The sequence below is a fragment of the Lynx rufus genome, unplaced genomic scaffold (assembly GCF_022079265.1).
Source record: "Lynx rufus isolate CCGP_SWC_20201006 ecotype Redwood Valley unplaced genomic scaffold, mLynRuf1.p SCAF_10, whole genome shotgun sequence".
Lineage (NCBI taxonomy): Eukaryota > Metazoa > Chordata > Mammalia > Carnivora > Felidae > Lynx > Lynx rufus.
Genome location: NW_025814824.1, coordinates 7,160,331 through 7,737,046, shown reverse-complemented (window position 1 = coordinate 7,737,046; position 576,716 = coordinate 7,160,331). Strand labels below are relative to the sequence as shown.

Below are 576,716 nucleotides of genomic sequence, written 5' to 3'. Positions count from 1 at the left end.
GATGAAAATTCCTACCATTTCCCGCTCCGTGGCACTTATATCTTTAGTTACATTGCATTGTTTAAATTGCATATTTTTAGGGACCCCATTGTTAATGACTCATATAACTGATTGAGACCTCAGTGACCTCTGCGGAATAAGCTTGTTCTTTCGGGAAAGATGTGTAGAAAAAATGTGGATATACATCTCAGGGGAAAAAAAAAATCATGTGTGACCGAAATACCACATAAACAGATGTAAATTTATGTAGAGTTTTCTGATTTAAAAAGTATTACATACTCATGCAGAATTTAGAAATTACAAAAAACATATAAAATGAAAAAAAGCATATAAAGTAGAATAAAAGCCATCTTTTAAATTATCATTTGATGCAGCCATTAGCATTTGGGCATCTTCCTTTGCGGTGTTTTACCTCTCACACTCATACACACAATGGATCATACTAAGTAGGGCTTCATAACGAACTTTTTCAGATTGTGAGTCCTTCCAAATACCATGAAGTAGACATTAAAATGTTTTTTAATGATGGCATACACACGAATTTATCATTAAGTATTTTATCCGACCCCTCTCCTTTTTTTTCTTTTTTTTTCTTTATTTATTTTATTTTTCATCATGATCCCCATCACCTATTTAACCCAATCCCCACCCCCACCCCCACCTACCCTCTGGTAACCATCAGTTTCTTCTCTGTAGTTAGGAGTCTGTTTCTTGGTTTGACCCTTTCTCTCTCTCTCTCTCTTTTTTGTTCCTTTGCTTGTTTGTTTTCTTTCTTAAATTCTACGTAGGAGTGAGGTCATATGGTTTTTGTCTTTCTTTGACTGACATTTTGCTTAGCACTGTACTCTCTAGATCCATTCATGTTGTTGCGAACGGCAAGATTTCGTTCTTTTTATGGCTCAGTAATATTCCACGGTGTGTCTATACCTCATGTTCTTTAGTCATCTATGGACGGACATGGGTTGCTTCCATATCTTGGCTGTGGTAAATAATGCTGCAATAAACATCGGGGTGCATGTATCCCTTTGAATTAGTGGGTTTTTTTTTTTGTATTTTGGGACTAAATACCCAGGAGTGCAATTAACTAGATTGTAGGCTGGTTCTATTTTTTTATTTTTTGAGGAACCTCCATACTGTTTTCCACAGTGGCTACACCATTTAGCAGTCCATTTTTTTTCAACCAGACCACTCTTAAACATATAATACTTGTAACTCCAAATTTTTCACCACTGTAAATAATGGTATCATAAACATATTTATACAAAGTTTTTTTTTTTTGGTTATATTGCTATTTCCATAGGAAATAAAACAAAATTACTGAATTACAAGACATTAATATTTGAAAGGCTAAGATCGAATGGTAGGTTATTAACTTACTCTGGGGGAGTACCCAACGAAGACACTTTGCTTCTGGTATCGGAATAACCCGGGAAGTCAAATGAATAGAAGTTCTTTCAAGGAACGTAGAATCAGAGCCAGTGTTGGCAGTCTTGAGGGATATTTCATCCAGGTCATGGGGAGTTCTGATACCTCCGACTTCTTCAGTTGAATTGATATCTTTATGCCAAAACATTTTGTCATCACAAACCTTATTTATGCTGCAATTTAGACAGCTCTTGGCTTGCAGTATTTACCACAGTATAAGGCACTTTAAAACTCCACCTGTGCCCAGATCCCTCCCCACCGTCAACAAAGGGCTTCATTTGTCCCAGCTGAAACGTCAGCTACCTGGCCCTTGGTGGGGCTGGGGCTTTTCCAGTGAGAACGTGCTGATGTAAACAACAAAGAGACCAATATGCACTGGAGAATTAAAGTTCACAAGGGAGGAACTGAGCACCTACAGTCGCGGGGGACAGAGGTGACAAACACTGAAGAAGCAAAAGAGGTACTGATGGCTTAGATGTAGTTATGATAGATGCTGCTACTGGTAAAAGACTGTAATTTCCATTTTTTTCTCATTTTACATAAATAACTGACTTATTATATACTTCTGACTTTTCTATCTTTCTTCTGACAGTTCGAATATGTTTTCATTTCTCTTGGGAACTGGGAGAATTATCTGTGTATTTCTTGAGCTCTCGTTCACCCCAACCTTCCCTCAAAGGTAGGCTTGGAGTCAGATGTGAAGTCAAATTAAAATATACCTGGAGAGGGGTGCCTGGGTGGCTCAGTTGGTTAAGTGTCCGAATTAGGTTCTGGTCATGATTTCATGGTTCGTGGGTTCGAACCCTACATCAGGCTCCCTGCCTGAACAGATCCTCTGTTTCCCCCCTTCTCTGCCCCTCCCCAACTCTCTTTCTCTCTTGAAAATAAATCAAAACACTTAAAAAATGTATCTGGAGATTGAGTAAGAAACTAACAAGGAAGAGGGCTTGTTACTAGGGCTACTTACAGTTGGAAAATCCAAGTTACTTTATAGTTCAACATGGATATGTCTGCATGTCTAAAAGGAACACAAGAAATTTAGGCACTCTGATGTGCAGCTCTTTGAAGGCTAAATTATATCAATTAGCTCCTCAATGACTGCCTTTTGGGAGTTTACAGGCCACGGGAGTATCCCTCAACCAGACAGATCTTTTTTTTTTTTTTTAATGTTTATTTATTTATTTTGAAAAAGAGAAAGAGAGAGAGAGAGATGAGATCCCAAGCAGGTTCTATGCTGTCAGCACAGAGCCCAATGCAGGGCTTGACCCCTCAACCAGGAGATCATGGCCTGAGCCAAAATCAAGAGGCGGATGCTCAGCCGACTGAGCCACCCAGGCACCCCTAGACAGATCTTTAAAAATGCAGGTAACAGAACCAATATTCAACAGGTACAGAGACAAACAGTTACTTGATGAAATGAGGAATGTTCGGAATTCTGAATTCGACTCAGTTGAAAACTGTGTTTCATGCATTTCGTCAGCACATATTGACTATCTCCTACGTGGTGGTGCTAAACGAGATACCATGGATTTAGGGATGGACAAGACACACAAGATCTTTGTCCTGTTTTCTGAACTCATAGTACGATGGAGGGGATGGGACATAAGCATACACAAAGGCACTACAATTCTGTGTAGTGGTAAGTGCCAGAAAGAAAAATGAAGCAGTGTGAGGGGATAGAGGTGATGGGGTGCTACCTTAGTTGGGGTGTCAGACTCGATGAAGTGAGGGAGTAGAGCCACGAAGAAGCACAGAGGAAGAGCTTCCCGGGTGGAGGGAACTACAGGTGGAGAATGGTGATGTGACTCCAAGAGCCTTTTGAGGGAAGAACAGGTAAAGGATGGAAAGAAATTAAGAGTTCTGTTTGTGCCGTTTTAAATTTGGGCTGCCTATTAGACACACAGCTAGAACTACCACAGAGCCAGTAAAGGTGAGTTTAGAGTTCAGGGAAGACTATCCAAGACAGAGGTAGAGATGTGGGAACCACCAAAATATAGATAGCGTTCCAAGCCGTGGGACTGGACAAAATGACTTACGGAGAGAATATGGGGCAAGAAGGAACAAGAGGAGAGAAGATAGGTGATGTGAGAGCCTGGCATTGTGCCAACGTTTAGAGGTCAATGAGAAGCACTTCTGGGTTGTTGAGAAATATGGTACCAAGAAGTGACCGGGAAAGTTTGCAAGATGGAGGTCATTGGTAGGATGATTTATAGCCCATGTAATTTATAGTCCAAACCGTGGGGTTTTTTGTGAGCTATTAATAATTCTGCCAACACAACACATGCAAACTGGGACTATCCTGGGCAAACAAGAACATATGGTCATCATGGCCACTGTGACCTCCATGAGACTGGTTTCAGTGGAGTAGTAGTGACAGCAGTCTGGTTGGTGTGGGCTCTGGAGAGACCAAGGGTGAAGAAATGAAAACAGGAACCCCAGGCAACCCTTTTGAGAAATTTCACAATAAAGAAGCCAGTGGAAAAATGGGACATGGCTAGAGGGATACGAAATCAAGGAAAGGGGTGGCTGGGTTTTTTTTTTTTAATGTTTATTTATTTTTGAGAAAGAGAGACAGAGAGCATGAGCAGGGGAGGGGAAGAGAGAGAGGGAGACACAGAATCCGAAGCAGGCTCCAGGCTCTGAGCTGTCAGCACAGAGCCCAACATGGGGCTGGAACTCACGAACCACGAGATCATGACCTGAGCCGAAGTCGGATGCTCAACTGACGGAGCCACCCAGGCACCCCAGGTTTTTTTGTTTTGCTTGGTTTTGTTTTATGGGAGATCTCATAGCATCTGTGTATGCTAATGTGAGGGATCTAGGAGAGAGGAAAAGTTTGGCGATGCAAGGGAAAGGGGGAGTAGCGGAAGCAGCTTCTGGAAACAGGAGGACAAGGATGGATTCTGTGTGCAATTGGAGTGGCTGACGTCACACGCGCATGAATTCGGTTCACCCATCGCAGTGAGAGGAGGCAGACGACGTGGAGACGGGTGTACCCAGTTGCTAGATCTGGTGGTGGGAACAGGAGTGTGCTTCGTAGACAAAGCAAGAGAGATTCTACTCTTTCCCTCCCACCAGAAGTCACGGTTTACCATTTGGGGGCAATTTTCTTCATAGGTGTTAAGGAGAGATATGCGAGCTATTTCTTCTCTCAGGAAAATGTTCCAGTATGGAGCCTTTAACAGTTTACCAGCAAATGTGGAAATTCTCTCAGGTCCAATTTAGGTCTGGCAGAGAAGATGAATATTACTAGTCAGTCAGCAACTGCCTATAACAGATGTTTTTGTTGAATTGTGAACATTAGCAGTTCTATCTGGCCTTTTCAGAATTTGAATTAAGTAACAGGAGAAATAGCCAAGGGTACATTGAGACCTGGGTGGGAAAAAACTCCTGTGGCCAGAAATGTGAAATACAACATCTCATGAAAACTTGAGCACCCAAGAAACGTGTGACCCTGATTATTTGATCTGAAAGAGGGAGAGGGGAAGAAAGCTTATATTTAGCAGAATTCAGGGGTTTATGGATGTGGATAATCTCTTTCAAACAACCATTGGTAGGAATTTTAGGGAAATGTAAGCTTTCTGTGGGGCAGCATCCAATAGACCAAACAAATGAGTATTCCCAGTGATATCCTGTCTGGGTATAACTTGGTTCAATGGACTAAGCAGAGAAAAACCAGAATTGAATGGGTCAGATTCCAAATCGTGTTCTTTCCAGAGTTGAACCCCCTTGAATCTACCATACGGGAGGGTAACGGTAAAGACCACATTCTCTCTCTTGTACGAATTAAACTTCCATTTTCCTCACTGGCCAGATAAAGTTACTGAAAGACAATTTACTCATCTGGAAAATGGCGGGTGAGTAGTCATTTCCAGACGTGCCTCTGGTCTCTGCAGACATTGGTCCACAGCAATAGAATTATAATGGAAGTCACCCTTCGGCCTTCTCCAGGCAACAATTGCACCTGCTAAGGTAACTGCCAGTACGACCCAGCCTGCTCACCGGTGAGACCCTGTGGCTCACACTGGTACCCTACCACCTGTGCCCTCTACCGCCATTGTGAGAAATCGACCATGCTTGGACCAAACCAATGCTCGGTAAATTCACTCACTCCATGGTGAAACATGGAGTCCCTACGAACAGGATTTTACAGAGGGCACAAATGTCGCAGTTTAAGGAGAGTTGAAAGAACGACCCATAGTGGAACGGTACTTGCAAGATAGTTGCTAGAACTGATGCTCTTAGTTGATCCCACAGACCTTTCTATTATTCAGTGACTAACTTTGACCTAGGTGTACTAGCAAGCCGTGCATCCAGAAGAACTTCCCCTTTCACACTGGGGTAAAAGCAAAGTACATTTCATAAGCGTTTGTAGACATAATCAGGTCATTATCTTATACTGATAACCCCAACTACGGAGAAACATTGACTACTATGTGACATATACCATCAACAGCCTTTTTTAATTGAAATATGATTTTTTAGGGGCGCCTGCACGGCTCAGTCTGTTGAGTGTCCAACTCCTGATTTCGGCTCAGGTCATGATCTCAACAGTTCATGAGTCTGAGCCCCGTGTCCGACTCTGCACTGACAGCAGAGAGCCTCCTTGGGATTCTCTCTTTCTCTCTCCCTCGCTCTCTCTGCCCTTCCCCTGCTCGTGTTCTAACTCAAAATAAATAAATAAACTCTAAAAATAAGAAATATGTTCTTTAAAAATTCCTTTTTTTTAAAAAAAAACGAACACCATGTTAACTGAAAAGATAGATTAAGTAGAGAATGTAGTGTTTCACGACAAGCTCTCATTTAAGGTTCAGTTCAGGCTCAGATGCTTAGAAACCACTGCAATTACAACCACAACTTCTAGACCTGGATTCACCCTTCAGAATTCACCTGTGAGGGGCGCCTGGGTGGCGCAGTCAGTTAGGCGTCCGACTTCAGCCAGGTCACGATCTCGCGGTCCGTGAGTTCGAGCCCCGCGTCGGGCTCTGGGCTGACGGCTCAGAGCCTGGAGCCTGCTTCCGATTCTGTGTCTCCCTCTCTCTCTGACCCTCCCCAATTCATGCTCTGTCTCTCTCTGTCTCAAAAATAAACATTAAAAAAAATTAAAAAAAAAAAAAAAAGAATTCACCTGTGAGGTGCAGGGATAATGGTCAGCATGAAGTGAACTATAACTGAGCACGTAGATGAAGTTGTTTTCGTTGCTCATATATATGTATGCGTGTGTATATATATAAGAACTGGGTTGAGTTGCCTTCAACTGGTTGACCTAATGCCACAATTTCGAGCTATTTAATGAAACACTCGTTCATTTCACTACTGTAATCATCCTTGCATATTGGGGAACAGATAAAATACTGTTTATATTTCAAACATTGTTATAGAGCTTTAAGTAAACATTTGCTAATTTTATATGCCATAATCTGTTCTTGTTTTGGAGTGATTTTTTTTTTTTTTTTTTTTTTTTTTTTTTTTTTTTTTTTTTCGGGGAGGGTAATGTATGTCTCAAACATTTTTATAGGCCCTCGGAAAACTCGCAGACCTGGGCTCGGCACCTTCGTGCTTGATGGCTATAATGGGCCTGGATGCTGACAAGAACCTTGGGCTTGAGCGATGTCTGAAACTTTAGTTCTGCCAAGTTTCAGAGAAGCTGCACCGGGATATGCATTCCTCACATGGCCTCCACATTCTAGTTGTCAGATGCAAGGGAAGTACTTCTTTATAACTTTTCCATCCAGGCTCCACTTTCCTTTTCTTTTCCCCCCACCTCTTAAAGGTCTGTTGCATCATAACAGTTACAAGACACTTTATTTGCTCTCCCCGCCCGAAGTTCTTCCCTCCAACCACAGAGGGCCAACAAGGTAGACTTGCTCAGATGACACTCAGCCCAATCATCAAGTACACTTCAATTACACAAACTAATTGATCAATTAAATTGAATGGCTTGGATGGTTTGTAGTAAGGTGCTGTGCATTTTTGCTATTGAAACGTAAATGTTCGGCTTTCTCTAAAATATCTTGTAACTTTCCAACGAAGCTTTTCTACTGACTTTCCTTTGAATACGCTTAGCACATTTTTGCTGTTGTTTGTTCATTAACTCAGTCATTCAGCAAACATTATTTTAAAAAAATTTTCTAATGTTTATTTTTGAGAGAGAGACAGAGCGTGAGCGGGGAAGGGACGGAGAGAGAGGGAGACGCAGAATCCGAAGCAGGCTCCAGGCTCCAAGCTGTCAGCACAGAGCCTGACGCGGGGCTTGAAACTCATGAACCATGAGATCATGACCTGAGCTGAAGTCGGACGCTTAACCAGGCGGGGCACCCAGGTGCCCCAACAAATATTATTAAGTACCTACAGGGTCCCAGACGTTGTAGTAGACACTGAGATTCCAACGATGGATAAGAGCAATCCTTGCTCTATTCCAGTAGAAGACAAAAAGTGAAATGCATACAATGGAGATGTTACAGGTTGATAGAGGTATGCACTGGCTGCAGCGAAAACCACAAAGGAAGAGTGGTCAATTCTGCCTGAGGATAGGCAGTAAGAGCAGGTGGTTCAGAGAAAGTGGGTTTCTGGAAAATCTATAACCATTTTACCTGGTATCCATTTGGACAAGGGCGTTCTACACGGAAACAGTAATAGGCGCAAAGGCACTGAGGCAGGAAATAGATTTTGAAAAAATTGTTGAAATGGCAAGTTTGTGTAGTTTCTGTTGTGAGTGTAGTTAAACTATTTAAACTTAAAATAATATGAGTTTTAATATACCTACTATTCAACTTGTCAGTAATTTTACTTTTTTAGTTATTATTTTTTAATGTTTATTTTGGGGGGAGGAGGGGGAGAGAGAGAGGTAGACACAGAATCGGAAGCAGGCCCCAGGCTCTGAGCTGTCAGAGCCCAGCGCGGGGCTCGAACCCATGAACTATGAGATCATGACTTGAGCTGAAGTCAGAAGCTTAAGCGACTGAGCCACCCAGGTGCCCACCCCTCCGCACCCCTCCCCTCCTGGCCCAGATCTGTATTTTGAAGCTCATTCCCTCACAGTGCTGAGTGGGAATTGCTAAAGACCACTGGAGGCCTAAAGACCCAGCCTTGGTGGCTGAGACTGGCAACACGGGGGCAAATTCAAAGTCTGTTATAATAGCGTAGGTGGAAAATGATGCAAGCTTGAACCGAGGCAACAGAGGGGAGAGAGTGGAGGCAGAAGGGAAAGAGGCGTCAGGAATGAAGAACAGGGGGAACTGGATAAAAAAAAAACAGGTATAGGGGAACATTCTCTATTATCAAAGCCCCGCAGAGTCCCCCTCCTCCAGAAATCCTTTTAAAGCCATTGCACACCATGGCAAATTCTTGCACCTCCGTATTTTTATCTCTACAAGTAGATTCTCATCTCGTGGCAGCCAAAGACCGCACTGCGTAGTTGTTTGTTTCTCCTCCAGTGTTATGGGCACAGTAAATGCTCAATAAATACCTGTTGGAGAATGAGAATCACGAGTGCTTTTTCACATGGCTCAAAAGCAGTGCCCATAAGAATTAAGCCAACAAAGGAAGAGTTTAAATCTTCTTCCTTAGATGTATTTTTAAGGTTAGGATGCTCATTTATCTGTCCGAGATGGCATAAATGATTTCATAGGGCCCTTTCCAACTACGTGATTAACAGCCCTTTTCTGAGAAGAGCTTTATATATGTTACTGCTAATAGCAAGAGAACTTCTCCTGGGGCCTTTTTTCCTTTTTATGTGATTACGCTGATATTTTAGAGAAAATGAAATTACTGCATCCCAGCTGGGAAGTCCTTTTGAATTTATAAAGTGCAGATATTGCCAGAGGACTGGAAAGTTGAGGCAGATCTCTTATCCAATCATCAATAGATAGTTTTGTTTTTTATGATCCTTCTTACAAAAGTTCCACCGTGGTTACCAGTGTCCAAATTTAACATTAGTGTTACCCTTGACGACTGAATCCAAGAGCTTCTCTGGAAATTATTCCAGCTAGTGTAAAAAGATGATTATAGTTGTAGAAACATTTGGGGTGCCTGGGCGGCTCAGTCGGTTGGGTGTCCGACTTAGGCTCGGGTCGTGATCTCGCGGTCTGTGAGTTTGAGCCCCGCATCGGGCTTTGTGCTGACAGCTCGGAGCCTGCTTCTGATTCTGTGTCTCCCTCTCTCTCTGCCCCTCCCCCACTCACGCTCTCTCTCTCAAAAAGAAATAAACATTAAAAAGTGTGAAGGCAGAAAAAAAAATTAAAAGATAAAAATGTTAAGGCAGCATTCTAAAAAAACTCTGCTCATTCAGAATCTCAGACAGGGATCTTTAACAATATTTGAAAGCATTTTTGGGGCGTCTGGCGGCTCAGTCGGTTGGGCGTCTGACTTAGCCTCGGGTCATGATCTCATGGTCTGTGAGTTTGAGCCCCACGTCAGGCTCTGTGCTGACCGCTGGGAGCCTGGCGCCTGCTGCGGATGCTGTGTCTTCCTCTCTCTCTGACCCTCCCCCATTCATGCTCTGTCTCTCTCTGTCTCAAAAATAAATAAACATTAAAAAAAATTAAAAAAAAAAAGAAAGAAAAATTTGAACTTAATGTGTCTGAGGGTGGCTTTGTCAGATTTCCGTTTGTGGTGAGATCTTGATCCATTCTGCCAGAAATTATTATTTGTTACTATCTGTTACTATTACTACTATTATTTTGAACAAGGGGCTTTTAGTAAAGCTCCTCCAAGGGGACTAGATCAGTCCTTTGTCCTCTGCTTCTCACTCCTGGATGATGGATAAAATGTTGAATGCGGCGGGCCACGAGGCAGAGCTGAAGCAGTCCTATTAGCCCCTTATTATCTACATCTAAGCTTCTCATTTCACGGGGAAAACGAAATCGTTACTATGTTTACGCTACTGTTTTTCAATTTTTTTTAATGATTCAGAGCTGAGTATAATCTCTAATTGCAATGTGAAGGCTATGATCACAAGATACTTTAGGTTTAATTTGTATGAGTAACATTCTCTTCATCATTCTTAAGTCTAGAACGTCAACACAACAATAAATCAAGCCCTCCTGTATAGTATTTGCTGATGTCCATGGTGTAAATATTCCCACTGTGGCTGATTTTGAGATGACGAGGTGACGTTACTGAGGGCAGAGTTGGGAATGTGTGCAATCTCATACCATTTTAAAACATCGCCACCCTATAGATAAGAGAGATGTATACCTCAAGACCACAGATAATGGTAAAATGTAGAAAAACAATTGGGAAGTGAGGAATTTTGCGTACATAATACCTTCGTTTTCAGTATAATTAATTTAATTGCAAGTCTATATAATTTCACTCTTAACAATGACTGTATCTAATCCCGAAATCACAAGATTCCTGAAACTTAACAACCGGCTTCTGTGAACTGGTACAAGTCTTACTTCCACACCACTGGAAGTTTCCACACCATCTGAATGATGGGTAACAAGAGGGACAGACTGTAGTAGACAGTCACCTGCCAGATAGCTATCCTTCTATTTTCCCTTCCTAACAAAATCTGATTTTATTAAATGAAGCATATGTCAAGAAATGGCATTTCTGAGTCTTCCGTGTAGATGGGGTGGCTTTATCCTTCTAGTTAATAAGTTGCGAGTGGATGACATTGAATGAGATCATAAAATCTCTTTACAAGTGGGCAGGAGGAAGCTGACCTGTGCCTTTTGTCCCTTGCCCTTGCCATTGATACTGGACAGGTTAGGCTAGATAATGCTCCAGTAACACTTTAGTCGCCAAATAGCAGAGGCTAACACGACAAAAGTTAATTTTTCACTTCACGGCCGCTGCAGGTTTCTGGGGGCAGCTCTGATCCACGTATCACTCAGAGACCCGGATGCAGTGACTCCGCCTTCTTGGAGCTGTACGACCTGGAACACGCAGGCTCCTCAGGCGACATGACTACTTTCCTATGATCCAGCCCGGAAATGAAACACTTCAATTCTGCATCCAGCCAATTGGTCAGAATTATTCATATGTTTCTGTCTAACTGCAGGAGAGGGTAGGAGGGTACCTTCCTTAATTGAGAAAAATAAAACATCAAGGTGTGCCTGGGTGCCTCAGTCGGTTGGGCATCAGACCTTGGCTCAGGTCATGCTCTCATGGTTCGTGAGTTTGAGCCCCACGTCAGGCTCTGAGAGTCTGGAGCCTGCTTTGGATTCTGTGTCTCCCTCTCTCTCGGCCCCTCTTCTGCTCTCCCTCGCTCTCTCAAAAATAAACATTAAAAAAAATTTTTTAAGAAAAATAAAACATCTGATTTGTTTAAGGCCATCAATTTTGGATTTCTCTTATAACCAAATATAATTCCCAAGCAATACAATCGGTACCAAGTTTTGTAAGTGTACTATAGGTACAGTCAGTGGCATTCAGACCGTGTTATATTTTGATCCCACTAGAAGCATATACAAGAGTCAGCTAGTGAAGACAAGTGGAAGCTATGGACCCAACGCCAGCCTCATTTTGCCAGGGAGAAAGACCCACATCTTAACAAGAGACCCCAGTCCTCGTATACTCCCCAAGCAGAGTGAGTCATGAAGAATGCAGTTTTTCCCTAAGAAATAATTTTGAACATTCATGTGGTTTTCTCTTTTGCCTTTCTGAGTATAAGACCTTCACCCTAATCTACCCCCAGGTATCCATCTGTCTGAGAAGAGATTAGAAATTAAAGCAGAAAGTATGCAAAGGGAAGGAGGAGGTAATATTCAGCTCCTGACATCAGAAATCGGATGGTGCAACAACACAATGCCCTGTGAGTCAGGTTGTTTTCCTGACAAAGAATTTTCCCCAATTCCCACATGCCCCATTTAGCATATCAAGACCAAACCCAGCCTTAGGTTTGATCTGCCGTCAGAAAGAAAAATGATATGACACAAAATTCATTGAGAAACCCACCCACCTGGTCCCTGAAAACAGTAGGAAGACAGGGAAGGAAAGGAGACAGGGAGAGGGGGTGTTGTGACCAGACCTGAATGCCTGGTTTTGTCCTCGCTAGGCTTAGGCTGAAAGGCGAGGGAAGTGCACTGTATCAGCCATGACAGGTCTGAAGGTGAACCTGAGGCACAAGCACAGAAACATGACAAACAGGGCCAGAGAGAGGAGCACCCGCGGTTAGCGTTTCCAAGCTGTGCTTAGTCTATACATGGGACAGATACGGAGTTGAAGCCAGAGGGCATTCCAAGAGGTCCCCTGTGGCTGGGTGAGGTGCCTGAGTTCACCCGCCAAGTCAAAGGACAAGCCAGATGACACAGCTCGGGGCTCAGCGGGCTCTGGAGCTGCAGGATCCGAGTGAGGAGGTACCGAAACACCACAGAGCGTCACCTGAGTCAAAAGAATGGATCCTAATAGCATTTGAGATAGTCATGCAAGGGTCACGTGTGTGGGCAAAGGACGTCCTCCCAGAGCCCCAGTGGCTCCCAGCCAGTTCACACCAAGAAACAGCATGTGTCTCTTCCCTAGCCGACCCCGCACCCCAGAGAGGCACACCGGCCACCTTGCCCCTAAACACGTGGGTGTAACTTTAGAAGAAGGAACAGGAAGAAAGGTAGGCTTTTTGAGGACATTTTTTTTTTCCCCTAGAGAGACTAAATTTTACTGCAAGGTTGTGAGAAGGGAGATGACTCATTTTCAGAAATCCCAAATAAAACTGTGCTGGCTAGTTAACAATAGGTTTAAACCCTATTGGAAATATGTACGAACCCCCTACCCACAACGGAGTCCCAAACCCTTAGACACTTCACTTCCTGGTGCTTCTTCCCCTCTCCATTTCCGGGGCCTATTTTTTGCCAATGAGCATGCGCCAAAGAACTGCAGTCCCCGCGACACCTCAAGGAATGTACACATGTTCTGGTCAGACTGTCTTTTGGCCTTTGGTGGGCAGAGACCACTTCCGGGTAAGGCTGTAACCTCTGTAGTCCTCAGCCAATGAGGAACGAGGGGAGGGGCTTCACGCTAGGAGATAAATTGCCTGCTATAACTGCCCGCCCCCCCCCCCCCCCCACCGTGTGCCTGTCCATCCACACCTGGTCTTGCCAAACGTTGATTAAAGCCTGACTTCTTGGCGCGTGAGTCTGGTGTCTCTCCTTTGATGGGATCAATGGGCTTATTTCTTACAAAAGCACCGTTTAAATTATTGGATTGGCCAAAACTGAATCTAGATCAGATTAATTCATAGGCCTACTAACAAGGTAGTTTATACTGATCTTCAGGAGGCACAGGTAACCATAGACAAAATAGAGGAACTAGCCTATCTTCGGCAGTGCAACGAGTTAAACTTTGCGACCTCACCATGGAATATTTTCGCCGCCAGCTACTCTCAAGGTATGCTGGTGACGCTGTTTGGGGTATAAAATAAGCAGATTTTCAGGATCTCTTTTGCACTGCTGGTGGGAATGCAAACTGGTGCCACTCTGGGAAACAGCATGGAGGTTCCTCAAAAATTACAAATAGAACTACCCTAGACCCAGCAATTGCACTACTAGGTATTTATCCAAGGGATACAGGTATGCTGTTTCAAAGATGCATGTGCACCCCAATGTTGATAGCAGCACTATCAACAATAGCCAAAGTATGGAAAGAGCCCAATGTCCACTGATGGATGAATGGATAAAGAAGATGTGATATATATATACAATAGAGTAGTATGCGGCAATCAAAAAGAATGAAATCTTGCCATTTGCAACTACATGGATGGAACTGGAGGGTATTACGCTAAGTGAAATTAGTCAGAGAAAGACAAATATCATATGACTTCACTCATATGAGGACTTTAAGACACAGAACAGATGAACATAAGGGAAGGGAAGCAAAAATAATATAAAAACAGGGAGGGGGACAAAACACAAGAGACTCTTAAACATGGAGAACAGAGAGTTACTGGAGGGGTTTGTGGGAGGGGGGATAGGCTAAACGGGTAAGGAGCATTAAGGAATCTACTCCTGAAATCATTGTTGCACTAAATGCTAACTAACTTGGATGTAAATTTTAAAAATTAATTCAATAAAAAAAAATAAGCTGATTTGCCCCCCGTATAGGGCTGGTTGCTCACAGTCAAAGATGTTCAGTTGTGTTTCACACACAAGTAGTTTCTAGATTCAGTACCCTTTCTCCATCCGTTTACTCTAATCATCTGGTGAACTATCTGGGATACACCACTAAACGCCCACAATTTTGCTCCTAAGTAATGAATAGGGTAGGGACCCCCCAATGCCTAACACATATACGTATTGAGTGTGTGTGTGTGCACGTGCGTGTGTTTTGTTGAGGAGTGCGTGGTATAAAGATATTGTTCTTTATTCTCCCACCTCATTGTATTAGGGTTCAGATAGATCTGCATATGAGGGCCTTTTTTTTTTTTTAAATAACAGATTTTAATCTAAAATATTGGTGAAGAACATGTGAACTCTAGTTCAAGTTTCCATTCGCTGGGTGTGGGGTCATGGATACACTACTTATTTCTTCTGAGCCTCAGCTTCCCAATCTGCAAAATGGGGACACATACCTAGCTGTGGAGTTATGGGTAAAATAAATGAGTTCATATATTTGGGAAGTGCCTGGAAAGATCTTGCCATAGAGTAAGCCCTATGTCAAGTGTTTGTTCAAGTAAACTTTATGGAGGCTTTATTATGTGAGCTCTCTTCTCCTATTCAGGTCTATGGAACTATTAGCCTTCTCCAGAAGGAACCATTTATGTCCAGAGGCTGTCTGGGTCCATTTGGGAGTCTCCTAAGATGTTAACGGACAGGAACTAAGGACTTTCTTTAGGGGAAGCAGAAGATACCTTGGGGCTGACCACTCCCCATCTGCATTGATGTATCCTGCTGTTATTAAACAAAAAGGAAGTCAGGGCACCTGGGAGGTTCAGTCGGTTAAGCCTCCCACTCTTGATCTCCACTCAGCTCATGATCTCATGGTTTGTGGGTTCGAGCCCCGCACGGGGCTCTGCGCTGACAGTGTGGAGTCTGCTTGGGATTCTCTCTCCCTCTCTCAGCCCCTACCCTACTCATACTCGCTCATTCTCTCTGTCAAAATAAATAGATAAACTTTAGAAAATTAAAAAACAAAACAAAAACAAAAAGGAAGCTATCATCAACAACAAAACCGCAATCCTAGTTGCCATTCTGTGAAGGGCTAGATTATCACAAGGAAGACCAAGCCAGTTGACTCATAAACTCTTAAGTGATGCCAGGGGCGCCTTGGGTGGCTCAGTCAGTTAAATGTCGGACTTCGGCTCAGATCATGATCTCACGGTTCGTGAGTTCGAGCCCCACATTGGGCTGAATGCTGATAGCTCGGAGCCCGGAGCCTGCTTCAGTTTCTATGTCTCCTTCTTTCTCGGCCCCTCCCCTTCTCATGCTCTGTCTCTCTCTCTCTCTCTCTCTCTCTCTCTCAAAAATAAGTAAACATTAAAATAATACTCCTAAGTGATTCTGTTGATATCACGGTGCAGGAGAAGGCTGCCCACATCCACAGTGTGGAATCTGGCAATGTTGTGTCCTACCATGTCTAGACGGAGAAGAAGACAGAGTCCATGGCCCATGAAAGCAAGAGACAGAGACAGAGAGAAATTGAGAGAAAGAAGGATTAAGAGAGAGAGAGAGAGAGAGAGAGAGAGAGAGAGAGAGAGGAAATCTTACATTTGCTGATTACCTGTGCATGTGGAGCACAGATGATTGCCTTAATCTTTCTCTATTTGACCCATCAAGTCCCCTTTGATTCCACACAGTCGGCCTCGGGTTGGCATCTAATGTCCTCATTTCTTGTCTCCTCCCTTTACCTTGGGTCTTCAAAATGAACTTTAAATGGACTCTGTTTTACCTCAGCCTTCTCCTCCACAATGAAGAACCCATGTAACTGTGGTTTTGATGAGTTCATGTTTTTTCTCTAAAAATTATATTAAGATAACTATACAGATATTGAAAGTTTTTTTTAAAGTTTGTCCATATGCCTCCTAAAATGATCTCCTGCTAAAGTATGGGGCTTCTGCTCTAAGAGAAGCTTGAATTTACAGAGGTTAATGCAGCTACCTGGTACCCTAAAGAGAGGAGCAAGAAGCATCTGAAAAGGATGAAGGGGCCGGGGGACTAGGTGTCACCGCCTGGTGACAGTCACCGCCTTGGAGTGGGAGATCGGGCAGGTCACTTCTCCCTTTTCTCCTTGAAGAAAGCAGATGGGCAAATGGTGGGGTGAGAGCTCACTCAGGGCTAAGAGTCTGTGGCAGGTATTGGGTAGCAAGGACAGATAAATAGCAACAACAAAAATACAGCTGGGCTAAGTCGCGTCTAATGATTGAACTAAAAAATCTCAGCGGCAAAAACATGAGGGCCTCGGGAAGCATTGAGTCTTCATAAACCTTGACCTTCAGGGTCCCTTGCTGGAGTTGCAGGAATTGTGGGAGAGCAAGAGGGTCCAGAGGGTCGAGAGACCCAGAAAGAGTGAGATCAAGAGTGGTTGCCCTTGGGGTCCACACTGGGCAAGAAGCCTTGGGGACCCACAGGGGGTTGATGGACTCCGGGGAAACCACTTAGCCTGTGGGTCAGGTGGGGGTGCAGAAGGCACTCAGTGAGAACAAGAAGACGAGATCAATTAAGTAACGCACACACCCTCCTTCTTTCTCTGTAAGACCATTTCTAAAAAACCTGCAGACCTTCCATCTGATCCTAAATCCCCTCTTTAAAAAACAAAAGGACATCCCTATTTTGACATAGGCTCCAAAATGCATAAGAAGGTCCTTGTAAAAATCTATCGGCTATTGTAAACATTTACAGTCTCTCTTGAATGGATTTTAAAAAATATTTTCAGTTACAGATTTAATGGCAGAATGTTTCAGAGGCCTGAATTATCTATTTAATATTAAAATGGTTCTTGTTGGGAGCCATCTGTTGCATGATCAGCCATGGAAATTCTTCACAGGGCTTTAAATCAGCCCTCCTAAATGTTTGTCATGCTTCAGATATCCCCCAGCACTTGTGTTTCCGTTTAGAGGAGCGAGGTGAAGGGCTTTGAACTCAGAGGCAAGACACGATGCCTTCCTGATTATTCAGTGCTGTAACTGAAAACTCTGTGTTCATCACATGGTTTGCTAAGTTGTCTTTTTTCCTAAACTACTTTCAACATTTTCCTTTACTGTGACAAAATGATGCTTTTGAAAAGAGGACATTGCGAGAGTATTTGAATCTCCTGTCAGATCACTCTTGGCTCATTGCACTAATCAACTCATTTTTTTCTTCTGCACCATTGTTTTATCTTTGAAAAACATAATAATATACTTCTGCTCACTTTTCCCCCCAAGTGCTATTATAACTTGAGCTAACCCTATTTTACCAAGTAGGTTTCATTGCAAGGGCTCACCCGGAATCCCTGGGCTGGGAGCTGCCTGGAAAAGAGCGTTGGGAAAGATTCTGAGGCTGCATGCGCTGAGGCTCAGTTGGAAAGAGCACCGCGATCGATTACTTATGTCTGCCCTGCATTAGGAGAAGTGAGCGCGGGCCGCCAGAGCCATTTATTTCCGATCTCTGCCTATTTTTTTCCTCTGTCCCCCTGATGCTGTGCTCATTCACAAGCTAAGCCTATAGAGTAAAATTAACTCCTCCATCTGGGAACCAAACTTGAACGTGACACCAGAATGATAATACTTACAATGACAATAGCAGAAGCTACATCTGCTGAGCACTTGTTCTGTCCTAGGTGTCCCCATAGGTACTTTGCCATCATTAAATAATTCATTCTTCACAAGCATTCCACGTTACAGACGTTACTCCCCAATTTCAGAGAGAAGGGGACTAGAGCTCCAAGGGGTTAATAACTTGACTGAGCTCGTCCTTTTGCTCAAAGTATCCTCATAAATTCCTTCACGGAGCTATTTCCCAGAAGAAGGTTTTGGCAATCGTTTTCTAGTTTTATCAAGATGTAGTTGACATAGAGTGCTGTGTTGGTTTAAGGTGTCCAGTCTCATGAGGATACATCTGTAGTGAAATGATCACCACAATTCATTTAGTGAACATCCCAACACATCATGACAGGGTTTTCTTCCATGTACACGATTTTTTGAATTGAACAGCTTATTTGTTTATTTAGAGAGCATGAGCGGGGAGGGGTAGAGAGAGAGGGAGGGGGAGAATCCCAAGCAGGCTCCACCCTGTCAGCGCGGAGCCCAACACGGGGCTCCAACCCACGAACCGTGAGATCGTGACCTGAGCTGAAATGATGAGTCGGACACTTAATCAACTGAGCGCCACCCAAGTGCCCCTGAGATGAACAGTTTAAAGAGCTGTCTTGTGCAGAAAAGATGGGGGAAGTAAACGTTTGGACTTTTATGCTTGCTGTTGTCTTTCCGAATTGGAAACTGTGAATCAGCCCCTTACATCTCACCTCATCAAGTCATTCAAGAATTCAGGAAACAAGCCTTTCCCGAATGTTTTTTATAGGCCAAGTACTGGGAATTCAGATATATACCAGGTTCTCCTCCCAGCTAACCCGACAGGTGCAGTGTGTTCTCAGTGGCCGGCCACACATGCCCTCCTGGGGTCACTCTTCACATCACCCCTGAGCACCGCACCCTTCTGATTTCCCTTCTCTCTCATCAGCCACCTCCTGCTCCTGTTGCTATCAGTTTGTCCTCTATCCAATCTTAGCCCGGCCATTTTCTCATCTCTGTTTATATGCTCTAGTGCAGGGCTGTCCAACGGAAATATAATGCGAACCCTGTTCGTGATTTTAGATTTCCTAGCAGACGTATTAAAAATAAATTGAGGGGCACCTGGGTGGCTCAATCAGTTAAGCATCTGACTCTTGAATCTGGCTCAGGTCACGATCTCACGGTTCATGAGCTCGAGCCCCACATTGGACTCCATGCTGACAGGGTACATCCTGCTTGTGATCCTCTCTCTCTCTCTCTTTCTGTCTGTCTCAAAAATAAACTTTAAAAAAATGGAAAAGAAAAATGTGAAATCAATGCCAACAACTTTATCTGACCCAATATAACCAAAACATTATTCAACATGTTATCAATATCAAAATTATCAGTGAAATATTTTACAGTTTTTGTATAAATCCTCAAACTCCTTTGAGGAGTATTTTATACTTTGTACTTCCTCACTTAGATGCTAAATTTTTATTGGAAATACTTGGTGTGTATTTAGATTTCACAAAATTTACAGCAGAAAAAGTAGATTCATATACCCAAGTCAATGCCAACCTTTTTTAGAAGATGCCAATAGTTGAACTGAGCATCAGCTTTTGTATTTAAATTACTGAAAACTAAATGTTGAGCTCCTCATTTGAGAAAACCAAGCGCTTAATAACCACATGTGGCTGGTGGCTACCATATTGGATAGTGGCACTCCTGTTGTGGAATGGAACTCGTGTTTCATGGCTTCAAATGCCTCATTGGCCAATGGCTCTGACATTTTTATCTCTAGCTGGACACGTCCTCTGAGTTCTGAATTGTATACCTGAATACCAACTTGGATGACTCAAATTTGATATCTCTAAAATGGAACTCCTGATTTCCCACCACGAACCTGATCCTCCCTAGCTGCCTTAAGTCGGCTTTCCAGAGGAACAGACTCGGAAGCGAAGATTTGCATAGGGGACTCCAGAGCTGAGAGGGGTCTACAGAGATGTAGCTCCTTGCGATAAGAGGGCTGGGCATGTGTAGCCCTGCATTAACTAGTCATTGGCTATGGATTGTGCCTGAAGAGGGGTGTTATTCTGGGTGAAGGCAAGGTCCAGAGAGCAATAAAGTTGTGAGGCCTCAGTGCTCACGTTCCCTGCCGCTGGGGGAATGAAGGCTACAGTTCTGTAGGGGGTTCTGAGAGGCACACCCAGCATCCCCCACACCTGGGGAAGACAGGTGTGATTCCTGCACAGCATCCTAGGAATCAACTGTTACTTCCCATTCCCATATATTTGTAGAGTGAAGGAATGCGTGAAACAACATCCAGTCTTCCCCACCTTGGCTCTTTTACTCTTCCCACACCCTGGAATACTCCAGCACACCCCCGTCCACCCTCTGTCCTCTGTCCAGCTTCCACCCGCCCACCCTCCTTTGCAAGTTCCAGCTCTCAGCTTCATTGCCAGATCCTGGGCTGCCTTTACCTGGCTCCCTGATCCGAAATACATCATGGCGGTTTCCAAAATACATCACTGCGGTGTGCAATTCTTTTATTGTTTTCTCACCTTATTCTTTCTCTTCCACTAGAACTGTAAGCTTCATGAACATGGGTTTGTTTGCTAATGTAAGCCCTGCACCAGGAACCACACTTAGACCTTATTAGAGACTCGCGTTATGAGTTTACAGAACGACTGAAAAGACAAACAGTTGAGTTGAACAGGCAGAACGGAAAGACAACGGTCATAAATGAACACGGCCTGGTGAAGGTAGGCCAGGGTGCTGTGATCTAGGGCTGGGACATGTAACTAAAGATATCCATTACCTCTCTAGGTATATCGTCTTAATATTCACTGAATATTAAGCAAATAGTGGGGATCAGGTGGACAGAGAAGGGAAGGTGAGAGGCAGAGAGGTGGGCATTCTTGGCAAAGGAAACTACCGCCTCATTTCTTCCTGTCTTTCCCAGACCAGCCCCTTTCTCATTGTTCTGGATCTGTACAACCACCTCCAGGCCTTCCATACCCACACGGTCACCCTCCCCACTGCACTCAAATCTCAGCTCAGTGTCTCCCTGCCTGTGACTCGCGTCACAGAGCAGAGAGAAATGCCAGCCTCCGCTCAGCCAAGTCAGACACTCTCTGAAGTTGTAATAAGCCATGAGGCATCACCCCATATGATCCATTTTCGATAATTCCAGCAAACCAGCTGTCGATTCAATTCTGCTTAAAGAATCCCTTTTAAATGATGTGGCCAATTGTCTGCATTTCGAATTTAATTCAATTGTTCTATCTCAATTGAGTGCTCAATTCAGAGCAGTTAAGTGGATCCAATCCAAGCTTTTCAATCGTTGGTCAAAGTAAATAATCAATGCCATCTAGCTAATGGTCCTTCCATGAAAGGTAGTTGTGATCTTAGTGGTGATATTACGGTGAGATGGCCTTACGAGCATATCCCTCTACATAAGAGTGAATTAATGATAATTTTATTATCGTTGTGAAGAGTGAATAATAATTTTTAAAGGTGGTTTGTCCCGTTTCCTAGGGTAACTCCTCATGCCAGGACTGCTAGAAGCCCAGGGCTGGCTTCAAAAGACTCCAATGCAGGTGTGAGGCAATCATGTAGTGATTTATAGACTTGAAAATGGCCTCCATTTACATCTTGTCAGGAACAATAAGACTTTACTTCCTCTAGGAAAAAAAATAAACATATATATCAAAAGGAAATTGCTTTTATGGGCCAGACACAGGATTGGATGCGTTGTGCGCTATTGTTTATGTGCACATCAAATAACAGAAAAGAAAAAAAAAAAGCCTAAATTAATACTCTAGGTTCTGTTCTTGTGACTGTTTCCAAGGCTGTTCTTGCTATTTTGCCTAAGCAAAGCTTTTGTTTGCCTTTTTAAGGCTTACTTTGTTTTCAGATGTTAGCACATGAAAGGGTTTGGCAAATGTGTCTCTCTGAGGCAAAAGTTTAGAAGTGAGAAATTCAGACACTTGTAAAATGCAAAGATACGTGCTTTTACTAAAGTCCACTTCCGGATGGAATGTCCGTTCACCACCTCTTAGTTGCTTGGACAAAAGATGTGTGAACGGATCCAATTCACAACCTGAGTCCTATCCTCCCAGGACGGACATCGTCTAATGTTTGAGCTTCAGTTAAAGACTCCAGTTCTCTCTCCCTTCTCCTCTTTTTTTTGTGTATGTGTGAAAAGGAGGAAATTAAAGATGTTTGCATCTCTGCTTTCCTCTCTGTCTCTGCTTTTCCCAGGATAAAGCTCTGTATACGTATTTCTGTCTATCACTTTAGTGGTGAGTTCAATGTCTACCAACACAATGACTTTGACTTGAGGGCCCCAGCTTACTGAAAGTCTGGCACCTTTTCTTACTTTCCTCTTAAGGAAATGTTAAGCAAATCAGAGATGTTTAACACAGTCTTTTACCTTCTGTTGCTGAGTTGTGTATTTGGATCCTTAGCAAGGGCAGGGCCTTGTTTTCGTGTCTAACTACAGTACTTTTTCCCTCCCTCCTCTGCCCGCAGGTACATTTCCCACTTATCAACAAGCATGTCGAGTTCTTTCGTCCACTCCACTCACATTCTGCTTCAACATCCTATACAATCAAAGCATGATGAAACAAGATTTCCCATCTTTCCTACTGTTAGAGAAGTGGATAAAGTACCCCAAAGATGGCTGATGGGGCTAAAACAAACTCTGGTCTCTAGCTTAGACTTCTTTCTTTAACGTTCTTCTTCCTTTGTTTGCTGCATGCACGAACTCCCCCCCCCAAAAAAAAAATATGGAGACTGATAACTATAAATTACCCTTCCCTCTCGCATTCGGGCTCAGCTCTTTGGAGAAATGGTCTCCTCTGAGCCCTCCAGTGTTAAATAAATCTCTGATCCACCAAGATCTCCGAGTGTCCATTGGTTTTTCCACCAGCGTTCCAGCCTGGTTCCGTAACACTACCACTTGGATTGGGTCATCATTTTTTAAAGATACCAGTGCCATCTTCAAGTGTTTCTACATGCAAGTCAAATTGTGTCTCGAAGTTCTCCTCCACCACCTGGCCCCAAGTCCCTCCGTCTGCCTTCGTTTCCCCTTTCCATTTCCGGAACCAGAGTGTTTCCCTGGACTGGGAGGGAGGACATCATTCCCTCCAAATCACCTTGACCTCTCTTGGTATGCATTCTTGCTTACTTGCCAACTGGAATGCTATGAAAAGGATTTTACGTGAATGGGGCCTCTCATTATTTCCAAATTCTTCAAAGAACTACTTATGGTTAAATAAGTTTTGAATTAGTTTAGTGGCAGCCATCACTCAAAGATAGCCTTAGAAGCCTTTAATCTATTTTTATCCCTAATTCTTTTCCATTAAAGCCGTTGTATAATATGTTAGCAGACTCAGTACATTTTCTTGACTTAGGAACTAATTATAAATGTTAGAAATCAATTTTGGGTTATGCTGCTTGGGGCTGGTAGTATGTTGCCATTGGATTTTCCACAGAACACGAAAGAAGAATACAGGTGACTTCCCTGTCTTGGGGAGGGAGGTGGAGCACCGTGTTCCTGTCTTCAGGAGTTGAAGGGGGAGTCTGTACATTTCTTGTGTCCACTGCATCGTGTATTCCAAAAGTCAAAAATAGCCCCTCCTCTCTGTAGTTCCACAAAGGAAGTCCCCTGTGTAATGAGCTCACATCTGTGAACTTGAAAATTAAGGAACAAACTATTGGCTCATTCTCTACTTTTTGTTTCCTCCCTGTTTCTCACAATTGAAATTAAAATGATTTCATAGCTTACAACACAGTTCATCCTCCATCTAATCTACTTGATAACTCTCCTAGCTAATGCTGATAAAACGTCTTTCTTAACTCATCTTTGGTAACTCTTCCCATGGGGGATTGGAGCCAAGAGAGAATAAAAAAATTTTAAAAATAAAAAAATTAAAAAAAACACCTTTGGATGCTATCTTTTTGCATTTTGGGAAAAGGTTTAGTGATCCCAGCTCTACTCCAAAAAAATTATGTGGGAAGCATTTCCCTGTTGGCTGTTTTCAGCTAATCCTTTAAAGCTTTGTACAGACATTTATCTATAGATTTCTTTCTTTATCTCTTATTTATCTCTCTTTTCAAAGACATTATTTAGATAGTAAGGTACCCTTTTGATCTCAAGATAAGTCATCTTCTGAGAATAAAATTAGAGAAAATCAATAATGTTGTGGAAGAATATTTTAAGACACAGAATGCTGCTTATGCTATATTCAGTGGGAAATGTTATAAAGCAACATGTATTGTACAATCTCATTTTTATATCTATCTATCTATCTATCTATCTATCTATCATCTATCCTTCATACACAAACGTACGGAAAGCCATGTAAGGCAATATATAAAACATAAGGGGCAATATAATTATTATGGCTAATCTTTATATCTTTTTTTCCCAAATTTTTTTTCTGGAGAGGATGCGTTGCTTGTATTAAGAGTATTTTTTTAAATAGCATTTTTACTATCCTTTATCATATGCTGTGGATTGTTACCAGCAGAAACTACATTAGAAAGCTTCCGTTACTAATGACTTTGAATCATAAAAGCTGTCCTTTATTGTATCCAACCTTTTTAAAAACTTTTTTAACTGGTGGTTTACCAAAATCAACAAGGAAAACAGGCTGACAGAAGGACAAGAGAGAGTCATTTCACTGTTCAGAAAGCACTAAACAATGAGAGAACACAGAGCTCTCTGCCAGCTGTCTGCTTTTGCAAGAGTGGCAGAGAGATGGCTGTTCTGTTCCCGACATGAAGAGAAGGTACATCAGGGTTGGAGAGGATAAGAAGACTCCTCTCATTATTCTGGAGTCCCAGCCCCAGAAATGTGATAAAAAGCTAACATTTGTTGAGCTTACTATGTGTATGCAGTGTTCTAAGAACTTTTTACTGTGTTAACTCGTTTACTCATCCCCCAAATCCTATATGGTGGGAACTATTATTATTCTGGTTTTATAGATAAAGAAACTAGGGCATAATGACTCATTAATTTGCCCAACATCTCAGCCAGCAAGGGGCAAATATGAGGTTTGAATCAGGCAGGGTGGCTCCAGAGCTCACGCTGTGAAGGTCTGCACCTCACTGCCCCTCATTTGTTCCTACTGCATGGGGTCCGGGCTCTCCGGTAATAAGAAACACTCCTCCCGTAGTGACGGCCGGTCCCACCATGAGACTCTCCATCTGACCTAGAGTTTTACCGAGATAAAAGGGTGCCCAGACAACACGATAAGTAGAGAGATGACTTTGGTTGGATTCTTCCAATAGGACCCTGTTTGCAAGATTTGGGTGCATGTAGTTTATTTGGAGGTGGTTTTGGGAGGGGGAAGTGAGGGAGCAGGGAAAGTGAGGCCAGGAAGGAGGACAAGTCAAGAAAGGGAGCATTAGGTTTGTCATTGGCAATTGATCCTCCCTGGATCCCCTGACGGCATCACAAAGAACCTACATCAGAATTGTCCTGCTCAGGACTGGGGAGGCGTGGGTATTTATCTACCAGAAGCATTCCTTGTTGGTCAAGGAAGCAACAAATCCCCAACACTTCTGGGCTGCCCCACAGGCGGGCTGAGAGGGACTCCCTGAGCTGGAGAAAGCCTTTGGGCAGCAGTGAGGTCAGTGGACTTGAGTTGGAAGCTGTCGGCTTCCACAGTAGCTGTGCCCTGGAGCTACAGGAGAACTGAGTCAGGACGTGGGTTATGGTAGGACCTCAAACGGTGCCTCAACAGTGTGTCATTAAACTAGTGTTGGCTATAGATTTCTTCAAAACGTTAGAGTTCAGGCTGATGAGGACTCAGGTGACCTCAGGGTGGTCCCCAGGCTAGCCCAACAGCATCACTTGGGAGCTTGTTAGAAATGCACATTCTTGGGTTCCTCCCCACCAGAAGTCCTGAATCAGAAACTCAGGGACTGTTACCCAGCAATCTGTGTTTTCAGAAGCCCTCCAAGTGATTCTGAAGAAAACACACACACACACACACACACACACACACACACACACACACAACCCCAGCAAACCAAAGTTTTAAGGTAGAAGGGGCTCCCAGTCATAAATCGGTTTATATTCCTAGGGAAGATGGTGACTTAGAACTCTTCCAAAATGCCAAATATCTACGACACAGGCCTGCAAGCCCTAAGTTTCTCACAGTAATGATTTAGATACTCCCCACCCCCCTCTAGTTTCATGTGTTAGTTAGGGCACATATTAGACTGCTATAACAAAAGAAACCAGAGACAGTGGCTTAAACAAGATAGAAAGATATTTCTTACGTAACAGTCTAGCCCGTATAGGCTGGTGGGGCAGTTCCTCTCTAACGAAATCGTTCAGGGGGCCGAGTTCTTTCCATTTTGGCCCCCGGCCACCTCCTTGGGGGGTGTGTTGCATCTGGGTAGTCAAAGCTAGGTTGCCGTCCTATTCAAATTCTGGCCAGAGGATGGGACAGACAGAAACAAAGTCCAGCGACAGAGGCGTGTCTTAATTTGCAAGTGACATGGGAGTTGAACACAACATATCCTCAAATATTCTGCTGTTCCAAACTTAGTCGTATGATTACGTGTAACTACAGCACGTGCTGAGAAATGCAGTCTGCAGCCAGCGGCTTTGCTCCTGGGAGAAAGGGATCCGGAAGACAACCTGCAGATAGTCACAGCACGTGCCACTTACTGTTCGTGTTCTTTGTTTTGTTTTCTATTGTATTTACTTATAGCCTGCCTTGTTCCAGGAAGGTACTAAGACACCTTCAGTATGGGAGTTAGATCTCATTCAGATGAGAAAAAAAAAAAAAAAAAAAAAAAGATCTCATTCAGATGACTTATTAAGACTCAGCTAATATTGTCAAGTGAGGAAGCACCACTAAGATCTTTTTTTATTATTATTTATTTATTTTGAGAGAGAGACGGAGAGGAGACAGCAGAAGAGAGGCAGAGAGAGAGGGAGGGGGAGAATCCCAAGCAGGCTCCACACCGTCAGCACGGAGCCCAGTGTGGGGCTCAAACTCACGAACTGTGAAATCATGACCTGAGCCTAAACCAAGAGCCGGATGCTTAACCGAATGAGCCACCCAGGCACCCTCCACCGGGATCTTTTAAGGAAATCTATGCTCAGGTATACTGGACCAGATATCTGTCATCTGGTAAAAAGGAAATTACTGAGAAGGGGACTCAGATCAGAACAGTTCCGAAGAAAATAAAGGTGCATGACAACGTTAAAGTTTCTAGATACAAGACAGAAAAATCACAAAGAGAGGATGAATTCAAGAGAGGATATTAGCCGCAGAAAGTGAGCCTGTTCTCACTGCAATTTGCCCAGACTTGGCAGGGTCGAGGGATGGAGCTTTCTCTCTCTCATCTGCGGGCTCGCAATGCATCCCACCAGGGCACCTGTCCAGCGGGTTAGTTCCAGGGTTTGGCTCACATGGGGCTATCAGTGAGAAAGGGTCTAATCCATGGTAAGATCGGGAGGCACCAGAGGGCTAGGTCAAGGCTGGCGTGCTGTAGGACTCCAAGCATCCTTGGATCAAAGCGTATTGAACTGCAAGTCTAAAAGGGAAAAGTTCAGTTGTTTTTGTTTTTGTGTTTTTTAAGAGCAAAAAACCAACTAAAGGAATTGGAAGAAGGGCACCTGGGTGGCTCGGTTGGTTAAGCGCCCGGCTTCGGCTCAGGTCGTGATCTCACAGTTCATGAGTTCGAGCCATTCGAGCCCCGCATCGGGCTCTGTGCTGACAGCTCGGAGCCTGGAGCCTGCTTTGGATTCTGTGTCTCCCTCTCTCTCTGCCCCTGCCCCGTTCACCCTCTGTCTCTCTCACTCTCAAAAGTAAATAAACATTAAAAAAAAAAAAAAAGAATTGGAGGCCGCTGGCACGTTCTGTGGGTGTCACGGCATATGGGAAAGAACCGGGGTTGGTGGGGGACAAGAAGGGACAAGAAAGCACAGGAATAATGCTTTTCTGAACAGCATAACTCTCAGAGCTAAAGGCAAATCTCTATTATTTCTAAAGTAATATGTCACCTCAACACCGTCTATGAATGGATTTAAAAATAACAATTTTAAATAAATCATAATTAGAAAGCTAATTAACGGAGGCAGTGCACAATAAAAGACACAGGCCTTGAATTGTGCCCCCGGAGCCCGCTGACTTGTGCTTCTGTGGTTTTTTGTTCCAGAAGGAGGGCCTATAGATTATATCTAAATATATCTCAGGAAACCTAACAAGTAAGCACGAGCACAATTAAGCCACTCGACATAAGGCGAAAAGCCTCACCAATGTCACCAAGCTGCAATGTCCTTTTAAATTTAAAGCGTCCATAAAGCCTAAAAGGAAATACCAATCAGCAACCCTTTATCCTTTTAATGAAGGCCAGCGGGCTCTCATATTTTTATCTCCTTTGCTTTGCACTACACAGAAATAGCCTGAGTATGTTGTTTTCTCTCTGCACACCACAGAATTAGCAGACAACTGTACATCCAAAACTATCACTCTCTCTTCCTTCATCATTTCCTTTAACAGACAAGAAATCTTCAGCACCGTTTAATTACGCTTCACCTGCAGATAAACCACTTTGAGTCCCAGATATGCATAAGAAATAGGCTTTAGATATTGCAAAGGTCCCAGCACACCCTGGGGTTCTATTACCTCGCACAGCTTTGCCTCTGGCAAGACAGCGAGAGCTCCGGCCTTGGACCTCTCCTCCTCTTCCCTGTTCCTTGTCTATCCTTCCACCCTCTGCCCTGGCTCATGATATTCTCTCAGCAGGAAGGAATGATCTAGAGCTTACGCGCTGGTGCCACACTGCCTGAGGTCACCATTACAATTCTGCCCCTAATAAATTGGTGTCCATGCAAATCACAGGGGGACCTTGTAATGCAGGTTTGGATGCGGTGGGTCTGGGGTAGGGCCTGAGATTCTTCTAACGCTGCCAGGCCATGGGTCATACTTTGAATAATAAGAGGTGTGGTATCATCCAAATCTGGATTCTAATCCTCTCAGGAGCTCTGGGACCCGGGTGAGCTTCTCAGCTTCTGTCAGTCTGCTTAAGCTCGACGGTACCTGGGCGCATCACCAGGGGGGTTAAATGAATTAACGGGTGTAAAGTGGTCCAGCCAAGTGCCTGGTGCTTCGCGATACGCTCCCAATAACCGTTAGCTAGGAAGTTGTTAGGAGCAGGTTAGTAGACATTAATCCCAAGGGTACTTGCATTTTAGAAGAGGTGACTCCCATCAGCCGAGCCTAAGTGCTTTAATTCCAACTTGTGATATCAAATAAAGAAATTACATGGTACCCCTGACCACTGGTGTTGCTGCAGCCAAACTCCAGGCCAAGGGCAAAAATACACAGGGCAAACTCTAGAACAGCACAGAATCTCTAACTCTCGGATCTCCTTTTGGCCGTGTTAATGGAATTCGTCTACTTCAAAACGTCACCAGTGATTTCTGCCTCTGGCCAAAATGGAGTCACAGGGACTGTTATTTCCCACCTGACATAGACAGACAGACAGACAGACAAAACATCCAAAGCAAAGGTATTCAGGACACTAGAGCCAGGCAATGAGAGAAGACACTAACTCTTGAGAGAAAGGTAACAAATGAAGTGACAGCTATGATTGTCCCCACTTACTGATTGCCTTGGGAGAATTTCCAGGCCACGGCGCAGGGAGCGAGAACTCGGGTGGAGCCCAAGAGACTCCCTCTTTCAGCTGTGGAGACAGAGAGAGCTAAGAATCCAGGGAGACCTTGGTGGCTGGAGATTCTGGAACAGAGTCCCAGGGAGGAAGCAGCTGCACAGAAAGATCTCTGGACATCAGTGGAAATACGGGTCAGTGTGTGTGAGCTGAGACCAGACGGAGGAATAGCAGGAAAGAAGGGATCAGAAAGGGGAACTTTGGGGGACGACGGATCAGTTCATTGTCTTGACTGTGGCTTATACGTACGGCAAAGCTTTTCAATATGCACACGTCTGTGGTTTGTTGGATGTCCGTTATACCTCGGCGAAACTGTCACACCAACAGCTTCCCCCTCGCCCCCAATTTCTGCTCGTTAGCCTTATTGTTTGGGGTGTTACAGAGATCATTCCCATGGCTTTGAACTTGATCCAAACCACCTGAGCCTTTCACCTGATTACCGCAGCAGCTCCTCAGTGAGTCTCTCGGCTTCCACCTTCGTCCCCCGCGGTCTATGCGCGACGCAGAGGCCAGAGCCCTCCTTCAAAGATAAAAGCTAGATCGAGTCAGTCTTCTACTCACAGCCTTGCCTTGGCTCCTATCCCAATTGGAGTAAACTCCAAATTCTTCAGTGTATTCAGGGACCTTCATAACCCGTTCGTTGTTACCTCTGATCTCCTGTCCTGCCACTTTGCTTGTCCTCACTCTCTTCGGCTCCCCCGGCCTCTGCTCCATTCCTGGGACTTACCAGGTACACTGCTGTCACGGGACCTTCGCACCTGCTTTTCCTTTTGCCAGAAAAGCTCTTCCCACGGTCAGCAGCACAACTGACTCGTCCACCTTCTCGAAGTCATTGCTCAAATGGTGCCGTCTCAGTGAGGTCCCTCCTGACCTTCCTGTTTTAAGTTACGACCCATGCCTCATTCAGTTTATTTGTTGTTTATTGTCTGTCCATAAGGGCAGGGATTTGGGGGGTGTTTCATCCTCAAATACATCCCAAGCTGCTAGAAAAGAGCCTTGGCGTGTGGTGGATGCTTAATCGCTATCTGTTGCACGAATGACTGATGATGCATTCCTTGACCTCAGACATGCATTAATACTTGAATGACCTTGGCCTGCCTACAGGTACATAGGCCGAGGTGGCTTTCCATTAGGAGGACAGAACCTCAGTTCTGATTTTAGGCAGAGGTTAGGGTAAACAGAGGTCACCTCTGGTTGCATCTCTAGCAAGCTGGGCAGTCAAGCTCTTCGTCTTTAACCATCCTCCTTGAATTGTGTTTACAGTTTTATTTTTTATTATTATGGCTACACGGCTTGTTCCGAGAGGGGTCCATCTGTCTCATACCTCCTCCCCACTCCATCTGTCTTCCCCTAGCGTGCTCTCTCTCCCACTTTCTCTCTCTCTCTCTGACCTTATGATTTGAATAAGTGCAAAAAATCTTTGGCACTATCCAGAGTGAATGAAAAGCTCAAGGCTCTCTCTGTTGTTACGACATAGGGAAGCCAAGGAAATCAATTAGAGGAACTGGGTGGTGGGGGAGTGTGGCACGAGAAGTTTGCTTGTTTGTTTATTTATTTGTGTGTGTGTTTGTTTAAACTTCACTTCGTTCTAAAAAAAGAATTTAAGCTCAGCCAAGGATAGGGTTGTTTTAGTTTCTTCTTTTTATAGTGTAAGGAAGGGAGCTAATATTTTTAAACATCTACACATTGTGACAGGTGCTGTGCACGCACACACACACACACACACGCACACACACACACTAAAATATATGTCTCATCTATAACACAAACTAAGTTCCAAATTTTTTACGTTATAAAAAATCTCAAATATTCAGAAAATTAGAAATATGAACACCCAGAAACCCACTATCCATAGTCACAATTTTTAACAATTTGGCCATATTTGTTTTATCTTTCCAGATAACTTTTGGCTGAGGCATTAAAAAATTATAGACATCATAACACATCACCCATAAATATTTTAGCATCCAATACTAAATTCCCCACATAACCCGAGACCGTTATCACACCTAAAAATATGGTTCCCTAACATCTAATCCAAAATTTATCTCTAATTGACCATGGATTATTATTCCTTTTGATGTTCAAATTATCCCAAATTTGGCCGAGGGGAGCCCCTTAAATCTGATGCCTTTTGACATGACCTGGTAAGTCTTTAAATACTTTGTAGCTTTGAGGCTCTCCCTAATTAATCACTGCCACATGCCAGAAATCACGTGCTTCTCAAAGGAGCTCTGATTCCTTTGAGTACGAAATAGTTTTTAGAAACCAAAATCTGAGCACTGGGGATGTTTATTATTACTGTGATGTCATTGCTTCTAATCTAGGTCCTTTCAGTGGTCCGATCAAGAACATGTATTTTTAAAAGTACATGGATTTGGGGCACCTGGGTGGCTCAGTCAGTTAAGCATCTGACTCTTGGTTTTTGGCTCAGGTTATGATTTCGTGGTTTGTGGGTTCAAGTCCCACCTGGGGCTCCATGCTGACAGCGAAGAGCCTGCTTGGGATTCTGTCTCCCTCCCTCTCTCTCTGCCCCTCCGTACTTTATCTCTCTCTCTCAAAAATAAGTATATAAAACATTAAAAAAATAAAATAACATGGATTAATAATGATATTTTTTATTCTCATTTGACAGTCTAGCATTTTTGCTTATATTGCATGATTTTATACCTGTTATCTCTTATTTAGAACATCTTGACTCTTTTTAAAAATTTTTCTTTAATGTTTATTTACTTATTTTTGAGAGAGAGAGAGAGGCGGAAAGAGAGGGAGACAGAGACTCCCAAGCAGGATCCGTGCTGTCAGTGCAGAGCTCAACGCGGAGCTCAATTTCCTGAACCATGAAATCACGACCTGAGCTGAAATCAAGAGTGCTGCTGAAGTGACTGAGCCATCCAGGTGCCCCACAACATCTGGACTCTTAATAAATTATTTCCTTTAGCCTATCACATTTACAAAACAGCTCCAAGTTGCAATCCCAATGTTACTATAAATGACAAAATGATTGAATAAAGTGCAAGATAATTCAGCGGTATTTTTCTTGTCCTTAGATATGAGTATACTAATGCACTAGGAATTGCATAACGTGCCCAGACTTTAATCAGTTACTGGTAGAGCCAGGGCTCTAGACAGATTTATTGGACTATCGTTCCTTCCTCTCCGTCCACATCACCAAACTACAGGCAGAGCTGGAAGAAAAAATCAGCTGAAGGAAATAGATTGACAATAAAGAGAAGAAGAAGAAGAAGAAGAAGAAGAAGAAGAAGAAGAAGAAGAAGAAGAAGAAGAAAAGCCAGAAAGGTACTTGAAATAGAAATGGGCCTGGGGGGCTGATGAAAAGTCTGGCTGGGGGTGGGTACAGTGAAACCAGCCCACTGATTCCTCGCCCACCCCACCCCCCTGGGCTTTCCCCTTTCCCTGCAACTGTGGTCCCAGGCCAGCAGCCTCAGCAGCACCTGGGAACTTGTTAGAAATGGCCCATTCTAGGCTTATTTGTTCAGAAACTCCAGGGTGGGACCCAGAGATCTCTGTTTTCACAAGCCCTCAGGAGCTTCTGACTCATGCTGAAGTCTGACAGCCCGTGTGCTCTGTGCCTTAAGATTTCTGTTCTGGAAAGTCAAATTCCCAGGAGCTTCCCAGGAAGAAAAGGGTTTTTATGTTTTTGCTCCTCCCCCTATCCCACATGCATATAAACTTATCCATAGAATTTTTCTGTGACTCTATTAAAAATGAATATACATGTTATTCTTCCATACATCTCTTTCCATTTCTTACTGTCTTTCACTCAATGTTATGCCCAATATACATGAGAGGAGGTATTTTGTGATAATAAAAGGACTGGAAACGGAGGATGGGGAATGCAGAATAGACGAATAAACTAAAAGGGCAACATACGTGCCCCTCGACTGAGGGATGTGACCATTCCGAAGCCCGTAGTCCCACTCCAGCTCATAAAACCCCAGGGGCGCAGAGGTTTTCGATCAGAGTTCTGGGCGCTGCAAAGAGCTGTATAATTGTGACGTCTGACCAGGTGGTTTCCTCGCAAAACAGACCGTCACGGAGCGAAAGCCGAGGCCCGCAGTCCAAGGTGAAGCTAAAGCTCGCTCGTCATGAAGAAGCACTTTTCCTAATTTGAAGTATGTCAACGACGAGCTCGGTAGGACGCTAAGGAGCGCGGTGGTGGAATCTCAGCATCCTTGTTTTGCCCTAGTTTTTTTATGTGTGTGATTAGAAGGTTGCTAGGGGTTATGTCGTCTCAGTTTACACATATTTATGTTGTCGTTGCCTGCGTTCTGCTTTTCCTGTTCTCAACGGCCATTGGCGCTCAAAAATAGCATGCATGGTGAGGAAGGAAGAGGCACTGAAGGACTCCAATTTATTAGGCAGTAAGTGAAAGCCGCCCCCGCCCCCAAATCTGCAGTTACAAATGTTCTGTCCTCATGATGCGTCCTTCTCTACACCTTGTCGTTTGCATGGTGACAACCGTCACCTCTGTGCTGATGATCCACAAATTCACATCTCCTGTCCACACCTCCCTATTAGACTTCAAACCCACCTAGCTAACAGGTCGGTGGACATTTCTGAGTCCCAGGGATCCAGCAAACTCAGCATAGGCAACACACACGTCACCTGCCTTCCAGCCCCCGATCGTCTGGTTTCATTATTTCGGTAACATTACTCTTCCTCTGGACCACAAGGCTAGTAGCTTCTTATTCTTTCCTCTTGGCCCACCAACCAGTGGTGAAATTATATCCATCTTACCTCTAAACTGTCATTTGAATATGATCCTTTTCATGCCTGTAGCTTGTTTCTAAACTTAGGGCTTTATTGTCTTTTATCTAAACAATTGCTGTAGCTTTTGTCATTTTTGCCTTGACTTCGACCGCTTTCTACCTTATGTCTGCTTCCAGAAAATGTCCCACTATAATAACTAACATTTGCTGAGTGTTGAATGTTTACCAGTCACTGTTCCAAGGACATTCTGTACGTCGTCTCATTCGATCCTCACGTGACGCATGCACTGATACCACTTCGCCACCGCTCCGAAACCTTCGACAGCTCCCCATTACTTCCCCCATAAAATCCAAGTCTTTCATGAGTTGTTCCCCAATACAGATCGCCAGACAGATTTCCTCCCATCCTTTCCTGCATTCACTATGTTCCAACCCGACTGGATCGCCTATCATTTCCCTAACACATCATGTGTTCATGGCTCTGTTTTCACCCATGTTACCACTCAGCCTTTTCCATCTCTACCACTGCTCGCCTTTTAAACTCTAGCTTGAGGGGCGCCTGGGTGGCTCATTTGGTTAAGCACGGGACTTTGGCTCAGGTCATGATCTCACAGTTCTTGAGTTCGAGCCCCGTGTCGGGCTCTGTACTGACAGCTTGGAACCTGGAGCCTGCTTCGGATTCCGTGTCTCCCTCTCTCTCCCTTTCTGCCCCTCCCCCCGTTCACACTCTGTCTCTCTCTTTCTCAAAAGATAGATAAACGTTAAAAAAAAAACCACAAAAAACTCTAGCTTAAGAAGTATCTCCTCCACCAGACTTGTTCTAGTTCTTAGAATAACTATCTCATCATTGCTCTTTCTTTTTTTATTTATTCACTAAATATTTATTGCCTTCATCATTCTTTCAATAAAAGTTTTACTGCTAGGTATACATGGTGCCATGTACTTCATATCTCTGGTACATTCCTTAGAAATCTGTCTTAGAGGGGAGGTAAGGTTAACATGTCTGTTTCCTCCCCATGATGATAATGTCCTTGAGGATAAAGGCCGTGTCTTCCTGTTTGTAGCCCAATCTACAACCCCTTTGACACAGTGCTTAGGATTCATGCAAGCGGGTGTTCATTCATTTAAAAAAAAAATGGCTTAAAAACCTACTGTGTTCCAGGAACTGGCATTGAGCAACGAATAACACAGTGATTGCCCTTTGGAGTTTATGGCCTGGATGGCTATAAACATCTGTTAACAAATCATTAGAATGCAACATTGGCATATGCCGGAAACATGGCGATTAATCATGCCTCCTCAGGGCAAAGGCAGGTGACAAAGGGCATTTGAGTCGGGTCTTTAAGGATGAATAGGAGTTCAGTAAAGGAGAAAGACAATCCAGAAAAGTCAAACCATCGGTCAAGGAGTACATGTATGAAACAGCATGAAGCAAAGATCAGTAATTCCAAATTATCAGAGCTCAAGTGACCGGTGGAAGGAGATCCAGCAGACCAGTAGATGTCAGGAAGGTTACGGAAGGTCTTACATACCATACCAAGCAGCCATTACCGTGAGGAAGTTTAAGGTAACACTGAATAGATATTTGTGGGGTACCTGATGAATTTTTCTCCCATTTGTGTGGTTCTAGAACCTTATACCACATCATGAATCATATATCCTTTCATCTACTTGCCTTTGTGATTGAACCCAAATTTTGCAACCTCTTTTCTAGCTCCAGTGCTTTCACACGACCCCACATCCACGGGCAAACACTGACATGAAACTAAGCAGTCATTCTAGGAGGGGGAGGGACATGTGACAGGCATGAAGTAGGAAAGGGAGCCTCCAAACCCAGGAGATTCGGAGTCCGTCCTCGAAGGAAGAGCAACGGAACTCATATCATCTTTCTAGAAAGCGAGCTTCAGAAGTGAGCTCTGGCTTGTTTGGGTGTTTGTTTTAACGTGAGAAGAGTTTGTTTTCAAAATTCGTTGGGCTGTCAGTTACATGATTACTTTTCAATTAGCAGTACAAGATGCAAGAAATCTAAGCTTCTGCTAATCTGCTTAGGTCAGCATTATGTTTTCACATCAATACCTTTACCCCCAAACCTGCCCTTTTAAGAAGAAAATCTAGGATCAGTCATTTGATGCCCGCCCACCCCCCTTGGCCCGCCACACACCCATACATAACGTCAAGCGCCGCAAAGACTTTTCTAGACAAAGACTCGAAGGTCCTTCCGTATCTAGGTGCCAGGCTATAGCCAGTGCTATGAGCATGCCACTGAATCCCGGTCCCGCTCGGTCCAGGGGATTCTTGGTCACTCCCATGGAGATGCTCTTGCTTGGACACTATAGTGAGCTCCACGGCGAGGTCTAGCTCACATTCCTGGGCTGGGGCTCCCCACATCACTGCCCTGTAACCGGGCCCAGAACGACCGCAGGTTGTAGCCACAACATATGACAGGATCAACCTTCCTTAGCCCCCATGTCGAGCTCATTGGGCTAAATCATCTGCCCCAGGTTGCACAGCAAGAGGGAACAGATCTCGGATGCAAAGACAAATCTCCAGGTTCCCAATGCTTTGCCCATTAAGTTCTGCTGCCTCCGGTGAGAAAATGGGATTTAGAACTGGGACATGAGCTGAATACCTATAAGGGGTTTTATGAGGTACCTGAGCCTCCGGGAGTATCAACACTTGATCACTAAGAACATCGGATCATGTCTAACAGGTCTTTGTTGTAAAAAATTTTAATGTTTACTTATTTTTGAGAGAGAGAGAGAGAGAGAGAGAGAGAGAGAATCTGAAGCATCCAGGCTCTGAGCTGTCAGTACAAAGCCCAATGCGGGCCTTGAACCCATGAACCCGCAAGATCATGACCTGAGCCAAAGTCGGATGCTCAACCCACTGAGCCACCCAGGTGCCCCAAGGGGAGCCTTTTTAATGCAACATTTGTTCGATCGATACAAACTTCAGGGGCACCTGGGTGTCTTGGTTGGTTGAGTGTCTGACTCTTAGTTTGGGCTTAGGTCATGAGATCAAGCCTGGTGTTGGGCTCTGTGCTGATAGTGAGGAGCCTGCTAGGGATTCTCTCTCTCTCTCCCTCTCTCGCTGCCCCTCTGCCACTCTCTCTCTCTCTCTCAAAATAAGTAAACTTTTTTTTTTAACAAAAGTGTCTTAAAAGTTTTGTAACATACAAACATGAGGGATGAGCAAGCTGTAAGTATGAAGTAAGGATTTTAGAGTACATCACATTGGGACAAAAAGCTTCACAAAACACGTTAAACAATCGACACGTCTAAGATATACATGCATATCCATTTTTCGTCCCTCATCCATAGAGCATAACATATACCACAATCGTAACAAGAACCATATTGTGACAAACCTCCCAAATTATAATGTTTCGTATGTATAATTGAGCTCTTCATCAAAACACGGGTTTTGAGATGAAGACACTTTTGGGGCGCCTGGGTGGCCCAGTCGGTTGAGCGTCCAACTTCGGCTCAGGTCATGATCTCGTGGTCCGTGAGTTCAAGCCCCGCATCGGGTTCTATGCTGACAGCTCGGAGCCAGGAGCCTGTTTCGGATTCTGTGTCTCCCTCTCTCTCTGACCCTCCCCCATTCATGCTCTGTCTCTCTCTGTCTCAAAAACAAATAAACATTAAAAAAAATTAAAAAAAAAAAGAGATGAAGACACTTTCTCTAATGTGAAAAAGATACTTTAAGAATGCTAAAATAAATGTATGTCCCAATTGGGCTGCTTCTCAAATTCTTAATAATGTTCCATTATATCCCCTCCCCAACGCTCACTTTGGATTCCACTGTTTACCCGCTGTTCCCAAGGGTGATGTGGTCCCTCTCTGCAGGGACCGGTGCATTCAGCATGCCCCAAGGAAGGCAAAGTGACACGAAGCATGGATGGACGGGCCGGGGGGCAACAGATCCCGGTGCTGAGCATCAGAAATGTCACCCACTTCTAGGTTTCAACTTGCTCCTTTGCAAACAGAGCGGGGACGGCGGGGGGACCGCATTGCGCAACTTCTGAGGTCGTCTCCATCTCTGAAATTTTGGACGCCTAGCAAGTTGGGGAAATTCTCTGGGTACCCAGCCTCCTCCAGGAGATAAGGACTACCCCAGAGGGTGCTACTGAAGACCTCAAGGTTTTGTCACATGCCTGCTCGTCTCTGCAGAGGCCCCTATCGTCCCGGCGAAGAGATGAGCTTGACTACCCACAAGGCTTGGGGCGGACATTTGGAATATGTAATAGTTCGCATTTACAATTTTGTATTTCGTTAGTTTGAGGCGGTTCAAAAGGGAGAGGGAAGAGGAAATAAATTTAACAATTCCACACCCTGTGTACAGCAATCTTAGAGACGAAAATAGTATCTCCGGCCCAGGCAACAAAGACTTAAGAGCCAATGGATATGGTCCACAAAAGATAAGCTGACTTTCATTAAGTGTAAACTGTTTAATAGTTCACCTGATGGTAACTATCAGGTATGTTCCCTTCGGGGTTACAAATAGCGGCTCGCCATCACCACTTTTAGAACGGGATGCCTGGGTGCACACTAAAAATGCCTCCTCTCCCCGTCCTCCTTATCTCTTACGGTAACAAATTTCTTTCCTCTCCTGCAAGCCGAGCAAAGGCAGTCTGCTTTCTGGCTCACACATACCACACGCTGGCCACCCACAGCTGCTAACAAATATGCAGACTTTTTTTTTTTCGCTGCAGAGGAGAGCATTTTAGCTGGTATTCAGGAGTGATAGGCCGGCAATCGCTGGTCTCTCCACGCTGATCTTCAATTTGGGTTACATAAGAAGGTTGCTTTGTTCTTCGGAGCTCTCCCATCCAAGAGCACTAATGAGATACCTAATCTGGAAGAAAGTTACAGACCTTACTTTATGAATTCCTTCGTGTCCCCTAAATAATGACGTGTGCATCCAAGGGGTCAGAGCACAGACCTTAAAAAGGATGGAATTCCATTTCTTAAACCTATCGGTAGAGAGCAATAGGGATCGCCAGTCTCAGGTTCAGTCGGAGGGATGCAGACGCGGAAAGTCCCTAATGCACGTCTGTAATGTAAATGAAATGGGCACTGGGTGCGGGGGTGGGGGTGGAAATTCTTCTGCCCCCGCTTGAGAGAGAGGAGCCATCCAGGGGGTTCACCAGCAAGGGATGTCTGTGGTTCCAGCTGCATTTCAATGCAGTGCTTAGTTTATTCACCAGGGGTCATCAAAGGTCTGGATTTTCTTTGTCTACTTGTTGATTCTTATGTGCACTGTGCACTCGGAACCCCTGACTTCGTTAGAATTGTGCATCAGGAAACGTGGCTCGAGGTTCCTTCTTCCCAGCACGGCAGCCCGCCCCCCTCCCCGCACCACCCAGCACTGAATTGTTCCTCTTTACAGACCTCGACCAAAATACTATAGCAGGAAAGTCAGGCAGACGCGTGAGGCTAATGGCTTTTTCCAACGGAACCCACTTCTTAAAAAGGAGAGAGAAGAAACATGGTCTCTCATTCCTTCTTTTCTTTTTTCTCTTTTATATCATTGCTTCCAGTTTTCAGAGTTGGGAAAGGTAAGGCTCACCAAACTACCGTCTTCTAGATCCATGAACTGAATTCTGGGTGTGGAAAGTATTGAGTCATGACTCCCAACTGGTTAGATTTTTGCTTGGTAAGTAGGTTCCTAGAGGGCCAGAACAGGTCAACAGAAGAACACGTTAACGTTATGCTATGAGAGTTTTTCAGCCCCAGTGAATGGGTAAATAATGGAAGTCTTCAGAGAAGATTCTGGCGCTGGTATGAGGGACCAGGATCCCACAGCTCTCGGTGTCCCTGGTAATGTCTGGATTGAACGCCTCCTTGTGAGCAGCTCAAACTACTTATCTCAGTGTTTCTGCGACAACACCCTTAAATGTCTTTAGCACGAAGCCAGTTTGATTGTTTCTTACTGTGCCCTCTTGAATAAACCAAATTCCATCTTTTTTAAAAGCTCAAAAGGGAGGCATGCTTCGCCCACAGTGAAGAGTGGATTCAGCTTATAGAATTCTTCCCTGAGGCTTCATAGCTCCTACTTAAGACTCAATGGTGACTCCGAAGACCCTTCCTCCTGCCCCCAAATAGGCAGAAAACCAGCCTGGATATTCAAGTGGGAGTATCCTTTATGATCCATTTTAAATGCAATATTAGAGTCAACAGTCACGACTGTAGGATGTGAGGGCTGGAAGTGACCTCAAAGCCTAATCCAATCTTCTCCTATCTCACAAGTTTGCAAACCCAGCCTCAGAGCAGGTGAAGACCACTTCAGGCCATTTGGTGACAAAAACTAGAAAACCCTTAAGAAGCAGGACTTGTTCCCTGGCCCTGTGCTGTTTTATGTGGAATCATAGAACCCAACATCAACTTCTGCAAAACGACTACTTTTCCTAAGCATCCCCAAACCAAATAGCAGGGACACTTCTTTCAAAGTGACATTTATACCGTCAGTGGGGAACTGAGTGCCTGAAGGGTAAGATAGTGATCAAGGGATTTAATCCCAAGGACCAAGGGGAGGCAGATATCTGTGAAAAAGATAAGAGAGCCCGGAGCTGCTCATGGCTTCCTATATTTAGACAATGGAAAAATACCGTAAGCACAAAGGCTTTACTAGCCTGTGTGTGTGTGTGTGTGTGTGTGTGTGTGTGTGTGTTTCAGGAGGAGTAAGAAAGTCTTGGCATAGTCCAATATTTCTTCTTTGTTTCTCCATTCTTCCCTCTGATGGTGGTTGATTTTCTTGTCCTCAGATACACCAGTCATGTCCCACTCGCTCCACCCCCAGAAAATTATCAGTCAGTCAACAAGTATTTTAGTGAGCCCAACAGGTCACAGACACTATGGGGAATGTGATCTATTTTGAAAACCCACATGTCTATCTCATTTCAGGAGTCTACTCTCTCTCTACCCAAGTCATTGTTTATTTGCTACTCTGTTTTTGTTTTGGAGGGTGTTTCCATGCCTCTTATTGGATAGAGATTAAAGGTTTTTAAGGGGCTTTGAGGCAAGATGATGAAAACGCGGTGAGCTTCTGTTTTGTGAGGAGAAGGCTGCAGAGGGCACTCATTGTAATCATTGACTATAAAAAGTATAATTATAGCAGATGATGACCCTCTGTTTCCTGTAAGGCTCAGCATGATGAAATGGGTTTTTGCAAAGAAAGCTGACAATTCAGGATGCGTCGATGAGCAAACAGGAAGGAGCGGCGTGGTGGGGCGGGGGGGGGGCGGGGGTTGTTAGGAGCTACCTCAAAAGAAAAGTAATGGAAAGAACCAGGGCTGGTTAGCCTGAAACTGACAAGCCGTTAAGGCAACATATTCACTTTCTTAATAACCAAAAGGGCTACTGAGAGGCATTCCGGCTCCGTAGAACCATAACCCAGTAGGTGGAAGTTTTGAATAGGCGGGTTCAAAATTAACACCGGGAGTCCCCCCCCATCAATTGCACTGGCTGTTAGGCCTTCCGTACTCTTTTACCAGAGCGTTTTTGCAGAGGCTGGATGACCATGTTGTAAAGGGGACTCCAGAAATAAATAGAAGTTACATTAGATACTTACAAAGGCTCCTCCTACGCTAACGTTGTAGACGCAACATCACATCAGATGTGAATAATCTACAAAAGCAACCTACTGAGTATGTTTCTACTCAGAGGTAACTCGGATTGGATATGGCTAAATATGACTGTCTTGCTTTTTGTAATTTGACCTCATATTGAACCTGGGACTTTTTTCCTCCCTGCCCCCCACCAACACATTGCTAATCCAACCCTGTATCGTCACAGTCTAAAGCAAGCAGTAAAAATGTACTTCAAGGTTAGAATTCTGATGCACATAGCAGAAAAACCCTAGAGAAAATAGTTTTAATGGGATAATTATTTGTCTCGTAAACAAATTCAAAAATAGACATTTTGGGACTGATATGGGAGCTCCGTGGTCATGCCAAGGACCCAGATGTCGAGCCTTCTTTCCCACCATCATCAGTATGTGGCTTCACCTCATTGCCCAAAATGGCTGCTGGAGCTCCTGCCCTCATCCCAGACAGGTGGAAGGAGGAAAGAGACAGAAGAGCATACCTCCTGCCTTTTAAGCAGCTTTACTGGAACTCTCACAGAACATTTTCACTCTGTCTCATCCACCAGATACAGATTCAAAGAAGGCAGGAAAATGTATTTATCTGGACAGCACGGGCCCAGTTAAAACTCAGGCTTCTGTTACCATGGTAGAAGAAAAGAACAGCTATCGGGAAGCAGCTATCAGCTCCTCCTGAAGAGAGTGTAGGTATTGTACAAAACAACATAATATTATCTAATGTCTTGATTTCTGTTTTCCTCAATATTTTAAAGTGAATTCACTTAAAGCAGAGACCCAAGTTTTCATGGTAAATGGTGAGAGAAAAGTTTCAAGTGCAACTTTACCTTGAAAAAGGATACTAAAATTCTGAAAATATATTTATCTTTATATTTAACAAGATCTAGATTATAATATCAATTGCTCGTCAATTTTTTTTCCAGCAGCGAAGTGCTGATTATTTCATCTGATGTCATTTTAATGAGAAAGTAGTTTGACCTAACAATAGAGCATTCTTTGTTTCCATTTGTCTTTTTTTTTAAAAAAAAATGTTTTTTAAACATTTAGTTATTTTTGAGAGACAAAGAGAGACAGAGCGTCAGTATGGGAGAGGCAGAGAGAGAGGAAATCCAAAGCAGGCTCCAGGCTCCGAGCTGTCAGCGCAGAGCCTGACGTGGGGCTTGAACCCACAAATTGAGAGATCGTGACCTGAGCCAAAGTCAGACGCTTAACAGACTGAGCCACCTAGGCGTTCCCTACATTTGTCTTTTCTACATGATCACGGAGAGAATCTCTGTGTGAAAATATATGTTACCTTTACTAAGAGTTTCTCTTAGGTCTTTGATATTCAAATCATTCTCTCTCTCTCTCTTTTTAATTTTGTTTATTTATTGATTTTGAGAAAGAGAGAGACAATGCAAGTGGGGGAGGGGCAGAGAGAGAGAGAGAGCGAGAGAGAGAGAGAATCCCAAGCAGGTTCTGTGCTGCCAGCGCAGAGCCCGATGAGGGGCCTGAATGCTCAAAACTGAGAGATCACGACCTGAGTCGAGACCAAGAGTCTGACGCATAACCGACTGAGCCCGGGTGCCCGACAAGCCATTCCCTTGAAGAGCCTAGCCTAGCCTCAGAGTTCCAGATGTTCACTTCGAAATTGTCACTAGCTGACTTCTAGCCAGACTCTTAATTGTCAGGGACTTTGAGTGTGATAGGATTGCTTTTTCTTTTTTTTTTTTTTTATTTTTAAGAAAAAAAAATTTTTTTAAATGTTTATTTATTTTTGAGACAGAGAGAGACAGAGCATGAGCAGGGGAGGGGCAGAGAGAGAGGGAGACACAGAATCCGAAGCAGCTCCAGGCTCTGAGTTGTCAGCACAGAGCCCGACGCGGGGCTCGAACTCATAGACCGCGAGATCATCACCTGAGCCGAAGTCGGATGCTCAACTGACTGAGCCACCCAGGCACCCCAGGATTGCTTTTTCAACATCACTTCAGTTAACTTTGTGAAATCTTATCCCAGTTGCAAGGTCTGCGATTTCTAGATCTTTTTACTACTGACTTCTATGACCAGATAGTCACAATTCACAATCTGGTAGAAAGTCTTCTACAAATATTTGGATGGATGGAGAGAAACAAACATTCCTCTTTAGTGGGGAGGGACAGTCGAGTGAGCGTCAATATGGTAAGTAGTTCATTGGTGAATATTTTTACATTAGGAAGACTCTTTTTCCACAATCTGATGAATATAGGATTTTAAATAACAGAGTTTTGGATAATGAGGAATTTCTCTTTCTTTCTTTCTTTCTTTCTTTCTTTCTTTCTTTGTTCTTTTCTTTCTTTCTCTTTCTTTCTTTCACTCAGTGTGTTATAGTTCAGTTAGGAAGTCATATGTGTGTGTATATCTATATTCATATTTGTATCTATATCTACATCTCTATTGATATCGATATCTATAGAGAGAATCTACCGTGTATCAGGTGCTATGCTAGAAGCATTCGCATTCTGCATGCTATCTCACGTAATGCTCACAAGCCCATTGAATAAAGTCTTAATTGCCATTTACAAATCAGAAAACTTAGACAATCTGAGTAATTTCTAAGTGCAGAGAGCACCGAGGAGCTCTAATTTAAGCCCAGGACTGTCTGCCCCCCCAGCCTGTGTTTTTTAGTCTAGAAATATGTTATGCTTCAAGATTTTGATCAACTTGCTTTTCAAGACTGCCATTGTTGATGGAAAGGGTGGGCCGGATAGGATGTTTCTTTCTGGTCGGCTTAACATAAATCAGGCTTGGAACTTCTTGGCAGGCAGGAGGCCTTTATACCTTATGCGTTTCTCAGCCACCTATGCCTGTAGAGTAGGATGTTTTCAGCTGCAAATAATTGAAACTCTTGCCGAGATTGACTTTCAGGCCAGTGACGATCAACATATGATCTCTGGACCCACAGGATCAGTATAACCTGGGACCTCGTTAGAAATGCAAATTCTCACTTCTACCCCCGGGGTACACGGAATCCAAAAGCCGGGGGGGGGGGGGGACCCAGCAATCTGTGTTTTAACAAGACTGCCAGGTGATTCTGCTGAATGTTCAAGGGTAAGAATTACTGTTTCAGACCACTGAGAAATGCATTTTCTCACTGAACAGGAAGTACGCAGAAAAGAGTATCTCCGGGTGCAGCAGGATTGGGGCCGGGTTCTGATTCTCTGTGATGCTATTCCTTCTGTCCTTCTCAGGCTGACTCACTTGAGGGCCACAACATCCAAAGGCAGTAAGTAAGCCACCTCTTCCTTTGTCTTTTTCAAAGAGCGGAGATAGACAGCATTTCTAGAAGTCCTCCTAACAGGCCTGCCCTCCGGTTTCAAAGGCCAGAATTCTGTCACCTAAGTCTTCAACCCATCACCGGCAAGTTGAATGGGACCAACGCGATTGGGTGAGCCCGATCAAGACCCACTCCCTGCACTATGGTCATACCGAGGAGGGACGCATTCTGGAATAAAAAATGAGGTTCTTACTGAAGGGAGGAGGAGAGCAGAACGAGGAGGCAGAATGCGCGGGAAGAGATATTGCACAGGCTTCCAAGAGAGTCAGCTGCGGTCATGAACACAGTTAACTCACTGCAGCAAGTTCATAGCTACCTAAGGACTTCGACCTGGATTCTGTAAATTTATGTCAATAGTCTGATCATTCTAATTTGTTAGCCTTTTATTTTTATTTATTTTTTTCTTAAAAAATTTTTTTAATGTTTATTTTTGAGAGAGGGAGAGGGAGGGGGAGAGAGAGAGAGAGAGAGAGAGCATGTGAGCAGGGGAGGGGCAGAGAGAGAGGGAGACACAGAATCCAAAGCAGGCTCCAGACCCTGAGCTGGCAGCACAGAGCCCCATGTGGGGCTGCAACCCATGGATCATGACCTGAGCCGAAGTTGGACAGTCAGCTGACTGAGCCACCCAGTCTGACTGAGCCAGCCCCTAATTTGTCAGCCTTTTAAAATTGCAGGTCAGAAACAGCAACCTAGAGATCACATTTTTAAGTTTTGGGGACATTTAGAATCAGCTAGGCATAATCATACACTAAACTAAAGAGTCCTTTAGTAACAGCATTTAGAGATCTGTTTCACCTACTTTAGCTGAATGTTTTATATTTTTATACCAGAGCTCTGTCTGAGATAATTATAATGGAGAGGATACCAAATTATGATTAAAATATGTATTTTCCTTCTACCGTCTCTGAACTTCTTCAAATGACAGGTGTTTCTTGCGAAAGGAAATTCTACTCATTGCTATCGTGTCTATAGCAAGGATAATTTTTAAATAATGACTCTTTAAAAGAGAGAATCTGAAATGACGGGCAGACCGCTTTGATCACCGCGCTTTGCTGAACAACCCAAGAAGTTGTTTGGAGGCAGGTAGGCATACAACAAACATTTCGTCTTCGCTTGATCCCCAGATGAAGCTATCAGTCGGGGAGATGAGTAATTACCGCACCCTCCACTCCATCCCACGTGAATGCCACAAAGCTCTGCAGTTGTTTAGCTGTAATATGGAACCGATCCCAGCAGATGCAGTGAACGAGTTCCTCCCCGTGACAGTCTAGAAAAATCCGCACAGCCTGCATTTCATTGCTGCTCTGTACCTCAGCCCTCCCCGGCCCTCCTATTCCTTGAGTTTCTCAATTAAGCGCTTTGCTCATTTATATTCTACATCTGATCAAATACCAAAAAATGTGGATTAGTCACATTCCTACATAAATTTAAACATTATGTAACGAGCATCCCAGCCGCTTGGGAAGGGGACCCTCCTGTTGCAAAGGGCCCCGGGCTGGCTCTCTGTGGCGCCTAACCCCCACCTGGGCCACCAACCTGTCATGCCTGCTACTTCAGGGTGATGCAGGGTACGATTCTGGGCTTTAGATCTCTGCAGGGAAGCAGGGCGAGGTGGGGGGGGGGGGTTGTCTCTAAATCCCCTGCCAGTCCTACTGTCTGACTGGAGAGAGATCGGAGGAATGTGTGCTTGGTGTGGTGTGAGAAAACCTTGGGTTCAAATCTCAGCTCGGCTACTTATTAACTGTGTAACCTCGGGCAAATTATTTAAAACCTCCGAGAGGGTTTTCTCATGGGTCGACCGGAGATAATATCACCCCGCCCCTGGTTTTGGGGTTTTATGATGTTATGAGCCGTTGAGAACAACAGGTTAGAAGGGGCTGGCATTGTTGATGCCTTTTTTGCTCATCACCGTCATAATCTGAAGGAAGAGGAAGGATTCCGCCTTGTCTTTTCCCTAGTCTTCACTACTAAAGTTCTCGCGCCCCACCCCCCAAAACCCACCACAACACAGGTGGAGCCAATATCTCCACTTTCTTGCCCCCCAACTCATTCATTAACCCCTTACTGTCCAAACACTGACACCTTGGGGGCACCCGGGTGGCTCAGATGGTTGAGCACCCTGCTTTTGACTTGGGAGCAGGTCGTGATCTCAGGGTTGTGAGACTGAGCCCTGCTTCGGGCTCCATACTGAGCGTGAAGCCTGCTTGAGATTCTCTCCCTCTCTCTCCCTCTCTGCCCCTGCCTCCCTCCCTTTCTCTCTCCAAAAAACCAACACAAAACATTGACACCTCGGGCTAATACAAGGTTACATGTCAACTGCATCTCAATAAAACTGGAAAAAGGCCAAGTCTGGTTATGTCAGAGCATACCTTGAAATGCTATGCCTCCAAGAAAGACCCAGAAAGGGCTGGGTCTCGCCCACCCTACAAACAAACCAAAAGAAAGACATTGACAGCTGGGTGCAGTTTTCTTCTCTGCACTCTACCTGAATGTGCTTCAGCATCGCCCGTAGGGCTTATTACAACACGGCTTATTACAATTCTGTGGTCGCAGGTGGTGCCGGTCTGTGGGCCACGCTCTGAGAATCACTGAGCTGGTCCACACCAGGCTGGTCATCAGACTTTCTTTAAGAAGTTTACGAAAGAGGGGCGCCTGGGTGGCTCAGTCGGTTGAGCGTCCGACTTCGGCTCAGGTCACGATCTCGCGGTCCGTGGGTTCGAGCCCCGCGTCGGGCTCTGGGCAGATGGCTCGGAGCCTAGAGCCTGCTTCCGATTCTGTGTCTCCCTCTCTCTCTGCCCCTCTCCCGTTCATGCTCTGTCTCTCTCTGTCCCAAAAATAAATAAACGTTGAAAAAATTAAAAAAAAAAAAGTTTATGAAAGAATCCAAGTCTCAAGACACACCGTTGGAGGTTCTCACTCAGTAGGGCTGGGCAGGTCTTAGGAATCCGTCTTTTCTCAGGCACCTCAGGTGATGCTCACTTTTTTTTCTTTTTTTTTTTTTTCAACTTTGGAGAAGCTGCTGTGTGAGTTGCAGCTCTGCGAACACATTTCCCCAAGATGCCCAGTGGTTTTGTTGATGCGGGACGTTCCTGAAAAGATCTTTAACTCTTCTGGGCCCCTCCTCGAGTTTTCCTGTCCAGTCACCATCATTCACCCCGACTTCTTCTTGATTTCTAGATGGATGCCATTTCTCCTTGTTTTAGTCTCTGCTACGACCAGAAGATGGAAGTCCCAATGCCTTGTAATAATTTGTTTCTGCCTCTCAAGACATTTATGTTTCTACATCTCATATATGTATTGTTCATTTTTCCTCTCCCCAACTCCTCTCCCCAACAGGACTAAGAATTCTTGGTCTTTCAGGGCAGTGACTGTGTCCTACTTAAAGCACGCCCTTGTGTAAAGCCTTCCAAGTATTAGGTGATCAAAACAAAGACGGCGAAGCAAGTTGATCTCCTACGGAAGGCGGTCACTCCTTCCTCCACTGCTGTTATCATAAACCCATGTTTCCCCCAAATGTTTCGGTAGAAATAGCTAACATTTATGAAGCTAACTTTATGGGCTCTTCCAAACACTTCGTCTGCATCAAACCATGTAATTCATTGGACTACCTCAGGGCATCTTGCAACCAGTATTGTTTTTTCCCCCGTAAACCGCCCTTGTAAAGTCAGAGCAGCCATAACCCTCTTAGCAGGTGAGCAAAACCGAAGGGGCTAGATGAAGATAACTGAGGAAAAACCAGAAGTCGTAGTGGGACATGGAAGCTACGTCCCTACGCTGTGTGTCAGCACATCTTACCTTCTGCCATGCTGACCCAACACCCCTTAATACAGCCTGGAAAAACTACCTCACTTTATTTTGATATAAACATGAGCACGGGGGCAAGGTCTTAAACCAAGAACAAGAAGAGCGGGTCAACACCATTAATGGTGATGTATGTGAGTCACTGAACGTCTATGGGCATAGTTCCTTATGGGCAAAAATGAAAATAATAATATACCTTATTGTGATGATCTAATGAGACGGTATCATTGGAAAGAGCCACTTGGGAACTTACTGCACAAAACTAGAAGAATTCAACAGCTGCAGCATCGCGAGGGGTGGGTTGGGAAATCTGGAGGAACTTTGTTTTATTACGGGTTTGGACACCTATGGTTTGAGGAGCGTGCAGTTGACGGGGATCAGAGACGCTACACGTCCCACAATGTGCTGCAGACAGTCTTATACAGTGAAGAACTATCCTGCCTGCGTTGGATTTTCTAGTCACAGACTTTTCAAGTCAAGAAGCCAGACGTTTGTGTAAGTGAAAAACTTGTTTACGATAATCGGAATGTAGATCCCTACTTGGGTTAACGTATAAACACCAACTAGTTTTGCACGGTCGAAATGCACATTGAATTTTCCAGATGAAAATTACCATGTAAATTGAGGAAATACAGACTTCAGTCTTGTTCAGAATGTTTCCAAGGATTGCTGGCCATTTTGAAATTCATATCACTGATGCTGCTTGTGGTTTTGAGTCACAAGTACCACACATGTGTTTTAGTTTGTGCCTGTAACTATAGTATCCACAGCGATTTATATACATGTATACATGCACATACACACATATGCATCAATATATATATAAACATATACACATACACACATATATGTATTTACATAACCTTTATTTGAAAATGTGAAAAAAGTGGGGCGTCTGGGTGGCTCAGTCGGTTAAGCATCTGACTCTGGCTTAGGTCATGATCTCACTGATCATGAGTTCGAACCCTGCGTCGGGCTCTGTGCTGACAGCTCAGAGCCTGGAGCCTGCTTCCGATTCTGTGTCTCCCTCTGTCTCTGCCTCTCCCCTGCTTGCACTCCGTCTCTCTCTGTCTCTCAAAAATAAATAAACGTTAAAAAAAATTTTTTTTTTAATGTGAGAAAAGTTTGGGACACTTGGGTGGCTCAGTCAGTTAAGCGTCTGACTTCAGCTCAGGTCATGATCTCACAGCTCTTGAGTTCAAGCTTTGTGTCAGGCTCTGTGCTGAAATTAAGAGCCTGGAACCTGCTTCAGATTCTGTGTCTCCCTCTCTCTCTGTGCTCCCCCGCCCCCCATTCGTACCCTGTCTCTCTGTCTCTCAATAATAAATAAACAGTAAAAAAAATTTTTTAAGTGGAAAAAGTTCAACTAGGACAGTATTAATTGAATATTATTTTAATTTCAAAGTTAGGATTTGAAAATTTTTTTAACATTTATTTATTTTTGAGAGACAGAGAAAGAGAGGCAGAGAGAATACAAGCCAGGGAGGGGCAGAGAGAGAGGGAGACAGACTCCGACACAGGCTCCAAGCTCTGAGCTGTCAGCACAGAGCCCAACACGGGGCTCAAACTGATGAACTGTGACATCATAACCTGAGCTGAAGTCAGACGTTTTTACAGACTGAGCCCCCTGGGCACCCCTAAAAACCTTGGAATTTGAAGTATGTGTGGGTGATTCCCTTAAGTCTTATCATACCTAAGTATTTACATGTCAAAACACATATTGGGGCACCTGGGTGGCTCAATTCATTAAACCTCTGACTTTGGCTCAGGTCATGATCTCACGGTTTGTGAGTTCAAGCCCCACAACAGGCTTTCTGCTGTCAGTGTGGAGCCTGCTTCAGATCCTCTGTCCTCCTCTCTCTCTGCCCCTTTTTCACACTCTCTCTCAAAAATAAACATTAAAAAAACCCCCACATATTATTTCATTATAAATTACTTCTCTCATCATGCCCTTTACACGAAGTTCGAGCATTATACTGATGTCTTTGAAATAGTGCTTGTAGGTAAGCTCTTTTACCCACGGACTTAATTTCAGAATAGTGAAAAGGCAACGCAAAGTACGTGCTTTATAAAGACAGAGCCAGGACCGAGTGAGTTGAGGGCCACTACACCAAGAATTGTGGATGATTGCTATTTGTCCTCGGTTTTGCGCAAGAGACGGACTGAAGTAGGATGAGCTGGGGATAGATGGTTCTCTGCTCTCTGTGATGTCAAGGTCGTTCTATTAGACGTCTCCCTGCTTGCTTCGTGGGTCCTCTACTGTGTGTCCATTAGCTATGGCTTGCTAGAGTCATCTCTGGGCAGATCACAGACAGTTTCCTGAAAGAGAAGTCAGCTGTGGGGGTGGGGGGTGATCCCACGAAGAACGGCCGCTGGCACAGCTGGACCCTGAATTTGGTACCCGCGTGTGCATTTGTGCGTGGGGGCTTAACGAGAATGCCAGAGTGTCTTTGTCGGCGGCCCGGCTAAGGGCCAATTACGGCATTTATTCTAACGCACTTATATCCTGGGCTGTGTTTTAAATATGATTCTATTTCGAACTCCTTACTGAGAAAACTTCTCCCCTCACATGTGTCAGTATGGGTGTCAAAATGTGTCCAGACGTTTGAGGAGAGCAAAGAAGACTTTGCCTGACAAAGGTCAAGAAGCAGACTCATTTCCCAGCTCCAGCCCGTGGGCTAAGGCACTTCTACAAACAACACCTTGTTCACGCTTGACCACTCTGCGGACCGTGGACTATCACCTCCATTTACGCTCGAGGAAATAGAAATAAGGAAGAAAGGGCTCATTTAGGGCTCATCGATGAGGACAAGATTTGGGAATCAAGCCCACATCATCTGATTTCGAAGCTGACATGGGTCTTTCCAAGGTATTTCCTTACTCTCTGTCCCTGGCCTTCCCCAATCCATGTGTTTATCCAACTCATCTCTGAGCCCTGTACTTTATGGCAGAAGGCGGTAGCTGGCTCTCTGTAAAGATGGCTGCCATCAATTCATGCTTCCCCTTCCGCCAAGAACGGAAGTACGTCTCCCCTCCCCTTCAGTCTAGGCCACCCTTGTGGTTTGTTTTGGCCGAGAGCATACAGGGGAGGTGCCACTGTGTCAGTTCAGTCCCTAGGCTTCCAGGCACCTGGTAGCTTCCATTTTCCCTCCTTTGGAGCCCTGAGCTACTCTGAAAAGAGGTTCAACTACCCTTCTGGAAAGTGAGACTTGGCCGTCCTCCAGATATCCCAGCCACTCCAGCTATGGTACCAGACTTGGGACGAAGCTTCCGGGCTCTCCCCATCGAAGAGCACACACAGCAGACATGAGCCGTCCCTGCTGAGCCCTGCTAAAGTTCCAGACTGACAGAATAATGAGCAATGAAAAGGTTTTGCTTTCAACCACCATTTTGGGGACAGTCCATTCTATAGAAAAAGGCATCAGAGACAGAAACACCACAGAACGCTCGCAGAGCAGGAGAGACTGCAGGGAGACTCCGAGAAGGGCTCACCGAAGTAGAATTTGGGTTGAACCTCGCAGGGAGGAGCGGACCCTCAGGGGAACCTTTCTATACACCCAGGACCCCCCCCCCCCCGGAGCACCTGTCCCATCTTGGAAACAAAACACAACGAATGACAAGTTAGGGAAAGGTACATGAAAAGGGCTGAAATGACCAGAGCTTTTGCCTCTGAGATGAAGAATGCCTCCCTTCTGCATCAATCTGAACGAGCCCCGTGAGGGGTAAGACCTTATTCCCTACGTATGTTGAGGGAAACGCTTGCCACCCTTCATGCCCCGGTTCCACGTTCATTTTTAAGCCTTCCTCTGTGTTGAGATATGTCCTGTATTTCTCTTCAAAGATTCCCCCTCGACCTTACTAAGTTATTTTATTTGCAGCCATAAAAACACGCTAAGAAGATTCCCCCCCCCTCGTTAGTTTCTTAATTTTTACGACTTCCAAAGGAAGCACTTTCCAGTGCCTTTTTTTCAAGTAGGTACTCTCGAAACGGGTGTGGAATTATACGGTACCGAGCATGCAATTAATTTGTCATAAAGAAAAAAAATCTTTGCAAAGGAAGCTATAAAATCCAATGACTTTTGCTACGTTTCTTCTCCCAGTTTCTAATGAGTCAACATGTGTTGAGAAGAAATTAGTCAGCGAAGAACGTATCCTATTATACAGCTTCACTTTTGCGAGGGTGAGTCAGAGATTCCCCCGTGGTGGTGTTCTGGGCACCTGGCTGGGCTGAGTAGGGTTAGGGGTGAAAGAGAAACTCTCAACCGACGTAAAAGGAAATGCTAGCAGAGAATCTTCCAAACAGAGTCCGACTGAGAAAAAGCAATTCGTAGCCAGACTTCGGTTCTATTACTCTGGAAAAATGCATCACGTTGTTTTCCGCTGTCCCGTAAATCCCCTCGGCTTCTAACTGGTCTGGACAAAGCCACTGCCCCACCACACGAGACAAACAGACGCGAGATAAGCATTCGACGTGATGACCTCATCGCAGGTCCCACTAGATAAAGAGTCGTTTTACCAGCGTATTCCACAAGTGTTTGGAATGCCACTACCATGTGCAAAGCACTCAGTCGGGGCGAGGGAGCCCCAGATGAGCCAAGCTCAGACAGCCTTGCGAGGCCCTGAGGCTTCTGCAGAAGGGACCAGCACACCGGCAACGCAAGAAGGGAACGAGGGAGTGCAGGAGGGGGCACGGATTGGTGGAACCCTGTTTGGGAACGGCATTTGCCAGCCTGTATTGCTCCCAAACCGAAGCGAGCGATTTTCCACTGGAGGTGCTTTTTCTTTTTTTCCCTGAAGTACAGTTGACCCAGGATGTCATGTCAGTGTCAGGTGTACAACACAGTGATTCGACGAGTCCTTACATCGTGCTGTGCTCATCGCCATCTGTCACCACGCAATGCGACTGCCATCCCAGCGGCTACGTTCCCTGTGCTGGGCCTTTCATTCCGGGACTTCCCCACTCCGCAACTGGAAGCCCGTGCCTCCCACTGCCCTTGTTGGGGATGCTTTTTAAATCCCACCCCGGGGAATGTGACTTGAGGACCGGAGAAAGGAACCCAGGCTACCTCCCTTCTTGTATTTGGATGGCCACACCTCTCCCGTAATTTCTGGAGCCCAAAGTGGGACGCTGTGACCTAACACGTTCTGACAAGACAAAATCTTTGAAGTGTGTGTCGAGGACGGAATGTTTATGTCCCCCCTCCCCAAATCCATATGTGGAAACCTTAATCCCAGTGGGATGGTATTTGGAGGTGGGGCCTTTGGGAGGTAATGGAGTCAGGGGGGTGGAGCCCACAGAAATTGGGACTGCGCGCCCTTATAAGAAAAGACCAGAGAGCTGGCTCTCTCTTCCTGCCATGTGAAGGTACAGTAAGTCAGCCAGCTGTCTGCAGCTCAGAAGAGGGTTCTCACCAGAACCGGCTCATACTGGTGCCCAGATCTAGAACTTTCAGCCTCCAGGACTGCGAGAAGTAAGTTTCTGTTGTTTATAGGCCACCCAGTCTATGGTCCTTTTCTTGTTTACTTATTTCTTTATTGTTTTTAGCAGCCTGAACTGAGTATAAGACCAAGGGTTATCGTGGCCACAGCACAATGAGGCAGAAACAAGTGTTCACCTCAAAGCCAAGTTCAGGAGCCTTGCCACTCTGTGTGTTCCTGCCCACAGTTGGAAAATGCTTTTTATAAATCCTAGCTCTCCAATAATTAATGCTATTAGGGCAAGGATGACAGCGTGTTTGGATGGTGCTTTCTTCTCCAAATCTTGAAAACAAAATTTTTTTTAATGTTTTTAATTTATTTTTGAGAGATGGAGATAGAGCACGAGTGGGTGAGAGGCAGAGAGAGGGAGACACAGAATCCGAAGCAGGCTCCAGGCTCTGAGCTGTCAGCACGGAGCCCGACGCGTGCGGGGCTTGAGCGCACGAACCGTGAGATCATGACCTGAGCTGAAGTCGGAGGGATGCTTAAGCGACTGAGCCACTCAGGTGCCCCTCCCCCCCAAATCTTAATTATTCTTATTTTTTTAATTGTACTAGTAACGGGAAGGAGAAACATATGGGAGAGCTCGAAGTGGTAAGCAATTATTTTTAAGTCGGATACACTCAAGCCTCACTTCGGCAAGGACCCAACCAGTAAGTATCACTGTGGGAATGCTAACATGGAAACTGGTTTCAGCTTTGTTTATTTTGTATTTAATAAACATTTATGGGGAAGCTGTGCGCAGGGTACTGTGCCTCCCACAGACCAGCTCATCCACCTGTCTGGTCAACCTTTCCTCACAGAGAGATCGCCAGGACTGCGAGCTCCACGGGTCCCCAACGAAACGCATCTGGCCCCAAACCTGTTCCTCCGTCTGCGTTTCTCATCCCCGTAAAGGACATCACCATCCTCCCAGATGTTCAGCCCCTCCCCCCTTTCCAAATCATCCCAGCTACCTCCCCTGTCTCCCTCCTCACCCCCCGCAAGACACATCAGCTGTCCAACCCGACCACACTTCCTAGCCATCCCTTTCTTTCCATTTGATTATTCTGCAACTTCTGGTCTGACCGACCGCCCCCTAGATGATCTTCCCTGTTGTAAATGGGTAATTTGTGCCACCCATCGTCTGTCCTCTTTTCTTTTCTTTCCCCAGTAGCAGCTTAGCCGTGGGGGGAGAGGAATTCCAAGGATTTGAAGAGCATGGGTCATCTAGAACCATGGGCCTAGCAACACCACAGGAGAGCCTCATCTGACGTGGGACCGGCCCCCAGAAGGGATACTGAGTCCCAGTCCTCCGGTGAGGCTGAAATAGACTCGTGTACTGCGTTTTCCTCTTCCCCTTCCCAGCTGATCCCTACTGGACAGCCTATTGTGACTCTATCATAAATTTCCAACCACTCCTCTGGCCAAAGCCTAGAGTGACTCCCTGTCAGCTGAAGAATACAGTCTACACATTTTAGCGTTACGTAAAGGCCCTTTACAATCCGACCGTGATCTGATTTTCTGCCACTTTTTAATTTCCTTAAAAAATATTCTCAGTATCTTCCACCAACTTAAGTCCTTCAAACAGCCTCTTGACTCTCACACTTCTGTCATTTTCTCCTGGGGCTTGTACCTCTTTCTGGAATGTCCTATCTCCCACATTTCTATTTGCCGAACTCCTACTCAGGCTGTGAAGCCCATCTCAACTGCTTCTACCCAACACCGAGCCTGCTTAGCTCCAACTTGTCCTTCTCAGGTCTAACTAATAGTTTCCTCCTCTGTATCAGTCATCATAGCAGCTCCCATGTTGTGTCTGGTGTTCCTGGTGCAGGTACCCACATTTTCCCTTAAATCGAGGGGAGAAACCATGTCTTCTGGTTTTAAGATGTATTTTATGTATTTATTTTGAGAGCGCGAGTGAGCATGAGCGCCTAAGTGGGAGGAGAGGGGTAGGGGGAGAGAGAGAAAGAGAGAGAGAATCTCAAACAGGCTCTATGTCCAGCGCAGAGCCTGATGAGGGGCTCGATCTCACAATCCTGGGATCGTGAACTGAGCCAAAGTCAAGAGTTAGAGGCTTAACCAACGGAGCCCCTAAAATAACTTCGCTTTTAGTAAATCTTTCTAAAGCCTCCAGTGTATACTTTGAAAAGCAAAAACAAATCCTTTTCATAAGTTTATAAGACATCTAATTAAACTGCATGATTACAGTAAAGGTGCAAATGCCACAGTTTTGAAAATACACAAACTATAAGCAAAAAAACTTAAGTAGGGGGAGAAAAAAATACACAGAGCTTGTTAGAGAGCCTCCTAGCCGCAGCTCAGTGAGCCTTGGACAGTCAATACAGTTTCAGATGAACCCGAGGGTATTAATTAATTGGGGACGTTAGTTAAGAGACTTGCTAATGCGTTTACAAGGTACCCCAGAGTTCTAACACAGAGTAATCTGGAGAGTTTTATTTCACACAGTACCTTGTCTAAAGTGATTGCTAAAACTTTGTTTCTTTGTGGAGAAATGGCCTTTGTGAAAGAATCGATGATAAAAGCCAGGTAATATCTTTACGGATTACTTTAATCCTAATAGATCGTAAGGGAGAGCATTTAAGTTTCTCTCAGTGTCATTTCATCGCATTTTATAGACAAAAATAATGCCATTATGATAGCTGACAATCTAGCCATATGTTCCCAGTTCCCAGCACCAAAGTTTTAGTTGGTATATCAAATCTGCAAGCACACTTTCGTCTGTCTGGACAATAGTGAGCGACCAAGAAATAAGTGAGGGTTTTCATCTGTCTTTGTTGCCATAATAATACTTTAAGGTAACAGGTGCATACATTTCTAGATGACTGGACTGTATTTTTAGTAGTTTTAAGCATATATACATTCAATAATAACAAATGATTACATTTATTGAATTCAAAAATGGTCAGTGTCTGTTCTAAGTATATTACAAGCAGTAACTCATCTGGGGACACGATATACAGCATAAGGAATAGGGTTAGTAATCCGTAGCAAGTTCGTATGGTGACAGATGGGACCTACATTTGTCACGGTGATCACCTCACAATGTATACAAACGATGAATTACTGTGTTGTTCACCTGCACGTCAGGATGGTCAGAGATCGGAGCCCTTTCCTTGTTGTCCGTGTAAACTACAAAATCTCAGGGCAGAAGGTCTTAGCTCCTTCGCAAGTGAGTAATATGTTCTTTTTCTTTAGCTTGAACGATGTAAGATACCTGTTCTGAATACACCCTAGGGCCTCTCTTCTTTCCCTACGTAATCTCCAAAGGGTTGTAATTTCATAAGACGAGAGACGCGAGGTCTGTGGAAAACCTGGCTGAGCCCCCAACCCAAGCGGCAGCAGGTGGGGGTCCGCCGGAAGTGGAGCCTCACTGCAAGTGTGGCTGCCATCTGTCACCGTACAGGGTCACTGACTTTATTCCCTATGCTGTGCCTTTCATCCCGGTGGGTTATTCATTCCCTAACCGGAAGCCTGGATCTCCCTCTCCCCTGCCCCTTCCTCCTTCCCTCTCGCAACCCCAGTTTGTGCTCTGTGTTTATGGGTCTAAGCATTCCAATCTTTTGCAACTCCCGATCCCAGAGATTCTTTGCTTTTATCATAATATCGGTGACAAACACACAGTACTCATTATGTGCCATGTACTGCTCTGAATGCTTTGTGTCTATTAAGTCACTTAATCGTCACAATGATGTGAGATGAGGTTGAGCGTTCTTACCACCCAAACGGTAGGTGTGAAGAATGAACCGCAGAAAGGTTAAGTCACTTTCACACGGTCACACAGCTAAGCTGGGAGCTGAGACTTGAACCCAGATGAAATCCAAAGTCCGCACTCCTACCGCTCGACTACCCGGCCCCTCGGGAGACTTTGAGGAAAATATCCCGGCTCTCTTTTATTGAAGCCCTAACGGTGAAAATCATTTGATAAGTTCCTTTTTAAAAACCTGATGCGCCCAAGCGCTGGTGAGGACAACCGTGATGGGAACATCATTCGCTACTGGAGGTAGTAGGGTTGGAACCACCATTCTGGAAGATTCTTTGGCATCACGCAGTACGGATGAAGACGAATACACTTTAGGATCCTTCTGTTTCACCGTCGGCCACTGATACCATACACATATCCGTGCTCACGGGCATCGGGATAAAATACGCAAGACTGTTCAGGGCTGCACGGTTTGTGATAACCCAAACGTCGCCGACAGCCTTCGGCAGTTCCACAAATGAACTGCGCAACGAACTGCGACATTGCAACAAAAATACATGACCCCCCGTCTCACCCAACCACACGGGTGAAATGCTGAGCGAAAGGAGCCAGTTACAAATAAATCCATACTGTGGGATTTCATTTAGGTCAAATTCAAAACCCGGCAAAACTAACCTGTACTGTTCATCTTTGGGTGATAAACTAAAAGATGAGCAAGAGAGTAATTGCTTTCGACGTCAGGCAAATGGTTACCCTGAGGAAGGAGAGAACTGCAGTCGGGAAGGAGTATACCAGGAACTCCTGAGTAGCTGGCAAAGGGCTACGTCTTGACTTGGATGGTGGTTGTATGTGTTCATTTAAAAAACGCTTGGCTAGGCGCGCCTGGGTGGCTCAGTCGATGGAGCATTTGACTCAGCTCAGGTCATGATCTCACAGTTTGTGGGTTCGAGCCCCACAGTGGCCTCCGCGCTGACAGCGGGGAGCCTGCTTGGGATTCTCTCTCTCTCCCTCTCTCTCTCTGCCCCTCCCCCACTCATGCTTGCTTTCTCTCTCAAAAATAAATAAACTTAAACAATAAAATGAATAAAAACACTCGGTTCAACTTTGAATATAGCACTGCCCTGCACACCAATTAAATTTCATAATAAATAATTAAAAAAAAAAAAAAGGTAAATGAAAGAAACCCAGGGAGAAGGAGAGAGAAAGAGAATGGGACAACAGGAATTAGGGATGAACAGGATTAGCCAGATCTCTCTCGTCTCCTTGTCTCTGGGTCACAGTCAAGATACAAAGTCCCAGAACAGAGCGTCCTATTGGGTCTCCTCTGCCACGTGCCTGGTGAGGTGCCAGGGCAGGGACAGGGAAGATGTGGGTTACAGTGTGGGCCCCGCCCCTACACTAGAGTATTAAAGGAAAAGGGATTGGAACGCCAGAAGGTCCCCAAACCAATAATATCCTGTAGAAGTTCCAGAACTTCTTTTTTCACCTGTTAAATAGGGGCTGGGGGAGGGGGTGTAATGGTTTGTGTCCCCATTATCTCATCTTAGCGAGACAGAAGCCCTAAAATCACTCTGAAAATCTGAAAGCTCTGCATAGAACATGCATGACTCTATTTCTAACAACAACCCAGAAGGGCCCGACCAACGACGTGCTGCGTGGTATTTTATGGTAAACCCTTGACAGCGCTAACCCCATTTCTAGAAACAAGGGTGGGTTGTGGCCAAGTTGGAGGAACACGCTGACTGGAAAACAACTGTGAAACCAAGCAAGAAAATTAAAACACACACACACACACCCATCGCATCCTTTCTGTTCCCCTTAAGCAGAGAACAATGAAGCCACAGGCCGGTGACTTTTGGCAGTCCTACCACAGACCCAACCACAGGACACGTTGCCCTATAATGCACACGATCATGGCGGTGGTTGTTTTTGAAAGTTGAGACCTGCTTGTAACGGTCATTTCAAGATGCGCGTGGGGCTTCTGCTGGCTTTATTCCCCCTTTCAACGAGAAACTCAAGGAACAACAAAATTCCACAAATTCTGTGGTGTAAGTTATTGACCAGCTTGTAGGGTAAACCTTTGTTATGCTATAGTTATCTGGCATAAATGCACTTCCCGGAAGCCAGGCAGAAAGAAACAGATTTCCCACGGCCACAGCCTCAGGACAGGCACAGGTCACCATCCTCCCGGTGGTAGGAGACCGGAATCCTCTCTTCCCCCTCCTTCTATGGAAAGGAAAATAGGAGTATCGATTCAGTGGCCCTCAAAAGAGATCGAGACTTGTTTGTGATTTTTTTTTTAAGTCTTTTAAACTGTTTCACTTTTTATTCGTCTCCTCTTTACTCACATAGTTCTCCTGGCTTGGGTAGATTCAGCAAGATCTGGCAACATGAAAGAATTAACACCATGGCAAGGTCATTACCCTGTTTCAAAGGAATGTGATGTGGGAGAATGGAAAAGGGTGGCCGTGTATGAGGCTTAGGCTTTTCAGATTGTATCACAGCACAGATACAACAATTTTCCAATAAACGACATCCTTCACTGAACAGATAGGTACGGTTTAGGCAGACTAGTGTAATAGTCCTTAAATGATGACAAGTGTTATTAGGGGAAGAATATAGATGCATTTCAGTGCTGTGGGTTGGTTGCATTTTAAATGTTTTTTGATTTGTTTGCTTGTGTTATAAAAAAAAATGTGTGCACACTGACTGATTAGAAAAATGTAGAAAAAGAAAAAAGCACGTATGAGACTAAGAAATCACTCATTACCCGACTACTCAGATAACTGCATAATTCTGTGATACACTTACCTTCCACAGTATTTACTCTTTCCTATTTCAAATTTTGTTCATTTGCTTTGTTAAGTATCTCACCGGATGTTTCAAAATATGCCTAAATAAAAACTGAAGCAGTCCCAAATGTGAATATATTAACTCATCCCATTATCAACTTCGCAAAGAGTTTCAGAAATGACGTCTCCGATCTAGTTCACGTTAGTAACAAGTCAATCAAACTACCATGTTCCCCCTCCTCAATTTCTCGCTCTGCTCTGCATCAGCCAGTGGGTTCTCATTTGCAGTCCAGTAAGATCAGGGCTCCCCCAGACTCTGTCCTGGCCAGTCTTCCACTGGAATGGTCTCAACTGTCAGTCGCTCCCAGCTATCAAAGCCCCTGGATTCGTGCATTCATAAAATTCAGGCTAATCCTCAACCCCTCCAGCAATTCCCCTAAACAAAATGAAGTCCCATGCCCACATGGTTGTGGTCACTTTGGGTCCAGCAGGCACTGATGCCATCTGGGGGGGGAAGGGAGGTACAGTTGTTGTAAACGTTCCATCTCCCCCCAACTGTACTGTCTGCCTTTTAATCTCATTTTTATTGTTTGGGGAAGGATAGCTTGTTCTGTTGTGGTTGTTGTAGGTATGTATAATTGAGTCTACAGATATTTCACTCTGTGATTTTTATTCCACTGCTTAAGGTTTTTTGTATTTAATTTTCAGGCAAGTTGGAAAATGCTTATGGCTGGGTGTTGTTAAACATACCCCAGCCCACAGTATATAAAATCTATAAAGAACTCACCAAACTCCACACCCGAAAAACAAATAATCCAGTGAAGAAACGGGCAGAAGACATGAATAGACACTTTTCTAAAGAAGACATCCAGATGGCCAATGGACACATGAAAAGATGCTCAACATCACTCCTCATCAGGGAAATACAAATCAAAACCACACTGAGATATCACCTCACGCGAATCAGAGTGGCTAAAATGAACAAATCGGGAGACTATAGATGTCGGCGAGGATGTGGAGAAACGGGAACCCTCTTGCACTGCTGGTGGGAATGCAAACTGGTGCAGCCGCTCTGGAAAACACTATGAAGGTTCCCCAAAAAATTAAAAATAGAACTACCTTACAACCCAGCAATAGCACTGCTAGGAATCTACCCAAGGGATACAGGAGGGCTGATGCATAGGGGCACTTGTACCCCAATCTTCATAGCAGCGCTTTCAACAATAGCCAAATTACGGAAAGAGCCTAAATGTCCATCAACTGACAAATGGATAAAGAAGATGTGGTTTCTATATACAATGGAATACTACTTGGTAATGAGAAAGAATGAAATCTGGCCATTTGTAGCAACATGGATGGAACTGGAGGGTATTATGCTAAGTGAAATAAGTCAGTCAGAGAGAGACAGATACCATACGTTTTCACTCATATGTGGATCTTGAGAAACATAACAGAAAACCATGGGGGAGGGGAAGGAAAAAAGTTAGAGAGGGAGGGAGGCAAACCATAAGAGAGTCTTAAGGACTGAGAACAAATTAAGGGTAGATGGGGGGGTGGGTGGAGGAGAGGGGAAAGTGGGTGATAGGCAGGGAGAAGGGCACTTGTTGGGATGAGCACTGGGTGTTGTATGGAAACCAATGTGACAGTAAAGTATATTTAAAAAAATAAATAAATGAAATAAAATAAAATATGCTACAAAAAAAAAAATACCCCAGCCCAGATGTTTCCACTATTCAGTTTGGTGCCCTCATCACTCTCACCGTAGGGATCCAGTTCTCTCTCACCCTCACCCCCCACCCCCAGGCACAATTTCTCGTGACACCATAAGGACACATACGCAGGAGCGTGACAAAGACCAAGCCTAGGCTTATGGACACACGCGGGCATAACCTCTGATGTTCAGGCAACTAGTGAGCCCAGTGGGGACCAACTTCCCTCTTGCACTCACTACGGGATTCACGGCCATGGGCACCTATTCTGGCAATCAAAGATTTTCACCCTTTGGGTCCAAACAGTTGCCAAAGGAACACTAGACACTAGGTTCTTCTTGGCTTTTGAGCACTGTCCCTCTAGCTGCCCCTTCTCCAGGTTGGCTAGCCTCCTATCTTTTGTATTTGTTCAAATTTTTTTTGGCTACCTTCCCACAATCAGCTCCTGGAATTATGGGAACGTGTCTGGTGACTTTCTCGCTTCCTCCTTCTGTCCCCAACCCTGCATTCCCCAATTCCGACCTCACATTCAGAGCAGAGAAGCAGACGCTTGCACCATCAATAAATCTCCAGAGAGAATCAGGAGCAAGTGGAAAGCTATTGTTCCTCTCCTCTCCTCATCCTCATGCCCCTCCAGGGAATATCTGAAGGCCAGTTTACAAGGAACGCCATCCCCTCCCGTAACTTAAAATGGGTTAGGCGCTCCTGACGTCGTAAACGAGAGCAAAAGAAAAGCAATGTAGGTTTGTTTCCTTATTACAATCAATTCTATAAAAATAAAAGAAAACTCACCTGCCCGGTGGAGGTGCATTTATACAGGGATTGTTTCTAAAGTCAGCATCGAAAATCCTTTAGATCACTCAAAGTAACATTTACTAACATTAAACACAAGACCGTTTGACATCTATTTTGTAGACTAAAGGAAGGAAGGAAGGAAGGGATAATCTGTCTGCAGACGTATAGTCATTCAAAGTATGCTGCCTTTAAAATAATAATGAAATCCCTCACAATAAACGGGGGAAGGGGCGGGGAAGTCCAAAGTGTTTCTGCTCTCCTTCAGGGTTCACTGCACTCGTTTTGATACTAAACCATATAACCTTGATCCATGTTAATAGATGTGTTTGTTACTCTGAAAATTGAACGAGAGAGTTGAGTGGTTACTAGGAGTTAAATTATCAGATAAACAAGTAAATTATCTATCTAATCTACATATGTATGTATGTATGTATCTATCTATCTATCATCTATCTCTCTATCATCTATCTATCTATCTATCTATCTCTATAGAGAGAATAGACAGATATACAAACTCCACTGTAATTCTACTAACAGAATATAACTACTCTTCATATACTGTTAATTATAGTTAGTATAATATACCGTTAATCTAATATTTTCTTTCCAGACTTTTACACACACATACGTACACACACACAGAGTATACATTACAATGAATCTCTTGAAGCTATGTATTTTCACATTCCCTAATTGTTTCTCAGATTCGTTACCTTTGGAACGATGAAGGTTTTTTTTTTTTCCTATTAAAGTTTATTCATTTATTTTGAGAGAGAGAGAGCGAGCGAGCGTGCATGTGTATAAGTGGGGGAGGGGCAGAATGAGAGATGGAGAGAGAGAGAATCCTAAGCAGGCCCCACACTGTCAGCACAGATCTCAGTATGGGGCTCGAACTCACAAACTGCAAGATCATTACCTGAGCCAAAGTTGGACACTTAACAGGCTGAGTCACCCAGGCACCCCCGAACTTAAAAGTTTTAAATGTATGCCATTTCTTTTTATGTAACGTTTTTAAAAATGTCTTTGCACATGAAAAGAAAGGTAATATTAACCTGTACTTTTTCCCATGAGTTTATTATGCCCTGTGTTTTTCCATTTATAATCCGGCTTCCTTTTGGTATACGGTGTGTGGTAGGGAAAAAAAAAGCCTTTTCCCCCCAAAATGTTAGCTGATTTTATCATCGTTATTTATTTAATCATCTATTCTTTCTCCACTATTTGAAATGCTCCCTATATTACAAAGTAAACTCTTATTCTATTCTTAGAGTTTTATGACATTCTAGATTTCTTTCTGTCCATTCCTACACTGGATCATATTGTTTTAATAGAGTTTTATAATACATTTTATTATCTAGAAAATCTATTTGTCTTTCCTATACAAATATTTCCCCCTAGGCTGTAAACTTTTTAAAAACAAGGACTATGTCATTTAAATACCATATTTATTGAAACTGTACATGGGCCCAACACAGTGTTAGGCAATAAAAATACCTTTTACATGTAGGTTATTTGGTTTTCAAAGTTTTATTTCTTTATTTTTCATATGAGTTCTTTCATATCCCAATTCCTTTACCAGTGTGATAAAAGTTAGATCAAATGGTCAAAAGCTCCTTCATGCCTCAAATACAGGCGCATGGTAGGTACTCAGAGAATTCTCATCGGTTTCTACACCGCCTTTGGTCCTCCTCAAGGAGGCTGAGCCGAAAAGCAATGAGAACTGGCATTTACAGCCAGTGACTTAACATTTTGATGGAGTCAAGTGTAAAAGAAATTCCATCCTGAGCCTAAACACAATTAGAGACCTCCTGAGATTCTGCTAGATCTGTTGTTCTCAACTGCAATTGCCCTGAACAAACAGCAGGGGGACCCTGATGTCTGCGAAGCATCACAAAGACACCACGGGAGTGTATTAGTCTCCTATCGCTGCTGTAACAAATTACCACCAGTCTTGTGGCTTAAAGCAACGCACAGTTATTCACTATAGTTCTGGACACCAGAAGTCTGAAATCAGTTTCACTGGGCTAAAGTCAAGGGCCACACACTCCTCTGGAGGCTCTAGGGGAGAGTCCATGCCTTTACCTTCCTTCCTTTCTCTAGCGCTGTATTTGCATCTCTTAGCAGTCGGCCTCTTCCCCCATCTCCAAAGCCAGCACAGCAGTATCTTGCCGCCATCATTATATTGGTTGCTTCTGCAGGAGTTAAATCTCCCTCTGCCTCCCACCTCTAAGGACACTTGTGATTACATTTAAGGCCTATTCCAGATAATCCAGGATAATCTCCTTTTAAAATCCTATATTTGCTCACATCTGCACAGTCCCTTTTGTCATAGGAGGTAACATTCACAGGTCCCAGAGATTAGGACCGGGATGTCTCATGGGGCCATTATTCAGCCTACCACAATGAGTGATCCCAAGCTCTCTGTGTCACTGATTTTGATTAATGGGCCCGGAGAATGTATCATTCTCCAAAGGAGGCATCCCTATCCAGAAAGATGCTTCTTCCTTCACTCACAGAATAGGATGCGAACAGGCACGGAGGTTATAGAAAACTGGCATAGTCCCTGCCTTGAAGGGGGATCTACGGTTTTGTTATTGTTGTTGTAGTTGTTAAATTGTTAGACTATACAATTAATTGTAGACTATGTATCCTGGGCAGCGGAATCGATGGATGTTATCTATGTTGTAGGAAAGGGAAAAACTTTTCCTCTACCCTCTTAGGTCAGTTGCTGGGGTGTGTCAATTAAACTGACAAGAGATTCATAGAAAAAGGTCATATTCTATGTTATGCTAGGGAACCTCACAGAAAAGAAATGACAACCTGAAAGAACAGTTCAGCTTCTTGGGAGCTTATATACCATTTTAACAAAGGGTGCTAAATTTCGGATAAGTGACAAGACAAAGGAAAATGGATTTGGGTTTCTATGGGTGGTAAATTTGGGGAAGGTAAATATACAGAGAAAAATAAGGGAAGATAAGGGTTTTTTTTAAATAAGGTTTGTTTGTGCCGACCCATCGCAGGGTGGACTTTCTGTCCCCAGCGATGAGGGTTGTTTTTATCCCAGTACAGGAGAGGGGACACCGCACACCTTCACCAGGAAAGTTGTTTCCTACTCTTTGACAGGTAGGAGGAGGGCAGAGAATTCTTCCTGTGTTTGCTTCTTAACTGCCTTCAGCTGAAAATAATCCTTATGCAAAAGTGATATATCTTGGGGTGGTATATTCTAATCAGCTTCAATGCAGTTGTCTCCAAGTCTTCTAGCCTTAAGGATTTGTTCTTTCCTATTATTTTTATCTGAGTCCTGTTCTCTTACAATTTCCATTCTAGTTGCCAGAGAATGATAATACACATACACATTCCCACTCACACTCATACACACATAGACACACACACACACACACTACCCAATCCTGCCCCCACACCCTTAACCAAATAAATATACATATAAAATAATAGGCAGTTGGAAGAGCTTTTTAAAAAACGTACAGTAAGGGAGATGAGAGCGACAGGGCAGACTTGATGGTAACATTCTGTGTAGGGTAGTCAGAGAAGAGCTCTCTGATCAGATTACATTTTAGCAGGAGCCAACAGGAAATACAAAGGAACAAGTCAGATGGCAACTTAGGGAAAGGGAACTAGGCGTGCAAAGGCCCTGGTACTTCGCTATGCTGCTGTGTTTAAGGAGTAGTAGTAAAGAGACCAGTGCAATTTCACCCCCCACCCCTGTATTATCCTAAAGCCACCCCCTCCTCTAGGCTCTTTACCTCTGTCTTCTTGGTCCAGCCAACTCAGCCCTTTATACATCATCGCTATTGTTCTGAGTTACTTCCTACAGATTGTCTATTGTGTGTCAAGCAATGTGCTAATCTCAGTAAACAAATTTAATTCTCTTCAACTGAAACAGGAGAGGGTTAAGATAAATTGCCCAAAGCCATACAGTCAGTAAGTGGCTCAGCTGGTCTTGAATCCAGGCAGTTGGATTCCTATAGCCTGACCTCCTACATCATTGTCTACCATTTCTGCAGTTGTCAAAACCTTTGTCTTTCCCTAGAATGGCCGGCTCTATGCAAGGGACTATGCTTAAGACTCGGCTTTTGTTGGTCCTCTAAATCATTCCTGTGGGATTTTCTCCCCACTCCCCTCTTCACGGACTTTAGCCCCATCTACTATGTTCAGGAGGCTCTCTGTCTTGTCCGTCTTGTGGTTCCACAGTCAATATTTTTATCTCCCTCAAAGGAACCCTAAGTTCCCTGACCCCAGAGCCATGTTCCATACCTCAGCTGTAGTATCCAGAGGTTGGCAGACAAAATGCTCAGAAAAAATAATTTTGGGGGGACTAATGACTATTTCTCATCAATTTGAAGACACATGCTTTCGGTACACTGAAACATCTCTGAAATCAGTCATTCGATTCATGGGTGTCGGAGTTAATTGGCGGGTTTCTTTTTCTCTCCCAGAAGCCTTCTAGATCTGATAAAATACAGTAATTAAAAATCTTGACCTTGACCCTTCATTTGGTGGCTTGGTACTGTGAGAAATTTACTCAGCATGGTGGAGTGAAGAGACGACCTTATTCTTTTCTGACCACAACAGTGCTGGAACAGAAGGCTCTTTGCTACTATCCAACATACACTCGTGAGAATTCCACTTATTAGACTATTTATGTGACTCCTGAAGTAAAGAAAAACATGTACATGTAGAAAATGATGGTGTAAGACCCAGGACTTTAAATACCCGAGGCCCGTGTCACGGACAATAAAAAGAGGGGCCCACCGCCCAGCAGAGAAAGTGTTTGATGTCCGCAGATAACGTCTCCTATAATTTATTTTCTCTGCTGGAAAAAAAAAAAAAAAAGAAGTTCGTGCAGGAAACATTTTGAAGCCAAGTAAATACAACAGAGATGCCCCACCATTTCCTGCAAGTCTGATTAAAAATAGGAACTCTGCGGTCCTGGAAGTAACTCATCTGTCAGCTGCAAGGCCATACCTTGGGAAGGGAAAATCTCTGGCAGCTGCCGAGAGCAGCGGAAAGCTGCGGGAGGCAGGTGTTCGCTCATACGTGCCCTTTGAGGGGGGAAGGCTACACTGCAGAGGCTCCTATGGGCAAATATATAAGTGGCTTCTCGATAAGAAAAGGTGGGGGTCGAAAAAGTATTTGATTCCTCATCTTATTACTTCCATGTCCACCCCAGCCCTCCAATTTTTCCCCATCCGCGTTCTCCAAAATGAATTCTAATTCCTTGCACCTAAGAGACGGACTGAAATGCGCCCCCCGCCACGACCGAAAAAGGGCTGCAAATAACCATCAGACTTTTCACTCTCTCCCCCTTTACCTTACCAAAAATATTGCAAACCAATGCAGACGTTAGCTCCGTTACAAATATTTATGGCTGTCTTTCTTTCTCTCTTTTCTTTTCTTTTATTTCTTTTCTTTCTTTTTTTTTTTTTTTTTTTACACGCCTGAATTACAGGAACACGGATTGGATCTTCAAAGCAATATATGGGGTTTAAGCTGAGCGATTCCCATGCAAGTCTGTGGGAGGCACACAGCGAGAATCCTGTAATATCTCAGAGGATTTATTCCTTTTTAAGTTCTTTTATAAGAAGCCTTTGCTAAGGGATTTGCAAGAACTCAAGATTATTTAGTGATAATGGATGAGAAATGTTGCTGGAAGTGTAAAAGGCAGTCACATTACCGCCGAAAGAATTCCTTATAAATAATGTCATTATGGCGCAAAGAATACCAAATGAATTTAATCATTACCTTCTAATTGAAGGACTCTGCCAAGTTTGCTTCTTGCACGACGTTGGCTATTTTCTGTTCAGTGGGACCCTGTCAAATGTAAATAAAGAGTAGGTGAAGGGGCATGATTAATCACAAAGCCGGTGAGACAAAGTCTGTGCCAGGGGCTTGGTGGTGGGAATTGGATATTGCACGCCCTGTGTCCCTCATGCCCCCACTTGCCCCACTCGCTCCCCAGAGGGGCCCCCTAATCCATGGATCTGGGCCAGTGGAAGTCAAACGGTGGCATATTCAGGGACGCCAGGGCGAGATTCTCTTAAACAAAGCAAGGGCCAAATAATGCTTCCAGATGGAAACAGAATACGGTCTTTGAGGAAGTGTTTTCACCGGGGGGAAAAAAAAGTCACTTATATGCCACATTTTTAAGGTAAGCATGTTATAGTCAAACAAATACTTCTAGAATTTTTCAACAGGGCATGTATATATGCAACTTTCGATATGAATTCTCATAAAGTCTTCAATTACGCAGGAAGTTTATGGCCCAGATCAACTGAACTATGTGATTTTTTTTTAACTGCTGTATTTTATTTATTGATTTGTTGGCTGGTTTCTAAGTACTGTCTATACCCAACGTGAGGCTTGAACTCACAACCCCAAGATCAAGAGTTGCAGGCTCCATCGACTGAGCCAGCCAGGTGGCCCAGTGAATCATGTAATTAATTAAACTTCGCATTTAAAATTTTGCGAACATTCCCTGAAAAGTCTTTATACATGCTTTATTCCTCTTTCATGGCTTGATATTCAGCACAGAAGTACCACAGTTAATTCTTTTCGTAACTGGAGATTTCCTAGTTACTTAGTGTTATCTTTTTGACCGTCAGTTCCATTTCCACAGAAGTAGAGACTTAGAAGGCAAATCAATTTAAAGAAATGACCTGGAAATTGTTTTAACATCCTGAACATGAGTTCTTAAAGTATCACTGCCTAAGGAAGGAAGGGAGGGAAGGAGAGAGAGAGAGAGAGAGAGAGAATGAGAAAGAAAGAAAGAAAGAAAGAAAGAAGAAAGAAGAAAGAAAAGGAAGGAAGGAAGGAAGGAAGAGAGAGAAAGAAAGAAAGAAAGAAAGAAAGAAAGAAAGAAAGAAAGAAAGAAAGAAAGAAAGAAAGAAGAGGAAAAAGAGAGAGAGAGAGAAAAGAAGTTCCAGTTAATTAAAGATACTGGTCAAATAGAAATTGAATGCTTATAATTCCTCATTCTTCCACTCACCCAATTCCTGTCCACACAAAACTACAGTTGAAAAATTCACCTCAAGATATTCAAATAGATTGCATTCCCTTAACCATAGAAGGGCTAACGAAAAACCAAATCACTTGAATTTACCCGTTTGGAAAGAGAGCACCCCTAGGTGGTTGTTATTGTGTGAAATGGCTAAATGCCTTCACAGCTGAAGCCAATGCTGAATGAAGATTGTCGGCGCGTCCGCATTTTGCAAGGCCTAGAATGTTGTCCGTGGAATGGAGACAAGATGGCTGTTTCACTGGCAGTTTGGGGGGGAGCACCGTGTGCCACAGTCATCTGTTTTGGTACCCCGCCACAAGAAAAAGGGACCCTCTCTTCTGAGAACACTCACAACTTGATATATCCTGAGATGAATACAATCTTTTAAGGGGCTTCATGTGGAGTGAGACAACAGCCCTCACTATGTGCTCTGGCATAAAGCATCACTCACAGTGTGAAGGAGTCACTCAGGCCCGTATACCAACGGGCTTCTCAGAGAAATGGCAACACCAAACATGACAATAAAGATTTAAAGGACCAATGTTTCCAAAGTAACAATCTTCAAGCCAGTCAACGTGTAGGAAAAAATTATATGTAACACCACATTCTAGAAATTTCCATCTAAAACCACTGCTCTGGGTTCTCTGCCACTCCTCCACAGTCTGGCTTTGCCGAAGAAGGCTTAGTCCATAGATAGGAGAAATAAGAAAAAATAACAAACAAAACACAAAACGAAAATGAGAGAAATAAGCAGCCTTCTCATTCCTATTTTCCCTTTTTACTCAGAGCCCAGGAGAGTTGAAGCCCAGGAAAGTTAAATATAGAAGAAATTCAAGGATTTCTCAGGCTCTCTCACCCATACTACCTATTTCATTTGCTTTCACGCTTCTATTTGACTCTGGCTTCACTAAAGATAGAAAAGCCCCATATAATCCCCATTCCTTTCCTCTTCCGTGGTGGCAGTAGTGGAAAGCCACCTTTGGGATCCCCAAAGAACGTGGAATTCAAATGGAGTCGTTTTCAGGGAGAAAAGAGGGGAAAAGAGATAAGAAGGCAAGCTGATCCTGTGAAATCATTCAGATTTGCGTAGAACTTTCTGTTTTCAGAATGCATGGGAGTACAGCACCAAGGAAGCTGAAGAGCCAATGGGTGGACTGGGTCTTGGGTCAGCTTATAATCGCCTTTCTTTTCCAGGTCCAGCCCACAGTGCCTGCTCTGTGCCAGTAGAACTTGCCCCTTTCCAGAGTTTTTCTTTGCTTTTTGTCATCATGTTTCTAGTGTGTCTGGAGGTGCCTTTTTTTTTTTTCTTTCCAGTTTTAGTTCCAGTGTACGGAGGTTTTCAATGCAACCTTTTTTACTGAGATAAAATGGACATAACATGAAATTTACCATTTTAAAGTCGTACCATTCTATGGTTTTTCAGTATATTCACAATGCTGTGCAACCATTATTATGTAATTCCGTGACATGTCCATGACCCCCAAAAGAACCCCTGAGACCGTTCGCAATCCCAACTGCCCCCCATTCCTCCATGCCCTGACCGCCACTAGTCTACTTTCTGTCTCTCTAGATTTGCCTATTCACACAATATGGCACCCTGCTTGTGTCTGACGTCGTCGTTGTCGTCTTCTTCTTCTTCTTCTTCTTCCTCCTCCTCCTCCTCCTCTTCTTCTTTTAATGTTTATTTATTTTCTGAGAGAGACAGAGTACGAGCAGGGGAGGGACAGAGAGAGAGAGGGAGACACAGAATCCGAAGCAGGTTTCACGCTCCATGTTGGCTTCACAAAGCTCAATCGATGCAGGGCTCAAACTCGCCAACAGTGAGATCATGGTTGGATGCCCAACTGAGCCACCTAGACTCCCCTCGGCTTCCTTCATTTAGCATGTTTTCAAGTTTCATCCATGCTGTAGCATGTAACAGGCACCTCATTTTTTTAAAAAAGAATGTGGCTGAATATTTCATTGTATGGATACACCACATGTTTTTGGTCTACATTTTTGTTTATGCAGTTGATGGACATTTGGGTTGTGCCCACTTTTGGGCTAGTATGAGTAAAGCTGCTATGAACATTCATGTTCAAGTATTTGTGTGAACGTTTGTTTTCAATTTTCTTAGGCATATACCTAGGAGCGGAACTGCTAGGTCATATAGTAATTCTACGTTTAACTTTTCTGAGGAAATGCCAAACTGTTTTCCACGGCAGTTTTCCCACTGGTAGTGTGTGAGAATTCCAATTACTTCCCATTCTCCCCAACATTTGCTATTTTCTTTTTGATTGCTGCCGTCCTAGTGGGAAGTGATATCTCATTGTGGGTTTGATTTGCATTTACCTAATGACTAATGGTGTTCGTATGGTTTTAATTTTGTTTTTTGAACTATCTTTAGGCTTACAGAAGAGTTTCAAACATAGTACAGCGAGATTCCGTATGTATTTGGGCCCAACTCTGAGCTTTCTATTCTGTCCCACTGGTCTATAGTGTTTGTCTATCCCGTGTCATACCGCACTATTGTCATTAGAGGAGCCTTACATTACAAGTTAATGTCTCATAGTTCTAGTCCTCCCTCGTAGGCGTTCTTCTTCAGCGGTCCCCAGTGATTCTCACGTGTCTGTTTTTCTATATGAACTTCAGTATCAACTTAAAAAGAGCTTCTTGGTATGTTTTGTTGGAGTTGCACTGAATTTATAAACTTAGGGGAAACTGATATCTTTCGAATGGTATCATCCTAGCCAAGAACAGGAAATAGATTTCTAGTTGTTCAAATCTGCTTTTGTGTCTTTCGAGACTGTTTCAAAGTTGTCATTGTATAGGTTTTGCCCATTTCTGGTTAAATGTACTGCTGAGCATTTTATCTTTCTTTTTTTCTTTAAAGCAGTTTGCCTGCCTTCATTCATTCATTCATTCATTCATTTTTAAAGTAAGCTCTATGCCCAATGTGGGGCATGAATTCACGACCCCAGACCAAGAGTCACATGCTCTATTGTCTGAACCAGCCAGGTGCCCCTAAGCATTTAATCTTTATACCCTGCTACTTCAATGAATTCTTTTATTGTTTGAGTTGGCTTTATCATTGATTCTCTGCATTTTTCAAAGAAAACTATCCCGTTGTCTTCAAATAGACGTAATTTTACTTCTTTTCCCATCCTTAGGCCTCTGATTGGTGTCTCTTGTCTAATTGCATTAGCTAACACATTTAGTGTGATGTTTGATTCTTGCCTCTTTTCCAATCTTAGTCAAAATACCTCCAATATTCCCTCTTTAAAAAGAATATTAGCTTTAGGACTAAGGTATATATATTTTATCATATTGAGAAGGCAGCCCTCATTTCCTATTTCCATGAGTTTTTTCATCATGAATGGGTGATGCATTTAGCCACAGGCCTTCTCAGCATCAACGGAAATAGTGCATCCCTTGAATATATCCGCCTTGGTCATATGACATCATTTTATTTAACGTAGTATTGGATTATGTTTTTAATAATGTGTTTGTTTATTCCTTTAATTTTTCTCATTCCCCTATAAAGATTGAATTCAATAAATTTTCTTCCATCTCCTCTAGATTGGGATTTTTTTTTTGTTTAGAATTTCTGCATTAATATTTATGAGTGATACTGGTCTCTAGTTTTCTTTCTTTGTATCGTCTTTATCTAGTTTATGTATAACGATGTACTTGCTTCAAAAAAGGCATCAGGAATTGCTTCTATGTTTTCAGTGTTCCTGAAAATTTATAGAACATTGGGACAATCTCATCTTGAAGATTTGGTAGAAATCACTTACGAATCCAGCTAAGCATGGCAACATTTTTTGGTGTGGGTTAGTTTCTTATAAACACTGTTTCTTCCATAGAAATGAGTATGTTTGAACTTTCAAATTCCAATGGCATCGAATTTGAATATTCTGGATTTTCTTAGAAATTATCCACTTCATCTAGGTTTCCAAATTGAATTGCATAGAGATCTGCAGTTTCTTATCATTGTTTTTAATTTTTTCTGCTTCCCCCATCATTTTAATTTGTATGTTTGTGCTTTTTCTTTCTTTGTTGTTGTTGTTGTTGTTGTTAATGTTTATTTATTTTTTGAGAGCAAGCAGGTGGGCACACAAGCTGGGGAGGGGCAGAAGAGAGAGGGAGACCCAGAATCTGAAGCAGGCTCCAGGCTCCGAGCTGTCAGCACAGAGCCTGACACGCGGCTCCAACTCACAGATCGTGAGATCATGACCTGAGCCGAAGTCGGACGCTCAACAGACTGAGCCACCCAGGCATTCCTTACTCTTTCTTTTCTTGATCCACTTAGCTAGTGGTCTATTTTGTTAACTTTTTTAAATTGCAATTTTGATTTGTTAATCAGATCTGTTTTTCCCTTTCTCAGGCATTTGACCTCAGCCCTAGGGATGTGGCTGTTGCTTATATCTGCTATTCCTCTATTCTTTCCAGGTCTCCTTACTTCTTACTAGCCAATTCCCCATTACCTCCATCTCTTTTTATAGATAACAATAATTTTTTATTAGCTAACTTTACTTATTAGTAAAGGGTGCTCTATACTTTATTATTTTAGACAGACAAAATGCAAGTCAGGGAGAGGGGCACAGGGAGACAGAGAATCCTAAGCAGCCTCCCTGCTCAGCATGGAGCCCAACATGGGGCCTGATCCCACGACCCTGGGGTCATGACCTGAATCGAAATCAAGTGTCGGACGCTCAACCAACTGAGCCACCCAGGTGCTCCCCCCGCTTTATTTTTTCTTTTTTTCACTATTTTTAACTTTACCTCCAATATGTGGCTTGAACTCACACCCCCAAGTTCAAGAGTCACATGCTCTCCCAGCTGAGCCAGCCTGGCACCCCTAGATAATAATCCTTTCTATTAAGATTTTCCCATTCAAATGACACCCTGATACATGTGCCACCTCTTGGATTTGTTCCCTTTCCCACCCACTCAGCTACCAGCCTCCTGCAGCCTTCTCAAGTCTACATAAACGCAATACTCTTGCAGTATCTCATTGATCTGCGAGTCTCTAGTTATGGCTCCCTCTAATCTAGCATTTATGATGACATCAGATTACTCTAGAGTGTTATTAATCTAATCGTGCCACTTCCCCATTTTAAAGTCCTCAGGGGTACACCACCCTAAACATGAACCGTGAGCTCCCAGGCAGGGAACCCAAGGCCCTCTATGCTCTAGCCCCTTCTCAACTCTTGCGAGCCAACCCTTTGGTCTTGTCCCCTTTCCTTTAACATTGTAGGTAGAATAGGCATTTTGAAGTTCCCTGAACAATTGGGTTACTTCTCTCTCCTTTTCCAACCATTGTGAAATTGCTCCTTCTGCACAGAATTCTGTCTCTGACTTCCGTTTGGTGAACGCACCCATTGTTCCTCAAGAATCAGTTCAAGGATTCATTGATTTCGTCTATTTTCGCCTGCCAGAGTGACACATTTCCTCAAAGACAGGAACCATGTCTCACTTGTCTCAAATTGCCAAGTTCTTCCCCAAAGTAGGCAATGAATACATGTATATTGAATGTTGAATGAATGGATGAATTTTTATAAATGTGGTCTTGGTACAACACTGTGAGGTTGAGGTACTTTCTAAGAAACAGCTAAGGACACAAGAGGGCATTGTTATTCTAAGACATTTTCTATCCTCCCTGAGGTGACTGGATGAGGGTGTCGAGTTTCAAGTTTTGAGGCCAGTTCCTGGCTCCTCTATATTAGAAGTTGGGTGTTCTTCCGTAAGCCACCCTGGGAATTTTACTGTCATGTCACAATTACCTGCATGACGTGGGGTCCCGACGAGAAACAAAAGGTGCACTCAGCTTGGATTTTGAAGACAATTAATTACTAGAGTCTTTACACAGGTACGAGGAGGATTAAGGAAACCAACAGGGAGTGTTGGGGCACGTAGCAATTTCCAACAGTGAGAAGCCATTACCGCCGAGTCCTAATGGGGGAAGCGGAAAGAACTGTTCCCGGAGTCTGACGAAAACTGGAGCTATAAAGAGAAGCTTCTGGACCAGAGGTGGAGACTTAGAGATGCAGTGACGGTCAGAACAAAGCACACTTCCGAAATGCAGCAGGGGAAGAAGTACCCTGACTCTCTCCTCTGTCCTCCAAGCTCATGGTGGTGCTTTCCCTTGGTTGGACCCAACTGGGAGCTAGAATCAAGGGCACCTGGGTGATGCAGTCTGGAGGGTCAGTCTCATCCCCTCCAAGCACAGCACAGGGCAGGGTGGAAAAGGGGGGGGGGGTGCAAGGGAGGAAAAACCAGCAAACCTTACCTCATCTATTTTGTGTGTGGGGGGGTAAAATACATATGAAAATGATACGTAATTCAGAAACTGTATGCAACAAAGATTATTTCCCAAATTCAACATTGTCGGAAATACCGAAGAATTGACAGTTTATTTTCCTCTAGGAGGAATGCTTAGGACAACTCTGATTATTTGGGTCCTGTCTGCGGTTGGGTAGCTCTCCTCCTCAGAGCCTTGTGTGGATGCGGCCAAATTAAGACATTTGGGCACGTGAGCACGGTGTCACATGGGCGCGGGCTACGGTTCATTTTTACGAGGAGGACTGTGCACCTCCTTCGCCACTGCCTCCCAAATAATTTGTAGCCGTGTGCGTCCTCCTGTAGGTCTGTGTTAGAGGCGGGACACTCAGGCATTAGAAACAATTTTTATGCAGTGCTTTTAAAAGCATAAAAGCCATGCCTAGTAATTATCCAAAAATCCTTCAAACCACCCAACTCAATACTTCCTATGATAAATGCAAAGAAGAGTGAATGCCTCACAGAGGCTGTCAGAGTGCAATCCCGGGTATGATTTGAGCGATACGCCAAGGAACTCCCCCCAGAAGGATCTATCCCATTCGCTCTCCTCACATTCTAATGTGAGAACCCCCATGATTCTCGCACGAGCAACCCCCCACTTTGGGTTATTTACAATCGCTTCCAAGGTCCCATTTTAAAATACATACAAGGTACTTAGGACTGGTGGCAAATTTGCACGCGGCCCCATGAATTCATTTGTCAGATTAGCCAGATCATACGTTCACTCATTTAACACGGACTTGCTGAGAATTTACTCTGTGCGGGGCACTATACCAGGTGTGGTTACACAAACCAAGAACAGCGCAGTGGTGTAGGTTATTTTGGGGTGGGAGATGGGTGGAGAGAGATTACACAATGTCCGGAGCTAGGGGTCTTACCAGAGAGGACGCATGTGTGCTTCACCAGCCTAAACGAAAGGAGCTAAGAGAGAGACAAGAGAAAGCTGTGGCATTGGGGCATAGATGAATAATGTGGGCTCGCTTTGACAAAGAGACACGTGGGTCTGTGGATAGTGGGTACGTTGGAATGACAGTCATGTGAACCCTTATTATATGCCCCACCGAGTGTTAAAAATTTAGTGATTTCTTTACTTCTGTTCTTACGTGGTGGTCATTGTGATGCCCACCCTTTCGATGAGAAACTTGAGATTCAGAAAGAAGGTGGGTCCCCTATGTCCAAGCAGCTGGTACGTAAAAGAGTCAGGAATCAAATCTGATTCTATGTCCAGAGTCTGAGCTTTCTCCACTGTGTAACATCATCCTCCTGTAGGGCTGAATTAGTAAAACATCTTCTCCTTCACCTAAAACTTGACAATTCTAAAAAAATACAAAACAAAACAAAACAAAACAAAACAAAACCTGCTTAGGCTTTAGTGGTCTCTTGAAAAGAGCAAATACTAAAGGGGAATCTCTCATCCTTACAAGATGTTACATCCTAACATCCTTACTATCTTCATGGCTTTGCCCACCCCCCCCCCCCCCCGCCGGCTCAGTTTTGTTTTCTGAGGAAAAGCTATGAAGACACACAGATTACTCAACAAATGTTTGGTGAGTGAATAGCACCATAATTAAACAGTTAGAAGTCACACAACACTTTACAACACATAAAACACAAGTAGATGTCTCAATTCCTCCTCCCTAAGACTCATTTCCCATTAAATCCCAATTTTCCACTTGATGAACTGCAGACCCTCCCAGTATCAACAAGGATTAGGCTGTGTTTCCTTGTCAGACTCTGACGCTTCTGAGAAGCAAATTGTAACCAATTGGGGCTGGACCAAACAAGAGCCCAATAAATGAGTAACTTCGCTCAACGACCTGCTGGCTTTCTTAGCTTGTCACTTTCCACAGAGAAACAAAACAAGGCAGAGAAGATGACCTAAGAGCTTCGGGAAGTTTTGGCCTCTTTTTTGGAATTTGTCAATGGAGCTGGTTTCCATGAATGAGCTGTCTTTCTCTTAACTATACATCAACAGGCTCAGGACCGTGCACTTCCAAGGTGGGCTGACAGATAAACGTTTGTTCCTTCAGCTGGCTTGATGAAAACCACCAGGACCCTGCCCATCTAGACCACAACAGGAGACGAACAAAAGCCTAGGTCGGTTGCTTCTGAGGTGTAGTGGCTCCCAACACCCACTGTTTGTTTCCACACGTGGCTGATGTGATTCAGTGTCAAGTGTCCACTCAGTGTGAAAGTAAAGGGAGAAGAGGAGAACACAACCTTCCATCTCCCCAAATCAGCAAAGCCCGAAGAAGCCTCCGAATCACGACCTTGCCTAGGTTTTTGGTTGAAACACCATTTCAGCTTCCACCCTGTGGAAAGCAGAAAATAAATCCAGGGCGGTCATCATGTCTCCCCCTGTGTATTTCTACCTACGATGCATCATGGTGAGCATATTCTGCGTCTTGCTTGAAGGAGGTGGGAAAAAGAAGAAGCCAGTGCATTCCTACTTTCCTTACTTGTCTTCTGTCTACACCTACGTGGTTTCCTGTGATAGCTGAGCCTCCTCCTTATCTGTGGTTCCCACTAGACAGGCCCGCGATGGTCGCAGCTTCTATCAGGTGACCCCTGTCACCACCTCCCCTTTTGTCCTTCCAGCCCTAGAGGTGGCCGCGGATTCCGACATTACTAACCTCTGGGGTGCCTGACCATCTCACTTGGTGCTTCCCCTCCTCCGTCACCTACATAACCAATTCCCTGAATGAATTCACTCTGTTGTCAACCCGTGAGGCTGTTCCCTGTTTTTCTGGTTAGACCTTGACTGATACATGTGCATTCTTCCCTCTATCGTGATGGTGGTACCTGGAAGGCAAGACGTCAAACACAATCTCAAGTCCAGTATATCCAAAGCCCATCCTTTTCCTGTTCCACCTTCCTGCTGGCTAGACTGGGGGTTCATATCAAGGGTGTGAGAAGCTGGAATTGCACTTAGAGGGCTCTCAGAGAATATCTGTTGAGCAAACAAGTCTCCCTGGCATGTTGTGGCATCATGAGTTTCTTGCGTCCTTGTGGTCAGCTTTTGGCCAGGATGGAGGTGATGCCGTTCTATAATGAGGAAATATGGCCCCATTCCCCTCTGTGACTTAGGGTAATGGAAAGAATTTGATAATAGCATCAAATGCTCTATAAATAAAACTTACTTTTGGGCACATTAGGACACTTTCCTGCAACAAGAGATAGAAACGAAATCAAATCGGGGCCCCTGGGTGGCTCTGTCGGTCAAGTGCCAGATTTCGGCTCAGGTCGTGATCTTATGGTTCGTGGGCTCGAGCCCCACATCCGGCTCTGTGCTGACAGCTTGGAACCTGGAGCCTGCTTCGGATTCTGTGTCTGCCTCTCTCTCTATCCCTCCCCTGCTCATGCTCTGTCTCTGTCTCTCAAAAATAAATAAATATTAAAAAAAATTTTTTTAAAGGAACTAAATCAAATTAATTTAAGCAAAAAGAGGAAAACTTATTGGCTCACAGGACTGAGAAGCACAGAGGTCACACAAGCTTCGGATACGGCTGGGTCCAAGGGTTCAAATGATGCCTTCAGGAATCTGCTCTCTCTCTCTTTCTTCACTCTCTAACGTGCTTGTCTCTATCTCGGGTCCCTTCTCAGACAAACGCTTCCCCATGATCGTAACAGGGCCTCCAACAGCCCCACGTCCCATGGGATTTTAATGCCCTCAGTCTCAGGATAGACATTTTCTCTCTCTCCGTGTCACTGCCGTGACTCCAGAGAGGACTCTGGTTGGTTCTGCTTGGATCTTTACCCACCGCTGGAACTGTCACTCCATCCTTCGTGACCAGAGGCTCTGGGAGGATGCCACCCTTCGGCCACCCGGAGCAGGGGGTGAGGGCAGAGCCCCTGGCAAATGACCACAGGCAATGTGGCGCTGGGAGGCTGTCAGGCACCGAGGGCAAAGTACCTGAATCAGAAGACTGGAAATGGAGTTCTAACCCCAACAGCGATTTGCTCTGAGAGCCCAGGCAGGCTGATTCGCCTCTCACCCTGTCTCCTTGTCGGTAAAAGGTGCAGCTTGGGTTTGCCACAGTGATTGGCAAGCACTTTCAACCCCCAAACGCTCTATTTAAGTCACCTGCCATGCAAAACATGTAGAACCTTAGTGAAGCTGGCTGGAGAGGTGATGGGGGGCTGGGGCCCCACCTGCTCTCCTCCTCCTTCCAACCCGATGGGCCGCCTAGGGCTCTTTGGAACACCGTTTGAGAAACCTTGAGGTAGCTGATCTCCAAGGCCTCTCCCAGCCTGAACTTTGGAGAATTCTGTGTAGATTGTCCAACCCTCTTTAATCTAATTTTTCTCACTTTCCCTCTATTTATTTTTTGGCTAAAATCATGGACATTGGCTACGTATGAGAGGCCACTTAGGAAAAATAATCATTTATTTAAATGCCCAGCCAATTTACTTTGGCCCGTTTGGAGCTTGTTTTTCCTGACGGAGAGGGAATAAATTTCTAAAACCCACTTTTAAGTTCGGGCTAGAAAAGGTGAGTGTACGAGCGAGGAAAAGCGGGCAGCGGAAGTTGCCAAAGCCGAGCGGAGCCGGAAGCAGTAAATCCAAACCACCTCCATCCCGTCAAACGTGTGCCCCACTGGGCATCCAAGGCCAAGTGCACTCTCTGGAACGGATGGCAGAGGAGGATGTGGTGGGTTTTGGCCTCGCCACTTGTGAAAACTTGCTTTCGGGGAGACACCTTCGGCTCCAATATGAGTGTCTTTTATTGCAAGAGGGGATCAGGCAAGAGGAAGGAGAGAGGCCGGGGACGTGGCCTTCCTACAGCCAGGAGCAAGGTGGGGGGAGGGGGCCTTTGCTCCTCTCCTCCCTGTGACTGTTTATTCAGGAAATACCTACAGGGAGTCTGGACGGCAGACGCCGTTTTGGGGTTTGGAAGTAAGTGAGAGGTGGTCTGAGAGCCGGTGGGACCTTAGGAGGAAGCGGGGAGGCGGGCAAGGCGATGCGTGGACACGGCGTGCGAAGGGAAGGCCGGTGCCGGGCTGTCGTGTGCAGGCTGGCTGTGGCTGCGGTCCGACCGGACAGGTCCGCGTCTGGGCCATACCGACTGTGAAATACTTTGAACAGCGTCCCTGCCCCGTGATGTGTGAGAAGTGAGGGCAGATACACGTGCACCGCACATCCCAGCGGCAACACGACTGGTGGGGTGAAGACAGCTTTGCTGGGAAGGCGGCGTGTGGTCTGTAGGAAGAGGGAAGGGAAGGGGAGCCTTCTAGGGGACAGGGGGCGTGTGACCACGTTCCGCGGCCACGTACGCGCGGTGAGATTAGCACACGGTTGCTGGGAATGAGCACAGCGCTGGGCGGTGAGTACTGATGGGGTCACACAGGGTCGGGACGGGTCTGCTGACACTGCTTGAAAACCTGGCCTCGAGGGGCGCCTGGGTGGCTCAGTCGGTTAAGCGTTCGACTCTCGGTATCGACTCAGGTCATGATCTCACGGTCTGGGGGCGCGAGCCCCACGTCAGGCTCCGTGCCAACGGTGCGGAGCCTGCTGGGGATTCTCTCTCCTTCCCTCTCTCTGCCCCACGGCCGCTTGCTCTCTCTCGGCCTCAAAATGAATACATAAACACTTGAAAAATAAACAATCAACACCTGGCCTTGATCCTGGTGCAGTGACTTGGGCGGGGGGTGGAGACCAATCACTCACGCCCAACTGGCCAACAACCTGCTACGTTCTGTTTCATAGAAACCGACATTTGCTGAGCATTTACTCTGCTCCAAGCCCTCTCGAAATGCTTCTCCTGAACCCTCAGTGTGTGCCTGGCTCCACCGGCCCCCCAGCGAAAGACACATGCAGGGGTGGTCGCTGTTCCCCCGGGGAGGCAGTGTGAGGAGGCGGGAGCAGAGTGACTCAGTAGCTCTTAGAGAGGAAAGGAACATTCAGGAAAGAGCCCACTGCGTGCCAGTCTCTGTGGGACACACTTTCCACTGAGTTCTCACAAAACAGTGGCTCAGTTGATGGCCGCTACACTCTCACAGGTGCGCAAGGCCAAAAACTTTGGAGACACCCCCTGTCTCTCACGCCCCACGTCCAGTCCATCTGGAAGTCGTGTTGGTGCACTACTTTCAAAACACATCCAGAGTTCAACCCCTTCTCTCCCGTCACTGCTGCTGGCCTGGCCCAGCCCATTATCTCTCCCAGATTCTGCCCCCTGCAGGCTGGCCTCCGGGCTTCAGCCTGGGTGACTCATTTAGAACCCAGATCGTGTCGCCTGATGGCTCTGCTTAAAGTCCTGCAATGACTGCCCACACCACTGCCATAAAGCCAACACCCTACCCTTTGTCTCCAACGACCAAGCTCATCCCACCCTTCTGTTACCCCCCAACCTCCTATCTTCTTCTCCCTCCCCCTCCCCCACTCCACGCAGTGCTCAAACTCGCCAGGCATGCTCCAGCCTCAGGACCTTTGCTCTAGCTGTGCCCTCTGCCTGGAACACTCTTCCTGAAGGTATTCCGCTCATCTAACTCTCCTATCTTCAGGTCTGTGCTCTTGGAAGTTGTGCTGACTCCCCCATCGAGTGCTGCAAGCTGATACTCCATCACTCAGTGAGTCTACCCGCCTTGACCTGGTCTCTGCCCTTTCGCACAGCACTTCCCGCTTCCTACCCTAGTATTTCCTTTTTCATTCTGTGTGTTGTTTATCCTTTCTTGCGAGAAATAAGCCCCACGGGGGCAGAGATCCTTGTTCGTGTCACTGACAGATTCCAAGTCGTCCAGTGAGTGCCACTTAGTAGGTGCTCAAGAAACACATGCTGGACGTAAGGGATAGGGATGTAGCCGATTATTCACATCAGTGGTGGAGCCCGCGTGTGGACTTCGGTCTGCTCGATGGCAAGTCCTGGGCTCTTGCTGCCACACACGAGTAGGAACAGCAAGCCAGTGGGGCACACCCGGGTGGGCAGTCTTCTACACAGATTTTACAGCAGTCATGCCGACATGGGGCAGCACGGCCGATGCGGCGGCATAGAATAAAGCGAGCTTTTCTAGCTCAATTTTGTTGTCACTGTAGTCTTTAAAAGATCAACAAATGAATAAAACTCATGGCTGAGAAGACATCCTGAGTATGTTCGCGTGCGCGTGCATGTGTGCGTTCGTGTGTGTGTGTGTAGGCATTGGCCACTATCCTACAGCCTTACCTCATTCAGCAGGCATTTAACAAAGGCAGCATTATTGAATACCAACTAATTATCTGGCAGCAGCAGGAGAGACTGAGAGATGGATGGGGACAGAGCGCACCTGACAGGATGAAACGTTAGTCACTCACAGATGTCTTTCAGGAGGAGGACTGGCCAGCAACCGCCGCTGCGGGAGCGCCCGTGGAAACCCTTTATATCCCGTAAGGTTTCAGACCTGAGAGGCGAGGCTGAGTGGGCAACACGGAGCCTCTAAAGTAGGCAGCGCTTCTGGATTGCCCCCCGGTTGCTGCCCTGGACCGGGTCCCACCACCGCCACCTGCTGGTGGGGTTTAGAGCTGGGAACTCGTTAGCTGTGTCTCTATGCTCCAAATTAGCATTGTGCCTTCAGCAGTTAATCCTGAAGACTGTTCCCAAGTCTGGAGAGAATGTCGCTACCACCGCAATCCTCTCTAGAAAGAAGAAAGCTGGACGGGAGAGACTGAGGGCAGTCCTCACCCCGACCAAGGGAGTTACATCCTTCACCCAACCAGATGCTCCCTCTTAAATGTTCAGGCTCAGATATATGCCCCAAGAGGGATGTTTGGCTCAAATACATGGGCTCTACTGAATGCTTCGTTCAGAAACGAGCCACAGCTACTCCAGGTGCAGGGACTCATTAAGTGAGTAAGGCGACCAAACACTCTTAGCAATCGAGAGAGATAAGCGGTGTCCTCTTGGTTCCTTCCAAATCACAGGCAGCAGGAGAGGGTAGGATGAGGTTGGACAAGCTGCTGTTGCAACAGAGACTACATTTATTTTGCACAGAAATCAAATGATTACCTCCCCAACCCCCCAAATTACTAAAGCTGAACGCCGGAGAGGATACCAACACGGGATCTCCCGAGAAATTCATTTCCTTGTAAAATAGCTGCTTCACAAAGTGGTTTCTGCCACAGAAGAAACGTCCAAGTCTCTCTGCCTTTTATTCCCCCTTCCCCAGATCACCTGTATTGATTGGTGTGCAAAGATGTTTAGGGGTCCGTGATGTCTGAACCCTGTCGTGGTCTCCGCACTTGACAGATGTCCTATGTGGGTGGCCTACTGCTCCGCCCGGAATTTGCAGTTTGTGTGTCATAAACCATTTCTCAGAAGATACCATCCAGGTCTTATGATTGCTTTGTCAAATGTGCTCATTGTAAAAGCCGATCCTGGGCGCTCTACAGTCTCCGGTGACTTGGGACCTCCTCTAGGCCACCAGTTCTCAGGCTTCAGCATGGCCAGGCTGGTTACAATACCGTGCTCTCCGAGCCCCACCCCGAGAATTTCTGACCCCAGAGATCTGGGTGGCGCTGGAAAACGTGCATTTCTGACAAGTTCCCAGGTGGTGCTGATGCTGCCGGTTCTGGGGTCACACACTTTGAGAACCTCCGTTCTGTGCTTTCTACTTTGCTCCTTGAAGAAAAACAAACAAACAAACAAGCAGCAGTTGTCTTGGAATTGAACCCATGTGGAAATGGCAAAGTTGGCACAGCTGTGAGGCCAAAGGCAGCTGGAGAACCGGCTGGGAACTGAGGGCTGGGTACGGAAGTGAGGGGAGGTGTAGTTCACGTTCCTCATGGGTCCTTGGAAGATCTTCTCCGTGAGGAAGAACCCAACGGTGAAATGATCAGTATCAGTTGGATTCTTTTAGTCGCAAACAGCACAAAAGGGGGGGGGGGAACAGTGGGCATTTATTGGCTCCTATAAACCAAAAGCCTAAAGATTGCTGATTTCAGGTATGGCTTGATCCAGGAGCTCAAATGAGTTTTTCTCTGTAGCCCCGTCCTCTGCTTCCTCCCTATTTGCTCCATTCCATTCTCAAATGGCCTCTTAGATTCTGGTGACAAAATGAATGAGAGCCAGTCTCTCCCGTTGGTCAAACTCTTTAGGAAGTGTGCTGTCACAGCTGTTTGGAAAATAGCCTGTGAGGTCACCCCCCTCCCTATGTTCCAGAATACAGAAGAAGAAGTGCAAGGCATTGACCAATCCACGATATATTAACCATAATGGCCATTACCACTTGAACACTGAGAAAAGCTTATGACAGTTTAAAAACAGCACAGTCCTATGTTTATTATCAAAGCTTCCTGTTACGCAAACCCACTCCTGGAGAAAATAACAGATTTCACCTTGGGAACTATAATACAACTGTTCTCTCCTTTGCCTCCATCACGCATGAAGTGGTGGGCTGGGTGGTGGACACATGTCACCTTAATGGGAGAATTTGCCGGAAGGAGTGGCATAGGCAAGACAAAATTGTAGCCATCATTTTCCCCCAGATCTCCAGTAAATTAAAAAAAAAAAAATCTTTCCTTCTGCTGAAAAACACCTGGCTAGCTGCAGAGTCAAATAGGAGACTCTGAGGGGACATAATGCTATTCTAAGTGCTATTTTTGGTCCCGTGGAGTTTTCATTTAGCTCTTCATGTAATAGGCACATGTACAAAAGCAATTAAACTAGAACAAAGCGGAAAATAACAGCAGGCAACTTGCTGCCTTCAGTTACAGTGCTCCCAATCTGGAACACTGTCAGTCACCGGTGGGGACTGCAGAATGAAATTAGTTGAGGGGGAAAAAAAATTTTTTTTTTGGCTGAGTCAGCATCCAAATATAGGAATCTTTCTGAAGGATTGCAGGTTTCTCAGAGGGCTAGGCTGGAGGCAAGGAGTAGATTGATTGTCCAGGAACAAAGACTTTCTGCAAAAGGTACTCGTTTTCTGAGTTGGGGGTCTGGAGAAACCATTTCTGGGCCCTGGAATCTTGCCTCCCTCTTTGTGACCCTGCACTTTGTCTTTATGTCATACTGCTGTGCCATTACAGTCATGACCTTCCGAGGATGATAGGGGCCAAAGGTGGGGGGTGGTTCAAGTTGTGTTTTAGTTGAGTTATATGACAACTGATGGGGCCCCAACCTCACTTAAGTATCAAAGAGTGTGTTAGAAAGACACTGGAGGCTAATAGGACCAGAGGGAGAGAACCTGCTGGACCTCAGAGACTGGCTACAGTCAACGCCCACCCATGGACTCTCTCTCCCCCCATCTCCCTGCCTCCACTCTGTCCCTGCTTGCTGAAGACAGATTCCCACAGATGATGGATGACGGTCACCAATGGCTTCTGATTCATGTCCTCTAATATCTACGACCCAAAAGGACAAACTCCACAGAAGAACGAGTCCACGGAGGAGGTGAGAGGGGGATCACTTGTGAGTAGAGCACCAGCAGAGGACCAGGTCCCAGAAAGCAGAGCGGGAAGGAGCTCCAAAGAGGAAGCAATGGTCCAAAGGATTGAATGTCAAAGAGCAATCAAGTAGAATGTGATGGAAGACTTCCCGATGACATTTGTGACGCATGGAAGTCAACGTCACCTTTTTCTGGGCATATGACCTGTGGAGGTGTAGACATGGACATCATAGTCCTTCTCCTGAATTTTGGTGCCCTAGTGTTGTCACGGAACTCATTAATGTGGGTGACCGCCAAGACCTTTGTGGCTCCATGTGACGGTGGTTCACATGGTTAACACGTATGAATAAACATAAAAACAAAATTTGATACAGGACCCGTGAACAACAATGAGGTAAATCTTAGAGAAGAACCATGATGGGTCTAGCTTGGGTCAAGGTCACGTGCCTCCCTCCCCCACCGTGTCACTGGGAAAAGATGCTAAAGTAAAAAGGTGGGCCAGGCTGAGTCACATCATGGCTACTCCTGTGGACAAGGGGCTGAGCGCTATGACCCGCAGCCCCCCTGGAATGACATAACTGGAGCTCGGGAGAAGCTGTTTCCCAAGGAAGCGAAGGAAGAAAGGTGTGCATACAATCAACAAACACGGTTACTGGAGCGCAGTGAAGCGTAAACATATACCCAGTCATCCAGTAACGATTATTGGCTATTCATATCAACATTTATGTTGCACGCACTATTCATCATATCTGTGATGGGTCTTGGGTTTATAAGAAGTGGGAAAAGGCTGGACAGGTCACTGGGCAGACCTGTGGAGATAAATCGGGTTCTGTGGGATGAGCGCTAGGGTGGAAGAATTTACAAAGTGCTGTAGGAGAAGAGAGAAAGGTATGGATTCTCCCGGGGAAGATGGACGGATCTGGGTGAGCTTTGCGGGGAATCAAAATTTAGAAGAGGGCCTTGAAGGAGGCATACATAGGAGGTTTCTAAGGGGGCAAGATGGCTTCCCAAAGAAGTCTCCCCAACTTACCTGACCCCTAAGCCCAATTTTATTGGAAAGCATTTCAGATTTGCATTACATAGGCTAAGTCTTGGGAAATACGGAAATAGTCCTAACGTCAAAAAGAGAAACTAAAGCTTACAGAAATCGATTTGACCAAAGTAACACAGCCCGACAGGGCAAGGCCAAGGTCAGAACCCAGGCTTCTGACTACCTGCAAAGTGTTTCTTCCATTCCTCCACATAAAATCCTGAGTATCAGGGGTCAGGAAGAAGGCTGAGCCCACCCTGGTGTTCAGTAGGATGATCTGGAGTGCCAGACCCAACCACAGTTATTGTGTGCCCCGGGGCATTACCGACTCACTAGCCTCGAACAATTCCAAGTAGCAAGTGCTCACGGTGATTTGCAAAGTCACGAACAACTTGTTGGACCAAATCTGTTTCAGAAAAACACAACGGGCCCCCACAGACCCGTGAGCGCCCTACATGCTACATCCAATAACGAATGGATGTTGAATTGCCTTTACATTAAATTGGTGAGGGCCGCGTTTTAACCCAGGCTGTTTCCTTGGTAGAGCAGTGACTCACAGTGAAGGCGGGCCCGCGGTTGCCATCAGAAAACACAATGCTGGACCGAGAGGCCCTCTTCTACTTACATGACCTGGTAGGACCCACAGGCAGAGCTCGAGAGAGAGGAGAACCTGGAAGTCACTGAGCTGAGTCGGCCGCTGGGGTGCTGGTGGTTTCCCACGGAAGGCTGAGCTGCAGACCCTTCGGATTTCTGGAGCAGAGGCACAGGGCCCTGGGCGAAGCCCGAGCAGGGCTGGGCTGGGCTGCTGGGCCAGGTGGGCGAGTGGTGCGGCCCGGAGGCAGTGACTCGAAGGGAGAGTAGCAGCAGCATCAGCCGGGCCCAGAGAACAGGCGCGGGAGTCACCGCCCCTTCCCTGTGGCCTGCTTGTTAGGGGCCGCCGGGGCTCCACGAACTTAATTCCCCACCAGCCACGGACCGAGGGCAGCAGGTGGGCCCTGTCTGGAGTGTGGCCTCACCTGTGGGAACGTGATCCGAGCAGGAGCGTTGGGAGCTTCCTCCTAGTCACCTTTCAAAATGGAGAGGCCGTTACAGGGGCAACAGAGGAATACAGACAAAGCATCACGGGCTCGTGGGTGGCTGGGGACGGGGAACACATGCGTCGCCACAGTCCCAGCGTAATATCCTGTGATTCCCGAGGAAAGATCAGTACCGACGCCTGTGACGAGTGGGGGGAAAACAACATCCAAAGCACAGTAAACCAGCCGTGTAAGACGCGAAATGAACCGTCACCTTCCACGGTGGGGTAAAAATTCCAAATTGTCATCACGGTGGAAAATCAAAACAGGGTCAATGAGTGCCACCTGACAGACCAAGCCCGCCCACGCCCAAGGTTTCCGCAGACCTCTCCTGCTCACCACTTCTAACAACATACACGGTTTTTTTTCTTTTCTTTTCTTTTCTTTTTTAATATTTTTTGTTGATTTATTTATTTATGAGACAGTATGAGCAGGAGAGGGGCAGAGAGAGAGGGAGAGAGAGAATCCTAAGCACTCTCCGTGTTGCCAGCACAGACCCCCTCACGAAACCACGAGATCAGGATCCGAGCTGAAACCAAAAGTCGGAGGCTTAACTGACTGAGCCACCCAGATGCCCCAAAATACACGTTTTTCATGTTGCAATTGTGTCATCAGTGTGCAACAGGTCAGAGAATTCAGAGTCATTCTTGGGAGGGACTGGGCCATCTAGTAATATTTGCTTGGTTATTTTTTGTGGTTTTATAGGAAGACTCTCCATGACATGAATCCCGGCTCTGCGATTAACTGGTTGGGTGGCCTTCATGACTTGACTTATTTAACCTCTGTGAGACGTAACTCGAGAATCTTAGAAAATGATAATTCCGTGAGATAGACCTCTGAAGTACAGAGTATAGCCCTGGAACATCTCAGGTGCTCAAAATGGTGGCTGTTAATGTCATTTTTATTATTAAAACACAATCCTTGCTTTTGAACAGCTCGCAGTCTAATGGGAAAAGCAAGACCTAGGTGTGACTCATGCAGGGTGTAATAGAACAGGTAAGTGTAGGTTGTGGTTATTTCTAGGCTTAAGACCACTTTTGTATGATCTGGTCCCTCTGGAGGTTTCTGTCCCGCTTGACAGTGATTTGCAAAAATTCCAGGAAAAAAATCACAGACTCTCATCAGGCTAGGAGAGCGTTCTGGATTTTGCAGCACATCGAGATCTTTGCCTAATATGGAAAGGCAGAAGAGACCTTAGTGATGCTAGCACTAGGCAGCTTGGCTCTCAACTTTGCCTGCATCGGGAGACCTTAAATTCCAGTGCCCGTTCAACCAAGACGCCAAGACAATTCAAAAGAGAGAGAAGAGTGTCATCGATAAATGGTGCTGGAACATTTAGATTTCCGTTAGCAAAACCCCACACCATACACATAAATGAATTCGAAGTCGATGCCGGACCCAAATGTAAGAGCTAACACTGTAACACTTCTAGAAGAAAACATAAGAGAAAAGCTTCATGACTTGAGTTGGCCAAAAAGGTTTTTATTTATTTATTTATTTATTTATTTATTTATTTATTTTTAATTTTTTTTAACGTTTATTTATTTTTGAGACAGAGACAGAGCATGAACGGGAGAGGGGCAGAGAGAGAGGGAGACACAGAATCGGAAGCAGGCTCCAGGCTCTGAGCCATCAGCCCAGAGGCCGACGCGGGGCTCGAACTCACGGACCGTGAGATCATGACCTGAGCTGAAGTCGGACGCGCAACCGACTGAGCCACCCAGGCGGCCCCCAAAAAGGTTTTTAGATATGTATGACAAAAAAGTATAATCCGTAAAATGGAAATTTGATATTTTATGCTTCATCAAAATTAAAATATGAATGGAAAGACTGGGATAGGATATTTGCAAATTATATATCTGATAAAAGGCTTATTGCTAGAATATGTAAAGAACGCTTGGGGCGCCTGGGTGGCTCAGTCGGTTAAGCGTCGGCTCAGGTCATGATCTCGCGGTCCATGAGTTCGAGCCCTGCGTCGGGCTCTGGGCTGATGGCTCAGAGCCTGGAGCCTGCTTCAGATTCTGTGTCTCCCTCTCTCTTTGCTCCTCCTCGACTCGAGCTCTGTCTCTCTGTCTCTCAAAAATAAACATTAAAAAAAAAAAAAACTACACTTGTAGAAGAAATCAATCTGATTAAAAAATAGGCAAAACATTTTAATAGATATTTCGTCAAAGAAGACATATAAAGGGCTAATAAGCACTTGAAAAGATATTCAATATTATTAGTCATCAGGGAAACATAAATCAACAATTGAAAACACTGACAGTGCTGACTGATGGCAAAGATGTAGAGAAAATGGAACTCTCAATCGTTGTTGGGAATGTAAAATGGTACACAATGGAATGTAGTTTGGCAGTTTTTTAAAAAATTAAACATAAACTTGAGGCGCCTGGGTGGCTCAGTCAGTTAAGCGTCCGACTCTTGGTTTCGGCTCTGGTCACGATCTCAGGGTTTTGTGGGTTGGACCCCTGCGTCAGGCTCCATGCTGATAGCGCGGAACCTGCTTGGGATTCTGTCTTCCTCTCTCTCTGCCCTTCCCCCACTCGTGCTGTCTCTCTCTCTCAAAATAAATACACTTAAAAAAATTAAACATAAACCTATCATATGATCCAGAAATTCTGCTCTGTATATTTGTAGAAAGATACCTAAGAGACATGTATATTTCCACATGAAGGCACGTATGCCAATGTTCATGGCAGTATTGTTCATAATCGCCCCAAACTGGAAACAACCCAAATGTCTGTCAACTGCTGAACAGATAAACCGTTGTATATCCAGACAGTGGAATACTGCTCATCAATAAAAAAAGAACATAATGTAACATCAATGAGCCTCAGCACTATTATGAGATGTAAGAGAAGCCAGATGCAGAATATTATATATGGTCTGATTCTATTTATATGGGTACCCACAAAAGATAAATTCGTAGAGACAGAAAGGAGATTAGTTGGCTATCAGTCCAGAGGTAGGAGCAAGGATTAACTGCACATTGGTAGGAGAGAACTTTTGGGGATGATGGGAATGTTCTAAAATTGGATTGTGGTGGTTAACTGCACAATGCTATAAGTGTATTTTTTAAGTAATTGAATTTATAAACAATTAGAATGGGTAAATTTCATGCTATGTAAATTAGACCTCTATAAAGCTGGCTAAAAAAACCCCAGTGTTTAGGGGCACCTGGGTGGCTCAGTGGTTGAGCTTCCAGCTCTTGATTTCAGCTCAAGTCATGATCTCGTGGTTTATGAGTTCAAGCCCCACATCAGGTCCTGGCTGACAGCGTAGAGCCTGCTTGGGATTCTCTCTCTCTCTCTCTCTCTCTCTCTCTCTCTCTCTGCCTCTCCCCTGCTCACACCTTCTCTCTCAAAGTAAATAAACTTAAAAAAAAAATCCCATTGTTCAAACTTCTCTCCAGAACCATTATCAGAATCTTTGGGGCTGGGACTCAGGCACCAGTATTTTTAAAGCTCCCTGGGATATTTCAGTGGGAAGCTAATGGGAACGTCTGAGGTAGAGGAAATAGTATGGATTTGAATTGCTTTTTCATAACTCACCAGCTGTGTGACTTCGTGCATATTATTTAATCTCTGCAAACATTATTTTTCTTGTTTGCAAAATGGAGAAATAATACCTACCTCGTGAAGTTTCTCTGAGGCCCAGATGAGACGATGAGTGTAAAAGACTGCAGAATAATGTCAAGTGGGAGAAGTGTTACATTTTGTATGTTCTCTGGGAATGGCAGTCTAGAGTAGAGATGACAGACATGTGATGTGAGCCAGGACCCCCGAAGGCAGCCACAGGTGCATCAAGAGACTGAGTACCGTACATCCTTACGTCAAGACACCCTGCGAGGCTAAGCTCCAGGGTATAGATGGCTACTTTGACCTATGCCGATCTGTGATAATTTAGTAGTCTCCCAAAGAGCACATCAGTGAGACCAGGCTTCCAACACCCACAGGCCAATCTATCTGAAAGTTGGCTTTGGATTAAAACTATCCAGATGTCATCAATCATTCAGGAGAGCTTTGCAACTGGAAAGAGGGTCAGATAGTTGAGTTCCTGACACATCAACATCCTTAGCGGAGCAGCCTTTCATAGCTGCTCCAAAGACATTCAAGTTGTATCAGTTAGGGTGTGTTCAGCTACAAGTAACAGAACACCTGATTTTTAAGGCCTTAAGTCATGCCTGTTTTTTCATGTAGCAGATGGTCTGGAAGTAAGCGATCCGAGTTCGTTTGGGAGATCCAGTGGTGTCTGTGAAGGACCAAGGCTCTTTCTGTTCCGGAGCTTGGTCATTCATCCCCATCGTGTTAGCAACTTCTCTCCTGGGGGTCAGAAAATGGCTGCGAGACCTTGCAGCCACTCGTTCTCACATGACAGCATCCCAAGGAGGAAGCTGGGGGGTGGGGAGGGCAGAGACCCAAAGGCATTCTCTTCACACACCTCTCTTATTAGGAAGGAATGAACACCCTTTCCCAGAAGTCCCAAGATACCTACCCTGTCTCTTACCTTAGCTGAAAGCGGGTCAAGTGTCCACCCCGTTAAGGAGGAAGAAGGAGAGATGGTGGTTGGAGAAGCAACAGGGAACATCCGCTATATCCCTTATCTTCATATGCTGTTTTACAGCTATGCATATGTAGGAGACAATGTTCCTAATTACAGGCAACAGAAAATGTTCCTGGCTAATTTAACCAGAAAATGACTTTATTCATAGGAATTTGAGTAATTCAGAGTTGTCGGGACATCTGAAGAATGAAGCTTGAGGTTAAGCTGCCAGAAACAATGTCCAAATACATCAGAACTATTCTGATGAAGAAGCCTCTGCGGCTGTCAGTCACCACACGCAGAATCTACAGCTCGCGCTATTGCTGTCTCTCCGACGAGAACTTGGTCTTGGGCTCACTGATACCGCCACGGCCATCAGAGACCGAGCCCGCGTGTGCTCTCTCATCTTGGCTGTCGTGTCGCTAGCTCCCAAGTCAAAGTATACTGTGAGGGCATCTGATTGGTGGAGCCCAGGTCATTTTGCCCGGCTGCAGAGGAGTCTGGGAAGGTGAGCGTCTGGCATTTTGGGTACTTCTAATGGAAGGAAGTCTTTGTGCTCAACCAAGACTCAGAAAGTAGAGCCTCAGACACGGGGCAGCTGGAGTGAATTACACATGCCTACCTCAAGGTTAATAATCTCCTCTAATTCACAGCCTTCTGTAGCCATCCTCATGTTATAGAAACAGCAACTGAGGCTCAGAGGCAACTTGCCTCATCCAAAAGTCTAAGCTCTACAGAGACACATAAGTAAGCAACGATTAATGTCCAAGGATATTCACTGTGCATTGTTACAGCACATTAATTGAAAACAAACCAGATGCCCATCATCAGGTGCTTGTTACTAGGTATTTGTTGATAAATTGTGGTATATTTACAAAATAGAATATTATGCAGCCCATTTTATTTTATTTTATTTATTGTTTAGATGTTTATTTATTTTTAAGAGAGAAAGAGAGAGAGCACAAGCAGGGGTGGGGCATAGAGAGAGGGTGAGAGAGAATCCCAAGAAGGCTCTGTGCTGTCAGTGCAGAGGTCAACATGGGGCTCTATCTCACGAACTGTAAGATCATGACCTGAGCCAAAATCAAGAGTCAGATGCTTAACCAACTGAGCCATCCAGATGTCCCAGTAGTCTTTTTGAAACATGGAGATTTATATGGGCTGATACAAGAAGCTGTTCAGGGTGTTCCAAAACCATATGTAGAGGAGAAGTCCACTACTGTTTCAAGAAACTCAAGTTACACATCTATACAGCTCCACATATTCCAAACTGTCAAGGGTGGTTGTCTCATGGGGTGTGACTAACGGCAACCTTTGCTTTTTCTGTTACATATTTTTTTGCAGTTTGGGGATTTTTTACTCTAAGTGTGTATCATTTGGTAAACAAACTATTTGATAAATGCATTAATCGAGCCAACCGAGTAGTCACTCTAGTCACTACCTCGTCCACGTAGGTAAGTATTTCCCCTGTTTAGAGGATGAGAGGTGGAGGCTTGTCCACCTTTAAGGGCATGTGGGGCTCTAAGGCTGAGATACCAAGGTGAAGATTAATGAGTCACTCAAAAAGTATGGTCAGTGGGAGCAGAAAAAGGGCAAGGAGGTCAGTTTCCCACGAGAGGCTGGGCAGGAGGGGTCCATCAATGGCAAGAGTTGAGGGAGGTCATGGATAATGACAGGGTTCCAGGCAACTGTAGAGTTTGGGACAAATACTTGGTCCCCGATCAGTGTAGGATCCCGTAGGCCAAGGCACAGTCAGGCGGAGGGACCAAGACCAGTGCAGTGTGTCCCATGAGGCTGGACGCTAGTCAGAGACCGGGGTAAGAGAAGTCTAGGAGGCAGAGACCAGGGCCAGGCTCAGGTCAACACCAGGCTTTATTCTGAGGCATGGACGGGCAGCTGCAGGGTGCATTGTGCGATGCCTGTTTTCTTCTTAAGGGTAAATATCACTAATAATTTAGTATTGGTGAAACCGTTCTTAGCTACAGGAATCCTACATTCCAATACCAGAAAGGGTACGACTAAATGCACAAACACTGAAAGAGAGGCAATGGACATGAGTGTGACGACGACTTAGTGATTTCTCAGCCAGTGTAGACAAAGAGAGGCCCTTGGATGACTCCGGGGGAGACCCTCTAGTTGAATGCTTTGGCTTCTGTCAAGTCCCCTCGAGAGAAATGACTTCAGTATTGATGAGGACATCCCAACCCGGGCTTCCCCCCTGATTTGCGTTTGTCCTGGACGTCAGCTGTGGGAATCGTGGCGGGGAATCCATCACGCTCTGGCCCTGAACTCCTTGGAGGATGCTCTGCTGTAGGAGAGCAAAGGAAGACCAAGTACAATGAGCCGAGAGCAATGCAGTTGGTGCTGTAAATCGTGCCGATGTGTCCAAGTGAGCAATATTGCTTGTTCACAGCAAGAATGCCTGGCTCCCACTGACCACAGAAGGACAGCTGAGGAAGGAGACCCTCCCGGGCCGAAGGGGCCACGATGTTGTCCTCTTCCCTTGTGTGGGTGGCTTGATGTCGTAGCTCGCTCTCCACACTCCCCAGCACATGCGACGTGTCAGTGCAGGTATCACAAACCACTGGTGACGAGGCGTGCGTGCGGAGGCGGGAGTCTAGCAGGATGGCTTGAGTCAATGAGGCAGTGTCGCCCCTGGAATGATCCTTCAACGTCCATGCGGCTTTCTGGCTGAGGCTCCTGGGTCAGTCCCCACGCTGAATACATGACTTTGGGGGCAGTTTGCAGAGCAGCTTGGCACGTACCACATGGGTGGGTCGTTTTTTCCTTCCCCATTTTGTTTTCTTTTGCTTTCCGACATCAAGGCACTCTAAACCACTAGACACAGATTCTATCCAATAACTTCATATGAACCCTTTCCGGATGTGCTGTTGGTAGTTTGTCCAACGTACAAAAGTTGCAGAGCAAAGAGAGAAATGTCATCAGTCCCTCAAGGCGCTACAGCAAAACACTCCAAGGGGCAAGCTGGAAGCCGCACTGCCTGGGATTGAATCCTGACTCTACCCCTTGGGCGGGCTTCTTAGCTTCTTTGTGCCTCAGTTTTCTCATCTGTAAGATGGTGTTAAATGTAGTGCCGCCCCCATAGGGATGCTGTGAAGATTCCATTAACTTTCTTTCTTTTCTTTCTTTCTTTCTTGCTTGCTTTCTTTTTACAAAAGAGTATGTAGAATAGTGCCTATCATACACTAAGCGCTGGATACATGGTAAGCCCAGTTAGTATTCAAAAATCTTGTTGGCAAGTTCTATGGGACCTCACAGGATGGGAGTAAATGGATGGGTGGCCTTGAGCAACATGGTGGGACGCTCAGCGTTATCGATGGAGAAAAATGGTCGGCGAGCCGCAATCCCGGTTAAGTGGGCCTAGGAGATTATCTCCCACGGACTACACTCGCAAAAGGGTTTACTGCCCCTCTACCAATGTGTCTGTTTACAGCAAGATTTAGAATGGGACGTGGGGGCACCCAGACATTCGTGTCAGCAGATCACTGTGTCCTTCCCGAATGTGAAAATCGACACGGGCGATGGAGCATTCGCCTGGAGGGAGAAGGGGTAACCTCAGGTGGTGCAGATGTCTTGCAGCCGTCGCACACAGAACGTCCCATTGGGATAATCTGCTTTCCCGGGATTGTGGAGGATACGAAGGGGGCGGGGCGGGGTCAACAGATGTCGCCTTGCTGACGCAGCACTTGGGGAACCGCATTAGAGTCAGGCCCTGGGCGTCTCCGAAACTCTTTGGACATCGTGGCTCCAGATGAGTTTCCTCCAAACTGAACCGGTGCGGAGTAGAGTCTGGCCACTGAGTGAGGAGGTGAAGCTGTCTGGTGTGGAAGAGGATGGAGAAATGTGTACTTACCCGAAGTCTCCTGAAGGCCTTTATGAAGAGTATTTCATAAGCCCCTTGGGTTCCCGCGTGCAGGGGGCGGATATGCTCCGGAGGCACCCGATGGTCACTGAACGGCATTGTAAGGAGGGCGGTTCTACTCACCACAGGCCTTGGAGCTTACAGATTCCGAAGTGAGCACAGGGAAGGGGGCTCAGGAGGAGAAGGGGGAGCACTTATCAGACAGACGGCCTGGGAAACATGGGTGGATGCAGACAGTGGTAGGGGTCCACCACGGTGCGGGATGGGGGCGAGTGGGGATGGAAAGCGAGAACCCCCTGTTTTGCTCCTGCCACCTTCAGTGACGCCCGACCTGCATCAGGTAGTGAAGTGCGTGTGTGGCTGTGGAAGTGACGTAGGGCTGGAGGTCCACCAGGAACACCCAAGCCTCTAAGATGATGCTCCGGGGCGGGGAGGGGGGAAGCCATGGGGTTGAAAATGCTGCTCCTTGAAGCTTGAGCAGAACTCTCTGTCTTTTGGATTGGCTCTTTCATTCTGCTCTTCCTCTGCTCTCTCCGTCCTTCCCCTTCCCCCATCTCTCTCCCCCTGTCCCCCATCTCCTCCCTAAGTCTCCCTCCCTCCCCCAGCAGCATCTGTCTTACCCGACTCTCCCTGCACCTGTGGTACCCATGGCCCTGCCCCTCTGGAAGTCTGCCTGTTTTCTGAGCCCTGTTCTCCAACCTCCTCAGCAATTTGGTGAGCTAGGCAAATGGCTTCCCACGGATTCCTTTTTTTAATCAATTAATTTATGGTGAAGCTAATTAGAATGGATTTCTGTTGTTTGCAGCCAAGAATTTGGAATGATAAATTCTCATTTTCAAATATCCCTCCCTGGTAATTTACACAAACATAACAGCAACAAGGAATACGTGAGAAAATCACAGCAGAGAGAAAATTATGGTAAGTGTAGGACAAAGCCGGAGGGACCTTAATACACAAAATTCATGTTATATATTTCCATGCCTTTTGTTAAAGGTGGGTAGCAAATTTGGATCTTAGTTTCCTAGTAGTCAAAGCAAAGATAGGAACACAATGTGTTATACAATTCTGTGCTCATAACAAAAAAAGCCAAAACCCAGTAGCTCCAGGAGGTCGTAACTGATACTAACTCTTGAGAACAGTTTCTTCCATGGCTCCTCCTAAAGAGATCGCGTTAGGAAAAAAGGGAACAAAATCCTGCCTGATATCCACGCAGTAAATAGAATACGGTTTCCTAAAACCACAGATGAGGAAAACAGAAGCCCTTTTAGCAAAGCACAACTCAGAGAAATCACTTCCATGGATCCTAGCACAATCCAGTTATTGGGATGAGCTCTGGCATAATTTAGGGATAGATTTTGGAAGAGTAAACTTTCCAGCAGCTCTCGTGTCACAAGGTGTGTTTCTCAACTGATCTTTTGAAGGTACTGAGCTGCATTAAATTTCAGATTATACTACCTGACAAGTACCCAGACTGAGCTATTCAGTGGTTAATCATAAATTCCTGCTATCAACGGTGGACTGCACTGGGCTTACAATTAACTTTTTTGGGGGAGGGTGAGATGTTAAGAATCTTGGGGCGCCTGGGTGGCTCAGTCAGTTGAGCGTCCGACTTCGACTCAGGTCATGATCTCACGGTCTGTGGGTTCGAGCCCCGCGTTGGGCTCTGTGCTGACAGCTCAGAGCCTGGAGACTGCTTCCAATCCTGTGTCTCCCTCTCTCTCTGCCTCTCCCCAACTTTCACTTTGTCTCCCTCTGTCTCTCAAAAATAAATACATGTAAAAAAAAAAAAAAAGAATCCAATGTGACATGTCTGGAGGGAAAAACCAACCCAGCCGTTATCGGAGATGACCAAAGAAGTACCTGTGAGCACAGTTAAATCTTTTTCTTAAAAAAATAAATTAGGGGGGTACCTGGGTGGCTCAGTTGGTTAAGCTTCCAACTCTTGATTTTGGCCCAGGCCATGATCTCATGGTGAGTTTGAGCGCACTCTCTCTCTCTCTCGGATTAAATAAATGAACTTTAACCAATAAATCAAGTAGGTACACACCCAGTTTCATAGCAGCATTACTCACAACAGCCGAAAGGCTGATGCGACCCATGTGTCCACCCATAGATGAATGGATAAACACCATGTGGTCTGTCCATACAATGGCATGTTATTCAGCCTGAAAAAGGAAGGAAATTCTGACACGTGCTACAACAAGGATGAACCCTGAAGACACTACATGGAGAAATTAGCGAGGCACGAAAAGACACATATTGTATGCTTTCACCTCTGTGAGGTTCCTAGACTAGTCAAATTCGTAGAAGCAGGAAGGAGGACGGTGGTTGGCGGGAGCTGGGGAGATGAAGGATGGGGAGTGAGTGTTGGGTGGGGACAGAGTTTCGGTTCGGGAAGATGGAAAGAGTTCTGGGGGTCCATGGCAGTGATGGTGCGGAACAATTTGAACACGCTCAATTGCTCAAAGCCTCACACTTTACTATGACTTAAGGGGTAAATTTTATGCTGTAAATATTTTACTACAATGAAGAAAAAAAAAAGAATGGGGAAAACAACCCAATTCAGAATACTCCAAAAAAACACAAAAAACGGATGAACGGCCTCAAAGTGTGACATATAGAGCCTCTTCACAAAAATTTTAACTTGAAAATCATTAAAAGTAGGCATTGACAAATGCCTACCTTGGCCATAAAAAAAAAAAAAATCCCACCCCCCCCCCCCCCAAATCTCCCAGGTTTGGAATATCTAATTTGGAACAATAAGGTGCCCTGGTGAGTCTTCCAAGATAAACGGATTCCAAAACACACGTTTCGGTAAATGAATTTCTTAGCTTGCTGCCTCTGGTTGTTCCCTATAGCCATCTGAGGCCGTGATCTTATTAATTCCTACAACAAGCCCGTATAAGTCAGGTCCATTGTGCAGATGAGAAAATCAAGACTCAGAGAGATCAAGTGGCTTCCTGAAGGTCACAAAGATAGCAAGTCAGGGATCTTGGATTTGATCCAATCGCCTCCCGTACATCTGTCCACGCAGACTTACAGGAAGCCCACGGACTTTTATTACATCTAACGGATCCTCCCCCAGGGCAAGTATCACCCCGGTTTCCCTGTGCCCGACTTTAGGGGCTGTTTGGGGCCAGTACGAGACAACTGGAAAGGCCTCACTCTAACCGAAGGCGCCCTGCTCCTTCTCTGTCAACACCCTCAGAACTGATGGAGGGGATTAGGACCGACAGCAAAGGCGTGAATTTCCTTTGCAAGTTCATTTCACTTTAATTCCTCATTAGTAAACATTATGGAAAATCTGTGTGTCACACTGGCCTAGAAACGGGGGCTGGGCCTGGGGTTAAAACAATTCATGGAGAAAATACTTGGAGAATCTCTGCTTTTCCACTCTCCGACCTGCAGCTCTTGAGCACAGAGCCTGTGGTGAACTCGGTTCAGAAAAGCCCTAAGCAGGCCGCCTTGCACGATTCCCCGGGGAAGTTATTACCCAATGAAGCCCGTTCCACATTCTACCCTGCTCCCCTCCAGCCCTTGCTAATTGCTCCTAATTATATACCTCCCGGATCCCTCTCCCCCTGGGGTGTGTGTCCGGAAAACACATGGTGTTTTGTCTTCTCGGGGGCTAATTAGGATTTGCTGAGGGAAGAGGCAGAGCTTGGAGCCCTCTGATCTTCCAGAAAGGCCTGCGCTCCTTTGTCTTCCTCACTGAAGTTCCTTGACTCTGTTTGTCTTTCTCTGTTTGGACACATGAGCTTCATTAGAAGCCAGGTGCAGCCGTCCTGCGGTTGGAAGAAAGGGGTCTCTTCCCTCTTCGTTCAGGTACCTCGTGTGTGGGCGGCCTGAAAGAGCGTGTGCAGAGCTCGCTGAAAGCCCTATTTAGGCCAAGGTCCCCCTTCTACATTGCTTCCGAGCAAGCTGCATTCTAGGAACATTCAGTGGCATTTCTCCAAGTGGAAAGGAAGGGGTCTCCCTATATTCTCCCTACGTGGCTTGCGAGGATTTTTTTCCCACCGAGTCGTCCGCCACCTTGGTGCACGCGGTATGTGTTCACTAACGACAAGTATGTATTTCAGCAACTCTCTGAGTGATCTCCTCGGTGGTCAGTAGAGGCCTAAGTAAATGAGGCGCCCGTCCGTGTCTTCCGGTCGTATCTTGCTTTGTCGGCCCCAGCTTCGTCTTGCTATTTCTGCAACGATACTGCCCATCTCGGTGACGTTGAGTTGCGGGGCCGGATGGAATTTGGGGGTCCCGCCCTGCGTGTGTTCTGATGACCCTCAAAGAAACAACACAGTATCTTGGACAGGCCGAAAAGTCAGGGGCCTAAGGTGCAGGCCAGGATGCCACGATCCAGATCCTCGGCGGACTTACGTCCCTTCTCCGCACCTCAGCTGTTCCACCTCCGAAACGAAGATGTTTTACTAGATGACATCCTGTCAGCGGTCTTCATTTGGTTCCTCAACCACTTGTTCACTTTGAGTTGCAGCGATTTGCTGAGTGTTGTGAGCAAAGAGAGGAAAGCTCACGTTGGTCTTTGGTGAGGCTTATTCTACTCCCAACACATGGTTGCCTGGAATCACCTACTTCAACGCAGCCAACTTAAAAAAAAAAAAACTGACCACGAGCGAAAAGTCCCTTCTGCTGCACCTGGAATTGCGACTTTCCTTCTCCACCCTCCGCCTCCAAGGCTCTCCTGGCCCTGGATCACTGCCCTTTCTCTTGGGGGACTTGGTCTCCGCTTTTTCTCCTCTGGGAGTTCATCGTATTCCTTCTTCAATGTCAATTTCACTCAAGAGCCACTCACTCACTCGCCTTGCTCTGAAGGATCTTTAACATTCAGAGTAGTCTATGAAGGTGAAACTCACAGTAAACTCTTACAAGCATTTGATATTAATCACAGGGCTCCAGAAATAGACTCCCTTTTTAGAGAAGAAATGTACCTGCTATAATTGCGCCACTTGCCTTGGCTTGGAGGTTGCCATTTTGGACAGCAATGTGAGTTTCCTTTCTTCTTGCTTCCTGCCTATGTGAACGAGGAAATGCCAGAGACCTTCCCACCCCCTCAGCCAACCCAGTACTCCCTGTTCAGGTGCTTCTGCCAACTAATTAACACCTCCTTCACAAGCTGTAAATTGGACAGCAGGTGCACATGAATGCAGAACCCAGTGGGGAGTCTCATGCTTTCTCTCAACATATATTGCATGAAAGGCAGGAAGTGAAGTCAAGTGGGCTGATGGGAAATTCATGTTGCCAAAATGGCCGCCCCCAGAATCTTAAAGACGTGTATGGGCTTTTGACACAAAATAAATTTTGCCTATCTTTGGTGGCTTTTCAAACGTACTCCAATGGGTTCTTGAAGTCCTGCAAAAATTATTGGACACCTTTGGGCAGCCCTCGGGTGGTACCAGGAGTGTAGGCACTTTGCACACCTACCCTGGGCCCAGTGAACATTATCCTTCCAACCTTCCAAGGACCAGGGTCCTGATCATTAAATCCCTGCCTCTGGTCTCAATCTGCTCCAATCTTTCCTTTATTTTTCTGCCAGTGTTCTGTGAGTCACGTAGGATCATATCACCAGTTTAAAATAGTTTTTTGCTTCTCCAGATCGCACAGGATATATCCTCAACTATTTGGTGGGGGCCCAAAACCCCCAGGATGTGTCTCCTGCTTACTTCTCCCTCTCTCCTCATGCACATTCACACCATACGCACCAACCAGACCAAACTTTCCATAGCTCCTGCACGGGCAGTCTTTCCCCACAGCTCGGCATTCTTGATCTGTCCCAGTCCTGTTCTCACTCCAGAAGCCACAAATTCCTACTTTCTCCAAAGAGCTCAGAAATAATTTTTCATTGGCCTACAATTCAATCCGCTTCAATCCAGTTCTATTCAATTCAACAAAGCCTACTGACCAACTAACTTTTCTGTGTCAAACACTCTGCTATGCTCAGGACATACAAAGATAAGTAAGTCGTTAGCTCTCCCTCCCAGGAGCTTACAACATAGTGGAGTAGAGGAGACATCAGTAAATACCTGTAATAAACTCTGATGGATCCTTCTAGACGGTACGCCTCAAGATCTGTGGCAACACAGAATAATTTGTTCTTCAGACATGGTAGCCAGGCTCCGGGAGGGCACATATGTTGGGGGGAAACCTCGGAGCAGGGGCTGACGTTGGAATGGACCTACCATACCTTTCTTCTCTCTTTGCTTCGGCTTCATGCTTCCTGGTGCATATAAGACAGCTCTTTGTGTAACATGGGAGGAAAACAACACAGAGATGGGTAAACCAAATCCCACACGATGGGCCCACAGTGCTGGGAATATTAAGTGTAACGGATACTGGAAGATGTGAAGAAACAGGCTTTGCAATATGTCAGAAGTTGGCTAACTTTCCTTTAAGTAGAGCAGGTCCTCCTTTCAGAGGGGGAAATCTTTTTGTACACACACACAATAATAGGGCTACAGCAAGCTGCTAAACATAGTCTGGTATGTGTGCAAACAAAACTGTAGAGGTTTGCAATTTACTGCTGAAAGTTTCAATCAAAATTTCAGAAAGTTCTGGACTTCTAGGTAATATGTGAAATAATGGAATAGGCAGGTGGCAAAAATGTAAGAGGGGAACATTCAAGACTTCACTTTCTCCTCCCCGAGAGGCAATGATGACTTTAACCAGGATGTGCCAGGGAACAACCGGTGTGTGGCCAGTGTCTTTGTGTGTGTGTGTGTGGCCCGTGTCTTTACATGTGTGCGTGTTGGTCTGTATGGTGATGCCCACTTCTTGATTTAGGTGTCGGTCTTTGTAATCGGTTTTCAAAGTGTGGCCCCTGATCAGGAGCAAGAACATGACCCGGGAGCTGGTTAGAAATGCAGAAGCTCAGGCCCTTCCCCAGACAGACCCACTGAGTCAGACTGTGTTTTCTCAGGATCCTCAAATAACTCAGATACACATTAAAGTCTGACAAGCACTGTGTTACCTCGTTCAGACTTCACAGCATCTCCACGGGGTTCTCAACGCTCAGCTTCAGGCTTCAAGCACACAGGAGATGCCTGATCACATCCCCTTGTCGTGCGTGTATCACACGTGTAAGCGTAATAGTGAGGGGGGCACCCGGATTGCATTTACTGCTTTCTTCCCCGAGCACATACGTATGCCACACCCATTTGAGAAGTAAAACCATAGAAAAAATGGTTTCTCCGTGAAAACTTCTTCCCTGACTCCCCGCACACACACACGCACGCACACATGCATGCACGCACGCACACACTTGTTACCAACTTCGAAACGGCAATTATAAAGCCAGTAGGCAGGCAAGGAAGGGGAACATTTGTCAAAGGAGCACGTGATGTGTCTCAGAGGAATAAAGAAAAGCTTCCATTACTGTACATAGAGTGTATCAAGAAGGGAAGTCTAACCTAGACTTCCCACTTGTCCATTGTTTGTTGTGGTTTTTCTTTTCTTTCTTTCTTTTTTAAATGTTTATTTTTGAGAGCGACAGAGACAGGATGTGAGTGGGGGAGGGGCAGAGAGAGAGAGAGGGAGACACAGAATCCGAAGCAGGCTCCAGGCTCCGAGCTGTCAGCACAGAGCCGGACGTGGGGCTCGAACTCACAAGCTGTGAGATCATGACCTGAGCCACCCAGGCGCCCCTGGTTTTTCTTTTAAATGTTACCCTCTCAATAGAATGGACCTGCCAGCTCACCTCTAAGCCCACTAAACAGGAAAGAAACAGAGGGCGCCGATGACCCTACTCCTTCTTCCTCTGTCCACTGATGCTTGCTCTCCAGACCATACTTAGAAAAGATAATGCATATAGAAGGAAGACAGCCCCATCGACCGCTCGCAAGTTCCATGCCCTCTTTCTCAAAATCTCACTCCCCACCCTTTCTTCTTAAACCAGTTTTATTTATTCCTGAAGGGGCGAGCTGAATGCCGGGGAACGACCGGAAGAAGCAGCTTGGTCTGACAGTAGTCAGTGATGTCAGGGTTTTGATAAGCGTCGTGTTGGTTAAGGTCCAATATCCGTTAGTTATTCATATATGGTAATCCTGGAACTGGGGTCCTCTTGACGTTCCAGTGATGGTTCTGGTTTTCAGAGAGGCCCCACTGGTTAGGCTTCCGTGCACCTTTTAGAGCATATGCCAGGGTCACAGAGACCCCTTCTCCCCCCTGCCTTACTCATCTGGAGAACCCGGTGCAGGAATATAGCAAGCACTGGGAGTCATTGGTCTGACCAGGAGCAGGTACCTGGGCCAAGATGGGAAATGCAGAAGCTCTTCTTTGTGGATTACAAGTCCAGATTGATAGGATATATATCCATATGTCTAGATCTACATGTACATATCCATCTATATTTATCTGCTTATCTATATGTAGAGAGAGACTGACTGGCTGGTGTACTCTCTTTTCTTTCTTTATGCTGCTAAAGCATAAGCCTTGGAATGTGGGATGGGCATCATATGCTAGCTATGTGGCTCAGAGAAGCAGAGGAGGCTGCACAGATAGAAGAATAGAACAGTCCGGCCAAAACGAGTAGATGAAAGATGGGAGACAGACCGAGACAGAGAGAGAAAGACACAGAGACACAGAGAATGCCCGAGCTGGGAGCGGTACCTGCTTACATTTGTACGCTGTGTTCTTTCTTTTTTAAAAAATGTTTATTTATTTATTGTTGAGAGAGAGAGAGAGAGAGAGAGAGCAAGAGAGACAGAATCCGAAGCAGGCTCCAGGCTCTGAGCTGTCAGCGCAGAGCCCAGTGCGGAGTTCGAACCCACGAACTGTGAGATCATGACCTGAGCTGAAGTCGGACGCTTAATCGACTCAGCCCCCCAGGCGCCCCTGTACCCTGTGTTTTTTCAATAACTTTCCCTTCCCTACTTCAGCAGCCTCAGGCTGGCTTTGCTACTTTACAGACAACAGACTTGCTGCTTCCCCTCCGTCCGTGTAGAACTGTTCTTTCCCTTCTGGAGCTTGGCTTTAACCACCCCCCACCCGACTCTGCTCTCTCTGCACCAGTCCTGAGGTCGCAGCCCAGAGAGAGCGAGGCGGAGAGAGGAAGTCTTGGTGTTGTGTGTTCTGTGCAGCTACAGCCTCCTCGTGGCTGCATGGTCCCTGGGGTCCCCACGCATCAGGATGGCATGTCCTACCCGCTTCAGAGCTCTCCTGGAACCTGTGTCAGGCAGTGCAGGAGGCAGTCTTGTCATAGGTCGCTTTCTGGATCCATCGTCTTGGTGAACCATTAATAGTACTAACTGCCAAGAAGACTGACTGTAGATGCAAAGTCCTTCGTGGCCAGGGGGTCAGGGGGAGGTTAGGGGCAACAGTTTCACAGCAAACTTCTCAACAAACATAGGTGGGCTGAGGAGGGAGGTGACCCGAGAGGGATATCAATTGTGGATCCTGGAGAAAACTTGGAGAAAGGCAGCCAAGGGACAGCACCAAAGCCTAGCAGAACTGCTGGGTCATCCGCTTCGACCCCTTGAATTTTACAGGTGGAGAAGGGAAAGCAACATTTATAAGGGCCAGCCGTGTGACAAGCGCGTGAGTCGTCCACGAACGCTGTCATCTGGGTACGATCCTCATTGGATAGATGAAGAAACTGAGGTTCAGAGTGGTCTGGTCATTTGCATAAGTGGTGAAGAAGGAGGGGATTCCGAGGCCCTCTCAGTCCCAAGCTCAAGCTGTAGTCAGAAGTGGCTTGGCCACATCACCTGACCAGAGCCTGGTCTTCGACTGCCGGGGCAGCGCCTTCCGTATCTCACCACGCTGCCTCCACCGCGGTGCGGTCTGAATGGCCGAAGCGGCGCTGAGCTCAGTCAGAGCCGGAGCCGTGCCAGATAATCTACATGCTTGTCCCACTGCCTGTGAGATAAGCATGGCTATTCCTGCTGGAGAAGAAGAAACGGGCCCAGGGCAGCGTTGTTTAGGAATTTATCTCTGATGCCGCGAAGTATATAAGTGGCAGAGAACAACCAGGTGTAACTGACACCGAAGTCCGTGACCTTCCTTGATGCCCTCCCAGGATGTGAGAAAAAGTAATAGATCATCCACTTCCTCATCCTCTGCTCCCCAGAGGGGAGTGGTCTAGCCTTAAGAGAAATCCCAGTGACTGTATGTGTGTGTGTGTGTGTGTGTGTGCATGTGTGAGCAAGCTGGCAGGGGAAGGACTGAGTCAGGAGTCTATTTTCAAAAGTGTATGTGAGTGTATATACCTAGTGCCCTCTTCATGGCAAACTGGGAAACATACTGATGGGGGACCTGTGTTCCCCCCCCCAGTACCCCATGTGGCAGGCACAGAAGTATCCTGCCCCAATGCACTGCCACAGGGTCTGTGCTGGGCTGACAGCATTAACTTCATTGGAGTCTCTGGAGGGACCTCAGCCAACAAATGACCAAGACAGCAACAGCCAAGACACGGTCCTCTCAGGGTGGCATTGTCCAGTGAACTTCTTGCACTCCCAACTCTGTTTCAGCATCTGCTTCCTGGAGGAGGCAACCGTCACTCCTCACAGCATCATACTTCATAGGCAACCAGACTGAAACACCAGCCTGCTAGAATATCATGCCATGAAGGCAGGGATGAGCATGCGTGTCTGCGTTATCCCCAGCACCCAGAATAGTCACTGGCACATAGAGTGGGGTGTGGAGCTCAGGAAACAAGTGTTAAATGAAGGAACAAAATCCAAAGCTCTGTATTTGCTCACACTGGGATTGGTTGGGTCTGTACTAGTGCTGCTTTACCCATCTTCTATTAAACTGGCTACCTCCTCCTTCAGCGACACCAACATCCAGGCCCCTTCCTTTCTCTCTCTGGCTCAGTTACTGAGATTTTATGCCAGCACAGGGCTCCAGATTCAGAGCCACCTTCTGCAGTTGCTCCAAACCATCTGCCCTCTTCTCTTCAGTTCTCCACTTCCTCTGCTCTCTCAGCCAGACAGGTGCCACGTCCACCTGTCGGGTGCTCTATGCTCACTTGTCCCAGAGCCACGCTCCCAAAGTGTGTCCCTGAAGAGCACTTACCCAGCAAGGTTCCAAAGTCCTAGGTGTCAGGCACCCTCTATTTATTTACTTATCTATTTATTTTTTTATATCTTTTATATATGTAACATAAGGATGCCTGGGTGGCTCAGTCGGGTGAACCCAACGCTTGATTTCAGCTCAGGTCATGATCTCACGGTTCATGGGTATGAGCCCCGCATTGGGCTCTGCACTGACAGTGCAGAGCCTGCTTGGGATTCTCTCTCTCTCCCTCTCTCTGTACCTGCCCTGCTCGTGCATGCATGCTCTCTCTCTCTCTCCCTCAAAATAAATAAAATTACAAGAAAATAAACATGTAACATAAAATTTACCATTTTAACCATGTTTAAGAGTACAGTTCAGTGACATTAAGTACATGTGCTCTCATACCATACACAGAAATAAATTCAAAATGGATTAAAGACCTAAATGTGAGATCTGAAATAATAAAACTCTTAGAAGAAAAACATGGGCAGTAATCTCTTTGATATCAGCCATAGAAACTTTTTCTAGATATCTCTCTTCAGGCAAAGGAAACAAAAGCAAAAACGAACTACTGGGACTCCACCAAAATAAAAAGCTTTTGCGCAATGAAGAAAACCATCAACAAAACAAAAGACAACCTACTAAATGGGAGAAGATATTCACAAATGATGTATCTGTTAAGAGGGTAATATCCAAAATATAAAAAAAACGTATACAGCTCAACACTGAAAGAGTAAATAATCTGATTAAAAGATGTTCAGAGGACCTAAATAGACATCTTTTTTCCAAAGCAGACATGCAGATGGCCAACAGACACATGCATCACTCATGATCAGGGAAATACAAATAAAAAAAAAAATGCAATGAGACACCACCTCACGCCTGTCAGAATGACTAGAATCAAAAAGACAAGAAATAACAAGTGTTGGTGAGGATGTGGAGAGGAAGGAACCCTTGTGCACTGTTGGTGGGAATGTAAATTGGTGCAGCCGCTGTGGAAAACAGTGTGGAGGTTCCTCAAAAAATTAAAAATACGATCCGGTAATTCCACCACTGGCTACTTACCTCCCACAAAGAAAAATACTAACTCAAAAAGATATATTTACTGAAGTGTTACTGACAATAGCCAAGATGTGGAAGCAAGCCAAGTGCCCATCAAGAGATGAATGGATAAAGAAGAGGTGCTATGTATAGACAATGGAATGTTACTCAGGCACAAAAAAGATCTTGCCATTTGTGACAACATGGATGGATCTACAGGGTATTGTGCTAAGTGAAATACATCATGTAGAAAAAGACAAATACCACTTGATTTCACTTCTCTGTGGAATCTAAAAAAAACAACAACAAATGAACAAACAAAAAACAGAAATAGACTCAAAAAGACAGAGAACAGGTTGATGGTCGCTAGAGAGAGGGGGCGGGGGAATGGGCAAAAAAGGTGAAGGGGAGAGGGCGATCCTGGCTTCCAGTTACGGAATGAGTAAGTCGTGGGGATGAAAGGCACAGTATAGGGAATATAGTCGGTAGCATTGTGATAGCGTTGTATGATGACAGACGTCCTCCACACTTGTGCTGAGCAGAGTACAGACACGTTGAATCACTGTGTTGCACACCTGAAGCTCATGTAATGTTGTGTCAACCGTACTCCGATTCACAATGTTCTGCAACCATCATCACTACAGAACGTTTTTATCGTGTCAAACAGAAACTCCGTACCCATTGAACGATAAGTCCCCATTCTCCCTTTCCCCGGCCTTTGGTAACCTCTATTCTTTCTGTCTCGATGAACTGGCCTGTTCTGGGTACCTCACACACATACGGTATTCGTCCTTGTGTGTCTGGCTTGTTTCATCGACCACGATGTTTTCAAGGTCCATCCACGTGGGGGTACGTCAGAACTTCCTTCCTAAGGCTGAATAATATTCCGTTGTGTGTATAGGCCACATTTTGTTCATCCATCCGCTAGTTGATGGGTATTTGTGTTGCTCCTACATTTTGGCTACTGTGAGTAAGGCTCACAGTAGGAACTGTGGTGGGTCAATATCTGTTTTTAGTCTGTTTTCAATTCTTTTGAGTATAATAGTGGAATTTCTGTATCACGTGGTAGGTGTATTTTTAAGTTTTTGAGGGCCGACCCAACTGTTTTCCATGGGGCTAAAAGGTACTCCGTGGTCCATAGACTTCATCCTCCAGCTCTTTCTTGAAGAGCCACAATGTACTTCTCACTAGCAGAGTAAAGGCTCTGACAGGTCCTGAAGTAAAGAAATCTGAGTAACCTACACCCACCGTTCTCCTAACCAATTTGACCTTTCTTTGCGGAACATACCGTCGTCTGCTGGTTTGGGAAAGAGTTCTCTGAGCTCCGCAGGCGGACATAGTGAGAGCTGGGGCTCAGGGCCAGTGCAGAATCCATCAGAGCCCAGAGGCAGGGTCCCCTCCAACTCTCTAGCTGGCCTACTGGGCCACCCTGGCAAGTTCGCTTCCTTCTCCTGGGGCTCTGCACGTGCTCCATTGTCTGCCTGGTCCACCTTTCCTCTGCTTCTCTGCTTCTGGGAGACGAGGCTGGCCTTTAGGACTAGCTCAGGTACCCACTCTTCTGCTTAGCTCTTACGAAACTGTGTTGCCCTCTTAAAGGGCTGCCGCCTCCACCATACCGAGGGTCACATTTTGTTTGCAAAAACCACCACGTGGAGAGCTTATTAAAAACGCAGACGTCTCCATCTCACCCCCAAAATTCCAACTCAGTAGCTCCGGGGTGTGCATTTTTAACAAGCACCCCAGGCAATGTTCTTGGGCAGATGATTCTTGGAATGCCCCTGTTGTTAGCTCCGTGAGGCTAGGAGCCACTTCCGCTTCTGTTTCTTGTACGCGGCGAGTGTTTGAGCGAGCGAAGGAAGGAGCGTGTGCACACGTGCATGGATCAAACAGCCTCTGTCTCCTCTTCCGTAAAAGAAGAAGTTGGAAGAGATGTTCTCTAAGCTGCCTCTTCGTTCAACTTCTCTTTATAAAGTTCAGGTTATTTTGGCCCCGGAGACACTTTATCAGAACCATACACAGCACACAAGCCCAAGCACATGGAACCACCCGGGAGACCCGGTGTAGAGGACTCAGTCTGCGCGAATGTTTAGCAAATGACCCAGGACTCACAGTAATCGTATTTTTGAAACTGTCGACTTTAGCCTAAGCTAGGGATCCAAAGAACGGCAGGTGCTTCTGCCCCTGTGAATTCAGCCTCATTCTCCCCAAGAGCAAGTAGCTGAGAGGCAGCATTGGCAGAGCTGAGAACCCCTTAAGTGTGAGGGCTAGGGGGAGGCACATGGGGAACCAGGGCCCGTGGCGGGTGCTGGGCGCCGAGTGGCCTCCTTGCTGCTTAGAGGGGGCACAGACCGTTAGCCCTGGCGGGGCCCCCGAGCCAAAAGAATGCTCCCACCATTTTTCGGTGGAGCCTTTGGACGTAAAACCCTGACTCTCCTCTCCCCGTGGACCCTGGAGGTTTTGAGAGGCAGCTCTAGCTTCTCGTAAGAACTACAGCCTGAGAAAAATGAAGTCTCCCGTTGCTTCTAACCTCTCAGCGTTTCAGAGGAAAAGGTTAGGCTAGGACTGCCAACATCCAGCAAATATTTGGTTAGCTTGGAGAGAATGGGTGCTCGTTTTCCAATTCCCACAGACTTCTGTGTGCCCAGTTCCTTTTATTAAAAACTTCAAATCCAGAGATAAAGTCGAATGGCGCTCCAAGCTCCAAGCATTCATCTGTATCCCGGGGAGCAGGACCCAGAATCTAAACAAAGAAATCTTAATCAATAGAACTCATGAATTTCCTCCAGGAACAGGACCCCACGTAGCGGAAGGATCAGCAGAGGGTCCTAATTGTGGTTTTCTTTGCGTTGATGTTTATGGGAAATGCTGGAGGACACTCCTTCGGTCGACTAGGGTCAGCGAGCTATGGTCCACGGGACATCCTGCCTGCTGCCTTTTCTGTATGTTTTTTGTACAGCCTGTGAATTAAGAATGTTTTTTTAATTTTTTTTTTCATTTTTAAATAGTTGAAATAAATCGAAAGAAGAAAAACATTTCATGACATCTGAAAGTTGTGTGAAATTCAAATTTGTGTCCATAGATACAGTTTTATTAGAACACTGCCACACCCATTCCTTGGCGTGTCGCCTGTGGCTGCTTTCGAGTGACGGGATTGAGGAGTGGACACCGAGCCCATTATCTAAAATACGTACTATCTGGCCATTTCCAGAAAAAGTGTGCGTACCCCTGGGGTCGGGGAAGCAAGACCTGGCTATCAGTAGTATTTGTGCTAAAGGCTATGAAACACATACGCACAGGTGAAGAATTATAAAGCAGGCACCTGTTTACCCTAACAAGAGGGTCAGGAAATAAAACACTGCTGGTCAGCACCCCAGGAGCCCTCTGTGTGTCCTTTCTTCCCGATCAAAGTTCATCAGTATCTGGACCTTTGTGAGAATATCTTCCGCGTGGTTCTTGTATATTTCCACCACCTCAGGCTTGTAAATGAATCATGCGCGTTTTCAAACTCGTTATAATAGAACACTATCCCTCTTTTTTGTGGTTGTCTTGCTTCTCTCCATTTAGCGAAGCTCATCTATTCATTTGACTGTTGATGGACAGTTGGGGCATTTCCAGCTCGGGGCTATTGTGAATAGCACTGCTGTGAACATCGTGTATCCGAACCATCGCTGACTTATGCAAGAGTCTCTCCCTCGAGAGGAGTGGGATTGTTGGATCGCGGGTTATGTGTACCTTCAGCTCTACCCGTTAATGCCAAACTGTTCCCCAAAGAGACCGGACCAAATCGCGCTCCCACCAGCCGCCTCCTTACTTAAGGAGCACGGAAACTCTCTGAGTCTTGTCAGCCGGCACTATTTGCATCTTCAAACCCTGAACCACAGTCCCCTGGGGAGCCAGACAGGGTGCGTGAGAGCCATTATCCCTTCTGCCCTGCACCTCGTGTCTTACAAATGTAGCAAGAAAACGGTCAAATTTTCCAAGAGTGACCCCGGAGGGAACATGAACTCTTTTAGGTCTTGGCTATACAGGTCAGCCAGGGTGAGAATGCCCTGACCACCCTCCCCTCTCCCTCTCCCTCCCTAACCGCTCCAACTCCCGTGATGGGCGCTAAGGAAGGAGGCTCATCACAGCCCAGGGGTCAGGTGCTCTCCCAAAGCCTGTGGAGTGGACGGGCGGGGCGGGAGCAGGGAACGGTAACTGCCCCTTCCTCCTCTGGGAGATGGGAGGACTTCAAGGTCGGGGCATCAGCTCCCGGGAAGCAGATGCTTTTGTCTTTTTCTGCAGGGTTTTAGGAAGACTGGGCAGCCAAGGCCTAATCCCCAGCGGCCAGCGCGCCGTAACCCCCTCACCTGAGGGACCAAGCACTTAGCGGCATTTCCGAGGCCCGATGTAGCTTCACACTGAACGGGCACCAGTAAGCCCCAAGCCCCAGCGCATTTATCCAGTTCGGGAAGTGGATTAATAGAATAACCAATAAAACATGTATAAAAGCTTTAATTAAATCTGATGAAATAAAACTTCATGTTTTATTTATGGACACTCCCAACATGTAAAGGACTCGGGGACACATCATTTTTACTGCCATTTCGTCCTCATATCTATAATTAAATCCAGGCTGCAGCTCTGGGCCAGAGCAAGGCGGCATTTTAAAGCCGGCCTTGCACCGGCCCTCCCCCACCCCCATCTGCTTTTAATTATAATTACCATCCCCATAAAGGAAGGAGGCTTGCGGCAAAACAAAACAATAAAACAAACAAACAAACAAAATGGCTGTTGCCATTGTGTTTTGAAAGGGCATGCCGAAGGCAGATTGCAGGCAGGTGGGCGTCCTATTTCCAGTTTTATTCTGTACCAAGTGCACAATCCCTTCATTTTACTTTTGACATAAAAAAAAAAAAAGGACTTCATGAAACAAGACAAAATAACTTATGATTATACGAAACATAACTGTGACAAATCACAAAACTATACATATTAATAGAAAAAAAGTGTACCTAATTCTTTAAAAGATTTATGACAATAAGCACCAGATGTGTGCCCCTAAAGTAAAGTCGGCCCCATATCCAGTTTGATATACGCAGTTCATTTCTCTACGTGAGTGTATATAACTATGTACAAGAGTCTGTGTGATTTATGGAAAACAGATTTCCACTCCCCCCCCCCCAAAGTGCTTTATGTCAGCAACATTACACAGGATGTTCTGCTGTCTGTACAAAATAAATCTTTTCTTCTTCTTCTTCTTCTTTTTTTTTTTTTTTGCTTTATCCATTGCAAAAAAAAAAAAAAAAAGGTAACCGCAGAAATTCCACACCACCAACAAAAAGTGCCATTAAAAATGCTGCTATAAAATGACATGGTCAAAACAGACAAATAAAATAGCAAGTAATTGAATTGGACATTTACAGTCACTATTCCCAATACTTCAAGACAACTGGAAAGTCCAGGTTCTGGGACAGACAGGGGAGTTGAACGTTTACCTCTGCTCGAGTACACTAATGTGCTCGACAGCTGGTAAGTGAAACACGACAGAACCACACCACCCCTGTTCTATCAGGGGGTCCCCTGAAGGCCTTCCGTCCACTTCGAGTCACCTGTGCAATTTGGGGGAGACATGGTTAAAGGGAGACACCCCACAGGACCAGCAAATACTTAAATAATATTTAACGGCCGATCAGAGGCTAAATTACAACTGACATTTTGAAATGGTCCCTTTAGGGAATTAAGACAATGCAGCAAATGAAATGTCTCTAAGCAGACTGATTTTTTTTTTTAATGTAATAGGATAATTGGCTTTGCGCTGTGTGTATTTCACCAGTTTTTTTCAAAACAGGGGAATGACAATCTCTGCTCAGATGTTGATGAAAATGGTTACAATATCGAGACTAAAAAGGCCAGGAAATGGAAGGGAGTGAGTTTCTCGAAGTTTCTATTTTCACTGCTACAGACATGATGATGAATGCAGATATAAATCTGGCACGACACTGGAAGCAAGCAAGGGGCAGATTTTAAGGTCAGGGGAGACTCTGGACTCTAAGGACAGCCTGTGCCGTCCATAAGGAACCCGAATGTGTCGTGCCCTGAGGCCCCGACTCCAACCCGCAGCCCCTGGGATACGCTTGACGGGTATGTGAGGGGGCAGCTGACTTCGCGGGTCGCACTTGACTCTGCTTCCCGTGCGCTCCCTCTGCTAACACCAAGGTCCCTTGGTGGGGGGGTTGGGGGGGGGACTGGCTTCTGTCCCTGCTGAGGGAGGAGGCCCTGAGGTGCTGCTGTCCCCTCCCCCCACAAGCAGCGACAGGGCCACCATGAGGCCGGGCTAACACCAGAGGCAGGCACAGGGGCATGTCCCTCAGGCAAAGAAGACGATGACACCCAGGGGTTTGTGAGGTTCAGCCTCTGGCTTCGCCTTCCTTCCCTCCCTCCCCGTAAATCATGTAAAAGCCGCGAGGCACGGAGGCATCACTGCATTAACCCTGCTTTTTGTCAGCTTCTCCCTCCCTCATCTCACACATGAAGAACGTTCTGAGTTCCTCACGCAGGCCTCAGCGTTCGAGAATGGCCGCGCTGTCTCCCTAAAGACACCGGATCTCTACCTTCCTTTGCAGAGTGTGACAAAGGACACGCAAGGGATGGCAGGTAGCACGCACGTGTCCTCGTTTAGGCCAAGTGACCTAACCCACAAAGTCTGCAGGGGGGAGGCCCGAGGGCTCATCCGGAAGGGAAGCCTTTCGGAAAGCAGCGCAGATCTTTGTCAAGTGGGTAACTCGGCCCTCTCGCGGGCCTGGCCTTTCTCAGATCGGAGCTCAGCGGTCGGCGGACCTCGCCCACCGTAAAAGCGGACCCCACACGCGGCTCTTTAGTCCCCTCTCTCCGTGACGTGTTGGGATCCGGTCTGCGTCAAGCAGCACGTGAGCGACTGCCCAGCCCGACTGGAAGGACCTGTCTGTCTGGATACAAACTGTCCCGGGACACCCAGCTGGTTAACCCTTCTCGAAGACCGTAACGATCCCAGTTGGACAAACCACATTGTTTCAATTGTGTTCAGAACCCATTCTTAAGGACAGAAAAAAGAAACGTTGAAACGCGATAGTTCTGGAATGCCAGAGTTTACCAGGGGGTCTCTGGGGTGTGGCTAATTTTTACGGCCTTACGCGCACGACTTAAGATCTTTTTGAATAGCTTTGTAAACGCGTCACAGAAAGTGGCTTCCTATTCAGGTTTGCTATCAAATGACCAAGAGCTCTGTGGAAATTCCAGGCTAGAGTTACATGAAAAAAGCGAACATCTGCTGCCCCAGCCTTCCCTCTACCTGCTCCCTGGGAAGACCTTGCCAAGGGTGCTCAGGCAGTGGCGGTGGGCGAGCGGGAACAGAGAAGAAGGTGACAAGAGCGAGGAGGGAGAGGAGAGTACGGGGGAGGGACAGACGGATGAGTGGACATCCTAACGGAGGCGAGCAGAGGCTGTGCAAAGTAACTGGACATCAGGCACCTCTCGTGTGGTTTTTTGAGAGAGCCCAGGATCTCAACTCGGCGTGTCCCTGTTCCACATCTTCTAGCACGACCTGGGCGGCATTCCCCGCGCGGAGGCGAAGGGTCAACGAGTCAAGTGATCTTTTCCACTGAACAAGGTCTTCGAGGTGGAGTCGCCTCACGCAGTCAGCCCACCAGGGTTTCTGCTACGGCACTGGGAAGGGGTCGGGCCCACCCACTTCCCGCCGGTGCCTTTCGCTCAATGCAAAACTGCGACTCTGGGGGGGCTCCCAGGCGCTGCGAGGTGGGACCAGGAGGGGCCACGGGCTGTGGCTAAAATGGATGTAGCTGGCGTGATTAAGATAACTATTTCCATCCAAAGAACAGACCTCTAAATATTTTTCTTCCTTTAAAAGTAGATGTAAATAACAAGTCTTTAGCATAAAAGAACTAAGATAAGTTGCTGGAATATAAAACAGGTTGTAGTGCCTTTTAAGGGACTGTGCTTGATAGAACCTCATTTTGCTTCTGGAGAAATACTGAAAAGCGACTGGTTAGCACGGGGACGGGAAGAGCAGAGAGGCACCAGCTCGCCGGGGTGCCAGGCCGGTGCAGTGCCAGGATGGGGGGGGGGGCTCCTCCACGGGCTGAGCCCAAGCGGTGCTTTGGATGCAGATTTCCCTCATCGGGTCCTGCCGGAGCCCATGGGGAGGATGCGTACGGGGCGAGGCAGTTCTCTGTGCTTCTGGCAACTTGGGTTTTCCTTCCCTACTTGGAGTTCTGTGCGAGGGTGGTCCCCGAACTACACTTCGACGTGTGCGTCATTTCACTGGTGTCCTTTGAGAGCGGACAGCTGGAAGGAACAGGTGTCCGGCAGAGTGACTCTAAATTCCCTTTGAAGAGACAGTCCTGTGGGCCACCAGCAAATCCAGACAGAGCAGCAACCACACGCAGCCCTGGGACGGCCGGCCCTGACCAGTCCCGCCTTCCAGAGACACGCCTGGGACTTTGCAGGTTCCACGGAAGCGGCTGGCATCCTCTTCGCGCAGTCAGTGAGGGTGTGAGAGTACAGGGTGGCGAGCGACGAAAAGGTTCCGGATGCCAGTGGTAGTGGAGGCCAGGGGAGCTTTTAGCCTTCGGTATAGACAGAGGAGAGCTGGCTAGGACAGCGGTCCACAGCGCTGATCTGCAAGAACGTGGCGTCTTCAGGCCCGCCACGCACAGAGTCCCCGAAGAGGCCGGGGGACCCCGACGGCAAATCATACACTGGAAGAGAAGGAGAAAGAAGTCAACGGCCCCGCCTGTCTCTACCCACCGTGTGTGCCCTACGGCCAGTGCTGAGCGGGGGCCCAGGGTTAGGACCTTCAACGGCTCTCTGTCCCCGGGGCCCTCAGTGGGGAAGGAGGCTGACGGACTTGCAGGCCTACGGTCAAGGTAAGTCTTGGCAGAAAATACGGGCTGAGTGCAAATAAAAGTCAAGTGTTCAAGGGAACGGTGAGGGTGGCCTGAGAAAGGAGATGACTGCAGTTGAGCCATAAAGAAAGATGGGATTCTCACAGATGGAGAGGTAAAGAAAGAACATTCTAGAAGGAGGAAACAGAGCACAAAGACGGAGAGCGAGGGGCTGTGGGGCCACGTGCACGGGCAGCGCACGTGGGGAGACAGGTGTGAGGTGAGGCCTGGAGCGTCTGACCAGGCCTATCTCGTGGCTTTGACTGCCTCGCCAAGGAGAAGACTTTATTCTTTAGGCAACTGGAGGCTAAGGTATTCAAGGAGGACAGGGGCTTATTCTGTCTTTCATTTTTGGAAGGCAATGCTCACGGCGGTGCAGAGGGAAGAATGGTAAAGGTAGAGTTGATGCAGGGAACACGCTGGAAGGCTACAGCTGTTGTCACAGCCCGGGAGGGACGCTGTGGCCCCTGAACCAGGGTGGTGAAGGTGGGGCTGGAGAGGAGCGTGAAGGTGCGAGATACGACAGGGGCGGATTCCACGGGATTTGCTGCGGTCACGTGCGGGGTCAAGTCTAGTCCCGGTCTCACCTGCTAGTCTGCCGGGGTTTCTAAGTGACAGTCATCAACATACCTGCAATGCCCGAGTGAGCCGAGAAGGCCCTGTGGAACACGTCAAAGCCAGCCTGCCCCATGGGCGTGGGGGCCAGGCAGTCCTCGAAGGAAGGCACCACACTGCACGAGCTGCTGGGCAGCACGGCTCTCTGGGGGTCCGGGTACTGTGGGGGGCAGAAGGTCTGGAGCTGCCCATAAAATCCTGAAATACAAACATGGCAGTGATCTACTGCAGAAGGCCGTTCCAAACACCACCCCGGCACAGCCAGACCCTTGCTCAGCCTGGCTTCATGCAACAAAATGCCTTCAACTCTTAAGCCCACCGGTAAAATCTCGTAAGCGAGCCTCCGAAATGCACTATTTCCGCAGAAGCTCTTCTACCTTCAGGGGCCAACAAAGCTTGTTGGCTTCTGACATTTTTACCTCCTGCTCCAGGACTGGAAGCTGAACGAAGGGCTCCTTACCTTCCCCAGATGCTCTACAGAGTCCTGGAGACCGCGAACCTGACCTTCAGAGAATGTGCCTACCCAGACCCTCCCACCACATTTGGGTACATCATCATCACCTCCTTTACATTCTGTTCTGCTTTTCACATTTGGTAAAGCCTGAAGCATGCTCTTAACAAGGCCCTTGTTTTCTTACAAAGAAAAAAAGCAAAATCGATCTGTCCATCCATCTGTCCTTCTAACGGATACGTTCAAACTCCTTAATAACTTTTTCACTATGTTGAATAGGTATGGGGTACCCATAAGATGGAATGTGCTAGAATATATTACTGTTGTTGATCTTTGCGGTAAATGGGAAAACTGGAAGCGAAGACACAATGTAATGAAGAAATAGGACGAAAGGTTTCTTAATATTTCAACGTAATCATCGACATTCTGCTGATCTTGTTTCACTGATGTCTTTCAATTTTTCTTTGCTCGCGTAATGGAGTTTTCCTTGGGGCGTCTGGTCCTTTCCCATGATCCTCTACACCTTCCAAGATATCTTACCTTTTCTGCCTTCCTTCTTGCCTCGTGATACACTTAAGTCAATGGATTGTTTTCCCGGAGCATAAGAAGCTTTTAAAAATCTAATAATGAAATCTTCATTTGATGCTTTATTGAAGGGAAGGTTGTAGTTCTTTGTGTCTGTTCCCTCACTTGCAAACTGTGTCGGTTTCACTGGCTATGGTGAAGATTAAGGGATAGGAAGACCATATATAGCATTTTAAGGTGCTTTAGAAACATCGGCTATTCTTAACATCACTACTGTGTTTCGGGTAGGAAAAAAACACGAGAGACTCGTAGAGAAAGTGACCCAGGGCTCATATGAAATGATGGAGAACTCGGGACTAATTCATTGGGCTTTGGGTCCCCAGTCCTATGTGCCTTTCTCCACTAGAACTCCCCCTTCTCACTGATCAATAGGTAGGGGAGGTGTTACTGGGTTCTTTCCAGCTCTCTTTAAGCACAACCAGGACACACGGCCACATCGAGTCTACTACACTCTTAACCCTTCTCACTTCTGTTTCGTACTCTCAAGGTGCCTGTGTAAATGCTCCCATCACCTTCAGCCAGGAAGCCTGTTCTGTGGTTGCTGGGGACGTCACCAAAGAAAAGTGTGCCTAACTGCTCAAAAAGACACAGGCTGGCCCTCCAGGAGCTTATGATCCAAGACGGAGGGACCAATGCAGATTTAGGCATGGAGCACACTCACAGTAGAAAATGAAATAATAACCCTTTACAAGCAGACAGTAGTATACTTTGTATAGGATCCAGAGAAAAATGCACACGAGGTTTTGGGGGAAGGTTAAATGCATACATTACAGTAGAGACTGGGAAAATATCCGGGGAAATATCATGTTCAGGCAAGAGAAGAAAGAATGGGAAACCACTGGCCTTTCTCTGTTTGACCCCCAAAGGCTTCCGTCTGATCTTGACAGACACATGGGCAAAGGACCCAACCAGACCACTCAAAGATTCCTATAATTGATCGACCAATATGGACAAACTCAATCCTCTAGCCAACAAAGAAATAAAATCAAGACAATATTCTACCTATCACATCAGCGAAGATTTCTAGAAATCATTCTCGGTGCTGGTGTGAGAATGACAATCACTTCTGTCCAGCGCTGTGGACACCGGGAAAGTACAAGCCTCTTGGAAAACCACTGGACAACCTGGGTGTAGATCCCTAGAAGTATTCACATACATACACCTGGACTTGAGGATTTTACTTCTGAGTACGTATTCTAAAACTCTTTTCCAAAGCACAGAAGGGGGCGCCTGGGTGGCTCAGTCCTTAAGTGTCTGTCACTTGACTGTGTTCAGGTCACGATCTCACAGTTTGTGGGTTTGAGCCCCACATCCACTGTATGCTGACGGTGTGGAGCCTGCTTAGGATTTTCTCTCTCTCTCCCTGCCCCCCCCCCCTCCACTCCCATTTGCTCTCACACTCTCTCTCTCTCTCTCTCAAATAAATAAACTTTAAAAAAAAAAAGAAACAAAGAACAGAGGAAATTCTGCACAGAGACAGTCACTGCAGTGCTAGTTGTCAGAACAGAAGACCTAAGAGCCAAACGGGCCGCCATAAGGGGATGATTAAGCAAAGAGTGATATGCTTATACAATGGAAACATTAAGTAGGCATTAAAACAATATTTACAGGGGGTTTTTAATAACATGGAAAGACCATCATATAAGGTTCAGAAGAAAACAAAAGATATGAAGCGGAATATGGAGACTAGGTGCAGTCACGTGGGAGCCTATGCAGAGCACAGACATCAAAGCAACATTTCTATAGTTGTCGTTGGGCTGGTTTTTTCGGGCTTTGTATTTTTCTTTTCTTTTTTTTTTTAAGTATAATTTATTGTGCAGTTAGCTAACATGTGGTATATACAGTGTGGGCTTTATATTTTCCTGAACTTTAATAGCGGTGAAGGGCAAGTATGCTGGAACCAGACTTCCTGGGTTCAAGTCCCTGTGTAACCACTTACCAACTGTGTAGTCTTAGTGAATTACTTAGCCTCCCGCTGTCTGTTTTCTGATCTGTAAAGTGGGGTTAAAAGTAGTACCTACACCTCACTGAGTTATGATGAACATTAGAGAAGTTAATATTTACATATTATAGAATATAATTCGATAATTACGTAATTGATATTTGTATATTTTAGTTTACATAGTATGTGATGCGTTTGTTAAATAAGTAAAATTAAAAAGTGAAATTTTATAACAACCGAGTTCTCAAAAAAAACCACAACCTAATTATTAAAAGAAAGAAAATTTTTGGAAAGGCAACAAGTAAGTCCTTCAACAATAACCAAACGGAAAGGGCAGCAGGCATGTGGCACACACCCACTTCCCTGGTAAAATCCTCTGGAACATTCTTGGCCCTGTGGGGACCTGAGCTGCGCACATCTTGCCCATGTTGGTTCCCACGTCTTGCACTGACACACGTCCTGATTTCCTCGCTCACCCCCGGCACAAGCTCAAATCAGCAACATGTCTGAGTGATCTGAAGGAAACTCGAACGAGCAGCTTCATGGTTTGGGAGGTTCCTTGGACTGATCTTGACTTTGGGTATCTCGTGGCCAGTCATCTACATTAGGATGAAAACAGGGCTGTGGACCACACTGTTGGTTTATTAGAGTGTAATGTCTCCTCACTGAGAAGAATAGACGCTATCTGCTATTTATATCACTAGGCTGGCTCTGCCCACATTTGTCACCCATAAATTCCCTGACAGCGTTCCTCAGTGTACTGTTACCCTTCCAAGAGGAGAAGACATTTCTCACTAAGCTCCCTCAACTCCCCAGATAGGGACATTAATCCTTCAGGTATGTCAGGAACAGTGATGCAGACCTTCACTGACCTTTCGTGAAAACCAGTTCTCTCTCTTCCCTATCTTCTCTCATGCTTCTAAGAGAGCAGAAATGTTACCTGGCTTCAGCCTACCTCTGAGTATCGTGATGTGCGAGTGTAAAAGGTACGTCGTGTGGTGAAACACACCCAGTGAGGTTAACTCGTAAACCCAACAACCTGGGCTCCATCCCCCCGGCTCCCCCGTCGGCCTGGATCGGAGTGAGAAGGCGGAGTGGACTGTAATTCCTGCCTGTGGCTGTCTTGGCTGACACAAGAACAGCGGGAACCAGAAAATGGCCCCACAAGCATGTCTGATCACTCTCACAGCCAACCCGGGGGAAGAAAATCCTCTTTATTAAATCCGTCCCTCCAAGAAGCCAGTCACTAGAGACGCCAAATCCACTGGTGTGGATGGCTGTGGTCAGTCAAATCAAAGAGCTTTAACATATCCTCTTTCCAGGGCTGTTTTCACAAAATGAACGAAATTTTAAAAAATTCCATTAGGGTCTTGCCACACACACGAACCCTAAGGAAGCCTAACTCGTTTTCTGATGAATGGCTCCTGTATTCCAGCTGTTGGACTTCGTGTAGTGAATTTGGAGGGAATGCTACCTCTCAGACCAAAAGCAAAATGAGGCAAGATGTTAACACATTTCGTGGGCCTAAGACAAGAGTGATGGCAAGGTCAGCCAATCTGTCAGTCAGTCAATCAGTCAATGACTATCATCGGGCGCTGGCCACGGTGCTATCGGAGAGACCAAAGAAACAGAAGATAATACCTCGCCCTTGAGGATTGATAATGCCCTCAGAGCGAGAGCGCACACACAGTTATAACAGCGTAGGAACAGACACGTACATTCGGGTTGGCAATAAATGTCAGCTGTCACCTTTAGTTATAAAATCGCCTCTCCCCCGTTTTATAAGTTACTTTGCTTCAGTCTCCTGGTTTGTGAATTCGAGCCCCGCGTCAGACTCTCTGCTGTGAGTGTAGAGCCCATTTCAGATCCTCTGTCCCCCACTCTCTCTGCCTCTCCCCCACTCACTCTCTCTCTTTCAAAAATAAACATTAAAAAAATAAAAACATACTTTTTTTCCTAATTATAATTTGTATCTCTAAATTCTCCTGAAATCAATATTACTCTGTTAACTAGAATTTAAATAAAAACTTGAAACAAAAATTATTTGAAATTAATTTTACCAACTAGAAAATGTAGAACAGTATAAACAAAGAAAGGAAAAACTTTATTTCCACATTCAGATATGGCCAGATATATATATATACACAAAGCTGGCACGTTATATATATTGCCTTGTTTTCTTTTCTCTCCTAATATTCTCTATGGGCTACACGCATCACTAAATTTCTTTTCGTTTTTAATGTTTCTTTCTTTCTTTATTTAGAGAGCACGAGCGGGGGAGGAGCAGAGAAAAAGAAAGACAGAATTCCAAACAGGCTCCACACTGTCAGTGCTGAGCCCAACACGGGGCCCGAACCCACAAACTGTGAGATCCTGACCTGAGCTGAAATCAAGAGTCGGACGCTCAACAGACTGAGCCACCCAGGCGCCCCTCACTAAACTTCATTCTTAAAAAAACTACCTCTTTGGTTTGTCACGTGGGGGTCACTGAGGCCTCTGTGATGACAGGTTTGATCAGGAGTTCACAGTCACTGTTGCTGCTAAGGAACAAATCAGCCCCATGAAGCTGGGTGTCGGTTTCCTTCCCAAAGTGGAAGGGGTGGGGCGGGTGGGGGGAGCCAGAGGCGAGAGGAATTGCATGACTACATACGATCACAGAAAGGTGTTCTCTAGGGCCGTCTTTCTTCGATGACGGAAACGATCTCTTTCTACCTGTATCTCGCTGTCCAGCTAACCGAGAGGTTGAGATGGGCTAGTGCTACAGAAGAACCGGCCCTTTACTTTTATTTAATTTTAATTAGTTGAAATTTAAACAGCCATCTGCCCTTCCCAGGGTTAGCACATTTTGTTTCAGAAAGGTTTCCAGTGATGGGGCGCCTGGGTGGCTCCGTCGGTTAAGTGTCGACTCTTGACTTCAGAGCGGGTCATGATCTCACGGGTTTGTGATCGAGCCCCACATCGGGCTCTGCGCTGACAGTATGGAGCCTGCTTGGGATGCTCTCTCTCTCTCTGTCTGTGCCCCTCCTCTGCTCGTGTTCTTGCTCTCTCTACCTCTCTCAAAATAAATAGACTTTAAAATAAAAGAAAAGGAAAAAAAAAAGAAAAAAGCAATGTTTCTGGTTAAATTCCTGGAGGAAAAACACATGGCCCACCACCCAGGGTTTAAATAAAAGCCAGACAAGGCTTCTTAGACTCATGGCCTTCAAGATAGGAAATATATTAGACTCTTTACTGCATTTATCTTTTCCTTGAAGATTTACCACTCCAATCTTTGTGGAGGAAACCAATATATAAATAAGTAAGTGAACGACGGTCAGCCAACTTGCAGCCCTCAAGAGGGCGGATGAGCGCTGTTCGAAGCTAAACCTCCAGGGCATTTCAGCTCTCCTGAAGGTGCGAGCCACATTCCCCTTCGGAAGTAGAAGGAAGAGGAAACGTGTCGCCCACTTTCTTTCGTGCAGACTGTGGACACAGCTGGCCGTGCCCACTGGGAGCGGCAACAGGCACTGGCCGGTCCCCAACATCCCATCTGCATGATGGTGGAGTGAGTAAAGCTTGACGCAGAGGCTCTACCCAACCGTTCAGCCCCATGGAAGGGGAGGGAAACCATCAGCCTACACCTCGTCAAGCCTCTGTGTCGGGAGCTGTGTACCCAGTGGGTTCGTTTATGTGGCAGATGGCTTCGCAAAGCCCAATTCTTGTTTTCCTCGAAGGTGAGGGTGGGAAGCACCACCAAACTCTGGGCACCAGGGAAAATGCTGGGTGGACGGTGTTCAGAATCAAGACCGACCCCGCCCTGTGGCAAGCTGTGCCCTGACCATGATGACAGCTTAGAGGGGCAGGCAGCCCATAGGGGCAGTCCCACACGGGCAACAGCAAGGTCCCTGAGAACTACTTCTCCAACCAGGTGTGGCCTGAGCAAGCTCAGAAGCATCCTTTGTGAGGCCCCTTGGAAATAATGCCGACGGCCATCCCCTCCGTGTGACCTGAGGACATCGTTTCAGGGGTCAGGCCAAGCACTGCTGTGGCCAGCCACGGCCAGGCTTCTGGGGCCGGCTGTGTCTTGACCTTCCAGAAGGAACACGGATTACTGTGTGTGTCTGCCCCTGTCGCGGTATTTCTGTAAAGGGGTTCACGGCATCTAGTTGATAAGGTAAGAGCAAAAAATCGAGAGGACTGGAAGAGAGGACCCATGTCACACAGTTATCGGCACTCCGCAAAAGCCACTTTTTCCTTTTCTTCCGCCAACACAAGCATTTCCAGTTTTCTGCCTTTATTTCACTCAACAACTATTCACTAAGCACCTGAGCGCTGGATACACGATGCTGGCTAAAACACCCTGCGTGCCGTCTTGGAGATTATGTTTTAGGGAGAAAGCAAGAGAAACATATAAGTGAGAAACCACGTAATATAGTTTCAGACTATGTATGACGACAACAAAAAGGGCATTTTCTTCAAGGGATGTATCCTCTTTTCTCCAGTATGCGTGCAGGGTGAGAAGCAGAAAGGGCAGCAGAGGAGGCAGAAGTCTGGATGTTCTCACAACTTCCAAAAGGGTTTTGAACAGCGGTGCCCTCCGTCTGGCCCTGGCTCGTGATGGCAGGTCCCACGAGGAGCCCATCCCGCGGCTCTGCTGGGGACCAGCCCCGGGGACTCTTTCTCCTCCAGTGGCTCTGATTCGTGCCTGGGAGGAGGGTAGGGGGGTATCGGAGGCACAGGCAGGACTGGTGGCATCTCAGCCCTTTGGTGGCACAGTTTGTTTGGTAGCCAAGTGGAAGGAAAGCTATGTATTTATGAGCTTTATGGCTCTAATTATTTTTCCACAGAGACTATAATTTTGTGGGTTACTTTAGGAAATGTGGAGGGTTTTTTTTTTCTTCTGTCTCGGTTCTAGAATTGCTGCATGATCAGGGGCATGGATGAAACCTAGGCCATGAAAGAGACAGCCCAAACCAGCAAGGACAGGGACAGAGAAGACATGTGACTCTACTCCCTTCGGCTCCCCTAACTGATTTCTCTTTCTCCAACTCTCTTAGGGCTCTTCGTGCATTTCCTTCTACTCTCTCAGGACCCTGGAGCTGCCCCCTTTGAATACCTTCTATGACCCATAACACAAGCCAACCAGAAGAAGAGGGGGAAGCCTCTGCTAACGCTCCTGGAAGGCGACAAGCACGTGATCTTTGGCATCTCGGTTCGTTAGCCTGACTTTATTTTATTGATTTTGCTTATTTTTTTGACATTTTTATTTACTTATTTTGAGAGAGGGAGAGGGAGCACAAGCAGGGGAGGGGTAGAGAGGGAGGGAGAGGGAGAGACAATCCCAAGAAGGCTCCACACTGTCAGCACGGAGCCCAACGCGGGGCTCAAACCCACGAACTGTAGGATCGTGACCTGAGCTGAAATCAAGTCGGACACTCAACCGACTAAGCCCCACAGGCGCCCTATTAGTCTGATTTTATACGCTGCAACCTTACTGAAAGAAGGGCCCAGGGAATCACACGCTTATGACTCACAGGGCACCTTGGGAGAATACTGGTAGGATTCCTCGTCACGTAGACAGCTGATAACTCCTGTCTGGTAAGCAAACAGGGGATTCGAACAAATGTTCCCACTGCAGAGACAAACGGACGGACGCAGAGGAGTTGTTGCGTTCCCTGCGTTTACAACCAGGACTTTGCTTATACGATGCCACGCAAAGGAGAGAAAAGTGGCAAATTCATGCAACCATTTTAATATTTCCCAACATCCAGGTGTTTGGAATTATTCAGGGATCCAGCCTTTATCTTAAAAGCAAATGGACAGCAGAAGTAACACGGCCACCGTATTAGTTCCTACTAAGTTCAGAGCTTTCTCATTTACAGTTCCCTTGCTTTGGCATTTTTTGCAGAACACTCTGGTTAGTGATATACCAACCAGTCAGGGAATTCTATCAGAAGGAAGGAGACGGACTGATATTTATTTGCTCCAAGTCAACCACCGCCCTATGGGCTTCGTATAGAAAATCTTCATCCTTTCAATAACTTTGGCGTTAACGGCATGGTCCCCAGGTTGAGCCAAAGAACCAGAGAAGTTAAAGTAACTTGCCCAAATCCTCGGAGCTACCAAGGTACAACACGAAGACTCAAACCCTGGTCTGTTTGTTGACACGGTTCATCCAGACTACCAGGACTTGAGCTCATGGGCGAAATGAGTTTAAACAGAATCTTGCCACGTTTGTGGACGTACCTTATTGCCAGATCAGAGGCAACTTATTCACACTGGACCAACATTTCATAACATACACTTTCAATTGGGAGAAAAGCATTGGATAAATTGATAAAAATCAATAAACATCACCTAACCACCAAAAAAAACCTCTGAAAACCCTCAAAAGTAAAAACAGAAACAGTTTAGAAATTTCTTCTGGCCAATTTTCTGATTTAGTCACTATTTTATTTCTATCCATTGCACGGACAACTTGGATCTGGGTTTGAATCCTGGATGGCCCATTAACCAGCTGTGTTCATTTATCCAGTTTGGATACCTTATTTTCCTGCTTGGGCCTCATTTTCTTTTAAAATAATACCTACTTTATGGGGTTGTGGAAAGCATTATATATGAGAGTGCGTATAAAAGCATCTATCGCCTTCCCTGGGGTACAGAAGGCCCTTCGTAAACAGGAGCAATTATTATTACTACCATGAAATAAGATCAGAAGTATTTCTAGGTTCTGTAGAATGCACAAACAATTCTTCAGCAGTTTTTCTCTCCTAACCCTTAAGTATAAAATGACACTGCTCTTCAAAGCAGAATCTCCACAATCTGGTTGTCACTTTTGGGCTCCTGGTCGTGGCCATCAACGCCACTCAGGTCTTCATGTAGCTAGAACTCTGCTAAGTCTCCTCCCTGGACACGGTGGAGAAAATGACTCTTCATTTTAATACAGAGTCTATAAATGGGGAAGCTTTAGGAGCGGCTCACAGACTGTGTGAGGAAGACAGATTTTTCTTCGGGCTGAGAACTGAACCAGCTTGCAAAGCACTTGAGCTATTTACGACTGACATTTAAGCAGCTACTGTACCAGGAAAGAGGAAAATAATGGAAATAATAACCCTTAAAATTCCCATTGGACACATTCCTGTTGTAGGAACCCTGGGGCCGTGGCTCAAATATTGACCACCGGAGCAAATGCCTGGTCCCCTTGCCCTGGGTCAGGTGGGGTGCAGAGCTGAGAGCTTCTACTTAGAAAAGTCCAACTGGATCCAAGAAGGGGCGCCATTGTCATCTGCACCCTCTGCGGCTGGCTGACATGCCACAGTGAGACACGCTCGGAACATTCTGAGCGCTTTCCTGTGCTCGCACGCCGCACAGCAACCCAAGGTGTTTGACGTTATTGCCCACGGAGTCGGGTTCGGGGCCAGGGTGGGGAAAGAGGGAGAGGGTCTGCCGGAGATGTCCACAAAGGGCCAAACAAGGGGCTGGGAGTGGGCAGAGCCTGTTGCTGACCGGGGCACCAGGGAAATGGGACACGGCAGGGTGGGAGGGAGGGAACGCTCCGGTTCAGAGACGCCATCCATTTTCATTTAAAATATCCTCAACCCACCCAAAACCCTAACGCGTGGTGGCCTCTGGCTTCCAAATTCTCAAAGTGATAAGCTGCCAAAGTAAACTAATTGCAATGTGTCTCTGTAATTGCCATGTGTGGGTAGCTACAGCGATAGTAAAATGGTTCAGTGAATTCTGACGGTGATAATGAAACATTTGGAGATGACATAAAATGAAGGCTCTCAAAACCAGAAGACCCAGAGAGTCCAAAATGGATTTGAAAGCCTGGCTTTGTGGCCTGGAGGAAACCATAACCCCTCTGAGCCTATGAGTCCCTGTTTCCAAAAGGGGGGTAACAGTCCTCATGTGGCAGCATCATCATCCCCACAGAAGGAAGGGGAAGAAGCAGCGGGAACAAATGGATGGGGTGCAGGGCCCAGGTGCCCATGAGTTGCCGCTCACGCCCAACACCTGCCTGTGACTCGAAAAGCCTGGATCCGTGTGAGGCCCCGGAACGGAGGGTTCAGGATCTGGACACTGTCTGGAGGTCATGTGACGTGAACACCTTGGCCACTGCTTAGGGTTGAGGAGAATGAGCTGGGAATTTCTGTATGAGTGGGGGCCACCCTGTTGCTGGTGTATGTCCCCCGACTGAGGGGCTGTAAGGATCACACGAAACGGTAAGCGTGACAGTATTTGGCAAACAGTAAAACCCACTGAGAATCCTAGCCCCTCTTGTCCCAACAGCCTGGTGCCACTTACCCTCCTACATTCTCTGAGTACAAAGGTGTATCTGTCCTGGTCGAGGAGAGCTCTGCCCCATAACGCTCACAAGCACCTGACTCGGGGGTACTCAGGCCGAAAGCAGAACAAGGAAAGAATGGCAAAGAATGAAGATTTAATCCCCTGTGCCTTTGTCCTTCCAAGCTAGCTCTGTTGTAAGAAAGGTCTGGCAGAGAAGAGGATTCCAGACACAGGTAAAGTGCTGCAGCCCCCGCTGGGGTCCGTGCGAGCCACCCTGGCTCTTGGCAGGTTTTGGATTGTGCTACATTTACAGGACTTCCCCGGGAAGTAGAGGAAGAAGAAAGCTGGCAAGTATTGACTTTCTCCGCCACTGGCCAATTGCTTCCTCTGGATGACCTCTGACTGGGGAAGCACGGCAAGGGAGCACTGATCCTACGGTTGGGGTCTAGGCCAGTGACTCTTAAAGTGGGTACCATGGCATCAGCTCTAGCTCAGCTCCGGGCAGACCTAGTGAATCAGCACGCCTGGGTGAACCACCTGGAAATCTTCATGTCTAACAAGGTATTTCTTACACTAAAGACTAAGAGGCACTAAGAGCACCTTTAGATGATTTTCAACCTTCTGAAAGTTTTCCAAATGAAATACACCAATAGGAAAACACAGAACAGCTCGGATTTCGTTTGCAATGGAGGAAGAGAGGACTTCTGACGGGCATCTCCTTTCCTGGGCTGGTCCCCTGCCCTTTCTGCTGGACTCTGAGAACCCTTGGGGATAAAGTCACGATGCCTGCCCTTAAGTGACTTTGGATTATACGCTCAGCAGATATGGATCAAAATGGCCTCCCTCTCCACCCCCGGGCCCTTTTTGCATATTTAAGTTCTTGGTCAAGGTGAAATCATGGGACCTCATCTGAGTGACTCAGAAGTCTTGGTCTTACTGTGGGCTTCATACTTATCTTGTGACAGAAACTTCTGTTGTCCGGCTGTAACCAGATTTCCACAATATATCCAGTCCACTGACTAGGTGACTTCTTGCTTGTTTGAACCCACGTCCGTGATTACACAGTTTCCGAGCACTCTCATCTAAGAGTGGGCCCCATCTTGTGCCAATGGTTTGAGTATTTCTCCTGCTGAGCCTCTGCCTCACAGTGAAGTTCCTGTTCTATACTACTAGGCCTCCCCCAAATCTATTCTCTTGAATGTTGAGATGACATCTGGGCTTGAAGTCAATCAGTAAAGAAATATATATAAGTGGGTTTGAGATAGCAGAGGGGACACTACCTTTATGAAACCTTAAGAACGTCACTGGATTCCAGGATCTGTGTCCCCCCTTCCACCTGACTGCCAGGAAACTTGCCTTTTTATCTTGTTAGACCTTGTGGTCACTGACTACTAATCCGGACCACCACATTTATGACCTGCTGTCTCCACTCCACTCCTTTGGCTAGAAGGAGTTCCTCCCACCACCACCTGGGGGTCCATGCTCTGATGGGTATGTATAACCCACAGGGTCCTTCCTTTCCTGCTCAATCGCATTCCACTGCACACTGAAGTCCTGAATTTTGAGTATTAAGCATCTAAAAATGTGCCAAGAGCTACAGGGAATAAATAGATGGCATGATTGCTTGCCTACACATAGACCATAAGGAATATTCTCTGAGTTCAAAGGTTTTGCTTGCCAAACATCACCCCTTGTATATAAGCTCAGGACAGGCAGGAGTTGTGTCTGTTCCCTCTACCTAGATAGCTTTAGCACCCCAAAGAGGATCCAGCACATAACAGGAGCAGAGTATCTGAGTCAATGACACCCACACTGGAGCCTCCTGTGCAAATACCAATGGTGAGAGGGAGCATAACGAAGCTCAAAGATTCTGATCGTCTACACAATAGCCCATCAGTGTGACTTCCTGTTCTAACATGGATTTCCTTTTTTTTTTAATGGAGGAAGAAACAAAGATGATGAAGGTTTGATTGGCCTGGTGCAGGTGCCCTGAGAGCTGTGCTTCTCCAGGCCACCTTTTTGTGCTAGCTACCTGAGAGGCCACTGAACATGAGGAAGTGAAAGACTGGGCAGAAGAATTAGGTAACTTGACCCATCCATAGAATGCCCTGCTCTCTTTTAGGAAACCATCCCAAGGTCAAGGAACCTGATCCACTACTCTGAGTTCCATCTCTAAACAGGGGCAGAAGTGTATTTCCTACTCTCCTCACAAAGTTACAGTGAGAATTCAGGGATTCCTCCAACAAATATCTTACTGAGCACTTCCATTATAGTTACTGATACAACTTACTGATATAACTGATATAACATACAGTTACTGATAACACTTTTGTACCTAAGAGTAATTTATAAATTGCAATATAAATGCAGGCACTGTCCTTCACCTCACCGGTATGAATAAAAACACCACAGCAGCCCAGATCCACAGATGCCAAAGACCTTGGGTAAATGCTTGGCTCATTCAGATCTCCTGAATCATTTGGCCATCATGACAAGAAAATTTAACAACTCAAAAGAAGATGTGCTTTGGGATGTGTGATAAGAGACTGGGTTTGGTGGAGGAATGCAGGAGGGAAAGGCTGGCTGTTACACTTAAATGATCCAGAAAAATGTCTGAATGTTTTTACTTCAATGGCCACATCTTCTAAGGTCTAGTTCTCCGAGACCTTGCTAGAGAATGAAATAGAGAGGTTAGTCAGAACATTTTGGAAATCTGGAAAGGGAAATTTTCTGTAATCAGAAAGGGTGCTCACAATTGTAAGTAAACCACCTAGAAGTCCTAAGGAAACTGGGTTGTTTTGCAACATGATCTGAGCCCAGATGATCTGAGGGAGCACAGATCAAGGCAGTTCTGGCGTTTCATTGTTATTTTGTTTTCTTAACACAGTGGCCTCATTACCAGTAACCCATATGTTCCTGATGTTGGCTCCCCCGACTTTATTTTAAGGAAACTCCACCCACAGCTATTCACATTCTTTCTTTAAACCATCAACTGCTTATCATGTTTACAAGGAAAATTCCAACTAAAAATACAAGAATTACAAGACACAGATTGCCATTAATATGTTCATCCCTGAAGAGTCCAACTAAGCAGCCTGTAAAATAGAGTTATAAGAAAATATTTAACTTGAGTTTAAGAGCTCCATTCAAAGAGAGGCTAAACTTCATGAGTTGCAGATATAAGACAGAACATTCGCTTCTGGAAAAAAAAATGTCATTAATTCCCCCAAAGCATGAAAAAGCCCTGTATCTGTAATAATGCTCCTCACTTTTCTATAAATGCTTTTAAGGTAACTGACAGGAACGTCACAATAGTCAATGAAACGGAAATTTTCTGGATATTTTCCTTCTCTTCGATACATTTTTGGGTTCCAATTAAGAAAACAAACCGCCATTGCCGGTGACATGGCCTGCCCAGCAGGGTGAAAGAGGAAGCGAATGCTCAATAAATAATAGAAACACCCAAGTAGCAGTTATGGCCACTTCATCCCTCTTAGAATGAAAGCACCTTTAGAGCTCAATAAAAAAATGAAAAGCTGCTGAATCACAGTAGTAGCCAAGGAAAAAGCAAACAACTTTGTTGCACAAGCTGGCGAGAATTAAAATGCTTTGATGATGTCTAGGGTGGGGAAACGGGGGCTGTGCACTGTGGTGACATCTAAACCGGCAAAGCCTCTGGTGAGGGATCTATGGCATCACCTATCCAACTTTAAACTGTGCACATCCACCAATCTGGCAACTTCTCTTCCAGAAATAATTCCTGGAGAAAGCGTGCAAAGAGATACTTTGTGTGTGTGTGTGTGTGTGTGTGTGAGTGTGTGAGAGTGTGTGTGAGAGTGTTCGTGTAAACACTCTTATGTGCGTGAAGAGATTTAATACGGCATTGTTAATGAAAGCAAAAAAAAAAAAAAAAGGGCTGTCAGTAGGGGAATGATTAAAAAAATGACATGATCCTGTAGGTACTGTATGGTTTTTTAAAAAAGGAGTTGCTCTGGGGCACCTGGGTGGCTCAGTCGGTGAAGCGTCCGACTTCGGGTCAGGTCATGATCTCACGGTTCGTGGGTTCGAGCCCAGAGTCAGGCTCTGTGTTGACAGCTCGGAGCCTGGAGCCTGCTTCGGATTCTGTGTCTCCCTCTCTCTGCACCCCCGCCCCCCCCACATTCACGCTCTGTCTCTCAAAAATAAATAAACGTTAAAAAGAATTTTAAAAAGGAGTTGCTCTACATACATATACCTAGAAAGCAGAAGCATGTATATTTTTAGGTTAAAAAAAAAGTAAGTCATAAAATAAAATGCAGAATGTGAGCCCATTTTTATAACAGGGCATGCGTGTATTCACATGGATACGTGTAAGTATATTTAAGTACACATACACACACACATTTCATTTCTGTAAACATTTAAAAAGTCATTGTCTTCATAGTCATTATCTCTCATCAGTGCTGGAGGCAACTTAAACTCTTTATAAGCTTAAGTACCCTAAGCACGTTTAAAAAAAAAAAGGAACAGGTAAATTTTTCCTTTTCTAATTTAAAATAGTCGGTGAGAATTTTTAAAGTGTGTTTTAAGGACTGTGCTAAGAGACCAAAAACCCTGGTTTGTTGAGTTAGTAATCAGTCTCCCAAGTGACCTGGGGTGTACGTGCTGGAGAGGCAAACGCTCCCCCCACCCCCGCCCCCGTGAGGACAGAGAGTGAGCGCTCCCTTCCCTATACCCACAGTAGACGCATATCCACTGACCGAGAGCACAGACTGTCATCAGACGGTCCTGGGTGTAGTTTCCAGCTCCACCATTTCCAGAGTAAGAAATCTAGGGCAAGTTACATAATGTTTCAGTGATTCAGATCCCTCAACTATAAAATGGGATTAAACAATCCCTTTCTTCCTTCCTTCCTCCTTTCTTTATGAGAGAGAGAGACAGAGAGAGAGAGAGAGAGAGTATATCTTAAGCAGGCTCTACAATCAGCACAGAGCCCGACACGGGGCTTGATCTCACGACTACAAGTTTATGACCAGAGCCAAAATCAAGAGTCAGTTGCTCAACCGACCGAGCCACCCAGGGCCCCAACGTACACCCACCCTCACGAACCATCGTCCCTGAACTGCCAGCAGAAGCTGAGCCCTGGGAGAACCGTCATTAACCCTCCCACACTTAAAACTTCACACAGACAGTCCCAAGCCACTAAAAACTTCCACAGCACTGTATGCACAGGCACCATCCCGAAGGAGAGTGAGTGTGGGACTGGGGTGAGACTGTTCCCCAAACCGGCTCTGATATTCCCTAGGTATGTGACCCGGAGCAAGGTGCTTTATCTCGCAGCCTCGCGTGGGAGGGGAGGGTGTGTTGGCGTTTTTACTAATGTTATTCTGAGGGTTAAACAACACAAGTGGAGGTATCCGGAGCACCCAGCATCTGGAACACAGCAGAAAAAGCACAACAACCAACAACAGTTCTAATCAACTGGGCATCTACTGTGGGCGAGGCATTTTGCTCTCATTCTTACACCAACTCTGAAAGAGAGGTATCGCTACCTCCCTATTAAGAGCCAGGAAACGGAGATTCGGGGCATCACATGACTTGTCCTTAGGGTTCCCCGGCAGATCCACCTGACTCTGAAGTTCTTTTCATCTCCTTTTTTTTTTTTTTTTTTTTTTTTTTACCCCCCGACAGTTCATTATTTGTCTCCCTGTATCATTTGGGCAAGTCACAATGTCCTCTTCTGGTGATCCCTTCTGAGATAATATGACCGATTTCAGGGTATGTAAGCTAGTGGCTATGAATACTGTTGAGAACTGAAAACAACGCTTTCGCAGCCTGGGGAAACAAGGGACTTTTACCTATGGGAAAGCCTCGAAACACCTCTTCCACCGGCTGCCCCGGCTTCCCCTGCTGACAGGGCGGCCCCTGCCTCCCTCTTCACTGCCGGACACTCAATCCCAGGTGCACAAAGACTCATGGGAAGGAACACTTCCTATACTAAGCTAACCTTAATGTGTCAGAGAATCACTGGACCATCCCCTTTCCTCCAGGGAGAGGTCCCAGGAAGTTGGGTGAGCCCCGGATATGTAATGAGAGGGGCAGAAAACAGGAGCAAGTGCTCAAAGAAGGGCCCCGAAAACTTGACTCCTAATCACGGTTTTGCCAAGGGCTGGCTCTACCAAACGGTTGAAGGAGTCATAGGCAAAAGTCCCTTTCCTTTTCCTCCCCCTCCATCCTTTTGCTCATTCTTATTTATTCCATAGGCTTTTATTAAGCACTTACTGTGGGCAAAACATTGCATGAGAATACAGTTCCTGTCCCGAGCACACTTAGTTTAGTGATGGCTAGTTGACGCAGTCATTTTTTTTTTAATGTTTATTTTTGAGAGAGAGAGAGACAGAGCGTGAGCAGGGGAGGGGCAGAGAGAGAAGAAGGCACAGAATTCAAAGCAGGCTCCAGGCTCTGAGCTGTTAGCACAGAGCCCCACACAGGGCTCGAGCCCATGAACCTCAAGATCATGACCTGAGTCGAAGTCGGACTCTTAACCGACTGAGCCACCCAGGTACCCCTGTTGACTCAGTCATCTTAACTATTCTTATGGGTATGTGGATTTAATCTGTGTGTGTGTGTGTGTGTGTGTGTGTGTGCACGTGTGTGTAGATACTTAGCTACAAATACAGACTACTCACAGTTCATTTCCATAACCAACCATTCAAACAGCTCTTCTGATGAAGAGCCCCTCCCACAAAGCCCAACATGCTTTGTGCCAACTACATCCCATACACGCACCTAAATTTAACTTTTGTTTCATAGAATTAGCACAACTGTCAGAATTCATCAAGTACTAGTTATGGAAAACTGCTCTTGGGGCAATTCTGTAGTAATTAAGTGTATAAGAGTAATTAAGAATTTCTCCGGATCTAATACTCCATCCATAGGACTATATGAACATTAATAACCTCATGGCTGATACCAAAAATGAGTCCTGATTGGGGCTGCTGATGGTACCATCGGAAAGACATCACCGGCTCACGCTCCTTCAGCTTCCTCGGTGAAGATCTGATTTACAATCAATCTTATCGGTTTTCCAGAGATTTCAAGGGGAAGCGGTGACACATGCTTAAATTCTAAGCAATACGATTTCTAGGCTTGCGATGTATTATTTCACAACTGCACGAACGCAGATGTGACTAAATTTCCTGTGGGATGGGGTATGTTTATTGTCTCTACCAGCTGCCTTCAAAAACACTAACCTTTAAACAGTTCACATTAACCCCCGGCAATGACATCAGCCACGGTGGTAACCCATAGGACTCTTCTGGAAAGTGCCATTGCATAATCGCTGTAAGTAAACAGGGGAGTGTAGAGGAAGAAGGTAAACATCCTCATTCCATTTAAATATCAATGCTCTGAGGGTTCTTCAGCTTGGAAGATGGTTGGGCCATTTGGTAGGACAAGCCATTTACAAACGTGTTTTGTTCCGGGAGGCCTGCTGGTGGCTGGAAACCTTTTGTTTCCTGGTGTAGTCAATTTCAATGGGGCTGTCAGCCTTACCACGCCACACTGGGGAGGGAGAATGCCACCAGCGTCTGGGAGCTGACCGGCCAGCTCCTACAGGGCCAGCAGGCAGGGCAGTACTCAATCACGAGAGAGAACCACAGGAGCCAGGACAGACAGAGAAGCTCCCGCTCCCCGCCAGTGCCCTGCTATCAGCCTGCTAGGGCTGGGAGGCAGCTCTGTGTTGTTTTCCCGATGAAATCTAATGACTGGGTCATGTGTGATGGAAATCTGTGCGTTGGCAACTGGCAATTCCAGAGGCGACAACAAGAGCAAGCCATGGAAAACACAGAGACCGAAGCGACTGGGAGGCAGAATCCCCAGAAAGCCTCTACTCTGGATTTCTCAGAGGCGATCTGTGTGAAGGAATCTGTGAGACAGTTCCATTTCACAGATCGGAAAACCGGCCCGGGGAATGTTTGGCAGGCCCTGCAGCGTGGCTACCTGATAAAGATCATTAACAGAACCGCAATTTTGTTAAGCCCGGCAATGCACCGAAATAGCCTTCCTCCCAGAGATCCTTGCATGTGAGGGTAGCCACGTGACGAAGTGCGGGGGCGGGGGGGGGTGTGCTTGTCCTTCACTGCTCTCTTGCCCTCTGCCTGACACTGGGACAAGACACAGGGAACGTCACACCGATGCTGTCACCAGGCGGATGGAAGCCACAGATGCCAAAGCCGGAAGCTGGCAGGGGCGGGCACATCGTGGGCTCCGTGGGCCACCCCCGCACCAAGCAGTGTCTACAACCGGGCGTCATGCAAACCCATACACTGGGGGTGCTGCTCTAACACAAGAAGCAAACTCAGAAAAGTCTCGTGCTCTGTGCCCCGTGGGTTACAAAGAACAGGCTCTCTGGGAAAACTTGGGATTGGGACAGGCCACTCAAACTCGACGAAAGCTTCCAACTACAGCACTAACAACATAATCAAGAGGGAACTGGAGCAGCCAGTTCCGGGTGGCAGGAGGCTCCTTGGTGGTTCCAAAATGCACAACAGTGGCAACTGGAAACGTGGGCTGGCAGGAACTGAGAGGACAGGTGCTAGAACCGGCTGGGCCAGTAGCCAGGGGCCGCGTGAGGCCAGGTGCGCTCCTCTCTGGGGAAGGAGCCCTTAAGGTCGTGCTCATTTCCAGTTGTATTAAGATTGGGCTAAAGGGGCTCCCGCCTCTGCGGCAGCTGGGCTGAAGGCTTTTTCATCCTCTTCTTTTGCTACTCCAGCTCGTCTTGCCTAGAAAAGACTGCGGGCGGACAAACAAAATTCCGCGCTATTCTGACATCATTCCTCTACTTTACCAGCCGCACCTGAGTGAACCAGACTGTTTATTCAGGTCACTGTTATTTGGCTGCTCTATGGGGATGGTCTGATATAATCCCAGCAGTTCGCATGTAACATCTCTACCTCTCCAGTTCCGGTCCCCACACAATGCCCTGGCTTACTTTCCTAAAATGGCGGGATGGCTTCTTCACTCAGTGGTATTACACTTAGCACGGCCCCAATCCCTCCCTGAGCTCCTCTTGCTGGTTTCCAGCCTCCTCTCCCTCTCTCGACTCCAAGGCTTAACCTGTGCCTCCCAGCCGCAAACAAACTGCCTTTGGCTCTACTCTCTGACATGCCATGCTGTGGTCTGCGTTCCTGCCTGTGCACTTCACTTTCCCCTGCCCGGAAGGCCTCTGCCCACACAGCCTACCCAATGAGCTACTCATCTTCAAAAGCCTACTCTGGAGTCCCCTCTAGGAACGCTTCTCTGACACCCTCCTCTGAGTTAACCGGGTACTTCTTGATATTAGTAGTGGTGGTATTGCCTGTATCACTGCATCGATTAAATGACATTCATGTCATTTGCGGAATTGAATGTGGCCTCTCCTTGATGGGTCCAGAAGCAGGAGGGTTGTGAAAACCCTGTTCTAGGAATTCCCATGGCATTCTAACAGCCCGGAATGAATAGGGCATTTAAAAAGAAATTATCCATTAGCACCGTAACAAAATGTACAAATATCAACTCTCAGGCAACTAATCCAGGCAAAATTCTGAAGCTTGCCCGGGCAAGAGAATGGTCCCAAAGAGAAAGAAAAGACTGAGGAACAAGCTTACATGATTGGAAAGGGTTGTTCCTCTGTTTACATCTAAAATAAAAGACTAAAATGTACTTACAAGTTGCCTTGGAGATACCACCCAAACAGACGCCCGTAAATGCTATCAACACTCAAACATGAAAAGAAATGACACCTTATCCACCTTCCTCATGAAGGCATTATCAATGGACAGAATAGACGAAGAATCGACAAAACTGAGCTCTAGTCCTAGGTCATTCACCAGGCGAGGGAACTCGAAAAAGCAATACTATTCATCTTTTCAAAGTACGCCTTTTACAAAACACTCATTAATATAGTAATAATGTTGTATGGTGACAGATGGTAAGTACACTTATCATGGTGAGTGCAGTGTAACATACAGAATTGTCCAATCACTACATTGTACACCTGAAACTAATATAACATTGTATGTCAAGCATACTTTGATAGTAAGTAAATAAACAAAGACACACACACACACACACACACCACAAGGTCGAAGCGCTGTATCAATTAATATGGCGGGAGTGAAACTCAGTGGGACCTCATTTTCATCCACATCTGTAGGACCAAAGGCCTTTTAATTCTAAGGCTCTCTGTAAGGCAACAGCATCTACATACAAATATATTTCCTCATGGAAAGATGCAGACACATATTTTGGTGTGCCTTTGATTTAGAAACACGTAGATGAAGAACGTGGCTTGGAAATGTGGACGTCTTGTAAAAGACATCCAAGGGCTTTGCCAAGAAGGCAGCAATGCCTAGACATTTGATATTCTTCTAGGTCTCAGTTCCCATCTCTAAAAATATACTGATGACATTTTCTCTGACCTCTACCTACCGCAGGGAGTACGGAAAGGATGGAGGGGGGACGGCACTCAATAAAGCCATGACCTTCTTGAAAGACAGGACACTCACTCATTGTGGCTGTTGTGTTAGCAACTGTGACACAGTGCTTGGGCTTTTAAAGACCTAGTTTTATTAGGGGATGAAGTTCCCCGTGACCAAGATGCTGTATGACATCACCCAGCAAACTAATCCAACCGAAGCTGAAAGGCACGGCCAATAATTACAACTCATTTAGAAGGTCTCTGCACCTCCTCTTGCCCCCAGCACTGTATCACCCACTTGAAAAATATTAGATCAATTTTCTCCTCATCCTAAGGAGCAGTTGACGAGCAATGCTCGTGCCTAGCAAGTTCCAGAAAAACATTTTCAGACAAAATGCTTGGAGGATGAAGTAAGGCTGTGTCTGGATGCCTACTCCGTCATTCCCAGCAGTGGCCCAGTGGCTAAAGCATGGACACTCCCTTTGCAAGCCCATCACAGCGGGCCACTTGCCCATCTTCTACGAGAGAGTTATGATTTCCCAGTTTGCACAACCGTAGCCTGATCTATTCCAGAAAGACTCACCATATGTATTTATTTTTAGGCTGCTGTTAGCAGTTTCTGATTGGCCATGGGAATTTTTAACAATTAAAGTCAAAGTTAAAAAAACAAAACAACTCAACAATTTCAAGTTGACGATGTATTCATGATCCCACTAAAGAAGAGGAATATGGAAGAAGAGCCTTTGGCCAAGAGGTAGGGCAAAATCACAAGGTAGGTCTCATTTTCTGGGTCTTGTTTCATTTTGCATTTGTGGAATGCGAGAGTGTCAATCATCTATTCAGTAAATATTTACTAAATGCCTACTTTGCACCAAGAGTTACGCTTGCTCTAAGACTAGAAACATTATCCCTCTTCTCAACGAGTCCCATAAAGGCAAGGGAGGGAGGGGCACCTGGGTGGCTCAGTCGGTTAAGCGCCCGACTTCGGCTCAGGTCATGAACTCGTGTGAGCAAATTGAGGAATCGGCAAGAGACAGATGGAGGAGAATCCTAGTTTTCAGAAGGAGTTGAAACTCTTATTTAAATGGATAGTATCCCCTTTGCCTCCAGGAAGCAAAAGGTTATGCATGGTCTACTCTACATGACTTGGCATCTGAACTCTAGGGATGTTCACAGAAACAGGTGCCTGAGTCAGCAAAACTGGTGTAAAGAAAGAATTTAAGCCAAACTTAGTTCTCCACGTATGTTCCAAGTTACACAGCGGATCTGTACATTTTGTGAACACCATCATGATTTTTCTTGCTTTCCTTCTCTCCTCTTCTTCCTCTCTGAACTTCTCAAGTATCTACGCATCTTCACAACGTGCAGAGTACTGTGCGAAGTTCTTTCCGAGAAAGAACGAGTCAGAAAATTCTGACCTCGGGAGGAAGTAAAGGCAGGTTTTCCTCACAAAGTAGTAACGCACGAGGCAGAGAGAGAGAGCAAGAGTGCCATCAGAGAGATGCAGGTGACGTGCAATCAGAGTCCAGAGTCAGGAGAGATGAAATCCAGCTAGGAAACCAGGGAGGGCTGCTGAGAGGAAGTGTCATTTCACCTGGGCCTTGAAGGATGGAGAGGCTCTGGGGATATGGGGCCTGTGGGAGGAGGGGCACGCCTGGGCAAAAGCATTCCTGTTCCCTTTTACGTCACTGTTTTTTGTTTAGGAAGCGAGATGCTGTCGTTAGGGCCTATCTGTGAGGTGTTGAATTCCCGGCCAATGAACAGATCACCATCTTGGGCTGACCACTTTGGGGTGTCATAAGTTATATCAGCTTAGCGCCAACACCAGGAAAATACTATGAGAGTTCAGGATGATGAAGGGTGACATTCTATTTTATTTTACAAAAAGTTTTTGAAGTTTTTATGCATTTATTTTGAGTGGGGGAGGGGCAGAGAGCGAGAGGGAGGGAGAGAGAATCCCAAGTGGGCTCCACCATGTCAGCACAGAGCCTGACACAGGGCTTGATCCCACAAACCATGAGATCGTGACCTGAGCCAAAATCAAGAGTTGGACGCTCAACTGACTGAGCCGCTCAGGTGCCCCAAAGGGTGACATCTGAGAGGAAAGCCGTTAAAGCCAAAGCCTGGTGTGTGACAGAACCACAGAAACTCACCCCTGGTAACTAAGACATCTGTCTAAAAGCGACAGCACAACATCGCCGTTCAAGACTCAAGGCGGTGGCCGGTTCCCCACTTACCATGAACATGGATTCCATTTGGTTGAAAGGAAGCATTTGTTTCTGGCTGGTAAGACTTCAGGTGCGACGCGCCCACTGGCTGCTGGGGGTGGGGGGGCTGCGTCCTCTGCATGACCGAAGAAGCAGCTGGAACCCTCCGGGGGCTGATGTGAGGGGACGGGGCAGAAGGTACAAACCTGGGAAAAGGACCGTAAGAGGAAGCGTGAGGGACATTAAAAAGCAGGAGCAGAGGCAAAGTCTTCAAAGCTGAATTCTAATGTCCACAGTGGCTGGATGAGAGTGTGACAAAAAGCCCTCAAAAGAAACTGGTGAAGACTTTCCTCTCCCCTTTTCAACCACTGACTTCTCAATGGAGATACTGAGGGGATGAAAGAGATCAACAAAGGGAAAATGCAGTCACAGTTTGGGTCTGTGAAGCCTCTCCAAAGGCATTTCAAATACTCTGGCTTTGGTGAAATGCAAAGCATGTCTTTTGCCAGGCCCCTTTTTTCCTGCTAATTTTTAAATTCGTTTGCATTTCAGGGGAAATTTGATCCTTATGTTTCTGATTCATTTACACTTAGCTCATAAACATTTTGTTCCGCGAGGTAAGCCTCTCTAACCCTGTTCTCTTTCAACAATACATTTTCTTCTGCCAAGACTGCGTGAATTTGAGCCTCAAAGGTCGAGCGGGGGACCCAGAACCCAGGCTACCCGAGTGGGTTCCGCGCGCGGTAGAGAACACTGCCCAGGGCACAACGGGAACACGATGTGGGACATCTTTCACGGTCACGCGTGCTAATCGTAACAGAACTGTCGGCAGCTTTCTGAGCAGGGACGTGCAGATGTTCAAACAAGGGGACACGGTCAACTAACCTGAGATCCAAGCCTGACAGCTTTCTGCCAGTCTTCTAAGTGTAAGGGGGCAAGTGGCAGGGTCTCACTCCCTGGGTTCCAAATGACAGTTCGGACCTGCCAGCGCTGAAGGGAAGGTGTACCCGCGAGTGCAGGGTTAAGGTTTACCGGTGTCCACGGACTGCCGTCACGAGTGGGGCGGCCCGGGGAACCCGTCGGTGTGGTGCAATGAAGCCGCAAAGTAACTGGGGAGCAAACTGTGTCAGCAGTGAATTGGCCAGTCCCCCCCAAAAGGCCCAGTAAGCTGAAAACTTCCAGTGGGTTGTTTCTGACACCGGGTGAAAAGACAGGCTTTGTGTTACGCCGACCCGTAGAGGTTGCCCGCGGTGTTCACGGCTTAGTTCACAAGGATGAGTCCCTTCACGTTGCTGGGCTCTTGTGTAGGGCCATGGATGGTAGAAAGGGACACGGAACCGGTCAGATTTATAAAGTGACCTGCAATGCTGTGAATCGGGGCAGTTAACAGGGCCCAGCCTGGCCGTTCGTGCTGCGGCAGTAATAAAGCGTGGGCCAAAATCCCCCTGAGGAGGCTGTGAGGGAAGGGGGTGCGGGAACCAAGGAGGGGGGTTGGCACTCGCCAACCTCTGGAGAAGAGAAGTCTCTGGACGAGGCCGAAACACGCTGGCTGGGTCAGATGCTTATTTTCACTTTGCTGAAGGAGACCGGTAACCGAGCGCCCCGGGGCCGGGGAAATACGTATCTTTGAAGTGTCTCATCCTAATTGGAATTAGCCTGAAAAGACGTGCTGAACTGAATGGCTCTGAAAGCCATTGAGCCCTGGCCAGCAAATGAGCCCTGGCATTGCCCTGAGAACATCTAGTGGGAACTCGCAGGCCGGGATTCCTCATATGGAGGCGATTTTCCTGGGGAGTATGTCTCTAATGTGTCTGGCAAGGCTGTCTGAGGTCGTGGGAGGGGGCTGAGGAATTGTGGGATCGCAGGCTTCAGGGCTAAACTGAGTCCACACCACCACCCAACCCCCTGAGCCCCGTGGGCAGGAAGCCCTCAGGGAGAGGGGGGAGGATTTGGATTGCAAGACAACCTGTGTCACGGGCATCTCAGTTCCGGTTCTGAGCAAGGCAGCGAGCTCCTTTGCCTTGCTTCCTAATTCTATTTCTTCATCTGGGAATAAAAGACGCGGCACACTCTCGATGGTTTTCTGGACTTTTCTCTGGTGCTTCAGCCGCTTTTCCTTTCTGTCGAGGTCCAATGGGGCAGAGATGTGTGGATGGCACAAGTCACAGTACGGAGAAGTCTGAGCCTGATATTGGCGGCTTGATGGAAGAAAGGGATTCCGTTTCCCCCGTCCCCCAGCAAGTGAGTCAGGCTCATACACAAGGGTTTGATTAACAAAGAGAGAAAAGGCAGAGGGGGAGGGGGAAGGAGGCAAAGACTGTCAGCAATATAAAATCTCATCTTTCTGTAATTAGGGATGATGTGGCTATAGGGTGAACTGTGATTACTTGCTATAAAGAGGGGAGAATTCAACCAACTAAAAGGACAGAATCCATTAAGGAGTCATCCAGAATTTACATTCCTACAAACCGACTCTATAGCTATACATAGATTATATATCTACCTACAAATGATACATCCATGTATCTATCTAGGGAATATATAATTATACAGTAATTATACATCATTCTTACCTATTCATTCACACAAGTTCCAAACTTTGGCCATGCCCTCTTGGCTACCACATATTACATAAAGTACTGATGGTGAGCAAAGGAAGACAGATGTGGGGGCTATTACATCAAGGTGTTAGCAATGCTGATCGCAGAGATGTTGGGAGGGAGTAAAATATACCTACTGAGCCTTCAACTCACTCCACATTTGGCTGTTTGCTAATTCTGACTAAAGTTTTCTCCATGTTCAAACAAGTAAGATTACATGGCATTAAATTAACATAATTTTAAAATATACTATGTCCCTTCATATAAAGTCCTAATAAAAATTTAAATGTAAACTATTCTGGCTGAGATAAATGAACACCTTGAGAAGTCCTTGATTTGGAAAGGGAAGGGACTCCAACAGAAATCTTAACTTTTACGCATACATAGAAAAGGTGAAAAGTGACAAGATGTGATTATGATTATCCAACGATTGCTAGGAACCAGGGAATAAGAATTCAGCACGGAAAAGCCCAGTGTAAGAAACGAGTGTGTAAATGTGATTGATTTTCAAGTACAGCACGTAGATTTAATTTTGTCACTGCTGAAAAATGGTACATGGGATGTTATTGAAAAATCTCTCCCAATCTCGCTAATTTAAATTCAATTTTTATAGACCTGCTTACTAGTTAACCAGCCCAAGGTAGGCTAGAATTAAGCACATCAAAATTAGAGGGGTGAGGGGGCAGGGGAGGAGGGCAAAAGTGGGGAAGTCCCTCTGTTAGAGGGAAGGTCCTGGGAGCTTCTGGAACAATCACTGCCAACTTGTAACAAGACAGATGTCAGAAATATTTTATTTATTTTTTAAAATTTTTAAATGCTTATTTATTTCTGAGAGAGGGAGACAGACTGTGAGCGGGGGAGGGGCAAAGAAAAAGGAAGACACAGGATCCGACGCAGGGTCCAGGTTCTGAGCTGTCAGCACAGAGCCTGACGCAGTGCTCGAACTCATGAACCGCAAGATCGTGACCTGAGCCTAAGTCAGACGCTTAACTGACTGAGCCACCCAGGCGCCCCAGGAAACGTTTTTTTCTTAAAGCCAAAAGGACTCAAGAAACTTGAGTGGTTTGAGGCCATTCACTCCAGAAACGAGTGAAGAACCGAGAACACGCACACTTAAACGGGAGCTCATTACGCCAAAGGTGGAAAGTTCTCACTGTTACTGAAGGTCGGGTGTGGGGCCTCACGAGCCCTTTGTCTTAGCGTCCTCGCTGATTTTCCAACCTTGGTTTTTGAACACATGCTCACACACCTACCACAATGGATATGATCTGAGCATTCTGCCCAAAACAGGGAATTTTTTTTTTTAAATCCAAAGCCAGGGAATTAAAATATTTTGATGCTAAAATAAACAAGTTTGATGCTGAGTCTAAGTTACAGTGATTTACAATTTTCCTCCCATGGAACAGCTCATCCCCCATCACGTCAGGACAAGATGACGACGTCACTCTAATTCATTCTGAGTTACGGCAGTGTCCAAGAGCCAGAGGAGAGAAGGTCTGAAATCTTTCTAGGTCCAACTCTGTCCCCCCCTGCTGTGGATCCGCAGTTGACATTTCACAGATTTCATTTAACACAGCTCACCAGTCTCTTCTTTGAAACATTAGAAGATTGTTAATGTCAGAACACACACAACGGACTAGAATTTTTTTTTTTTTTGAGACATCACTGCTTACCAGAAACACTTCACACAAAAGCAAACCAGAGAACTGAGTCAACCGTTTGTACTCATTCAGTGGAGGAGTTTATGTAACCTCAGCATGAGCCATGGTTCAATGGTTTGTACCCTTCCCCCACCCTCCTGCCAAAAAACAAAACAGAACAACACAACAACAACAAAACCCAGGCAGGAAACAGGTTTTAAAGGGCTCATCAAAAAGCTTCTGGGAAAAAAGGACTTAAAAAGGCTTCTATAGCTACGTATCTACACACATCTTAGGAAACGTCTGGTTGTTCGGGGTAGCTAGTCGGTTACAGTCCTTCCGTTCTGTGGTCTGCTCCCACCCTCGGCTCATACTGAGTCTCCCAACCTTGCAGTGAGGTGGGCCAGAAGCAAAGAGGCCATCTTTCCTGTAAATACAGTACTCAGAAACAATCTTACATCGTTTCACAGAATGGTAGGTCCCAACGGAGAAACACAGAACGAGTGAGGTTCACGTGCAGAAAAATTGCAGATGGCAGGAGAAGGAGACAGATATCGCTGAAGACCCACTGGGGTTGGATTCTGGCTCTGTTCCTCACTAGCTGGGTAATCTTGAATAAATTCCCCGACTTCTCCCAGCCTCAAATTCAAGTACAAAGTAAAGATAATCTTAGCCCCTACTGGGGATCGTAAAATCTGAGATAACATATTCCTTTCTTCATCCAAGAGATATTTACTGAGCACTGACCCAGTGTGTGGCTCTATTCTGATCACTAGGGACAGCGAAAGACATGACCTGTATCCCTGCCTTTGTGGGGCTTATATTTTGGTGAGGGGAGGCAGACAATGAACAAAGTCAAATAAGCAAACTATACATTGTACTTGGGACACGAGTACCAGGGAGAAACATCAAGAATGGAAGGTGAAGGCTGGGGGTAGATTATGAACAATTTTAAATTGGGAGGTCAGAGATCTCAGAGTATTTTAGAATGAATGTCTGACACTTTCCAGCTGATCAGTACATGTTTATGGAAGGACTGCTCTCAACAGAACGTGCACGTAAGGTAACTGTGACATTGACCCATACCCAGTGCTTGACAGCTGTGTAAGACTGTGGTTCCAGCACGGCATTCCATTTCTATTGAGTTCTTGAAATAAAAAATATTAGAGGACTCTCTCCTCTCTTGACTACTCAGATACGGATACCATGGCTCAAAGAAAACAAGGCATTTGGTCAGCTGGCTAATTTTCTAGTTCTAAGGGCAGATATGGTGGCCTTGTGTAAGAGTCTCATTTCTCGGTACTGGGTTTCCCACCAGAGTATCCTGAGTTCACAAATTCATACAATCATATAATGTTCTAGCTGAAGGGCACTGGAGCACCACCTTATTTGGATGACATAAAGTAGGCCCAAAGACACAAAATGGTTGCCCACACAGCTAGTTCTCCAGACCTCGCTTTATCCTTATAAGGAAAGATGCCCTCTAGTGGAGATGCAGGGCAAGGTGAATGGGCGGGGTGAGGGAGGGGGATGGGGACTCCTGTGAGCGTCTGAGATTCTGAACCTTATCACCAGCTGATGGGGATGGGCGGATCAGCAACCCACTGCCTTTAAGAAACTTGGCAATGAGTGTCCCAGTTTGCTTTGGTGAACTCACTCTGGTAGGCGCTATGCTCTTCATATGGCCAAGCTGGGCTTACACCTTTTGTCTTTTCCAACTGGATAAGTGCTTTCAGATAACGCTCTCTCTCCTGTCTCTAAGTCCAAGGTATTTCTGTGTCAACTACATACTGTATTTCTTCAAACAAAATTGACTAACAGACCACGTTGCAGGTTAAGCACATGTCATAAGTACGTCTTACTTTTCTTCATTTGTGCTGTGTATGCAAGCAGCTGTAACCAGCAATACAGGACTGAGCGTCTTAGCACCGGGTTGGGGGTTAATACTTTGAAAAGAGGGGTTTCCATGATCAAGTGGATTAAATGTTGGTTGATATGTGCTTTGGACAGTTCTCCCCCCCCCTCCCCCGGGGGGTAACAGACCTCCCAAAGAAGGAAGAATGCATCAGAACAACTTGTTTCATTGTATTCACACGGAAAATATTATTGATTTGCTGCTAGGGAGTAGAAATAATGGATACAAACTGGTCTATGGTGGATTTGGGGAGGTATTTGTTATCCCCCAGAGAACTGCGGTGGTTTTTAAATTCATCTGTGAAAACCGATCAATAAAAAATGGCTTTAGCAGTTGGCCAACTACAGAGGGGGGGAAAAAAGGAATCCTTTTCAAAACCTAAAAAGAAAAGCACAGTTTTAAGGATTTCACATCTGATTTAACATCTAAAAAAAACCCCCCAATGATAATACCCCACTTTGTATAGCCAGACAGCACTCCATTTTAGTAGACTTTAGTGGTCTTTATAACGATTTATGAATCACTTCATGAATTCCTGGCTGACTCATCTGGGTGACTATAGTATCTACTTATACTTCCCTTCTGTCTCACAAAAGAGACACTTGGACTCAGTTCAATCCAGATTTGTCCCCGAATGAATCACAGCACGTTACTGGGGGAACTGCAAATTGAATTCTGCTTCTGAGACAATCAAGACCAGCTTTCAGTAATGAAGAAACAGCCGCTGGGAAGTGTGGGTAATTGCAACACTGTCCATCTGGGCAGGGCCAAAGCAGGCCAAGAGCTGTACGTCCGTCCGAGGATTCTGTTCCAAACCAGTCAAAGAGCTGAATCCATCTCCTGGAAGGGCTTAGCGTTTCATTCTCCTCACGAGAGGCTGGGTCAATATTAACTGCAGATAATTTATCACAGTGGACAAGACCAGGACTCAGAAATGATTGCCTGTGCCTCCACAGACCGTGACAAAATGAGGGCTGTGAATCGGGCTGTAGGTGAAATGATCACCGAGGCTTTTTAAAGACCCACGTGTATATTCTGATGAGTGAGTGTTTCTGGGAAGTAGAAAGGATCGTGTTCTAGAGGACACTTGGCTCCGTTTGGGGAGAGGGGGTCAGTTCTCACTCCAGAAAACAAAGTTATCAGTGCCCAAGGCAGAGAAGTGTTTTTTTTTTTTTCGGGTGTAGACTGAAGCAGGGCTGAGGGCATCACAGTATCTCCCCACTGTGGAAACGAACAGGGAGGGGGAGAGGACACCCGGATATGTCAGAGAAATGAATTATGCAGGACACATTTAACCAAGAGCCGGAATTTTTTGGACTATCTTGACTGCAGAATTGGCTGTGACTCAGTTGTTTGTCTATTTCAGAATCTGATGTGATGGGGAGAAAGGGAAGAAAAGTCTGATTCTGCCAAATCGTCTTTACAAAAAAAAAGAAAAAAAAAACCACCGACCAGAAGAGAATTTATCCTGAGTGGTCTTAGACATTTGATGTCAAAAATGCTGCAATTAAAAAAACCAAAAATCAAACAAAACAAAACAAAACAAAACAAAAGACCTTCTGCAATGATACCATCCTTTGGGCAGCTCTGAGCAGGTCAAAGCAAAGGGATTAACTCATGGCCCTGTGGCAAAGAGAAGACTCTCTCTTGTTCGGCTCGGTGTTAGGCACAGAGTGCAGTCTGCTTTGCCACGGAGTGCATCGGATGAAAGAGAAACGTTCAGAAGGGAGAGTAATGAGAAAGCCAGATGAAAAACGAGGGAGAAAAATGTTGTTTGGGAGTACACACGAGAAAGGGAGGTGTGGGCAGATAAAAAACCGCCCCTTCCGTGCCTTTCCCCTGGTCTCAAAATGTGAGCACGAGTCTTCTGACGACATCAGAAGAACTTTACTTCTAGAATTAACTTCAGATGCCATCCTGCTGCCCAGGATGGCCAGGTGCCTTTGAAAGCCACTGCCAAATGAGACCCTGAGAGTCAATATAATGCATCAATTTGAAAAGGATCTAACTGGGTGGTGATTTGGTCAGTAATAACATGTGCTGTTTATGTGTGATTTATTGTTTTCATCTTCAGGATGCCAGGTTACTATTGTAGTAACCACAAAGGAATTTTCTGTACCTTCCCCTGAATACAAGGCTTAACATCTGGTTGGAGAAATGAATGGGAGGAAAACACATCTAGTAAAAATTCCCAAGTAGAGAAGGGCCCTTGGCTCTTATACACAGAAAGAGCATCAAATGCTTGGGGGTGTTTGCTACCCTTTTGTATCTCCTCATCCAGTCCTACGCAGAGATAAGTACAGTATATGATAAATGTTGGTCACTGCTGTTGACAAATTACTCTGTTGAACAGACTGAGCTCCCGGGCAGGTGCCAATTTCTGTGTCCAGGTAGACGGTACCTTTGCCCAGTTGGTGCTGATGTCCAGTTGTATATTCTATCTGTCCAGAGACCACAGTTTCTGTTTCTGAGGGGAGATCATCTTATTCAAGAGAACGATTCCAGTCATTTACTGTGAAGAAGATGATTAAAACAGAGAAAGGTGTTTCTCCTTTCAACAAAACAGAAAAGCAAATGACGACTATTTTTTCAGTAAAGGAAGCAAAGAACCTTTGTCTCTTGGCTTCTGCTCCCCTCAGTGGTCTCCTCACCACTAATAGGCAGATGGACCTTCACTTGCAAAAGGACACAATACAGTTTCTTCCCAGCCAATTCCCCCCCTCCCGCCCCCACACAAGAGGGGAAAAGATAAAGTTGATTTCCATATCCCACTAGAAACACTCAGGAAAGGCTTTCCTTCGAACAGCCTTTTCTTTGTCAGACACCAGGCACTTTGTAATGGGCCAGTGTCTTGAGACTCAGGCTAGAAAGGCTCGTGGGCTTTCAGTTTAGGAATTCTGCCTCCCTAGGACTTGTTTCAGAGAAGCTCTGTGACAGGAACACACAGATACATGTCAAGAACATAATGGCTTAGTTTGAACTCCATGTTGCCCCGTGCCAACGCACTAAAGTAGAGGTTGCGAGAAAAGGAATTCTATTTTACCTCAAGCCTTTCTTGTTATTGTCATGACTCACTTTCCTGACTGAAAATCCAAGGGGACTAAAAAAAAAAAAAAAACATCATCTTGGGCTTTGCATGAGGTGGATTTGTTTGGAATGTGGGAACAAAATAAAGATGGCTGACTTGGCTTTCAGGGGTGAAATGAACGAGACCTCTTTAAAATGAAGAACGAGTGCACTTCAAAATTAAAAAGAAATACATGGAAAGCAATCTGATGTGAAGGGATATTTGGACCAAGAGTCAAGCTATTTGTTTGGTGTAGTGACACACGTGTGCTCGCATCAGCGTCTCCTGCTTTGCCCTGAGGTGACGCAGAGGAGAACGTGCACTTGGAAGACCAGCCATCACCTGCCCCGGATTCCTGTTACCTTTCCCAGAAATGATAAAGGAATCATAGCTGCAGTCCTCCCTTCTGTTCACATCCTGTTCATTCCACACAATTCCCAAGCGCTGAGGGCGGTGGGGGAAGAGCTGTAAGCATGACATCGTCTCTGCTCTCAGGGAGCTACGGCTCTAGTGGATTGTAAGCCAATCAGTAAGCAGACAGTGTAATCTCAGGGGCTGTTAAATCTATGAAGAGAAATAGAGTTAACAGAAGAGAGCGGGGTTGGGGGGGGTGAGCGGGGGGGGGGGTGTTGAGGTGAAGTGGTCAAGAGAGGCCTTTCCAAAGCGGTTCGCGTTTGAGCAGACACCGGAAACGAAGGCACAGATCATGTTAACTTCCGGTGAAGGTGCCTTTCAAGTTTCAGGAACAGCATGTACAAAGGCCCCGAGGCAAGATGAGCTGGTGTTTTCCAGGAATCGCAAGAAAGCCAGTGTGGCTGGGGCAGAACAAGCAGGAGGAGCAGTGGTAAATGGATGTGATTAAGGCCAGACCACAGAGGGCCCAGGAGCCTACAAAAAGGAGTTCAGACTTTATCCAAGTGTGGTGGGGGAAGGGCCCCAGTAGGAAATCGTCAGATATTCCATTTACATTTTAATACAAGTTTTTTTTTAATGTTTATTTATTCTTGAGAGGCGGAGCAAGTGTGGGGGAGGGGCAGAGAGAGAGACTCAGAATCCGAAGCAGGTTCCTGGCTCTGAGCCATCAGCACAGAGCCCAACGCGGGGCTCAAACCCAGGAGCTGTGAAATCATGACCTGAGCTGGAGTTGGGTGCTTAACTCACTGAGCCACCCAGGTGCCCCTGCATTTACAGTTTAAAGGACAGCTCACATGATGTGGGTGCTATGGGGCAATGGCCTTGCCTATGCTAATGGGGTGAGGGGAGAAGGGGATGGTGTGAGCAGACCAGACCCTGGCGTGGGGGACAGTTTCAGGACTGCAAGAGTTGAGATGGGAGGGGACAGTGGAGCTGATCAGGCTTAAGATGTGTTTGAAGGTCGAGCTAACAGGACTTACAGATTAATCAGATGAGAGAATGCTAGAGAAGGGGAGGAATCAAAGTTGACTCCCAGGCTTTTTAGTACTTAATAGTAAATGGAGGTAGCTCATTATTCTCCTCCGTTATCAAGAAAACAGACTGGACTCTGAAAATGATGCTCATAAAAGTTTTGCAGACAACACAGACATTTAAATTAGAGACAGATCAGAGACAAATCAGACAAGACTAGAGAAGCCAGTTCAGCAATGTCCTTTTGTTGTTTTATTCCGCTCCCCCCCCCCCCCGTCATCGGAGCCATTCACAATCACTAGCTAAGTAAGAAGAAAGGAGCAGGTATCACCAATTTCCCTGCATGTGTGCTAAGAGGAGTAGATCAGGTTGGCATATTTAAGAAGCTGTTAGTAAGGCGAATATCTCTGTGAGAAGAAGGCTCATTCCAAAGGCCAATAACTCAACTGATATCTGCTATAGAGGATAAAGCATGGCTGCGGTCATGGATCAGAACTGAAGAAGTTTAAAGACTTGTGGGCTACTCTGCCCTGGAATAAAGATCGAAAAGTACCGGAAACTTTCCACAGATACAAAGAAAAAAAAAGCACCAGGACCCCAAGCTTTTCCAGTCTAAGACCCAATATTCTAATCTCCATCTTCAAGGCTAGGATACTGGGATTTTCTGCTTCTTCTAGGCTCACAGCATAGACGTGGGGAACAACGTTCATCACATTCGGTGATTCTCAAATAAAACGTGTGTGCATGTGTGTGTGTGTGTGTGTGTGTGTGTGTGTGTGTATTGTGGGTGGATTTTAAACACCACCTCTCTTGACCTCGATTATCTGTGGAAGTCACTTTCCTAGAAACTGACCCCTTCATGGGACACTAAATGAAGATAACTGTTTTCAGTATAGAAAGTGCTACAACCCAAAGAGACAGGATGAGGTATGCGATCACGTGGCGTTGGGAGAGCAGACGCCAAGGTGCGGGCGGACAAAATGGCCATTTGAAGCCTCTGTTTTTCAACCAGGGCTCTTCCCAGTTATTTCAATGGCGAGGGCTGACAAGCTTTATTTTTGGGCCAGTGCTTAATAATTGCCCTGTAAAGGGGCACCAGGGTGGCTCAGTCGGTTAAGCGTCCGACTTCGCCTCAGGTCATGATCTCACAATCTTTGAGTTCGAGCCCCGTGTTGGACTCTGTGCTGACAGCTTGGAGCCTGGAGCCTGTTTCAGATTCTGTGTCTCCCTCTCTCTCTGCCCCTCCCCCTGCTTGCGCTCAGTCTCTATCTCAAAAATAAATTAACATTAAGAAAAAAATAGTCGCCCTGTAAGTCACGTACCCTTCTATACCTGTGGGATGTGTCTGTGACCTGTCAGAGGAGTGATTGCTCACGGGGAATGGTTTTTTGTTTTTTTTTTTAACACTAAGTGACTCTTCAAAATCCTCGAATATAGGTCATGACTACATAAAATACAAGCTTGGGATTATAAGGGACGAAACTTGTCGTGTCAAATTGTATTAGAAACAGAAAATAACATAAAACGTGTGCTGCCTTGCTGGTTTAGCCTTTACAAAGGACAGCCTTTGTCTCTTGGGGACCAGACAAACTGGTTGTGTATTGTCATTTTTTCTTCTGTTGGGCATAGAATATGTTCTGAACTCTCGCTGCGTGGGTAACAGGATAGGGAGGCCTCGGGAATGTATGCCAGAATCACCAGGGTACCCATCCTGGGCAAATACACAAATCCCTGTCCTCAAGAGAAAGCCTAGTGTCCCGAGTGCCCTTTAAGAGGCTCCTCCCCGATTCACACACGAAGCTCCGCCCATTGCTGGCACTGCCTCCTCTTAGCTTTTGGGCATACCCATGGCCAGGTCCGACGGGCTTTCCGATTTCAGGCAGATGTTCCTTCTTCTACTTCCATTTTTGGGTCATTCCTGTGTCTCTTCACAGCCTCTCCTGGCATCACTTCACAATAGCCTAAGTGATGCTTGCCTGTTGATCTGGTCGTCTCTTGTGAAGGCTGGACACTCTGATGGGTGCCCTCGTGGCTCATTCGGTTGAGCATCCGACTTCAGCTCAGGTCATGATCTCACGATTCAGGAGTTCGAGCCCCCGTCGGGCTCTGTGCTGATAGCTCAGAGCCTGGAGCCTGCTTCAGATTCTGTCTTCCTCTCTCTCTGCTCCTTCCCTGCTCATGCTCTCTCTCACTCTCAAAAATGAATAAATGTTAAAAAGAAAAAAAAAAAGACCAGACACTTTGAGAGGGCAGGGTTCTGTCAGTCGTGTCGACCACTGTGTCCTCAGTGTTTAGCATTATCGCCTGGTACCCAAAGGGCAGCTGAGTAAGTGACTCAAAAAATGAACGTACCCCAATGGTGGGATAGATTTTGATAAACTTGAATGTTTCATATGATGCTTCTGAGTTTAGCCATTATTGCACATATACGAGGAGATTAACAAGAGAGAGGAAAGATTACGTGGGGTGCGTGCGTGTGCGCACGCATGTGTGTGTGAGGCTGAAAAAAAAAAAAAACCTGAGTGGGTGAAGATATCAATGTTCCTGCTTGTTTAGAAAATCCCGGGGAAGAAAGGACAGCAAAGCTAACAGACCTAGTTTTGAGCTGTTCAGACGCTACAGATGGAGACAGGAATGGATGGTGAGTAGCAGGCTTCTCATAGTGAAGATCACAGAAAAGCAACGTAGGGAACCCCCACAGCGGATGACAGCAGGGGGGGTCCTAGCAATGTGTGCGTGCGCATGCGTGTGAACATACGCATGAGAGCAATTGTGTGTTGTAGCAAAGTATGCGGGTTGCACGAGATGGCTGGAACCCGAAGAACTGGTCCACCACTGTCCAGACCAACGAATCAGGGGGGACCGTTCTTTTCTAGGAGCCTCCCACCTGGACAACGGTAGCCGGCAATGGCCTTTTGTTTCCTAGGCATTCCCCCATGGGTCCTTCTTCCCTTCAAACCCTCCTTAGCACCTAGCACTGTGGAGCACCGGGCACGCGGTGTGGAGGCTGTAAGGAAATTTTATGTTCCTGCCCTCGGAGAACGAGTAATTCACTTAGCAAGGCAACATCTGGGAAATGACAAATAAATAAAACAGATGATAATAACGAAGAGATGTAACAGGGGAACTTGTCTCTGCGAGCTGTAAGAAGCAAGGGGGCCTTCTGGGTTGAGGACTAACCCAAGCTCCAGGTTGGGTGATGTTTACTCAAGAATAGGACAATAATGGAAGGTCCTTATTGTCTTTTTAGGTAGAAAAGATCCTGAAACAAGATGTAGAAACAAACGAACTAAGACAGTGAACAGGCTGCTTTGACAGGAGCAGAACTGTACAGAATTGCAAAGAAGATACACAGAAAACAGTTGCTGTCCTTAACCCCTTAGCATCCAGAAAAGCTACAACAGGTTTCCCATGCTGCCTTAGAAAATGGTATCAGTGAAGACCAGCCCTGGTTACTCAAAGGCATGGAAAGACTGTACATATACATACCTAGAACTGGAGCAATGTCACATCTTCCCAATACCTGACATGGACTCCCAATATGGCTTCCCAATACCTGACATGGACTCAAGAAACCAATATTCCTTTTTTTTTTGGTTAAGGTATTTTGACTACCTCCTCAAAAACAACTGTCCCTAACATTCCCTGCTGTGGATTCCTGTACTAGGATTGTGTACTCCCAGAGGAGGCCACATCGTTTCTCTATTTTCGGTCTTCCCTGGTTCAGAGACGGGGCTCATCGGAGTCACTCCATGCGGTCGATCCACAGGTCTCCTTAAGCTCTGTCACTTGTACTACAGAGCACGCCATGTCTGGGCACTTCTGCCGAATGGAGAGAGGCAGCTGTGTTGGCAAGACGCGTGACACAGATCCAGCTGACTTTTCTTGGGACTGTGAAGATTTCTCCGTCTGAGGAAGGGATTTGCATCAATATGTTTGTTTCCTCTGCTCTAACAGACATGCTATGAAACAGTATGAATAGACCTTTCCAAAGACACGGGGTTCCTCTTATGGGAAGCCACGGTCATTAAGAACCACGGGCTCGCTCAACGTGACACAGTCAAACACCCCTTCCCTTAATAATGTTTAAATCAACATTCGGTGACGTAGTGTGGTACCGCTTAAATCACTGAAACGATGTATCATCCAGATACTATTTCGAAATAAAAATGGATACTCGTCAAATTGAGAGAACTTGCGTTTATTTTATTTTACGACGGTAAGGATCAAAGAAGCTGATGCTAACTGGATAGACGCGGTGGACTGTTCCTGACTTCTGACAGTGACTCAGCTCATTTTATTAACAAGTTAAAGCTAAGTAAATGATGAATCAATGCCCGCGAAGCAGGAAAGAATGCCAGTTTCCCACTAAAAATCGCAAAGTGTGATAAACCTATTTCCGTTAAGAAAACTGCTGGAGTTTTTACTGGGGGATTTCCCAGGCAAACAGAGGCAAAGATACATAAACCAGAAGCGGAAGGTAAGCACATTTCCTCTTCGTGTTTTTATGCTGCACACTAATGCAAACACAGGGCATAATTCAGGGCTATTTCACATTATCCTCCTCTCCAAAACCCGATCGGAAGAGATAACCTCTCATACACTTGCCCAGTCCAGTTGGGTTGGCAAAGGAACGGGCACACATCTGGTGGGAAGGACACAGCAGCATGGCAAAGCCACAGACGTGAGAAGGCTTCATCGCTCAGCCATATAAAGGACCGTCGTGTCCTTCTCCTTCCTCTCCCTCCTCCCTCGCACGCTGGTCTACCTCGTCAACTACTGTCGTTACTCAACAACACCCTCTGGCTTCTAAACCTCAGTCTCAGCGATGCCAAGGTTGCCTGTCTTCACACCATGTCACATGACACTGTCACATGCTGTGGTCCATTTCATCTTAACTCCCCATGGAGAGCAGACAAAGCCTCGAAAGAGTGAAGGGACACCGCATTCCCTAAGAGGTGGTCCTGATGAGGAAGGTGCCTGTAGAGGAGGAAAAGAGCAGGGAAGTCTCAAGTCTGGAACATTCTGCAAAACAGATGTGCTGAGCTCTTCATAAATTGCTAATGTCATGAAGCACAATGATGATGATGATGATGATGGTAACTTTCTAAAAGGTGAGGAACTTCATTAGATTCAAGAGGACAAAAAAAAAATGAGAATTGTGATCTTACGAAATCCTGGATCAAAAAAAAAAAAAAAAAGATGAAAGGAAAGAAAAAAAAACTCCAGCTAGAAAGAACGTTATTTACACAATCGAGGAAATTTCATATTGACTGCATGTTAGATAATGCTTTATTGATGTTAACTTTCCGGAGTGTGATAATTACATTGTGATTATGCAGGAGAAATGTCCTTCTTAGGAGAGCTTTGCCGAAGTAATTAGGGTTAAAGCTCAATGATATTCACAACAATCTCTCGGAGGGTTTCTGAAACAACAGGCAAGCAAACAAACAAAGGATCTCTGGAAGCAAAAAGAGAAAGAGATAAGACAGAGAGACAGAAACAGAAGATGGCAAAATATTCACAGTGGGTAAATATGGATGCAGGGCGTATGGGTGCTCACCCGTACTATTCTGGCAGTTTTTTATATGTTACCAACTTTCAAAGGAGGGAACTGAAAAAAATTAAAATTATGCAACAAGATAAAATATTAAAAACAAACAAAGCCAAGCGGCAGGAGCACCTACGGAACACATTCCAACAGCCTTCGTTGGAGCTGGGCTTTCCAACATCAGGTGTTTGGGTGGTTGTTGTTAACTCCAATAATGGCGAAGATATTTTTCTACATATACTCTTTTTAGGCTGTGTACAAGAAGAAGATACACAGATTGTTTTTCTCTTGTATTCCTGTAAAGAGTCATCATGAGTATTCATAAGAAGATGGGATGAAGGAGACGAGGTCCCAAGAGATGGGCTTCTCAGCTGTGCTACCTTGTGGAGTTAAGATTCTCAACTAGGCAGGAGGAAATGAGATGATGAGAAGCCCATGGCTTACATCATTTAAAACCCAACTGGAAGGGCGCCTGGTGGCTTTGGTTGGTTAAGTGTCCGACTCTTGGTTTCAGCTCACATCATGATCTCGTGGTAGTGGGATCAAGTCCCATGTTGGGCTCAGTACTGAGTATGCAGCCTGCTTGGGATTCTCTCTTTCTCCCTTTGTCCCTCCCCTGCTCATGCGCTCTCTCTCTCTCTCAAAATAAAAAAAAAAAAAATAGTAAATTAAAAAAAACAACAACTGGAAACTTAATAAAATGCTGCAGTGGATAAGCTCATCTCAACCTTCAGCAATACATCAGAAAACTGGCAGGACTACATGCCCCCAGTATCCAGGAACTTAAGAGCTGGTGACCATTTGTACTGTTCTGCTGATAGAGCCTGCAGGAGGAGGCTTGGAGCTGTTTGCACTTGACCACACATGCAGAACAATGAAAAGAAGTCTAACATCTTCCGATCTGTATTTCTAACTACTAGACACAGCCGCCTAAAACCCCAACCCTAAAGCCCATTTATTATTAAACACACATCTAAAAACTCATAGACGAGGCCAACACCAACGAAACCACAGATCGCTGGTGAAATTCCAGACTTCCAAGATTGAAAACCTTTGCTCCCGCTGCCTATTCAACCAACCCATTATTAGTCCCCCAAATGCCTATGACCGCAGCACCGGGGTCCCCACAAGAACTTTTTTTTACCGTGGATGTCTGGGAGTAACCCCTACGTAGGTCAATTCGAGCCTGCTGACACGTGGAGAGGAAAACAAGAGGAACCGTGTGCTGTCCACGCCACTGGCGGGTTCGGAGGTCCACAGACGGACCGAAATATCAAGATTTTAAAAACTGTCCCCAAAACTCTTTATGAGGATGGCATCAACGCAGAATCTTCGGTAAAAAGCCCTTTTCTGGTCGCCCGCATAAAATCCTGTGCCCTTTAACCCTATACTCTCAAAGCTGTCACCGATCTACGTGCTGAAGGCACCGTCTTGCACCTGGAAGGCTTTCCAGCCTGTGGGGACACTGCCTTAAAGAGGAGCCCCCGAAACAGACTGAGGACAGTGTGAGAGGCGGAAATTCGGATGCGTTTTCCCAGCCTCGGACACTTCAGTGCCTTCTCATTCCCCCCCCCCCCCCCACGGAAAAGACGACAGGTAATGAGCTATTTGGTCCACGTGCTTTTTGCACGTGTACTCTTGACACGTCCCCTCTGGAGGACTCAACCCACCACCGATGGGTGATCAACAAAATCCAGCAACTGTCACGGCGCTTCTCCGTGCGGCGGGCTTCAGCGGCGACACCTACTAGAAGAGAGCTGGCTGGCCTTACCTGTCGGCTCCCGCGTCCACGGCCGCGAGCGGGGGTAGCTGGGGGGCGGGGTGGTGGGGGCTCCCCTGCACGCTGTGTCCCGGAGAAGGGTGACCGACAGTGTGCGGGGCTCCGCTTCGGCTCGAGTGACTGCTGGAGAAGACGGAGGCTGCAATCAAGGAGAACAAGCATCAGACGGCGCGTGTTTAACCCCGAAGGCTGACCGCGAGTGTGTTTTAGGGGACTGCTCTCCTGTCGGTGGCGTTAAGGGGACAGTTCCTGGCTCACTGGATCTACACGGCTTCTGTTTTCATGGTGGAACAGGCTCCCCGGCGGGTGAGCCCTTCCTGCTGCCCGGGGAGCGCATGAGCAACTGCCCTGAAGTTCATGGTTCGCCTCCTGAGCGGTGCCCTGCCCTCCCGCCAGCTCCCAGTGCGGGCACCATAAAGTCAGTTGATCCTGTAATGTCTGCATCTGCAACAAGGTCGCTGTACAAGCACTTTTCAGTCACAGGGGACGACAGGGGACAGAACGCTTGGTGTGCTGACCCACAAGGGGCAGGACACAGGCCGTCTGCCTCTTCTCAAGGCTGCCGCGAGCCTCTGTGGGTCAGCCTGGCTCTCTCTTGTGTCCCTGCTGAATCAGGGGTAATAGAATATCTTGTCCTGGTCGTAGCCCCCGGGCAGGATCTGCTACCCTCTTAACCCCAGAGACTGACTGACCCCGGGCATTTCCCTGATGGTGTGGTGGATGGACACACTTGGTCCCCACCAGTGATGAGCCCATGCCCGGCACCACAAAACACGAAAAGGGGCCTCAGACACAGCTCTGGCTTTCCCCCCAACTGTTGCCCTATTACGACACAGAGACTGAGTTGCGGCCTCATTCATAGGGGCAGCCTAGCCTCTGAGAAGTGTACGTGACCTCAGACTTAAATACGTGCCCGTTTAGATCAGCTAATTGGTACAATGTCACAAAAGAGACGGGGCTTGTCACTTTCAGAGTCTATCGCTATCAGAGAGGCTCTCAGTGTCTGGGACCTACGCAGCAGACATCTCATTATGCTGCAATCAACCCAGCATCATTACTCTGACTCTCTTCAACTTCCTTCTCTATACAAAGCAATGCTGAGCTTTCTACCCATCTCTGCTCTTTTTGAACTTACTCCACTGATGTCAAAGAATAAATGGATCTAAAAAAAAAATAATAAAAGAAATCAGGTTCAGGATTAAGAAGCAGCAGCCACATAATCAAAGAGATTTGAGGGTTTAAAAGTTCAGGGAGCGATACTTTTAGACCAGGACCACTTTTCTCCAACCTCTTCAGGTTAGAATTAATACCCCAGATGACCCCGCCCCCCAAAGCTTAACCCAATGGAACGAGAGTTCAAGCACTTAAAGGAACATGTGAGGAAGCAGAATTACCATCTTCCTGCTCAAAAGCTACTGACAAGGGTGTGATCTGATGGGAAGGGTTTATTTCTGGAAAGTCAGCACTGTGTCAGGTTAACTCTTGTCCTCAGAAAACTGCTGCCTCCACAGCCCCCCAAGTCTGAAGAGGTGGTGAGACTAGAAAGTGCTTAGTAGCTCAAAAAGGCACTCACGGTGCGTCAGCCTCCAGAAAAGTTGCACGTTTGCAAACTCGCTAGAGTCACCTTATGAATCACTACTCTCATTTGTGCTCAGCTCACTCGGGCAACCACAATTCTGCTTGTATTCCAAATAATAATTTTACCCAGGGGAGAAGGCTGTTTGGAGTGACTGTGGCAACGGTTTCAATGCTGGTGTTTGTCAGCACGGAGCTTGGTGTTTTATATACTATTCCAAAAACTAATGGAATAATAAGAGGTCACAGAGACACTGTGGAAGCACAGCTAATTTTTTTCCTGCCTTAGCGTAGAAACATGAGCTCTCCTATTTATTCTGCTGGAGTTGCTGAACGCGCCCACCGCTTACGATCCCCTGGAGGTGTTCCTGTATGTATGTGTTCCTCACAAGGGAAGCAGGGCCCCTGCTGCTTCCAACCCCATGGGCAACAGGGTCTCTTGGTGCGCACACTCTATGCTCTACTCTACGGCAAACAGAAAAATGTGGTGCTTCCCGGAGGTCTACGTCAGCCGAATCAGCTACATTTTTGCATTAGCTGCAATCAAAGAGGTTGGGAAATTCAGTATGGTTTGCAGCCTGCCCCACACCGAAAGTTAGGTCCGGTTAGGGCCTCTCCTTCAACTAACAGCCAGGACCAACCGTCTCGCCATTCCTCCATCCATCCGTCTATCCACCCGTCCATCCTCCAACCATTATTTTTTCCTACGTGCCTACTACATGCTAGCCATTCTTACTATATGTGGGTCCCTAACCTTGAGGAGGCTGCAGTTAAGCGAGGGGAAGAGGTCTCTATACATCAGTGCTACCCAAATGCTGAGAGCCGCTAGGAGAGATCTTCAAGTGGTGGGCAAAGCGCTTTAATGCACTGTCTTCCCTTTGGCCCCATGAGGTGCCCTATGCTCTGGCCAAATCAGACAACTGGCCCGGCCTCAAATATACCACAGCAACTTGTGCCACTGTGCTTTTGACTATAATATCCTCTACCTATCTTAATACTTTTGCTCTGAATGCAGTTACCTATGTTCCTCTGATTCCTCTCTCCGCAGCCAATCGTTCCACAGGTACGTATGGAGTATGTATGTGTGGCCGCACTGAGCCAGGTCCTGGGACACACTAGGGAACAAGGTGGCCTTGAGGCCAGCTATCTCCAACAGTACCGTTCATGCTTGTTTGACTAAACAGATACGAACACAAACTCAATGTCAATGGAGTCCTTCTTGGGCTCAAGGAGCAGGACAGGAAGAGAAAGAAACATGTACCCGCCCAATCCTGTTGATCGCTGGTCATAGATTGCTCTCGGGTGTGGCTTGTCTCGTATCTCCAAGTAGGCACGTATTCCAGAGTGGCTAAAGCTCTCCCAGATACCCAAGAGCAGGGCATCCGAGAAGCCTGTGGGCAGAAGGCCAGAGACACAGGGTACAGTTGAGGGGAGGTGCTTCTAAGTTCTACCTGGTGCAAATGGTTTCCACAGCAGCGTCTGCCAGTAGGAATAAGTGGTGGAGGCCATGTGGTGGGGCGTGAGAGGTCCACCAGACAGGGCAGAAGACTCAGAAACCTGCCCTCCTGCTGTGCGGAGGCTGTGTTGACCGGCCAGCAGTCAAACACATATGGATAGCCCTTTCTTCTGCTGCTAACCCTGGTGAATGGCACTGAGACAGGCAGGGACCCTTTGGCTGGGGACCCCACAAGAATAACAAAGAGGGGTGCTTTAGGGTTCGATTTGAAGTCTGAATTTATAAAGTATACAGAACAGTTTCTTATGTTGGTTGTAAGAAATCCCCTGTGAGCAAACCGAAGCCTGTGACTTGTCTCCATTGCCTAACAGATGGGATGAGAAGTACGGGACAAAATCTCTCCCGGTGGGGTAGGGAACCTAGTAGAAGCTTCTAGTCCAGTGTCTACACAGAGCCCTTTGTGTGTAGTCCTGGGCAAGACTGCTGCTTGTGGATGCTTCCTGTGACCACTGTAATGACCACAGACTTAGAGGAAGTACAAACAACACGGCTTACCAACATTCACCCAGCCCCATGTCACGCACCCTTCTGATAAAATGGACAAAACTCTGGAATGAGATAACTGTGACTTGGGTAGGATTGCCCTTGGCCTCTACCAGAGATCTACATTTCTCAGTAATTGCCACTGTGGCACAGGTAGTATCTCTCCTACTTATACTGACTTCTAGGAATTTCCAGTTCTGTCGGTCATATGTCCAGGCTTCTATATTAGCATAGTCTAAGAACTTCCTTCCTTCCTTCCTTCCTTCCTTCCTTCCTTCCTTCCTTCCTTCCTTCCTTCCTTCTTCCTTTCTTCCTCCCTCCTTCGTTCATTCCTCCTTCCCTCCTTCATTCATTCCTCCCTCCCTTCCTCCTGCCTTCCTTCCTCTCTCCCTCCCTTCCTTCCTCTCTCCCTCCCTCCCTTCCTTCCTCCCTCCCTCCCTTCCTTCCCAATTTTCCAGCCCCTACTCCACCCGAGGCAGGTGCTGGTCTCTCTTAATGTTTGAAGCTGAATATCTGCTGACTTCACACATAATGTTTTGCCAAGTGACTTTTTAACCTCCAGAAGAAAATCTCCATGTGAGAGCGCAATAGTAAGGTTGTTTACAAAAGGAAACATTTCCTTCCATACACACTCAAAATGATTTTTCGAACTCAGCCAATGGGGCCTACAACTATCCATCAGAGTGTAAGGAAGGGAAGTGATCCCTCTAGAATCTAGAGCAATATTAACAAAATTGTTGTGATCCAATCAGCTGGTGCACGCAGGCTGCCCATGGGGGTGGCCTTCATTGCCCCGTGTCACCACGGGGGTTAGTGCTGCTTTCAAGGCTGGAAGAGAGCTTTTAGGGGACTCTCCAGACCCGCTGGTGACTGACAGCCGGAACAGGTGATTAGGCATGGCGGAGGAACATATTGGAAATTCTTATTGCTTTTGTGATTAAGGGATGGTGGAGTCCCCGAGGAAATAAAAGCCTGGTGTTGAGATGAAGTCTGTGAGCTCTGCCCTCAGAGGAGGACCCAGGAGCTAGCCTCCCTGCTCCTCTGGGCTTTCTCTCTGGAGCAGAGCTTACTGAAGTCTCCCCACCTGTCTCCTGTAGAGGGGGGCGCAGGTAAGCAACTCAGTTGGGCTTTAGCGCGCTAACAGAGCAGCACGGGTTGACACGTGCGGTCCCCAGATGCGATCTCACCAGCTACTGGGAGCAGGACATTCTAGGCTAGAGCCTCTAACTAGCTCAGGTTAATCTGGGTTAATCAACAGCCCTCTCTCCATCCACATGAAAACAATTAATCTGTATCTCTATGGGTACGGACAGGGCACCCTCGGGGATACGTTAGCTGTCATGTGCGAATGGAGGCAGGCAAGGAGTGTTCCCGAAATGAGGCCAACTTATCTCAGGCCCTTTTCCCAATGCCACAGAAGGCTACCACGGGCCTTGCTTGGTGACTGTGTTTTCGTCATTTTAGAGGGCAGGGAGGAAGACCTCCCTTGTCGGGTTGAGGTGTATTGAAAATAGCCGACTGGAGGGCATAGTCCTGTTCGAAGCCTTGTGGGCGGTCAGAGCCCTACTTTTCAAGCTTCACCTTACAAACCATTCATCCAGGGTCGAATGTCGATTCAGATTCACCAGGTCTTGGATGCAGGGAGGGCTGAGGTTCTGAACCTCGACCAAACTCCCAGAGTGCCTGCTGAGGCTGATCTGGGGAGTGCACTTGGAGTATTAGGTGCCAGACCACATCTCAGCTGCATTTCGTCGTCCCGCTGCCCTACACCTCAGAGCCAAGTTAACATTTACTGAGTACTTTGCAAACCCCTCCCTGGTTTACTGATGAGAAACTTGAGGCCTTACTGGGTTCCTGACTAGGATACCCGGTCTAGGTCACGGGGCTGAATTCAAACCTAGGAACACAGATCTCCGATCACATGCCTAAGAGTGTTGATCCTGTCTCAGAACTCCCGCGCACTCCATTTGCAAAGACTGGAGTCACTAGGCGTTCTTCCCTCCCACGCACGATGCACCCGGCCGGCTTCAGCCACCAAAATGCTGGTTACAACGCAAGAGGGATCCTCCCTCTTCTGCTTCCGCCCATGCTGAGAGCACCGGAGTGACCTCAGCACGGCCGAGAGAAATTTTCCAGCTCTGAAAATTAACGGAGGTGACAAGTTAAGTAAATTATTTGGTTTGGGAAACAAACAGCTGGTAGGAAATGTGCTTTTTCCCAAATAAAGATTTCAGATGCCTGTCAGGGGTGTATTGATCTACTGGTGGGAACGAAGGCGGGCAGGGAGGGGTTATTCGTGAGCAATGAGATATATGCACCTGTTCCCACAAGTGGCCACGGTGTGGTAGGCTGAGAGGCCACCACCTCCGTCAGTCACACACAGAAGCGGATTTGCCGTGCAGATCCGTTGAGTCTGAGCTCTTGCGGTAAATGTGCATTTGGAGTCATTTGCACTTGCTTAAAAAGCCACTGCGTTGTTCTCTGTAGCGGGCCTACTCTCGTAGGAAAGGGGGAACCGGTGTCACCCACAGGCTGTGAACTCGCGTTCAGTGAGTGCTTGAGTGACGCCGTAACCCTGAGACGTGACAGTTAATGCTTGGTAGCCGGTGCCCTGGAGGAGGTGTGGGCTCACCACCCATCTCCACAGCAGTATTTCCAGGTCCGAGCACAGAGGGCTCTGCTAAGCAATGAAACCAGGCTGAGTTGGCTTTCACAGAGATATTAAAAGAGATTTCGAGGGGCGCCTGGGTGGCTCAGTCCGTTAAGCGGCCAACTTTGGCGCAGGTCATGATCTTGTGGTTGGTGAGTTTGAGCCCCGTGTCGGGCTCTGTGTTGACCGCTCAGAGCCCGGAGCCTGCTTCTGATCCTGTGTCTCCCTCTCTCTGACCCTCCCCCATTCATGCTCTGTCTCTCTCTGTCTGAAAAATAAATAAACATTAAAAAAAAAAAAAAAGAATTCGATTCCCATGCGAATGGGAATGCTGAGGTCAACCCTGTGTCTGCCTCCCCCATCCATGCCCCCACATCCCCCAGAAGAAATTTGAACCTGGGAAGGACTGAGGAAACTGTTGAACTGTAATGGAAATGTTAACTCCTTTGGCCTCCCTAGAAGTTGGGCACTCAAGACAGACAGTATCAGAGTGGTTCTTAAGAGAACAAAGCAGGCACAGCGGGAGTCAGACGGACTCGGCTTTGAATCTAAGCTTTACCAATTCCTAGCAATGGGTCTTGGGCAAGTCACTCAAGCTCAGCTCAGTTTCTTCATCTTAAATAAGGAGACTATGTCACAGTATGACTAAAAACACTTAGCACAGTGCCTGGACTGTGTTTAACTACCCAATAAACCACTGTCGTTATTCTTTGGTTATCTTTATTATAATGATTCTTATCAATAGGCTGGTGGGGGGGGGGGGAAACAAAGGCGTGTGGTGCCCCGCAAATGGTAAATCTCCAATCCGGTGTGGCCTCTTACTGAAAGATGCATATAAACTGTGGCCTTGAGTCATCTGAAAACACAAAAGAGTGTATATACATCATGCTTTGTACTAATAAGCGTTCTCTGTTCAATTTTTCTATCGCAAGTGCTGTAAAGTCTTCGGGGTCTGCAGAAGAACCCCCACAGGGTTAAAATGTTGTCCTTTATTGTACAGGGGGTAAGGCACACCTGTGAGTTGCAACCCCTAATGCGGTTCAGTTTAAAGACAACAAAGTCATTTTCATGCATGACTGCTCTTCGCTTCGTTAAGGAGTGAGAACGGGCTGTTACTAGAATGTCAACACAACCAGCCCTCTCTGAAGCTTAGTGTATCTGCAAGTATTTTTACATTTCCAGTGCTTTTTATTTGTTTCTCCAAGCGCATAAAGACGCGGCCGTGGTTAGTTTTCAGGATTCGAAAAACACTTCCCTTCAGTCTTTCTGGAGAAAGCCACTACCGCTGGGGGTGACTGGAGCTTCGCTCCCCAACAGTGAAAACCTGGGCCCCCATACCTTCTGTGGTTGTTCGCATCTCGCCATGGAACGATTTAACTGCTCTCATGACCCGGGTTCACGAACCAGGGAGAATTTTCCAGCAAGGAAAAGGGCCTGTCGGCTGGAAGATGGCAGAGATGCCGCGGTGGCTCCTTGCCTGTGTGGCCCATGACTAGCGGGGGCCTTTTTCTCTCCCCTCCCCGCTTTGCTGGGCATTCTCCCTCCCCGACACCCTCCCCCGGGGCTGGCGAGCGGCTTCCTTCCACATTCCAGCCGCATTAGGAAAGCAGAGCTTCTTATGGGTTCACGCAGCCATCTCTGTAATCTTTCTCTCCTCCTGGAGGCATGAATAATTTTAATATTGCCAATCCCTAAAAACCTATTCTCTCTTGCCTGTCTTTTCTCTCCCCTCCCTCTCTGCAGTGTGGAGTATTATTATCCAGCAGTACTGATAAGAGGATAATGAAACAATCCTTTCTCAACCGGCTCAGGTGGCTGTCAGACTAAAATGACACCATCCGTCCCTCCTTGACATGCTACCCCAAGCTAATTGATGGCAAACAATGGTAACTGTCACCTGTGCACTAAGACAAAGAAAACACACTCGTGTCACCTGATGGGAGAGCTACCTGGCAACCGATGAACAAATGTGTTAGAAAGACGTTCCATTAAGGTAAGAGAGGGTGCATCTCTGAAGAACATGCCTATTAACTTTGAGCTTAAGAGCGCTGCTGTTCACTGGGGAGCAGAAATAAATAAGGTAAAATGAGAATTTATTGATGTCTGGACAGTTACATGAATATTCAGGTTCTCTTACAAATAGATATTCCCACATGAGCTCCAAACTTCTGTGTAGGCTGCCCAATTACATTTCCACATCATGCAGCTGGATTTACAGCCAGGGAAGAGGTTATTAGTATTTGGAAGAGGACTTATGCTTACATGCCCTTCTGGAAGACACTGCGATACAACCAGAAGATAATGGCTGAAGTCATCCAGGCAGATGCCAAAGGTTACCATCAAACGTCCTGAAATACCAGGTGTAATTAACTGCGTGTCGGAAAAGCTCCTGAAACATGTGCCTTTCAGAACAAAGCCGTTTTGTTACAAGTGAAATGGCGTTTTCTGGCACCTCTCTCAACTTCTCTGGGACCAACATTTCAGGCAGCCCCTCTCGGGTCTTTCCAGACAACGAAGGACTTATCCAACCTCAAATCTCATACCTTATCGTTCTTCCCTTCACCTCCCAACCCACTTACTCACTCACAGAGAGTCAGTTACACAGCAAGTCAGGAAGATAATGTCAACAAGGAGTACCCTGGGAGAAATTCGGTACTGCCGCTATGTGTTACGTCATCCCCCGTTTTGAACAGAGGAGGAGAGCAGTCAGAAAGGAGAAAGACGGTGCAGGTATGGAGAACCATTCCTGGAAGCTCTTACGGGAATGTCCCTCGTCTCCGTTTTTGGAATAAAGTCCGATTTGGCCACAAAAACCCATGTTAGTAAAAAAAATACTTGGTTCTCTAGCTCCTCATTACTTATCCCTTAGTTGCCTCCTACCTGTACCTTGTTGGCCCCAAAAGAGGTCTCCTCCCTTTTAGATGCTACCAAGACAACCCCGCCCACTCCACTTCCATGCGGTTTCTAAAATCATCTCACAGAGAAGGCTTCTTGGAAACAGATACGGAGCACATACAGCCAATCCAATTTGTAGCGCAATTTTCTTCTAGCCAACTCGAGGGCTATTTACCAACCCTGAGCTCTCCCAAGAGACCGCTCGGTAAAATGGAGTCACAACAGCCCTTTTGGGGAATTTAGGAACCACAGTTTGCAATGACCACTGGCCCTGGGCAAAAATGCACAGAAGAGGAATATGGTTTTGTTAGGACTCCAGAGAAGCCAAAGAACCCCCTTTCCTCCTTTTCTATACTTTGCCCACAAAGTGGACGATTTTCTCACTTCTCCTTCAGGTGCCCAGTATTACCTCCTAGATTACTCTCAGTGTAGACAGACTCTGATAAGTCATTGACATGTTACCAGGAATCATGCCCATTTATAACCTTTCTTAAGGAACCTAAAAGCTTTTCCCTACCTGTTGAATGGAGTGTTCAGTCTCGGGTTATATGAATTTCAAGCATCCTTATTGTTAGTTAGAAAGTGTATTTTGAGGAAGTAAGCATGCTTCCTAAGCTTAATCTTTCAAAATTTTCCTTTTCTCCTGGGCATTAATGTGTAAGTCTACAAGAGGCCCGAATCTTAGAAAACACGCTCCTTGATATTTGAGGGTTTAAGCCTCTTCTCTTTTTAGGAAAAGCAGACCTTAGTAGAATTTAACTGTGACAACTCTCTGTGATATCCTTGTCAGCCCTGGGCTCACCATAACCAGAACTGAGTCCTGCCTGTCTTCCGGCAGCTTCTTCCTAAGCGGTGGCCACATTACTGAGGGCTTAATTCCCACCATGGCCCAAGGTTGTCTCTGCAGACAGCTGCTTACAATGGGAAGACTTTAACAGTAGTAACTCCATTGCGGAGCCCCTACGTTTGGGCTTCCGCAGACTATCTGGGGGAGGACAGGAGCGCTGGGTAACAGGCAGCACAGGTGGTATGGGTCCCTTCAAATGAAAGAGCTCTGCTGTGTGACCTGTTTTAAATATTGGGTCTTATGCGAATCTCTGCAAACCCAGGGGCTGGAAGACTACTCAGGTATTTGCTAAATCGAAAATACTATGGTGATCAAAAAACCTATGTGTACTGGCAGACTTTTAAGACAAAATGTGATCAGACATATGGAAGCCACAAGCTTCTTTGATTTCAGTCAGTCATTGACGAAGGTCCCAGATATAAGTGGAAAGCAGAATTTGGCAAACCTGTTGTGTAAAGGGCCAGAGACTAAATATTGCAGGCACTGCTAGCAACAGGCAATGTCCTCAATTCTGTGAGCAACTATTCTCACCTAAGAGCCAAGAGTCTTTTTTACATTTTACATTTAAAAACCTTAAAAACATCCTTAGCTCTCAGGCCATGCAAAAACAGGAGGCAGGCGGGCCATATATGGCCCGTGGTATAATAAATTATCTGTTGCATGCTAACTCCTAAGAACCATCATGAAAAGACTGTGGAACTATTTTTGAAATATGGAAACCAAATTTGAGGGAAGCAAATAGTCAAGAATAGTTTTCTAGACACCTTAGGGTCTATTTTGAGATAAATTGCACGGCCTGGAGACTCTGTTTACAAAACGGGATCAGGAAGGACCAAGGCTATGCCTCAGCAAGGCTGACACAACGATGGTATAAAACTGCACTGATTGAGGCCATCAATCCTGCTTCTTCCTTCTGCCATCTACCCCACCCTCACCAACCCACTGCTGAGTAAGTTTGCTTCTCAAGCCAGCGCCCTGGGACTCTGTATGACCAGCCCGTGCGTACTTCCACTCTTCATAGCAACAACCACCAAAGAAGTCTAAGTCAGGGGCGCCTGGGTGGCTCAGCTGGTTAAGCGTCTGACTTCGGCTGAGGTCATGATCTCACGGCTCATGAGTTCGAGCCCCACCTCGGGCTCTGTGCTGACAGCTCAGGGCCTGGGGCCTGTTTTGGATTCTGTGTCTCCCTCTCTCTCTGCCCCTTCCCCACTCGTGCTCTGTCTCTGTCCCTCCAAAATAAACAAACGTTAAAAAAAATTATAAAGATCTGAAAACACGTCTCAAAATATGGGAGTTCTAAGTCCTCATCTTGACTTGAATTCTTCTCAAAAGGAACACTTTATCTTAGGACAGCGATTTCTGAACTTCAAGTGGTGGTACCCAGGACTATGAGGAATGGAGAGGAGGGGTTCTGGTCTCCATCACAGACATGGGCTCAGTCTAGGGGTCATTCTCTAAGTGTTTAAGCAAAGAGGACGGAAAAGAGAAAGGAACATATGTCAGCCACAGAGAGCATACCGAACTCTTACGTGCGTTCTCCCTTAATGCCTGTTTCAGTCCTAGGGAGCCACTATTCTTATCACCGATTTAGAGAAGAGGAGAAGTAACCTCCCCAGAGTGGAGAGCCAGGATTGGAGCTCACATCTAGCTCCGCGTTCTTCCTGCCAGACCACACTACCTCTAAAACACAAACACAAACAGAAAACATACTACGTTTGAATTAAAACAATCAATACTTATCAAGACACAATTTTGACAGTGTGATTTCAGAGGCACTGCCGCCCAAGTGATGGGCTTCTGATTCCAATTTGTTTTTCTTTAGAGACCGACAGTGCATTTCCTTAGCTCATAAAATGTTATGTGAAGTACCGAACAAATAAAAATATGAAGAACCGTATTTCAGTTTTCTTTTCATCTACTCAATATGCCGATCAAATTCCCAATCTGTTCAGGCTTCCATATTTTCCCTGTTTCTTAAATGGGACTGACGGGTAATTTCTGGCACCTTTTCCCTATCTGCTTGACAGAACTGTAACATATATCGTCCTCGGATCTGGATAAAAGCAACAACAAAAATTACTAATAGACGCTGAACACGTGCCATGTGCTAATACTATTACAAGAGCTCTGTCATTTAATCCATCAACTGACCTCAGGAAGAGAGAAATAAATTTGAATTGGAGAAGTAACATGCCCACTTGTAAGTGTTCTATTTGAGCATAGATTGACTACATAGATGGTCAGAGGTATTATTAAAAAAAAAAAAAAACGTGGCCAATGATATGACTTAAGAAAAGAGATACTAGGGGTGCCTGGGTGGCTTAGTTGGTTAAGCGTTTGATTCCTGATTTCGTCTCAGGTCATGATCTCGTGGTTCATGAGTTCGAGCCCCGCATCGGGCTCTGTGCTGACAGCATCAAGCCTGCTCGGGATGCTCTCTCTCTCTCTCTCTCTCTCCCTCTCTCTCTTGGCCCCAACCCCTGATCGCACTCTATCTCTCAAAAGAAATAAATAAACTTTAAAAAGAAAAAAGAATAGATACTCAATATCGCCCATCCTTACATTTGTACGGATAAATATGACCCCAAACTGCCTTACTACTTCAGAACTATGGACCTGAGATCGCTACCTTACCAATCAGAACGTCTTCAGGGGCAGCTGACACATGACATTTTTCATGAGGTGCATCCCTGTCTCAGAAAAATGTGACAAGCATCCCTGTGGGCCAGTCTGAGGAGCAAGCTCCTATGCGTGCTGACGACAGCCTTTCCCCTTTTCCCTTGAATAGCGAACCAACAGCCCCTCCCCAAAGGCAGAAGCAGGACTTTCATGGAATCCCCAGGGAAAGGTTGCAGGGAAGACTGTAAAACTCAACTTCTGAGGGTGTGAGTGGGCGTTAACAGAGCTGCTGGACAGAGCAGAAGCCAAGACGGGAGCAGCTAAATTCACGGAGACCTGGGCTGGAGTTGAAGAGGTTGAGGCCGAGGCAGCCACTAGAAATGGTGTCATGAGCGTGAATGAAGCTAGCACAGCCTTGAAATGTAGTGGGAAAACTGAGTTAAGAGGCTAAGGAGGAAGCTGAAACTTCTGAGAAGTCAAGGCGGGCTGTTAAGGCGGCCTTGACGGTGTGAGTCATGGCCAGGGCGCCTGAGTGGGGCAGATCATTCTCTGACAGTATTAAGGAAGATACAATAAAAGCCAGCCTTCCGAGACACGGCTGTTGGTCACCTGGAACGAGTCGTTTCCACAACTACTCTCTTTATGCAGTGCCTGCAAGATGTTTTCTTCTTTTGTTAACAGTAAAACATGGCAAATAATGTCCAAGCTGATTCAGTAATGTCCTTCACTTTTGAGTTTTATGCTATTCACATTTATTTTCAGGGCTAAGACAAGTGTAAAAAAATGAACTCTCACTGCGACTACAAGCACCCGGAAAAGGCCCGCCTTCCTTTTTTCTTTATTCTTCACGGGAAAGAGACAGGTCTACCCGTTCCTCTCTTTCCTCGGAAGGTTCATTTGAAGCAGAAGGTCAGGACTTCAGACCCGGAAGTTGGGCCCAAGCCTTCCTCACTGCAAAGCTAATGAGCTCCTCATTCCAGGAATTCTATCCTGAATTCTCCGTCTTGCCCTCTGCATCCGTCTCCTAAGACCTATTTGTGGGTACACTTCGAAGTAAACACAACCTTTCCTTCTCACACCCATTTGAATGCCAGCAAAATAACATGGAATGAGAAAAGAAGAAATAGTAGTATAAAGACAACCAAGACTTTGTTCAATGGGGATAAAGCCACAACCAACCCAGCGTCACGACTTTCCTTTCCTCCACGAGGTGTGGAATTATTTTTGCTCATCCACACAAAATAATTTTACAGCAAAAACCTGTACGTATTATAAAACTGAATAATTCAGCTTAATCTTGCGTGAAAAACTAACATCAATACAAGGGAGTAAGTGGATATGGAAAACGGAAGCACCAAATTAAGCAGCTTGCAAACATATAAAGTCATTAACATTAGCCTGCATACATACAAATGTGCCCTGTGCTGGCTGGGAATCAGAATTTTAATTTTCTTCAGTTGAGCAGTTACAAGATCTCACTCTTAATCAAAATATGAGTAATGCCATTGTAACAGTGGTGGGGGTGGGGGGAGACGAGCTTAATATCCACTGATAGATTTTCCTTAATGAGAAACAGAAATATATACTTGGGGCAATTTTTTTTTCACTATTTGATTCAGTTGTATTATCTTTGTAAGTATTTAATCATAAGTTCCAGAGAAGCATTATTCTATTTATCATTGCAAATATATGGCATATCACCTATATGTTAAACTGTCTTTTGTGGACAGATTTCCATCACGTGGTTTTCATGCGTAAATTTTAAGATTATTATTTTTTAAAGTTTCACCTTTACTGACATGTAACTGATATATAAGACTGTAAGATATTTCCAACTGTACCTCGTGGTAATTTGGTATACTAACTATCTAGACACTGTGAAAGGTTCTCTCCATTTAGTTAATGATGGGCAATTCTTATTGTAACTTCCACCAGTCAAAACTGAGATTATATTCTGCTATAACACTCCCACATTTCATGACCCAGAGCAATAGTTTTCGAAGTGTTGTTCCTGGACAAGCAGGACCCAGTGTCGCCTGAGAGTTTGTTAAAAATCCCCAGCAGAAATTCAAATTCTTGGGACTAGCTCAGAGCTACTGAAACAGAAATTCTGGGGGTGGGGCTCAGAAATCTGTATTTTCACGGGTCTTCCAGGTGACCTAATGCACATAAACAGACTGGCTCAGGGCCAGGGAAGGTGAAATCTACAGGTTAATGCTGTCATTGCCTGCAACGGAGAAGAGCGAGGCTTGCTCCTACCGTTACGGATTTTCCAATCCAACTTGGTAGATAAACCACAGATGTGTGGGATGTTAAGAACAATACAAGAGTTTGACGAGCAGTTCAAGGCAATGTCAGAAGAGACGCGGAAAAGACACTGCCAAATGTTTCCCTTTAAATCACTTCTGTAACCCCAGTGTCCACCTCCTTCTGTCCACTGCTGGGTCCAAGTCATTCTGTCCCTTTTTCACCTCTGGTGAATTCTAAGCAAATCACTGCTTTTGAAGATCGTGCAAGCAATATCTATTGCATTTTTTATAATGCTCTATGCCTGCTTTTATATAGATCATGTTATTTGATCTTTGCAATTCTGTAAAGTTTAACCCATTGGGAAATTCGTGTGTCAATTTAGAACTCCTAATAAAGTCCCTAAGTTAACAACCACTTTTTGAGAGTAGACTGTACGAGGCACTTTCCTATAAAAATATTTCTAGCCCCTACAATTCTGTAAGCTGTCCTGAGATAGCAAATATATTCAACCTAAGAATACAGAAAAGGTATTAAAACATATACCATAAAATCACATTAAAATACAACATTAACCATTTCATGAAGTATGTCAAATCCCGCATGGATTTCTTATGGTGCTATTTATTACAAAATGTGGTGATATTGTGAGCGGGAAGGCTTCATTTCCCCTTAATAAGGGTGAGGGGAAGGGAATGACAATATATGACTTCAAAATTCCTGCCCTAAAATAAGCCTATTTTTCCTTCAATAATTCCCTATAATATCTGAGCATCGCACTTCTATATCCTCCTGAAAAATCTAACGTTGCATTCAAAATTTTAAAAATTCAGAAGAACTTGCAAGCTCTAAAACAGGATCATTTTAAATTTTTTTTTCAACGTTTATTTATTTTTGGGACCGAGAGAGACAGAGCATGAACGGGGGAGGGGCAGAGAGAGAGGGAGACACAGAATCGGAAACAGGCTCCAGGCTCCGAGCCGTCAGCCCAGAGCCCGACGCGGGGCTCGAACTCACGGACCGCGAGATCGTGACCTGGCTGAAGTCGGACGCTTAACCGACTGCGCCACCCAGGCGCCCCGATCATTTTATATCTCAGTATTAGTGGTACCAATAAAATCCCACCATTCTTGCATATTTCCTTGCTCTAGGTGCATTAGTTCCTCACTCGATGGGTGATTTCCATGGGACTCAAACACCTCAACCACACTGGCCTCTACGGTGTCTTTATGGCTCAGGCCATCGGCAAAGACCACGTTTCATTGAATCTGTAGTACAGTTTCGATCTGGAAGGAGCCATAAGCTTGGTGACCACCTATGGTACAGATCACCCGCCAAACAGCATGCTTGGTTAGTGAACAGACTCTCAGCCAAGAGCAGGCAGTGGTCCCGGCTGTCCATGGTGCTGCCGACTCGTTATTCGTGCATTCCTCTGCTTCATGAGTTCATGGAGGAAGCTGACGAGACCTTCTTCACAGGCATTAAGCCTTGGAAGTGGCAGTCACCCCTTGATCTACTGGCTGTGAAGTACTTCTCCCTCAGATTATCAGCTAAATTACCTAAATGTATAGGCTAGCCTGAAGCATTATCTAGATATCTAGGGCACAGAACTTCTGAACAACAGGGCCGAAGAGGTGAGGGAGCCATCCTTGAGAACTGCTCATCACTGTCCCGGCCTTCCCATTAGGTCACAAGATTGCTCTCAGCTTGGCTCAGGATCAGGTCCAGGGACCCCGGGATTTTCAGGATAGTAGGCAAGTAAACGCCTCAAGTGAAAGTAGTCCTCAGCGTGAACTCAAGCGATGTTTTGGCTGCTTGAACCTGGAACGCTATTTCCTTCCACGGAAATAAAAGCCTTTTCTGGAAATCCTTTCCAATCACATTCTCTGGAAACGCGGTCTCAATAAGGGAAGCCAACATGTTAGGAGACTTGTAAGATTTGCAGGTGTGAGAACTGCCACCTTTCCTGTCCTTAGTGCTCTGCAAACCATCCCTCTCTCGGAATCTCACAGATGGTTGTTTACTAAGCCAGTACAAAGGTCCATTTCCAAATCATGACTTCTGCAAACTGAGTCCTCAGTCTTGTGGCTTCTAGAAAATCCTGGTGCTCACTGCTGAACTGCTTCTGATCCTACATCCATACGTATTCAACAGGTTTCCCTCAAAATATTTTTCTGATACATCACGTTACTAGCACTTGGAATTGTGAGTGCTTAACAATCATTAAACAAATATTTTCTCGACTTTGTGTAACAGAATGTAAAAGGAAGGGCTCCGAGGGCTTTCACCATTTAGCCAAGTCTTTATCTTTGTCAAATTCCCTTAACACTTAGGAGTTTACGCGAAACAAATTGATGAACAGCTTCAGTTTCCTTTGGCATTTTTCATTGTTTGGCTTCTTTCCACAGATCTGTAGTACAGGTTTGAAACTGGTAGGAACATGCACTCCTGGCACGTGCATTTCTAGCACTTTTTTTCAGGGAGGTTTAACATTTTCCTTGTGTGGTTTTCCCTCCTGCTTTGTTCTGCTCTGGGTTTGCTGTGTATTCAGCAAAACAGAAGACTTCATCAATTTTTCAAAAGAGCGAGAACAAAGGAAGTAAAGTAGGACCCGAGGGACACAGGCATGAAGGGAGAAGGAGGGGGCATAAACTTTCACGGCAGTGCACTAACTCCAGGAGCAAAATTCCAAGAACACAGTTCAAGCCGGATGGTCACCTGCCTGTTCCAAACGTCTCCAGAGTCACAGAAAATTCAAGTCAACAGAAGATGCTCTGTTGATACTATGGCAGCTCGGGTTCCTATGCCCATCACGGAAGCTTGCCCGCCACGGCTGGGGGCTCAAAGCTGGGAGCTCATAATCGTTTTGAAGACCACACACGGAAAAGTGTCAGGAGGAAGAAAAAAAAAAAAAAAAAGGAAATCTGTCTGGAGCGACGAAGCTGGTTCAACACAAATCTTTAAAAAAAAAAAACAACTTTAACCACACTCCCAGACATACAAAACACACATCAAGACAAACGTGCCTCCTCCGTTTGGAAAGTGAGCCATATCCTAGACGCCACACAGGGCAAAGGTACTATTGTTTTCCAAAGATAGAGATATCATGGCTTCCCAAACCCATTTCCAAGTTAAATGCAGTGAGACTAGCCCATTACCATCAACTCTCCATAGTGGATGTTGGGCCTGCTTTTCAATCGATTCCGGTTGGCTTCCACTCTTAACTATGGGGTCCCAGGTCTTTTTCGAAGGTCATGGATTTATGGACTGAGGGACTAGGAATTGCTATGTAGCCTGTCATAAACTGGTTGCTAATTTAATGTGCTAGAATAAATGTTCCTATATCAAATATTTGGCAAATCAAACAGACATATGTGCAAACAAAAACGAGTCACGCTTTCTCATGTATATATCTAACACAAAATATTTATATGAGTTGATAACACTGTACTCTGGCGTATTTCATGTGTTTCTATGTACCTGTAGCCGAAATGTCTGTAAGACTGGGTCTGCCCCTCAGATCTCCTAGGGCCTCAAATAGCAGAGGCTTTGTTTTCTCTAAGAGAAAGTACCCAGAGCAGCTGATAAAGGGCCACCAACAATGGGACAACATTAAGAATGTCCTGAAGACGGACCCTCTCCAAGTATTTGCGTAACACCCTTTGCCCTGAATTTGGATCAACTGAAAACTATCCAGTTAAGAAAAAGTCCTACAAACATGGCTTTTCCTAGCCTACAGTCACGCATCAGTAAGTTCTTAATTCTTTATGGCTTATGAGTACTTTTAAAAAGAAAAAAAAAAAACCAGTTTTCTGCCAAAGCCTGGCTCCAGAATCAGATGGGGGTGGCTATGGGACTTGTGACCCACAGATAATAGAAAATCCCCATTGTCTGGAAGGTGGGACGGGGGAACTTTCGCTTTCATATTCATAGCATGACAGCAAGGGCTTTCCACGTGTGAGGGATGGCAGCCAATTAGTTTGCACAGGTACAGCATCATTACAGAGAGTGGAAAATGCACAAAAATCCAGGCGAACAAAGTAAACGGAAACAAATAACTTCCTTATGGCATATTAATCCTTTCTTATTTTTCCTTACGTAGATGAAAGTTTCCAAATGTGGAGTCAGCTACCATTCAAGCCCAGGCAGAAGGACGCCAGGCTGGGAGGGCCGTCTCATCCCTACCCCCCCCCCCATCCCAGTGGTCCACAAACCATTCTTAAAGGGCGGCTTACTGATGTGAAATTCTTCTTAGAGTCCTGGGGCTTCCTTTTGAAATGCAAAGATGACAATAACTGTTCCATTAAGAAATCCACATGCAGCGTGTTACTTGCTTACAGCGGGGGGGGGGGGGGGGGACTTTTACTTTGGGTCTGAGTCAAGTTAATAAATTTAAGATACCTGGGAGAGCTGGGTGCCCTGGACTTTTGGCAGATGTCCAGAACTAAAAGAGCTAATGCATTATTTTACTGTGTTTCTTTATGAGAAAAAACAGCCTGCTTCCAGCTCAGCTCAGGAATCAGATGGGGAGCAGGGGTGGGGGGCAACGTGGAGCCCCTGGATAAGGCAAAATACAGATGATCTTAGGAGAATTTTTCTCATGTGAGCATTCCTTTCAACCAGAGGGAAGGGCCTGGGGGAGGACAGTGACCGTGGCCTCGGCCGGCCCTCGTTACCTGGATAGAGGTCAGGCCCGGGCCCCGGGGAGCGTCCCACCGCACTGTCGGCAGCGGCATCTCGAGGGGAAGTGGCCGAGGGCAGGGGCTGCACGGTGAGGCAATCTGTGAGCAGGTCGGGATGTAGCTCTGTGCTGGACCGCAACTAGGAGAAGGAGAAAACAGAAGACAGATGAGAAAGGAAAGCCGTTCCTAGGAACACTTCCCTGCAAAGGCATCGTGCCCTAAGGTTCGATGTGATGCAATTCAGCACACATATATTTATTAAATAGCAACAACCGTGGGTCAGCCATTGGGCTTAACAGAGAGTCAATAGGATGGTGACTTCTCCAGGGCTGATAACACCTGGCAGGTGATTCCGGAAAAGTATGCAGCTTAGAGGCAGATTTGACTTCGGTCTTTGATGTGTTTCTACTTCTGGGAACCCAGCTTCCAATTATATTTCCGTTTATTTGGTCTGTATCTTATCAGAACTTGTAGTGATAACAAATACAGACTCAAGTATATTTGGTCCAGATTGGAAGGTGCTTTTAAAATAAAGAGGTATGACCAAGAAAATATCTCAGAGATAACTGAGAAACGCCCAATGAAATTTGGTGCCTACAGATTTTACACGAGAAGAAAATATGTAGGTTAAATTTTAAAATATTATGGAGCACGATTCAAAGGAAAACTAACGTCATTAGCAGCAATAAAAACCCAACAGTGAGTTGCACATGTACAAACAAACAAACACACACACACACACACACACACACACACACACACAAATAAGGCACCACAATTTAGATCTTCATTTAATCATAATAGCAAAATACTTCTTTACATACTAAAGAGTTATATGTTTAAAAAAAAAAGGCAGGGATGCCTGGGTGGCTCAGTAGATTAAGCCTCTGACTTCAGCTCAGGTCATGATCTCACAGTTTGTGAGTTTGAGCCCCATGTGGGGCTCTGTGCTGACAGTTCAGAGCCTGGAGCCTGCTTTGAATTCTGTGTCTCCCTTTCTCTGCCCTTCCCATGCTCACACTCTGTCTCTTGCTCTCAAAAATAAACATTAAAAAAAATTTTTTTAAATAAAGGCAAAATATCTAAGACTAAAGAATAGGTGAAAAATTATCTGATCTCTTTATGAAAAAGAATTCTGGGAGTGTAATCTGAATGGGGAAAATCACAACAAGAAGTTTAGCAACAGGAAAAATACAAACCTCTGCTTCTATAAAGACATAAAACCTTAAAAATATAGAACTATATTTGTTACATATACTGAGAATAGCATCTTCCGTGTTTAAAGAGAGCATATGAATTCATTTTGCCTTTATCAAGACAGAACTAAACCTTCAGATCTAGGGTTGAAGTACACTAACTCAGCCAACAAGTATTTATCGAGTGTCAGCTGCTCCTCTAGGTTCTGGGAGTACTGGTATGGAGCTTCTCCTCGAGAGTGAACCCGGAAAATCCACGATGTCAGGGGGCACTGCTGGTGGGGAAGACCAATATGCAGAGAAGGGAGACTGTGGATAGGAAGGACAGCGACCTTAGGTAGACAGCCTCTTGGAGAGGGCTCTGGAAAGGAGCCTGGGAAAGGGGGAGGGACTGAGCCCTGAAGATACGTCAGGGAAGAACCCACCGGCCCTGGGGTGCCTGGATCATCAGAGAAGAGTGAGACCGGAGCGGCACCAGCTTGGGTCTTGGAGAAGGGAAACAAGACAGAACCAGGGACATAAGTGGGGAGAGATGGAATATGTTTACTAGAGCAGGAAAGGGCCTTCCAGATCATTTAAGGCTCTTAAACATTCTCTAGTCCAGAACTTACCTAATGAGTGGGGCAGGAAGCACACAGAGATTGCCTCACTGCGCAGCCCTTGATAGGAAGAAAACATTTAAAAAAGGAGAACTACCGGGGTGCCTGGGTGGCTCAGTCGGTTAAGCATCTGACTGGCTCAGATCATGATCTTGCCACTCGTGAGTTCAAGCCCCGCTGTGGGCTCTGTGCTGATAGCTCAGAGCCTAGAGCCTGCTTCAGATTCTGTGTCTCCCTCTCTCTCTCTCTCTCTCTCTCTCTCTGCCCCTCCCCTGCTTGCACTCTCTCTCTCTCTCTCTCAAAAATAACTAAATAAATAATAAAGTTTAACTGACTGAGCCACACAGGCGCCCCTCCTCTGTTTTGTTTGTTTGTTTAATCCTTTCCTCCGCTTTCCAAGTTTTCTACATTCCGATGATGAGTTAGAACTGGCTTGCACCCATCTAAGAGAGCTGTTCGTGTGTATCTTTCCCAAACCGTCCAGGCAATGATGTCAAACTTCGAGCTTGAACTTGGTCAGGTTGAGAATATTTACACCATGGAAATTGGCAAATGCTACAAACTGGGCCTTTTTTCATCTGGAGAGCTGGTTAACTACTACTCTGATCAGAAAGAAAACCAGACACGCACACGAAACATCAGTAAGTCGCTAGGCAGTAACTTCAGCATTCCTTGGACCTCAGCAAGCTTCATAAAGAGACAAACATATGTCCAGGTCTTAGTCCAAGAATATACAAATGGCATCGTGACCCCGAGTACAGAGAAAGAGCATTTAACACATGTAGTGAACGAGACGTAATTGCATTATAATTTCCTCAGCTTTGCTACATTGGAATCTCTGACCAAGACCGTCTGAATTAGTGGCTAACCCTCTTAGGGCTTTTGGAAGGTATGTTTGTTATTTTGGTACTAACCTAACACATGCTGCGTAAGAAAAACTGGAAAAAAATCCAGGCTTCGAATGAGTTCTGGTGATCACTTTTAATTTACATTTCATCATTACAACGTGATCTGGGGCCCACATGTTCTATGAAGCACAGACATGAACCTCTCTCTGCTTTCTATTACTCTAGGGTTTTGTAGTTATCACTACCAATTCGGTCTTTCCAAAAAATTTCATGGCCACGGACACTCCCGGAGTCAAAGGCAGGCAACTCTTCCTTAGCTTCAACACGTACTCGTAGTTGCTAAGAGTGTGATTCCACATGACTTTGTGGGGAGCGTTAATTTGGTTTTCTCTGGGATTAGGCATGGTTCTAGAAAGTGCTTCTTAAATTGAACAAGCCTTGAGGAACTTATGTGTAATTTCCAAAGGAAGACCACATGCATAGAAACACAGCAACGATATGTAAGGTTAGTATTATTCTCTCCCTTCTGGATTATTTAAGTCTCTTAAACGTTCTCTAGTCCAGGGATTATCTAATGGGTGAGGCAGGGAGGTATAGCACGAGCTCCTGGGAAGGCTGTCATTCTATATAAAAGTTTTATATTCAGAGTAAGAAACCCAACTATTTATATAAGACAAATTACACAATGTATATTTCAGCATCTTCTTAGTTGCTAGGAACGTAAAGAAGATAGAAAGAGATTCTCCAATGAGGGATGATGTCTAACTATGGTTCTCCAATCTGGGCGTGCATGAGAACCACCTGTAGGCCCCACCACAGAGCTGGGGTACATTTACAACAAGTTCCCAGGTGGTGATGACGCTGTTGGTCTAGGGACCAGGCTTTCAAAACCATTGGTCTCTACGAATCCTGATGAGTGGAGCTGAGACCTTTCTGTTTAAGGGAAGAGGAAATGAGTTGTAGAAATAAGGAATCCTAAAAACCGAATTGTCTTTAAGACCCGTGCCTCACGTGACGGCTGCTTATTATGTCTCCCTTGAGACCACGTAATAAGCAATGGTTACATGAGGTGTGGGTCTTAAACACAATTCGGATTTTTATCTTCTTTCACAGGAGTAAAAACAAAAAAAAAAAGTTAAGAAAATTTTTCATTACAGTCTAATCACCTATCCTTAGGAGATAGCAAAGAACTTGCCCTTTATGGAAACTTTATTGATCTTTACAGAAAGAAGTAGAATGTGACCCACTAATCATCAATTCGTCTACTTTAAGGGCCTGCTGTGTCTCATAACCAAGGGACCTCTATTTACGTCACAGAATGTGAAAGGCACTCCTGGAGTCGTTCAACTCCGTTGCCCTAACCAACACCCCTTAGTTCCAGAGTGCCACTGCCTGTCTTGATCCTTCTCGTTCATTCGCTGGAAAAATATTTCTTGGGCCTCAACCACACGCCAGGCACCATTCTAGTGGCCTGACGTACATCAGCAATCGAAGCAGACAAACAGGCCTCCTGAGGAGTCCCCATTCTGGAGGCAGTGAATGGTAAACAAACTAACCAGATAAGTAAATCGAACAGAAGGTGGCAACTGCTATAGAAAAAAAAGAGAAAAGGGTAAGGGCAGCTGCACTGGGCCGGAATGGGAATGTACGGGGACTGTGGCCTCACTGGGAAGATATATTCGAGTCTGAAGGAGCTGGGGAAATGAGCTAAGTGCCTATCAAGGGGAAGAGAGTTCTAGAAGGAGAGAAGTAGGCAGAGCACGGCCTTGCTGTCTGCAAATAGCCCATCTATCATGGCTGCTCCCTCCTCCTGCCTGGCCTTCCTCCCCCCAGTGTAACTTCTCCAAGCCCCGGTTTCTGGCTAGCTGCCTGAAGGAAGCCTCTCACGACCAGGCCGGCCCACACTGCCTCCCATGGTACAGGGACAGCTGCAGGACCTGCTTTCAACAATCCTGCGACTGGACATGTGTTTGGGGCTTTGTTTCCTGTGACGACTTCCATCTGCACAATTGTGTTAGGAAGTCCGCGAGGACCTGGCTGACTGGCTGCCCTTTTACACTTTGGAAACCCTACAGCCGGTGTCGGGGCAGACCATTCGGTGAGGACTAGGTCTGTGAGAATGAGACACAACGCTTCGTCTAAAGGAGGTTATGATCTCTAGTGGTGTGTGCGTGTGTCTAGGAAATACGATGTGGCCATGTCTCAGTTACCCCTAATGATGGAGGATCTGGAAAGACACAGATGATCGTAACTATAGCAGAAAGGCTGATGATGTTTGGCCCACGTCCATCCCGCCCCCTGATCCCTTTGATTAGCCCTGTGCTGACCCCCTGCCCCAGCTTTGGTGTCCCCATCCCCTGGTCTCCGTGTACTTTCCGGCCAACAGCTGGCAGACCACTCCCCACCCCAAACACACATATGAATGGCTGACGTGTGCTCCTTTGTCTCTCAGCGGGGCAAACTTTGAGGCATAATTTGTGCTCCAGAACCCCCTATGGGGCTCTAGAGCTCCTGCCTAGCCCCTTTCCCTTCCCCATCCCTGCTAGGTTCTCCCGGGAGCACTCCTTTAAGAACTCATGCACCCCAGCCCTTGGCCCACAGTCTGCTTCCAGGAGCACCCAACTTAGTGGACACCCCCAAATTCATCTGATTTGGTTCAGGAATGCACCAGCCCATCAGCAGCACTGAAAGGAGGCTCGGGTGCCCACCTGTTCCTCCTCTCCAATGCCTGCTCTGCCCACACCCTGGGGGTATGGTAAACTGATGATTACTGAAAGTGGGGTGTTCTGGGCCTTTACCATAAGGCTAAAAGCATGACCAGGGAGTCTAATTTACAAGAATACTCAGCATCCAAGGGGCCTCATGTGTCCCTGGGGCCAAACCTTCGTCTGACGCGTGACTTCCCACTGCAACCTGGCTAAGGGGCTCTCAGACTCGGCTTGACTCCTTACGGTAGTGGGCAACTTACTTCATCTTGGCAGGAAGCTTCAACTTTAGACAGTGCTGATTGTCGGGAAGTATTATTATTGCAGATGGAGTCCTGATCCGGCTCTTAGCGATTTTTAGGACTGCACGCATGCGTCTTTCTCTTCATGGAGAAAGGCTCGTGGACATACTAGGAAGAAAGGAGACATCTCCGCGTCTCGGAAACCAATCTGTGCGTCTTGGAGTATTAATGATCCTCATCTTCAACGACCCATTTTAGGGCTTACTTTCTCAGCCTATCCAGGTGCCAAGTAAACAAATTGGCTCCTTAGCTTCTGTGCAATCTCCCATTATGAAATATTTGTTCCAAATGATAGTTTTTCAACATTAATAATGAAATCACCCATCAAGGCTTGACAAGGTTCCTACATTTGGAAACTTGAGCTGCTTCCCTAACAATGCAGGGATTTTTCCTAATATATAAAAACAAGGCACCGTCAATTGTGATTTGTATTTGTTTTTTGTTCAAGACTATTCTGTTAATGTTTATAAGCTCTCGAAACAAGAGACGGAAATTCTACTCCCGTCATTTTCTCATTTCAGATATGATTGAATAATCGTCCAAGATTAAGTGAGTCAAGTGGAAATAATTAGGAAAGGGAAAAAGGCCCAGATTCTCCAATTTTCAGTTCCATTACATTTTATTCCAAGAGCAAAGGCATTCTGTTGGTCTCAAGCGAGACATACTTCCAAAGAAAACGAGGCACAATCAAAGGCCTTTTGTTTTCCTGTTCTCCAATGAGCACAGTCTATCTGGGCTATGCATGTTTATGCATCACCTTATAGGGATTCCTTTGTTCTCCAGAAATCAAATGCCACCAAAATATGTTTCTGAAGAAACTCAGCCAGAAGGAAAGACAAGTAGGATTATTTTTCCAGAGGGTTAAGGTTTAGTACCAGAACATTCTCATCAAGCATTCTCTATGACGCTTTGAGCAATGTGGATCTTGGGGAATTAACTCATTGCCAAAAGCCTTAAAAATAATTACAACGAATTAACCTATTATATTAATTACAATTAATTTCCAGTTGAATCTAAAAACTCTCTCCCTAGGGGATTCCTCAGCACTGACATTTATGAAGTGGCTTTGGCCTATCATAGGTAATTAATCTCCAACAATCTGCTATCAAATTCGTTTCCTTCGGGAGTGACCAATTTACAAAAGCAAAAGAAATGATAGTGAAGACTTAGAAAAACAGAACTGGAAGAAACCTCTTTGGGAACATGAGGTACTGGCCAGTTAGGCACCTGAATTTCTGTAACCTATTTACTTAGCAGTGACACCAAAGGCCCAAAATTTTGTCCACGGCCGATTAACGAACATGCCGAAATATCCGAATAGATACACTTTGTAAGCGACGTAAAAAATCTGTCCCAGTAGAGATACAACAAAACTACTGGTTATTCAGTCAAAAATGGTGGTTGAGGGAAACTATTCACAGAAATAGAATTTCAGAGTAAAAAGGAACCAGGGTCCAATCTTCCTACGTATCCGCTCTGTGACCGTGCTGTCCAGGAGAGCTTGCTTCCATAATGGAAGTTCAGCTCCGTCCTAATTAGTAGCCACTAGTCACATGTGAGCGATGGACACTTGAAATGTGGTTCGTGCAACTGAGGAACCAAATTTTAAGGTGATTTAACTTAATTTTAATTAATTTACATTTCAACGCATGGTATCGAAGTGCCCGGTAACAATACTGCACAGCACAGTGGCAGCCTGGCCTTTGTCTAAATGCCTCTGACAACTCATTTCCCTACAACTTGGGTTCAACGGGTCTGATCATTAGAAAGTTTTGCCTCCCATGGAACTGTGATCTGTCTCACCGCGATTCCCACTCACAGGGGCTCACCTCTCCCCTTCTCCCGCAGACCTCATGGAGTCACTTGGCTCACTGTCTGCTTTATGGCTCTGTGAATATTTGAGAAGCCTCGAAATGCTGCAGTTATCACAGAATTTCAGCCCTGAGAGGGGCCGTGGTTTAGTGTATCTGAACATCTATAGATTTTATATAGGTAAGAGAATACGTACGCAGGAGGAGTTTGGGTGTTTCAGTTTAACAAACTGTGGTTCAGCTACTGTGGGGTCCTGGGCGGGTATATTCACTAGCCTGAGTGTAGTTTCCCTTCTATGAAATCAGGCTGATAGCACTGAGCTGTGTCAGTTGTAGATTCAGAAAGGACTTAATGCCTGACTCACAGAAGTCACTCACCTAAAATGTCAGTCCCTGCTCTCCCACACAGATTATTCCACTCATCACCCCACTTACTCTCACCACCAGACCTAACTGGACGTGCAAACGTGTAAATGACATCCCAGTACTGATGGACTGAACTAGCCGTCTGACCAGGACAAACACATCCCGTGTTCTAGACTCTCCACTTTTATCCTTGCAGCCTAGAAGAATCAGTAGCTTTCAAAACTCCACGTTACACACACTCTCTCTCTCATTCATTCATTCGGCACATTTACCGAGCCCTTACCATGCGTCCAAAACTATGATAGGTCTAGCAGATAAAGGAGTGTACAAGATAACTCAGCTCGGTGTCCTTGTGGAGTTGAGAGAATGGCTCAGATAAAACTTGCTACTGAGTAAAATCCCGACGTCTTTTCTCACATGGGAAGCTCTGTATTTCTGGGGGTCCTTTATATTCAGATGCTGACTCTTCAAAGCCCTGTTGTCATTGGGGGGGGGGGACAGGATCTCTCGGCTGTATACTACGTGATTCTGTCGCTCAGCCGGCTGCTTCATTTCCTACTTCAGTGCCATTTGCAAATGGGATCAAAGTATTCGCTGGCACCAGAATTGATGTTAAATCTCAGTCCCAGAGGGAGTTATCTCTGAAAAATAGCACATGCCCTACTGACATGAAGCCATTAACAGCCACTTACACAACAGCTTATCTGTGATACAGATCATGAAAGGTAAGAGTGTAGGCTCTGGACCCAGAATACCTGGGTTTGAGCTTCCGTATCCTTACTTATGAAATGTTAGACAACAATAAACAAGTTGTTTCACATCTCTTTAGCTCGGTTTTCTCTGTAAGACGTGGCTAATGCCACATAATTTACAAGGTGGTTGTTGGTGGTAGGTATCATGAGATAAGTATTTCACTAACACATGGTTTAGAGCATTCAATAATTTCTATTGTTTCTTTTTCCATTAATATCCAGTGTGGAAGCACCACAGCACTGCTTAACATGTACTTTATTTTTCTTTTTCTCCTATTGTTTTAGGTATTTCCCTCTCTCTCTTTTTGTATCGTATGGGGGTCATATGGATCAAATTCGAATTCGAATTCAAATTCACAAGTTCAAAGTTCAGTTCCCCCACCTACTGACGTGCGGCCTTTGGCACAATGTGTCACCTCAAAAGGCTTCAGTAGCATCCTCTGCAGAATGGGTGTGAGAACACCAACTCTGTGGGGTTATTACAGTATGACATGAGGTGGCCCACAGAAAGTGGCTCGCGTAACACATAGTTAACTTTCCTTTCCTCACTAGAAGCTATTACGGTTGTCGGGAGGGATACCTGGTAGAATTCCCTGGGGTCTCGTTCATCTTCAGAAGACAGAGTCTGGGGCCACGCGGTATCTGGATCGAGATGTTAGCGTAGCTTTCACGCACAAATATCACCCTGAAGTTATTCTATCTCAGAAGAATACAGCTAGCTCTCATTCTCTTGGAAAAGTCTAAAATAAATTAGAAATCAAAACCAACAAGACCTTTCCAGAACCCTGGTTGGGGGGAAGTGGAGGGGGGATTTCTACCTCTACATGTCACACTTATGAGTCGGTAGTACTCTCTAGAAATCCCGGACAGAGGTGGGGGTGAGCTTTGAGAGGATGTTGAAATCAGGAAGGCAGGTGGCTTGGATTTTCTGTATCACTACGTTTGTAAAAGCACCATTTTCTTCCTAAGTCAATATTATTCTAAAACTCACACCGAGAATCTTAGGGTTGTTTTTTTTTTTCTGAGTGAAAAACGATATGCAAATGGACACAGTCTAAGGTGGATTCAAACTACATTTGGAGGAACGTCGCAAAAGCAGAACGTGAAACCGAAGGGTGGATTGGGTATTTAAGACAATTAGAGAAATAGTAATTAGGAATTTCACATGTCACCAAAAAACATCCTCCTTCACCCTTCGGGGCCTGGTTGTGAGGTCCTGAAGATGAAGACCTTGTCCCTCCCACAGCTTCGTGACTCCCCCTGACAGCGGCTCCGTGCGCTAATGTGCCCACACACATGCTATCCCATCCAGCCAAGTGTAGCATTTTTCTTCCTAGTCAAGTGTCCTCCAAGTTTAATTAAAGCAGCCAGCTATCTAGCAATTACTTCCCCCGTCCGTCTTACCGCATCCGTATTGTCTCCCTTTGAATTGATTTCTGACTACAGCCCCTGCCTGTGCTACAGCTGAGCCAATGTGGGGAGAGACTAGCGGCAGAACTCATCCCCCCACCCCGCCTTTCATTGCATTAAAATGAATTGTCGGAAAAAGATTTAAAGCTGATTTTAACCACTGTTTGGACCATTTTTAAAATGCCTGCTTGTAACAGTTGAAGGCTGTCATTTGCACGGAGAGGCCCTGCTGTCTGTTCTCCCACCGGAGCCGTGCTCCGCACTCGGGTTAATTTCCCCAAGCTCAGTGCTGACCGTGCCAGGCCCCCACCCGCAAAGCCCTGTGGGGTCCCTCCACCAAACATCACCTACAGCCCCGACCGTCGGCTCTGCCAGGCTGGCTCTCGCTTGACCCTCGTGGCCCATGTCCCAGGCCCGCGAGCCACGTGGAGCCCAGACGCTCTCCTCCATACCGCTCGTCCACGTCTCCCACTGTACTTCCGGCCACGAGCCTCCTGTACCTGGAGTCCCCTTCGTGCCAGACTCTACAACCTGCAACACATCGTGCGTGCTCTCCGAGGCCCTCTTCCTTGAAGCGTCCCCGGGTCTTCCAATCCCAAAGTCACTTGTTCATTCTCAAGTGGCAAGGGCAATTTCTATCACCCTTGATGGGACTTGTAGTTTCGTACAGTGTATAGTAACTTATTTATAAATTGTGTGTGTGTGTGTGTGTGTGTGTGTGTGTCATAGAAGACAAAAAAGCTCCTTATAAACAGAACGTTTCTGTTTGCTCATGTAAGCTAAAATAGTGCTTCTTTTCACGTGAAAGGGACTCTGTAAATGTTTGGGGAGATGGGTCAACAATGAACAAATCAAAAAATGAATTAACAGGTGCTAAGAATTCGTTAATCCACGCTTATCCTTAAGAGTGGCCCCTAAAGACAGATAAAATCCTGTCTTCCCGAGATACAAAAGGAAAACGAGCGGAGCAGTTTAAGCACGCTGAGATGATCAACTAGGAATAAAACAGGAAGTAGCCAAGCGAAACCTTAACAGAAGTTAAGAAAAATAGACACTTGGGAAGTTTATTTCCTCATACTGCTCAGTCCCTGGTCATGCCAAATTTCACCAGATAACATGATTCCTCTTTATCTACTGCCTCTTGGAATGTCCAAACGAGCAGTCTTTCCAATTGGAAATGCTAGTTCCTTACCTTTTCCCTCCCTGTCTCTCATTCATCTGGAAGGGCTGGGAACAAATCCAAATTGCTACCTTTGCTTTTAAAGACTCGACATGTAGCACGTATCTGGGAAGCAGAAAACAGAAATTTTGAGCTGAGTGGGCCCCAGATACACCCTAGCCCCCTTGGTGACCACCTACGCAGGCAGGACAATAGCTTCTATCTTCTGACATCTGGCTGACTGAGTGACCAGCCATGGCCCTGGTTCCTCTGGTCACCACACAGCCTAACATTCTTCCAGAGTCTTTTTCCCCCTGAGGTAATGTCGTCAACGTAAGAGCTCACCCATGGTGTTATTTTTGTCAATGCAGAGAAATATTTTACTGAAAGTAATTTCCCCTCTCTCGTCCCAGGACCATATGCCTTAGAGTGGTCCATGAATCATGTGACCTTTGACTCCTTTGGTGAAACGATGCTCTTCTCTCGAGTCATCAGAAAGGAGGCCTGGTTCAGAGAAGTTCTCTAGGGTGAAACCCCGGGCGGCAAGTGGAGTCTTCTAGAGGCTTCCTGTAGTCTCTACAGCTCCCGCCAAAGTGATTTCCATGTTCAGAATCTACCGTTCCTCCTTTGCACACCGACAATACTTGGTCTTTCGGCTTACCATCCATGAACTCTAATGAGCGCCAATCTCCTCTCAAAAAATTAACCCTGTCCCAGAAATCCAGACTAGACAGACATAAGTCCAAGGGAAGCTTGGGGGTGGGGGATGACGAGGGCTGCCAGCAGTGACTCGTGGTGCAAGGGTTCCATCTCAGACGCTCTGTCCTAGACTAGATCAGTCCTGTTGCTTCTGACAGAACGGGGAGAAAGAACACTGGGTCAAGATGAGGGATTAGAAGCAGGTCGTTGCCAATGCTGCACGCACTCCTCTAAGCTAGACAGCACGGACGCCGTTTCTCTTCCCCACATGTCCTGCCATCTGGAGGCCTTAGCGTGGACACTTTTGTTCCCAAGGTCTGCAAGGAGCTTCAAACTCGGCGGTCGGCCGTGTCTATCTCCACTCTCACACACTCTCACATCTGTCTTCACGATGAGCACCCCCTTGGGAAGATGCTATTCTTGGAAGTAATTTCACATTCTGACACTGCAGAAAGCTAGCACAAGCTACAGCTACTTCAGATCTCTGCAAAGAGCGCTGTGCACTGGTAACTTTTAGTCCACTAGAAACGGAGGCATCAAAGCACTACTCCGTATATGCTGAGAGAAGGAAAAGTGCCACGAAAAACATGTCTTCCTGCAGTCCCCAATAATTCTCCTGAGCAGAACGAGGAAAAACCGATGGGCTGTGGAGTCAACCAACCAACACCGGAAGCCAGTGGCGGCGGCATGTTTTGGGTCTGACTTTGAAGACAGAACATCAGGTTATGTTCATTTCGCCAGGAATCAACAAGTCAGTGGTACCCCATGTAAAAGAAAATCTTAGAGACAAAACGCGAGACGCTGAGAAAGAATAATTATCTCTCCTTCTAAGAACTCTGTTTTACTGTTCACAAAAACTAAAGCCTGGGATTTTCAGCAGAAACCCAAAAGTCTGTTGGCAATGGAAAAGCTCACGTCTCCGTAAAACTCCCAAAGCAATCAAACATCAAGGAAAGGAAGTATGTGACATATCGGTGACTTACTTTTCCCCCAGTGTTTTGAAGATCAAAAGAGTATCTCTATTTGACCAACAGGACACTCTCCCCCGCCCCCACCCAGTCTCCAACCGCCCCACTGCGGGGGGTGGGGGGGGGAGACTAAGCAAATTCCTTGGTTTCTCAAGTCATTACCATGGGCTAAAATGATGTGACAATAACAGCAAACAGAGGTGCCGCCTACACCAACCCTCTCATCAGTTTCAAAGTATGTTTTGTTGGTTCTCATTGACGCCACTCAAAGGAACTGGTCACTCATGGTCTCGAAAGTTTGACAACAAATTGTGTGATTAAATTCCTTAAACACGTCTGTCCATTACTAATCCTCTTTTGCCAACATCCCTTTCAGAGAAAAATCACCGCTCCACGGTGCCTGATTTATATTTCATTTTGAGAACAGGAAGTAAAGGGATTAAAGTTAAGGATTAAAACACTTACTCTTTACTGCATTTTTGCTCCTCCCGAATGGCTTCCTGGTTGCTATGGCTACTGTTCACTGGTCCTTAGCCCTGAATGCACGTCTTTGCATTAATAAAATATTTTAAATGAGACTTCACGGAAAACAATAGGGAAAGTAGTTTAAGTTCAATTGCTCTTGAGAGAAAAAGCTAACATTTTTTAAGAATCTTTTTTTTTTTTTTCCTTTGTCTCTTTATTGGTATCCTCGAGAGTAAAGCTTGAGCTGGAAGATAGCACGGGGACAATCTGAAGACATGCAGTGTGAAATCAGAATTACGCGGCAGGGGCACAAGAAGGTTACTCTGAGATGGTGCGTTGGTCCTGACTTTACAGACCAGCGTTTGTAGGGAGATTAAGGATCCCTGGGAATTCCTCCAATGTTGCGACACCACAGAACGTTTTAAAGGCAAAAATGCACGTAAATGCGGTGTTGCAATTCCACATCGCAAATACCAGCCAGGAAATGAAAAGCTGAGGCGTTTACCGCCACAAAGTCAAGTTAGGCCTATCCGTGTACGTATCGCTGTTTTGTAACCGAAGTCACTGGCGTGCTTGGGGGGCAGCATCTGCACAGGAGTGTGGCCAAAGAGGTGACAGCCAGAGCAACATATGCCTCCGGGGTTGAAGGCGTCTGCACGTATAGTGCACACAGCTGATGCAGAGCTGGGTGTCGAGAAGGGAGGGTGACAGTGACAAGTGAGCAAACACAACTGCGTTTGAGTTGCTCCTTTGAAAACACTCCCCTGACATTCGTTTTAGAATATACTGCCTACATTCCTTTCAAAAGCCAAGGAAAACTAAGGAGATGGAAAAGTAAAACTCCATTTTAAGATCTATTCTCAAAGCCCAATAGCAGGATAGACTCCAGGATAAAGTGGAATGACTTCTAATACACCGCCCCATCTGTTTTTCCCCCCGATGCTTGGTTTTTCTCTGCCTTGATACCAAGTAGTTTCAAACTATTCTTCTGCCCCCCAAGAGACCCTACTGAAACTACCTCCCTGAGGTCCAAATATCCTCATCATTTCTCACTTCCTTCGATTCCACGTTCCTCACATAATATCCACAGAGGACAGACGTAGATGCTACTTGAAAATGCGTAATTAAAACCATATTAATAGATTAATGGGAACAAAGGGACTGATACATTTCCTTTGCCATACAACAAAAGCAAATTTTATAGGGATCTTCCAGAGACAATCCCCTAACTGGAAAGAACGATGTCATGGTGACCACTCTAAGCATCATAATACACAGGCTAGTGGTATGGATAATTTTAAGCAAAGGGGAGGAGCTCCCACATCATACCATAAGCTAAATGGTGCTGCCCATGGACAGGACTGTAGAATCTGAAACTAACCTGGATGGAAATGGTCAGAGTTCAATGCAGACCCACAAGGTAGAATCATGTCTTTCCCAACACCCGTGTTCCTTCTTTCCTGGCTTTGGTCTTTTCTTTTGGAAACCACTTTTATTTAGGGATAATCCTGAGGACTTAGGGTCATTCCAGGGCAGGCTGGGGTTCCTGTCTGTTGTTCTTGTGCATTTGCGATCAAGACGGGGCAGAAGGAACCTACCCTTCAGAGGCAATTCTCCATGAGTATCTCAGGTTTCTCCACGTGTTGAGAGCAAAGGAACCGGCTGTCTTTCTGAACTACCTTTTAAAGGACGTTTCTATACTAAACAGCTTTGGAAAATGGACTGGGGTAGTCTCTTCCTCCCGAGCAAAATGTCAAGCATGCTTTCATCCATTAGAAAGGATTTGGGTTCCCTGAGCTCAGAATTTCCCTCTGGTAAAACAATCCACTGAAAGTGCAGTGTTGCCTGGCCCTCTCTGTGTCACCTTGTGGGAACTGGGACTTAAGAAAATGGCACGAGAAAATGATTGTACTCTGGCTACTGCTATCGCTACAAGTAATGAGCTCTCCTTTTGTCTCTGACCCAGGAGGTTCGTGTCTTCGGCCAACATCCATTAAACTACAGCAGGCTAACTTATTAGCTCACACCTAGAGTCAAATCTCAGACCCTTGATACTTGATAGTTCCTGACAACCACAGAACCATCCCTAGATGTGCAAAATACTTTTGCCCAGAATATTTTTATAATCAATGTGAGTCACTCCAAGTCAGTCTACATCACATTAGCGGTCCAATCTCAAGTGATTCAGCTAAAGAAATGTTACACTGGGCATCTGCTCACCAGGATACTCTAGTGGAATTAGGGGTGACTGTAGGGCTCCAGAATGATCCCACAGTCATGTGTCCCAGGGCTCATTAAGGCACGTGTGTGATCCCACGTATGGGGTAGAGGGTGGGACAGAGCCCTGAACGAGAAGAATGGGGGCTGGCACCCTTATGGGTACTAGTGTGGGCTCAAGGATGCCCACCTCGATAGTAGGGCTGGCCCAGCCCCCGAAAGGAAGCCAATGCAAAACGTGGGGGCCCTCAAGGGCCACGCCACCACCTTCTAACAGAAGGCTGCTAGAGAGCTTCCGCAAACGATCGTCATGCAACAACTTGCTGACAAGTTACAAAACCTCCCGTGGTGGAAAATCAGACAGCCCTCAGTAGAAACGGTAGCGTCCAAGGAGCACTGGAGGTAGAGTCAGAAGATCCCAGCTGATGACCCACTGTGCTTTGGAAAGTCATGTAGCTTCTCTGAACCTTCTTTATCTCTCAAATGGGATTAGACTAATAACTATAATACTAACCCTGGACAACTGCTGTGAAGAACAGAGGTAAACAGACATAAAGATGCCCAGTAACCTGTGCTACACACGTATTTGGGAGTTATTATTTCTCTTCCTTTTCTTTCATCTCTTATTTCCTAAGGGGAGGAAATAAAAATGGGTAATTCTATCTTTTATGTCATTACTGGATATTTGAAACACCAGCGTGCCGCATCCCGCTATCGGTGATGGTCGAGAAGCTAGAAGTAGTGTTGAGCTTGTGAGTGTTTTACTGTGTTAATGTCCTGGTCCATTTCACTCCTAATACCCTGATAGGGGAAGGGGCTCACAATCGGGGCGGACGTGGGAGGCTCGTTAGGTGGGACGAAGGGTTAGCTTCCTCTGCTCATTTATGCCATGATTTAGAGAACCTTAATAGGTCTGCCTTTATGACTGTGGGAACTTGTACATATTTTTCCATAGAAAAGAACAAGATTATTTAAAGAAGAAGAAAAAGAAGAAGAGGAGGAAGAGGAGGAGGAAGGAGAGGAGGAGGGGGAGGAGAAGGGAGGAGGAGAAGAAGAGGAGGGGGGAGGGGGAGGAGGAGAATGGATCCTTTGACTGCTACTTTGAGTACACAGAAATGAAATCTGATTTTTGTATTCGCTTATGTACAAATGAGGAAATGTCAAGGATGCCCTTTGTACTATCATCTCAAGATACAATTTATCCAACGACCACGGTGGGTAAGTATTACCCAAATTCCTTCGGCCAGTGCTTGTACGCTAGGTTAGCCCAGAGCACTACTGTGATGCAGAGGTTCTCGTCTGACGTGCTCTGCTCTCTCTTTACCAGTGCCTTCCGCACTGACCTTCCCTTTTCAGAGCCCAGGGATGTCCTTGCAAATACTGAGTAAGGAATGTTTCTCATGGCAATGGTCTTTCCTATACACTTCTGAGTAAAAAGAATAAAAACACAGGGGCCCCACAATAGGAGAAGACATGCACCAGTGTTAAGCCATTGTGACAACATTTATGTGCTACAACCTGGCTTTAAAAAATTTTCTTTTTATTTGAGAGGGAGAGAGAGAGAGAGAGAGAGAGAGAGAGAGAGAGAGAAAGCAGAGGACACAGAAGGAGAGAGAGAATATTAATCAGGCTCTTCATACAGCCTGATGTGGAGCTTGATCTCATGACCCTGGGATCACGACCTGAGCCAAAATCTAGAGTCAGGCACTCAATGAACTGAGCCACCCAGGTGCCCCACCACTACCTGGCTTTTCTATTTCCCATAGGGGAGGGTGCCAAATGGGAAATATTAGAAAAACAATTGCTGGAAGGAGGGTGGGAGAGGGGAGTGAAGCCTAGCACAGGAGAGGACGAGGCAAGAGAGCTCACCTAGCTGGTCAGGGAATACAAAGTTCTAAGGCCAAGGAAACCCTACTGCCAAAAACACTTGTGAATATGGCTATAAAAGTAACGCTTTGAGAAAGTGCCAGGAGTCAGGCCCAGAAAATGGAGAAAGAGAAATCCATACCTCAAATTTCGACAAGGCAAAAAAAGAGACAGAGCCTAGAAATGCCACGCGTCACCACAACACTTAGAAATCATGCGTGAAAGATTCTAGAAAGAATCATCGGTTGGCGAACAGTTCAGAAAGAAAACGGTCAGCAGGAGCCAGGAAATGGACATTGAGAACAACCAGAGAATCCTCCTTTCCTTTTTAGATGCCATTATGTGAAAGCCGCACATGTAATGAGCGCAGAATTCACCAGGACATTTAGCGAAGTCTCTTCGTGATAGCATCTTGGACAAGACTGAGAATCCAGGAGCTGAAGACAGCCCAGCTGGGTGCAGTCATAATTGGAGGAGCCGCTGTATCTAAAGAATATTGATTAATGGAAATATGCCAACCTAACTAATTGCCTTGTCTCCTTTCACCCTAAATCCCTAATTCGTCCCCCACGTTACCACCATAATTATCTTCGATCCGACCACGGTCTGTGTTCAAACATCTGAGCATGGCATATAAGGTCTGTTAACATCACTTCCCTTGTCAACTTTTTCAACCTCCATGCTTGCCTCAACAGCCAATAAATGACACTGCAGGTCTCAGGCGACCCTAGCTGACACGAGTCTGTGGCGCGAACAACACGGAAAGAGTAGAGAGGCATGCGATCCATGTGCTAAAAGACCCGGAAGCTGGGTAATGAGAAAAAAATCGCAGGGAACCAGTGATATTAAGGCAGAATCTCTGCATACATCAGTGAGGTCGTTAATGGAAAAGAAGGATCCTGGAAAGGCAGGGGGACCAGCTCACATGTGGGTGTTCCAGGAAGGGACGTTTTTGAGCTAAAAAAAAATACATATATGTAAAGAATGTTTGGACGTATTACTTTTTAAATAACAACGACAACAAAAAGAGATTGCCTTCGTTGTCAGAAAGCTTCAGACGAAGAGGCTTTATGAATATCTTTTGGGACTTTCTAAATGTGATTCCCCAAGCTGGAGGATGTGATTACATTTAAAAACGCTTGTAACTCTGATGGGCTACAGCTGTGCCCACAGCTGGCCCCACGGAGGGGCTGTGTAGCAAGCACCCACCCCGAAAAGCCACTCAGGAAAAACATCCTTCTATTCCAGTTAAAAGAGCCGCCCCACGGGAGCCATGACTGTCTTTAGTCCTTTAACAGTTAACTCAAGAGTTAGTCTGTACTCGACCAACAGCGGAAACAGTGAGCATTTAAGATGTCACGTGACACGTTGCGAGCGTTTATAAAGAGGGCTCCGGACTGTCGGTTGGGGTGGGGGGTGGTGGAGAATCATCTTTTGCCAAGACGTTTCGTGGAATGCCAAGACTGCAAACAGTATGTCAAGACTTAGCGGACAGCTCTGCATTGGGCCGTATTAACTCTGCCGCACATTTCCGTAGGCCTTTTGGCGTGTACGAAAACCAGCACCTTTGGGCATCGTACTTGGCTTCCTTTCTGCTTCTAAACTTTCTCACTTCTCAGAAACAAACTAAAGAGAGCAGAAGGAGCAATAAAAAAAAAAAAAATGCATCCTGACTCTAAAAGGACGGAATAAAAGGAGATGCTGTACACGCCATGGCTCGGAAAGGTCAAGGCATTAAGTGTGGTGCGGTGAGATCCTTCCTTTACTATCGCTACTTCCCCGGTCACTAGGAAAGCACGGGAATTACGGAGACTGGATTCCACCCGAGGAGGCCCTCAAGGGGAGCCGAGCCGGGGGTTCAAATGTCTGCTACTCCCGTGACTTCTCACGCAGGAATCCAAGGGAGCCAGCGGGGGCAGGGAGAAATCTCCTCTCCCCTTGCACGGTTCGTGCTATTTTCTGACTCGCACCTTCTGGCACCACTCAGACGAGCCAGTTTCCTCGGCAGCAATGCAGGAGGCCAGGCTGGTCTTGCTCTGGACGGCAGCCCCTCTGGGGTCAACTCCCGCCCCTGTGGCCATGAGCTACCTCTTCCCAGGGTGGACTGTCTATGTGGAGGGCTGCAGCCAGCCCTGTGCTTGTGTCTTCTCACTGATGCCCACGGCAGTTCCCACGGAAGGTTTTTAAACAGCTAAAATCTCTTGGAGGGAAAAAATACATTAATGGAAGAGTCTGGAGTAGAGAAAACCAACTTCCTACAACTGCAATAATCACCTGTCTTCTCTCTTAGGAAACTATTTACAAAAAAAATTTTTTTAATGTTTATTTATTCTTGCGCGAGAGACAGAGAGACAGTGAGAGTGGGGAAGTGACAGAGAGAGAGGGAGACTCAGAATCTGAAACAGGCCCCAGGCTCCGAGCTGTCAGCACAGAGCCCGACACGGGGCTCGAACTCACGAACCAGGAGACCATGACCTGAGCGGAGGTCGGATGCTTAACTGACTGAGCCACCCAGGCGCCCCTCGAAAACTCTTAACAGACAACATGATGTAATTCTAACAGTGATGTCTAACCTTTACTTGGCATATATAATGTGGCGGGCACCACGCTAAGTGTTACTGTCATTATTTCATTTAATGATATAAACACACTGTATTAACAAGCATTACATGACATAAAATTAGGATAATAATGACTGATTTAAAAGTTAGCATATTATTGGGGCACCTGGGTGGCTCAGTCAATGAAGCATCCGACTCAGTCGCATCATGACTTCGGATCAGGTCATGATCTCACAGTTGGTGGGTTCGAGCCCCCGCGTCGGGCTCTGTGCGGACAGCTCAGAGCCTGGAGCCTATTTCAGATTCTGTCTCTCCCTCTCTCTCTGCCCCTCCCCCACTCATGCTCTGTCTCTGTCTCTCAAAAATAAACGTTACAAAAAAAAAAAAGTTAGCATATTACGATAAACTTGTACGATCCTGTAAATTCTCGGATATATAAGTCAAAATGTTTTTTAAAAGTATCTGCTTATTTGCTTGAAGTATCATAATCTTTTCCTCTTAGCACAGTGTCTGTAAATTAGTTGGCATGAACATATTTGCTTTGAACAGTCAAGTGTATAACACAAAGGGGTGGGACCAGGTATATCAAATAATTAATTTCCTTCTGTTTTCGTAGAGAACATTCAATTTGCACTAATATAAATTACACATCGAGGTTCGCCATTACCCATTTTCATGTGGTTAATATTACCTTCAAATAAAGTAACTTTAAATTTTAACATAAAGGATTCTAGTTTGTGGGTGTGATGGTTAGTTTTCTGTGTCCACTGGGCTAGCCTCTAGTCCCCAGTTATATACAATAAGACACTAATCTAGGTATTGCTGTGAAGGCATTTATTTATTTTTGAGAGAGAGAGAGAGAGAGACCGAGAGACAGAGAGACAGAGCATAAGTTGGAGATGGGGAGAGAGAGAGGGAGACACAGAATCCGAAGCAGGCTCCAAGCTCGGAGCTGTCAGCACAGAGCCCGACGTGGGGCTCGAACTCACAAACTGTGAGAACATGACCTGAGTTGAAGTTGGATATTCAACCGACCGAGCAACCCAGGTGCCCCGTGAAGGTATTTTTTTAGACGTGACTAGTGTCTACAATCAGCTGATTTTTAAGGAAAGGAGATTATCCTGGATAATCTGAGTGAAGCTGATCCAATCACCTGACAGGCCTTGAGACCAGAACTGAGGTTTCCCTGAGGAAGAATCCACCTGCGGAGTGCTCATCCGATCCTGGGGCCAGGAACCCGGGTACCATCTGGACTCTTCACTTCCCCTCGTCCCTGGCATTCGATCCACCATTACTTCCCGCTGACTCACTTTCGTCCCAGCGGCCCGCTAACCCTTCCCCAAGCCTCCATTCTATCTTGTAAAAGTGCACACCCTTCTGCCTGGTGCAAAGGCTTCCCGTCTGTGTCTACTCCACATGCCGATTCCCCATCTATCAGCCCACCCCTTGTCAAAATCCGGCTTTGACATCTCTGATTGCCTCAAGGGAACGGAGTGTATCTCACCTTTTTTTTTTTTTTATACCAGGCACTTAGCAAACTATCAGATCCGTGGTAAATGTCGGGTGAGTAGGAGGCCGTCCCCCAAGGCACGTGGAGCACAGATTCTCCTTAGTTGGGTACTGTAACCAAAGCCAAGTGAAACAGTCACTAGGAGCCCTGCATTTCTGTTGGCTTGGAGGGTCTTTATCCCCTTTTTAAACTTTTCTTCTTTTATATAGACTGGTACGTGATACACACAGACCCGCACGTATTTAACGAACACGGTTTGATTTGGATGTATGTAGACACCCATGATGCAATCACCGTAGTCAAGGGAACAGAAGGTAAGGGACACACACAGCACCTCCCAGAGTCTCCCTTGTCATGTTATGGGGTTTTGGGTCTATTTTTTAAAATTTTTCTTGTCATCAGAGGATCTTAATTTTGGAGAGTCCGTGAAATCTCTAGAGCCTCTACCTAGAAGACACATTTAGCATATCGGTCCTGCGACTTTCTAAGTTTCCTGAAATCCATCCGGCCGTGGAGCTCCCACTTATGGTCGGTGGAGCCCAGGTTAATAATCCCTGACTGGGACCAAATACCACAGGTTCAAGTCTGTTTTTAATTCCCTCTGGTTTGGGTCTCGGCTGCCTTTCCCTTGTTTGGATCTCTCTTGGACCGTCATCCAAGAGTCCACATGACCCAGAAAGACTGGCTATCGGAGCCACTGGAAGATTATTCAGTGCTCAGGAAGGAACGTATTGGTGAGGACTCTTGTTGTGTGGGTATTTACACTATCCTGGGCTGGAGGTCTGTGATAGAACAATGCCTTCTGCTGAAGCACCTCTCCTTTCATCTTGGAGGCCCTGCATTTGCCTTTCAAGCTAGCTGGAAGATGAGAAATGGAAAAACTAGGGGCGTGTCACGTAAGCTAAGTCAGGAAGCAAGTCATGGCGCTGCTTAAAAGGAGCCCCTGCCTCCTGGCATCCAACCCAAACACGACTCTGAAGACACGGCCACCGGCCCGGGATCCACCGCGACAAGTTTCTACATCAGGCTTATCCAAGCCCTTGTGTGAAGTCACCCCGAAAATAAACCTCCACGGCTCAGAGAACCCAGAGACAAACGAATGGGAACACGTTGCCCGTGGATATCAAAGACAAAGCTCCAACGAAAGGGGAAGACGAGGGAACTGGTGGAGGGAGGAGTAATTCCTCGGGGGATGTGAGTACTTTAAGAACAGAGACGAAGAACAAGGCCCCAGAAGAGCTGTGGGGAGCTGTGTCATGATATTTGAGGACATCTATTAAGGCAGAGGAGTCTGAGCTAAATGCTTTTTATTCCAAAACCATTTTCATCGAGAATTCACACAATCTAATAAGGGAAAGGGAATGAGAAGCTTAGAAGGCTTCTGTCAATCAATCAAAAAAGCAATTACCTAGGAACTATTTCCATAAGGTAGCTGTGCTAGGCACTGTACAGCCCGAACTGGTTATTAAAACGCCCACCAGAGGGTCCTCATTCCTTACACGGTTGGCCGGAGCTGTGCCGAACAACCCCATTTTTGGTCACAAGTAACAATTTTCAGGGGGGGACAGAAATAAAACCACTTCGCCACGTATGACAAAGTAGACTGAAGTCATCAAGGACAATCTAAAAACCCACGGGGGGGGGGGCGCGTGGGTGGCTCAGTCGGTTAAGCGTCTGGCTTCAGCTCAGGTCATGATCTCGCCATTCGCGAGTTTGAGCCCCGCGCCGGGCTCTGTGCTGATGGCTCGGGGCCTGCAGCCCGCTTCCGATTCTGTGTCTCCCTCTCTCTCTGCCCCTCCCCCACTCACACTCTGTCTCTCTCTCTCTCTCAAAAATAAATAAACATTGAAAAAAAATTTAAAAACCCACAGGGCTCCTCTTGGCTTTCAAACAATAGAACCTAAGACTTCACTCCTTAAGAATCTCTAGCCTTTGCAAAGGAGCTCTCAAGATACCATGTTCCAGAACCACTCTCTGTGTGACGTCGTCCCAGCCGTTCTCTTAGGGTACTGAAAGCACGGGAGTCCCTGCGTCTCTGGTCAGGATGTCATCTTCGGGAGGGCAAGTTCAGGCCTTACTTGTTTCTAAATCCTCAGAGCTGCACCTGTGCTGCCTGTGGGCCCCGCCCAGTGAGTCGCTGATGCTGACCTCCTGAGTCATATTCTTAGGTGGGAGAGGAAGGCTATGCATTTCATGGTCTGGCACCCAGTCCCTCTAATGTCACTGCGATTAAGGACAGGCTGCAGAAAAGTGCAATTATAACAACCTAAGGTAATCCTGACATCTACTGCTGTGCCCTTCCTGGTACCAGGTTCTTTTAAAAGAAGTTCAAGCGGAAAGGTACGGTATTTTTTTTTTAAGTAGGCCCCCTGGCCGACATGGGGCTTGAACTCATGACCCCCTGATCAAGGGCTGCACGCTCTACCTGCTGAGCCAGTCAAGGTGCCCAAGAAGGTGGAGTTATTTTGACCTAAGCAGTGCTTTTTAAAACATTGCAGCTAGCGCCTTTATTCTCGTTTCTAAAATGACTACTGAAATGTGCACCCAAGCATTACACCTGAGTAGGTCCTTTGTCATCTCCGTGTCAACTCCCACCCTGTTTCCTTGCCTGCGTTTGTGTTATTTTCTGTTGACCTTATCATTGATGGGTTTCATCAAGGCAGCGTGGCTCTATGAAGACAGAAGATATGCGTCTGTCTTGTATACGCTGGGACGTGTGGGTCTAACCCAGGGCCTGGCACACAGCAGGTGCCTAAGAAATATTTGCTAGATGAAAGAAATGAAATCACGTGAGATTATTTCTCAAATAATTTACTGGAAGAGTGTTTTGAGGACATGCTCTAGAGGATAAAGACGGTTTTGTTGGCCAAGTGATTCTGAGCAGGGCTTAATGTTCCGTTTCCTCCACAGTATCAGATAACCCAGGCTCTGAGAATTCTTGTGAGAGGAAAGCCTTGAATATTATTTAGCTCTGCATTTCCCAAATATATAGGACAACAACAAACTTTTTAAAAGTAGTATCTGATAGGGGCGCCTGGGTGGTTCAGTCGGTTGAGCGTCCGACTTCAGCTCAGGTCATGGTCTCACACTCCGTTGAGTTTAAGCCCCGCGTCGGGCTCTGTGCTGACAGCTCGGGGCCTGGAGCTGCTTCGGATTCTGTGTCTCCCTCTCTCTCTGCCCCTCCCCTGCTCATGCTCTGTCTCCTTCGGTCTCAAAAATAAATAGAAACATTAAAAAAAAATTTTTTTAAAAAGTAGTATCTGATAACATCCTGTGGAATGTGTTCCAAAGAACCCACTTAGGGCAACACTGCTTTAAGAGCTACAGAAAGACCCTGGGCCTCTAGGCCCAGAGACGCTGGAATTTTCTGTATTTACAAGGCTGAAGGCAGCTTTTCCTGATCTCTCCAGAAAGAAAGAGAAGCTTTTTCTCACAAACTGCTTACTTTATGGACAAGTGACCCCGCCATTCCACTTCCCACACCCGACACGGATTCTCAACTCCTTCTCAAGGGCTCCAGAACCTGGTGGTAGACCAATGCTCTCAAAATCGTGGCTGGGACCACTGGGCCTCGCTAAGACAGAAGCCTCTGCACAACTGGCTTCAACTTCTGATCAGCTGCTTTGAGTATGAGGTTAAATTTAAGAGGACTTATTTCTATCATTTACATTCAATTAATTAACACCGCTACTTTGGGCCACAATTGTTTGCCTTATCAAAGCCAATCCAGTGGCCTTCTCAAAATCGGTTAACCTCAACAGAGGCATCAGGACAGTTGGGCAGGGTAGCAGGTGCCATCATCGTTCTCAGGGCAGATACAAGCAACACCAACAGCCATTAAAGTATGGAAGTGGGTAAATGACTCACTTAGAAAAATAACCATTTTAGTGCCCTTTTAATGTGAACCGAGCATCATGACTCTTCCAATATGATTTCCAATGTGATTTATCACGTGAAAGGAAAACAGGTTAGCACATCTTGAAATCACGTGTCCATGACAGGTGCCTACTACTGACATTCCATAGAGGGTCAGAGGGACTTTTCATTTATTCCTGAGAAGGAAGGAAGGAAGGAAGGAAGGAAGGAAGGAAGGAAGGAAGGAAAGGAAAGGAAGAAAGAAAAAGGAGGGAGAGGGGAGAGAAGAGAAGAGAGGGAGAGAAGACAGGGAGGGAGGAAGGGAGGGAGAAAAAACGAAAAAGAAAAAGGAGAGTCACAACCCGGAAGGCTCTGTGTGCCCCACTGTGCACGCCCTGTGCCAGGCAGATGTACGGAAAACAACACCCATACCGGTAACACCAGCAACTGTAACATGGGCCTCCATGTAGGGGAAATGGATTTTTTCACACAGCTTTTGAAGATTCCAACAACCGCACACAGCAGGGTGAGCTTTGTGGCACTCAGTGGAATCATTTATAGGTTTGAGTCTCTATGTGTGTGTGTTGGGGGCGGGGGGACGGCTCTGAACAGATTCCATCTCCCGGAAGAGAGATGTATCCCTAAGCTGCTCTGTCTTAGCCAGAGAGCTATTGTAAGAGCTGACCTCTCAAGAAGGAAACACGAGCGCACGTGGGGTTCGTCCGCATTTCAGATGCTGTGCTGGGTTTATAACAGACTGCGCCCAAGTTGCAAAACTGAAAGTCATCAACCAGGGTGGGCCGGAGGTGAATGTTAACAAAACGTTTAACCAATCAACGGCCAGAGTCTGGTGTCTTCCGGGAGCTGTGAAATGGAGGGCACATTCGTGCCATCTCTGACTTCTGGCCCCGCATTCTTTTGCGTTCTCTTTAAGAAGTCCGCTTCGAGGACAAGCCAGAGGCGAAGGGAGACCGCCCCCCCCGCCCCCCCCCCCCCGCCACTTATGCCACTACCAGGGTACGAATGAAAAATTCTGATAAAGCTCACAGCCTTGAGGAAAGTTTTCTCTTCTTCTGCCACTCATTATTGGGCAGAACTGAAGGACAGATTCTGCCTTTTGCTCTGCAGGCTAAGTTCTATTCTCGCTGGAGACCATCGCTGGGGAGTGGCGTGTCTCGCTACTCGCTTATTCGCGGAGCCCTCTATTTAATGGACTCGCGATCGGGAAGGCGCATTCCGCGGAAGAAGTCAGCTCTCCCCTGATGGAGTGAGTGGGTGTGCACACGTTAGGCAATGAGAAAAGTTATTTTCTGCATGCCATGAGCCAAATTATCCCAATTCCTTTGCCGAAGAGCTTCCCCCGCCCCCCCCCCCCGCCCTTCTCCTTTTTTCTCTTCATAGCTTGAATAATATTTAGCTAAGATTTCAGGTTCCTGGTTTTCAGTAGGATCCAACAGGTGTGGGGAAGGGTCATATGCCCACGGCCAGAGTCGTGAGGTCTCTGCCGTATGATGAGCGTCTGTCTTCGGGCTCGGGGAGCCTTCTCACTGGCCCGAATTTCAGAGCAGGGCCTCATAAAGCCGGCGACGTTAAGACCCAAATAATGTCATTTAGTGTCTAGGGGGAGGTTAAAAAGAGGATTAGAGGAAAGCAGGCAGGCAGGGTATATTAAACGAGTCCATGACTAGCAGGGTGTGACAGAAAAGGGTTTTATTCTTTTCAACAAAACAATTCCCCAGGGCTGGGATCATTACTCCACTGTGCCTTTATCACCTTGGAATTTTTATGGTTATTTTTGATGAATTCACATTTTTGTAAAGGCTTTTTTGAAATGATGCCAGTTTTCAATTTTTAATTAAAGTCGTAAATAATCTTAATTCTGCCTTAAAAGGTTTATTGTTTCTTACTTTTTTTTTTTTTTTTTTTTTAGTTTATTATTGCTGCCAGGAAATATTTCAAATACCAAGCACTGATGTGAGTTAGCAATTAGAATCTCTCCAAGGTCTAGTAACAACGTTGTACGCCATGTAAATATCACAGACCAGTTTACCCCGAGAGGTCTGAAAGTGTGGATTGGCTGCTTTCAGGTTTATTCACAATGCTTCTCCCGGGGGTGGCATTTCCTCTTTCTATCGGACGGGGCGACTTTCATCGTTTTAATTTCCACAGATTAATTTGTCACTGATTCGTAACAGATTTTAAGAATCTTCGGATTAAAAAAGACAGGTCACTAAGGTCTGGGCAATGAAAGGCAGCCATATCAGTTCAGCCATTTGCAGGAAACAAGGTGCACATTAAAAGCTAAATGAGCACAGAGTACCTCACTTTACAGAAGACAAAATTAAGAGCATAATGCAGTATTTGATATTAGGCTATCGCACAGCTCCTCGAAAGTACACCCTGGCTACCCAGCCTCACTGCTGAAGGCTGTCTGCACAAATTGCCCATCAATTTCTATTTTGTAGCCTCGGGTCCAGTTTTCGTTTTTAAATTAGTGCTTCAAGAATCTTTCACACACTCCAAACTAAGTCTTCCTTTATATAGAGGCTGAGACAGACCACGTCTGAACAATAGAAACCAATTAATTAATGATCCCTGAAAATATCTCATTATGTTTCCATACCTACTGTCAACCTAGGTGACCTTCTTAAGTTGACTACACAATGTGATGCTTATTTGTCTGGATGCAGCACTTATATTCCCTCATGTCCATGGCAGGTGTTACTCTCTGTGAAGGTGAAGGTGCTCTCCAGTCTTAGGATAGATTTCCTAGCATGGTAAAACCCCACACAGTTCAGACAACGTGGGAGGTGGATGGTCAGATTTAGGAGAAAAAACTCTCAAGAAGGTTTTTGTTTTTTTGAATTTTTTATATGTTTGTTTATTTTTGATGGAGAGAGAGCGAGCGAGCGAGGGAGAGAGAGAGAGAGAGTGCGCGCACAAGCAGGGGAGGGTTAGAGAAAGAGGGAGACACAGAACCCAAAGCAGGCTCCAGGCTGTGAGCTGTCAGCACAGAGCCCGATGCAGGGCTCGAACTCATGAACTGCGAGCTCATGGAGATCACGACCTGAGCTGAAGTTGGGATGCTTTAACCGACTGAGCCATCCAAGCGCCCCTGTTTTTTTTGTTTTTTAAACAAAGACAACTTATTAGTTCAAGTTCACAAGATACACACGGAGATAATGGCAAAAGCCGTTAGACCGTGGTCCTGCAACACAGTAGGCAACGTTGGTGTTGTTGAAATATTAAGTGTCCTCCTTAGAGCTTTAGATTATTAATTCACTTAGCAGTTCCTTACTCTTCTACGGTACAGGAATATCTTCAGTGTGGGTTTAATGGTCATCTGTTATCAGTTTACTGTATTCCAATAGAAGAGACTTACAGGAAAAAAAAATGATCTAACAACTGACTTACAAGAGTGGGTTTACATACAATTAAGAGCATCTATCAAATCCTTCCAACTGGGCATTTTTCTAATTCGCAGGGAAGAGGTCAAATTCTTTCCATATATGAGCCTTCAACTGGCACTGTGCTAACACGTCTCAAGAAGAAAAACCTCAAGTAAAAAAAGACTACACAGCCATTTCCCGACATAAAAGCATTAAATCCCTATAAACCAGGAAAGAATGCACGATTCTAGTTAACTAGAAGCCACAGTGACCTGAACACCAGGGTCATGGGGTTCAATCACATCATGGGGACTTGAAGTATTGTGAATCTTAAGACTTCCCTTAAATTTGTTACGAAGGGCCCTTACGTGAATCAGGTACCATCTCAACACAAATGAGACGCTCATAAAGCTAAGGTCAGCTCAGTGTGGTTTTCTGCCATGGTGAGAAGTTGCTTATTGGTCTAAAAAGTTAGAAACTCAGTTACCGGGACCTCGAAAGCCGCTAAACTCCTTGTCACCATGGGGCCAACCACTTGCTGGAGATCTTACGAGATCACGAGAGAGAGAGAGAGAGAGAGAGAGAGAGAGAGAGAGAGAGAGGGTGGGGTGGGGGGAGAGAGAGAGAGAGTCAGTCAGAGTCAGACAGGTTGGGTGGTTGATCTTTAACATTTCTCCCAAATCCAAAACTCTACGATTTCTATGTGCGCTAAAAGCCACATTAATTCCTCACCGGTATCAAAGTCATTTTAGGTTCAGTTCCTCTCTCAGACTTCCATACACAGCACCTATTAAGAAACGTGTCTTTTTCTAAGCTTAAAGGGAGGGATATTCTGCACTTAATCATCCTAGAGATACACCTACCTTCTCCATCAGAACTAACAGGGTTTCGACCAATTGATATTTTAGGAAAAAGCACTTACCTCCAGAAAGGGTTTCTGTTGTGCTCTTTTTCCCAATTCAATTTTCTTTAGCTATTTGGACTTAATCTCCATAAAAGCCTTTTGTTACTCTCCGGTTTAGGTGACTTTTACTAATTTCCTCTGATTCTTATCATACAGGCCCTCCCCCAGAAATTCCTATCTGGTCACACGCGCTATGCAGACCACAGCACCGCTGTTACTTCGGGGAAGATGTCCCCCATCAGAGAGTCTAATGCATGAAACTACCTTGAGAAGTCGAAGAATGCCAGGGCCCTGCACAAGGTCCCAGTACTGCCAAGAGTAACTTAAATGTGCCTTTCCTGGCTAGATCCATTCTCTTTCGAAGTTACCTTTTTTCTCGCTTGTTGATCTTTGGAAGAATGTGCCTTCACGTGCTTTCTGAGGGAGCTTGGGTCTGTGTAGCGTTTGGAGCATCCTGGAATTTGACAAGCATAAGGTTTCTAAATGAGAAAGAAAAAAAAAAAAAACAAAACAGCTGTAGTTAAATCATAGAGGTGACCAGGGAAGATTTACTCAAGACTACTGACTTCAGAGCATGAACTGTTACCAACTGACTGACGTGAAATGCTGGGCAATACTTGTGGGTTTTAATTAGAAAGCCCAGTAAGTTTGCATCAAGGGAAAGGGGAGAGTCAACTTTCAAGAAACGAGGAGGCAGCGTTTAGGGGTGTGCTCTCCCCGCAAAACGTCTTGTGGCATTTCTGGATGTGGGAATCATTAGTAAGCATCTCTAGTCATACTTACAGTTCTGTTCCCCTGAAAACAACCTCTGGTATTGTCAGAAACTAGGAAACACACATTCTCTAAGAGTTCGGGTATAAAGAAGCTGCAGAAAAGTCCAGAAAGGACTGGGAATGTTTCAGAGGAAACCTGATTCAGAGAGAAGGAGAGAATTAAAAGGGAGTGTTAGTGGAAAGTGAGCGAGAGACCATAGGTTTCAAACAACAGACACATGCAAACTCAGCCAGAGAAACATTAATCTTATTATAGGTATGACAGGTATAGGGGGAGGCCCGGTACTCAGCTGGGTTACACGCGTAAGCTCTTGGCTGAGTGTAATGAGACCACAAGTTTTGGCCACCTGCAGCGCCCCCAGGCTCCTGAGATGTGAGGTACAGAGCCTAAGGCGGAGTCCAGAATCTTTTTAATTTTTGCACCCCTGGTGACGGGTATACAATTATGAGGAATGAATGAATGGGAGCACGCCATACATCAGTTCAAATTTTAGCACCTATGCCTACTGTGACAACAGAATTCATAGCAAGGGTTTGAGAGTATTGGCTTTTATGTTATGAAATAAAGCGAAACTGTTTACTCAAAGAACTAAAAGAAGAAGTCGCAAGATAAACGATGTAAGTCACAGCGTAGAGTCACTTTGTACCTCTCAGTAGGTGACGTTAATTGGAGTTGTGCCCTCATGATTTGAAATGTAAGCAGGAGAAGTGAAACCCTGCCCCTAAAATAGGATTCTTGCTCTAGGAACCTGCTCTTCCAATGACCAAAAAGAAAAAAAAAATTCAGATTTTTAAAAATTATTATTTCCAGTTTGCTCCTGTTTTCATGTGGATGTTTGTCATTTTGGGAACCAACATATACGTGGATTCTTGCCCCGCTGGAAGCTGTATTTGTGCTTCACTTTTTTGTTTCTGCCATTTTTGATTCCAAGCACAACGTAAAGTCATGAATATATAATTTAGTTGGACACTCCCAATTTGAATTCGAAGTTTGATGTCTCTGTTCCTTGAGTGACTGATTGACTGAATCACCCAACAGGTCTGAACGGTTTCATGGTATGCTGGGTCCTGCGTCACATGTAAGAATGCTAACAATGAACATTGGATGCACCAGGCTCTCCGTATCTCAGGTTTTGCCAAAGGCGAGCCAACATGGGCTGAAGTCACTAGTCAACGAGTTTCCCTCGGGCAAACAAAAGTTTTCTTTCACCTGGGAATCTCTTCTGGGTTCGCACAGCGGTCTTGCCATAGCCTTCCCCACCCGGCCCTGGCTTTAGGGGAACAACCAGCTGATATCTCTATTAGCGGTCATGTTGTGACCACATAAACTTGCATTCTGGGCACTAGAGGAGATGTGGCATGTTCAAAAAAAAAAACCCAAAAAAAACAACTTTGGGAACATTAACACGTTATATAAACCAACCCTATTATTATTACGATGGTCACTAATATCTGGGTTGAAAAGAAAAGGGTAATGTCATTTTGTATTTGAGTTTGGGATGTTCTTGAAACATCTCACCATCCCTCCCAGCTGGCCTTCACTCTCTCCCCTGCTGTTAGCCACCTGGGATCAGTGTGCCAAAATAGCAATGTCAGGGGCGGGTCCAAGTGGTGTACTGGTGATTTGATCTCAGGTTACCCCAGCTTTAAATGGCACGCTATACTTTATTAAACTATATTTTCCATGTGCACTGTAAAATCACTTCCCCTGTTTAGACAGTAAGATGCTAATAGGGAAATAAGTTAATAAAACTTTTCAGGGTTAGAATTTTGAACTTGGGAAAAATCATTTTCCTGTAAGAATCCCCTGAGTTGAAGAAAAGATACTTTATCCAAAATTCTGACAGCATTAGCATAAGGAGTGGTTAATGAAAGGAAATGGGGGCCTAAATTTAAATAATACATTCTTCAAGCAGCTACAGTTTGCTTTTTAAAACAAATGCTTAATTTCTGCACGATTTAAAAAGAGCTTAACAATTCGTTTAACGCAATAAAAATTTAAACAGGAGGTAGGTTTGCATCTTAAAAGGAGGAACGATGGTTTTAAAAGATTTAATAGAGAGGTAGTTAAAAAAAAATAAAAATGGCTGGGTTTTAAAAGCTACTGCATTGAACTGAATCATGAAATTATTATCTGTGGTAGCTTTCCTCAAAAGTTTTAAAACGTGATTTTTTTTTTTGAATTCCAAAATGATTTTAGAAAATGCTCATAGTCTGATTAGCTAAAATTAGCTCCAAGTAAAGAAGGGTATTGTAGAGCCGTAACACTCAGGCTTACAATAGTTCTTACAAACTACAGATAACTAGCTAGAGTGGAGGCAATTTCTCAAGACAATCTTGTCTTGTGAACGCTCATTCTCCCATGATAAAGTTTAATGACAAATTGGAAAATTTATTAGATTCTACCAAGGCCATTTTAGACTTACAAAATAGGGCATTTTAACATAATCTATTCTTTTTTTCCCCCTACTTCTACCTTTAAAAAATCCTGCTATTCACCAAATTTGTTCACTTAACATTCCACTCTGGTGGTCCTAAGATCACCGGATTCAATCCAGCTAGAGCAGGAGGGGGCTATGCTGTGTCCATATTGCTCTAATTATATTTCGGCTATTTACCAGGCAAACCCTCACATTTATGTATCTTAGGAGATAATGCTGTTTAGAAAGGTTATGTGACATATAGCTAAAATGACTTCTATCAATATGACTAATAGAGACTAATATAAAATTTAATAAATATGTCAACTGTAACATCAGAAGAATCTTAAATATGTATGAGAAGGTGTGTAGAAATAACAGTATCTTTTCAAAATTCAAATTCTGGTGTAGTTTAATAATAGACATCAGAATGTTAACACTGAAAAAGTACTGCCATGAATATATTATTTGCAAGCACGTGGGATAAGAGCTCTGGGATGTGTACGAGACATCCATCCTGATGGCTTTGTTGAGTGAAGCGAAACTGCACGGAGTCTACCTGGCCCCGTGTAAGGAAAATGGCATCGAAACTTGAGAAATGCCAAAGAGGACAATCAACAGAACTGAGAAAATAAAAGAGCCTCAGAGAACGAGCAAAATGTTACAGCACTGAGAGAGTTAAGGTGTAATAATGGCAATCAATCGTTCTCACAGGAGTTATGCCAATGGATCTGTGGCTGTTAACACAACAGCGGCACGGGAAAACTTAACCCTGGGGAAAGATGTGCGGATTCTTTGCAGATCGCCTGAAGGTGAAAATGCCAGGTGGCTTCTCTAAAGCAAAAGGCCAGATTCACTCAGTAACCATGCCAGCCTCAAAGTTCTTATGGCAAAAAGAAAAGAACCAGGGTAAAAAAACAAAACAACAACAACAGTAACAAAAACCCAAAGACCACGATGCTTCCTCTCCAGCAACAGTATATATGATCTACTTCAGCATCCCGATATTTGAATACTTATGATGATGTCCAATCCCCAGCAGTCATTCTCTGTACTAAAACCTGTTATGCGACAGCCCCTGAAATGCCTTTATTTTATACACACAACTCTGTCTCAGGCAGTTGTAATATTTAGGGTAACCTGTGACTACAGAAAAATGAGGAAAGAGCCAGACGGGGCCCCTTCTGGACCTTTACCAAGGTTCCACTGCTGCCCTTGGCATTGTCCCTATAACCTGCAGACCATAAAGCAAACACCTTCCTGTCCCACTATCACATGGGCCCTTCCTCACACCGGGGCTCAGGGCTCGGGGCTGGCAGCTGGAAAGCCCATGCTGTCCTTACAGTGTCCAGATGTGTCCTCTGGTGCTTGGCACGGTCACTGGAGTTACTGAACGCCTTCTCACAGCCTGGGTGCTGGCACAAATAGGGCTTCTCGCCCGTGTGGCTCCGCAAGTGAATCTTGAGATTCTCAAGCCTTGAAAAGGCCTTCTTGCAACCTTCAAACTGCAAAGAGAAAAACAAGTTTCAGCTGTTGAGAAGGAGCTTGACTGTTTGGGTCTGGGGGGACAGGAAAGAAAAAAAAAAAGGGTCCTTAGTGTGTATTTAGCCAAAACCAAAACACAAAAATAATAAAATAAAATGAAATCCAAACAGTAACAAATATTCTAAAAATATCCACATATTTATGTGAACTGCATTTTTCCACTAATATACATGCCACTTTCCACACCAGATCTGGGTCCCAACCTGATTTCTGTGATTACTTATGTCAGAGAAAATTTGCTGTGAACCATCTGGCTCAGTTAATAAAAATACAGTAATGCGTGTCTTAAAGATTTATGAAAAAATTAACACACTTTTCCATTTCCAAATTGGTATAAATGGAAGGAACCAGGAAGGAAGAAACTTTTGACAACTAATAAACTAACAACGACAACAAAAAATCAAAGTGAAGTATGAGAATAAAGGTGAGCAGCAGATCCCAGAGTCCAAGATGAAAACGGCGTGTTTCCGTGGAATCGTCGCGATCGTAGCTTCCCGAACAATCTTAAGGAGTTTTTCGACTCCCCCAAAGAATGACTCCGTTAACGTCCACTGTGACGCCAAGCCTAATGAGATGGAGTCTTTCTGGCATGCTTTTAAAAGCAGAACTGGAACACAATTCATTTCGGTGCTGGGAACGTTTTCCAAAGAGTGATCGTTTTGCTTGTTTTTGTTTTTCTAAGAAATGTTGTTACCTAGTTCATGAAGAGAGGAATTGAAAGTGAAGGGCTGAGGATTTCAAGAAATGCTTTACTGGTTTGTCAATAATATTTATTGATGGTACTATTTATTTCACGTCTTCTGTGGGTAAAATAACAGCTGTTATGTAAGAGGCTCACAGTGAGTCCAGTCCTGAAGTGGCCATCTAGTAAAGAGAACGTGTAAGAGAAAGCCTGTAAACGAAGCATAAGTGTGAGGTGGGCACACCCCCTCGGACTCGCTCTTCACTGCCAAGCCCTAGAATGCTGATGCCGCTTTGACAATTTGAATCCCATTTGAGTCCCCGCTGCAAAGGAAACGTAGAAATATGGAAAAGGTACCAGAACAAAGCCTAGTAGGTTTCAAGCGATCCAGAAACCTCATTTCTTGGAGAGGAACATGGGACGATGGGGGGAAGGACAGAATAGGAGTAAAGAAGGTAACTTTAAGAGGGTTTCCATTCAAAACCAGCAGGTATTAATTAACCTTACCAGAAGACATTTTATAAAATTCCTCGGTTCTCTCACTTATCATGAGAGATGATGGAGCGTGGGGTACATTGTTTAGGAAGGGATGACCCAGGGCTGGCCAGGCTCTGGCTATCTGAGATTTCATCTTTAAGTGAAGGATGAACTGAGGAGAAAGGATAATCAGACATGTCATAACTCCCATCTATTGAAGTCATCCAGATTTTGCGTGCTGGAGTATTTTAAGAAATTTATGAAAGTTGCACTTACGCTTGATTGAGAGTTATACATGTTTCACAGACATATGTTGGTTTATTTCAATTTTGATATTTTGCTTAAAATAATTTTGGTGTTTTCCTGATTTCGATTTCACATAAAAATAAATTTAGCCTGAACAGAAGAGGATTTGCTGATGAAGCCACTGCTTTTTGAACAGAGTGAAAGGCATATGATGATACGCTGCTTGGGACAGACAGAGGAGTTAAGTGGCTTATCTCTGCAGGTTTTCGAGTGGGTCTCAAATCTGAGAAGAAAGGGGCTCAATGTTGACCCCCCAATTCATGGCTAAGAGGCCTCTCCTGACCAAACCTCTGTTTTTAAGGTTCTCTCCAAATGACAACTGGGAGCAATGTGCTGGAGCTCAGCCGATCTGACGTGGGAGTCAGCCGGTGGGCCCTACTGGGGTCTGAGATGAGCTTGTGGTCTTGGACTCCTCAAGCCTGTAGTCTAGTTCCTAGCAAGGCTCTTTTGTAGGAGAGATGCTGTTCCAGGACCAGCTCCAGGGTGCAGACCCAGACCCGGGGAGGCCGCAGCCTCCACCCTGTGGCCCAGTTGTCCCAGATACTGGTCAGAGAGAAGGCTACGTTGTCGAGGCACCAACATGGGGGTTGGAGAACCCCTTTAGAACAGGTGAATGAGGCTTCTCCAAGCACCAGACAAACAAGACACTCCCCCCCTCCCCGATCTACTGCAGAGTGATTAGGGGGATCTCAAACACGTCCTAGAACTAAATCTAACCATCCACCTGATGGCACATAAACTGGATGTCAGACTGGTGTTTCCATGCTCTCTCCTGTTAAATGTCCAGTAAAATGTCCAGTTAAAATCAACCAATATGCTATTATTACTATTAACGGGGGCAGTGACCGAAGACTAAGCGGCTCGTGGCATTCGGAGCAAATGAGTGAAGAGTGACCTGCATCTCAGAACATCCTGACCATGTTTAAAGAGCAAAGACGGAAGAAACTATGAGCGCCTAGACTGAAAATGACAACCACAAGATTATCTACAAAACCCTGAAAATCCGGCTGGTCTCAGATGTCTCCTTGGCAGCAAGAAAGGCTGGAAGGTAACAGTGTCTGTGGTACCTGCACTAGCATTAGAGTATTTTTAGGGGAAAAGATGAACAGAGAAGGGGTTTGACCCTACTGGGTTGTATGAATAAGGCAAGAGAAGGGCAACTTCTTGGACTCAGGGGCTCATAATATATACCACCCACCTGTTCCTGCTGAAAAAGTTCACCCAAAACCATGAACCCCAAACCAGTAGAGTCAGGCACCGAGAGGTCGACAAGTGTCTCCTCGGGGGGCCTAGCACCCAACGCATCACGGCCGGTTGCCTGATGATTGGACACCTGATTGAACTTGCCACACCAATAATTCTCCAGAAGAGGAAGGAGGTGCTGTTCGTTTGTCTAATGGTGTCTGGATGAGACTTGAAAGCAAACCATTTTGTAATGAATCATTATCACTCCTTATGGGAATAACCCTGTAATTCAACACAAGAATTTCCTTTCCCTCAGGGCAATTTTACCCCTAGCTTTATAAATTCAGTTAAATGCAAATGCATTAAAAATAAACTAACATTTAGATAGAACTATAAAAGACTGTTACAGAATACTCCAAAACTGGATGCTTCGGGGGTCTGGGCAAATGGATGCCTTTTTCCTTATTATTATGTTGTTATTCCTTTTTGGTTTTTTTCATGTTTTCTAAATCTTTAATGAGTGAGTTTCACATTGTGAATGAACATCTACACCTAGGAAAGCAAGGACCACAAAAAGACTGTTTCCTTGGGTAGCCAAATGCTTTCCTATCAGGTTTCCTAAAGTACAACGTCCATCCTGAGACCTAAGGTCCAAAGTGTCACCTGCCTGCTTGGGTCACTGTCACCAAGCCAGCCTTACACTAGGCTTGACCAACAGACTACTCTCAGGTCGTCTCCTTTCCAGACTGGCTGGAGGGCTGGTAGAACCAGACCACCAAGCCCGAGGTTCCCTGTGGTTCAAGGCAGCATGCAAAAAGAGAAAAACAAACTCTGAGAATCCAAGGGGGTTAGCAGAAGGAGGAAACACAGAAAGCAAAAGAAAGACAAATACAGGATGGTAATGTGGGAGGGAGGGAGTGGGGGTGGGGCAGGGGTCTGATATATGCTAGTTAATGACACGTAAATAACCTTCTTTCTTTGCCCCCAGCAAACACTGGGCAAGCCCTCTGAGCAGGGTACTATGTGTTAGGCACTGGGAGGAGGAATATGAATGAAACTCAAACTTCACTCCTGGGAAGAAGGAAGCAGCCACTTACATACTGATGAACCTTGAGCAGGGATTCTCAGAGAGGCGCTGCAGGAACCAGCAGCATCCCAAGGCCTTGAGAGTCTGCCAGAAATCCCGGAATTCCCAGCCCCACCCAGGAATAGAATCCCGGGCGGGGTGGGGGGCAGCCACCTGAGTGTTGATAAGCCCTCCAGGAGATTCTGACGCTCTATCCTACCCATGAATGCCGTTCACATCCTAACCACCGTCGGTTTGCTTCAAATCTCCTGACAGAAGTAAACCGTCTTGCAGGATTCACCCACTTCTCACTGGGGCCGAGAGCTCTTCGAACCAGCAATAGCCCTGGCCTGGAAACATCTCTGTTGTGGAGGGAAGGCCGGGTTCTCTCTAGTCACCCGGCAAATGGCACAAAATTTCAGAATGCCGGTCTCGTACTAGAGATTCTTTAAAATTCCTGACTTTTGAATCTGCTGCCAGGCAGATACCTGGTTCTGAAAGAGGTTATTGCCTACGGGTTCCCTCAGTAGCCTCCTGACCAGCGCAACTTTCTGGTTTCTAGCAGCCCTTGCATTCCCCCGTTGAGAGAAAGCATCGTTTCCCATTTGCACATTTCGGTGACTTTACAGAGCGTGGAAGAACAATGCAAGAAACTGGCAGTGACAGATCTTTAAATCTCGTGGGTTTTGGAAATGCTGCATTGCGCGAAGCCTCACTCTGAGAAAAATCTCTAACTCTGAGGCCGTTTTCAAGTAACAAACTTTAATTAAAAAGTATAAATTGCCTCAAACCCAGAGAACCTGAGCTTACGCCACTTTGCTAATTTAGGAGATTATTTCATATTTAAAGGATCACAACTGGACTGTAAACACCATCCATATATATTGGCTTGATTACAGATTGTTGACATTAAGTGGCATTAAGATGACCTTTGAAATATTACTTTCCCTTTCTATTAGAGGCTTTTGTGTAAGGTTTTGAAAATGAAAGGCTCATTAGACACCATTAAAATAGGATTTATTCCATATGTGTAACCAATAATCAAGTCGAATATTACTCCCTCCCCTAATCAGCTGCTTAAAGTACTAAGAAGCCCAGTTCATATTCAAAGCCGTAATAACAGCAAACCTTTCCTGATCAGATTTCTATACCATCACTAATGTCAACAAAATCCAAAAAGAGAGGAGTCTAGGATGCTGGCAAGGTTTTCTAAAATATACATTTGATTTCAATTAAGGCGCCGTGTTTATGACCCTTGGAGGTATATGCTTTTACAATTTCATCAGTCAAAACCAATTAATCCCATTAGTGACGGCTGCTGCTATGATGTGTGGGCAGCTCCAGAAACGGACCCATGAATTATGGCTAGTTTACATCTTCCCCTTACGGCTCAAGGACAACAATGATGAAAGGCATTGGCGGAAAGGTCAGCAAATATTTCTAATGCCATGGATACAGTCAAGGTGACTTCCACGGTAAGACCAAGAGTTCAAGTCCACTCGAATCATGGACATACCTGTAAAAGGTGTAAATGAGAAAGAGGGCCGAAGCTGGAGCGGAGGAGGCGAGAAATCTGAAGGAGGCGGGAAATCTGCATCCAGTATTCAGCCAAGCTTTACCAGTTTCCTTCTGGGACAGCGATGCCCCAGCTCAAGCGGGAGTCACTAGCCACCCAGGCATCTTGTTAAAATGCAGATTCTGATTCCTAAGGTGTGGAGTGAGGCTCCGGGTAGATCTCCTGGGTGATACTTCTAAATGCCGAATGTTCCAAGATTACCCTTTGAGAAACCCAGTTTTGGGATCGTTACACTGCCCTGAGCTTAACGGGATTTTTTTTGTTTTTTTTTAAAGACGAGAGAAAATAAACAAAAGAACTGGGGCAAGAATAAAGAAAGGGACAGCTTTTGATGAACCAAACTGTGGCAGCCTCATCCTTCAAAGTGTGGAAGAGTAAAATCTAATTTTAAAATTTAGGGTGGGAAGATAACAGAAAGTGTTGTCTGGGGAAAAAAAAAAAAAAGAAGCAGCAGAAGAAGAAAAGTCAGAAAAAAAGGGAGGGGGGAGAAAGATACAAAATGGAAAGACGGCGGAGGACCACAGGGCCGTGTGATTTTGTTTCTCCTGCCTCTGCCCTCCGTGTCTGGACACATGCCTGGCCTCGCCGCGGCCCTGTGGTCTCTGTGCCCCGCGCCTTCTTATTAGCCCGGGACGCTCTCGCAAATTCTTAATACTGACAGCACACCAGTCTGCAGCTAGTGTGACATAAAGGGAGAAGAGGGAAATAATTCAAATGTTTTGAGGCTTTTTCAAGGTATCTGGTTCACGCATTCACTACACTGAGAAATGGGGAATTTCTTCCCCTCGGTGTTTCCTGCGCACTGCTAATTCTGGGGCGAGGACGCGGAAGAGGCCTCCCGTGTGCTCGCTTCGTGATCTTCCTCATGTTTTCCGTGTAATCACCTTCTTATCTGTAATGGGACAACTTAACCGACAGAAGAGGGATTTCCGTGTTTCCTTTTGGCTGCCGAAAGGTAATAATATCTGACGTTAAGAGTTTTTCAAAGGTTCCACCCAGAGGCACAGGGGCCTCCCTGGGAAACGGTCTGAAGTCTTGGTAGGGTGAGCCCTGCTTCCTTCGAGAATTCTCTGGACGTCAGAGAGAGCGGGGCGCCCCGGACTGATTTTCCAAAGATTCCAAATATCTACATCTACGTGCACTTGCACCTCCTGAGACAGCCTCCCAAGTTTCCCTGCCGGTGGGTCTGGATCCGGCAGCAAGACGGGAGAAGGCGCTTCACACCTGGGGGTCCTCTGCCACCCTTCCCGTGCGCCACTCATCTGGCGTTCTGAAGTGACCTACGGGACTCATGTATCCAGATCTTCTGGAGCCATTACAAGTTTTGTAGAATTAATATAAAACCCTTTCTGTAATGTTTTCCTAACCCGGAATAAAGGGATCCCATTTACTGTGTTTTTTTCCCCTGTTATTCTGATGTACACAACGAATCTATTAACGAGCTCATAAATGCAACTTCCCGGCTTCTTGCGCCTCTTGGTTTTGATTAAGAAATGTGTCTAAAACAAAGTTTTACCCAAATGGGCACTACGCATGTATTTCTTGCTGGCTTAAGGCAAGTCGTTGCTTCCTAACATTGTGGGCTATGGGTACTGGTCGATCCTCAAAAGGGTCCTTACTCTGCAAGAGGTGGCAAAGCGAATGAGGGTCCAGCTTAGAAAACAAAAATCAAAGCGATGTTTTCGAGAAGCCACATGACCATGTAGAGAGAAGTATGTTGTTTCTGTGCCAACATTTGAACCATATTAAATTTTTATGGAAATTATCAAGTGTCTGCTTTGTAACGCTTGAAACTTGCTGGGGACGAGTGGGACCTCATCCCACTGTATTTGCAATCAGAAAGCGAATATACCCCACAGTGCGACACGGGTATTGAAGTCAGATCATATGGCCCTCTCCAGTTAGTCAACAAATATAAGGTATCATATGTTACTCGTGTTGTGTCCGTACAATGCCAGAAAGCTATAGTCTCAAGCAAATAATTATTCTGTGAGCGGGCAAATAATGAACAAGGCTGTCTGGCGTGGTTTAAATATAATAATAAGTAAGTTGCCTGAGCCTGCTGTTATTATTAGCATTGATTTCGTGCAATCTGCAAATACATATCCACTAGAGCATGTATGTTTCCCAGGCTGACAGTCAGATCTCAGTAAATGCAGTATGATTACACATCAGTAGAGCAAATATATTTAGGGCCTGTAATTGGTCCTGCGTAAATTGTACCTGAAAGAGATCAAATTACTTAATTTTCTTTGTATCTGTGTTTCTGATCTCCACATGTCATATATGATTCCTTCCACACACATGGTCCCACACAAGCACCGCAGAGTATCAAAAGGCAACATTCAGATGTTGTGCGACTCTGTATTAACGAAGACACTCGTTCCAAATCTTCCAGTGCCAGTCTGTATACCAAAGTGACCAAGCCCCTGCTCCTCAAAGGCACTGGGAAATTCGGAGTTTCTTGCACATGCGGTACTAACTAGGCTCTGCGGATGATACAACAGAATCATCAGGCCCTATGCTGCCTTCTCTGCCTTCACAGGGCATTCCAGGAGACAGACGGATGGCAGAGTCAATCTGGGATCTGACCCAGCCCGCTCCGACACCCCCCACATTATTTTCTACGTACTAAACTAAGGAAACTGACAGGTGAGAGAATCCACTTTTGGATTTTAGACATTATTTTTCACTTTTTTTTTTTTTTAAATGTCAGAAACATTCCCTAAAACTCTAGTTTTTCTAAAAGGTCGCTCGAGTTTCAGGTCTTTCAGGACAGAGAGGGATAGACGAAGTAAAAGGCAACTAAATTAAGCAGAAAGAAGGGGAAGGGGAGAAACAGAAACGGGAAGAAAGGCTGAGCGCATGCGCGGTGAGGCCCGCTCCCCCTCTCTGTCCCCCACCCCGGGCGGCCGGCCAGGCCAGCTGCGGTTCCTTAATGAAGCAGCATGCTCCTTTCTGCGTCGGCCTCTGCGTGTGCTAGTCCCCGTAAGTGGTGACATACGACTGACCCTCTAGCCTGGAGTCACCTCCTCTGTGACACCTTCCTTTATGCTTTCAGCAAGGCCCAAAAGGTCGCTCCCCACACGCCCACCAGGCCTCGCCCGCTGCCCTGCTAACACGCGGCCCTACGCTAATTGGAGGAGTGTGTGTCTCCCCCCGCTAGGCCGTGAGCTTTACGAGGACACGGGCCTGCGTTTTAGCACTGGGTACAGTGCTTGGCATGTACTCAAGTGACTGCAGATTATTTGCTAAATAAATGCCGAACGAAATGGAGAGAATGAACTCTTTGTAAAAAAAAAAAAAAAAACAAAAAAACAAAAAAACAAAAAAACAAAAAAACCAAAAAAACAACCATATTGATTTCCTAGACTTCCCTGTGTAGTAAAGCTCATTAAGGCCTTCTAATTAGGTAGGGCCAGTCAGCTTTCATGGTGACGTCAAATAATCAACATCGCAAAAGCTATAAAAACGTATTTGTGGGTTCTGCCGGATTTGAAAGTTCTATACGACTACTGTAAAATATCGATGTAATTATTTTGCTATCTAACCATGTGGGGAAATAATACTAATACCAATACCCACATGTGGTTGTATCTTTTTATTTTTTCGTGGACGCGATGCACTGACCTCTTGATTAATGTTCTGAGAAATACGCAGCAACACTGGTGAAGTGAGTGAGTGAGCAGTTTTCCTACCACACCCTTTTCCAAACTTGAGCTAAACATACACAGGCCCGCTGGGAACACGTTATTAGCAATAATTCGAGGCACATAAATGTGTGCCTTCTTCATACATAAAGGAAAAGAAACTGTTTTAAATTGCCCTTTAAAAGCTGAGCTAATATGCTCTCAAATATGCCAGGAAAGAGACTCTCACCAGGGCTTCTCGTGCAAAGAAACAGGATCTTTGGGACCGTGCCCTGAGTTGCCCCGAGTCAAGTATGCCCAAAGAGCAGGTCAAGTAATTTCGCATGACGCCCTGCCCCTGCCCACCACCCGACAGCTCTCCAGGTGGGAGGCGGACGCTGCCACCCCATATGATCCCAGGTGACGAGGACACCGAGCTCCAGAGCTCTCTGTGTTCAGAGTACGGGGGCCGTAGCAAGGCCTTGGCTCTGCCTTTCCCTTTGGCAGTGGACTGGCTCCCCTGTAATCGTCTTTGACTGCAAAGATGAGAAACGCCACCGCTTGCCTTCAGTTCTATTAAGAATTGGCATGCTTCGTTTAACAGAGCTAAGCAATATATTTATTTACTATGGTGTTTCCCAAAATGATTGCTGAATTCTGTCATCTTTTGACTGAGAAACTGTTTGCGGGTTGCAACAGAATGTATGCTAACATACATACAGCAACACAAACCTCCAAGACAAACTGTTTAAGTCAATTTGCTATCATATAAGCACATAGGTGCAAATATGTGCATATGCACTTGTGGGTACAGCCATGGGCACACACTTTAACACTTACACACATAGCCCACACAGATTCTGTAATAAATGTGTGTGTTTAAGATCTGTGTGCAGGGGTGTAGAGGCAAGCATGAATTTGCCAAGAGAGAAAAGGAAATTCACACACGAAGAGAATAATTTACCATAAATTGGCCCACACGGAGTCTATTCCAAAAAACAGAGTGCAAGATGCCAAATTTTTAATGGCTCTTACTATTCTAGATCTGGCCCTGACAAGCTTTGGAAGAGATACAAGTGGGCAGGAAAGATGGGATTAAAAAATTATATCTTAAGCCTTTTCACTTTCAAATGTAAAATTTCCACCACCATGACAGGGGGAAAGAGAGTGATAGGGATATTTTCCTGACACTGTGCTTTTCTCAACAAAAAGCCGTCGATTTTCATTATGCACTGCTTAAATATAAATTCTGTACTTGCTAAAAGTCATCTGTGTCTGGCTGCTTAAAGAAAGCAGCAGATATGGAAATAATGGAACTCAAACCTTAGCCCCAGCAGCCATCACAAAGGTGTGAGCTCAGCGTGACTCGCATGGCAGCTCCAGGGTCCTAGGACTGACAACCTTTTGTGACAACCCGCACTGTTTCCTCAAAGCCACTCACTCGCCTGCTTCCAAAACGCATCCCTTCCAGTTTTCTTCCTTTCACAGCTGAGCTTGTCCACGCGGCCGTCCCTGCACACACCTGACTGGCACATAGCAGGTACCAAGGGCTTCGTGCCTTCGGCTTGCTCTTCTTCTCCTTCCTTGCTCTGACTGCAAATTACCTATCGCCGCTCTGAGCCCTTCCCCCCCTCGGTTGTTGAGAAAATCGCTCTCACGCCTTGCCCCTTCTTCATTATCCCTTGGTTCACCCATGGGCAAGCAGTTGTCACTCAATCTCTTTGCCCTTTCCAATCATGACCGTTTAGGTTTTGTGACCCACAGGATAGCCAATCGCTGTCTGCATACACTGAGTTTCAAGATCCCTGTAATTCTTAAGAAAATACTCTGGCTAAGAATCATAATCCTAATTCCCTTCACTTAACGCCATTTCTACCCTCTCTCTTTGGAACTTGACTCCATTGATCCCAAGAATGACAGGCCTACATAAAATTCTACCTAAAACTGTCAAGCCTGGGTAGGATGTGGATCATCTCAGGTGTATTCACTTGATGAGAATACTGGCCTATTATTCGGAACAGTTAGCCTTTTCGTTAAATTTGAACTTCTATGGTTTCTTACACTGCAAACAGTTACAAAAAGCTGAGTGAAACATGTTCCGTCTAAGACACGTTTCTTCCTTTACTTCATCTCTCTGATTGTCTTATAGAGCCAGTAATCCTGACATGAGAGAATTTAGCACACAGTAAGTTCTCCAAAAATAATTAGCCATTATTATTATTATCGTCTTTTAGGCGACCACATTTTCTCCCTCTTTTACAAGTGAAGGAAGGGAATTAAGGCCAGAAAGGTTGAGGGGCTTGATAAAGTTGCACAGCTGAACATGGCCTTCTGGCTCAATTATTTAACCAAGTTTTTCCTCCATGTAACTCCAAGGGAATGTTACTTCTCAAAAGGTCAAGGAGAGAACGAAAGAAGCGTGTCTTGGAAGGAATCCAAACACGTTTTTTTTCTTTTGTTTCCTCAGGAAGTGAAAAATAGTAATAGTTTAAAGTTACTACAGTGAATAGGGTCAACGATACTAAATTATACCAATCATTCTCACCAAAGTCTGAGCACAGAGCGAACCATTAGTGATGACTGAAAAGTACCGTAAGCCTTATGTTCTTGGTTCTGATCTTCTTTTGTGAGACGTGACATGAAACACTCAACCTGAGCATTCTACAAGGACCTCAAGGTTGCAAACAATGAAATACCTTACAACCTAAATGCTTGCTCATTTCATCCAGCGAAGGGGTCCCTGTATTTACCACCAATTTATCGATGGTGACAAGTATTTGTTGTAGTGCTTCTAATTCCATCTGGAGCAAAATTCCTCAAGAAGGAGGAAATAGTTCATTTTACTGTTTTCCTCGGCGGTACAGAAGAATCCTGCGTCACATCAGAACCCGTGTCACATGAGAAGGCACGTGGCTATCAGCTGTTAAACCTGGCCTAGGCCTCTCCTCTGAGCTCCAGGCCTACCGCCTAGTCAGCATCACCATACTGATGGCTCACAGACACCCGAAAGTAAATTCCAACAATGACCTTTCCCGAAATGGAGTCTTCAGTCCCTGCTCCCCACTCACCCAGCAGTGTAGGCCCAGAGTCTGGACATAATCCTTGACACATTCCTCTTTCCCAGACCCACGTCTACTCTCCAAGTCCTCAGAAGTATCTCTCAAACATACCTATTCTCTCCATCAACATTTGACCTCCCTGATCTAAGCCACCCTCTCCCACGTGGTCTACTTTAACATGTTCCTAACAGGTCCACCCGTTTCCCTCTCCCCCCACCCCCATCTAGTCTCCACACTGCTACCAGAGTTCTCTGTTAGAAACCGGAAATCTTAGGGTGTTGCTCTCCTGTGGTACAGTCTTCAGCCTACAGTCTCCTACCTCGTCCTCTTCGCCGCGCCCTCCTTCCCTCTCATCCCTCTGCTCCATCCACACTGGTCTTGCAGTTCCTCAAAGGTGCCATGACCTTTCTCACCGCAGGGCATTTGCACGTGCTATTTCCTTTGCCTAGAAACTGTTTTCTTCCTATTTGCCTGCTTAAATCCTCATCTTTTACAGTTTAGCTGAAATATCCCTTTTTCAGGAAAGCATTCTCTGTCCCCAAGCTTAGGTTTAGTCTCCTTCTTCTAGAACATCCTCACGGAAGGTGAGCCCCTTCAGGACAGGGGCCAGCCGATGTACGAGTGTGCACATTGAGCTCTCAATGCAGGTTTATCGATTAATGGACAAATGAGTTATTCTATATTGAAATGCAAGTTATTTACATTCTAATGTTTCTTTCCCTCCCTCCCTCCCTTTCTCTTTTTTTAAAACTACGTTTCTAGGGCTTAAAATCTACTCAGAAAAACTGTACACTCATAAGCACGGGGCTTGTTCTAACAAACAATGGGGAATACTAAAAGATGAGTAGAACTCAACAGACCCTCAGGTCTGGAGGAAAAAAAAATATTTGTGAAGCCCTCTATAATTTCTAAGTGCTATATGAAATGCAAATGTTTTCTAGATTCCAACTGCACACACAGAAATATCTCATCTCATTTTGACAAAGTTATTCACCAGGGAGATGAATAAATAGCTTCACTAAATACATATGGTGCAATTATACCCAGCAATAAGTGACAATAGGTCTTGCTTTATAGTGATCTAAAAATTCAAAGCCCAATTCTTTCAGCTGCTCAGTAAATAATACTGAAAAGACGTGGTGGTAAAGCAACTGAAGAACAGGCTGTATTAGTAAACGCTAATGATCTCTTTACGATCGTCAGAGCCACTTCTCTTTCTTCCGAGGGAAGGAAAGCTTCTCGTAAATTAAGAAGAAAAAAAAAAATAGACATCCACGAGCTACAGCCAAGAACAAAATGAAAGCAGGGAGTCCTTCTTTTGATCTTTCAAAAGTAGTATTTAGTTAAAGAATGTATGCTGTACTACAGAAAAACATGACCAGAAACATGAGTGTTTGGGACCTGAAAAATACAGTCGTTGGCAGCTGGCCTTTAAAAAATACATTTATAAGATAAGAAGAAGAAGAAGAAGAAGAAGAAGAAGAAGAAGAAGAAGAGAAGAAGAAGGAGGGGGGGGAGGAGGGGGACAAGGAGAAGGGGGAGGGGGAAGAAGAAGAAGAAAAAATGTATTTGTCTCCATAGCTCCAAAATTCAGGGCAAACGGACACTGACTTTAATGAAAGGGGTCAGTTTCAGACTTCTTTTTAGAATGCAGAAGCCTTGCAAGTAATTGGTGTAATTAGCAGGTTAGATATGCAAATCCAATTGAAACTTGAAATGTCTGAGATGGAAAAGCAACATCAACAGGAAAGAGAGAAGGAAGGAGGGCAGGAGGGGAGGAAGCAAGAGGCCCGCACCCTCGTCCCTCGGGACAACCTGAGGTCAACCGAAGCCACAGCTGAGACAGAGGAGGGCCCTCGGGGGCACCTGAAGACAAGAGGGGGAGAGGGTCCACCCAGACGGAGAGAATTTAGAGAATGGCAATCACCAAGATCCCCAACTCCTGCCCTATTTAGAGCTCTTGTTTGCATGCTCTCTGAACTTGTGGTATTTATTATTTTTCTAATTTGAGCAAACCATGCAAGCTTTTTGGCACCTCAAAAAAACAAAATCATATGGCCAATAAAAATGTTTATTCAAGGGGGAAAGAGTTAGCTTAACAGCATTGGTGTCCTACTTTACTGGCCATCTGACTGCTGGGAGTTGGTGGTCGGCCTTGCTGCCCTTCTGCCTGTCTGGGGTCCATTGGGTTGAGCCCCCCCACCCTCCGCACCGCCCCCCTGCCGGAACCAGGAGCCTCCAGAGGGCAGCACCCCCTGCAGGGGATCCCATGGCACTCTCTGATCTGGATCGGACCACAAGCTCACCCAACTTGAACTTTCTTTGCACGCTGTGTATTTCCTTCATAATGATTTACTCGTATGTCATTCAATAAGCATTTCAGGGATCATCCGTGTAATGTCTGCCTCCCGCGTTCTGCATCTGTCTTGTCTACCCCTCCGCTTCCAGAGCCTAGCGTCGTCCCCGGAGCCCGCCGGGTGCTCAACGAATGAAAATGACAAAATCTGGGACTGATGTGTAATATGAGGTCAGACCATCCAAATGGCAAAGCTATTCTTTTTTTTTTTTTTTTTTTTTTTTTTAAATTTTTTTTTTTTCAATGTTTATTTATTTTTGGGACAGAGAGAGACAGAGCATGAACGGGGGAGGGGCAGAGAGAGAGGGAGACACAGAATCGGAAACAGGCTCCAGGCTCCGAGCCATCAGCCCAGAGCCCGACGCGGGGCTCGAACTCACGGACCGCGAGATCGTGACCTGGCTGAAGTCGGGCGCTTAACCGACTGCGCCACCCAGGCGCCCCTGGCAAAGCTATTCTGCATCATCCTTGAGTGAGTGATCAAAAATCAATGATCTGAAGTTGTCAAGTAATTATCCTGCGGTGACAATGAGGAAGGCTGGAAACAAACATATAATAAGCGTTATCGAGGACAATGCTTCTCAGACTTTAATGCGCACACAAATCTCCTGAGATAATCACTCACAAATCTCTGACTGGGTAGGTCGGGGTTGGGACCTGAGGGTCTACTCACCTAAAAAAAGCAAACAAACAAACAAAAACCAAAAAACAACTGCTGCTTATCCTCAGGCCATGCTTTAGAAGGTCAGGTCCCAGGAGGCCGAAGGGACAACCCAAACACAGCCTTTCCTTCCTGTGAAATCTTACTTATTTTACCTTAAAAAGCTCCACGTTGTGATCCTTGTTCACGTAGTTCCTGGCTTAGATACTCACACAGATGTCTGTTTGGAAGGGAAGAAGGATCACCGTTTCTTGGTTTTCTCTGGGACCTGGGATCTGCACTAGGTAGGTTCTCTGGTGAATTCTGCATCTTGCTACAAAAGTAACCATGTCTTTACTATTCTGGTGGAAGTTTCAGTCGTGTCAAGGGAATGTGGCCAGAAAAAAAAAATCAACTTGGGTTTTTCTAGAGAGCATTCTTTTTTATGATAAACAATTTCAAGAATATTTGCCTTTTTTTTTTTTAGTTCTTTGGAGAAATTAGCGCATATACACCACTTAGGTGTTTCTAAAACACAGAGGGTCCTTTTTATCAGGGTTTCTTTCCATTTCCGTGATCAAGGTCACACGAATCATTTTTCAAGTTGCTAAGTCATTGTGAAAGCCTGAAATGGGCTGATGGTTATTGACACTTTGATCTTTTACACCAACTTCCCTATCTTAATATTCAGTGACTTCTTCATGAAGTGATAGACTTCGGGTCGTTCCCCCAAACAGTGACATAATAACGTAGATATTTTCTGCAGGAAATGTCTGAATGTGTCTTCCTAAACATGGTCTTGTTCCACACCGTGATGCAAACAGCTGAACCACATTCATTCTTCTATGGATTAAAGATAAATAGTTTGAAATATGTTTTTGATAACAGTTCTTCTGCTAGCACTCGATGTGGCTCTCCTGGAGGAGTCCTGCCAATGGTAATTAAATTTGTTCATTATGTATATGCCTCGTCTACCTCCAGCATCACACACGCACAGGCACTTGCTGAGAAGTCAAAATGTGGCTTTATGTCTGTAGTACACCCATCAACATATCAAAATCCAAATTTAGAATCCTAATTCACAATACCGTTTTTTTCCCCTTTTTTCTCCTCCTCACTCGGAGTAAATTAAATTCAGTCTTTGTTGGAAGGAAATGTAAAATGTGTTTCACACATACATTTAACACTAATCTGTTCTCCCTACCTTAATTATGCTTTGAATTTCTGTGGGATCTGATATTCCAGGGACTCAATTTACTTTGATAAATATTCATTGATTCTCCTCCCCCCATCTCCATGAGTGCTGCTAAACATCATCCTCCATTTTGCATTTGGAGAAACTGAGGCACCAAGGAGGAATCTCAGGGTTGCCACTTAGCACAACCGTAGAGCTGGAAGTGTGACTTAGAAGCCCCCTCTGACAAAGGGGCAACCCTCCCGCAAAGTTGAGAAATAGCAGGACAATGTTCCAGGATTAAACCAGAGGTAGCCTGCTCATATTCTAGGCACAGCTATGTTCCTATTTTTTCTTTTCCCTCGTACAAAGTGCAAGAACAGAATAGCTGCCCTGTGGTTAAAGAGAAATGATTACAGAAAAGAACAGTTGGAGAAAACAAGGCAAAAGTACTTGGATTTTAGTCAGTGGGAGTCCATCACAGTAACTAATGGGCTGAGAATGTTTCTATTTTTTCACCAAGTAATCCATATGCAAATTTCCTGCAGTATTCAATATGCACTTCCAAGCTCAGTAAATGTTTTCTATTCTTTTCTGCTTAGCTCTCTCAGCTTTTTCCAATTAGGCCCTGTTTATTTAGAAAAAAAAGAAAATGTCTAAAGAAAGGATTAAGCTCTGCATCTTATGGAAAAAGAATGAATATCAGAAATTCTTTCAGGATCTAGAGGATGCATTCTTTACGCATCCTCCCCACTGGGATGGGTAATGAGAATAAAGTAAGAGGAGGATGAAGCTTTTTACTCCATTTGGTTTGTTCAGCTGAAAACATGCCTTTGACTCTCTGGAATTAAATCCAAAATTCATGACAATTCAGACAATGGTGCACACGGACTAAGCCTGTGGGCAAAAATAAATAAATAAAAGAGAGATGGGGAAGCTCAAAAGGACCCACCTGGAGAGCAGAAGTTCCACAAAAACAGAAGAATTCACTATGGGAGGAGGGGACGAGGGGACAGGCTGTGGGGGGGAGGAAATACACAAGGCTGATGCCAGCAGCTGCTTAGGTGAAGGTGACCCAGGAAGCAGCACTGTGAGTCCCAGGGATGACTCAGAAAACATGGCCCCCCAGGGGTGGGGGAGGGAGCGTCGCGAGTGGAAGTCCGGTCTTTCCATCCTCCATCATGACACTCGTGAAGACAGGTGGTGTTCTTCTGCCTGGCTCTCTCAGGATTGAAAATGAAAGTGAAAGGCCATTTTGTGCTTTAAAAAAAAAAGGCAGTTCCATCAAAGTTTATCAATAAAACCTCTGCACTTGAATTTCCTGGAAGACACAGGGTTTGAGGTGTCATGGCGCCTGAGAAAGAATTTCTGCTACTGAGAAGGGCCTGCTTCAAAGGGCCATTGTGAAACTCAAAGAGGTAACATATATACAATATTTTTACAAACTTAAAAGCATCGTACCAATGAAAGAGGGCTCATGAGCAGTGGCTGTGGTTGGCATCAGATTAAAGAACAGGAAGTACCCAAGATGCCTCTGGGATCTCAGAACAGAGTCTTACCAAACATGGTCATGAAGAGTTAAGTATAAAAAAAAAAAAAAAAAAAGCCAAAACGTCAGATCATTTAATCTCCCAGCATTTAGAGATTCAAGAGCCAAAGGAAAAAAAAAATTGATAAATTATATTTAAGGACTAACTGGTCACCTGGTGACTGAATCCCTATGTTGAGTTTGGTTGCTTAAGAGGTAGAACATAAAAAAGCAAAATCTAGGGACGCCTGGCTGGCTCAGTGGGTGGGATGTGTGACCCTTGATCTCCAGGTCGTGAGCTGCAGCCCCACATTGGGTGTAAAGCTTCCTTTAAAAACAAAATGCGGGGCGGGGTGGGGGGGCGCCTGGGTGGCTCAGTCAGTTGGGCATCCCACTGCGGCTCAGGTCATGATCTCACAGCTTGTGAGTTCGAGCCCCGAGTCCGGCTCTGCTGACAGCTCGGGGCCTAGAGCCTGTTTCAGATTCTGTGCCTCCCTCTCTCTGTGTTCCTCCCCTGCTTGCACCCTGTCTCTCTCTCTCTCTCTCTCTCTCTCTCTCTTTCAAAAATAAATAAGGATTTTTTAAAAATTTAATAAATAAAAGGAGAATCTAGGGAAAGGAAGGTGTCAGTATAATCTGCAGGAGAAATTTAAGTTTCCCTTTAATTGCAGCTAGGGGAAGACCTGGAATGCAGTACACAAACAAGCCAGTGGTTAAGGCCATTCTGTGGTCTGCTCTGCCCATGAATATTTCCTACTACAATCTATATTCTCTGGATTTAGGAAAAACAAAAAAAAGAAGGAGGAGAAGAAGAACAAGAAGAAGAGAAAAAAGACTTCCAACTCTGGTCGTACCACCTGCTTACACTGTCCATGAAAAAAAAAAAATCTTGTGGTTAACATTACCCAAAGGTCATTTATAAAAGTTAAATTCTATTCTTCACTGCAGCAGTTGAAAGAAAAAGAGATCACCTCCAATAGCTTTTTAAATTTTATTTTTAAGTTTCAAGACACAGCAATGCTCTCAAATTTCAATTCCTTAAATCGCGAGCTTAGAGAAAAATAAACCAAACAAAAGCCTGCCAAAAATCCAGGCGAACTATTAAAATGTTACGAGCAAGTGCCCTGGGTTTGAGACTATAGTTGGTATCCAAATCAACAGAAATGTCCTGGACAGAAGCCTTCAGATCACCATGGAACAGGCTTTGATGCCCTTTGTCTAATTCTGTGGAGACCCAACCCTCAAGCGGAATATTTTTGGCCCATCAAATAAAGGCCTTTCCCAGAAAGCCAGAGGGCTTGGAGACATCATTCTGATTCTCAGCCCATTCTTAAGTAACTCGACACACTGGATCTGGCCTCTAGCTTTAGGATGCACCAAAAGACATTACATGGAGGGGTTTTTTGTTTCGTTTTTTTTCTTTCTTATTTTTTTCTTTTGATCCCATGGACCCATTATACTCTTTTCTTCTTTGATTACCAAACTGGCCTCTGCCTTCGGCCAACTCTGAATAAACCCCCAAAGAGTCATTCTGTTACAGGAACAGCCTTGCACACGAGAGGGCTGACCATGCTTGAACAACTCTGGATGGATATTTAGTCTTTGGCTGACTGTTTCTCCTGCAGTATCGCTGAAACCATCGGAGCCCCCCCACCCCCAAAAAAGGGAAGAGTTCTGCGTCACCTCTCAGGCACATCAATAACAGGAACAATCTACCCGTGCAGGCTCGAGCTGATTAAGCCCCCGCATCTTCCCTGGCAAATTGTCTAAAAACTCCATCCTGAGAACCCGCCCTGGAGCTCAGCATGGCTTATGCAGCTGGAGCTAAAACCTACAAACTCTCTACTGGGCCTCCAAGCCCCCCTGCCTCCCACTGTGCTACGGAATGGGAAGAAAATCTCCAAGTGGCTCCGTATCTGCGGGTCTCGTTCCTCCTTTGAAGGTGTGGCCTAGGGGTCTCAAATGGAAAAGCAGGATAAAATCGTCCGCAAGCGGTGGGTTTGGAGTCCTCGCCCGAGCGTTTTACGCTGCCCACACGCCAAACCTGTTCTTGTTTATGCACTAATCAATGTATTTGGACTGAATAACACTTCTCCAGTTTGGCGGCCTTGCCAATTAATGTCTTTGCCTCCACCTTTATAATTAGCACATCTAAAAGAACACTGTAAGAGTTGCTAGCGAGGTGGCTCTGAGACTGCGTGTGCGGGAGGAACAAAGGCCCAACCACACGGAGTTCCAGACGAGCCCCGAGACAGAATGCGTGTACTGTGGATATGTCAACCAAGAGACTTCTGGAACCGCCCTAAGGATATACCACCGGGGCAGCACTGACACAGAAAATGAGATCCTCACCCCAGAGGAAACACGAGAAGAATGGTGATTTTAAATAGAAACCATTTATAAAACCTTACTGTTAGGCACACAGAGATACTACCATTCTGGAAAACACACCAAGAAATCTCAGCACCAGCAGACCTCTTGGTGAAGTTTCTTCAACGCTCACCCCCAGTCTGGCTCAGGTGCCTATAGAGGAAAGTTTCTTAGCGTGTTTCCTTTTGTCTTCAAAATTCAGTGTTGACGTCCCCCCGCACGGGTCCACGCAAAGGCTCACGCGGTAGATGCTACGAGACCGCGCACGACGTCCTGTGTGAAAGGCCCAGGCTGCGAGGGCAGCCCTCCCCACCCCGGCAATGGGAAATGAAGGGCCAAAGGGATCAGACCTTTGGTGCTGGAATATTCTGTGGTAGGCAGTGTTATCCTCCTGAAGTTCTTCATAAAGAGCTGATTGGCAGTGGAGGGCTCTGACTGCTCCATTGCCCCCAAGTCCCTGGTTTTCCACAGCAATGTTGCACAACGCTGCCTTCCGTTCTCTCAGTTCCCTGAAAACGTATTTTGCAGGCAAATCTCTGCCGTGCACAACCACCAAGCCCTCAAGTGAACACGGTTCAGAAGAGTCTTCCTAAACCTCCATGCGCTTCCCCCCCCGCCCCGCCCCCCCCCCCCCCCCCCCCGCAGGGCTTCCTGAAGCCCTTCCTGACGTGGATGAGTCTACACAGCCCCGCATTCTTCCCATTCCACTCCTCGAGTCCAGGAGCTCTTGGTTGGGCTTCTCTTAGGTGCAGGGCCCAGGCCTGTATGTCATGGAATCTTTCATTTGATGAGCAGGGTGGGGCTCTGACTCTGGGCTGCGGGCCGTAGGCTCACAGCACGTGCACGTGAGTGGGGCTGGGGTCCTTGCCCTCAGAGAGCTCACCCACTATTTGGTTAGGTGGGCACGGGAACAAAAAGAGGCAACACGATGGCATATAATGAAAGACAGACATGGGGGCATGATTCTGGGATGACACCATCCAGGAAGTGGCTTCGGAGATGGGTGTCAAAGTACGAATAGGAGTTCAGGATGTCTAGTAGGTGCTTCGGGATATCCGGGCAGAAGAGATATCACCGGCAAAGACCTAGAGGCGGGAAATCAGACAACGTGCTGTGGGACCTGGCCTTGAAAGAGCAGCAAGAAGCCTTTGGTGGTTCAATATAGAGTTAGAGGTCCAGGACAGGCTGTGGTAAGGACTGTGGGAAAGCCTTGAGCCCCACTCTGCACTGGGTACATTGCTTCGTTTACAGTAGGCACTCGATCAATATAGGTTTTACCATGAAAAGCAGAACACGAATCTTCCCTGACTAAAACGCTCCACTGGTTTCCTACTCAGAGTAAGATCCGAATTTCTCTCCACAGCTGGACAGCAAGGCCATGGGATCTGGTGGCTGACACGTCCCTGGCCCACGTACTCACAAACACTCTATCTGCCTCTTCTGAAGACACACAAAGCCCTTCCCGCCTCGCAGTCTTTTCCATGCCATGTCTCCTGGCCTCCAACCTCTTCCCAGGAATGGCCTCCATCCCTTCCGAGGAACGGTTATGTCTTCTCAGGTCTCAACACCATTAACCCCTCCTCCAGGATGTATTCCCTGACCACGTTCTCTTGGGTACCTTAACTGCTTGCAATGAATGGAACTGCATGCCCCCAAAACTCCATGTTGGAATCCTGACCCCCAGCTCCTCAGAATGAGACTTTATTTGAAGACAGGGTCTTTACAGAGGTAATCGAATCAGTGAGAGATCACTGGGAGGAGGTGAGGGGGGAAGGCTGATCCAATACAACTGGTATCCTCATAGAAAGGGGGGGAGGCTGAACATAGAGACTCACATGGAGGGAAGACCAAGTAAAAATACAGGGAGAGGGCGGCCATGTGTAAACCCAGGTGAGAGGCTTGGAACAGATTCTTCCCCCACAGCTCTCAAAAGGAATTAATCCTGATGATGCTTGGATTTCAGACTTGCAGCCTCCAGAAATGTGAGGCAACACATTTCTGACAACACATTTCTGTTATTTAAGCCACTCAGTTGGTGACACTTTGCTATGGCAGCCCTAGCAAATGAATCCATCTACCACATCCATAGGACTTGCCGCCATCTTGTGGAATCGTACGGCTTATTGATTTGTGTATCGCCATATCTGCCCCTTACGATGCAGGCTCTGCGCAGCCAGGGGTCTTCTCTGGCTTTGTTCATCCTATTCCCTGACACCCAGAATGGCCCCGACACATAGCAGTTTCACAATAAATTTCTTGTTGCTTAAGTCAGTGAGTAGGTTGTGTTTGGGCGGGCTGTCATTGCCAGTCTACGACAGCACGCCCTATACTGAACTGATGCTTATTGAAAGGGCCTCCCCATCCCGGGCAGGAGAGCTGAGCCCGCACTGTACCCGCAGGACCTGCCAACGGGGATGGCAGCATCATCTGCTGGTGCCTTTACAAAAATTCTCATCTTGCTCTCTGCCCAAGCGTTTTGTACGAACATAGTTTGAAAGATCCAGTTGTTTCTTTCCATGTCCCGATGTCCCGCCAAACCAAACTCAACTGATTGAAATATAGCCTGCTGATGCTTTTGTAGAGCTGAAGAAGGAGGTGGCAACCTTCCACCCCTTAGCTGAATGGTGTAATTGGCCTGCCATAGAGAATTGGGGAATTTTAACACATTCCCCATTTGGCTGAGCTCACCAATTATTCCCCAGTTGCTATCAGAGCCACAGACTTTTCTTCTTTGGGGTCATTAGGCTTGTCAAAACTAATTTGTCACCACAACTGCTGACCCTCATTGCTCTGACAGCAGCACAAGCATCACCCTAAACAGGCTCTTGCGTTACGAGAAAGTAAATGGTTCATCAGAACTCACCGGGTGCCTGCCGTATGGCTTTAATGGCCTTTTGACCCCAGAAGATGTGGAAACTATCCCACAAGTGGCCAGGTCTCAAGGTCTGCATATTAATCACTTTGTTGTTTATACACACACACACACACACACACACACACACATACATACATATAAAATGAGTAGATGCTTGGAATATAGACTCAAATCTGCTATGTGGCAAAAAATATGCTATTCTTGGGCTTGAACAAAACCCGAATACATTCCATGTTCTCTCCACTGCAACCACCCGACGGAAGTCAGGTGGAATTAAACACGCCATAAATCACGGATCCCTAATAAGCCAGTCAGAATAACATTCTTTGAAAGTTTCTTGATTGTAAATGCAAAAATATTCCAAAATCAAGGTTGCCAACATTCAGCAGAAAGGAGGAGACGTGCCGTGAGGAAACAGCATTCCGTTCTGAAGCGGTACTCTGTGGGCTCACCCATATTGAGACTGGTTACTAACCATTTGCCAGAGTTGGCAGGTTTAGTGGGTCTCCACACAAATCCCTGCACAATCAGACAAAGGTAAGAACAAGTCTATTAATTTCACAAACGCACGGGGGGAGATCGGTAGTGATCGCAGAGCAGGCGGTGTGAAAAAGCTACGTTAACGCTTTCAGGCTCGAGGGTCCCGTTTAATACGTGAACTAGTGTAACCTTCCCAAGTAAGTTATGATCTCAAAGTACCTTGATATAAATGTGTCATATGGAAACGGTACTCTCAAAGGACCTTTGTCTTGTCTTCTTAAAGAGATTCAACCCTAAGTATAACTGACTTTGGAACAACTGGCTGTCGCTAGGTTTTCTTGGTCGCGCTATGGATCAGACACAATGGTAACTTTTGTGAAGAATAAAGGGAAGCTGGACGTGCCCGATGCCCCCACTCATGCCTCATGTCGTTTCTTCCCCAGAAATATTAACTCTCTCCTTTTAAAATGGACACCGGTTCCCTGATGAAAATTAACACTGTAAGGGTACAACCTGCGAAAAGATTAAAGGTCTCGAAAACACGCCAAGTCTTTGGTTGTTTATTTATATTTATTCAAACAAATTGGACAGGCTCATAGTTGGCCGCTGATGTCATGCCTCTGAGCACTGTTTTGTTTGCTTTCAGGTTGAGAACGGACTGGACAGGACCGGTTGAAGGCCAGCGGAGCGGGCTGAGACAACAAAAACAAGGAGGTGGAGGGAGGCGCCGAGGCCAGAATCTTCCAGGAGCCACAGATGTAGCCGAGTCCTAATGATGTCACTCCATTTGTACTCTAGCTACAGGGATCCCCCACCCCCAGACTCTGCATTTTCAGCAAGGAGTAAGCTGAAAACTTGGCAAATCTCAGAGTCACAAAGTCCTGAATTGGCAGCCAAGATCTGGATGTGAATTTTAAGTTGTTTTCTCCCCAAATGTCCAACAAGATCTGCTGTGATTTAAGAAAGGGGGGCGGGGGGGGGGAGATTTATTGATACATAAAAAGCTGCATTTCAGAGTTGCCAGGGCTTCAATAAGTGGAATTTCACAAAAGACCACGTTAGGGTCAGTAATGGAAGGGACCCGCAAATAAAGGCAAGTATAATTACATGGTATAAATGAGGAGAGGTTGCCAGAGTCTGCACGTTGCCAAATGCCTCAAATATTCATGTTCTTTGAAAGACTTATTTTTGTGTCTATGGAGGATGAATAAACCTCGCTAAAAAAATAAGGCTCTTCCCAAACCTTTGCTCATTTCTGGAAGTGAACCCTTTTGCAGGTTCTGAGATGTTTAACTTTGTTTCTCAGTAACGTGACATGTTCACACATCCCCTGCACTTCTGCAGCTCGGCACAAAACCGGGAGCAGGAGTGTGAGAACAGTGGGGCAGGGACTGCGCACCCCCCACCCCCCAGCTCTGCTGGCCCCACGGGAGAGGTGCAGCTCGTTTTTGTAAGACGTGGGGTCAAACTCTGTACCTCTGTGAAGTGTGAGGTATCACAGAACAGCAGAGGCTTTTGCGGGGTTGGCCAAGTGCGATCCTACCTCCAACCGGCCAGAGCTCAAGTCAGCTCTGTGCTCGGGCCTATCCTTTGATAGAGACATTGAGAAGGAAGAACACGCTGAATAAAGGGGGCTTTCTCCTAGGTCCTCGCATCACGTCGCTAGAGCAGAAGGGCCATTTGTGAGTCAACTTCTGCTCTGCGGCTCAGCTTCAGAAACACTGGGAAAGCAGAGGCTGGGATCTCTGCCCACCCAGACTGACAACATCGTGGTGGGGCTTCGTTCGGCTGGGTGCGGGCCGTCCTTTGGGGAGACACCCATGGAGACAGTGTTTGCAGTAGAGAGTGTAGAAAAGGACAAGTCCTTTGGAGACAGTGCATGGCAGGGCCTTCTGTGTCCCCTAAGTCCGTTTTCGGGTTTGTTTCTCAATCTGGTTGCCACGAAGCTGCCAATGAGCTGGACGGGACCCCCTGCTCTTTGAGATCCGTGCAGGTGCACGAAATATTTCAGGCTGCCATGCTCATCGTAAGCGAACAATTCCATCCGTGCGCTAACTGGGAGAAGTCCCTGGAAGCTGGAGGGGCCACAGAAGGCGCACAGAGCCCGGCGGGCTGCGAGGCATCACGGCTGGCCCCAGCGTTTACGGCCGATTGATGGGGCTAATTTACGGAATCATCAGTAAAAGCTTCGTATCTCCTCAGACTCTCACACAGCCCTTTGTAGACAGAAAGATAAATCTGAGGCTCAGAGCAAGCTCATTTAATTTTCACCTGACAGCCAGTAATAACAGAAGCATCATATAAAGGTTATGTTTCAATGAAAAAATCTATTACTGGGCGTACAAAACACACTCGCATTAATTACATTTTCTTTGCACTGCATTTGACAAAAGGTCAAGAAATTACAAAAAAAAAAAAATAAAATAAAGAGAAAAAAAAGCAAAACCAGGGAGAACTCTACCTATCATCTGAAATTTTCTTTTTCTGATTCCCCAGGAATTCAATCACACACTCTGTACTTTAATGCATGACTATGTTTAATTAAATCAGGTGTTCTAAAGATGCCTAGCCAAAAATATTATCAGGCATACTGCAAGGATTGATTCTTCTCCAAGAGAAGAATTCTTCCTCCACGTTTGCAAAGTTGCCTGTGTCGACAGCAAACCTTGTCTGTCAGGCTGGGCTATTTGAAAAGAACAAGAGACAGGAAAAGAATCTTTTCATATTTTGTCTTCACAAAAGGTTATCGGGTGAAATGACTTAGACAATGTTGAGGCCTTGGTATTTTCAGAGTTTCAGGGCAGAAGTGGGTTATGAGGGTGAACTGATGTTTTGTTTTGTTTTCTAAGCAAATTATGACCCTTCAACTTCCGAAGTTGTAACAGTTGAGGGAGATCTTAAGAGACAAGACATTTTCCTCCACTAATAACTCCCCAGGAGCGTAATAGGTTCTGGGGTTTGTTGCCTTTGAGAAGTCAGGTACAGATAACTCTGTTTCCCTAATCTTGGTCCTGCTAACTGCCTCTTGTGTGATCTTAGATAAACTTAAAACTCAGCAACATACCCTGAGGGCAACAGTTTTCACTCTTGAAAAGGAAAATAACAATGAACCCCTCTTAAGGTTTATGTATCACAGAATGCATAAAGGTACACAGTAGGCACTAAAAAAAAGTAGTTTCCGCACATCTCAACAAAATAAAGGCCATATATAAAAAATTTACAGCTAACATCATACTCAATGATGAAAAACTGGAAGTTTTTCCTCGAAGGTCAGGAATAAGACAAGGATGTTTATTCTCGTCACTTTTACTTAACACAGTACTGGAAGTCGTAGCTACAGCTATCAGATAAGAAAAAAAAAAAAGGGTATCCAAATCGGTCAGGAAGAAGTAAAACTGTCACTATTTGCAGATGACATGACACAGAAAATTCTAAAGAGTCCACCAAAAACCAATCAGAATTAATAAATGAATTCAGTAAGGTTGCAGGATACAAAATTAATATATAGAAATCTACTGCATTTCTGTACACTAACAACACAGCAGCAGGAAGAGAAATTAAGAAAATAATCCCATCTAAAACTGCACCAAAAAGAATAAAATACTTGGAACAAATTTAACCAAGGAGGTAAAAGACCGGGACTGTGCAAAGTATAAAATGCTGATGAAAGAAATTGAAAACCACACAAATGGAAAGACATTCCATGCTCATGGACTGGGAGAACCAATACTGTGAAAATGTCCACACCGCCCAAAGCAATCTACAGATTCAATACAAACCCTATCAAAACACCAGTAGTATTTTTCACAGAACTAGAAGAAAATAATTCTAAAATTGGTATGGAACCACAAAAGACCCAGAATAGTCAGAGGAGTCTTAAGAAAGAAGAACAAAGCTGGAAGCATCACAATCCCAGATTTCAAGGCATACCACGAAGCGGTAGTAATCAAAAGAGTGTGGTACTGGCATAAAAACAGACAATAGAACAGGACAGAGAGCCCAGAAATAAACTATACGATCCATTAATGTACAACAAAGAAGGTAAGACTACACAGTGAGGAGAAAAATCTCTTCGATAAATAGTGTTGGAAAAACTGGACAGCTAGATGCACAAGAATGAAATTGGACCACTTTGTTATACCACATACAAAAATAAACTCAAAATGGATTAAATAGGAGACCTAATGCCATAAAACTCCTTAAAAAAAACCCCACCACAAGCAGTAATCTTTGGACATCATTCTTAGTAATATTTTTCTGGATATGTCTCCTGAGGCAAGGGCAACAAAAGCAAAAATAGACAGTTGGGACTACATCAAAATAAAAGGGCTTCTGCACAGCAAGGAAACCATCAACAAAACAAAAAGGCAACCTACTGAATGAGAGAAGATATTTGCAAATGATATATCTGATAAGGGGTTAATATACAAAATACATGAAGAACTTACACAACTCAACACCAAAACCCCAAATAGTCTTGTTAAAAATGGGCAGAAGACCTGAACAGACATCCCTCCAAAGAAGACACACAGATGGCCAACAGAGACATGAAAAGATGTTCAACATCACTCATCATCAGGGAAATGGAAATCAAAACCACAATGAGGTATCACCTCACACCAGTCAGAATGGCTAGTATCAAGAAAACCCCCCCAAAATTAACAAGTGTTTGGGAGGATGTGGAGAAAAGGCAACCCTCATGCACTGTTGGTGGGAATGCACACCGGTGCAGCCACTGGGGAAAACAGTATGGAGGTTCCTCAAAAAATTAAAAATAGAACTACCATATGATCCAGTGATCCCACTACTGGGTATTTAACCAAAAGGAAACAAAAACACTCATTCAAAAAGGTAAAGTGCTATGTGTATTGCATCATTACTTACAAGAGTCAAGATACGGAAGCAACGCAGGTTTCCACTGATAGATGAATGGATGTACACATATACACACACATATGCGTGCGTGCGTGCACACGCACACACACACACTAGAATATTATTCAGCTATAAAAAGGAACGCACTCTCGTGACAACGTGCATGGACCTAGAGGGTGTCATGTTAAGTGAAATAAGACAGAGGAAGAAAAATACCAGGTGATTTCACTTTTATGTGGATTCTAAAAACAAAAAACAAAAAACAAATAAGCAAACCAGAAACAGAATCGTAAACACAAGAAAACAAACTGGTAATCGTGAGGGGTAAGGGGGTTAGGGTGCTGGGTGAAACTGGTGAAAAGGATTAAGAGGTACAAACTTTCAGTTATAAAATAAATAAGTCACAGGGATAAGAAGTACAGCATAGGGAATACAGTAAATAATACTGCAACATTGTTACCAAATAACCTCTGTTGTATGTGGTAACAGAAGGAACTACACTTACTGTGGTGAGCACAGGGTAACATAGAGAGTTGCCCAATCACTATATTGTATATGTGAAATTAACATAGCATTGTATTTTGACTTCACTCCAATAAAAAACACATCTATTAATTTCCTTTCCTAATTCAATCACTGTAACCCATTGGTTCATAACTTTTACTCACATGCTAGGTTCTAATCATCAAGAGCCTAGAGAAGAGCTCTAAAACATCTGGAGAAAAACATCAAGCCCCCTAACCTCCAGATCAAATGTGTGGACAGAAGGCCGGTTGGTGGCCAGAAGATGCTGCTTCCAAGACCACCTGTGCTCGTCCTCTCCGCCGTGGGCAACACCACTCGCATCCAGTGAAGGACATGCTAAAGAGGTACCAACTAACGACCAAGAGCCACTGGCCACCAACCTTCCCAATGCCATCTGTGTTGTTTATCTGGATCCCAGGAAACGGAGGGAACTGGGGAGAACACAGAGTAGGAAATACGTCACGTCCTCCTATAACCATGACCGTCGTGTACATGCATGTCATATTTTAAAACCTTCTTGGGGCGCCCGGGTGGCTTAGTCGGTTGAGCATCCGACTTCGGCTCAGGTCATGATCTCGCGGTCCGTGAGTTCAAGCCCCGCATCGGGCTCTGTGCTGACAGCTCGGAGCCTGGAGCCTGTTTCGGATTCTGTGTCTCCCTCTCTCTCTGACTCTCCCCCGTTCATGCTGTCTTTATCTGTCTCAAAAATAAATAAACGTTAAAAAAATTTAAAAACAAAAAAAACCCCCTTCTTCCTCAAAGCGTGGTCTTCAGCCCGTCAGCATCAGCATCACCTGACTGCTTGGTGAAAATCTAGAATTCCAGATCCCCAGCCCCACGGAACCAGAATCTGCATTTTAAGAGAAACATAGCTAATTTGTTTGGGAAGCCATGGTTCAAACATGCAATAGTGGTCTTCTCTCCTTTCTCAGACTTTAAGCTAGAGTATAAGCTCCGGGAGAGCAGGGAACTTTGACTTTCTTGGACACACATATATATCCCTAATGGCTAGAGCAGCTCCTGGCACACACTGTGTGCTCAGTTTATATATAACTGTTGCGGGAATGTCTAAACAGCACTGAGAAAATTCACCCGTGTCTAAACGAGATTACGGCTTTCTTCAATGCCATCCCAGGAAATGACTACTGTAATTGGCAGGAATAAAAAAGTTTATTCAATTAAATGCAGAAAAATATTTATTAAGCAAATTCCAAAAAAGTCTGGGGCTGTAATAAAAGCGACAGGTGTTAGTGGGCTGAAATTGGCTTTACAGAAGCCAAGCTTTTTTTCTCAGATAATGCTCAGTGACGATAGAAGAAAAAAATGTCCCGTGAACTGCTTTAAGAATTTATCCCTTTAAACAACTTTACTGAGGTATAGTTTGCATACCATAAAATGCACCCAATTTAAGAGCTCCCGGGGGTGTATGAAGTTCAGTAAATATACTGAGCAGTACAACTGGCCACAATGTGGTTTTAGAACACCGTTGCCATCCCAGTGAGATGCTCTGTGCCCATGTTCTCTGTTAATCTTTTTTCCTACCCGAGCCTCAGGTAACCTCCATTCTACTCTGCAAAAAATTGATACCTTGAGGACTCTTCGGTCAGGTACACGATTTATACTGCATGTGCGACCGTCCTTGGGCATTTAGCAAAGAAGCCTGGGAAGAATCTCCCCCGGCACATAGCTAACTCACCTTCAGTTACTATAATGCACCTGAAAATAGTTTTTTAAGTCCACTTTTCTTTAAAAGTTCTCTGTCCTACTGAAATACCAATATCAGTATATAAGAATAAATGGACCAGTGGGGCACCTGGGTGGCTCAGTCAGCTAAGCATCCGACTCTTGGTTTCAGCTCAGGGCATGATCTCATGGTTTGTGAGTTCAAGTCCCACGTCGGGTTCTGTGCTGACAGTGTGGAGCCTGCTTAGGATTCTCTCTCTCCCTCTCTCTCTCTCCTCTTCTCTCTACCCCTCCCCCCACTTGCTCACTCTCTCTCAAAAATAAATAAACTTTAAAAATTAAAAAAAAAAGAATAAATGTACCAATGTGTTTATTGCTTCATTTGTTATAGGGACAGAAAAATAGGGCACAGCCTGAATCCTTAGTTACACTACCTTAATATTACAGGCTGTGATGTGTCTATAAGAAGAATGTGTTAGGGTTACATTCACGCACTTGGAGAAATGTCCACAAAACACCACTAAACGAAAAGCAATGTGCTGAGAAGTAAGTATAGTATGATCCTATTTTCATAATAAAAAAGGAAAAAAAAATCATAGGTGTGCACGTTTGTATGTTTGTATAACCATCACGATTTCTATCACCATCACGAACATACAGACAGACAGGAACCAAAATGTTAACACTTGTTACATCAAGGGGGAGGGTTACTGGGGGCAGGAGGCAAGAGGAAAACACTTTGTACACTTGGGATGAGCAAACATTGCTTTGCTGTTTGAAAAGAAAAAATACCATAAATTGTATCTTTCAAAAGTACAGTTATGTTTTCTATTTTTCAGAGTAGCTTCCTTATCCCTCCCCACCCCCTACCATAAATCTAAATTCATATGGTTTTACTAAATGTGTGGGTGAAGATATTATGTGGATTGTGGAGACTTCTGGGCTAGAACTTAAGTTTCAGAGTTGGATTTAAAATTCACAGTGCTGGTGTTAAGGGAACGAAGACGTCGGCAATCATGACTTTATCATGGGACAGGAGTAGCCGGACATTCAGGACAAAACCTCACCTTCACTGGCTCTCAACATTTTCGTGGAAATACAGTAAATGCTTAGTCTCACTATGGCCCCGATGAATGACATACAGTCCAATGCTCACTGTAGTCTAAGTAAGACAGAAAACTCATCAGTAAAGCAACAAAGAAGATTTCCTTTAAAAAGCATTTCCAGCATCACAAAATGAAACTGACTACGCACATCTATGAAAACTATGTATTTGTGTGACAAGCCTCCTCTAAAAATGCTCCTTAAAGGTACATTTTGCAAAGATGTTTGATTAAACCACACAAATGCATGTGGAACCTCACTAAGGTACCACGGTTCTGTTTTTTCACCCTGGCTAAGTCTTTTCCTCTTTTGTGAACTTTTGTTGTTTCTGTCAATCTCACTGTTATTCTTTTTAAAATAGATCTTTTAAGTGTAACACTCAGAAAGCCACACAAATGATAGGTGTACAGGTTGATTAATTGTTGCAAATTGAACACACTCGCGGAACCACCACGTAGGATGGAGAACTAGAACATTTCATCATGAATTCTAAAAGAAATCCAATGTCTAATTCCAGGGAAGAAAGCCTGAGTTACCAAATACGTGTGGTGTATTGAGGTAATTATTCCATCTGCTGGGATTTAGACCGGGCTGTCTGGGTAAAATTTAAATATGAGTGAGCGAGCACATTTAAATATGACTCCACAGAGTCTAGAGACAAAACAACTCTGGAAAATGTGTGAGGGCTCCATCGTGGAGCTTGCCACAGGTATTTTCCATTGTGTCACAGGACAGCCTGTCAGGACCAATGACTCGCTCATGTTTTGAGTCACAGAACTCAAGCCAAGCTTTTGACTCATCCCTGGGTTCGTTTTTGCCCCTCAGCTGCCCTTGTCACCAAGGTGTAGCGTAATGAATGCGTGTGACCCGGCAAACTGAACAGAGCCTCACTGTTCAAAGAAGGGAAAACAGACGATTAATTTGTCAGCACAAAGTGAAGACTCAGAAGGCTGGAATATCAATCTCTTGTTCAATCTGTTATTCTTTCTTTGAGTAAGAGGTTGCTTAGAATCCACATTCAGGTTACCAATGCAGAAGTTCAAAAGGGAGCAGACCTGTAGACTCCGTATACTTGACAAGAGAGATCTCCAGAGAAGAACAGGTCTCGGGGAAGGATTGATCGATGCCCGACGTTTCTGCCCAAAGGAGACCCTCTTTGGGTCTTGAACCTACCAGACGCACAGGAATTCGTTGGCTCGGTCGGAACGGATAAAAGGCAGTCAGAACCAACCCCATGAAAAGCAGAGATCTCAAGAGCTTACAGAGAACTTCTGTGACTGTTGCTTACAGCCAGTGGGGTGCTTTTCAGCTGTGTGGACACTTTGGAAAGCCCAGGGCAGCTCTCTGATTCGGCAGATCCCTTCCTCCCAACCAAATGGAACAACTGTGAAAGACTCAGCTTGCTGTGTATGAAGTAACCACAATAACTCGGGCCCTTTAAGTTCCATACCCACTTTGTTAGAAGCCCAAATGGTTGCTTTCAGAGTTACCCCCGATGACAGGAAAGTTAGGCAACGAGTGTGCCTCTTCCAGAAATGGGAGTAAAAGTCAAAAGGAGGCATTTTGAGAGTACACTTTCAGGGAAGGAAGCTGGGCGAGGGGCTTCACGTTGATTCTGTTATTTCCTGCTTCAAGACATGCCTTATAACTCGGTGGATAAATTCCACCGATGGTGAAATATTTTATTTAGAATTGTAGAGTAGTTTTGGATTCCCAATGAACAACACCAACACGCACAGCACGGACACACCCTCACTTTCAATCAGGAAGTCGGTAATTCAGTTTCAGCTTTCCCCTCTGCTTAAGTGCAAAAAGCTGGCACATCAGGCAATTTGAAAACAATTATTAAGGGTGGTTTTCGGAGCTGATACACATATATAACCACCAAAGAGCTGGCACAGATCCTTCTACTTAAGCTCTGAGATTTCCTGACGCAGACCATAAAGAAGGCCTTTGCTGTTTCACTGACGCTGGTAAAGATTTGGGACTCAAATTACCATAAATAAGATATTTTAATGGTGAAAAACGCAAAAGTAACTTGATCTTCTAGTCCTGATATTATGAGAAGACAGTTTTGATTCTTCTTTGACAGACAATTCTGGTAATTTATGGAACATGAAGTCCAAAATGCAAATTTTTCTCTTTCCCAGTCAACTTGGGAAAACAAAAGAAATCACGGTTTTTTCAACCTGAAAGCCTGCCATAGCCATCTAGCCCACCAGCCCACCGGTGTTAAACCCTAGAGCAGTGACTCTGAACCTGGGGAGATTTCACCTCCGAGGAAACATCTGTCAACGTCTGGAGACATTGTTAAGTTGTCATAATTGAGTGTGTGTGCATGTGGGAGGCAGTGGGGTCACAGCTGGCACCTGGAAAGAGGCTAGGCATGCTGGTAAAACACCCTTCGATGCACAGAGCGGCACCCCCAACCAAAGAACTGACCAGCCCAAAATGTACTGAGGCTGAGAAACCGTACCCCCGAGCATGGGGATACAAGAGTATTTGCAGGAGCAGAAAACGAGCCTGCCTTCAACGCTGAAATGCACATAAAACCCCCACTACAGTCAACGTGGTTCAACTTCTGGCAACACTCGAGTGACCACTCCCGCCCAGCACTGGCAATTAAAGGGGAGGGGGGCAGGCAAGCGTGCCCCAAGTTGGGTAATGAACTCAAAGTAGGTTGAGAGGTTCAAAGTTGGCTGTATTTGCCCTGCGGTCCTGCCTTGGTCTTTTGCAGTAAAATAAAAAATGGAGAGAGGAGAAGATTGCAGGGGAGGAAGGAGGCTTACGGTTTCCACCCTCCCTGAAGCAAGCACCGTGGCACAATGGCCATGTCACTCCTCTTAAAGCAAGGACATCTGGGGGCTCATTTCAGACTCTTCCCGTCCACACTCAGCACTTCCTGTGTGAGGTCACCTACCCTAGAAGGAGCTTGAGGCTGAATTCTAGTTTGCGTTTTAAGTGTCCCACTGTCACAAAGCAAGACTGGCTCACGATAAAAGTGACCCGGGATTGAAAAAAAGGAGTCATTATCTGATTTCTATGCAGTCATCACTTGCACCTAAAAATAGCATTCTTCAGAAATGAGAAATTTCTAAATAAGCCATTTGGGGGAACTAATAACAGGTTTGTGAGAAGGAGAGAGGAAGGGAAATGAAAAGAGATCGGCCGCACAATTAAGACACAGACACAACCGACATGCCTGGATGCTGCTGCCACCACGACAGCCGGGACGCAAAGCGGGGTCTAAACACAATAAATTAATCTGTGGCACACGCAGTAGAGAGGATGCCCCCGTTTTGACTGGCACCTGTTTGCCGACAGGAAAACACTTGAAAAGCGGGCATGCTCCTGCTGTCCGTGGTACAAGCAGAGGCTTTTGTGCACAAAGGCGTGTTAGGACACTTCCCTTTCATGCGATACAGTATCGCGGGGCAGCATTTCATACCCCCACTGGTTTTCCTATCCAGATTAGAACGACAGGCTTGATCTTCTATGGAACACCGCACGAGTACTTTACTTACCAAAGGGGGAAAAGAAGGGAAACCGGTTTTGATGAGCAGTGCCTGATTTGGGAAGAATGAAATCGGAGACCGCTCCCTTTCCTCGCCCCCTCCCCAGTATGGCTTTTAGGGCTCCAGACTGTTCTCTGCTTTAGGATGAAATTTATGCAGAGAACAAACCACCCCAATTCTTTATGCCTCTAGTGGAACTTGAAACTTTCCTCGTTCCACACCCTCACTAGTAGGTTAGCCCTGGATCCTGCGAATGCCTGGGGCGGGGTACAGCTGTTCAGTTTTGGAGGGCATGTTAACTTCTTCAGGCTGTGTCACACATAGCGATGGGGGCTCCCCAAGGAAGCATGAACTTTCTCATCACTATTTCAGTATTTGGGGCCGGCAAACTTCCACCTTATTTCTGAGTATTTGAAAATACTTGACGGGTGCCTGGGTGGCTCAATCGGTTGAGCATCTGACTTTGGCTCAGGTCACGATCTCGCTTGTGGGTTCGAGCCCCGCATCAGGCTCTGTGCTGATGGCTCAGAGCCTGGAGGCTGCTTCGGATTCTGTGTCTCCCTCTCTCTCTGCCCCTCCCCTGCTCACTCTCTCTCTCTCCCTCTCTCTCTCTCTCAAAAAAAATGAACATTAAAAAAATTTTTTTTAAATACTTGAGAAGAATTTATTCTTATGGAAAAACCATAAACATACACAAAAAGGAGAAAGAATAGGGTGATGAAGCCCCAATTCCGTTCAACCAACAATTATTAAAAATTTCTACAGATGCTTCACCTATCCTTTTTTTCTTTTATTTCTAATACACATATATGTTACTACAAATCCTATATAACTTGCCATTTCACTCCCAGATATTCAGTGTACATCTTAAAATTATATATGTTGTTACATAACTACAATGCTATTATCAAATTTAGCAAATTGTTGTGGGATTTTTCTAAAACAGGTTTTTTTTTTTAAATTCAATTCTAACAATTAAAATTATCTGAAAATTATCTTTTCAACAGAGGCTGTCTGAATCAGTTCCTTAAAAGATATGAACATTGCATTTTGTTGTATCTTTTTAGTGTATTTCTAGTTTCTCGACTGAAGTTTCAGAAGGGCTCCTGTCTCACTTCCGATTAATGTTGTCATGGGGGCTGGTCACTTATCAGATGAGCTATCTATAAGTGCTCTTCCTTTGTTGGAAAATATGAAACGTGACAGGGAAGGAGCCCTTATGACTCAATGTAATATTACTATGAGAATATTCTTCCTACCTGTGAGTTTAGCTTCCACCTTATACTTTTCTAGTATTAGTATGTATATTTGTATTTATGTATTCCTCAACTTGTTTCAAAAATGACTGAAGAGAGACTTCACTTCTACAAAAGCAGATTCTGATTTTTGTATTGTAATAATTCTCCCCAAAACACATGCTTCAGTAAGTCAGGGTTGCTCTGGAGAATTCTGGCTCCTGATAGTAAATGTGCATTAACCAAACTGCAAAGTTAGAGGGCACAGTCCTCCGAGAGATTGTCCTCACTTCTGACACTATCTGCAAGTTTAGACGGTTCTCAAGAAGCATCCTCAGCTTTGGTAACTTGCTAGATGAATCCAGAGAACTCACTGAAAGCTATTGTACTCACGATTATGGATCATTCCGAGAACGAATACAGATGAAAATCATCCAAGGGACAGACTTACACAGGGAAGCGTCTGAGAGGGTTCCAGATCAGAAAACTTGAGCTGTCCTCAGAATGCACCCGTTACCCTCTGCTCTGATATGAGACAAGCCACATGGAGTATCACCGTCCCAGTTACCTGGGCTTTGGTGTCCAGAGTTTTTACTAGGGCTCCATTCTGACCGAGGGCACCAGGCTGACTGGTGTCACCAGACCCAAAGCCCTCATCCTAAATTGCGCGATTGGTCTTCCTGGCCTGGCCAGCCCACCCTAAGGTCTGAGGTGGCCACCTACCCCTCTAAAAAAAAGACACTCCTATCACGTATGACACAGATACCTCTGAGAATCCGAAGGCAAAGGGGACCTCTCACTGAGCAAGGCCAAGTTTGTTTTAGTACACAAGTAATCTATCTGTTCTACCCATTTTCATACGCAAATAATCCACCTGTTCTTACTCACCATGCTAATCCTAGCCCATTGCTCTTACTATGATCTTTACCAGGGAGTAGTGTTCACACAAAATTGCCAGGAAATTTTAAAAAGAGAAGTAAATTATACCCAGCAATAAATATCTCTGATAATATAAGAGTATCAAAACAAGAAGGTGACCTCCACATAATAGTTAAGAATGAGAGTCATGGAATAACAGCTTGAAAAATATATACCATTTCCAAGTATGCAATTAAGAAGGGGGGAACATAAAAGTTTGCAAATTTTTATTTTCGAACTTACTTTTTAAACTTTCACCTGTCTACTTTGCCGTTGAAAGCTAACCAAGGTTTTGACTGTGATCCATCGCAAGCCCTTACGGACCGAGGTGAGATTTCTTAACAGAAAATAAGCTTCTTATAAAAATTAACATTCTACGAACTCGGATCACTTGTGATTCCTGTAAGTGCGAAAAATAAGTGGACATATGGTACAAATTCTCACTCGTTCCTATTTTATTTTGCAAGTGAAATGTGTAAAGCTCTTCAAGACCTTCCCTACCATACATGAAAACAGACTAAAGAGTTCTGGATTTACACTTTTTTTTTTTTCTTTCTCGACATGAAATTTTATGAATTACATACAGTGGCAGGTCAAACACTGGGTTTGGATACATTAATGGCTGCTTTCTGCGGCACTAAACACATGGATGAATATGAAGGGACCATGGTTTAATTTCATCTTTTTTCTTCCTTACGAACTAGTTCCTGCATCCACACCCTTCCTCTGATGCATAGCCAGCCGACAGTGGGGTTCCATTTCTATTTGTTCGAAACTTCTGGATCACCTTGTCTCCATACATGAAGGAGGGGTTATTTCCTTTAAAAATCTCTGTTCCATTTGAAACGTTTCTTTCTTAGTGATTTTACTGCAGTTAAGGCACTGAGTAGAGCTAGAAAACTTCCTAACGGACACACGTGGACTCTCCTAGTCTCCAAAAGTCAGCTCCCTTTGTGTCTTCAGAGAAAGTATTTGCACGCTGGCTAGTTCAGAGGGCAGGAAGTACGTGGGAAATTTATAATGGAACTATTATGAGTTTAAAAGAACAGCTTTCGCATGTGTTTTTCCAACTTGAAAGTGTTAAAGACTATAGATTGCAGCTGAGGGAGAATTAAGGTCCCTATTTACACGTTTCACGGTACCTGCGAAGCTCAAAAAGAAACGAACTCAGCTGCAGAAAGTATTCAGTTCGCTCAGGCAATTTCCTTGTCTTCATGCAGGGGAAAAGGTCTTTTGATGTCATCAGCTAGACGAAGGTGCATACGCAGGAACCAAACAAGCAGCCAGAAATTTTAATGTGAAAAAAGAGAGAGGAAGAAGGAAAAGGAAAGAAAAGGTGTCGGGCTTAGAAAACATGGTAATGCATAGGGAGGAGAGGAAGAAGCAGGTGTGGGGAGAGAAGCTTCCTGAATCAGGGATCCCCAGGTGGGGTGGGGGGAGGCTAGAATGTCCTAGGGAGGCAATGCATTCTGAAGAAGGGTGCTCAATATTATAATCTTACATTCTGAATACTGACAAATATCTTTCATTTGGTAACACAAACCTTGGTGAGTCCAGCCCTATAAAATCTTCTTGGCTGGTGGAGGCAGGCCTGTTCTAAGCCAGCAGCCCAGAAGATTCTCAACAGGAGAGGGGGTGAGCAGTCAGAGGGGGGAAGTGCACCCCCAGAGGGCACAAGGAAGGGAGGGAAGGGCTGGGATGGGGTTTACGCTCTTCAAAAAAGGGCATTTGGTTTTAAAAGACCGAAAACCTGAAAAATATTACGAACACTTTTAGAACCCTGCATAGTAAGAACCCTTACTGAAATGTCAAGGTAACCTTGGGGGCACCCTTGGGTGCCGTTTACAATTCTGGAATACAGTCAACCTGTGATACTTTCTGGAACCTCACTGACCTCGGTGGGGGGCGGGGGGTGGAGGGGTCGGAGGGGGCATTCTGTTTTGCTTTTGCATTCATAGGGCATCTCTCTTTTGAAAAGCTTAAAGCATTTAATAGGTGTTTACTTTTTTTTATTTTTTTTAAATGTTTATTTATTTTTGAAAGAGAGAGAGCATGAGCAGGGGAGGGGCAAAGAGAGAGGGAGACACAGAGTCCAAAGCAGGCTCCAGGCTCTGAGCTGTCATCAGAGAGCCCAACCCAGAGCTCGAACTCATGAACCACGATATCATGACCTGAGCCGAAGTCAGACACTTCACCGACTGAGCCACCCATGCTCCCTGGTGCTTACTTTTTCAAATTCTCCAAGAATCTGAAGTAAACTAGAATCCAGTAACATATAAGGCTTTACATGCACTCTCCAAGGCAACGCATTTGGCTCTCTTTTACGTTCCTGGTCATTGTCCACGTTGACAAGCCTCCTGGATGCACCAGAGAGCAAAGCTATAATCACGTGAAGACCCCACAAAAAACATCAAGATGTTCCAAACCTCTCTGCATCCACAGTCTGCATTAACACATTGCAGCCGTCAATGAGCACAGATAAATTAGGTGGCTGCAAGGGAAAACTGCTAAGGTGTATCAGTAACTTAAAAAAAAAAAAAACAACCCAAAAAGCCAAAAACTAAATTGCGTGTAGGTGATACACCCTAATTCTGTCGCTGGCTCATCGGATCAGTAGCCAATCGGGTCCTGGCGGGCCATATGTGTATTTATAAATATATCTGCTAATGTAAAGGTCGTGCTGTTCACTGCTCAGGGAAATCAGGCACATTTGGAACCATCCCTAGAAGATTTTGGTTCCTTAAAAAAAATATTTTGACAATTTGTGACAAATGCAATCCTGCCCCCATATGTGTTGTACTATTTAAAGGGAAATGACACCCAGTTGCCTTCACATCAACACGTGAATTCTTCTCTTTTAATAATGACATGAGAAGGCGACGAGGGGGTCACCTTGCACACAGATTTAAAGGATGTACGCATCTTTTCAAACTTTGTATTTCCACACTTGGAGAAGACGGAGCCTCTAAAATCTGTGTTACTGTTCATAACACAGGAAGTAACAGAAACCTCTCTTCCAAATCCAAGGAGGAAGTGGGAATATCATGAACGGCAAGAAAATGGTGGTGGATTCTTGCATGGAACGTGGCCTTCTGCCCCCCATGCTCATTTACTCTGCCCAGTACTTCCTGCCCACTTTTCTCGGGGCAGGGGGGCGGGGGACTCTGCTTAAATGTTCCCCTCTGCCAACCTCTGCAGAAATCTCTCACGGACTACGTCAGGACACCTAGGCATCTCAGTCGGGGCTGGGAACCACACTGTGAGGCCGGAACGCCCAGAAGTCCAGAACCAACTTTATGCATCATTCACTCATCTGCTTGTATCCCACACTGTTCCTTAATACCAACACAATGACGAGGTTTCCCCATGGTATGGAAGACAGAAATTCAAAACACACACACACACACACACACACACACACACACACACACACAAACTCACAACAACACTTGGATGACATCTTTGGTGGGAAAAAAAAAGCTTCTGACAAGAGGGAAAGGTATGAAAATATTTTGAGAGAACTTGTTTAATCGCTCAGCAATGCCTTCCGCTCAATCTAGCCCTCGAATCTGAATAACCATGACAGATGGCTCCTGCTAGTTTAAAAAAAAAAAATTAGCTAAATTTTCAGATAACGCAGCCTTCTGTCATGTTCTCCTACTCCGAGGCTTATGTGGTTTGATTCGCAGGCTCGGAACCGCAGGCCGCTCGCGGGCGACCAGCTTTCGCTCAGTAGCCACAGAATTCACACCACTCGATTCCTCACGGTCAGCACCCCAAGGTGGGGGAGAGATAATGACAGTTTGGATGACAAAAGACCTTGAGAGGCCATCAGTCCCCAACCCAGGTATTAGATCTGCATTTTATGCACAAAGCAACGTTTGAAACGCGAGGGCCGAGAGGAGAACTTCTGACTCTGTCAGCCTCGCTATCTCTTTGTAGCAGAATAAACTCATATCTGATGCTATAATTACAAGCCTAATGGACACACTTAATTTATTTTGGAGAACTGAAGTTGATATCCACGAGTGCTATTATTGAAAAGACTAATGAGAGCTGCTCGGTAAGAAAATAAAAGATTTATTGAATTCCTTTTAGCACCCGGCACAGCTTAGCAATTTTGAGAGCCCATCAAAACAGCAGACACATCCCCTGCTCAGATGTGCTGCATGGGATGTGAGCCGGGTTTCAGATTTTCAATAACAAATCTGTCACTCCGATTTTAATTAGACGGCTTAAAGCAGCTCCATCAATAATGGCAGAATGGCGGCTTAGTTCAAAGATCATAGAGATGTTACTCGACTTTAATAGTTCTTTTATACAAGTACATATTTCAGAAGTTTGTGAGCCATTCATCTTGACTACCCCTTTCACCAAGGAGAAGGAAAATCATCCCTAATTGAATTGAACCACGAACACTAGCAGTCGTCACCACTTCTGCGCCAGGCGGTTGCATCCAGCTGGTTAGGAGGTCTAATTTCACACCACACGGCAATGAAATGCTGCTAACTTTTATTTTCGAGTGTAAAACGGTAATCTTTCATGACAGCAAAAGGCCAGTTGATGCCGCGGGTGCACCCTCCACCGGTCTGAGGCTGAGAGACGGACGGCAGTCTTGGTGGAGTAGAGACGAACGAGCCTTTCCCGTGTACGGCCCTCAGGAGCAAGGTGGAGGCCTGCCTGGGAAGGGCGCTGGTGGCTGGGGACGCTCCTCAGCCCCAGAGAAGGTGGATGGCGGCCGGCCTCCCGGGGGAGGATGTTGCCAAAGGCCTAGCCGTGTCTACAAGGGGTTGGGGGCGTGTACGATTACCACCGCATGTCTTTCCACTGATTCTTGTTACATGTTGATGTACATGTTGATCTACATAAACACGGTTAATGCAGTGACATATATGTTTCTGTACTTTATGCCACGGGAATATACACATGGAAATACACACACACACACACACACACACACACACACACATATATGCACACTCTCTTTTCTTTAGAAAATAAAATCAGGCTACATATACTGTGAGGTGTTTTGCTTAACAACTCATGATAATTCTCTTTCCGTGTCAATACGTCCATCTCCAAAGCATCATTCTTAACGAACACATAATATTCCATGATGGATTGCCCATCTTATTCAACCAGCCCCCTCTTGGTGGATGTTTAGATCATCTCCAATGATTTTGCAGTGACTCGAGAATATGTATTTATATGCATTAATACTAATATAGAGTACATGAACATGCTCTCTATTATAACATGTACCATGCATACACATATAATTTAACTATGATGTTAGAATAAATTATCTTAGGATAAATTCTTAGAACTGGAATTCCTAGGTCAAAGCATCTACATCTACAACATTTTTTGGCATATAAGATAGCCACTGTTTTATTTATGTATTTATTTATATGTATATATATTTATGAATTTATTTATTTGGACAGTTCTTTATCTTTTTTAAGCTCTGACGTACGTTTCAGTAAGTTAACCCACAGTGTAGTATTAGTTTCAGGTGTACAATATAGTGATTCAACACCTCCATACAACACCCGGTGCTCATCTTGGACAGGTGCAGCCCTTAACCCCCCATCACTTATTTCACTCCTCCCCCACCCACCTCCCCTCGGGTTACCGTCAGTTTGTTCTCTATAGTTAAGAATCTGTTTCTTGGTTTGTCTCTCTCTCTCTCTCTCTTTTCCCTTTGCTCTTTTGTTTTGTTTCTTAAATTCCACACAGGAGTGAAATCACACGGTACTGGCCTTTCTCTGATGGACTCATTCCACTTAGCATAGTACCCTCTAGCTGCATCCGACTCACTGCAAATCACCCAGCCACTGTTTTAATGCCTGGACGAGGAGTGTTTTGTTTTAGAAGCACCTTCTCCTGAATCAGATCCTGACAAAGCCCCAAACCTGCTACTGTCACTTTCACAGCATCAAACAAACCCATAAGGTCATCTCTTCTCAACTGTGCTGTCTGTCACTCTCCAGAATAGTGTGAACATTCCCTGGACCCACTTGCTGAAAGTCCTTCCGTCTGATGAGTCTGCGGTGACGACTCCAGTCCTGACGCTGATGCAGCATCTAAGTATCACACGTTCGGAAGGGAGACCAAGGACCTGGGGACAGCACTATCTCGTTGCTCTGCATCAGCTCTGCCACTTCTGAGTCTGTCTGCCCTCGGGAAGTGGCTTTGCCTCTTCGTGCCTCAGTTCCTTTTTTTTTTTTTTTTTTACATTTATTCATTTTTGAAAGGCAGAGAGAGACAGAGTGCGAATGGGGGAGGGGCAGAGAGAGAGGGAGACACAGAATTCGAAGCAGGCTCCAGGCTCCGAGCAGTCAGCACAGAGCCCGACGCGGGGCCTGAACTCACAGACCGTGAGATCATGACCTGAGCCGAAGTCGGACGCTTAACCAACTGAGCCACCCGGGCGCCCCATCTTTGTGCCTCAGTTTCTTAAGGACTCATGTTTCCTCCCCCAGGAAGCTTCCCGGACCTTGCTTCTCTGAGTGAGAGGCCTTCCTTTGGTTCTCACATTCCATACTTCACCCAGCACAACACTGAGCACACAGTTCAATGGCTGCCTGTCCTTTCCCAAACCTAGACAGGCAAAGCAGGAACGGTGCATACCAGTATGGGCAGCTTCTCATGTACCGTTCATCGCGGAAGGTAATTACTGAGTGCCTACTTTGTTCCAGGTTCTAGGCATAGATACCTCTTTACTGGGGACATAGTGGAGAATACAACAGCTGAAGTCCCTGCTCTCATGTGACACGTATTCTACTTGGGAGGGGGGCAGACCAATGGCCGAAGAGGTCAACCAGCAGTCTAGCAGATATGGTAACTACTCTGGAGAAAAACTAGGACAGAGTAAGGGGAAAGGAATGACAGAGGCTGGGGGGTGGGGGTGGGGAAGGCTTTGAGCTTAGGTAGGGTGGGGTCAGAGAAGGTGTCCCTGGACAGTTGCCACATGATGGTGCCTACCATTGGGAAAGGTCACTCTCACTCTCTGGAGGGGACTGCACTCCTTTCATCAGTTTATATATTTTTTGTTCAATAAAAGGGATCTGTTGCTAAAGGTAATATGAATGACAAATAAAAAATAAATACAGACGAAATTTTTTTTTAAAAAAGATTTTTTAAGTATTTTTTTCTACTGTAAACAGCTCTGTGCAAGGCACTAAATAAAGTGACTTTGTGACTAGCCTAAGTCCTCAAAGAACAAAAGCTTCCCAAAGGAAACTTGAAGTGTTTCAAGCTCTCAGTGTTGAGGGAACTCCTACACACACACACACACACACACACACACACACACACACACACACACGTCTAAACTCAGCAGCAAAGGGGCAGGGCCCGTAATAGAAGCCTGGTCCGCAGCCTGGAAGAGCCCACCTCTCTCCACTCCAGCTGAGACAGAAGACAGCCCAGGAGGCTGCTGTGTCCTATGAATTCCGATGTGACACAGCCCCGAGGGCACAGGCGCTGCTTTGTCCCCGCGACTGTGCTGTGCGTCTGGACACCTCGGACAGGCCGCACCGACCATCATCTAGAGTGGCTTTCACCGCTCAGGCCTCTGGTATTCTGAGCGGTGACTTTTTTTTTTTTTTTAAGCCGAAGGCATTTTCATTGAGATTTCTTCTCAAAAGCGAGGCCGTGTTCACAGCCGGTGCACGGTGAGTGTTTTTTCGGGGTGCACCTGGGAAGGACTGCCCCTGCCTCAGATCGCTGTCCAGTTCTGCCTTCTGCTCCTCGCCTGCCTTTTCTCTTTTTTCTCCTGCCTGCTCCCTGCTTCCGGCTGCCAGCAAGTCAGATAATTAAATGCCAAAGCAGTGACACTTGGCATTTCAATGAGCGCTCTGTATTTACTACAGGATCCCTCTCCACAGCCCTCCTGCTCAGCATGTGTGCGGGCTCCCTGCTGTCCTGCCCCCATGGAGGGCCCCTCTGGTGCACAGCCGGACCCACTGAAGAGGGAGGAACTCGGGCGGCAGCCCAGGACCGAAAGGGGGGAGGGTGCGGCGCATTCCCCAGCTTCTCTCCTGAGTTTATGTCCTCCATGCAATGAAACAAGCATTTGTTAAGTCCTTAGCCCTCTGGGCTCACCCTCTGCTGGGATCCTTTTGAAGTAGATTCTGCATGAAAGGGAAAAGAGCTTTAGGTCTGTCCACATCAACCAGGCACTGCCAGGATACCGCCCTGCACATGACTGGGAGGTGATGTCACCTTTACAGCCCACCCAACCTTATATGAGACTTATCAGAACAGAAGTGGACACGACACGGAAGTCTGACTTCAGCTCCCAAGGCTGTGGTTTAGACCCTGGAAGAACTGCACTCAAAATCTGCGTCTTCGCCTGCAGGCATCATGTGTTCAGGCAGTAGCTCAGACATCGCTTCCTCCTGGAAGCCCTCCCGGACCCAGTGAGTCTGGGGTAAGTGCCCTCCTAGGTGCTCTGACACAGCTAGTACCTCACACAGCTCTAGGCCACAAGCTCTGAGGATAGGAACCGTGTCTCACTCACTGCCACGGCCAACAGTGCAAAGACCGGCGCCTGGAGTGTATCGATGGTGCAATCCAGAAGTCCAATTCAACTGCTTTGCAAGCCAGATGGAAAGGTACCTTCGAATCCCTTCACGCCATACAGAGCTCACTATGGTCCTAAAATCATCAATATGATTATTAAATTGGCAGATAGTTTTTATTCTTTCATCATCTCTTCAGATACTATGTATGTACTGAGTACCTACTGTTTTCCAAGCTCTGTCCAAAAGACTTGCTACTCAAATATTCTCTTATTTCCTCCTCTAAGGGCCTCTGTTTTTCCCATTCAAGAAGGCAACGCATGGGCCACCTTCAAGAAAGTTGCTCACAAGTGCTTTAGGGGAAGTTTTCTTAATTTTTTTAAATGTTTATTTTTTAGAAAGAGAGAGAGGGAGAGTGTGTGTGTGTGTGTGTGTGTGTGTGTGTGTGTGTGTGTATGAGAGCGGGGAAGGGGCAGAGAGAGAGGGAGACACAGAATCCAAAGCAGCTCCAGGCTCTGAGCACAGAGCCCAACGCGGGGCTCGAACTCAAGAACTGCGAGATCATGGCCTGAGCCGAGGTCGGACGCTGACCCGAAAGAGCCACCCAGGCACCCCTCAGGGAAATTTTCAGTCAATGCCCACATTAGTCTGAGTCTGAGGCAGGAAGCAACACATCACTGTTTATACCGTGGGTGCCTTTTAGCTCAGACGGCATCTACTAGGTGCTCAATGAGCATTTGTGGGAAAGTGAACAAACGAGCAACCCAAACACGCAAGCTGCTGCTGCATTAAGAAATCTGTGGGCAAAATCGGTAACTAATATGCAAGGAGACTACGAAATCCTTGAGTGGTACCTTTTCCACATCTGCCTCACTTCCTGTGAATGTAGTCAAGATGGAGTAAGAGAGACCAGATTTACCTGACCCGAAACACACACACCCGCCCCCCAGACAAAATACATAGAATAATCCTTTTCACGATATTGGACACCAGGCAGTAAGACACAGGGGTCCCCGAGACAAAGAACAAGCAGGCTGGGGCCTATTGCCCCAGCTTACCACCTTGAGAAAATTCCCAGGTGGCAGCACAAGGGATAAGGACTCAGGAAGAAGGCACAGACTCCCTAGATTGCGAAAATCGAGCAAGGGGATACCAAGGCAGCTAGAGTTTACAGGACTGAGTAGAGATGCCCACAGAGAACAATCCAGAAAGAGAAGACGTGCAGAGGGTCCCGTCAAGCATCCTGCAGAGAACTAATAAGGAAGCACGTGCACGTGAATAAACTCCCTGGGTGCGAGGGACACACCGAAGGACTAGAGAGAACAGAGCGGAGCACTCACAGACGACTCCTGACAGTTCTACCAACCAGAATGGAGGAACTCAGAGTCCACCGGGCATGGGGTGGATGGCTCAAGAGGGCTGTGACTCGGGGGTGGGGGACAGTTAGCTGTAGACTGACCACTGCTCACAAAGCAAGACCTGAAGGGTCAGGTTGTGTTTAGGTGGCTGAACTCTACCCCAGAGCAAAGCTGAAGAATATTCACAGGAATGCAAAAGTAGGAAGTGCCCAACAAGACAGAAGTCACATCGTGTGGCCGCGTTGTCTGGCATCCAACAACTACCAGGCATCCAAAGGATCAGGAAAACGTGAGCCACGGGGTGAAAACAAAAATCAACCTGGTTTTGATGGACTGATGACTGACAAAGATGTTAGAGTCAGCGGGCGAAACCATTCCAGTAGCTGTTACAACCATATTCCCTACATTCAGAGAGTAAGAAGGGACATGAAGATACCGCAAAGATCAAACTTCTCGACATGAAAACTTCACTGTCTGCTAAGAAAATCACTGGAAGGGACGAACAGCAGATCCGACATCGTAGAAGGAAAAGATCAGTGAGGTTGAAGACAGAGTGACAGAGAACATCCAAAATGAAACACAGAGAGAAAAGAGAAGTTTTGAAGAAAGAGGAGAGTCTTTGATGGGATGACAGTGTGTCTGGCTTCAAAGTCCCGTCACACTGCTTCCTGCCGCACGTGACCAGTAACACCCCAACTACTGAGTCCGACTGCCTAGCTGAGGTGGCGACTCAGGGTCCTATTCACCGTCAAGCCCTAAAAAGGGGAAAAAATGGGTGGGAGTGTATACATGCACAAATATCGGATCTGGACTGAAATGTGCGAATAGGTGGGGGTAAAACACTCAATCCTACTTGTGCTGGTTATGGCTAAAGTGACCGGAGCAGAGAGCTGCTTTAAAAGATTTGTTTTTAAAGTTTACTTACAGATTTTGAGAAAGACAGAGAGCACGAGCAGGGGAGGGGGAGAGGGGCAGAGAGAATCCCAAACAGGATCCACCCTCAGTGCAAAGCAGACGCAGGGCTCGATCTCATGAATCGTGAGATCGTGACCTGAGCCGAAATCCAGAGTCGGACGCTCAACCGACCGAGCCACCCAGGCGCCCCCACAGAGAGCTGCTTTTACACAATAAATTCCCGTAAAAACCCAACAAGTTCCGAATTTATTCTTCACACATTAGTATGGCCCAAAGGCATCTGAAAAACCAGCATCTAATTAAAAAGAAAATAAAGTTTTTACTACGCCCCACTACCCCACACATAAAATTCTTTTCCCATGAAAATGGCTTACTTAACATGGCAGTTAGCTCAACTACCTTTTTTTTTTCCCCTTAAAGGAAAACAGGCTTTGCTTCCTGTCTCCTTTCATGTGGTAGGTTCTCGGGGCCCAGGGTGTGGACCTAGCATCTGGGTCATCCCAGCTGCTGGCGCTGGACATTTGGCATGAACTCAATCACCAGTAATTCATTTAATCGCTCAACCAAAAGATAGCACAGAATCACCAAGTCACAAAATCCTGTGGCTGGAAGTAACAGATCATCAGTCCATTTATCATTTCTAGTTGCCCAGTATTTACGCTCCCTTCCTAACTCACCCACTGTCTTCTGGGAGAATCGGTCCTTCGTGAGTGTGAGGTATAGAATGAAGACAAGGGTCAATCCGGGAGCTGGCTGTCCACTACAGAAACCACAGGGGTTCCAGCCAGGGGTTGGGCATGTTATCGACTCAGAGTTGGGCCAATACTGGATATATGTCCTCTGGGTACTGCATTTTGAGTACGTGATTCAATTGTTAAAGAACTGGTTGAAGACTGTCCTAAAGAAAGTGTGCTGACCAACATTAGGACTCATTCACAAACTCTGAGAGGTGCTTTGAATTCCATTCAATCCCATGCGTGGTCCTCAGGCCTCTTATAGATCCTGCGAGTGCCCCGCTATCTGCCTTTGTTGGCTCACCTTTAAACTAGGGTTAATAATAGTTCCTACCTCAAAAGTGCTTAGGACAGTATCTAACACACAGTAAACAATAAATGTAGCAACAAGAAGTAATATTTTAGTATTATTATGGATTATTTTACAGCTATTGAGTGGGAGAAATATACCTACCATGTGAGTTTATTTGGGATCACATGGTGTACCGTAAGATGTCACTAACCACATGGTGACATATACCAATTTACATGGTACTCATCGTAAGTTAAGGAAACTTGTTCTTACACTCCATGCGTGGGATTCAGAGGATCCACGGATCCCCTGAGGTGCCATGCAAAGCTGTGTGAGTGTGTGTGTGCTCGTATGACTCTACATTTCGATCTGGGGAGGGAGGAGTGGTCCAGCGCCTTCTCAGAGTCTTACCGCCATCCATGCCCCCGAAGGACACGCACCATTGTTTTAGAGCTTCTGGAGAGAGACGTAAGGTCCCTTTGACCTTGCCTAGTGTCCTTTCAAACTTCTGGGACAGGGCTTACGATGGTAACAGTCACTGCAGCTGCTCACAGCCAATTCCTTGAGCTTGCCCAACATTACAAGAGCTTGCAAGATACTGAACCTGGGGGCTAGCCTAAGAGGCTGGCGATTCAACCGAGGGCCTGTTGGCAGAGGGAGGTAGCCTGCTCTGATTACAGCTTGCATCGCCAGCTGTAAAGGGGAGGGGACCACACTGGAAGTGACCACTTTGGGGCTGTCTGGAGAAAAAATGGCGAGAAGCTGCATTTCTAGTATAGCGAAGGCTCCAAAATTATCTCTGGATTGATTAAAGCCCTGCTGGTGTGTAAGGATGTGACGATAACTTCACTATTAGAATAACGTGAGATGGGGTAGGGCAGGAGAAGGTGGGCGAGAAGGAGGCCTTCCTTGCATCAGTACAGGTTTCAAAGGGAGGGATGTTTAGGAAGGTTTTAAAGAAGCTATCTCTTTTGTACATGGTACCACAGGAATTTGAGAATAGAGATCAGGGCTTTGCTTAGTCAAGGGCTCATCCATTCTCTGTACCTCAGTTTCTTCACCTGTCAAGTGACGCGGCTGTGACAAATAAGCTCTTGTGGTCCCTTCAGCTCTATCAGTTTGAAAATTAGTGGGAAAAAGACAGTGTTATACATACAAAGGCCAAACATTTTACTCAGTGTCAATCACAAACTGGCCAGCCCTAACTTATCACAAATCTAAAGCAACAGCATCCAAATTAATGTGTTTTCACGGCATGAAAAACCGTCAGCGTCGGCCCATGCCCCGACCACAGTTCTACCAACCGAGCAGCATGCCGGACCCCCGCCTCCAAAGGGCACCAAAATCGGAGTTTTCAAAAATGACAGGGAAGGCGAAAATGGAGGTCAGAGGAAAACAGATCTAAAATGATCCCCAAATAGAGGCGAGAAAAAGCTGAGAAAATTAAAATTCCACTTGTAAATAAAACGAGGCCATTTCCTTATGAGAATAATGTCTGCAGGTTTTAAAGTAATTTAACTTGAAATTCATTTCCCTTCTTAATTAAAAACCCAGAGTATGTCACATGTAATTTTAAAATGCAAAGTGGATGAAGAATGCAAGCGGGGGAAGAAGGAGAACAGATCCTCTTTCGGGGAATGACCGATAACCTAACTTCTGCCCCCTGAAGTTGGCCATCTTGTCTACGGGGACGGGGGAAGGCTGGCTTTGGAGGTGTGTAGAGTTATATGCTCCACATGGGGCCTTGAAACCGCCCAAGATCTGAGCCACATATGAAGTCCACGTGTTTTTCTAAGACCTTCCTAGAGAAACCAACCCTTTGGAGCAAGTTTAGAAGCCAGTCCTTGACTTGATGCCCAAACCATTGATTTCATCTGCTGGTCTCTCCTTGGTCTCACATGAACCTGTGGGCCATTCTGAGTGCACACACATCCCACAACTACACTCCCAGTCTGGGCTAACTAAAGAACAAACAAACAGCAAAATACAATTAAAGTTTCATTAAATAGTTAAAGGCCCTCTTGACTAAATCAATCAGTAAATAATTTTATGCTTCTACTGTTGCTAAGACACAGTGAACGACAGAGGCCATTAAGGCATACAAAAATGCATACAACACGGTCCCTGCCTTTGGAGAGTTTACAACCCAACAGAGTCGGTAAGAGAGAGAACTCAGAGACTGTGCAAAGCGGTCGTGAGGGCCAGAGGGGTTGAGAGGCGGGCCTGGTTCTTGGTGGAGAAACACCCCAATGGTGGAATACTGAGGTTGACGGCCAACTGGTGATGTGCTGAAGGGAGAAAGTGAGGGAAGGGCCCTCCCGATGTTCTCTACTGCTGGGAACTAAGGAAAGGGTGTGGTCGCTAATGAGGTGAGGGGATACAAGGAAGGGAGACAGACATGCAACCAGGAGACAGGGGCTCTGCTTGGGACCTTCCGTTTCCCGCAGGCCCATGAGAAAACCAAGAAAGGTTTCCATGGGGGTGGTGTGGTGGGTAGAGGGCTGGAGACGGTGGGCCTGGGCGGACTGCCTAGCTTCTTAGGCACAACTTCTTCCGCACAGCGGAGATGATATCAATACCTTAAACAATTGCTCTGAACCAAGGATCAAGAAATCGCACCAGTAGCACGGTTGGCATAGAATAACAAACTTGAAATAAAACCTTTCATCATCGGCTCTGGAGCTCAGGAGAAAGGTCTCAGATTCTAGGTCTGATGACCTAGACCTCCCCTGGTGCCCTGCTCTGTGCGGGCCTCCTGCAGGGAGTGTGCTGCCTCTCCCCTATTTGCTTCCCTTGCTGATGAAGGCTCTGACCATGAGCACTCCCAAGGACCTCCTCATTCACTCCCACCTCCTTCCCCCACTGCCGCACAAGGCCCGAGGTTTCTAGCAACTCCCACCTCGGCTCCGACATAGTGCTTATTGACTCTGGTTTCTCATCTGCCACCAGAATTCTCTGAAAAGCCAATGTGATTCTCTCCTTTTCCTACTTATAAAGCCTACAGGTATCTTCGCTGCTTTCAGGAGAAAGGCTGTCCCATCCCCCTGACCCACCCCTCCCGGCAGCGACCTCCCCTGTAGGCATCCCTAACCTTGAGGTGTTTCCTCAAGGGGGATGCCACGCACCGTTCCCTCTGCACACACTGTTCCCTTCGCAGAGAAAACTCCCCTGTCCGCCTCTGAGCTCTGGGCGTGACTTGGGTATCCCGCAAGATACAGCTCCAATGTCACCCTCTGCAGCAAAGCGCCTCCTCTTTTCCTCACTGAGACAGTCCCTCCCTCCTCATTTCAGGTCTCATATGGGGTCTGGTTTGGAGGGCTAGCCCTCCTAGGAGCGACGATGCTGTAGCCGGTTTCACGTACTCCCTAAGAAAAGCCCAAAGAAGGCCCCCCCTCTGCTGAACGGAAGGTCTGAGACCCCCAAAATGCTGCTGCGTGAAGACACTCCCCTCTGCAGAGAGAAAACCAGGATGAGGCTTACGGATGAGCTAGAGGCGATTTGTGATTTTTTGTTTTCTGTCAAGAGCCCGACAGCACTTTTTACCCAGAGCTTTCCTATGAGGAACTGTGCCCCAAATCAAATCGCCTTGATTGTTCCTGGGAGCTGATGTAAGTTAGTCAACGGGTGGGATTTCACTTTACTGGACTCCCCAGCCCAATTAGCTACACAGCCAAGGGTCGGTCTGCACCGATCTTTTCTTCACAGTCTTCCATTTTCATATCGTATTTGAGGTTTCAAATATCCAAATGTGAATAATGCCGTTCTTCCGCAGCAAGGTATGCCTTCCCTCTTATGCCCAGAAAGAACACGGAACATGTTCTGGAACATGCAGCATCCCGATAACACTGAGCATCCCCGCGCTCCTGAGGGTTAGAGCAGACACGTCGTTCTCGAACACAAATTCTTCCTTGTGCCCTGTCTTCAGCTCCCCACCTGCCACTGCCTCCTCCTTTACCCACCATTCACCATCAGCAGGAAATGAAATGGAAGAAGGAAGAGGGAGACCTTGACCCCCGCAGATGGGGGATGGGAACTCAAGCCACCTCCCCTTCCCCCGGTAACAACCTGCTGTCGGGGGTGTATCGAGAGTCTAAAAAAAATGGCCTGCCATCATCATCGTTCCAAAAACACAAACGAGACCGCAGAATTAAGCTTCTCAATCGGTTACCAACATCCAATGCCAAGGTCTAGAGCTTTATGTATGGCACCAGCCGGCCCAGACAAGTACCTCCGGACTCCAGGGCTTCTGGGGACGCTGTGCCAACGGTGAGCCAACGGCACAGCCTCCGTCCCAGCTCACCCTGCTCTGCGGAGACGGGGGCCACAGGACGTCTGGCATCAGTGCTGCCACAGCCGGCGACGAATGGGAGCTGCTTCTGGGGAGCAGGCTGCGCGCAAGACGCTGCTCGACAAGTTGACGTTAAGAAAACAAAGGGCTATAAATATCCCATGGGTTCCCAGTGCTGGAAAATTCCTCCTGACGGGAGCATGATGCTTCTCACTGATGCGGAGGAAAAGTACTTCAGACTCGTGTCAGGCCGGCTGGATCCGGATGCCTCTCTCAGAGGAACTCCGGGGTAGAAGCCCCCCTCCCCTCAAACAGCCTCCAAGCCCCCTGTTACTTTTCTTGTATGACTCTCAGCCCAGTTTAGGTAAATCACGGCGTATCACTAGTTTCTGTCGTGGGGCTGTGAGCACCAGGGACAGAGGTCCTACCATCGCCAGCTATTAGCGGGGCGCCTCCAGACAGCAGGCATTCAATAACTATCTGTGGGCTCAAAGTTTCCGCAAAATAGCCTTCTATCCATCGAGCTCTTACTACCTCTGTCCTTATCTGCTGTCTGTCCTGCCCCGTGGATAGAGTATCATGAGCTCTAGGCGAGGCACCATTGCTGGTCCCAAGGTTGAGAAGGACAACGCGGACACTCGCTTTGCTGGCACGTTGAATACGGAATCAGCAGAGCTGGTGACACCAGAGACACCATACTCCAAGTATACCCGCCTTCACAGGAAGAGCAGTGATTGGCATTAGGGAGGCATGGCCATTACTCCCAATGAATGTACGATTTAGTAAGAAAGATAAAGCTGAGAAATTATGTCAAGAATAAATATGGCCACACGTAGAAGGTGCTTCCGTGATGCAGAAAGAGGGAATATCTCAAGGAAATGGAGATATGAGAGACGTGAAAATTACTGGTGCAGGTGTATCTTATTAAAAGTTACCTGGCTTAAGGCGATTTCACATTAGGAATTTTCATGCTTTAAAAAGGGATCGAAATTGATTCTGGTGAGTAGGGTACAATCCCGTTACTAATCCTAAATCTCCATCAGTACTTACACCCAACTTTCCTCATTCTCTCCAGGGCCTCTAGAGAGTAGGGAGAAGAGGCCACATTAACATGGTGGGTCCTCTCCCTCATCAACAGAGAAGCCCTTCGGAGGCAGGAATGGGGTATCACAGCCATGGGGACAGGGCCCCAGTTAGTCAATACCCAGTGGGCACCTGCCACTGGGCACGATGGAGTCAACGCTCGAGCCATCTTAAAGAAGAACGACCTCCTTCCTTTCCTCTAACAGCTTACGATGCCATTAAGGAGACAAAATTACAGCATAGGAAACATGGAGAAAAGAGCTAAATGTTAAGAACCAGGGGATTTTAAGGTTAAGGCATTAAGACATTAAGAGAAGGGAGAGGACAGGAAATCAGAGGGGTCATGGAGGAGTCAGGATTGAGGAGGCCTCAAACAATTTGTTAGGACAGGGGAATGGGGAGAAAGTTCACGGCCACTGGGAAGCAGAGCCCTAGGGAAGGCGGGGGCTGGGCAGGTGTTGGGAGTGTGCACCTAGGGGGAGGGGAGGGTGAGAGGGGACCTACAGCCACAGAGGAACAGGACACATGAGCTGATGAGAACACAGGAAGCTGAATCCCTAGACCACAGCAAGCCTGTGAGATCCCACACAGGGAAAAGAGGCCTTCTCTGGAATTATCTCTGGGAGGAAGTCCTCTCTTCGTGTCCCCCAGGCCTTGACTTTTATCCACACTTGAACGAAAAAGATTACAACTCGAGTGGTTCAAGGCGACACCTGGAAACCTACGCATAGTAAATGTGTCGGGGGAGGGGGCCAGTGGCTGGGGTCAGAGTCCCTTGCTAGGGGACTGGGAAGGGGCACATAAAAGCAGTGGCACTGGCTCACTGGAGCAAGGGAAGTGCAACAGGCACCGAATCAGGTAAAACGCAAGGAGACGAGGGGCAAGGAATCAAGTCAGACTCTGGAGACCTCGTGCTTGGTTCACCCAGGCTCACCTTCCAGTGGCTGAGACACAGCGGAGCGAAGCCGGGGGGACCTTTGTCCTGCTTGCCGGGGGGTGGGGGGGAAGCTCTGCTTCCCAAGATGCATGAAGGACAGCTTATCCATCCTAGGGCTGGTCTGGAGTCATATCACTTGGCAATTTGTCAGTTTAGGAGCCTATCTATTACTCTGAATATCAGGAAGTATGTGGAAACTGACCTTATGTGCTGTTTAAATAAAACACACCTTGGGGCGCCTGGGTGGCGCAGTCGGTTAAGCGTCCGACTTCAGCCAGGTCACGATCCCGCGGTCCGTGAGTTCGAGCCCCGCGTCGGGCTCTGTGCTGACTGCTCAGAGCCTGGAGCCTGTTTCCGATTCTGTGTCTCCCTCTCTCTCTGCCCCTCCCCCGTTCATGCTCTGTCTCTCTCTGTCCCAAAAATAAATAAACGTTGAAAAAAAAATTAAAAAAAAAAAACACACCTTATTAACAGTTAATTCTAATAGTTACATGGAGCGCTTTTGTGGGGAGGGCCTGACTCTTTCTTGGGTTGTGAACACAGCACTGCTACACAGGTGGCATGACGCGAACATTCAAGGCAGTCTATGGCTCCTTGATGACTTAATAAAGTTGGTGTATTTTCCCAAGACTTCAAACAAATAAGGAATTCAAAACTCATGGGCTGAATGGCTGAGCTCACGGACAGACGGATGGAAGCTAGGACATCCCACATAAGCTAATCCTTGTCATGAGACATCTTCTATCCCGACACTCTACCAGGCGGGCCCAGAAGACTGCAACCTGTCCAACGGGATGACCAACCGCCCGCCGGCAAATTTCTTTCCCAGAAGGACATTCAAAGCCCTGAGAGATATGGCGAAAGTGTCTAGAGAGCTCTGGCAGGCTCCGGGCTCCGCATGTCTACTACAGAGGGAGGAATCCTCAGACAGCTTTATTCTTACCCCACCTGCATAGTGACTGCTTATACTTCAAAAATAAAGTCCCAGATTGGCCTGTCTGATTTTATTATGCCTTTTAGAATGGCGCATTTCAATTCTTTTGTTGTTTCCAGGCAGTGCTACCGTATTTACTTGCTAATGCAGAGAACAGAAAAGAACGTGACATTCCAAAAGGTACTCTTTCCCATGATTCTGCCCTTCCTCTACCAGCATGGGGTTCCTTTGACTTCAGTTTTTCGCCTACACAGCTGCATAAATTAAAAAAGAAATCATCCGACAACACTGCCTCTTTTTTTCCCCCCTCCTTCACGGTAAACCCCTATCCCAGGTGCTCTGAGCACGGAGACTCCAACTCCCCACCGAGGTCCCCCAACCCCAGTCAAGTCCCGCTTACTCGTGCCAGGCTCTGCACGCTTGTTACGGTTCTAGCCATTCCGACTGCAAAGGTCAGATGTCTGGCTACACGACCGCAGCATTTGTGCGTCTGACTGCACTCCTGTTTAACAAGTGGTCACTGACAGAAAACAAAGAAGTTTCTCTCTCGCTCTCTCTTTTTTTTCTTTTCCTTCTGGATAAAAGCTGGGGTCCTCTATGGATACAGGAAAAGATGCTCCATAAATTTCCTATCCAAGTAAGTGCAAACCAATAAATATATGAGATTCTTTTAGGTTCTGGTCAGTCAAGAAAAACCAACCCTGAAAATGATAATCTATATCCGCTGACCTATTTAGCCAATGGACAGTTTCAAACTCTTTTCTTTACCAACACTTTTCTCAGAAATAGAAAAAACAAACAAATAATAATTGGCTTGCATCTTGAATTCCTTTATTGCCCCTGTCATCTACAGAAGCCTTCAGGCAGCTAGCCAGAAAGAAGGTAGGACAGTCAAGGCCTAGGTCACTGCGGGGGTCACTGGCTCTCAAATATGAGCAGAAACGACACAAAACCCAAACTTGCCTGAATTAGAAGAAATCAGAGTCAAAATCAAGGTGAATGGCCATGACTGAGGCCCCCTTGGCTAGTAAACAACATTCTCTCATCCTTGGTACAGTCCCTTTACACGGAGTGTCATTTACAAGGCAAAATTTTCATCGTGTCCGTTAAAACTAGGTATGATTTTTCCATCAGAAAGGAGATTCCACAATTTTAGGATTTGTTAATTGCAAGGTGCTGGTTCCTGGTGTGTGGATATTTGAGGCCAGAAGGCAGACCTGTGTTTTTCTCTAGAACACAGCTAGTGTGGACAGAGAGCAGCTGCCACTAGGTCCGTTGATTTTTTTTTTTTTTTTAATCAAGTGGGTCATCCAGCAATAGCAAGGGATCTTTCAAGTAATAAAACATTTTGGCAAAGACAGCAAGGTTCGCTTTCCTGAAAGAAAGCCATACTTGCTCTGGAAAAGTAAGGGATTGTTGATATGCAACCCCCAAGAGAAGCAGAGGTCATCTGTGTTAGGGATTTTAAGCACAAACCCAAACCACTGAGTGCTGCAACAATCTAGCTCCATAAAAATTCTTTCTTCATGTCCCCTAGTAGTTTTTGCCATTGCCAATTTAAATGAAAACTTTATAACGTTACTAAACTATAAACTGCATAATGTGTTCTACCCACATCAATTATAAATTCATTTGCAGAGAAAAAGAAGAGAAATAAACCAGTCACGATAATTAAAATAAATTAAGTGAGGAGCTGTCAAGAATGACTTTCCTGAAGGAAAACAAAGTCTCCTTTTAGTTAAATTACAGAATGATTTATAGAAGATTAAAACCACCAAACAGATTCTCAATACCTGGGAGCCACGGGGCCCACTGAGCAGGGTGTTCTGCATTTCTACAGCACGGGCCGTGCTCCACCCGACAGGAGACTACCTTTGGCCAGTACCTCGTGTGAGCAGACAGGGTTACCCGGGCTGGTTCCGCAGTCCAGGACGCCCAGGAGCCTGCAGAGGCCGGGAAATGGAGGCTAAGGGTGTTGCTGAAGATGGTCTACTCTGGGCCTTTGATGGTTGCATGAATCAAACTTTAAACATGGACTGAAGCAAGGGGCGCCTGGGTGGCTCAGCCGGTTAAGCGTCGGACTTTGGCTCAGGTCATGATCTCACGGTTCGTGGGTTCAAGCCCCACGTCGGGCTCTGTGCTGACAGCTCAGAGCCTGGAGCCTGCTTCGGATTCTGTGTGTGTGTGTCTCTCTCTGCCCCTCCCCCACTTGTGCTTTGTCTCTCTCTCTAAAATAAACGTTAAAAAATTAAATATGTACTGAAGCTTCCTTGTGTGATAATAAACGATTCACACAATTCCAGCACCACCTCCATTCCCCACCTCTATTCTGATCTCTCAAGCAGATTTACTGCAAACTCATGTATAATTAGGAATATCATACTATTAATCCACCATCTGATTTTTCATCCCCAGGGCCATATGTACCACTGAGTCTCCGATTAATGTAAGCTATTCCTCAAAGCTAGCTATATTTTGAGGCAGAGGGCTGGTCTCCCGATAAAATATGAGTAAAGTCTCGAGATCAGGCCCAACGTTCAGTAAAATGTGGTAACTGGTAAACAAGGTAACGCCACTTGCATAGACCAGGAGGGAGCTTCAAATTGGCAGGTCACTTGTTCACATGAGGTCACCCAAGTGAATAGGCCATTTAACTCACTCCAGCTGCACTGTGGCCTGGAGAGGGGAACAGAGATGATAGGAGGGTGTGGGGTAAGCAAACAGGACCAGATCCAGCAACACAAATACAATCAAAAGCACAGGGGGATAGGGTAGCAGATTATCACAAATCAACCTGGCTCTGGTCCTGTACGCCTAATGCCACTTACTCGACCTAACATAACCACTGACTTCCTTGGAACTTTTGCCCCAAGAAGGGAAGACAGCACGAGGCCCAGAAATGCCCAAAGAATTTAATACCAGCAATTTATAAAATGGGACAATAAAAGAAAAATCTTTAGAAAGGAGACTGTTTATACACTTTAAACTAGATACTTGTGTAGGCAAACGGAACCAGTAAGAGCGGTCCAGATACAGCCTGTGACCCAATCTGGGGAAGTTCTTTGTTCCCATGCGTCTGACACTCTCCTCCTAAAGCTGGGAAAATGGACAGGGGAAACCAACCACACCCTCCCCCCACTGAGAGACGTCCAGTGGGGAAACCCCTTCGACCCCTCAGGCAGCACCAGCCACACCAGGGGGATCCCCAGTGGCACCAGATAAACCAACCCAACCAAAATAGCACCCCCGAAGGTCTGAAGAACCACAGCCTACTAAAGTAATCAAAGACCCATATGCTAAACCTAAATAGGGTGACTGCCTACTAAAATAAAAAAAAAACAAAACACTAAAATACAATCTGGAGTTTCCAAACATGAATGACAAAATATCCAGGATCTAATAGAAATCACACATCAACCAAGAACCAAGAAAATCCCAACGCGAATGAAAAAGACAATCAACTAAAGCCAATACTAAAAAGAATCCGAGAAATCAGATGTTGGAATTTTCTGAAAAGGACTTTAAAGCAGCTTTCATAAAAACACATGAGTCAATTATAAATTTTCTTGAAATAAATGAAAAAATAAAAAATCTCAGGAAAGAAACAGAAGCTACAAAGAAGAATCGAATGGGAATTATAGAGCTGAAAAGCAAAGTAACAGAAATTTTAAAACTCACTGGATAGAGTCAATCATGGAGACCAGAGAGGACAGAACAAAAGAATTCACCCCATTTCAACAAAAAGGGAAAACATACTGAAAAACTAACCCACAGAGCCTCCGGGGCCTGCAGGGCAATAATAAAAGGCTGGCGTTCTCAACAGCAGAGTCTCAGAAGGAGAGAAGAAAGTGGGAATGGAAGAATGTATGAGGAAATTATGGCCAAAAACTTCCCAAATTTGGCGAAAGACACAAACCCACAGATCCAAAGAACTTAGTGGGTGCAGACAAGATGAACTCAGAAAAATCCACATGAAGAGACATCATGATTAAAATTTTAAAAATAAATTAAGAAATCTTAAAAGCAGCCAGACAGAAAGGCTATATTGATTACACGTGAACATCAATTCAAACAAGAGTGGATTTTTTTTTTTTTTTTTTTTTTTTTGTCTGTAACCATGGAGGACAGAACCAAGTGGTTTCACGGGCTAAAACGGAAAAGAACTGTCAACTCAGTGTCCTATATCCAGAGAAACTATCTTTCAGGAGTGAAGGGAAAATAAAAACACTCTTAGATGAAGGAAAACAAAGAATTTAATGCTAGCAAAGCCACCCTTAAAGATTAGCTGAAGAAATTTCTTCAAACAGAAAGGAGATGATTAAAGAATCCTGGGACATCAGAAAGAAAAAAGATAAAAAGAAAAAAAAAGAGAAATATTGTTACATACAACAGATTATCATTTACTCATGAGATTTCAATTAAGATTTGATGACTGAGACCAAAATTACAACATCATCGGATACTCAAGATGATGCTATTTAAAGGCAGGGAAGGTAGAAAGACTTCTAAGTGAGGTTTCTACACGTCACTCAAAACTTGCAGGAAAGGCACAGGCCCTAGAATAGCTAAAATTGTCTTAACAAAGAAGAACAGAGTGAGGAGAGTCACTGTCTTGGCTGTGAAGGGTCACTCAAGAGAGTGCAATACTGATGATAGGACAGACGCACTGATCAACGGTGCAGAATGTAGAATCCAGAAATCAGCCCATACAAAATGTTCAATGGACAGTTAGTTAACAAAGGTGCAGAAACAACCCAGTAAAGGAAGGGAAGGCTTTTCAACAAATGGCGCTGGGGCACCATGGATAAATGGATATCTATGGATGAAAATGAGTCTTGACCTAAGCCTCATACCTCATTCAAAAATGAAGTCAAAATGGATCAAAGGTGTAAGTGTAAACCATAAAACTATAAAAATTTTAGAAAAAAAAATAAGACAAAATCTTTGGTGTCTAGAATTAGACACAGAGGTCTTTCTTAGACTTCAACATCAAGAGCACAATCTGTAAAAAGAAATACTGATGAGGGGCGCCTGGGTGGCGCAGTCGGTTAAGCGTCCGACTTCAGCCAGGTCACGATCTCGCGGTCCGTGAGTTCGAGCCCCGCGTCGGGCTCTGGGCTGATGGCTCGGAGCCTGGAGCCTGCTTCCGATTCTGTGTCTCCCTCTCTGTCTGCCCCTCCCCCGTTCATGCTGTGTCTCTCTCTGTCCCAAAAATAAATAAACGTTGAAAAAAAAAATTAAAAAAAAAAAAATACTGATGAATCTTTCCTCATCACACTTAAAAACTTTTGCTCCGTGAAAGCCCGTGGGAAGAAGATAGGAAAATAAAAGCTATGGTCGGAGAAAATGTTTGTAAACGTGTATGCATGGATTATGTGTATTTAAATAAAAAACCTGAAATTCATGGTAATAACACAAATAATCCAATTAGAAAATGGAAAAAGAGATGTACAGACATTTCACAGAAGAATATAGGGGGAGGACAAGAAAACACATGAAAATATTTCAATAGCATTAGCCATCAGGAAAATGCGAATTGAAACCAAGACATATCACTACTTGCCTACCAAAATAGCTAGGAATAAAGAATAGTGACAACACCAATTGCTGACAAGGATGTGGAGAATTTGGCACACTGATACACGCTTGTGGTACAGCCACTATGGAAAATGGGTTGGTAGTTTCTTAAAAAACTAAAAATAAGGGGCATCTGACTGGCTCAGTAAGTATAGCATCTGTCTGACTCGTGATCTTGGAGTCATGAATTCAAGCCCCACATTGGGTGTAGAGACTACTTACATTTTTTTTTAAATTAACAGATGACCCAGAAATTGCAACAGTGGCTATTTATCCAGAGAAACGAAAACTTCTATCCATACAAAAACCTACACACAAAATGTTCATATACCACTGTTATTTGTAACAGCCCCAAACTGGATTCAGCCCAGATGTCCTTCACCAGATAAATGGTCAAACCAAGTATGGAATACTGTGAAATAAACATACGATGCAATATTACTCAACAATAAAAAAGAATAAGATCTTGATACAACAAATTGAATGAATTCTGAATTGAATGAATTGAATTTTCAGTGAATTAGGGTGCGTGAAAAAGGCCAATCCAAAGAGGTCACATATTGTGCGTTTCCACTTCGGTTAACACTTGTGAACTGAAAAAATTTGAGCAATAGAGGACAGATTAACGGTTGCCAGAAAAGTTAAGGAAGGGGGCGGGGGAGGCAAGTGGGCATGGTTATGAAAAGGAAACAGAGATCCTTGTGGTGCGGGAAATCTTGATTGTAATGGTGACTACAATCTACCCAGGCAATACAACCGTATAGAATACACACACATACACATGAGTGTATTTCTGTATTATTTCTTACAAGTGTATGTAAATCTACAACGATCTCAAACGTTTCAATTCTAAAAACCTGAATGGTGTCACCATTCGAAGGATGAGACCAAGTAGTACTTCCACTATAAAGCTAGTTATCAAGCATGGCATGTGACAACCTCGGCCAGGTGCACAGCATGGAAAGGGCCTTGGGTACACTACTTTTGTGGGTAGTTTTTCGTCAGTCAGCTCGTTGGCACTGAAAGTCACTGTTTTATGAGAGAAAGAGGGCGGGCATGTTACATTCACATAGCATGAGAAGGCGTCACGAGGAAGAAAGATGTCAGTAAACACCCTATCAGTCTATTACCCATTACTGTTACCAAAGGTCTTAAATTTCAGAGGCCAGTGAGTGACACATATGTTTTCTTCACCAAAGGCTATTGGCACCTGGCACAGTCCCTGACTCAGGACAGGCACTCAGTAGGGCTGACCAGAGAACAAAGAACAAATTGACACCTATCACAGAGTCACTAAAGAAAGGAACCCCAGTCAACTCGGAGTTTGCAATGTTCCAGCTCTGGAGGTCAAGTAGGGATCTCCTGGCCCACTGGCCATCCCCTAAGTCTGAGCTTTCGACTACACAGAAGAGTGAAAGTAGCTTGATGAAGTGACCAAAGCTGTTCCTAAAGTCAAAATTAGTTTTCAAATGCCATATCTATGTTTGATATTTAAAAATATGTTCAATTTCATACAAATTAGATTTCATACAAGTCCAAGAACTGAGCACACCCCCATTCCTTCAACAACAACAATGAAAGTTCATCCCTTACAGTGTGCATGCCCCAAAATGTGAAAAAAGGAAAGATCTACCTCACGAAGGGGGTTCTTCGAAGTATGCGATGTCCAAGTGAAACCGTTTCATTTGGCAGGGAACCACACGGAGGTCTCTGATGGAGAACATGAAGGCTTTGGAACTTGACAAGAGTCTCCACGGTATCTCTACCCCGAGTGGCTCTCATGTACAAGTAGCTCCCAGCAGACCAGTGGAGGCGCCTGCTCCCACGACCACTTGTACGGACAGGGTGTTAATGGGGAGAAGTGGTACATCGGACATCGTGTGACAGGAAGTGATGTCGGCTCTTAGAACTTGGAAGGCATTTTACTGAGATGCCTTGGAGGTCAGTGTACCAACTGGGAGGTCAGTAGCCATCATGACAATGGGCGTCCCTTTTACTTTTACTTTTTCCTTCCCCACAAAGCTTCTTAAAAGAAGACACAAAAGAGTTTCAGTGGAAGGGACCGGGCTCAAATCTGTACCAAGATTAAGAAATGGAAAGGATAGTAGAAGTAAAACAAAGCGAATCATGTAATTAGACAACCTGGACATTAACAACTGAAGTTATGATTCCATCTGAAGGTTCAATATGCTGGGAACGCTTAGGAAAATTACACAAGTCCTGGGGTCTGATCACTCCACTTGGTATATATCTTCATCTGTCATACTCCACATGGTGGCGAATGCAATTACCAATACTTTCATTTTTGTTTTAATTTAATTACATTTTTGTATTTTAACTGAGGCTTAACTTGGGAGTTGACAGTATTTTATTACTATACAGTTTGTCAACTTTAAGTGGGGTGCATTTTTTTAAATTATTTTTGAGAGAGAGACAGAGCGTGAATGCGGGAGGAGCAGAGAGAGAGGGAGACACAGAATCCAAGGCAGGCTCCAGGCTCTGAGCTGTCAGCACAGAGCCTGATGTGGGGCTCGAACTCACGGACCGCGAAATCATGACCTGAGCCGAAGTCGGCCGCTTAACCGACCGAGCCACCCAGGCGCCCCTAAGTGGGTTGAATTTTTAATTGAAATTTTATTGTAAATTAAGGCCAATTACTTTTAGAGGAACTGAGGCCAGATTTTATAGCACAAAGTCAGTGAGACAACAGGACTCCCCACTGAAAACCTTGCCTCAGGCCAGCTTTGCTGTTCACACCACAGCCCCAACTAAGTGATGTTAGAATGAGGACATTCAGAGGACAAGAGCAGTGGCATTCGCTTTATTCTTATAGGTACCTAGGCTGATGCTTAGTGTTAAGAAAAACAAACAAACAAACAAACAAACAAACAAACATGTTTTCCAGAAGTAGTTTTGGAAGGGAAAAGTGACTTTTCTTTTCAGCTATTCAATATATCAAAGCATGGAACCAAAGAAGAGGGATTAGTGAAAATTAGTTGTCCATATATCTTAATGCTAGATGCTTAATGCCGGTTGCTTCTTTGAGAAAGGGGGCAACAAAGAAATGCTTTTCCTTGTTAAAGGTTCTGCTGAAAAGTGTTCAAAGCAAACTGCACTCACTGCTTTATGTACGGATAAACGATGGAAATCAGTGTCGGCTCTTAAAACTTGGAAGGAATTTTACTGAGATGCCTTGGAGGTCAGTGTACCAACTGGGACGTCAGTAGCCATCATTACAATGGGCGTCCCTTTTACTTTTTCGTTCCCCACAAAGCCTCTTGAAAGAAGACGCAAAAGAGCTCCAGCGGATGGACAGAGGTTCTGAACCCAAACCCTTCTCACCATAAAGGAAGGCGTGTTCGTTTATGGGATAGAGTTGGTAAGATTTTCAACCCAGAAGCTCAAAATATTTCTCCCATTACCAAGGAGTAAATGGTATTTAAAGCTGGGTGATGGGCATGTGTATTATAATTCTTCTTTTCCCTTTTGATCATTTTTTTGTGAACTTCTAGAATAAAAGTAGGAAAAAAAAAGTTAACAGTGGATTTTCTGTCTTCGTCAAAGTATTCCTGGCCTCTAAGTATTATTCTAGTTTTAATTTGGCCAGTGTTAAACCAAGAGACCAGGCTGTGTGATGTCCAATAATCTGTACTTTGACCAATCCTGATCAGGTCAAACACTTTTATCCCCTAGGAGGTGCCTTACAAAATGGTCTCTAGTTTAATTGGATGTGTGTGCAGATTTTCCACTTGGGAATAAAATGCTCAGCAAATCCTCGCGAAGTGTTTTCCCTGTGTGTCATAGAGCCAACCGGCGAAGGCTCTCGGTAAGGCCGGCTGCCAGGGGAAACCGTAGCTTTCCTGGCTTCACACGTGAGCCAGATGTTAGGGGTTTTCTGAGCTGCAGAATCGTGGGGAAGGAGGTTTGTGCATGTCCTGTGTTCTCATTCCAGCTCTCAAACTTTCAGGATTTATGGCCAGTCAGCAGTGTCACGAACTGGCCCGAAAGTATCCCCAGAGGAAAGCCCACTGACAATGCACCTGACTCTGCCATGGCCCCGTCCCATCTGCCAGATCAGGATCTCTTTGTACTGCTTCTTCCCCCAACTGCTCTGCAGAAATGCAGCAAGGCAGGTGCAATCTTTAATTTTCTGAAACCCGCAATTCAAAGCAATTCTGCTACAACTTAAAAAAAAAAAAAAGTTTATTTCCTTCTAGCATTGTATGAAATTAATACTTACCTATTCTAGACAATTTACAAATACATGAAATAAGAATGTGTATGTGTTATTATAGGTATATGTAAAAATATCCCAGAATCTCACTATCCATGGAGAACCAATTTTGTTCTCGTTGATTTTCAAGGACAACTAAGGAATTCCTGGGACCACAATGAATGTCTACACTTGCCATCATCAGAATGGATGTTTGCAGAGGGATGCGAACATACATTTAAACACTTTTGTAAGCATTTTCCTTATTATTAAATATCCTTAAATAACTTTGATGGCTGCATAATTTCATCGAATGGTTACACCATAATTCATTTTCCTAGTCCGAGACCACTGGACATTTAGTTTTTTTGTGTCTGTTATAAATAATTTGCTTGGAGACAAATGTAGTTTGACAATGGAGAATCCAATTGAAAATGAACTGTTTTCTGAACAATCACATCCACTCTATTTCAACCAGCCTTCTTAATGTTTATTTATTTTTGAGAGACAGTGAGAGAGAGAGAGAGAGAGACAGACAGACACACCATGAGTAGGGTAAGGGCAGAGAGAGAGGGAGACACAGGATCTGAAGGAGGCTCAAGGCTCCGAGCTGTCAGCACAGAGCCCGATGTGGGGCTCGAACTCATGAACCGCGAGATCATGACCTGAGCCGAAGTCGGACGCTTAACCGACTGAGCCACCCAGGTGCCCCTCAACCAGCCTTCTTAGGAGCCGCCCTTCTCAAGCTCTAGTACGCATGAGAGTCAGCTGGAAGGTGTGGTAAAACACCAATCTCTGGGCCTCGAGGTGGATCTGAGAATCTCCTTTCTGACAAATCCCGTGGTGTGGACCTCGCCTTGAGAAGCACCACTCCGGAGAAGCCCCCTGCTGCATTTAGGAAATGGACAGAAAGGGGCTTCTCACTGTGGGCTCATCTCTTTTTGACCCTCCCAGCGAGAAATGAAAAGCTGCTTCGGTTGACATCCCCCAGCGCGGTCCACAGCCTGGCATGTGCTCAGGTGCTCTCCTTATGTTGAAAAATGTTTGGCAAATAAGTAATGCTGGCAGGAACCGTTCTGACACCTACACCTCAATTTGGGATTCATTTTCCTCGCTCAAGATTTGGCAAGTGTATCCCTTCCTTAAGGTTAGGCTGTGAAAATACACTCTGACTCACAGACCTAGTTTAAAATACCACAAAAAGTCATCAACGATTTCCACAACTAATGAGTCTTAAATACCTTCATTTTGAGTTGTTTTACGTGTGCTGCCTATGGGACGAGATCTAAGTATTTAGACCGGGGTTGTGCATAATTGTGTGAATAAATCACGAGAACAAAAACTGTCTCCCTGTATCCAGCCTCTGCCCGATGTCCACTGATGATCAATCCTGCCACTTATGTTGTCTTCCTAAAAATCATTCCTTATCTACTGTTTATTTCTGTTCCCAGCAATATGGCAAACGAGTTGTTCAGAGAACTTACCTCTGATGCGGCCCATCTAAAAATGCCGGTTAAAAATTTTTAAAGAGTTTTTTTAATGCACGGCTGCCTTGGCAACAGAATAAGGGAATTCTTTAAAAGCCAGAAACACATACACACACACAAACGAAAAACCCCAGCAATCAAGGGTAAGCAAGAACTGGGGATATTCTGCTAATCCCAGGCACCCTAGAGCTTGGCTTCTAAAGGGCCAGGTGGGAAAAACGACAAAGCACGGATCCAGATTTCCATTCGACTTCAGACAGAGACTCATGTATAAAGCAGGGGCTTCTGAATGGCAACACGGTCAGCAAATGAGTTGGGAAAACAATATGTGTAAATAAGCCTGACCTACAGAGTGAGACACTGGACACAGAGGTCTTACCTCTTGAGAAAGAGAGAAAAAAAAAAAAAAAAAAGGCTGCCTTACAAAATTCCTAACCCCAAAACCTGGAGAATTTACATTATTTGAATGATCCCAAACACCCCAAAGCCGATCATTTTAACTGACTGATAGAGTCTCAGAGATTTTAGAAGCGACAAAAATTCCCCGGAAGAATGCATTTTCGACCCAGGCCTGAAAGAATCCCCAAAGGTGAAGTTTTTAAAGAGTGTCAGCGCACAGTCAAAATTTACCACCAAGTGATAGTCAGTGGACACTACGCATGACAGAGCGAGACCTGAGAAGCCTGCCAGCTACAGAAGTATTGAAATGTCACATCTAGTAGGGTTTAAATATTTGAAGAAATAGAAGAGAAACAAAGAAAAAAAGGAAACAAGAAATTTTAAAAATTGAGTAAGCAGTTCTGAAAAATAAAAACTACTTCTGAAAATTAAACAGGCAATCACTAAAAATAAAAATACAATTTATGAGGGGCGCCTGGGCGGCTCAGTCGGTTGAGCATCCGATTTCGGCTCAGGTCATGATCTCATGGTTCGTGAGTTCGAGCCCCACGGCAGGCTCTGTGCTGACAGCTCGGAGCTTGGAGCCTGCTTCAGGTTCTGTGTATCCCTCTCTCTCTGCCCCTCCCTCACTTGCACTCGGTCTCTATCTCTCTCAAAAATAAATAAACATTAAAAAATTTTTAAAAATATATATACAATTTATGAGTTAAAGAGCAGAGGAGATGTGGCTGCAGAAAGACTTAGTAACTTAGAAAATGGATGTACATAAATTAGATGGAATAGACAGAGAGATAAGGCGATAAAAAAATTAGAAGAGTTTAAAGGATATAGGATGGAAACTGAAAACACATAATAAATAGACTTCTAATCAGAGTTGCAGGAGATGACAGCACAGTGATGGAGGGAAGTCAGTATTTTTTTTTTTCAACGTTTATTTATTTTTGGGACAGAGAGAGACAGAGCATGAACAGGGGAGGGGCAGAGAGAGGGAGACACAGAATCGGAAACAGGCTCCAGGCTCTGAGCCATCAGCCCAGAGCCTGACGCGGGGCTCGAACTCACGGACCGCGAGATCGTGACCTGGCTGAAGTCGGACACTTAACCGGCTGCGCCACCCAGGTGCCCCAGGAAAGTCAGTATTTTGAAAAAAGAACTTTCCTGAACTAAAGCAGACAAAATGCCATGTTGTAGGAACCACAATGATGTCTAAGCGGGACAACTAAAATCAAATTCATCGCTAGGCACACAACACCCTAGGCAGCAAAACACCAAAGACAAGGAAGAGAACTTAAAAGCAGCTGAAAGGAGAGACAGATTCCTTACAAAGGAATAGCAGTGAGACCCAACAGCAATACTGGAAGCTAGGCAGAGAAGGGGATCTCCAAAATGATGCTGTGAGACACAACTATCTACCTAAAATTACACACGAGGTGTAAATATCTTTCATGAACAAGGAGGAAACAAAAATGTTACCAGAAAGACAAACTGAGAGGTTCTCCCTGAAGGAACATCTAAATCATGTACTTCAGGGAAAAAGGAAAATGATCTCAGATTAAGTTCTGTTTTTTTTTTTTAAGTTTATTTATTTATTTTTGTGAGAGAGGGGCAGAGAGAGAAAGGGAGAGAGGGAATCCCAAGCAACCTCGTGCTGTCAGCACACAGCCTGACGCAGGGCTTGAACTCACGAACCGTGAGATCGTGACCCGAGCTGAAGTCGGATGCTTAACCAACTGAGCCACCCAGGTGCCTCACAGATTAAGTTCTGATAACAAGAAAGACTGGGGACCAAAGAAAACGGGGAAATTGTGGGTAAATACACATATGGACTATTAGTATAGCACTGAGATTTAACTTAGGGATTAGGAAATTTAAAAACATCAATCAACTCTGGAGGATGGCATATAATCCTGATGGGGAGTGAATGAAGTTAATAAAAATGCTGTTTGGAAAAAAGGTACAGATATTGATTGGCTTTACTTTAAGTTGAGGTAAACACACATATTATGATGTCAAAATCTGTGGGAAAGAGCTACAGCGGTTCTTCAAGGAATATTCATAACCCTCCATGCTTATGTTAACAAATAAGAAATTATTATTATTTAAAAAAAATTCTTAAACATTTATTCGTTTTTTGATAGAGACAGAATGTAAGTGGGGGAGGGGCAGAGAGAGAGGGAGACACAGAATCAGAAGCAGGCGCCAGGCTCCCAGCTGTCAGCACAGAGCCCGACGCGGGGCTCGAACTCACGAACCGTGAGATCATGACCTGAGCCGAAGTCAGACGCCTAACCTACTGAGCCACCCAGGCACCCCAACAAAAAAGAAATTATTAAGAGTTGGGGAAAAAACCCTGCAGAATTATCCCAAATTAGTAGAAGGAAAAAATAATATGGGTAAGAAAAAAATTTAATACAATAGAAAACAAAACCACAAAATACAGGATAAATGAATCAAAAATTATTTTTTTTCAAATAAATAATTAAACAGACAAGTCTCTGGCAAGATTAATGGGGAGGTGGAGAAAGATGACATAAATTAACGATAATAAGAATGAAAAGGGGACATATTTACAGATGCAGCAGAGATTAAAAAGGTGATGATGCTTTATGTCAATAAATCTGTAAATTGAGATGAAAAAGGCAAGAGTCAAGAGTAACATAAATTACCAAAACAGAGTTAAGAATAAACAGAAATCCTAAATGATATGACAGCCATTAAATAATTCAATCAGAAATCTAAAATTTTCCCACTTGGTCTAGATGGCTTCGCAGTTGAGTTCTATTTACATTTAAGAACCAGAAAAGTTCCAGTTTCCATAAAATCTATCAGAGAACGGAAATGAGATAAGACTAGCACAGGAAATTAAAGTTTTAGGTGATCCACATTAACATCAATGCCAAAATCTTGAAATACTGACTGGCAAACTAACTCATTCAATACATAAAAAATACAGCACGTCATGACCAAGCTCAACATGTTTTTTTCTAGGAATTTAAGGTTCATTGACCATGTCACTGAGCAATTAAGGAGAAAATCATATGACTATCTCTACAGGAAAGAAAGAAAAAACATTCAGGATAAAAACTCTTAGCAAACTAAGCAGATAAAAGAATTTGGTAACCCATTAAAAACATATAACCAGTAGTATTCTCAACTGTGAAATATTTTCAAACATGACCTTAATGGAAACAGGAATAAGAAGAAGGCATGTACTATCAGCATTTCTATTCTGCATCACACGGAAGGTTCTCACCTATACAATCAAACGAGGAAAAGAAGTGAAACGTATCAGGACTAGAAAAGAAGACAAAATAATCGTCACGTGTAGATTATACAATCTTGCCCCCTAAAGAATCTACAAATTACTGGAATTAGTAAGTTTAGAGAAACTTTGTTTATTCTCTTTTTATATATACACAATAATCCATGGTTGTCACTGTTTCTCTGGGTGCTTAAATTCACCCAAATACCTGTGGAAATTCCTATAGGCCAGTACCTGTATTCTGTTAACACGATCCCCATGACTGTTTGAGCAGTTCCTTGCTTTCTGGCTCCAAAAAGACAATCCAGGTTCACTTTGGTCTTTCTCTGCTCCTGATCTGGAATTAGCCACTTCTGTAAGGAGTCCTGTCTCATTTTAGTGAAGAATGACGCTAGAAACTAAGACTGTTTGCTGAGTGTGCTTATTGCTAAAGGGTTATCACTTTCCAGGTCCTTTCAATGCACAGAGCTAGGAAATATATGAAATCATGAGTTCCTCTGATAGAACCAATTCAAAATTTAGTACCACAGAGTTTTTTTTCTTATCTTCTTTTATTGCATAATTATATCTCTTTCCTCTTACAGTAAAAATATTGTGGTTTGTAATTATATATAACAGATATGCATTAACTTAAAATTTTTTAATATATATATATTTACCCATGTTTATTATTTATCTGCTTATCTACTTTATCCTATAATATATAAAATTTTTCATCATACTATAAATATTAACACTAACAATAAACCCACTAAGTAGGGTTTCAGATTTCTTTACAGTTCTTTTTGCCTTTAGTAAATATTTCATAAGAATACATGTATTGAGTACTGTTGTAAAAGAGTGTGAATTAATTATTTGCTTATGTTACCTATTTGATACGCAGTTAGGATTCTTTTGTTTTTGTTTCCATTCACTTTTAAGGTCTGGTATTTTTTCATCCTTTATGGTTTCATTTTTATGAAGTAACATACACGCATAGTTCAAAATTCAAAACTATATAAATAGGTATTCTCCAATCCCGATCATCTTCCATCCAGTTATTTAACCCAGCCCATCGAGTCAGCCATTGTCATTACTTCTTCGTTGATCCTTCCTGTGTTTCTTTTTACAAGATTAAGTATAGGCACACCCACAGCTGCATACATGCACACGTGCATGAACGTATTTCCCTTTCTTTCTGAAACAAAGGGTGGCATACGACATAGATTTTTTGTACCCTACTTTTTTTCACTTAAAAGCTATCCTGGGGGGCGCTTGGGTGGCTCTGTCAGTTAAGGGTCTGACTCTCAGTTTCGGCTCAGGTCATGATCACACCAGGTCATGGGATGGAGCCCCGCATCGGGCTACCACTTTTTTTTTTTTTCAAGGATCACTGAGACCATTTATTCTAGACACGATGCTGACCAAGGAGCGAGGGAAGGACTGGGTGTGCAGGCTAATAAACAGAGGAGAGGGAGGACTTCCCTGGAGCTGTAGCCATTCCGTCCGCATTCTTCTCAGGGGTGAAGGCATCTGTCTCTTTTGGACAAAGGTTCCAGCTACAAGCAGGGGGAAGACCAGGGGAGGCAAAGGCACACAGACCTTGACAGGCTGTGCCTCCACCCGGATCTTGCCCCAAGAGACAGCTTCGTCCAGCCCGGCACCAGAGTCAGATTCATCAAATTCCTGGGCCATGTGGATGTCGACAGCTTAGTCGGCCCCATTCCCCGTGAGGCTGGCGTTGGCGGTGTGGTGCTTGACCACACCCCCACCCAGGATAATCATCTGAGTGTGCCTGGCAAAATGGCCTGTGTGTTCCTGAGCCTCACGTCCTCAATAATGTCCAGGACCAGCTTGGGTTCTTGTGGGAATCAAAAAAGATCACGTTGCCCAGGGAGCCATCTGTGAGCACTGGGCTCCACACGGGCATGTGGTTCTTCTGAGCCCAGTAATACACTGATTCTGTGTTGTTGATCTCCTCGCCCAGCCCGGCGATCATCTTGGAAGGTGTCCACTTCACGCCCTCCATGTTCCGCTCCGGCACCATCCAGTCCATAATGGGCATCAACCAGCCCTCAAACTTGCAGCAACTGTCACTGGGCACCAGGAGGTTTCCAATCCTGTTGATCCCGTCCTCACGCAGCTCCTTCCCCCTGAGACTGAAATCACCCAGGTACGTGGTACCAGGCACTTCTTCGTCCACACTGCCAGCTGTGGTCACTAAGATGTCCACCGTGTTGTATGATGCATGAGGTAATGGATGTGACAGCTGACGGTACAGAGCCTGCTCGGGATTCTGTCGCTTCCTCTCTCTCTGCCCCTCCCCCCCTCCAAAATAAATAAACTTAAACCTGCATTAAAAAAAAGAAAGAAAAAAAAAAGCTGTCCTGGATATCACATCGTACCAGTTCATGGAAACATTCCTCATGATTTTACAGCTTTATGGGATTCAATTATACGCACGAGCCAGGGTTATTCAACTATTCTCTAGAGTTAAACATTTGAATTTCATATCTTGCCATGGCAAAGAATACTGCAACAAATAACTATATGTTGCTTCAAATCTACGGAGGTGTTTCATAAAGGTAAATTTTTAAAAGTGCAATTGTTAGGTCAAGGGTAAAGAAATATGTAGGTTTGTTGACTACCATGAAGTACCCTGTCATGGAGGTTAAATCATTCTGCATTCTCAATAGCAATGAGTGAGAATCCTTGTTTTTCTGGATTCTCTGGGAGAATGCTTTCTTAAGAAAGGATGCATTTCTATCCACTCAAGAATTTAAAATACAAATCTGTTAAAGTTATCATTTATAAAAGCAACAACAAAAATATACATCATGGGGGAAACATACTAACAAGAGTTGTGTAAGATTTTTAGGTTAAAAGAAAAAGCATAAAACTTCCTGAAAGAACTTCGAGACGATATAAATAGAGAGATAAGGCATATACTGGAATAAGAAGGCTCACTGTTGTAAACGTGGCTATGATCCTCTAACGGAGCTAGTATTCAATGAGCTTTTAATCAAAATCTAAATAGGATTTTTCAAGGACATTGACGAGCTTATTCTAAAATGTATATAGAAGAGCAAACAGCCCAGAAAGAGAGGCCAAGACAGGCTTAAAGAAAAACTAGGCTGGGGGGCTTGTTCTATCAAATAACAAGTCTTAGTCATTATGTAATTTAATATTGAAGCATGAGGATAGAAAAACAGACCAATGGAAAAGAATAGAGATCCCATAAACAGACCCATTTATATATGGAAACCTGATACATTACAGAGTAGCCAAAGTATGGATTGTTAAAAAATGCTGTCAGAACAACTGATCGTCCGCAGGGGGGAAAAAGATTCCAAACCTTAAAAGTGATTTCAAGAACTTAAAAGTGAAAGATAACAGGTTAACACATTTAGGCAAAAATATAGGACATTATTTTGAAGATCGTAACGTAGGAAAGGTGTCCTAGGTAAAATAAAGAAAAACACAAGCCACCATGAAAAAAAAAAATGCTGTTTAACTTCAAATTAAGAATGCACATCGAAAGATGTTACAGTGAATAAAAACCCAAGTCACGAACTGGCAGAAGATATCCACCAAAGGATAGTATTCAGAATAAATGGAGGGCTCCTTCAAATCAGTAAAAGACAAACAACCCTCTTTAAAATAGGCAGAAAGACTTGTATTTCACAGAAGAAATACAAGTCAGCCAATGAGCATATGAAAAGAGGCTCAACCTCACGAGTATGCAGAAAAATGCAAATTGTGACTCTAGGGAGAGAAGATTTTATACCCAACAAATGGGCAAAGATTAAAAAGGCAATGAGAAAATTGGATGTGTGATCCACTAGGACTCGGGCATTTCTCTCCCAGAGAAACTCTCTGCACGTGCCTCCCGTACACAAGTATGAGAACAATTAAAACAGGGCTGTCCACAGTAACAAAATACTTGACATGACCCAAATTTCCACGATGGTAAGCGGGATCACCGAACCTGGTACAATCATTTAATAACTATTACACAGCTGTGAAGATTAATGATCCATAGGTTCACAGATAGAAGTGGAGAAATCTTGAAAACAACAGGAGGCGATAAAGAAAGTCATAAAGGAAATGCATTCAGCATGATTCTATTACACATACTTGAAAAGCAGACAAAACCAAACAATATATTTTTAGGGATGCATATACATGTGGTAAAACTTTAAGGAAAAGCAAGACAGATATTAATACAGTATTAAAGTGGCAATTTCCCCTGATGGGGAGAGAGGGTGAAGGAGACACCAGAAGATTCACAGACGTAGACGATCATCTGTCTCATAAGCTGGATGTTCGATTCATCAGTCATGTTATTATCACTTTCATTTAAAATATCCATCTATGTTATACTCACTCTCTGGCAGATAAGATCTATTTCACGATGCTAAAAAGTTTAATGGAAAGGAAGAAAAGATGATCTTCTCAGTCCTTTACCTAAAAGCTTCTAGTGGCTTCCTGTTGCCTCCAGGATAAAACCTAGCTTCCTAGCAAGGGAGGCTCTATGCTCTTCCCCACCAGGCCTCCAGCTACTTCTGCAACCTTGTCTCCTGCCATCTGCCCCCTCAGTCCTCACCTCCACTCACCTGTATTCTAGCGACGCCCTGTATCATCGGAGCCCCGCGCTCACGTCTGAGCCACGCCCCTCCGTTCCCTCTGCCTGGCACGCACTCCTCCTGGGTCGACTTGGCCCATTCCCCTACTTTCAAATTCAGCAAACACCCGATACTTAGGACAGCGTCCCCTGAAACTGCCGATGGATATTTCTTTCTGGGCTTTCACAAGGCTGTGCTTCAGTTCGTCTGTTTGTATGTCCCAGCTCACTTGCCTTCGAGATCTCTGCAAGGCAGGGGCTCTATTTTCATTTCAGTCCAACCAACGTTTCCCGAGTGTTAACATTATGTCATGACTGTGCTAGGCGTTGGATCTGTTGGATTCATCAGCAGCAAGCCCTATTTCCTACCCTCACAGAGCTTGCAATTGAGCTATACTTATGTACATACTTATGCTCGCTGCAGTGTCCCACATATGGCACGTTACACAGTTATGTCTGATGAATCAGCGAAGGAACACTCAGTGAATGAACAGACCAAGGGACAAATAAGAACTGTTCTTTTCCTCTTTAAACAAATAAACACGGGGCACCTGGGTGGCTCAGTCATCTAAGTGTCCAACTTCAGGTCATGATCTCATGGTCTGTGAGTCTGAGCCCTGCGTCGGGCTCTGTGCTGACAGCTCAGAGCCTGGAGCCTGTTTCAGATTCTGTGTCTCCCTATTTCTCTCTCTCTACGACCCCTGCTCACACTCTGTATCCCTTTCTCTCAAAAATAAACATTGAACAAACAAGGCTTTTTGGCAATAAATCATCATTTTAGCGGCTCTTATTTATTATGACCTTTAAGGCTACCTGTCAAAAACTAAACTTTTTCTTTAAAAAAACCCACCAAATACGTACCTAAATGGAGATATTTTATTCTTATGAAATTTTCAGAAAAGATTAAACTAAACCAACCAATTAAAATCCAGATTCATTACACAACATGATGCCAAGCAATAATACAGATTGTGCGTGGAAATAGAAAGTATTAATCCAAGAATTCCTTTTTGATCTCTCCCACGTGAAGCTGTTTGTAAACACGTTTATTTGCTGTGCACTTTTCTTTAAAATGAACAAATTCCCAAGAAAGAGTTCAAATCAAGCATTCTCTTAAATTTATAAATCTCGTAATAGCTTCAGGCATCCAAGTAAGCCGTCTCCAGATCTGCCACTTATGATTAGATGCCAAGAAATACTTAAAATGATTCATCTCTCAGATACTAGCTTTCAGCAAACCACACAGAAAAACGAGTAAGGATCATCTTCATAACACAGCTACGCCACTCAGATGCAACTTTATTCTCGCTACGCTGGCCCCTATTCTTTGGTGGACAGATGTACTATCATTCTCCCATGGACATCTTTTTGTGGCCTTCCTGGGTGGTTCCTGCTCGTCCCACTGTGGCAGGATGAACACTGGCCCCTCCGGCCATGTCCGCGTTCTACCCCCGCAACCTGTGATACATTCCGTGACATGGTCAAAGGAACCTGCAGGTTGATTAAAGGAAGCGTCTTGAGCTGGAGAGATGATCCTGGATTCTCTAGGCAGGCCTCATGTCGTCACAAGGGGCCTCCCAAGACAAAGGCAGGAGGATCTGAGTTAGGAGATGCTGTGACGATGGAAGCAAGAAGTTGGAGGAATGTGAGGAAGGCATCATGAGCCGTGGAATGCAGTCACCTCTCCGAAGCTAAAAAGGGCAAGGATTCTTTCTTCAGAGTTTCCAGAAGGAGGAGGCCCTGTGACATTCTCCCAGTAAGCTCACTACAACTTGTTTTGGATTTCTGATCTCCAGAAAGGTGGCATATGACAAATCTATATTGTTTGAAGAGACTAAGTTTGTGGTAAATGTTACGGCAGCAATAGAAAACTCATGGACTCCTTTTAGACTTCATTCCTGGCTGTGCTATCTTGCCCCGGCAGTGTTCCGGCAAACACTCAAATGCTCTCATCTCTGAAACGATCTTCATGCCTCACCGGCTATCCCTTTGTACTCTGGTACGATCTGCATTAACGGGATATTTGTTGGCTGTGGCAGACAATGCTGGTTAGCTACCCGGAAGCCATTCCCAACTCACTCCCTTGCAGCCTCATCCTGCAGTGGCTAGAAAGTCAAACACCCTTCCCCAGACTCTCTTGCAATGAGGGACGGCAGCATGACCCAGTTCTGGAAAAGCAGGTGTATGCCGATGTCTGCTGGGAGAAAGTCTGAGGAAAACTGCTTCCCTGGAAAAGGGGAAGATGTGACCAGTGTGACCATTTCCTTCTTACTACCTTGAAAATGGGCGGTGATGGTTAAGCCTGCATTCACTGTGTCGCTATCGTGAGCAAAAGGCCAAGAGAACGTCAAAGACAGGCTCTGATATTGCTGAGTCATGGAGCCAAAGCCAATAACTGCCTATCCCTGGAAACTTCTGGTTTTGTGAGAACAATACAGCTCCTGTTTGTTCAAGCCCCTGCAGTGTGGTTTGGTGTTACTTGCAGCTGAGGGCACGCCCAACTAGTACATGACCTTTCTCGGGTAGCACCTGTTACCAAAAGCAGCCAGAACACTGAGGCTTCAGAAAATATAACAGAATCCTCCTTAGCACATAGTTCCACGCATTGCTACATATAAAAAGGAAAAAAGTAAACAAAGAAAATAAGAGGGAAAAAGAGAGAGGGGGGGAGGGAGGGAGAGGGAGAGGGACAGAGAAGGAGAGAATGGGGGAAAGGGGGCCAGGAAGGAGAGAAGAGGGCATGAAAGGAGGAAGCAACTGAAACCCAAACTTCAGTCACTGCTATCCAACTACACATTGAAAACAAAATGCTGAAAAATTAGAAACATCCACCTTCCCTGCCTCGGTCTCACGGAATTACATGCTACAAACACACATTGAAGAACTGGCAGTGGCAATCAAGTTGAGACTTTCAAGCACCCAGTTACTCCTTCTGACATGAAGGGACCACCTCTAAGTCTCCCCCTCGTCATTCTGCAAACCTGAAAACCAAATCAACTCAGAGCACTATTAGAGGAGATTACGAATAAAATGCTCCCATATTTGGGACACTACATGTAACGTAAAATTCCTAGAGCAATAATCCGGATCACAGTGAACTGTCTAGAGGAAATCAATGTCAAGGAGATCGAAGCTTACTCCAAAAATGAAATTCATCTAGCCACTTCCTACAATTGTCTCTTTGGTGCGCACGTCATAAAATATAAGATTTCAGATTTGTGAAGGTTTTTTGGTAAATCTTTTGTGGCCAAGACAGAGATCTAAAATGAGCCTTTTAGTTAGAAGATTCCATTTATGATGGCTATTATTACTATGGTAGTGTCCAAGGGAGCCAAAACGTTTAGAGGCTGAAGTCATGACCTATGTGGACAACCTACTGAAAGACAGGCATAGTTCTAGAAATGGAGACAAAGAGAAATCCCAGTTCTTGTCCTTGTGAGGCCCAGATTTTTATTAAGTAACAGACATTAACAAATAAATACAAGTTACAGGATATAAAAGGGGAATTACAAGTTCTTTCAGGGGAATGAGGGAATAATTTAAAAAAAAAAAAAAGAGCCAAAAAACCCCTCCCTTTTCCATGCTCATGTTTTGGAAACACTGTTATTGTGAAAATGTCCATACTACCCAAAGCAACCTTTAGATTCAATGCAACTGCTACCGAAATACCTGTAGTGTTTTTCACAGAACTAGAACAAATAATCTTAAAATTCGTATGGAACCACAAAAGACCCCAAATAGCCAAAGCAATCTTGAGAAAAAAGAACAAAGCTGGATGTATCACAATCCCAGATTTCAAGCTATATTACAAAGACACAGTCATCAAAACAGTATTGCACTGGCACAAAAACAAACACATAGATGAAGAAAACAGAAAAAATGTCCAGAAATAAATCCATGCTTATATGGTCAATAATCTATGACAAAGGAGGCAAGAATATATAACGGGGGAAAGATAGTCTCTTCAACAAATGGTGTTGGGAAAACTGGACAGCGACATGCAAAAGAATGAAATGTGACCACTTTCTTACACTATACACAAAAATGAACTCAAAATGGATTAAAGACGTATGACCTCCCATCCAAGTACTAACCTGAGAAACTTAACAGAAGACCATGGGGGAGGGGAAAGAAAAAAAATGGTTAGAGAGGGAGAGAGCCAAAACATAAGAGACTCCTAAAAACTGAGAACAAACTGAGGGTTTACAGGGGGTGGGAGGGAGGGGTGGGTGGGTGTTGGGTGTTGAGGAGGGCACCTGTTGGGATGAGCACTGGGTGTTGTATGGAAACCAATTTGACAATAAATTTCATATTAAAAATAAATAAATAAGTAAATAAATAAACAAACATTAAAAAAAAAGACATATAACCTAATATAATAAAACTCCTAAAAGAATACATAGGCAGTAAACTCCTGGGTATCAGCTCTAGCAACAGTTTCCTGTTTATGTGTCTGCAGGCAAGGGACACCAAAGAGAAAATAAACTATTGGGACTACATAAAACTAACTTTTGCACAGCAAAGAAAACCATGAACAAAACACAGAGACAACCTACTGAACAGAAATATTATTTGCAAACAAGTTTTTCAATAAGGGGTTAATATCCAAAATATATAAAGAACTCATACAACACCAAAACAAAACAAAACCAACTCCTCACAAATAATCTAATTTAAAATGGGCAGAAGACCTGTATGGACATTTTTACTAAAGTTATAAAGATGGCGGCCAACAGACACATGAAAAGATGCTCAGCATCACTAATCACCAGCGAAATGCAAACCACGAGATACCCCCTCACACCAGTCAGAATGGCTACTATCAAAAAAACAAGAAATAAGTGTTGGTGAGGATGTGGAGAAAAGAGAACCATCCTACACTCTTGGTGAGAATGCAAACTGGTGCAGCCACAGTGGAAAACAGTATGGAGATCCTCAAAAAATTAAAAATAAAAATACCACCCAATCCAGTAATTCCACTGCTGGGTATTTACCCAAAGAAAGTGAAAACACTAATTTGAAAACATATATACATCTCTACGTTTACTGCATCATTATTTACGATAGCCAAGATACACAAGCAACCCAGGTGTCCGTTGACAGACAAATGGATAAAGAAGATGTGGTGTATATAGACAGTGGGATATCACCAGAACATAAAGAGAATGAGATCTTGCCATTTGTAGCAACAGGGATGGACCTAGAGGGTATTATGCTCAGGTGAAATAAGTCAGACAGAGAAAGATAAACGCCGTATGAGTTCACTTATATATGGAATCTAAAAAACAAAACGAATGAACAGTAAAACAGCAACAGACTCATATATATGTAAAATGTTGGTTACCAGAGGGGAGGGGGATAGGAGGATGAGCAAAATAGGGGAAGAGTATTAAGAGTTATAAACTTCCAGTTATAAAATCAGTAAGTCATGGGGAGGAAAAGTACAGTGTAGGGAACAGAGTTGATAATATTGTAATAACTTCATATGGTGACAGATGGTGACCACACTTGTCATGGTGAGCACTGTATAATATACAGAACTGTTGAATCACTCTGTTGTATACTTAAAACGTGTAATATTGTTATATTAGTATACCGAAGTAATATAATTCAATTAAGAAAAACAAAAACAAAAAAACTCTCCCTTTTACTGATGGATTGGAGACCAGACCAAGGATGGTAAGATGAAGAAGTTCCTTGACATTTTGACAGGTCACCAGAGAAGGGCAGTTTCAGGTGATGGAGTAGTGGGACGACTTTAATACATGAATTATTCAAATTCCTCCACCAACACCAAAAACGTCTTCAGAGACAAAGTTGGAGAATGAGTTAACAGCTAGTAACAAAGTCATCCAAAAGACGAAGGCTTAAGGGAACATCCAGACAGATACTAAAGTGTGAACAGAGCTTGCAATTTTTTGGGAGAGACCGGAAAGACCGGTCTACAGGGAAAGTACAGTTTGGGGACGTTCTGTGTCACCGAGCAAGTCGTTAGTGCAACCAGGGGCGGCAGTCCACTGTGCGGGTCTTTCGCTTTGGTCGGGGATACTGGAAAAGGGGGCACTGATTGGCTGTGGGGTTTCAGAGAGCACCTGACCGAGCTGCGGACTGACGTACTGAGCAGGTTCTGTGAGATCCTGACATGTTAATCCCTTCAATCCTTGCCATGACCCTGTGAGATATCGATCAGTGCCCCCCAATCTACTAGAATTAGAATATGGAGTTTTGAACACACTTAGATCGGAGTCCTGGCTCTCTCGTGTAGTCCATCTGTGATGACATAAAATTTAAAATGAGACTGAGGGAATAAATGACGTCAAGTTACCCTCCCAAGGAATCACGGCAAGGTCAAAGTAGAATTAAAAACCACAGGTCCTCCCTCTACAGGCTGTGGTTCTAACCCTCTGGATGACGACGCTCCCGTGGTGATCTCTCCCATCTCCTCGGGAATGCCGTCAGAAAGATGCAAACTTCAGCTCCTACCTTCACACATTTTTGTGTTGCCACTTCTGCATTCAATATTCTCTGTGGCACCTAGCGCAGCAAAATATGTCTTGAAATAACTGTTGCAAGAGAGTAAATTGGTGCATTCTATTTTCGGGGGTTGGAGAGGAGTGGGAAATTTGGCAATAATTATCAAAATTTCAAACGCGCCCACCCTTTTTGGAACAATGTCACTGCTAAGAATTTAACCTCCTGCTAGACACTAAAAGTATGCCTTGCCATTCACATAGGGATATACCCACGAATACACACGCATGCACACAACAGGCCGATAGGAGCCAGAGTAGCAGAGTGGGTGAGAACATGGCCTCAGGAGCGTCACTGCACCAAGTTCAAATCCTACTCCTTCCCGCTTCCGCCATTTTCTACCTGTGACCCTGGGCTTCCTGGATCTCTATTCCTCAGTTTATTCATCAGTAAAATGGTGGTAAGAATAGTAACTACCTCATAGACTTGTTGAAAGAATTCAATTAATTATCTTTGCAAAGGCCTTGGGCCAGCAAGTATTAGGCACTGTTTAAATGTTAGCTGTTATTAGGATTTTCCGTCAAACACCGTAAGAGCAAGACAATCTGAAAATAACCTAAACGTGAGCCAAGAATAGAATGTCTGAATTCACGGTGGTACCTCCGTACCAAGGAGAATGACACTGTCACTATCTGCAGGAGCTTCTCGTCCAGAAGAGAGAGAACACACATGTGTCAGGCAACCAAGTCTATCCGGGGATCTGTGGGATTTTTCTTCCAGTCATTTGTCTGGTAGCCATTTGTGGAATCAGTATAGTACTAACTATGGTCTGAATGCCCCAGGATGAGCAGAAACGTGAGACAACGCAAAGATCAAAGTCATGCACATGTGCACATGGACACTGCACCTTTACAGACCCACACGGGCCCTTCCTGCCCGCCGCCTCACCCCTCAATTCCCAGCTATTACGGGAAGAAAACATGGGAGCTACCTTCCTCCCGTCCCTGCTTCCATCAGACTTCCCACAAAAGCTGCCAAAATAATTCGGGAGAACGCATATTCTCCCGCCCGGATCTACACTGTTAGGCCCTTTGTTGTCAATTCCGTCTTTCACACTCCTTGCCTGACAGGTAAACTGCATGAGAGCTCTTTTTACGGATTTTTCGGAGCACTGGTTTTGACTAGCGTTAGTCACATGCTTCAAGAAAACTGGAGTATGTCCACATCACATTGAACCGTCCATATGGAAATTTTGGAAATAGAGCAGAGGGTCAAACCAGCCAATGAGAATATAACTTAGCTGTGGGCCAGATTATTAAAAAATGTGTCATCTCTGAATTCAAGTCACGTCGTAGGCGTATTTCTGAGATGAACAGCTGATGACCTGGGGCAGCCTGTCTGTGGGTGACGAGTGGGGAAAGGGGGGAGAAGCAAGACGTCGCTCCTTCACTACCCAATGTCTGGCGCTCTATAGTCACTGGGTCCTCAGACCAATCCTGTGAACTAAGAGTCACCAAGCACACGCAGACCATGAAAACGTCGGGGGTGGCAAAGAACTGCCCACACTTATTGAGCGGGCAAGTGATGGAGCTAGGATTTAAAATCCAGGTGGGTTGGTCCTCAAACCACACTCTTTCTTCTAAAGCTCAACAGTTCCGGGCAGAGTTCCAATTTCAGTAATGGTAAAGGAAAGGGTACCAGAGTAAACAGAAGGTCTGTCGAAACTCCCAGTGGTGCTCCTTGACCCACGAAAACACTGCAGGGTGACAGATGTTCCAGGAAGTCCTTCTGGATCCAAGCTGCCCGAGGAAGAGGAGAAGGTTACAGCCAAGGCCCAGCGTCATGAAGGTGACCAAAATGAATGGTGAACACTGACCGGTAGCCTGAAGCATTGCTGGGATTCACCTGGAAGTTCTCGTTTATGCTGAAGAAGCCTCGTGACCGAGGGTCTGACTCATATTCCTAGAGGAAAGCACTGCTGGGAGAAAATCTCGGGAAACCAGCTGTCAATCCAAGTACGCAACAGGGTCTTCTGGTACTTGGCTCAGCCCTGCCTGAGCCTGATGGGTGCTGCCCTACCCCGGGGCCCCCAAAAGACAGGGGACATCTAGGATTAGGGTAAGTAGTAGCAAAGAGCCCTGACTGGACAGCGAAACAGCCAAGATCTCAGCTTGAGATGGTGTGACCCTTGCCCCCCACGTCTGGCACACTAATGTGAGAAATAAAGTCCAACGTCTCTGTGTCCCTTTCTCTCTTTCTGGTTCAAAGGCGCTCCCCTTCATCCTGGTGCCAGCTTCAACCCTGTCTGGATGCCACCCCCTTCAGTTCTCCCCCAGCACTAAGAGGTGTATCCATCCTGCTCAGACATCCCCAGGATGGTTGGGATTTCAATGGGGATTCACTGACCGTTTAAGACAAGCCTAAAGAAATGAAGGGAATAAATACCTAGTGGTAGAATTTCAGAGCCTACGAAAAAATTGAAGATACAGTCAAATCCTGCACGCACACACAGGCCCACATATACAAAGCAGACAGACATAAAAGAAAGAGAAGACACACGGATGTATAATTAAAAGGAAAGTATATCTATCCATAGCATTTAATCAAGAATATCTACGTGGGGGCGCCTGGGTGGCTCAGTTGGTTAAGTGTCCGACTTCAGCTCAACTCACGTGAGTTCGAGCCCCACATCAGGCTTTGTGCTGACAGTTCGGAGCCTGGAGCCTGCTTCAGATTCTGTGTCCCCTTCTCTCTACCCCTCCCCACTCGTGCTCTGTATCTCTCTCTCAAAAATAAATAAACATTAAAAATTTTTTTTAAAAAAGGTATCTATGTGTACTCTTGCTGTGGAGAACTGAGACCTGGGAGGCAATGGCAGACTTTTGAGGGTTACCTCCCACCTCGCACGCCGCTGGGTGTCACCCCAGCCCTCTGTGAGGCCAGCCTGGTGTCAGCGTGCCTTTCTCTGCACACACCAGGGCTGTTATGTCCATGCTCCCTCTGCAGCTAAGCTCCTACCTGACCAAGAAAACCCTTTCATTCCCTGGTTGCTTCCGTTCTATTTTACACTTAACTCTGACCAACTCTTCCCAGTCTCTGGAAAGTCCACTGACAGCAAAAGCCCTCTGGGTGGCTGAAAGGGGGTCTGGCCTAGTCTGTATGGGGCTCGGAAGGGCATGCCACCAGACGGCTCAGGGTCATTTCCACAAGCCCAGTGCAAAGCACGGTCGCTGGCTCACAGTAGGCCCTACAGGTAGATTTGTTTGGCGTCTCTGAACCGCTTGGTCAGGACAAGTCCAGTCCTTCAGGCAGGCTTAGAAGTTGCCATCAGCCTTCAACACGAGCACTTGATCCTGACCACAGTGGGCAGCACCTTTCCCTGCATTCATTCTGTTCCTGGGTGAAGAGGAAGGCAGAAGCTTCCAGAGGTTCAAAGCCCAGCCCCTCACGCAGCACCCCCGCATAAAAGGAGCAGCGCCTGTAGAATTCTGTGTGGGTTACCCCACCTTCAAGCGCTCCTTCAGGTTCAACTTGACATCTTGAACACGGGGGGCAAAGACTAATCTCTGTTGGTGACTCTCAGAGCACTCTGTGGTCATCTCTCCGTCCAGACCGTGAGCAATTCACATGGGACATGCTCGGCATGTCTGCTTATGTAAGCCCTGCGACACAGTCCAACGGACCGCGGGTCGGGGACCCGGGAGCTTCCGGCCCTCACCTCAATGCCACGAACTCTAAAACCACTGATGTTTAGAGCTGGGAGCAGCGTGTGAAATGATGGTGTCTACATTTTACAGATGAGGACATGGGGAGAAGGAGAAGTGAGGTGATTCCACCACGATCATGCACTTGACCCCAGCAGAGGGGTAACTCAGCCCAGCGTACTTCGCAGCATCATGGGTCTCGACAGGTTGACATTCTGAGCTTACAAGAGACATTTCTGTTCTTCACAAGAAGATGGATGAATCTGTAGATGAATCTCAGAGAATCTAAGTGAAAACACTGAGTCAGTCCGTCTCTCCCTCTCCCTCTCTCTCTCTCTCTCTCCCACCCCACTGCTTCCAGAGCTGTTCCCGAACACCATGTGTGAGAGAAAACAACAGAATGGAAATTGCTCATATGGAGCATGAGAAGGCTGTCCACCTCCCTCGCACAGCCCGTGCACAAAGACAGCCCCTCAGCTGTGCCGCAGACACAAGGTGGCTCGTGCTCATTGTTTATTGTGACAGCTGACAGGCCAGCTGGCACGGATCACTCCTCACTTCCAACAGAGATGCCACCAGGACACGTGTGACAGGTGCCAGCTGCCGCTCAAGAAGGTGGGTGGTGTCCTTGCCCGTCAGCGGGGTGCAGCCCGTGGTCCAAGCCCCGTGTCCTATAGCCCTCCACGAGGCCACGGCCGCCCGGCAGAGCGCAGAAGTGGGAGCGGCCCCAGGCGCACCGTCCTTGGGAAGGGGTGGCCACCCACTCATGCTAGCTGGGTCGCCAGAGCCACGGGGGGAGCCAAAGTTGGCTCTGATGCTCCCAGCAGGTCTGCGTTATATCCGGCAGAGGACCAGCGGTTCTGGACAGAGTGAGGAGGAGAAGGAAGAGGCCAAGTGTTGCCTGTGAAGACCACTCTGGGCGCCCCTGGAAGTGGGGGCCGGACCTGAGGGATCTGGCAGTCTCAGGAACGGGGGTGGGGGTGGTCCCATCCCCAACCTCGGCCAGGTCCACCTGGATTCACTACAGACAGAAAGCAGCTCCTTGCAGGGCTGGGGGAGGGGGAAGGGAGAGGGGTTTGCGCCCTGACCCAGGGCACAGGACACAAAGGGGGCTCTCAAGTGGCGGGCGCGAAGCAACACAACAAACCCCTTCTGCGCTCAAGTTTTCCTTCGCCAACCTGCTCAGCGGGGTGCAGAGGACATGTTCTCAACCTCAGCGCCAGATAATTCTTCATTGTGGGGGGCTGTCCCGTGCACTGAGAGACAGTCAGCAGGTCCCCGGTCTCGCCCCACTAGACTCCAGCAGCAAAGCCACCCCCAACTCTCAAAAACATCTCCAAACGTGGCCCCTGTCCCCAACGGAACTCCCAACTGAGAAACCACTGGCATCAAGGTCAAGAGCCCAGGCCTGAGACTGCTTGGGTCAATGGAATCCCAACTCTGTCGCTCACTAGACAGATACCTTTGGCCATGTCGTCCAACCTTTGTGCTTGTGTCCTCAGCTGTAAAATGGGAGTGTAACAACAGAACACAACTTTATGAGGTGGCCCCAAATGGCAATTATTTCATACAGGGAAAACTCTCACAGTGCCATGGCTCACGGTCGGGCATCCCCGTACCCCAGAGGAGCCCAGGAAAGTCTCCGTTCTCCCACAGTCCCTACTGGCAGGGCTCCGGCCTACAGCCCACCTGTGAGGGGCGTCTGTGCACAATTTGGAAAACAGAAGAGAAGGAGAAGCCCTGATTCCCCTCCAGGACAGACCAACGCAGCCGTGCGTGGGCACAAGTGGGAAGTCTGCCTCAGCTTCGAGACCTCCTGCAAATCACCTGCTTCGGTGCCGTCAGCGATGGAGGTCATCTGTGGCTGTCTCTGTTCATTTCTGCAGCCTCTTCGTTTTTGGAAAGCCAGATGCACTCTTTCCTGACCCTTCCTCCACCAGCCTGTCCAATGGGTGTGTAAGACATAACTTCCTGTATGAAATTCCCTCCCGCTTAAAATAGCCGGAGCAAGTCCTTTTTTATCCAGACCAAATGCTAACTTAGGAACCAACTGACTCGATCAAGATACTAAAATCGTACCATCAAGAAAGTGTTCCTGGGAGTAATGATGCACTGGTATGTATGTATGTATGTATGTATGTATGTGTATGTATATATACACACACACACACACACACACACACATATATATATATATATATATACACACACACACACACACACACATACACTGTGTGAGTGTGTGTGTGTACATATGTATCTACAACAGAGCATTTATTTCCAAAGAAAATTCCAAAATACGAACCAGGTAGAAGTGGAGCCTTTCAAGATGGCCAGGTGTGTGGAGAAGGGGTGTGCCCAGGGGGTTCACCACTTGCTCACACTTCTTCCCACACCCGCAGAACCCTAAGGCTTTGAAAGACCCTTTTTGCAAATCTCCGCAGTAAGAGAAGAACCCTAAAATACATGCCAGGCCCACGCACGCCAAGTGCTAGCGTGGAAGTTTGCATGAAGTGTTCCCAGGGCCAGAGAAAGGAGCGAGCGACTGCTGACCTGATCGCGGAGCAAATCTGTTGTGTGTTTGAGTGTGTGTATGTGCGTGTGCGTGTGTGTGCACGCGCGTGCAAGCGCACTGTGCTCGGCCTGGGGAGAGAAAGGCTCATTAAGAAGCAGGGTCCCTGTCCTTAAGGATTTCATAGTCACACGGCAGATGAAAGCAGAAGCAAGACGGAAAGACCCAGAAGATATGGCGCCGTGTGTTGGGAGAGGCACGCGGCATTGAACGTGTCCTACGAACACGGCCTCGGTGAGCAGATGCTGGGCTGGGCTGGGCTGTGCAGCACAATGTGCTCCCTGACCCCCACATGTGACAGGAAGCCCACCCCCAGGGCGCTGAGAATATACAGTTGCCCAGGCAGGGGAGGGACCCAGAAGCTGGCATCCCCCCCCCCTGGTGAGTCAGGAGTTGCGCTGCTCCGGGCCTGGGTCTCCCGCCCGGGCAGGCCCATCGATTAGGAGGGAGTTGCCATATGGTCGTTATTTTCGAATCGATTTTTGGTGAATTGCTTTCATCTGGTGGGTTCGGTTTGGGTGGGCCAGACACCTTGTTCCCGTACTCCACGTTTCATCCGCTATGACTTTCAGAAAACTCAAGGTTTTCATGGGAAACTGGGCAGATCTGCTCTGAACACTTTTTTTTTTTTTTATTGTTTTGACACACCCGCCAAGAGACTGGTCTCTCTTTCCAGCACTGCTTTCAAAAGTCAGATTTTTATGGTTGAGAATTCTCATTAAAAATGATTACTTTTGGCAGGAGAAGTCGGAAAGGTGACAGGAGAGGGGGAAGTATTAGAGGCACTGAGATTTTTTTTTTCCCTTCCATTTGCAGAAATCCTGCCTGTAAAACAAACATCGTGGGGAGAATGAAAAAAAAAAAAAAGTTTGAAACACACAACGAAACCCCTCCTAACCTTCACAGGTGGCATTCAAAGCAATTTCCTAAATACAGGGGTTCACCCACGGTCCCCATTACCTACTCCTCCCGACTCGGTAGGCTGCAAACCCGCCGGGTGTGGGGCTGTGTCTGCCCCAGCTCCGGTCTCTCTCTCTGCACAGTCTGAATGGCCTGGTGCGTGAGAGCACCAAAGAAACCTCGCGAGGTAACAAGGCAACGGCTGATGGCTATTCGAGGCCTGGGGGTGGAAGAAGCCAATGCACAGTATGGACACCTAATGTAGGGACTAGAAATCCAGGCGAACCCAATTCTTCTCAGTAATTCTGCATTTATGCTTTCATCCGTGTCATGGGCCACAAACAACAACAACAAAAATCATTCCTAACTCTGCAATCATTCTCTAAAGGAACTGAACGTACAGACTTTTCTTGATGCTTCTGTTTAGACATACAATTTCTTGAGGACATTGAGATTCCAATCTTTTTTTTTTTTTAGTTTTTTTTTAATGTTTGTTTATTTTTGAGACACAGCACGAGTGGGGGAGGGACAGAGAGAGAGGAGACACAGAATGGGAAGCGGGCTCCAGGCTCTGAGCTGTCAGCACAGAGCCCGACGTGGGGCTCGAACTCGTGAACCACGAGATCATGACCTGAGCTGAAGTAGGATGCTTAACCGACTGAGCCACCCAGGTGCCCCGGGATTTGTGTCTTTTTAACTCTCATGCAAAAATATCCCTCCTCACATTTGTGTGCAAACTAAGACATCCCCTCGTGAGCTGTCAGGAAATGTGGGGACCTGGTGGGTCCCAGCCCCACTTTGCCTGAACTTTGTTTCCTTCCAATACCTGTTCACATGCTGGATCTTGTCCCTGGTTTCCTGTATAGGATTAGAGTAAAAATGTGGCCTTTCTTTGGGGACTCTCCAGCTCTCTGTGATAGTTTGGGCCACAGTGTGGTGACACCCATCAATTATTTGGGGTCCTTTGGTGGCCCATGATGTCTCATGTCCTCAGCCCTCCAAACACCAGTGCATCCCTCTCAGAAGAAGTGACAGACTTCAAGGTAGCTACAAGTTTAAAAACCACGTCCACAGCAGACTCCATTTTCCCTTGCATGTTTTCTATTTTGATGACAGTGTTGTGATTTTTATTGCCCATAACCAAGGAAGCAGTCACGATTAAAATTCAAAGTACTGGGGGCGCCTGGGTCGTTCAGGCGGTGGAGTGTCCGACTTCGGCTCGGGTCAGGATCTCACGGATCGTGGGTTCAAGTCCCGCATCGGGCTCTGTGCTGACAGCTCAGAGCCTGGAGCCTGCTTCGGATTCTGCGTCTCCCTCTCTCTCTCTGCCCCTCCCCTGCTCATGCGCGTGCTCTCTCTCTCTCAAGAATAAATAAACATTAAAAAAAAAAAAAAAAAAGGAAGAGGCAAGGAGGGATTTTCCCTAGAACTACCAGGGCCAGCTCGGCCCGGCTAACGCCTTGATTTCACACTTCCGGACTCCAGAACCGTGAGAGAGTTATTTTCTGTTATTTTAAGCCCCCCAATCGTGATGCTTGGCTGTGGACACAGAAAACTAATACAGAAATCGGCCAGTCCAGTGCCTTCAAAGTGCAGACGTACATGTGCACTGAAACCCAGGGACACCTGGAGACGGACCCATGGGGACAGGGCTGAGTCCTGGTGGAGCTGAAACAGTTCAGCTGTTCACTCACTTGTCCGTGCACTCCCTCAACAAACATTCATCGAGCGCTTTCTTTTTTTTATAAGTTTATTTATTTTGAGAGAGTGAGAGAGTGAGCAGGGGAGGCACAGAGAGAGAGAGAGAGAGAGAGAGAGAGAGAGAGAATCCTAAGCAGGTTCTGCACTGTCAGTGCAGAGCCCGGCGTGGGGCTCAGACTCACGAACTGTGGGATCATGACCTGAGCTGACGTCACGAGTTGGACGGTCAACTGACCGAGCCACCCGGGGGCCCCTCATCAAGTGCTTTCTTACTCAGAAGATGTCACTGTGTACTGGACAACTCGAAGACAGACCTGTCCCTGTTGGAGCTGTCCTTCCAGCCGAGTTGACAGATGATCAACAATCGTCTATACAGTCCATGATTTAATTACAAGTAAGGTCAACGCTACAGAGAGAGAAACAGAGTCTAGGGATGAGAGCTCAGGGTGGTGATCCTGGAAATTAGGCAAAGGTCCCCACAGAAGTGGCGTCTGAGAGGAAATCTAAGGGACACATTAGAGTTAGCGCACCACGCCACATAAGAGTGTATGTGCGGGCACGTGACGAAAGGGGTTTTGAGGGGGTGACGAGGTAGAATATTCCAGATAGAGATTGTGACCTTGTTATCAACCTTCCGTCCACCATGCTGCCTTTCCTGGAAACCCATACAAGACCAAGAGAATGCACAGTCCTGTCAAGTTCTGTTAACCAGATAGTAACCGTGAACCACAGCAGCCCAGAAAGACGAAGGAAACTCGTTTGCGGTATCCCCTGGACTACACAGGTCCACTCTAGAAATATCACAATGTTCTATCTGAAATATTTCACCTTTCGCGAAGCCAAAAACACCCTCTCTCCATTCTCCCCTACCCTATAGATAAAGTTACGTTGTGTTTTCTCCCCCACTGTCTACAAAGAAGTTCAACAACAATCACAAAGACTTCTCTCCACAAGAACTGGCATAACCAATCTGGCCCTGATAAATAGGAACTTGGTAAATACTGTACAGCTGATAAATTCTGTCCCAATTATACAGGCCTATCAAATTCAAAGGTGGTTTTGTGGTAGGCTATTAAATGCATGGTTCAATTACAACCTTCCTGCACATAACATTTCTTCTCTGGTTAAGGCACCAAATGCTAATTCAAAGATTGGTCATATTTTCCACTCGAAGTTCATTACTTTCAGAGTAAATTGAGTGCAGTGAATGACTGGCTGACCCCAACCACCCCTCACCCAGAAAGTCAATGGCCACACAGCACCGTCGTCCAAGAAAAAGCTCCACACATCTGAAGCTAGTTTATATGGAGTCGGCCACGAAGTCAGGGAGGACCAGAAACTACTGGAATTTCCATTGTTTCTGCAAGAGAGCTCCTGGCCAAACCGTCTCATTTTCTTTCAACAGGGGGACCTTACGTTTTGTGATTCCTTTACTTTCTCGTTTCCACTTCACACTAAATCAACGAGAAGAATTATATGCTCCTAAACAGAACAAAGGGCCAGAATGAGCGTCAGCAGCATACATCAGACCAGAAGCGCCACGGGGGCGTTTTACAAGACTTCACGTGAAGTGACAGTGTGGCTCCCCAATGCGGAAAAACAACGCAAGTCCTCTGCCTTGAGAGTCCCGAGCTCGTTTGCAGTAATTGCCTTGGCCCACCCATCCCATCTCACTCGGGGAAGGCTCTGATGTTTTCCTGCAATTTCTCTGCTCTGATGCTGACTTGAAAAAACTCCTCCACATGGATGCACTCAATCACCCAGCATTAAATGAGACATCTAAGGGTTCTGCCACTCACCATTTCTGTCATGTTTTCTCAGCCCTTGGAGGACTCCATTGTTGTGCAAAGCCACTACAATCCCATTACCAGCTGGCATACGATCAGATGATAACTAAAGTGAACACAAACACTTAACCAGCACAGGGAACCGCGGAGGCCTCCCTCTTGGGCAACGCGGCCCAGGAGATTTTCTGACACCAGATCCACAAGCCAAACAATCACATTGCAAAACGCTTTCAGTGTCGAGGAACGACCATTCAATCAGCCCTCACATGCCTGTCATCTGGTCCCCAGCGCTGAAGAAACAGTCAGCTTGGCCTTTATTCTTCTCTGAACACTTTTTCAGAAACCGCTAAGTCGTTCCAGTCTCCTTCCCCCCCCCCCCCCCCCCGTACCACGACTCAGATGTTTCGAAGGCCGGTTATTAGCGCCTGGCCTTGCGCTGGTCTCTGCACGGCAGTTAGGAGTTGGCTTGGGCGGACTAAAGAGAGACGCCGGTCTGGTTCTAGGGAAGCAACTACAACCAGTTCAAAGAGTTGTTCTGACTGTTCCTTGACCCCTCTTTGCTCTGTAGCAGGACGGAGCAGGCACTGTGCACTTCAATCAACAGATGATGCAGTGTGGGCCCTGTGCGCCGTGGAGCAGATAGAAGGTACGCCCTCCCTGCCTTCGAGAAGCTGGCAGTCTATTTGAGGGCGCATACGCATGCTTGCACACGCACACACACACACACACACTATTAGTACAAGGCGATATATAAATGTAATGTGAGGGATAGAAAGAGAGGACAAGCACTCGGAGAAGCCTGAGAAGGCAGAAACCTCGGGCGGAGGTGGTCCCCAAGTCTTTCCAGAGTGCAGATGACCAAATAGGGTCTATAAAAGCGGGTGGGGTTGACTTCCCCCGCTCCGAAGTTTGGGGAGATTCCCAGCGGGGGAAGTGTCCCAAGCAAGGACAGACCTCTCAGGATGACCAGCCTGTAACAGAGGGAGTCAGTGGAGAAGCTGTGGAGGAGCAGGAGGAATGTCCCCTCCTTAAAATACATGCTCAGAAAGCGGTGCCCTTTCTTCAGTATTTAGGCGTCGGCGCTAAGGCTGAGAAGCAACTTTGGCAGGAACTCTGACCGCGAGGGTCAGCGGGTGGCGTGTGTGACCGGAACATCAGCAATAAGGCTGTGAGACGTGTTGGCCAAACTGACTGCAAGTAACATGGCTTCTAACGTGGCTGCTCCCCGGCCGGCTGCCCCAGCCCGCGGAGCCGGCTTCCGATAGGAAAACATGCTTACACGTTACACGCTGGTGCTGTGGTATCTTCACAAACACCTGATTTCTGAACGCTTGGATCGAAACAGGAGCAAAACTCTTCCTGGGAAGTGATCACAATTTTCAAGCGCATCCTGCTGGGAAGGAAGGGAGGCAAGAAGGGAGGAACGGACAGAAATAAACTTGGCTCCTTGCCAGTGGCCCGTCATGTCGTGCCGGGAGGGATGCGGGACACAGAAAGGGCAAACTGGGACGAGGTGGGCAGACACAGTCCGGCCGGTGCTCCTCACCACCCCCCACCCTTGCTCCCACAGGATTGGGCTCCGGCAGCCCAGGGGGTGTGCACCTGTCCCCGGAACCCACGGCCGAAGGAGAAGTCACTGAGGACTGCACTAAGGTGACTCACCCCCCACCGGTTGTTCTTCGTGAATTAAAAGAACGTCTGGGAAGTCCTTTCTCAGTATGATTTAACATCTCTGAATTGAACTGAAACAGATGGAAAGGTAGGGGGTTTTGTGCATTCTCGGCCGTAAGTGGGATCTTGACCGGGACTCAAGAAGGGAAAAGCTGGTGAGGACGGCTTACAGAGTGGCTCTCCCACTGTCCGACCTCTGCTCTGGGAGCGGACAGTCCCCCGGGTACCAGCTGTGGCAGAGAGGCCTGGTCCCTGGGGAGGCAGGTACGTGCACACCTGGAAAGGGCCCCCCACATGAGGCTGAACATGCCCCTCGGGATCCCTGCGACAGTGGGACGGCCCACACGGCAGCGAGCTAATGAGACCAACCGTCCCTGACGAGAAAAGAGACGTGACGCCATCTCACTCAGGGGAACGAGCGTGGAGAATCCCGGAGGACACAGGCTGAGGTTCAGGTTCACGTTCAGGCCACCCCGCCTACCGTGTGCGCGGAACTGTGCACGGCGCCCCCTGGCAGGCAGCTGACAGGCGCTGGTGCCACCCTCGAGTGCAGCACGGAGCACAGAGTGTAAGAATTAGAAGAATTAGGGGACAACAGAAATAATCTTGGCTCTTCGGCACACAAAAACTCAACAGCAAAGGCTGCAGGCGTATATGGGAGGTGTAAACAGCGCTTCCACGTTGGTGACTTCTCAGTCTCTCGCACGCATCCTCGGGGGACCACGCTGGCCTGACCGCACACGTCTCGCGAAGAACGAGGCAGGCACCGGCCCCGTGTGCACATCTCTTGGATTATATCACACGGCCTAGGAGTCAGGCAACCTAACCACCCAGGATAGATGTATGTATTTTTCCAGCGCTCCTGACACCGATTTGTTCACTTAGCAAATATGCCTATGAGATGCCATTTGAACCCATCAGTGACCAGTGCGGCAAAGAACCCTGTCGTCGGGGAGGGGATGGGGGAGGAAAGGCCAACAGTGTGCAGGAGACGTATAAAGTAGGACGCGAGTGCGTTCTACAGCACGCTGGGAGTTGGTGAGCGCTAGGGGAAAGAGAGTGGGGCGGGGTCAGGGTCAGGTAGGCCGAGTGGGGATCCTGGGATCAGGAAGGGTGTGTGGGCTGCTGATTTGAATAAGGCGACAGGAGATTTCACGAAGAAGGTGACGGCCGAGCAAAGCCTTGGAGGAGGGGAGGGTCCGCACATGACTGGAGGAGAGAGCTCCAGAGAGAGGGGGCAGTCAGTGTGGGGCCACTAAGTCGGGGGCGAGTCTTGGGCGCAGGAGGAAGGGCCAGGGGCTCTGTGGCCAGGGTGGGGTGACAGGGGGAGGTCCGTCTGCTTGTTGTTAAGATGCCCACCAGAGGTCTACACGCTGGGAGGAGACTGCAGTTCCCCCTTGTAAGGACTGCCCCTGCCAAGGCCCCCGCCATCCAAGGGTGCCCTTGTCTGTTCACATCCGCGTCACAGCCAGCCACCTGGGCAATCCGGGGATAGTGTCACCCACCCTTCGTTTGGTATTAGAGAACCCTGACTGTTTTTAATGCTGTACTTTCCACCCTTGAAACCAACAGGGTGGCTTGTCTAAGACCTTTAGGAAGAGTCACCCACCGCCTCTAGGAGACTCTTTTTCGACCTCTCCCCGGTCGCTTACATGGGGTCAGGTTACAAATGTCTGATATTGTGGGAATTAGCGTAGAGCCCCACGGAGCAAAGCAAGTAAATTAGCGGCAGCACGCATTGTGGATTCATTTCAAATTCTCTCTTGCTGTCACCCTGAGAGAAGCCAACGACAGTGGCCACGCATCTCCCTAGCACGGCCGCTGCAACACTCCCCACAAATCAACCTCCACCTGCTCGCTGTGCCAAAAATAGAGCAGCTCAGAGATTTCTGTGCACTGGAGAAAGCAGTGGTCTCGGGGACTCACAAGGACACAGACCTGATGCAGAGCTCGTCCAAGAGTAAAAGGAACAGGCACGTGCAGTTCTTGGACAAGCCCCTGGGAGGACGTAGAAGTTTCTGAGACCATTACCTAAGCATCTCACTGTGTTGTATGTAATATACGAAGGTCACACTTCGCTCCACTGGAATGTATGTCCTACCCTTTACTTAGGAATAAAGGTCAAGTTTGGAGCATGGTTCAGAACAGATAATGCAGACTATCAAAGAACAAACCGAATTATTAGCTCACATTCGTTTTTCAATGATTATAACATTTTACATGTAGTTTTGATGCAACTGGATAAGAAATTTCTCTGCTGTTTGAAAAAGCTCTCGGAGTCAAACCTGCCTAACACCTAGTTTAATGAGTTAATATCACCAACAGCAAGACCCAAGATTCTACACCCCGCACAGCAAATCTGCGCAGCCCTGACAATCCACGGCTCCAAATTTCCCTGATACGAGGTAACTTCAAGCCTCGGGTAGCTTCTCCCAAGGTTTTTATCTCGTGCTTTGCAAGCACAAGCCTCCGCTGAGCCACAACCTTCCTGTTCAACAACGTAACAGAATCTCATCGTTAATTAATATGATCCAACGCTGCATTTCACACAAAGAGGCTGTTTCCGTGTTTCTAACAGCATGTACTCGAGACTTTCCCCGAGCTAGCTCTCAGAAGCCTCTGGTCTTCTGTCAGAAACAATCCGCGGAAGCACCTGTCAACCTGTACTTCCGGAACGAAGCATGCGACCAGCGAGCCTCCACTGGCGTGGAGGCTCCAAAGAGGAGCCATGGAATATATAAAATCACAAACAAAAATGCTGAACAATAGTTCTTCTTCTTTTTTTTTTTTTTTGTCTTTCATGCAGCTAAGACGCTTCTTAAAGAAGTTTGCTTAAGATACCTGCTTAAATACGAGAAAGATGAGGACAACTCAAGGTCTGAGGACGCACTATGGCCAGGCCCTGTGCAAAGACCGTTAGAAGGACTTTCTCCTTTAACTGTTACAGCAACCTGCTAAAAGGCCACCCCACAACTACCTTCCTCGTTTCAAGGATAAGCGAGTGAAGCACTCAGAACGGGTGAGTCCCACAGCCAGGAAATGGTGGCACTCAAGCCCCAGGCCCTGTGCTTGGCTTGATGTTTTTATGAGTAGAATCTACTCCATCCAGGAACAAAAGATGAGACTCTTCTTTTTTTTTTTAATTTCTGTTTTATGTTTGTTTATTTTTGAGAGAGAGAGAGAGAGAGAGAGAGACAGAGCACCAGCAGGGGAAGGACAGAGAGAGAGACACACAGAATCTGAAGCAGGCTCCAGGCTCTGAGCTGTCAGCGCAAAGCCCAGTGCAGGGCTTGAACTCACAGACTGTGAGATCATGACCTCAGCCAAAGTCAGATGCTTAACCAACTGAGCCATCCAGTACCCGATAAGAGACTCTTAAATATAGAGAACAAACAAAGGGTTGCTGGAGGGGTTGTGGGAGGGCGGATGGGCTAGATGGGGAAGGGGCATTAAGGAATCTACTCCTGAAATCATTGTTGTACCATATGCTAATTATCTTGGATGTAAATTAAAAAATAAATTACTTAATTAAAAATAAAGAATTTACTCTATTAATATCTCAAACTTCCCCCCGTCCTGAGAGTCTATTTTATAAAAGCACATTCCAGCATGCACTTTTACAGAATATTCTTACCTTCCCCCACCCCCAACCTGGTTCTATCCATTTAGGTAGAAAAATTAAACTTCTCAATTCGCAAATGGGTATGCGTTCCTTGGCAGCTGAATTTAGCAAAAATGCTCTGTCCTGATTTCTTAGAAGGTTAAAGCGATGCTTGCCAAATGACCCTCACACTTTATTCCCACCTATGTGCCCAGGAGAGATACAAACACAGGTGCACACTGGGTGAGACTTGTACACAATGTTCATGGCTGCTTCATTCACCACAGTCCATAACCAGTAACAGTCCAACAAGGAAGTGGATAAATAAATAGGTCGTCTCCACAGACTGGAATACTATTCAGCATGGTAAAGGGACGAACTATAGACACACACAATACCACGAGTGAATCTCAATTAGAGCGGTGCAACAAGATACCATTTATTTAAAATCCTAGAAAATGTAAACTGAGCTGCAGTGACAACATCCAGACCAGTGACTGCCTAGGATCACGGGCGGAGAGAAGAACGGATCACAAAGGGGCATGGGGAAACTTTCGGGGCTGAGGCGCGTGCTCTCTGTATCTTGTTTGGGGCAATGATATCACACATGCCTGACTCAGATTCTCTCTTTAAAAGAATATACTTGGGTTTTTTTAAATTAATTTATTTTTGGAGAGTGTGAGCATGCACGTGTGTGTGAGCAGGGGAGGGGCAGAGAGAGAATTCCAAGCAGGCTCCACACTGTCAACTCAGAGCCTGATGAGGGGCTCGAACTCACGAACGGGGACACCATGACCTGAGCCCAAATCAAGAGTCGGGCACGTAACCGAATGAGCCACCTAGGCGCCTCAAAAGGATATACCTTATTATGTACAGGATATACCTCAATAAATCTGAAAATAAGTATATTGGTTTATAAAAGGAATCATTTATATACTGAACTCTAGTTAATCAAATCTTTTTTAAAAACATAGTCATAATTTTCGAAAAGTGCCCAGTCCTTACCTGGTACAACATGCAGTTTCAACGAGCTATACTGTTTATTTCAGATTCTGAACTCCTGGTAGTCAAGATCAAGTTCTCATTTTTAGCTTAAGTTCTATGCAGTTCCCAACACAGCATTAGGCATTGCAGCTGTTCAGAACACTGAGTCTAAACACATCTCCATTCTGTTTTTCCTTGCTTTCCAAAGAGATCCTGGGAGCAGAATCTACAGTGAGCCTGCTGGCACGGCCATTAGATCCTGAAAGAGTGTCACCAAGGAAATGTGTGCGAGGTTGTGTGGCCCCTACAGGTTGCGTTGCCTCTGAAAGCTACATGCAGTCCTGAGCTTGAACTTCAGGTTTTCTGTAAGACCAGGTATAAGGGGAAGGGAGGTGACGGGACTGAGTTTAGCCTACAAGAGGTTAGAGACTAGAAAGTACTCTAAGACCTAGATATCCTCCCACCTCCTTCCTGTCTCAGGGAAACTAAAGCCTCTAACATTAGACTACAGGCACCAGTTCAAACTCTGTGTTACCGACCCTCAGAGAGACAGGTACAGAAAGTGTGAGCGTTCAGAAGCTCATACAGCAATTTGACATTGCTGTGATCTGTGGACTCAATTCTCATTGAACAGGGTATACACCAGTCTGATACTGTCAAAAACTTAGGGTGAACCCAGTCATGGACAGTTTCATTATAGTGGCTTAACATATAAAAAGAAAAAAAAAAACTAGTCTTCCTTCACACAGGGTTTGAGAGCATAATTTTATGGCATGGCTTACCCAGTGAAGGTTAGTTTTCCCCACAATGAGAGTGAGAGCCAGAAAGAGGCCACTCTATCATCCAATCCAATCCATACAACCTTCAGCCTGTCTGTAGGTGTTAGGGACTGAGACTGTAAAATGAAATAAAATAAACCTTCTCAGAGAGGAAGTTTGTCAAAAGTGCTGTGTTTCCATTCTAATTAGTATCATGGCCACACAAGCTGCAAATACGGCTGTCATCACGTCAAGGATCAAAACGTAGGTCATGATAATGGCTGTGTGGATATAATTAATTTTTTTCCTTCCTTTTTTGTCTTTCTTGCTCCCTCTCTCTTCTTCTTCTTCCTTCTTATTCTTATTCCTCTAAGGGGAAACTTAGGACCGCACTTATTTCTGAATCAGCCCCATTCGTGTTTGGAGCAGCAAAGGTGGCTGACCCAGATGGGGCTGTTCTATGTGGCCACTGCTTACATCTAATCGGGGGGCACCGAATGCAGCCCAGGAAACTCTGGCTCCTCGTTTCTAATGTGTATCACAAAGGTTGGTTGGTGGGGAACTCAGAGAGCATGACGGACGGGCTGCATCACACCACATGGTTCTGGCGGGGTTGGGGGGGGCACGTGAGAGCCCCCAAAACTGTAACACACTGAAATGGGCAACAATGGAGGCCAAGCTCTTGAGTTTATATGCAAGGTCTTCTTGATGTTTATTCTTCCTTCCTATCTCAGCTCAGTCGTCAGTTTCCCAGACAGCCATCCCAACTCTCTCCTGATTGGACTACTTCTTCCGGTTTATTACAGACATCACGAATTCAGTCCTGTGAATCTTTGACTGGTGTCTACCTTTCGTTAGTAAGTTCCACAGGGCAACAGCCATGCCCGTCCCGTCTTGCTAAGCACTAGTCCCTAACATTTAATCAAGCACAGTGATGAGCAACAGAGTACATCCAACAAATGTCTGTTGGAAGAAGGGATGGATGAATAAATGGATGAATGAATGAAGTCTCTAGATACTAGATATTAGCATCTATATGTCATGCTTTGGCCCTGTTTTTAGATAAAAAGTTAAAACTAAAACTCAAAAGGAAATAAAAATCTCTAAGACTCCAGAGGTGAGAAATATACTGAGGGTATATAAATCGTAATTCTTGCCCATGGGGAGTTTTATAAATGAAATAGCTCTTTTCTTCTGGAAGGGGTGGGGAATAGAGAAAGAAATTTAGTTTTTTCTGTACTTCAATTAGGATAAAATGTTACAGGGCACCTGGGTGACTCAACTGGTTAAGCGCTGGACCTCAGCCCAGGTCATGATTTCATGGTTCATAAGTCCAAGCCCTGCGTTGGGCTCTGTGCTGACAGCTCAGACCCTAGAGCCTGCTTCGGATTCTGTGTCTCCCTCTCTCTCTCTGCCCCTCCCCCATTTGCACTCTGTTTCTCTCTCTCAAGGATAAATGAACATTAAAAAAAATTGTAATAAAAATTAAAAAAATAAAAGGATAAAATGTTACGAATCATTTCTGAAAACAAAAGTCATGGTAGAGAAGAAGAAATTTTATAATATACCCTTATTTCTGCTTTGGGTCAAACCACGATCCCAAGAACATTATCGGTTACAGATAGTAAAAACCTGAGAGAATATGGTTAACCTATGCTGTAGACAGAATGTGTCCTCCCAGAGTTCATATAGTGAAACCTAACCCCCAATACGATGGCATTTGGAGGTGGGGCTCCTGGGAAGGGATCAGGTCCTGAGGGTGCAGCCTTCATGAATGGGATGAGGGCCCTCGCAGCAGTCCCCAGAGACCTCTTGCCCCTTCTGCTGTGTCAGGACACAGCAGGAAGACGGCTGTCTATGAATCAAAAGAGTCAGGCTCTCACCAGACATAAAATCTTTTTTTTTTAATTAACATTTATTTCTTGAAAGAGAGACAGAGCACAAGCAGGAGAGGGGCAGAGAGAGAGGAGGACACAGAATCCGAAGCAGGCTCCAGGCTCTAGGTCTGAGCTGTCAGCACAGAGCCCAACGCAGGGCTCGAACTCACAAACTGTGAGAATATGACCTGAGCCGAAGTCGGCTGCTTAACAGACTGAGCCACCCAGGCACCCCTCAGACATCAAATCTTGATTTTGGACTTCCCAGCCCCTACAATTATGAAGAATACATTTCTATTGTTTCTAAACCATCCAGTCTGTGGAACTGTGTTATAGGAGCCCAATTGTCTAAGACAACAAAGGCTTTCTTCCAACATCAAGATTATCAGTGCACAAGTCCTTTACCAAAGAGGGCCTCGAAATCACTGGAGCTAGAAACGAGGGGATTTACCCAGGCAGTACTTACTAAGACAGCGACGGTAAGTCATTAGATTTGCCACAGAAGATTCTTATTGATCAAGCCCTGTAAGCAAAGGTCTGTTGTTGTTGGGTTTTTTGTTGTTGTTGTTGTTGTTGTTGTTGTTTTGGTTTTGTTAGCAAACATACAATTACTTTTATTATTTTTTTATCTCATGAATAACAATGATTTTCTGCCCATTCAAAGCAGTGATGACACAGTGAGTTTTATTAATGTGCATTTAAGTACGAAGGCTCAATGAAAGTTATCAAAACATCTATTTTGAATTTCTTCACTGTCTTCCATTTTCCAAAATAAAAGTTTGAGGTGGCCCCCAAAATGCACACATACGTGTACACACAGAGAGGGAAAAAAAATCATCTGCACATCCAATGCTGTTCAAGGAAAATAATGCAGTAAGATGGAAATCATTTTGTAATAAATAATACACTTCTAAAATAATACACTTCTAAGTTCCCTCACTAGAAGCCATTTAACATCTGTTTCCTTTAAGTATACTTCTTAGGCTCTATTTTAAGTAAGCGTTAAAGACACTTTTACCAATATTATTTCATCCATTCAAATGAGCAAGTGAGACAGAAAGCAGCAGAGGAAGAGTAACTAACACGTCACACAGCTGGTAAAAAGCGGGGTTGGATTCAAAGCCAGATCTGACTCCCAATTCCATGGGTTTCCTGGCTCTGAGGACGCACCTGCAGGGGAAGAGGAGGGGTCCCCAGCGAGGTTCCTTCCAATCTCACCTCTGCCCCATCTTTAGCTCAACCATGAGCACAGTGGAACCTCTGCACAAACACATGCACTTGATCTGCTACCTTGTAATTAGTTCCACCAGTACGATGGGGAGCCGTCCACCATGATACAATGTCAGTAACAAGCCAGCTAAAAGGACACATCTACTTAACTAAACAAGCCTTAGTCCTTTCCCAGTTGCTAAAATGATTTCAGAAGATTTTCCAAGATCTATCCAAACAGGTCTTTAAGCCACAAGAAAAACAAGGTAATTCGGCAGTTGTTCACAGCAGGGGTTTTGCGAAAATGGTTCGCAAATGGATACACTACAATGCCTTTAGCGTTCCCACAGCTGGTAAAGGACAACCAGTTCATTTGAGGATTGAAACATTTTCAAATTGCACTGTAAAATCAGACAGATTTCTCTCGTGCGCTCTCTCTCCCGCTTTCCTCTAAATGTGAGGCTCCTTCTTGTCTCTCAAATCTATTGTTCGGTTAATCTGTGCACGCCAGAATATTCTAATTTAAATCTGAGCCTGGGACATGCTATATTTTGTTTCTAGCTGCAAGAGTGTGAAAGCCATAAATAGCATGTACTGTGCTTGTTCTCTGTTCCTAAACAGTCTGATAAGCTCATATTGAAACCATTTCAGCGATCACATTTGACAGCTCGCTAGGAACCTGTTCAATCCAGCCTCCCAAGCAGTCCATTACCGCTGCCAGTTTGCAGGCGGACAAGGCACTCAGACACCAGGCTCTAAATGAGACGAACCCTGGCGGAACCCTCGTAGGAGAGGTGCACTCTGGCTAACGGGCCGTCAATCTGTCAGTAGCTCTTAAGATTCCTCAGCCTCGTCCAACTGCAGGTCGGCTCCGTGCTGAGAGGAAGGGGGAACACGGTGCACAGAGGGGTCCTGTCAACTCCACTTCCAGGGACCCGTCTGCAACCTTGCATGCCGGACCGAATCAGCACAAACCAGAACCACAGAGCTGCTGCAGGGCCCTTTCCTTCCCCTAAGTCCCTCACTCATCCATTAAATAAACAGTGATCAGACATCAAGGAGGTATAAAGGCACCTTGTACCTAGAGAACTCTGAACCCAGACGGCTCTAGGGCCAATCGCGGGGGCCATCACACACAGCAATATGACTCTCTCCACATTTCTTAAATGTTCTGGGCCTCAGTTTCTCCATTTGCCACATGGGCATTATGTAACAGAACACTGGACTCCAGAGGAAATACTCAACAACAAATCAGTCCTCCTCCTCCTCCTCTTCCTTTCATTAGGACTTAAGATTTTCTCATTTTCTCAAATCAAGAAATTTTCTTATTTATATTGAAATAAAGAACCTATAAGACATCGAGGAAGAAGCAGGGTTTTTTTTTTTTTTCCTTCTTTTTATTTTTCAGTAGAATGTTTACTGAAGTGTGACATACAGAAGGGTATAAATCATAAGGTTCCAGGCCTCTGAATTTTCACCCAAGGCAATACGTCCAGATCGGGGCAGAACATAACCAGGCCTCCGGGAGGCCCCTCCCACCCACCTCCTGCCGCTTCTCCCCACAACGATAACCTCTTCCCTGAATCCCAATCCCACAGATTACTTTTGCCTGCTTCTGAATCAATCAAGTAACATGTTAATAACGTGGACATGTACCAACTGCAAACGGAAATGCAGGAGACCATAGAGATTCACAGCCAATGAGCTACGTCAGAGGGACAGCATGTGACAAAACGAAGTATACACGCTGACAGCAACGGAAGTAATAAAGGTGACATGTTAAGACCGTGCTGGGCTCTCTTCTCTCCTTCTTATTTTTAATCCTAACACTGTAGAGCAAAAATGAGAAAAATCTTACACATTCCAGGGCTAGGGCTCATTTTACCTGCTTTCTAGAGTGGTACTAATTTGAGAAGGCATAATACTACAAGACAATGAGGAAGAAGGAGATGTATTTTGTAGAAAAGAAGAATCCGTTAATTTTGAAAGTAACTGCCATCACCCGAGCTTAAAATACAGATCAGTAATTTCCCCAGAAGACATCTAAAACTTAAACCTCACTGACCTCTTCCTTAATACTCTAAAAACCATCTTTGAAATCCTTGCGATCCTTGGAAAATAAATTTTAGAAATTCTCATCTACTCAAGGGTAATGCTATTTTCCCCTTGGGATTAGAAATTAGAAAAGATCAGCAGCCCTTTTCTTCCCACTAGACCAGAATGGGTGCCCCCTCCTGTTCTACCCTGCAGACCTGGGATACACCCCCCCCCCAAGTGAACAAACCAGAGAGATTCCAGAGAAGACCCTCAAAGAAGGCACTAGGCATTTGGGCATGAAACTCTAGGACCAGTCCCTTACAGCAAAGTCTAGGAGGACGGGGTCCAGACTGTGGATCCTCACATCCCCTTGGACCCATGGATTCCTTGTCTCACAGGGAAGGAATAAGGTGGGGAAGGGCCCCCAGAGTGGGGCCTATCAGAGCTGTGCTCCATCAACAGGAGGGTGGACACCACTGGGAGCCTGCTAGAAATGGAGAATCCCAGGAACCCCCCGCCCCTGGGCCTATTCCATCAAAATCTCCTGGCGATCCCCATGCACATTCAAGTTCAAGTATGGGTGCTGGCACAGGGACCCCTTTTGTCCAAATTGAAGCATGGTGCTGCATCTGACAACTGTCCATTCCTTGAATATACTCCTTAACCAACTTTAAAAATGCGAGCCAGTGACTTCAGATGAAATGGTATCCCATTCATGTGCATGACAACACAAGGACCTGTTTTATTCTCTGACGACTCAGGCAAAGGATCCGAGAAAACTGGAATGACATGGGTCCTAGGTCCTAGGTCCTTCTGGGTTCAGACTGAGTCGTGAAGTTTCAAAACACTGCTACAGATCCCCCAGAAATTTTTATTAATTCTGTCAGGGCATAATACCATCAGAAAAGAAATAGACCCTGAGAAAAATCTGGCTCTATAATGAAGGGTAAGATTGCACAATCTAATTACTATATTTTCAATTAAGGCTGAGCTCTCGGTGTGTTTTTCCGCTGTTTCTTGAATTAGCAGAGACCTGTGAGCATGTTCAGAGAAGGGATATGTTAATTAGAGAGAGAATTCCCCAATAAGAAGCTGAGCCCATGATACCCAGGTAATTAGGAATATTATAACAATTCGCTGACCCTTCGGAGGCCCTCTCCTACCGCCAGCTGCCCTCGGGGACCCACAGAAGGCCACATCGCCATTTCCACTGCCTGTCACTTTCGCTGCTGCTTTTGCAGACGGTCCCATTTGCAAGTGTTCAACCACTAGCTTGGGGAGCCCAGGGGCACCGGAACTGCTGGCACTCCCCCTTCCAACAGTGTCTGCTCTTCTGTCCTCGGGGACACTTGGTTGAGGAGTTGAGTAGTACAGTTGCTCACACCCAGAGTTCTGAATCTCGTCCTCAGAACCGGAACGTCACCTGGAACCCTGGAGCGTCCCTCCTCACCTAGCGGTGGGGGGTCACCAACACACCAATGTGGGGGCGGGGTGGGGGAATTCACCAGATCCTTGGGCAGCAGCAAGATGGCGCCCGACCTCACCGTATTGCTGTGGGTGAGGCAGGACACTGAGCCCCGCATGTGTTTGGGAAGCAAACGTCACCAACAGGACTATAGATGAGACAGTAAAGCGGAAGCACAAGGCTAGGAAGGAAAACAAGGCCAGCCTAAAAGTACCGGGAGTAGAAATAACCCCCATGAGACTGCTTACTAGGGCATTATAGTGTGCAAAGTGCTTTCCAAATGTGCACATTGTCCTTCAATCTTTACCACAACCACTCGTGGTTGATGTGACCCCCATTTCACAGATGGAAAAATGAAGGCTCGGATTCCTTGTGGAAGAACACATAGCTAGTGAGCCATGGTTCAACATGAATGTAGTCAAGAGAAGCCAAAGTTCTGGACCAGTTCTTGACTGCAGTCAAACCAGAAAAGACTGGTTTTGTCAGATCCCCGTGAACTGGATAACCTCAGCATATCCCAAAACCTACCTCCTGATTTCTCCTGTTCTACATTCTATCAGTCTCCTAGTTCAACCTCCAGATATGACCCAATCTTTTTACATTTGTCTCCCACAGACTCCCCACATTTCTGCTTTTCATTTCCACTGCCACTGGCCCAGCTGGGGCCCGGCCACTTCTCTGTTGTTGCAACTCTGCCCTAACTGACATCCCTCCGTCAGCCCCCCGCAGTCAGCCGGGTGACAGAATGAGCCTCCCGCATGAGGTCAGGACACAGTCCTTCCCCAGCAATCATCCAACTCCCTCAAAGGCACAGCCTCCCACTAACCTCCCTTCCCATCTTGCCTTCCTCATCCGTCTCCTCCTGCCTGACCCAAAACTCGGTCTCCTTGTTGCATCCCAAACACAAGCCCCGCAGCCTTGACCACGTCTCCTAACACTCCCTACGGCCTGAATGCCCATCTCTTCATTCTCCTCCAACCAAGAGCAAATCCTCCCTTGGAGGCTCAGTCAGGTGGGATTTTCAGGCACCTTCCCAGACCCCCTGTCAGGGTGAGTCTCTCTCCCCCTCACACACCACACTGGCTTGCCCTTCAGCTTCTCTTATTTTATCTGTAGGCTTTAATTTGCTTGACTCACCTGCTAGACTGAAAGATTCAAGGTCACCTTCATACCCTCCGTGCCTACCACGCTGTTCACGCAGAATTACCATCTAAAAGGAACCTCAGTGAGAATTTTCCTTTATAGGCTTTTTTTTCCCTTCCTCATCAACAAGAATTCTGGAATCAACTGCATTTTGCACTTTGTTTTTGTTTGTTTTCTAGCTGAGAAGCTAAAAGTCAAATCTCTTATCCTCAGGCCTCGCCCTATTCTCGTTTTCTATCTTCTCTCACCCTGGTTTTCTACTTTCTAGTTGTATTTTTCTATTTTGCGTTTCCTTTAATTTACCTTAACTTCTGTGGAACAAGATGAAATATAAACAGACATGTAAAGAAAGATTCGGTGTTTGAGAAAGGACTGACAACTTGAACTGAACGGGAGATTCCCACTGGGAAAGAAGTGGAGAAATCAGCCCAAATTCATTACAGTTTCTGTCAATAGCCAGTACAGGCCTGAAACAAGAAAGCAGTTTGCTCCTTGAGACACGAAGGGTGCTATGGTGGAAAGCAGGGCCGGGGACTACTCTGCAGCCCTGTAGCTTGAAGCCCTGGGGTCCATGTACTCAACAGGTGCCCAGTACACAGAACATTACCCAAGACCGTTTTACTTAACTCTGACTTCCCAATTCCATTCCCCCCATAGCAAGTGACTGTTACTTGTTCACAGAGCAGGGACTAGAGAAGAACCATACGTGATATACCAGGAGGAATTGCAGAAAAGCTGGTATGTGGAGGAACCGTCCTTGATGCAAACACCCGTCCACACTCCTTCTATTTGAGTTAACTACTGACTCAGGAGAAATGAAAGCCAGAAGGAGGTGGGCTGGAAATAAAAGGGGCTGAAGTGGATGCCTGCTCATGGGAGTTACTACTCCACGGCAGCTAAGGCAGAAAGAAAGCCAGAGCTGAAGCCAGGGGGCATCCAGGTTCCCACCTTTGCCCCTATAATTCGCTAGCCTTTGGGAAACTCATCCACTTGTCCGAGCCCCCATTTTCCCTGTCCTGAAATGGGAAGAGTTATGGCCTCTTTACTGGTACTTTGAGGATCAAATGAAATGACATGGGAATTTGCTTTATAAACTCTTCATAGATAAGACTTCTTTCCATTTCAACAAAGATTTATCGAGCAAAGCAACACAGGAGCACAGATCAACGGGCTTCCAAATCACAAGGCCTGGGATTTAAATTCCAGTCTGTCACTTCCTAGTTTTGTGACCTTGGGCAAATTACTAACCTCTCCAAGCCGCCGTTTTCTCGTTTGCAAAATGGGACAGGAGTGCCTGCCTATCTGACAGGTTTATCATGAGGATTAAGTGAGCTGGTTTTTTATCTAAAAAAGTAGCTGCCATCTAATACGTGTTATACATGTGTTTCATAAATACGCCAATTATGAATGTCTCATAAGCCAGGCTATGGTGCATGCTGTAGGGATGGACATACACACACACACACACACACACACACACAGAATAACAGTGGATCTGGGCAGACCTTTCACGGCCCAGGCAGTACTGTAACCTATGACCCTAGGAGATAAACAATAAGCTTCTCAGGAACAGAAAAAGAAATGACCACCTTGATGAGGGAATCCTAGCTGGAATTCTCTTGAATTTCAAATTGCAGATTTTCATCCTGCCCTGTGGTCACTTGATTAATGTACAGTATCTTTTTCCAAGAGTTGTTGTGATTCACTCATGCTCATGAAATATTCAAGCAGTTTAACAAAACAAAACAACAACAAAAAAACCCACATTTATTTAATGAACTATTATAACGACAGCTGTGGAGAACTTTCACTGTGCTCAGTGTTTCCGGAGTATTTTATACACACCTTTCAGCCTGCCCACATTCAAGGAAGACACGAAATTCAGGAGGGGCAAAATGAAAATCGCTTCATTGGATAAAAACTTTTACAAGATCTCCTGTCCATCACTGCGAGCTCTGTAGCTTTTTGTTTTTGTTTGTGTGTTTGTTTTAAGTGGAACGTTCACGAAGGAGGACCTCTCTTCCCTCTTCCTGTTCACCTGGCCTGGAAGAGGTGACCTGGTAAGACTTCCATGAGGCCCAAGTAACTTCTGTCCCTCTTGGATAATTCATTTTGTAATTAATCAGAGGTCTTATTTAAGGATGATTAGCAGGCGGCCATTTTCCAGTTCTGACATTCTAAAAATACGGTCCCATGATTGACTACTTCTTTTGAAGTGTGGCAGAAAAGTCGTCCAACTTGTTACCAAGCTCCAGAAATCCTCTCTGTTGACACAGAAGGAAACCTCTAATTACATGAGTCACTGTAGTTTTACAACTGAATAAACTGTTAACTAAATTGGAAAAATTGTCATCAAGATGATAAAGGCCATTCTGGGGCTCCCTGCCAAGCACCCCTGACTTGTACCTTTCAGAGAATGACCTCTTGTAAAGAGACTGACGTGCGGGAGATTAAAGGTGAAATCCAATACACTCGCCCAGGTCTCAATAGGCTGCTTTGTCCTGATTAAAAGGAAAAAGAATTTCCTGGGCATGTTCCTTTAATGTTTTTATCTCAGGAGTGGGCACGGGAATCCACTCTGTAAACCACTGCTATGTGCACATTACAAAGATAACCGGCCTGTTGGCTTGTGACAGAGTTTCACCACATGTATTCAACCCTCCAGTGCTCTTTTGCTCATTCTTTTTCTTCCAAGTTTACATTTGCACAGCTTCCTTAATCTTTATTTCTTAAAGGGGTGAGCCCGGCCTTAAATGCATTAAACACGATGCAGACAAGTGTTCGTGTCTGTGGAAATATCAGGAAGACGACACCTTGGGCTCCCTCCTGACTCTGCTCACCTGCTCCCCGCCTCCCGGTGATCCCCACATACAACCGAGGAACGTACCCCACACCTCCCCGCCTTCTCTCGCTGTGAGCCTCTGCGTAAATCCAGAGAACCCACCACATGAGGAGCTATTGCTCTCCTACAAACTTGGGCAAGACAGAAAAAAAGAAAAGCAGTATAACTGGGGCTGGGCACCAGACCTTACTCTCATCCTGCCCTGTTGGAAGATTTTAAGAGCAAACATCTTTAAGGATCCTTTCTACCCCTAGGGTGATCCCATACGCTACCTGCTTAATACGGAATTTGCCAGGCCACCTCGTTATCCCGGTAGACGGTCCGGCCTATGTACCTAGTAAGGTATTTTTGCATATATAAAAAATGGCTGTGAGGAGTAACATTCAAGGGCTTGAATGAAAGAAAAAATTTTTCCTAGCTGCCCGCTGCAGTATTATTTAGCCACCGAAGGGCAAAACAGAGAGGCGGCCACCCACTGGTCTTTGCCTCTTCCAACCAATGTAGGGCCTTGACATGCCAACTGTGGGGACAAGCCCAGAGTTCACTTCCCTGGGGCAGTTCTGTTCGCGCGGGCCCGCAGCCTAAGAACAAACACATCGCGTCTCATAATCACGGGGCACCATCTCATCACGTCTCATCATCAGCAGTACCGGAGGCAGGCTTCCAGCCTGCCCGGCTTAACTCCCTCAACTTTCCAGACCAGGAAGGTGAAGGCAAAATAAACAAAAAAGCGACCTGTCCAAGGCCACACCACCAGTTGGTCCCAGAGCCTAGGTGACAGCCTGCTTCTAGCTTCCCTGTCTGAAGCTCATTCCCACTGGATTTCCTAAGGCATATTTGCTTTCTTCCCAAACGCATCCCAACAGCGTCTGCTAGGGTCACAGAAAGGTCTGCGAGAAGGTGACTCTGCAAAGCCGAGGGGCAGATACCAAACACAGGGACGGTCCGTCTCAAAATGTTTGGGAAGATTTGTGTGTCAAGAGGAAAGACAAAGCCAGGCAGCCCTGCTTCAAAGGATTCCAAGCAGCGGGTAACGGAGACCTCCTGTTTAATGAAGTGACCCCCTCTGGTCACCTTGCAGAAAAGCCCTCTGCATAACCCTGGGACTTAACTCACCAAATATGTACCCATGAATACCTTCTTTATTTCTGGATGGACAGTCATTTTAATGGGAGACAGAAATAGGGACATGTGGGTTGGCCTTTGTCTTCCAAGAGGTTGAACCTTCTAGAGCAACACAATCATGTTTTAAACAAGGTGTTTAAATCATGTAAGCTTGTACCTCGTAAGTTTAAAAAAAAAAAAAAAAAGAAAGAAAGACCTGCTACATTGAATATATAGTCTCCCAATTCCAAAGGTTTTCTGTCAAAAATTCATTGTTTGAAAATGGTGGTAGATTTCTTTTTTTTTTCTTTTTTTTTTTTTTAATATTTTTTTCAATGTTTATTTTTTGGGGGACAGAGAGAGACAGAGCATGAATGGGGGAGGGGCAGAGAGAGAGGGAGACACAGAATCGGAAACAGGCTCCAGGCTCCGAGCCATCAGCCCAGAGCCTGATGCGGGGCTCGAACTCACGGACCGCGAGATCGTGACCTGGCTGAAGTCGGACGCTTAACCGACTGCGCCACCCAGGCGCCCCAAAAATGGTGGTAGATTTCTAAGTTAGCCCCCCAAATTGATTTCAATAACAAAGTGTTACAACATGATACATTGAAAATGGAAGAATTCCCCACTGATGGTTTATCACCAAATAAGGGCAATCTGAAAACAATAAAAGTAAATAAAAGGTATTTCCCTAAGATCTTTAATGCTAGGCAAATGGAGAAAAACAGATTCAATGACTATGGATAGGGAAGGCATGAGAAATTTCTGGGTGGAAATTCTGAGCACTCGCATGGACTGTTAAGGTTGATAACAGGAGAGAGCCTTCTCTAGAACTAAGTGGGCCATGAATCACGCAAGATGGAAAAAAGGGAAAACACCCTGAGAAGATGAAGGGGTGAGGGAACAAGGGTGCTTGGTGAGTACTTCTGGGTCTGTCATTGGGTGGTGCTGTTGACTTGGAACATTGGAGCCCCTGCTCCTCAGGTAAGAAGGTTCACATGAGGGTCATCAGCAGGGATTCTCAAAGGCGCTTTGATGGTCCAGTCACATCAGCACCACTTGGGAACTTCTTACAAATGCAAAACATCAGGTCCCACCCCAGACCTAACGAAGCAGAAAGATTTCTTTCTCAATAGGTAGCCCCCCGGGTGACTGTGATGCAAGGTGAAGTTTGGGAACTACTGGTACAGTCAGGAGGTGGTCAGTCACATGGGACATCTGCCAGCCAGGCAATGTGGCCGCACCTTAACTAGTGACTGTACCTTAAGGCACTGGTTCTCACATCTGGCTGCACGCTGGAATCCCTAGGAAGCTTTAAAAACCCTGAAGGTGCGGTTCTCCCCTCCGAGATACTGATTTTAACTGACACTGGGGTGTGGCCAGGGCATGAGAATTTTTAAAAGCCCCCAGATGATTCTAACACGTGACATTTGGAAGCCAACGTCTGAAAGAGCTTCAGTCCCATTTTGCACTCGATTTAAAAAGGCTTCTTCTAGATTCTCTCCTCACGGGTCCATGACCCAGCTTGGGCTTCGTAACCTGGTTACCACTGGGAAAACCTAGACCAGTTAGGGTTTGTTTCCCATAGGCCGGCAATCCTCAGCTTGGGGGGGGGGTGGGCAACTGTACCCCAGGGGAGGCTCGGCAATGTACGCCTGGAGACATTTTGGTTGCCAAGACGAGGGCAGATGAATTTCACTACTGAAATCTGGTGAGGAGAGGCCAGGAAGACTGCCAGACATCCTATCCTGCCCAGGACAGCCCCCCACAACAGAGAATTAGAAATGTCATTCGTGCCGCTTCCGAAAAGTCCTGCCGTAGACAAGTCAACTGTTGTCCTCAGTCCGCTTTAGCTCTTGCACCTCGGACTGGGTGGAAGAAGGGATGGGTCTGTTCCATAGGCACACCCATTCTGACGCACTGGGGTCCCAGCAAGGCCCCCTTTCTTGTGCGGGTGATTCTGTGAGGTTGTCAGGTGTCTGCTCCACTGTTAATGACATAGCGCTTCCTTTCCAATTTGAATACGCGTCCTTTTGCAGATGCTCTGTGGGCCAGGATCCCTAGCGGGAAGAAATAACAAGTAGAGGGTCTGGGTGCCAGCGTCTCGCCCGACACCCTAGCGGTTCCCATGGCCAGCCTTGACTCCGCTGCAAGTCTCCAAGCTTGAAAATATATCAAGCCCGGGGGGGCCTGGGTGGCTCAGTCGGTTGAGCATCCAACTTCAGCTCAGCTCAGGTCATGATCGCTCAGTCCGTGAGTTCGAGCCCCGCGTCGGGCTCTGTACTGACAGCTTGGAGACTACTTCGGATTCTGTGTCTCCCTCTCTGTCCCTCCCCTGCTCACACTCTGTCTCTCTCACTCTCCAAAATGAATAAATATTTAAAAAAGATTTTTTTTTAACGTATCAAGCCCAATGACTGGCAGAATAGGGAAGTGAAATGGAAACAGGGTCAAACGTGGACTAAACCTGAGCGATCTACATTCAGACACAGGCTCTGGAGCCACTGCGGGTTAACCTGTGCCCGAGTGAGAATGCCTGCTGCAGGCAATAAACTCTAAGGAGCCCGACGCCTCCTCGTCTGGTTTTATTTTGCCTCACAAAACGAGAAGAGCATAAAACCTCTCGCCATCTACTCTCTGTTTTATCCCAAATCTTCAACACCCACTGTTCCGAGATTTCCACACGGATTCAGAGCAATTTATGGCGGCCCAGGTGTTTAAAGTTCCAGGTTGAAACATTTGGTTAATTAACATCATGCTGCAAACGCTCAAAATCACTTCAGCTGCCACTAGAACGGTACAAAGCTACCAAAAACAAAAACTGTAGGGAAAATACAAACAAATGGTGGTATCCTGTGCAAAGCGATACAGGATTAGAGCGACAATAAAAGCTGCGAGAGCTCTCTTGAATTAATGCTGTGCTCCTGGAAAATGCTTTTCCCAAAGGACAGTCTTTCAGTAAAGACTTGAGAACACATTTATGAAGAGGCTGCAGCTAAGTGCCAGGACACAGAACCACTAGCACTTTCTTGGAAAGAAAAACGGTGCATGAGAAAACAGGGCAAACCCAAGAGTGACGATTTTGGAAATATCAAAAGAAATGGCCATTTTTCTAGGGAGAACCCCATTTCGGGACCATGACGCTCCCAGGAGAGGTTCTCTACACTCACAGCTCAGGCCCCTCTCCCACCCAAAGGTCTAGGTTAACTCCTGTATCTTAATTCTTGTGAATGCCTACCTGTGCCTTTCTTTCTGATCGCTTTCAGTAAAACATTACTTCTTTGGAAAGGGTCCTGAAGTGGTTCTGTCAGACTTCATTTTTGTAAAGTATGACATAATGGGAGAAGATGCTTGCAAATGACATATCAGCAAAAGGGTTGGTATCCAAAATCTATAAAGAACTTATCAAACTCAACGCCCAAAAAACAAGTAATCCAGCAAAGAAATGGGCAGAAGACATGAATAGACACTTTTCCAAAGAAGACATCCAGATGGCCAGCAGACACATGGAAAGATGCTCAACATCACTCATCATCAGGGAAATACAAATCAAAACCACACTGAGATACCACCTCACCCCTGTCAGAAATGGCTAAAATTGAACTCCGGAAACAACAGATGTTAGCAAAGATGTAGGGAAAGGGGAACCCTTTTGCAAGACTGGTGGGAATGCAAACTGGTGCAGCCACCCTGGAGAACAGTACGGGGGTTCCTCAAAAAATTAAAAATAGAGCCACCCTATGACCCAGCAATTACACTACTAGGCATTTATCCAAAAGATACAAAAATGCTAATTTGAAGAAGCACATGCACCCCAATGTTTATAGCAGCGCTATCAACAATGGCCAAGTGTGGAGAAAACCCAAATGTCCATCAACTGATGAATGGATAAAGAAGATGTGGTTTATATATACAATGGAGTATTACTTGGCGATCAAAAAGAATGAAACCTTGCCATTTGTTACAACCTGGATGGAACTAGAATGTATTATGCTAAGCGAAATACGTCAAGTCAGAGAAGGATAAACATCATATGATCTCACTCATACGTGGAATTTGAGCAACAAGACAAATGAACATAGGAGAAGGGAAGGAAAAATGAGATAGAAACAGAGAAGAAGGCAAACCGTCAGAGACTCTTAAACACAGAGAACAAACTGGGGGTTGCTGGAGGGGAGGTTGGGTGGGAGGATGGGTTGAGTGGGTGATGCACATTAAGGAGGACACTTGTCTGGATGAGCACTGGGTGTTGTACGTAAGTGATGAGTCACTGGGTTCTACTCCTGAAACCAATACTACACTGCATGTTAACTCAAGTTTAAATACATACATTTTAAAAATAAATAAAATATTGCAAACAACTCTTAAAAAAATAAAGTACGAAGTGTATAGAGTTGGAAAGAAATACAGCTTTCCTAGTTTTGAGGCAGGGGTCAGGCTGAGTTTTCTGTGTCTTTTCTTTCCAAGTATTGGAGGGTGGGGAGGGTGGGGTGGGTGAGGGGGCAGTTCTGGCTTGCGCCCTGGCTGGAGTCCCAGGTGGTATCCAGGTGTGGCTGGTCTAGGCTCCACAGGGTCAGTCTGCAGGAAGGGCTGGGGAGGGCTGTCACGTAAGATTAAGGAAAGAGACTATGAGGTCACAAGTTGGTCCTCAACAATGTCTCGGTTGTTGGAGGGCCGGGAGGGCATGGTTTCGAGCACTGTATTTCATCTGTTATTCAGATTGCTCTCAGGAAAATCTTCTTCCCCCGCAAGTCCCGGCTGCCATAGATTTGTGCATGAAGCCCGAACGAATAATCAGAGAGATAAGTTTTGCTTCCATGTCTGAGCTACTGGGAACTGAGACAGTACCTCTTTAGGAGAATGTAACCGAGTAACACAAAAGGGAGACAAGACCCTCATTTAAGACGAGAACAAGATGCAGCTCCAATTCATCTGTGGTTCCAGAAACGCAATACAAATTTGGTGGAGTGAAGGCTGACAAAGACTCTCTCCTTGACCAAACGTCACATGGGCTCCTCCAAGCCCTCTTTCCGACAAGGCCTCATCACGGAGCCCCATCCTTGGCTTGTCTGGTCCACTGTAGTAACAATCCCTCCATCCTCGATGGTCCCTCTTGGTCATTTTCCACCTACTGCTTCATTTTCCCCTTCATCCTGCTCTTTGGCTATGACCTCCCACATATATTTGGACTTGAGCCCACTTCTACACTGGCGTCTCTTCTCCTCGATTGCAATAGTTACCGAATAAAATCTGTCTTCACCACTTTGCTAGTGTCCAGCTCTGAAACGCTCCGACAGGGCTCCAGGTGTAGCAGCTGTAGGAGAGGCAGAGCCTAGCGCCTGGAGCCCCGGCCAGCACCCACAGCCCGCTGGAGTCCCCAACACTAGGGGACAGTTGAGAGTACAGATAAGGCCAAGAGGCGAAGCAGGCAAACGTCACCAAAAGGGGCCAGCGTGGAAGAAGAAAAGGAGCAGGCACCCCTTCCACATCTCAGAGGAGCCAGAAAACCGCCAGGGGATGCCCAGCAGCACGGATGGGAGAGAGGGGTCTACTCAAGAGGGAAGTGGAGCTCCTACAATAGAAGAAAGAGTGAAGTCTTTGAATCAGTGTATAGCTCCTAACTCGCCTGCAAAACGTCCCATTTTCATCCTCATGTGCCAAGTTCTATGAAATAGGCATAAAGTACTTATGTATATGAATATATGGATCTGTCCAAACGGACATGAAATACACCTGGCCCCTTTCCCTTAGGCAAAGAGCACTAGTCACTCCCTGGTCTCTCAGAGTTTCTCTCTGGGTTTTTATCTCCCTCTCCTGTTTGCCTGGTCCTAGTTCCGTTTTCAGTTAAGAGCCTTCAGAGAGAAATAATCTGATTGGCCCATCTCGTCCCTGTGTGGGAAGAACTTTCTGCTGGCCAGTCCACAGACTGGCTGTCTTCGGGTCAGGTGCATGAGTGTCATCCAGCCAGCCATGTTGGAGCCAGGGTCAAGTGGAGGAGAACGTGGCAGTCCGGAAGGTAAGCGGTTTTCCTCAGAAAGAGACTGTGTGTGTGACTTAGGCTGTGACTGCTCACAAGACTGTCAAAGAAGTAGAGACATTAGCAAGTTTTCTCAGATCTGTTTGAAGAGAAAAGCAAAACCCCAAAAAATGCTCTGCTCTACTAGGACAAATACAGATGACTTAATTTCTCAAAGACTTGGGGCAGGCTTCTCCCTAAATTACCACAGACACCGTGTTAAAAGGCCCCCCTGGACAAGAGAAGGGGTAAAGAAATCAACCACAAGATGCTACTGATGAGGCAAAGTTTTGGCTGAGTCAAAAAGACGAGGAAATATAAATTCTGAGGTAGAGAAAGAGACACTACATTGGTATCATACCAGTAAGAGACAAGGCAAAGAAAGGAGCTGAGGAAATTAAATAAATAAATAAATAAATAGATAGATAAATAGATAAATAAATAAATGAATAAATAATTAAGGTCTGAGATTGGCTGTAGGGGCAGGGGGGAGAAAAGGAAAAGAAGTTGGATTTACTCTTGACATAGAGCTGCTGCTCCCGCGGTGACCACAAGCCCAGCCAGCACTCAGAGTGGCCACAGATCTCCCAATTCCAAGACCTGGCCATTTCTTGATTCCATTTCATGTTTCTAAGGAACAATCTTTTGCTGGTCTTGCCCCTCACACCCTTATAATAAGCTCTTTTACTTGAAGAAAGACACTCGCAAATCAAAGAACCCAAAGCACACACTAGATCTTGTGCATTTAACCTAACTAGAAAGTTGTGTGAGGTATAGTGTTCTGGATTTTTTTTTTTTTCGCTATAATACTGATTTTTTTTTTTTTTAACTTCTGTACATGCAGTGTAACAACTGGGAACACAGTTCTGGTCCCGGCAGCCAAGGCCTGGAAAAAAATCTGACAGCAGGCTTAAGGTGAAATTAAACATAGCTTCAGAATCACAGCCTAGATATTCGAGTCCCAGCAGCAGAGACCGCCAGAGCTCCAGCACCCTCAGAAACCTCTGAGTAATCATGGAAAATAGAAGATGTGCCAAAGGCTCGGAGGGGGCTGGGGGTGGGGGAATGGCAAATGTCACTCATGTTTTCAAAATGAAGAAGAAGGTAGATTCAAAAACTGTATACAGGTCACCTCGGGAAATCTTGGGCAAAATCAAAAACGGTTTATTAAAAGGAATTTTCATGGGAAGCCAGAAAAAGAAACTGCAATCACCAAGAGGCAGCAAAATTGTACTCAGAATTGGCCGTATCTGCCTAAGCTCATTTTCCCCTTTGATTATACCAAAATGCAGACTTCAACGATGCATTTTATAAGGCCTGTTATGATAGTCTTATAAATTATGGGGTAGGGATGTAAGTCCTAAGTCATTCTCAAAGTTGACATCCACCTCAAGAGCGGTTTCTAGCAGTATGCCACAGAACTCTGTCCTTGGTCTATCCAGCTTAACATCTTCATATGAACTTGGATAAAGACAGTAACAGGAAGGCGCATCCTCCTCAAATCTTGGGAGGTCACAGTGCTAAGAAAGGTAGCAAATACGCTGAATGGCATGGTATGGAACCAGAGAGGTTTGGGAGATATGAGAGATGGGCTAGCAGGATGTGATGTTCTCTGCTTGGGTCCCAACAAGCAACTACATCAGGAGAGGCTGGTAGCTACCTGGCCTCAGTCGCAGCACAGGAAAATACTATGTCTTCATCAACAGAAAGCTAAATATGACTCAGAGATGGGTCAGGGTCATCAACAGAGCTAATGAGTCAGGTTGCATTTAATGTGCATATGGTTTCTGGAACCAGAGAGGTAATAAACTCTTTCTATGCTGGACCATACCTGGAATATCCTTTTCAATTCTAGTGATGTATTTTTTGAGGAATGTGCATTCACTGGACCACATTCAGAAGACAGCTACCAGGGTTGTGCAGGAACTGTAAATTATACATATGAGGAACGGCTGAATGAACCAGGTGTGTTTATGTGACAAGTGTGGGTAGGGAAACATGCCCATTTTTCGTGAAATTAATGAAAGTCTGTCATGGGGAAAAGAAGCAGTACTTTCTCTAGGTATCTCCAAGGGACAATATTGTGGATTAAGCTATAGACGGTATTTTGGTTTATTGTGAAAATAGAACAGGCTCCCTGGGCAGGTGTTCAAAGGCCCAATAACCACTACAAGGAAAGTTCTAGAAGAGTCAGCTGTAGAATCTGTAGATGGGTTAGGTCATCTTTTAAGGTCCTTTTAAATCTCAAGAGTCTCTGCTTTTCTCAAATACTACATTTTTAGTCTTGTATTCCAGTTCTGATCATGTCAATCCACTAAAACCTGCTACTGTTTCCAATTACAAACGGACTCAAAACCACACCCTTTCATCTACCACGTAAAGACCTCTAGCAGCTGGCTTAATGTGCCTTTCATTTTAGTTTCACAAATATTTACCGAGGACCTACTACAATCCAGGCACTATGCTAGGAGGGACAGATATAAAAATGACAAACATACGGTCTCTGGCTTCAAGGAGCTCACAATCTAGGGGGAGAAAGAAGTTTAATCTAACGCCGTCAGGGTGAAAACAGAGCGGGCTCAGTGTGCTCCCCCACAGGAGCACCGGAGAGGGGTCCCCCGGCTCAGCCAGGGAAGGCCTCGTGAAGAATCTCGACTTGGCATTTTGGCTCCACAGTTGCATCTGGTCGTGTCTGGACACTCTTGCCGTTACGTGGGAAAGTAACTCCGAGTAGTTTAGACGAGGCCAATGGGCTTCTCTGGGATGGACTGTGCTGGGACAGAAGGGGTCTCTGCATCCCCATCCCCGTACATTCAAGAGAAGAGAGCAAGGTCCTCCTTAGGAGGGAGCTTTTCCGTGGAGGATTCTGGTCCCCCTGGCCACTCCTTGGGGAAGAAGAGGGACTAACGCCAAGGACAGTGTGACATCCGCTGAAGCCGGTCAGCTAGGGAGTCAGCCACGCCCTCCACAGCCAGAGCTACGAAGGCCTCTGTTCTTGCTTCCAACTTTTCCAGCAGTCTCCCCAGAAAGGAAGTCTGGGTAAGTCTCAAGTCTCAGGCAGGGAGGGAGGGGGCCCCCCTGTGCTCTCCAGTCTCACCTATGGCCACGGGAGCCTAAATAAAACCGACGCTCTGCCCCATGTACCGCAGGTCTGTGCGTTCATACCGAAGTCAGCCAAATCCGGAAAACGAGGGGTGAGCGGGAACATCTGACCCTCAAACCCTACTCTGACCCTCTAGTAAATTCTATCATGAAAGGCATATTAGAGTTAAATGCAATGCAACATTTAAGCCAAGGCATGGAAACCAAACATTTTATTTTTAATTCGGAATGACTTCTGTGAGGATCAAGGGAAGAGAATGTTATTTAGGAGAAGAGGTAAGGCTGCACGTGAAGCTGTGAGAGGGCTCGCGCGCCGTGAGGGATCCTGCTGAAAACTCATTTCCCTGCGGATCCACTCCAACAGGCCACCTGAAATGCGGATATTATATGGGGGATCGTATAGTCAGGCCACGGCTCAGTACGTGCATAATATAATGTAAGTCGGTCTCGCAAATAGAAAAAAGGTTAGTCTGCACAGTCAGAAACAGCTTGCTTAACCACTTTATGGTATTCAACTGTGTGCTTGTTTTTAAATTCTATTAAATTGCTCTGAAGGCAATGACCAATACGGGGAAAAGCGTCTCTTCACGGGGCGCATGAAAGCTTCTTTTACGACGAGGATAGAAAGGAGGCATCGTCCCTTTTGGAACTGAGGTTCTCTCTGGGGTGATCGGACGTCCCAGCTGCAAACTTTCTCGGGAATTTCACCCCACTCAGATGCTGTCCTTCCAGCCACCCATCACACAACCAGACCTGGCCTGTCCACCAATTCAGGCTCCTGCACAAAATCTCACCAACTTTTTTACTGCCAACATCTTTGCCCGTTTCTGGAAATAGGCAGTGTAGTCCTCCTAAAAAACCAACTTTGGAGTGCCAGTAACTTTACTGTATTCTTTCACTCTGCAAGAGTCCCCAACAAGCACGAAGACGGGTTCAGAGCAGGCTAGGACTCAAATAGCTTCGGGTTCCTGATGGAGTCAGCAGGCTTCTGCCTGTACCGGACGTCACAGGCACAGAGATCATGGGGGATGAATGGCCGGGTTCTAACCAGCTCAGATGAACACCAAGGATGTCTGAGCAAATTCTCACACGAGCACACTGATCGAGACACAAACATTTAACAACAATCATCACCACCAATAGCTGCCTTAGATCCCAAGTGGGTTATATCTTGATAGGAACTGCTTCAGAAGTCTGGGATACAGAGTCCCAGAGCTGCGGCTCATGTGTCGATCATTGAAATATTCACACGCATCCGCACAGGCTGGTAAATTACCACAGTCCTGAGTTCCCCTTCTACTAGGTCCTCCTGGAGGACCCGTCCACCACCTTCCCCACAACATGATGGCCAAAGAAAGCCTCGCACAAAATGTATTGTCCAGGACCCTGCTCTAGTGACATAGGGGGCATTCCGACTGGCCAGTGCCCATGCCAGGCCAGCTATTAAAGACTGGGACTGTCACCGATGCTCATAGCTCAGGGGGATTCTAGAAGGAGTGTCCTGTGCTGAGCCCATTCTAATAATCCAATTCTTTCCCTCATTCTCTTTCATACACATCTCTCCACTTTTAACACGCATGCACCTAGGAATAGCTGTCTGCATAAGGATCCTCTGAGGAAGGTCTTAAGGTCACAGAGTATATGTCTCTACAGAGAAAAAGCTGTGCCACGCTAGGAATCTTTCATACCTTTCTTGCAGGATTCAGATCTTTAAGTGGTGAGACTTTTTCAATCTGCAAATATTAGCGTCCACTGAAAGTCACTGACATCGCTTTTATTAGCCTGGTGAGGCTCTTACTCCCACACCCAATCAGATACAGGCCTCCATGTAAGAGGGGATAAAGAGAATAAGCCTTCACACCTGCAGATGAAACCCTAAACCTGCCATCGGGGTCCTTGTAGCTGGGGAAAGCTGAACATTTCACAATAAACTACAAAGATTTATTTTTCCTCCTGTTTGAGAACAATAAACTCCTTCTGGTGAATGTAGGATCCTAGGCGAGTAATTACTACCCAGGCACACGTTTCAGAGGGCCGTCTGAAAGCATCCATTGATAATCTCCGGTGAGGCCTAAATTTCCCTCTACTCCCAGTCCCAGAAGAAACTGGGTCAGAATGAAAACAGACAATGGGCCTCAAACAAACAGAACAGAATGTGGCTCACTTCTCTCACGTGCTTGTGAGGGAATTCAAACATTACTTAAGCAAGACATAGCATTGCTTATTTCTGATGCGGAGTGTGGTAGGAAAAGCAGACGAAGACAAAGGAAAAGTTCTGTGGGGGGAGAGGGGAGGAAGGGAGGTTGACATGCACAAGAGGTTGGGAAGACAGAACCAGTATGGAACATTCTGGATGGTTGGAAACTGTGAGAGTCCCAACATTTTCTAACCCTGCCTGGTGGAGTACTTTATACCTACACCTAAATATATCAAAACCCACCTCTTCAAAGACCTAGCAGTAACCTCCTAGTAACTGTAGAGCAGAGGAATTGATGGAAGAAACAAAGAGGCCTAGCAAACATTTTTTTCCATGTCACTCAAAAAAAAAGAATAGAGTCATACTGATTTGAGATGCTACATAAGTATCACTTGAGAAATAACCTTTAAAAAAAAAGAGCACAGCAATCATCCTAACCAGAGGTTTGAAAACTCTTTAGACGTCATCAGTAATTTTTCTGGGCTCCAGAATTTTCACCAATTTCTCCCACGCTAAGAAATGTCGGATGGACGCCATGCCAAACTCAATGAAGAAATAAGGGACTAGTGCTGAGGCTAATATTTTAAAGTTAGATCAGAGGTGTTTATTTTTCCCCATATGTATTTACTTTAGGTAAACAGGCTTGAGGAAGGTACCAATTTTTTTTTTCTTTTTTTTTTCTTTTTTTTTCTTTTTTCTTTTTTTTTTTTCTTTTTTTCTTTTTTTTTTTTTTCTTCAACGTTTTTATTTATTTCTGGGACAGAGAGAGACAGAGCATGAACGGGGGAGGGGCAGAGAGAGAGGGAGACACAGAATCGGAAACAGGCTCCAGGCTCTGAGCCATCAGCCCAGAGCCCGACGCGGGGCTCGAACCCACGGACCGCGAGATCGTGACCTGGCTGAAGTTGGACGCTTAACCGACTGCGCCACCCAGGCGCCCCAAGGAAGGTACCAATTTTTATAGATAACACATACGTACGCATGTACGTGAATGGAAACGACGTGCTGGGGGCACAAAGCTGGTTAGTGTTCTCGCCCTGCCTCTACTCCACTTCTCTCTACTGTCGCATCTTGAACTTACTCTTGGGGGACCTGTCCAAACCCTCTCCACCTGTTTTAACTCCAAGGCTGGTGCTCTTGATAAGGAATGCCACCCCCTACCTACTCCTCATCCCCAGAGTAAGACCCCAGGAGCATTCGGCAAGTTAGCAGGTGAGAATGTTCCTCATGTACAAAAACAATTACGGATGAGAGTACATCAGGGGGGAGGGAAGCCTGTGTATAAAACACATCCTGTTCACCTCCAAATACTTTACAGCTTTAAAGAATGGATTCATTGGAGAGATGGGCACACCTGTATATTTGCACACCTGTATTTGTACTCAGTTCTATTTTGATAAGTCCCTGAAAGCCCCATTTCAGAGGGTGTGGGCCTAAACAAATACCAAATAAAACTTTTCCTCCCTGAAGTAAAGGGCTAAGCTAGACAGTATACGGTTAGTCTTCAGGATACGTTTCAAGTGTATATAAATGTCCTCTCAGTCTGAACTGGTGTCAAACATCATACTTGGGTTTAAGTTTGTTGTTTATTTTTTTAACCGCGGTAAAATACACATGACATTTTAACCATTTTAAAGTCTACAAGACATCTGTATTAAGTGCATTCGCAGTGTTGCGCAAACATTACCGCTATCTGGTTCCGGAACACGTTCATCCCCCCGAAGGGAAAGCCCGCAGCCGTTAGCGTTTGCGCACATCCCTCACTCTCCCCAGCCCCCCGGTCAGCCATGCGTGTCCCATCTGCCTCTGTGGACTCACCCTATTCTGGACACATCGTATAAGCGGAGTCACACAGTATGTGGCCTTTTGTGTCTGGCTTCGTTCACATGGCGTGTTTCCAAGGTTCACTTGTGCCGGGGCATCCATCAGCACTTCATTCCTTTTGACGGCTGAATAATATTCCAGTTTGGCTAATTACCATATCCGGTTTATCCGTTCGCACGCCGATGGACATTTGGGTTTCATCCTCCCTTTCGCTCTTAGGAGGAGTGCCGCTCATGAACATTCACGTGAAAGCTTTGGTCTGAACCTCCGCAAACCCCAACCGAAGCGGCGACTCCTGCCCACGCACCCCCGGCACGACTCTCTTCACGGCCCTCTCAGGTTCTCTGAAATTATCAATCTGTTCATCTGCTCGTTAATTCCCACCTCTCCTTTCTAGAGTATGAATCCCACGAGAGCAGGATGCTCCTTGTTTTGTTCACAATTCCATCTGCAGTGCCTACAACAGTGCCAGGCCCAGAGCAGAGGTTTCTTTAGTGGATCAATGTCTGAGTAGTGCTCAAAGCTAAAATGAATTCCCGCGACTGAGCCAGACTCCGTGCCTGTTAACTTTCTTTGCAAAGGAGACAAAATTCTGGATGGCAACGGGCTCTGAAGCCCAAAGAAGAGAAAGGAATGTGGCCCCAAAGGAATCTGGCCGAGTGAACACCACCAGGGACCAACAGTAGAGTGCTCAGATTTCAAGTGTTCATTTAAGGCTCTGCCTTTCCTTCAGAGACCAGTCAACACTGCCATTGGCTGTTTCTGCTCCTGGGGTGAAGCCAAAGGAGTTTACTAGGAGTCCTTAAGGTAAGTTCGCTTCACCGTTCCATTCTGTTGTGTTCATCAAATAGAAGCCTCCAAGCACTTACTTTCCCGTCAAAGCAAAAAGTCACGTTATCTACAAGATCCTTCAACTTGTACAGGCTCACACTTTACCCAGTTTGGATCCTATTCACAGCGATCAGATTCTCGCCGTTTGAACGAGAGAGAAAGAGGGACAAAGCGGAAATGGGTGAATCGAGCACGAAGCCTTCCAAGGATCTCACTCTAGCCTTCAGGAGATGAAAACACGCCCCGGCACAGAGAGGTTACAGTGCTTCCTCACGGTCACAGAGCTCCCGGGGGGGGCAGAGCAAGGAGCCCATCTACACTGGCCAGCGGAACATCGGCTCCGCGGGGGCAGAGACCTCACCTTTTGTGGTCATAGTTCAACCGCAGAACAGACCGGTGCTGGCAGGGTGCTCAGCAGCCGCTCCCACAACTCCACAGCGTTGCCACATTTCCGAGCTCTCGAAGGCACAGCACAAATAAACATATTTTCCCAACCTCCGAGGAACCACCTGAATTTACGGGTTGACAATAAACACCTTGGTTAGAGTCGTGTGAGGATGTGCCCTGGAGCGAATGCAATAGTTGGAGCCTGTGGGTTGTGCAGGTGCAGAAGCGGCCGTCTACAGAAGAAGGAGGCCAACACGGGCCTCGTCAGGGGCTCAGGTGGAACGGGATCACAGAGTGACAAATTCAAGGTCTGAGGACGTCATCTTCTTTGTTGCTGGAACAGGTCTATGGCTACGGACCTGCACTGCCTCCCAGCTAGAGTAAATAAATCAAGAGCACATCATGGAAAGCCAAACTATTTTGAAACAAGAGATTTTTTTTGTTTAATTTTGTTTTGTGTGGGGGTGCGTGTGTGTCTTCTTGACCAAATCATCTGAAAAACAGCAGTTTTCAACACCTCGCTCGTAGGCGCTCCTGACCACTATGGCCTTTGGGACTTGGAAGATTCCATTTCTTTAAAAAATGAAATCCATATTGGTCCCGATGAGGGGCTCCCAAGGCTTTTTCCATACGAGCTACTAATTAACCTTTCTGGGATTTAAAAAGGACCACCCTGGGGCACCTGGGCGGCTCAGTCAGTTGAGCGTCCGACTTCGGCTCAGGTCACGATCTCACGGTGTGTGAGTTCGAGCCCCGCGTCCGGCTCTGTGCTGACAGCTCAGAGCCTGGAGCCTGCTTCCGATTCTGTGTCTCCCTCTCTCTCCACCCCTAACCCACTCGCATTCTGTCTCTGTCTCTCTCAAAAATAAATAAACATTTTAAAAAATGTAAAAAAATAATAATAAAAAATAAAAAGGACTACCCTAACACTGATATTTAGGACTTTTTAAAAATGGCGATCATGCCACCTTGATTTTTAAAATTCGATTTTCTTCTCTTCCTGGTCTGGTGGGGAAACGGGGGAAAAAAGTGATGCCAGACAGGCTTCATCTTTCTCCCTTCCATTGCTTCTGCATCCTGGACCGAGAGTGAACAGTTCAACTGGGGCTTTCTGCTTCTTAGCATATGGAGTTGTCATCCTTGACATCAACAGATTTGGCAGGAGCCTCCGTGTTCTCTTTGCTGGGCTATTCTGAGAAATGTAGCCACAGATGTCGAGTTTGACTAAGCAGAATTCGGCCTCGCGTTACTCTAAATTCCAGGTGAGACTAAACCCCAGGGTGCCTCCGCGCAGCCCTGTTCCAGATCTGACTGCTGAATGTCTTAGCATCACCAGCGAACTCCTGGACGGGGCACCTGCCACGTGCCCGATCCGGGGGCAGACAGCGGGGGGCTCCGAGATGATGGAGACAGAGAAGCTGCCTGTCAGGGGCTTGCAATCTTGAGACAGAGGAACGATTAAAATGGGTAATTACGAGACCGAGAATGTGCAGTGTTAAACCTTCCAGGAAGGCCGGCGGAACCTTCTCACGAACTGGAGGCAGACACGTTGCTCTGTGGCCCTGCTGGAGATACAAGGAGCGCCCAGGCCTTGGTGATCAGGTTCAAGGCAGAACGTGGAGAAGCTTTCGTTTTCTCCGGAGCAGCAACAGTCGGCTCGTGTCCAAGCACGGAGTGTTTTCCAACAATGGCCAGCCCGCAGCTTTGTTGTGGGGAATAAAGGAGCCCTACAGACAGTCTGGCTTTTCGTCTTCCTTCTTGAGAACATTTCTCCTGTAGGTAAAACTGGGTGACAACGAACGTCATAGGGCAGCCCCGAGGAAGGGGAGAAGTCTTTTCTCTGGAGAGCGCGAGCAGGCAAACGAAACCGTCCTTGCCCTGATGCCCGGGACAACGGTGAAGGGATGACAGGATGGGTGATGAGGTGTGCAACTAGCCCTGTGTCCTGTGGTTGGTCAGCCACATCCACCTCTGTCAGAGTCCTCATCCAGCAACACCCCTGGGGTTGGCCCGGGTTATACGGACCCCAGACAGGCTCCGGCGGAAAATCTAGAGCACTGGACGGGCTACGAGTGGGGCTCATGGCGGCCCCTTCTCATAGCGTGGGGCCCCGCAAAGTGGAACCTCTACTCTGTCTCCAAGATCCCCTCCAGCTCAGAGAACCTATGCTCGAGGCCTCACCTTGAAGGCCTGGGGATCGGACTGTCCTCCTGGGGATTCTATTCCTATTCCCCTGTCATAGAATGAACTCCCCAGGGATGTAGTTTCAAATTCCTGACTCCTTTTTAAGCGACTGGCTTTAAGGGTGGCTGAGATGGGTACCATCTGTTCACAGGGTTTCCTTTAAATTGTTATAGATCTCCCCTCTCCCATTTAGAACTGAGGATTTTAGAAGGCACAAACTGAATAAAATTCAGCCTGAGATTCGAATACCTGTGCCTCAGGAGACTTTCTATGGATCCAGGTTTCTGGGAGCCAAAGTAAAGGCTAGAGAGAGAAAGGGGAGTGGAGGTGGGGAAGGAAAAAGCAGGACAGAGAGAAGAAACAAGAGAAAAGACAGAGAGACATGGGTCTGTGAGGTCACGTGGGCACTTACAGTCACAAAGACAAATTACATCTGTACAGGAAAGAGAAAATCTTAACGGGTAGGGAAAAGGAAGGTGGCGAGAATAGCTACCTATTGCCCAAACAGCATCTTTGTACGCTATAGAAAGCCTTCCTTCTGTCCTTGGGACCGTTTTTGGCATGTGCCAGGAAAAAAAAAAAAAAAAAAAAAAAAACGCCATAATAATCGTCTAAAGCTAGGAGGACTCAGAAGGTAAATGGTACTCCCTCGAGTTGTGCAGTGTAAAACGTGCACAGCCTTACATCCTGGCCATACAACCTTCCTAATAACTAGGCTCCAAAACTGCATCTCCCTTAATGAACACCATGATTCTAAAATACCTGGATGAGCATCCTCGTGGAAGGTCAACAACATCCTAAGGAACAGAAGCTGAGATCATCCTAACTGCAGGGCTGGCTTCACAGGCATGCAAGCTGTCACACAGGCCCCCAGCCTCACAAGGGCTCCACACGTGGTTCCATGTTCTGCTGTCACATCTCAAAGAGCCCTAATAATTTTGAACGAGGGGTCCCCTATTTTCGTTTTGCGCTGGGCCCTGCAAACTACACAGATGGTCCTAATTTCCAACCAAATTTTCTCTGGTTGGGTCCACCCCCAAGAACAACATCTAATAAAGATTTAACACTTTTATTCTAAAGAGCTGAACACGGAAGCATAAAAATGGGTGACCACGACCAATTTTCAAACTGGGTAATCGCAGGTAAATAAAGAGAAGCACCTTTTCCATTTCCCAGAAAAGGCTTAAGTTCAGCAGGCACTTGGGGTCTGTTTCAGACTCATTATTTGTCCTTCCCTGAAAGGCACAACGTAAAGTCACGTCTTGTGTGGACCAGTGCACTCCTCTTCAGATGAAAGAAAATTGAAAAAGAAATGAAAAAAGAAAGAAAGGTCAAACCGACTTCCTAGGGAAGACAAGAATGCAGCTTGGGGGGAAAAAAAAACAGAACAGTTTACTCAATTTTTCAATGATACCAAGAGGACCCTTTGACACTTCTTGGCAAAGACATTACAGTACTTCTAATGCTGTAAAAGGAAAGGGGGGAGGGGTGGTCTTCACCGAGAAAACTTCAGAAAAGAGGCCTTCATGATGGACGTATGCAAAAATGCACAAGCCCATGGCTATGAACCTTAACCTCTGTTACGTTTAAAAAACAAACAAACAAAAAAACTGTAAAGAAAATAAAATACTCTCAAAATATCTATAGAGGCTTTGGAACTCAGACATTCTCTTCTGGTGCATCTGCCCTTTCGAATGAGTGACTTCACCAAAGCTGAGGAAAAAAGACAAAGAATCATCACCTGATGCGTGGACTGGTACCCGACCACAGACACACCTACTCAGAGAGAAAAGGAAGTGAATCCAGGATTGAGCTGTGCTTCCTCCAGCCCAGGAACTGCCTGAGGGGCTTTGCTTTTTTGTTTTCTTTTGCTTTGTTTCTGTTTTTCTATATTTAACAACTAGGAACCACACAGACACAACAGGCAGAGTAAGTACTGCTCTCAGGTACGAAGTCCTACCCCTAAGTATAGTGTCTTACTTTGACTTTCTAGATTCTCCTGCCCCTACACGCATGCGTGCGCACATACACACACGCACACATACACACAGACCAGAACAAAAAACAAAAAAAAGGTTCCCATTGCTGCTGAAATTCCATACCTGTTTCCGCATGTTATCCATTGATCCTTGAATATGCTTAGCATAACCATCTAAATCTTGCCTGATAAATTGCAAAACTGGACCCTCTCCGTGTCTACCTCTGGCCAGCGACTATTTCCCCTCGTGGGCAAGAGTCACATTCACTTGTTTCTTCATATATCTTCTAACTTATTTTGTGGTGAACTTTTTGTATAGAGGAACAGCGGAGACTGAATTAATAATGTTTATACACAGAAAAGGGCTCACCCCTTCTTTGGCAAGGTCGCTGTTGGGGACAGGGGCACAGAGTCAGCCATCCACAGTTGATTTGGGTCTAGAGTTACTGCAGCTTTCATTTCAATTCACCACTGGCTTCAGTAGTTTAAGGGTGGGGTCAGGACTCTTTTAGCACGACTTGAGATCTGAGCACTGATGAGATTCCAGAGATCTCTTTATGCCTTGCAGTCAACCCATCGATTTTCCAAACTGGGGTATGTCTCTTTCAGCTTTCAAGTCAGCCAGGCAACTTTCTGGGTCATGAAGAAACTCTCTTCCTTCTCCATCACAGCTCCTCGCTTTCTGCACTGCTGACCATCTCCCTGCCCTGCTTCAGGATGCCCTCAACCTTTGGATGGTGAGTACAGAACACTCCAGAGCCACGACAGGATTTCTCTCGGCTCTCCTGCCCTGTTCCCAGTGAGCCTTCACCAGGCGGCTGCCTTGCTCTCAGCAAAGGCCACACACACCTTAATGGGAACCTCTACGTGCTTCTCTGCCCTACTCTCCCTACAACCCGTGTGCCTGGAAAGACCCAGAAGGTGGTGGAGGCTTCTTGGTGGCTGGGGATCTTGCCTTTCTAAAGAAACAGGCAGGCACCCAAAGTTGGCTAAAATTTGGGCTAGTCTCTTCTCACTCTGCCTGTGACAGGCTTCTCCTCCTCCTATCACTCTGCCAGAGGTGAGCAGCCCTGGGCTTCTTCTCTCCTAGGAAGGGCTTGTCACTTTCTGAAATTTCATTTATGTAGATTTCTTTGTGTCCTTGGCTCTCTCGCTGGTTTAAAAACATCTGTGTTTGTGTTGCTTTTTCTCATTGTTAGAGGAGGTGTGAAGGTCTCTTGCAATTTTCTACACATGAACCAGAACCTTCCTCATACTTTTAAGGCCACGTTGAATTCTAGATGCATCCTTCTTCCGTGGCCCTCAGGCTCCTGGCCAAGCTGGCTGGCACCTTCGAGCCCACTGGCCGGCACCTGCACACACACAAACTCCCAACAGGTACACAGCAGACACCTGGCTGGAGATGTCTTAGCCAAGCCTCCAGTCTGGAAATTCCAGCCTACCGGAGCCTCTCACTTAATGCAATTTGAACTCTTCACTTCATTCTGTCCTCAGCTCTCCAAAACTAAGTGCCTTTCACTTCTGTCTTTACTTCAACTTACCAGTTTAACAAGCACTGTCTTTCCAACTACGAAACTGGATCCTGATTCTCCTCCCAGCCAACCTCTTTCTTAACACCTTGGGTAATGGTCCCTCTCAGTTCACCTAATGCTTTGTCCTGTCACCAGGGGGGGGGCCCGCCAGCTCACTAATGGTGGCATTAGTATAGTATTCCCTTTCTTCTCCATAAGTCAACCAACCTCTGCCCCAGAATCAAAAGTCTCAACCTGCCCACAGGTACCATTCTTACACCCGACCCCTGACTGTGGGTTTTCTCAACTCAGAGCCTGCCTGACGGTCCCTACCTTTTGGCCTATTCCTTGTATGGTCAGCTCCAGTTTCTACACCAGTCTTCTGGTACATTCAGTTAGACTCGCACACCATCCTCTGTCTGCCCGCTTTATGACGGCTGCTTCTCTACTGTTAACATCACGTTGCAACATAAGAAGGAGGAAAAGAAGGAAGACTTTCCACTCTCTACTCAGACACTCATATAGATAGCCAGACAATGGTTTCACTAGACCCTCTAACATCTAACATTTAACTCTAGTAAAGACTTGAACTACACAGCATATATATCAGCATAGCTTAGGGTAAAAAGGAGATCCCCACAATTCCTTTGAAAACCTAACATGTGCATAACAGCCCAGTAAAATATCTGAATTACCAAAAGCACCAGGAAAACCTACATCACAATATCTTTGGACGCTTTTTTAAAGGAAGAAAGCAGCACGTTATTCTTTCTCCAAGCTTGTCCTGTGCCATTCTAGGAAGGAGAGTTAACACGGGGAAGCCATGCATGCGGGCTAAGGAGAGGCCACCGCACACTTCACCTGGGTGACCAGGGTATCCTGAGATACACTCCTGTGCCCGGGACAGCCGAGGTGCTGGAACTTGGCTGTGGAAACAAGGGTCATGGGAAGCAGAGGCTGCCAGGCCCTTGCGGTTCTGTCACGGCACTTGTCCCCAGGCGGTCCCAGCACCTCTCCCTGACAGGACCGCAGGACCACAGTACTCGTTGCTGTTCCACACTAAGTAGCCGGATGTGAACATCAGTGTCCGCGCGGGACTGTGCGCTCCTCGATCCCAAGGAGCCCAACACACACAGTCGTGTGAAATTGCTACATTGCCCCTGCGGCTTAGTGACTACCTTAATTTAGGAGACAAAGAAAAGGCAGTTCAAAATGTAAATCTTGATGATGCTGTAGAAGGTGTTCCTTGAGGAATCCTTGCCGGTTTCCTCACACTGGAGCTCCTGGCCCGAGTGGGCGAGCGGTGAAGGGGAAAGAATGGGTTCAAAACTCGCTTTGCCTCTGTGCCGGTTTCTGCCACTTGGAGGGTCTATTTTTCATCATTAAAAACTCCGAGGCAGAGACGGGATGCATACTGGTTTGAGGCTAAGAAGGCTTAAGGTCTAGTTTCCACTAGATCTCTTGGCTGTGTGACCTTGGCTGTGCCATGTATCCCCTCCGAGCCTGTTTCACACTCACACAAAATGGGGTGCCGACAGCTCCACTGCTTGCCCCCCTGCACTGCTGTGAACACTAATTTGGGTGGCGGGTGCTAAGGACGCCATGCACACAGTAGGTCCCATGTGCGTGATACCAATCTCGTTGTTGTTCCGCTGATTAAGCACTTGAAATAAACTCATTTATATCCCTCGCATCCTTATCTCACCACACTAATACACTGATGATTTAAAAAAAAAACAAGTTCCATTTCTGCAAAAAACGACAAACAAAGAAAAATACTATTTCTGAGCCGACACCATCCTAGGTCTGTTGAGAGATGTGATTTGTACATTTTAACAATATTCCCAGGAGCAAAATGTGTGAGACGGTCGTTTCTAACTTCTACCTTTTACTTCTTTTTTATTCCCCACTTAGTGAAATTCTAACTCTTATAAAACATGTAACACAATGGGTAACTCGGACAGTGTGGCACAGACTTTTAGAAGTATGTAACAAATTATAGTAGAAAGAGGGGAGACGTACTTGACCTATTGATGCAGGAAAGCATAATATTATTGAAAACCAAATCCTACCAGACAAATGGTTTACCCTAGGAATGAACAATGATTAAACATCTGGAAATCTAGTCATGTAATTCAGTACATTAACAGAGTCAGAAATTCAACCAGATGACTGTCTCAATACAGGTTAGAAAAGCTCTTGGTAAGATTCAACCTCAATTCATGATTTAAAGAAAAAAAGACGAAGAATTCTAAAAATGGCATTGTATCAGAAGCATATTCACTGAAATCAGAAGCAAGGCAGGCATACTTGCTTATCATTACCTCACCACTAAGAACTCAACCACGTATCGAAGGTCTTGAATAAGGCGCCTACCCAAGAAAACAAAGGAGGTACGAATATTAGAAAGGAATACCCAGTAAATTAGGAAAATCACCTAAAAAGAATTATTAAGGCAAATAAGGCAACAGGTTGGATCAGCCACAAGGTGATCATAGAAAAAAATACCCTTTCTACTCACAACTAACCAATTAGAAAAACTATTCACAATGTGTGTGTGTGTGTGTGTCCAATATCCAGTAATAAACCTACTGACAGAAGTGAAACAAAAATGTAAAGAAAGCCACAGTACATAAAGGAAGAAATAAACAGGTAAAATGCCAGAAACCAAATGGTGAGACTCAATATCACTCTGTGAAATGAATGCAATTCCTATCAAAATCAAAAGATTTTCTTACAGAACTTATCAACTGAGTCTGCAGCCCATCAAAACTAAAAAAAAAAAAAAAAAACCAAAAAAAAAAAAAAACGGTAAGATCAACAAAATTTTGAAAAAGACTAATAATAAGAGGAAACATCTTGTCCAGATGTCAAAACATATTTTAAAGCTATAAGACATTTCTTATAAACTCTGAAATGTAGAGACTCAATAACTAACAGGCTACTGAGAGAGAAGAGAAAACCAAATAAAAGAAAAAGGCAAAATCAGAATGCAGTTTATGCTAACGGTAGCATATTATCTCAGTCGGAAAAGAACAGACTTTATTTAATGATGCCAAATCAACTGACATTTATTGAAGAAAAAAATAGATTTGTACCTTGTATGATACATGGAAATAAATGCTACAGAAAATAGAGACAAAACTGAGGAGAAAAATTAAACAAGTATTAGAAGACCACACCAGAGAATTCTTTTAATATTAGGATAAAGCAGGCCTTCTTAAATAAGATAAAAATCCACAAATAGAAGTGATTGAAGGATGTGACTGTAAAAACTGTAAAGCTTTTATTCAACAAAGCACAGAGGTATTACTTACATAAAATTTATACATTAGTTCAAGGTTTTCCTTGACTGTCACTACTGCACCACTAATTTTTATTTCAGAAAATATATCTATTGGATTTATAATATGGCTTTCGCAAGATTCGCATCCATTTGGCTAATGCCTTTCCTATCAGTCCTCAATTCCAGACCCTTTGCTCAGAGAAGATGGATAAAAATTAACCAGTGTCAGAAAGGAAACTACTCAACTCTTACTTCGTTTCCATTTTCTCATATAGGGAAACGGGCTTGAAACTGTGAAACTGAAGACTAATTTGGAAGGAAAAAAATAGCAGGAGAGCATGTGGCCATGTTAACTGGGTCCCAGTGTCCCAGGGCAGATGGGTCCTAACCCCCCAGGGAGTCACATCTACAAATGTGACTGGTGGGGCACCACCGTCCATGGTCTGGGAGCAGAGCAGAGACAGCTGAAGATGAAAAGTTGTACTGGTCTGGGGCGCCTGGGTGGTGCCCCTGGTTGAGCATCCAACTTCCTCGGGTCATGATCTCACGATGCGATTTGGGAGATCAAGCCCCGTTGTCAGCCCCGTCTCAAGCCCTGTGCCGTCAGCACAGGGACTGTTTGGGATTCTCTCCCTCTTGCTCCCTCTGTCCCACCCCCGCTCATGCCCTCTCTCTTTCTCTCTCTCAAAATAAACAAATAAACATTAAAAAAAAAAAAAACACCTGGTACTATTCCTAGGAATTTGCAAACCAGTGCCTCTCAGGGACAGGGCACCTACCTGTGGTCCCTTCTCAGGTTTTCTCCAACTCAGAGCGGTCCCTCCAGAGGGTCCAGCTGGGCGAGCAACACAGCCCAGACAGAAAATGAAACATCGGGAGACACTGAACAAAGGATGAGTCAAGGGCAACTGGAATGGCTTCTTTTTTAAGTGGTATAATATTTGTTTCATTTCCACACGCTACATAAAGCCCTTCACTTTTCATTTTATTGCTTTTGAATCTTTTCGTACCAATACCATGCAACAGCCAAAGTGAGAAATTTTCTGTCGTTTTTCAAAATTTAATATCAAATTTGTTTGTTTTGTACAAATTCCCAACTCCTCTGCCTTAATGTATTAAGTAACACAAATGTCATGTTCTACCAATTAGTAAACAGGCTTACTAAAATAGAAAGCTCTCTGTATTAACCTTATACATTTCCTGCAGGCCAGAAAAAAATAAGTAGCAGAACCCAAATGCTTCTAAATCCACAAGTCAGTGTGATGCTAATTAACTGAACTGAGAAGCATGGAATATTCCAGGTGAAGAGTTCTGTTTAAGATGCTAGATTGGCTACACTGTGTGTATAGATGGCACTCATAAAAATCGAACGGTTAGAGCATGCTGTATATTTTTAGCTCTGAAATGGGATCATGCAGTTCTAGATTCAATTAGAAAGGGCGCAGAAAATACAGACTAAGAGACTGGACTTTTAATTTTTTTTTTTAGAGAGAGAAAGCATGAGCAGGGAGAGAGAGAAAGCAGAGGGGGAGAGGAGAGAGGGAGGGAGGGATGGAGGGATGGGGGAGACAGAGAGAGAGAAAGAGAGAGGGGGGGGGGAGAGAGAGAGAGAGAGAGAGAGAGAGAGAGAGAGAGAGAGAGAGAATCTTAAGTAGGCTCCATAACCAGCATGGAGCCCGACCTGGGGCTCAATCCCACAACCCTGTGATCTTGACCTGAGCCAATATTAAGAGTTGGACACTCAACTGACTGAGCCACCCAGGCGCTCCTGGACTTTTTAATGTAAAGTTAAAATAAGTATAGGAAGACAGATTTGTGGTACATTTAGAAATGAGAGACTTCCTGGTGATTAAGTACCACATATAACTCTACGTCCTTCCATAATCTCATTAAAGTGACCCAAAGAATAGAAAAAAAAAAAAAAACAAAACAGAAAAAAGTTAAACCCTTTAAGGCAATCAGAAGGGGTAACTTTCATACACCAGAAATTTCAAGGCATTTCTATTTAATAAAAGAGCAAACAGCACTGGTCCGGAGGGAAGGCTGGCCATATACTCAACTCCCTGGCGCAGTAGTCCAAGAGGCTCCAGCAGGAACTCATTAACACCCATTACTGTGGGGGCAGTTGGGAACCTATCTGACACCCCACCAGGGTTTCTAGAAGCATCCAGGCAGGGAGGACCCCTGGGTGTGGAAACTCTCTGGAGTGAGCGCTCCCCGTCTACCCTCGAATGCGGATGTCCCCACCATTTGCAGAGCAAGGCATCGTCCCAGCCACCTCTGGGTTGTCAAACAAGAATGAAAAAGAAACTTGCTGGCGCAAAGCTGAAGCTCCTCACCACCAATGCCACCTGCAGCTCTCCCCCTGCTACCCCAGGCTGCTCGGTTTCTGACCAGGTAGTATAAAAATACCAAAACTATGCCTTCCTTCCTTTTTTGTTTAATATGAAATTTATTGTCAAATTGATTTCCATACAACACCCAGTGCTCATCCCAACAGGTGCCCTCCTCGATGCCCATCACCCACTGTCCCCTCCTGCCCACCCCCATCAACCCTCAGTTTATTCTCAGTTTTTAAGAGCCTCTTATGGTTTGGCTCCCTCTCTCTCTAACTTTTTTTTTCCTTCCCCTCCCCCATGGTCTTATGTTAAGTTTCTCAGGATCTACATAAGAGTGAAAACATATGGTATCTGTCTTTCTCCGTATGACTTATTTCACTTAGCATAACACTCTCCAGTTCCATTCACATTGCTACAAAAGGCCATATTTCATTCTTTCTCATTGCCATGTAGTATTCCATTCTGTATATAAACCACATCTTCTTTATCCATTCGTCAGTTGATGGACATTTAGGCTCTTTCCATAATTTGGCTATTGTTGAAAGTGCTGCTATAAACATTGGGGTACAAGTGCCCCTATGCATCAGCACTCCTGTATCCCTTGGATAAATTCCTAGCAGTGCTATTGCTAATAATGAAGCAACAGAAAGACAAATAAACTGATCCCATTCACAACTGCACCAAAAATCATAAAATACCTAGGAATAAACCTAACCAAAGATGTAAAAGATCTGTATGCTGAAAACTATAGAAAGCTTATGAAGGAAACTGAAGAAGACACAAAGAAATGGAAAAACATTCCATGCTCATGGATTGGAAGAATAAATATTGTTAAAATGTCAACACTGCCCAAAGCAATCTACACATTCAATGCAATCACAATCAAAATTGCACCAGCATTCTTCTTAAAGCCAGAACAAGCAATCCTAAAATTTGTATGGAACCACAAAAGACCCCAAATAGCCAAAGTAATTTTGAAGAAGAAGACCAAAGCAGGAGGCATCACAATCCCAGACTTTAGCCTCTACTACAAAGCTGTAATCATCAAGACAGCATGGTATTGGCACAAAAACAGACACATAGACCAATGGAATAGAATAGAAACCCCAGAACTAGACCCACAAACGTACGGCCAACTCATCTTTGACAAAGCAGGAAAGAACATCCAATGGAAAAAAGTTTCTTTAACAAATGGTGCTGGGAGAACTGGACAGCAACATGCAGAAGAATGAAACTAGGCCACTTTCTTACACCATTCACAAAAATAAACTCAAAATGGATAAAGCTCCTGAATGTGAGACAGGAAACCATCAAAAAAAAAAAAAAAAAAAAAAAACCCTAGAAGAGAAAGCAGGAAGAAACCTCTCTGACCTCAGCCACGGCAATTTCTTACTTGACACATCTCCAAAGGTAAAGGAATTAAAAGCAAAAATGAACTATTGGGACCTCATCAAGATAAAAAGCTTCTGCACAGCAAAGGAAATAATCAACAAAACTAAAAGGCAGCCCACAGAATGGGAAAAGATATTTGCAAATGACATATCAGACAAAGGGTTAGTATCCAAAATCTATAAAGAACTCACCAAACTCCACACCCGAAAAACAAATAATCCAGTGAAGAAATGGGCAGAAAACATGAATAGACACTTCTCTAAAGAAGACATCCAGATGGCCACCAGGCACATGAAAAGATGCTCAACGACACTCCTCATCAGGGAAATACAAATCAAAACTACACTCAGATATCACCTCACGCCAATCAGAGTGGCCAAAATGAACAAGTCAGGAGACTATAGATGCTGGCGAGGATGTGGAGAAACGGGAACCCTCTTGCGCTGTTGGTGGGAATGCAAACTGTTGCAGATGCTCTGGAAAACAGTGTGGAGGTTCCTCAAAAAATTAAAAATAGACCTACCCTATGACCCAGCAATAGCACTTCCTTCTTTCATCTGAGCCGCAGACAGCCCAGCTTACTGGGTACCAGCTTACTGACTGTGAACTCCAAATCTACCCTGTTTTGCTCTGCTGGACATTGCTATAAATTTCTCCTTTGCCAAGTGGTGTAATATTATGCTTTGCCAATAGAAAAAGCTAGACGGTCATAGCAGAAGAAGGGACTTCTCTTCCCACTTCTGATGCTTTGACTGGTTAATAATATTTTACATTAAATTTTCTCTATTCAAATTACTGGTGTGGTTTTTCTGCCGCCCGAACCCTGCCTGATGCGCTGTCTCGGCACTATTCTACGCTGATACAAAGCAGCTCCTTTACAGGACTGAACAAGGAGAGAAAGAGCACAGAACAAAGGAAAAGATGGCTTGTTAAAAAAAAATGCTAAAAAAAAATGCTATATAAAGTTGTTGCCAAAAGAAGGAAATAGCCATGAAGGATCGGAGGAAAAGCATTCCCGTGAAATAGTTTTACTTCAAGAACCACGAGAATATTTCTGAGAATTTCCGACATGTCTTTGCAACCAGATTCAGGTAGGCACTGCGTGTATGAAACTGCAGAGCAAATCCTCATGGAGAGAAAACTGCTAGGAATGGCCCAGGGTTGGAAACCAAACTTGCCAAACTTTTAAGCCCCAAGTAAGACAGGGAAGAGCAAACTGCATTCTGGGAGAGAACACACATTCATAATGTCTCGTTTCAAGGAGAAAAAAAAACAACAACAACAACATAAGCATCAAAGCAAGAAAAAAAACCACAGTACTAGCAAAGATTGATCCCAGACTTTTCCTCTACGATATCAATAACTGGAAATAAAATGAGGCAACAACCAATGAACTTTGAAAGAAAAAGATTATGATATAATCCCTCGAGATCCCGTAAAGTCATCTCTATTGAGTAAAGATAACAGGAAAACTCCTCAGAAAGCATTATGCTACATATGCTTCCTGAAAGACTTCTCAAAATACCACCAGCTGGTAAAGAAAGGACTCGAAATGAAGAACTCAAAAATGGAGAAGTATTAGCACGAAAGGGCTGGTGGTAAGCATGAGTTCAGAAACTAAACACTCCAATTGAAATTCAATGTCATTTATAAGATTATAGAAATATAAAGCAAATTCTTAAAACTGTTTCTGAATTACCAATGCAACATGTAGGGGGGCGCCTGGGTGGCTCAGTCAGTTAGGTTAAGCATCAGACTCTTGATTTTGGCTCAGGTCATGACCTCATGGTTTCTGAGATCGAGTCCCTGCATTAGCAGCACAGAGCCTGTTTGGGATTCTCTCTCTCCCTCTCTCTCTCTTGCCACTCCCCCACTGGCATGCATTCTCTCTCTCTCTCCCTCTCTCTCTCAAGATAAATAAATAAACTAAAAATGTAAAATGTAATAAAAACAGTCATTTTCAAATTGTCATTTTCCAATTATCATAATGACTGAATTCTAAACTTCCAGTTGCAGGGAAGTTGTTCAAAGGATGTTATATTTCTTACATTATGTAAGTGGAGAGAATCGAGAGAGTATTTCATTCATGATTTTGATGACTGGAGAAAAAATTCTACACTATTTCATTATAAAATTAATCTTAAGCTAAAAGCAGGATTTTTCAACTTCCCAATCACAAAAGAAAAAAAAGGGCAAACAAATACATCCTAAAAAAAAAAACAAAACAATGACTAAACTGATATCCAAAAACTGTTCAGTGTTTTTCTGAATGGTGAATTTAGCCTTTGTCCTCCTTTAGATTTTTCTGTACCTTCTAATTTGTTTACAATGACCAAGTCTAATCTTCATAATCAGAAACAAGAGAGTAAATATTGGGAGAAAACCCTGGGCCTCCAAGAGCAAGAATTTCAGAAGAGACACTCCCTTCTGTCATTGATGTCAGTCAGTCCAGTCCACATGCTACAACAGCCGCCAGGAGACAAGAGGAGTCTGACCAGCCACACGGAGAAGCCGTGAGACAGAGTTCCGTCGGGGGCGTGTTTTCTTTCTTGACTACAGGGTTTTGGGGGTTTTTGCTGAGTGTGTGTGTGTATGTGTGTGTGTGTGCGCGCAATACGTCCATTCGATTTCCCTCCTCAATGCAGATTTGACCAGTAAATCAGGTCTGATCACTGATTAATAAAGAATATCAGAATAATGGATTTTAGAACCCCTAGATAATCCAACCTCTCGGTCTCACTCATAGAGAACTAAGGCCCAGAAAAATAAACGACTTGTTCAGGTCCAGCCAACAGAGTTAGTTCCAATAAATGTATGGGATTAGCAGAAATACCATAAAACTCAAAGTTTTATGAAGCCTGGAGGGCCTCGGATAAGGCTCAATAAAAATGCCTTGTTGAATATGTAGGAACTTGCTGAGCAGAGTAGATTTCTCAGATACCGGCCAGCTCTACAACTTTACGGTTGAGGAATTAATTGGCGACCTTGTCTTCCAGATATTGAGACTTGCAGGTTGCTCCTTTGGGTCTCCTTACTGCCTCTGGACCTAAAACCATTGGAGGGGCGGCCCAGCTGGTAGCTAAGCTTCTGGAACAGCTCCTCAGCCCTCTAAACCCCAGGCTCATAAACCTTCCAGCTGCTATCCCCAGGAGGGAGCAGGATTAGAGATAAGATATTTACATATAAAAATCATTAATAGGTTTAAATGTGCATGGCCTACAAGCACACCAAAGGCCCCAGTCCCTGTGTGTGTCACAGTCCACAGTGGCTTTCACAGACACTTACTGTCTGAAAAACCTAAAGTTTCTTCTTAACCTACCTGTCAAACACTGAGCTATTTTTTTCCACCGAACATCAAAAGGTTTGTTTTTTTTTTTCCCCCACTGCAGGCCTACTTCAGATTGAGGCAGAAAGTACCTTGAAACGAAAGTGTGTGCGGAGGGGTGCTTTTTGGTCTACGGTGCATACTTACAGGGAAATTAAGCCATTAAATTTACTCCAGGGCCTTTTACAGCTGTTTTGCTGTTTTGCCAAAGCTCTTTTATGAAAGATTTGGGAATCGTTCTAAAATACCACGGTGGATTTTAAAGACAAACCAACCCCAAGGACACTATGCGTCTTCCAGCATGCAGTGTAACGCTCAAAGTTCCCATCGGGGAAGTGAAGCCTGTGGATGACAGGAGAGAAACTCTGGGCATGCCCTAGCCACGTGTGACGTCCCTGTCGAAGCGAGGCAGGGACCCAGGGAACCTGGTTCCAGGGCACTCAAGCAGCCGTTTCACCCACTGTCCAGTTGGTCCGATTTGCATTTGCGTGTAACCAAGATACTCAAGCGATGCTGTCTGATTCGAAACATTAGGCATGTGCACACACACGCACACACTCCATACTGTATTGTGTATATACATATGGTTTACGTATTGGATCTCAATTCTGTCCTCACTATCTCTGCTGGAGTTGAGATTTCATAGCTGAGATTCCTTTAGAGAAAAGTGCTTCAGATACTTTAGTTAGCTAACCCACTCATTATAAGAAGGTTCTAGACAGATCCATTCTGCGCCAAATTCCTCTCCCTTGAGTATAACAATTTAATGGATAATGACTCAGGATCAGTTCAGATTTCCTCCGGGGAAGGATAATGAACAAACTGAAAAACAAGGACAATTTCTTGGGAAATTCTGTTTGTTTCTGGGATCTCTCAGATACAGGTGACTATGTCCCCAGACACAAGTGTGGTGTCTCTAAACCCTCTGGGGCCAAAAGCGACCCCAGAGGAGGTGGTGGTCCCTTTGTGCGTGTGTGTGCGTGTACTCACCCACTTGGGCGAGAGAGTAGGAATGGAGTTTTTACTCTGCCCCAAATATTCAGATTCTTGTACCCCAAGTAATCAGCACTCAAATATTTAAACAATGAAGTAATCAACTAATTAATCTGGTGCCAGTGAGTCTCCAATTATTTACTAGGAAGCTTTTTACAGTTCCTTTATGAGCCAGCCAGAGCAGCCCTGCTAAGAGAGAAAAGAGCTTTGCAACATGGCAGCAAGGTTAACCAACCCCCCTCCCCCCGCCGTCCTTTATGCATCTATACTTTACTACTGAGAGATACATACAGGTACACTCACAGGAAACAGCTATCTTTGTCATCATTTTTTCCTTTCACCACCAGGATCTTTTTTCTTCCCCTAAAACTGGCTTGTGATACTTTGACCAATATTATGCAAAGAGATCTGTAAGGCCTTTCAATTTCAAAGCATGCTAATACACCAAAAGCTCCCACTCAGGAATTAGCAATTGTCACAAAGCATTGCTTGAATTTAAATCAGGAGACAATGCATCACAGGAAGGCATGGGCTTCAAAAGCCTATGGGTACATTTCAAAGGGACAACGTGATGGGAAATATTCACAGCAGAGATCTGCTAGGTAACCGTGGGGCCAATGTGAATAAGGAAATAAAGTCATAAGTACTCATCTTTCATCAAAATCTTGTAGTTCTTCTTTCTTCAAGGCACAGAAGAACCCCGTAAACAATCCAGAAATGATCTGAGGGAAATGCAAGTAGGATGGGTTCACTGTCCCGAAACTAAACCATACCAGCTTTGCCAACAGAGCGTGCTGGGGTGGAATTAGAATAAGGGTCTGAAATGCGCTATTCCTAATTTATCCGTGGCCTTGAAGTCTCTACCAATGTGCGCTTCTGATCTTGGACCTCAGATTTTGACTCTTAAAAGGAGTACATGGATATCTGTAAAGTGTTAAGCAACGGAGTACTAGGGAAAACCTTAAGAGACAGCTGCCAATACGGTTACCTTTAAGAAGCTCTTACTACTTCCTGTGGATCTGCTCCTGGGACTGCCAGGATGGATCAAGTTCAGTGTTCCCTTTGCCATCCTCCTTGGAACCCAGAATTCCTGATTTGGCATTTTTACTCCTTGGAAAACCTACTAAGGTGGTGTTATAACTTATAATTTCTTACCAGATCTTTTTAAAAGTCAGTCGTCCTAGGGGGCGCCTGGGTGGCTCCGTCGGTTAAGCATCTGACTGTTAACTTTGGCTCAGGCTGTGATCTCACGGTTCATGAGATCGAGTTCCGCGTCAGGCTCTGCACTGAGAACACTGAGCTTGCTTGAGATTCTCTCTCTCCCTCTCTCTCTGTCCCTTCCCTGCTTGTGTGTGTTCTCTCTCTCTCTCTCTCAAAATATATAAACATTTTTTAAAAACTCATCCTGAGAGTTTTATAAAAACCATACAAACTCATCCATCACAAAGCAAGATAGAATACAATATCAAGAAACAGACCTGAAAAGGACTAGCAACAAATGGGTAGCATTTCCCCGCCTTGGTAACACCCTTTTAGGCAGAGAATGAAGCCGACAGCTCTTGCAACATAAAAGATAGAGCTCAACATATACTCTCCTGCTGGATCATCCGGTCATCTCAGATGCTAGAGAAGGCCAGGCAAAGCTAGGCAGGGATGCCTTCTCTAATCATGGAAATAGTCCCCTCATCCTCTACTTCCAGTTCTGAGCCTCTCTCAGGGCTTCTTTATTCTATGGGCTGTTTCCAAGCTACTCAGCTTCCGTGTTAGAGTTCACCTCAGTGATATTTAGGCTTGACCATTTTCTGAACGTAGGCTCACGCACAACTCCAATCCCTCAAAGATGGACCGCTCGGCGCTATTCACGACCACTGCACGGTTTGGGCTATTATGAAAAGGGTCAAGCCATGAAGTCTTTAGTTGATCACTGCACAAGGACCAATATACAATGTTCCCACATGGAGAGCGGGTAGAGTTTCAGGGAGGGTCCATTCTTCCTGGACAGTGGAGTCAGAATGTCTTCAATCCATCAATGATGTTTGGGCAATAGTGGGTTAATTTTCAGGGAACAGAAAGAGTTTTCTATAAAACTTACAGGGACATTTTAAATAGCCACTACTGAGCTATCGAGATTTAGTTCCTATGTATGAAATACATTCGGTGTAAATAAAACATGACATTTTTTTCTCTTTACAATTTACTGAGAAGTCTAGCCAAGCATGAACTTTTTTTATGACATCCTGCTTATTACAGAGATTTCTACACATTACAGAGAACTGGCTTTCGAGACAGGACTGTACCTTCTTGTTGTGGTATCACTGTGCAGATGCTGTGATTATTTCATTTCTCTCTTCTATAAAAGTAGAGTGGATTCAACAAGAGAACCCGGTGGGGCGCCTGGGTGGCTCATTCGGTTGAGCATCCAACTTCGGCTCAGGTCATGATCTCGCGGTTTTTGAGTTCAAGCCCCGCATCAGGCTCCAAGCCTGGAGCCTTCTTCGGCTCCTGTGTCTTTCTCTCTGCCCTTTCCCTACTTGTTCTCTCTCTCTTTCTCTCTCTCTCTCTCTCAAAAATAAATAAACATTAAAAAATATCATTTTACAAGAAGAACCTGGTGATATACGTGAGCAGCCTAACAAAGCTACACGCATCATTTTATAGTTCACATATAGCCCCAAATAGAACTGAAAGCCCAAATTAGTAGTAAAACCACTCTTAAATAAAAGCATATGCTTTAGCCACAGAGCATGATGTGTGTAGTCATAATCCATTTTTGCTTGGGTTTATTGCTTTGTTTTTTCAAATATTGGCCCCTGAAGTAAGTGCTTCTCTCTCTCTTTTTTAAATGGCTGCCAATCTCAAATTGGAAACCAGCTTTATAACCCTGTAGCCACCACATTCCTGCTCTACACCTGTTCCTCTAATACCTACCACCTGACTTCTATAGTACAGTAGAGACAGAGATACATTTGTCTGCAACAATTTACAAGAATGATCACTACAGTCGGGCTTGCATGAGAGCACCGATGGGTAACACTCATCTACATACAGGATGCTTAAAGCAGTGGCTCTCAAATCTCATGTACTCCCACATCACCTGGGGCTACGTTACACCTTCCGATTATCGGGTCTCACACCTCCCAAGCTTCAGATTCAGAAGATCTTGGATGGGGCTCCGAATTTTGAGTAAGCACTCCCATCACTCTGAAACATCCACGAGCTACCATACTTTGGGACCCACTTGTAAAAGGAGCCCGCCTCTCCATTCCCAGGCTTAAAGAGCTGATCCATAGACCCTTGTGGTATGACAAGGGCAGAACTGGCTGGGAGATACAATACATAGCCACAAAGCAGAAACTCAGGATGGTCCCTTCTGGGTAACATACCACTCTTCCCCAGCCCTGACCGGGACATACCAGGTACAGGGTAACATAACACAGTGGTGGACAGTGTAAGTCATGGCCCGGCTGCCTGGGTTCAAATCCTCCCTAGTTAAGGACTTAACGTCTCTCTACTTCAGTTTCTTAGTCTCTGATATGGGAATAATAATGAGCATCTACCTTAAAGAATTAATGGGGAGGGGCGCCTGGGTGGCGCAGTCGGTTAAGCGTCCGACTTCAGCCAGGTCACGATCTCGCGGTCCGTGAGTTCGAGCCCCGCGTCGGGCTCTGGGCTGATGGCTCAGAGCCTGGAGCCTGTTTCCGATTCTGTGTCTCCCTCTCTCTCTGCCCCTCCCCCGTTCATGCTCTGTCTCTCTCTGTCCCAAAAATAAATAAACGTTGAAAAAAAAAAAAAAGAATTAATGGGGAGTTCCAATAAATAAAAACATGCACAGTATACAGAGCAGCACCTGGCACCCAGGAAGTGTTTAGTGATGGGTCTGTGTGTATCTGATGTGTTTTACAGAAACCCCTGCTTACGATGCAGAACACAAAATAGTTACTGAAAAAGTAACTCACAGAATCCCATTATACAGACTGAGCGCCAAAGTGTGGGTGTCCAGTTTTGTTCACTGAACTTTGTACAAGGAGTGTGCTGCAATCCTTTCTTCCCACTCTCTAGCATTTCTTTGTCTCTACCTCCCCTCTAGCTGGCTATCTCCTCCTTCCTTCTCAACCCAGGGGGTTAGGGTCTTCTTGACAATTTACTGTCGAGCTATACCCAGGCTGGGGACAGTCAACGTTGTGAACCAGGAAGTCTCTAGAGAAGCAGGGTCATTTCCAAATGGGTCCCCAAACCACGCTTTGATTTGAGGTTGGAACAGTGCCCCACCTAGGCCATGATGTGGTATCCTCATCACCTGGGCTTTGTCACAGAAATTCTAGGAATTTAGTTATCTTTTCTGAACACTTCCTTTCTTATTAGCCTTTTGTGGCTCATATGCCTCTGAAAACACTCAAGTTCTCCTCCTCATAGTACTTTCTAGATATTGCCAAACCCCACCATCTTGGGAGACTCAGCCACATCCCTGTTCTCCGTCTCTTCAGTTGTCAATCTCTAAACTCTTTCCGTCCATTGTCAGATTTGGTGATTCTACCCAACTAATTACATCCTCTTGTGACTCTATATTTTATAAAGTGATCCCTTATTACAACAAAGATTTATTTTGTTTTCCCTATTACAATCATTTGGAAATGCCATGAAGAGCCATGTTTGGGGCCCTATCCCTGTTCCAAGATCTCTTCTTAGATGGCATTTGTTTAAATCATCAACACAGGACCCAGTTATATGTCAGTCACCTGGTCCTAGCCACCTATGTCACCTACAGAGCAACCATGATCTCGGTAAATGGGATTTTGCTTCCATTTGGTCCATCAGGCATTTTCACCAAACCACAGAATCTACTGCTAATGCCAGTCTAAGAAGGATCATCGACAGCAAACTTCTGGACTTTCCATATACAGAAACTTAAGTTCTTATTTAAGAGACTTGCTTACAGTCATACAGTCAGGGGGCAGCTTCCAGTGTCCTGGCTGTTCCAGTAATTTTTCTGCCTATGCATTGCCCAGTGAAGATATAAAAGACATATTCGTCAACAAATGTAGTCGACACATGATGAGGATGTGTCTTTTACCTAAAAACATAATTGGACTTTCTTCTCATGTTGTTAAACTTTCTTCCTCATCATCACTTATACTACCTGCCGGGTACCCCACAGTACAACCAATCTCCCATTCTTGAACATTTCTGGTTTCTACGAAATTTAAAAAAAAAAAATTGTCAGCAACTTTGAAAATTAATACCCTCATAGTTAAATCTCTATGCAGAACCATGAAAAATTCGTAAGGATAAATTCCTAGAGGTAGAACTGCTAAGACAAAAAGTATGCACGGTCTCGAGCCTTCCAGCAGCTGCCGACAAACTGAGAACTGTATTTACAAGAAGACACTAACATACTGGAAGGTGTCCAGAGGATGACAACCGAAATGTCTATTCAACATGTCCTCCAGGCAGGCTGAAGGGGTTGGGTGCACCTAGAATTCTTAGGGAGGGAGCCTAATTCCCTCCAAAGGGAAAGGACTTTTGTTTTCTTGTCTGCTTCTTTGTTTCTCATTTAAGGCTGATTCAACAATATCAGAGGAAACCTTGGGGGAAAGTGGGTTCCTGTGCCAGTTGTTAAGCTCCTACCTCTCAGCTTCTGTGCTGTGCTCTGTGATGCTGGGGCTGGGGACCTGCAGCCACACCCCGCCTTTGCCGGGCTGGTCTGGGGGGCCCCCACTGGCCTCCACCCACAGGAGCGCCAGGGGAAAACCCCAAGAGGGAGAAAGGCTGGCTCCTTCCACATTCCTCTGTCCCCTCCAGCATCTCCCCAGGAACAGTCCCCCATCTTGGCAGCCGCAAGTGATCACACTTTGAAGTTTTTCCAGGGCTCTTGGGACCAGCCTCATGAGCGCACTTTCCTCCTCAGAGACCTGGTTCCCAGCTCTTCCCTGGGACCCTTTCCTGAGCTCCTCAGTTCTCATCATTCTGACTTCTTCTCCTTGCCCCCATCTCCAGGGGTGACAGCTGCTCCATCCTCCTCTGTACCTTTTCGTTCCCCTAATACCCAGTTAACAATTCTATAGGATGGATTCTCTCTGTTAAAATGACTGGTGGGATTCCGGTGTCTTTAGTGGACCCTGGCTGATACAGTTTCCCTATCGCTGGGGCTGGTAAATTCAGAAGCATTTCCCTCACATCTAGAACATAGTAAAGGAAATTCCTGAACGGAGAGAAAGTTAAACCAGGTCAGCCATCTTAAAAGTATTTTTGTCAATGAAATCCTTTTCACAAATACAGCCTTGGGCCAAACTCAATATATATAAAAGCACAGGTGCTTTGGCTAAATTGTGAGCCTGCAGCATCCTTCCCTTTACCTGCCTGGCCCCACCCCCTGCCTGCAGCTTCTCCAGAGCCCTGCCCCCACCTTCCCTGCCCACATCCTTCTGTGAAACTCTTGGGTTCAGTGGAACCCTGTCTGGCAACCACTCATCTATACAACTTGAGTTCTCTTCCAAATCTTATGATTCTATAACTAGGTAATTCTTCTTGCACGGTCCCAGGGCTCTCTGGACATCTGCGTGGCCCCAGTAATAGCTCAGGCAAAACACAAGATCTCAGCCACGCACATAACTGTCCCATCCACAGCCCCATCTTCCGACCACGAAAGGAAACCCAGAGGAATCACTGTGTCACTGCCATCCCTACCGTTAAGAATATGTCAACGTCTTTCATTACAACTGTCCTTCTTTCAGAGGTTTCTAACATGATTTTAAAAATCTGCTCCAGCTTGAAGTTTGGCATGAGAGTTCTTGGCTCCTCTTTCTTTCAGTGAAGCCACTAAAAGTGTGTTTAGCTACTTCAGAGCTCAGAGAGAGCCTTGACAGTCCTGAGTAAGAGAAATCTCAAGTTGGAAATGCCTCCTTCCCACCCCCCAAATCCATTAAGCTTCCTTTTCTTAAAAAAAAAAAAAAAAAAAAAAAAAAAAAAAAAAACAAAAAACAATGTCCAGGCTATTCGCTGAACATGTAGCTTTTCTTTTTCAATTGTTAAATTGAACCAGGTCTTGGTGATACTCAAACTCTTCAAACATGAAAGAGTTTAATGCAAACAAGATATTTCACATTAGAGGTGGTTTTCCTGTATCCATCTTCCACGATAGCTAGGTTTTCCACTTATGTCTTTATCTTCTTTGATCCCCCGAAAATGGGGTCATATTGCTTTTGAAGCAAATCCCAAATATTTTGCATAGGTGATATTTATGACGTGCAGATACTTTTTTCTTTGTGCCTTCTCAACTACTGACAACAAAGGGGGTAAGTGAGAAGTGTCAGAATTATTCCCTCTTCACAGAAGAAAAGATGAAAGTCCAGAGAACTTGACTTGTTTAAAATCCTGGTCAAAGCCTGACTAGGAAGTAGATGGCCTCGATGCCTACCCTGTGCTTGCTCTGAAAGGCAGGCTGCTTTCGCAAACTCCTGAAGCACATGCAAAGCAGGGCGAAGCCAGCGAGAAAGGGAGGCCACCCGATCCAGAACCGTCTGCAGACCTGGAGGGCCTTGTTCCACTGATGGGGTTTCCCTCTCCAGGAAAGTTCCTCTGTTCCTCTGCTTTGGGGACACAGTTCAGGTCACAACCTGGAAAATACCTTCATCCCCAAGCCTGTCCTCAGTGCCGGGAAGAGCCTGGGCTCTGGAGAAACCCGGAGAAGCCAGGACTGAAATCCTAGCTCGACCACTCTGAACCAGGGTCAGAAGAGGTTCCTCCTCTGATACACACATAAAACAAAAACAAAAACCAAACAAAAAAAATCGAACCCACTACCTCAAAAGGTTTCTGCGATCATGAAAAAAAAAATCCAACACAACAAGAGAAATTCAATAAACCGTAGCTACTGATAAGCAAATATAAACATTGCCCCCCAACATACACGCAAAAAAAAAAAAACTAAAAAGGAAAGAAGAAAAGAGAAGAAAAAAAGAGAAAGGTAGGTATTTGACAGATATCTGTTGATAAAAGAGGAGATACTATGAGTACTGTCCTTCCTAAAAGATGAAAAATATGCACAATCATTTAAGACTACAAACAAGGATCCATCTGGAAAATACTGTTGTAAAAGTGTGCAGGAATCTGTCAGCTGGTGAGACCCAGTGACTCTGGGCTCGCTGGGCCACTCCGCAACCTGGCTTTGCGATTCAGCCAGTGACTGCGTGCTATGAGTCCCAAACCCTCCTACCCTTTCTTCCAATTCCAAGATGCCTCACCTGTTAGTTTACCCATTTATTTTTCCAATATTCTTGCATTCTTGAGCATCTCCCAAGCATTGTGTTACGCACTGGGGATACAGAAGAAAGTAAACCAAGGCTCAGTCTAGAATAAGCTGTGAGGCATTCATCTCAAATATACAATTTAAGGGGCCTCGAAAAACAGTAATCAAAGTAAGTAACATTTTGGTGCAATACCTTCAATAATCAACATCAATACAAAAGAGCCCACGATAAACAAAATATCAAAATTTTAGGTAACGACAATATCATGAACAGGTTGTGCTGATCCATACTGGAGCTGGGGCAAAAGGAAAAATCAGGAGGCGCCTGGGTGGCTCAGGCGGTTGAGCATCTGACTTTGGCTCAGGTCATGACCCCACGGTTTGTGAGTTCGAGCCCCATGTCGGGCTCTGTGCTGACAGCTCAGAGCCTGGAGCCTGCTTCAGATTTTGTGTCTCCCTCTCTCTCTGCACCTCCCCCACTCATGCTCTATCTCTCTCTGTCTCTCAAAAATAAATAAACATTTGAAAAAAAAAAGGAAAAATCAGGAATACTGATTCTGTCCTATTTTAAGACTACAAACAAGGATCCATCTGGAAAATTTTGATATTTTGTCCAACATGGGCTTCTTGGTATTAATATTGATTACTTCAAATATTACAGTAAAATATTCTTTATTTGGATGAATGGGCTTCTGGCATCCCCTTAGATTTCTGACTCTAATCTTGGCCCTAAATAAGACGTATCTTACAGTCAGCTGAAACCTGAAATCCCACTGAGTCACCAACAGAAGCAATCTAAAGGCATCGAGGATGTATTATGGATGTCAAGGCTGAGAAAGATCAAGTGGGGAGGCCCGCGGCACAAGGCTGGTCAGCAGTGACACCCAACGCCAGGCCTTCTGTTGGATCTTCTTTGCCATTCACGGCCCCTGTACACACGCGGGTCCACAAACCAACCAGAGTCCCACAGCCAGGCTCTGTGGAGCATTTTTCCAGCCTTGGCCGGCTGGCTCTCGGTCATGACGCCAGAGTCTGCTCCAAGACTGAGTGACCGAGGCCGCCACGGTTCCCGTAGCTGCGCCTGGGTTACACAATGAGCTTCATGTTCAATCCAAGTCCAGACGCTCAAATCCCAACACAGCACCAAGGATCGCCACGCTACGCGGGAACATGACTGCCAGACTCAACTGGTATAAACGTGACCTGCTTGATTTCTTCTCAAAATATTCTAAGGCATCCAGTTCCTCTCTCCCAGGCTTCTCCAGGCAGGGCGTTGTCCCTTCTGCCCTAACCACATTCAACTTTTTCTACTCTGTGGCACGTTCCTGCTATAAGCAAGTACACCTCTGGGGACAGAGGCTGTCGGCTTGCACCGTATCTGACTACATTCCCTGGCCACCCTTGCACCTGCATTTGGCCATGCGCCTCCTTTGTAGCCGACGAAGTAGGAACAGTAGGGACTGTTTTCAGACCTCCCATACGCAATCCTCTTTTCCTTCGCTCCTCATCTGGCTAAACGGAGAGAGCACTGTAGGCCTCCAGGGTAAAGGAGCCAAGGCGGGTAGAGCATGGGTCCCTGGATGAGTGTACGAAAAGCACCCAACTAGATGGAAATAAACTTTCATTGGAAACTCAAAAGTGAGCCCGTTGAGATTTGGGGGTCTCTCATAGCAACTAGCTTATCCTAACATACTTCCCCAACTAGACTGCAAACTTTTCACTGGCTGGCTCTGTATCTGACGCACCTCTGTATTCTCAACAGTGAGCACACCCAGTAGGTGTGCAATACAATCCTGTGGCAATTAGCCACCTGTATTTCCTTCTTGAAGCTATTGTAAAAAAGTGCCTCCGCCACCATTACCGGCAGAATGACTAACGACGAATTGCTGTCTGTCTCTTTATACTGAAAATGAAGGCACAATATTCCTAGGAACCCCTGTTAATTATGATCACTAAATAGAATGGTTCATGCTTCTTAAATGCCCCTTCATAATCAGCTAATAATCTAAATATAAACAAACATACAATGGCAGAGGATGGAGTCAGAGTGGGAGCCCCAGACACGTACTTGAGTTTTCCTCTGGAAAGATCTTTAATGCACTATAGTGTCTTAGGATATGTTTCTGCTCTGTGCATATCACAGCTGACATCTTGTCAAAACCAAGGGAAATAATTGCATCCCCGGGTAAGAGTATCATGCAGGCAGCAATTTAAATGTGGCACGGCTTATCAGCACCGATTTACTAACATCTTACTGTATATAACCACGCGTGGTAGGAGAAAACTTATACATCCTTACCAAGATTTAGGCATGAAAACAAAATCTGTTATGCCTCCAATTCAAAAGAAGAAAGAACAAAGGAAAAGGGCATGAAATAAGCTGTGTGTCTTCCTCTTAGGAACAAACTTTTAAAGAAATCTAAATCCTGGTCTGCTCACCTTCGTTTGAGTTGGGTGGACAAGACATAAGCCAGTCTGCTCAGGTCTTGAGGGAGAAGAAAAACAACCCATCTTATGAGCTTATTAAGCCAAACACCTCAGCAAGCCGCAGGCATGCTACTCATTTATTACACAAAACCGAAATCTTCTGACAGTCCATAATTATGTGCTGAGAACTCCAATGAATAACTCCGCATCAGAAGGATTCACCAAACTTTGATCAGTGTCCCGAGAGACAGCGGGTCAAGATGAACCTTGAAATCTGATTTACATCACGCGTCCCCATCTAGCATTCTAAAACCACTGGGGTTTTTTTTTTGTTGTTGTTGTTGTTTTTTGTTTTTTTTTTTTTTTTTTAGCTCTCCATTCTTCACCTGGGTATATTTTGAAAACATAATTTTGTCAAACATCCTAGAGCAATTATAAAAAACGTTAGTAGTTGCCTGTGAAACAGACTTAAAGCAGAGTTTATATAACTTCCCATATGTAATTCTCCATACCTTTTTGATCCTAGGGCCATGATCATAAAAAAGTCACATTTTAGGGCTCAATGCTATATTAGATTAGATGGGTAACTAGCTATAATTTTGTATCCGGTCCTCTGCAAGTGACCAAGGTTTTGGTTTGAAGTAGTGATGTGTTTCAAATGAGCAGTCCACACACCCTTTTCTCTATTCCCTTTGGTTTTAAGACATATGAAGCAGGAAACAGAAATCTGATTTAACTGAAGCTAAATAATCCAGAAAAGGAATAGAGCACATGCTGAGGGTTTTCATCAACAATTTGGTGCAGATGACAGGGGTGTATGTGTGGTGGTGGGGGGCGGTGCATGCTAAATGAAAACACAACTGCCTTATGGACTTTCTTAGTAGGGCTAGAGAAGGAATGGTAAAACACACACACACACACACACACACACACAGGCCACCACCCCTAATTGCTGCATTTTAGGCAGACATCACTAATCAATACCATACTCTTTCCAACTGAGCCTATCAGTCTATCATCCCTATCCTCAGCCCTCTCGGTACCTGCTACCAGACCTGTGGAACTGAAATACTAAGTGAAATCCAGTTTCCAGCTCTGAATCTGTCCAATTACTAATCAATGTTTGAAATGGAGAAGACATTAGAGTTGCTCAGGGCCCCCTCCATTTACAGGTAAAGAAAATGAGCAATGGAGATGTTAATTGACTTTTCAAAGGGCACACAGCCAAGCCACAGGGATTTTTTTCAGTGAAATCTCTAGACTGCTAACATATTCTTTCTTGGGATGATTTATACCATTGAAGACACGTACAAGTTTTCAGAGTAAAGGGATTTGAGGGAAAAAAAAATGCAGTGTGTTTTAGAAACCTAGCCAAACAAACAAAACTCCACTGCACGAAGCATAAGGAGAGCTCTAAAATCACTCTCAGCCTTGAAATTGATGCAAGACGATTAGTAAAGCTTACTGGAGACCCTTGTCTCAGATATCCTTTGCCTACGTCAACAATTTCTGGTCTCACCTGCTACTTCACGCCGGAATACAGGAGAATGCACATAGAAATTACCTCTAGAGAAAGAGAGCGCCTCTGTTTGACCACTCTGGGTTCACAGCCATTTGCACCATGGTCACATCTGATCTCCCACCTCTCTCCGCGGGGTCAAAGTCACTCGGGGCCCAGTTACCACTCAAAGTCCAAGGTCAGGTTTTTAAGAACAAAATAAAATTTTTCCAGGCCCAGTTTAATAAAGGTTACTCTGTGTTTGGGGCTTAGGAGCCTTGAAAACTCAGCAAGGAGTCCCTCTGGGAAGAGAGACAACTCTGAACCCCTCAAAACCTGTGATCTAACATCCCTGTCATATCTCTCTCTCTCTCTCACACACACACACACACATACACACACAAACACACACACACACACACACACACACACACACACACACACACACACTCACACACGACCCACCATCTTGGGGGCTCTCTAAATGTGAAGAACCCCTCGCGAGAAAGGTATGCGCGCGGAGAGGGAAAGACAGTGGCCGACTTCTAATGCCGCGAAAGCCAAAAGCCTCCAGCAGGTTCTCCGTGGTGGAGGAGACACAGCCACGGGGAAGGACTTCCCACAAGGAGCCGGGGAGGAAGCAGCTGGGGAGGGGGTGGAGGTGGGTGACAGAGACGTGCAGCCAGAAACGGAGCTGTGAGGAAGAAGGGGAAAAAAGGCTGAGCAGCCGAAAGCCGGTGGTTAAAATAACTCGTGCTAACAGAGTGTTCTTTGTTACCATACACTGCTCCTTGTTATCACACATTACAGAAAGTTACGAACAACAGAAGCGCGCCACTCACTCCAACCGCTCCTGCAGCCCGGGGCTCTGGTGACCCGAGGGACCCCCTGGCTTCCCCCCGGGGGGAGGCGGCTGCTGTGTCCAGAAGGCCCTGTGGGGACTGCGGCGGCCAGCCGCCCGGCTCCCCGCACCGGCCGGAACCTTCTCCGCGGCCCGGCCTTGTCTCTTCCCCGCGGCGCGGTCCGTGCGGGTCAGGACGGCGCGGACACGGCCGGTCCCGTGGGGGACGACAGGTGACTCGGTGAGCTTTACGGGCAAAGGGAGGCACAACTTTCCCGGGGGAATCAAAAAGCCCAGAGAAAATGATCTCATGTGGGTTTAGGCACAGAACTAGACGCTCTGCAGCCAACAGAGCAAACAAAACGGCTCGCCTGTGAAGGCAGCGGGCAGGCACGGCCCGGGTTCGGGGCCAGGCACGGACGCCCCGGGGTGGGGGGCTCTGAAGAACCTTCTCCCTCTCCCCGCCTCCATCACCGGCTTCCTCGACTGAGGAGACAGGAGGCAGGAGAGCCCCCCCTCCCCGGCCCATCCTCTGCCCAGGCTGCCCCCGTCAAGGCCAATGGAGCCAGGCGCTTCACCCCCGCCCCCACCCCTCCACACACACCCCCACCCCCGCTCCCTGCAAGGCCTCCCACTCGGACCTTTCATTCCCCGCCACACCGGTCATGTGTGCCCCTACAAGTCATTGCGTCCTTCGGGCGCCTGGGGGGCTCAGCCGGTTAAGCATCCACCTGTCGGTTTCTGCTCAAGTCACGATCTCACAGTTCATGAGTTCGAGCCCTGCGTCAGGCTCTGAGCCGACAGTGCGGAGCCTGCCTGGGATTCTCTCTCTCTGCCCTCTCTCTCTGCCCCTTCCCCACTTGCACTCTGTGTCTAAACAAATAAACTTAAAACAATGTTATGGATGTCAACTCGGCCGCTCTCTCTGCGTCTCCACTCGACTTCTCGCAGCAGTGGTCAGATGCTAAGAGGCACTTTCTCCCTGCTCAGACTCCCGCCGCGGCCCTATTCTAGACCGTGTCCCATCCGCCTGTATGATCGATCACTTTCCCTCTATCGCTGATGGCTTTTTATACGTCCGCTGCTCAAGTCTTGATGTGTTCTCATGGTTGCCTTTTCTTCTCGTCTGTTACTTCTGCACCATGAGAGTGTGGTTTCTCACTAGACGGCAGACTCCTTCGGCACAGAGACTGTGTCTAGCTCACTCGTCTCTGACTTCCTCTTAGCAGGTGCACGAATCCTGAAACAGGAGCGTGCCTGATCCCTTCCTGTCATCATCAGAGCATGTCATGTGTCCCTCTGTGGGATCTCTCAGGTGCGTTTCCTCGTCATTCCCACTGCCCCCTTCTCATTTCATCCTGTCCAGGTGACAGCCACGGTTATAACCTAACTGATCCCCACACCTGTACATCCTCCCCTGTCGTTCCACACATCTAGAAGCAGAACATCCTTCTGAAGACAGATACGCCTCACCTCCCTCCCAACTCCTTCAACCTCTTCCCTTCACCCTTACACGAGATGATTAATGTCCAAATTTTGCAGGATGAGAAATTCGGTGTTCTTGATAATGTGGCCTCAACCTCCCGATGTTATCTGCCACTGCACATATCCTACACCCTACCCCTACTGACACACTCAACACAGATTTCCAGCCTTCTCTTTCTTTGAGCATATGGTTCTTTGGGCCAAAGATTTACTTATGTACCCCCCAGTCCCTACATCCCCGAGTTTCATGGTCTCTGTGAAGCGGCCCCAGCCCCACCCGAGAGTGGGGAGTCATTCGTCCCATCCCTGGGTTATCAGAACACTTAGCCCATATCTCCATTATACCACAGAACATGTTATAGACTAAGTTATATCTTCACATGTACCAGACCGTGAACTCTCCCAGATCAGAATCCTAGTCTTGGTGTTCCCAGTACTTAACACAGCACCTGGCACATTCGACAATGTTTAATACACTGGGTTGAAGTCAATGAAATTTCGAAAGAATCTATCAGCAACACATCTTCAGCAATTAATCACACACAGGAAATTGTGAAAAGTGGGTGTCTCTAGAGAGAAAAAAAATGACGGAACGTGTTAAGAGACGGACTTACTTTCCACTGCATATCCTTTTAATGAGTTTTGGACTTTTTAGCACATGTGTACTATTTTCCAACACACTCAGAGGAGGTGTTACAGTATGTGCCCAGCACTGTGCACAAGGAGGCTTTCAGGCACCGTGGAACAACTCCACTAACCAAAGAAATTCATGAACGTGGGGTAACTTCTGTGTAGATTTTCTATTTGCCCACCCATGCCCACAGAGCCGTGATGTTGTTCAGTTGCTGAGGTCTGTGCTGCCTGATAACAGAATGATTTATGGACACGTCCTCTCTCCTGGATCATGAGCCCCTGGAAGGCAGACACCCTCCACTCCTCCCCTCCATGGCCTCTACCAGCTCCTAGTGTAATGCTCTGCACACACTTGGCCATCAACTTGCAACTGTTGAGTTGAAAACACAGCGAAGTTTGGGGCACCTGGGTGGCTCGGGGCACATGGGGCACCTGGGGTTCGTTGAGCATTCGACTTTGGCTCAGGTCATGATCTCACAGCTGGTGAGTTCGAGCCCCACGTCGGGCTCTGTGCTGACAGCTCAGAGCCTAGAGCCTGCTTCAGATTCTCTGTCTCCCTCTCTCTCTGCCCCTCCTCCACTCGTGGGCTGTCTCTCTCTCTCTCTCTCTCTCTCAAAAAAAAAAAATAAACATTAAAAATTTTTAAAAGAAAATATGGCATAGTTGCAAATTTGAAAGAAAAGCAATAATGATATTAGTTTGCAGCTAATAATCCGTGTTAAGCCACGGCAAGGAAAAAAAAGGCTAAAATACTGCTAATAGGTAACAGCAATAAATATTAGGTTTACTATGGTCACACTGAATATAGAGCTAGAATAGCTATAGAAACGTATCGTATTTTGTCATTCCTTATTTAGGTCATGGATTGATATATATTATTCCTTCTCCACTTACGCTAGCAAAACAAGTATTATCCTTTTATGTGAGAGCCTTGAATACACACACAGCCACAACCGTCCAGAACCACTGCTCGGGAGATGAGAAAAAGTTCTGAGACGAAAGAGGGAAAAAGGAAAAGGGGCTCCGAGATGATATCCTTATAAACAAAATAGGACAACAATCAGCAATTTCCAGATAGATCGAAACCTAACTCCCCTGGGGAAAATAGTCCAACTAAATCCTTTAGTGCCTGGGAAGCAGTCTGAAAGCCGCCTGCCGTGAAAAAGAACAAAACACACAGGATGTACACTCCATCCTCACAAAGCCGAAGGGACAGTCATATCGACAATCACATTAGAAGTCAGAAAGCAGTGCTCGCTTCGACAGCACATCCACTAACACTGGAACGATACGCAGAAGATCAGCATGGCTCCTGCATGAGAGTGACACGGAAAAGTTAGAAAACAATAGGACATTTAAGGGAAAAAAAACACAACAACACAGGATTCATCTAAGTGAGATGAATGTGTACCGAACGCCAAACACAGAAATACGCGGTATCCGCGTGCCTATGTGAGACAACAGATTACCAGCGTCCCAGCCCGTCAAGCAGCCCAAGCCTCACCATTTCCTCCCCTTTCTTCCTCCCTCTCCCCGCCACCCCACGTAATCGTTCTCTCTGGCCCCTGAACACACCCAGAGATTGATCCAGCTCTGCTTATCCCTTTTTACCACTGGCCATCCTGTATCGTGGTCAGTGACAGCTATATAATCAGCCCAATGAACCTCAGGTCACTTGCACAAAGACTCCGCAACCCATTTGCTCTCTAGTCAACTCTACTAGTTGATGCCGCACAAAACACAGCCGACTAGCTAGACCACGTCTGAGCACAGCCTTGTGGATCTGGCTTTGTCCTCTCTCCCCACGCGCCCTAGAAGCATTCTACCTCTCAAAGGGAGAAAGACAAATGAATATGGGAAAGAGAAGATAATAAAAGAGAGGTTAGTGGCATACAGATAACTCCTTCTCAGGTCACTTAGAACAATGACTTTATTGACCTGTCTTCTTTGGGAAGCGAGAATTAGATTTTATTTACCTCTGTAGTCCCGCAGCTTAGCCCAATCAATCATATAAAACATATGCTAAATAAATTGTTGGTGACTCGGTTAGTTAAATAAAGGGAAGAGAAAGGTAAGAAAAGGAAATGTTCTCAATTAGTACTCACTGAAGTGAGAAACAAGTAAGGTCAACAGAAGAGAAGCATAATTCTCCCTTACTTTTCCTGACCTAAGCGTGTCCTGAAGTGATTCAATATGGCGTCTGTCTCTTATACCAAATTTGAAAGGATATTAAAAGTTCATAGGACACATGGCAAAGGAAACAAACAACAAAACAAAAAGACAACCTACTGAGTGGGAAAGATATTTGCAAATGATATATCTGATAAGGAATTCATATCAAAAACTATAAAGAAATTACACAACTCAATTACCAAAAAAAAAACCCAAAAATCCAATTAAAAAATAGGCAAAAGAACAGACATTTCCCCAAAGAAGACATCCAGATGGCCAACAGATACATGAAAACATGCTCAACATCACTCATCATCAGGGAAATTCAAGGCCATGATGAGATACCACCTCACACCAGTCAGAATAGCTAAATTAAACACACACACACAGACACACACACATACACACACAAGAAACAAGAACTGTTGGTAAGGATGTGCAGAGAAAGGAACCCTTGCACACTGTTGATGGGAATGAAACTGGTGAACAGTGTGAGGGTTCTTCAAAAAAATTAAAAATAGAACTACCATATGATCCATAATTATACTACTAGTTATTTGCCAAAAGAATATGAAAACACTAATTTGAGAAGATCTATGGTCCTCTGTGTTTATTGAAGCATTATTTACAATAGCCAAGATATGGAAGCAACCCAGGTGTCCATCAATGAACTTACTTCTAAGTGAAGTAAGCCAGTCAGAGAGAAACAAATACCATATGATTTCACTTATACATGGAATTTAAGAAACAAAGCAAATGAACAAAGAAAAATAGAGACGAACAAAAAATAGACTCTTAAATATAGAGAACAAACTGGTGGTTACCAGAGGGGAGGTGGGTGGGGGGATGGGTGAAACAATTTTAGACTGAATTCACCACAGTAAATATTTACTGCGTACCAACTATATATAGGGTTTGTTTCCAAAGCAAGGAGAAAAGAGATAAATAAAGCTTCTTCTTTCCCTCAAGGATCTCACAATCTAGTATCATGTTCCTTGAAAACTGCAGTGCCTTTTACTACGATGTAAAAAAAAAAAAAAAAAATCCCAATGAAATTTCACAACATTTATAAAGTCATACGTCTTTAAGGCCATAGCCAAAAGAGACATACAGTATTCCATTTCAAAAAGCCCAAATACTTTATAGCCAAATCCTACAGAGCCTGCCAATTCAAAGGGCCTCACCCTGAAAGACCCATCTTCATTCCTAAGAAAATGAAATAGACCAGTCTTCAGAAGGAGTTTACTAATGACTTAATTCTGACAAAAACATCCATATCCATATGTCCATGTTAAGAGGAAAAGAAAATCTGATGTTAAGGCTATCCCCCACAACTTCCTTTAAACAAAATCTAAGTGTTTGCTACTTTTATTTTTATGGGCTGCTCCCAGAGATTTTGATCTGGGCTAGTTTTTCATGTTTCTTAACCCAAGTATTCATGTCTGTCACACTGCAGTGTGGCTGCTGAAGCTCAAGTTATTGGGGATGCATCACTCCATTATACCATGGGGACAGATGCCACCTATGAAACAGCTCATCATAAATATATCTCAAAAATTAAAAGTAAAGATGTCTGAAAAGTCTAATCTTGTATAGAGAATAATATTTTTCCCTTCATAAGAGTTTTGAGAGACAACAAATTACATGCATATGTGTATGTGTTTTTACGTTAAAGATAATACACAACTACATGCTTACATATATAGCTTTAAGAATTCAAACAATATATGACTAAAGGGGAAAGGAAAACAGATTACTATTTCAAAATTATTGGGGAATTACTGAGGAAGAATACTGCCGAAACATAAAAATACTAAAAACGTAAAACATTAAACTCTCATGTGTCTTCACTAACAAGGTAGTGAAGAGGGAAAAATCCACACTTCCCTGTGACCACAAAGAAGAGTATTTCTTCTTAGTCAGACAAAATGGCACCTCCCCTTATGTGTCATGTCCTTGGCATGAGGGGTGTGACGTCCAAGGACGCTGCTCTTTGTCTGGTCTCGTGTGCCCTGCGTCAGTGAGCGTGGCCCTGTCTGGGCTCCGGGGGACTTCAGGATTCGTACTTCCCATTCCCACCCCACCTGGGCCACGGCACTTCTTCCAGAAACACGCATCAGGTGGAGCTGTCATGCAGACCATCTGTGCCATTGCCACCCTTCTGCAGAGGCCCAGGGCCCTCGCCCTCTTCTGGAAAACACTGCACTTCTCCTTACTGCTGGTTTCCTGCCTAAATCCCCACTAGATCCAAAACTGTGATCCAGGCTTAATGAATATTTGATATGAGTTTAAGAAAACCCTTTAAATTCATTCATGTTGAGGATTATTAAACTGACCCACACTCAACAAAAACAAAACAAAACAAAATAGGACTTTATTACAGTTGCTGTGGTGTGTCCCAGGAGAACTTGTATTTTAACCTTCTTTGGGACTTAAAAAAAAAAAAAATTAGAGAGTCAGGTGAGAGAGACCTAAGAGCGGAAGGCACGAAGAAACCTTCCAAGTTCACTGAACGCACAAGTCTGTCCTGCCTGGTCCAGGACGTGGAAATCAGGCTGGAGGCATTCAGGATGGTTTTCAGGCCAAGGACACTGGAATCAGGCAAGTTTACACTCAAACTGTGGCTCAGTCCCATGACAGCTGCCACAGTAGCAGTGTTTCTCGGCTTCTGCATCTGTAGGGACTGTTATACTGCCTCCCTCACAAGGCACAGGGAGCAGTAGGCAATGACACCTGGCATACACTGTGCCCTCTCGCCGCTCAGCTGGGGTTATTGCTGTCACTGACATTGCCGGGACCACCAATGTCACCACTGCCAGCCTGTTAGAGTCAATATATTATACTTTCTGGGAAGACAAGTTTCATGCACAGCAGTTATAACCACAAGCTCTGAAGTCTGAGTTCTTTGAACAGTTTATTTAAGATCTCTGTCTTAGCTTCCATGCGTGAAAAGGGGATGATGGCATCTATGGAGTTATCGTGAGTGTAGGTAATATGTGTGAAGTGTTTGCAAGAGTTGTACATAGTAAGCATTTTTTCCACTTAACCTTAGAGTGTCTGAAATTTTTTTAAGAAATGATTTACGATAATAAGCATACAGATAACTTATTGTAAGGTAGGCATTTTGATAAGCTACATGCATCCACACCCATATAGGTACACATGTGTACTGTATGTGTATTTAATAAGCCTCATTTACAGATGAGAAAACTGAGGCACAGAGTATGGAAGCAACATAGCTGAGTGGCAGAGTCATGATTTAAACCCAGGCAGTCTGGCTCTGGGCCCCATGCACTTAATCACTATGCTGTGCTGCCTTAAAAAATGTTGAAACAATGAATGAATGTTCCTGCTGGAAAAATACTGAAAAGAGTCAATGACCTTGACCCGCCTGTTTTCAATGAGCAGGGACAGTTCTTGCAAAGTGCGCACAAAGGGAGGACAAAGGCATGTGGAGGGCAGAGGAGGGCAGACTCAGCGTTCCCTCTGCAGGGCTGGCAGGGGTTTTCCAGCCAAAGTCGGAACACAAGAGTGGCCTCAAGATTCAAAAAGGAACCCAGGGTTTTGGCCCCAAATCCAAAGTCACTTAGTTTACAGCAAGTTTTAAACTGACAAGGAACAAATGCTTATTATAGGCTTGGCCTTCCATGGTAACATGAGGGATGTAAATAATCAGAAGACTCAATTTGGGTCTCTGAGGAAGCTTACTCAAGGCCAAGGTATCTTCAACTTCCCTCCTCACCCAGTGGTGAGGCCAATCTGTCCATCTACAACTTCTCCAGACTTCGGAGGGTGCACGGGACTTGGTAGCCTAAACAGCCTCCAGTTGACCTTTAGGCTATTTGAGGTCAAAGACATATTCCACTACTGGACAAGGTGACCAGAAGGCCTTGTCAATTCATCAGTATCCCTAAGGCTTCATCTCATAAAATCCTACTCCAAAAACCTAGGAATTTTAGGTCAACTGTGTGTTGAATCAGTGTTGTGCTATTGACTAATTCTTGGGAGTGATTCCTTGCTTTTCTCAGCCTGTTTGAATTCAACTTTCTGTCAGTGTCTCGACTTCTGGTCCCTCTAGATCTCCTTTTCAATGGCTGTCTCCCAATACGAGACTTTAAGCAACCCAAAATCTCAACCCAAAACACCAAAAGTGGACATAAAGAGATGGGGAATAAACATGGTCGGGAGGGCAGAGGGGCTGAGGAACAAGGGAGAAAATCAAAATGGGTCACTGAATTCTTGAAAGGATGAACATTTTTCAGCTACCAGATTAACAAATACTGTGTTCATAAGGTGTGGGAGCAACGGGCACTCCCATGTACCGCTGGTGAGAGTGCCCGTCTGTACAACCGCCTGTGGAGGTGAAATCTGCCAACATTTGCCCGATTTGAAACGCACACACCCTTCAGACAAGCCATTCCCTGGACACAAATCTTACAACTGGGTGCCACCTCATGCTACCTGAAAAAGACATCCAAATGGCGAGTACTTCTAAATTTCAGGCGAGATTTAATGAAAGGGTTTCCTGATAACCAAAGGACAAACAAATTATACGCAGCATAAGCTTGTATGAACTCACAAGCTATGTTACAACAAACATGAAGTCCACGCAGACAGAGCTCATATTTGCTGGTCCCTTTGGTGACTGTTTGTTTAGGTGGCTGCCACATTTTACAGAATTCAAGAGCAAAGCTTACTGGATCATGGGTCAGGTCATACCACAAGACGAAAGGTCTGCATTTGAGAAAGGGGGACACAGGAGTTCTAATCTCTCTTCTGCCAACAAACTATCCTCTTGAAGAAGACACTTCACTCCTCTGATTTCTTTCGTCCGTGAATGGCAAATGTGAACTAGCTATAAATTTGCTTCACTTTTAATGATCCATTTATACTGCAACTAAACTGAGCTGAACCTCAATCCAGCCACACAAAAGAGAAAAGTTAAGAACATTTAAGAAACGGGTTCCAAATAACTGATGGGCGTCGTAGCTGTTGGTTACAGTTGACCTTGAACAATGCAGGGCCTAGAGGTGACAACCCCAATCGGTTGAAAATCCATGTATAGTTTTTGATTCCACCAAAACTTTACCAATAGTCTACTATGGATTGTAAGTCTTACTGGCGATGTAAGTAGTCAATAACATACTTTGTAAATTATATGTGTCATAAGCTATCTTCTTACAATAAAGTGAGCTAAAGAAAAGGAAATGGTGTTAAGAAAATCATAAGAGAAACTACATGTACAGTCCTGTACTATAAGAAATCTGCACATAAGTGGAACCATACAGTTCACACCCGTGTTGGTCAAGGGTCAAGTGGACTTCTCTAAACCCCGCCAACAACTTCATAAGGTAAGTATTATTATCTTCCTTTTTACAGTTTGAGAAACTGAAACTTGGAGGAGTTAGTGATTTTCTGGATTCCAGAGCCACCAAGAGAAAGGGCAAGGAATTAGACCGAACTGGATTTTACCCTAAACCTGGGTTCTTTGCTCTTTGCTGTATTTCCTCTATACCTGGTAACCCAAACTTAAAGAAAAAAGTTGCCATCACTGATTTTGTCAAACCAGGGAATGCATGTGAATGCAAACCAAAGAGAGAAATACATTTTTACCGGAAAATAAAGAGAAAGAATAAAGATAAGTTTGTTCACCAAAGGACTAAATAGATAAAAATAAAAACTTCTCTGAATCACCATAAATGACTTAAAATCTACGTTTCTACCTAGTGCTAAAATAACCAGATGACCTGTTGTTAATTGACTCTATTTATTTATTTATTTATTTATTTATTTTTTTTATATGAAGTTTATTGACAAATTGGTTTCCATACATCACCCAGTGCTCATCCCAAAAGGTGCCCTCCTCAATACCCATCACCCACCCGCCCCTCCCGACTCTATTTAGACTAAGGTAAATATGGGTGGTTTTCTTTTCTCTCTCTCTTTTTTTTTTTTTTTTTTTTTTTGTTGCCCATCGGTTGTGTTACAAAGACATAGACTGAATCACTCCTACACCTAGTCCAGGAATAGTTCCAAGTAAAAGGTCATTTGTATTGTTAACTCATACCAAAAAAAAAAAAAAGTTCCACACATTCATCCTATGAATAACTCCAGAACTCTAAGTTCTCAATGGTCCTTTCTTTAACTTGGTCACCATTTATAATTTTTAAAAAGCAGGGTTAGGGGTAAGGGGGTGCAGCCCGTACTTAATGTAGTCAAATCCATCTAGTGGCTGAAGGACTAAACTAAAAATTAAAGATGAACATAAAACCTGGAATCGTAACACTCCTGGAAGAAAACATAGGCAACAAGCTCCCTGACACAGGTCTTGGAGATGAGTTTTTTCTCAATCTGACATCAAAAGTGAAAACAATAAAGCCAAAAATAAACAAGTGGGACTACATGAAACCAAAAAACAAAACAAAACAAAACAACAACATCAACAACAAAAACCTTCTGCACAGCAAAGGAAACCATCAACAAAGTAAAAAAGCAATTTACTGAATGGAAGAAAATACTTGCAAATGATGTATCCAATACGGAATTAATATCCAAAATATATGAAGAATGCATACTACTCAACCCCCCAAACCCCCCCATACCAATCCAATTTTAAAAAGGGCAGTTTAAAAAAGGGTGGTTTCCAAAGAAGACACACAAATGGCCACGAGACACGTGAAAGACGCTCAGCATCACCCACCCCCAGGGAAACGCACATCGAATCCACAATGAGGTACCACCTCACACCTGTCAGAATGGCTAGTCTCAAAATGACAAGAAATGCCAAATCTTGGGAAGGACGTGGAGAAAAGCGAACCCTCGCGCACTGCTGGTGGGACTGTCACTGGTGAGGCGACTGTAGAGAACGGTATGGAAGCTCCTCAAAAAATTAAAAATAGAATTATCATACAATCCAGTAATTCCACTTCTGGGTATTTATCTGAAGAAAACAAAAACACTAACTCAAAGAAAATATATGCACCCCCCCCATGCTCACTGTGACTTTATTTATAATAACCATGATACGGAAATAACCTAAGTGTCCATGGACAGATGAATGGATAAAGAAATCATCACACACACACACACACACACACACACACTGGAATATTATTTTTTCATAAAAAAGAATGAAATCTTGTCATTTACAACATGGATGGTCCTTGACAGCATTATGTTAGGTGAACTAAGTGAGACAGAGAAAAACAATACTGTATGATCGCTCATGTGTAGAATCTTAAACAACAACAACAATAACAACAACAACAAATAATAACCTCATGGATACAGAGAGCAGACCGGTCGTTGCCAGAGGCTGGAGGCAGGGGCGGAAGAAACAGGTGAAGGTGGTCAAAAAGGTTTTTTTTTTTAAGGAAAATATTGCCTAGATATTATAAATTGGCGAAAGTTGAGGGGAAAAAATGCCTTGCTGTGGGCTGTGGAAAAATTCTAACATGACTCAGGTGGAAACAATCTGTTGTTCATAGAGGCTATATGAAGTGCTGAGGGCTTTACATGCATTATGTCTTTTGGTTCTCCCAAGACTGTCCTCATTTTACGGAGGAATACAATGAGGCATGCTGCTGGCCTGTGGCATAACTGAGGTTTATACCCAAGGGTATCTGGCTACAAAGGGTACTTGCCCCTGTGGGAACAACGCAGGGGTTAAAACCGTTGCCACTGGAACAAGGCAGAAGTGTAGATACTGAGACACGAAGTCCAACCTAGCATGAATATAAGTTTAGTTGTGTTAATTCGAAGTGTTAATTCTGACCTCCCTACATCCCACCCCTCCCTCTCATGCTTCCACTGGCTTAAGAACCATATTGTTTCTAAAACCTTCAAAGAGCGGCACCTGGGTGGCTCAGTCGGTTGAGCGTCCGACTTCAGTTCAGGTCATGACCTCGGGGTTCTTGAGTTCGAGCCCCATGTCAGGCTCTGTGCTGACAGCTCAGAGCCTGGAGCCTGCTTCGGATTCTGTGTCTCCCTCTCCCTCTCCCTCTGCCCCTCCTCTGCTCGTGCTCGGTCTGTCTCCCTCTCAAAACTAAATTTAAAAAATATTTCAAAAAAAATAAAATCTTCAAAGAAAAGGAGAAGGAAGGAAGGAAGGAAGGGAAGGGAAGGGTAATAAGCTATCATAGAGGGACCTTAAATGCGGATTACTAAGTGAAAGAAGCCAGTGTGAAAAGGCTGTATTCTGCATGGGTCCAACTCTATGACACTGTGGAAAAGGTGATACTGTGGAGACAATAAGATCAGCACTTGCCAGGGGTTTGGAGGAGGGAGAGACGAATAGAGCGCAGGCTGTTTAGGGCAGTGAAACAACTTGGATGATACTATACTGATGGATACGTGTCACTTTACATTTATTGAAATCCACAGCACGGACAACACCAAGAGTGAACCATGATGTAAACTATGAATTTAGGGAGATTACAATGTGTCCGTGTCGGTTCATCTATTCTAACAATTATACCACTCTGGCGCAGAAAGTGGATTGATGCCGGAGGCAGGGAGTATATAAGAACTTTGTACATTCCATTCAATTTTTTTGTGGACCTAAAATTGCTCTAAAAAATAAAGTTTACTTTTTTACTTAAAAAAAAAAAAGGTAATTATGAACTCCAGAGAAAAACAAAATTTGTTCAGAAAAGAATGGGCACTCACAGCTCACCTTATGGCTCAGCAGGGGTCACATCCAGGTTTTGTGGGGCCTGAAGCTTAGACAATTGGGGTGGGGGGGCAGTGAGAGCGGGGCTCTTTAAGAAAAGAAAAACACTAAATCAGAAACAAATCAGAGAATTTCTAGCATTGTTGTTCACTGTAAACAATAACAAAACAATTGCAGGGGCGTATCCTTCGTCTGAGGGTCCTGGCAGTGGGGACCACTGTCTCTCTCCCTGAGTTTCTCGACATTTTCAAAGCTATGACCCGGCCTTCTAAACACGGCTGGAGGGAGGGGGAGGGAAGAGGCAGAGATGCTGTGAGGGTAAGGCGGCTTATAAACCGACCAAGGAAAGGAACAAAGGATGGAAGAAGCTAGAAAGAAGTCACTCATTGCTCCAAAGGAAGGGGTCTAGTTGCAGAAAGCTTTCTTCCCAGAGGGATCCACAGGTCTGGAGAGCGGCCCATCTCCGATCTGTGGGGGCGGGAGCATCCGCTCCTATAATCTCCTGCCGTCTAGGGCCACTTGGAACCAAGGCTGCCTCTACTGTAAACGATGAGACAAAAGGAAAAGATTCTTCCGGGGTTGAGGGGAAAAAGATGCGAGAGGACCTCTGCTTGAGTGAAGACCTATACCACTAACACGACATCAACCCCATAAGGGGGAAGAGGGCGAGACACGAGCCTCCGTGAACTCCTGGGCTTCCGGGCTCACCTGCGGGCAGAAGGGTGGACCCACTTGGTGCTTCCGTCACTTGCTCTTAGAGGTCATCTGGGTGGCCTTCAGCGAGAAGGGAGCTGGAAGAGGTAGCGTCTGCTGTGACCACTTCCAGCCCGTCCCTCTTCTGGAACTTCGGACTGAACACTTCAGAAGTTAAGTGCACAATCCGGAGCGACATGTCCAAGACTCTACCGGCAAATGTTGCGCTCACGGAGCAAATGTTTTGCCAGGGTAAATTATTTCCGAAGAAAGACGACCAGGGACATGTGACGTTCTGTGGTTGTAGTACGTGAAGCACTTTGCCCGATGTCAGTAAAGAGTCTCTTCGTTACGTCCTGATTCTCATCAGCTTGGACAGTTTATTGGGACCATGTCCCAAGACGCAGTGGTGCTGGATTTGCAACATCCTCAAAAGCAGCAGGAAGGCCTGTCACCCAGTTAAGGCAAACGGAACGAAACACAACAAACACACAAACAGCAACCACAGAAAAGTGACGTTCTGAACAATTAAGTGTCCGCTGACTGGTGGGTCATGTCTGGGCCCTGCTCTGATCCAGTGCCCTCTTTGGACGTTTGCCGTGTTATCCTTACAGCTTCACGTGTATAAGGAAAAGTCCATAACTTTTTAAAAACAGGGTCTCAGTATCACACTGAGAAGCCCACAGATTCTTTGCCACGCAGGACACTGGATGATTAAAGAATGAAGGGCTGGTGTGGTTGAGAGATACGGAAATAAAAAAAACCAAATTTCTGTCTCTCGGAATTTGGTTTCTCACCGAAACTAAGGAACAGATCCATTTACAAGACTTGGTAAAACTTTCTTACGTGCTAATTCCCTCTTGCAAGGGTGAATAATGACTGCCTTTTAAAATCCTGCAGCAACACACAGAGCCCTGCCGTTCGCTGACCTTGGGATATCCCCAGTGAGGTGTCCCTCTGTGATATAAGAGTTACTAGTGGGGGATGGGAATAACGAACAGGGGAGCGGAAGTTGAATGATATACGGGGGACACCGTTAACATTTTCCACCAGCAAGATCGATACGCTGTGTAACAGAAACAGAACAAATCGCTTCATCAACTAACCCTCACGCCTAAAGAAAGCAACTCATAGGTTTGGCGGCAGAAGTCAGTAAGCAAATTACCCTGAGAGATTAATTGGATATGTACTGAGGTCTCTGTGGCATTTCTCTCTTCCAACTCTACATAGTACTACTGTGCCTTAAAACTACCAGGATGGCTCTAAACTTCATCTAATTTCTGACCTATTGAAACATTCTGTCTTATCCCCTTCTGTAACATCGCACTTCACCTTTTTACTTTCCCCTTCTAGGAAAAGACCATGATCAAAGTTGAGACAGAGAATTACAGGGATCTTGATTCAAGTACAGATAAACTCAGGATTCAATTTCCCTGAGGGGCTCACTCACTCGTCTTTCCAAGTTAGCTCTCACGTACCGCTGGGAGACAGGATACGGACGTGCTTGCTGAGCTCAAAGTGAGGGATGCCTGTGTCCAGGGCAGAGTGGGATCATCCCCAAACTCCCAAGAGATGGGCTCAGAAGATACACAGCCCAAGTATGTTTGGGGCCCTGATGCATGACAGGCCAGGATGTGCCCCCGGGAGACATCTGCTGTACCCAGCTCCGGCCCACAGGCTGAGAGGCTGAGATGAACATTCTAGAAACCTCAGGAATGAAGGATGAGTTCAATGCCTCTCACCTTAGGTTGTGCCCTCACTGTCCCTCCAGTATAAAAGTGGATCAGTATAAAACTCTCCTTACTGGTCCATAGTCTTGCTCCCAGCGTGCTTCCTAAAGCCATCCTCCACGCGGCGGCAAAAGTGAGAATTTATAACACAAGTGTGATCAGTTCCTTCTCCTCTTCCATACTGTGGCTGCCCAGTGCTTCAAGATCAAGTCCAGGACCCCGCTGAGCGACCTGCTACAGTCCTGCCAGCAAGGAGGAAAACCACCAGCCGTGCACCCGGGCAGTGGCCGAGGACAGACGTGGGGCAAAGTCTGTATTAGGATGTTGTGACAAAGTACCACAAAGGGGTGGCTTAAAATAACAGGAATTCAACGTCCTCCAGCCCTGGAGGCTCAAAGTCCAAAATCAGGGTGTGAACAGGGTTGGAGGGGCCAGCTCTGTGCTCTCTCCTGGCCTCTGGAGGTGCGCTGGCCCTCCTTGGCTTCTAGACGCATCACCTGGTCTCTGCCTCTGTCTTCCCAGGGTCTTCCCTGTGTCCCTCTCTTCGTATCTTCTTCCTTGCACGCATGTCTGTCTTTGTGTCTGACTTTTCCCTTTTCACGAGGACACCAGTTACACTGAGTGAGGGCCCACCCTAATGACCTCATTTGAACTTGATGGCCTCCAGAAAAGGGCTTACTTCCAAACAAGGTCACATTCTGACCACTGGGGATAATGATGGCAGCGTATCTTTTTTGAGGGGGACTCGACTCAACCCAGAACAAAGTCCTGCTCCGAGAGGATGCCTGACTCTCTACACCCCCTCCAACCCTAATTTCTCTGTTTCTGTTCTGCAGGGCACATCGAATTACATATTAAGCACACCCAGAAACACGTGACTTTGCATTTTAAAATGCTGTTTGCATTTTATTTCACCTGACCTCAGCCCACAAAGAGCTTAAATTGCTTGAGATGTGTTTTCACCCTCCAGTTCCTCCCTCACCTTCCAATGTAAGGAAGGCCGTTGTGTAACTGATCACCTTGGGTGGTTCTCTCACGTAACTTCACTGACCCTCAGTTTCCTAGCCTGTGAAGTGGAAACAGTAGGACTTCCCATTCCGCCTTCTCTACTGAATGTTGCCACAATAAAACGGCATAGAGTGTAGAAGAATGATTTGAAAAGGTATGAACTAGTATTAAGGGGAAAGACTGTGGCATTCCAACACTGACTTAGTTTTCTCTGTGTTGTATGTTAGTACCAGGGATCGGAGCTCTTAACAGAGAAACTGGAACAAGTGAGGCAGTGCAAGCCTAGGAGGTTTACACTGGAAGGTCGTTTCTCCCCGTCTGAACTGGCCTCACGCCCTGCCAGGTCTGACCTGTTACCCCACACACTCTCCTGGTCACAAATTCATCTTCTAACACACATCCTGGTCCCACAAAATAGATCACTCATGAGATGAAGGCAGATAGCTTCTGGAAAATGTGAGACAGTATTTTAGTATATATCTTCTTAAAAGGACGTCTACAACAAAACCCGGTAAAAGACAGCTGACTAATTAAGAAAAACAAGTAATTTTCTTAAAAGCTCACTTCCAATAGCTCTTGATAACATGAGTAAGAGTATGATACAGAATCATGTTGTATTAAGTGAAATGGGCTTTTTCCAGAATAAAATAAATCAGAAGACAAAATTACATCATCTTAAATGAAATAAGGTTTCTGGGTATAATTAGTTGCTTTTAACCAGAGGAATAAAATCAACGGTGTCTTTTTATTTTAATTTAGCAGGATTTCAGTGGTCATTTTCACAAGTGGGCTTAGAGTTATATGCTGTTTAAATGGTATAATATTGGGGGAGGGTTTGGGACACTGAGTCTTGTAAAGCTTCCAGGCATAGACAGCCATTTACTCATCCAGTGGATCACTGTACAGCTTTAACTCACACGAACAGAAATTGCCCAATGGATGGAATTCTATGGAATTCTATACGGCCCAGGTGCCTGGTGCTCCTCCAAGGGCCTCTAGTTGTACAAGACCACAGGGCATGCAAAAGGAATGGTGCCCCCTGAGATGTGCAATATGGCGGTCCTAATGAAGAGGAACTAGGATTGGGGGCCCTAGGAAATAGCAGAGTATGGAGTGGAGTAGACATAACTCACAGTAACCTCATGGAAGGCTGTGGGGGGATGGAAAAAAAGCTCTGGTCTAGGAGTCCAATGGACTTGGGTCCTGGATTGCAATCCAGTACTTACTGGCTGTATAACCTGAGATCAAGTCATGTGAGCTTTTAAATAGGAATGAAAACCATAACCACCTTTTCTACCTCAGAGGATTACTGTGAGACTCCAATGAGATTATGCATGGGACAGTGCTTTGTAAACTCAACCTAACAAATGGAAGATGTTATTATCTCCGGTGGAGTTCAGCCTCCTTACAGTCTGTCTCAAACAATGAAAAGTCTTTTTCTCTCAGGGTCCAAAAGTAAATATTCGAATACAGCTGTTCCTACTTAATTTTATTCTGTCATGAACATAGTGGGGTTTTTTTTATTATTATTCTGCAGAAACCATATGAGGTTGCTTTCATTTGTCATTGTCTATTATCACTGCCACAAGTCATTCCATATAAAATATCTCCAAACCAACTCTTGACTCAAAAAGTCTCCTGGGTAGAACAGGTTGGCTCAACAAGTGATGTCTATACCTACTGCCTTCCCGGTGAAGATCCAGAAAGCTGTTGAAACTGCTACTAATTAGAGCTGATGGCAAAAGAAGTTTAATCATACAAGCACTGCTGCCTTGACAAAGATCTACAAATCTCAAGCTTCTTGTGGCTCTTCTTATCAAAGTCGGGTCACGAGAGGAAGAGGACTCCCTTTCCTGCTAATGAGTCATTATATCTAGTGCCATCTTGGGTACCAAAAGTGCACCCTTTCTGGGACTTATTCTAAATGGAAGAGTGAAAGGAGTCTCACTTCCAAAATCAAGAGGCAGAACATTCAAGGGCAGATCCTGGGAAAGTGCAAATTTAGACCTCTAAATTTCCATATATTTTCAGTACACCATGGTTTCATCATGAGCGCTGAAACTGGTGAGAAGTTAAACATAGGTAGGGATTATTCTCACCTCAGGCTCAATTTCTGCTTTAGAAGATCCCAGTCTATCTCCGTTAGATGCTTCCCCATCAGAACACGATAGATTCTAGGTACAACCATTCTTCTAGGACAAGGAACTAACCCTCCAGTTATATCACTATTTCTTTAAGAAAAGGAAATCCCAGTAACAACTAGGTACTTAGAAAAATTTACAGCCCCTTCTACTACAATTTTGGACACATAAAGGATTGCTTCTTTATCAACTAGGCATCACACGTTGTCCAGGCCATGGCCAGGGTCCTCGGAGAGGCCAGGGAAGGAAGGAAGAGGCTCCTACAAGCTCTCACTCGGCAATGCCAAGTGACATGAGGTTTTTGTTGCTGCTGTTTTTGAGGCTTTTTTTTAACCCAAGTGTTTGTGTTTCGGGCACTGGCCATATTCTCAAAATAACTGCCCTGTGCCCGTATAAATAAAGCTGATAAATTCAGGTTCCCCTAACTCAGTGGTTCCCAACCAGGGACAATTTTGCCCTCCCGGGAGATATACAGCAATGTCTGGAGACATTTCTGTCACCACTGGGAGTAGAGGGGGTGCTACTGGCATCTAGTGGGTAGAGGCCAGGGGTGCAGCTAAACATCCAGTAGTGCCCAAGACAGTCCCTCCGCCACAAATAACTCCCCGTTCCCAATGTCGACAGTGCAAGGCTATGAAGCCCTGCCCTAATGAGTAGGACAGCACACCTTGCTAGACGATGTAAGACAGCCCCTGGGACAGACAGAAACTCCATCAAATACAGACTTAAATAGTAAAGCACCGAATATGCTTTCTTTCACAGTCATTGGATGGAAACGTGCACACACAGAGCTTTTAAGCACGGTTATAATCTCCATTTTCTCTCTGCAGTTACCCTCAATAGCTCAGCACAGAGAGAAAAAACAAAGGAAATGAGTAGGTGCCAGAAAGATGGGAGACACGAGGCAACAGAAGGGAAAATTAAATGTAAAGAGAAAAAAAAAAAAAAGCCCCTTCCCTGGGTATAGCGTGACATAACACTTCAGTAAACCAGAAGAGGCATCCCTTTGGAGCCAGTGAAGTTTTACTGCCATCGACATGAACATCATAAAATTTTCCAAAAGCTGAAACGTAAGGTTTTGTTCCCTACTTATTCTAATTCACAGTAAACAAACCCAATCCACGGTACAGAAAAGGTTTCCTGTTAAGCAGTTTCTATAGTAAAGAGAAATGTAATCGTATGATCTTAAAATTAAAATTATTTTCGCAGACTCAAAGGGCTTCCCTGGCCAAGAACAGAGTCCCTGAGCCTTTCACACAACGCATACATTTAGGATGTGAACTAGAGTGAAACCCCTGAGAGACCCCAGCCAGTAGTCTTTCCTACTGCTCCTTCTCAGCACTTATTTATAAAGACCTTCTTACAGCAGGTTCTCGAAGCAGAAGTCAGCCAAGCACGTGAGAAGATGCATTTGGGAACACAAGATACCATCAAATTCACTGAGAAATTAATTTATTAAGAGACAGAACCTCAGCATCTCGCTGTTGGAATGGTAGGAAAAAAAATACTACCCACTGCTGTGTCCCCTCAACACACACTGACCAACAAGTCACCCAGTCTGTTCCTCAACTCCTGTCCCCTCAATGCCATCCCAATGGCAGCACTGACTTAATGTTATTTTTCAGTGTCTGCTCAAATACTGTTAAGTTCTATACGAGCGAAAATATACAGATCCTGCCGCTAACATTCCCTCAATTCAAAAGCATAAAACCATGATGGTAGAAATCTGTAGATTCTCTTGGAACATTCCACCTTGTCTTCTGTCTGCCTCTCTTCCAGGCTGGAGACAAGACACAGGAGTGCCAAAGGCAGGCCTGTCTGAAGCAGACTCTCCAATCCTGTCTTTTTCTCTTCAATGGCCCCTTGAGATTCTTACAGGCAGATGGGAGGTGGTCAGGGCAACATAACAAAGCCGGGGAAAGGGGACACAAGGTATCTATCTGGTAGAGGAGGGTTCCCCTTTCCTTTCACCCAGCCCTTGGGGAACCCAGACATACAGACATCAATGTCTTCACGTCTCTACTTCTCACTTCGCTTCGTATCTGGTCAGCTCCTCTCAAAGCCTTAAATACTGTCAGCACACAGGTGACCCCGTGATCATGCCAGACTCTATGCTTTTCTTACCTCCAGACCCGCCACGGGGCTCATCACAGGTTCCTTAAAACCAACTCTGAAACTGAACCCTCTGCTTCCTCCCCAAACCTCCCCCATCTCAGTTCAAGGTAACTCCCACCCTCCCAGATGTGCAAGCCAAACCCTGGGGTCCTCCCTGACCCTTCCGTCTCCCACACTCCATTTCCAACCCATCGGGAAATCCTGCCACGTCCAGCTTGTTTCTACATAGCCAGAATGCCACCGCTTATCCCAACTTCCACCTCTGGACATAAGCAGGAAGACCAGAGAGAGGGCGACTGCAACGACCCTACTCCTGGAAGTCTGGTCTTCCTATCCCTGCCTCTTGTTCCACTTCAATACACTCTCCATATGGCACCCAATAACTGTATTAAAACACAAATCCGATTGTCTCCCCCTTCTACTCAAAACAAGGCCCTAAACAACTTAGCCCCCATTTTTTTCCCTCACCTCGTCTTCTGTCTCCAACTTGCTCACTTCTCTCCAGTCACCCTGGGCTCCTTGATGTTTCCAGAATTTGTCAGGCTAACACTCCTGCCTCATGGCCTTTGGACTTCCTGTTGTCTCTGCCCGAAACTCTCTTCCCCCCAGATATCTGCATGACATATTACCTCCCCCTCTAGAGCCTAAGCCCCAAGGGGACAGGGAACTTGGGGTTGATCTGTTCACTGCGGTGTCCCCGGGGCCTAAATGTGACATCGGCATGAAATAGTTGCTCACTTTCAGAGACCGCAGAGAAGACACACACCTCTAAGCAGATGAATGACCCTGCCCTAAGATGTAAATGTAAACTAAATATTTAAATTTATCTAAAAGATCTTTAAGGGACACTGTTATAAAATAACCTTATTATAATAATTTTTCCGTACGAACGCAATGTTTTTATTGAACCCTTGTCACAGAATCGAGATTCAACGTATTATATACGTATGTGAGTAAAAAATGAGAAAACAAAATCAGGCATTTTAGAGATGGTCAGTACAACATATTTTAGAAATACACGAATTCTGTACTTAGAGATTTATACTGCTCCCCTCCCCCACCCCCACCCCCTTCAATTAAGCCTGTTCTAATCTTGGCCAAGTGAGAATCCAGCTTCAGAATTTCATTCCCAGGCACAGCTGTTTGACAAGTGTAGCAGGAGCTTGTCAAGACAACTGGAAGCATCAATCCTTTGGAACACAATGGGCTTCTTTTCCTTTCTTTCTTCCTTTTTTTTTTTTTTTGTCAGCCCCTATTACATGCCAATGGTAATTAGCCAGCCAATCTTTGGAGGAAACGTACTATCAGGCAACTAAAAATGCCTTTTATGAAACTCCTCCCTGAAAATAAATCACTGACACTGCAAATGGTCAATAGACACTCTTTAATTTTAAATGAAATGTCCATTGATTTACCAGGGTCTGTGTTCCTGACCCTGTGGTCTAGCGACATTCATTTCTCCCCCGAAATTCTGAATCCAAGAAAAGTGACAGTGACACGGCTTTTGGTTTTGATTCACTATCTCGACGGAATAAAGCAGTGAGCGTGATTTCTCCATCATTTGCTCAGATCATCCGGCTCCTTCCTTGGCCGGTGCCGGCGTGAAGGCCCCGTTTCCCGGACACGGCAAAGGACCAGGGTTACGGTCAAAGCTGGCCTTCCCGGGGCCCACAGTGGGGCAGGCTCAGGGTGACCCAGACACAACTCAAGCTGCCAGAGCCTTCCCCAGGGGTGGCTGCATGCGCTGGGCTTGAGGAGGGACACACCTGCTCCACAGGGACAACCAGAGACGGTGACAATAAACTCCAGCCCCGTGCCAAGAACCCAGAAATGCCCCACATCCATTTATGATGCAGCTTGGGGCTCGCAGGAGAACAAAACAACAGTACCTGCCTCACGGTCACAGCTCTATAACAACACCCCACACAGCTCCCACCAACGCCTTCGACAAGTTTCGACAAGTGCAGCTGAATCACTTGAGATGGGCCAAAAGGTCAGGGCCCTGAAACTTCGCCAGCCTGATTATCTAAAGCCACTGGAAAGCACTCCCTGTGTTTCAGAGAACAGGTAGACTTTCCACTACACAAAAGCAGCTTTGTTTCTGTATCGGCGACGCCTCCTAATTAGAATCGATGATTTTTTTTTTTTATTGTCGCTCCTGATAAGCTTGTTTACCTAGCTTCATTTTCCTAAAACACTTGAAACGTTTCTAGGAAGGGTGAATGTCGGCAGAACGCTGAGACAGGCCTTGAACCTGGGCTGTGGCACTACATGATGTTTACAATTTGTCATCCTTGGGGGTAATTCTGCAAGCTTAAACACACCAAAGGACAGAGTGTAAAGAGCCAGGCAATTTCATTTTGTTTGAATATATTTATGGAAATGGACCAAAAGTGTCCATAGAGGCACATTGTCATTTTTTCCTTGACTGTGTGCCAGTCCATGACCAAAGGCAAGCATTCGGAGACTAGAAGAGCATTTATGACCACACTGTGTGTATCAAATAAGCTGCTTTATGAACAGATGGGGAATATTGTGTTTCAGGGTCTTAGTAAAATAGCCCTTCACACCAAATTTCTGTTCACAGTGGTGGATCTCTCAGTGATTCACTCATGACCTTGCCCTTGATAATGAGCAGATCTCCCTCAAGGGTGAGTGCCTGTGGGACATGAAGACATCAGGCATCCTCATGACTTAGACAGATGATGAGCAGTAGGGAATTATGCACCAAGAACATGTAATTTGGACAAGGTGGGAAAAAACTGAGTAATTCACTTGAGATAACAAGAGTTTTCCCAGCAGTGGTGACTGTATGGTGATGGAATCCTTGGAGAGTAAATAAAAAAAAAAAAAATGGTTGGGCTGAAAAAGATCCACTAAGTTGAAAAGCAAGTCATAGGAGCCAGCGCTGGTAAGAGAGAAGAAATGGTCTTTCACGAGACCACTTTGACCACGTGGGGTCGCCACTCACGGAAAGCTCAAAGATCAAAACTAAAATGCATCTTCTTTTCAAGGGGATACAGAGAACCAGGAGAAGTCAGGGGTGTGTTCAACCTCCTCCTACGCACACAGAATAGACCATCCTCTCCAGCCTCCCTTACATTTAGCTGGGGTCAAGTGACTGATTTCTGGCCAATGGGATGCAGAAAAAAGTAAAGCGTGTCACTTTCAGACCCGGCTCCTAATTTCTGTTTCTCAACATCCTGTCTTTCACACTGGACCCAGAGTGCCATTCGATGGAAGGATCCTGAGTCACTGTAGGATCACAAGCTGTATTAGAACATGAGTAAGAAATAAACCTTCATCATACCAAGTCACTGAGACTTGGGGCTGCCTGTTACAGAAGTTATCTTAATATATTATAATAATGATACTTCCTTGTTAGCAATTGCCTTTTCGAATGTCATGCTATTGCCTAAGAGTTATGTCTCATCTCGTTCTCAGGCAGGATGATTTCAGAGCCCTGCAGGAGCAATGACAGAAATTAATTTGTTTTCAGATCAGGAGAACACAGGTTACCCATGGGGGAGGGGGGCACATGGCATCATTTTCTAAGATTTGAGAGAGAACAAACTATCCTTCTGTTTCCTAGAAGCTCACTCAAAGAATTTTTTAGCTTTTTATTATGAGAAATTTCAAATCATCATACAAGCAGTAACAACAGAATAATGGACCTCCATGTATCCATCACCTAACTCCAAGCATATGGATATACAGATATATGTATCTGTATATGCACATATACTGATCCACACACACACACACATATATACAGGTAGATAAACAAGTATGTATGCATATATATTTGAGGTCTACTATATGTTGATCTAATCACTGAGCTGGGCACTGTGGGCAGGACTCAAAGGTGAATAATGACCTTGGAGTTTATAGTAGAAAGAACAGAGTATAAATCTCAAACTCCATGAATTACTTCACTCTGAGGGCTACAGTGAGGATTAAAGTAATCTAGTAGCTCAGAGTTTGTAGCATGGTTATTTGCCTCTCCAACACATGTCCCTGAAGCAGTTTCTCTCCAAGGGAGAGGTTTACTTCCTTCCTAGTGAAAACTGGCTAACCAACCCCTGGGAGAACCAGCCCTGCATCTTTTCTCAGCCATTCACCATCTATATGTATGAATTTTATCTTTGCTGAAGTTCTTTCCCCAAAGCAAAGCTTGAAAAGGTAGAAAGAAAAATACGATGCAAAGCAAGGGGCCCTGACGCAACATGGAAATTCGCAGGGAAGGGGAAATAGTAGGAGTCCCCACAAACGCAACAGAAGATAAATTTCCACTTTTGCTGAAGGTGGGGACCCCCACTTTCCCTTCGTTAAAACTGCTCACACCCACCCCCAAGTCTATTCTCTTGGCTAACAAAGCACCATTCGATCTTTTCACTCCAGAAACTGTGACAGGGAATGGGAGAAAGGAACAGTAGAAGAGAAAGAGTTTAGAAGTAGCCATGTTTCTCATCAAAGGATAGGATTACCAGGCCTGATATCCAGGCCAATTTAAAGGACTTTCAAACAAACATTCTAAAACACAGAAATCATTCTGGAAGAGAGAAGCCTGAGACGCCGCCTTCTAAGTTTTAAGAGCAAGACTAATCAGATGCTCTATCTGGAACCCTCTGAACACCTGTGGCCCCTGTGGTTGGCTCTGCACTGTGCTGGTCACACAGGCAAACGGCCCGACCTGGCGAGGCGCGATCCCCAGGCGACTGCTAGAGCAGGCAGCTCAAGAAAGAAAAGGCCCATCTCCCCTTCCACTGCCCTCCCCTCTCTAGAGGCACGAGGCCCTACAGTGTTGAGCCAGAATCACTGGGGATGGGCACCATTTTGAGAACTGATTTAATTTGTACCCCTCTAACCATCTCAACACGTGGAGCTCTGTTCTGCATTGATTCAGTCTGAGCAGAAAACAATTCCAAAGTAAATCAGTCTGAGCAGAAAACAATTCCAAAGTAAATCTTAGCAGTGGGAGGAAAGTCTTGAAAGGGTTGACAGGCTCAGCATAAGGAACACCCGTCCAAAGCTTTGTTGAACACCACTTCACTCTCTTTACAGATTATAAAAAGGAAACATTTAACTAACAGAAGGTTACTCATACACGGGATAATGTATGCGGCCTCTGTCCACATCTTAATCGTTCTACATAACTGATCAAATAGCTCTGGTCTCTGGTCTCTCCCAGATATAGTTATTTTTTTCTTTAAAGTCCATCACAGAAAATGCCATTCATGCTTGTCTTCACTTACGTGTTTCCCTGGCTGATCACTTGGCCTAAGAAAACTTTCTGTTTCACGTGATAGTGGCCAAGAGATACATTCTAATGAAGTTTTAAACCAGAAACTTTAAGAGACAACGAGATGGTTTGGGGGAGGCAGTTTCATTTCACAAGCATCAAAGTACAGGACTTGCTACCTCGCTGATGCTGCCTCCTAAGTTTTGTTTGTTTTGTTTTTTTGTATTAACTGGATTTGCAATACTATTCACTAAGTGTGTAATTCTTTCTAATTTTCAAAACATTATCCCTATTTGGTACTTACAGATCCTTTATTGTTGGTCCAAGGTAAATTTCCGGCCTCCTTTCCTTCTCCTACCTACTCCTGGACCAAACTACTTGGGAATTGTTTCTTTTCCTGGGCTCTTTCACACCACTGTGTTATTAGCACATATTGGGGCCCTTCCCTTGAATGGCCTCCTTCCCTTTCTCTGCAAGCACTGCTGTCTTCTTTCAAGATGCAGTTACCTTCTCCAAGAAGCCTGCCCAGACTCTACAAATAGTTGGAAGCTTCTTCCCCTGTTTCGACATGAAAACAATTTGCATGGATCTCTATCAAAGCCTCGTTTCACTACTGTGTAAATAACTATTTACACAGTTATCACCCCTAGAAGACTATAAGCTCCTCAAGGAAACATCTCATTTATTTCTGTAACTCCCAGCTTCCAGGACAGGGCATGACACATGGCTTGTACAAAGTGACCAAATAAATGAATGGACACACACTGATTGACCGGATACATCAGTGCATATTCTATTTGGGGAGGACAGCTCTACATGTTGGTTTTCCCAGGACAAGCCTTGTAATATACTGATAGTCTAGCGACACAGAACCCCTTCCGCTCTCAAAAGCGTCCCTATTTGAATAATAAATGAATTCTACGGTCACCCTAAGTTTGGAGCCTGGTATCATTACTCATGCACACTGCCCCTGCCTACCCAGAGCCAGGTCCTCTCATTTTCCAATTTCTCAACAACTTTTCAAACTAACTATGTCTTAATTCTTCAAAATTCTCCCTCAAAAGGGTTAGTCATTCTCCCTACTCAAGCCCAGGGTCTACGGCCCAAGAAAATAAAAGTAGATACTGCGCCACAACGTAAGCACACCCAGGTTTCATTCTGTTTGCCTATCTACGCCAACTTCCTCTATGAGCGATGAGACCTATTAAACCAACCCATCTCCCCGCTGGACGAGGCTGCCCATAGTTTGAGCCGACGGGGCATCCAGCCCACCCAGCCAGGTACTGTGCTCGCCAGTCGTACATCCACTGCCTGGCGTTGGAACGTTCATTGTCCTATCGATAGTCTAGACGCCCTACCTGGTAATTATAGTAGAAATTAATAAATCTGCACGGAAAGAAAAATAAAACATCTCTTTTCCACATCCTTCTCCCCGGAGCTTGAAGAAAACACTTCTGGAAAGATCAAAGAGAATCAGACTACCTCTTTTTTTTTTTTTTTTTGGAAAAATAAACGTGTTTGGTCTTTCACTCTACACACTCAGATTCTGTCTGGACTCCGAGATGTCAGCGCGACCAAAGGTAATCAAGACATATTCCAAAGGTCACAGAAGACATTTCTAATAAATTGCCAAACTAATTTTACACTGGTGCAGTCTGAAGGAACTAAGAAAAACACACTTTAGGATCCATATAGGAGCAAACGTCAAAAGGTTTGAAATACATTCCCCTAATCAGATCGTTCATGCAAAGATTTACATAATTCTTTCTAATTTTAAAAACATAATTTCGGGGCATGAAATCAGAGAAAAACCACAAAGCAAATATGAACTAAAAGGAACATCAACCGTCATGTAGTTAATGATTTTGTTTTATGAGGATAAAGCCTCCAAATATTTAACCTCTTAGGATTCCTCTCATTATCTATTGTCTTTCATTAATCCTAGAATTGCAGGGTAAAGAAACAGAAACCACGATTCGCTTTGAAACGTTTGCCCAAATCTGCTACGAATTTATTTTCAGGACAGAGTTCATGAAAGGCCAGCTCTCCAGGTAAAATGGATTAAATGCCTTCTAAAGGGAAATAAAATTAAACCACTACCAAATGGAAGGCTTCTAAACTGTGTTTTGGGATGTGAAATTCAATTTGACAGACGCCTTATAGACTGTGGTCGATGCCCCATCTGATGAGAATTTCTGTGGTTTTACATTTACCTGCACCAAGGGGGTTGTAATTTATGGTAACATATATATGTCTACAGTATGTTGAACATGTAAATATGCCAGTATCTCTTTCTTAGGTAAAATCAACGGGGAAAAAAAAAATCTTGCAATTTAGAATTTCTTTTTTCTTTTTTTTAATCACAGAGCTCGCATTAACTATTTGACAGACTGATGCCTCGTGGGATAGAACTTGGAAACCACACTCTCTCTGATCTTTACCAGATGTTTCGCTGGTGGTGTTTCAGCCTCCAGAGACAAAGAGGATATTAATGTTAATTTTATTTATTTAATCACATCAGGCAGATTTGATAAAAGGGAAAATTCAATATTTTGGTAATTTACCAACTCTTCAGAAACATCCCTGGTAGCAAAAGTGTTCTGAAGACCATTTTATATTAAAAGCAGAAAGGCTGCATTACCTTACCTTTCAAAATGGGAACAAGGTGGCAAATTCGTCTGTTGCACTTTTAACTCAGGGGGGCAGGAAGGGGCGATGACATACATCGCTCAGCACAGTCTCATCCCAACCTTCGCCTGACTATTAATTGCAAAGGAAGAGTACCCTGACACGAAAGGGATGCTCAGCTGAAAGCCTTCTGCCACTACCAGAGTTCCTCGGTTATCATCGTATTTCTTGTCTCCAAATGTTATTCCAAGGGAACAAGAAATTACCCTAATCACTGTCAGGACGGTGGAGATAATGAAGATGTGGTCTCTACAAAACACTGCCTCCCCACACCTTAACTGAAATGACAGAGCCGGCCTTCATTTCCTTAGAGTTCAATGTCAGAACGCGGAAGCTTTCAGAGCACCGCCGGTGCCCACCCTTGGCTCCACTTTAGAATCACCTGGGAAGTAGCCCCCGGGACCAATGACATCACAGGCTCCGGGGTGGGACCCAGGTCTGGGTCCTTTATAAAGCCTTTCAGGCAATTCTAATGTCAGCCAAGGTTAAGAACCACCTGCTTGCAGGTGCTAAGTAGGCAGGAGGCAAACAACTTAGTAGTCTAAGAAAAATCACGTAATTTCTCCAGCTCTGTTCTCGTCATCTGAAAAAAAAAAAAAAAATGATATGTATGGAAGGGAGGTGGAGTGTTAGACTCAGTATTGACTTTCTTTTATTTGTAGATAATTCATACTTACAGTTATGAAAGATTTCAAACAGCATAGCACAGAAAATATTTTAAGATACCTATGACACCTATATTACTACCACCCAAGCTAAAAAGAACTTAATATTTGTTTCCATTCTCTCACTCTTGGAAAACAGATGGGGCGACATACCTATCCCATTTCTTCTTACTTCTTTCCTCTCTAGAAGTATCCACTATTCTAAGGTTACTGATTGTCCTGCCCAGTCCAATTTTATTGTTTAACCAAGTAATTATATGTCTGCAACAACTATATAACACTGATTAGTGTGTGTCTAAATCTATACAAATTGTATTACACTGCATATACCCTTGTATGCATTTAGTTTTTTTTCATGCAACATTGTTTTCTGAGATGTATCCACACTGATATCTATCTATCCATCTATCCTATCCATCTATCTACCTATTCATCTATAGAGATTTATACACAGTTCGTTAATTTTAAACTCCTTTCTATTATTTCATTAAGAATAAATAACAGTTTATTGATTTATTTCATCTATGGACAGATCATTTACCCTTTTTTTTTTTTTAAAGAAACAGAAGTACAATAAACATCTTTTTGCATATGGCCCTGTCACCATATGCAAGAGTTTCTCTAGGGTAAACATATAGACATGGTTTTGTTGGATATGCTCACGTTTTTTAACCTTTAAATTTTTTTTTTAATTTCAGAAAGAGAAAGAGCATGAGAAATCAGGGGAGAGTGTCAGAGGGAAAGGGTGAGGTGGGGCGGGGGGAAGAGAGAGGGAGAGAGAGAGGGAGAGAGAGAGAGAGAAAAAGAGAGAGAGAGAGAGAGAGAGAGAGAGAGAGAGAACGAACTCGTAAGCAGGTTCTGGCTTAGCAGGAACCCAATGCAAGGCTCAATCCCACGACACTGGTGTCATGACCTGAGCCAAAATCAGAGTCGGATGCTCAACCGACTCAGCCACCCAGGCGCATCTGGATATGCTCACTTTTACCTTTACTAGATATTCCCCAATTGCTTTCCCAATTGAAGGTTATAAAGTGGTCACGAATAGTTATAGTTTCCTACGGTCTCTTCTGCTCATTTAACTGTGGCCACCGGTCTCTTCTGCTCATTTAACTGTGGCCACCGCATCAGTGCCCAGCCTTATCAAAATAACAAAAGAAAGGATGTGATTGAAAAAGCTTCCTCCAAAGTTTACAGTGAATTTACTTTTCCTCAAGAAATGTCTTACATGGCTAATGCTGGCCCATGAACCCATAAATCAGGCCATTAAAGAGGAATGGGGACATGGCCCCGGCTCTGTATTTATTTTCTTGTATTCCATAATCCAATGTTACTTAAAAAGCAAACTGCCCAATATTCTAGCCAAAGCAAACAGTCCGGACTTTGCCAGGCAAAATGCCTGTGGAGAAATGAGTCAATTCATACAAAATTCAAAGCTGTCTTTGGTCAGTGACATTTTCGTGAAAATCTGTGGGTGGGTCAAAGTCTTGCAAAATTCCTTCTTGCCATTGGACAAAATTCATCCAGGAAAAATAAGCAAAATTAAGTGGCGACCCACATTCCCCCTAATTCCCTTCTTAACACTCCCTAACCTCCCAGCACAACCGCTTGCCGTTGTATGCCAAGGCCAGCCATCAGTGTTTCTGATGCTGGCAACAGAGCGGCTCACTGTCCCCCTTTTGCCCCTGCTCGCTCTGCTCCCATCAGATAGGCTTTCTCACGAGAAGTACTGGCAGACAGAGTGTGCCTGATCTCATTCAGAATACACCTTCCTGGGAACGCTACCCGGGCGTTAACACATTCTTCAACTTCGTTGGCTAAAAGACCTGTGGTCGAGACATTCTCGGTGGGCGCTCTATTGGAACCACTGCGATGGCTGCTGTTAGAGACGGTTAATGTCTATCAATAATTTGGGATGATACTTTATGTTGCCTTTTTAGGACCGTGAAACAGGGGTTTGAGAAAGTTGGAAATTCTGAGGCTCCGTGACTTGTTCTGACTTGAGCGAGCGAACCCTTCTCATCTCAGAAAAACATAAAAGACTTCAGCACAGTCGTACCTGGGAATGCTCAAAAGTTTTGGTGAAATCTGAGATTCATCAGTGTTGGGATTGGTCTACCGTCCGCAAGGTCGAAACAGAATGATTCAGCATCTAGAAATGGCTTCAGTTAGTAGACGGCAGTGAGCGGACTCAGGTATTTTTAATACAACGTTGCCATATCCCGGTTTCTGACTTAATGGGGGGTCTGTCTGTCTGACTGCCCGCCGAGGACTTCCCTTCTCCAGGCCCTTGCCACTGGCTGGGAATATCTCTGTCATCGGGGCCAGGCCTGGAAAGAGAGCAGCCGGTCTGGCTTTCCACAGAAGAAGAAGAATGAGACGTAGAGAAGGGTGGAGTTGTTTGGGCGGGAAAGAGAAAAGAAACCGTTCTCTTCTTCCAGTAAGTTAACCAAATAATAAATGAGCAATCCTCCCCCCCGTTCTGCCACCTCAAATCCAGAGTGATCCGGATCCCAGAGTTCTGGGTGAGACAGACGAGTTACAGTCAGAGATTCTGAGAGCACGTTCTCCCCATGCGTGAGCTGGAATGTGGCATCCAGAGAGAACACCGGCGCTAGTCTCTTACCGTAAGCACGCTGTCGCTGAATAGCCCCGTCACACACCCTTCTGCCACCATGACTTCCAGAAGCACAGTGTGCTGCTCGTAGCCATGGTCACCAAACACAATTGGGTCATCACATCTTTCTTGGGTCAAGAAGCTAAGTGAGTGAAAATGATGACTAACTCTAACTATGGTTCAGAGAAAATTAAGAGCAGTTAAACATACGTGAAACAAAAGTGAACTGGGGCCTATAATTTAAGCTGCTCCTAGCCTTTGTGGCATGTGACACGGCCACAAAAACCCAAAGATCACTTCATGTCTCTAAGAGATGAATGTGGTCATTTGACTTGGCAACCATCTGGAGCTTTGAATCAACTACCATCAGATTTCAAAGCAGTGGGAGATGAAATATTTCAGTGTTAACAATTCTTTGTGTCTGGATTCCAAGAGTGTAGAGACTGGTTTTGCAAAAGGCAGAAAATGCACCCTTTCAGATGAGTATCCACGTTAAGTACGGCGTCTTCTCCCCGTGGCCACAGCCTGAGTGGACCACCGAGCTCCACAGCAAAGGTATTTGCTGCCCCTCAGCTAGAACCCTACAAATCAAGCAGATGACATACGGCGACATAATAGTTGTGAAAGACACAGTGCTCACACTGTGTACGTTTTATGTGAAAACGGATACCTTCCTGCTAAAAACATACAGTCCCAAGACTAGAATTGCAGTATTAGTCGGCTCCAAAGACACCCTGTTTTGTAGAAATGCATTTGCACTGTAGCATGTGTGACTTAACGCGCTGTGGGTCTAGATTTGATAGGCCAGCACCAAATCTGGCAATCTGAATTTTTTGGTTCCATCCAGAAGTGGGAAGTACGCAGACTAGGGAAGAAAAGAATTCATCTCCCGTACCCATCCCGAAAAATACAATGAAAAGCTATCCAGAGGTCTGCAAATGCTCACTTCTTAGCTTATTCTTTCACCGAAGTATTTCTATTTTTAATAGTCATCGTGCACTTTAGCAAAAGTCAACTTTATAAAGTTATACGCCGCTGCAAAGTCTGGGAACAGTGGGAAAATGGGGAAACCCGACTGCACAAAAATTAATTTTGCAATGCAAAAAATATTTTTTGGATAATTCAAGCCTTTATGTTTATTTCAGCAAAGCCAAATCCAGCGAACTATTTTCAGCCAGGATTAGTCAGAACTAAAAGGTTGGACTGTTTTCCTTCAGAGACCGAATGTCTTTCCTGACTGCAATAGGCCCGTGTGTTCCAAACGGAGTAAATGGAATTGCCTTCAATTGCTTGTCTCTTTCTGGCATTTTTAATGCAGAACCCTACTGACAGAGCAAGGTTTTGCTGCCTGAAATGTAATTATTCTTTTCACTCATATAACCTGGCATTCTCACAACCTATCAGCTTCTGGTTTTCCTCAAGAAAAATCGCAACATGGGGCAGAAGGTAACGGCAAGAAATGCAATTTCATTGCACCAGAAATTCTTAAAACTCTTTCAGAAATACCTACTGGATAGTAAAAAGGTGCTAATACCTGCATTACAGCTATCACCTGTTTGGTTTGCTTTTACAAAAATCGGACAACGGGACCAATCTACAATCAAACACAAACATGGCCCAGGTTCTTTCTCATCAAGACCTACTATAGCGAGGAGCGACTCCGGCCAGGGTCTGAATCGGTTCCTTTTCGAGATGATTTATACATTTCACGCATTTGGTGAGCGGCGGCATATCCAATATCCGGGGAGCACCTACAATGCTCGGATTTTAACTCCGAAAGAAATAGTCCTGTCCATCTAAGCTAATATAAAACACATGTTCTTCTCCTTCAAAGAGTTAAGCGAGCTGTCTGAGATTGTGCAAAGCTGCCCTATGATCCCAAGGGTGATGTCCTGCTTGTAAACCCTCAGGGTTTCTGCTAGGTGTGAAATGATTGTGAAATCACTTAAGGGTCCTATTATTCAAAAATAGTAAGTTTTGCCAAGAAACAGACACAGTTCCAGGATCGATGTCGTGAAAAGGGGAGGCAGGGGAGAAAGACGCTACGCCCGCTCCCTTCCACACCGAAGTCCCCTCTTGCTTCCTTCTTCTTGTACTTCCCCACAAAATTGTCTCTCCTTAAAATCCAGCAAGATCCTGTGAGATCCTGCTTCTGTGGGATCCCCTGGGTGTTGTTATGCCGGCTATAAATCATTAACTAGTCTCACAAGCCCGGAGTGCCGCGGTGTGGGTGTATGCGGCAACATTTTTACTAGCCAAGTCGCTAAGTGTGAGTTCCTTTCCAAATATCAGAACTACACCCTCCTCCAACCCCAGTGCTCGCCCAAGTTATTGGAGGGGAGGAAAGAATCACTGACTATTTGCTTTGGAAAAAAAGCTGAAGCTCGCTGGTAGGCAGTGTGTGTTTCTCTGCCCTGCACATTTCAGCAACTTCAAGCTGGTGCCTGGGAGGCAGGGATTTTCCAAGATTCTGGACAGCGTGGCCGATATCCACCTCCCCCTGACGTTTTGGGATCACGTTACGTCTGCAGAAGAGCATCGCGAAGTGGAGAGAGACCACCGCCGCTAATAATTCAAAACAACCTTTCCTGTCCCGGGGCTGAAAGGGAAGTCACCTTTCATGGATGCCCAGGCCCGCACGTATCCAAATCCCGTAAACGCCGAGGAGGAGCCCCGACTGGCGGCCAAGTTCGGAAAGACCCCCGTGCACCTGCAGCGACCCCCTGCGACCCTGAGGAGACTCACCGTGCACTTGTTGGGCTTCTCCCCGGAGTGGACCCGCATGTGGATCAGCAGTTTGTACCGGGCGTTGAACGGCTTGTACCTGCGAGGACAGCCGGCCCAGAAGCAAGTGAAGTCTTCCCCTTTGCGCTGGTCGATGTGAACCTTCTCGATGTGGCGCACAAGTTCCTCCTGCTGCTCGTACAGGGCGCTGCAGTCGATCCAGCGACAGCAGTGTTTGCCCCCCGCGTCTTCCACGTCGCCGTCCTCGTCCAGCGCGGCCCGCGGCAGGGCCAGCGGCGGGGCGCGGGGGCCCAGCTCCGGGTGGTGCAGGTGTGGGTGGGCGTGGTAGGGGGGCGGGGGGCCCTGGGGGGCCGTCGGCAGCGGGGGCAGCGGGGCCGCGGGGGGCAGGTCCAGGGCGCCCCCCGGGAAGTCGTCCAGGCGCTCGGTCTTGAGCAGGCCGGCCGGCTGGCCGTCGGGGTCGGGCAGGCCGTGCTGCACCGCCGTGTTGGCGACCAGGCCGGGCTGCGGGCCCCCGTGCTCCAGCTGCTGCATGCGCTCGTACTCCAGCGCGCCGTCCTCGCCGTAGGCCGGGGGCACAGGGCCCCCGCCCCCGCCCGCCCCCCGCACGCCCTTCTGGCCGCTGGGCCCCGAGCACGGCGAGGGGATGCAGCTTCCGCGCACGCCGAGGAAGTGCCCGTAGACCTCGGGCTGCGGGGACACGTTGGCCGGGGAAGCCCTCGACCCGTTGATGTAGGCCACCAGCGACGTGGGCGAGGTGCGGATGATGGTATTGAAGTCTATCCCAATGCCATCGGACAGCGGGGACAAGGACAGCGCTCTCTTCTTGGAGCGGGCCGAGTGGGACCTGGCCGACGAGTGCCGGGGGCTCGGGTAAGGAGAGTGGCTGTTGTCCACGCCAAAAAGGTAGGACGGCAGTGAGTTAGAGACATTATTGCTGGACATGGCTGTCCCCGGAGGAAGGCTAAGGAAGTCCCCTAGATCGATGCCATTCTGGGAGCCGTGGCTGGAGGGCAGCGACGGGACAGCCCTGTAGCCATGAGACCACTCTTGTTTCACGCTCAAGGCCGACTGACTTTCCGTCAGACTCAAAGTCGTGGACGCCAAAGACTCACGAGAAGTAAGGGACCTGGAACAGCAGCCAGAAAGGGGGGGAAAAGACAAACATTTTAGCAGGATATGGATTGCTTAAGAGCTAAAAGAACACTGCATCGACAATCCCTTAAGTATTTCCCCTAATTACATTCTCGGCTAAACACACATTCTTTGGCTAAGATAAAACCCCAGGCTTTTAGTTCCAGGTAAATAACATTTCACCAAGAAGAACAATAGCGGCCAATGCTCACTGGAATCACAAAACAAAAGATCCATTGTTATAAATAATCTTAATACTTTAATGATAATAAATAGCCCTTGCTTTGTTTTTAAATATCTTTTTTAATGTCAGGGGAAAAATTTAGAGACCTGGGAATAATTACTGATGCCATTTCATGGCAAACCAAATAAGCAAGTATTTATTAAGCACTTACTGTGCACAGCACACTACAGATAGACATTGCAGGGGATACGAGTCTAAACAGAGTTCCACCCTTTGAGCATATTCTATTTGGCTAAGTAAAACAGAAACCCGTGCTTCATTTGGGGGGAAAAGAAGTGAATCCTCAAAGTCAAACGGTCATCCAGGGGACCCAATACTAATTTCACAACATTTCACTGATGATCAGGAATTCTAAAGATTTCTTGAAGAGATAGCAACTCACTCCATCAGCTCTCAGTGACAACATCAAATCAACCCAGGAAATGAAAATATACAAAAGACAGCTATGATACATAAGGGAATGACAGCCTGAAAAATCAAGCCCTATTTGGAATTATGCACTTGGGCCATGCAGGGTTTAACGACGCTTGCTAGTCTGGGGTTTTCCGCGAGTCCCTGTACTTAATTAGAGCAGCCCTGGGACCAAGAGCAGATTTTCTGCGTTTAGGAGAGTCCACTTTGACAACAATCTGTCTCCTGTTCTTCTTACCCTTTACGAAACATGCCCCACGGGTCACAGTCTTTACCTGCATCTCAAAATGGCTTGTAACATAGTCTGGCCACTTGAAAATTCGTTTCGCTTTACTGGGACACCACTGCCTTAAAAAGCGTTGAAAGGAAATGTCCAACCCTTGGACGTAAATTCATCACGAAGAGGTTAGCTGTATCACTCACTTGATTTCCTGATGCAGACAGGGTATCTATCAGAAAAGCCTGGCTCATTCTTATGTACCTGCACTGGCTTTCTACGGAGATTTTTTTCTGCCCCCCCCCCCGCCCCCGCCAAAAATTAACAAAACAAGATACTCAACAGAGCATCTCTCTTCCCAGAACGAACCCATTTACTATACTACAGCTGTGGTACAGCAACCTGTTGCAAAGAACTGAGGGAAAGGAGAGAAGCATTCCCATCCCATCTGTTCCTCCAGCTCCTTCTCACTAAATGGGAGCCAGGAACACTGTTTCCTACAAGCATGAGATATCAGTAAGAAAACATCTTGACTCTCAAATGCACAGGATAAGGTGATAGATAACACCGTTATCGATGTGATGTTTCCATCGAGTGAAGTAATGTTTACCAATGACAAACACAGCAGGAATTTACGTCCAGTTGCCCTTGACACAGATTTTTTTTTTCACCATCCCCATTTTTATATTCGGGCTGAAGTCCTTTTGCAAGCCCCAAAGTGGTTTCTGAACCATCCGTGTTTTGTTTTTTTTTTAATTCCCCGAGGACATTTTCAATTATTTCCCCCCCGCACACCTGCAGCGTGCAAGGACTCCTTGCAGAAATCAGCTCAGGGCTCCTGGTGATGGGATGTCAAGGGCCTTTTGGTCCCTTCCCCAGAGAGATTCCGGAATTGCTTTCTGACCCAAGCCAAATCAGTAGTCGTGTCATATATGAGGCAAAGACAACTGACTTTGCTTTACACCCTGAGGTCGAGAAGGTTTACAGAACATTCTCAAATGGTCCATTTGCCTGGTCACTGTCATACTGGAGCATTTCAGATTTTTAAGCAGTGAATATCAGGCAGAAGGTCTTTTACCCACCCGCCTATACTTTGCATGTGAGATTACATTATTTAGTTTGAGGGCAGCCTACAGTGAGACATGTTCATTTATTCCACTGTCGAGAGATATTTCTTATTTTTGCCAAATTACACCTAATTATGGCATGATTCAAATCTGATCATAACCCCACGCAGGCACGTCCCTTGGCTCTGTGGACATCTCAGTTTCCTAAGACAGTTACCATATACTTTCCAGAAAGCAAATGCTATATTCTGTTTTCTATGGCAATAATATGAACAGAGAACTCACTCTTCTATATCAAACACCTAATACGAACAAAACTTCCAACAAATGAGCTTTGCCTAGCCACCAATCTCCCCCATGTGCAATTACCCAGCTCTTTCCATCATTCAAAGTTCTAATCCATGAAACTTCTCCCAAATACACTAGCTCTCAGAAGAGACCTCTTTCCAAAAGAAGTTGTATACTGTCTGTACTGTGCCTTAAATGTAGCCTCCGCTATAGGCATCTGTGGGTGTTATCCTTCTCAGTGAAATCCAAAACCCTTCCACATGAGGGATCATTTTTGTCTCCCTGGTACCCACCAGACTATGAGATATATCATAAGTTTTCAAAAACTGTTGATTAAGAAGGTGAATAATCAGTATGATGATATGTCACCATCATTTATAGCTTACAAGGCATCTTCCCTGCACATAATCACATGCGATACAGCCTGTGAGGTGAGTAAACTGGATTTTTAAAATAACTTCTATATTACAGAGAATAAAACTGAGGTTCTGTGCAATTCCCCCCACTGATACCCAACAAACACACACAGAAACTCCTTATGGAAATACAAATGAAGTCGCCTTGGACAGGCAGTCACCTAGCCAGATCACATATATCTCCGTTTTGTCCACATCATACCCCAAATGTGGTCCAGAATGCTCTGCCTGGTTCACAGACCTGGTATAACAAGCTTAAGGTCCTACAAGCTAGGATTAGAACCCACATTTTCTGTTCTCCTTCTGCAACAAGGCGCTAAATGACCGTGAGAAGAGTCCCAAGGACTCTCTCCTATAGCCCCTGATGCTGGGCACACCAGGCCCACGGGGAAGAAACTGACAAAGGGCTGTGGATCTATCACCATACAAGACAGTCTCCATTTCCGTATGTTCACCTGCTCCTATGGGTATTATTGCTGGTGACTGGTTAATTTGGAGCTCTATAGGAAAGGAAAGAGACAGAGCTCAAACCAAATAAAACCATTATGAGAAACTCCATCAGTGAAACAGGTTAGGGTGGCTGGTGAGGCAAGAGCTTAGTAACCCTCATGGCACCATAAGGGGTGTGATGGCCAAGCTGGATGGCTTGGTTCAACACCAAGTTCAAAAGAAATACTAACTTACAGATCACATTGACTTCCTCAAACTGATCCTCAAGAGAATATATGTTATATACGACATGGGAAACACGAGCCCTAGTCTATCTTTAAGTTCTCATCTATGAGCATGGGCAAATGCCCCAGAAGAATTAGCACTCCATCTGAAGGCAGTATGACTTTATAAAATACTAGAACTTACCGAGAGCCCAGAGTCCATCCTCAATCCCCTTGGCCTCCTCTGAGCTTTGTGGAGATATTCCAACCCAAAAGGAAACCCTAAGAAACTCCACCACCAGAAATCACCTCCAAGTATCTCCGGTTTACTAGCTCTAGTATGACCTAGATCACAGATCTAGAATGACATTATTAGACTGATGGTCGCACTCTGTAACCGACAACAAGCTAAGTGACACGAGGCAAAGCATTTAGACTTTATGGGTCTTGGTTCCACCATCTATAAAACAGAGATAATACCTGCAGATGGTTTATGAATATTCAATCATAAAATGCAGAATCACAATATACGTGAATGCACTAGGAAAGCTAAACACATACAAAACCCATGCAAGTAGTGTCTAATCTCTCCTGTGGCCCAACTTTTGCTACACTGGCACATGGAGCCACTGTGGAGGCTATCCTATCAGCACTTGTCATTTTAGACGAAATACACACAATACAAAAAAACTCTGTCTTACAGAGTTTTGGCAATGCCTAAACTAAGAATGGCTGCTGGGTCTTCGAGAAGGTAAGGTATAGTTTCCATTTGTCAGTAACTGGGGCTAGTCAGAAATGGTTGGGAAACTGACAGAGACAAATACACAGCATCAGGGCACGTTGTGCATCCTGGATTAAACAGAACCCAGCAAAGCTACAGAACAGTGCATTTTCCAAAATGAGCACTCCGGAAGAAAAGTACTCAAATAAGGTCCAAAGAAGAAATAAACACAGTAAATCTATGGGGGACTAGTCAATATTATCAATCATTAAGAGAATTCGGATTAAGATCAAGTAACAATTTGCACACCAAACTGGCAAAAGGTACCAAAACAATAAAACCTAGTATTTAATAAGAAATCAGGAACTCTCAGACTACTGGTGAGTTTATCAATGGGTAGACCTTTCCTGCAGTGCAATTTGGGAATACATATCAAAAGCCTCAAAGCTGTACATCTCCTTTAACTCAGCCACTTTGCTTCTAAGAATTTATTCTAATAACCAGGGCCCCCGGGTGGCTCAGTCGGTTAAGCATCCAATTTCGGCTCAGGTCATGATCTCATGGTTCACAGAATCAGGCCCCTGTTTTGGATTCTGTGTGCTTGTCTCTCTCTCTCTCTCTCTCTCTCTCTCTCTCTCTCTCTCTCTCTGCCCCTCCTCCATTCACACACTGTCTTTCTCTCTCAAAAATAAAATAAACATTACAAATTAAAAAAAATTGTTCTAATAACCAGAGATATGCAACAGAAGATTTACAGAATCGAGCCAATAAAGTATTACTTATAATATTTAAACAAAGGGAACCAACTAAAACTGCTCAGTAATAAGAGACTGATAAAAATGCTAGTTTTTAAAAAAAAATAAAATGGAACCTTGGGCGGGAAGAAACCATTATATGATGCTGAAGGTTTTTATTACAAAACAAAGTGTTTCTATTAACCAAAAAAAAAAAAAAGGAAATTATAACACTATGTAGATAATTATAGATCAATTTGGTGGAAAGAAAAACCTAGGCCTCTGATGATGTGTTTGCACATAACTGGAAGGGTGTGTCTCATAATCCCCCCCATGGTCGCCTGTGGGTGGTAGGGTCCCAGAGAACTATCATTTACTTGTGCTTTTCCATATTTTCCATCACGAATAATAACTACGTAGATAATCAGGAGAAAACAATAAATTTTACAGCTTTCTATAGGACAGCCATCGCTCTGTCTGAACAGTTCATTCCCCCTCACCCACTTCCCCCGGGCATGTCTCCAGTGGATAAAACACACAGATGATTCTGTCTCCGTCTTCTCTTTATCTCTAGACAGCAAAATGCCTTCAAGTTGAACGGCTGCCTCCTACCCTTTCTCTCCTCTGATGGAACACACAAACCAACTTAAGGATCACAAATAAATGCAACCTTCCCAAATTGCTAAAAGTAATTTCCATACTTCACCAAGCCACCCCACCTCCCAACTCCTGTTCCTTTGCTCACCCTGCCAAAGAATTATTTCCATAGAAGGACTCACAGAATACAGAGTCCAAAAACATATGTCAATGCACCTTTAAGATGCTGTCCTTTAAGGATACGAAATTATGCTAAGGACTTAGATATGCCAGAAAACACTGAGATAATGACCTTCTCTGGCCGACCCATGAAAGGGACTGCATCAGGTGCGTGGCTGAAGCCGCCTGTGCCCTGCCTGCCATCACTTTCTCCATTAATTATGACTCTCTGCCTTCAAGGCATGTGCTGGACTTGCTACAGACGGGAAGCTGAAGGTTTCCCAATGACACCTATCCCAGAGCACAGTTAATTTTACATGCAATACTCAGCAAGTGTGAGGAGTCCCTCCAGGCATAATCATCGATGGGAAAATGACAGCAGCAGTTTCCCATCACAAAAATTCTCAGGTGAAAAACAAGTTTCCATCTCATGGAAAAACTGGCATGAAATAAAGGATCCGGGAACTCTGATTTCTGAGTCTCAAGCAGTGGCTGGGAGGACGGTGCAGACGGGTGAGAGGGAAAAGAGACAGAGGGGAAGCGGGGGGAAGGAGAGCAAGGAGGAACGGGCCCCCACGACTGTGAGACACGTCAGCAGATTCCGTCCCCCGGGAAGAGGAACAGAGGTCTGAGAGTCCAATTCCTTTCCAAAATCACAGTTACAGCAGGGCCAGGATGAAGAGGCAAAAACTCCAGATTGTGTGTCTCAAGGAAGGCTACTTAAGGAAGATGAACCCAATTATTTCAAGCACAGAAATGGACTTGAGGCATGGCACGGTATTTTGATTTTAGGTTCCCTATCATATCAACCTTGAGAGATAACAAAGATTTGTCCGCAGGGGTGATTGCCCCTTCGTATTCGATTCTCTCCCACAGAGACTGACACACAGCCCTTACTGGAGCCACGTATTCCGGCACCGGAGGAGGCACTGTGGTGAAATGCTGTGTAATTCGTACCTGAAAGCATGTCTTCCCCGACACGTGGTAAAGTCTGAAAATGGTAACTTCTATCTTTACTTCTACCATCTCCCTAAACTTCAACTGTTGCATTATGCAGACGGTAGGTACTTCATCGATATCTGGGTGGACATGCGGACGCATGGACAGACAAAACAGAGGAGAAAGCAGCCTGGGGACACTGCCGCACATACACCGAAAATGAGCAGCTCAGAGAGATGTACACGGCACATCTCGTTTCTCCAGCCATGACAGGACCCAGCCTTCCCAGGAGTTGCCGGATTTACACAAAAGGCCTTAGTCACTAAGGCCCCCAAATCTCAAACTGGGCACTAATTTCACTCGCGCTATGAGACAGCAGGTATTAAACCATTCTTCCCAATTAAGATGATATTATGACACATTCTTAGTTTTTATACACATTCCCCTGCAAAGCTCAAATCCAAAGAGTTGCTTGAGTGAGTATATGTGTGTGTGTGTGTGTGTGTGTGTGTGTGTGTGCGCGCGCGTGTGTCCAGGAAGGGAAGGGAAAACACTCGTGGGGTGTGATTATACCATAAGAAGGGGGGGAAAAAAAAGTAACTTGAGACCTGGTATCTGAAGGAGGTATATTCAGGTTGGCAGCATTCATTGCCCTCTGTAAGCTAGGACTGATCTGGTTGCATGCTGTAGAGACCTGGCTTGCTGGAGGTGAACTGGGTCCCAGTCGCTGAACCATCATGGGACTGCTGGTGACCACTAGATTGTTGCAGCTGCCTTTTCCAATGGACTTGCACTGAGGCCCAAAGCCAAGAGCCCCTAAAAACAAATGAATCAGGTTAGCTTTCATGTCCCTTACATCAGAAATCAGTCAATACACACACGTGCACACTTACGTCGGGACTCCTCTTTCAAGCCAGTCCTCGGATCATCTTTTTGTTCATTTTTAGGATTAGTGATACCAAAAGCATTCTGTAGTTCCAATTAAAAAGCCATTGCTACAATAAAAACCCTACAATAAAAATCACCATTGATACAAAATGTGCTTACATTTCGATCCTTCTACATAGAAGTACCCAGTTATTCAGAACCGTATTCTATCATGTCCTTCCCTAAAGGGTTAAGGTGGTAAGTAGATGGGATTACTTGCATCTAGAAGTTTCTTCTAGAATAGCCCATGTTTTGGATCACCCAGCAAGGAAAGTTGACACTACTGAACAAAACACATTTAACTGGTTTACTTCCTTCCAATTCTGGCCTTCTATGACACCTCTTTTAAGGGAGATAGTCTGGCCATGTCTTTCCAGTTCTGATTTCTCCTGTTCATCCCAATACATTGTCATTGGACATATACCCAATTAAAAAAAAAAAATCAGGATGAAAGAGTAGCAAACAAAACACTCATTCTAAAAACAGGACGGTAACCAAGTCCAACATAGACTTCTCATTTCATTAGTAACAATCTCCAAACGCAGTAAAATTTGGTAACGTACCCCAAGGAGAAAGGGAAAAAAAAGAAACCCACAAAAATCTGTGTCATGATGGAAAAGTGAAAAGCATCAAGAGAAAGTCGAACACCGCCGTGAGTCACTTATAAAAAAAAAATAATAGTGGTTGGATCATTCTAGACATTCTTTTCACATGGATGTACTTTTTCAAACATTCTTTGCAAACTACCTGGTCAAGTCTCAGTGACTGTACACTCTGTTCCCATTTCAGGCAAAAATAAATATGATGTCAGATTTTAACAAATTAGGCTCTAAAATCTTTTTCACCAAGTTCCCCATACTCCTCATTAATCTATCTGGGATCAAAGTAAGTAGAAAATCATCATGGTAACTTTCCTTAGCCCTAAGGGACATAATTTCCTATTTTGTTTTCCAGAAATTAAATCAACAACCAAAAAATGACTTTGTCATCTTTTGTAACATTCTCTTCTAAGAGCCCACAAAACTAAAGGATAAACAAGAACTCGGAGCAATGACCATACTCTCATCAATGAAACCACATCTCAAAAATGCTGAGAGAGTCACAGTGTTTTTAGCTGGCGGGAGCCTGCTTTTTAGTCCAGCCCTCTGGGAAATCTCAGTGGTAATTCACTTGCTCAAGGCCACACGGGGATTTCATGACAGAGCAGAAATGGATTCCACTCTGGTGTATTTTCATGGCACCTGTAAGCTTAAGTTTAGATACTGGATGCTTAGTTTCTTCCTTGGATACTTGCCAAGACCATTAGCTCCAACAGAAATTTCTCTAATTTTTTTTTTCTCTCTACTCACCCACTGCTGCTTATACCTGATGTATCTTCTCGTGCCTTGCAAGACCTATCACAGATAGTCTCCCTTCTCTCATAAACTCATACAACACTGTGCCCTCAGGCCCCCATCTTGACACCAAAAGCAGTGGATGTGTTCTCGTGCAATGATCGTAAACTTAGTATTTTTGCAATTTCCAACAAGCTACATGCCATTTGCTTTTCAAACTCTCTTTTCACCTTGGAAAGTGGCAATGTGATGGTTCATGGCCTAGCCCGGTGTGTAAGACACTTGAAATGCCTCCCCAGGTTCCATGACTATAGCCACTGCTACTAAAAGCAACATCAGATGTCAGGTATTCAGTCAAACTCAATGTCACACATCGTCTGATTCCTTCTCCATAAAAAGGTACTAATACCTACCTTTAAAACAAAGACATATTAGCAGCTGGAACAGCACAACCAAAGAAATACTACCTGAAGACAAAGCATATTGATACTTTCTTTCATCAAAGCTAAGAGGCCATATATTGTAAGGCACAGTATTCTTTTATATGAGGTAAGAACACGCTGCCGGAGAAACCCGTGTCGAGGTTTCAGAGACACTCTGATGTGGAAACACGCATACCTTAGAATCAATAAATACGAACATGATCGGGAGCACCTTTCCATTTTCACTGCCTCAACTCAGAGGTCACCTCCTCCCCCCTCCCCTCCCCCACTGCCAGCTGGGCAGATGCGACCACTGCTTTTCCTCCCCCCACCACCTCTCACAACACATCTGCCTCAGCACCTTTTGGGAACTGTAATGTTTATGTGCCTGTCACCTCCTCCTCTTTTATACCTTATGGCTCTTTAAAGACCTTGGCTGAGGCAGTTCTGCTTCTGGGGCACCTAGCGAGAGGGCCCGATGACAGTACCCACCGAAGTGTGTCACTGAAGTTAAGAAGGAATGAATGAATGTGGACACAGAGAACAGGTTAGTGGTTCCGGGGGAGGGGTGGTGAAGGGACCTACAGTTCCACTGACAAAATAAGTAAGTCATGGGCATGTCCTGTACAGTGTGGTGACTATGGGTAATAATACTGTGTCGCGTATTTGAAAGCTGTTAAGGGAGTCAATCTTAAAAGCCCTCATCGAAAGAAAGAAAGAAAGAAAGAAAGAAAGAAAGAAAGAAAGAAAGAAAGAAAGAAAGAAAGAAAGAAAGAAAGAGAAAAGAAAAAAGAAAAGAAAAGAAAAGAAAAGAAAAGAAAAGAAAAGAAAGAAAGAGGAAGGAAGGAAGGAAGGAAGGAAGGAAGGAAGGAAGGAAGGAAGGAAAAGGAAGGAAGGAAGGACGGAAGGAAGGAAGGATGGATGGAAGGAAGGAAGGAAGGAAGGAAGAGAAAGGAAGGAAGGAAAGAAGAAGGAAGGAAGGAAGGAAGGAAGGAAGGAAGGAAGGAAGGAAAAAGAAGGAAGGAAGAAAGAGAAACGAAGGAAGGAAGGAAGGAAGGAAGAAAAAGAAAGAAAGAGAAAGAAAGAAAGAAAAAGAGAAACGAAGGAAGGAAGGAAGAGAAAGGAAGGAAGAAAAGAAGGAAGGAAGGAAGAAAGAGAAAGGAAGGAAGGAAAGAAGGAAGGAAGGAAGGAAGGAAGGAAGGAAGGAGAAAGAAAAAGAGAGAGAGAAAGAAAGAAAGAAAGGAAGAAAAAGAGAAATGAAGGAAGGAAGGAAGGAAGGAAGGAAGGAAGGAAGAGGAAGGAAGGAAGGAAGGAAGGAAGGAAGGAAGGAATAAAGAGAAAGGAAGGAAGGAAGAAAGAGAAAGGAAGGAAGGAAAGAAGGAAGGAAGGAAGGAAGAGGAAGGAAGGAAGGAAGAAAAGAAAAAGAAGGGAAGGAAGAGAAAGGAAGGAAGGAAGGAAGGAAGGAAGGAAAAGAAAGAAAGAGAGAGAGAGAGAAAGAAAGAAAGAAAGAAAGAAAGAAAGAAAGAAAGAAAGAAAAAGGAAGGAAGGAAGGAAGGAAGGAAGGGAAAGGAAGGAAGGAAGAAAGAGAAAGGAAGGAAGGAAAGAAGGAAGGAAGGAAGGAAGGAAGGAAGGAAGGAAGGGAAAGAAAGAAAGAAAGAAAGAAAGAAAGAAAGAAAGAAAAAGGAAGGAAGGAAGAAAGAGAAAGGAAGGAAGGAAAGAAGGAAGGAAGGAAGGAAGGAAGGAAGGAAGGAAGGAAGGAAGGAAGAGAAAGAAAGAAAGGAAGGAAGGAAGGAAGAGAAAGGAAGGAAGGAAGAAAGAGGAAGGAAGGAAGGAAGGAAGGAAGGAAGGAAGGAAGGAAGGAAGGAAGGAAGGAAGGGTGTAAGTACGTGTGGATGGTAACCGGGCTTCCTGGCGGGGATCATTTCACGGTGCATGTAAATACAGAGTCCCCGTGTGGCACACCTGAAACCAATATGGCGTCACATGGCAGTTACACCTCAATGAACAAAAATTTTGATGAATGAATGAAAAATAAAAGACAGTTGCACATGAATATTAAAGAGTCACACATTATTTCCACTGAATCCCTTCTGGTTTTCAAAAACAAACTCCAACTAAGTCCCCCTTGATGCTTCTCCACAGCACTGCCGACTAGGTCTGAGCCAAAGACGAAGCCGGTGGGAATAATTAGAAACCCGTCCTCCCGGGCGACAACTGCATCTGTGACCCTCCGCCCTGGCTTCGCACAGTCAGACCATCTCCTCGCTCTGTAACACAGAGACATTAACCCTCCCTTCCCCAGTGTCGCCTCATTGTTACCACACCACTTCCTCCTCCCAAACTCCCTGGCCACCTTGAATCTCATCTAACCACAGAGGAATGGCAGCGTCTGAAAGCACGAGGGTGAACAGTAAATGTATGGGAAACAGGCCACGATTGTGGCGCAGCCGTGAGAACGTTCTGGAAAATGGTACTGTCCCTCTCACGAGGGGAGGCAGATGATACTTTGACCAAGGTCCACGGTGCTCAATGCAACCATCCAACTCCAATGTTGTTTTCATGGTGCCAGACAGAAGGAGCACCCCCAGACCGCTCAGAAGCACGCTGTGCTCTGGAGGCAGCCTGACTTGGGGTGGCCCGCCTCCACCCCCGGTGGTCATGTGACTCGGGCAATTACTGCAGCGTTTGTAGGCCTTGTCCCTATGTCCTCTCATCTGTAAAATGGGAACAGCAATAACACTACCTCACAGGACTGCTGTGCGTCTAGCACTGATCACACACGTAAAGGACCCCGCACATTTTCTGGCACGTAGTAGGTAGTCGGTGGATGTCAGCTGTCAGTGTAGTCCCTGCTGCTATTATTATTCATGGCTCACACTGCTTTTTTGTTCCGTTCTCTTTCTTGAAGAAGAAAACACTTTCTTATAATTCCTTGCGCAAAACAAGATAGTAAATGATGCTATTTAATTCTCTACCCACTTCCAATATTCTCTCTGCTTTGAGGCCAGAGCCAACTTTTTAAAAACCAGGTGTCATCGCAGATAGAAGAGAAGCTTGCATTTGGCCAAGTTTGAATGTTCCTTGGCTTGTCACTCCCTGAAAACAAACCGCACAACTTTTCTGTCTCCCAGATGTGCCAACTACTTGTGTGCTGGTTTTCGTTTTGAAATACCGCTTATTTTTAGAGACTGCATGATGTTTTTTAAAAACGTGTTTACGGCTCAAGGAAGGATCCGAGGAGATGGCATTCTGAGTACTACATACGTTCTAGCCAAAATCACTGCGTGCTGGTGAGGAGTGCAAAAGTACTGCATTTTTGAGTCTCAGAACCGAGAAGTAATCTTCGCAGGGGCATGTTTTTAATTAACGTCTTCGTTAGTTAAAAGGGTTCTCTTGAAGTCCAACAGTGGATGGTGTCACCATTCTCCCTGCTGAGGCTACGCCCCTCAGAATGATTGATGTTTACCCACTGGTTCCTCTAGAAATGACAGCGATATGGAGGGGGGACAGAAACGGCATATATGTGGGAGGGTCTTAGGGAGAGGTACCCAAAGTTTGTGGTTGTTATTATTCCTTTAACTGAACCTTGCTGAATGCCTAAGCCAGGGAGCCCCTGGAGACAGACGGACAGGGTCTTGGCCTCCTTGAAGCCCTTATTCTAGCTACAGAGATGAATACCAAACCAACTATCCATTACAAAAGTGGCGATCCCTGCTTCTAGGCTGGGTCGTATGAAATGGCTTTCTCAACAGGTCAAATATGACCAAATAAAAACAATTTCTATATGGTTCAACCTAACACAAACGCAGGTTGTTATGAAAACAGAAAAATAATACACATCGGGATTTGAGTCCTGTCTCCCCAGCGCACTGGCTGTGACACTGGGCAAGGGCTCTAATGTCTCTGTGCCTTGATGTCCTATTCCCTAAAATGGGGACAGTGAAAGGATAAGTATCTATTAATATATGCCTTTCCATCTCTGAGGACCAGGATTTCCTTCCCATCCTTTGACTTTAAAACATTTCAGAACTATAGAAAAATTGCAAGAACAGTACAATGAAGTCTATCTGTTTTGTCTCTTGATAAACTGTATTTACCACTTTATCCATCCAGCTCTCTATATAAGATTACTGTTACTACTATTAATTTGTTGAACCATTTAAAAATATTAGAGATTTTTGTCCTTCACCCCCAAATACATAAAACCACAGAATAATCATCAAATTCAAGACATTTGTCAATGACATATTAGCATGAAATATACCACTTATATTCAAATATTACCAATTATCCCAATAATACCCTTCAGAGCAGTTGTTTTCCAATCTAGGATCATGCATTTCAAGGAAAGCTTTTGAGATTCATGCTGAGGTAGGTTAGTAAATCACTGCATATCAGGGCACTGAAGGAAGATGAAAAAGTAGAAAAATGGAGGGGAAAAAAAAAAAAAACAAGTGCAAATTAACAGCACGTAAGCACTACAGTGAGTACGGTTAGCACCCCAGCTCCACCATGGACTGCCTGTGTGACCTTAGACAACCTACTTAACCTCTCTGTGCCTCACTGTCCTGATCTCTAAAACGGGACTAATACGAGTACACACCTCACTGAGTTGTTTTGAGGATTAAAATATCTACGACAGGTCGTATATTTAGGGCTTGGCACTTAATAAATACATTGTAAGTGTTAATTATATTTTATTCAAGGGCTTCCCTCATACCTTTCTGAAATTGTTTTTAACACCTCTTCTCTCCGGAGTGACAAAGACTACAGGCTGGCACCCCCCTTTCCAAGACCTTCTCAACACACAGTAGACTTCTCCCCCTGTGGATGGGCCCCGGCTTCAGGGCTCCCTCTTTCGTTCATATTCTGCCCGAAGACTGGAAATTAAAAAAGCTTGCATACTAAGCACACTCCACTTGCCATGTAGTATAGTAACAACTTAGCGCTTGTATGTGTGTAGCGTGTGACTCTGAATACGTCGAGGCATGGGTAAATGGCCAACACCACCAAACGATGAGAATCGGAAGGACATAACTGGCTTTTCTACCCAGGGCAAAGCATCTCAAGCTAGCAAATGTGACAAATGCTCAAAACTGCACGAAACCCTATGGACGGCAAGGAATACTGGACATGGCGTCCTGCCTCCACGGAGCTTACCATCTGTCGAGACAAGACATACTCGCCTGGGAACCATCAGATAAGGAGACCGGACTGTACAGGATTAAGCAGGAAGCTGAATTTCAGAGATGGGGGTTCAGAGGCAGGAGAGATCTCTGTGTTCCAGACAATTCATCGAAGAAGAATTTTAACCACAAAGGCATTTCCCAGAGTTCTTCAGGAAGTCGAAGGGTATTCAATGGCAACAAATATGGCAAGGTCACGGAGAGATCCATAGTCAAATAGCTTTGGGAAACCCAATGTAACAAAGTTAAATGTATCTTTCTATTACAGAGCCTTTACCCTTAGAGCTTTCAAAAATGCACATGCATATAATAACACTCCCAGCGGAGCAAATAAAAGGAAGGACGAGCACACGGACGAGAAGGAGATGCCTGAGTGTAGTCATGGAAACAGCAGGAGCAGGCAAGGCGTGTGCTGGGGCGAAAGGAAGAGGAGTCAGGGCTGCCTGTAGGAGGAGGCTCTGTCTGACCAGGAGAACGGGAGGAGACAGACTCAGGACTGCTTTGTCGTCCTGGAGAACTTGCTCTAACAACCTGCCGGTAGGTATTCATCAATGGCTCCAAACCCAGCTGCGAATCAGTGTTTCCAGATTCACAGGCTCCCCCTGTGAATTACTGCAGACTCACAGGTCCCCCCTCCCACCAACAAGGTCCGAAGCTACTGGTGCAACGGGCCAGCCGGCAGCCACCTGGACCCTGTGCCGTGGTGGTGGTGCGCCCGCTGAAAGCCAGCCCTGCCCAAGAATAATCGGGAGGCCTCGGGGACAAAGCTGGAGGTGCACGTGAACCAGAAGCCGCCCTCAGGCTGGTCAAGGACAGAAATAAGGAGGTGCCGCTCATGGAAGCAAGAATAAGGTGGAGGGACGGGGCGCCTGGGTGGCTCGGTCGGTTAAGCGTCCGACTTCGGCTCAGGTCATGATCTCACGGTCCGTGGGTTCGAGCCCCGCGTCGGGCTCTGTGCTGACAGCTCAGAGCCTGGAGCCTGTTTCGGATTCTGTGTCTCCCTCTCTCTGTGACCCTCCCCCGTTCATGCTCTGTCTCTCTCTGTCTCAAAAATAAATAAACGTTAAAAAAAAAAATTAAAGAATAAGGTGGAAGGTTTCCTAATTGGTTGACAAAGATCCAGGAGATGGAATTTAAAAAGGAGGGGGGAATCACATAAAGACTAGTTTGGGGGAACTCCACTGCAAAGTGAGGTACTTCATCCCAGCCAGTAAACGGGCCAAACCTGAATCCAGAGTAATGAAGATTCCCACGAGGGCGTGCACTTCTCCCACTACTTTGCCCTCAGGAGCGCAGCTGGTATCTACCAAATTTACCCCACAAAGAATACAACGTTCACACCAACACTCTTTGTCAGCATTCTGGAATGTTGGCCCCCTAGTACAGAATCACCAGCATTACTCATTGCATTTGATCCCTGCATTAAACGGGATCGTATTTATACCCCGAGAGATTAAAAAATATCATATTCCTTTCTGTACCACTCAGGGGCCCAGATTCCTAGACATGAAGCCTCAGTCTTGCTCCCCACCACCAGGCACTGCTGCTAAGATGTTATTAATACACAGCTCTGAACCACCTCACAAAGATGTAAAGATACATTAAACAACATTCCCGAAGCGTATATGCTAAAGTCCCATCAGTCAGCTATTGTACATCAATTATCAACTAATTAGTACAGAGTGCTTATGCTGACCCTTCTGTTCTCCCTTGTAATGATTTGCCAAGTTAACTGAGAGCTGCTATGCTCCGTAGAGACTCTGACTTTAGCAAGAGTGTTAAATAAAGTTCACCAACAATTAGCCTAGAAAACCAAAGAGGAAATGTAAGCACATTTTACTGCTTTTCCCTCGACAAATTTTCTAACAATCCCATGGGAAGAAAGGAGATATATTTGTTAAATAAGCAAATGATTACTCTGAAATATGGTAATACCAGTGCAGGCATGTTTAGGAATGTACTGCTCGGCGATCAGGTATTTATTTCCCGTGTCCCTGCACCGTGCTACAGTGTATACGCCAGGGAGGGCGGGTCCACAGATGGTTCTGGCTTACAATCTAATGTAATGGGCTTAAACCATGGGAGTAATCTTTAAAAATAAAGGAGTTCAAGATGAAATAATTACACTGACTCTATGAGGAGAGGGCTTGCATAAATAGTAAGAAAGGCTGGGAGCAAAGAGGGGAGGGCGCAGACTCTAATGGGAGAAAACTGCCTCTGTCCCGCCTGGAGCAGGTCACATTTATTAACCGCCACCTGTGGGCTTGGGGCCTTGCCGTACGAATGGAGCCCTAGTGTTGGGTTAGCCCTCAAAGAGCATCTGACCAGCTGGAGAGAACTGTAACCAATGCAGGAAACGATCAGGAAACACCCAATCTTAAACTCATGCTGAGCGCATAAAGTGTCCAAACAAGAAAAACATCTGCATAAACTGGAGGGGGCTTGGTGGAAGGGGTAAGGCTGGGTCTCAGCCTCTTGATGCTGGAGGGGAGAGGGCAGCACAAAGAGTGGGCGGGCCACAGCGAGGAGGGAAAGTGGTGTGGAGGCAGTGCGGTGAAGCAGAAAAGAATGGGAATACTGGGGCCAGCCGTGTGACCTTGGGCAAGTTCCTTAAACTCTCTGTGCCTCCGTTTCCTAATCGGGAAAGTGGGGATGGTAAGTGTACCTATCTTCACGAGGCTGTTTGGAGAAGTAATAAGTCAATGGGTGTAAAACACTTAGAATAGTGCCCGGCGCACAGAAAGTACTCTATAAACCACAGGGATTCACATTCTGATTAAAGATTTTCAGATTATATGGGACCTCCTAGGCCAGCCCCCTGTCCCCCTCAAGAAAGCTATAGTGTTTGGGCACACCTGTGATGTGCTGAGGAACTACGAAGGGGACAGTCTAACTATTTATAGCACATATGGAAACAGAGCAAAGACTGAAGGCAGGAAGCCAAGCTAGGACACTGTGGCTACGATCTCAGGATGCAGTGATGAGGCTTGGGACAAGTCGGGCAGAAGCAAACACAGAGTAACCTCAAATGACCTTAGAAAGAAAGCAGAAAAGAAGGTTCTTGAAGGGCCTATAAGAAGTACTAGATTACAAAGTCTTCTCCAAAAATCAAGGTCATGTTTTCCCTGAGCTGCCATATGCACCCCCCTCCCCGACAGCCCCAAGTCAACTGGAAGAAAGATGGAAGGAGAAATGGAAAGCAGCCCACTGGTGAGACCCCTCCCCGTATGGACCAGTGACTGGGGCCCCTCTGTCAGAGAGCAGATGCCCCACATGTATTTGTTGGGCGAATGAATACAGAAAAAAAACCTTTAGGGCAACCCATAAGGCAGGGCGAGTTCAAACCACTAATGTAGTTGAGAAGTCCCAAATGTATCATAAATGGAAGAAAGACAATAATCCTTGGTGAACACAACTGTTGGAGACACTGGTCTCCAAGGTACTGAACAGCTGGGAACATTACTAGTTTGCCTCCCTTTCTCCACACTCCCTACACACACACACACACACACACACACACACACACACACACACACACACTCAACATGAAAGGAGCGTAGTCTAAATCACTCAATACAAATCAATAGAATTTTTTTTTCAGCATCCAAGAGCTGGTTCAGAGGCAAAATCCCATTCAATCCTTCGTATTAGAGATAGCTTCTTAGTTCTAAAAGGCAAGTCTAACACAGTCATCATTAAGAGCTGCTAGGCTCTCTCTGTTTTCCCTCAAACCATAATTCCTCAGAATTGTCCGAAGAGACACATACTCTACCATAAATATTTTCTGTTACATATGCTACATGGGCTGGCAAGTCCAGATGGGATGCCCAGAAGCATCAGACCCAGAGAAGAGGCAATGATTATGGAGATTACACTTTCCTACATTAAAAATTCAGTCACCCATCTTCTAAGCACCAGACAGCACCCAGCTTCCTACACCCAGAAGTCCCCAGGGCTGAGAGACTGCCTCTAGGCCATAGCCTCTGGACACTGTGCTCCAAAAAAGCCCATGAGCAGTCCAGGTATGTGGCAAGAAGATGTGCTGAGCTATGATTTATCACTTGTGTTCCTTTGTCCCAGAGGGGTTATTGTAACAGAGCTAAAAGTAGATGCTGTTTGATTCCATCCTCTCTCCTAGTCCTGTGTAGAACCGTAACCCCACTGAGATACCTAGGTGCTCTGAGGAGGAAGCCAGGAGAAGGGGAGAGTGCCCAAAGTCAAGGAAGGCAGTGGGGGCAGGGCTCATGGCTGCATGACAAACCTACAAAGACCAGACTCTGCATCTGGGACTCCGGCCCCTGCAGGTGCTTGTGGCCGAGCAATGCACAGACCAACACACTTCTGGAGACCCTATGGGCCTGGTCAGTGGGCACCTCAGCAAGAATCTGTGGACCATGAACCAGGAAAGCTCTTGGAATGTTCTGCTCTGTACAAAGATCCTGGGATCTTGCTTCACCCCAGCAAGATAGTAGGCATCCCCAGGCAACGATGACTGACTAAAGTTCCTACTCACCAACAAGATGGGGTCTTGGAGTCTGATTTGTTTTGATTTAAAGGAGATAGTTCCAAAAACCATTTCTTGTACATGCATTGGTGAAATAAATTATGAAGGTATCTCTAAAATATTTTCAGTAAGGATGACTGTTCAGACACTAATCTTAGCAAGACCATTCTAACTCTAAATTATCAAAATACAGTCCACATAATTTGCTTCCAAATAAACTTACCCCATCTAAGTACATAAAGTCACGTGGCACTTAGAGATAGGCAGGTTTCAGAGTCACAGAACTTTGAGAAATCAAATTAGGTTTTAAGGCTGAGGAATTAGTGAGAAAATAAATCACCTCTGCCAAATTTCATGGGGTATCCCTTCCCTTTCTTCTTATAGCTGTTAAATACTAGTCAGCCAAATCTACTCTCCTAGGTATTCATCTTGAAATGATGGATATATCCAGAAAAAAAAATAATAAAAGGAATTCATATCTTTTCTTTGGTCTTCTTCCATCCAGCACACCAAGCTCTCTGTGGTGAACCACCTCAAGGTTCAGAAGAGATTCTGCTCCCCGTTCAGAATTCTAGGACCGAGGAAATGGACAACTTCTTCCCTCCTTGTTTCAACACAGTGGGAGCCTTTGTTTGCAAAGACTTTCCCACTACCTTCTTTCAAAAATGTGTCAGTCAGAGCGATCTGGGGGAGGGTGCAAAAACATGGCGGCTGGGATGGTTGCTGTTACACCTCAGGTGAGGTGTCAGAGGGATGAAGATTGAGAAATCTTGCATGAATATCGGCTGTTCTGTCATGGGACACCAGCGGCGCGGGGAATGGTGGTAACATCTCCGTCCAGAGGAGGAAAGAACAGAGTCAGAAAGAAATTTGTAAAGAAGACATATAATTCAGCTCGACTGATTTGTTTTTTGACACGTAGCCTTGAAAAGAACAATTCTACCTCAGATTCTTGGCAACTGCACACTGATTTTTTGATAAGTTTTAACATGCATTTCACTAAATGCGTGAAGGGAGAGTGAGGGAGAGAAAGGCCAGGTATCCAAAGACAGGGAGGCTTGTCAGATTTCTCTTTTCTGTGTCATTTTTGTGTAGTCGGTCAAATGAAAATTCAAAACCATATAATTAGATGGTTGTTTATACATGATTAAGCATGAGCTCACTGGACTTTACATGCCAAAAAGTCAGAGATGTGGTTAAGGGCAAGAAGGAACTATTAATAAAAGGAAATAAAGCTGTAATACATTTTTCACTTATGAATAAAAATAATTCAAAGGTCTCTAGATGGAAAAAGAAAGAAAAAAATCAACCATGAGTAGGGGCAAGAAACCAGATAATTTTGTAAATGGCTAGAATTCATGTGATGTAAAACATAAGCCGCTGGGAGGAAAAAGCTTTTCCTCCTCTATGAGTCTAATCCGATTTTTGTTTCTTGTAAACATAACTCACAATGAGAACATAACAAAACTTACCTGTATTATATTTCTTTAGAATTGTTCTGGGAAATAGTTAAGCAAGGAGATGTCATGCGCTCAAAAGAGTTACTTGTTCTCTTCATGACTGTCCCCACCAGTAATTCTCCCCAGAGAAACCAAAAGCTGTCTGCTTCCTTCAAAAAGGCAAGCGTCCTTCCATTTATCACAGATGCAGAATTTTTCTTCCCCAAATGAAGTGACCCCAACAACAGCAGGGTTTAGCTGCCCATAAACTTCACACGTGGAAAGAGATCCCCCAGAGAATCTGTGATCTTAGCTTGGGGCTCTCAAAGGTGGTGAATCACCTGCTCCCAGAGATCAAACACCAAGCTCTGGATGAGGTCAGTGGGCAAGCCTTTTAGAAGACACAGGAATGGAGTGATCCAGGATCAGCCGACTTCTTCCCCCTTAGGTAAGGTGTTTGAGCCATTACTATCACCCTCTCCCTGCGGTGAAAATACACCAATACAGGTCATCCCCGGAGGCCACCTAGGCAAATGCAAAACCCTGACATGGTTTGACAGTGGGTCCTATTGCTGCCCTACAACCACACCAACTCTTTGGGTTGACAATGACTGGTACCTTCACACACGAATGCTGTGACATACACAAGAGCCGACCGATCAGAACGAGCAAAGCCCATAGGAAACCCAACGTACCGTCCTTAAGACGGAGACTGAAACGAATCCACTAACATTCAAAAGGCCCACAATGCCTAAGAAGCATTGACCTTTACAGCCTCTGAGAGCAAGGTCTCCAAGTCACTTCAGTTCCCAATCTGTCAGAGGGAACTTCCATCTCTCTCTCTCTCCCCCCGCTTCTCCTCCTCTGCACCGCCCCCCACCTCACACACATAATATGAACATCAACCAGCTCTGATTCCCAGACCTATCTTCAATCCTGTACGTACATATATGCCCGTTGAAATCTGAATGGAATACACTTCATTTAAAGCTATGTGGCAAACTACACAACATAGGAACTCCTTAAAAGTTCGTTTCCAAGAAACTAAGATGATCACGGAATATAAACCTAAAAAGGCCCAGACACTTGAGACAACAGCACAATACTCACAACTAATTTGGCCATGTTGACCTATAGAGCCTTATGTATTACCTATGCGTCTTACTTATGAAATATGGACTCTGCTCTAAAGATACTTTTTAATTATGACCTAATTTGGTCAAATAAAGTTCTTAACAATATTCACTTCCATGAGCCAGAAATTCATGGCTTTTTGTCTATATCATTGAAGGAAGGGGGAAAATCTTGCTAAAGTAGTATACGCTGATGATTTGAAATAGTTTAATATCTACCATAGTTCCAGATAAGAAATGTGACGACTTATTTCTAAACAATGTGTGGCATGTAACTCAAAACCGCTTTTCATCAATAATTAATATTAATAATTAACAAGGATAAACAACAAAAATACCTCTTGGAAATGTTTCAACCCGGCCCTTTCCTCATTCCACAGCCTGCCTAGTGCCCCCCTTTACCCTCTACGTGGGGTTAATGACTAAACTTCCCTCCTCTCTGACATGCAACACTACCCAGCAGCAATCTTCCCAAGAATGTGTGCACAAATGCACAAGACCGAAAAGAATAAAAGTCTTATCAAAGTCACCTGAATCTGGCAAACACATTTCTAAATTAGCATCTGCGGTTACAATCCACTCAATAGCGAATTAGGTTTTCCTCCAGGACAGAAATCCACCCCAAACATCTACGCTCCTGCTTACAGATGGAATGTTTTACGCCTTTAATCCAGGGATTAGCCTAGTAATAAAAATTAAACACTCCTCTAGATAAACATAGCGGAAGGAGACCATAACGCAAAAAAACTGCCCATTTAAAAAGAGGCCAGAGCCACCGTACCAGGAATTTACTTGGCAGTCATTCTGAAGGGCAGTCAGTTGGACTGTTTAAAACGACATGGTTGTCCTTTCTACATCTTGATGGTTTTGCAGAAAAGCGTCTTCAGAGTCAAACACATCTCTTACACCAAAGGTGTTTTCACCATCTGCCTCTTCAACCTTTCCGGCCACCTGCCCTAGCACTTGGCATTTAAATTTGTCAGGCCCCTGAAATTCCTCTCCTCCGGCCACTCCTTCCCTCACCGAAATAAACACTAGCCAGGTCGTATCCCGAGTTCCTGAAGTTCAGAGTCACGCCGTGTTGTAATTTCTTACAGCACACACAGATTCGACCAGCCCTGACCCCCTTCCTCCACATACCTCCAGCCTCCAGCCTCCGATCCAGACGTGACCATTATTCCTCCTGGAAAGTGGTCGGAAGCCCCGGCAAATCACCTCCTGCTTAAGCTAAGTTGTTCATGTTCCCAGGCTGTTTGGTCACTGACATTCGGAAGGGCTGGAAGCAAGAGGCCCTCCCCACTAGGGAGTTCCCAGACCACAGGCAGCGTCTGTCTGTGTAAAGGTGCAGGGATAAAGGTGTTTACATCTTTTTCTTGGCTGGGGACCTCAGACAGCTGTGCAGTGTATTTCACATACACTTCCAGGGCTACCTGCTCCCTGGCTTCACAATGTCCTGGCAGGCACACTCAGGGACAGCTAGGACCTTGAGCAAAGGCTGGTGTGCCCAGAGAAAAGCATCTGACACATGCAGCCTAAGAAAGTATGTCTCAGGGCGCCTGGGTGGCTCAGTCAGTTAAGTGTCCAACTTCAGCTCAGGTCATGATCTCGCAGTCTGTGAGTTCGAGCCCTGCGTCAGGCTCTTTGCTGACAGCTCAGAGCCTGGAGCCTGCCTCGGATTCTGTGTCTCCCTCTCATCCTGCCCCTCCCCTCCCCCCCCCCCACCTCTCTCTCAAAAATAAACATTAAAAAATTTTTTTTTAAAAAGTAAAAAAAAAGAAACAATGTCTCCCTTCAAGTGGAAACGCTGGTGAAGTCAGCCAGCCCTGCCGCACAAACAATACTGGGCAGGTCATTAACTTGCGTGTTTCAGACGGCGGCGATGAGCTCACCCACCTTTCTGGAAGTGCTATTTTAGCTGCTGAGTTTATACAAATAAAACCCGTAATTTTCTAATGGCTAAACTAGGAATGTGTTCGAAAATAGCTAACTTGCAGAGAACCCTGCAAAAGCCACACAGGGAACTCACGAAGGTGAGCCTGCGCAGTCTGCTGTTCAAGTTCGCATACATCTTCATAATTGCTACATATGTATTACCTTGACAGTAAGCAACCACAAAGGCGACCCGGAGATTTTTTTTTTTTTAAAGTTAGGCGGTTACTGCTGCATTGTGTTTTCTCCCTCTCTTTTTTTCCTTTTGCAAGAGAAAAAGTAAGTTAGTCGTTAACTACACAAAGGAGTTAACATTTAACTTGAACACTGTGAGTGCTTTAGCTCTCGACCCCCAACCCGCTTTCTTATTAGAGTGAAAATAGGTTCAGGAAGGCTCTTACTAATTGTCACAGATACTGGATGAGATCTGACTACATCATTTTGCTGGCTGCACTCACAGGAGGCCCCGGGGGTCGTTCATCCACAGGCCCCTCCAGGCTGCCCAGAATCCCTGCCCGCCCCCTCCCACCCCACACTCCCATCGGTGACGGCGCTCTATCTCCCCTGTAAATCCTCAGGTAATGTTATTTTTGCGTCTTCCGTGTTACTGATCACTTCTGCCTTATGTATCAGGTCTGTCGCTCCCCCTACACTGGCGGGTCTATGAGGACAGAGAACATCCCGCCCCTCGGCCCGAGTGCCAGGCCTCAGCGCCAGGCACAGGGCACACGCTCACGAAATGTCCAGGGACGGGGAGTGCCCAGACCACGCCCACGCAGTGGGGACCATTTCAGCAGGGGCCTCTCTCCACAGGTGGGTGGGGGAAAGGCGCCTAGGAGAGTGGTGTTTTATTATTTAAAATAGGGCGGGTGCTGGGAGGCCCAGACATGGGGTGGCAGAGGGGATGTCTCTTTTCTGAAGCCCCTGTATTCCTAAGCTGTTCCCTCTCTCACTCCCCAGCCGACAGGGGACCCCTCACTGCACACACAGCCCGCCCTATGGAGGCAGCGGCCGTCTGACCAACCTGCCACCTTTTCCGTGAAGCCCCCTATGGAAACAGAGTCTCTCACACTTGTCGCCCCTCTCCCCGTCCTTAGCCATCCAGAAGCCCCTCGATGGAGGTGCACAGGCTACCTGGATACCCACATGGTGATCAGATTTCCTCACCAAGAACTGATGACACTCTTCCCGCGGCTGCTGCTATTACTACTAACTGCTAATAATAATACACCGATGCATTAAAAGCACACGAAAGCTAATGTTAATGGAAAGCCTACTTGGTACTCGGTAGCGGGGAAAGATGTCTGGCCCTAGGCCTGGATGAACCCATTCACCTCGCAGAACAATGCTCAAGACTACCATCCCATGTCACAGAGGAGGCAAACCGGGAGTTCAGAAAACACAGTGACTTGAGAAAAGTGAGGATTCAAAGCCGGTTAGTCCCACTCCGGAAACACGCAAGGACGTCTGAGGGCTCACACGTTCTTCCCCATCACCCTTCACACAACTGGACAAGTCTGACTAAGCGGGGAGGAGAGGGGACAGACGGTCACTGATCCCTCTCCCAACGGTACCACACTCACCCAAACACCTTCGTTTCCACACGTGAGCACGAGTCAGGACCGACACCTTCAACCGTTCCATGCAGGCTCCACAAAGAGTGCCATGTGTGCAAGTACAAGCAAGTGACATTCTTCTAACCTCCACGGTAGCGGCTAACTGTCTATCATACAACCCTCCTCACTTTCAGGAATTTTCGGGAGATGACGTCAACTTCGTGTGTTCGCTCGTTCATCCGGCGGGTAAACCGCACTAGGTGAGAGCAGGTAACACGCAGGTCACAAGAATTACAGCGCACACGGAGGTCTGATAACACGAGGCAAGATCACAAAGCTGTCGGGACACTGAGGGGGAGAAGATGATGATAATGACGGTGGGTGGCATTTAGGAACACAGTGTGAAAACACTCGTCGGCATAAATCTTACCACAGGAGGACTCACTCATTCTCTGTCCCTTTAACAGTGTTGGGTGCACACGACTCATCAGGACATAAATTAAGGATATAAACAGGACAGGTGTGTGCACACACGCACACACACGCACCCAGAGAAGCACAAAGATAACCACACCACGTAGCAGGTGCCACGAGAAGTAAATAGGAGGTGCCCTTAAGGGACAAGGTGCTACACCCTTTCTACTAGAAATCAACCAGTGCTTAGAGCAGCACAAGTAACATTAAAGGGGGTCTTTTCTAAAATTCTGCCATGGTAGGGGTGCTTGGTGGCTCAGTCGGTTAAGCGTCTGACTCAATTTCGGCTCAGGTCATGATCTTGAGGTTCGTGGGTTCAAGCCCCTCATTGGGCTCTGTGCTGACAGCATGGAGCCTGCTTGGGATTCTCTTTCTCCCTCTCTCTCTGCCCCTCCCCTCCTCTGTCTCTCTGTCTCTCTGTCTCTCTCTCTCTCGCAAACATAAATAAAACATTAACAAATTAAAACTAAATCATGAGATTCTACCTCAGTAACACAAGATTTGATCTTTCAAAACTGCACAGGCCTAAAAGCAGAGTCTGATCAGCCATCAACTGTCCCCAGGCATGTGACTGCTCTCTCCTTTCGCTCTGCAGTAAAACCAGTCACAGGAGAAGGAGAGACATGTGGCTGTATGGGTGGGTGTGGTCAGTGGTATGGGGACGAGAGGGTGTAGGCCAGAGTCAAGTCACAAGGCCAGGAAGCCAAGCCTCGTCTGTGGCTAAGCAACTGTGTGAACTTGACCAGACCACTTGGGCTAAACCTCCCTGTCAAGCCTGGCTTGGTGAAATCATAATAAATTATCTAGCCCCTGGTGGGGCATAAACCCGATACTCAGTAAGTGTTAATTTTCTTTCGTATACCTGCAGATCACAATGAAAACCCTTCATCTCTTGTAATCTAAAAGATTAACTGTAAACCAGAATAAATAATGAAATCATTTGAAGGACATCCTTCGTGAGAAAAAAGGCATCCCTGTGCCCACCATGCTTTGAATGCATAGATTTACACGCCAAGAAGGAGTAACAGAAATCACGTTTCCAACCTCCTTTATCATACGGTGGTAAAATTCAAGTCCAGAGATGGAAAGTGACTTTCTCCAGAACACACAGCCAGTTAATGGCTGAATCAGGACAAAATCCCAGTAATCAGCCGCCCAACTAATTCCCCATTCTACTGTATCCTTCTAGATCCACGGGACTGTCAGTTATAAATGACGCTTAATGGCACCAATGCCTCTGTGGCCATTAAAAATGTCTCTCGCCTTCAAATCAGAGTGAAGATGGAAAATGGTAAGTTCCTCCCACACAATGGGCACTGAATGCGGGACAGAAGTGTTGAGGAAGAGATGGGCGGTTGGGGGAGAAGAGGAGTGAGCACAGAAGAAGGGATCGGGAGTGAAGAGGGACACAGACGCCCCCTACTTTACAACTGTGCCTAAACAGAAGCCCCCCTTCAGCCCAAAAGCTGAATCTGAAAATGCCCCCAGATGCATTTCTCCTTCCCTCTGTCTAGAAGCCTCTTAGAGGAGACGGAAGACACCGCTCTCCCAGGTTAGACAAAATCTATGAATGCTCAGGTGAAAAGGGAAACGAGACTGTTCACCTGCAACAGTTTAAAAGACAGGTTCAGCTGGAGTTTTCTCAAATCCCTTCAACCTTAGGTTTTGGCAGAAGCACTTCCAGACCGCAGGTTTCGGGGGATCCCAAGCCTGCTTGTTCATCTGCCAGACGTGAGCCTTCACAGAACCCAGGCTGCTCTGGGACAGTTCAGGAAGAGGGGCGGAAAATCTAATTCCAACCCACCAAACTCGACAGCGTCATCTTAAACAAGATTCCCATCTCAAAGAAAGTCTACAAGCCACGAGTGAGGCTACAAGGCCGTGATTACGTCCCGGCATCGTAATAATCGCGGAAGAATTGTCCAATTAGCAATCCCACACTTAGGGAGTTCCATCGCGTTGTGGCCTGTCTTCATCTGTTTTGAGGGAAAATCCTGCCTTCGGGAGTCCGAAATAATGACAGAACTCTTCACTATGTCTGTGAGTTTGGATGGAGTCCCCGGGGTACACGGCAACCTCGCCTGGTAATGAAGCAGGGAAATCACCTGTTCCTGCTTAAACCTGCTCACTCCCTCCACAGCCAGGAGAGGCCCTGGCTGATGTCCCGGAGGAAAGGACAACCTCTGGAAGGTGACAGAACCAGGAGCATCTGGGGTTAGGATCCTCAGTCCTTCTTGAGCCAAACTCTTACCTATAGGCCTCGCAAAAAAAAAAAAAAAAGAGGTCTAGAAAACATAGAAACATCATCTAAGGTTCTGTAAAATTCTGTTTCACAAGTATTTATGCGATGCCCAGTTCACATGGGTCTTGGACACCTGGAAACCGAACTTCGAAGCCTTCCTCCTCAACCAACCAGCAACAGTCTTCTTCCCCCTGCCCTTCAAACCTCTGTTGGTTGCCACTTGAACAGCTGGGAAAATGCTGCTTCCTCCAACGCGGCTCTGCCCAACCGTAAAGGGTGCGTCAGCCTCAAAAGGCAGAGAACGGCCCCACCGAAGGAGAAGCTTCTAGCAAGCAGAAGTGACTTGGGGACGCTGCGTGAGGCAGAGTTGTGGCCCCGGCAAGAGGACGTGTGGGGGCTGCCGGGACACTGCAGACAAGGGAGGGGGAAGGGACTGGACAAGAACATTTCTAAAGTCATTGCCAACCCACCGGAGTTGGCTTTAAAATCCAGCGTCAGGTTCTCAATGTTTATAGAAGCTATGAGAATTTTCAACACACTCATCCAAAGGCTGCTGTTGTGTGCGCTGCTCTCCTCTCCTCCACTGTGTGCCATGAGGCAGGTAAACGACCTTTTCTCGGCTTCAGATTTACCGTCACTTAAAGGAAGGCGGGGGATTAAGTAACCTCTCCAGTCCCTTCTAGCTCCAACATTTTCTGAGTAATGCTGGAGTATACTCTCCCCACTTGTTACCAAATTAAATCTCAGGAATTCCATCTACCTATAAGATGCAACAGAATCTGCTAAAAATCCCTACATGTGAAAAGAAAATTAGGTGACAAGTCACAGGTAAACAGGGCAAAAGCAACAGATTTCTTATATACTCTCGATTATGAGTTTTAAAGTATAAAGGAAAAAAATTAGGTTAAAAATACCTAGGAATAGCATGTGATATGAAGAAAACTATTTTTTTTCTGAAGACATGAATAAATGTAGACACATACATGTTCCTAGATGAGAAAACTAAATAGAGTATGTTGACCCTTCCAAACTATTTCATTATCCTAACGCAGGGCTTCTCAGCTTCTCATTACTGACATTTTATGCCAGATAATTCATGTGTGTGTTTGCGTGTGTGCGTGTTTGGGGGTAACCTGTACGTTGTAGGATGGTGAACAGCATCTCTAGCATCTACCCAGTAGATGCCAGTAGTCCTCCCCCCCTGGCTGTGGCATCTAAAACTAAAGTCTGTCCTTGGGGCGCCTGGGTGGCGCAGTCGGTTAAGCGTCCGACTTCAGCCAGGTCACGATCTCGCGGTCCGTGAGTTCGAGCCCCGCGTCGGGCTCTGGGCTGATGGCTCAGAGCCTGGAGCCTGTTTCCGATTCTGTGTCTCCCTCTCTCTCTGCCCCTCCCCCATTCATGCTCTGTCTCTCTCTGTCCCAAAAATAAATAAACGTTGAAAAAAAAAAATAAAAAAAAAAAAAATAAAACTAAAGTCTGTCCAGACATTGCCAAATATCCCTGGTGGACACCACCCTTTGGGTTGGGAGCCACGACTGATGGCAAAGTGCTAAAGGGCTCTTCCTTATTCACCACCTTGACGATGGATTCTCAAGTTCACCTGGAAGAATAAAGTCTCCTCACCGTCCAAAAGGCTTTGGGAAAGAAGAGAAATCTGTTACAGAGCTATGAAAGCGAAAAATGTGTAGTCCGAAAGACTACAGGACTGAAGAGAAGCAGGACAGAAGCAAAAGACCACGCCCTCCAATATACAATGACCGTCAGCATATGAGGGCATGACAGACGAGTGGGGGAAAGGAGGTCGTCCAAGTAAACGATAGTGGAGCCAACTATTTATTGTTTGGGGGAAAAATCAAAGCTAACTCCTTATCACACTATGTATGTTCTGATTGTGTACTTACTACATAACAAACAACCCTAAGACTCGGTCTTTAAAACGACGATTTATTATTACCGCGTACGATTTAGAGCTAAGGTCGACTGGGCTCAGCAGCGGCTTCTCGACTGGGGTCTCTCACACACTCCAGCCCGATGTCAGCGAGAGCTGCGGTCATCTGGAGGGCAGAGTGCATGGACTTCTCACAGGCTGGCCGTCAACGGGGACACCTCAACACGGCCACTCCACAGGACTTGGGCTTCTAACGGCATGGCAGCTGACCTCGAAGAGGCTGCTCTCGGGCCGTTAAGGACCATTCCTGTAGCGGGCACAGGATCACTTCTGCCACCTGTTGCTGGCCAAAGTTATCTTGGGTTCATCCAAATTCAAAGGGGGTAGAGAAAGAAGCTCCACTTTGTGAGAAGACAGCACAGCAAAGTCATACCAGCAAAGAGCATACGGAATGGGAGAGACGGTCTCAGTCGTCGGCGGGAGATATGATCGCACAGCCAAACTATACCAAAATAAACTCCAAGCAAATTCAGAGCTAACTACTGAAATATAAAACAACGAAAAGAAAATACGTGAGTTTTTCTTAAATATCAGGATGGCGAAGGCAAAGATAAACAGATGTAGCTGCAAAAATATTTTAGCTCAAAAAGCACCAAAAGCAAAATGAAAAAGCAAACAAAAGACTAGTAATATACTAGCTTTCTACATAACAAAGGGGTGAGGGCTTAATATGTAAAGAGGCCTTACGAATCAATAGTAAAGACGAACATTCCTATGGCGGGGAAGGCAAAGGACATAAACAGTTCACAAAAGAAAAATCCAGCAGATAAGACCAAAGATAGACACTCTCCCTATTCTGCTACTAGACTGAGTAGGGTATAAAATGTGATCTAGCCCATTTCGTAATACAGTCAAGAGTATTTAAAATGTTCATTTGACCCAGTAATGTACCAACATTTTAAAGATACTTGTGATAACACGGTTTTAACAACAACAGCAACACAAAGCAAACTTGGTTAAATAGAGCACACTTCCCACACACATAAAAAATTTCTGCTGTACTTAAAAACCCTATTTCCAAAGAGTACTGAAACTCATGGAGGAAAGTCCACAGCAATGTAAGAAAGAGAACACAAAACTTTATTTACATATTAATCATCGCTACTATCTATTGCAAAATAGCCACACATGTTTATCTCCTTAAATATTAACAGTGGATATCTCTGTGTCTGGGGAATACTGGAAGGTAATTTTATTGTATTCTCTGGGTTTTTTTTTCAGTATTTAAATATTTTTTGCACTGTAAACATGTTTATTTTTATACTCAGGGGAAAAAAATGCTAGTTAAAGAAAAAAGTACCAGTACCAGTGGGTAAAAAAACTGAAAAGGTCACATGTTACGAAGTTACTGCTGCAAGAATAAAAAGCCAGTTTAAAACCAGGAGAATAAGCACGACAGGGCAGTCAGTGACATCAGGGGTTATCACACCTGGAATCACTGACCCATTACACAGCCCATTCCGTCCACAAACGAGTCACTTTCTCAGGCTCCTGACCCGGTCATGGCGTAGATTTTCACGTATTTGTTCAATGTGACTGTTTGATACATTTTTCTTTTTCCTCTTTCAATATTCAGCCCACTTGTTTTCTTTGCAAAGCTCAACATTTCTGTCTTCAGAGGCATTTCAAATGATGAAATACTGAAGAAAAGTCGGCACTCACACAGGAAAACATTTGCCTCTGCTATTCTTTGGTTCACTTTGCCCCCCTGAACGTCAGAGGGTCCCACACACGTACAGCCTATACTGCTCCTTCATTTCACGAAGGAACCGTGCAGATAGTGACTCCCTAGTCCCTTGGCTCTCAAGCTGGAGCGTGCATCAGAATCCCCCTGGAGGGCCTGTAAAAACACAGAATACTGGCCCCACCCTCAGAGTTTCTAGGTCAGTGGGTAGGCGTTTTTCTGTAGTTCTAACAACTTCCCAGGTGATGCGGACGCTACTGGTCTGGGGACCCCACTTTGAGAACCACGGCTCAAGATCACATGACCAACTAAGCATCTTCCCCCCAGGTGCGATGTCTATTCATTTGTCCCTATTATTCACACAAGAATATGTATGTGTGTGGGGCGCCTGGGTGGCGCAGTCGGTTAAGCGTCTGACTTCAGCCAGGTCACGATCTCGCGGTCCGTGAGTTCGAGCCCCGCGTCGGGCTCTGGGCTGATGGCTCAGAGCCTGGAGCCTGTTTCCGGTTCTGTGTCTCCCTCTCTCTCTGCCCCTCCCCCATTCATGCTCTGTCTCTCTCTGTCCCAAAAATAAATAAACGTTGAAAAAAAAAATTAAAAAAAAAAAAAAAATATGTATGTGTGTATACACACACACACACACACACACACACACACACACACATATATTGTATTTGCTGACACAATGAATCACTCACAACCCAAATAAATCCCAGGACCCTTCATTCCACATTCAGATGGAGGAGTCCTTTCAAAGAAACACACTTTTAGTTTATTTATTTTTGAGAGAGAGCACACAAGTGGGGTAGAGGCAAAGAGAGAGAGAGAGAGAGAGAGAGAGAGAGAGAGAAGCCCAAGCAGGCTCCACACTGTCAACACACAGCCTGATATGCAGCGCGAATTCACAAAGCACAAGATCGCGACCTGAGCCAAAGTTGGACGCTTAACCGACTGAGCGAGCCACCCAGGTGGCCCCCAAAGACACAAACTTCTGCAATGCCTATAAACGTCACCTTCTCTGCCACAGCTGTCTGCCACTCCCCTTCACAGACAACTCTTCCCCCCTTCGGCAGCCCAAAGCCTTCCTTCACTCGTCCGCTCCCCCACGAAACAGAATGAACTCTCCCCAGGGTTCCCGAAAAAATAAGATTCTTCCCTCCCTTCTATCCTGCTGTTCTCTCTCAACACAAACTTACCTGCTTCCATTCCTGTTTGACTCTCCTTACTATGCGATTAAAAACCCCAAAATAGGTAGAGGTGGGTGGGGGGCCCCAGGGGAACCATGGGATTTCTTTCCTTTCAAGCAACGCTGCGTTGTCCTTCAAGAGCCAGAGGGGAGAGATGCACTCAGTCACACAATTAATCACGTTTGTCCCTGTCACACTCCATCCTTCCACCCATTCAGTATACACTTGCCACGTGTCTGCCATGTAACAGGCCCTGTGTCAGGGAATCAGAGAACCTGCAAGCGAAGGTGGGCTCATCTGAGAGGGCACAGGGACAGAAGGGTGCTTCATGGACAAACACTTGAGCTGGCCTGAATGGTGTGAGTTCAAATCTGAACTTGGTGTCCCTTAAAGCCCACTGGCAGATATGTGACGTATCTTCTCCAAGAGCTGAATTCCTCTGATTTCACCCCATTAAAAAGCACGCATCCTTGTGAAGGGCAGGTCCTTTAAGTCACCAAGGGTCCCACCTGAGTGTGAGCTAAGTTTCAAGCCCTTACCTGAGAAGAGCGGCCCTGGATCTCTTAGAGAAAGAAGAGAAATGTGTTGGTTTTGTTTTGTTTTGCTTTTAAGGAAATAAAGAAAATAGGATGGGAATCGAGAGGGTACCTGAGGCAAACCACACCCCTCCCTGGTTGTGACTTCTCAGAAGGGCGTCCCCGAAATGCCCTTCCCCACCCCGGCCTGGGTATCATCTGCAAAGGTTCCCCAACTGTGATGGCTGAGCCAACAGCATCGGCATCACTGGGGAACTTGTCAGAAACCCAAGTTCTCAGGCCCCACCCCAGCCGTGCGGAATCAGAAACTCTGGGGGTGGGGCCAGCCACTGGCATTTTCACAGGCCCTTTGGGAGATTCTGACACGGGCTCAAGTTTGACAAGTACCGCTCTGGCACCTGGTCGGGTGCCTGCCTCTCGGCCATTAGTACGCACTGTTACTGTGGGCCTTAATGATGTGTCAGACTCCCTCGGGAGCGTCGGAACACCACTGTCAGAGAGGTGCGTGAGGAAGTTACCAACCACTCACGAAGAGCTAAGCTCTGATAACGGGCCAGAGAGCAGGTGCCTGGGGCCGAGTCCAGAGCCGGTGGCTAAAAGGGAAGCCGGTCACTGACAAAGGTCAACGTTACTAGCGCTGTCAGGGTAAGTCGTCTGTCTCCCAAACCGGGGCAACCTGTAATGACCCAAGCGGCACAGGCCAGACACGGTTTTGCCTTCTTTTGTCAATGCTCAGAGAGCTCGACCTGGCCTGTCTTCACATGCAGTTGACAAGGGCCCACAAGAATCCTTGTTGCACCATGAAATGTTCAACTCATGCTATTTACCATCCTTGGTCTCTCTTTGGAGAGCAAAGGGGAGGGAGGACGATGCATATTTTTAGAAGCAGGGACGATTTATCATTCAATGAAACAGCACACGCAGAGGCCTAAATCAAGTGTGTGGAAATAATATGTTGTTATTACTAGTCTTAACTCTGCTAAATTATAACCTATAAACCCTGCGACGCTTGACTTAAACATCCCATCCGCATGTGCAGGAAATCTAAATGATTATTTCCTTCTTTATTGCACGCGTTACGGGAGGATTTACTGTTGCTTCCACGAAGCGTATGTGAGGAGCGTGTCCTCCAGGATGTTGGTGTAACCAGGCACCACGGATACGCGCACAGCCCCCATCACGCGTGTATTCCGGGAGCCTTTATGTGCACTTAATTAGTTCAGCTATTGCTTTCGTGGTTCATTTAGAAGCATCACGCTTCATTAAATATCAATAAATTTTATCCTTAAAAAACCCTTTCAGTAAAAATACGATTGTCTCTTCAAGTGATAATCTTGTTAATGGATATATATATTGCAACTATGTCTATCAGAACCGAGCAAATTCTGAATCGCCGTGGTTGCGGCGCCCTGAAGCTACACGCAAATTGCGTTCTATAGTTTAAAACACATGCCTCATCCACACGTATTTTCTTACATAGGGGGAAAAAATCTTTCTTAACTTTCCCCCAACGATGCGTCTTTTAAGCTTCTATTTTTATTTTGTCAAGAATGCCTACTTCTGTTTCACGAGCTCCTTTTATCCGTTACATCAATTCCAAGTTCTCTTTATTGGAAAAACAGCTTTTAGCAACTTTTCATAGCATCAAGGAGTTTTCAGGAAACGTGTGCTCCTCGCTTCCTTGATACCTGTGTCCAAAGAGGGCGGGGGTCACAATGAAGGGCTCACCCTGTCAGGTGTTAAAGGGTCGACTCTCTCGGTGGATCATCTGGGCCGTTGGCAGAGAGCCAGGGGCAGGGGGGTCAGCTGGGGGGGGGGGCTCAGGGTGATGAGGGAAGAGCTGCACCCACCCAAGAAGAAAGAGCAACCGCTGATGGACCTCCCCTGCCTGCCAGGTCCAGCTCACAGGTCTTCTCCGTGGAGACAACCCACCCTGCTCAGTCAGGGAAGCTGTCACTCGCGTCCTCATTTCCCGAGAGCGCTTTGTGAGCGCGCCCATGATAGAATTCATTATAATGTAGTATAGTGATCCATTCATTCTCATCCATCCATCCATTCAACAAAAATGTATTGCCAAGGATACGACGGAAAACAAGACAAGGAAGATCCGCCTTTTCAAAGTGTACGTTCTAGTGGGAAGGAGATACACAATAAAACAGGTGAATGAATAACTGAACATGGTCATTTCAAACAAGAGCACGTGCCACCAAAGAAAGCAAGCAGGTAGGTGGGACTGAGAATCACACGGGCCAGGTGGTGACTTTGGACTGAGTGTCAGGAAGGCCTGGGGAAGAGAGTTCATAAACTGAAATGGTGTAAAGAAACCAGTCACCTAGGGGCTGATCCCACTGGGTGTGTTGCAGGCACACACACACACACACAAAAAAAAAAAAAACCAGGCTGGCTGGAAAGGACTCAGCTACGGGGAGGGTGACACCAGATAAATCTGGAAATGACTTCACAACTTTTTGCCTTGAGACCACAAGATCCTAGGAAGCAGGGTCTGTGTCTCACCACAATCTACACCTCTGGTCCGACTTAGTCGCACCTCTGACATGTGGTCAACAAGCATGTGTTGAATGAGGGAAGTGAATGAGCCACTTCCCAAGGTCACGTACAAAACACTGAGGATGGTTTTCCAGCAGTCTGCACAATCTTCCTTCTCTCAGCCGTCTCTTTCACGTCTATGGATGATCACGTCTAGCCTTTCTATAAAGATAATGTATCGTGCGCTCTTACTGCTAGAGAAGGTTCTTTTAGTTGTTTTTCCATCAGAGATAATAAATTTGTGCCTACAGGTCCACGTGGTTTCACCGATGGCCCTTGTGGCTGAGAGCGAAATACATTCAAGAGGGGAGAACCGGGAGGTGAAAAGGGCCGTCCGATGGGGCTTCAAGAAGTAGTTGAGACAACTTCAGACTCACCTCCCAGGTCCAGTTTATTTATACAGTGCTTCAATCCAGCCAATAACACACAACCGAGAACGAGCATTAATATTAGTGTCACCTCGTATCATCATCATCGTCTCTTTGAACACAAAATGATATAAACGAACTTTCCCAGTGAACTCTATTATCATGATGGATGAGAAGAAAGAAAAAAAGGAGACAGCCTGCTGAAAATACTTTCATTGCCACCCTGCAGAACGTTTTCGGTCCTTCTGGTCAAAACTGGGTTTATGTTGCCTCCTCTGTCTCTTCCTCACAGCAGGCAAGGTAGATGGGAGACGGTTTCTGAATAATGGATGAGGGAACGCCTGGTTTCATTTCTTCACAATAACTCCCAGGAGTGATCAGGAGTGGGCCATGTCGGCACTGACGGGCCTCGAGACCACCACAGATCCAGAAAGCCAAGCGTGATCACATTGGGCATGCGTGGGGAATGCAAACTTGCTGGGTTTATGCACACCAGCAAAAATTCCAAAGGGGCCTGATGCCAGGAAAATGCCTTATTTTGTCAGAAGGGACATCTCCCACACAGCAGCGGGTCTGGCACCGCTTGAGCCACATGTTAAAAACAAAGCAAAGTGACATGTGATACGGGCCTCACTGCCTGATGACAGAATTCACGAGCTGTCTTCACTCTGAGCTTTCCTGGAACAGACCGAACCCACATAGCCTAAGCCTGTTTGATGGCTTTGTCTTATTGTCATGTTGTTTTCTGCCAAGTTCTTGCCTTGTAGAGGTAACTAAGACTTATTTTTCTTATCACAATTTTAAGGTTTATTCCCAAGTTATTGATTATTAAATGATCATCAAATTCCAAGGAAATCTGTACTTTCCAACCTATGCCATAGCCATGTTCGTGTTTCGAACATACCGACCCTTTTTCAACTTCTGGAAGCATGTACGTGACTTCAAAAAATACCCTCATCTACTGCTAAACCATGGGGAGGCACCTCTCTGAATATTCAGTGTGGACGGCCCCTCAGAATCTCCATGGGTGACCATCATAGTCTACAGTATACTGGTTTTAAGAAATTGTGTTTTTAAAAAGGTTGGCCTACTAAAACTCTGGGGGCTTTTTGGGTCAAGTTCTTTGGTCACTTCCATGACACCTGTTCTGACCTGGATCCTAAGAGTAAAAAGAGCTTAACTTAGAGTGGGCAGAGGAACCACGATGATAGTAAATGGCTTCCCAAACACCCCTCCGTGGAATCACTGTATTTTCTTTTCCCCTTTAGTATCTGTTTGTCTCTCTCCCTCTTGTCTAACCCTGACTATTATGGCTTAGAAACAGGTATCTTTCATGCTGTATTAGTTTCCTGGGACCACTGCAACCAAAGTACCACAAACTGGGTGGCTTTAGACAATTGAAATTTATCCTTTCACAGTTCTGGCTACAAGTTCTAAACCAAGATGTTGGCAGGGCCGTGCTCCCTCTGAAGGCTCTCAGGGAAGATCTTTCTCCGCCTCTCTCTAGCTTCTGGCATTCCTTGGCTTGTAGACACATCGCTACAGGCTCGGCCTCTGTCATCACTTGGTGTTCTCCCTGTGTGTCTTCTGAGTTCAGTGACGTTCTCATTTCTGTGTCCGTGTCCAAATTGCCTTCTTTTTTTTACAAGGAAACCAGTTATCGCATTAGGTCCCACCCTAATCCAATGTGACAACACCTTTCAACTTGATTACATCTACAAAACCCTATTTCCAAATAAGGTCACATGCTGAATTCCAGGTAGGCATGAATTTGGTGGGGGACAGTACTCAACCCTGTACAACTGCTGAGCCGGCCCTCTTTCAATTACCACCTGCTCCCCGGAGTATGAAGAACATTCACAGACAATAACCATTACTCACGGAAGAACAGGGAAAGGAAGGTGACACGATTCAATGAAGAAGTCTCGCAGGAAAAAGGCCAGCAGCCTGGCGGTTTCAGGAACCACCCCTGAGGTCAATTACCAACAGATCCATCATGCAAAAGTACCTTCCAAGCATCTCTTCGGGAAAATACCCCTTCTGGCTCCACCAACCTCTTCTCTGCCCCCAGCTTCTGATGGGGGCATCTTCTATCCACCTCCCACACCAGCTACATGAGGATAAACAGGAGAGCGACCTGCTTTGCAGGCATCACGAGAGGCACTCAGACATATAAGGTCAACTCCTCCATCAGGGAATGGAAGAAATTAAACTTCACAGAGATAAAGCCATCAGCCAAGTCGGACCGGAGAGTTAGGGTCTGAACACAGACCTGCCCGACCCCAAAGCTGATGCCCCATTTTTTTTAATGTCTGAGCGAGAGCACGTGCACACCTGCCCACACCTGTCCACACACGCCCCTCAGAAACGACCGCTCCATTTACCCTGCATCTGAGACACGCCATTTTTTCAACCCATAAGATCTGAGAAGCGGAAGATACCTTAGATAACACCTACTGCCATAATTTCATTTTACAGATGAAGACGCTGAAGACCAGAAATGGTAACTGAATGACCTGTGTCCACGATCACAGGAATCATCAAACTGGGAACAGAGCCTCCGACTCCCCGGCTCCTACCCCGGCCTGGCAATATCTGGCCTCTCCTGCGGTAGGACCGTACCTCGCAGACAGGCCGTTGGGAGCACGGACACTGGGAGGGGACTGCACGGATTCCCATCTCGGCTTGGCACTTACACATGTGCGCCAGCCACTTCCTATCTTAGCCTCAGTCTTCTGAACTGTAAAACGGGGGGAATAAGGACAGGAGTCGCACCGTATCCAGCGTCCAGTGGGGCTGTCGAGAGGACTAAACGTGCTCAGAGCTGCGCCTGGCATACAGTAAATGGTCCAATCAGGCTACTTGTTGGTAGCGGTCATGCTGTGGTTTTATCGCTACACGATTATGCTGTCACTATCACCATCATCATCCAATAAAAAGCTACAAATTGAGTGACTTCGGTGTTTTTGTTATCGCCATACGTTTCTGGCAGCCACACCGGTTCCAAGTCCTCATTCAAGGACACGAGGATACAGAGATTTCCTGGTCCCTCCTAATAATTAACTTCAACCTCACTCCATAATCTACTGTGTGTCCTGTTTTCCTATAAACACGAACTGTGCAAAGGGTCTCTATCCTGGCTTTAATTTCCCCGACTGTCTGAGCCCACATTTAACTGCCTTGTTCCAATGACGGTGGGTCATTTGGTGTCCTGAAAAGCCAGCGACGTTATTACATCCTGACTCTGGACTCCAACAAATCCTCGCTCCCGTCCCTCTCGTCTTATGTCTTTGAGTCTCAGGAAGGCAAACCCTGGGAAAATTATACAAACAGCCCCAAATATTTGAAATCAGCATTGTCTTCATATGCGTACTCCTCTCCAAAAGCTTAGAGCGTTTCTCTTTCAGTTTTATTCTTTCATTAGCCCAAGGCTTGCTAATTAATTGGAATTTTCCAGGGCTTTTGTTGTTGTGACAAAGGCGAACAATGCGAAAGCTCATTCCTTCTTGTTAAAGGGGTCTATCCACCCTCCAAAGTGTAGCATTGGAGAGGGAGGGGATGAGAGGGAGGATTAAGTCGACTTTGAAAGGGTCAGACTTTGTGGGTTCCTGCCCCCCCTCCCCCACAGCTGCCTTCATCGTCACCAAACCTGATTTATGGGAAGTGACATCTTAACCATGGCTTTTATCCCTCCAAAGGAGAGGCTGCTCGGAGGGCATTATGTAGGATCTAAAATTAGATGGCAAAGAACATCCTATAAGCTTGGAGCAAACAATATTGGGAAGCGAAAGATACTGTATTCGTTGAGAAGGCTGTGCGAGAACAAAAATCCACAGAGCAGGAAGGAACCAAAACCTAAATGAACACTCCCAAGCGAGGCACAGACCAGACCTGAAGGAAATAAAAAGATGCTTAATCTTGGCAAAAATAGCACCGCTTAAACCAAAGATAGCAGAGCAGCTGGGGGCCGGGAGTAGAGAAGGGGAACGAAGAGAGATTAATTCTGAATTTTGTTCCTGGCTCCCCTTCCCGTGTGTCACGCCACTTACTGCTCAATCCACTGGGTCCCTGGAACTCGCGGAGATGCCCATGGGCTGTGTGGCATCCGCACTGTGAGGAGTTCCGGGAATGCAGGGCAAACGCGGCTGGAGGGGCCCTTGAACACGGTGACCAGGCCATTCCCGACATCGCCCCGCGAGTTCCTATGCTTTTGGGCGACAGAACCTGGAGGGCCTTCAGGACGTCTCCTGCACCAGGCTGATGCCTGAAGGGCAGTCACCTGTCACGCAAGGGACCGCTTGCTTCTGAACGGGTTGCGTGCGAGGCGCCTATGCAGGTGTCCAGATAGAACCGCACAGGCAGGGGGAAGGAGGGACTGGGAGCAGTCTGGCGGTATCGGTAAGGTGCACGTACGCAGGGGACAGAGCATGGGGACAAGGATGGAACTCTGAGGGTCCCCGATGTTTAGGGCCTGTAGGCAAAAAGGAATCTGCACAAGAGGGAGAGAAAGTGTGTCTGGGGCGGTGAACAAGAGGCGGCGGAAGGACAGGGAGGTGCCACAATATTTAAAGGCACAGGCGCTGCCGTGAGAGCACTTGGCTTCAAATTGTGGCACCTCGAAGCACAGAACTTCTCCGCACCCCACTCCCCTGCTGCGCCACGGGGACCACGACGGCACATCACGCAGTTGCTCTGATGCAGGGTACGTGACGCGGTGTCTTGCTTCTCTGAAGTATTCAGAAACCGTTGGCCGTGATTCATGTTTACGAAGCAGACAGGACTAGACACGTCAGGTCACGGGTGACTGAGAGCATCTCAGCTCCTTCCCTGGAACTTCTCTGAATACACTGAAGAGAATCAAGGAAAGCCTCGGCCCACGGGACGCCGGGGAGAACTCCAGAAGACCACGAGGGGCCACAGGACGAGGAAGATGGGCGCCCCTACATAATCTTCGCCAGAGAACTGGCGCATGGCGTTCTGGGGCCTGAAAGGTGACGTAGATCACAAACCATAAAACGGCCACTCTTACACCAGCGGTGGGGGGGGGGGGGGCGGGAAGGCGGCCGCACCCAAGGCCAGAGGTCCAGCCCGGGGCTGGCTACTGACCTGCTGCTCACCCTCGGGAAGGTCCCTTCTCCTTCCAGAACGGTTTTATACATGCGAAGGGGCCATCCAGGTCCCTTCCGGTCCTCACCACGTGTCATTCTGTAAGTTACCCCGAGGCTCAACAGCTACACAGAGAGCAGTGACCCTGCTGAAGACATCGGGGGTCCAAGCGAGAAACAGAGAACCAGGAGTCACCCAAAGTTCGGCAAAAGGGGACGACGGTAAGGTGTGGAGACAGCCCTCCTCCTTGGTTTCCTCGTCCATTTGCTCCAAAACCAGAGGCGAGAGGAAGGAGCAGGAGAAAACCAACCCAATCAAGGCTGAAACGAAAGCACTGCTTCTTCTGCTCCCCAGAAGCTCTAACAGAGCTTTGAGGATGGGGCGGGGAAGGCGGGGCTAAGAAAGACACAGTGCAGGGAACACCGATTCAAGTGGACAATCAGAAGCAAACTCGGGGCGCCTGGGTGGCTCCTTCGGTTGAGCATCCGACTTCGGCTCAGGCCACCATCTCGCGGTCTGTGGGTTCGAGCCCCGCGTCGGGCTCTGTGCTGACGGCTGAGAGCCTGGAACCTGGTTCGGATTCTGTGTCTCCCTCTCTCTGCCCCTCCCCTACTCATGCTCTGTCTCTCCCTCTCCGTCAAAAATAAGTAAAATTAAAAAAAAAAAAAAAAGCAGCAAACTCAATTACCGCTGGATCCCGAAGGATAAAGATCGCGCCTACCTACCCCACAACCCTCATTTCACCAGGGAGAGAAACGACTCCCACGGTGCCGTGCATGGCATAAGAGTGAACCGTCAGTGACACAAAGCTGCTCTGGGAGCTCATGTTGGCTGAGTCAGTCTTATACCAATTCTGTGGAAGTATGCAACTAACTGGTCAAATTCCAAACTATGACATTTCCTAATAGGAGATTTTTGTGTGGGACATAAGAGGAACGAATGCCTATGATTGCTAAATTCTTGGGAAAGCCTGGATTTCCCCCATTTTCATGGAAAGCTGAGAAGACAACCAGGAAAAGAAAAGAAAATACATTAACTCCCCCACTACGGGCCAGAAATGCTGCCCGGTGATTCCACGTATGTTCTCGTGCAAGCCTCACCACTCCGTGGGTCTTCTATGCTCTGAGCTCGCTGAGGAGAGGAACGTCATACTCATCCATGAATCCTCAGTGCTGGACAGAGGGCTGGTATACGGTAGGCGCCCAGCGGACGCTTGCCGAACGAGTGTAAGATTTTCCCGGTGCATGAAGTGCGGATCAGAGAGATTAAGAGGTCTACCTAAGGGGGTCACCTCGCTGATACAAGTGGCAACACTGGACCTGGGAATTGGGATTATCCGACCCCCACGGCATATTCATGTTCCTCTTGCTACATGGCCTGCCCTACAGATACTTCTCTCCAACCCCCCAAAATACTTATTTTCTAAAAGACAGACTGGCTGATGTGAATCGCACTTGGTGCTAACGCATTCCCTTCTTTAATTCCTAGGCTGCTTTCAAAGTGTTTCTTTCGAGACACCATTCCTGGTCTGGTTGCTCCTCTCCACTGGCCAAGCGTGGTCACGATCCTCAAAGGCACTGATGAGAACACAGTCTTAAGGGACTGCAACCCCGGGGGGTGCTCGCTGGTCTCCTGAGATCCGTCCCTATCCCTCAGAAATAACATAACTGGCCTGGTCAAATGCATCCCTTCCTTCCCTACGTGAGAGCAAAAGGTTGCAATGCAAAACTCAGCAAGCAGGTCAGACCAATCGTGGTCTTTCTCCTCTCTCCCTCTCTTTGTCTGTCTGTCTGTCTCCTCTCTCACTTGCCAAAGCTTCAGACTAGCTCTCTGCTGTAAATGACTGTCTAAAGTATATCCAAAAATGAAGGTCTTTTTTTCCCCTAATTATATATATGTAAGAGAAGTCACGTCTTTCAGACATTTTTACTTGAAGCTGTTAACTGGACTCTATTTTTCCATCCGAGAAAGCCCAAAGAAATGAATAATGAATGATCCAAAACAGACTACATTGGAACAGTTCTGTATATTATATGCAAAGAAATGTTCCCACAACAAAGTCACTAAATGAATGTCACTATGCCTGAATAGAGGAATAAAATTAAATTGTGATAAAAGCAAGTTGTTTAAAGGATCTTTAGTTCGTGTCTACCAAATTACTCTGAACATTATGTGCTGAACAAAGGCTCTGATACCCATAATATTAAGTCTTAATGGAAACATTTTGAGAAAGAAGCCAACATTTTTACTTTAAAAAAGATTTATGTATCATTTTCCGATTTTATGGGTATTACAACTGTCCTCCAAACCTTTGAATAGTGTCAAATTTTTTTCCAGCTGAATATTCTGCTATATTATGTTCTCTTTAATGCTGGAGGCCATGTTAGGATGTCTTACAATAAATTAAACAAGGAACTCCATGGCAAGAGACGTAAGCCTTTGTCCCCGGCTAGGCCCAATCACTGAAACATCACTATGTTTCATATAAATTCCCTAACTGGCATAGAAGCAGAAGGTCTGGTTAACGAAAATCATGGCAACCAGGTAGGAATATATTTAATTTATAAGTGATGAGCTATTTAAACCAAATCTCAGCGATTGGATATTTTTTCCCCTGGAGTCAAAAATCATCACCACCATCTTCAATGAGGAGTCTCGTCTCCACACTTCAGGCATTTCCCACCCTGAGTTCATTCTTGGCCAAGGTTCTGCTTCTGTCAAACATGGTCTACTGGCAGTTCTCTGAATTTTAATCTCATAAATGAGACTTCTACAGCTTGGCTTACACAAGGGAAACATGAAGAATGACATCAAGATTTCTACTTCGCATCCACTGATCTTTAATAAAGTAACAGCATTATTGGCCTCGTTTCTGGAAGTTCCTGAAAGTCCTGAGACGTTTACCAAGGCTTTGAGTGAACTCCGTGATGTTGTCAGAGGTGAGGTCTGAAGATGTTGTTTAGTGTAGAGACGCAGAAAAAACACAAAAGAATGAGCTCAAAGGTCTGGCTCTTGGTCTCACAGCTGGACCACATGCGATCTAGTATCTTCCTTTGCCACAACAGACCGTGGGACAATCAGTGAAATCACCAAGGTCCGCATATTAGATAATAGGGTATACTGATACTAATTTTCTGATTTTGATACTATACTGGTTACATAGAGAATCTTCTTGTTTTTAGGAACTACACACTAAAGAATTTAGGAGTAAAATGGTACTTACCATGTCTGCAACCTACTCTAAATGGTTCAGAAAAAAAAATAGAATAATGGAGAAAAGTTAACATTTGGGAAGTGTGAGTACAGAATCCAAAGGAATTCTTTACATTACTCTTGACATGTTTCTGAAAAGTCTGAAATTGTATCAAAATAAAATTTACAATAAATCCTGGCTATATAATTGGCAATTAGTAAATATTCACAGAAAGCCACTTTAACTTCTTTTGCACATGGTAGCCTCACACATAAAATGGTGGGGAGCTGAGCTCTCCCCAAGTGGTCCTGATTCCATGATAAGTACTCTTAATAACATATAGCAATTTTCTTGTAACATACAGAGAAAACGGGAAGAGCTGTAGACATGATTCCTGCCTTCAAGGAGGCTGAAGTGATAAAATGGGGATAAGTGCTCAAGATGAGTTAAAGCTAATTGGGAAAACTTTCTAGAAGATATGTTTCAAACGGGATCTTAAATGCAGGAAGGATATGAACAGGCAACGAGGTGAGAGGAAACTTCATGGGAGGAACACTCTTTCGAAGACGTGTGGAAACAGGCCTGAGGCCACTTCCTGCCAGGAACACTGAGAAAGTTTGCTGGCTAGGATACACGAAGAGGGGCTCGTCAACAGGTCTGCACTGTTTGGAACAGTTTTGCAAAACCTCAAGCGAGGACGCAACGGAGGCACGTGAGCTGGTGTTAGAGTACCTTACCGGCCTGGCAGGAAGCCTCTAGCCCACCGTGCCATGAATAGCAAATCAAAGTCTCCGAGACAGTCATCCAGGACCACGCGTCCATCTTGTTCCCCAAACACATGCCCAGTAGGACATCCCAAAGATCAAGCACTGGGTACAGTCAACACGTTGCTCTCAACCCAAAGTGGGCAAGTCTCACTCAGGACACGACACATAGTGGAACTCCTCCCCCCACTCTGCAAAGTCTTCAGAAAGATATCTGTGTTCTATCCAACATTTGTAGGTTCTGAGGGTGTGTTTTCGTAGCAACTACCTAAATTCACATAAGCAGGGGCATTCCAAAAATTTCCACTATAAATACTAAGTAAAAAAACATCCATGAACTTCTCATAACTAGGGAGCATATACAGAGGCAAGGGAACACAGTGACATAGAAAAATGAATTGCTTACGTGTGCCTAGGTGGCTCAGTCGGTTGAGCGTCTGATTCTTGATTTTGGCTCAGGTCAAGGTCCCAGGGGTCGTGGGATGAAGCCCACTATCAGGCTCCCCACTGAGCATGGAGTCTGCTTAAGATTCTCTTTCTCTGTCTCTCTCTCTCTCTCTCTCTCTCTCCCTCTCCCTCTCCCTCTCCCTCTCTCTCTCTCTGCCCCTCTCCCCTGCTCACACTGACTCTCTCTAAAATAAATAAAAATAAGTAAAATTAAAAAAAAAGAAAAATGAATTGACTAATTAAAATGACTTAACTAAGAAATCACGTAGCTAGAACTGTGCTCGGGATCCTTAGCACAAATGGGTCACACAAAGGGAGTCATAGGAGAGTGATTCAGCTTCCATCTAAGGATGAGGTTTATCACCACCCACGTACACGGTTAATGCACTTTTATTAGAATCACCTGGAAGTCATATTTAGCATACCAGGCATTCACTCCTGAAATGCTATGACTTTCCATCATGGAAGGGATATTTATTAAATTCAGCTCTGCAAGGACCGACATGACAATATACATATAAGTACAATATTCACCCAAACAGTATGGAGATAAAAGGTAGTTTTGTGTTGTTGTTTTTCTTTCACTAAAAGAGGGTCTGGGGAGTAGCTTAAGTTAAGCCTTCAAAAATGAAATGTGTTATACCCACGCCTCGTAATAAAGATCCCATAGAAGCTGCTTAGAGAGAAATTAGATTACAATTTAACCTATCATGGTCTGTTCTTCACCTTACAAGAAACGATAAACTCTTCAGCCTTCTATTTTTATTGAGGAAGTAAGAAAAGAGGGAGGGAGGTAGGAAGGAAGGAAGGGAAGGGAGGGAGGAAGGGAAGGAGGGAGGGAGGGAGGGAGAGAGGGAGGGAGGAAAGGGAGAGAGGGAGGGAGGAAAGGGAGAGAGGGAGGGAGGAAAGGGAGAGAGGGAGGGAAGTAGGAAGGGAGGGAGGGAGGGAGGGAGGGAGGGAGGAAGGAAGGAAGGAAGGAAGGAAGGAAGGAAGGAAGGAAAGGGTGGGAGGGAGGGAGGGAGGAAGGAAGGAAGGAAGGAAAGAGAGGGAGGCAGGAAGGAAAGGGAGGGAGGGAGGAAAGGGAGGAAGGAAGGAAAGGGAAGGAGGGAGGAAGAAAGGAAGAAGGAAAGGGAGGGAGGGAGGGAGGGAGGGAGGGAGGAAGGAAGGAAGGAAAGGGAGGGAGGCAGGAAGGAAAGGGAGGGAGGGAGGAAAGGGAGGAAGGAAGGAAAGGGAAGGAGGGAGGAAGAAAGGAAGAAGGAAAGGGAGGGAGGGAGGGAGGAAGGAAGGAAAGGGAGGGAGGAAGGAAGGAAAGGGAGAGAGGGAGGGAGGAAGGAAGGAAAGGGAGGAAGGAAGGAAGGAAAGGGAAGAAGGAATGGAGGAAGGAAGGGAGGGAGGAAGGGAGGGAGGGAGGGAGGAAGGGAGGAAGGAAGCTGGAATAAACCACATTCACTTAATCTGAAAATCAGATGCAGACTTCAAAATGTGGAATAAGGAAAGAATCTTGCTGGGTGACTTCTTTAAAAAATTTATCTTTAGCTATCCGGGAGGGGAACTGTGTACATCATCCAGTGTGATCTTTAATGGACTGATAAGTCATCACATGATCTAAAGCTTTATGACAAAAGCAGTCATATGGAAGGAATCTGCCTAAGATGGTTTGAACTCTTTTTCTTTTAATGTAGATTAAGCTTAAAATTGGGTCTCCAATGTTTGGACTTCCCAGGTTTTCAACGGGTGTAAGTAAAACTCAGCACCAGACACAGCACAAACAGCCCCATGTCAACTGGCTGAAGGGTTAAATGGCTGAAGAGGGCTGGCTCCCAAGGAATACAATTTTCAAAGTCATTTGAAAAGAAACCAGCGACCAAAGGTTGAGAAATCATTACATTTTGTTTGTATTGGAGGTAACAATGACCAAAAGAGCTGATGATGTTGTTGTTAATTCCGACAACTAATAGACTTGCTGAACATTTCTTTTTTATAAAACATCTCCTTTCTACTAGGTACTTGGTATTTAAGGGTATTTAGCTCTGCTTCCAAGTGCTAGGATCTGAGGGAAAACAAAACAAAACAAAACAAAACAAAGCGTGTCTCCCAAATGAATCACATTCAGGCTTGGAATAAATCCACCTAATTGTCTTATTTACTTGAAGAGCCTTGTATTTACATCGGTCTTTCTTACTATCGATGAGCTTTCTCTTCTGGAGTATGGCTCAGCTCCAACCCTCAGTATCTGCAGACTCTTAGCTTATTCCGTCCCGAAGAGGAAGCTGGGCACCGGCAGGAGTGTGGGGTCACCTAGCCCACCGAGGTCATTAGGTGCCCAGACTGAGTCAATGACACGGTTTCTTCCGGTGAGAATTCAGAGTTGATTGAAGCATCTCCGATCATCCCAAATCCCGATGTACAATATTTCTAAGGCACTGTCTAAAACCTCAACAACGGATAGCACTACCTGGACCTGAGTTTCGGTAGTAAACGTGATATGAAAGTTTTTGTAATAAATGATGGATGAAGGAGTGAGTGAATGAATGAATAATGAACGAGGATGTATCATCTGAGAGGAGTTATGGCACCAAGGGCTTTGTGTGTCCTCTGCACAGGTAGGGGTGAGGGAAGTCTCTAGCAAGGCAAACATCATATGCCAATCTCCGGCCAACATGCTAGATCTGTGCAATACCAACCCCGACGCACTGTTAGAAAGACTTCCAGCTCTCTGCAAGCAGGCTGTCTGAGTCAGGGGTCTCACAAATGCCCTCCACGGCCAGGCAGATGAGAGGAGCATAAACCACCCAGAGGGCAGCGGCTGACTGCTGTCACGTAGGACGGAAGGCCGTCTAGCTGGCTGTTGTTTCAACTTTCCGAGGCAGCCGAGAGTCTGAATTTTCGTGTGCCATCCTCTCGTTTCTAAACGTTACCTCTGTTATTTTTCCTTAACACTGTGCGGATTTAACAAAGCACGGCTCCTGGCCACCGCACTCTGCCATGGACTCTACTCCCTTTATCTCCCATCCAAATCTTTCTACCTATCAGCGAGAACTCACTGCTTATTCTTACCTTCCCTTCGAGTCTGGCAAAGGATGGGTGCTGGGAGTGGCAAACCAGTATCACTGAAGAAATCACCCAAAACAGAATGGGAAAATCAAGTAGAGCCTTTACGTGGCCAACTTCCAGTTCCAGTAAGGACTCACGCACCACGAGGTCCTGAATGCCCTCAGCAATTACGCTCACGCCTCAGTAAGCAACCTGTTTCCTCCTATCCTATCACCCGTATTCTCACCCCACTACAGTTTGTCCCTAACTATTCCTATTTATGAATCATGCCATGTATGTCTTTTCTTTTTGTAAATAGCTTCAAATTCTTTTTGAAAAGAAGTGGGGTGTGAGTACATTTCAAATAAATAAAGCCTTCCAGATGTTCACGATATTCCAATTACAGTCAAATGTATTACTATATTTAGGGGCTATATATTTTTAACACAAGGAATGATTCCTGAAGGGTGATATTTTCAACAAACGGTATTGAAAACTTCTATATTCAAAGTTATCATTGGAAAACACTGGAAGATACTTATTTCAAATGATTTATGTTCTTAGGCCTTTAGCAAAAGACAGAAATCTTAGTCTGAATACCCAGTTAACACACACACAAACACACATTTTCATATAGAAAAATAACCTAAGCCCTCCTATAAATTAAAAAAAAACAAACAAACACTTAGACTTCCACATCTCTTAGTTTTAGCCCTCATATTCTGAAATATCTGGACTTCTGCAAGAAATTCTACAGAAGTACAGAAGTGAGACCATGAAAAACATTTGAGAAGGGACATCTCTCTAGAAGTAAAAGCAAATAAGACTTTGTCCCTGTAAAATGAAGGTAAATACAAAGATGCAAAGTATGAAGCAATGGCGTGCGTATTTCTTCATATTACAACTTGTTATCAGGAAGTTAAACAGTCCTCCTGTATTACATCTACTTAGAAAAACAATGCAGCCCGTGAACCTCAGCTCAAATACATTGCTTGGTAACACCAAGGAAAATACACAAATACACAATTTTCAATTCACTGATTTAAATTTAAAAAAAAAAATGAATTCCAGAAATTCTGATGACAAAATGGCATGCAAAAAAAAAAAAATCTTTCAACTTAGGATATTTAATTCTTAAAAGACACAGGGTGTAAGGTAAGGACGCATCCTGTTCTAAAACAACACCTCAGTGAGGATCAAAAGAGAGAAGAAAGAATTGGATTGTGCAAAACTGGGTTAGTACATCTATCATAAATTATCTGACATTTTCATAGACCTGCCACTACTTTCCTTTTAACGCATATGCTCAACACACAGATGCTACGTCTATAAACTGTGAATTAAGCTCCCTTTTAAATTAACTGTTCCTTTGAAATGAATGGTGGTTAAACCCGTGCTGTGGTTCCTTCATCCTAGAGACGCATGCCCATCTCTCATCCAGGTTCCCAGGCTATGATCCAGGAGGCAGCAAACGTTGATTCCAATTTTTATTATTTAGTGAGTCGTTGGCATTTTATTTATACATTGGCATCTGACCTGACTTAATTTTAGGTTCTTCCAACAGGAGCCCTCGGACGTGCAAGGATCCGTATCTGACCATCATCTTCACAGCAAATACGGCCAGTGGCGCTTGCAGAAGTGAGATAACCTGGGAACCGGCCAAGGGCACGAGGGAATGAGAGCCAGAGGACAACCAATGACAGCGATGGCCCTCCCTAAGCACTTGGGGCCTCTGAGACCAGCATTCCTTCCTTCCTTTAAAAAGCCAAGAGTCCAAACAGGAAGCCTCCTCAGAAGTTAATTCAAGGCCTTTCTAGATGGTCTCCCTACGTCCAAACTCCTCTCGTGCTAACTGGACCTGGGGATTCCTCCATCAGAACCCCATACTCTTAGCTACAAGCCTTCTAATTAAAGGCAAATCACCTAAGAAAAGTCACATCGAAATCTGTCAGTGGTGTCCCTCTTTCCAACATGGAGGATGCGGATTTGAAAGCAGAGGGGTGGAGAGGGAGGCAGTTTTAGGGCACCAGGCACTGGGTGGACAGAAGTGGTGTGGGAAGGGTGGGGACTCCTCTGACGCTCTGGAACTCAGTGGGTGGGGCACCTCCTCCTGGTCACCAAGAACATGGTAAAAAGTTGGACCTCCAGCTACTGAAGACAAATGACTGTAATTTTCATATATCCTCTGAGATACACACATAAACATGTGCCAGGTTCTTAGCCATGGCGGTCCACGGCCCCTGCACACACAAGAACTGCCGTCTGTCGTTGCCCTGCAAGTGCCCAGCACGACCCACTCAGCTAGGACTATCCTTCTGAGGCTTAGGGCTATATCCACCCAGGTCTCTGCCACACATTTTCAAAGCCCAAGTGCCTTCCCCCCTAAAGAACTCCCGTAACGAAGGGAGGAGACCCGGAAGAACAAAACACCGCAACAAACGAGAGACTGAAGGTTTCTTTCACATCAACATCAGGCATTAGGTTACCCACATTACCTGCCTTTTCTTGTTTTAATAACACCATAAAGGAGGTATCATCATTCTCATTTGGCAGATGAAAAAAAAAACAAAAACAAAAAAACCGGCTCAGAGAGTTTCCAAATTTGGTCACAGTTGCATAGGTAGGAAATGATGTAGCCAGGACTGAAACCCTGGGCTTGTCCTTTTTGCGAGCTAGAAGCAAGTGGCTCTATGTTGACGAATCCTCTTTGAGCCCCAACACTGCCACTGCACTTTCCCTAACATAAAACCAGAGTTCCTTGATGCTAACTTGAAAGACTCAGGGCACAATTGTTGCCAGCAGACAACCCTAAGTCTGCTGAACAACAAAGGACAAAGGACGTGACCACAGAACCAGAACAGCGCAGTGGAGGGCAGACTCTGGCCCTTTCTTCACACCTGGGTTGTATCAGAAAACACCCCCGAACCTGGATTTGGGTGGCACCCTCAACGGGCTTGTTAAAAAGAGAAAAAAAAAAAAAACTCATTCTCCCTCTTTAAAAAGTACCATGCAATGTAGAACACTGGGGAGATATTTTAAAAGTCAAAGAATAAATTAATAATCACTCGAAATCTCACTGCCCAGGGACAATCACAGCATTTTAGGCTCTTCTCTCTAGACTTCTCTGTATCTATTCATATCTTGAAAGGAATTCAGCCTATACCTTATATGAACGAATGTAAGTTGTTATTTTAACACTTCTCAAAAAACTATTCGTAAACTTAATTTCAGTAGTTCACCATACAGACATTACCAGTTTGCTTAACTTTTCCTTTACTGTTGTGCCTTGATTTCCTTTTCGCAAGTTGTAACAATACAAAAAAAGACAGGAGGGGCACAGGGTCGGGACGCATATTCCAGCCCTAGTCCTTGGAACACTTGGAGCTGATCCCTTCACAAAGACCAAAGCTATCCGTTTTGGGTGGACGTGACGGACAGAAATCGTACACAGAGCTACATGTATGAAACAGATCAAAGCCAAGGTGTTGGCACCAATGGAAGGGAATCAACCTTCTTAACGCCCCCAACCCCCCACAGCTTCCCGGACAACCTTGGAGGAACCCTCGTGTCCTGAAGAATAAAATAAAACCTCACTGAGCGCGCTGCACTGGTTTCTAAGTTCTCTTTCGGCTTCTATGAAACCAACGTTGCCCAGGATGCAAGAGGAAAACAACACTAAGGCTTGGTGGGTTCAGGAAGCCAGCCCCCCAGAAAAACTGTAAGAAGACGTCACATGGAAAGTATCTGTGGTCAGTCTGAAGTGGTTTTTTTGTTTGTTTTTTTCCTTTATCTTTCTCTCTCTCAAAGTGCGGTTGATACAGAGGAAAAAAAGAGAGAAAAAAAAAAAAAAAACACCACAATACCGAATAAGCTATGGGACCCAAAGACAGGAGCATTCCAAACCCTGAATGTTTCCAGCAGATGTATCAGCCATTCTTCAGAATTCGCTAACTCCCATCACAGCTTGGGCCCTGGATGAGACAAATCAATGTGAAATATTTCCTCCCTGATTCTGCCTGCTGACGCTGAGTGTCAAAGCACATTGATTATCGCCACCTTCAGGGAAATATAGTGATTTATGGAGCGAAGCTGGCAATCGCTGTGTGTCCCTTCTCGAAAGCCCCACATTTCAGTAAATCTTTTCACGGGCCTGTTTCTTATTCTTAAAGGTATGCTCTGGTTTCCGAGTGAACTGGAATGACTCCGGTCAGTTGCGTAATGCGAGATGGGTAGACACTCACGCAAGGAGATCTGAGGGGTGCTGAGAAAAATGCCCCCGCCCCACCAAATTCCTGTCTCATAACTGACTTCGCCACGGTACCTGAGAGAACCACTCACTCTAAGTCGCTTTGGTAAAAGATACTTTACAAAGTAAAAAAAAAAAGAAGGTGGCATAGGAGAACATGTGAACCAGAATCACTTATTCACAGCCTTTAGGTTGAGCAGAGATCAGAATCCTAAGGCAAAGAGATGGGACAAGGCCAAGTTGAGAAGCAGAAGGGACATAGATACACAGAAAACCCGGAGCGAGGCCTAGAGCGTCCAGGGCCCAGAGTGTTGAAAACAAACAAATAACCAATGAGTGTTGTTGCATTTTACCTGTTTCATGGTTTGGCCTGCAGCTTGTCCTAACCACACCTCACATATTCCAAACTCATAAGCACATATAATTCACGTCAGAGGAATCACAGTTTAACTACGATTACAAGCAGGAAAATATGAGCCCCAACTTTCTAAAGAGATTGAGAAGGTCTGATACATCATTGTCTAGCGTACACAACTGTTCCTGACGTGTATCGACTTATCAGAAGTCTTTCACGAAACACACGTTTCAGTTATGCAACCCTCACCCATTACCCATTAATAGTATTTCTTAAGATCGAGAAGAAAAGAAACAAACATCTTTCAGGCTACCTGGCATAAACACCAGTCATTTAAATAAACTTAAGAACTTGCAGATGAGGGAGGTTTCACTATTTGGGTTTTTTTATTTTACAGTTTCTACCAACTTAAAAATAGCCGTTTAAAGATAATATATGAATTATTTAGGGCCGTAATTACCAAGGTGTTCTGTTATACGCCTTGGCAAACAGCCACTCTGCAGTCACAAAGAGCCACACTTCAGTCTGAGTTATGGATGTTGCCGTAATTCACACCTTGGACGCTGTTTCGCCCCACTATCGTACTGCTTCATTAAAGATGTTTATATTTGGATAGTTTGCAAATGTTCAGTATGAAAGACAGAATCCAAATGTGTGAACCAGACAAGAGAAACTTACTGGCAATTTGAAAGCATGGAGGCTATTAATAACGAGCAAGCCAGAAAGTTACTTTTCCTTTCACTAATGTTTAGAAGTTTGCCCTGGAGACACGCATGTATTTTCTCTAAAATTATTAAGACACTACCTTAAGACAGCTTGTCATCAAATGATAAAATATGCATAAGGAGTCCCCAGCTTTCAAAGGTGTTCCATCCTAAAATTCCCTTACGCAGGGTCACTATGCATCCTTGTTTATCTGGGATAGTCCTGGGGTATTATTAATAGCACCCTCTTCCACTCTCAAAACCGCGCGGTTTGGATGACAAATTATTTGGAAATGCTATTTATTAAGTCTCTCTAGGTTTTAACCTGGGCTACAACCTCCCATAGAGCGGGAAGAAATCTAAGCTTTTTTAAAAACCACCCTTTTTAAAATTAATTTCCAGCAACAGAAACAGACTACCCATGTCATAGCATTTCTGTGAAAAAGCAGGCTTGAAATTCAAACTTGACATTTCTCCAGGAGCCCACGTCATTTTCTTGGACCTACAACAACATTCTTTTTGCCACTGGGCAGATACCTGACTTCAGCTCCAAGTTACCAATGGTTACCTGTTCAAGGCCGAGTTGCGGGGGCCAATGAGGAGCAGAGACAGAAATCCTAAGACAGCGAACGAGATGGGGGATCCTGGGGACCAGGCATAAGGAGAGGGGGTGGACTGGGGAGAATTAAGGGCAAAGACTTAAGGGGTAGAGCCCCCTCCCAGCAAGATCCCCAGAGCTACTTCAGTCCTAGGTCAGCAATAACCCCACACCATCCAGTACATCCTCCTGGCTTGGCCTCAGATCAGAGTCACAGGGAAAAACCAAAGCTTCCCCTCCTCACCCTAGTTCAGTGGGTACGTTTGGGGTGTTCAGCTGCTCTGGGCCTCAGCTACCTCACCAATAATGAGGAAACCCTTCTGTAAGTTTTGAGGGTTATTTTGCGATCAAATGAAATACTCTTTGCTACATCCCCCCCAGTATTACACACAGCTAGCACTCAACAAATGTCAGGCCTATCCTCAGAAATCTTTTTTTTTTTCCTTAGAAACCTTTTCTTTCTGATTTTCATTAAGGAAATCTGCCCTTCCCGCCCCACCAGAGAAAAGACGCCACTCGTGTAACTTTTTCCCACTCCCCCTTCTCTAAGGCACACCAGCAGATTTAAAAACAACAGCCATACGTTCCTCCTGTCTTATATGCAAGGCGCTGGGTTGGTGGGGTGGCGGGAGCCACTGAATAAAACCTGAAACTGACTTGTTCAGATGGACCCGAGTACAGGCGCTGGGTGGGTGGCATCTCCTCCACTCCCTGAGTGCCACCTTCTCCCTGGCTGCCAGAATGCCACTCTCCGTTCTTGAGGGAGGAACAAGGGGGCTTACAGGTGCCCTCGGATGCTGAAGCAGTGTCTCCACCCCACAGATGAGCAAGTACAGTCATAGGTACAGGAGGGTGGCAGTCTTTCTGGAAGATGAGTAGATGCCCGGCCATGAGCCAACCTGGGGCTGCTTTCGCCTGATGGTAATGAGAAGGGCTCATAGCTCCTCTCTACAGGCATCATTCAAAGATGCCCCCCTAAGCATCTGTGGGTCCTGTTCGGGCTCCACCTTGCTCCCGGACATCGGGGCTGACCGTGGACAGCACTCATGCCGTGCAGACACCTGTTTTTCCTCTGGTCCTCCTTGGTCCACAGGGCCCACAGTCACCATCCCCAGGCTCCCTCCAGCCAACCCTCCACCTGCTCCTCTCAGTCTCTCTGAGTGCAGATAACAGCCAGGGACCCGAGCACGACTGTGCTCCATGGCACGTGGGCCACAGCCACGCTGTGCCAGTAAATACTGTAGTGGGCATTCGTCCTTTCTGCCTAACCAGCACCCAAATCTCCTTCCGTCATATATATGTATATACAGGAATGTATCAACAATACCCACAAATGAATCCACTTTGAAGGACAGGTATGGTGAGCTATGATGTGCCAATGGGAAGACAGGAAGGGAATAAAAAGGTTCTAGTAAGGACTGGGGTTTGTCAACATGGTTGTCCATTTGATCAGTTATTGAATCGGTGCCATCTGAGCACTTCGTATTGAGTACTAAATCTTTTCTTTCTTTCTTTCTTTCTCTCTCTCTCTCTCTCTCTCTCTCTCTCCCTCCCTCCCTCTCTCAATACCTTTTTTTTTAATTTTTTTAAATGTTTTTATTTATTTTTGAGAAGAGAGAGACAGAGCATGAGTGGGAGAGGGGTAGAGAGAAAGAGGGAGACACAGAATCCGAAGCAGGCTCCAAGCTCTGAGCTGTCAGCACAGAGCCCGACGCGGGGCTGCAACTCACAAGCCGTGAGATCATGACCTGAGCTGAAGTTGGAAGCCCAACCACTTGAGCCACCCAGGCGCCCCTCTCTCTCTCTTTTAGAACGTAATTCCCTTGAGATACAGCAGGTACTATCTGCCACAGCCCTCACGCTTTACGGCATTACGGTATGCCTCCTTCAACACAATAAACTTACATGCCTGGCTTCTAGAAACATTCGATTTCCCCCAAATTTTGACCATTTACAGTGATAAACTATGGGTCACTGGATACAACTGGACCCTCCTCAATACTCTTGGGGGTATTTGATCATCAGTGACAGGACAAAGCACAGATATGAATTAAAAAGTGAATTAAGAGGTAATGAGAAGTCACAGAGATTTGTAGGAGAACGTTCACCAACTATAAACTTCAAGAGCTCACTCTTCATGTTCTGCTTCTACAGGGGATAGTTCTCCGTAAGTCCCAGTTTCCCCAGTGAAGAAATAAAAAATCAGAACGACAGACTGGATTAGTTATCTATTCCCACGTAACAAATTACTCTAAAGCTTGATGGCTTACAACAGCAACCCATATTCGTTATTCATCATACTTCCTGTGGCAGGAATCTGGGAGAGGCCCAGCGAGGCAGTTCTGTCTCAGGGTCTCTCATGAGGCCGCAGAGACCTACGGTCATTGGAAAAAGTCGTCTGAATTGGACCTGCTTCTGAGGTAACTCACTGACACGGCTGACAAACTAGCAGTGGTGGTTAGCAAGAGGTCACAGGTTCCCACATGAGATTCTCCAACATGGCTGCTTGAGCGTTCTCACAACATGGTGCCCTGCTCCAGGGTAAGTGATTCAAAAGACCAAGACAGAAGCTTCGTCATCTTTTTTAATGACCTAACTTCAAAAGTCACACACCGTCCACAATACTGTATTGGTCACACAGGCCAGCCCCAATTCAAGATGGAAGGGGACTGACTACACAAGGTATAACCCCTTGGGGGCCCTCTTGGAAGCTAGCCACCACTAATGAAATTGTGACGACAATTGCTACCATTTATTGAACACCTACTGTGTATAACAGCATTGTTCTAAAGTGCTCTGTATCTGTCATCACATCTGCTTCTCCCCACCAAAGAGCACAGGTGAATGCAACTCACCAAAAGCCACACACAAGTTAGCAAATGGCACCCAGTCTATCCCACTGTGATGCCTTGAAGGATGGGCATGGGTGGCTGAGACAGAGAGGGGTCAGGCCAGGAAGGCATCTACCAGGGTGCTATTTGGCCTGGAGAGTCTGAGGGAGACAGCTGACTGTCTTTGGGTTGTTAAGGCAGTGCCATAATGTAAGAATTGTACGTGACTTCTGTGTTACTCCTAAGAAACAAAGCTGAAACCAGGTGGTAGATGTCTTAGGCCAAAAATTTAAATTCAACACAGAACTTTTAAAGACATATCAGTGGATGCTGGGGGTTACATCAACCATGAGTGTCCAGGGTTCCGTTAAAGGAATACTAGCCATGTAGCTCAGCAATTCTGCAAGGAACCCCCATTTCTACACCCAGATGTTTCCATGCCACTCACTGTTGGTTTGATGGATTTCCTGAGCAAAGTACTCCATGTCTTTTTCATTAACTTAATTTAGCTTCATTTACATGGTCTAGCATGCTACCGAAGGAAGCAACAGTCTTAAAAATCTATGGATTTTCACGTGAGTCCTGGCTCCTTTATTCCAGTCCGTGTGACCTTATACTTCAATAAAGTCGTTTTTGTAAAAGTACATGTTGGGTATTCTTTTCAAGTCAGTAGCTATGGCTATAACTGTAACCCGTATGTTTAATGCTTTCATGTATAATTTTGTTTTCCTGCCATGCGATACGAATGCACAGCCTCAGCCCCTTTCCACATTCCCTGCCCCGCCCCCAAATAATCTACTTGCATAAAAGCACTGAAAGTGCTATAAACCCTATCAGAGATTCTACAGGGGAGAGTTAGTATCCAAGCAGAGAGGTCTGCTATCCCAAGTCATTCTAGGCCTTTCCTCCAAACAGGGGTTCCCCATCCATGAAAAACTGGTCCCCCCACGCTGTGCCAACCTGGGGTGCTCTGCCCTTCCCTTTCTCCCTGCCTTCCCCTCGCCTCCATCTGCCTGCCTCCCTTCTTTCCTTTCCCTCACTGTCTCAGGCAAACACATCATAGATCATGCTTACTGCAGAACGGTTCTCTCTTGGGGGTCGGGGCATTCTACTATAGTTGCTAAGAAAAATAAGATTATATTATTACATTTCTGATTCTGTTCAATTGCTGCATGGTGCTTCATTCTATGGATGAAATAAACTTTTTACCCAGTTTTCTTCTTCTTATGTGTATTTATTTTTAAGAGAGAGAGAGACAGAGCGTGAGTGGTGGAGGGGGCAGAGAAAGAGGGAGACACAGAATCTGAAGCAGGCTCCAGGCTCCGAGCTGTCAGCACAGAGCCTGATGCAGGGCTTGAACTCATGAACTGTGAGATCATGACCTGAGCGGAAGTCGGATGCTTAACCAGCTAAGCCACCCAGTGGCCCCTATCCAGTTTTCTTCAGAACAAGTTCCTTGTGCAATCCTGTATCTTCGCATAAGAATGTAAGGAGTCCCTTACATTGTTAAATCGAGATTAGATTTAGATTAGATAATATTCATCCACAAGTGTGCTAACCTCAGCCCCTCCCACATTGCTAAGGATAATCGAGAGTTGGCTGTAATAACTTCTACTTTGATTTGGAAGTGTGGCTAATTATATATAAATATTATTTCCTATTAATTGGTGTTTTTAGTATAAATGGCCTGAGTTAATTTTTTTTTCCCCCAGGGCTTATTTTATAACCAGGAGGTCAACTTTTCATTTTCCCCATTGGTTTCCTATGGCAATAAAAATACAGGTACTGAAATGTGTTATACGAATTTGAACTGCGATTGGATTTAATGTAACCAAGTAGTTTAAGTGAGGTACCCACTAGGCTGGGCAGTGACAGTGCTTTAGAAGAATCATTTCCAGTTTTCTGCCCCCAAGGACTTGTAAGGCTAATAGAAAGCCAGACATGTCAAAAAACAAACAAACAAACAAACAAAAAACTAACCTATATATGATCCAAAGAAAATGTCAGGATCCCGACAAGGTAGAAAGAAATAGAAGGAACTTCCTAATCAGTTGGCATGTAAAGCTAGCCCAGTTGAAAGTGGTTTGGGAAGTATTACTTTAAAAAAAAAATTAAGGTAAATTAACATAAGAAGAAGATGGATCTGAAAGAGACCTTTGAAACAAATCTAATCATTATTTTACAAAGGGAGAAACTGAGGTGGAAACTGAAAGGGGGACTTTTATAAAGTCACAAAGATTGGAATAAAGGAGCCAGGCCTCACATGAAAATTCACAGATTTTTAAGCTGTTGCTTCCTCGGGTAGCATGCTAGACCATGTAAATGAAGCTAAATTAAGTTAATGAAAAAGACATGGAGTACTTTGCTCAGGAAATCTATCAAACCAACAGTGAGTGGCATGGAAACATCTGGGTGTAGAAATGGGGGTTCCTTGCAGAATTGCTGAGCTGTAAGGCAGGTGTTGCTTTCGTGCAACGAACTCTGGACTGTCATGGTTGAAGTAACCCCCAGCATCCACTGAATACATATACCATAAAATTCACCCATTTTGCGTGTACAACTCAAGGAGTTTTGGTAAATTTGCCAGGTTGTGAAACAATCACCAGAACACAGAATTAGAACATCACCGTCACCTCAGTAGTATCCATGGTGCCATAGAGTTAATCCCTGTTCCTATCCCCGACCCTAGGCAACTTTCTGTCTACACCGATTTGACTTTTTGAACGTTTCATACAATTGGAATGACACTGTGTGGTCTTCTGTGCCCGGCTTCTCACACTTAGTATTATTTTTTCAAGTTTATCTTCGATAAATCATGTTTCAAAATTCATTCCTTTTTATTGTTGAATACTATTCCATTATATGGGCGCACCACATTTGCATTCATTCTCCAGCTGATGAAACTCTGGGTTCTTTCTACTTTCAGCTATCAAACGTGCTGTGAACATTTGCATGCAAGTCTTTGTGCTAACATACCAACACAGACATTAAGATGAGGGGGGAAACGTTGTAAAACTCCATCAATTCCAAGAGCTTTATCTCACAAATTAGGATGCATCTTACAATCGATCATTTATCTATCAAGGTCCCAAAAGGAAAAAGATGGCACACTCAAGCTGGGATAATCTGAGGAAGGTTTAATAAGGAAATTGAATGTAAAGGTAAAAAACAGAACCAAAGATGGAGGCCAGGAAGGCGACAGTCACGTGGGTAAGAGTTTGCCACCTCGAATGCAAACTGGTGCAGCCCCTGTGGAAAACAGCACGGGTATTCCTCAAAAAATTTAAAACGGAATTAACATACGATCCAGGAATTCCACTACTGGGTATTTACCCAAAAAGTATGAAAACACTAATTTGAAAAGATATATTCACCCTTAGGCTTATTACAGCATTATTTACAATAGCCAAACTATGGAAGCCGCCCAGTGTCCCTCAATGGATGAATGGATAAAGATGATGCACTACGTATATGTATGTGTATGTGTATGTGTACGTGTATGTGTATACGTATAATAGAATATTACTGAGCCATCAAAAAGAATGAAATCTTGCCATTTGCAACAACATGAATGCATCCAAAGAGTATAATACAGAGACCAACAAAAAACAGACTCTTAACTATAGAGAACTGGTGTTTATCAGAGGGGAGGTGGTGGGGGGTGGATGAGTGAAGTAGGCGGATGGGATTAAGAGTACAATGACAGTGACAAGTACTAAATAATGTATAGGATTGTTGCATCCCTATATTGTACACCTGACACCAATATTACACTGTATGTTGGGGCGCCTGGGTGGCTCAGCCAGTTAAGCGTCCAACTTCGGCTCAGGTCATGATCTCGCGGTTTGTGAGTTCGAGCCCCGTGTCGGGCTCTGTGCTGACAGCTCAGAGCCTGGAGCCTGCTTCGGATTCTGGGTCTCCCTCTCTCTCTCTGCCCCTCCCATGTTCATGCTCTGTCTCTGTCTCTCAGTAATAAACAAATGTTAAAAAAAAATAAAAATATTACACTGTATGTTAATTACACTGGAATTTAAAAATACATTTTTATTTTATTTATTTTTTATTTCTATTTAAATCCAAGTTAGTTAACATAGAGCGTAACAATGATTTCAGGAGCAGAACTCAGTGATTCATCATTTACATATAACACGCAGGGTGCATCCCAACAAGTGCCTATCACCCATTTAGCCACTCCCCCCAACACCCTACCAGCAACCCTGTTTGTTCTCTGTATTTAAGAGTCTCATGGTTTGCCTCCCTCTCTGTTTTTATCTCATTTTTTCCTTCTCTTCCCCTGTGTTCATCTATTTTGTTTCTTAAATTCCACATGTGAGTGAAATCACATTTGTATTTGTATTTGTGTCTCTGTGACAGACTTATTTCACTTAGCTTAATACATTCGAGTTCTATCCAAAGTGCTGCAAATGGCAAGATTTCATTCTTTTTGATCACTGAGTAATGTTCCATGGTGTATATATGCCACATTTTCTTCATCCATTCATCAGTCAACAGACATGTGGGCTCTTTCCATACTTTGGCTATTGTCGATAGCGCTGCTATAAACACTGGGGTGCATGTGCCCCTTTGAATCAGCATAAAAAGGACATTTTAAAAAAGAGTTTGCCATCCTGAGGAAAAAGCCCCCTTCTATCAAGGAGCACATTCAGCACGAGGTTCCCTGGGAGAGAGCTAAATGAATAAATCCTGCTTCCTCACCTCACTCCTCTCCTCTCCTCTCCTCTCCTCTCCTCTCCTCTCCTCTCCTCTCCTCTCCTCTCCTCTCCAGCAAGGGTTCTCCACTGGCCACACCCAACTGGAAGACAGAGAACAAGGGCCATGGACACAGTCCATATAGACCAGCCTTCCAGGGCAGGGAGCAGGTGGAGAAGAGTAAAGGATGAACATGGAAGGGTAATCAACCTACATATCTGGCAGTGTGTCAAAGTTAAATTGGCAAAGTTTTCTTCTTTTTTTTTTTAGCAATACACAAAACAATGGTGCACCTTCATTTGAGAACATTAGCCTTGATGAAGTAAGATAGGATCCCAATTTGGCAAGAATCATGTGTTCACATATACATGAAAAAATCTGGACATAAATATCTCATGTTCATGGGGGAGTTTAAGAGGAATCCTTCTTGTCTACGTTAAAATGTTCTGTAACATTAAGATTTTTTTTTACAGTGAATATATCCTATTACCAAGACTTAGATCTTCATGGTTTCTGAACACCAAGCCTCGTTTTTGTTCTTCAAGCTTCCTTTCATGCCTACTAACTCCCTTTGTCCACGCTGCTTTCTCTGATACAGAATATGGCCTTCTGCCTTCTATTTAGAAAGTGTTTTAATAATAGTGTGTCGGAGAGGAAAGATTTAATAAACAACTCAATGAATAAATCAAAGTGTCCTGAAGCTAGTTGTCTCATCTAGCTCACTGATCACACTGGTGATCTCTTAGCCAAGTTACAAGGAAATTAAATACCACAAGAAAAATACTGATGAATCAGAGAAAAAATGAGGAGAAAATGGAGGAAAAAAGGAGAAACAAAATTCTAAAAGCAAGAGAAAAAGTCAAGAAAAGATAAAACGGAATTTTTCTCAAGAAGGTTAAAGTAAGTGGCTAGGGTTTTATCTTTTTGGCCTGTAAAATGTGTATCATTTATATGTAAGTGAATAAAATGGACATAATCTTTTCTGACGAGCCCAGAAGTTCTAATAATAAACATTTATGATGCCAAAGAAAACAGTAAGTTTTTAAGAGGCAACAAAAAGTCAAGAAATGATGCTCTTGAAAACATTCAGTTTCCCATAGAATATTTCAGAATCTCTCCATCCACCTTCTTTATCCACACTAAACCTTCACCAGCATTCAGTGTTGTTTTATTTAGAATACTATAAAATGCCAAGAAACACCTTTTCAAGTTTCTTGAGATGAACTGTGTGCTGATAATATTTTAATAACATTTAAAAGGTGACACATCAGTTGTTATTTTCTAATTTATAAAAATTTCAATCCCACAGTATTTCCATGACACGACGCATCAAGTGATCTTTTGTGAACAAGGGTGAACAGTTAAGCATAATTTATAACATCATTTACACGGGAAAATGTGTTCCAAGTTCTGAACAACCAACTTACAAACAAACTTTTGGAACCCGACCCATTCCTCCGCTAAAAACTGCCTGACTGGTTTCAACCTGTGAACTCACCAACACGTCGGTCAGGGTTGTTAGCAAAATAGCTCGGTTGGCTCGTCTAACTATCCCATTCCACTTACTCACTTGTCCATTCATTCGTGTATGCGTGCATGGTGCGTGCATTCAGCAAATATTTACTGAGTGCTTACTCTACCAGTGCGCTGGGCTGGAAGTAAGATGATGGGGACACAGAGGAGCGACACACGGTCCTGCCAGCAGGAAAGAAACTTCTGAGCGGACCAAGCTAGCCAACGACCCTAATGCATTGTGAAAAGGCAAAGGAGGGAGGGAAAGAGGGAGGGTGGGAGGGAGGGAGGAAGAAATATAAAGGAGAAGACATTTCAAGAAGAGAGGCCAAGGCCCCAACAACAAATAGCTCGGTGTGGGCAAGGAAGCACCAGGAGACCAGTATTCTGAAGAGTACAGCGCCAGACCACACTTGTGCAGTACGAGGATTGACCCGTGATCACGAAGGAATTAACAGACCATTTCAAGGAAGAAACTCCTTCATTTCTGGCCCCTGTTGGCCAACCTTTGAGGATGGGTTTAAGCACGCAGACAAAATGTTGAGATTTTGGTTAGCTCATTCTGTAACCCTCCGGGACCTGGGTCAGCAAACTATAGGCTGTAGAACTCTGTGGCCTTCAAGCTCAGAATAGATTTTACATTTTTGAGTGGCTTTTTAAAAATCAAAACAATAGATGGGGCGCCTGGGTGGCGCAGTCGGTTAAGCGTCCGACTTCAGCCAGGTCACCATCTCGCGGTCTGTGAGTTCGAGCCCCGCCGCGTCAGGCTCTGGGCTGATGGCTCAGAGCCTGGAGCCTGTTTCCGATTCTGTGTCTCCCTCTCTCTTTGCCCCTCCCCCGTTCATGCTCTGTCTCTCTCTGTCCCAAAAATAAATAAACGTTGAAAAAAAAAATTAAAAAAAAAATCAAAACAATAGGAATATATTGTAGCACATGAAAATTAGAATGAGATTCAAATTTCAGTGTACATAGGGTTTTACCGGAACAGTCACATCCATCCGTTTACATGGCATCGGTGACTGCTATCGCAAAGGCAGAGGTGAGCTGGAAACGGTGGGGACCATATGGCCCACAAAGCCCAGAGGATTTACTATCTGGCCCTTGACAGTCTGCTGACGTCTGACACAAAAGACGGACGAACGAAGGAACACCTGTACGATGGCTTCTGTGACTGAACAGACCAGTCGCGACGTGACCTGGGGCTGAACTAGGGTGAGTGGTAACATGGACAGAGAGAGCAGGGCAGGTTCAGGACACGACGTATCAAATCAGCAAGGTGCATGAATGGAATCAAAGGTCACGTCAGGGATCATTTCAGGTTTCAGGTTTGAACAACTAGGGAGGGGGCTGTTGTCTCCACCTGAGCGAGAAGACTCAGGACAGATGCTGGAAGGATGAGGTGCCCGTGAACACAGCTCTGGGGAGAGGTCTTGGAGACCAGCTGGATATACATGGGCTGGAAATGGAAGCTGCGATAAATCCTTACCCGTTTCACCTCTGGACACTGAATTCCACAAATCACTTCTCAGATGCCAAATATGGACTCTGCTTCCACAGCAGATGAATGAGTATTTTGAGCAACCGTGTGGTGACCGTGTTTATCAGCCAGATGTTCAGCTCCGGCCGCAGCAGCAACACATTCACATAACAATGTTTGTGTAATTGTTTCGTTCCTGGGGTATATGACATTTGGGGCTTACTCTTTTATTAACCAAAAGAAAAACGGGCAAAAAGAGAGAGAAAATTAAGGTGTTGACACTAATGGTAAGAAAAATAAGCATCATTAAAGGCGGAAATTATTAAGCGTGCCCAGATAGTCCCTGGATTTAAGCTGATGAACACATGATTCATTATGAAGGAAAAACAGTAAATTAAGGAAAACAGGTGTGCATTGGGGGAAATACCTTCTAGTCGAAGACAATGTCTAAAAAGAGAGGTATAATTAGGGGCTCTATAATCGTTTTTTCACACACATATCCCAAGGCTCCCAGAGTGTATTTGACTTCTGTATGTGTAACCACCTGACACATTTTCAGGAACTCATTATTCTGAGAGTAGGAGACTCCTTGCGTTAATCTGGGAGAGGCTGAGAAGCTACACATGATAAAAGTAGCCAAAGAGAACAGAAGGAATGAGAAGAAAGGGTTGCATCCTGAAGAAACCAGTGTTTATTGGTTAAGCCAGGTGAAGAGAGCCCACAAAAGACACTGAAATAAGACAGCCTGGGAAATATGCAGAGAACCAGAAATCCCACGATAGAAGGGAGTAGATACCCAAGGAGTCAAGTTCCAAGAAGGGTTAAGTTATGAGCATTTCAATGACAGCAGCCACTGCTGTCTCTGCCCCAGACCTTCTTCACTCTTTTTGCTAATAGCACCCCAACTCTGCCTTGGGAACCTCTCTTTCCCCACTCCCGGTCACGTGATCTGAATGTACGGATCCCACCCATCGCTCCAAAGATGGGCCATGACCATGACTGGCTTCGGCTAACCCTCATATTGACCAGAGTGACTGACTGGTTCGAGGCTGGGCAGGAACCCCAGCAGAGACGCTGGAGTGCAGGGAGGTATTCCCTGGGGCTTCGGAGAAAAACACATTCTCTCTGCCTTTCCTGGAAGGTTTACCATGAGGACGTGAAGTCTACAACAGCTCGCAGACATACTGCCGTGAGAGGGGAGATCTGGAGCCGGGAGGAGGGGTGAGTAGGAGGTTGGGGGCGTGGAGAGGTGAGTAACTGCCGCTGAGGAGTGCCAGGGTGAAGCCAAACCATGGGAGGCAAAGCAAGGACATGGAGGGAATCCAGGTCCCTGGTGAATCACTTCAGGCACTGGATTAAGCCTCAGCTAAGGCCAGCACTCACTTCAGGATTTTCAGTCGCATGAGCCAAGAATTCTCCATTATGTTTAAGTCAGAGTAGGTTCAAGCAAGCGAGACAATGAATCCCAGTTGACACAGAGGGTCACTGGTGACCTCAAGGAAGGCGATTCCAATCGACTGGCAAGCACATTAAATGTGACGGATTTCTCCTAGAAGAAATGTGGATGGAAGAAAGAAGTGTGGGCGCACCCAGAAGAGGATGGGGTGTGGTCAAAAGAGGACTGTGTTTAGTTTTGTTGTTGTTGTTGTTGTTGTTGTTGTTGTCACTGGCTGTCTGTTTGCTGGCTTGTTTTAAGACACAAGATACCTGAATCTGATTTGAGAACGAACCGTAAGGATCTAAAACGGAGGAGAGAGCTGAGGGCATAGAAGGGAAAGTGAATGGCTGCAAATTCCGCTTTCAAATTAGGGAGGGAAAGGCTTTATGCTTTCTGGTCACTCAACTTCAGGAAATCTCTGACAGGACTCTCTGGCAAGGGGATCTTAGAAGCGTTCGAGAAAATGTACAGATCAGTTTTATTTCCTGTACTTTTACTAAAGACTTTTTTTTTTTTTTTCAGATCAAAGTCTCTACTCTGCAAAGAAGAAAGCTTGAGGAGGCTATACAGAGGGTCTTCCAAAAATGTACAACACAACCGGCCAAAACAAGATTTTGTTCACCAAATTTCACTGAACATCTGGCAAAGACTAGCTGGCATCCCTGAACCTTCAAAGAGATTTGTTTTCTACAAATAAAAAGTAGTGTTTCCAACAGAAACTATGGTCGAACAGTGGGATGTTTAAAGAAACCACCATATTCCCAGGCCTTTGAGGTCTACGAAATAACAAAAGATAATCTCTTCCGCAGCATGTTGCTGGGCTAGAAGAACCCTGGGCCTCACACCTCAAATTCTCAGGTCTAACGAGGAGTTCGAACCATCCGCAAATGAAATGATATATCTGTGAAAAATGCAGAACTGAATGCCTGGATGAAGATCTTTGATAGATATGAACTCCGGGTCAATTTACGCCAAAGCTGAACTGTTTAACTGTCTATTGAAATGCGACCTGTCAAATCTGAGTACAATTGAGAGATTAACACAGTTTTCACATTTCAATGTAGATACTTGGCATGTAGCACTGGGAGGAAGAGGGGTGGGACTAAATCCTTCATACTGACAAACAACAACTGTTTGACACCTTCATCTGGACATTCACGTCGGCAGAAACAAAATACTTTTGTTTGTGTGTGTGTGTGTGTGTGTGTGTGTGTGTGTGTGGATCCAGAGGAACTGAAAGCCGATGAAGAAGCCCTTTGAAAATGACAGACTCTTAGACAGACTTAGAGGACTAAAACTCATCACACTCATTCCGACCTCTGGCTCACACTTCCCAATGCACAATGATACAACCCAGCTCAATTTTTTTTGATTTGTTTTTTAAAGTTATTTTTGAGATAGAGAGAGAGAGGAGAGAGAACAAGCAGGGGAGGGGCAGAGAGAGGGGGAGACACAGAATCCGAAGCAGGCTCCAGGCTCCGAGCTGTCGGCACAGAGCCCGACGCGGGGCTCGAACCCACGAACCACGAGATCATGACCTGAGCCGGAGTCGGACGCTTAACCAACTGAGCCACCCAGGTGCCCCCAACCCAGTTCAATTTTATGATCTAATGCCAAATCCACTCGTTGTGCAGAGTAGCCCCTCGCTGCAGCTGCCCCCCTGATCCCCCCACTGCGGAGAGGGGACGCGGCCACTGCCAGCCTAACCTAAACTCTCAGAATGCCGAAGAAACACCTGCAGAATTAAAATGTACATTTTTTCCCCAGGATGCCTTTACCTCAAAACAATACTTACAGAGTGATTTAGAGACTGGGGGGATTAATGATTTTTCGTGTTTCAAGTTAATAATGACAGCTAACACATTACTACGTGCCTCCCACATAGTAAAGTCTTTATGGGTAGTTTTTCATTTAATCGTCACGGCAATGCAAGGACATCAGCGTCATTTTTCTCCTTGTGCCTATGCTGCAGATAAGGAAACAGCAGCACATAAGGGCTAAACAGGTTGCCCAAGACCCCCCGGCTCATGAGAGGCAGAGGCGGCCTGCAGGGTGAACAGCCTGGCCCACCGCCCTGGGCCACCTCTGCGCGGGCCGGAGACTAGGAAGCCATCGGAAAGATAACTGAAGATCACTTTTAGGTCAGGGATTCTCTGACTCTACCCTTGCTTTATCTGGCTAAAGCCAAGTACTTCCAGGTCAACCGCCACAGGAACACTATACGTACCTTGAGCACAGCTGGAAACAGCAGGATTAGCATGTGCGGCTCAACAAGCAAACTGTTCACCAACGGCAAACGCACTTCTATTCTATCAACGTCACATTCCCCTCTCGGCCTGCCAAGTGTGGGCCTGACCAGGCCTACCGTTTTCATTTTCGTTCAGTCCCCTGGGAGACAAGCCCTTATGGGTCGAGGCAGATTTCTGCCACACAAAGGTAATCTAAGAGACTAGCCGATCTCTAAAATCCGGCTTCTCTCTATGGCCGTCAGCACATGCCCCCCCCCCCCCCCCCCCAGTGAGTGACCAAAGGAGAAGTGATCTGGAAGAGGCTTGAGATGGGGGGCGGGGGGGCAAGGACTTCTATTTTAAATCCTGACACCGCAGGGGCCGTGGACAACTTGTGGCCCTCGGTGCACACGTCTCCCTGCCCCCCAGCCTGACGTCAATGGGAAGGAGACTGTGCGAGAACCAGGCCTCTGGGCGGCATCCAGAGAGTGGTCTTAAGAACGCAAAGTCTTTACGAAGTCGCTCAACCTGGTGTAGCACGAGTGTCTGAAAACAAGCCTGCGATTCTGCCTGGGCTCAAGTGGGCAGGATTGGAAGACGCCGTTTCTACTCTGGGCCCTTTTGTTGAGCCGCGATTGTGCAATTCAGCCATGTCCCCATGCTCTCTGTAAAGTGTGAATCAAATTTTCTGTCAGGGAATAGTATTTTCCACACTCGCGGAGAGCATAATTTGAGAAACCCTGGTTGCTTGCCAGTTTTTAAAAATTCTGACTGTCTGTGACAAGGGAATGTATCATTTTTTGCCCAGAGACCTACGCCAATCTCCACATGCCGGGAGACCGGCCTCTGTGGGTGGCTGCTTTGTGGTGACACCGGGGTCCATCACCTTGTATGCCCTTCGGCAGAGGCGAATCCAGGGCTACAAAGGAAGGCCATTCCTTCCCGTCACACCGGCGGCCAGAACGGGAAGAGGTCTGGGTCCCCAACTTCTCTGACGGTGCACCCTTCAAGTAGAAGACTCGTGATCATGCCCTTCACAGACGTACATTGGTTTTTATACAGATTACACACCCACATTACTGGTCCATGCTAGTTCCATTATGAAACACACAAAAGTGCCACTTTAGGAGAGGACATGAGAAAAAAAACAGATGTAATTATAGAAGTTCTAAGATTTTCTCCCTACGCTAAAATGGGTGCCCACACTCCATTCTGGAGATCCCGATCTAACTCAATGCTCTCATTTTGTAGATGATGACACTCCATTCAAAGAGGTAAAATTACTTCCAATGGGAGTCGCCGAGTTCATGGAGAACCCGCAAATCCTGAGCCCGGATCAAGGCTCCTTCCTGAAGGTTGTCAACAGCAGCTTGAGCTCTATCTCCCTGCGGGGCATCTGTGCGCACATCGGGTGTCTGGGTTTGTCCTAATGCCCAGGCATGTCACTGGCACTCACGGTGCGGGCCAGGGATCCCAAACCTCCCCCAGACTCTAGCAGGGCACCCCACACAATGAATGCCCTACTCCGCGTGTCAACAGAGCGCCTGCTGGGAGCGACCCTCTCAGGACGGGCTTCCTTTTCATGACAGAAACTTCATCAGTGACAAGTCCGTGCTATGCTCACCGCGCCAGCTGCGCTCTCGGATCCTTATGAGTCATTAATTCCATTTCACTTTGCTCCACAATATTAATCACAGTATCTGTCAAAGAGAAACTCACTGCTAGAGCCTTTGTATAATTCCTGTCATTTTATGTTCTGCTCTGCCCGAGTTTCTTAACCTCCGTGCTAGTGACATTCGGTGCTGGAAAATTCCTTGTTGGGGGGAGCAGTCCTATGCACTGCAGATGTCCACCAGCACCCCTGTCCTCTACCCACCAGAATCCAGTAGCATCCCTCTAGTCATGACAATCGGAATGCCTCTGGGCACTGCCCAAATCACCGGTAACCAGAACCCCTGCTCTAAGGCCAAGGCTGGAAATGAGAGAGCTAAGCTACATGGGCATAAAGGACAGGAGACATCCCATCGCCTGGTCCTTAATTTCTTCTGTCAATATCAGCCTACGGCTTGGCATGAAGACACAATGCACAGTTCACAGAACATGGGGGCTGATGCTCCGTCCGTCAGCTGTGTGCCTCCAGTCCAACAACAATGCCTGGCATGCAGCAGACACAGCTCAGGTATTTACTGAATGAAAGGAGCCTCCTTCCGCACAATACAGACCTTAGTTAACTCAAGCCTGAATAAGTGAGCCTGATTCCAGTAACAGAAGCCCCAAAGACCTTCTTGAGAAAACATCAGAAAGTACCCATTACGATAGCTTTGCAATATATGAAGGATTTGTGGTGTGGTTAATCATTCCATCTTGGAACGACCCAACCAGAAAGTAACCATCAGATTATCTTGCCTCTTGTTATCAGCAAGGTTCGGCATCCAATTGCCTTTCCTATTTTGCGGTGGCCTTAGTTTATCTTAACGTCCTTCGGTATTATCTGGGAAAGCATTTGAATTGCCAATCTGAAAACAGGGCTGTGCAACATGCTTTGAATTAGAATAGAATTTCAAATTTGGCCTGCTTAAATTCATATCCAGCAAGCTATTTATGACTGCTAAGCAGGGATTTTTTCTTTCTTTTTTTTTTTTTTTTTTTTTTTTTTTAAGAGCGAACTTCAGTGAGCTGCCCTGGGGATTTTTTTTTCCTTTGGTTGGGATTTTATAATCCAGAAAACCTAAGTCTTCAGTTTAAAAATAAGCAAGGCTCCCTGGAAAATAACAGAGCCTCGAAATACAGAAAGAAATGTACCAGTTACCCTGCGAGCCTCGGGAAAGAAGGCAGGCGCAGGCCCCCCACTGGGCTCATCTGGATGTGGCTTCACTTGCCCGGTCCCATTGCCTGGGCTCTGACCAAGGCAGCCTCCTCATGGTCTCACCAAAAGGCCACAGGCCCACTTTGGGCCTCCTCTCGCGTTGGAACAGGCCTCAGTTCCCTCTCCCCAGGTAAACCCCATCTCTCTTACATTCCTCCAACCAGAAAGCCTTCTCTGATACCTCCGTCAAAATCACGACCACACTCATAATTCAGACCACACCCTTCCCCACTTAACCAAACCTTGTCTCGTAGGGCTTGGCTATGGCTTCCTACAGATGAAGCTGGTCTCCCCATTTAAGACTAAATTCCTTGAGTGTCCACATGCCTAGGCCCACCAGCAGCTAGCTCAATTCTGGCCCTGTGGGGAGGGCCCAACAAAAACTTGTTCACTATGCTATTCCAGATTGTCCTACGTGTATGACTCTGTGCCCTGTTCTTTATGTACAATATTTTGGGGGTTCTTCGTGATTTGTATAAATGCAAGGTCCACCTGGCCCTATTCTTAACAAAACCCACAAAATGGATTCTCGTTGGGATGGATGTGGGCAGTGGGTTTTCCAGCAGGCTCCTAAGACAGAGGAACCCTAAGGAGATGGCATGCACACTCACTGCAGAGAGAGACCCAGCAACCACACCACCATCCCACTCGTCCCTCGTTCTCTAAGCAGACAGACGCTATGTTACTAACTGCCGGGCTCACAACACCAGCTAGTGGGGACGAAAGGGGATATAGCCTCGGCTGAAGTCAGCTCTCAGGAACGAAGGTCACCAATGGTAGGAATGTAAAATGGTGTCGCAACTTTGGAAAGCACTTTGATAATTTCTTAAAGAGTTAAACATCACACTCCTTAGGATGGCTCTATAAACAAACAAACAAACAAAACTTTTAACAGAAAATAACAAGTGTAGGCAAGGAAGTGGGGAAATTGGACCCCGGTGCAGCCTGTATGGAAATGGAATGGAGTCTCGTCAAAAAATTAAACACAGAACTACCCTATGAGCCAGGAAGTCCATTTCTGGGTATATACACACAGAACAATTGAAGGTAGGTTTGCAAAGAGCTATTTGTACACCCATGTTCATAACACCATTATTCACAATAGACAAAAGGTGGAAGTAATCTGAGTGTCCATCTACAGATGAACAGATCAACAAAATGTGTCTGTACTTACAGTGAACTATTATCCACCCTTAAAAAAGAAATTCCGGCATATGCTACAACACGGATGAAGCTTGAGGACATCACGCTAAGTGTAGTCAATCAGTCACAAAAAGACAAACACTGCCCGAGTCCACTCACATGGGTACAGAGATTAGTCAAGTCTACTGAGCGTGAAAACAGAATGGTGGTTGTCAAAGGCTGGGAGGAAGGAAGAAAGGGGAGTTGCTTAATGGGTATAGAGTTATAGTTTTGTGGGAGTGTTTTGGTTTTTTGTTTTTTGTTTTTTTTTTTTGAGAGAGAGAGAATGAGTGAGCACAAGCAGAGGAGGGGCAGAGGGAAAGGGAGGGAGAGAATCCCAAGCAGGCTCCATGCCCCATGCAGGGCCTGGATGCGGGGCTCGATACCACAGCTGTGAGATCAGGACCGGAGGCAAAATCAAGAGTTGGATGTTCCATCCACCGAGCCACCCAGGTGCCTCGAGAGTTTTCGTTTTGTAAGATGAAAAAGATACTGGTTGCACAACAAATGTGAATTCATTTAACATACTGCACTATAGACTTCAAAATAATTAAGAGGGTAAATTTAATGTCCTGTGAGTTCTACCACAATTAACATTTAAACAAATTTTTTGATCCAGCAATCCCACGCCTCATATCTTCCCAGGAGAGACGAGAGCAGTATCTGTAATAGCCAGAACGTGGGAACAACCCAAATGTCTACCAACTGAGAAATAGATCAACAAAAAGCGGTATGTCCACACAACGTCGTACCATCAAATATAGAAAGAAGTAAATACTGACACTTGCTACAACATGGATGGCTCTCGAAAACATTTGCGAAGTAGAAGAAGTCTGACACAGAAGACCACACTTTATATGACGCTACTGACATTAAGTGGCCAGAAGAGGTGAATCCGCAGAGACACGACACAGACTGAAGGGTGCGGGCGCCTGGCAGTGGGACCAGGCAGCGCCTGTCAACGCACGTGAGGACCTTTACGGGGGTGACAAGCATGTCCCCAAACTGGATTATGGTCACGGTTGCACAATTCTCTAAGCTTGCCAGAAGTCACTGGATTGTACGCTTCGAATGAGTGAGTTATATATGAAATTATACCCCAATAAAAAAGTTACATATAAAAACAAACCACAAGGCCCACTGGTCTGTTTTCTTCACGGACTGATGTCCACCTCTCTTCCCCTGAATGTTTGTGTTTTAGGACTTTCCCCTAATGAGACACAGCTTCATTTCAAAACCCTACTCGCGGCTGATCACACCTTGGAAACAGAGATGCACCATCAAATCCATTCATTCACTCAAGAAGCAAATACGTACCGAGGAACTATGCCGGGCACTGGGAGCAAAACCCACAAGAAGGCAGATGTGGTCTCCTACAGTCCCAGGTTAAGAGTTACAGACACAGAAGCACGCAAAATAAAAGAGGGTGGTGTGATCTACAATAGAGGACACAGAGGTGCGACAGGGCACACGGGTGGGGCACGTCAGCTTGATTTCAATATCAGTGCATCCAGAAGAAACTCACCCTCAGCTGAGGTCTGAAAAGCAAGTATGGAGACACAGGTGAGGGAGGTGAGGGGAACTGTTTTCTGAGCAGGTGCAAAGGCCTAGAGGCAAGGGACATGGAACATTTGGAGAAGGGGGTGCTGCTTGGTCACAGTGTGACGGGTGATGTAAGAAGAGAAATTTGGGGAAAGCAAGCAAGAGTCAGACCATAAGGGGCCTCCCAGGCCTATGAGAAGGTGTGGGTTTTATCCTAAGTGGTACAGGGAGGCGAGGCAGTGCTTTCAGGAAACGAATAACCGAATCGAATTTGGACTTTGGTGGAGACGAACTGGAGGAGTCAAAACTAGAAGCAGGAAGGTTCATGAGGAAGGGGTTGCAGACGGATGGTGGGCTGGGCCTGACGAGAGACAGAAGCTGCTAGACAAGTGTACCTGCCTGCCGGGAAGGGGCTTGTTCTCACGCGCCTTCTGGCCATTGCCGTGTAGACCTCAGAATAAGATACCAAGTCCTCCTGGAGCTCACCGGGTTCGGGCATTTATTCTAGTCCCTTCTCTGGCTGCTTCCTTCGACTCAGACACTTGCCATGCTTTGCACCTCCGTAGCCTGCCTCATCCCTATTCGTTCTTGACGTCTCCGTTTAGAAACCCTTCCTGCAGAAAGCCATCTCAGACAACCCAGCCACACCCTAGGCTGGAAGCCTCCCCTACACGTTCCCTTTGAAACATGTGCTTATTCCCTACATAGCATTTATTACGTATTTCTGCAGTGCAAGTGCCCATATGATGATCACTGAGTGCACGCTATCCCACAGAACTTTCTATGATAACAGAGGTATTCTGTAACTGTGCTGTTGAACACCGTAGCCACTAGCTACGTGCAAGCACGTGAAATGTGGTTAGTGTGACTAAGAAACTTTATTTTCTTTAGATTTAGATTCAGATCCAGACGTGGCTACCATATTGGACAGCACAGCACGAGGCATGATAATCTGTAAATGCAGGTACCATGCGTCGTTCATCGTGGATACTGGCACTGGAGACATGTGAGAACGTGACAAATATCTGTGAGTGAGTGACTAGTATACACAGGCTCAGAGCACCAATAACTTTATTCATTCATTCAATTCATTCATTCGACAACCACACTCATCAAGCATCTGCAAGGTGCCTGCAGCCATTCTGGGTATGAGGGTCACACAGCAAATCCTCTGCTTTCATGGTACTTACACTGTAACGGGGAAGGCAAAAACTAATCATGTAAGCAAAACAAACAACTCCAGAGAGGCAGGTTCTATTAACAAAATAACAGAAGCCAAGGGAAGGGAGGTAGCAGGTGATGGAGAGAGGGTGTCGGTTTTAATGACACTGCATCTCACTGAGCGTATTTGCCAGACTGGCTGCCCCAGCACATAGCAAACAAAACTCACCACGGAAGTTAATGGAACAAACTTTAACAGAAAGTAAGATAATTGCTCAGAAATAAATTCTGCTCTCTGATCATCTTGTCATAAAAGCTTTCAAGTATGCATTTTTGCGGAAAGGAGGCAGTGGCAAAACTGACCCATATTCTGTTTCAGAGCTATTAATGTGTCAAATGGTTAGCCCCGGCAGGCAGAGAATTTCTGCAAACTTGCGGAGAAAACCTCTTCTGAATTACTTAATGTCACAACATGTGTCAGAAGCAGGGGCCAGTCAAAATCTCCATCTGCAGCTTATATCTTCTGTTTCACAATTAAATTCACCCCACATCTCCTGAGCATCTCCCTAAGTGAGAGGGCTGTGCTAAGCGTCAGGATAGAAACCCACTGGTGTCTCCCCTCCAAGAGCTCCCACCCTAGGAAAAACAAGAGAAACCACACATTTAAATCAATCAATCAATCAATCAATCAATCAATACATTTAAAATAAATTTAAAATAAAATTAAAATAAAAGGCCCATATGGGCAGAGTCTGTCACACCATTTTCCTTCTTTTGGTTTTCCTGTGGCTTCCTGAAAGTTCTTTATCTGTGGTCATAAAGTCTCCAAGGGTGCTGTATTTTCTCCTAAGACCAAGGTTATTTCATAACTCCGCATCTTGCGTGCAATGAAATCTTCCTTCGCTACTGCAGCATCTAACACCACTGAGATTACAAATCATGTTGCTGGGAAACATGTCAGAATATAGAGTGCATTTTGTAGGCTGGGAAAAAAATTTTCAGGCTGGTCAACGGCAGACAACATATACTAGTCACTTAGCCAGGAGGAGAGTCCCCAGTAGGATTATCTGGACTTTAAAAATATTTGCCTACCTCTCCTCGTTGTGCCGGTTAAAGGGAAACTGGGTGGGACAGCACCCCCTAGTTTAAAAAGCCCTGTATAAATGGTCATTTGAATAAAAATGGAGACTCTGCCCTCATAGCACGAGCTGACTGGTGCGCAGATAAGCCAGTATGCGAGAACGGAGAAGAGAGATTGAAAACTTGGCCTCACAAACATCGAGGCACAACGCTGCTGGGCTCACCCCCAGGCCCCGCCCTGGAGGAGGGGACTAATACGCAAGCAAATGATGTGCACGTGTGTGCACGTATACGTATGTGTGCATATGTATAGACATACTCACTTTCAGGTGGAAAAGGAGTTCACCTCCCTTGTTAATTACGACAGCGAGCTTTTGTGGAGGGCTACACAGGGCTTATCATTTATGGTGAGGAAAAAGTCTGTTTGGCCCGAGTGCCGCTCTACTGAGAAAAGATTCCTGAATTTTCTCATGCTCTGCTTTCATGGATTTTCACTATAATGCCACCACCTGGGTCTATGCCATGGACCCGTCTCTCTATGATTCAGTTTCGATGCAGTGAACGTTCCCGTCATCAGCTTCCCTTTCCAGTACCTCCGGAAAGCTCTAGACTCTGAAAACACGTCTGTATAATTGAACCACTTCAAAGTTTCCTCATGACACTGTGTTACTACAAAGTCATGTTCCAGCTTTCAATGTTTTTTTTCTTCAACACCACAACAATATTTGGTTGGTATCAGCTTGCCTTCAAAAGAAAGGCAACTCGGTCGTTCAAAATCCTTTTCTTAAAATGGTTCTGCAATATAGGGATAGACACAGGAGACTTTAAAAATCAAAAATCTGGTTCTAATGCAATCCTAAATTCAAATAGAACTCTCATTTTGATGCTGGACTCCGTGTTCTTTGGTGTGATGGTCCCGCTGCGGCCCTCCTAATGTTTGAGAAAATCATGTCCGTATAAATTTATTACATATGCTTAAAGAAGACGGTTTTTTAAGAAAAAGTCTTTGACTTTCCTTTCTATTTAAACAGCCAGATGCCAGGACAGTGTTTCTTTCTTGGTTCCAAATTAATTCCATGTAAGGACAAAATGTGGATTCAATTGCCAAACTCTCTGGACTCGGAGAACCCCACCAGGGTTCTGAAGGAAGGCTGGGGACAGCCGGTGTGGACCGGCCACACGTGAGTTCACCACGATGCACACCCTGGTTCTGTTTTTGGTCCTCCCCTGACGTTTCTGCGGTCTCCGGCCCACCCGAAGGCCACTGTGGCCTAGGACTCGGGTTTCAGAACGCCTCACGCTTTCCTGGTATGTTTATTCCTACGACAGCCTCGGATCTGCAAATATTCGTTCCCTATCTGAGGAGCAGGATGTGGGGGAGGGGGCTGTCACAACAAAAAGAGATGAAGCAGACAAGGAATGTCACATGCATTATATTAAAAATCAAAACTCCTCCTCTCCTGAATAGCAAATTGGAATCAATCTGATTTGCCCAACAGCGTAAGAATGGAGACCCCACTACATTAAAGGGTGAGCAGTCAAAGGGGGACGGAGCCATGCGCTGCAAAACGCGTGAGCGAAGCGAACAAAGGAGAGCGTGACATTTCCCGAGTCAAGTCCGGTTTGCTCCTGTCAGTCCCTCTGTGAGCGGTGCCCCTGCATGGAGCCGTCACTCAGGGTCTGGAAACGGGCTCATGGGTTGGGTCAACCCAACGCCCGGCAGCCAAAGACGACTTCGGTGCTTTCTCTGGAAGAGTGCGTGCGGGGTTGTGCACGGAGTGTGGCTGGGACTTGTTTCACTCGGCCCAGACACTACACCTGCTTGCAGGCCATTAGCCACAAAGGCATGGCAGCATTTAGAACAGAACAAGGGGCTCCTGGGTGGCTCAGTCGGTTAAGCGTCCCACTTCGGCTCAGGTCACGATCTCCCTGTTTGTGGGCTCGAGCCCCACGTTGGGCTCTGTGCTGACGGCTCGGAGCCAGGAGCCCGCTTCCGATTCTGTGTCTCCTCCTCTCTGCCCCTCCCATGCTCATGCTCTGCCTTTCTCTGTCTCTCGATAATAAGTAAACATTTAAAAAATTTTTAAAAAATAAAAATAAAACAAAACCCTAGATTAGCCTTCCCCCCTTCGCTATAGGGCCTTCACCCTAAACGTGGGCGGGCAAGTGACTCGTTCCTGAAAAGGGACAACACTGGCAGAGACTTCGAAGAAGGAAACACTGCACGTGTGTGCACAGCACACAGCCAGGACTCCTATCTGAATGCACCGCCCTTGTGGAAAGAGATTAAGAAATGTCATCTGGTTTTAAAGGAGGCCACTTGCTGCACCCTCATCCCCCAGAGGCTCCCCCTTTAGAAGATATGCCTTCCTTGTAGCTCTTAAAGGGTTAAGCTCCAAAAAGGTAAGGCTAGTACAGTTTGATTTACCTGTCAGAAGCCTGGGCGGGGGCCCTATACCTGCGGTGCCTCAGTAATAAGTAAGTCTTCAGCCAATAATCAAGAGCAAACTCCCATTTTCTGGTCACTTTCCGTTGGCATCTCGAAATCACAATTCAAACAAAATTAAAATAAACAAAGGGATTTCTGTGGAATTAAATTTCGCAGCAGCATGAAATAGTATTTAATAAAACAACCAACAGACAATAATGGCCTCTCTAAAATTAAAGCAAGATGAGGACTTACAAACATATGGGACTTATTTAGCATCTTTTATGAGACTGAAAAGCTCATCAAAACGGACTTTTCCTTCTCCCTCTACCTCCATTAAGATTTATTTAGATTCTGCTCTAGAAGACATGGTACCATTCGCCTAAAGCACAACTCTCTTGATTCAGACGCCGGACTCGGTTCTCTTCAGTCTGATCTAGTCCACACCCCACTGCTCAAGCAGAAAGGCCACACGTCATCCTTCTTGTGTCGCTTCCCTTCTAAGAACCACCATAACCTATCAGCCAACAAGTCCTACTGGTGATAGTTCCCGATTCCACCCCCAATCCGTCCACTTCTCCTCAGCACCGTTAACAATCGCACAGTCTACACCAGAGCCGTTCGACAGACTTTCTGTGATGGAACCATTCCAACATGGTGGACACCAGCCACAGGTTTGTACCAAGCATGGGAAACGTGGCCAGTGCAACTGAAGAAAACTGTGAGTTTCAGGTTAATTTGTTTGGGAAGGGGGGGGTGGCGGGGGGGGAGATATACATAAATGTTTTTAATTGCCTTTTCATATGCTATTTCCTGGGATATGCTGGGTTAGATCTCTCTCCGCCTCTTCCAACCCTGGTCTCGTGCCCTCTGGCTACTCTTTTCAGGCCTTGCTCTCCTCTCATCCTTCCCCTACTCCACAAACTTCTTCTCTCTCATGTTCTCACACAGAAAATGTTGGCTGGTTCTTTTTTTCTTACCTTTCCTTTTAATTGTGGTAAAATGTACCACCATCATCCAGTATACAGTTCAGAACTGGTAAGCACATTCACATCATTGTGCGTCGACCTCCAGAAGTCTTTCATCTTGCCAAACTAAAACTCTACCCGTGAAACTACAAGTCCGTCCCCCCCCCCAGCCCCTGGCAGCCACCAGTCGGCTTTTTGTCTCTAGAATGTGACCACTCCAGGGACCTTGTGTAAATGGAAGCACACAGTACTTATCTGTGTGTGGCTCATTTCAGTTAACACAACGTCCTGAGGTTCATCCATGTTGCTGCACGTGCCAAATATGTTCATTAATTTGGAATCAAACTGGAACCACCACATATGGCTAATGGCTACCATATTGGACAGGCAAGTCTAAATCATCATCATCTTTCCCCAGTCTTCCACACCCACTCTTTGCCCCATTATCCGTGCCCCACATTACCAGCCAAACTGATCTTTTTAAAAAACCAATCACAACATACTCAAACAACCCATGTGCCCGCCCCACCATAACCACCATCTTAAAACACCCCTATGGCTTTACTTTTTTCACAGCAGTCATAGCTATCTGAAATAACTCTTCCTTATTATTTATTTCTTTATTATCTGCTTCCTCTTCTAAAATATGAGCCCTGAGAGAGCCAACATTGGTCATCACTGCATCCTTATTAACTCAAACAGTGCTTGGCACATGAGTAGAGCTCAACAAGTAACTGTTGAATGAATACATGAATTTGTGAGTTTGGAATAGACATGTTTTTTTATTTAATTTCTTTTTTTTTTTTTTTTGGCTTTACAGCAATCCTCCACTAATGAAGGTGATTAGTGAATCCTCCTCGAATGTGACCAAGTGCTTTGAGCTTCTGCACCTAACATGACAGGGGCTTATTGTCAGACATCCACTTCCTCTCACACGGTCCCCCTGTGACCAGTGGTGCAAATCTGACAGACAACTAACCACCTTCAGGTACACAGGCTGCAGACACCAGCATGAGGTCTTCAGAGTATCTCAGCAGCTTAAGAGTGCCATGCTCTAAACCAGAGCTTTCAAAACTGTGGCCTTACTGGGTGACAGGTGTACCAAGACAAGGGAAACCTAAAGACCCATGGCCCCCAGGCCTGGCGACTGCACCCTCTACAAATCTTACCCACTTAACTTTGTGTGCCGTGCAAACACCACCACGTTCTATGTCTCCAGACACAAAAGGGGCTGCGAAGCACTGTTAACCCCCTGAGCCCACTCCTCAATAAAGAAGATCAAGCCCCAAACTCTCGAAATATCATTCAGATATTTAGATATCGGTTACTTTTCTCATACCCATACTGAACAGGGAGGAAGATGAAAAAATACCACGTACGAATTTTACCTTAATTGCTATTCTACGCATCTTTCAATGAAAAAAAAGTTAGTATTTTTTTTTTTTTAATCTCATAAGTCATACAGCTGAGCTAAGGGAAGGGAGAGTCCTTGGGCAGTAGAGTCAGCGTGTGCAGCAGGCCCACGGTAGGCAGGGAGGAGACGGGGCTGCCCCATGTGACTGTTATGGTGAAGAGGTGAGGGCCCAGGAGGCACCCACGTGGCCAGGAAATTGAGGGGGAAAAGGAAATATACTAAGGATAATAGAAGCAGGGCTCTCATTGTTGGAGAAGGGAGATACAAATACACTAAGGGATAAAACCAGAACAAGCACTATGGTGTTGGACCAGAACCGAAGGTGGTGATACGAACTCGGTTTTAAGTTTTTTATCTTGAGAGGGAAAGCGAGAGACAAAGTGAGTGTGCACGCACGAGCAGGGGAGGGGCAGAGGGATAGGGAGAGAGAGAGGGAGAGAGAGAGAGGAAGAGAGTGAGAGAGAGACTATCCCAATCAGGCTCTATGCTCGGAGCAGAGCCCAATGTGGTGCTCAATCCCATGACTCTGAGATCATGACCTGAGCGGAAACCAAGAGTAGGACATTTAACTGACTGAGCCACCCAGGTGCTCCTGAACTCAAGTTTTTAACATCTACAGATAGACAAACACAGGAAGACAGAAACGTGTCTGTGTGTGTGTGTTTTCTACTCCTTCCTGCGGCAAGAGCCTAGACGCGATGAAACCTCAGTAGTAAGCACACCTACACCCAAACCCTGGTTTCCGAACGCCACTCCCAACCAGAAGGAACTATGGCTCTTTGGAGAAATGACTGGTTCCAAGGATGGGGCAAGAAACTACTAGATGAGCCTGGAAGATCTAATTATAGCAGAAGGTAAAAAACTGCTCAAAGAGTGGTAGGGACATTTCCAAAGGACTCAGGAGACCGTCTGAAAGCACTACCACTGGCCAAATCTGGAACGTTTTGAATATCAAAATAAATATTGATAGCAATGGATTATAACATATTGGACAAAAGGAAAATCCATGATACACTGTATGTGTAAATAATTTTTTTTTTTTTACTGTTGAGTTAAACTAATAAATTTAGAAGGAAAGTTGGAGTTAGAAAGTAATCAGTGTAAATAAACGCAGAGGGTAAGAGTTTGATGAGGAATAGGATATTTAAATAATCTCAAAATACTTCCATATCAAAAACTTATTAGGGGTGCCTGGGTGGCTCAGTCGGTTGAACGTCTGACCTCAGCTCAGGTCACAATCTTGCAGTTCGTGGGTTCGAGCCCCACGTCGGGCTCTGTGCAGACAGCTCAGAGCCTGGAGCCTGCTTCGGATTCTGTGTCTCCCTCTCTCTGCCCCACCCCCTCTCGCTCTGTCTCTGTCTCTCAAAAATGAATAAACATTGAAAAGAAAAAAAAATTTAAGAAAGATGCAGATATATATCAAAACTCAACATTTTCGAAGAGCAGAGAGAAGGATAAGGTAAAAATGAGATACAATGTTAACATCAGGGGGATCTGGGTAAAGGGCGAATGGGAATTCTTTGCATCACTCATAACTGTAAGTGCCAAGTTGTTTGAAATTTAAAAGGAAACCAAAAATGCATGGGTAACAGATGAGAAATAAAATATGTTATTTTTCATCCGGCATTTTCGTGGAACCCTAAAACACGTGCAAAATACATGACTAACGCAGGGCCCATGAATTAGCTGGACAAAAATTTTCTCCCGTTCCCCTCAGATGAATGGAAATACAAAGATCAATTAGTGAGGCAAGAGGCTTTGAAATTTCTCTAGATTTAATTCAGGTACCTGACCTGATTTTTTTTCCCACAACTCCCCTTTGATATCAAAAAACGTCTGAAGACAAAGAACTATGAATGCACAGCATAGAAAATCTAATACTTGCCTTTGGCTAACACGAGGAAAAGGGGCAAACATAACATAGGGAAATACCAAGGGGCAGGACAGAGGAGAAAAGCACTGTCTGTACTGATGATGAAGGGAAAAAGAGGCCTCGGCAAACGAGATGATAGGAATCAGACAGTCTGAAAGGGCATCGTCATCCGTCCTTAAGCAAGAAGCCCCAGGGCCGGGAACCAACTCTAAGAGCTCTTAAAAGGGACCCGAGGTCAGCCAGGCAAAATTCTCACCGTAAAGAGGAGGGGACTGATAACCAGAGCTGGGTCACCGCCTGTCTTCAGTCTGACCAAACCAGACAAAAACCCAGAGCCCCTCAGGCCACCACATCTCCATCTTCTGGGCACAACAGTCCCCTTGAGACAAAGGTGATCTGTCTGCACGGCAAGCCCGAGGGGACTGTACGCCACATATTCAGGAGACCAGTGTCTACCTCGCATGTGGCTCTGGGGGAAATGTCAGGACCAGATCAGCTGCCCGTGGACAGAATCGGGAAGGGAACCAGGGGGCGAGGTGTATGTGACACCACTTTACAAGCTCTAAGCTTTTTGCCCACATTCGGGACCACACGCTCTCTAAACCCCGTGGCAAAGTGTATCTTCCTTCTCTCTCTTCTGTTGCCACTCCCAAACTAAATACATCCTGGCTATCCCACTTGCCACCCATCAGAAAGGCAACCTCTCTCTGCATCCCATTCCTCATGACTCACTTCTTCTGGGAAGCCTTACACTGACTCACCTTAGGACCTGGAAAATGGACACGCAGAAATGGGCTGCTTAGAAGGGCCCCCCTACTTCGCCTTGCATTCAGCCTTTTCTTTTGCGAACCACTGAACACTCCTCACCTACAACAAACATAAACAGAACCGGCCAAGACTGTGCTTAACCCCAAAACACTGAAGCTTGCCAAATGTTTCAAGTCACAGTGTCAGTACTTAATGTCGAGTGCTCGCACAGATCACTAATTCGGGAGGCAACTTTTGAGACGTGAGAGTCAAAAAACAGTACTACTTAAGAAAAAAAAAAAGTATAAAGGCATCACCCAAACCAAGCCTGGTCAGTACCACGTTCATGGAAACGTGTTATACTTTAACTACGTGCTAGCCATTTGAGTAAAAAAAAAAAAAAAAAAAAAAAAAAAAGAAATGCAGTATATGTTTTGTATCTTAACACATTGGCTTAGCAAGTGCATATGTTTGAGATAAAAGACATCAAATTCATTTTCCTGTCAGTAAGATGAATGAAAAAGACGTGGCGTCCCACTCCTCGGACTACCGTGCTCCTTCAGAGGCTGTACAACGAAAGGCGGGTAACAGATTATGCCTCCACTCTGTTTAGCTCAGGAGCCTTCAGGTTTACTCCTCTAAGTGCTGTTCCTTAGAAAATTCGGGGAAAAACACTTTTTTAGGTAGACCGGGGTGTTTGGGTTTGTTTTGTTTTTTTTTGTTTTTAAGAAGGAGAAAGATTACTTTTAAAGCACTTAACATCTCCCACACCTACACTTCCCAAGAAGAATTCTTTTTAGATTTATGAACTTGCTTTGAGATAATGTGGTCCCAAGTTCTAATTTTGCACATTAGGAGACAAGAAGACAGATGGAGAAGGGGGTTAACATCTGGCCTGCCTCTTCTTCCTCTCCACCCCAGCACACACCCACACGTCTCCAAGGTGGAGAAAACTCAAGTCTTGGTCTCCTACTTTGTGACTTTGGTAAAGTCATTTAACCTTGTAGGGGAGACAGATAATGACAGATGACTTCTATCACTGCTTCCTGAGTTTATTGCCCATGAATCACCACCCTCAGGTCAAAAGTTCATAAGCACGCCTCTCTCAATGACACAAGCAAATTGCCCCACAAACTGACCATCAAGAATCAAATTCCTCTAAAATCCCCAAGCCCACTGACTGATCCTTTTGGAGGCCCAACTTTATTTTCTCTAGTACCTGGGCCCCTTGAATTCCCATGGCTGATCTCATGGTTCCTTGATGAAAGAAGTTTTTTTAATCGGCCCCTACAACACCCACAGGAACCTCTTGAACAATTGCTACTCACATGAGAACTTTCCATGAACGTGCGCAAATACGTTCACCGAAGAAGCCAACCTAAAAGTCCCTTAGGCTTTTAGCCAATGTTTTTAAACTCCAGCTATGTTCCGAAATTAAGATTTGGGGTTTGATCTTAATTTTCTTAAAATACTGATGCTTTTCTACATTTTCTGGTCATGTCTTTGACAACAGTCCTGAGGATGCCTTATGAGGATGGGTTTCCCAGGTACAATGGCAAGTTTTAGAAACTTTACATATTGAGACCTATTCTCTCTAAATTCCTGATCCGATCTGTCAGGCTGATCAGTAACTCCCACAGTGGAAACAAAACAAAACAAGCAATAGAGGAAGACGCCGTCGAGTCCCATAGCTTCTACACTTCTACAACAAACAGCCAGAAAAAACCCACCAAAGTAAACTGCTAAGCTCACAACCGGACGCATGTTCAAAGTACCAAATGGTATTTATACCAAGGCAAGGGAAGTTCCCACCATCACAAAGAAGGGTCTCAGAGCAAACTACTTTGACTCGGAGCTCCCTGCACTGATCAAAGCACACGGGATGCTGAGCCGACACTCGCCTCCTTCAGGACACTGGTCCCGAACCCACAAGACAAAAGGGGGGCACCAAGGTGGTCTCAGAGATTTACCTCTAGTCCTAACATACATTCAGTCATGATCATAACCAAGCAACTAAAATCATGGTACCAGACCATGAATTTGTCCGTGTTCCATCTGGCAATCACACTGGTAAGAATTTCAAAAAACGTTTATCATCAAGACGTCTTGTAGGATGCTGTTCCTCACGCACCACGCTCTTTATGAGGATTCTGGGAAAAATCACTGTCTTGTGTCTCATTATTAGAAATAGCCCTGCTTCACTATTTAACCTTGAGGGCACCATGATTCACACTGCTGATTGTGTTTCCCTTACTGCCCTGCCTCCGGGAAAACTCAGACCCCAATCTCTGACTCATCTCTAACAAACAGCACAGGGCCTTGTGCGACACATTTTGGGTCCTACCTTAACCCTTTGCTTCATCCCACTTTCCCTTCTCCCCATTCCTCACTTACCATGTCTTTCCATCTTTTTCTATAGCTTAAATCTTCAAAAGCTGCTTTTAACCATTTTTGAAACAAAGGAGATATTTCAAGCTATTTTCATTTACTGATGTCAATGCTGAACAGCAAATTCGTTCCTTCGGTGACTTCCACTTCTCAAACACTGAACACTGTCACTATACCAACACATAAAAGCATCCAAGCGCCCATGTAATGGTCTCTTACACATAATTGCATGCCAAGAATTAGAGCACAATTGTCACTTTGAGTTGCCTTATCATTACTGCAATATTTTTAAGCCCTCACATTTACACAGATCTTCACAGATATTTTTCTAGTGAGCCTTTATCTCATGTGATTTTCTCAACAACCATACGAGGTAGTTACAGCAGATACTATTATGACTATCTTCATGTTTACAGATGAGGAAAACAGCCTCAGTGAGGTTAAGTAGCTCGCCCACATGGACAAAGTCAGTAAGCTAATAAAGCAAGACCACAGGGGTTTTTTTTTTTTTTTCCTCCAAGCCTAGCATTTTTGCCCATAACTATAAACTTTTGTCTCTTCTATAGTTTACTGTGAAATCCTGTCCTGGGATGTATGACTCAGATGTTTTGTTTAGTTGGTTTTGTAAGCAGTATCAGCCTGCTCGTCAAAATCACATCAATTACTCTTTGGTAATGGAACCTGGGCACGATGAGAACGAGACAGCCAAGACTCTGGAAAATTTCTCAGCCATTAGAAAATGCATGAGTAATTTATTTCCTCCATTGGAATTCAGTGATGGCATTAAGAAAACTCATTCCTGCAACCTAGCAGGGAACACGGAGGCTTTAATGTGGTCTGCTAACGTAGTCACAGAGTAAAACTGCCTCTTGAGTCACTAGAACTAGTAAAGCCGGGTAGTAAGAGTAGCAGATGAGCCTTAGACAACGCAGGCTGGAGACAAGAGCTAACTGCTTCTCGATGATGAGCTCACACTACTTCAGCCACATCTAAGGGAAAGAATCATGAAGTTCACATCATGTTAATTTCCAAGCCACTGACATTGCTAATGTATGAGAAGGGTGAGATGTTGACAACTTGAACTCCTGGGACCTTGAATAAACCAGAGTCGATGTATCCTACGAGTCCTCAATTTGGGGAGGAAGGGAACACTGCACATGCAGCTTCTCTGAGTTTTAACTTCTTCGGGGAAATGAGGAAGGAGAAGGTCACACGTCTTTAAACGCCACATTCTATGACTGCGTGAATACCTATTAGCACCACCTACCTGAAACAGTATTGCTTTAACAACTGGCCAGGATTCTAAAATATATTTATATAATGTGTGGGTAATGGGTAATGTTCCAGCACATTTAAATCATTATTCTGGAATCTGACTATTTTCCTTTAATCAACTTCAAACATATACTGGTTTGAATTACTAATTCCTAACTCTGAGACAATGTATTCATACACGTGTCTTTTCCCAACAGATCTGGCAGTGGGTGCTCAAGTTCATTCTGCTTTCCAACGTTTTGATGGTAAGAATGAAGAAAAGTAAGTTGGCCTCTTACGTGTTTATTTTTTATCTACAGATAGCATGAACGGTCCCCAACTAATCTATAAAATTCTATGGAGACAGGACCATATATGCGTTTGTAACAACCGCACGCTCAGTGCTTTGCGCGCAGTCATCAAGATAAATTTAAAAATTACCAACAGAGACAACTTACAAAACTCAACCATAAACAGTAGTTCTTCCCTAGAGGGTGCTATGCCTGGGCTCAAACTCCGGATCGCAAGCAGCCTGTGGCTAAGGGCAAGTGAATGGTAAGAAAGAGTTCGGCAAGGACAGGAGAGCAACGTGGCTTCCTGTTTCTTTCCGAAACAGCCCTTTACAGCATTACCTCCAAGTGTGGAGTTAGCAAGGTATGAAGGAGACAGCCAAGTGGACTTCTGGCTACTTCGTATCTGTATAACCTTGGGCAAGTTACTTAACTTTCCGGGACCTTGATTTCCTCCATTCCAAAACGGGGCAGGAGCCACAGTATTTACTTCACAGAGTTGTTGATCAGGACTAAAAAGACAATGGGTGCCCAATGTCAGGCTATTGCAAGACCTTAAGAAGTAGTGACTCTTATTATGAATGAGTTTGAAGTAAATTCCCAGAGTATTAACCCACCCAGTTGTAATGGGAATCAGAATTATTCATGCCTAAGAGGAACACAGCCGATCCTGGAGACAGACACACGCACACACACACACACACACACACACACACCTCGCACAAATCTGGTGAGAATAAGCATTAGGAGCATCCTTGGAAGAAAAACAAAAGTCCTACCGCACAATTAGGAAGCCTGGTGTGGGGACCGATCTGCAGAAAGACAGCACAGGAGCTCTGTCCCTTTGCTCTGCTGATAAGGAGAGGCGCGGAAGGGGACAGCGAGCTCTACAACAGCCAGCAACCTCACCAAGCACCTCTAGGTTTCTCTTCCTCCCTTTCTTGGGTATTCTTCTCTGAGGCAGGTGACCTTTCCTGCTCCCTGAAAGACAGGGCTGAGTTTGCCGGACTCCCAAGGATAGTTCTGGGTCATGTTATGTTACAAAGGGAAAAAAGCTGTTAAGTTAGGCCCACATAATGACAGTCTTAAATGGAAAGACGGGATGAGCTACTAGAGGTTTTAAAGCAGGATTTGTGGAGGAGGGGGTGACTCCAGGATTGTACTGGCATCTTGGGTATGGATTCCTGTCCTAGGGCAATGGCAAGATATGGGGCAGATCAGTACAGAGCTTCGGGCACAAAGAACACTCATAATTCTGAATGCGTGCTCTGGGGTTCCCATGGGAATTTCATACTACTGACGGAGAGAGTCACTCGAACCAGCCACTGAAATACCTGAATGATATCTGAAAAAGCCAGTATCTCTAAGAGTCAATGCTGATTTACAGAAGACAAAGGAAGATTCAGGAACTCAGGAATCTGTAAAGTCCTGGCAGAAAGATACAAGCCTATCTGGAACTTCGACAAGATCAAAAGGTTCCATGAAGACAGAAACCGACAGGTGTTCATCGTGGGATGTAAGCAGTTCTGAATTCCCTTCAGGAAGGGAAAAAAAAAAACAAAAGGAGATGCGATGCAGATTCAATGGAAAAACGCACTGTTAGGGGTCCTAGAGCCTCCTTCATTTCGTCAAAGGTTTCCCCTGGACCCCAGGGATATCGGCAAAGGGACAGTGACATCAGAATGTGTGGCACGACTGGACCAGACCACATCGTTTGTTGGGATCAGTACAGGTTTAACTTAGAAAACCTTGGTAAGGCCCCTCTATCATTTTTCCATCCTCCAGCCAGCAGGATTATTCTTCCTATTCTTAACAAGAACAGAAGGGGAGTGGGCAGGAGAATTACACAGTTATAAAGTGACCAAAGCCTTGTATTGCCAGGGAACAAAAATAAAGAACATTTTCTGAAAGACAAAAGGCTGAATTAGAAATTGGTGGAGGGACTCTAAGGCGGCAATTAAAAGGAAAAGGGGACCGCTCCCTGGGGAATTAGGAGAGAAATTCAATTTTTTAAATGCTGTGTTTTAAAGGCTGGTGGGACCTTCTAGGCACGACAGACAGAGCACCCGGGGCCGCAGGAGGGGCTGAGACAGAGATGAAACTCAGAGGGGACAGGGTATGCCATGAGGATGTGCGACTCCTCAGTGTGGCCACGGGCCAAGTTCCAGCACCATCAACCTCCAAAACATTCACGTACAAAGATGTATTTTGTACACACGAACTCACATTCATAGTCAGCGAAGTCACACACGTTCACTCACTGTCTGGTCTCACCGAATGCCTGCCATGAGCAGGGGGCAAGGAGAGGGGGGTAGCATGGAACCCCAGGCACCTTTCTGCAAGGCGCTTCCTAACCCCCACATTCCTACGCCTGCTTGCGCAAGCCCCTCGGCCTTCAGGTAAACACATCTTTGTTCTTAATAATCTGTGAACACAACGATAGGAAATGAAAAATGGTCAAAATAATGATGCTTCACATCTACATACAGCCCAAATTGAGAAATTGCTGGTGCCACCTATTGTTGGAAACACAGAACTGAAAGACGACTTGGTAACTGACAGCCCGACGGAGAAGCTCTCGCTCTGCTGTCGACTCGAGCATGAAGTTCAAAATCCACCTGCCAGGAGAACCACATCAAGAAAGTCCACGCTGCTTTAAAATACAACAAACCCACAGTGGACATTCACAGCTCCCACTTAATGCTCTGTTCAGGACAAGAAGATTTTTTTAGCAATAGTTAACAGTTTCCATGTGAAAAATCATCAGACAGCTTTATATATGCTGACCGAGGAGGAGCTCCAAAGCAAGCTGTTAGACATCAAAGACCAGGCTCCGAACGGTGTGTGTGACATGTGACTGTTCGCTTTTACGGAAAGGGGACGTGCACATGCAGGCCTGGGTCACCTCAGCCCCGGTGCACGAGACAATAGCGGCAGTGGCCCTCCCTGGGGGAGGCCTGAGGGAGTGAAACCGAACTGGGGGAAGAGACGTGCTTTTACAGAACATGCCTGGCGTGGAAATTTTTCCTTGTATACATGATATCTTTGCAAAAGGCTTTTTCAAAAACAACTAAAAACAAGTAAATGATAATTCTGAAAACAACAAAAGTTGATGTTAAGCTGTTGTGTGCAAAGAGGGCATTTCAAAAGAGATCTAAGCTAGGGAGGTTACCAGGACCAGTCAGTCCCCAGAGGCGAGGATCTGAGCGGAAGAGCACTAGCTGCTAGCATGACAGAAAAGTTACAGTGGGCCCGAAAAGCCTTTCTGGGGGTCTGGAGAAGTTGTCTATAGCACAGTAGCACCCTTTACACCCTGAAAAAGTGTCCTGAAGTAGGGACAGTTTCCGGTTCTTTGAATGTATTAAGATGTGAAAACAATAAGTTACTTGCAGTTTTATTAACATTTGCTTTTTTGAGAAGCGTCGATATAAATCAAAGTCCGTACCACAATGCTGTTTCTTATTTCAGAGAAAAAGAAAGACAACCCTAACACTCGTGAAGCTTTTTCAGCTATTTCCTAACGACACACGTGAGAGCGAGGTGGAAGTTTGTGCTTGGGTACACAGCCTATCAAATGTCACATCTGCTGAAAACTGGTTCTGGAGAATAATTTCTGTAAACTTACTTATTTCTTAATACTGTTCTCCTTAACTCGAGATAATACTGACATTTACACTGAAGGTGGAGTCTTGAAATGTATTCTGAATATTTGCCCAATCGAGGTAATACCAGGAAGAAAGTAAATCCCTTAATTTCTGAAGCAGTTCTGCAAGAGAAGGAAGGAGGCACAGGCAGGCCACAATACAACAGTACTAGGCATTCCTGGGAAAACTACCGTGAGACAGGCAAGCTGGCAAAGTGAGCATGGGGCACGGCAGGTCAGCTCAGCCCTGCAGCTCCAAGCACTGAAACAGGGCCTCCGATCCAAATATGTATCTCACATTTTGAAATCTAGTTTTTAAAAAAGAAAATCCATAAGGTATTATTGGGTAAATCTCCACTGACTGGAAAAGGAAAGGAAAGGAGAGGAGAGGAGAGGAGAGGAGAGGAGAGGAGAGGAGAGGAGAGGAGAGGAGAGGAGAGGAAAGGAAAAAGGGAAGGGACAGGAGAGGAGAGGAAAGGAAAAAGGGAAGGGAAGGGAAGGGAAGGGAAGGGAAGGGAAGGGAAGGGAAGGAAAGGAAAGGAAAAAGGGAAGGGAAAGGAAGGGAAGGGAAGGGAAGGGAAGGGAAGGGAAGGGAAGGGAAGGGAAGGGAAGGGAAGGGAGGGGAAGGGAGGGGAGGGGAGGGGAAAGGAGGGGAAAGGAGAGGAAAGGAGAGGAAAGGAGAGGAGAGGAGAGGAGAGGAGAGGAGAGGAGAGGAGAGGAAAGGAAAGGAAAGGAAAGGAAAGGAAAGGAAAGGAAAGGAAAGGAAAGGAAAGGGGGTTGGAGAGAAAGAAAGAAATAAAAAGGGGCTGGGATTAAAGAAATGCATGACTTCCAAGCCAGAGACGGCACAGAAAGAACTGGACTTTTGGTGGCGGGGGAGGCGGGGGGCAGATCTGACTGCCATGGGCTAGAGGGAGATGGGGCCCAGCTTACTGCCTGCAGCTCTCCTCTGCAAGTATGCAAGTACCCACACTTTTGTGAAAGTAAGCTACACGAAACAACAGAACATCTGCTGCTGGAGGCTCCAGTTTTATCAGCAGCCATGAGGAAATCTTTGGAGAGAAATTGAGTCATTTTGCCTGCTTGCCGTGTGAATCCATGATGTTCCCCAAACCATCACAGAGCCAGCATCACTGCCATATAATACTCGGTCACGGACAGGGCCCGAGGCACCAGGTGAAGGCAGCCGCAAAACCACAGAAGCATTAGTCAAGGAAGGAGAATGAGAGACCGAAAAATACAAAAAAGCAAAAATCCCTCCCATTCTAAAGGAAACCACAAAATCGAATTCCAAACATATAAAAGGATCTAATTCTGAGAAAGTCAAATCAACCATCCAGTTATGAATTCATCCCAAATGAAAGTAATTTCATAGAACAGTCAAAGTGTAAAACAAATAGGCTTAGGATGATGAAGAAGAAAAAGAAAGAAGCAATATCCATCAAAAATGCACAAGCATTCATGAACAAAAAGGAGAATGCGAACAGGCAGACATTTTAAAAAGCAATTAAAAGTCTTGGAGAGTGTAAGTATACTCACTGAACTAGAAAAATTCAACAGATGAGGTAAAATCTGTATGTAACACACCCAAAAACAACAGTGAACTAGGAGGTATTACTTTACTTCACCTACAAGGAAGAACAAGGGGAAAACTTATTTTTCTTTAAAATATTAAGATTCAATTAGGAGATTCAGAAGATAAAGAGGCTCTGTTACACATCGAACAACAATTCCAGAAAAAAAAAAAAAAGAATGGAGGGAATTACAAAGATGGGGTATTTGGAGAGATCACCCACAATTTCAGAAACAAATTCTCAGAGTGAAAGAATGAACAGGACAAATAAAGATAAATCTGCATCTGTATGACACTGACATAACAGAAAAACATCAGAATAAAGCAAAACTCTTAAAGGAAAAAATGAGATGGTTAGCAAACTTGAAAAGCAAAATAGAGGCCAACAATACTAAAATCTTCAAAATACTAAGTAAAATTGCTGACAATCTAGAATTTTATGCCCAACTAAACTATCATTTAATCAGCCAGACAAAACAAGATATTTTCAGACAATGACAGATCAAGATTTTATCACTCATAGAGACTCCCAGGAAGTATAAATGTGAACAGATACTCCTGCTCACAGACCCTCATGGGAAATACTATTAAAGTATATACTGCAAAGGAACCTAGCAGAAGGCATGGGATCTAGAACAGTGACATCTACCAGGCCAATGAAGGCCTTCTGGTTGTCATCATGCTCCTGTTAAAGCCCTTCCCTTTCTCTGGTCTACAAAAGTTAGTTTGCCCAAACAATACTTCTCTTTTTTCTAGTTACCAGAAATTAAGATGTTGAAACAATTTCTTTAAATCTTTAGCTTTTTAAAAAGATTGACATTAATTTGTTTTTTAATTCACTGTTTTATATTTCAAAAAAATGTTTAAAAATGAAACAAAGAAGGGGAGCCTGGGTGGCTAAGTCAGTTGTGGGTCCTACTTGATTTTGGTTCGGTCATGATCCCAGGGCCAGGGTGGTGGGATCGGGCCCTGAGTCGGCTCTGCACTGAGCATGGGACCTGCTTAAGATATTCTTTCTCTCTCTCTCTCTCTCTCTCTCTCTCTCTGCCCCTCTTCCCCACTCATGCTCTCTCTCTCTCTCTAAAAATAAATACAATTTTTTCAATTAAAAGAATTTTTAAAGATGAAATAAAGGAGTCTAACTTTAGCACTATATTTTCTGAGGTTCCTGTTCTCACTCTGCCACTAGCTGTGTAACTTTAAGCAATTAGATAACTTCTCTGGATCTCCATGTGCTAACTAAAATATAGATAATAATCTCCAACTTATTTGGTTTGTTCAGGAGTTACAATCCAAGAAAATTTCTGAATGTTACATAGGGACTGACAACGAGTAGAATGCTATAAAATAATAGCTACTATCATCAATGTCATCAACAGAGGTTTCTGGAAGAAGCCATAATAAAGATAAAGAAGTTGGAAGAACTAGAAAGGACATCTAAAATTAGGAGACCATCGGTATTATTCCTGTTCTCTTTTTTTTTTCTTCTATTACTTCCATATACGAAGTCATGTGTAAACATCTGACACTAAGATGTCAGTGAGTGATAGGTTAAAATTACCCAGGACACTGTGACCCTACCAAAGAGTAGACTGTCGATCCTAATATACCTCAGTGCCATCAGTGTGTAAGCAAAATGCTTTTGTGTTTGAGACCATTTCTTTTCTACTCTAATCATCACAACTCTGCTTCCAAGATCACCGCATGACAGTAATCTCTGTATTAACAAAAAGGATGAGTCCCAATGGCCAGCTCCATAATTTTGGCACCAATGATATAATTACACTGTGCTTTTTCAAAGAGAGCGTGTTCCCAAATTATCTTCCATCTTTAACACTGGGAGACAAGATGACTCCCTGATCCTCCTGGTTAACTACTGTTTCTCTTGTGACAATCTCCAGTCCAACACCCAGAAGTTACAGCTGGCCGCTATTACCACAGAAACCCCGGATCTGGGCACTAGACAGGTCTCCTCCCGAAAAGCCTATGTTTGTAGCAGGACTTCCCCCTCCTACTTAGGTACTATCCCAAGTTTGCCTTTCTTAAGGAGTCTAAAACCTTCAACTCCCTCCAGCCTTGGCTAAGGGAAGCTCTGCTTAAGGAAAGTGAAGTCTTCGGGGCTTAGACTATGTTCCAAGGGGCACGTCCAAAGACTCACACTCCAGGACTTCTTGTGACGGCTAGAGTTCAGCTGCACCAACGGAACTCTAGTCTCAGCACCTCAGTCTTCGCACCAACCTCAGTCTCTGCACTCAAAGACCTTTGACTAAAGTGACTCCCTAGACCCCGCATGGGTTTTCCTGTATTATCACTCCTATTATTACTTCATAGACCCTCCTGGAGGGAAGTCTGTCTATGGAATGCCTCAGCCTTTTGTAGCCTTTCCAGTTCTTCATTACCCCTAAACCACTTGCCGGAAACCACGTTGACCACTGATTAGTTAGAATGCTAGTTCTCAGAGATCTATCCTCTCCCCCACCCTCCCACCGACCCCTGCTCCCCAACCATTAAAGGTTAGAAGTGAGCATGAATCCAAAATCTGGGAGAGCTCCTTGGTCAACCGTCTCAATCTCATCTATTCCATCTTCCAGAAGCAGAAATCCTGGTATACCAGACATCACACCAGGCAGGGCACTTCGGGAGAGGCAGGATGGTCTGCTGGAATAAATGTGGCTCAAGAGATAGAGTTGTTCGACTGCTGCGTACCCACCGTGTCACCTACAAGATTATTTGTAACCTCTCTGGGTCTCGGTTTCCTCGTTTGTAAAATAACAGTATAATAGGATGTACCTCAGCGTACTGTCATGAGGATTTCAAGAGATAGCACATGAAACGTGTGTAAGCACAGTACCTAGTATACTGTGAGTGTTCAATTCACGTTAAGCTCTTATCGTGTTAACCTATTATTTATATGCCCATTCTTAATGTTGAGAGATCAACTGGCTTGCTCGAGTTCATACGCCTATAGAGAGACTATGTCAAAATTAGAACACTGCTCCCTCTGACTTTTAGACACCCAGGTCCAAGCTCTCAGGCATTGCCCTCTTCACACCTCACAAGGCTCTCGAAAGCTGAAAGGACTGGAAACTATGCCCCTCCGGACCCTCCCTGGTGTCAGTCTGGTCCGCCTCAGTGAGGCGTGAAAGCTGCACCCCATTGGACGTCATAAAAACGTGACGAGGGGGGGCCCTAAGTGGGCAGGGTTGGGGCGGGTCTCCCAGAATGTGGGTCCAGGGAGAAGGCTGGCACGTGCGCCACAGCTTAGGACTCAAATCGAAACTTTCATCAAGCTCCACGTCTTTCCACTTGCTCTGGGTGATTCAGCCGTGCTGGGAGTGAGCTCAGGACGCTTCTTGTAGTGATTCGGTCCTTTCGGTCGGTGCCAAACAGAGCAGAAGAATTCATTCACCCCCAGTTCCTCCTACTGGCTCTGGGCGAGCACCCTTTCTAACGGCCAACAGCCGTCCTTTCTGTGCTTCTCGGAATCAAGGTCCTCTGTGAGTGTGAGGGCTGTGTGTGAGTGTGTGAAAAGGGCACTCCAGTCCAGGGCACTGGAGTGTCCCCATGGCTAGAAATCTCTGTCATCTCAGATGCAAACCAAGATCATTATCGCTTAATCACTTGGCTGTACTTGACCGTCAACAGTGGCGGGGCTGTGGGCTGGCGAAAACAGATTAAAGAGAAGCAAAGAAAGGAACAGAGGACTGAGTCAAGCTTTCTGCGCAGAGAGCATCCCGGCATACTGATGAACTTCTTTTTCAGATGGTGCCAACGGACAGAGACAACAATCACCCCTCAAGAGCAAAATAACCATGTAAAAGAGATTTTGAGTGTGGCTCAAGCTGCTTACTGATTAACGCTTTTGCACACAACACTCTCCACAAAGCTGCGCAGTCATTGTTCCCAGTAAAACAAACCTTTGTTGACAACTGGAGACAAATGATCCTTGCTGACCAAGTTCACTGTTCTCACACAGCTTAATAGCTGGAGCGCTGCTTCCTGGCCGCAGCCAGGAAAACTTGACGCGGTTGTAAAGAGAGAGAGAGAGAGAGAGAGAGAGAGAGACTGGGGAAAGAAAGAAAAAAAGCAAAAACCAGAGAGAAAGGAAAACCTTTTGTTTTGAAGGTGAGAAGGAGGCTGAATGATCTCATGTGCTAAACATGTCTGTGGTTTTACATCACCACGTCTCTTTCACTTATTAAAGTTGTGAGTTTTTAAAAAGTTCCTGCTCCAACCGAACGATTTCTAATATTAAGAAGTCCCACTTTCGGCAAGTATTTCCCTTTCCACATGGGTTGGGATGTGACAGACTGAATATTTGTTTTCATGTTTAAACAGTTTTTTGTTACAGTTATTTGCAAATATTGGCTGTAGCACCGAACTGTAGAAGCATACCTCATTTTAAGAAAACCTGGGTGGAAAAACATCTGAAATTTCAAGCAGAACAGCCTAATTGCCACCACATGATCAAAAAACATTCACTTCAGGGCTACTTTCAATGACAAGGTTCCCACGGCATTTCATTTACTCACAAATATTATTGAGCCCCGCTATGCGTGAGGCAATTTTAGGTGCTATCTTATGGGGAACAAAATTCAATGTATTGATTTTTTTTTTTTGCTTCCTAGTTTGGGGGCCACTTGAATGGGGTAGACCCACGTTCTGGGAGACAACGTAAACCTGAAATAAGAAATCCTTCCATCGGAGGCGATCTAAAGTTCCAATCGGTGGTTGCTTTTCTTTCTTTTCTTTATAGCAATTCATTAAAAATATTTTTTGAGACCAGGATTCCCTTGGGAGATGACTCACCAGCACCTCTGGTGAGAGTGATTTCCAGTTCCATTAAATCTAGGGAATCCTTCACGCAGCATAACCCCATGAGGCACAAGTGGCCACATCCACGTTTTCTGCACCATGTGAAAATCGTGGAGAGGTTTTAGAAAGCAATTTGACAAAAAGGATAAAGAGTCAGCAAGATATTCGTTTCCTTCACTCATCCTATTTAAAAACAATTTTAAGGAAATAGTCCAAACTCGGGGGAAAAAGTGTATTCTGCAGAAATGCTTGCAGATTATTTATAAGAGCAGAGATGCCTTTTGAAATAACCTGAATATCTAACACAAGGGGTCTCTGGGTGGAATATTACACAGTCATAAAAATTATGAAATACAAAGAATGACTAACCACTCAGGGCAATTTTACATTAACTAAAAATAAAAAACAAAAACAAACAAAAAAACAAACAGAATATAGCATTAAGTCTATACCATGACTACAGTTATTTTAAAAGTAAATATGCAAAACAAACAAACAAAACAAAAATAGTTTCAAGTTAGAGCCTGAAGATACTTCTATATCAAGCTCATTGGTAAAGCCCCAGGCAAAGCTGAAAACCTCTAAGTGGGATCTTTCTCAGCCCGGATTAATTATTTTTTCAAACCACAAGTAAGTAGTTATTTTAATGTAGCACTTTCATTATCAAATTCTGTTAGCTTTTTTATCCCCAATTTCATAAAGGTTAAGTTTTTTAACAGGGTCTATCAAGTTGTTGATTCTCATGACTTGATTAACCCTCTTGTAAGACATGTCTTTTGTTTTGCAGTACTTTTTTCACTGCTTCCCATGAGATTAAATTAAGAGAGTAACAACTGGCAGGTTCATTTCTCTCTTCCTGTTTTTGGAAACACTGGAAGCATATTTTCTCTTTTCTAGTCCCCAGCTACTCCAGCGCTGCGGTGTGGTTTTAAATAACTTCCCCTTCCTTCGTTAATGTCCTAGCCCAGCAGGTTTCACATGGGCAGGCTGGGTCTCTCACGTGCTCTCTTTATTCTACCTTTGACCAGTTATTGTCCAGAATTTCTTCCTGAGAACGCTCCAGAAGAATATTCCCCAGGAATTTCCTGTTGCCGCCCTGTCTTATTTCTACAGCCCCGACACAGTGTAGCCCGGGGAAAGGAACTGGGGACTTCCTCTGCCTGCTTCTCATGAAGCTGATTCCCCCACAGAGCTTTCTAAGAGCCAACGTGACACAAGGTGGCTACAGAAGACCACAGGGAGGGAGGTGATCTCTTCATACATGCTCAGTGTCTATCCCTCCCCCCCATCCCCGACCTCTGCCAGCATGGAACTGACACATGAAGAGAGAGAACTGTTACTCTGCTAGGAAGCCAAGTATGAATGTGAATATTTTTCTGATTTGAGAATGAGAGAGCCTATTCACATGAAAGAAGATGTTAGTCTCCCCCAACATTCTAACTTTCTTGCTGAAATACACCTAGATCTACCAGTTTACAATCAAAAACCAAAAACAAAACCCAAGCACCAAATATTCCCTCATCCCGCAGTGCTACCTGAACTCAGAAGGCCTCTATGAAACATCCAAAGAGACCTTAAGCATTTGTGGGCAGCACGATAAACGTGCCACCCGTGTTCTCAGTTCCTGGCGCAGGAAAATGGACAACTTCCTGAAGGAGCGTTCTCCCCGTGTGCCATTCCTTGTGAGTCAGGCACCTCCTACCCGCTGCATTGTGTGCCCACTTGACATCTTTCTTCCAGAGTCAGCTTTCTTTAATTAAACCCTTAAGCACTCATGCCCCAAAACAGTCTGTGAGTCAGGCTTTCCCTGGGGTTCAGAGGTTTGAAATGACCAGCAGAGAGAGACACATTGCAAGTGCCGTGAGGAGTGCTGCCTCCGCCGCGAATTCTTCTTCCCCATGAGGAAGCCAGTTCAAAACAAATTATTAGACGGTTGTTCTCTCTCACCACAGAGTCGCAGCCTCTTTTCCTCTGTGCCCGGGGAAGATGAAGTTCTCCAACTTCTGCATTCCCATGCAGAGCTAGCCTATGGGCTCTGTGTCATTCCTCGGGGGCTGGGAGCCAACTCCAGCACTTTTCACCACTGAGGAGAAAACATCTGGGCCAACCCTCCCAACAAGTGACAGTCACTGAGACTTTGGCATCAAGGCTGAGAAGCGTTACACTCGGGCTATCTTCCCTTAAATTCAATAGAACAGAAGGCCTGGACTTCAGGGGATCTGATAATCGTTAGGTTCCATCCTTTCCTTTTCAGACGGCATTACCAAAAAATAACCTAAAGGTTTTGTATGGCTTTCTATTGCCTGTTCCCCTTCTCTTATTACACTATATCTAGCATATTAAATAGGTTTCCACTCGACTATACCAACGGCCGATTAAAAAGTATTGACAGCCTATTCCCCAGCACAGTGAAAAAGAGAACCATGGCGATGAGGGTTGTTGCCATGCTCGCTAGGTTTCAGGAGTGTCAGCAAAGAGCGTCATGAGTTTTCTAACTCTGAATCACCAGAACTCTACCACGATCAGGTGTGACAGCCCCTGCCTCATTCATCAGCATGATGTTATTCTCTAAGTAACTTTTCTTAGCCTGTGCCTTTTTCATGCCGAATTACTCCTGTGACCATTTAACTTGGACCGTTTTTGCTAACCCAATTATAATTGATAGATAAAATCATAGTATGTCAGTAGTGGACATAGGTTTTATATTTTTTATGATTACTTTGTCATCTAAAGCATCACTTTGACCCTCTAAGGTTTTCCCTCCAGAATTTTTTTTTTTTTTAAATAGTAAGGGGGCACCTGGGTGGCTCAGTCCGTTAAGCATCCAACTCTGGATTTCGGCTCAGGTCATGGTCTCACAGTACTGAGATCAAGCCCCTTGATGGGCTCCATGCTGGGTGTGGAACCTGGTTAGGATATTCTCATTCTCTCTCTCTCTCTCTCTCTCTCTCTCTCTCTGCTCCTCCCCTGCCCACATGCTTGCTCATACTCTCCCTCTCTCTCTCTCTGCCCCTCCCCTGCTCACATGCTTGCTCATACTCTCTCTCTGCCCCTCCCCTGCTCACATGCTTGCTCACACTCTCTCTCTCTCTCTCTCTGCCCCTCCCCTGCTCACATGCTTGCTCATACTCTCTCTCTCTCTCTCTCTCTCTGCCCCTCCCCTGCTCACATGCTTGCTCATACTCTCTCTCTCTCTCTGCCCCTCCCCTGCTCACATGCTTGCTCATACTCTCTCTCCCTCTGCCCCTCCCCTGCTCATATGCTTGCTCATACTCTCTCTCTCTCTCTCTCTCTCTCTCTCTCTCTCTGCCCCTCCCCTGCTCACATGCTTGCTCATACTCTCTCTCTCTCTCTGCCCCTCCCCTGTTCACATGCTTGCTCATACTTTCTCTCTCTCTCTCTCTCTCTCTCTGCCCCTCCCCTGCTCACATGCTTGCTCATTCTCTCTCTCTCTCTCTCTCTGCCCCTCCCCTGCTCACATGCTTGCTCATACTCTCTCTCTCTCTCTCTCTCTGCCCCTCCCCTGCTCACATGCTTGCTCATATTCTCTCTCTGCCCCTCCCCTGCTCACATGCTTGCTCATACTCTCTCTCTCTCTCTCTCTCTGCCCCTCCCCTGCTCACATGCTTGCTCATACTCTCTCTCTGTCAAAAAAAATATAGCAATCATCATAAACAAGATTGTAAGATGGCACTAATATCACAGCACTAATAGGTAACTATATCTTCATACAATCAGAACACATTAGTTTTATAATCAGAGTAAAGCAAAAAGGTTTGAAAAGATGTAAAACACAAGTGGGAATCCTAAAGGGAACAAAACAACTGTCAAAATCATATAGCCCTGGTTCATCAAATTTCACTACAAGAAATATTCAAATAAAAGCAATACATGGTCAGGGGAAGAGAACTTGGGCCATTCTAAAGAAAAGAATATGTCAGGGCGCCTGGGTGGCTCAGTCAGTTGAGCGTCCAACTTTGGCTCAGGTCATGATCTTGCAGTCTGTGGGTCTGAGCCCAGCATCAGGCTCTGTGCTGACAGCCTGGGGCCTGGAGCCTGCTTCGGATTCTGTGTCTCCCTCTCTCTCTGCCCCTCCCACGCTCATGCTCTGTCTCTCTCTCTGTCAAAAATAAATAAAAACATTAAAAAATTTAAAAAACAAAAAGAAAAGAATATGTGTGTGTGTATACACACATATACATACACATACACATATATAGGTATATGTATATAATACATACATATCCATATATAATATATATATCCACATATACAATATACATATATGTCCACATACATAATGTATATAATATATATTAAACTAAATTTTTACTGAAACTCATCTTAACAGGCATTTCTTGTCCTTTTCTTTCAAAATATTGATTTCAAATGAACTCCTCCTCCACCACCAGAAAATCCCCCTTCATAACTGTGGTCTCATCAGAGTTTGCCTCTCGTACAACTCCAGAACGTGAAGGTGCACTGAACTCAAGACCGGCGCCAGCGTGGTGGGTTAAGTGGGTGAGGCAGGGCCAGCAGGGATTCCTGACGAGCAAGGCAAAATGAGCTCCAAGCCCAAGGAAAAAGATGGTGGGGTGTCCCGACACCGTTCTCCGTCAACGTTTTCCTTTTTACAAGACTTGTGTTTTATGTTTTAAAATGCAAGGCAATTTTGCATTACACTCATAATACGGCCACATCTGCTTTAATATAAAAACATCATTGCTGTTCTTTTCCTAAGTCTTAGAGTGGAAGTATACCATATTTATCTTTGGCTCTGGGTCCCTCAGCAATGCAAAGGAAGCGACAGGGGACCCCAGGGGTCTGAGCAGTGGGGAAGGCTAGTTTGCTGCTGGGGACACAGGCCCATCCATGGTGGCCCTCTGAAAACAACTTCTGACCGGGTCAGCCTCGGGAGCAGGGTGTCTCTTGCGGTCCCCGCTGGGACACATGCTGGTTTTCACCATCTCGTTCTAGGGCACCTCTAGGAAGTAATAAAAAATGTGTACCAACCAAGCTATAGAAGACTCGCTCAGACTTGGCCACTTTCCAGGAAATCCTATACCTTTGCTCAACATCTCTCTTTCTAAAGAGCACTTCTCTTTATTTAGAGCTCCACAGGGATCGGTCTGCTCCCTTTGAGGTGAAATCGAACACACGGTGGCATTCCAAAGCCCCACGCTCCACAAAATGCTCTGACTCCAGCTACTTACTGGGCATGACCAATATATACCATGGAATCGCCTGGCTGATGGCGGCCATCTAACAGGCTCCCTGTCTCTTCCGGGATCCAACACGCGGAGATGACGTGCTCCTGTCCTCACCAGGGGCACTCTGCACACCTGCACCAGCCAAAAGTGTAGTCACCAGCCAATCGCAGCTCTGGAGCCCTTACCATGTGGCCAGTCCGACTGCAGATGCACCGTACAAAGTCCACGCCAATACCGAAGACTCGGCACGTGAAAAAGGTAAAACATCTCAACAAAGTTTTCACATTGATTATACGTTAACATAGTATTTTAGATAGGATGTGTTAAACAAAACATCATTAAAATTAATGCCATTTGTTTTCACTTTGTTTAACATGGCCACTAAAAAACTTTTCACTACATGTGTAGCTCTTATGTGTGGCTTGTATGTTACATTTCTACTAGACAGCACTGCTCTTATAAGCCACATACAGAAAAGCCCACGTTGCATGCACACCAGTAAAACGACAGTGTGTTTCAGACAAACCACCCTGGCTGACCCTGCAGCCACCTGGTTCCACATTAGAGATTCCAGGCCTTTGGTCTTCAAGACCTTCTGTCTTCAAGGCCTTCCACCTCTAAGAATTCTCTCTTAAAAATAAAGAACCCAGGGGCGCCTGGGTGGCTCAGTCGGTTGAGCGTCCGACTTCGGCTCAGGTCATGATCTCACAGCTCATGAGTTCGAGCCCCGCGTCGGGCTCTGTGCTGACAGCTTGGAGCCTGGAGCCTGCTTCTGCTTCTGGGTCTCCCTCTCTCTCTGCTCCTAACCCACTCACATTCTGTCTCTATCTCTCTCAAAAATAAACAAACATTAAAAAAAATTTTTTTTGGGGCGCCTGGGTGGCGCAGTCGGTTAAGCGTCCGACTTCAGCCAGGTCACGATCTCGCGCTCCGTGAGTTCGAGCCCCGCGTCGGGCTCTGGGCGGATGGCTCAGAGCCTGGAGCCTGTTTCCGATTCTGTGTCTCCCTCTCTCTCTGCCCCTCCCCCGTTCATGCTCTGTCTCTCTCTGTCCCAAAAATAAATAAACGTTGAAAAAAAAAAAATTTTAAAAAAAAAAAAATTTTTTTTTTTAAATAAAGAACCCAAAGGAGACCGATACATTAATCCATTCTTAGCAGCAAACCCATTTAATAGAAGGAGCTTAGCAAACTGATAGGAGAGTCAGATCTTATCCAATCTGTGACAGCCCAGGGCATAGGAAGGAGTCAGAAGTGGCCAGAAAGGATCTGCCAGCAGTGACTGAGGTGAAAAGGTATCAAACAATCAACGTTCCCTTCTGCCAGGTGATCTCAGCAGACACAACCCTGACATTCTGACATTCAAGTTACACTTGTAAGACCGTGCTTGTGTTTAAATCCAACTCTCTCTCAAAAGCTATGCTGTCTACGGATGTAGGTGAGTGTCTTTGTGTGTGTGTTATATTTACACAGTGCCTTAGACACATATTCACATTCACACATGCGCACACACACACACACAGCACTATCACAGATCTGTAAGTACAGTACTCACACCCTTCGTGGCTGATTTGAAACTGTAGATGGGAAATCTACGCTTTGTAATTTGTCCTTCTTTCTACATCATGCATGTAGAATAAACAGTGTGTGGCATGATGGTTCTATCACTTTGGGATAATCCAACCTAGACACTGAAAGACAGAGCTAGTCATCATTTTTAGATACGTGAAGGGCTACCACAGATGGCCTGAGCATCACAGTGGATTGCTAAGGGAAATCATAAATGCCTCCCTGGCAGTTTTCTTAAACTAGGGATGGATCTGTCTGGAATGGATTATGTACAGTCTACACTGGCGGGGACACTCTGAATAACTGTCTTAAGTATCTAACTACCACAACGATTTTACCTGCATTAGGAGGTAAATCAAAATCTTCACCAAACCCACGTGATATGAGGACATTTCCTTCATGAGGCAACATTTAGAAGAGGATTTTGAAGAGAGGAAGTTGGTCTATCTGACTATCCACTTTTTTGTATTCCAAGAAAGTGGATTTCTTTCCTTGGCTGAGAACACCTGGTGGTTCCCTGCTTACTCTTCGTGCCTCTCTCTCTCTCTCTCTCTCACACACACACACACACACACACACACACACACACCAAAACTCCTCATCCTAAATCCTAGCCATTTTTCTAGCCCCAACTAGCATTCTAAGCCATCCATAAATCTTTCTGGACCACCTCAACCCACGTGCACTCTGAACTTCTTTGGTGCTTATAAACTGCTGTAGGTAACACTGTAGCTGAATCCCTCTGAACCATCTGATCACCATGACTGATGTCTTCCATTCGTTCCCTGAAGTATGCCATGGAATAGTCAATGCTCTGGCCGGGAACCTACCTTCTAATATGCCAGGCTACTTCAGCTCCCACCAGTGGCGCTGGATATTTACCAAGAGTCATTATGTTTGTTCTCAAACCCATTTATGACAGACATGTTTATGACCTATATGTGGTTATATTTACATACTCTAATTAAAGATTATATAAAACGAGTAGAAAAAAGAAGGCAGGTTGTTTCTCTATGAAACACTGGAAAGAGTCCAAAAAAAAAAAAAAAAGTGACTACTTTTTAAAAACTGCTGCTAGGGGTGCCTGGGTGGCTCAGTCGATTGAGCATCCAACTTCAGCTCAGGTCATGATCTCACAATTCCTGAGTTTGAGCCCCGCATTGGGCTCTGTGCTGACAGCTCAGAGCCTGCTTCAGATTCTTTGTTTTCCTCTCTCTCTGCCCATCCCCCACTTGCTCTCTGTCTCTCTCAAAAAGAAACAAACATTAAAAAAAATAAAAAATAAAAATAACGGCCGGTAACTTAGGTGTGAGGTAAGTATCTGTCAAAGCTCTTAGGTGGGAGCTGGAAAATCTACAATGGGTCTATACTCAAGATCGCTTCACAGATGTGTCTACATTCTCACTACGCATTAAAGAAACCAATACTTTTAAATTATAGAAGAGTTATGCAAGACAAATGATTGAGGTGGAATCCCAAGAAGATGGCCCTTACTCACAGAAAAGACCTTGGTCCTACATCAAAAGACTGGCAAATAAATATGCATTTAAATACTTTAAACTGCTCTAACAGGCTGCAGATACACATAGCAACTTTAGGATTTCCCACTTGAACCAATGTTTTCAATTATCTAAACAATTACCAGTCCAAAGCATGCTGGGTGAGAGGAATTCTACTGCTTGGTAGGTGTGTGACCTCAGACCCCACAAACACTGTCCCCTCGCTCCGTAATTGTGGCCTACAACTTGAGCATTCTGCCCAGGATTACACGCTGCACAAAAGCAAGAAGCCACATCTGTTTAAGAAATCAGGTGACCAAAATTCTGGTCAGAACTTACCACTTTCCAGCTTTTGACATCAAGCAATTTTCAGGTTCTGTATCTATCAAAGAAGAACAAAACCACCCCCACTAACTTTGTAGTGTATTTATAGGAAATAAGATAGACTATTTTGTAAAGGTGCTTTAACAAGTACCCAGAGCTGTATACCCACAAAGGGTATGACGGTGGACAGCGAGCATTTTTTCCGGAGTGAAGGAATACACAGGGGAAGAAGGGTGGAAATACAGGAGTAACTAAGTAAGACCCTAATGACATCGAGAAAGGGATGTCTGTGACGGCGGTGGGGGGGAGGGAAATAGATAGAATGTGTAAATGCAACCCAAACGGGTTGTTAGTCTTTCCCCAAATGCATGGGCATTTGCTGCCAAAATGGTCGTCTTTCAACACAGTTCAAATCATGGCATCTCCACCAACACAGTAAAGACGGCATCGAAGGATGTGGTGGTGTGGCCTCACAGCTGAACGCCTCCAGGCCCCCAGGCTCCGCCCCTGCAGGTACCCTTGTCCCGGAAGGGACTTCTTCCACAAATCCATCTCTGGAATGAAAAGCTCAACAACCCTTCGCCTCTTCCATTTCTGCAGTTCCTCTGTGGACTCCCAAAATACTTGATATTTCTTACTATAAACCAAATTCTGCCCTTTGTTACGGTGAAGTGTTCCCTGCTTGTTAACTGCCTCGGGAATAGGGACCTTTCTTTTCAGCTCTAAGTCACCACAGAGCATCTGTCCATGTGCCCCATACGGAGCAGGGTAGGCCTGAATGAGAGTTCCCGTGATGAGGGGAGTTAAAGCCCATAGGTTGTGTTCATTCTCGTATCTTCTATTCCTTACTCTGCCATTATTTTGCCTCTTTCAGTTTGACTGGCAACCTACGTAAAGCATAATCGGGCTGTGTTAGAAAAAGAAACACCCCACTGCAGGTAGGAGTCCATTTAATACCGGAGTCCAATACGTAAGAAACCCTCTTAAAATGCTTCTTCCATTTTAGATGGTTAATCAGCCTTTGAAGGGCTTCCGCGCACATGTAAACCAGTGTGTATGAAGTCAGTCACTGCCGACGAGACGAAATAGGCCATCCTGTGTTCCCATATAGGCAGGTACAAAGTGGGCCTGTCCAGATCTTGTTTAAGATAAAATATTTCCACGACTCCATAGGGGATCCTGTGTGAGAACAACTTACATGCATTTTTCTCGCAGTGCCACTTTTGGTTGTTTTGGGATGTCTAATGGCTCCCACCAAAACTTAAGTCGTGAGTCCTGGCTCAGGAAGCCACCACGGTAGTCACGTATTTTCCAAACGAGGGCCGGACTTAGGGATCCCCACTAACCGCTGCTGGCTCAAGGCAGCTAGCTGATGAGAAATTTGCTAAGGTCAAAGGTAAGAACTGGCATCACCCCTTTCCTCCTATCATTTCCGAAAACAAACGTGCATTGCGGCCCATCATGGAACCTACCTGGGGCTCTTAAACCCGTCAAGTGCTATCCCTTCAAACGCCAGACATAGGCTACAAATGACATTTCATTTGTTTTAATGAATATTGTCCAATGAAATCGTCTGTGTCACTTCCCTCGGGTTTTGTGTGTGTGTGTGTGTGTGTGTGTGTGTGTGTGTTTACATCCTTTACTCACACAACCAACACCAAAAAAAAGTCAAAGCAGCTTCACCTTAAATAAATCAGTTCACAGTTAGTTTGGCTTAAGCATAAAACAACACATCTGTGAGAAGTGGTTAAATTCTCTATTCAGTATGTTCTATCTGTCACTCAAACACCTTGTCGTTGCTCCCTGCCTTGGTCTTCCTGAGCACAAATGTACTGAGACGCGATTTAAGTAGCTTCCCTCTGCCATTTTGTAAGTATCTCCAGCCTCACACAGAGTTTAAATCCCACAACAGCTTCGACTCTCTCAATAGCTGCTCTCCCTCTGCTAACGGTATTGTCAGTCGAACCAGCTACTCCCATGGGACGGATCCTTAAATCTTAAAGGGCTGCTGTTTTCAAACAGATACAAAGAAAGATGAACTCGAAAAAAAGGATAATAATCTCATGATAAAAAGAAATGAAAGAATAAAGGGATATATCATTTACATGATTAAAATTATAAATCTAACTATAATATAAAATATATTAAAATACATAATTTTACAATATGTAAGAACAGATATATAAATATAAATACTTTTACACATACAATCTCTCACATCACATTAAATCTGCATATATATCTAGGAGTCAACAGCATTACTTGGGGGATATAGACATCCCAAAAAGATATGAAACAAAACATTTAAATATCAAAAGAAGATAAAACAACTGTTACTTATGGAACATGACAGCATACTGAGAAAATCCAAGATTACGAATGAAAAGGCTAATTGAATTAAGAGAATTCAACGGTGACCGGATAACAAAGTAAATTTATGAAAGTTAATTATTCATTTCACCAAACATTCATTTACCATTTACCAGTGTCAGGTAAGGAGCTAGGCACAAGGGGTACAAAGAAAGATAAAGTTCAAAGTATGCAGTGACTTCTACCAATAAAAACCAATCAGAAGACATGTGGAAATGAAGATTCCATTCATAACAGCAACAACATCAACAACAACAAAGCGTAGTATAACTTTAACAAGAAACATGTTGGATCGACTTGAAGAAAATTACAAATCACCTTGAGAAATAGAGACTTTTTTAAAAAGACTGACCATAGAAACATGCCATGTATGAGAAGACTAGCAATTATAAAACAATTCCAATGAACTTGGAAACTGAAAAGGAAAAAAATGTTCCGAAGTTCATCTGGAATGGCTGGAAAAGCTAAAACATTTTTGGAATAAAAAGATAAGGAATTTTCCCAAGCTCTTAATAAAAGAATTCTAAAGGTAAAATAATAATGGTACTGGCCAAAGATGAAGAGAAGCCACTGGAACAGATGAATGACCCCAGATAGAGACACTCTTATAAAAAAAAAAAAAAATAACATCACAGTTCAGTGAAAACAAGATAGGCAGTATTCATTTATAGCTTTGGGGAACACTGACTACGTAGAAAAAAATCTTTGCAGAACTTTGTATCCTACTATTCAGTAAATCTAATCGATGATTCAAAACATTAAATATAAAATGTTAATTTATATAAGCTGAGAAAATATAGATGAATATTTATCTGGTCAATTTTAGTAACAGAGAAAGGCAAACTCAAATAATTAAGATATCCGAGCTTTCACCTATCCAATTGTGAAAGATGAGAAATTATGCTGTTCCATGCTAGTAAAACTGAACTACAGTGAGTATCTCAAAGGATACTTTGCGACTATGAATTGGTACCATGTTTCTGGATGGTAACTTGGCAACACACACCAAGGGAGGCCCCCTGATCCAGCGATTCCAATCCTAGAAATTTATCCTGAGAACATTTTCAGAGCAGTGGCAACAGATAGATGTACAGAACACTGTTCACATCGAATGTAACTTACAGTAGCCAAAATGAGAAAGAGCCTAAAGGCTGTTTACCAATAGGGGAATGAATAATTACACATTTGATTTAAAGATTTTTTTTTAATTTATTTATTTTTGAGAGAGATGGAGACAGAATGCGAGTGGGTTGGGGCAGAGAGAGAGGGAGACACAGAATCCGAAGCAGGTTCCAGGCTCCGAGCTGTCGGCACAGAGCCCGACACGGGGCTCGAACTCACGTGCCGTGAGATCATGACCTGAGCCGAAGTTGGACGCCCAACCGACTGAGCCACCCAGGCGCCCCAATTTAAAGATGTTTAATTAAACAAATTTCTCCTAAGGTAATATTATATGAAAAATGCGCAACTCAAAGCTATACTGCAGACTATTATAATAAACTTCATTTGCTTTAAGTCAGGGATGGAACTACAATTAATCTTATTTTATTTCTTATGTGTTTCAATATTTTCCTAATTTCTACAATGAAAAAATTATATATATTTTGTTTTTAGATGGACAAAAACATTTAAATAAATAAAGCGGTATCACCAACAATAGCAAGCTTTTTTTTTTTTTTGACAAGATCAAACTTTTAAAAATAACTTCAAGAAATTCACACACAGAAGATCCACAATGAACTCATGAAATCCAAATAAAGTCTGGAGTTTAGTTAGTAGTAAAATACCAATACTGGTTTCTGGGTTTTAACAAATGTAATGGAAGGTAGTTTAGATACTGCTGACCAGCATAAGGTCACTGGAAAATACTTTAAAGTTCATTATGAGCCCATATATAACCTTAGTCAGACAGCGGGCCTGCTAGGGGGTAACAGAGGCCTGTCTTTGAGGCTTTGTCTCTGATTATATTTGCAACCTTTCTATGCATCTGAAATTATTCCAAAGTAAGAAGTTTACTTTAAAAAGAAAAAGAAGAAGATTCATAGCGGCTAAAGAATTTGTTTCTTTGGAAGATGGCCTTTTGCTTCTAAGGACCTCATCACCAAGAGGACCATGTTCATTCATAAATCACCTCCTGGAACTCTCAGAAAGTACAGAAAACTAGGCCAGTTGATCTTAAGCAGCAGGATTGGGGTGATTTTATGTTTTCGTTCGCCCATTTTTTAAAAATTGCTATAACAGTAAATGTAAATACACTAAAAAATTTGAAGCCACTTGAAGACAAAATACTAGGCTACCCTAGATAACATTACTTGGATTCTTTTCTTTCTTTTCTCTTTTATCCAAGCAACCTTCCACATTCCTAACATGTGGTAATAATTTAACCTCTGTACTTCTCCAATCCTATTATTAAACATAGTTCTTCAGCTTTACCATCACAAAGCCCCAGATGTCAGCCAGCAAACAAACTTACTCTGGCAAAAACGAATGGACTCTCGTGAGATGGCCATTTCCCACCTGCCTCCTGCTTCGCTGCATAACCTCTCCCCAGCATTCTAGGTACTTCTCTGCCTATCGTTAATGGAGACCCCACCACCTATTTGTTACCAGAGCACAGAGGCACAACACTTCAAGAAATCGCCAAAGCTCTAAAACTCAGAAACAGGACTACCGAAAGACCTGAGATTTCATGAGACCCAAGGGTCTCCGGTTGCACGCTTCTAACAGAAGCCAGAGAATCCACTGCAGAACCACGGTCCCCAATCTACCACTGGTGCGTTCAACACCTTCCCCAATGCACACGGAGAATAGAAAAGAGACCTTCTTTATGAAAAGCACTGGTGATTCTCCATCTAATCAAACTTCCCATTTCAAAGGAAAGAAAACAGATGGAACGTCAGGGGTGGGGGGGTTTAGGTGGGCGGAGTTAAAGTTGACTGGTTTTCACTTTGTGTGCCTGGTTATGGACAACTTACCAACTCCCTACCCCCACAACCCCGGCACCTTCTTCCTCAGGGCTCAGACTCAGACCAAAGTTAAATGGGGGCGCTTTCAGTTTATGCTTGCGATGGTGTTACGCAAGACCAACCCAAAGAACAAAAGATAATGCTTAACCACGGAGAAAGAAGCAGGGCCTGTTCAAACTTGTCTCTATTCGCAGATGGGGGCTGGGGTGGGCAGCACCTCCCTGTCACTGGGACACGCAAACCATGAAAGCGTATTACTTAGATTTGCTGGCATTCGAGCCTTCCTGGAATAAAATGTCACTTGGTAATTTCAAGGCAACGCGTAAAAGCTCCTCCTTCTCCAGGTGACCAAGGTATAAAAAAAGAAGAGAAATGTGTTTTGGAACTTAAAGCACCTACTTGAGCTTTTAACTACTGAGTTAATTTTACAAGTAAGACTAGTCTTTATTTGTTGAAGTCCTGGACTTCCAAAGGGATGTCTAAGCATGGCAGGTAGACATGGAGAGGGAGACGGAACTGGCCGGCTGTATAAACACTGCTGCTGACTCCTGGGTTTCTATCCCTTCAGGTCACATCCCCATTCCCTCTATCTGATTAAAGTAATTCAAAGACTGCCATTGATTTGAGGGTCCTTCTCCAGCCCATCTTATTAGCCAAGCACCTGTTCTATTCACTCAGCATTCTGGAAGCATAAAGCTAAAGACATACTTTTGGTTCATTAACTGTCTAAAAACCTCTCTTTCTTTCCATGTCTCACCACCTGGAGCGTACCGTCTGAGACAGCAGGCACCAGCACACGTGGCTTATCCAAAGTGCTTTAACTTTATAAAATGCACGCTGGGTTTTGAAGACTTAGCAGGGAAAATATCTCATTGATAATCCCTTTTTATACTGATTACATGTTGGGATAATAATATTTTAATTGTGTTTGGTTTAATTAAATATATTATTGAAATTAATTTCACTATTTGAATTCTTATTTTTTTAACAAGTCTGAGAAACAGTTTTAAATTGTATCTATGGCTCACATTTGCGGCTACCATAGCATTCCTACAGAGCAGCACTGCTCGGGAGATAACGTGGTACCAGGACTAGAGATGTTTATGCCAAGCAGCAAGCACAGGCTAGGTTTTCTGAATTTTCTGGAATTCTGGGAATTGGAGGGGGAAATGAGATCTCAAGAACCCATCCCAACATAAAACGCATTCCTAGAGATCATCCAAGTCCCATCCACAAGTGCAACAGAGAAAATATCGCAAAGTTCAGATGCTCCATCCAGGTCTAGGGCAACACGCACAATCCAATGTGAGCACCTCTCTCCCTTGGGGATACTTCAAGTGAGGCCTGGCGTGAGGAGTTCACTGTTGCTGGAAGCAGTGAAGTGGGGGGGATGGGGTGGACGAAGAGGGAAGACTTGAGGAGAGGGAGAGAAGGGGAAGGGACAGACTGAGATAGGAAGTGGAGGGGATAGTGAACATATGGATGGGAAGATAAGGAAGGTTATCTCTACAGTGGAAAGAAACAAACCCCCTTCCCCACTGCTCAGGGTAATTCGAAGGCTAAGACTGAGAAGGCCAGTATCAACAATGAAGTTGACAATGCCCAGGGAGGTAACTCAAGAGGGTCGCTCCACTCAGCAGAGAAAGGCACAAAACTGAAGATAAAGGAGACGCCCCTGGGCACACCGAGGCCTTAGAATACCCCTATGCCAAATGGACAAAGCCACATCCTGGAACTCACTCACTTCTCAGCCTTTCATCTTTGTCAGCGGTCATAAACCCACCGTTTCGCTAAGTGCAGTTCCCTTTTCAGGGAGTCTTAAAGCCCATGGCACTACCTCGTGACTCCATGAAGATGGGTCTCTTTCACACTCTTCTCTTAAATCTCACAAAATAAAATAAAAATTAAAAAAGCATACTCCTCTTATGAGAAAATATGGATTTCTTTTTGTCTTTCAGGGCCAAATAGAGTCCATCAGAACCAGGGTGCCTTCTAGTAAGACCTCCAGCGATGGCTCTGCATGGATGCATCCAGGTGGTGCCCATATCACAAAGGGCCCTATCCTGAGAGTTCACGTGTGGGATGGTTGTCTCGTGCTCAGAACACACTGTCACGGAAAAGGAAATTAAGCAGAAGCAAATGGCTAGAGAAAGACCCAGGCTCGCCCAAAAGGTCTCTTTAACCATAAACCTGAACGACATGACGGAGTAGTCCTGGTTTGAGGAGCCACGGTGCGGCGCTCAGCGGAGAGAAGGAGGGAAAGGGGACAAAAGTGCTTTCGTTCTATCGCGGACAGGAGGCAACCCTGTCAGCAGGAACCAAAGACCGGGCTAACGGCTAACGAAACAATGTTCATCAGGACCTGTTACTCCGGCAAACGCACCCAGTCAAGCTCGCAGGAAGAGAGAGGGGGGCAAGGACTTAGATACAAGCAGGTGAAATGCACGTGGACGTAGGTGAAATGCAGGCCAACAGGCCAAGCTGGGGATGGCGGCAGAACGGCTCCTGCCCACTCCTATCTCCTCCTCACTGGAGGCCCAAGAGGCTAAGCCACAAGTTCCTGCCACCTTGTTGTTGTAATACTAGTTCGTGGCACCCCTGGGCCAAGAGACATACCCAACATTCTGTCTATTAAATAGGTCGATTCTCACACTTTGGAATCAGTCCGAACTCTGCCACCCCGTTTCCTGCTCCACTTAACTTTTACACAGTACTGGCTTTTTAAGGGTAGTAAACCCAAAAGCCTAGCTTCGCAAAGATATGATATCATTCGAAAGGAATGCAGTGACCTAATACTGAAACTATGAACTACCTTGAGCCAGTAGTTCACAGGGGAGCTGACACATGTTATTTATTTTCCTAAAAAAAAAAAAAAAAAAAAAATTAAAATATCACACAGCCCCCCTGTGAATCACTGTGGCACCCCAGGGTACCTCAGAGAACAGTTTGGGAAACTGCAAGTTTAGACCATGCCACTGTAATCAAGAGTGTCCTTGCTGGTTTTCATTTAAAACAAACAAAAAAAATCTACGTGGCCCATCGTAACCTCTGATCTATTCTCTGTTAAGGATTCTACATCTAAGCCACAGCCGCCTTTGGGTAACTGATAAACCCCGGGGCGACCCAGAGAGATTCTGCAGAGCCACAGACAGGGAGGACAGGGGGCGCCGTGGCAACGGACCGATCAATCCGTCCCCTTTAACTACTTCACCCTACAGTAGAAGTGGGACAGGGAGAAGCGTCTGAGGCAGTATGTATGTTTTTCATTAATTAACAGGTGAGATAAGTGTTGGGTCAATATTACAGACTGCTCACGGGAGGTGGGTGCCTTATGTATGTTTAATGATAATCACGTGATTTTTGTCCCTGCTAAGGCTAAGACACTAAACTCTAAAATAAGCAAAGACTGTACCGAGACCAAAATAGAGGAAAGTCAAGTCTGTCCAGTCATTCATTCATCCCTCCGGCATTCTACACATGTCAAGCGTCTTGCATGTTCCAGGGCCCTGTATACTTTACAGGGACCAGAGCAATGAACAAGCCAGACCCAACGTGGCCTCTGTCATGTCTAGGGCAACAGTGATTTTTTCCATCTGCCCCACACCAAGAGAGAACCTTCAGGCTTCATCTTACCTGACCTCTCAGCAACATGTGGCCGAGTGATCACCTCCTCTTTCCTGGAACATTTTGATCACTTGGCTTCCACGACCTCTTCTGTCCTCGTTGTCTTCTTACCTCACTGGCTGCATCTTCCCGGTTTCTTCCTCTTCTCGGCCTCCAAAGTTGGTTGCCCTGTGGCTTGGTTCTTGGCCATTTTCTCCACCCTTACTCTCCCCCTGGGTGTTTCCTTGTGGTCCCATGACATCAAATATCATCTCTATACTGTTAACTCCCACATTCCTATCTCTGGCTCCCACTTTACTCTGGAGCTCTAGACCCGTGTATCCAATTACGTACTTGAAACCCTCACTTTGAGACTAACAGGTATCCCAAATGTACTATGTTCAGAACAAAGTCCCGATCTCCTCCGACCCCTAAACCCTGATTTCCCCATCCCAGGAAATGGTACTTCCATTCACGCTCAGGCCAAACACCCAGAGCTCTTTCTTGATTCTTCTGTTTCTTATCACAACACTAATCCCTCAGCAAGTCCTGTTGGCTCTACCTTCAAAACCTATCCTGAATCTAAACGTCCCACACCATCTACCCCACTTGCTGCAATACACTAATGCTCTCCCTACCTATTCCCACTCTTCCCTACTCAGTCTATTCTCAGCACAGTAACCAGAAACGCCTCTTTAAGATATGTTAGACACTATCAATCCTTTACCTACTATCCACTCCCTTCAAGGAGTTCCCATCACACTTGAAATCCTTGAGCTCCCTGTTGCAGTCTCTAAGGACCTAAATGATCTGGCCACACTACAATCACATTAGGGCTCCCGTTGCTTTTACCTCCTCTACAGGTGACTCAGTCCTCACTTGAATCAGAGAAGCCTTCTCTGGACACCCTTTCTAAATATTCTTCCCCTCCTTCTGAACCCCATCATTCTGCTCTGTTTCTCTCTGTAGCACTCACTACCCCATAAAATTACATCTAAGGTAGGAATTGTTGACTGCTCCTCCCATTAGAACATGAGATGAGTGCACATACTCTGTCTTGTTCATGCTGGCACTCAGTGCGCTCTCGAATACTTAGTGGAATAACAGTCTTCTGCCTTTGCCGAGTTTACGTACGGTGAAAGGTGACACAGAAGAGACCTGGGTATATGCTACCTCATTTATCTTTTTAAATTTCTGTGAGGTGGGTACAAGTATCAACCCTAAGAGAGGGTTAAGTCTCTTGCTCAAGATCCCAGAGGTGATCAGAGGGAGGGTCTGGATTCATCTCAGACCCGTGGCACTACTGGGCTGTACCCTTAAGCCACCAGGCTATGCTAAGTATACCGCCCGTATACCGTCCTCTGGGAAGGGGTGGGCTGAGCCCCAATGACGTCCAATGCTTCAATTCTACCTCCCGTCACAGAAAACAATGTCGTCACTTTGTACTGCTTGAAACTGAATTTCTCCATTAAGTCGCAAGGACTCTTTTACCCCAGTACAACTCGGTGATGACAACTGGCAACAGACCAAGGCCGAACAGGTGCGTACAGAGACCAGGTGGTGTTGGGAGTGGGGGAAGGGGCTGAGGCATCACATGTGACACTGGCCATGCTAGTTCACTACCCAGAGTACCCACACTATGAATTTCCCCCTTCTAAAGATTTACACATTTGAACGAGAACCGCTAGAGGTGACAAGTTCACGAGTCTGGTTGGATTCAACCAAAGCAGAATACTGCAGCAAACACCTCGTCCTTGGTTCTTTATCTGTCACCAGGAAAATCAGTCGCCTGGCTGGTGCAGAAACGCCAAACGAACTCCTTGCCTTAAACTTTGCATAACTGATTGTGCCTGCTACGGTGCCCCAGATGGACCCCACTTACAGCCTGATACAACGCGAAGAAAATTTTCTGGAAGCCCCCGGCTCAATTCTGGAACAGCACAAGACCTAAAAACAGGTACCACAAGATCAGAGAGACATTAAGGTGGCATCACTTCTTTCCTCTACGATAATAAAATTAAAAACCGCCCATCTGTGCACCCTATCAAGATATCACCGGTTCTCACTGTTCAGGCCACACAGCACACATACAGACCTTACTCACACACCTGTACACACTCCCTCCTTATTCTGCCCGGTGTTTCCTAACTACACAGAGGGCAAAGAGCACCGGCTATGAATAATGATGCATAGTTACTTCCCTGCAAATATTACAAATGCGAAAAAAAATCCAGACTCATTCCAAAAATTATAAAGAATTATTTCAAAAAACAAACTAAGTATATGTCTTCAACTCTACTACTGAACAGGAGCCAAAATTACTCTTGTGTTCTAAGTTTACCAAAAATAATACAAATTGTGACATTTGGCAACAATGAGGGCCTAATTTAAAATCACTTTTGACTCTAAACCCATAAATTTTATAAAACTGGTAATAAGTGCTCCTTGCTGTGAGATGACCCATTTACGTAATAGCTTTGAGAACTCCATTCTTTCCTAAAAATCAAGGCTTAGAAAACGTGGGTGGGCGGGGAGGAACAGAAAGGGAAAAAGCAGAATGTCTGAGGGTGACAGGGAGTTTCACTGCTTACAGAACAAGAGAAAAGCTGTACCCCCATGCATACGCCCACCCCCCACACACCCATCTTCCCTCCTTAACCCCGGGAGAAAGTTTTTTAAGCCAACACCACTCGTCTCCCATCTACTTCCTCAGCTGGTAGTATTTTCGCTGGACTTTTCTAGTTCCTGGACATTGTCTGGTCTCTGGACTCCAGGTCTCCAGTCTTCAGATAAAAGATGAGTCTACAGATGGGCTGAGAAGGCAGCCAGCCTCTAGGAGCAAGGAAAGCCAGAAGAGGGGACCGTCCTCCCTTGACTAAATTCCTAGAGATGAAATGATTTCTAAGTAGTGCTTTGCAAGATCCTGGCAAGATTGATTTCTGGACGCAGAAAAATGAAAATTAAGCAAAAAAAAAAAGAAAAAAAAAAAGAAAGGTGGGGGTAGATTCAAACAATAGCCACCATCGCAATGCTCAAATGTCTGAAGAAAAGGAGTCCCTAATCTCTTTGTCCTTGACACTCCTTGGCTGGTTAGCCCTCAATAGCATCACCAGCACTAAGGCCCACAGGCCTAGTCGGACACTTTTTAGGAAACGGACTGTCCTTTCACCCTGCAAGTCAGACAACAGCTCCAGCTCCCAGTTCCTACAAGGTGACCAGGCTCCTTAGGAACCAGAAACCAAGGAGAGTTAGAAATGAGGCTCCAAAGAATCATTTCACTCAACCTCTTCATTTTACAGGGTCCAGATTGCTAAACCGGCTCTCTTAAATCTCTCTACGGAAGTTAGTGAAGGACCTGGGTTTTGAGCCTCTTTCTCCTAAATCCCCAATCTACTGCATCTTGCTGAAGAAAATGAACGGATTGGCTGTCCATCCTTCCATAAATAAATAAGAACACAGGTTTAAAAACCATATATATGGCCAATATGCCTTAGTGGTTAAGACTATGTACTCTGAAGCCAAACTGGCTGGTTTATGTCTTGGCTCTGTCCCTTACCAGCTACGTGACCTTGGGCAATTTATGCAACTGTACCTCAGTGTCCTCATCCATAAAATGGGAAGAAGAATAATAGCAATAACAACCAACATGAGGGTACCTACCTCATTGGGTTTGGGGGCAACTTAAATGAGATAATATGTCTTATTAACCTATTTTAAAATGAGCAATCAAACACTGAAGATAATGTCTACCACATCGCAAGTGCTATGTGAGTACCAGGTGAGTACCAGTATTCTTTCAAATTTGATTAAGACTATAAAGAAACAGGAAAAAGAGGCTACGGTCTCACTCTGCTTTATTTCTCCGGGCTCGTTCTAAATATTTCTCAAATACACAAGCTTCGTTTGATAAGAGCATTTTGCAAGGAATTCAATAGTGTGCTTTCGTGTATTGCCTGGATCTAATTAGTGCAATTATTCTAGGCAATTTAAGAATAAGAATAAAAGTGGGGACAGATCCTACTGGTATTTAGCTCTAATCCAGACTTCTGGTTTGAGAATTGCTATCGATTGGACATCTATATACTGTACTCCAGGATCCTTGGTGATGATCGAAGAGCCCATGCTTGTCGGCCTGAGTCCCAGGGCGGGCAGCAACTCCTCAGAGTCTGGGTCCCAGCCCCGAGGGCTCCTCCTCCCAGCTTCTGGGTTCTGGGAACTTCCAACTTCCTCCTTTTGATCCTCCGGCCCCAGGGCCATAGCTGCCTCTGGCAATTACTATCTTTATTACCTCAAAGCTCTCCTTTGTGCCTTTTTAGTCTTCCCAGTCCTGCTTAACAAATTTCTGATACCAGAATCTCTCCATTACAATAACTGAAGTGGCTTCTCTTTTCCTGACTAGACCCTGGCTGATGCACCACTGGGCGGGCACTGGCAGGCACTGGGCTCCAGCTTTCTCACATGACACAAAATCACCCCTTGTGAAAATTGACAGAGAAAGCCACTCCAACTTTCACCTGGAATGTTAAAATCCTCCGCGCCCCTTACGGTGTTCTCTGCTCAATGTCTTTTTTTTTTTTTTTAAGTTTATTTATTTTGAAAGAGAGAGAGAGAGAGAGATGAGAGAGAGAAAGAGAGAGAGCAAGCAGGGGAAGGGTAGAGAGAGAGAGAGGGAGACAGAGAATCCCAATCAGGCTCCATGTCGTGCAGAGCCCGATATGGGGCTCGAACCCACAAACCGAGAGATCATGCCCTGAGGCGAAATCTAGAGTCCGGACTTAACCTACTGAGCCACCCAGGTGCCCCTTCTCTTCTTAATGTCTAAGTTCAGTTTATCCACTTGAGATTATGGGATCTTCTTCGATTAGTTAGTTGTCAGTGCAAACTAAAGACACGCTCCCCACTGCCTGGACATACTCTATGTACGAAATTTCTTATAATCCCTACTACCTTTCCGATTTTCTCTTTCCTTTGGGTTTGTAAAATGAGCTTCCAACTCTAAAAGACACCATCTAAAAGTATCTATGTATGAAGATATGTTTCTAATACCTAAGAGTGGAGGAAAACTTGCCTCTGGGCATGTTTGCTTATTAATTTAATAAAAGCATTTATATATAAACTGTAATATATTATATATAATATGGAATTGTACATGACCTATAATACACATAGTACATCACAGAGCATATATAATATGTATCATTTTCAAGGATGCCTGCCTGGGTGACTCAGTCGGTTAAGCACCGGACTTTGGCTCAGGTCATGATCTCACGGTTCATGGGTTTGAGCCCCACAGTGGGTTCTGTGCCGACAGCTCAGAGCCTAGAGCCTGCTTCAGATTCTGTGCCTCCCTCTCTCTGCCCCTCCCCCACATACACTCCCCCCCCCCCCGCCTCAAAAATAAATAAACATTTAAAAAATACACATGTATCATTTTCACAGGCCTAATGTATTTATGTTGCCAGTCACATATTCCGTATCATAAGTAAGTACATAAATCCTGTGAAATTCATTTATTATTTTTAACGGACCGTTATTTATACAACTTAGTGCTTTTTAAAGACTTTTCTTTCCCTCTTCCTATTTGATTGTGAGCTCCCTGAAAGCACGTACACATGCAAGCGGGTGTGTGTTTGTGTGTACGTATGCCTGGCACTGAGCCTTGCCCTGTAAATGTGTGTTGGATTGAGTTATAATCACAAATCTACAGAGATTTCAGTCCACATCTCGGTCACCTTTGATCCCTCCGTAGCTACGCAGAACAACGTCTTGGTTAAAGTCGATGCTCAGAAAATATCAAGTGACTGACACACAGAGGCTCTTAAAACATGATCAGAAAAAAATACATTTTTTTTCTTTAAAGTGTTGACGGAGCCTGAAGAAAAAGCACAGAGGAAGAAAGGCTAGAATCAGAAATATAAAGGGGCGCCTGGGTGGCTCAGTCTGTCGAGCGTCTGACTTCGGCTCAGGTCATGATCTCGTGGTTTGTGGGTTTGAGCCCCCGCATCGGGCTCTGTGCTGATGGGTCAGAGCCTGGAGCCTGCTTCAGATTCTGTGTCTCCCTCTCTCTCTGCTCCTCTCCCACTCTTGCTCTGTCTCTCTCTCCTTCAAAAATAAGTAAAAACAAGGGCGCCTGGGTGGCTCAGTCGGTTGAGCGTCCGACTTTGGCTCAGGTCATGATCTCACAGTTTGTGGGTTCAAGCCCCGCATCAGGCTCTGTGCTGACTGCTTGCTCTGAGCCTGGAGGCTGCTTCAGATTCTGTCTCCTCCTCTCTCTGCCCCTCCCCCGCTCACGCTTTGTCTCACTCTGTTTCTCAAAAATAAATTTTAAAAAAATGTAAAAAAAAAAAAAGTAAAAACATTAAAAAAAATAAAAAAATAAAAAAAAAGCTACATATCAGGTTCTGTGCTGACAGCTCAGAGCCTGGAGCCTGCTTCAGATTCTGTGTCCCCCTCTCTCTGCCTCTCCCCTCTCTTTCTCTCTCTCTCTCTCTCAAAAATAAAATTAAAAAAATTGAAAAAAAAAAAGGAAATATAAAGAGGACGTTACGCCATGCAGTTTAAGGGTTGCGAAAGGGGATCCTCTAACCCTTCACCTTGCCACTTCCCTGCCCCCTACTAATTCTACCATGAACAGTGTCGTTCTTCGGCCCAGTTAAAACACAAACACCTCTGAAAATTGTGGTAGTCAGTTGACCGGCTCTTTTACTGAAACCAGTTTAGATTTAGATTAGTGGGTCTGGACACTGGCCCTGAGAGACATCTGGACGGTCCAGGGCATTGTGCTGTCACCATTGGTGGCATTCGGTGGTGAAGGCAGGGATGCCACGTGGGCCCGCACACAAAGAATCACCCACGTCCCACACGACTTTCAAGTATCCCATCAGACGTTCACGTAGGTAAAAACCTGTTTACCATTATCTCAGCTTAAAACCTAAGTCCACTTTACTTTCATGATTCCTATTTGCGCTAAGTTATCTAAAATGAAGTCACATCACAAATCAAAGGAAGACTGATCAGTGTCTTGATAGAAGTATCCTAGAGTTTTGTCCACTGTTTCATAAAATCGTTTATCACTGGAAGTAAAGGAATTAGACATCTGAACCACCCACCGCTACAACCGATACAGTTCTGGGTCGTCAGAATTCTAGCTAAAGACGTGATTCCTTCCTTGTGCCTCTGGTATAGTTGTGCTGAAACATTTTCATATTTAAACCCACGTGTGTTATAAATCATGTTCCTTTTTTTTCCCCTTGTATTTCATTTATGAAATTATATTGACTTTTTAAAATTACATCCACAGGTAAATAATACTGTCTATGAATTTTGTTTGAGAATAATAAAGAGGGCAATAAAAAAAAAGTTTAGAGGGAGGGAAGGAGGAGAACAGCAAAAAGGTATTCTGGTGGGAACACGCTACTGAGAAGAAAGACAGTGAGGTCTGGCAACAAGCCCACAGAAGGTATCCGACGAATGCGTAAAAATGAATGGACTTTGTTTAATCCTTCTTTCTAGGCGAAAACACCACACGGGTGTTTGTCATGGCTTACGGGACTTAGCCAGATGCATGGAGGGAGGCAGGATAGACCAGCCCTCAAACCTTGGCTCTGCCTCTTACGAGTCATGTAAACTTGGGCGAATACTTGCAATTCTCTGAATGCTGATGCTCACATTTGCAAAATGGGAGTAATAAAAAAGGCTTTACAAGTTGGCCTTCCTGAATCTTAAAAGTCTATCACCACGTCCGGCATATCCTAGGCCTTTGACAGAGATTAATTCCTGCCCTCCCAGATGTTGCTTCATTTTCTAGTATGCCCAGAAAGAGGGAAAAGCCAAGACAGTAACTGTGTTAGGTATCTACTGCAACGTAATGAACTACCACCAATTTAGTGGCTTAAAACAACACATGTCCAGCTGACTCTTGAACAATGCAGACGTTAGGGGTGCTGACCTCCTGCACCGTCCAAAATCTGCGTATTTAACTTCTGACTCCCCCAAAACTCAACCACTAATCATCCTGCTGTGGCCCAGAAAAAGCCTTACGAGTGACAAACAAGTCTTTGAACACCTATTTGCATGTTCTGTGTGTTATATACAGCGTCCTCACAATCAAGTAAGCTAGAGAACAGAACACGTTAGTAAGAGACTCATGAGGAAGAGAAAATACATTTATAATACCGTATTGCAAAACACCTCTGTTTAAGGGGACGTGCACAGTTCGAACCCGTGTTGTCCAAGGGCCGACTGTATCATGTCGGTTTCTGTGGGTCAGGAACATGAGCGTGGCTGAGTGGGTCCTCTGATTCAGGCTCTATGGTAAGGCTGCCATCAAGGCATCAGCTAGAGCTAGAGCCTTCTCTGAAGGCTCAACTGGTAAAGATCACCTTTAACACTCATGTGGTTGCTGGCAGAATTCAGTTTCTAGAAGGCTGTGGGGACGGAGGTCTCCAGGTCTTTCCTGTCTGTTGGTCAGATGCCTCCCACAGTTACCTGCCACATGGGCCTTTCCAACATGGCAGCCTGCTTTTATCAAAGCATACAAGCCTAGGAGACAGTAGAGTCTGACAGCAAGACAGAAGTCCTATCTTTTGTAATCAAATGATGAAAGTGACATTGCATCATCTTTGTAAAATGTATAAGCAAGTCACTATAGCCAGCCCACACTCAAGGGGTGGCACATACAGAAAAGTCTGAATTCCAGGAGACGGGAATGGTGGTAAGCAGGGAGGTGCCTTAGAACTTGACTGTTACAAAATAAAATAGGGACCTGTACAGAATTCTTTTCTAGATAAGTGAAAAAATTAGCTGAGTCAATATGTATACAATGTATGTTACCTAACTTGACAATAAATTATATTTTAAAAACATAAGTAAAGAAAATGTTTTCAGTACCCAATCCATGTACCTCAACTGTTAAAAATTTAACTCACTGAATGGTGCCTGGATAGCTCGGTCGGTTAAGCATCCGACTTCGGCTCAGGTCGTGATCTCGCGGTTTGTGAGTTCGAGCCCTGTGTCGGGCTTTGTGCTGACAGCTTGGAGCCTGGAACCTGCTTCGGATTCTGTGTCTCCCCTGCTGGTGCTCTGTCTCTCTGTCTCTCAAAAACAAAAATTTAACTCACCGGTTAATGTTATATGTTTTGTGTCTGATAGATTCCTCTTAAAAATCTGGCATGAAAGCCAGGAATATTCAAATCACAAAAGGATGCCCTTAGATTATATAACCCTACAGGAAAACAACGATGCTAAAAATGTTCAAATCTGACAGCCAAACCCCTTCTAACTGCTATATTGTTCAAAGGGATTTCAAATAGAAATCATGGGTCTGTGTACTTGAACTGAAGCCTGACAATCCTCCCCTTCACTAAACTCTAAATACAAAATGAACCTAAAGGCTTAATGGATCATCCATTAAATGTTCTTTCTTAATTCCCACATCTCAGAGTAAAAGTCTGCATTACCTTAAAAAAAAAAAAAATGAATTCCCTTAGAAAATGCAGCGGCCAGCACCGAAAAACTGATGCAAAACACCAGTGGTTAATCTTTTAAGAAGAAAAATAAATTTACAAAAATTAACTCTCTAGAATTAACTTCTGTTGGTGGCCATACTTGTAAAATTTTACTTTGGAATCGCACTGGCTGAAGAACGTGATTTCTGGAACAACTTTGGAAATGTCACTGTTGTTTAAGACATACACCCCAAAACTGCCTTTATGTAAGGGACTAAGTCCCAGGTGTCACCCCACACAAACTGCCCTTCTCTGAGCAGGTGGAACCCACCTTTATTCTATGAGGCTCTGCCCCCACCTCAGCTGGATGAGCTGGGGCTAACACACACTGGACCGATCAGACTCTTTCCAAGGAACCTCAAAATGGTATATAGGGACACGACCCAACTGACTTGTAGCACGGAAGTTCTGAGTACATTACATGTTTCAGGCTGGAGAAGAAAACCATGTTGAGCCCACGGATACCGTGATGGTTAATTTCATGCGTCAACTTGATGGGAGCCACAGGGTGTCCAGATGTCTCGTCAAACATTACTCTGGGTATGTCTGTGAGGGTGTTTGTGGATGAGATTACACTGAACTGGTAGACGGAGTCGGGCAGAGTGCCTTCCCCAGTATGGATGAACCTCGTCCAGTCAGTAGAAGGCCTGAACAGAACAAAATGGGGGTCCCTCCCACCAGTAAGGGGAACTTTCCTGCCTGGCTGCTTTGAGCTGGGACAGCAATCTTTTCCGGCCTTCAGAACCAAACTGAAATATCAGCTTGTTGTGGTTCTCCAGCCCACCAGCTTTTGGACTGGAACTTACACCATTAGCTCTCCTGGTTCTCAGGCCTTTGAACTCTAAATAGAACCAAACCATGGGTCTCCAGCTTGCCAACTGAGGTCCTGGGATTTCTCAGTCTCCACTGGCTCCAAGTGAGCCAATTCCTTATAATAAATCTCTTTATACAACTATCACACACACAGACACATAAATAAATATCCTATTGGTTATATTTCTCTACAGAACCCTAATACATATACTAAGAAATACAGAAAAGCAGGGGCACCCGGGTGGCTCAGATGAGCGTCCAACTTCAGCTCAGGTCATGATCTCACAGTTTGTGGTTCGAGCCCCGCGTCGGGCTCTATGCTGACAGCTCAGAGCCTGGAGCCTGCGTCAGATTCTGTGTCTCGCTCTCTCTCTGCCCCTCCCCCGCTCGTATTCTGTCTCTCTCTCAAAAATAAACATTAAAAAATTAAAAAAAAAAAAAGAAATAGAGAAAAGCAATATGGAGGGAGAAAAATGAAGTGATGTGTAAAGAAACGCAGAAATAAAAGATCATGTTGCGTGCAGACAAAGACCGTGGGGAAGTGCCGTGTTCTTAGACTTTCAAAAGATCTAGTTGGCCATCCTGTCCTCGGGTACCATGAAACACTCCTGATCCCTTACGCTAAATCTCCTTTTACATAAGCCAGCACAATGGGCTGCAGCTGACTGCAAACAAGAGAGTCTTGAATGATGTACGTGGTGAACCAGAGCTCTGGCAGTGCAAAGCCCCCGTCTCCAGCTTGGCTCCCTGACTCGTCCAGACAGAACACAGCAGGACAGTTGAGACACAAGACCCTGGGGTCAGAAAGAAACTGCATTCGCTTCCCTGCTTCCACACCTAGAGCCATGTGACTGCTGCTAAGTGACTCTACTTCTCCAAGTCTTAGGTTTCCTGATCTAATGACACAGGGGGCTGCTAGGAGAATGAAGAGAACTCCGAGCTCCAGGGCCATCACTGGAGGCCTTCCAGATGGCACCCCAGTTGTGTGGCCCAAGAGCTCTGCTTCACGCAGCAGGCAGACCAGAGGAAGGGCTCAAAAGTTAGCCTTTACCGTATCGTTCTTTTTTACGTCACGTTCCCTACCTGATTGTCACCAAAGCCACTGTCTTCAGCAAGTGAGGAGGGGCACTTTCAACACAAATTGATACAAACACCCAAGACCATCTATTTGTGAGTGCTTTTTCTGCTTCAGCTCACTCTACTTTTCAAAATAAATATATGCCAGGCACTACACCACCACACGTAGTAAAAATTATGGCAGAAATACTGTGTCTTTCAGGAAATCATTCTCAACTGCCAAGAACCCAGCCTTCCGAAGCAAGCACTGTACCAAAAGACCAAACAAAATCCTAAGAAGTACACAGGGCTCTGGAGTCAGCGGGACATGGGTTAAAATCTTGGTCAAGTTTCTTATTCTTCCTAAGCCCCTCTTTTCTCATATTTTCAAGGGGATACTTCATAGGGTTGGGAAGGATTAAAGTAAGATATGCAAAGGCAAGAACTAAAAGAAGTACTAAATAATTGCTAACTTATTTCCAACTCTAGAATAAAAAATTGAAGTGCTAAATTGCTAGCTTATTTCCAACTCTAGAATAGCCAGGAACTAATTAATGTATTCTACTTAATAATATACTAATAATCACCCAATGGCCCCAAGAAAAAATGTTGCTATTAATTAACTTAAATGGGTCTAATCTTGTCAAGTAGGTTGGACCACTTTACCTTAATGCAGTTGGGTAAGATTCTGCACCTAAATGCCATTAAACCTCCCCCTCAATGCAGCGTGGCGCTGCACGCTAGCTCATCCAGGATAGTCCTGGCCGTAAGTATTAATAGGGCCCCATTTCTCTCTTGAAAGTCTCCTGGTTTGGATAATAAATTATAGGATCACCTTCCCTAAATAAAGTAAAATTTTTAGATGAAAGATACACTTTTACAATTTGTTATTTCACATCCATGTTTGTTTACTGTGGTTTATGATGATGTAAGTTTTTTCCGTCCAGCCTTTGAGGCAAACTGAAAACAAGACCATTCGGGGCTCTACATCTACATACCAAGTAGCTTTTCAGACTGCCCAGACTCGGGAGTTATGACTGGGCTGTCAGCCTTTATCTCACAGGACAAGTCGCACAAACGAACAGAGTGGCAGGACAGGGCCATCCCACTCAGCAGCCGTCGCTGTGGTTTATGGAGGCCCGCACAGCCCCGCACTGACGGACAATCGGGGAGCAGAGTAAAAGGGACGCCTCTGGCACTCCGCGGTATAAAATGCACTCTCACGCTTACCATCCAATGTGACTCTCAAAAGCAAACACCATTTTCTACCCCCGCATCTCACAAGCTGCCTGCTGCCTGCCACACAGCTGGGCGACACCTGGAAAGCCGATGCATTTGCTCACAAGTTCCCTGAAGCTCACCTTCTCTCTACCTGAGATCCCCAGAACCTGCCTGCCTCAGTGTCTTGACCCTCGCCTGCCACCCACTACCATGGATTCGAAGACCGATTCTGGGCCTTCTCCCCCATTGTGAGCCCTGCCCCCTACCTCCATCCATAACGTCCAGCTTTGTTCATCAGCATCATGAAACCAAAGCCAAAGATGAGACACTCCCTGGCCACACTCCTCCTCAAGGCTACGTGGCCAGGTCTGCCCTCTGCCTAGACCCTGCCCATTTGGAAAGAGGGACAAAACTTCACTCGCCACTCTATTTTACACATGAAGAAACCGAGGCAGGGTAGACAAGTGGCTTCCCCGAGGTCACACGCCAGCCGTGCTTGAAGAAGAGCGTGGGTCTTCTGAGTCCAGGGTCCACCATGTTTCTCCTCCAACAGTGCTTCTCAAATTTCAGTGTGTACTCACAAGGTCAGCTACATAATCGGCAGGGATCGGTGAAAATGAAAATGAAAATGAAAATGAAAATGAAAATGAAAATGAAAATGAAAATGAAAATGTTGGGTCCCTTGTACAAAAAGCAGGAGAAAATGACTCTCCACTCTTGTCTAGTCCCTCTCTTGACTGGTCATGGTTTTGTTTTCTGGTTTGGGGGGGGGGTTGTTTTTCATTTTGGTTTGGTTTTTTTTTTTCTTTTTGCTATTTACCACTTCTGCGTGGGGAGTTACCCAGACCCTCACATGGGATGGGGCATCCTGAGCACATGTACCCAGCCCTGACCTCCCCACACTCATGGCCGGGTCCCTGGAGGTAGAGGGCAGCAGTGGGTACCGGGTGGGGGGAGGGGAGCCAGCAGCTGTCCTGGCAGCACGTGGGACCACACATGCAAGAACGGAGACTCCCGGCACCCCGCACGTGCTCCAGCGTCCCATCGGGTTTCCCTTACAACGCACAGCTTCAAAGATAAAATCAGTAAGAATGTCAAGACAGCGATCACAGAGCACTGAAGTCCAAGCACGGGGCGCTCCTTCTGAGCTCAGGCCCCTGGACAGTCACTGCTCACGCGGCCAGGACACTGGTCTTGTGCTGGATCCTGTTAAAAGGCACAATCTGAAGAAGTCAGTCTGGGGCGGCCCTGAAACTGCGTTCCTAACCTGGTCCTCAAGGATTTGGACTATCCTTGGACAGCAAGGTCCCACACCACAGGTCTCATTTGTCACCTTGCTTATTATGTCAGAGCCAATTACAGGCCTTCTATTTCTTTCATTATTCAAATAAGGCAGCCATAAAAGTAGGTATTAAATACAAGTCACCATCCATTGTATCCTTAAGTTTTGATGGGTCAGAATCAGCAAATCTATTCTTATCCATGACATCCTCCTGCCTGGGGTTCAAAGACTTCACACAGGTGTGCAAAGCGACCTCTGCAGGTACTGATGTCACTCAGGCGGCCCTCACGCAAACACGGCCTGATTCCTGCCCAGGTAGGCAATGCCCCCCACCTCCCCCACGCTCAGAAGGGCCTATTATTGGAAATCGTCAAGTACAAGATGGAGAGCGCAGCTGAACGGCGGTGAGTTTTACAGGTGTACTTGTTCACGAAGGCAGCAACCAGAAACTCTGAGGGAGAGGGGAACAGGGTTTCTCAGAACTCCTGTAGCAGGAGCTCTCACACCGTGGAGGCCTACCAGGCATCAACCCGCGCACAGTACGCAGAGGATGAGATCGCCAGCGAACCGAGCCTCAGTCTCTTAATCCCTAAAATGGGGCCGGTCACACCTGCCCTGCCCCATAGGATGGAACCTTCGCTCAAATCATAGGGGACCATCAATATGCAAGTTTGTGAACTCTAAAGCACCGTGCAAGTCCGAAGCTGTTACTATTTAACAGTCTTAGAAAATGCTACAGCGGATGCTATATTCCAGCTTCGCATTCTACAGTATCAGAGGCACTTCTAGGGGGCAGGGAGTGCTAATGGAATACGTTCTTTGAAAGGGGGAATATCGTGGGATTGACAAATCACTTTTATAACTAGAACAAACCATGCCTGCTGTTCAGTAATACTTGGAAATCCATCATCAATTTGATTTACACGCTGCAACAATAAATCACACAAAGTATAGACCGTGTAGCCCAAAGAGGAAACAAAATTAAACAGGGTGTTTCACCTGTGCTGTTGGTGAGGTGAAATGAAAACCGTGGCTACCTCAACTGGAATAATGCCTCTGGTCTCTGGCTGGTTTGGTTATTTCTGGAACCTTTTATGGAATATTAACTTTATTTGCTCTAATTCTACAGGAAGCCACATTGGAAGTGCAAGGAAATACAAGTGATTAAAAAGCAGAAGTGAAAAAAAAAAAAAAAGTAACCAAGTATTTTGCCCCAACTTTCAGTAGCGAATGTATCAATCGATATATCAATGCATAGAATTAACTGATTGATAGATCAGTCAATCTATCAATGCACTGAATTAACTGATTGAATATATCAATCAATATATATATATATATCAATATATATATCAATGCATCTCTTCAAAAATGCAAGACCCCATTTGCTATTCTTAACCCAGCGCTAACATAACAACATTCGACATGATTCACTCACTGCTGTCAGCAGAATTTTTTTTTCATGGTTTGTCCAGGAATAAACATAAGTGAAGGAATGATACAGGAAAGTAACATTTTAAATCAGTGGCCGCATTTTAAAATTTATAATGTGGTGGTGGGGGAAAAAATATGAAGCTAACTGACCCACTAAGGAATCAAGCAGTAACCTAAGCTCCAGGTTATAACCAATTGAATTAGCAAACCACAAACAGTAAAAAATCAAAATAAAATCTGATGTATTATTTAAAGTACAACTAGTCTCTAGACCTCCCAGGTTCACACATTTAAAGAAAAAAAAAAAAAAAAAAAAAAAACCAGGTCTTTACAAGAGACACCAACCTTAAGTTATACAAAAGAGTTTTTTAATCCCAATTAGTGTCCTTTGTTGATATTATTCTGCTTTTTCTGACCAACAATAATGAATAACCCACAAGCGCTAATAAATAACTAACTCCCTTTGTCTCCAAGGACAGCAGAGCCCAACAAGAAATGTCAGAGGCCCTCAAGTAAAATAAAAATCCTTTACAATGAAAATCTTCCCAATTATATGGTCCTACGGGGACTGCGAATGTGGAGTTGTCTTAAATATTTAAATAGCTGTGTCAAATGTGCTTAAAGTGAGGATCATAAAGCTGATTTCCCAGATGCTTTGAAAAACGCATTTCCACCAGTCTAATTACAATCCATAACTACGAAACAGCAAGTAGGGAGAAATGCCATTACGGGTACAAGATAAGTGAGGTTCTGTACTCCCCAATCTTAGCAGGGCCAGGAGGCGGCCAGCTGGGGAACATCCCGCAGCTCAGGCAGTAGCCCAGATAAATACAAACATTCTCACCTCAGTACATTAAACAATCACATGCAGAAAGAAATCACTGTTAAAACTAACCTCTACTATCTGAGAAAGGTAAAGCTAAAAACACCCTTTTATGGAAGCACAGAGCCAATCAACAGACACACGGACACTGCGGAGAACCAGGGATCCCACTGACGAGTGAACGTGTGAGGAAGGGCTCCTATCTGTTACCTTCTTCCGATAGATCTCCTAACTCTGTGCACACACGGGGTCTAGAAGCAAGGGCACCCCAGAGCCAATAAAAGCACGCTTCATCCAGTTTTCCAAATATTTCCCACTAAAGGGGACCCGAGCTTTTTGGAAAAATGGCGGATTCCGAGTCTAGGGCAGGGAAGTATAAGTGGACCTAGAACATCCTGTCACGTGTGAATGCAAGGAAGTGCTTAATGGGAACTTATCAAAAGGCCACACGAACTGGCATGAAGGGGCTCGCACCTGCCAGGGCTGGGACAATTTGAGCATCAAAAAGGTAAGTGATGGTAATGAATCACAACACAGTGGATTTTTAAAAAGAATACATGAGGTCTAGAGTGATTCTCGAAAAAAAGGAGAGAGAGGAATTCTTCTTGCAAGAAGAATACCAACTAATAAGCAGAGAAGGGATACCGGAATCAGAAAATCACCATTAGGCAATTAATAACATGATGACTGACTCACACAAGCATCGCTGATGGAGAACAAGACATCTGCATGATATTATGCATCAGGTTTGAAAGGGGAAGGGTCCACAATCTGGAGATCCTGGGACCCCCACCTCGGCCAAATGATCAAAGCAGCATCACCAACACCAGGATACATGAGCCTTCCGGGCTCCTGGTGTGATGCACCAGGGCCCGCACAAACACCCTGTGTAGTCCTCCTGCCGGAAATGTTGAACCGGAACCTGATCACAAAGAGATGATTAGACAGCCAAACTGGGAGACAAAAACAAGTGACCTGAACTTGAAAATATCGACATGGTCTGCCATGAAACACAAAGGAAAGACAGGGGCAGAGGGCCATTCTAGAAAAAAGGAGACTAAAGAGACATGACAACCAAATGTAACGCAGGATGCCTGACTGGATGCGGGACCAAAGGAAAAGAACAGCTAACAGAGGACACATAGGTTACAAGTGGGGGAAAAACAGTATGACACGTAAAATAAAACATAAAATAACGTTATAAAAATTGCTCTGAATATGAGCTTAAACATGTATTCTATTTTAAGATGTAACTATATACAAGCGATACTACTGGATCAAAGTTAAATTCCTTGGTCATGATTAACGTATTCTGGCTGTCAACGTGAAAGACACCTGCTAAGGAATTTGGGGGTGAAGCGTCAGAATGCCTGCAGCTTATTTCCAAGTGGTTCAACCTGCTTGAGGAAGAGAAAGAGAAAGTAGCAAATGCTGAAAGCGAAAGGCGAGGTAACAGAACATAATACAAAATAAGATAAAATCTAACTTTTTTTAGAAAGATAAATTCAGGAGAAAAGAAGGAGTCTTATTTATGAAGGGAGTTACGTAGGACTAAGTAGGAATAGTTGGGCGGGGCTCCTGTGGGTGTGATTTGGGAGGACTTGTCCGTTCCTCCTTTTGCCTTTTGTCCTCCTTCCCCCCCAACCCCACCCGCAACCCCCTACACCCTTCTCGGAAGACAGACTCCAGGGCAAGAGCAGGGAAAGTTGGGGGGAAGCCCTGCGATCGTGGGCCCGACATCCCTGAGCTTCTAACCATGAGCTGTACCACCTGCCCAGCTGCTCTTTGTGCGAGAAAAATTAACTCCTGTGACAGAGGCTCCCACAACGTTCTTGGTTCATGGCACTCTTAGTGTCTCAGTAATTTTCTCATGGTGCCTCCGGGCCAAAAGGAACACCTAACACTACCCTTTATGAAGATGTTAAGTGTCAACAACTTAATAGTATTTATGTACTAACAACTTATTAGCTGTTTGAAAAAAATAATATGCATACTATTAAAAGTACCTTGGGGCGCCAGGGTGGCTCAGTTGGTTAAGTGTCCGACTTTGGCTCAGGCCATGATCTCACGGTTTGTGGGTTCGAGCCCCGCGTGGGCATCTGTGCTGACAGCTCGGAGCCTGGAGCCTGCTTCGGATTCTGCGTCTCCCTCTCTCTCTGCCCCTCCCCTGCTCATGCGCTCGCTCGCTCTCTCCCTCCTCTCTCTCTCAAAAATAAATAAATACTAATAAAGTTGTTAAAAAATAAAAGCATCTTTATTTCATTCTTAAACGGACACTGCTACTGATGGGATGTGCACTCCGCTGATGCCCTCTGAATACCACAGCTCTCAGAATTGGCTCGAATACCACCATCACCTTCAGCTTCTCCTCAATCCACACGGATTTTCACTTAGTACTTGCTTGTTTTCATTATGATAAAATATACCTAACATAAAACTGACCACCTTAACCATTTTTGTTTTACTTTAAAGTTTATTTATTTAAGTAATCTTTCCCCCCCAACGTGGGGCTCAAACTCACAACCTCGAGATCAAGAGTCACTCACCACTGACTGAGCCAGCCAGATGCCCCCCTCCACGTGAAACAGTTGTATTTATTTATTTATTTATTTATTTATTTATTTATTTGAGAGAGAGAGCACAAGTGGGGGAGAAGCAGAGAGAGAAAGAGAGAGAGGTGGAGTAGCGGGGGGGGGGGGGGGTGGGGAGGATACCAAGCAGGCTCCACACGGTCAGCACAGAGCCCGACGCAGAGCTCGAACTGATGAACTGTGGGATCATGACCTGAGCTGAAGTCGGACACTTAACTGGGCCACCCAGGAGCCCCTTAACCATTTTTTTTTAATTTTTTTTTTCAACGTTTATTTATTTTTGGGACAGAGAGAGACAGAGCATGAACGGGGGAGGGGCAGAGAGAGAGGGAGACACAGAATCGGAAACAGGCTCCAGGCTCCGAGCCATCAGCCCAGAGCCTGACGCGGGGCTCGAACTCACGGACCGCGAGATCGTGATCTGGCTGAAGTCGGACGCTCAACCGACTGCGCCACCCAGGCGCCCCTACCCCTTAACCATTTTTTAAGGGTGTATTTAGTGCATTCACACTGCTGTCCAAGCATCAGCGTGCATCTCCAGAACTCCCCATTGCCCCTCCCTCCAGTCCACAGCCACCACCAGTCTACTTTCTGTCTCTGTGATTTCACTCTCCTAGGAACCTCGTATAAGAACAGCTATATAGCATCTATCTTTTTGTGCCTGGCATGATTTCACTCAGCATCGTGTCTTCAAGGTTCATGCATGTTGTACTGGGTGTCAGAATTTCCTTCCTTTTTAAGGCTGAAGAATATTCCGTTGTGTGCATGAGACATAACGTACTGCTTATCCATTCATTCGCCTCCACTTGGGCCGCTCCCACCTTTTGGCCCACCAAGCGCCGGCTCTGTCATCACAACTACTGAAAGGGTAGCTTTGCAAAGATATGACACCACTAGAAGCAGCACGGGCAATCTAATGTTCAAAGTCTGAACCTCCTCAAGCTAGCGGTTTGCCTGGTGTCCAAAGGACGCCACATCTTCTCTGTTTCCCTCAAGAGTAAACATACCCCACGGCTCCCCGAGTTTGCTGGGTGCTCCAGGGCCCTTGGCACACGACCCGAGAACCAGGCTCTGTGATGGGAAAGCCACTGTTACGTGAGTCTTCAGTTGAGTGGAACTTACTCCTTAAGTAACATAAACACTACAATTAAGTTTGTATTTCTTACAAGGCTCCCACTAGATACGGCTTGGAGTCAGGTATGTGTTTGTGTGGCAATCCTTAGAGAACGTATTTTCTGTACAAAGCTCTGCTGAATTCCTGAGAGATGGTATAGTCACTCTCAAGGCCTAGAAAGTGTGTTTTCTTCGCCACCCTGTAAACGGCACCTGGCCCCAAAGTAATGGTACCCCACTGTGACAGTTTTATGTCAACTTCAGCGGGTCATGAGGGGCCCGGATATTTGGTCAGATATCATTATGGGTGCTCCTGTGAGTGTTTTCGGATGCCACGTACATTTAAATCAGCGGACTGAGTAAAAGAGATTGTTCTTCCTAATGCGGATAGACCTCCCCAATCAGTTGAAGGTCTGAAGGGAATAAAAGGCTGACTTTCCACCAGGCAAGAGAGAACTCTTCCCTGAATGACTGCCTTCACACTGGGACGTCAGCATCTTTTCCTGCCTTTGGACTCAAACTGAAACGCTGGTTCTTCGTGGGTGTGTTTCCCACCTGCTGGCCTTCAGAAAGGGGCTACGCCAGCCATCAGCTTTCCCGGGTCTTCAGCTTGCTGACTCGTCTTCCATTTCTTGGCAACGGTCAGCCTCCACACTCTACTCAGATACAGGTACAGGTACAGACACAGGCAGAGATGTATTTCCTATAGGATCTATTTTGCTAGAGAACCCCCTAACTAATATACCCACAGAGTCACAGGCTCTTTGGTACCTCTCTCTCTGGGTCACGACAATGTCAACAACGCATAAGAAAGCGATGACGAATCCCGGGAGAGATGTCGACCTCAAGTTTATCACACCATTCCATCACATCATCCCCAGGGCTAAAACCCTTCCGCAACTCGCAGAGGGTCAAGGTAGATCCAAACTCCTCAGCACACCATTCATAACCTTTATCTGGCCTCTGCCCAGTCTCCTGTCCCAGTCTCGTCTCCTACCACAGTCTGTACACTCCCCAGGGTAGAATCAGGCAGAAGTTAGTGAAATGCACCATGATCTCTCTCTCCAGGTTTTGAGGGTGTTTGTCTCGCTATCCAGAATAGGTTCCGGACGGCATCCCTCGCACACATACCTACACATGTGCACAGACGCACACACGCGTGCACACACACACGACATACAATCTGCATGCCTGCAAGGCTAGCTACTTATCCTTCAGGTTCCGCCCAGATATCCTACTCTCCTCCCAGATTCGCTCATCAAGCACAGGCTGGGAACCCTCCAAATGTGGCCCTAGTGCCCTCGGTGTATCACTACCAGAGCCCGAATTGTGCTTTAACTGCCCATTCATTTGTCTGAATTCTCCTAACTCCTTGAGGGCCGGACTGTGTCCCACTGGCTACTGTAACCCTAGGACAGTGGCTCACCTATAGTACATGCTCAATAATTCTCTGTTGAGTAAACGATTGGATGGAATTCAAACGGTCCAGGACACCATCTTCAACCAGTTATTGGCTGAGCTTAGGAACTGTCAACTGAGATCTGAAAGAGGCACATTCAGCCACCGCTGGCACCATCTAGAGTGGCCAAGCTACCGAGGCCAGAAAGGATGGTAACACGGCTGTCCTCAACCCCTGGCCCATGCTCATGCACACCCCATCCATGCACATCCAAAACAGATGCCACGAGCTCAGAAGCTGTGCAAGGAGCCAGAAAGTTAAAAAGAGGAGACTTGGGGGCGGGGGGCAGGGGGGGGGGAGGGAGGCAGGTAAACTAATGCTTACATTTTACCTGAGTTCCAGGATGTATTAACCCTGAGAGTTCACTGTCCTTGGATTACTTGAAGCATTTTTCCTAAACCACGAGTACACTTATAACCACTTCTGGTCACCATCAAAGTAACATTCCCCAAACCCCTGACCAGCTGGCAATGCTGAAGTCACTTCTACTTCCTAGACCTTAGTTCCTGTATCAATCAATTAACAGTAGCGTCCGACTCAGGGCCGCCGTGGGGAATAACTGAGATCGCATATTGGAAGTCTTCGACATATTGGAAGACTTCGACTATCGTCGCCAGTCAGGCTTTCAACACAAGTATGGACGAAAGCAAGCTACGGCATACTAGACCAGCAGGGGCTGAAAGATTTTACTAGGTCTCGGCCCCTGAAAACCCAAGCACGTGAGCCTGACATCAAGGAACATAGCTGGTCACACCAGGGACACAGCACCCTGACAACAATGGGGTTTGGATGCAGACCCAGGAGAAGTGTTTCCTATACTCATACTAAACATCAGCAGGTGTAAGAAACAAAACAAACTCAAACCAACCCTAAACCAATAAATAAATAAATAAATAAATAAATAAATAAATAGGAAAAAAGCGACATACATGTTTCAGGCTTTTCCTTAATCGACCCATTTATACCATGGGGAGGAGTACGGAGACACTAAAACAACTTTTTGGTTATTTGCCTGATACAAATAATTATTCACCCTAACTGGGTGAGCTATCAGTTAAGTGGGTGAATGGCCACTTGGGCTGCTAGCAATTCCGTTTCGTAGTGCAAACACTTTAAATATAAACATTTAAAACCAAATGCTAAAAATACCTAAAGGAACAGATAATTGTGCTATTTTACATAACAAAGCTGTAGTTCACAGGAGATACACGGTCTTTCTCTTTCTAGCCCAAATACACATCTCATTTGCAATATAACTCATTAAGTCAACACCGGTTTCTAGAGAGAGTGTTTCATTCAAATAATCTGCTATTCTCCAACAATTATTCTTTCATTTCAAATGCACATTAACCAAATACTGCTGAATTAAAAGCACATTCTCTCCGCATTTCAATTAACCCAGTTTTCCAGTTCTCCACAGGCCCCAACACATACCCCTTCACTTTCTCTTCTAGCTTTCTTCACTCTTGTCACCAGCTTTGTTACAAAACTTATGGGTTCTGCTCTAGGAATAATTTTTTATCATTTCTATGTACTAATTCTTCACTTTATTGGCTGTGAAAATCTCTCCTCTTTTATCCTTTTCTTTCCAAACCGGTCTTCCGGCACCCAACTAGCACAATGACCCTTCTGGCCGCCCCCCTCCCCCAACCTTCCAGGGCCTTCGGCATCCAGCCCCTTTGTGTGTCCAGAGGGCAGGATCTCTCTCAAGTCACCCTTCCACCTTCCACCGCCCACCCACCCTCATCCATGTTTCTGATCTGTCTCGCCCTCCACTCTGCTTCACGGTCCCACAAGGTGTCCCGTTTGCCACTGTGGCCTCCGCACCCTCACACGCACATCCACACCCACCCCCTGGCCAAGTAAGCTACCTACTGTGAGACCATCAGCTCTGACCCTGACACTCAATCACCTATTTTTCCATATGATTTGCTGGCAGAGGAGGAACCGGGGGAGAAAAAACTAGTTTCCACTTGTAAAAGATCCCAGAAAGACAATCCTACCTTTCCCAGGATTTGGAGGAAAAGGACTTCCAAACTCCTGATGCTTTGGCTTTAAAGTGTGTGGCCCTGACATGCCTCCAGCCTGGGTGACCTGGAATCGTGGCTTCCCATTGGTGAGCACTTGTCTCCGGGGGCTCAAGGCGGGCAGACGGAGGGGGCTCTCGGCCATGCTGCTCTGAGGAGCCAGCCCTCCTCCCGAGGGCATCTTGAGATGCAGGCTGTTAGCAAGGCTTCCGATGGCAGAGCTCAACGTGCTGCCACAGGACGAGGGGCCAGGAGTCCCAGAGTGGGCTCGGATGGGAGGAATGTGTTGGCCACTGACCATCCCAGGCCCCTGCGGGCTTCCTGATGTCCGGTGGAGACTCATGCTGCATGACCTTCCATTCATTCTGAAAAAACCCGTGGCCAGGATGGTCAAGTATCCAATGGAACTAATGAGTCCTTTCAGGCAAAGTCCAATAAGTTATCCATGGTGTGGGTTATTAGCCTGTTTAAAAAAATAAATGCAGGCATTTTTAAAGGTAAAAATGAAAATAAGTCACAGTGAATTTTCAACCTGTGTAGCATTCACATAAGGAGGAAAAGAAGCAGTCTTAGCAAAACAGCCTTTTATGCAAGGCAGGGTCATCAAATACATGGTTCATTGGCAGGCACTCTCCCTTCCTGCATTCACGGTAGACATGGGTTATGGATCACTGCATTGTTGTGTTTACCACTGAGCCCTTCTCAATTCAGGACTCTTGGCAACTACAACCAATCAACTGGTGCCAGCTTGCAGGATGAAACTTATTTTGCTCCCCAGAGGATCTGTCCATCCTAGTTCACTTCTGCTACAGTGAGTCTTAGGAAACCCAAAGCATCACCTCGTGAGCTATGAGACCAATGCTTCAACGTTTCCAGGAAACAAACCAAAGATATGGCCTCTGAAAAGGATGTCAAACCACCTCTGATTTTTACTGTAAGAGCAAATTTTTCACAGTCCCTGGATTTACAAAAGATAAAAATACGGGCCTGGGATTCTCGCAAAGACGTCATATGCCCATATATCCAAACACAGCAACATGGTGATTCTGAGTTATGGCGATGGCGAAAGAATCGACATCACCATACTCTCACCTTCTATGAAGGCCCTAGAAAAGGAAAAAGTCTGTGCAAAACACTTTATGGAAAGCATAACAAAAGAAGAGCCCTTCCAACGGTAAGTATGTCCACCATACTCCCCATACAGTAAATCAGCCATTCACCACCCCTTTCCTCAAGCAGCGAAGAGAGAACCAAGGACTGATAAGACCACAGGACGTCATTACGCATCTGTGCATCATAAGGTCAGTATTCTCTGCTTACAAATCTTTAGAAAAGGCCATTCCCTGCCTTGATCTGTAACAGCCCTCCGAAACGTACACAGACTCAATGAGGTGATTAAGTGTCACTACTCCAAATGAGTGACAGACACAGTCACAATCTGCATTCTTTTCCACAGACAGGACAGTCACGAAAAGAAGCCAAAGTTGAACAAATGCAGGAAACAGGACTGAGTGCAAAGCAGCAGTGGTCAGATATTCTCAACTGGATGATTCCTGCTTTTTCTATACGATCCACTCAGTGTCTCAGACAAGTATTGCCAACCAAATCCTAAATGAGTGGCTCCATCAGTCATCAAGGGCAGAACATCACATAGAGAAAACTCTCTACAAAGAGTTTTTTTTTCTTTTATCCTTTTAGAAAAGCAAAAATATTTGATTTTCAAGGCAAGCACTCGCTGTGCCCTCAGAATTATGTGTTCCCATATGTTGAAAAACTTCAAAAATTATTAACAATACAACATTTGGAAAGTTTTCCTAATCCTTACCAATTTTCTACCTTATGAAGAATTCCAGGGATGCCAGGGTGGCTCAGTCGGTTAAGCGTCCGACTTCAGCTCAGGTCATGATCTTATGGTTGGTGGGTTCGAGCACTACATTGGGCTCTGTGCTGACAGCTCAGAGCCCGCTTCCCGTCTTCTGTCCCCCCTCTCTCTGCCCCTCGCACATATGCATTTCTCTCTCTCAAAAAATAAGTATTGAAAAAAAAAAAAGAATTCTATTAGTCTAAGGCACCCAGGTGGCTCAGTTGTTAAGCGGCCAACTCTTCATTTCAGCTCAGGTCATGATCTCACAGTTCAAGAGATCAAGCCCCGCATCAGGCTCTGTGCTGACAGTGTGGAGCCTGCTTGGGATCTCCTCTCTCTCTCTCTCTCTCTCTCTCTCTCTCTCTCTCTCTCTCAAAAATAAATAAACATTAAAAAAAAAAAAGAATTCTGTCACATTTCATACTACCAAACCAAGCATTCTTGAGAAACACTCTGATATGTAACTCCCGCCCTTCCCTCCACTACAGTCCCCAAGAATGGACAAGTAAATCCAGCTTACCCAAACCTTATCATTTAAGTTGTTCTATGGAACAATAAGAAATGAACCCTGGTATCAAACTGGTTGTAAGATGTTGGTTTTTCACGTTGGAAACTTCTAATGCGTTTTCTGTGTCCATTTAAAAAGAACTCCAGTGTATTATCTTCCGGTCTATTGATTCCTGGGTTGATTATGAGCAAGAGTCATTTGATGTCTCTGTGCTTTGCCAGAGGATATTGGCCATCTATTCTCCACTAATTCACAAAGTAGTGTTTTCCGGGGGCGCCTGGGTGGCTCAGTCGGTTAAGCGTCCGACTTTGGCTCAGGTCATGATCTCACAGTCTGTGAGTTCGAGCCCCGCGTCGGGCTCTGTGCTGGTATCTCAGAGCATGGAGCCTGCTTCGGATTCTGTGTCTCCCTCTACTCTCTGCCCTTCCCCTGCTCATGCTCTGTCTCTCTCTGTCTCAAAAATAAATAAAAAAACATTAAAAAAATATTTAAAAAAGTAGTGTTTTCTGAGTACTCTGAACCCTGCAGAAGAGAGCCCTCATTCACTATGAACCTAAATAAATAAATAAAAGTATACATATGTTGTATCGGCAATTTGTTGAAAATACGGAATCATCCAACATGACTGGCATTATGAGTCACTATGAGTCCATGTGACCAGGGTCTGAAGATTTGCAGACTATGCCCATTTCCAGGTTTTTAAAAATAAAGGAGTCATTTCTTTGGCAGCAATATCACATGCAAGCAGGAATTCTCATCAAATATCTGAATAAAAACACATAAGTAGGTACTTAGTATTGGGTCAGATCATCAAAAAGGTCAGTGTGCAGGAAAAATAAAGCATTAAGAAGTTAATTAAGTATCAGACACTCATACTTGCCTGTCAACCTGGACTTTCATTTTATTTTATTTATAAACTGTGCCCCTGTTTTAAATCACTTTAGGTTGGAAGTAACAACAATAACAAAAAATGCACTTAAATTTTATTACCAGAAAAGCAACAGCCAGAAAGTAAAGCGGTTGATACCATAAAGAAACGCCAGTGGGGCAGTGGCTTATGAGCTGAGAAAACCAGCCTCAAGTCAAAAATAAACTGTATGTGAAAATATGCTTAATAATCCAGTTTTCACATTAATTATGCCAACAGATTTTTCAAGCATTAGAGACCAGAATTTAAAAATCAATTTTATCTACCGATACCATAAAACTTTATATACTTTTTAGCTAGGCCATATGTTCATTTATAATCCTAGGTCCACTTGGTAACAAAAAAGGAATGAACTGCTAACTTTTAAGAAAGACGCTTCCTCATTGAGTCAGAGTGGGGGGAAAAAAAAAAAGCACTCAATTAGAAGGCAGGACACCAGAGTTCTACCTGTGGCACAGCATTTATAACTTCTTTGGACTCAGAGCTTTCATCCATAAAATAAGGAAGTTGGTCATAATCACTGAGGTCTCTTGAAATTCTGATCTTCAAAATAATTAAGATAAGGAAGATGATCCAACATATCTACTGATGGGGCGCTTGGGTGACTCAGTTGGTTAAGCATCCAACTTGGGCTCAGGCCATGATCTCATGGTTCATGAGTTAGAGCCCCACATTTGGCTCTCTGCTGTCAGCACAGAGCCCAGAGCCCACTTCGGATCTTCTGTCCCCCTTTCTGCCCCTGTCCTGCTTGTGCTCTCTCTCTGTCTCTCTCAAAATAAATAAACTTTAAAAGAAAATACCCACTTATAGAGATCAAGGATAAATATGTAGATTTTATACCTATGACGTTTAAATCGAGGGGACAGGGTAAACATGGAAGCAAAAATAATAATCTCCATCCACTCCATCAAAGCAAGAGCTGGTAGGAGGCTCGCACACCAGCAGTGTGCCGAAAGACAACACTTAAAAGACAACCTTGAAAAATGGTATCCGGATTAAGTTTGCCTACGCTTTGACGAAAAGTGAAATCATAACTCATCAGTATCAAAATCTAAGTGGTAGGATTCCACTGGTAGAGCATCCTTCTATTTAAAAACTTACGCAAGTTTCCCAGAATTACTTTTTCTTTCATCCTCTATCCAGTACCTTTCCCCAAGGTATCAACAGAAAAAAAAAAAAAAAAGAAGAGAAAGGAAAAGCAAGGAACATCCAAAAGTACAAATTTATGGTATTCTGAATCTGACATATTGATACATTTAGAGTTTTTAATACTCCATCGGTTCAAATAATAAAAATGTTCATTTTGTCAAATGAGTCAATGTGAGTTAATATATTCTTCCTTTGACCACTTTCAAACTCCTAAAACATCCTCCTTTAAGTCAGGTCTAAAAGGAAATTACTTAACTGCTAAGGAAACTCAGCCACAAAACCATTTAATGATTTCACTAGTTTTCTGGAAAAGCTATGACTTTGATCAAAATACAAAATCATGACTCTACCTTCTACCCAAGACTCTAGGCACTGCGGCTCACAGATTAAAAGATTCAACAAATGAAAAGCAATGTTAACTCATCCATTCAAGAGCATTCCAAAAACATGAGTTCCATAATGCCTATTTACAGCCAAGAGCTCTTTCTTAGTAAATATCATTAATAAACTCATCTAGAGTCATAATTCATCTGATGAGCCAGTTAATTATTAATTTTCATACATCATTTCATTTCCTTAGGCTACATTTAGCCTTTGTTACATTTTCCATTCCTTATGCCACAAGCGTTATTCTTACCCCGCACAGAAAACCTGATAATGAGGCACAAAATACTGTCAGCAAACAAACTGCTCCTGAATTGGTTTCTTTATATACATCTAAGCCATCTAAAATAGAGGTTTTATTGATTCTTTTTATTCTTTTCCCTTCAGGTTAATGATTGTATAATTTCATTAACTGCTTTTTCAACGTCTCTGCCTTGATCATTAATAGACCCGAGCTATTCCCCTGCGCTTCTCCGGTTACAGCGTTTGTAGCCTGAAGAATATAGAAATGAAAAGCCTATTGACAGATAATATAAGTTATTCTCATGCACGGCTGCGGTGTGAAGCACATTTTGCAATTCAATCAAGGACAGATAGAGCTGAATGTTCTTAGATCCCAGGAGTTCATTTTAATAAGCAGAATGTACCTTGTCCTAACACAGGTGACTGACTCCTCAGAAAAGACTGTATAAACAAAAACCAATCGTGTAAGTCATTTTATTGGCAACAATATAAACACAGCTATATTAGATGAAACCAATAAATCAAAATTATTCTTGTCTCCAATTTTAACGAGAGGAGAGTGCAAACATGTGCCCGTGAACCTGGAGGATATTATAGAGGAAATGCCTTGGATGTGTACAATATCGTTTCTCTAAATTGGAAGGGAGGGTACTGAATTATGATAAAGTAACCCACAACAAGGGAGGGTTGACCATTTCTGTGGTTTTATGACTTTATTCAGTGAGACCGACAGATTCACAGACTTCACAACAGAAGTTACACAGGAACAGAGGGGGATGTTTCCACATCAGTGAGACGTGGAACACAAACTTAGGGAGGTTACACCTCGTAACCACCACATGTAGACCACACAGTCGGGCAGGCAATGCCAAGGTCTGATGTTGGTAATGCTAGGAATATTAACATATTTATTCTGAACACTACGATGTACAGATATTACTCAAGCAATATAATCACCAATAAGATACAATCTTAAAAAAATCAAAGCAGTGAAGCACTGAGTTCTATCAATTAAAAAATATGAAGATAAACTACTGTTCCCTCCAGAGATTCAAGACCTTTCTGTCATTCAAGACCACTCAGAAAAGACAATATAATGAACATTATGGATCTCATCTAAAAGGACCCCTGACTGTCTTATCTTTGGATTCATTTCAACCCTTACCTATCTAGAAATACACATATTCTAATTTTTCTATTTTTCTATGTTGTAAAAATTTCCTCAATGAACATCATCTTCCCTAAGTATGGTGTAAAATATCTGGCAGTACCCTTCTAAACTTAAATTAACAGCTAGGATATTCAAAATGCAGGTAGTAAATACAGACAAAGGTAAGAGAAAGGGGGAAGGAGGACGGACGTAGGAGAAAAAGAAATGATCAAGTCCAATTCAGAAATTTATTCTCTAAGTTAGTCAATCCTAACCTAAAAATCAAAGCAGAATTGAGAACCTTCCACATAAAACCAATAATTACAGATTACTGAAAGACATTCAGAACCTTCAGGAAAACACTACTGGAAGGCAACATTAAAAGTTCAGTAACCTCTCTTAGAATCCCCGCTCCATACTTCAATCCATCTATATAACTCTCATACACCCTAAGCTCACTAAATGTCACTACTTTTAGTAGTAATTACCTACAAATGTTTCATTTACCTTGTCTCAATCATGAACTCATCAAGGAGTAGGAAAAGTTCTAGAAATCTGTGGCCCTACCACAAATGGCAAGGGAGAAGGAAATAATTAGGACTGTAAGAAATCACACAAAATGAGAATGAACTTGGAAGCAAAAGGATTTTTTAAGACAAACATAGGTTTTGTTCAGGAAGGTAACCATGCCGTGGCCGTAAGTTTAACAAAGCACTAAAGTTTCTAAAGCAGCATTTTTCAAACTGGTGGCAGACTGATAGTAGGCCCTGCAATCAATTATTCAATACTGAAAGTGTTTTGTAATGAAACAGAACTGACTAGAATAAAAGAGAAACTATCAGAATACATCAGATGTATTAATGGTTAAGTACTGTTTTACTTCAGTTTACTTGTGGGTATACGTGTCTGTAGATCTTAATGCATATAGTGTATTCTGGGTAAGATGAGAAAATGTAGCTTATTGTGCGTTACAGTCAAAAAGGCACAAAAGCCACTGTTATAAAAGCATTTAGACTATCTGCCTGCCCAGGCATCTACAAAGAGAAAAACCTACAGGTATAGATAGAGCTGAATAGCCAAAGTAAAACAAATATCAAAATATAGCTGCATTAAATATTATTTATTTTAATTCATTAATATAAATTATATATATATACACATACATAAATAAAGTAGATCTATAAATTTGACATTTTTGGCTTTGTAAAACATTAGGATTAAATAATAAAAGGCTGTCCTACCACTGCTATCTTTCACTGTGTATTTGACTCAGTAAATATCATTCGATCAACATCAAACAGATCGACCAACTAACAGAATTAGGATCAAAATGACCCACAAATTTAGTTCTTCTTCATTGTAGAAGAGGGAAGACCTTCCCTGAAATAGAACTTCATTCTCACAATGCCAAAGGGGGACAAGTTTAAATTAACACATAACTGCCCTTCAGAACTGAGTTTTTCCAAACGGGTTCTTAATAGGAGTTAACCATCAGATCCCATGAAGAGGAATTTGAAATGGAAAAATGAACACATTCCTTATGATGTCACCACTGAATTAATTACCTGAATTGCAAAGGGTGAATACCACATGGCCATGGTCTGAGACACAAAGGCTTCTTCAGAAATATAAAAGAAGAGTAACTGGCTGGAGTTTTTTCTTTAAAAACAAAAACATAAACAAACCTCCACCTTTATACAAGAAGATACAAAGGTAGTAAAATTTGGCAAATGAAAAACACATTCTTTGTCAGTCTTTGAGTACAAATGACTACTTGGTCTGTGTGAATAGCTATTTACACAGCTAAAGATCACAATCCTTTCAAAAAAGTAATAAATATCTACTTATGGAAGATTCTAGAAGTAAAACTGAATTTATCACTCACTAAACCAAATATTCAAGCATATTAAAGTGTCCCCCATGCCATGTATCACTGAATGATTTCTTTCCTTCAGTGTAGTTATTGCCTAAAAGTGACCAATAAAACTATTTTTAGTGTTGGTAGACAAAAGTTTTACACAAGTTAAATTATGTTCACTGACATCACTGCAGAAGTATGAACATTCACAACAATGACTAGTCCCTTAACCAACATGACAACATATTTATTTAAAAAAAAAAAAAGGAAGGAGAAAGAAAAAGAAAAAGAAAAAGAAACAAAGAAAGAAAGAAAAGAGAAAAAAAGAAAAAAACCAACATGAATGACTCAGTCAAGTTGAAGAAAGAAGTGGAATCTACTGGTCATGCTGAAAAGGTTGGGAAAACATTAATCCATTTCTTCACACACAAGAAAAACAAGAACTTGTACACAGCCCTGGCATCTGGTTAGCTTTCTGTGTATAGTATTCGGCAGGCCTAGAAAGGAAACTTCTTAGATCTGGCTCGGAACTTGAGGAATAACTGATATTCAGAAAGCCTGAGCTCTATCAAGGCCCCTGGCACGGGGTCTGACCTCGTGCTGTAGCCCTACCTGCCCATCTGCAGTCCCGCAAGGCTTGCTGCACCTGAAGGAATGTGCGGCTGCTCCCATTCTTGGCCTTGAGGAGATCTGATCGGACGAGAAGGGCCCCATCGGCTTCCTCCATCTCGGGTCTGCTCTCAACTATGGACAGCCCTCATGATTCCAGTCTTCTAGACAAATCTCCTGATCCTGTTCCCAACGTGGATCATAATTGGATCCTTGTCTCTGTTCTTACTGCTTTCGAGTCCACATGGGTGGTCCTTCCCCTCCTCACTTCTCTTGCCCCCTTTTTCCCCAAACCCACATCCTCCGTACCCTCCAGGTCCACCCCAAGTACCCACTTTAGGCCTTCCCCCAACCTCTGTTAATATCTGTACCTGTTTGTAAGACGGTTAGAACTACGCTATTGTACGTGGTTCACGGAATTACTCACAAACAATGAAAACTCGTAGCTAAAAGCTGGGAAACAAACACAGTAATTTCGGCCCTGAGACCAGGCACTTCTTTTGATGTGGGGGGTGGGTGGCCCTCACAGAGGAACTGACAAATGCATCTGGAGATGGATGGTGCAAGGCGCACTCTCCATGCTCACCCCGCACTGGCTCCGTGCTGTATGCTGCGTTCCTGTCTATGGTCTCCCTATCAGGCCCTCATCAGGACAGAAAACACAGCTTCTGTTCTGCTAGTGTTTTCCTTGATTCTATCATGTTAAGTGACGCCTGGCCAACTAACTCTGCAATCTCAACTGTTCTCATCATCTTTAAAATTTTTTTTAATGTTTTTATTTTATTTTTGAGAGAGAGAGAGAGAGCGCACGCGAGCGAGCAGGGGAGGGGCAGAGAGAGAGATCATGAGATCATGACCTGAGCCGAAGTCAGAAGCCCCTGAGCCGCCCAGGCGTCCCTGTTCCCACCATCTTTAAAGGGAAATCCAAATTATCTGACCGACTAAAACGTTGTTATGTCAGCAAAGAAGACAGCCCCAGGAGTACATATTGAATCATCCAACTTACATAAGGTATTTTTAAAGACAGGCAAAATTAATATATCTGTTAGAAGTCAAGGCTGTGGCTAGGGAACATGCTAACTGGAGGGCAGTGTGAGCGATGTTTCTGGAGTGTTGATAACATTCTATTTCTTGATCTGAACACCAGTTGCTCAGTTGTGTTTAGCTCATGAAATTTCATCAAGCTTAAGATACGTGTACTTTTCTGTATGGGTATTTTATTTCACCCCAATAAAGAAAAAATGGGTTTAGTGTCAACTCTGCCTGGAGTAAATGGAAAACCTGGAACTGGGGCATCTTTTATCAAATGACAGGTTAGAGTCATTTAAAGATTCTGTCATACGCCTCATCCTCCAGGACGGAGTAAGGCAGCACATTTTTTTTACCGCATAGATTTCCTACATGCTTGTTTATTTTTAAATTTTATTTTCAATCTTAATGCATCCTGTGAAGCAACCAAACAAGTGAAAAGTTGGAGTCAAGTCCTGTCTTTCTACCTTCTTTCTAATACCCTCTACAGAGAATAATTACAGAAACACAGAAAATGACTTCTCCAGGGAAGCGAGTGTGGCCTGGATGCCACTTCCTGAATTATCTTCTTCAAGAGGTACTTCATCTATATTCGGCAAGAATTACAAACTAACATTCCAACTCCAGAAATCACTACCTACAATACGCGAGGGACCAAAGTGAAAAGATTGTCCTCAGATTTAATTTACTAGCAAGGAAGAATACTCAGAGAAAAAAAAAAAGACTGAGGACACTCAGCTCCCTTTCGAAACAATGGAAAGACCCCTTTCTGCCGTATGAATGAAGGCAAGGCTGGTAACAAACGTTAGTTTGCTGTTATCTAACCTCCCCCACCCCGCCTATTTTGGCCCAATAGGAATTTCACCTACTAGGTGAACCCTGGAGTCCACCCCACCTGCCCCCCTCCCCTCAAAAAAGGTTGCTTTTCTTATTTGGAACGAAGATCACTTCCAAGCAAACCAACAACAGACCTCAGGTATTCGGTGTCTGACAAACCGACTACCCTTAAGTAACTTGGGTGGAATCAGGGATCAGAGAAAAGATGCCCTCTCCCAACTGGCCTACGGTGAACCAGGAAGACAGGGAGTGACAGCAGCACTGGGACTTAAGTGCTCAAGCTCAAGAACTGTTAAGTCCTTCGAGCAACAATGACGACTTCAACAGCCAGTAAGAAAAAGTGTTTTTGGAAAGTAACTGGGAAAGAACTGTCCCCTACTCCTCTCAAAGGCACTGGAGGGTCTAGTCCGGCTGCCACAGACAACTAATGGCAACTGGAGTGCATTCGCGTGTGACCCTTAAACTTCAGCAAGTTCCCAACTGCAACGCATGATATATAACATCACACACTCCTGTCTCTACGTGGCTGCAAGCTTCCCCCCAGCCTCCTTTGTGAGCAGATCCTCTTTTCGCAAACCTTCGCAGGACGCACTTGTTTAACACGTTACCAAGGAAGTAAAATCCGAGGAGGGACAAGAGGAGAAATGGGAAGATTTAAACCAAACAAGTCAATTTTGTACAAAAGAAAAAAAAAAGAAAAAAAGCTTCCCAGCTTAGCGTAACAGAGGGTGCTCTAATGGAGAACGTGACACAGGGGGAAAGGGATGTCTGGCTGACTCCCAAGGCAGAAATCATGACTCATCAAAGCTTTCAGTGGGGACCCAGAGACTTCACATTAGTCTGGAGCTCACCTTCAGGCCAAGAAACGCTCTCTGCGCTGGAAACCAGGAAACTGCAGTGTGTGTCCGGCATCGGTACCAACCGGCTGTGAGCGACTGGACAAAACCCTGCGAGTCTCTGGCTCTCGGTTTCCCCGTTCACAGGTGACCCCATCCATCGCCAAGGTCCCTTCCAGCGTTCACCGTCTATACTTGATATTCCCCGGTCCTTTTCCCAAAGGGAACTAGTCCGCTGGGGGGAGCTGCGGTACACCCCTCCCCCCACCCAGCCGGACCCAAACTCCGCGGAGATACTGAGGTTCTGGAAGTACGTGACCAGACGGTGCAAAGCCCTTTTCTCTGCAAAGGGGGGCCGCAGTTACAAGAGTCCCGTCCCCACAGATGCTGCTCCCCGTGATTCCGGAAGTACCCTCCACCCCAGGCCCCAGGCCGGAGTTCAGATGCTCCGGGGGATCCGGGCCTCCCAGATGCCCGGGAAGCCTAGCCGCGGGGTGGGGAAGACGCAGCAGAGGGGCGTGGGCCTCTCCAGGCGGGAGGAGGACTTGCGAGATCCGGAGAGGTGCTGGGGACCCACTGGACGGGGAGACGCGCCTGGGGCAGGGCTGGAGGAGAGCAGCGCTTATCTGACCCCGGCTGCCCTCCCGCCCCAGGTCCCAGGCCCGAGTCACCAGGCTCCCCCAGCGGAGGGGCGGGTCTGAGCGGGGAGGCGACAGGGACCGGCTGGGGTGCGCTGCTGCGACCCCGCCACTCTCCGGCCGCCTCTGACCCCAGCCCTCGGCCCAGTCCGCGAGCTAGCGCAGCAAAACAAAACAAACTCGCGCTGGTTTCCTGTTGTGCAACCCAGTCCTGAGTAAGTCCGGGCCGAAAGGGCGCCGCCGCCGGCCCGCGGCGGGGAGCCCGGGCGGCGGGGACCCGCGCGCTGCCCTTCCCGGCCGAGCTGGGACGCCCGGGCAGCCGCGGGCCCCGCCAGCCGCAGCGCCCACGGAACCGGTGCCCCAGCCCCCGGGTCTCCTTCCGCGTCTTTCCTCCCAAACACCCCGGCGAGTCGAGGGCGCGACCCGCGAAGCCAGAAACAACCTTCTCCCAAAGCGTGTCCCTCCAGGTACCTAATTGAATCATCCATAGGATGACAAATCCGTCCGGGCCAAGTTTTCCAGACACTTGGGCAACTTCCTCGTCCCCGGGGTGATTTGTCAGCTCCAGTGAGTAACTTGGAAGTGTCGCTCGGGGCAAGGTGTGTGTCTAGGGGAGAACCTGGTGCTCACTCACGCTTTCCAGAGAGCAGCCCCGACCGACTGCAAAATACACACAGGGTCATTTACAGGGACGGGAGCCGTGAGCACGACAGAGTGCCCGAGACTGAGACATTCTCCAAACAGTGCTGACATTCTGTCGGCCCCAGAGAAGTGTAAACGCGGAGTGACGAAGCCGAAGCCGGTGGGGAGTGCGAGCGTCTGGGTACGTCTGCGCATTCTGCGGCGTGGGAGGTGATAGTTATAGACCTGGCGGCTGCGGGTGGCGGGACCGTCCCAGCGACAAGTTCAAGGACCCCCAACCGAAGGGCCTCCTGGAGCAGTGGGGACCTGGTCTCGGGCGAGGTGCGAGCGTGCAAAAAAACGCCCTTGGTGGAGCTTCACAAACACGTGGGAGCTGGAAAAGGCAGCTTCAGCCCCGTGTGTGTGCGCGCGCGGGACCTCACGTCACCCCACCAACTCTCACTTCTCCAAAGTTTCCCTTCAGTGGGGACTCCTGGGTGGCGTGCAGGACCACAGCCGCGCGTCCTGTAACTTGCCTTCATTGTGTGGCCCTCTGGCCCCTGCTGTTCAAAAGAAAAACCAAAAACAAAATCTCCTCCTAATTAAAGAAACTTTAATACCTTGTGGATTTCCTCTCCGTCTTCTACACCAGGCGCTCTTAGGCAACTGACAACAACACGGCTCGATCACTAATTGAGGGCTGCCAACAGATCTTTCCGAAAATCTGGGGCTGGGGGGCGGGGTGCGCGTATCCTTAAACCCGCGCAAACGCCACTGGCTCCGCGTGGAAAACTAATTCTAATCCCTAGTTTGTATCTCGGAGCGTTAACTCCCCCGCACTCTCAAGCGCCGGTTTCTCCCGACTCTCGCCTGCGAGCAAAGTTCCTATGGTAGCCACTTACCAGGTAACCCGGATTTCCACAACAAAGCCAGGCAGGCGTGTGGGTCCCTTCCCCTGCCAGCCTGTGAGTGACAGCGGTGGCCAGCGCTGGCGAAGAGTAACTTGGGGCTCCAGCCCTTCAGCGCGCTCCGCGGGTTCTGCCTCCTTCGGAAACGAAAACTCCCATCCAAGCCGGGGGACGGTGCGCGGAAACCCGGCCCCGGTGCCGTGTGTGCGCGCGCGTGTGCGAGGGCAGCGGCAGCAGGGGGAGGAGAAGGCAGAGGGGGGGTGGCTGGACCCTCGGCATCAGCGCATTCTCCCCCCCACACAGACATACACACACGCAAATGTTTTTAAAAAGTTGAGTTTCGACTTTGTGCCTCGCCTGTCCCGCTCATCCTCGCCCCGGGCCGGGGGATGCGTCTGGGGGGCGGTGCGGGATGCTGGCTAATTGCTTTCGGCGGCGGTTCCGTGGGGGGGGGGAGCGCTGGTGCGAGCCTGGACGACTGCGGGCGAGCGTGGGGGGGTGGGGAGGGGCAATGGCCCTGGCGCTGGTGCCCTTGCGCGCCGCGCACTGGGCTGCAGGGGCGGCGCAGTGTGGACACGGCTGCAGGGGGAGGGAGGCGGGAGGCGGAGAGCGGGGGTGAGGGAGGAGAGGCAGCCCTGAGAGGAGCGTGGATAAGTGTTCATCGGCGCAAGGGCCGGCCTGTGGCCAGCTGCTTCCTGAGTGTGAGCGCTGGTGGGGGGCGGGGAGGGGGGCGGGGAGGGGGGGAGGAGAGGGAAGAGGGTGGAGACGGGCTCGCTGGTCACCAGGCTGGCCAATTCGATGGCTGAGCTTATGTCTCCCTCTCCACGCGTTCACACACACTGTCCCTCCCTTGTGCCTGAGCGTTTAGGAACTCCAGAACAGGGTACAGCAGCCAGGCACTCGGCCGCCTTCTTGGGCCTTATTTGTTGAATTGGCTTTTTTTTTTTTTTAACATGAAAAATGTGTCAGCTTTTCGACAGGATCTGATGTCAAATGGTAAAGAACAAGTGAAAAAAAAAAACCCAATAGTAAAATGGAGAGAGAAAAACTTTTTAAAAAGTGGTAAATGGCAAAAGTATCTTCTAATATACAGGATTCGATGAACACAACTTCAAAAATGGCTAGATGAGGCGCAGAGGCCGCCCTTGGCATCTTTTCTAAGTAAAGGATAAACAGAGAAGAAATGGAAATGTTACTCGAATATAAAATTCTAAAAACAGGCTGTTAGAAATGGAGGCACACTCCCTGCATACAGTGAGTGCATCTATACAGTGGCACTTTCTCCTTAAGAATTCAATACCCTCGCCTTCATACCCCACCTAGGCTGTGACCCCAGCTTTTCTGAAGAGGTTGTCCCCAGAAGGCCAACTATCCTCAGTGGTAGAGCTGGAGATGCACAGACTTCCATCTGGGGAAGCAAGGTATATAATGTACAAATACCCTCTAGTTAGGCCTTTCTGTGGTGACACTGAGAATTCCACTAGTCCTCATATTCTATTCCAGGGCTTTCGCTCAAATATAAATTGACATTCAAGTAGTAGATGCTAATGATCAAGACAGAAGCCCTCAAGTACACAAATGACTGTCCGTCCCCGGAAAACCAAATAAAATGCTGACAATTTTTATTGTCAATCAATTTCATTTCAAATGAAAATTTCATTTCGTTCTTACTTCAGAAAGAATATTACTAGAGTGGGTCTGTATCCAAGATATTGACATCACACACAAAAAGTCCATTTTCACAATACTTAGGTCTCGTTATGATCTGCTTTTCAAGACTCCCTTTAGGGAAGGCATTTTTTCCCTCTCCTAAAGACACAAACTCATCAGAACATTAATCACCAGAATATCTGTCAGCAGAAGTGGAGGGAGGGAAATAAATGTGTAAGTGCTTAGGATATGTCATTTGGTCAATGTAACAGTTTCTCTCTGTTCTTCATGTCCTTTTAAATACAAGTATCCTAGTCCAAGATGGCAACAGAAGGGTTCAACCACACACAAGAAAAGACTCATAAAATAGAAGCATGCAGCACCATCACAAAAACAAAGAAACCCAGTGGAAGAAGTTGCCCTGACTAGCCCATTGTGGCTACTTCTTGCAACATGCCTGACATTCACCAAAAAAACTCTTCCTCATTAACTCCAGCCTTCAGGCACAGAGCACCATGGGGACACTGACCCTTTAATACGTCTCAGGAAATTCTCTTCATCCCGACTCTTGTACGGAGGGCTCCCCAGGAACAAGACAAGCCTGGGTGGAAACTGCAAAAACAAAACAAAACAAACAAAACAAAACAAACCAAAACCCTACCATCTCATGATCTAAATATGATGGTTTTCATGCATGAAATGGTATCCTGGGGGTCTGAAGAAGCTTCCAAACCCCCCACTTGATGGGAACAGCTTAGCTGGAAGAGAAAAATATTACGCTACACCCTACTGTAATCAATGGCTCATGGAAATAAAACATTGGGAAAGCTCTGAGTCACCAACCTGGAGATCCCCAAAATTCTCTTCGCTTATAAAGAGCCCCGGGATGGGAATGTCATTTTTTATTTAGGTGGGATTTTCATGAGCCTCTAACATTCCTAAGACCTTTCCTACTAAATACGTACAGCACATTGCTTGACTTTTTTTTCTTTTTTTTTTTTTTTTTTCGGCCAGGAATGTAATCTGCAATGTCCTTATGTTCCATGGCATATAGTAAAAATGCAGCATTCCCAATAAAGCCCTGGAGTGACTCAGAATGAGATCTGCACCTCTTCTAGACTAAATTGGTCAGCAGGGGCAGGGGGAGGGGAGAGTAAGAAATGGTGGGAAAGGAAATAGTGTAGTGCAGTTATGACACCCTCTCCCTTCCCCATAAACTCTCAATCATGGTCAGGCATCACGCCCTTCCAGCCAGAGCTGGGAACTACAATCTAGTTGGTATCTTCCAACTAGATTGTTAGATCTAGATACGTACAAGCTTGTATGTATCTCTCAACTGCTGACTCAGGGCAGCTGACTCAGCAGACAGAACCCTGCTGCCAGCTCCAGTCCAGTTCTCATTCATTTGAGAAATATTCAGTGAGCACTCTGTCCCAGGATGGTGGGGGCCGGGGGGAGGGGAGGGTAAAGGAATGAACACTTGCAAGCATTGTGCAAGGGAAGATGTCACATGAAGCATTTTGCCCAGTGCTGGGGATACAGCAAAGCCTCAAGAAATGACAGCCCCGCCCACCGCACTTCATCGTGGCAATCACGTGGGACTGGCACTAGTAGTCTCCCAGCTGAAGCCACGAAGCTGGAGCTCGGGAAACACTCAGAGTGAGAGGCAGCGCCAGGTGCAGCAGTCGTGAAGCCCCAAGCCCTGACAACAATCCCATCCTGCAAAATAATAGTGCCAACTCTATGAATGTGTGCAAGGCACACTGCACGTGTACAAAGTGTAAGGCATCTTGTGATCGATGTCAGAGAAGCGCAGTTAAGTGTGGAGGACCAGGAATAACTTCCTATTCCATGCCACAGGCAGTAGCTTGGCTGTTTCAGCCGGACCTTAAAGGAGGGGCACCTGGGTGGCTCAGTCGGTTGAACTTTCGGCTCAGGTCATGACCTCACGGTTCTTGAGTTCGAGCCCTGCATCAAGTTCACTGCTCTCAGCTCAGAGCCCGCTTCCGATCCTGTGTCCCCCTCCCTCTCTGCCCCTCCACTGCTATGCTTTCTCTCTCAAAAATGGATAAACATTAAAAAAAAAAAAAAGGAAGGGGTAGAGAATTAATAAGCAAAGAAGACCGTTGCAAGTGGAAGAACCAGCATCAGAGAGACACAAAAGATCCCGTGTATCTGCTCACACCAAGCAGGAGTACAAAATAGGAACATTCACCATCTCACAGCTACAGTAGCGGAACACAGTGGACTCTCGGAGGGAACATCCTAACAACTGCAAACCTTCAGGAGAACTGTTGTTTGTGTCCGTCTGAGCGATCTGACAGCAAACCATTTACAAACTTGCAAAGAACTATGATCAGACTTCTACTCCTGTAAAGTGTCTATAGAGAGAAACAAGCTTTAACCCTCAAAGGCAGATAAGCTGAGCTAACAGCCCCAGTGACAGTATGCCTAGCTATTAACACACACACACACACACACACACACACACACACACACACACGGGAGCTGGCAAGAGTCCAGTTATGTAGAAATGCAGTGGAAAAAGTCAGTGTTTGCCAACTTAAAGAGGGGAAATAAATGTGTCAGATGGAAAATTTCCATTTTACCTTCCTAAGCGAAGAGTACAAACAGCGGAATGCTATCAGTGCTCGATACCCTAATGAAACTGTTAAATTGATCTTTCTACTAATTCTGCCACGAGTGCAGTCAGCCCAGACTCTCCTGCTTCCACAACAGCGATGCGATGTTTGGAAATTATTATTTACACCCATCACATTCATGGCAGCATACCTCTTTTCCTTTCTAAGTTCAAAACTGTAAATCAGAGTCTAAAATGTATCACTCCACATGCGACTGACCAAATGAATTATTTTCACCATATAGTCCCTCTTCCTCTTTTTTTAATTGGTAAAATTTTTCTTCCTATTTTATACAAACCTGATTCAGATGCATCTAATGTTTTGCAAAGGTTGACAGGATATTTCTTGACATACTGCTAACATCTATCGACAAAGAGTTTACCAAAATAAAGAATAAAGGGGCACCTGGGCGGCTCAGTCAGTTAAGTGTCTGACTTCTGCTCAGGTCATGATCTCACAGTTAGTAGGCTCGAGCCCCGCATCAGGCTCAGAGCCTGGAGCCTGCTTCAGATTCTGTGTCTCCCTCTCTCTCTGCCCCTCCTCTGCTCACTCTCTGTCTCTCTCTTAAAAATAAATTAAAACATTAGAAAATCTTTTTAAATAAAGTTTGTAGACATACACAATACTCCACAGGCAGCCAGTTTCCTACTCTTTACCACTTAAATCCACACCGGCCACTTCTATATGATACATAATATAAAATTAATTACCTCATCGTAATGCTATCTATGCATAACCTGCCTTCTCTAAGTGCCTTCTAACAGGTAGAATTTACATTTCTTCATAAGCCTTTCATGGCCAAGCAATACTGGTGAGCACTAGTAAGTAATTAATGCTAAGGGAATGTATGCGTGCATGAGTGAATGAATGAATGAATGAATGAGGAAGCAAAAGAATGGCTTTTTCTACCTTGAGAGTTGGTGGACAGCACTGACCATTGTCTTGGAGCATCCATGTGGTCATTCCAATACTCCAGGAGAGTCTAAACACCTGTCATTCTCTTTCTGTGCCCCAAGGCTCTTCATTGTCAACTGAAGCTTCTTCTCGGGAAAGAAAACTCGCTGGGTAAGCAATGCTTACAAATCAGGGGGTGAGCCCCCCCCCCGCACTGCCCCAGTGATCCTTCCCCAGCTGACACCCCACACCTCCTTCGTGCCTCCAAACCAGGTCATTTGCATCACACCCTGAATTCTGCCAAAGGGAAAAAAATATATATTATGTACTAAATTCTGTGGAGAAAAAAGAGGGAAAGCATGGAACGAGGGTGCGGAGAGGAAGATCGATTGTTTCAAAACAAGAGGAGGCCAAGAAGGCAAGACAGCGGTGGGACATCATTAGCATAAGCAAGGACTGGGAGTAAGTCGAGGACAGAATTAAGCTCTACAAAAAAACTGATTCGGTGGCTTTTCGAACTCCTCCCCAACTCACCTCAGGTTCTGCACACACCTACCCGCAAGGGGGTTTCAAGGCACTCGGAAATTTTCTACAAGGTCTAAGTCCCCGTGACCCTGAAGTACTCAGGGGCTTTCACACCCATCCACACTTCCTTTTGCCGCTGGAGAGGAGGGACGAGTCCGTGTCACCGCCCACCAGACAAATGAGCAGCAGCATCTAAGGAGACCTGCCCTGGGTAAGGTGCCGACTCCCTTCAGGCCGGACAGAGGTTCCAAGTTCATTGTCTGCATTCCTTCCCTGACCCTCACAACACCCCAGGGAGGTACGATGCAGCACAATTTCCATTGTGCGAATGAGGAAACAGAGGCAGAGACCGGTGGGTGACCTACCCTTCTGGCATCACCCGGCTCCTAGGGGAATGCCCAGGCTTCAGGGCGATAACCATTAAGCTACTATTCTTCCGGTGAGGGGCGCCCGCTCCCACCAGACGGTTCATTCGCTCAGGCAGGGTGGTGTGCCGGAAGGGGGGTGGACTCTGGAGTCAGCGAGCCCAGAAATGCTAACTCTACCCCTTCCTGGGAGAGCGTGGGCTGGTTCCCGAACCACTGAGGACCTCGGTTCTGCTCCCTGAGTTCCTGCACAGACTGACTGGGAATTGCGCTACTGGCCAGCACGCACCCCCAGTCGGGGGCTTCCTCTCCTGATAGAGGATGCAGCACAGGAACTCCCCTAGACCCGGCTCCAGGAACGGGCTTCACGACTCTGAGAGAAATCTCTCCCCGCTGGCCAAACCGTACGGCTCATAAATTCAGACCTAAGCCAATCAATCAGGCATTCCCCTGGCCAGAGACTGGTTCCTAATTTGAGCCAATACGATGGGAAGAAGAAAGTCCTGGCTGCAGGGGTGGGTTCAGTGATGGGCAGATGACCCAGTCTGGGCCAAGGAGACGTTCTCAGGAGAGGAAAGTTCTTTGGTAGCTTCTGAGGAATGTGGCTTCTCCTCTTTCCAGGGAGCCACTAGAAAGGGGGCTCTCCTCTTCTATGGGTTGTGGAGAAACAGAAACGAAGCTGTTTTCCTCTCAGCCTGCCAAGGAAGGTGATACTTTGTGAGGGCAGGGTGGAGAAGGTAGCGGAAAACAGACCCAGAGCTCCGATGGAACCCTACCTGATCTCCATCTCTGACCTCTGCACGGTTTCATTTGTGGGAGCCAGTAGATCCCTTTTATTTTTTTCAAACAAATAGCTGCCAACAACTTCCAGAAGCAACCGAGGTGTTCACGGTACCGCAGAGGACGCAAAGACAAGCAAGACAAACTTAAAGGGGCTCGCCACCTGTCATAAATAGTTTTTGTGATACCATTTTAGCCTGGTGATTTAAAAAAATTAACATGACGGCTCATGTTCTTTTCAAGATCCTCCTACCATTTGGTCAGTATAATATTAAACGAGAGACATTCCACTTCCCCAGTAATTACACAATGCCCCCTTTCAGACCAGCTGGTCAACCTCTGGAGGTCAGATAGAGTAGCTAATCCACTTGGTTGTCAGACAACTGCCTTAAAAACCAGGCCATTTCTACGTGTCCTGTTACTGGTTAACAAATGCAGCCCCAGAACTCAGCACCTCATAGGAAGTGTGTGCATTCCCAGATTCCTGTTGAAATTGGATTTCATCTCACTCCCAGATAAAACAGAGTCAAGATTTTCCTGGAATGACGTTTAGAAATAAGACGGATTTGCACAGAAGTGACTTCCCAGGCGTCTCTGAGTCCCACTCATTTCTCTTATTGCTGTTGTTATTAATCACCTTAGAAGGTTTCAGTTCAGCCTGGAACACCGCCTTCCCCCAGCCCCCATGCTTTTCCGTCTTGTGTTTTGTAACCAAATGTCATTTCAGACTCAGCCATAGATGCCATTGGGGGCTACTGGTGTGAGCGGTAGGAGCAGAGAGTCCTGAGATTCTAGACTGAATTTCGGGGCCAGCAGTTAGACAGTCTGAGCTTGATAATAAGATGCTATCTCAGCTGGTTGCACAGGTCAGAAATGTTCTTCCTCCGCTGCTTTCATTTTCCTTCCAGCAAGACATGGTCATTAAGGAGAAAGTGGTGAGTGGCAAGTTATAAGCTGTAAGCTTAAGACACAGCTTAATTATGGCAATAATAATGGCTCATAGTTACCAGAAGCTTATTATGTGCCAGGGGCCGAGGTAAAGTACTTGAGACTCTTGATCTCATTCAATCCTCATGGATCTCAGTCTAATAAGTGGCAGTGGTGGGACTAGAACGCAGCTCGCTATGGCTCCAGGGCACATGCTCTTGGCCACAACGCTCTACTGCCCCCACAGAGTCCCGCTTTCTTGGAAGACATTTTGATGAGATATGTGGTAAACACAATTATACGTAAAACTTACAAATAAAGTATACTGTACAAATGGAATGGGTCACGGCCAGTTATGTGACACTTCCAAGTGATGCTAAACTCCTATAGGTCCTCAAAACCTGCCTTGAACACTCTCCCAGGTCCTCAAACCTCTGTTCTTATGTCTACACTGAATGACCCTGACTGTCCACTTCTTCTGCTCTGCGAGGCTTTCTATTGTAGGGAGGACAATACCCATCCCCCCACGGCAAAACAATGCCCGTATCCTGATCCCTGGAATCTGTGAATATGTCAGCTTAGAGGGCAGAAGGGAATTAAGCTCCAGATGGAAGTGAAGTTGTTAATAAAATGACTTTAAAATAGGTAAGTCTGGAGTATCCAAGTGGGTCCAACGTAACCACAAGAGTCCTGAAAAGTGGAAGAGGGAGGCAGAAGAAGACAGTCCGGGAAAGTGACTTGGGTGCAACCACGGAAGGGCCAGGGAGATGCCGTGTTACTAGCTTTGAAGATGGAGGGAGGACCCACAAGCCAAGGACCTCGGGCAGCCAATGGAGGCTGGAAAAGGTGATGCAACAGAGTCTTCCTTAGAACCCCCAGAAGGAAAGCAGTCTGCCACCGTGTGACCTCAGCCTCACCGACACCCGTGTCAGACTTGTATCTTACAGAAACGTGAGATGTGAATCCGGTCATTTAAGCCACTCTGTTGAGGGTGATCTGTCTCAGCGTCAACAGAAAACAAAAACACCTTCCAAGCTCTCCTCTCTCCCAGCAGCCCCAGGGCCAGGCGCCACCAGCTCAAGGTCCCCAGGGGATACGGCCCTGGCCAGGATAAAACGTGAAATGTACTATTTGGGAACTGGGTCTACACATCCCAGGCCTTCCCTCTGTGCCCCCTGGAGCACCGCAAATGAGCATGGAGATTCACCTGAAGCCACATCTCTGCCTCTGCCCATCTTCCCGTGGGAAGAGGGGTGAGGTCAAGTGAAATGACCAGAAGGCAATGAAGTGGAAGGCAGAGGTGGGCAGGAGAAGGAGGAACTAAGCGAACAGCAGGGGGATGCAGGAAAGGAGAAAGTAAAGGATTGACAGGAGAGGAGGAGAGGAGGAAAGAGGAGTTAGGAAACAAAAAAAAGAGAAGGAAAAGGAGGACAATGAGGAGAAAGAAGGAAGCCCCAGAGCCTCGCGGTGGAGAAGAGGGAAAGAGTAAGGAGCGGGGACCTTGTTCTCTGCCTCCTCCCACCCCACCAAGCACCTGGTCATTCTCTGATGGTTTGGCATCCGTGGGATAAATTGGTCATAGTTCTCAACAACTCAGATCAAAGCCAAATGCTGTTTTACCCTCGCCTCGGCCTTCCAGAGCTCCTGCCCACTCCGGGGGTCCACTTGGAGCTCCTCCTCCCTGCACTGGCCTCTCACGATGGCTGCCCTTCAGATGCCCGGGAGTGCCCTTCACGAACCTGGCCAGGCCTCCTCCCCGACATTCTGATGTAATGGCCTGGATGAGATCCGGGCATCGGGACTCTAACTTCCCAGTGACCATGATGGGTAGCCAGGGTGAAGGGGCTCTGTCCCAGAGCCCTCTCTGCCCTCCCCAGCTCACCGGGAGTGGATCCTACCCTCAAATCAGACCCCGTCTGTGTCCTGCACTTGGCACTCGTCCTAAGGCTGAAGACACCACATCAAGCTGCTTTAAGGACGTAGATGCTGGGGCCAAACTGCGGAGATTCAGTCCTGGCTCCACACTTACTGGCCAGGCGACCCTGGGGACGTCACCCTCTGCGCCTCTCTCTCCGTCTGCAGAAGAGGAACGGACATGGGAATAGAATTAGAGCCTTGTTTTGAAGACTGAGTGAGTTGATATTTGAGGAACCCTTAGAACAGTGTCTGCTACACTGAGTGCGTGAAATATGCCTCGGAGAAGATAAAATCAGCCTACTTCATCTCTGAACTGTCACTCTGTGTGTTTGACCCCTGCCCTCTCCACTGACATCTGGGCCCTCCTATGGTTCCCGTGACACCAAAGCCACTGCACTCTGCACAACAGAAACTGAATAAGGTCTGTTAAGTGGACAAAACAACGTTGGAAAATCGTTTTCAAAACATATAATCTGTTCATTAACATCAAGAACTGGCTACGCGCTAACAATTTTTATCGAAGAAGGGTCACCTAAATCGTTCTCACCTAGCCTTGGGCTCCTCCTGGATGAGTGCCGCCCGCAGGAGAGGGACAGGGGACACACATGGTTGAAGGGAGAGCCGGAGAGCAAGGGACTGCAAGGCATCAGCAGGGGTCCTGAGCTGGGTCCTGAAACCAGGGCATTTCTGCTTCTCTAACAGGTTCAGAAGGATGGAAAAGAAGACTGAGAAAGAACAGGGGTGGAGGTGCTGGGGAAAATATCCAGGTAAGGGGCAAAGAGAGGCCACAGAGAACAGACTTGGCTACTCGGTAACCGAGCCTAGGGCTGGCCCGGCCTAGATCTCTGTTTGGATGGCTGATTTGCATACACATTCATATACATTTTAGCTCTGCAAGTAGACTGTCCATATGTGTTTTATTTACTCGCATGTCTTTTTTATCTTTACCAGTTGGCCTATATTTTTTCTCTTCACATTACATCAGGAGACCTTCACTGCAACAAGCCACTCGGCTCCGGGGATGGTGGAATAACTCCGAAAGAGACATTTGAGACAAGATGTAAAAACTTTGTATTAGGGTACAATAACATTTACAAGGCGCAAATTTGGCGGCCAAAAGATTTCTCTCAAAGGTATGAAAAAATGTCTGTGCTCTATTTTCAAAGAAACCAAATAAGACATGGTCCCTGAATCACTGTCTGAATGCAAACAGCATTTGGCTTTGATCTGAGTTGTTGAGAACTATGACCAATTTATCCCACGGATGCCAAACCATCAGAGAATGTTTTCAAGTCTGGATTTCCATATCGGGATTCAGCTACATGCTTTCTCTCTTCATTTCACATTACACAGGGCCAACCCAAAATACCGTTTCCAACAATGGATGTAGTTGGGATGATGATTTTGTATCTAGGAGCAGAAAACCTCTTGGTAGCAAGGAGTGGAAAAAGCTCTTTTCCTATAGACACACTCCTGTGACCTGGGAAAAAGTACACAATCGTAATTGAACAGTAAATGGGATTATTTGATGGGAAAATCTTCCTCTGCTGTATTAACGATGACTTCACAGGCAGGCTCGGCCAGTTTCTGATTAAATGGTTGATAGAGAAAATCTCCAAAACCCATTCTTCTGGTGTATATGTCCCAACAAATCTGCCCTGGGCCATCCTGCCTTCTGCCTTGTCCAAAAAGAGCCCGTGGTGATTTTCTGAATTTTACTTGTAAATTTAAACCCCAAATACGCTCACATGGGGGGGTGAGGGGAACAATCCAGCCCCATAGGAAAGCACATCCGCCATCTTGCAAGCCTGTGGAACGTACCAAGAACCTCCTGTAATGAGTCAATAACCCAGGGCTGCTCGCCCCTGGGGTCTCAGTGGAATTTCTTTTTTTAACACTATGAGGACTTCATCAGCACATAAAGTCTCCAAAGTACTTTTCACTCTGCCAACATCCTTCTGAAATAAGCAAATGGGGGTGGTGATGTTGATGTTTTACATAACTTCTCTATGCTTCAGGATTCCAAACCACCTGAAGATGAGTCTAAAGCCACAGTCTGAAGCTAGAGAACTGACTCCTTCAGAATTCTGGGTACATCTTTGGGGTTCACAAGCTTTAGAGGATTTAGACAGCTTCTAAGGACGGAGTCTCCACAGAAGAGCCACTTCTTAAAGCTGGAAGTGTCTTTACAGGAGTTCCGAATTCCAAAGGGTCTGGAGATACAAGTGTCTACCTTCTGTTAATCCCACGTCTTTTATTTTGGGCACCTTATTCTGAGACGAGGTCCCCAAGCTCATCAGACTCCCAAGGGCATCCACAGCACAACAAAGTTTCCTGCCCCCGTAACTCTCCGCCCCAGCCCCCGTGTTCTGGAGCTCTGTCCACTCCCCCTCCCTCCCACAGCAGATTCGCTCCAAACCTCGCTAACGACTCCTACCAGGCCCCCGACACCTGCCCTCTGCCCGGCCCAACACCAAGAAGGCCCTGACCCTCCTGCCTCTGGCCTTATCAAGCACCTCTGCTCTTTGCGGCCATCTCCCCTGCTCTCTGTGATCCTCTAATGTCCTGTTTGCTTTTGTTTCTCCAAAGTCTACTAGCAAGGGCTGGCTGGCGGGAACAGGGAAGATGGCTAGACCACAGATCACAGGAACTTAGCTCTAGACATTTTAGGTTTTAGAGTGAGGCCGTTCTAATTGAACAATCAGAAAACCAGAAAAGATTTTTTTGAAGCTCTCTAATCCCGTCCTTCCCCCAAATGTCTCCTTGTGGCTTCTGGAATTCTTCTTCCTCCTGCCACCTGCATATGCTGTTCCCACAACCCTCTTCCCTTCCTGCTCACCTCCGAGAGCGCCCGCTCTCACCCCAACACAGCCCAGGGGCAGTACGGAGGCCTTGGAGCCAGGAGGGCCTGAATTTGAACCCCAGCTCGCCCAGCTGTGTGTCCTCAGCCCGCCGGCCCAATTCTCCGCTGCTCCGTTTACTCATCAGGAACAGCCCCCGTTTCCTACGCGCTCACTCAGGCCAGGCACTTTATATATCTTAACTCACTTCATCCCCACGACAGCCCTATGGGGTGGGCAGTGCTGTCCCCACTTAACACATGCACACACCGAGGCCCAGCAAGATCAAATTCCTTGCCAAACTAGTCAGTAGCTCCTCTCCTGGGCTTCAGAGTCTGCACTATGCGAGGCTGCCTCTTCGCAGAAGGAAAAAATCCTCTAAGATGAAAGTCACACAATGTGGAGTAGTCTTGTGCTGATGAGAGAGAACATGGGTGTGGGGGGGAGGGGAGGGTGCCTGGCACGTCACTGTCATCATCATCTTCCTCTAAAGATCATTACTCTGACCTTCAACCAAATAAATCCACTAACTCTGGTCAAACTCGTCTGCCTACAGAGTCCACAGGAATCTGAGGTTGAAGAAGTCAGCAACCAAATTGTCCTCCTTTGCCAGCCACTGTCACCCTCTCACTTAAACTTTGCACTCTCCGCACCCACCTCCTCTCTCCTTCACCCCCACCATCCTGCCTGTCCCAAGTCTGTGGCATCTGGCCACTGTTCAGTCCCCAGCACAAAGGTGACTTACATACTACTTCAGATATGAATGGTCCTGGACGTGACTCCTTAACCGTAGGCCTCGCTCCCTCCCTCTGGCAGTGTCCCCTGCCCAATTACTTCTGCCTGTGATGCCCTTTCTGGACCAGTACCCGGCCTTAAGATCAAGTTCCAAAGCCAGCCTCTCCCGCAGTCTTTCCTGGACCCCCTCTCCTTTGCATTTTGCGCTGGGTGTGAGTAGGCTGGGGGGGGTGGAGGGAGGTGGGGAAGGAGTCTGTGCACATGGTCCTTCCCATCTCTACCTGATCTGTAATGTCCTACACAAGCTTAGAGCTCAATATTTATTAAACAAACAAACAAACAAACAAACACCCATGAACTTCTCAATGGGGAAAACCAAAGCCCGGAAAGGTTAACTGACACAAGGAAGAGACAGCATTATGTAATAGTTAATGTAGTAAACCAGACTGCCTGAGGCTAAGCCAACTTCCTATCATTTATTAGCTGGTGTGACCTGGGGAAAGACACTTAACCACTATGTGCCTCAATTTTCTTAGCAGTAAAATGGGAATAATAGTACTTATCCCTACGATGGTCATGAGGATTAAGTGAATTAATACCTATGAAAGGTCTGGAAGGTCTCAGCCCATCGTTAAGCACTCAACTATCAGCTGCTGCTGCTGCTATCAATGGCAGAGCCGGAATTAGAACTGAGGACCCCTGGCTTCCAGTCCCGTGTTCTGCAGACAACCTCCATCTTCCAGCCCTGTGTCCCTACCCTTGGTTCAACCTCCCTGCTCCATGCAAAACTGACACACGCACGCCCACGTGGGTAACACTCAAGTCAACAGGTAAACATTTCGTTTCCATTTAAGGTGGTCTAGAACCTTGAGGAAGCTACAAAATCTCTAGTCAAAACAAAAAAACAAAAAAAAAAGGGGGAGAAGAAAGAAAGGAGGGAATCCTTGTCAATCACAGTGCAGGAGCGCCTCTTAAATCTAAGACGGACGTAAGTCCTGGGGTCCTTTGTGGCTCCTCCAGCTCCAAGATAATCCCGCTAGCAACTTCTGAAATCCCACCATGACAGGTTTAGAATGTCACCCGGAAAAGATCACTGATCCTGGGTCCAGGCACAGCGGGGTTCAGGTCTGAGCCCCGTCACTCCCAGCACCGGGACAGCCCGCGAGTTCCGAGAGGACGCTGTTGCTCCTGCACTGAGAGGGCGGGAGCATCCAGGAACTCACGTGTGGGAGGCACGCGGCCCAGCACCTGGCACCCCAAAAGTGCTGAGTCCTAGTCCTCCGGGAGAAGCGCACCCTCTTCCTCTCATTCCTGGTTAGGTCAAAGGCTCCTGAGAGCACGTCTCAATGGGGAGCTAAGTGTCATGTGACTTTGTTGGTCAGCATCCGGAGAGCTGGAATTTCCCTAGGGATTAAGTGCTAGGGGTGAAAGCAGGAAGTCCCCAAAGCCAATGCGTCAACACGCAGCTCGCGAAGCCCTCTGGCTGCTGGAGAACACTGCCTTCTCCTCCCTCGTGGCCCCTCCACACTCTGCCATCCCTCTGTACCCTCGCTCCTTCAAAGCGTCTTCTCCTTCAGACACCCCTTCCACCGAGGAAGGCCAAGAGTCGAGTTCTGGCTCTCACCTGATTAGGAAGTGGCCTCTCTCTCACTTAGCATCATGTGTCCTCGATGCATTTTCCTGGTGAAGGGAACAAATCCTATCTGACCCGACAGAATGTGGAGGGGACAAGCGACTACGACCGTCCCCTAGATGAGGAGCCGGAAGCTGAATAGCTTATCACCTGCCAGTGTCTCCTCTCTGCAGTCAATGTCCTGCAGCTACCGCATATGTAATGACACTCTCCCGGTGTCAATGCCCCAACTACTAATGTGGCAGAGAAGAAGGCTTCATTTTTAAATGAAACAAATTTCTATTTTTTTAATATTTTATTTAAATTTCAGTTAGTTAACACACAGTGCAGTATTGGTTTCAGGAGAATTCAGGGATTCACCAGTTAGATACAATACCCAGTGCTCATCGTAACAAGTGCCCTCCTTAATACCCATCACCCCATCTATGAATTTCTATTTTAAAGAGATTCTAACCCTTCTAAAACAGAATTAAGTCCTAAATTTCCCCCTCTTTTCCGTCAACCCCTCAACCATAGAGCTGTCTTTGAAAGCAATGTGGTAGAACCATAACTTTACCTAACAGTATTCAACCAACCAAATATTAGTTCTATCGTTTTCTGCACCAAGGCTGCTGATAACTTTTCCTCAAGGGAGAACTCTTTTCATGATAGAGATTATTATAGAAGAGGTAAACTTGGAATACCATACTTTGTGTGCCTATATCCTCACGAACTTCCCCATGAGACATGGCGGGTGCTGGCAGAGAACTTTCCCCGGCCCTCGGGGCCAACCTCTTTGGACACCTCCTCTGAGCCAAACCCGACAGGAGGTTCCTGGTAGGAAAAAGTCTGACTATGGCTGGTCAGTAGGTGGCGCCCTTTCCCTAGTGTTGGTCCTGACCCCTGGCTCAGAGGTACCTGGACATGTTCCTCCAGGTCTAGGCTCCAGAATGCAGGACTTTGTCTCATGTCACCTCTTAGGATGCTATTGCCCCAAAACGCTATGCTACCCTAACATCTGGAAGGGAACCAGAATAGGCATTACCCATTGCATTTTTTAAAGAAAATACATTATCATCTCTAACGATGACCACAATGAAATTAACAAAAAGAAAAAAGCCATTCCCCCCTTACAAAGATTATACTATACCTCTACGTGCTCCGCCAATGCCAATGTCACTCCATCCCCACCAAACAAGATTTCCCTGGCTTTTTCTGGGTTTGGAAGAGAGGGGAGGAGTCCTACAAACTAATTCTAAGGGATAATCCTTATTCATCTACCCTTGCAACCCCAATAACTGGTCACATGAGTCAGTGTAACTGTGTCACAGATTCTCCCATTAAGTTCCACTACTTGTCTTTCTCACTTTTAACATCCACCTTCTTTTTCTGTGGATCTTTGTTTAGCTAGATTGACTTTATTACAGATCAACAGATATTTTAGCTGCTCCCACTGTTGAGCCAAAAACCGAGGCGTGCCTTGAGAGCCTTCGACTTGCTTCATCTAAATGAAAGATGATGATGCTTACGCAGGGCACTCCTCGTTGGGGACCAGATAAAGGATGCGTGCCAAGAGCACCCTGGTGAGTCCCCGAGAGGAGAGCTCACTGAGGCCTGGTGTGGTCAGGGACACTTCCCAGAAGACACCAGACCAAGAGTCGTGAGGCATGGCTGAGTTTGGGACTGTTAGAAAAGAGCAAGGGCGGTCCTTCTGGGGGTAAAAGTAAGGAAAGAGTAATTAAGAGGACTGGAAGACAAGGTGATGGGGAAATCTCGTCAGTAAAGGTACACTGACTACAACAGCAAAGGCAGGAGGGAGCAAAGAGAGGTCACGGATGAGGGGTCAAGTGGCCTTGTGGGAGGGGACAATTCATGGTGAGAGACAGTGGGGAAGAGAGTCTGCCAAGCTAGGCTGGGATTACAGCTGGCAATTCTTCACTTCTGAAGCAAGGAATGCCTCTGGGCAAGTGTCTGTCACCAAGGCTGCACTATACTGTAACAACGAGGATGAGGATTTGCACGCAAACCTTAGAACAGTTTAAGAACAAACCTCTGGTGTCAGTAAGTTCCTGGTTCGAGTCCCGGCTCTCTGGTTTACTATCGATATGACCCTAGATGTGCTTTTTAAGTTCTCCAAATACCAGTTTTCTCATCAGTAAAATGGGTCTGAAAACAATATCCATTTCATAAGGCTGTTAGAAAATTTAAATCTTATAATGAACATAAAACCCAAAGACAGCTCCTAAATGGGGGATGGAAGACAGTGAATTGGCACAGCCTTGGCTTTTCCTTCTTGCTACTTCCCAAATTTATCTGCACGTAAGAGTCGCCTCAGATGCTTGGTAATATACAGAATATCCAGTGTCCCCTTGGAATGTTCCCCCCTTGGAATTGTAATTCAACAGATTTGGGATGGAACCTAGATTTTGTGGAGTTTTTTTTTAACTTCTTAAATATTTATTCATTTTTTGAGAGACAGAGAGCAAGCAGGGGAGGGGCACAGAGAGAGAGGGAGATACAGAATCTGAAGCAGGCTCCAGGCTCTGAGCTGTCAGCACAGAGCCTGACAAGGGGCTCAAACCCACGGACCATGAGATCATCACCTGAGCTGAAGTCGGACACTTAACCGACTGAGCCACCCAGGTGCTGCAGATTTTGTGTCTTCAGAAGTATGCTAGGTGATTCTTACCATCAAGGAAGTATGGGAATACTAGCAGTATTTCTGAAAACAGTGGTTCTTAAACTTTAT

At 45.4% G+C, this 576,716-nt stretch overlaps 1 protein-coding gene, 1 long non-coding RNA gene, 1 other non-coding gene and 1 pseudogene across 4 annotated transcripts; 2 read left to right on the top strand and 2 right to left on the bottom strand.

Annotated features, from left to right (window-relative positions):
- Nucleotides 1-114,398: 114,398 nt before the first annotated feature.
- GLIS3 (GLIS family zinc finger 3) lies at nucleotides 114,399-559,559 on the bottom strand. 2 transcript variants are annotated; one of them, XM_047101446.1, is made up of 11 exons: nucleotides 559,075-559,559; nucleotides 545,495-545,981; nucleotides 413,982-414,189; nucleotides 405,797-406,922; nucleotides 214,923-215,084; nucleotides 210,755-210,865; nucleotides 180,799-180,943; nucleotides 161,282-161,429; nucleotides 143,382-143,557; nucleotides 119,476-119,658; nucleotides 114,399-118,659 (listed from the first exon to the last, which is right to left on the bottom strand). In XM_047101446.1, the coding sequence occupies exons 2-11, from the start codon at nucleotides 545,880-545,882 to the stop codon at nucleotides 118,523-118,525; spliced, it is 2,784 nt and encodes a 927-aa protein (XP_046957402.1). In that variant the 5' UTR covers nucleotides 545,883-545,981; nucleotides 559,075-559,559; the 3' UTR covers nucleotides 114,399-118,522. The 2 variants fall into 2 exon arrangements, with proteins under 2 accessions (XP_046957402.1, XP_046957396.1); XM_047101440.1 differs by lacking the exon at nucleotides 559,075-559,559 and adding an exon at nucleotides 556,929-557,178.
- Nucleotides 287,713-291,011, bottom strand: LOC124502344 (deoxyhypusine synthase-like; annotated as a pseudogene).
- Nucleotides 374,563-374,669, top strand: LOC124505267 (U6 spliceosomal RNA). The gene has a single exon (XR_006960603.1). It is a non-coding gene; the product is annotated as a U6 spliceosomal RNA (small nuclear RNA).
- Nucleotides 557,815-558,796, top strand: LOC124528095 (uncharacterized). The gene is made up of 2 exons (XR_006966083.1): nucleotides 557,815-558,150; nucleotides 558,229-558,796. It is a non-coding gene; the product is annotated as an uncharacterized LOC124528095 (long non-coding RNA).
- Nucleotides 559,560-576,716: the final 17,157 nt, after the last annotated feature.

Excerpts from the sequence above, each read along its gene's own strand:
- GLIS3 (XM_047101446.1), bottom strand. The coding sequence starts at position 545,882 with ATGAATGGAAGGTCATGCAGCATGAGTCTCCACCGGACATCAGGAAGC. Across the intron at positions 161,430-180,798 it reads CGGGCCTGACCTCTATCCAG|CCTCCGTCTTCTCCAGCAGT; the intron begins GTAACGAGGGCC and ends CCTTGATTGCAG. Across the intron at positions 118,660-119,475 it reads GGCTCACTCGGGCATTGCAG|TGTATGATTTGCCGTCGGGG; the intron begins GTATGTTGATGA and ends CTTCTCTTCCAG.